Here is a 573521-nt window from a genome sequence, read left to right as displayed (position 1 = left end):
GAGGACGGACGACTTCTTGCCGCCTTTGATTTTTAGTGAGGAAGCGACGTTTCAGCTTTGCGGTAAAGTTAACCGGCACAACGTGCGCATGTGGGGATGGGAGAATCCACACGAAACTGCAGAGCGCGAGCGTAGTTCCTCGACGGTGAACACGTTTTGTGCCGTTTCTCAAAGAAAGGTTTACGGCCCTTTCTTTTTGGAGGGAAACACAATCACGGGGCAAGCGTATCTCGAAATGCTGCAGAAATGGCTCCACAGCTTGACGAAGATTCTGATGACTTTATTTATCAGCAGGACGATGCACCGCCACATTGGCACCTGCAGGTGCGACGTTTTCTAAATGACGCACTGCCTCAACGTTGGATAGGTCGCACAGGGACCCCAAGATTTGGCGCTACACGCCTGGCCCCCAAGATCCCCAGACATCACCACACCCTGTTTGACTTCGTGGGGATACGTCAAAGACCGTGGTGTTTTTGTGCCACCGTTAGCGACTAATCTGGATGACCTCAAACAGAATCTCGGCAGTGGGTGACATCAGTGGAAGAAGACGCTTTGAGAGGCGTTTGGGACGAATTAAACGATTGTCTCGATGTTGTCCGTACAGCAGACGGAGGGCACGTAGAGCATTTATAAAATGGTAAAAATTTATAACGCTTTAAACCGTTTGTAACTTTTTGTGTAATTGTAACATGTTTCTATGGTGAAATATACTACTTTGAAATTTGGTCCATCTTTTTGAAACGCCCTGTACAGTAATTTATCTATTTAAACCAGAAATGACTAAAATACATTTGACGATCTATGAATACATTTATTGCTGAGTTTAGACGGCACTTTTTGAGCAGAATGATGCAATATGAACCTGGTATGATATCAATTGCATGTTATTCCTAGAAGTCATGGATGATACAATGACAACTCGGCTTGCATCCTGCTGAACAAATTACCCAATATCAACTCTAGAAATCAGTGGTGCACTTTGTCGGTGTTTGATTTTGCAAAGGGATACTTCTGTTTAGCCAAAGTTAGCAGAGCTGCCTCGTGCTTGTGAACAAAGCAGAACTGCTGTGTTTGCGGTGAAGTGACTTTTGCATCACCAGCGCAGTGACCACGGGTTAAGGAAGCCTATCACCTGTGTTTTGGCTGCACAATTGGAGATTGGAACAAGATGTGGGCTTCACACGCTGCAACACTTGTGCAACACATTTTTGCCAGTGGTTGAAAAGGAAATGTATGCCTTTTGCAGTGGCAATAATTGAGACAGAAATTGTTAGGTTGGGAAAGGTGTGAAGAGGAACACGTGAGCTGCATTAGCCATAGATTCAATCTGCTAAACGCCCATTTAATGAATACAAGAGAAGCCAAGAACTAGACACTGAATAAGACCTAAACGATGTATTTGTATCCAAGTTTGTTGCCTTGTTTTGTAATAAATTGTATTTTTATAACCCTTTTGTTGAGGTTGTGTTACATGAACAGGGCTGGTGAGATGTAAAGCAACCATTAACATAAATAGCTCTTACAATTCAGATGAAAAATGTACAAACTTTAATGTATTGAACGGTAGTCAATCTGTTTTTGTAATTTGAATTCAGCACATCAAAATTCATAATAGCACATTGCTTCCCTGAAAGCAGACGTCTAAAAGATTGTAGGCTAGTGTATTTTACTACCACGCGTTTACCTGGGAAACACTCGGTCATTACCTGTTCTGGAGGCTCCTGCCATGTGATCGTGGAGTGGAAACTGGCTCCTGCTGTGTAATCCCAATTGGGTAACTCGCATGTCACGTTTCAGCCATCGTTTTTTTGGCCCGCTTATTCGCATTTGACTTAATTTGAAGGTAATTTTTCTTCGGCGTTCAGATGTTTGGCCAATACCGATTTACGTTGTGGATCATAGCGAGGACTCTTCCTCAAATGAGAACCTGGTGCAGTGTGTAAACATCGTCACTGGGGAGACAAAGGTGGGCGGGCGTGGACCTGGCAAGCGACCCCCTCGTGTGTGTGTGTGCCAGCCTTCACTGGTCTTTGCCGACAGCACTTGCTCCCAACAGCCTGTTAAGGCTACATGGGGGATCTTTGTTTAGCCATGGAAGGAAAGCCGGAGGAAGATACATGGGAGGACGAGGAAGCGAACATTTCCACGCGCAGATTTTGCAATTCCTCTGGGTAATGTTTTAATGAGGGGGTGGGTGGGTGGTCTTGTGATGAGGTAAGAGAAGGTGGCAACTGCAGTTGCACCAGCTCCGTGCGCGTGTTTCGCTGTTGTAAATAAAATCTGACGTTGGAACCGCAGCGTTCTGTGCGAGGATGTTAACTTGATAACGTGCAGATGTGACATTTTCAGATTTGAATTGTCACAAATGATACCAACCTGGGTAACTTTGAGGCGTGAAAGAGGAGCTTGAGCAGTGGATTGATCATGGCAGATTAATCCTCTGCCATAGGCACGTGGAATTTCCGCCGTCTGAGACTGGATTATTACGTCTGCAGGATAACCATGGCATTATTACGTCTCAATCGCGCAATTTCAGATGTGCTGCAGCTGTCTGAAATGCGCTTACGATATCCAGAAGCCCCTGGAGGTATGCACTTTTAATCAGTGTTTTAAAACTGACTTCTTTAAAACTGCTTTGGTTCAATGTGTCCTCCCCCCCGCCCACCCTTTTAGGGGCCGTCCATAAATGACGTCACGCGATTTTGGACGATTTTTACCCCCCCCCCTCGTCACGGCGTCACAAAAAGTCAGACCCCCCCTCAAGTGACGTCACAAAGCTCTGCCCCCCCCCCACCCAAAACCATATTTCCATTTTAAAATAAAACATGCTTCAAATCGCTTTAAACTATTGTCATTGTAGTGCGTATTTAATGTGGAGCTGCACTCTGATGTTGTAGGAGTGTTATAACAATTCTATTAAAAAAATATCTCAAATCTTGAATAAACACAGGATCCAGGTCCGATTCAACACATTACATAAAATCCGTGATCTGGTTCCGTCTGTAAAAGATGTGATTCCGGACATACAGTACCCTGGCGTCTACAAACTAAGTTGCCTCTATGGTAGTAGTTACATTAGAGAAACCAAACGCCATGTCTCGGACCGCATTCGTGAACACAAAGCAGACCTTAAACACGGTAGGACCAACACCTCGACCGTGGCAGATCACTGTTATAATTCAGTAGGCTCACATGACATTGACTTCTCCAAGACGGAAGTTCTTTGTAAGCCATCTGGCTACCATGAGAGATTCGTTCATGAGGCTATCCACATATACAAACAGACAATTTCAAACGAGAAGATGGATTCTGGCTTAGCAATCATTGGAAGGATTTGATAAACCATTTCGGGTCTTAATTGATTGTTCACGCTTAAGGTGGCTTTCAGACCGCTTCCATTATTTTCGTCTCCCCCCTCCTCTTTTCCGAACATAGATGGACTCGTCCTTCTGAACAAACTGTCAAATCGCTCTCCGTGGTGCTAACGTTAAAAAAAACCGCCACTTTTTTCAAATTTTCTTGTTGTGGTTTTCACCCCTGATGATGATTGCTTGTGTTGCAATCGAAACGTCGTGACTTTACCGAAAGAACCAAGAATATGAATCCCTGCAGTCACGAAAACTTTAAATTATTTTTTTTTCTATATTTATTTAAAGTTGCACATTTTGATGTGACGTCACATTTCACACCCCCCCCCCTCGTCACACGTCACAAATGTCTGACCCCCCCCCCAGGTGCGTGACGTCATTTATGGACGGCCCCTTACCTGATTAGCATGGTTGGCTACGTACGGTGTGAAAAGTTCATGCATATAGTCGGCGTCATTCGTGAAGACCATCAGTGGATGGATCATGACTGATTACATCTTTTCTCCATTCCACCAGTCGGTTGTCATAAACGACAAAATAACCATATTCAGTTCTTGTGAGCTCGTGGTCTGGATAAGGCTGGGGGCTTTGTTGTACTGTAGATGCAGTGCTTCTGCGCGCACCTCACAGGTGCGTGTTAAATCTCGAGGCGAGGTACGTGGAGTTCCCCCTCCCCCCTGGTGGTGGTGCGTCAGAGGGACATCGTGTGCCGAATGTAATCGCGGATTAGAGGTGAGCGGAGGCATCGCCACGGTGGCGTCCTGGCGGCCACGAACAGAGAGATTTATACACGAAGTTGGACCCTGGGATCACAATGGGCCTGGTGCCTGGTCCGGGGTTCAAAATGGGCCTGGTCCCTGGTCCTGGGATTCACACTGGGCCTGGTCCCTGGGTTCACAATGGGCCTGGTCCCTGGTCCTGGGTTCACAATGGGCCTGGTCCCTGGGTTCACAATGGGCCTGGTCCCTGGGTTCACAATGGGCCTGGTCCCTGGGTTCACAATGGGCCTGGTCCTGAGCCTGGTCCTGTTGACAAGTCAGCACCTTCGCAGAGTGTACCGGGACACGGGGACACGTGAGAACTTTCACAGCGCACCCAATTTAATTGTAACTTTGACGAGGTGTTCTCAATTGTGCACGAGTACTTGTGACGAAGTGTACCCAGACAGGGGACAGACACCGGCACTGTCACAGAGAGTACCCAGATCCAACGAGACAATTTTTGCAAAGTGTACCTAAACTCGTGAAGACATGAGCGGTTGTTAGTTACCGGTTTTGAGCGAGATTTTACTACGTTATCAGTGACGTAGTGACTACATTATCAGTGATGTAGTAACTACATTATCAGTGGTGTAGTAACTACATTATCAGTAGCGTAGTAACTACATTATCAGTGATGTAGTAACTACATTACCAGTGATGTAGTGACTACACTATCAGTGGCGTAGTGACTACATTATATCAGTGGTGTAGTAACTACATTATCAGTGACGTAGTAACTACATTATCAGTGACGTAGTAACTACATTATCAGTGGTGTAGTAACTGCATTATCAGTGACGTAGTAACTACATTATCAGTGACGTAGTAACTACATTATCAGTGACGTAACTACATTATCAGTGGTGTAATGACTACATTATCAGTGGTGTAGCAACTACATTATCAGTGACGTAGTAACTACATTATCAGTGACGTAGTGACTACATTATCAGTGGCGTAGTAACTACATTATCAGTGAGGTAGTAACTACATTATCAGTGGCGTAGTAACTACATTATCAGTGACGTATTAACTACATTATCAGTGGTGTAGTAACTTCATTATCAGTGGCGTAGTAACTACATTATCAGTGGCGTAGTAACTACATTATCAGTGAGGTAGTAACTACATTATCAGTGGCGTAGTAACTACATTATCAGTGACGTATTAACTACATTATCAGTGGTGTAGTAACTTCATTATCAGTGGCGTAGTAACTGCATTATCAGTGGCGTAGTAACTAAATCATCAGTGGGGTAGTGACTATATTATCAGTGGCGTAGTAACTACATTATCAGTGGCGTAGTAACTACATTATCAGTGGTGTAGTAACTACATTATCAGTGGTGTAGTGACTACATTATCAGTGGTGTAGTAATACATTATCAGTGGTGTAGTAACTACATTATCAGTGTAGTAACTGCATTATCAGTGACGTAACTGCATTATCAGTGGTGTAGTAACTACATTATCAGTGGTGTAGTAACTACACTAGCAGTGGTGTAGTAACTACACTATCAGTGGTGTAGTAACTGCATTATCAGTGACGTAGTAACTACATTATCAGTGGTGTAGTAAATACATTATCAGTGGTGTAGTAACGACAATATCAGTGGTGTAGTAACCACATTATCAGTGGTGTAGTAATTACATGATCAGTGGTGTAGCGACTACATTATCAGTGGTGTAGTAACTACATTACCAGTGACGTAGTAACTACATTATCAGTGGCGTAGTAACTACATTACCAGTGGTGTAGTAACTACATTATCAGTGACGTAGTAACTACACTATCAGTGACGTAGTAACTACACTTTAGTGACGTAGTAACTACACTATCAGTGACGTACTAACTACATTATCAGTGGTGTAGTAATTACATTATCAGTGACGTAGTAACTACATTACCAGTGGTGTAATAACTACATTATCAGTGACGTAGTAACTACACTATCAGTGACGTAGTAACTACACTATCAGTGACGTAGTAACTACACTATCAGTCACGCACGATCCCACCCAGGCTATTCAATATCACAGCTTCTCTGGCCCTAATCACATCGTCGTTCAGCTCACGGTCTCGAACATTTCACGCTGTAGGGGCTCTCCGTCTTCGCACAATGCAGCGACTACAGCTCCGTAGGACATCTGTGCTACATTGCGTTACCGCTCTAATTGAATTTAAACAAAATGTGGAGCATAATATGAAAGCACGTTCATAAACAAGACGTTTAAACCGGGTTTTAAATACGTGTTGTTGTTGTTGCCTGCCCCACGTGAGCTGGCGTCATCGACGTGAAAGCGACAATCCTCCAGATACGGGGGCTCCCACGCAGTCAACGTTGGACGTTGGGTCGACGTTGGCACATACACACACATACACACATACATACACACATACACAACAACCGCCATTCGCCACTAAGTGGCGGTGACGTCACCACGACGCTTGTGCCAGGCTATGTGCACCCTGAGGCCACGTGAAGTGTCGAACGTGAAGTGTCGAACGCCCGCTGGCAGGAGGTCACGGGGCAGACCCAGGTGCCACGGGTCGACCTACTGAGATGACTGGCTGATGCACCACCTGTGCCCCCTACTGTGCCAACCTGCTGTGCTTTAGCCACCCGGCGCTCCGCTCGTTGTTGTGAGCGTCGCTCCTCCGCCCTCCGTTGTTGTTGGGGGGCGACTACTGCCAACTGCCCAGTAGCGTCCTTCACGAGCCTCCTCCACAGAGGCCGATCTTGACACCGCTGGTACCAGTCATCGGCAAGTCCACTCAGCTCCACGTCCTCCTGTACCACATCACTCCATCTCTCCTCTAGCCCGTGTCGCGCCCGCTTAGCCCCCTCGATCCGGCCGAACAAAAGCTGTTTCGGCATGCGGTGGCTGGGCATGCAGGCTACATGACCCACCCATCGCAGCCTTGCCCGCCGGAGGAGCTCACCGATGGGACCTTGCCCAGATCTTTCAAGAATTTGTGAGCTCCTCACAGAATCCAGTCTGGTTAAATCCAGGATGGATCGTAGGCAGGCCAGCCTAAATGTTTCTAACCAGCGAAGATGTTCCATTAGGGGGGTCCACGTTTCGCAAGCGTAGAGAAGGGGGGGAATGACCGAGGCCAAGAAGACCTGAAGCTTAGTGCGGAGCGACATACCAGGTAGCTTCCACACAGCGTTACGCAACCGATGAAAAGATATTGCCGTTCGACTGATTCGGAGTGAGACCTCTGCTGTTAAACTGGAGCCGGTCATAAGCACACTTCCCAGGTATGGGAAACTCTCCACTCTCTCCACAACTGCCCCATCACCGATTGGGAGTTGTGGGGGTGGAGTGTCCGATGGTACAAAATACCCAGGCAGGTGCTTAATTTTGGTGGAGCTGATGGTAAGGCCCCATCTCTTAGTGGCACGCTCCAGTCTCAGCAGCAGCAGCGTCTCCAACTCCTCCTCTGAATGAGCAGCTATTACCAAATCATCGGCATACATAACGTGGTTGAGCAATAGGGAGCCATCGCTTGACCGCACCCGGGCATCGATCAGCCTCCCATTATATCTGTACCATATGGAGATTCCCCCGGTACAGCTATTGAAGGCTTCACGAACTACGTGGTCAAAATAGATGTTAAATAATGTGGGAGCCAGAGGACATCCCTGTCGCACCCCACGGTGTACAGGGAATGGCTCGGACTCCCGGCCACGTAGTTTTACCCGGGCCCGCTCACCACCATGAAGGTCCTTAATGATCGTGAGCAGAGGGTCAGGGACTCCAAAAGCACGAAGAACAACTCAGAGCCCAGGCCTATTGATCGTACCATAGGCCTTGACCAGGTCAATAAAGCAGAGATGTAGATCTTGCTGGAATTCCCTACACCTCTGCTGTAGCAGACGGACGGAAAATATGGCATCTGTGCAGGACCGCCCTTTCCTGAAACCGCATTGGGGCTCCGCAAGCCTCTCCTCAGCGTGCCTGGCAAGGCGATGTTGAATAATCCTAGCCAGGACCTTTCCCGGCACACTGAGGAGTGAGATGCCCCTGTAGTTGTTACAGTCTGTGCGGTCCCCCTTCTTAAAGAGAGGGACCACCTGAGCATTCTTTCAATCCTGCGGAACCCGTCCAGTAGTCCAGACTGTTGTTATAATATAGGGCAGTCTGTGCACAAACGCCACCCTCCCTCAGCATTTCGCTTGGAGATCATCTCTGCACACTGCCTTTCCTGCTCTCAGACTCCGGATCGCCTTCAGTACTTCCTCAACAGATGGCACTTCAGCCAGCCACTCACAGGGGGTGACTTCTTCCAATATTTGAGGCACCGCAGCCTCAGCAGGGTCATCCTCACTTTGTGCCACGATGTTTTCCTGGCTGAGGGATTTTTCCCTCCCCCACGACCTCAGAAATGCTCAGCAAATCTGCAAACCTGTTCCTGGAGGTCGGAGATTGGATCACCGTTTTTTCCCCTAATGAGCGTAATAGGTGTGGCGCTGCAGGTTACTTTTTTGATGGAGTTAAATAGAGATTTGTGATCACGGGCTACTGAGGCAGACTCCATGTCCTCAGCAACCCGCGACCACCACCCATCCTTGCAGCGCCTCACGGCTCTCCGAACCTCCGAGCGAAGGCTGCGGTAAGCCTCCTTATTCTCTGACGTGGGATTCTGTAGCCGATGACAGTGGGCCTGTCCCTTTTTCTCAACCATCCTGAACACCTCCTCTGTCAGCCAGGGTCTCTGGGGAGGTCTGGACCGCTACCCAAAGCAGCCATTGCAGCTGCATGAGTCACAGTCCTAAACCTCGCCCATATACCCTCGACATCAGGAGGAGTCGGGGATGATGCCAATCCCAGCCGCAAGCGATGATGAAATTCTCGCTTTCAACTTTCATCAGATAACTGAGACCAGGCCACTTTAGGTTGGAATGGGGTCCTGGGTGTACACCCACCACCGGAGCAAAATGGCAGGCGCATCTTACAGATGACAAGTCGATGGTCAGAGGGCAGATCAGCTCCACGGTAGGTCCTGGTGTCAAGGACATGGGCTCGCATCCCCTGGTCCGTCACTATGTAGTCCAGCAGATGTTCTTGCTTGGACCCGTCATGCATCCATGATGTTGTGTGGATGCGCCGATGCCAGAACAGCGTGTTGGTAATTACAAGCCCATGGGCTGCACAAAAATCTAGCAGCCTCCTACCGTTGTTATTGAGCTTATCTGGCCCATGCCCTCCAATCACTCCAGACCAGGTGCCAGCATCATGACCAACTCGGGCATTGAAGTCACCCAACATGATGACTCTATCCCGAGGTGCCACTTTAGCCAGCACCTGTGACAGGAGGTCATAGAAGGCATCTGACTCATCGGCTTTGCCTGCATCCCTCCACGGATGTTCGTCTTCGGTGGGGGCATAAGTAACCACGACCACCACTCCTCGCCTCCGGTTGATGGGAAGGCGAGCCTGGGGCTTACACCTTCCCACACCTCACTGCCACGCTCCCACGCCCCCTTCATTCTTTTGTTCAAAAGAAGAGCCACACCCTGTTGTTTGGCAGTCTGCTGCCCCGAGTAGAGGACTGTGGCAGGAGCCACAACCAGTCCACCGGACCTCCTCAATGCCACAGAGATCCAGGCGGTACCGGTCCAGCTCCCGACAGAGCAGTGGCAGCCTCTCCTCCATAGTGAGCGTTCGAACATTCCACGTTGCCACACGAAGTGGCTTTTCGCTCTTTCTGGAGCCCCGAGGGTAGAGATTCAATCTCCTGGCTCCGCCAATTGGGGTTTGGCCAGGAGACGTCATAGACGCCTATCCCCCCGGGGCCTCCGGCACAAGCTTATTAATTATATATTTAAGTCGTAGTTTCGTGGTAATTTTTTGAAGGTGGAGGGGTTACCAGCCCCTCGCACCCGTCCAGAGCCCCCCGTTTAGCCCCTGTGGTGGTCACAGACCCCATGAGGGGAGGAGCCAATCGGAATTGGTCCTCCCCCCACAGCACTGTCCACGACAGTGTTGCCCGTCCGGCACCGCGAGGAGGTAGGGGGTTGTTTTGCTGGACACACATACACACATACATACACACATACACACATACATACATACACACATACACACATACATACACACATACATACACACATACATACACACACATACATACACACATATACACATACATACACATACATACACACATACATACATACAAATATACATACACGGTAGTGTAACGCTTAGCGCGCTGCGCTGTGAACCTGGCGATCCGGGTTCGATTCCCGCTCACGGCCAACACCAGTGACGATTATCCGAACCGGTCCCGGGCCTCCCCTAGGTCGACTCAGCCTCAAATGAGTACCTGGTGCGGTGTGTAAACATTGCCACTAGGGAGACAAAGGCGGCCGGGCGTGGTACTGGCCACCCACCCCCTCGTGTACCGAGCCGGCCTTCATAGGTGCTCGCTAACAGCACTTGCCCCTACATTCTGTTAAGGCTATATGGGGGATCTTTATTTGTGTATGTGTGTGTGTCCAGTCGCTGTTGGCCCATCCCGGCATGATGTGAACTATTTATTTAATTTTATTTGACCAGGTAAGGCTCCCAATTAAGCTACGAAAGCTATTTTCAGAAGCGACCCGGCCACCACGAATGATAACGGAGTGACTGATTATAAAATCGTCATCATCACACGGACATTGATAGCAGCAACCAAATACTGGACAACGCTGTAGGCTACGGGGCCCTATCCCGAGATATCGGGGCCATTGATTGGGAGGGGGATGAAGAAGATCGAAGTGGGGGAGGTGGGGGGCAGAAGAGACGAAGTGGGGGTGGGGTGGGGGGAGAGGGTGGAGAGGAATGAGAGGCAATGGCGAGGAGAGGGATGGAGGGGGAGAGAGAGAGAAGAGAGGTGGAGGAGGAGGGTGCAGTGGTGGACGTGTAGCTCAGAGTGTATCAACGCAATCCTCTTAGCCCGGGCGGATGAGCCCCCATTTCCTCACCCCTATCCTGCCACCCCTCCTAGCCCCCAGCCACACAAACTCACGCAGCCCACCCCCACCACTACCACCCACAGCAGGTAAGCCACGAGGGGCCATCCATTGAGTAGCAGCAGCAGCAGCAACAACAATCTGTCACAACTTGACCCCTCACCCCCTCCCTGGTACTCACGCGGACTTTTTACAGCCCCCCCCCCACCACCACTTGTGTAGATTCGCCTGACGCACCCCTCCCCCCCACGAATCCTATAGAACGGCCGATATTTAATCGACGCAGAAACGATCAAGGATGAATAATATTAACGTGTTCAACAAAACAGATAATCCACCGCCGGACTATCTAACTAATTTGAAGGCCCATGTAGACAATTTGTTATCGAGGCTCCACCCCCCCCCATGTCCTATGCGTCCGTACATTGTCAGTAGACCCCCCCCCCATACGTAAGCGTCCGCGTTTGGGTGGACCCGCCTCCCCCGCTCCCCCCTCCATGCGTACTCAATGGATGGCCCCCAATCGCTTTTCAGAGTTATCAAAGTGTGCCACAAAGAGATTGTTTTTTAAAGTCTGGGCCACTGGCAACTTTACAAGGTGTTCCCAAGGAGCTGGGACTAAGGCGCGAAAGAAACACTTCGACAAATCGCGCTTCCCCAAGGAGCTAAGCGGGGGCGGCTGCCGCGCACCCTACAACACGCGTGCCGTCTCGTACCCCGGTAGGCAGGGTGTTCCATGATGTAGGGGATGCGTTGTTTGCACGGACGGCTGTGTGTGCGTGTGTGCGTGTGTGCGCCCTGCACGTGCGTAGTGGTGGAGCGGTGGTTAGCGCACTGCGAAACGAACCCAGCGACCCCCCGCGTTCAATCCATTCTCGTTCACGGACAATAACAGTGGCGAGCAAATTAATATATGAAGGGGATCTGGGTTCACCCTAGCTCGAGACAAAGACGGCCGGGCATGGTGCTGCCCCCCCCTCCACCCCCTTGCGTGTCGTACCAGCCTTCACAGGTACTACTCGCCAACAGCACTTGCCCCAACGGACTCTCAAGGCTATACGGGGCATCTTTGTGTTTGTGTCCCCCGATCAGACCCGCTTTGCACGGGGATTAGCGGGACAATTCTGCTGATTGGGCCTCTTAATCCATCCCCTGGGTCGCGTGTAGAGAGCACGCACGGTTTCCTGGACGAGCACTCATCCACCACGCACTGGTAGTCTACCACTCAATAATCATCATCCACCACCACCACCAATAACAACAGTAACCACCTTACTCATCCACCCATTCTATTGTCCACCATCCTGGGACATTCACCCACCTCTGGGCTCAGCATCCACCACTGACTCATCATCCTGTGCCATCCCTTAGTTCACCCATCATTCAATCCATTCTTCCACTGATCCAGCTTACCGCCATCATCATCATCACCAGCATCAATCAATCATCCGCTCCACCCCATACAGCCATTCCTTAATCCACAGCTACATCGTTCCATCACTCCTTCCACCCATTCACACCTCCATACGACATCATCAGCAACATCATCATCAGCAACATCATCATCAGCAACATCATCATCAGCAACAACATCATCATCGTCCTCAACTGGACTGCTCGCCGTGGTGCGGGCAGGATGGTGGTGGTGGTGGTGATGGGGGACGCAGTCAACAGAGACTCCGAGCTGCACCGCTGGATTTGAGGATTTGGCGAAGCACGGTGAGTGGCGTGGTGTGGTGTCGATTGGTGTGGTGTGAATGGTGTGGTGTGAATTGTGTGGTGTGGGGGGTGTGAGTGGCGTGGTGTGAATGGTGTGGTGTGAATTGTGTGGTGTGAGGGGTGTGAGTGGCGTGGTGTGGTGTCGACTGGTGTGGTGTCGATTGGTGTGGTGTCAATTGTGTGGTGTGGGGGGTGTGAGGGGTGTGGTGTGGTGTCAGTGTAGACTGGTGTGGTGTGAGCGGTGTGGTGTGAGTGTAGACTGGTGTGGTGTGAGTGGTATGGTGTAGATTGGTGTGGCGTGAGTGGTGTGGTGTAGACTGGTGTGGTGTGAATGGTGTGGTGTAGACTGCTGTGGTGTGAGTGGTGTGGTGTGAGTGTAGACTGGTGTGGTGTGAGTGGTGTCAGTGTAGACTGGTGTGGTGTGAGTGGTGTGGTGTAGACTGGTGTGGTGTGAGTGGTGTGAGTGTAGACTGGTGTGGTGTGAGTGGTGTGGTGTGGACTGGTGTGGTGTAGACTGGTGTGGTGTGAGTGGTGTGGTGTGAGTGGTGTGAGTGTAGACTGGTGTGGTGTGAGTGGTGTAGACTGGTGTGGTGTAAACTGGTGTGGTGTAAACTGTTGTGGTGTGAGCGGTGTCAGCGTGAGTGGTATGGTGTGGACTGGTGTCTAGTAGCAGTGTGTGCAGTGTGTCCGTGTGTTACCCCTGGCCGTGTGTGGCGCACGATTGTCTCGCGATGAGCGCAGTGTGGGGTGAGCGAGTCTGGTGAGTCGGCCGCGGTGTGGTTGTGTGCGGTCGTGTGCTCGGCGAGGTGGACTCGTAACGGGACCATGGTGACGTGGGCCAGCCTCACCCACACGCTCACCGCCGCCGCGCACCCAGCATCTGAATCGTTATCCCTCGACGAAATGACTTAATCAATAAATACGCGGGCAATACGTCTCAATGACCTATCCGTCTCTGACCTCCACTGGCTTCCCGATCCCCATCAGAATCGACTTCAAAATCACCTGCCTCTGTTGCGCTGCCGGTCGCAATTGAGACCTCTCGGGCCTCGTGATGTCCTGCTCCAAAATCATCGCCACAACTCTACCCAGGAGTTACTCTCGACACCGAGAGTCAGGAACATGATGATGGCCAGACGTGGTTTTTCCGTCCACATTCGCAGCGCTTGACTCTTTACCTAACTTTAAGCGCCTTCTCAAGCAACATATATATTTTTATTATTCTTGGATCTTTCGGTAAAGTCACGTAGATAGTAAATACAAGAAAAATAACGGGTAATAAAATAAAATGAAATAGAAAATAATAAAAGGAAATAAACCACTACGTTGCGATCGCAATACAAACGGATTTATTTTATAATCTGTTATTTTAATTTTATTTTCTATCTACGTGACTTTACCGAAAGAACCAATAAAATGAATTCCTGCAGTCACGAAAGCTTCAAGTCAAAATGTAACATCTTTTCAATTCGACTTTTACAGAGTGGATCTCTGAGCTGGACTGCTATCGAGAAAGTGAAAATTGTACGCGTTACAAATGATCATGATTACTATTATTATTCGCGAAATACAAAACCATCCGAGTGTTTGTTGCACGACCCATCGGCCACGCGGCCTTCTGCGATTGCATAATTTCAGCAGGATTAGTTCCAGGCAAGAAATAATCTGGGCCGGATTCGACGCCCCAGTATCTCATCGGCAGCAGAGTCCGCCTTGCCTGACTGATTCGATGCTGGCGAACTATCGATCTTACAGTCAAGGCCCCCATTCCTTCCGATACGGTGGTCCTATATATATCAATCGGGTCGCTCTCTACCTGTGTGTCTGTGTCACAGCTGCGTGCGTCATGCATGTGTAATGATGGACCAGCGTGCCACGTGTTTGAGACTCACACCTCTGCGATAGCGCTGCACCACCGTTATCTTCTGGAGGCCTCTGCCCAGTGGCCGGTGTTTAGCCTAATCTCTCTCCATTCCGTCTGATCTTGAACTTTCCTCTCCATGTAACCGTAAGTCCCCTCCCCCCCTCTCCCACACATCCTCCCACATCTTTCAAGTCGATTGGCATTTGTCTGTTGCTGCCACTTGGTCTCTTTCCCAACTTTCTTCGAGAGCTTCCTTCATCACGTGTCCCCTACACAGAATCTGCCCAATCCACATTTACTTGCCTGGTCTGAATGTTCTCGAGAGACTTCTCTCATCCTGAGCTTGTCCAAAAAACGTATTCACGTCTCTTTCCATGATTTTCTGAATTTGACACCACAACCCACACATCTCTAGACTTTTCACTCCTATAACGTCTTCCTTTGTCAGAGTCCCAAGTTTCTTTGCCTACTACGCTCAACACTGCACACTCCACACTACTCTCCACACACTTTGGTCTTCACCAGACTCTTCAACTCTCCGCTCATCCGTTGCGACAGCTGTGTTCTGCTGCCGAACGCCGGTTTCCCCGTGTCAATCCTGGCTCTAATCTCATTTAAGCACCGTCCATCTTCTGCCAGAATGCTTCCCAGATGAACCCACATTATCCCACTGATTACCCACTGTTGATCATCCACCGAGACGTTGACCAGCTTCCACCTTGACCTGTGATTTCCACTGTTATTATTTTCTGTAAATCCGTTCTCTATTCCCAAGTCTCTCACAGAACTTGGTTCAGGATTTCTAGCGATCGATTTGGTCGGTTCACCACTTTTACACTTTCCCGCCAGGTCACGCCGCCGTGACGACACTTGGCTGGGAGCTGAGCCTCGCGCATCACGTGACGGTGGTGGTGAACTGCAGCCCAATCAGCAGCTACCGCGCGATGTCCTCACGTGACCCCAACATCTTGGCGTCATCGACGCCGACTGGCAGAGCGGAGACGGTGGCCACTTTCAATAATGTGCGACGGGAAATTACAAACAATGGTGGCGTCAAGGACAACATCAAAAGCAATAGCAACAGCCTTAACCACGTCTACTGCAACAACGACAACAACAATATTGACATTAACATCGTCGAACAGGACGGCAGGAGCAACAGTAATATCCGCGATGACGTCATGAAGAAACGCGATGGCGTCATAAGGCATATCAATGGGGCCGCGACAACGAGGGGAGGGGCCGGGCACGGTGTGACCGCGCCACATCACGTGAATTGCCTGGCCAATCACCCGCGGTGGTGGGACACGGCGGTGGCGCGTCACTTGTGGTTGTTGCATGCGGCGCTGGTCACGTGGGAGCTCGCATCGCCGTGGCAACGGCCGGGACACGACGCTGCGTGGTTATCGAGGACCGACGCTCACGCGCAGGATGAGTCGTCGAGAACCGGATGGATGGATGAGGAGAGGAGGCGAAAGATGGGGAAAGTGATGACGACGACAACGACGATACTGATGATGGTGACAATGATGATGATGATGATGAGGGACGGGCCATCTTCGATAATGACGATGACGCCAATGATTATGCCGACGCCAAAGGCAGTGATGATCATTGTGGTGGTGGTGGTGGTGGTGATGATGACGACGACGACGTTGATGACAATTGCGATGAGGTGGCAGAGGACGAGGAAGAACAGGGAGATGATGCAGGAGAGTCCAATTGACGAGAGGCCACAAGAGGCATCGTTGATGATACGGGCACCACTGCACCTGCGGCAGTTGCAGCCTTGGAGACTATTGCATCAGTCACTACCCAGGCAGCTGCATCAGTCACTACCCAGACAGTGGCATCAGTCACTACCCAAGCTGCTGCATCAGTCACTACCCAGACAGCCGCATCAGTCACTACCCAGACAGCTGCATCAGTCACTACCCAGACAGCCGCATCAGTCACTACCCAGGCAGCTGCATCAGTCACTACCCAGACAGCTGCATCAGTCACTATCCAGACAGCCGCATCAGTCACTACCTAGACAGCCGCATCAGTCACTACCCAGACAGCCGCATCAGTCACTACCCAGACAGCCGCATAAGTCACTACCCAGACAGCCGCATCAGTCACTACCCAGACAGCCGCATCAGTCACTACCCAGACAGCCGCATCAGTCACTACCCAGACAGTCGCATCAGTCACTACCCAGACAGCCGCATCAGTCACTACCCAGACAGCCGCATCAGTCACCACGTCCCTCGCTGCTCCTACCGCTGCTGCTGCTGCCGCCGCTGCTGCTGCTGCTGTGGCTGCCGCGTCCCGGGCTGGGCGCCACCTTCACGGTCGGCGTGGCGGGGCCCTGGCAGTGTGGCGACGCCGCCGTCTTCGGCCGCGCCTACCCCGAGCTGGCGGGGCGCCTCGCCACCGAGCGCGCCAACTCGGAGCTCTCGGTGCCGGGGCCCGGCCGCGAGCCGCTCGGCTACTGGTTGGAGGCCACGATGCTCAGGGAGGAGTGCGAGGTCCCCCGCGCGCTGCAGGTAGGGCCCTCCAAACGGAGCCCACACGACTAGTCTGGACCGACCGATGACCTCCGACTGGTACCAACCGACCAGTCCACACCAACCGGTACCCACCGACAGGTGCCCACCGACCAGTCCACACCAACCGGTACCCACCGACAGGTACCCACCGACAGGTACCCACCCACCGACAGGTGCCCACCGACAGGTACCCACCGACAGGTATCCACACGACAAGACTCATCGACCGATCCCGATCGTCCGTTCCCCCTTGACCCTTTCCCGGGTGCATCGCGCGTTGGACCTCTCTTCCACCGTTGCGCGTGACTCTGTGACTCTTCTGTGACCGACCGCTCTGTGTTCGCGAGCACCGTGGGCCGGCTGAGCCCAGCACAGAGAGAAAGCGCGAGCGAGCCGGAGCAGGCCAGGCGGTTGCGCGAGGTCCGGAGTGCGATGACGGTGCAGCAGGTTTTAGTTCGTCGTTTATCGAATTCTCATTCGCGTTAAAAAAATAAAAATAAAATTCCTGATGATGATCGCTTGTGTTGTGATCGAAACATCGTAGTTTTTTTGTTATTTTCCTTGAACCTATCTACGTGACTCTACCAAAAGACCCAAAGAATATAGAATACACAACGCTTAGGTAAATTATTTACAGTGTGATGTAGATACTACTATTATAGTCCTTAGATACTATCACTGTAGAGCGGGCGGGGGGATGGTGGGGTGGGGGGTAGCCGCCCAGCCCCAGCCTTCAAAGGTGCCACCTCGGCCAGCTGGGCAATCTAGGCAAGGCCGGGGGCTCTGCATGGGACTAGGCCTCACCACTACACTCTGTGAAATTAGTACTATTATCCACTGATATTACTATAGAGTCAGTAGATACTACTGTATAGTTAGTAGATACTACTACTGTCAGTAGATTCTACTATGGTCAGTAAGTACTACTACAGTCAGTAGATACTACTGTAGAGTTAGTAGTTACTACTAAAGTCAGTGGATACTACTATATTCAGTAGTTACTACTATATATTCGGTAGATACTGCTATAGAGTCAGTAGATACTATCGTAGAGTCGGTAGATACTGCTTTAGTCAGCAGATACTGCTATAGAGTCTACATATATTACTATAGTGTCAGCAGATACTACTATGGAGTTAGCAGTTAATTCTATAGTCAGTAGATACTCCTATTGAGTCAATAGATACTACTGTAGTGACTCCTGACTCGAGCTGTAGAGGTTTATTTTATTGCACGTAACGTAGCTTAGGACCACGTCGTCATGGGATAATGCGGACGTGGAGATCGTACGACCGAGCAGACAGGGACGAGGTGAAGACAGTGACGAGGTGAAGATAGTGATGCCCTGAAGACAGTGACGATGGCCCGGGTCCCTCTCGACAGCCCCCAACTTCCCTTCTTGTCCTGCTTTTATCCTCGTGGATTATCTGGGGGAATTTCCCCCCAGCCGTCTCTTTTGGACACTCTGGGGAATTCCCCAACAAAGATCCTCCAGACTTGCTGGTGCCTTGTCTTTGCATCCAGCCTCGCTCACACCCTGTCTTCACATCGAGACTTACTGACACAGTCTTTACACTACTATAGATTCAGTAGGTACTACTATAGTCATTGGATACTGCTGCAAGAGTCAGTAGTTACTGCTATAGAGTCGGTAGATACTACTATAGTCGGTAGATACTACCGTAGAGTCGGTAGATACTACTATAGTCAGTAGATAATACTACAATCAGTAGATTCCACTACAGTCAGTAGATACTGCTGCAGAGTCAGTAGTGACTATAGAGTCAGCAGATACTACTTTAGAGTCTGTAGATACTACTATAGAGTCTGTAGATACTACTATAGTCTGCAGATACTACTATAGAGTCAGCAGATACTACTATAGAGTCTGTAGATACTACTATAGAGTCAGTAGATACTACTCTAGAGTCAGTAGATACTACTATAGAGTCTGCAGTTACTACTATAGAGTCAGTAGATACTACTATAGAGTCAGTAGATACTACTCTAGAGTCAGTAGATACTACTATAGAGTCAGTAGATACTACTCTAGAGTCAGTAGATACTACTAGAGAGTCCGTAGATACTACTGTAGAGTCAGTAGATACTACTAGAGAGTCAGTAGATACTACTGTAGTCAGTAGATACTACTAGAGAGTCAGTAGATACTACTGTAGAGTCAGTAGATACTTCTATAGAGTCTGTAGATACTACTATAGAGTCAGTAGATACTACTAGAGTCAGTAGATACTACTATAGAGTCTGCAGATTATACTATAGAGTCAGTAGATACTACTAGAGAGTCAGTAGATACTACTATAGAGTCTGTAGATACTACTATAGAGTCTGTAGATACTACTATAGAGTCAGTAGATACTACTCACTCTATTGTATGGAGGGTGTTTAGGTATATATGCCTATGCGGGGATAAATTTATTTCTTGAGCAAGGGTGGGTCGACAATTTCGGAAACCTTTTAGATCAACTATTTACCCCCCACTTGCTATAACTTTTTGGACTCCTGCAAACCTCTTATAATTTTGTTGATGGACAAATGGACAGACAAACGGCATGCCGGGCTTTCACAACAGCTTACTATTTGTGTACTCATATGTGATGTTTTTACGAGGGTACTTCTCGCTAATGTATATGAGCATTTTTAAAATTATATTTTAAAGATTCTAGTTCTGATACGAGACGCTGCCGTCGTCCGCAGGGAATGGCCACGTGGGAGCGCCGCTGTTCGGCGGTGGTGGGGCCCTTCAATGCGGAGCTGTGCGAGGTGGCCGCGATGCTGACCCAGCGCTGGGACAAGGCGTTGGTGGGGCCGGCCTGCCTCAGCCGCAGGCTCACGCGGCCGCATCGTGGAGGGGGGGCCGACAACAATGACGAAAAAGAGCAGTGAGTGCGTGGGAGGGGGCGGGGGTGTCCCAGTAAACAGGTCAACAACGTAGTGGGGGGGGGCAACGTTGGCCCAGGTAAGGGTCAAAGGTATGGATTAGTGGGGTCAGGGTGCGCGGTTTGGTAAAGTGTAGGCATGGGTCACTAGGGTCAGGGTATGGGTCACTAGGGTCAGGGTATGGGTCACTAGGGTCAGGGTATGGGTCGCTAGGGTCAGGTTATGGGTCGCTAGGGTCAGGATATTGGTCAGCAAGGCCAGGGTATGGATCAGTAGGGTCAGGATATGGGTCGGTAGGGTCAGGGTATGGGTCAGTAGGGTCAGGATATGGGTCAGTATGGTCAGAATATGGGTCACCAGGGTCAGGTTATGGGTGGGTAGGGTCAGGATATGGGTCACCAGGGTCAGGGTACGGGTCAGTAGGGTCAGGGTATGGGGCAGCAGGGTCAGGCTATGGGTCGGTAGGGTCAGGTTATGGGTCGGTAGGGTCGGCGTTCTGTCGCCGGGATCACGGATCTGGATTCCGTGGTGGCGATCAGCAGTGAAGCGTCACCTCGTTAGCGCTGGGCCTGATCCCCCCTCCTCCTCCTCCACCCCCCCCTCCCCCTCCAAGGGACGATCTCTCCACACACTTTGCCAACATCGCGCCGTCTCCGGCCGACGCGCTCTTCGCCGTGCTGCGCCACCTGCGCTGGGCGCGCATCGCCGTGGTCACCGTGGAGGTAGCGGCGACGGCGTTGTCCTCCGCGCGGTACACGTGGGCACATTGACAAGGATAAACCTCCTCCGCGGACTCATCGTCAAAAAAATTCACTCAACCCCACTCTCCCAGCGGCGGTGGTGGTGTTTGTGGTTGCGGCGGTGTATGTCATGATTGTGTTGGTGGTGGTGATGATTATGATGGTGGTGGTCGTGTCGGTGGTTATTGCTGCTCACTCAGAGGAGGAGCTTGACCTGGAGCGTGCCACTAATAGGTGGGGGCTTTGTCATCAGCCCCGACAAAACGAAGCACCTGCCTGGGTATTTGTACCATCAACCACTCCACCCCCCCCCCTCATCTCCCTAATTGGCGGGGCATTTGTGGAGAGATTAGAGAGGTTTCCGTACCTGGGCAGTGTGCTGATAACCAGCTCCGGTTTGACAACAGAGGTCTCACTCCGAATCAACCGAGCGACATTATCCTTTCATCGTCTGCGTAATGCTGCGTGGGAGCTACCCGGTCTGTCGCTCAACAGCAAGCAACGGCTCTTCTCAGCCACAGTAATGTCGTCCCTTCCCTACGCTTGCGAAACGTGGACTTCCCTAATGGAACGTCTTCGCCGGTTAGAAACATTCAGGCTGGCCTGCCTACGATCCATCCTGGGTTTAACTAGGCTGGATTGTGTGAGGACCTCACAGACCCTCGACAGATGTGGACACAGTCCCATCGGTGAGCTCCACCGGCAGGCAAGACTGTGTTGGCTGGGTCATGTAGCCCACATACCCAGCCACCGCATGCCCAAACAACTTTTGTTCGGCGATACATAGGGTGCTAAACGTGCGCGGCACGGGCTAGTGAAGAGATGGAGTGATGTGGTCCAAGAGGATATGGAACCGACTCGATTTGTCGATGTGGTGGTGGCTGCGCATGTCCTGATCGTGGTGGCTGCGGTGGCTGCGCATGTCGTGATCGTGGAGGTGGTGATGGTGGCTGCGCATGTCGTGATCGTGGAGGTGGTGATGGTGGCTGCGCGTGTCGTGATCGTGGTGGTGGCTGCGCGTGTCGTGATGGTGGTGGCTGCGCGTGCATCGTGACTGTGCGTGCGTGCAGGCGAGCGAGCAGGGCTCGGCGTTGTGGCGCGGCGCGGCGCGCGAGTTGGTGCGCGCCGTGCGGGCGCGGGGGCTTCCCGTGCTGGAGCTGCCGCCCGTGTCCACGCCTCGCGACGGTCACGGCGGCGGCGGCGGCGGCGGCGGCCACGACCGCGCCCTCTCCATGGCGTCGCGCTTCGGCGCTCGCGGTGAGCGCTGCTCCGCCTCCGCGCGCGGGGCCTGACGGATGTTATCCCCGGTATGCAAGAGGTCTATGGGTTTCGATCCCGACCCTTGACCCCTGTTGTACATTTGTATGTGTATGTATGTGTGTATGTATGTGTATGTGTCCTTGACACCAGGACCTACCATGGAGCAGATCTGCCCTCTGATCATCGACTAGTCATCTGTAAGATGCGCCTGCCATTCTTCCACTCCGGTGGTGGGTGTACACCCAGGACCCCATTCCAACCTAAAGTGGCCTGGTCTCAGTTATCTGATGAAAGTTGCAAGCGAGAATTTCATCATCGCTTGCGGCTGGGATTGGCATCGTCCCCGACTCCTCCTGATGTCGAGGGTAAATGGGCGAGGTTAAGGACTGTGACTCATGCAGCTGCAATGGCTGCTTTGGGTACGCGGTCCAGACCTCCCCAGAGACCCTGGCTGACAGAGGAGTTGTTCAGGATGGTTGAGAAAAAGCGACAGGCCCACTGTCATCGGCTACAGAATCCCATGTCAGAGAAGGAGGAAGCTTACCGCAGCCTTCGCTCGGAGGTTCGGAGAGCCGTGAGGCGCTGCAAGGATGGGTGGTGGTCGCGGGTTGCTGAGGAAATGGACACATTTATAAATAACGCGATATAACCCAAAAACCTTTATTATGAATAATATTGGTCGCGAAAGCCTACGTGTTAAACTGAGGAAATGGAGTCTACCTCAGTGGCCCGCGATCACAAATCTCTATTTAACTCCATCAAAAAAGTAACCTGCAGCGCCACACCTATTACCATCATTAGGGGAAAAACGGTGATCCAATCTCCGACCCCCAGGAACAGGTTTTCAGATTTGCTGAGCATTTCTGTGAGGTCCTGGGGGAGGGAAAATCTCTCAGCCAGGAAAACATCGTGGCACAAAGTGAGGATGACCCTGCTGAGGCTGCGGTGCCTCAAATATTGGAAGAAGTCACCCCCTATGAATGGCTGGCTGAAGTACCATCTGTTGAGGAAGTACTGAAGGCGATCCGGAGTCTGAGACCAGGAAAGGCAGCGGGCAGAGATGATCTCCCAAGCGAAATGCTGAGGGAGGGTGGCGTTTGTGCACAGACTGCCCTATAATGACATCTGGACCACTGGACGGGTTCCGCAGGTTTGGAAGGATGCCCTGGTGGTCCCCCTCTTTAAGAAGGGGGACCGCACAGACTGTAACAACTGCAGGGGCATCTCACTCCTCAGTGTGCCGGGAAAGGTCCTGGCAAGGATTATTCAACATCGCCTCGCCAGGCACGCTGAGGAGAGGCTTGCAGAGCCCCAATGCGGTTTCAGGAAAGGGCGGTCCTGCACAGATGCCATATTTTCTGTCCGTCTGCTACAGCAGAGGTGTAAGGAATTCCAACAAGACCTACATCTCTGCTTTATTGACCTGGTCAAGGCCTATGATACCATTAGTAGGCCTGGGCTCTGGGTTGTTCTTCGTGATTTTGGAGTCCCTGACCCTCTGCTCACGATCATTAAGGACCTTCATGATGGTGAACGGGCCCGGGTAAAACTACGTGGCGCGGCACGGGCTAGAGAAGAGATGGAGTGATGTGGTACAGGAGGACGTGGAACTGAGTGGACTTGCCGATGACTGGTACCAGCGGTGTCAAGATCGGCCTCTGTGGAGGAGGCTCGTGAAGGACGCTACTGGGCAGTTGGAGGTAGTCGCCCTCCAACAACAACAGAGGGCGGAGGAGCGACGCTCACAACAACGTGCGGAGTGCCGGGTGGCTAAAGCACAGCAGGTTGGCACAGTAGGGGCACAGGTGGTGCATCAGCCAGTCATCTCAGTCATCTTAGTCAGTCGTCCCGTGGCACCTGGGTCTGCCCCGTGACTTCCTGCCCGCGGGCGTTTGACACTTCACGTTGCCTCAAGGTGCACATGGCCTGGCACAAGCGTCGTGGTGACGTCACCGCCATTTAGTGGCGAATGGCGGTTGTTGTTGTATGTGTGTGTATGAATGTGTCTATGATGCACGAGTGACGTCACGGTGGCTATGATGCACGAGTGACGTCACGTTTTAAAACACATTCCTCAAGTTAACGTGAGCTAACTATGCCTGAAGTAGCGTGCTGGACTACGAACCCCGAAGCCCAAGTTCGATTCTCGCTCAAGGCCAACGCCGTTGACGAATGTCTGAACCAGTCCTGGGCCTCTCCAGTCGGCACTGTGCGACGAGTTGCAGGTTTACATCGCTGCTGGGCTCGAGAGCTGCTGGGTTTGGTTTTGAGTTGTGCGATGGCTCGTCTGTACGTATGTACACATGTATGTACACATGTATGTACACATGTATTATGTATGCTGAACTTCTATCACACCGTACGTGACGTAAACATGCTAATCGGAGGTGCGGAGGTCTAGGGCAACTCCATCTCTGGCTGCACTGCGCGCCCAGCAACCCGTGTTCGATTCCCACTCACAGGCGAACAACGGTGACGAATATCTGAACCTCCTCCGGATCGATACGGCCTTAAATGAGCACCTGAGTAGTTTGAAGGTCATTTCTGTTGAGCATATGGGATGTTTGGCCAATGGCAATTACATTGCGCGTGTGTTTGGGTTTACCTATGCCCGGCCTCAAACGAGTCCCTGGTGCGGTGTGTGTAAAACATCGCCACTGGGGAGACAAAGGCGGCCGGGCGTGGTGCTGGCCACCCACACCGTGTGCCGTGCTACTCGCCAACAGCGCTTGCTCCAAACAGGCCCCAGTCGAAGGCTACACGAGGGATCTTTGTCTCTGCGCGCAGCCGTGGTGACCTGCATGCCGTCCGCGCTGATGGGCGGGCGCCCGCACGCGGCTCTCCTGCGGAGCGCCGCGCGTCTCGGTCTGGCGTCGGATCTTGCCTTCATCCCCTACGACGCCATGCTCTACGCGCTGCCCTGGGGACAGCCCGGAGAGGTGGGCAGGCCCCGGCACTCGCGGCCCCGGGGGGCAAACGGGCCACGGCTCGTGGGCCAGAACCGACAACTTGAATTCTTCAAATCACGTGACCCGTGACTCCATCTCACGTGACCCGTGACTCCATCTCATGTGACCCGTGACTCCGTCTCACGTGACCCGTGACTCCATCTCACGTGTGTAGTGGGTTCCAGGACAGGGAGGCGGTAGAGTAGAGGCAGCACTAATTATTGAACAAAGGGGTCACACTGGAAGGGATAGCGGCCCCTTCACCCGTATACACTCAGGAATAACCCCAGGCTATCTAGCCTAAGCTCTAGGCTCCCGATTCCTCCGACTATAGGCGCTAGAGGAGGCTATCTGATCTGGCCCTGGTCAGACACAGATCTCGGCACCCCACCAACCAGACCGGCCCTTAAAAGGACTCTGGCTTGCTGTGCCGGCCCTGAAAAGGGCAGCGGTCACAGGAGTTCCAGGGTCTATCCTAGCCGGCCTTCCTTCTTCACTGGCGCTTCAGTCTTGGCCCCAACACACTGCCCCGAGCTCTCTGGCTCCCCGCCCTTTGTACCCACTGAGGGTGGAGCCATAGCGGACGTGGTTGTAGCCACCAAGGTGTGGGTGTGCCACACCTTCCCACACCGTGTGTTTCTTCCCCATAGCACCTCTACACGTGACCCGTGACTCCATGTCACGTGACCCGTGACTCCGTCTCACGTGACCCGTGACTCCGTCTCACGTGACCTGTGACTCCATGTCACGTGACCCGTGACTCCATGTCACGTGACCCGTGACTCTGTCTCACGTGACCCGTGACTCCATGTCACGTGACCCGTGACTCCGTCTCACGTGACCCGTGACTCCGTCTCACGTGACCCGTGACTCCGTCTCACGTGACCCGTGACTCCATGTCACGTGACCAGTGACTCCGTCTCACGTGACCCGTGACTCCGTCTCACGCGACCCGTGATTCCATTTCACGTGACCCGTGACTCCGTCTCACGTGACCCGTGACTCCATCTCACACGGCCCGTGACTCCATCTCACGTGACCCATGACTCCATCTCACGTGACCCGTGACTCCGTCTCACGGGTCACGTGACTCCGTCTCACGTGACCCGTGACTCCGTCTCACGCGACCCGTGACTCCGTCTCACGCGACCCGTGACTCCATCTCACGTGACCCGTGACTCCGTCTCAGCTGTACATATTTCCTACAATCAAGGCGTCACAAGGCATGATACATTCAGCATCTGGATGGTATACACAAACCTGTATAATCAGCCATTGTCTATCAACTGCTGGACAAATGCTACCCCAAGCCATCGGCACGCATCAAGGTCCCGTGATGCACACGAGAAGCCGATTGTGTCCCCTAGGATGTGGCTCGGTAGTTTAAGGGCGCCGTGGTGGTGAGATGTTAACTACCTCGCCTGGTATACAGGAGGTCGTGGGTTTTGTCACGTGGTCGCGTGGATTTTTCTCCAGGTCCTCCGGATTTTCACTCCACATTTAGTATCAACGTCACCACGCGTTTAGAGTATTTGGCTGCTTTAAATGTATACATGGTATAAGCCACTTCGTTGGGCTATCCTTTGTGGCTAGGTCGCTTCTGAAAAAGAGTTACATAGCTCAGTGGGCCTTACCTGGTAAAATAAAATATTTAAGTTTTTGAGTGTGGGGCGAGTGGGTTGATGAGTTAGTGAGTGGTGAGTGAGGGTGTCGAGTGAGTTTTGATGGTGGTGAGTGAGTGAGTGGTAAGGGTGGTGAGTAGTGGGTGAGGGTGGTGAGTGAGTGGTGGGTGGTGAGTGAGTGGTGAGTGAGTGGTGATTGATGAGCGAGTGTTAAGTGTGGTGATTAAGTCGTGAGTGAGTGGTGAATGAGGGTGGTGAGTGAGTGGTGAGAGAAGATGGTGAGTGATTGTTGAGAGTGGTGAGAGAGTGGTGAGTGAGGGTGGTGAGTGAGTGGTGAGTGAGTGGTGAGTAAGGGTGGTGAGTGAGTGGTGAGTAAGGGTGGTGAGTGAGTGGTGAGTAAGGGTGGTGAGTAAGGATGGTGAGTGAGTGGTGAGTGAGTGGTGAGTAAGGGTGGTGAGTGAGTGGTGAGTAAGGATGGTGAGTGAGTGGTGAGTGAGTGGTGAGTAAGGGTGGTGAATGGTGAGTGAGCGGTGAGTGAGTGGTGAGTAAGGGCGGTGAGTAAGGGTGGTGAGTGGTGAGTAAGGGTGGTGAGTGAGTGATGAGTGAGTGGTGAGTAAGGGTGGTGAGTGAGTGGTGAGTGAGTGGTGAGTAAGGGTGGTGAGTGAGTGGTGAGGGAGTGATGAGTGGTGAGTAAGGGTGGTGAGTGAGTGGTGAGTGAGTGAGTGGTGAGTGAGTGTTGAGGGTGGTGAGTGAGTGGTGAGTGAGTGGTGAGTGAGTGAGTGGTGATTGAGTGGCGAGTGGTGAGTAAGGGTGGTGAGTAAGTGGTGAGTGAGTCAGTGGTGAGTGAGTGTTGAGGGTGGTGAGTGAGTGGTGCGTGAGTGGTGAGGGTAGTGAGTGAGTGTTGAGGGTGATGAGTGAGTGAGTGGTGAGTGAGTGGTGTGGGTGGTGAGTGGTGAGTGAGTGAGTGGTGAGTGAGTGTTGAGGGTGGTGAGTGAGTGGTGAGTGAATGGTGAGTGAGTGATGAGTAACGGCGGTGAGTAAGGGTGGTGAGTGATGAGTGAGTGGTGAGTAAGGATGGTGAGTGAGTGGTGAGTGAGTGGTGAGTGAGTGATGAGTAACGGCGGTGAGTAAGGGTGGTGAGTGGTGAGTGAGTGGTGAGTAAGGGTGGTTAGTGAGTGGTGAGTGAGTGGTGAGTGAGTGGTGAGTAAGGGCGGTGAGTAAAGGTGGTGAGTGAGTGGTGAGTAAGGGTGGTGAGTAAGGGTGGTGAGTGAGTGATGAGTGAGTGGTGAGTGAGCGGTGAGTGAGTAAGGGTGGTGAGTGAGTGATGAGTGAGTGGTGAGTAAGGGTGGTGAGTGAGTGGTGAGTGAGTGAGTGTTGAGGGTGGTGAGTGAGTGGTGAGTGAGTGGTGAGTTAGTGAGTGAGTGGTGAGTGAGTGGTGAGTAAGGGTGGTGTGTGAGTGGTGAGTGAGTGAGTGGTGAGTGAGTGTTGAGGGTGGTGAGTGAGTGGTGAGTGAGTGGTGAGGGTGGTGAGTAAGTGTTGAGGGTGATGAGTGAGTGGTGAGTGAGTGAGTGGTGAGTGAGTGTTGAGGGTGGTGAGTGAGTGGTGAGTGAGTGGTGAGTGAGTGGTGAGTAACGGCGGTGAGTAAGGGTGGTGAGTGAGTGGTGAGTGAGTGGTGAGTAAGGGTGGTGAGTGAGTGGTGAGTGAGTGGTGAGTGGTGAGTAAGGGTGGTGAGTGAGTGGTGAGTGAGTGAGTGGTGAGTGAGTGTTGAGGGTTGTGAGTGAGTGGTGAGTGAGTGAGTGAGTGGTGAGTGAGCGGTGAGTGAGTGAGTGAGTGGTGAGTGTTGAGGGTGGTGAGTGAGTGGTGAGTGAGTGGTGAGTGAGTGGTGAGTAAGGGTGGTGAGTGAGTGAGTGGTGAGTGAGTGGTGAGTGAGTGGTGAGTAAGGGTGGTGAGTGAGTGGTGAGTGAATGGGTGAGTGGTGAGTGAGTGGTGAGTGAGTGGTGAGTAAGGGTGGTGAGTGAGTGGTGAGTGAGTGGTGAGTGAGTGGTGAGTAAGGGTGGTGAGTGAGTGGTGAGTGAGTGAGTGAGTGGTGAGTGAGTGGTGAGTAAGGGTGGTGAGTGAGTGAGTGGTGAGTTAGTGGTAAGTAAGGGTTGCGTGTGAGTGGTGAGTGAGTGAGTGAGTGGTGAGTGAGTGAGTGAGTGGTGAGTAAGGGTGGTGAGTGAGTGAGTGGTGAGTGAGTGGTGAGTGAGTGGTGAGTAAGGGTGGTGAGTGAGTGGTGAGTGAGTGAGTGGTGAGTGAGTTAGTGGTGAGTGAGTGGTGAGTGAGTGAGTGGTGAGTAAGGGTGGTGAGTGAGTGAGTGGTGAGTGTGTGGTGAGTGAGTGGTGAGTAAGGGTGGTGAGTGAGTGGTGAGTGAATGGGTGAGTGGTGAGTGAGTGGTGAGTGAGTGGTGAGTAAGGGTGGTGAGTGAGTGGTGAGTGAGTGGTGAGTGAGTGGTGAGTAAGGGTGGTGAGTGAGTGGTGAGTGAGTGAGTGAGTGGTGAGTGAGTGGTGAGTAAGGGTGGTGAGTGAGTGAGTGGTGAGTTAGTGGTAAGTAAGGGTTGCGTGTGAGTGGTGAGTGAGTGAGTGAGTGGTGAGTGAGTGAGTGAGTGGTGAGTAAGGGTGGTGAGTGAGTGAGTGGTGAGTGAGTGGTGAGTGAGTGGTGAGTAAGGGTGGTGAGTGAGTGGTGAGTGAGTGAGTGGTGAGTGAGTTAGTGGTGAGTGAGTGGTGAGTGAGTGAGTGGTGAGTAAGGGTGGTGAGTGAGTGAGTGGTGAGTGTGTGGTGAGTGAGTGAGTGGTGAGTGAGTGAGTGGTGAGTGAGTGGTGAGTGGTAAATGAGTGAGTGGTGAGTGAGTGAGTGGTGAGTGAGTGGTGAGTGAGTGGTGAGTGGTAAATGAGTGAGTGGTGAGTGAGTGAGTGGTGAGTGAGTGGTGAGTGGTGAGTGAGTGGTGAGTGAGTGAGTGGTGAGTGAGTGGTGAGTGGTGAGTGAGTGGTGAGTGAGTGAGTGAGTGGTGAGTGGTGAGTGAGTGGCGAGTGAGTGGTGAGTGAGTGGTGAGTGGTGAGTGAGTGGTGAGTGAGTGGCGAGTGAGTGGTGAATGAGTGGTGAGTGAGTGAGTGAGTGGTGAGTGAGTGAGTGGTGAGTGAGTGGTGAGTGAGTGGTGAGTGAGTGGTGAGTGGTGAGTGAGTGGTGAGTGAGTGGTGAGTGAGTGAGTGAGTGAGTGGTGAGTGAGTGGTGAGTGGTGAGTGAGTGGTGAGTGAGTGGTGAGTGAGTGGTGAGTGGTGAGTGAGTGGTGAGTGAGTGGTGAGTGGTGAGTGAGTGGTGAGTGAGTGGTGAGTGGTGAGTGAGTGGTGAGTGGTGAGTGAGTGGTGAGTGAGTGGTGAGTGAGTGGTGAGTGAGTGAGTGAGTGGTGAGTGAGTGGTGAGTGGTGAGTGGTGAGTGAGTGGTGAGTGAGTGAGTGGTGAGTGGTGAGTGAGTGGTGAGTGAGTGGTGAGTGAGTGGTGAGTGAGTGGTGAGTGTGTCTCTCAGGCGGACTCAGGCCCAGTGCCCGCTCTGGTCGATGACCCGGCGCTGCGTCGCGCATACGCCGGGGTCGTGACCGTGACCCGCGCCTTGACCCCTGACCTCCGTGACGCGGCGCAACTCCAGCCCAAGCAGGTGAGGCCAGAAACTCAGCAGCAGCATCGTCATCAACGTCATCATCATCATCACCATCAAAGTCATTATGATCGTAATCAACATTATCATCAATGTTATCATTATCCTAATCAACGTCATCATCATCATCACTGTCGTTATGACCGTAGTCAACGTCATCATCATTGTCATCATGATCGTAATGAACGTGATCATCATCAATGTCATCATGATCCTAGTCAACGTCATCATCATTCCTGTCATCATGATCGTAATCAACGTGATCATCATCAATATCATGATCCTAATCAACGTCATCATCACTGTCATCATGATCGTAATCAACGTGATCATGATCAATATCATGATCCTAATCAACATCATCATCGCTGTCCTTTCTTGCTGCGACGCTTCCTCCACCCTCCCATCCCATCCTCATCTCATCCCCATCCCATCCTTGCCCCATCCCCGCTCCATCCCATCCCCATCCCATCCTCATCCCATCCCCATCCCATCCTCATCCCATCCCATCCTCATCCCATCCCATCCTTGCCCCATCCCCGCTCCATCCCATCCCATCCTCATCCCATCCTCATCCCATCCCCATCCCATCCCCATCCCATCCCCGCTCCATCCCCGCCCCATCCGCCTTCCTGAACCCCACCACCGCCGTGCCGCCCGCAGGCCTCGCCGCTCTTCGGCACCGTCTACGCCTCGGTGCTGCAGGTGGCGCGCGGCCTCGCCAGGACGCGCGCGCACCGCGGGTGGATCTCTGGCGCCAACGTGGCGCTCAACTCCCGCCACGAGCACGGCAGCGCCGCGGCCGCCGGCAACGCCAGCTACGTGGTGCTGGTGGCCGACGGCCGCTCGCCAGACCTGCGCGCGGCCCTGGCCGTGCTCCCCTGGGCCCACGGGGCCGGCCGCCAGCGGCGCCTGGCGGTGGCGCGCGCCCCGGGAGGCGCCGCCCTCGCCGTGTCGCCCGGCACCGACCCCTACTGCTGGTTCGACGACGACGAGTTGGGCTGCTCCGGGGGTGAGGAGGATGAGGGTGGTGGGGGTGGAGAGGAGGATGGTGGGGGTGGTGGGGAGGAGGGTGGTGGGGGTGAGGATGGGGGGGGGGAGATAAGTATGATGATGGGGATGATGATGGGGGTGGGGATGGGGGTGAGGATGATGATGGGGATGAGGGTGGGGATGATGATGGGGATGATGATGGGGATGATGATGGGGGTGGGGATGGGGGTGAGGATGATGATGGGGATGAAGGTGGGGATGATGATGATGGGGATGAGGATGGGGGTGAGGATGGGGGTGAGGATGATGATGAGAGGGCTTATCATGTGTAAATGTAGCTCATTATAGCGGCCACGTTACTAAATGTGGAAGGAAAAACCGGAGGACCCGGAGACAAATCCACTCCACCACGGGGCGAGAGAGAGACACACACAAACTCCAAATATACAGCAGCAGCAGTAGCAGGCGTCAGGGTCGGGATCAAACCCACCGACCTCCTGCACACCAGGCGAGGTAGTTAACATCTCATTACGATCGCTGTGACCGTGATTGCTCTGCGTGCTGCAGGAATGGATCTGCCGTACCTGCTGTCGGTATTGTTGATCATCACGGGCTGCCTCAGCGGAATTACTGGACTCGCCGTGCTCCTCAGGTATTGGGGAAGGGGGGTGCGGTGGGGGGGGGCGTCCGCTGTACGAGGTCTGCGATTGAGAGAGCAACCCTTGACTTGGGTTGGGATTAGAACGCCTTGCCGCGACACAGTGGCGGCAGACAATCTGTCGCTCACGTGGCCACGACGGCGCTGTTGGCGAAGGCACCGAGAGCTCTCTGTCTCTCTCTCTATCTCTCTGTCTCTCTCCCTGTCTCTATGCCTCTCTGTCTCTCTATCTCTCTGTCTCTCTCTCTATCTCTATCCCTCTGTCTCTCTCTCTCTATCCCTCTCTGTCTCTATCTCTCTGTCTCTCTCTATATCTCTGTCTCTCTATCTCTCTGTCTCTCTATCTCTCTCGATCTCTATCCCTCTCTATCTCTCTCTCTATCTCTCTGTCTCTCTATCTCTCTGTCTCTCTATCTCTCTGTCTCTCTCTATCTCTTTCCCTCTCTGTCTCTATCTCTCTATCTCTCTGTATCTCTATCTCTCTCTCTCTATCTCTATCCCTCTCTGTCTCTATCTCTCTGTCTCTCTGTATCTCTCTGTCTCTCTCTCTATATCTCTGTCTCTCTATCTCTCTGTCTCTCTCTATCTCTCTGTCTCTCTATCTCTCTCTATCTCTATCCCTCTCTATCTCTCTCTCTATCTCTCTATCTCTCTGTCTTTCTCTCTATCTCTATCCCTCTCTATCTCTCTGTCTCTATCTCTCTGTCTCTCTCTCTATCTCTCTGTCTCTCTATCTCTCTGTCTCTCTCCCTGTCTCTATCCCTCTGTACTAGCGTGGATGGAACCCTCGTGTTCACCTTCTGAAGCGCTCGCTCGTCACCGTGGCGTTGCCGAATGACCACCACCACCACAACCACCGACACCACCACCACAACCACCAACACCACCACAACCACCAACACCACCACAACCACCACCACGTGACTTTTCTTTCGTGTTGTGCGCGGTGCTTTTTAGCGCCACAGCGCGTGGATTTGTAACGTTTGTTTATTTGTGTTGCTGGTGACTTTGTGTGTTTCATATCGAAATCGCCTCCAGTGCTTTTGCTGCTGGCGGCAATAAAAAGTTGTTCAAAAGTCAAAAGTCTATCTCTCTGTCTCTCTCTCTGTCTCTCTCTCTATCTCCCACTCTTTATCTCTCTGTCTCTATTTCTCTGTATCTCTCTATCTCTGTCTCTCTATCGATCTCTCTCTATCGCTCACTCTTTATCTCTCTCTGTCTCTATCTCTCTGTATCTCTCTCGATCTCTATCTCTCTGTCTCTCTATCTCTCTCTATCTCTCTGTATCTATCTATCTCTCTCTATCTCTCACTCTTTATCTCTCTGTCTATATCTCTCTGTATCTCTCTGTATCTCTCTGTCTCTCTATCTCTCTCTATCGATCTCTCTCTATCGATCTCTCTATCTCTCTCTATCTCTCACTCTTTATCTCTCTCTGTCTCTATCTCTCTGTATCTCTCTCGATCTCGATCTCTCTCTATCTCTATCTCTCTGTCTCTCTATCTCTCTATATCGATCTCTCTATCTCTATCTCTCTATCGATTTCTCTATCGATTTCTCTATCTATCTCTCTCTATCGATTTCTCTATAGATTTCTCTATCGATCTCTCTATCTCTCTCTATCGATCTCTCTCTGAAGCGCTCGCTCGTCACCGTGGCGTGCGCGATGACCACCATCACCACGACCACGTGGCTTTTATTTCGTCTTGTGCGCGGTGCATTTAGCGTCACAACGCGTGGATTTACAGCGTTTGTTTATTTGTGTTGCTGGTGACTTTGTGTGTTTCATATCGGAATCGCCTCCAGTGCTGTTGCTGCTGGCGGCAATAAAAAGTTGTTTAAAAGTCAAAAGTCTATCTCTCTCTCTTCTATCCAACGAACGCGTCCCCGCCTGGACCGTCACGTGTTTCCCCCTCCAGGCGGCGGCTGCAGCAGCAGTTGGACCAAAGCCACAACAAACTGATCCTCACCCTGGAGCACCTCGTCTTCATCCTGCCCCAGCTCAGCCGCAAGGTGCGGACGTCCCAGTGCTCCGTAGGGGGGGGGGGAGAGGGGGAGGAGGGGGTGGAGGAGGTTGTGGTCGTGATGGAGCCACCCGCCACCCTGCCCGGTTGTGGCGCAGCGAGAGGCGAGATGCGGTGGCTAGGAGATGTTCACTCCCTCCTTATGGTCTACGGGAGGTCGTGGGTTCGATCCGGTGGCTAGGAGATGTTCACTACCTTCTCTAGTCTACGGGAGGTCGTGGGTTCGATCCGGTGGCTAGGAGATGTTCACTACCTTCTCTGGTCTACGGGAGGTCGTGGGTTCGATCCGGTGGCTAGGAGATGTTCACTACCTCCCCTGGTATACGGGAGGTCGTGGGGTCGATCCGGTGGCTAGGAGATGTTCACTACCTCCTCTGGTCTATGGGAGGTCGTGGGTTCGATCCGGTGGCTAGGAGATGTTCAGTACCTCCTCTGGTCTACGGGAGGTCGTGGGTTCGATCCGGTGGCTAGATGTTCACTATCTCCTCTGGTCTATGGGAGGTCGTGGGTTCGATCCGGACCCTGACGCCTGCTGTAGATTTGGAGTTTGCATATTCACTCTCTCCCCCGTGGAGTCTTCTCCGGATCGCCCAGTTGTTCCCTTCCACGTTTAGAATCAGCATCACGCCTTTAGAGCTAATGGCCGCTCTACATTTCCACGTGATGAGCCACTTCGCTGAGCGAACCATTCATGATGGGCCAGGTCGCTTCTGAAAAACGGCTCGACAGCTCAGCTGGGCCTTACCCGGGGGGAGGGGGAGGGAGGGGTCTGCGCTCCGTGCAGTGTAATTGTGCGTGCGTGCACGTGCGTTGAACTTCTTTCGCACCCTAACGCAGCCAACCATGCTGATCGGAGGTGCCGTGCGTCGTGCGGTGTTTTGTGCGGTGCCCTGTGCGGCGTGGGGTGCGCGGTGCGGTGTCAATGTGTGGCGACGCGCTCTGGTTTGGTGTGGGGTGCGCGGCGCAGTTTGTGGACGAGAGCCGCATGAGCCAGGTGAACCGCAGCATGTCGGAGGTGAACAGCGTCAGCCACGCCGCACGCAACTCCGTGTCGGGGCGCAGCCTCCACACGGCGTCGCCGGAGACGACCAACATCGCCGTCTACGAGGTGAGACACGGGGACGCGGATATACATGGGGAGACACGGGGGCATGGGGAGACACGGGGACGCGGATATACATGGGGAGACACGGGGGCATGGGGAGACACGGGGGCATGGGGAGACACGGGGGCATGGGGAGACACGGGGGCATGGGGAGACACGGGGGCATGGGGACAGTGAGACACGGGAGGACACGGAGACACTGGGGGCACACGGAGAGACACGGGGACGTGGAGATACGGGGGGGGGGGGGGGTGGGACACACGGGGAGACACGGGGGCGTGGGGACACGGAGATATGGGGGGGGGGACTCGTGGGTAAAGGGGGAGGATCACGGGGACAAAAGTACATGGGGACTCAGAGACAAGGGGTTACACGGGGAGACACATAGACACGGGGGGGGGGCGGCTCATGGGGGGGGGGACACGGGTTTGACACAGGAGGATACGGGGACACGGAGACTCGGGGGTCATGCGGACACGGAGAGATGGGGACGGACGCAGGGAGGTGCGTGTAGACACCGCGTAGACGCGGCGTGTCGTCTGTGCGTGCGTCTGCAGGGCGACTGGGTTTGGCTCAAGCGGCTCCCGAGCGGCATCTTCGGCGACTTCAAGCCCCGCGTGCGCTCCACGTTCCGCAAGGTGCGCCGGTGACACGGCGGCCCCGGAGGTTCGCGGTTCGAATCCGGCAGGCCGCCCTAGGTTAATACGCCGCCGTGGCGAGATGTCAACGATCTCACCTTGTAAACAGGAGGTCGTGGGCTCGATCCTGTCCCTGACGCCTGCTGTATATGTGGAGTTTGCGTGTCTCTCTCTCTCTCTCCCCGTCCTCTGGTTTTTCCCTCCACGTTTATGAACGACATCACACGTGTCAGAGTCTTTGGCCGCTACACAATCCCACGTGATGATGACGAGCCACTTCGTCGAGCTGTCATTTGTGATGGACAGGTCGCTTCTGAAAACGGGCTGCGCAGCTCAGAGGGCCTTGCCTGGCAAAAGTAAAATAACAAAAATACTTTAGTTGAGTTTAATACTGCGACGAACGTCAAAGATCCCCGTGACGTCGTTCGCAAGAGCAGAGCCGTCGCGCGCCAGACGCATTTCGAGAAACGCCACCGCGAGCGCCTCTCGACTGGGACCCCGCGCCCACCCCCCCCCCCGTACCCCCGTACCCCCCCCCCGAATTCCGCGACACGACCGCAGGCTGCGTCCGTGAAACGCAAGCGACGGCCGTGCGCTCGGAGAAACGCGCCAGAGCAGGGGTCGGCAGCCAAAACCACAACAGCAAACAACAACACCAATTCGGTAAAACAAAACAAAAAAACACCCATCCACCGCAGTATTCCAGGAGGCGAAACATCCCTGAATAGAGAACGAAGCGCGGTCCTCGATGAGGCGCACGCTGCTCCGGAGCCGCGGGTTCCCCACCCCTGCCCATGGTGAACTTGGGGACTTCCATGGCTTTGGCGGTCGGCAAACCCAAATTTAAACAAGAAGAGGCAAGTTTTATTCCGTCCGAATTTCAAGAGCCGCACCGCGGTCCTCAAAGAGGCAGCCCTGCGTTCGGCGGTCGTCGTCGTCGTCGTCGCCGCCGTCGTCGCCGCGTCTCGTTGCGTGGCGTCGCTCACGTGTCCTCGTCGCGTCCTCGTCGCGTCCAGCTGCGAGAGATGCGTCACGAGAACGTGAACCCGTTCATCGGCGTGTTCGTCGACTGCGGCGTCTGCGCCATCGTGACGGAGCACGGGGCCCGCGGCAGCCTCGAGGACCTGCTGCAGAACCAGGACACCAAACTCGACTGGATGTTCAAGTCCTCGCTCATGACCGACCTCATCAAGGTGACGACCTCCCTCCCACCCCCGCGCCGAGCGCGACCACGCGTGACCCCTCGCGATTCGACGCCGGCCGCCGCTGCCGCCGTGGCGGTGTGCGGTGTGGCGACTCGCTGGCCACCCGCCCTGCCGGCCTTCACAAGTGCTGCTCGCTAACAACACTTGCCCCAAAAGTCTGTTAAGGCTTTACGGGGGATCTTTGTCTTTTGTGTGTGTCGGTGTGTGTGTGTCGGTGTGTGGGCAAGGTCCCATCGGTGAGCTCCTCCGGCAGGCAAGGCTGCGTTGGCTGGGTCATGTAGCCCGCATGCCCAGCCACCGCATGCCGAAACAGCTTTTGTTCGGCCGGATCGAGGGGGCTAAACGGGCGCGGTACGGGCTAGAGAAGAGATGGAGTGATGTGGTACAGGAGGACGTGGAGCTGAGTGGTCTGGCCGATGACTGGTTCCAGCGGTGTCAAGATCGGCCTCTGTGGAGGAGGCTCGTGAAGGACGCTATTGGGCAGTGGGAAACACAGCAGGTTGGCACAGTAGGGGGCACAGGTGGTGCACCGGCCAGTCATCTCAGTCAGTCGACACGTGGCACCTGGGTCTGCCCCGTGACCTCCTGCCCGCGGGCGTTCGACACTTCACGTGGTCTCAAGGTGCACATGGCGTGGCACAAGCGTTGTGGTGATGTCACCGCCACTTAGTGGCGAATGGCGGTTGTTGTTGTTGTTGTTGTGTCGTGCTGGTCCCCCTCTTTAAGAAGGGGGACCGCACAGACTGTAACAACTACAGGGTCATCTCACTCCTCAGTGTGCCGGGAAAGGTCATGGCAAGGATTATTCAACATCGCCTTGCCAGGCCCGCTGAGGAGAGGCTTGCGGAGCCCCAATGCGGTTTCAGGAAAGGGCGGTCCTGCACAGATGCCATATTTTCTGTCCATCTGCTACAGCAGAGGTGTAGGGAATTCCAGCAAGACCTACATCTCTGCTTTATTGACCTGGTCAAGGCCTATGATACCATCAGTAGGCCTGGGCTCTGGGTTGTTCTTCGTGCTTTTGGAGTCCCTGACCCTCTGCTCACGATCATTAAGGACCTTCATGATGGTGAGCGGGCCCGGGTAAAACTACGTGGCCGGGAGTCAGAGCCATTCCCTGTACACCTTGGGGTGCGACAGGGATGTCCTCTGGCTCCCACATTATTTAACATCTATTTTGACCACGTAGTTCATGAAGCCTTCAATAGCTGTCCCGGGGGAATCTCCATTTGGTACAGATATAATGGGAGGCTGATCGATGCCCGGGTGTGGTGAAGGGATGGCTCCCTATTGTTCAACCACGTTATGTATCATGGTTCAGTGAGCCACTCTGTCTACAGGAAAGCTACCCATACAGATGCTTACTTGAAACCGGATTCCCACGACCATCCATCCCAGAAGAACTCCCTCATCAAGACTCTATACCATAGAGCCCAATACATTTCCGACCAGGAACACATTACCAGTGACCTCAAGCACGTAAACCAGGCTCTCAGGGCTAATGGTTACTCCGACTACACAATCCGCAAAGCCATCACTCCAGTCATGAAGAAGGATCCTCTTGTGGAGCCACTCAAAACCATCACCTTACCCTACATTGCAGGGGTCACGAAAAAGATCTCCAAAATCCTGAATAAACACAAGATCCAGGTCTGATTCAACACAATACATAAAATCCGTGATCTAGTTCAATCTGTAAAATATGCTATTCCCGACATACAGTAGCCGGGCATTTACAAACTAAAGTGCCTCTGTGGTAGTAGCTACATTGGAGAAACCAAACGACATATCTCGGACTGCATCCGCGAACATAAGGCAGACTTGAAACACGGTAGAACGAACTCCTCTACCGTGGCAGATCACTGTTATAATTCAGTGGGCTCACATGACATTGACTTCTCCAAGACGGAGGATCTTTGCAAACCAACTGGCTACCATGAGAGATTCGTTAATGAGGCCATTCACATATACAAGCACAGAGACAATGTCAACCGAGAAGATGGATTCTGGCTTAGTAACCATTGGAAAGATGTTTTAAACCATTTCCGTTCTTAATTAATTGTATTTTACGATGACCTTCAGACCGCAGCTCTTTCGCTGGCATTGACTCTTAATACCTCTCACACCACGGTTAATGGTATGGTTTACAACATGGAGTATAACAGCGCCTCGCAGCTGTCTCTCTCCCCCTCCTCTGTTCCGAGTTATTTCAATGCTAAATTCTCCTAGTTATTTCAATGCTAAATTCTCCTGTTTGATTTGTTCTAGGTGCCTCTGTGAATGTGTATGCTCTGACTTTAACATAGCTATTTCTGTGACCAGTCACAAGCTAATCACTCAGCTATTTCAATGCTAAATTCTATGCTAATGCCTTTGTCAAGGGGTGCCTCTGTGGATGTGCATGCTTTAACTTTAACATAGCCATTTCTGTGACCAGTCACAAGCTAATCACTCAGCTATTTCAATGCTAAATTCTATGCTAATTCCTTTGTCAAGGCGCTTTGTTTCTTCTCACACAGTTTAAAGGTCGCGATCTGAGCATGGCTTTTTCGCTCCAGTGCTGTCCTCCAGACAGTCTCGTCCCTTTACCTTATGAAGGCCGCTTGTGTTGTGGCCGAAACGTCATGAGAATTTTAGTGTTATTTTATTTTATCAATTTATTATTTTATTCTCATTCTACGTGACTTTACCGAAAGAACCAAAGAACACGTTATGTATGCCGATGATTTGGTAATAGCTGCTCATTCAGAGGAGGAGTTGGAGACACTGCTGCTGAGACTGGAGCGTGCCACTAAGAGATGGGGCCTTACCATCAGCCCCACCAAAACTATTCACCTGCCTGGGTATTTTGTACCATCGGACACTCCACCCCCACAACTCCCAATCGGTGATGGGGCAGTTGTGGAGAGAGTGGAGAGTTTCCCCATACCTGGGCAGTGTGCTTATGACCGGCTCCAGTTTAACAGCAGAGGTCTCACTCCGAATCAGTCGAGCGGTTAATATCTTTTCATCGGTTGCGTAACGCTGTGTGGAAGCTGCCTGGTCTCTAGCTCCACACTAAGCTTCAGGTCTTCTTGGCCACGGTCATTCCCTCCCTTCTCTACGCTTGCGAAACGTGGACCCCCCTAATGGAACATCTTCGCCGGTTAGAAACATTTAGGCTAGCCTGCCTACGATCCATCCTGGGTTTAACCAGGCTGGATTGTGTGAGGAGCTCACACATTTTTGAAAGATCTGGGCAAGGTCCCATCGGTGAGCTCCTCCGGCAGGCAAGGCTGGGTCATGTAGCCCGCATGCCCAGGCACCGCATGCCGAAACAACTTTTGTTCGGCCGGATCGAGGGGACTAAACGGGCGCGGCACGGGCTAGAGAAGAGATGGAGTGATGTGGTACAGGAGGACGTGGAGCTGAGTGGACTTGCCGATGACTGGTACCAGCGATGTCAAGATCGGCCTCTGTGGAGGAGGCTCGTGAAGGACGCTACTGGGCAGTTGGAGGTAGTCGCCCTCCAACAACAACGGAGGGCGGAGGAGCGACGCTCACAACAACGAGCGGAGTGCCGGGTGGCTAAAGCACAGCAGGTTGGCACAGTAGGGAGCACAGGTGGTGCATCAGCCAGTCATCTCAGTCATCTTAGTCAGTCGACCCGTGGCACTTGGGTCTACCCCGTGACCTCCTGCCCGTGGGCGTTCGACACTTCACGTGGCCTCAAGGTGCACATGGCCTGGCACAAGCGTCGTGGTGACGTCACTGCCACTTAGTGGCGAATGGCGGTTGTTGTTGTTGTGTCGTGGGGAGCGGTAGTGTAGTGGTTAGCGCGCTGCGCTTCGAACCTGGCGACCCGGGTTCGATTACTGCCCACGGCCAACACCAGTGACGATTATCTGAACCGATCCTGGGCCTCCCCTAGGTCGACTCAGCGTCAAATGAGTACCTGGTGCGGTGCAGTAAACATCGCCACTGGAGAGACAAAGGCTACCGGGCGTGGTGCTGGCCACCCACCCCTTCGTGTACCGTGCTGGCCTTGAAAGGTGCTCGCTAACGGCACTTGCCCCTACAGTCTGTTAAGGCTACACGGGGGATCTTTGTCTTTGTGCGTGTGTGTCCATGTGCGTTTGTGGCCGCGGCAGGGCATGAAGTACCTGCACCATCACGAGCTGGTGCACGGGCGGCTCAAGTCGCGCAACTGCGTGGTGGACGGCCGCTTCGTGCTCAAGGTCACCGACCAGAGCTACTGCGAGCTCAGCCAGTTGCTGCAGGTCACCGCGGAGGAGCCTACGCCCGACGGTGAGGCAGCGCCACCACCGCCACCACCGCCACCGACATCACCCGCCCCGCCGCCATCACCAACGTCAACACCATCATCATCATTGAGATCGCCAACATCGGAATCGGAACATTCATTTATACTGGAGGAATCCGATGAGCTATAAAGCTCTTTTTCACAGATATCCAGTCGGGGCGGGTAAGAACGCCACAACAACAAACAATAACAACAACACGATAGTAGTGCAAAGTACAAGAAAGTAAAGAAATCACCCAACACACAAACAAATACAACAACTAAACCATCTCCCATCCTACCAGGCAAAGCCCACTGAGGTATTTACTTATTTTTCAAAATCGACCTGGCCACAAATGTTAGCTCAGCAAAACGGCTTATCACTTGGACATTTATACGGGCAAGATAATCGAAATAGTCTCAGCAAATCGCCACCATCGACATCGTCACCACCGCCACCGCAGATATCACCATCACTGTAGCCATCATTGTCGTCATCATCAATATCGCCACTTGCTGATCTCGTCAAGGAACATATAAACCATTACGGAAACTTCAGATCATCTTCACAGCAGCGGCTTTTGGCGACTCATCGAAGAAAGGCGGTCACCGCATCGCGCGCTTACAGATGCGTGCTTCTGTGGCCGTCTGGAACGCTCCTCCTTCCGATATTAGTTAGCTTCTGGAGCTATGCACTTGTCAATCATCTAGATTGAAAACTCGTTTCTTTAGAACTGCTTTTGGTGTTAAGTTTGTTGTCCTTCCCCCGCACCTTCGATTAGCACGGCTGGCTACGTACGGCGTGAAAGAAGTTCAACATATACATCGACATTGTCACCATGAACACCCACACCATAGTCATCATCATCGAGATCGTTAACATCAACATCACCGTCACCACCACCATCGTCACCACCACCACCACCATCACCGACATCACCGACATCATGATCACCCACATCATAGTCAACATCATCATCGAGATAGTTAACATCAACATCACCATCACCGTCACCACCATCACCCACATCATAGTCAACATCATCATCATCATCGAGATCGTTAACATCAACATCACCATCACCACCACCGTCACCACCACGATCACCATCACAGATATCACCCACATCATAATGCATAATCATCATCGCCGTCAACATCATCATCGAGCTCATCACTACCGTCACCACCGTCACCACCATCAACATCGTCACCACCGTCACCACCACCACCGTCACCACCGTCACCACCACCATCACCATCACCACCCACATCATAATGCATAATCATCATCGCCGTCAACATCATCATCGAGATCATCACTACCGTCACCACCACCGTCACCACCACCGTCACCACCACCGTCACCACCGTCACCACCACCACCGTCACCACCACCGTCACCACCACCACCACCACCGTCACCACCACCGCCACCACCGTCACCACCACCGTGACGCGATTGGCGGTGCGGCCGCCCCTCAGAGCTGCTGTGGACGGCCCCGGAGCTGCTGCGTGACGCCGTGGCAGCGCGGCGCGGCACCTTCAAAGGGGACATCTTTAGCTTCGCCATCATCGTGCAGGAGGTGATCACGCGCAGCACCCCCTACTGCATGCTGGAGCTGTCCACGGAAGGTGGGTCCCGCGCGGGGTCATTGGGTCACGAGACACCAGGGCCATGGGGTCACAGGTCCCCCGTGGTCATGGGTCACGAGTACCCGCGGCCACGCATGCCTGGGGGGTTGCGGCAGAGGGGCGGTCAGGGTTCATCTTCACGATCAGGCATTGGTCAATCCGCTGCTGGATGAAGGCCTCCCCCAAGCCGTCTCGCCGCCCCTCGTGCGATGTGGCAATCCAACGCGGCGCCCGCACGCGAGCCGCTTTCATCGCTCCGTCTCCGCGGTGGACGCACTCCCAGGGCGCGCCTCCTCCTCCTTCTCCTCCTCCTCCTCGTGAATGCAGCGCCGTCGTTGAGCTCGGCCACCGTCCCCCTTCCGGCGACGCGCCCTACCCAAGGACCCTCCTACTCGCGACGTCTGAGACTTTCATCGTCAACATCGTCACTATCGTCATCGCTGCAGTTTCACTGGCGTCATCATTAGCACGACGGCCGCCGACAACCACCACTGTTTTGCCATTGAGTGGCGGTGATATTTCCACAGCGCCTGTGCCAGGCTAGGTGCAACTTGAGGCCGTCACGTGATGTATCGAAGGATCGCTGCTGGCAGTATAACAGTGGCAGACCTAGCTGGTGCCATGAGCTGACTGAATGAGATAACCGCCTGTGCCCCCTACTGTGTTACCTCGCTGTGTTTTATCCGCCCTGCGCTCCGCTCGTTGTTGTGAGCGTCGCTCCTCCGCCCTCCGTTGTTGCTGCAGGGCGACTGCCTCCAACTGCCTCAGACTGCCGGCAGCGTCCTTTACAGCCATCCTCCTCCATACTACAAAGTAAAATCAAAGATGCCCAATAAAGTGTTTACAGACTCTTGGGGCAAGTGCTGTTAGCGAGTAGCACGGCACACGGTGTGGGGGTGGGTGGCCAGCACCACGCCCGAAAGCCTTTGTCTCCCCAGTGGCAATGTTTACACACCGCACCAGGTACTCATTTGAGGCTGAGTCGACCTAGGGGAGGCTCAGGACTAGTTCCATTAATCGTCACTGATTTTAGCCGTGAGCGGGAATCGAACTAGAATCACCAGGCTCGTAGCGCAGCACCCTCACTGTTACACTACTGCTCCCCATTATCAACAACATCATCATCATCATCGCCTGTACGACCTTACAATTAAACGAGTGATTTACGTCATTTCTACTGCTCGGCCGCATCACCGCCATCATTACCATCATCATCGTCGTCATCATCATTGTCATCATCGTCGTCATCATCATCGTCGTCATCATCATCATCTTTGTCATCGTCTTCATGATCATCATCGTCATCATCTTCGTCGTCGTCGTCATCGTCGTCATCATTATCATCATCATCGTCGTCATCATCATTATCGTCGTCGTCATCATCATCATCGTTGTCATCGTCTTCATGATCATCATCGTCATCATCGTCGTCGTCGTCATCGTCGTCATCGTCGTCGTCGTCATCATTGTCGTCGTCATCGTCTTCATGATCGTCGTCGTCGTCATCATTATCGTCGTCGTTATCATCGTCATCATCATTATCATCGTCGTCGTCGTCATCGTTATCATCGTCGTCATCATTATCGGCGTCGTCATCATCGTCGTCATCATCATCGTCGTCGTCGTCATCGTCATCATCATCATCGTTGTCGTCGTCGTCGCCACCATTGCCGTTGGTGACGTGCTGTGACGTGCTGTGACGTGCTGTGACGCGCTGTGACGCGTGCAGAGATCATCCTCAAGGTGAAGCGGCCGCCCCCGCTGTGCCGCCCGAACGTGTCGGCCGACCACGCGCCGCTCGAGTGCATCCAGATGATGAAGGCCTGCTGGCAGGAGATGCCCGAGCGCAGGCCAACGTTCAACGAGGTCTTCGACCAGGTGGGGCCGGGGCGACGCTCGCGACGTCCCAACCCTCGCGACGTCCCAACCCTCGTGACGTCCCAACCCTCGTGACGTCCCAACCCTCGTGACGTCCCAACCCTGGCGACGTCCCAACCCTCGTGACGTCCCAACCCTCGTGACGTCTCCACCCTCGTGACGTCCCAACCCTCGTGACGTCTCCACCCTCGCGACGTCCCAACCCTCGTGACGTCCCAACCCTCGTGACGTCCCAACCCTCGTGACGTCCCAACCCTCGTGACGTCTCCACCCTCGCGACGTCCCAACCCTCGTGACGGCTCCACCCTCGTGACGTCCCAACCCTCGTGACGTCCCAACCCTCGTGACGTCCCAACCCTCGCGACGTCCCAACCCTCGCGACGTCGCTCAACGGAGTGGCTCATCAGCTGGTGGCATTTGTCAAAGTGACGACACATCTGCGAAACGACGTAACAAGGGGCGGGGGGAGGGGTAAATGAGGGTACGAGTGTACTAGTAACCCCACGTGACCGCCGCCGTCACGTGACAAGTCTCGCGTGGTGCGTACCCCCAGAGCTGTATCCCGGCGGGGTGGTTAGGGAGCGCCCTGGGAGGCGCCGGTGCGTCGTGCCCCGCACCTCCGATGGGCACGGTTGGCTAGGTACGGTGCAAAAGAAGTTCCAAGCGCGTACACATGCCCGCGCGTTGCCCTCCGCAGTTCAAGAACATCAACAAGGGCCGCAAGACGAACATCATCGACTCGATGCTGCGGATGCTGGAGCAGTACTCGAGCAACCTGGAGGACCTCATCCGCGAGCGCACCGAGGAGCTCGAGGTGGAGAAGCAGAAGACGGACAAGCTGCTCACGCAGATGCTGCCCCCGTGAGCGGGACACACACACACACACAGACAAAGATCCCCCCGTACAGCCTGAACAGACTGTTGTGGCAAGTGCTGTGATCGAGCACCTACAGCAGGGGTGTCCAAACTTTTTTTTTTCCCCGAGGGCCACATACAGGAAAATATACGAAGGACTGGGCCACTCACTAGACGTGAGGGATGCTGCCTCACTTCTCATGCACTAATATTGGCAAAATCAATCAAATGCAGGTAAATTACGTTTGATAATTGAACATATTTGAAGAAAAAAAGCCTCGATCATAGCTCTCCATTAGTAGATTTTCATTTTATTTTTTACAAAAAGGTTGGCAGGTCATTCTCTCAGTGACAGCCTCAGATTGGTTCTTAGGGTGCTGATCCCCCTTCATTGTCCTGTGTGAAGGGAGAGACAAGAAGAGCAATAGGGGATGTGGATATTTCAAGCTTATTACACACATAAATTATTGGGCTTGTTAACACATCAACTAACGTTTGTTAAAAAATTGCCATCAACTTTAATTGACTGAATTTATTAAGTAATTGGGCTTATTAACGGATGAAAACTGTGTATATTTTTAACTTACCTGTAATGGGAAAGAATGTTGCGCTCAGTGGGAGCAGTGATGCTGCGCTTTGGTCTGAAGGATAGCTGGCAGGTCAGGAGTAAGTTTGGTGGTTGAGATGCGAAGGACGTCACGGAGATGGCTGTCGATCGTTCTGGTTCTCAGTCTGCTTTTGTTCAGCGTTAACAGAGAGAATGTCTGCTCACAGATGTATATTGAGCCGAACAGACTCATCATTCGTTTTGCGTGGCGTCTCATCAGAGGAAACTTGGCCTTTTCCAAGCTCCGGTAGAAGTCAGGTAGGGGGAGAAGCTGATGCTGATTCTTCAGAGAATCATCACACTGAATTTCGATCAGTTCTAATTGCAGACTCTCCTCCACTTCTTTTGCATCCTTTGAAAACGGAGCCGCAAACGGTGTGATTTCCTTCTCAATGACAGAAAAATCTTGGAAGCGCTGACTGAATTCTGTCATGAGAGATGTGATCACAGACACATATTCTCCCATTTTTGCAGAGAGCTTGGCATTTGGAAATGCGCTTTTGATTTCGTTGAGCGTGGGGAAGTGCGCTACATTCAAATTGCGCAGTTTGTGACTCGAAGAGACGGAGTTTCGCACGGAATGCTTTCATGTGCGCATACAGCTGTGGTACCAGCTGCTCTTTGCCTTGTAGTCTCTTGTTCTGGGTGTTGAGATGATCAGTGAGATCAACTAAAAAAGCCAGGTCTGCCAACCATAAAGGGTCACTGATCTCATGTAGAGGTCTGCCCTTTTCTTTCAAAAACTTGTCGATATTTGATATCGGGGAATAAACCGCTGCAGCACGGAGCCGCGACTGAGCCAGCGCACTTGAGAATGGTAGAGTAGGTCCCTGTATTCAGCGTCGACGTCAGAGAGGAACGCGTGAAATTATCTGTGGTAAAGCCCTCGTGCCCGAATTATGTTGACCGTTTTCACAACTGTGTTCATCACATCGCCAAGCTGGATTATCTTGGCACAGAGGGCTTCCTGGTGGATGATACAGTGCATTTTGACAGCCTCACCTCTGCTCTCCAGCACCTTGGCACTCACCATAGAGGCCGTTCCTTTGCGCTCGCCTGTCATTGCTGGAGCCCCATTCGTTGTAATTCCACACAGCTTGTCCCATTTAAGTCCAGCCTGGTCAATTGCATCTGACACAGCTTCAAACATGTCCTTCCCAGTTGCTGTCCCCTTTAGACTCCGAAGATCGAGCAGTTCCTCCGTAATGCAAAAATTATCATCAACTCCCCGCAAAAAAATTAACAGCTGTGCAGTGTCCGTGGCATCTGTGCTCTCATCACATGCAATCGAGTAAAAATCGTAAGCACAAGCTTTATCTGACACTTGCTGTTTTAAGTTAGCCGACAAGTCTTCAATTCGCCGCACAACCGTATTTCTGGACATACTATAACATCGTTGAAATCCTGCATTTTCTCCGGGCACATTATTCCCACGACGTTAAGTGAGGCAACTGTTTGATGAAGTCACCGTCTGAGAAAGGTTCCCGTTGTAGGGCAATGAGCCGAGCTACTTCATAACTGGCCATTGTTGCATTTTCTTGAGCTTTGTTAGCACGGAAAAACCCCTGCTGCTGCGTTAGCAGGATCGCTGCCATTTGCTTTACCTTCTCTCTCCGCTCGGCGCCAGTGTAGGACGTGAAGGTCTGATGTTTCGTTTCATAATGCCGTCGTACATTGTACTCTTTCATCACGACAACAACCTCATTACAAATCAAACAAACACACTTCCCCTTGGTTTCTATGAAAAGAAATTCATTTTTCCACCGAGTCTGACATTTTCTGCACTCGCTTGCAATCTTGCGTCTCTTCAGTTCCGGCATTTCTGGTGACCCTGAGCAATTTTTTTCTTCGATTGCTTGCTTTGTGGAGACGCTGCCTTGTTCAAGACAACAATAGCGCCACCTCGTGTTTAAACTAAGAAGTGCAATACAGTGGGCTATAGTCCATTATATTTTAGACTTTGATACGGGCCAATTAAAAATGGATGGCGGGCCGCAGTTGGCCCGCGGGCCGTAGTTTGGACACCCCTGACCTACAGTATGAAGGCCGGAACAGCACGCGAGAGAGTGGGTGGCCAACACCACGCCCGGCCGCCTTTGTATCCCCAGTGGCGATGTTTACATACCGCACCGGGTACTCATTTGAGGCTGAGTCGACCTAGGGGAGGCCCAGGACCGGTCCAGATAATCGTCACCGGTGTTGGCCGTGAGCGGGAATTGAACTCGGGTCGCCGGATTCGTAGCGCAGCGTAGCACTAACCGCTGCACCACCGCTCCCAACACACACAGTGACACACACAGTGACACACAGTGACACAAACAGTGACACAGTGACACACAGTGACACACAGTGACATAAACAGTGACACACAGTGACACACACAGTGACACACAGTGACACAAACAGTGACACACAGTGACATAAACAGTGACACACAGTGACATAAACAGTGACACACAGTGACACACACAGTGACACAAACAGTGACACACACAGTGACACACACAGTGACACAAACAGTGACACACACAGTGACACACAGAGTGACACAGAGTGACACACACAGTGACACAAACAGTGACACACAGTGACACAAACAGTGACACATACAGTGACACACACAGTGACACAAACAGTGACACACACAGTGACACACAGTGACGCACACAGTGACACACACAGTGACACGCAGTGACACAAACAGTGACACAAACAGTGACACACAGTGACACACAGTGACACACACAGTGACACACACAGTGACACAGAGTGACACACAGTGACACAAACAGTGACACACAGTGACGCACACAGTGACACACAGTGACATAAACAGTGACACACACAGTGACACACAGTGACACAAACAGTGACACATGGTGACACACAGTGACACACACAGTGACACACACAGTGACAAACAGTGACACACACAGTGACACACACAGTGACACACAGTGACACACACAGTGACACACAGTGACACACACAGTGACATATAGTGACACACACAGTGACACGCAGTGACACAAACAGTGACACACAGTGACACAGAGTGACACACACAGTGACACACAGTGACACACACAGTGACACACAGTGACACACAGTGACACACACAGTGACACACAGTGACACACACAGTGACACACAGTGACACACACAGTGACACATAGTGACACACACAGTGACACACAGTGACACACACAGTGACATAAACAGTGACACACACAGTGACATAAACAGTGACACACACAGTGACATAAACAGTGACACACACAGTGACACATAGTGACACACAGTGACACACACAGTGACACACACAGTGACACAAACAGTGACACACAGTGACGCACACAGTGACACACAGTGACACACAGTGACACACACAGTGACACACAGTGACACAAACAGTGACACACACAGTGACATAAACAGTGACACACACAGTGACACACAGTGACACAAACAGTGACACACACAGAGATCCCCCCCGGCCTGGGACAAGTGATGTTGCTGTTATCGCGAGCATCCACGAAGGCCGGCACGGCGCACGAGGAGTTGCGAGAGGCGGCACGGTGGTGAGGTGTGGCAGGGTGGGTGAGGTGTGGCCGGGTGGGTGAGGTGTGACAGGGTGGGTGAGGTGTGACAGGGTGGGTGAGGTGTGACAGGGTGGGTGAGGTGTGGCAGGGTGGGTGAGGTGTGGCAGGGTGGGTGAGGTGTGGCAGGGTGGGTGAGGTGTGGCCGGGTGGGTGAGGTGTTGCCGGGTGGGGAGGTGTGGCAGGGTGGGTGAGGTGTGGCAGGGTGGGTGAGGTGTGGCAGGGTGGGTGAGGTGTGACAGGCGGTGAGGTGTGGCAAGGTGGTGAGGTGTGGCAGGGTGGGTGAGGTGTGGCAGGGTGGGTGAGGTGTGACAGGGTGGGTGAGGTGTGGCCGGGTGGGTGAGGTGTGACAGGCGGTGAGGTGTGACAGGGTGGGTGAGGTGTGGCAGGGTGGGTGAGGTGTGGCAGGGTGGGTGAGGTGTGGCAGGGTGGGTGAGGTGTGGCAGGGTGGTGAGGTGTGACAGGCGGTGAGGTGTGGCCGCGTGGGTGAGGTGTGGCCGGGTGGGTGAGGTGTGGCAGGGTGGGTGAGGTGTGGCCGGGTGGGTGAGGTGTGGCAGGGTGGGTGAGGAGTGGCAGGGTGGTGAGGGGTTTGCAGCCCGGATTGGAACCCACGACCTCAGTGGTGACCCTGAACCATGCGGCCTCCTCCATTCTACCTAGTCTCCCTCTCTCCCCCTCTCTCCTCCTCTTCCTCCTCCTCTCTCTCCATCTCTTCCCCTCTCTCCTCCTCCTCTCTCTCCTCCTCTCTCTCCCCCTCTCTCCTCCTCTTCCTCCTCCTCTCTTCCCCTCTCTCTCACCAGCTCCGTGGCGGAGTCCCTGAAGAAGGGGACGCCCGTGGAGCCGGAGCACTTCGACGAGGTGACCATCTACTTCAGCGACATCGTCGGCTTCACCACCATCTCGGCAATGAGCGAGCCCATCGAGGTGGTGGACCTCCTCAACGACCTCTACACCCTCTTCGACGCCATCATCGGCTCCCACGACGTCTACAAGGTCTGCGTCTGTCGGTGCCCGCCTGACCGCGTCTGCGTGTTTCCGTGTGTCTCGGGCTGCATGGCGGAGTTATGATACCCATCGGCGTCTGTGCCTGACTCAGTGAAGACCAATGCATGTATATTGAACTTCTTTCGCACCGTACGTAGCCAACCCCCAGCACCATCACAACCCTAACCACCATCACAACCCCACCACCAGCAGCACCCCCATTGCCACAACCACCTTAACTACGGCTACCACAACAATACTGTACCTCCACTACCACCACCACCACCAATGCTACCACCGTCATCGTCATCATCGCGACCAATGCCATCTTGACCACCGCAATGATCGCCGCCGCGAACAACGTTGGCACGAGGACTTTCCTACCCCCTCTGGCACCAACACCTCCGTCTCTGAGGTCTTTATTGCTACCGATTCCACCTCCACCACAATCACCACCTCCAGCCACTGGCGGAGCCGGGGGGGGTAGCACGTGCCCCCCCCCCCCCCCCAATGATCCGATCGAAATCCCTAATTTCGATCGGACCATTGGGGTTTATTAGTAATAAATCGGCATTTTGCGACCCCCACTGCCACTGTGTAGCATATTATTACTACGTGCCAGGGACTATGAGATGATAGGACAATAGTCTGAGTCCATAATTGGCAATAAATAACGGCAAAGCAGTGAAAAGTGACTCAGAATTGTGCGCAGTTGCGTATCCAGTCCACGACTTCCCAGAAGGCATTCACCTTGAGTGAGCACGATGCCGATCATACAACGCGGTTCTTACTAACAACTCCTTACTTACTAACAACTCCTTACTTACTAACAACACCTTACTTACTAACAACTCCTTACTTACTAACAACTCCTTACTTACTAACAACTCCTTACTAACAACTCCTTACTTACTAACAACTCCTTACTCGCTAACAACTCCTTACTCACTAACAACTCATTACTAACAACTCCTTACTTACTAACAACTCCTTACTTACTAACAACTCCTCACTAACAACTCCTTACTTACTAACAACTCCTTACTTACTAACAACTCCTTACTTACTAACGACTCTTACTAACGACTCCTTACTTGCTAACAACTCCTCACTAACCACTCCTTACTAACAACTCCTTACTTACTAACAACTCCTTACTCACTAACAACTCCTTACTTACTAACAACTCCTTACTCACTAACAACTCCTCACTAACAACGCCTTACTCACTAACAACTCCTTACTCACTAACAACTACTTACTAACAAGTCCTTACTAACTCCTTACTTACTAACAACTCCTTACTTACTAACAACTCCTTACTAACAACTCCTTACTTAATAACAACTCCTTACTCACTAACAACTACTTACTTACTAACAAGTCCTTACTAACTCCTTACTTACTAACGACTCCTTACTTACTAACAACTCCTTACTTACTAACAACTCCTCACTAACAACTTCTTACTTACTAACAACTCCTTACTTACTAACAACTCCTTACTCACTAACAACTCCTTACTCACTAACAACTCCTTACTAACAAGTCCTCACTAACAACTCCTTACCCACTAACAACTCCTTACCAACAACAACTTACTAACAACTCCTTACTTACTAACAACTCCTTACTAACAACTACTTATTAACAACTCCTTACTTACTAACAGTCCCTTACTAACAACTACTTACTAACAACTCCTTATTCACTAACAAGTCCTTACTAACAACTCCTTACTAACAACTCCTTACTAACAACTCCTTACTTACTAACAACACCTTACTTACTAACAACACCTTACTAACAACTCCTTACTTACTAACAACTCCTTGCTTACTAACAACACCTTACTAACAACTCCTTACTTACTAACAACTCCTTACTTACTAACAACTCATTACTAACAACTCCTTACTTACTAACAACTCCTTACTTACTAACAACTCCTCACTAACAACTCCTTACTTACTAATAACTCCTTACTTACTAACAACTCCTTACTTACTAACAACTCCTTACTCACTAACAACTCCTTACTAACAAGTCCTCACTAACAACTCCTTACTCTCTAACAACTCCTTACTAACAAGTCCTCACTAACAACTCCTTACTTACTAACAACTCCTTACTCTCTAACAACTCCTTACTAACAACTCCTTACTTACTAACAACTCCTTACTAACAACACCTTACCAACAACTCCTTACTTACTAACAACTCCTTACTAACAACTCCTTACTTGCTAACAACTCCTTACTTACTAACAACTACTTACTAACAAGTCCTGACTAACTCCTTACTCACTAACAACTCCTCACTAACAACTCCTTACTTACTAACAACTCCTCTGTAATGTTTCATTGCTGGAGGGGTTGCCCTCCCCCCCAACCTGAAAATCCTGGCTCCGTCATTGCCACCAGCGCTCTCCCGTGATCTTGACGGCCCCCCCCACCAACCCCCCCCCCCACCAACTCCCCCCCACCAACCCCCCCACCAACCCCCCCCCCACCCCCCCCGCCGCCCCCAGGTGGAGACGATTGGCGATGCGTACATGGTGGCGTCTGGGCTGCCCGCACGCAACGGGAACCGCCACGCGGCCGAGATCTCCAACATGTCGCTCGACATCCTCAGCGCCGTCGGCTCCTTCAAGATGCGTCACATGCCGGACGTGCCGGTGCGCATCCGCATCGGCCTGCACTCCGGTGAGTCCGGCCACCGCCACCACCGCCGCCACCCACTGCCGCTATCATTACCACCTGGCACCACCACCGCCACCACCACTATCTACACCACCACCCACTGCCGCTATCATTACCACCTGGCACCACCACCGCCACCACCACTATCTACACCACCACCACCACCACCACCCATTACCGCTATCACCACCACCCACTACCGCTATCACCACCACCTGGCACCACCACCGTCACCACCACCGCCACCACCACTATCACCACCACTATCACCACCACCACCCACTGCCGCTATCGCCACCACCCGGCACCACCACCGCCGCCACCACCACTATCTACACCACCACCACCACCACCCACTGCCGCTATCGCCACCACCCGGCACCACCACCGCCACCACCACCACTATCTACACCACCACCACTACCACCCACTGCCGCTATCGCCACCATCTGGCACCACCACCACCACCACTATCTACACCACCACCACTATCTACACCACCAGCACCACCACCCACTGCCGCTATCGCCACCACCTGGCACCACCACCGCCACCACCACTATCTACACCACCACCACTATCTACACCACCACCACTATCTACACCACCACCACCACCACTATCTACACCACCACTATCTACACCACCACCACTATCTACACCACCACCACCCACTACCGCTATGGCCACCGTGCAGCACCACCCGGCTTCCACTGCTACCTCCACCATCACTGCCCAGCACCGCAACCATAATTAATTATGGAGGAATCATAACTCTGGCTTGCCCCAACAGTCTGAGTTAGCTACACGGGGGACCTTCATCTTTCGTGTGTGTTGTGTGTGTGTGATATGTGTGTTGTGTGTGTGATGTGTGTGTGTGTTGTATGTATTGTATTTGTGTGTGTGTGTGTTGTATGTGTTGTATGTGTTGTATTTGTGTGTGTGTTGTATGTGTTGTATGTGTTATTTGTGTGTGTTGTATGTGTTATTTGTGTGTGTGTTGTATGTGTTATTTGTGTGTGTGTGATGTATGTATGTGTGTGATGTATGTATGTGTTGTATGTGTTGTGTGTGTGTGTGACGTGTATGTATGTGTGTGCAGGCTCGTGTGTGGCCGGGGTGGTGGGACTGACCATGCCACGGTACTGCCTGTTCGGCGACACGGTCAACACCGCGTCGCGCATGGAGTCAACCGGACTGCGTGCGTACACACATACACACTCGCTGGCACGTACATACACGCACACACTCGTACACGACTATTTTAACCGGTCCTGGGCATCCCCTAGGTCGACTCGGCCTCAATTGAGTACCTGGTGCGGCGTGTAAAATATCGCCACTCGGTGATGGCCACCCACCCCGTCGTGTGCCGTGCCGGCCTTCATGGACGCTCGCTAACAGTCTGTTAAGGCTCCACGCGGGGATCGTTGTCTTTGTGTGCGCCGCAGCCTACAGAATACACATCAACATCTCAGTCAAGAACATCCTGGACTCTCTGCGCGAGGGCTACCTCTTTGAGAGCAGAGGCCAGACCGAGCTGAAGGTACGCAAGGGCGAGACTCGCCCCAAATCATCACCAGGGCAAATTAGCAATACAGGCCACCGACGGCTCCGGTTTTTTCCACCGGTACATCCAAGCCATGCCAGGGACTGTTTCCGGGCCGACCTTGAGCGCGGGTCAAGTGGCACGGGAGCCGTGCCGTGCCGTTGTACAGCAACGAGTGTGCCGGGGACGCCCGTAGACCACGCGGTGACGAGCGACGCGCACAAAACTCGCCGATCTCGTCGAGGAGCATGAATCCATCGTCGCGCGAGCTCCGGCTCATCCTCGCAGCAGCGGCGGCGGCCGCTGTCGGCTGGCCGTCAAACAAAGACGGTCGCCGCATCGCGCGGCGCTTTCGTACGCGCTGCTTCCGCGGCCGTCTGGAACGCTCTTCCTTCCGATATTAGGAAGCCACTGGGAGCGCTGCACTTTTAAATCATCGACATTTAAATCTAATCAAGAGTTGGGGGGGGGGGACACAGGGGGGCAACGCCCCCAAAACTGGACACCTTTATTAATTTATTCTGAGTAGTTTAGAATTTAGATTTAAAAAATATTAATACATTTTATGCACCCGCGATTTTTTAATGTGTGTGACAGAGCGAATCCCTGCCTGCCCCCCCCCCCCCCCCACCCCCAAATGTAGAAGTCAAACTCTGCCTGTGTGGAAAACGAATTTCTTTAGAACGGCTTTTTGTGTTTAGTTCGTTGTCCCGTCCCCCCGCACCTGCTTGATTAAGCACGGTCGCCTGCGCGCGGTGCGAGAGAAGTTGAACGTAGCGCACGGTGCGAGAGAAGTTCAACGTAGCGCGCGGTGCGAGAGAAGTTCAACGTAGCGCACGGTGCGAGAGAAGTTCAACGTAGCGTACGGTGCGAGAGAAGTTCAACGTAGCGCACGGTGCGAGAGAAGTTGAACGTAGCGCACGGTGCGAGAGAAGTTCAACGTAGCGCACGGTGCGAGAGAAGTTCAACGTAGCGCACGGTGCGAGAGAAGTTGAACGTAGCGCACGGTGCGAGAGAAGTTCAACGTAGCGCACGGTGCGAGAGAAGTTGAACGTAGCGCACGGTGCGAGAGAAGTTGAACGTAGCGCCCGGTGCGAGAGAAGTTCAACGTAGCGCGCGGTGCGAGAGAAGTTGAACGTAGCGCACGGTGCGAGAGAAGTTGAACGTAGCGCACGGTGCGAGAGAAGTTCAACGTAGCGCACGGTGCGAGAGAAGTTCAACGTAGCGCACGGTGCGAGAGAAGTTCAACGTAGCGCACGGTGCGAGAGAAGTTCAACGTAGCGCGCGGTGCGAGAGAAGTTGAACGTAGCGCACGGTGCGAGAGAAGTTGAACGTAGCGCACGGTGCGAGAGAAGTTCAACGTAGCGCACGGTGCGAGAGAAGTTCAACGTAGCGCACGGTGCGAGAGAAGTTGAACGTAGCGCACGGTGCGAGAGAAGTTGAACGTAGCGCACGTGCCACCTCGCAGGGCAAGGGCGTGGAGGAGACGTTCTGGCTCGTGGGCAAGGACGGCTTCACGAAGCCACTTCCCCGCCCGCCGGAGGTGCAGGCCGGGTGAGTGTGCGGGCACTCGCTCACCCACACGCCTGCACAATTCGCGTACCCTGATTCTCCGGTCATGTTTAGTTTTGGTGCCGTTGCACCCGGCTCAAGAGCCGCATGGCTCACAGGGCTGTACCTCATACATGAAACTTGAACACTTGAAACCCGCGCACCGCAAACAAACGGCAGCCATGTGGTGACATCACGACGGCGCTTGCGGCAGGCTAGGTGCACTATCTGAGGCCGCCACGTGAAGTGTCGATGGCTCACTGCTGGAAGGGGGTCACGCGACAGACCCAGGTAGGGTTATTTTGTAACGGGTGGCCTGACCGAGATGACTGGCAGATGCACCGGCTGGACTGGCAACTTCTCACCTCGCTGCATATTGTGTGCACTCGCACACAAAGACAACGGGCCCCTGTATAGCCTCAACAGAGTGTTGGGGCAAGCGCTATTCAGCGGGCTCCTACGTGAACGGGTACGGCGCATGAGGAGGTGGCGTGGCCAGCCGCCTTTGCCGCCCGAGTGGCGATATTTTGCGCGCCGATTCAGGCTGAGTTGACCTAGGGGGAGTCCCGTGTGCCGACTGATGGCTGCGCGTGCGTTGAGTGTGCAGGCAGGAGCACGGGCTGCAGCTCAACGAGATCGACCAGTCCCGCCGGGCGAAGGCAGAGAAGCTCCTGCAGAAGAAGAAGTGAAACACACTCAGCGCTTTGTGGCAAACACGCGCACGTGCACACACATGGCTCGACACATCGTGGACCTATACGCACATGCATACCTATGTGTACATGTATACCGACATATATGTGTACATGTATGCCTACATGCACACATACAGTATACATACATAGCCATACATACATGCACCCAAACATGAAGAGAAAATCCTACCGAATTGTCTTTACAGACTGTTGGGGCAAGTGCTGTTAGCGAGCACCTATGAAGGCCGGCACGGCACACGAGGGGGTGGGTGGCCAGCACCACGCCCGGCCGCCTTTGTCTCCCTAGTGGCGTTGTTTACTACACACCGCACCAGGTACTCATTTGAGGCTGAGACGACCTAAGGGAGGCCTAGGACTGGTTCAGATGATTGTCACCGGCGTTGGCCGTGAACGGGAATCAAACTCGGGTGGCCGGGTTTGTAGCGCATTGCGCTAACCGCTCCACTACCGCTCACCACATACACACTTAGTCACACGCACAAATACTCATTCACACACACTTACACACACTTAGTCACATACACACTTAGTCACACACACACTCATTACTCATACACACATACTCATTCATACTTACTCATACACACATACTCATTCATACTTACTCATACACACATACCCATACACACACATACCCATACACACTTAGTCACACACACATACCCGTACACACACATACCCATACACACTTAGTCACATACACACATACTCATACACATACCCATACACACATACACACATACCCATACACACATACACATACTTATACACACATACTCATACACACTCATCGACACATACCCATACACACTTAGTCACACATACCCATACACACATACACACATTATCATAGACACCGTAGCTCTAGGCTATGGAACTAATTAACCTCAAAGGTTCAATGTAATGTTACGATCGTTATTTTTAAATTGTAAAACATTCGATGGTTTTTAACTCGAGGCTCGTGTTTCTCTCGTAGTGTCCGCGATGTTGTGAGTTGGGTCGCGGCGTTTTAGCGCAGTCCACCTGCAGAACCGCACTGCACAGCGCTGCACAGATCTGCACGGGGCTTGCACCGTGCTGCACCCCGCTGCACTCACACAGTGCAGAGCCTGCACCGCGCCGCACGGCGCTAGGCATTGTGTTCCCGGGCTTCGTTGCTCGCTAAATATTTTCCAGGGTCGCCGGTGGGAGGCGAGTTAGCGGTAGAGTAGCAGCCACAGCCATCGCCGGGGGCCTGGCTGGATGTGGTGTGCCGGGTGTGCAACTATTGTACGGGCGCGGACAGAGCCACATTTAGATCCCTGCCCGCGGGTCAGTCGCCATCCTCCCCGGCCCGCCCGTTACATCGAAACCCCCCCCACTCCGATTGGTGTGCGATAGGTGACCGGCGCCCAGGGTCGACCGGCGATGGTGACTGAGATGACGTTGAAAGGAAACTTTGGGCGAAGCCGTTGTCAACTTTTAAGAAGAAGGGGCCGTTCATAAATGACGTCACGCACCTGGGGGGGGGGGGGGGGTGTCAGACATTTGTGACGATGTGTGACGAGGGGGAGGGGGTTTGAGAAATGTGACGTCACATCAAAAAGCGCCGCTTTAAATAAATATAGACAACACGTTCTACTTAATAAAATTAACTTCTTAATAAATGTTTTCTTCCACAACATCAGAGTGCAGCGCCGCATTAAATACGCACTACAATGACAATAGTTTAAAGCGATTTGAAACATGTTTTATTTGGGCGGCGGGGGGGCGCAGAGCTTTGTGACGTCATTTTTGAGGGGGGGGGTCTGACTTTTTGTGACGCCGTCTGACGAGGAGGCGGGGGGTCAAAAATCGCGTGACGTCATTTATGGACGGCCCTGAAGAGGTGTCATCGACAACAGCAAATCGCTGTCGTAGCTACTGGGGCAGAGGAGGAGGAGCGGGCGGGGGAGGTGGGGGGGTCAGTATCGAAGTATCGATCCGTCACAGATGGATATTCTCACGCTCATGGATGATGATGTTTTTGTATCGTGTGCGTGTCAAGCAGGTCACATTGGGGGTTACGCGACCGACCCGTGCAGCCACTAGAGGCGCTGTTATTCATTAATTCCCAAATAAATGTTTTTAAACACAATTCGGTAATAATCGATCTTTGAGTTAAATCGCGATCGTCGATCGAAATCGACGAAGCGGGGGTGGGTGCGAGGGGGAGGGCGGGTGGATGCTCACTCGAAACCAACATACGACCCGCGGACGCTGAACGTCACTCAAAAGCCTAACGTGAGCAGATGTGGCGACGCTTGACGCCGCTGATGCCGCTGACGCCGCTGATGCCGCTGATGCCGCTGATGATGCTGATGCCGCTGACGCCGCTGACGCCGCTGATGATGCTGATGCCGCTGATGCCGCTGATGATGCTGATGATGCTGATGCCGCTGATGCCGCTGATGCCGCTGATGATGCTGATGCCGCTGATGCCGCTGATGATGCTGATGCCGCTGACGCCGCTGATGCCGCTGATGCCGCTGATGATGCTGATGCCGCTGATGCCGCTGATGATGCTGATGCCGCTGACGCCGCTGATGCCGCTGATGCCGCTGATGATGCTGATGCCGCTGATGATGCTGATGCCGCTGACGCCGCTGACGCCGCTGATGCCGCTGACGCCGCTTGCTCGCGTCCGTCGCGCGACCGCCGCATGGCATCGTGGCGATGTCTCAAGCCTCCAGAGATCTTCTGGACCACCGAACTAAAAAAACTAAAAAAGGGCCCGACAATGGTGGTGGCCGCGCTCGTGTCGAGACCACCCAAGCGCGTGCGTGGCCGTGCCTAGGGGCAACTCCGTTTCACTTTGGTGGACGCTGGTCTAAAGCGTCAAACGGCCACGGCTGCTTTGAGTTGGTGGTCTCGACAAGGCTGAGGGCATTGTCTATGCCAATGGTTCTCACCCGGAACGGGGAGGGGGGGGGGGTACGCAGACCCCCTGGGGATACGTGGCTATGTCCCAGGGGGGTACTTGGTGTGATTTATAAATGCGTGAATGTATTTGATACGTGAGAGTCACTGGTGAATAATCACGCATGAATCTGCCGATATAAAAAAAATAGCTACGATAAAATGTACATCCACGCGGTAACCTAGAGCGGTCCAAAAGACCTTGTCTAAACCCATGGATCGTTAAACAATGTTGTTCTTCTTGTTGTTGTTGTTGCTTTCAAGAGGAACCAGCGAGCGTCAACAAATCACGGCACACACGCTGAAGCGTCCGTGGCAAAACATGTTTTTTTTTAATTCGCTTGCAGTGACTTAGCCAAGTTAGGATAACCTCGCAAAAAAAATGGACGATTGGTTAAAAAAATATTCCACGTTCATTATTCGCGCGTTTATTTCTCAGAGCCATGTTGGGTGAGGCAAGGGGGGAGGGGGGTACACTCCTTGGTTGAAACAACCTTCAACAAGGCGGGGGGTGGGGGGACGGTGCAGTAGTAGCCAACAGAAGATTGAGAACCACTGGGTCTGTGCAATGCGGGGGTCACGTGGCGAGGCGAATGGACGCGAGTCGTGTCCGCCCTGATGCACGAATTATTCCCTTGTCGTATGGGGGGTGGGGGGGGTGTGGGTTTCTCCTCATTTCTCTCTCTCTCCCTCTCTCTCGAGAGAGAGGAAGAGAGAGAGGGTGTCGGATTTGAATGACCAAATGTATATCTAAATGAGCTCAAGCCCTCGAGCAAATCACGTGACTCGCGTGTGCCCCCCCCCCCCACCCGGAATCTGAATCCCTCCCCACCGCCCCCTGTGAAAACAGACGCTGCTAGCTCACGTCTTACCCCCAACCCCCCATCCCACCCTCGTTCCTCCCCTCTCATCATTACCACAATCTCATCCCCGACATCTTCGTCATTCATTCTCCCCCTCGTCCCCTTCCTGCCCCGCCGCTCACTTCCTTCATTAGGTCATTCATTCATCAAGCGACGCCAGTGAAGGACCGTTGCGACAACGTTCGCACAAACCGCTCTTGTTGCGACATCCCAGGCGCTCATTCACTGGTCCCATTTATCTGTTGCCTTCCCACATTTTCCTCTAAATTTCCCATTCTTCCCCTGCTCTATGCGCGAATCCCATTCCTCTTTCATTCCCATGCATATTATATCCTTGACTCCACTCCCCGTCCTGTGGTGTGCCATGGGTGCAAAGTTTTATACGCGTCTAGAACACTTAACGCCACGTGAAAAAAAACAAATATGAATGTCTTGTCTGAGGAAGTCACTGTTTTGAAGCTATGAGTTATAGGCGTAGGCCGTGCGGATCATTCACTTTGCTTCATACGCTGGGTTGAACTTTCGTTTGCCGTTGTACCCTTTATTTAACCACGAGATGAAATAAACCCGTTGAGACCCATGACACAGCATTGCGTCTATTTCAAATATTACTATTTTTTTTATTTTACTAGGTAAGGCCCAACTGAGCTAAAGTACAGCTCTTTGATTAGAAGCGACCTGGCCACAAATGATTGGCTCAACGAAGTGGCTTATCGCGTGGAAATGTATAGCAGCCAAATACTCTAAACGCGCGGTGTTGATTCAAAATGAATTGGCCCAAAACATCCGAAATGAATAAACCGGAAATCCGGTCTTGCAGTCCATTAACAGATTTTTAAACATCATGTCAATTTACAGAGATGCCTTACACCAGGCTAGAGCTTGTTTCTTCTCAAAACTCATTGCGAGCAATGTTAATGACCCCAGAGCACTTTTTGCTACTGAAATGACAATAGAGTTTGTATGCGGTGTGAGTGGACTAGTGGCCACGGGAGGTAATAACGGGTGTTCAGCCTACAGCGCGAGTGTACTAGTGGCCACGGGAGGTAATAACGGGTATCAGTTGTCAGTGTGAAGAGACTGGTGGCTACGGGAATGATCGAGAAGGGAGGGTGGTCAGGTGACACAAGAGGACGGTAGAGTGCCGGTGGAGCGAGCGTCCAGAGTCAGCGAGAAGGTTTGGGAAGGGGGGGGCGTGGCCTCGGTTGGTATATAAGGGGGAGATGCGCGGGAGAATCAGAGCTGTTGCAGTGGGGGTCTCCGCCTGATGTCAAGTGAGCGTGTCTTCAATAAAGTGCCAGCTCAAAAGAAGTGTGTCAAGTCGTCATTACACTAGGATTGAACGGATGTTAAAGCCACCTTCTCAGCCATCCTCTTCCCAATCCAAAGATGAATGCGAGTCATTTCTAAAATTATTCTCGGATAAAATTTACAACATCCGACTCCGACTTACCTCATCTCCTACCCCTACTCCAAAATTTCCCCCGTCATTCCTGGGAACTCCATTATTGGAATTTTCAAAGGCTGCCCCATCGACCATTGCTGATTTGGTGGATCAGTCTCAACCCACCTTTTGTTCCCTCGATCACTTCCCTACGAAATTAATTCAAGAACATTCCCATTCACTTTGTCCATTTGTAACCAACATTTTGAATCAATCTCTGAGCTCTGGGATTGTTCCTTCCACCTTCAAACTTACAGCTGTCACCCCTCTCCTGCAAAAGACTGGCCTTGATTCCGAGGTTCCAAATAATTATCGCCCAGTCTCCAATCGACCCTTCCTCTCCAAGGTCCTTGAACGCCTGGTTGCCTTGCAGTTGAACCACCATTATTTTGTCCTCTAATGATTTGCTGGATACATTCCAGTCAGGGTTCAGGGCCGGACACAGCACTGAGACGGCTCTGGTTAAAGTGGTGAAGGAGCTTTTGAGCGCTGCTGACTTTGGCTCACCCAGTATTCTCGCTTTGCTGGTTCTGAGTTCAGCCTTTGACACCATCGACCATGACATCTTGGCTGGTCGCTTGGAAAGCATCATGGGGGTTCCAGGAACTGCTCTCCGTTGGTTCAGATCTTATCTAGCTAATCGAGAACAGTTCGTATCCATGGGACATTTTAAATCTGCTCCTAGCCCTGCTTCATTTGGGGTTCCTCAGGGTTCAGTTCTAGGCCCTTTTCTCTTTTATTTTTATATGGCCCCACTGGGTCATTTGCTCCGAAATCTTGGCCTAAAGTGTCATTGCTATGTGGACGACACTCCAATGTACTTGCATACTGAGTCCGATATCCCTTCGTCTGCCTCCATGCTTACTTCGTTGCTGGCTTCCATCAAAAGTTGATGCTCATTGGGTCACCCCACCAGCGTCATAAAGCTGCACGCTTCAACATTACGATTGACGGTCATGTCATCAGTTCGTCACAGGAAATCACAAATCCAGGGGTCATCTGTGACCCCACATTGTCCTTCATATTAGAAAGATCACAAATACTGAATTTTTCCATCTTCGGAATATCTCCCATATCCGATCCATTCTCTCTGCGTCAGATTCAGAAACGCTGGTCCATGCCTTCATCTCATCTCGCATTAGACTATTGTAATGTCTTACTACTCCCTGGCGTGGCTAAGAAAGTGCTAATCAATTTGCAGAATGTGGCTGCTAGGGTGTTAACCAGAACTCCTTCCTCACATCATATTACACCCGTTTTGGCCTTCCTACACTGGTTTTAAGTTTCATATAGAATATCGTTTAAAGTCCTATTGTTAACTTACAAAACAATGAACCATCTTGCCCCAGCCTACATCATTGACATGCTTCACCCATATGTCCCCTCAAGGTCCATAATATCTGGGGTTGCAGATCTTCTCTGCATTCCCAGGTCGAGGTTTCGGTCGACGGGTGACCGAGATTTTTCTCGTGTAGCCCCTAGGCCGTGGAACGTTCTTCCACAATATATGAGGATCTCTGAATCTGTGGACATTTTAAAAATGCGCCTTAAAACCTATTTACACGTTTCCGCTTAATATTTGTTACTTTATTTAGAAAAGTATTTTTTTAATGTATTTATAATAAAAAAAAATTGTATGCTGAGTGTCTGCTGCTGCTGTGTCCTGTACATCGTTTTGAGATGCTTGATGAAAAGCGCTCTATACATTTTATTATCATTATTAAGTAAAAACCAACGCAGCACCTTCCCGCAAAGTGTCAGAGGACTCATTGTGCCTTTCCTGGATACATAGGCAAATCGGGGTGTAGCAGAAATATGGATCGTATGCATTACAGTATGGTGAACTTCTTTTGCACCGTATGTAGCCAACCGTGCTAATCGGAAGGTGTGGGGGAAGGGCAACAAGCTAAACGCAAAAAGATAACATGCCGTGTCAACCCATACGGTGTACTCGCATTCTTGTACAGGGGAATTGAGTTGTCAGGTCAATACGGCGTACAGACGTTTCAATACGGGCAAAACATTTGTTTTGTCTGTTTGTTTGTGTTTTTTCCTTGTGATGGGACTTTGTAGGGTGAACTTGAGAATTATAAGGGGCACAGGGTGACCAATAATGTCAGAATTGGTCTGTCATAAGGTAGGTAGGGCACTGATGAGGGGTTGACAGGTATGAGATAATGTGAGTTGTGGGTAAATAGGTGTCATGGATTAAATAGGTGTCGTGACTAACAGGAGTGTAGCGGATAAGAAACGATCGCGGATACCAGGAGCTTCTGCGGATAACTGGAAAGTCGCGGATTACAGGAGTTGCTGCGATTATAGGAGGGGGCAAAAGCGGAAACGACGCGGAGGGGCGGGAAGGGACGGGGCGGTAAGGGGCGGGGCGAGAAAGGGGCGGGGCCGGAACCCACGCGCGTGGGGGGCAGTGGGGCGTGGGAGGGGCAGTGGGACGGGGGAGGGGCAGTGGGACGGGGGGGGGGCACTGGGACGGGGGGGGGCAGTGGGACGGGGGGGGCAGTGGGGCGGGGGGGGGCAGTGGGGCGGTGGTCGGGGCGGCAATTGAGCGGAGGGGGGCAGTTGGGCGGGGGGGGGGGCAGTGGGGGGGGGACAGTGGGCGGGGGGAGCAGTGGGGCGGGGGGGCAGTGGGGCGGGGGCAGTGGGGCGGGCAGTGGGGCGGGGGGGGGCAGTTGGGCGGGGGGGGGCAGTGGGGCGGGGGGGGGAAGTTGGGCGGTGGGGGGGAAGTTGGGCGGGGGGGGGCAGTGGGGCGGGGGGGGCAGTGGGGCGGGCAGTGGGGCGGGGGGGGGCAGTGGGGCGGGGGGGGGAAGTTGGGCGGTGGGGGGCAGTGGGGCGGGGGGGGGCAGTGGGGCGGGGGGGGGGCAGTGGGGCGGGGGCAGTGGGGCGGGCAGTGGGGCGGGGGGTAAACCGCGCGCGCGAGTGCGCCGCCCTCTCGCCTCCGATTGGCCGCGCGCGACCTCTCGCCACGTGACGGAGCGCGGGCCAATCGACGCGCCCGGCGAGCAGCGCGCGACCATGGCGTCGTCGTCTCCCGCCAGCGACGCGGAGTCGCTGGGCGCCATGGTGGGCGACTTCTGCGCGATCACCGGTAACGGAATCCCATCGCCCGCCGACACCCAACATCGCTTATCGTCTCTGGTCGTAGTCTTTTTTTTTTTAAATCAGCGTAGCGAGTGAAGTCGAACGGTAGCATCTTTGTTTATTTTCGATATATTTATTTGTTTTACCTCAGGCCTCTGCTACTCCAGCCGTGGTGGCGTAATCACGTCTTTGGTGGTGCTGGTGGTGGCGGCAGTTGTTGCTGCCGCTGTTGTTGTCGTTGTACACACAATGACAGTGATAGTTGACGCGGGAATATCGTTCAAGGTATTATTTATTCGCGGCGCTGACGGTGATTAAGTTTTTGAGAAGAGTTGATGTCAGTGTTGTTGATGTGTCAGGCGGGGGTTGCGAATGCTGACTTGCTCAGTAAAAGTATTTAATAATATTTTTTTTACGATAGGCTTATAATGATCAGCTTGCTCGTTTCTGTCAGATATATAGCATTTATGCAGGCATTATGTTTAGCATTGCAGCATACGATGGATATGTATGCGTGTGTATTTCTATTTGGTTGTGTGTGGCAAGTGCAGAATTTAGATATAAGTTTTCGTAACAATATTTTTTTACGTGGATTTTATAAGCTCATTATGTTTTTTGAATTACTAATGAATTATAACTTTAAAACACTGTTAAAACCTCCAGTCCAAACCATCCGGCATCCACAAATGTTTACAATTAACAATATGAGCCAGTAATCTCGATGGTGCCGACAAAACGAGCACCACTTTGCAGGAAGTCGACAGTGATCGTCTCTTGAGTGTACGAGGCCCGGTCATGGAAATGTGGAATTGCGTTTCTGGCAAAATGCTGTTTTTTTAAAACTCGGTAAAAGTTTGACCTTAACGATTAATTATCAGTGCCTGGCATATTGTTAAGAATTCACACCGACTATCATCTTCATTTCTCTTGCTGGGTCAGTAATATAAGTACTACTTTGTGGGTTTATACAACACTGTAAGGACAGTAACTATCTGTGCAATCAAGCATTACTCTGGGCCCTGCCGCAAGAATGTGTTATTTTCAACAACTGATTCGAAGTCAGCAACGGTTCATCATATACGATGATACCCAGTGTAGAATGTATACCCCCACCGTGCATAACAGGTGCTATAGGCTGGGGGGTGGTGGCATGTGGTGGGCAGCAGAGTTCAGTGTGCCTCCCCGCTCTTACCACCCCACATTTGGCCAGCGTGGGGGAATATTGTGGTCATCCAGCAGTGGATTGATGGCTCGTGGAAATCAAGTATGGTTGAGATTCTGATTGATTATGAATGACTGACCTCTGGCACAGGAATGTGGAAGTGGAATTTGCACCACATGGTTGGAAAGCAGTCAATATTATTATTATCAATCCCCTGCTGGGTGACTGCCACACAGGTTAGTTTGGCAGATATTAAGCACTCACCTCTGTTTCGTGAGAAACTATAGAACTTACTTAAATACAGTAGAACCTTGCATGTGCAACTTGCTGGGGACATGTATTGGCAGGTAATTGAAAAGGTGAGATGTGTGAACAATCTGATAATTATAGACTATTACAATTAAACACGAGGCAAATACTGCACTGATGGGTATTTAATTGATCAAGGCAGATATGTGATGGATTGGATATGCAACCGAATGTATGGTACAGAAATCTAAACTTGTGTTCGCACTCTGCATAATAAATGTTTCACATTTATTTTATTCTGATAATTTTTTTGTTCTTGCACGTTTACTTGGCACTTGAGTTCGATCTGCGGCCACAGCTAACATCAGTGGCGAGTGATATCTAAACTAGCACCCCTTTCACCAGCTATAATGACCGACACGGTGAAGTGTGGTCAAACAACGACAATGATCAAAAAGGTGCGTGAGGAAGCCAGAATCCAGCCGCGCATTGATAATGGGCTGTACATTTGTATGTATTTACTAGGCATGTAATGACGCTTCAATCTATTAAATAAGATCCAGTCTAGCAATTAAGCAGACTAATGAACAAACAAAAATTGAGACAGGTATTACAATCTGAACAAGCAAAATGGCAGAATTAATTAAAACTTATTGATTATAAATTTCAATCGCAATCATGAACGTGACAGTTCATTGAATAACCAGGGGGAGGTGTCAGTGATTTGTATCATGCCTCCTGTTTACCCCATCTCTCCCTTGGTTAGATATATTTGCTTAATGTATCCTAACCCGCTTTCAAATAAAGAACCTACTGTCACTGGTGTGTGTGTGTGTGTACAACGCAATGGTGTGTGTTTTTGCCTCACTTTCCCTCTCTCTGTTCCTCATTGTTAGCATTGTATCTGTATTTGTCTGTGCTTGCATTTCAATTGATATGATTTACTGTCGGCGAGCGTAGCTGTTTGTGTAGCTGTTTGTGATAGTGTATGTGTGTAGGGGCCTCCACTCGGACGACTCCGCTTTCAATGAGTACCGGCCGCTGTGCATTAATATCAGCACTGGAGAGACACACGGCTGCCAACATAATCCCCACCACACCACCCCCTTGTGTGTTGTGCCGACCTTAATAGGTGCTTGCAAACAGCACTTGCCCCAACCGCCTGTATTGCTACGAAGGGAAATGTTGTCTTTTGTATGTTTGGTGATGCAGAGTGTTGTACGCTGCAGTACATACCTGTTGAACTGGGCTTGATCCCTGGCCATGATATTTACAACAGTACTTACGAGGGCCTAGGGATACGTGAGGCATCCAGACTGGATGAGCCCATGGCAGCCAAAGCCTAAAGCACCCAACACAGGTAAGGCCAGGCAGCCAGGGTCCAGGGTATCCAGGACAGATGAGGGACGAAGCTGCATGACAGCAAACAGGACGGGGCAAATAAGACCCAGGGGAAGATGTGGGAGGAGCTGAAGTCCAAATTAATCCCACTTATAATGCAAATTATATTAAGAGGAAACCCCTTTTTTTCAGGAGGGTCCTGCTTCATTGGGATGTTTGGTCAATTCTATTAGTTAATGTTTTTGTGTTGGAGGAAACCAAAGACTAAGAATACAGTACCTACTAGACTTACCAAGGGGTGAACACAGCACTGGCTTCTGTCCACACACTGCAGCCCCATGCCTACAACACTCGATAAGTCCTGTCTTAACCAGCCTCAATTCTGCGTGGCATCTGGCATCTCGTTATATTGGGCACATTCAGGGATGGATATGGCTGTAGACTAAATCAATAAGGAATAGAATCATGCAAATGCAGGACTTTGCATTACTTTCCAATGTGCTTTTCTGATCGGAAGTTTTGAAATAACGATATGTATTCATACCGCATACAGAGATCACGTCACAAGCCACATGCCATTGTGAGATGATGACGCAAGGCGAATCCTTTTAGCGGAAGATTTTGTCTTCAAAGTTTTTGGGGAAGCCTCTAATAAATACAGCCATTTTTTGTAGGGCAGATCAGTTAGCAATGCAACTTCATCCTAAAGTTTTCCTAATTTGATTGTCTTTACAATGGTTATCGTGCCTTAACATTTCAGACAGACAAAGCTGATATTTTCAAGCTTTCATCAACGTGTTATTAATAAAAGGTATAGTATCCGAACCTTGTTACCACCATATTTGATAGATCCTGCAGTTCGATGGTTGTGCCATCGGTTACTTCATTGTTTATGCCAGCGGTTGCTCATTTATGTCATTAGTGTCTCAATAATAAAGTATTGTCTGGTGTCTGAAACTCATTCGCGTTCCTCCCTGACCCTCCCTGACGAACCATATCTGCTTGTTCCCTCCTTAATGACCAGTTTTGCTGGTTCCCTACCCTTCCCTGGTGATCTGTTCCTACTTGTTCCCTCCCACCACCCTGATTATCTATTTCTGTGTCCTCTCTCCCCCCTCCCTGATTTTGAGTTGCAGGTGCATCTCAGGATGTGGCGCTACACATGCTGGACGCGTGCGGCAATGAGTTGCACACGGCCGTCACCATGTTCCTCGACGGCGGCGCAGGCCCCGTGCCCACGGCCGCTGCCTCCCCGCTGGATGCCGCACATGGGCCCCCCGGGTCGTCGCGCTCGCATTCGCGCTCGCACACGCACGGAAGGGTGCATGCACCGCGCGCGCGCCACGCCCTCAGCACCGCCACCGCGGCCACCATCGGTGCCGCAGCTGGCACGTCGCAACAGGCGGAAGACCTCGACGGGTGAGCGGGGCAACCGATTGTGCATGATTATCGGTTGATATCATGCGATGTTGGTTGCTCCATTGGTTGTGCAGTATATTGTTTAAATCTTCGGATGCTTTATTGTTTTGTCACTTGATTGAGTTCTGTAGGTAGCTCCAGCTTTCGGTTGCTCAATTGATCGATCTCTTGATTTCTTGATCGAATGTGCTGTGTATGTGCACTTGCATTTACAGTATATGCTTTTATTTACCCGGTGACCTTCAATTCTGCTCACAGCCAACATCAGTGACAAATATCTGAACCGTTACTCAGCCTCTCCTAGGTGGCCTTGAATTATTACCTGGTGCTTTGTGTAAATATCTGCTTTGGGGACAGAATTTTCCCCAACAGCATGTATGGATATACAGGTTGTGTGAGTGTTTATATGTGTCCCTGTGCGTCCGTGTGCACCTGTGTATGTAGAGGGGATGTGCGGGCACCCATCCCACAGAAACAGGAGGTGCTGGTGGATCCAGAACCCATCTTTGGGGGTGAGTCCAGGGCAGTTTCCACTCCTCAGCCAGTTAGCCCACAGGCTCACTGGAGAAATGCCACCATTGCATTGAGCGTTATGCCCAGCAAACTGTGTCTGCTTTGTCGGGACAATTCTAATGAATAATCAGATACCTTTACGCATTCGTTGCTTTACTATTATGGGACTCATTTTGCCATCCTGCTTCTCCCTGACAAAAGTTTCATTGATACGTTATTCCCTCCTGACTAAGGAGTGTAATATTTCACACCTCAAGTAATTTGATGAAAAGTGACAATTTTAGTCAAGAATAGATTATTTCTAGCCAAATTTTTGCTGTCTTTTTATATATTTTGTCTTCCATAATATTTAGTCTTGTTTGTACAGTTTTGTTAATTACATTTACCTATATGTAACACCATATGATTTGCATAATGCTGCATCGATTCATCATGTAATATTGTATCTAAAACATTAAATTGTATGTATGAGAATTGATTATTGTCACTTTAAGATCAAATCACTTGGAAGGCAGCGTTAAACCTAAACAGTTTTTATAGGCTTCAGCGGAGCTACGTTCTGGGCAGCAGAGGGCAGTGCATAAAAATAAATTGTGTGCGGTACTCTACTTCTGTGCTTCCTCTTAAATGCTCCTCACCTTAAACCTACACTGATCAGCATGGTGAAGTAAGGAAAATGTATCCTCTACGATCTGCACGGCATGGGGGAGGCCCTCATCCAGCAGTAGATTGACAAAAAGGGCTGTATATGTACACGTGTTACATTTAGACCAATGGAGTTAGCAACATTTTACAAACGAGACGTAAAAAAGTAAAGTAGCGATGCAAGGAAGTCTATATAATCATGGCAGTCTAAACGTTTACATTTTGTAAAAATCTGTAGGTGGATAGGGGTGAATTGCCACATGCTTACTGTGCCCCTCCACTGGCTGAGAAACCCCCAGCAGAGAAAATGGTTGTAAAAGCGTCTTCCATTAATGCCAGGGCATGTGACGTTTGTGTCTCCCTCTTTGACGTTTCAGCCCCCAAGCGAAGCCGACTCTCGCAGTCGGTGTTCGACGGATTCCGAGACTTCCAGACCGAAGCGAGTAAGTACAAAAACTCGCTCGCTCTTTCACTCGCTCGCCGTGCTCCATCGCGTTTTCATCGCAGCATCATAACTGTCATGAACAGTAACCGTGGGGAGTGTCAGTATCATCATCATCAGCAGTAGTATTGTTGGAATCAACAGCAGAAGTAGCAAAAATAGGAGTGTGATGCATCATCATCTGCAGCAATAGCACTAAAATGGTCACTGTTCTCAGCAGACAAGAATTGTTAAGTGCTGGGAGGCAGATGTCAGCATGGTGGCAGTTGGTTGTCAGGTGGCATTTGGAAGTTGTTGGGTGCCAGTTAGCAAGTTGATGTTACCTGTTCCTTCTTGGCAGTTTTCAGGCGGCTCAATGGTAGAGGAAGCAGCCTGCAATTAGGAAAGTCAACAGTGGTTGTCCTATGGATAGACTTGCATCTGCCATAGGAATGTGGAATTACACCACTTGCTCAGGGCTGTGAATGGGAGATGAGCACTGCCTCAATACTTATTTGAGCAAGCAAATTGAGTTATCGGTTATTGAGTACCAGGTGACGGATAGTGGTTGCTCAGTAGCGGATAGAGTGAAATTTGGCAATTGGAAATTGCGGGCAGTGGTCATTGCTGTGTGACAGTTGTCAAGTTGCAGATCTTGGTTGCTTGGTGGCAGTTTCTAGGTTGCAGGTAGTGGTTACAGGAAACGGTTGCAGTTGACGTGTTGCGGTGGGTAACTCACCGTTGCTCTTCACAGTCAGGCAGGAGCAGGAGCTTCTGAACGGTGGAGCAGTCGATAGGAGGTTAAAGACGCTCGCCGACCTCTTCAGACCGCCCATCGACCTCATGCACAAGGGCACCTTCGAGACGGTGAGTGAGGGGCAAGGGGAGTGGTGGCATTGTGAGGAGCCACTTGACACACAAAAGTCACTGTGTAGTGATGCTGAAATGATTACTAATTTTTTAGAGGTCTGTTCATTAAAGTGATTTGGTTTGTATAGAGCTGTTCAGTTAAGTGGCTTCATCCGTTTTCTTAGATGTCCCTCTGTTGAAATTGCTTCATTTGTATTAAATAGAGATTTCTTCATCATGCCAACTTCATGAATTTTCATCGAGCTCTATGAATAAAAAATACTATTTTCAAAGAGGTCTGTTCATTCATGTGAGTGTCATTCACTTTCTTACTTTGCTAATGCTTTCATCTCAAAGTCTGACAAAGACACTTTTAGGATTGTTATTGTGCATTGCTTAAACAAGTAGAGTAAAACCTTGGATTGCGAGCATAATTCGTTCCGGAAACGTGTTTGTAATCCAAAGCACTCGTATATCAAAGCGAATTTCCCCATAAGAAATAATGGAAACTTAGATGATTCGTTCCACAACCAAAAAATATTCAAATAAAATTATTAATACAAAATACCTTTTTATATTTTTATTATTTAAATTTAATATAAAGTAATCAAATTTGTTAGTTAAATTTAATCGTGTGAGGCAGACGAGAGAGAGAAGAGGAGGAGAGGGTTATTGTGTAGGAAGACTTTCACTGTCACTAACGGAATCACTGCCATCTGTTGGCTCACTGGAATAGTTTTCTTTTTGTGCGACTTTAACAAGGAACCTATCCAATGACACTTGCTTTTGCCTCCTTTTGAGGATTTCATGGGGGCCATTGTTGCAGTACAGTTACTAAAGAACATTCACTACACTTGGACACAAAACAAAAAATGCTTTATGCACGCACACGTGGTCACAACACTATAGTAAACAGTATACGCTTGCACAGATGTTGACTCTACGAGTGAGGCACGCCGACTGAGACCGAGCATGGGAGACAATTACCCACAATCCCGCAGCGAGAGAGAGAGAATAACCATCGGCTCAGTTGTGATCACGTGACGCTCGGCAGACAGAGCGTATACGTACTACTCGTATTGCAAGACCTTGCTCGTTTATCAAGTTAAAATTTGTTTAAAAATTGTGCTCGTATTACAAAACACTCGCAGACCAAGTTATTCGCAATCCAAGGTTTTACTCTAGGTTAATGAATACATGCATCTCTTCCAGGAGGATCCAGCATTGGGATGTTTGGCCTTTTTCAATTGTTACTCTCACCGAGCCAGTCGAATCCAAAAAACGGCCTGTGATGAAACCAATTTGTCAAGTATAGTGAGGTAAAGTTGGCTTGGTCACCATTGGCTGTACAAAATAAAACATCAACGAATTGGTCAAATTAAATTTCTCAGTGTCAAAGATATCAGTGTTACTGTCATACATTAAACATTACTCTCAGTGGAAGGGCAAGTGGGAAATTCCTGTCACCTCGTTAGTAACTCAGTGGTGTCCACTTGTGTGGGCTGACCATGGCTTGCCGTGTTTGTAGCCATGGGCCTGCGAGGTGGCCAGGAGATGGCATTGATGAGTGTTATCCCTCGGTACGTGTGGTGGGTTTTCTCCAGGTTATCCATTTTCCTCACACGTGAAGCCAAACGCGAATAGAGTTGGCCAAACATCCCAACGTAGCAGGACCTTCCTGAACAGAAGTCTCCTGACAAGGCGGCAATATCACAAGCAGGATCAAATTGGGGAAGAAGATAAAATGTAAAGAGAATTTAAGCAATTGATGGGACCCCGGGGTCCCATCACTGCCCCGGGGTGGGAAAACCCGTGTAGCGACACGAGTCTTGCCTTACCGACAACAACACAACTAGTGTCAATCGATTGGCCTCGTCGAGAGCTACTCGGGGCACTAAGTTTCGTAAAAAGTTGAAAAATTACATAAACACGTTAAATTCACTGCGGGGGTGGGCTTGCCTTGGCAAAGAAGCTGAGGATCGACGGCTGACCCGGAGGGCGTTGTCGCCGCGCGCGACTGCGGCGGACGCCCCCCGGGGCTTGCGTTTGGCCGGTGGGGTGGCGCCCATCGTGTTGATCGCCGCCTGCTGGCGCTTGTTGGCGCGAGTCTGGGCGGGCGGCGCGTTGCTGTCGGGATCACGAGTGGGCGGACTGAAAAATAATAATGATTGACCTGATTTTTGCGGGACCCCGGGGTCCCGCCAAATGATTCAATTGGCCGGCACTGCTTACATTCTTTACTCCTTCCCCTTTTCCCACCATGAATGCGCACTGGGCTCGGCAGGCAAAGAAGACGGGGCAGTCGCAGCGCAAGTGGCTCATGGTGAATATCCAAAATGTACAGGACTTCTCCTGCCAGTGTCTCAACCGCGACGTGTGGAGCCACGAGGCAGTCAAGGCTGTCATCCGTGAGCACTTCATCTTCTGGCAGGTGAGGCCGCTGCACCCGATCACAGTTTCTCACATGCTGGAGCTCTCACTCGATAAATTTACACCTCACTCGTTCGCTTGCTTAGTACATTTAACCCCTTTCTAGATGTGTCACTTGCATGAATGCTCACCCATTCGTCTTATGGATAGCTCAGTGTCTACCTATTTGGTCACCCAATTTCTCACCCCTCGTTCAGTCACACGACCTGTAGCTTGATCACTTGCCTCATGATTTAATCATCTTTGCTTGATCGCTCACGTCTTTGATTACTCACTTGCAGCTCTTTCACTTTACACTCATGGTTTCATCTGATTGCTCACTCGACCCCCCCCCCCCACGGTTGCTCATTCATATCCTGATTTCTCTCACCTTTGTACACGTGCAATAACATGCCTTAATGTGTTTGTTTGCATCGCCGGTGTGTTTGCCCGTTCAGGTTTATCACGACAGTGAGGAGGGACAGAGGTACATGCAGTTCTACAAACTGACGGAGTTCCCATACGTGTCCGTGCTTGACCCTAGGACAGGCAAGCGTGCAATGTGCCCACAGGCACAACTATTAACGCATTCACACATGCAAAGACACACCCACCGCTATTAACACATATGTGCACAAACAGCGTTGAAATGTACACACGGCTCTTCGGATTGCAAGTGGTGGTGGCGGCGGCATCTTGGGGGAGGCCTTCATCCAGCAGGCGGATTTGACCGTGCCTGCTGATGAGGAATGGTTAGCGGTGAGCCTGGTGCCAACTGTTTATTTTCCACGTGCGCACACGCAGGGGAGAAGCTCCTCGAGTGCCATCGGCTCGACGCCAACTCGCTTCTTGAGCTCGTCACCGAGTTCCTATCCACGTACAACCTCAACGAGGCCTCACCGGGGAAACCAAAGAAACGCTCACGCACGGTAACTTCGCCACTCTTTCAGCACTATTCAACCAGGCAACACTCGCTGGGTCTCGAAAAGACCCTTCATCAGGAGGGTCCCACTAAGTTTTCGCAGTGGGGGCGACGATGGTTATTCGTTTCCCCACTAACTTTTCAAATGTGTCATATTTTGGACTGTGATACCAGCACACGATTGCCTGCTGTTTTTAGAATAATGTAGTGGGATCTTTTAACGACCACTGTGAGGCTGGTGGCACGTTTTACGGTTAATACACGCACAGGGGCGCAGTTGGCAGGCTGCACTTCAGTAACTTTGGCTCGAATAATCAAATCCGTGATGGGAAAACCTGCGATGGGCTAAGTTTTTGGTGAACATTAAGTAACGACGGTGATGAGAACATGGCACGAATGTCATCAATACGATGGTTGTTAAACAATTTTTTTTTAATCGAATGTTGCTTCCAGAAGTCATGGAATCCACATTTTTTATGGGTCTTCCAAAAGCCCCCAATATTTGCAGGACACGTTATATATATCTGCCCACGGTACATCGAAGATGCTCTTGAAACCCCAAGGAGGAAGTGTCATTGTTTGGAATGTTGCACTAAACTGGTTTATTGTTGCTTATGTAAATAGCACCATTGTTTTCCTGTGTCATCCAGTAAAAAAACTGCTAAGTCTAGACCAGGCATTGTTAATTATGCGTCTCTCTGGGTTCCGCGTGTCTGCTTCATTGTGATATCCCCACAACACGCACACACCACGTGACGCTCTCCCATCTGGGCCTGTTCTCCCAGGCGAGCCTGATAGATGCTAGCGAGGACAGTCAGCTGGAAGCTGCTATTCAGGCTTCACTTCAGGTGAGTGTGGGCCTCGCAGCGATGGCTGTCACATGGTTTAATCGCGCATGCTCCTTTACATTGGAGGGTGAACAAGAATCGTTTGGGTTGTCAGACAATTTGGCGGGTTTGCTTCCGCACCTCCCATTATCACTGGATGGCTAAGTACGGTGCGAAAGAAGTTCAATATGCATGTATACCAAGTTATGTTGTGTCTTTAAGTAATGGCGTGCCATTCAAAGTTTTGCCGAATTGCCTTGTGCGGTACGGAAAATTGTCATGTCACGCCAAATCACATCATGCCTAGTCAAGGCGCACTCGTGTGTAATGCCAAGTTACGTCTTGCTCTGCCTTGCCGAGCGATGCTCGGTTTTCCCGAGTTATTCCATATCTTACCGAGTTTTGCCTTGCGTTTTTGGCGAGTCATGCTATATCTTACTAATTCATGCCTTGTCTTACGAAGTCGTGTCTCACCAAGCCGAGTCATGCCTTGTGTTGCCCAGTCACGCTATATCTTACTAATTCTTGCCCTGTCTTACGAAGTCATGTCTCACCAAGCCGACTCATGCCTTGTGTTGCCCAGTCACGCTATATCTTACTAATTATTGCCCATGTCTTACGAAGTCGTGTCTCACCAAGCTGAGTCATGCCTTGTGTTGCCCAGTCACGCTATATTTTACTAATTCTTGCCCTGTCTTACGAAGTCGTGTCTCACCAAGCCGAGTCATGCCTTGTGTTGCCCAGTCATGCTATATCTTACTAATTCATGCCCTGTCTTACGAAGTCGTGTCTCACCAAGCCGACTCATGCCTTGTGTTGCCCAGTCATGCTATATCTTACTAATTCATGCCTTGTGTTGCCCAGTCATGTCTCACCAAGCCGACTCATGCCTTGTGTTGCCCAGTCATGCTATATCTTACTAATTCTTTCTGTGTCTTACGAAGTCGTGTCTCACCAAGCCGAGTCATGCCTTGTGTTGCCCAGTCACGCTATATCTTACTAATTCTTGCCCTGTCTTACGAAGTCGTGTCTCACCAAGCCGACTCATGCCTTGTGTTGCCCAGTCATGCTATATCTTACTAGTTCATGCCTTGTGTTGCCCAGTCATGTCTCACCAAGTCGTCACGAGCGCTGCTGTGTTTTGCCGAGTTGCAGCGATCTGTGCTGATTCGGCCGTGCCGCTCTCCGCAGGAGACGCACTACGGGCCGTCGGCCGCCCCCTCTCCTCCCCACTCGTCAGGGGCCCCCTCTGACGATGACAACGACGACGATGACGACGAGATCGACAATGAGGTGCCGTGTGCGCGAGGCGGCGTGTGTGTTTGTACGTATGCGTGTACGTGTTGATACTTACACGTGTATGTGTGTGTGAGTGTGTTCATACCTACATGTAACCGAACAATGTGTGCGTTTGTATTTGCACTTTAAAGGTACATGTTTATGTATGTGCTGTCTGTGTGCTTGTGTGCTTGCTGCTTGTGCGTGCGTACGTGTGTGTGCGCACTGTGCGTGCGTACGTTCCGCTTGTGCCTGCATGTGTGTGTGCGTGTCCTCCCTATGTCTGCGTGCCTGTTGGTTTATGTGCACTGTGTGCACTCTGTGCGCTGTGAGTGCACACGCACGTGTGCTGCCTGTGTGCGTGTGCTGCCTGTGTGCATGCCTGCGTGCGTGCGCCTACACACTGCGTGCGTGTGCCTGCACCATCTGCGCATAAGTGCAGGTGGCGGAGGGCAGTGCGGGCGGTGCAGCTCGGACTTGTGAAGACGACGACGATGATGAAGACGTCTGCGTCGACTCCACCGAGGGCTCCAACCCGGCGTGGGAGGACAGCGGCAGCGCGGGGGGAGAGGAGAAAGGTGATGGAGCGTGTGGGGGTGCACTCTTTATTCGATCAAGAAACACAGGACACATGTCCTCTCGCGCAAAAGTAGCCAGCGCCAGACGGCACACATGCTAGCACACAAATAAGTTATGGGATAACGAAATGTACTTTTGAAAATCTCAACAAACTCGGAATCACTAAGGCTGACATGTAGCGGAGTAAAAATGTACGTGTACAGGTGCAGCCCTTTGTTAAACCACGGCTCGATAAGGGCCTCTCCACGCCATGCGAGTTGTGAGGGTTATTAGATCTCATTTCAACTCCACGTCTCAGTAGGTTGGTGCAAATCACCCCCATGACCCCCATGGCATGGGTAGGCTTTTATACAGCAGTGGATTGACACAAATGCTGTACATGGTCATGAAATTGTCTCAGGCTTCGGGTCTCCTGGGCTCATGGGTGTGTGTATGTGCTTGCCTTCCCTGTCGGTGTGTGCGTGTTTTATATTTATAGAGCGCCTTCACTCACGGTGCTTAACACAGTTTAAAAAACGGGGTCGTGCAAGGTTTGAGGAATGAGTAAACACGATCGAGCGTATTTAGGGGTCACAAAAGGTAAGGGGAGGGACGGGAAGGAGTGGAGGAGCGAAGGGAGGGCAGAGGGAAGAGAATGGGAAATGAAGAAGTGGTAAGTTTCGATTTGAAGCTTTCGTGGCTGCAAGTGGTAAGTTATAAGAGAGGAATGGAAGGAGGTTAAGGAAGGGGACTGCTTAATGTACAGGGGAAGTTTATTCCATGTGTGTGTGTCCGTGTCTGTCTCTGTCCTCAGGCCCCCAGTCTCGGCTCATGGTTCGATTCCCAGATGGGAAACGCGAGCAGGTGGTGATGGCGGCAGAGGCAACGTTAACGGTGAGTGAGCACAAAGCACGCACGCACCCTTGAGCACACGACAGGTACACAGAGTTCACGCGAATGGCACACGCACACTCGAAAACACACGCACATCCTGCACATAGACACACTAGCAACATGCACACACCCACATATAAATTCATACGTATGTGCACCACAAAACACACAAACGAATATTGTACACACACACACCACATCTACACTCTTATCTTAAAAACGTGCACATGCACAGCATATGCATGCACCACATAGAACCATACTCGTACACCACGAAAACATAAATATACACACGCGTACCACCATTTCGCACACACGAATACAAATGTGTACAAACATGAAAAGTATACTGACGTCGCACACAAACGAAACACTTGCATGTGATGAAGATTCAGCTGTTACCACTTTTGTAAGCCCCACATTCGCATATTCACACACATGAATAAATCACATACATTAGCAACACACGTGCACACGCATGCAAATACATGTACACATCTACCTACATATGTGTACATATGCATTCTCTCTCACAAAGACAAAGATCCCCAGACTGTGTATGTAGCCTTATAGGCTGTTGGGGAAAGTGCTTACACATGCATAAATCACATACATTAGCAACACACGTGCACACGCATGCAAATACATGTACACATCTACCTACATATGTGTACATATGCATTCTCTCTCACAAAGACAAAGATCCCCAGACTGTGTATGTAGCCTTATAGGCTGTTGGGGAAAGTGCTTACACATGCATAAATCACATACATTAGCAACACACGTGCACACGCATGCAAATACATGTACACATCTACCTACATATGTGTACATATGCATTCTCTCTCACAAAGATCCCCAGACTGTGTATGTAGCCTTATAGGCTGTTGGGAAAAGTGCTGTTAATGAGCACCAACTACACGTACTCTCTTTGGTACACACACAGATCTCGCGTGGGATTCTAACGACAATCCAATCCCCTCCTGCACCGCCCCTCCTCCTGCACCACCAGGCCCTGCTGAGCCTAGTTGAGGCGCGCGGTTTCCCAGGCGACCGCTTTGAGCTCGTCACCAACTTCCCGCGGCGGAAGCTGGCGGCACTGGGAGGAGACACGACGCTACGGCAGGCAGGCCTCTTCCCCCACGAGACCGTCTTCGTGCAGGAGAGGGTGTGATGGCCTCGTCACGCCTCGTCCTCACCTCATTTCCCATCGTCCCGTCGTTTTTTCCGTTCTCCACAGCGTTCGTCTCGTGGGCTCGACTCGGTTGTATGATGGAAAAGAAGTATGATGCGTATGCCACCTGTACCATGCCCCCCCCCCCCCGCCCCGCCCTGTGCTGGCTCGGCTAGGTTGTACGATAGATAGAAATACTCGGCGAGCCGAGGCAACGCAGGGCCCTCGTGGTACGGGTGATTTGTCACTGACTGTTTGCCATGCCGAGCCAGAACTGAATCGTACTACGCCAGCCTTGTGACATTGAATCTGGCTCGGGGCAAAGCGGGGCCAGGGGTGGGGCTCATGACGCGTTTATTGCGTGTGATGTCAGACCCGGTCAACTGTGCGACATCGACAGCACGGCTCACCTTCTTACAGTGGAAAACAACCAGGAACCTCCTGAGCCGAGCTGGCTTGGCAGGGTTGTATTGTAGAAAAGAGGTTATGAGAGACAGGGTATGGCTGGCAACACCTCTTTTGCTTCGTTTAATTCCAAGGCAGAGCTGGGGTCGATTGTAATCGGGGCTTCATATTAGCTGGGTCTGTTTGGTTACCAGTCATGTGCCACCTACTCCACAGTCCACCAGCAACCCGGAAAATATTGACATTTTAAGTCCTGATCATAATGATGATTACAGCTCCATTGTTTGGCAAAATTACAATTACAGTCGACCCTCTCCGATTAGCTCGGTTGGCTACGTACGGTGTGAAAGACGTTCTACATACATACGTCCAAGGTAATAGGGGTGAGGGAAGACCCAGATAACACAGGTAATGCTAAACATGTAAATGCAGCTTCAGAAACGTTTTGAGTGTTTTTTCTGCCTCGCAAAGTAATCGGTTTACTTGTTTATGATGTATTTTGGTCACGAGGCCACTCAGCTCATCCTTATTGAGGAGCAAATAATTCAACCAGCAAGCATAAACATTATTTATTTTTCCACACGCACGTTTAATCGACAGTTCGCCCTCTTAGTAGTGAATGCAATTCGTTACCAATTGCCACAATTGCAATTGTTATCGACCCTAGTTGTGATCCAGTGTCAATGTCATCGCATCTTTCTACCCAAACGAGCGTGAGACACACTCATCTCTTTAGGCTGTTCTTAGACATGGGTGGAAATTACACATTCTCATGGTGGGGCCAAGTTCATCCACGGGATAATCACTCGCGGTGTAACAATGTTGCTTAAAAGTGATTGTTATGCTCACGATATTCGTGCCGCATTATGTTATAAGAAGCACAATGACTGTACGTTGGGTTCATTGGCAGGACAGCTGCAGCCATCCAGAAGTACTGAACATCACGATATGTATTTTAAAAAAATGATTATCAAATCATGACCCCTGGAATCATACCAATTCATTGAACCGTGATGGGGGACAATTAATGACCGAGCTAATAATGTTTTCGTTTCCACCGAGTTGCCCTTATTCCAGGGTAAGAAGTTTAAAAGTCGGAGCGTGTTCCTGCTCATTGGCCAACTCTAATGGGGTGGCTTGCAGGGGCTCATAATGGCTGTGTCGGAGACACTTAGCTGGTACCGTTGAGATCCCGGGTTTTATTATGGATTTTAGCTGCCCAGCTATGATTAATCCACTTTCTGAAGTGTATTGAGTTGATGACCTTAGTTCGATCACCGATGACCCACACATGAAACACGTCACGGAAAATGTATTCCAGTGCTTGACAATTGAATAAAATATTAGTTGGCTGCTAAGCAACCAACATCTCTACAGCAGTGCTTGTGGGCTAGTGCGGTGCCCCGAGTGTGCTTTGTAATGCGACGAACCCTCGATGGCAGGCATGGGAAGGTCCACCATCATGCTGTGCGACTGTAGAGGCATTTGAAGGGATCTCAGGGGTAGTTATATGATGTCCTTTTCCACACGCCATTATTTTCACAGGTGATGTTACAATGCTCCCTGAAGGAGTATTGCTTTGCCTAATGATAGCACGACTATTGGAATATAGATTTTGATTGCCATTATTGCGTATACAATAGCGATAAAAATAATACATCAGAAATTAGATTTTCTCAGTAACGAGGCTTCTCACCCAATGTTGGACACCCCATGATATCTCGGCTTGGCTGAGCCTCCGTAAATGGAGTGAATGCAGGCGTGTGTGTTTCAAGCTGTGCTTGTCTTCAGAACGACTGTAATTGATGCCTTTCCGTGACCAATCTATCCGCTCGGCGTTCTTGAATTTTGAACGCTGCATGCACAAAGATTCTGCCGTTTTATATTTGAGGCGTTTTATTTTTCATCTTGGAAGTTTTTGTTTTCTGACCAGAACGATCGATATATTTTTTTTTGCGTCGTACGGGACCAGACCGCCATGGTTGCGTTTTCCCGTCTGACGGTGTGTTTCCGGTCCCATGGGAGGGGTTGGTGTTACAGCTGAGTGGGACCATCTTTTCACCCACTCCCCTCTCTGCCCCCCCCCCACCCCTTCCTGATCCACGTCTCCTTTATTATCCTCCCACTTTTGCTTGGGGTTTCAAGAGAGGCTATTTTAAAAATAGAATATATGATGTAAAACCAGTTTAGTCCCACCAGTTTGACATAAACAGCTTTTGACAAACCAGGTTAAAATATTTTTTTCTCAATGTTAATTACAGTAGATTCTCGATTTTCTGCGTGCAGATTATCCTATTTGCGGATTAACCACGCACCTGAGATTTTGACAAATTAATAACCGAACGAATATGTGCTCCGGTTAATCCGAAATCCACGTCATTGCCTCTACAGTACAGTAGTTGCGTATCTTTACAACAGTGCATGGAGTTTGATTGCTTTTGATTGGCGTGGCCCTGCTATCCACTTACTGGGTGGAGTCTTCTGCGCGGGAGCAATAAACTGTTATCACTCAACACGCGCATCGATCGATCGTTAGTTGTTTCCATAGAGATCCGCGGACATTGGATAATTTTTGATTATCCGCAATTTTTAATTAACTGCGGCCGTCATCCCCATCATTCGCGCGGATAATCGAGAGTCTACTGTATATCCCTCCCCAAAGAGGCAGTCGTGTTTTAAACTTTTTGAGTAAAGTGGTAGTGTTAACCCATTGATCGCATTAACCCACTTGAAAAAGAGCTGGTGTGTAGGCCTGTGGACGATTCACTGTCAACTTTCACAATTCGATTCAGCAATTATGTTTTTGTCCAGTCTGTTCTGCCTCCTCTATACTGTCTCTTCTGTCTCTTCTGTGCTGTCCTCTTCTGTATTGTCTGTCTCATCTGTATTTAGGTCTCCTGTGTTTAGCTGTCCTCTGCCTCATGCCATTATCCTGAAAGTATCATTTGCATACAACTTGCGTATACGTTGCATACATTATCAGTAATTGATTCTAATACATGGTTCAGTGTATGTATTGTCTCGTGAGAGTCGATGTTGATTGATTAATTATGCATCTGATAACGTGAGGCCACGCGTCCGTGACAAAGGGGAGATTTGGTTGGGTAAAAGGCTGCATTTCCACCGAGCTAACTCTGTAGAGTCAGACATTCCATCCTTTGATGACTGGGGTCACCATGCGTTGATATTTCACGTCTCTATTGCCAGTTATTGCCATCAATCCACCACGCTGCGCGATTTTGCGTTTACATGCGAATTGTTACATGCATTGTATGTTTTAGGCTGTTCCAGTTTTTCATATCCAAGGGGACCCAGTGGCTGCCGCCACATTTGGCAATGCAGGCCATGGAAGCATTAACCCCTGCGTACCCTGTGTTGAGACACGCCGTTGTCCTGCAATGTACCGTTTCCATCGAACGCAATCGGGTTTGGTATCCAAGAGGACGTTTGGTGATAGGGATGGAGGGGGGGGGTCAGAGTTATTAAATGGCTGCATCAGTGTTTCGTACTGCGTTGCCAAACGGACAAGGGACTGAGGGAAAGCCCCTCCTCACGCAGGTGTGAGGTAGGGATATTCACTTGGACTAGCTTTGTCCCAACCATATCCCAAACTGTATAACCTTAGCCCTAAAATTGGAGCTGTTAGCCCTAATGCGAACACTTCAATACTCCATAGCTCGAGCAATAACCCTAAGCGTAGCCCTTTTGCTAATAGTCCCAAACGAGAGGTCGGCATTCTGTGGCTCCTTAAGCACCGCTTCGTGACGTTATTCATTAAGAACCATCTCGGATTCACATGCATTGGCAGCTCTTAAAATTTTCAGTTTTTTTTACCGTAATGGAAAAAAATGGCTCCTTTATTTTGGTTGCCGAAACCCTGCCCTTAACCATAACCCTAACATGCCAAACCATATCCCAAACCTTATTCAAAACCTTAACCCTTGCACCAACTCTTACGATAGGTGTGGTTGTGCACGCCTGTGATACTAGGGCTTTGGAGGCACGGGTTGGTGGATCACAGAGTTATGAAACTCCCAAACCCACTGGGCTGCGAGGTGGCCAGGAGATGACAGCACAGCCAGTGGGTTCACGAACCAATTTATGGGACCATTGAGTGTTATGTCCCCTCGTATGTTTTGTGGGTTTTCTCTGTGGCACTCAAATTTCTTACACAAAAAACAAACCACTCCATGAAAATGTATTGACCAAACAATGTAAAAACATAACTATGATGATTACAACTCGAACCCTACCCTAAATATGAACTCTAACTATCCCCTATTTTGCACCGTACGGAGCCAACAGTGCTAATCGGAGGTGCCTCATCACGTTGCGCCAACTCGAAACCGACCTACGGCTTAATTTCACACGGCCCTCGCCCTCATGAGCCATTGCAAGCATCTTAGCTGCGCTAATCGGGTACGAGAGGCGACAATTTTTGAACTGCCGACATTTATGTTTTTAACTATATCACGCTCAGTCATTTATGTTACTGCAAGCGCCTCTTGCAGTCACAGAAGTGTCCGAGAAGTGTGTGTGTGTGCGCGTGTTAATGTGTGGTTGTCCACCAGAGGTATTGAAGGTCCTATTCGGATCTCGCAAAGGAAAAGTTTGCTCAACCCTGCTCTAAACCTAATGCACCTACTCCCAATCTCGTGCCCTATCTGTAAACCTGGCCCTAAGCCCATCTGTAGCCCCCGTGTTCTGTTGTGACTGCGTTATGGGCACGTGTAAATGCACGCGCGTTCCACATGTACATACACACACGCGGCCCCGTGTCACCTTGTACGTCGCGTGTAGTTTAAACTGTACATATGGTTAAGTGACATTTGATGAGATGATATGATAATAAAATGCTTTGTTTTCAGATGGCATGTCCTTGGATATTATTTGTTTAATCGTCGGTCGTTAATCTTGAGCCTCTTAATCATATCTCAACCGGAATGCGCCCTCTCTCGACAGATATCAGAACCTGCGTAGTGCTTGGATGGGCGACTACCATGCGGAATAGCTTGTTGCAGGCTGTCGTGGGGCTACGTGATGGGCAACAGCGGCCGGTGCAATAAGATGTACTGTACTGACGTGCTCCCAACGGCTATGCTTCCCGCATGGGAAAAGCTAAAGGCAGATAGTGATGACGATGATACTTGAGATTTTGTCCTTGAAGGATGTGTCAATCTGTGTAACAAGTAGAGATATTTCAATATCTTGGAAAAGCCATCCAGTAGTGAATAGAGCATGGCCGATGATGAAAAAGCATAACACCTAAAGCCAGATGGTGGTGATGCTGAGAATGTAGTGGATATATATAATAGCTGAGACGCGAGGGAAAATGTACCACGAGTTGATGTGGGCCTGTCACGTGTGGCTTCATGTGGCTGCCGTTGTGACCAACCAGAGTGACACGCGCCGGGATTTTTGAACGATTCCGCTGGAATATATCAGCAGTCAGAGTCGTTCAACATTCAGATGGATAATGAATCAGATCTTATTGTTGCAAGCACTCCATATTAAATGACACCCCATTCACCGCAAAATGCAACACTAATCATGTTTTAAAATATATATAGCGTCGTTCATGCCAATATCTTTCAATCACTGAGGAACCACCACATACAAGCGGGGAGGCAGGCGTCAGGCGGTGAGTCTGTGCCAATAATTGCCCGAGCTTTGCAATCCTCTTAAGACATATTTTTTCCAGCCAATAATGAGTGTTTATGCATATCCGAGGAATTGGGAGCCACCGGATAAACAAACCCAAGCCTGCCATGGGACAACACTCCATTAGAGGCCGACCGAAATTCAGTTTCGGTCGGCCTCTAACACTACATTCCCATACCAAAGGGACAGATGGAGATCAGTCCTCACTGCTGTTGTAGCTTCTGGCAAATCAGGGTATGGCTTCTCGACTTTGACTGCAAGGCACTTTCACGACATCTACGTGTGATCCACCAACCCTTGCTGCCTCCACAGCACCGGATCACAGGCGTGCGATGCGTTACCGTGGATGACCCAGGCAGGGGGTGCCTTGGCTCTCCCTGGTGGCCAAAGTTACGAGTTGGGCCCCCACTTGGCAGCCAGCCATGATGTTTTAAGCAGTATATATTAAAAAAAAAACTAATTTAAAACGGAGCGCCGTTTTCGCACTAAATATTGAAGACCGTGAGCGTAATGATGTGAGGAGGTAAGTGGAGCCGCGATTTTTCGACTGGGTGCGGCCGTGCGAGACAAATCACAATCTTGGGGCCCCACCTGACTGATTGCCACACCGCTTGTCTCCAGATACAAACAATGATCGCCATGGCAGTAGCGTCACTGCCATGGTTATAATAAAACAACACGTGACAATACATTATATACGTGAGTCCATCAGCCTCAGGTGTGTCGACTGTGAAAAAGGACCATTGCCAGAAACGTCGGATATATTTAACATTTTAAGGGCACTCAGTGCAATTGAAGAATGTGTTGAGGAATTGTTTTCGAAACGTGCTTTTAGAGGACAGTATTTGGCCGCTTTACATGTCAACATGATGAGCCACTTCGTTGAGCTGCATTACTCAGTGGGTCTTACCGAGTAAAATTAAAAACCATGATAATAGGTTTTTCCCCTTTTACCTGGCAACAAAACAGGTGTGAAGTTGTTAAAACACCAAACTTAAACCATTTACAAGGAATAATGTCTGCATTAACCACAATACTTGTGGTCAAAATGCAAACAAAAATCACACTAAATTTCGATTTAAAGCTTTCGTGACTGCAATGATTCATCTTCTTTGGTTCTTTCGGTAAAGTCACGTAGAATGAGAATAAAATAATAAATTGATAAAATAAAATAACACAATAATATTCTCACGACGTTTCGGCCACAACACAAGCGGCCTTCATCAGGTGAAGGGGGCGAGACTGTCTGGTAGGACAGCGCTGGAGTGAGAGAGCCACGTTCAGATCACGGCTTTTAAGCTGTGTAAGAGGAACAAAGAGCCTTGACGAAGGAATTAGCATAAAATTTAGCATTGAAATGGCTGAATGATTAGCTTGTGACTGGTCACAGAAATAGCTATGTTAAAAGTTAAAGCATACACATCCGCAGAGGCACCCATTGTTAAAAGGAATTAGCATAGAATTTAGCATTGAAATAGCTAAGTTAAGGCATACACATCCGCAGAGGCACCCCTTGACAATGGGATTAGCATAGAATTTAGCATTGAAATGGCTGAGTGATTCGCTTGTAACTGCTACAGAAATAGTTACGTTGAAGTCAGAGCATACACATTCACCGAGGCACTTAGTACAAATCAAACAGGAGAATTTAGCATTGAAATAACTAGGCGAATTTAGCATTGAAATAACTGGGTGATTTGCTAGTGACTGGTCACAGAAATGACTACACATCTGAGCTATTCACAGTACTATATAGTACTATATAGTACTGTGAATAGCTTTTAACATAGCTATTTCTGTGACCAGTCACAAGCTAATCATTCAGCCATTTCAATGCTAAATTTTATGCTAATTCCTTCGTCAAGGCTCTTTGTTCCTCTCACACAGCTTAAAAGCCTTGATCTGAACGTGGCTCTCTCAATCCAGCGCTGTCCTACCAGACAGTCTCGCCCCCTTCACCTGATGAAGGCCGCTTGTGTTGTGGCCGAAACGTCGTGAGAATATTATTGTGTTATTTTATTTTATCAATTTATTATTTTATTCTCATTCTACGTGACTTTACCGAAAGAACCAAAGAAGAAAAATCACACTGATAATATATTGGCATTGTCTTTGAAACTGATTGGTCCACACCAGAGACAGCTTTCTTTTGAGCCTCGTCGTTAGACCAGAGGACGCCAAAAGCCGAACAGCACAAAGACAATGCCACTATCAAAGTAATGAGAGCTCGGGGTGAGCAACTACATCATGGTTTTAGTTTGGGGTTTTAACAACCTCACATCTGTTTTGTTGCCAGATAAAAGGGGAAAAACATATTTTCATATCTTGGTACTGGCAAAGGAGAAAAAGGAAATCTATTTTTATTGTTAAGTCGTTGCGTGTCTGTGGGTTGGTATGAGCGGCTCGTTGGTCTAGGGGTATGATTCTCGCTTAGGGTGCGAGAGGTCCCGGGTTCAAATCCCGGACGAGCCCAGCTTTTTATTTTATTTTAGCGAGCAACTTCAACCATGTTCCACCCGCCAGTGTTCTCTCCACACGTTGCTGTGGCTATTTTATTTTTTATTGAGTGTGCAACCTAAACGACATTTACAACATTGAGCACTGCATTCAAATGGTTAGATTTTGCTGTTGCTGAATTGGTTGATGGTGGAAAGGGGAGCGCGGTAGGGATGGAGGGTGGGGTGGGGGGCTCTCGCGTGCCGCCACGTGGCCAATGCGCGCCAGTGACTTGCAAAGCGCAGTGCAAAAAAAAATCAATTTCCGTCGATCACGCTCACTCAACTCCGCCGACGCAAACCCCCCCAACCTCGCACGATGCACCGATGTCATAATAATCCATCAAGTCGCCGCACGCCGAACAGATTTCATCCGCTCCGTCTCCACTTTGGACGTTGCTCGTTTTCTCGAGCGGTTACACAGGCTGCTGTATCTTGACTGCCCCTTAAACTAAATTAGAACAATGTTATTTGACCAGGTAAGGCCCACCACGGGAGCTGTATAGCTGTTTTTTTCAGAAGCGACCTGTCCATCACAAAAGAGAGCTCAACGAAGTGGCTCATCATCACGTGGAAATGTAGCCCAGCCGAAACACCCTAAACGCGTGTTGTGTCTCACATGTACATACACGAGGAGAGAGCGAGAGAGAGAACGTGCACATTCCAAATATACAGCAGCAGGCGTCAGAGTCGGGATCGAACCCCACGACGACCTCCTCAGCACCAGGCCGAGGTAGTTCACATCGCGCCTCCAGTTCCAACACTTTACCCCACCCACACGCGGACCTGCCAATGGGACGACCAAATTGTGGCTTGACCCATTACCCTGAGTGGACTGAAGACGGCAAGAACAGCAGCAGCAGCACGTGCGCGTTGTTTCAATTGCCTCGTCGGAAACGTCAATGCCAACCGGCGACTTTTGCCCTGCTGGACCAGGGAGTGTTCTGAACTCCTTCCAATGTGGCAGGTTGCCCGAACACGTACTTATTTATTTATCAACCGGTGATTTAAAAAAAAAGAAAAGCTGGGCTCGTCCGGGATTTGAACCCGGGACCTCTCGCACCCAAAGCGAGAATCATACCCCTAGACCAACGAGCCGCTCATGCAGGAGCTCGGCATAATTCACTACTTAACCTCACGAAGCAAGGCACCGTGTTCAGATCACGTTGATTGTAATCAATGAATCGAGGCGTCCATGTTACGCGGTGATGTGGCATCAACTTTAACTTATTGTTCTCTTTGTTTCCTACGGGTTTCTCGTGAGCCCGACTCCTCTCTTCCCCGATGGCCTGGAACGTGACGTCACGCACGACGGACGGTGGTGTCCGATGACGTCACAACACGCAGGATGACATCATCTTCCACCGTCGAGTGCCTGGGAACGTTTGCTGGACGACGTCATCCCGCGTGTCTGTGTTGTCTGTCCGCGTGCCTTGGTGCACCTGGCCTGGCACTTTGCGCCGTGGTGACGTCACCACCGCTCAGTGGCGAATTGCGGCTGTTGTTGTTGTTTTGGAGCAGTGGCGCAGTGAGTGGATGGTGAGCGCCTTGTTCACGGCTCAGTGAACGTTGTCTCGCACATTCCAGAAAGGGCATCTCGCAATCCCCGGCGGTTGCGTGGTGCACCCCCAGGTGAAGAACCACCGCTGTATATCGACTTCAGCCGCCGTTGAGTAGCTGGTATCGTGTGGGTAAACATGAGCACTGGGGAGACAAAGGCGGCCGGGCGTGGTGTAATGGGCCCAACGCAGACTTGGGGATCTTTATATTGGCTCTGATGGCACCAGAAATTCGGTTCGTGATGATGTCATGTCCTCCGCAGGCAGACCGACGTCATAAATGCGTTTGTAGAATCGATTCGAAAACTTTTGTAAATGTCAAGTCGAATCGCCTCTCAGTCTCATACAATACGACTGGATTGATCCCGAATCGGAGTTGCCTTTTTTCAGTGCAGTGCTAACCACTGCGCCACCGCTCCCCACGGCTCTCCCTTCTAGATGCAACCCCCTCCCGACGCCCAGCACACCGTGGGAATAGAACACAGCGCGAGGAATCGACGCGCACAGTCTTGAATCGAACAACGTAATCGATTCCATCGTAACCAACCCGGTCCTCTCTCGCCACAGGCCTCCGAGTGAGGATTGCAGCGATTAAACAACAACAAAAACAACAACAAGAACAAAAACAACAACATCGTTATCGTCGTCGCTACGAACCACTGTTGTTGTCATCACCGTCGCTAGCCGTGTAAGAGATGAAGCCGTCCGTGGTGGTGGACGAGATGTTCCCGGAGGGCGCGGGCCCTTACGTGGATCTGGACGAGGTGATGAGGCCTCGCTGGGGCCGGGCTCTCTCCACTGCTCGATGGGGCTTGCGGTCTCGCCGTTGTTGTTTTTGTTGTTGTTGAGCTTCGTGTGCGCGGCCCGCACGCAGTTCGCCATTCGCGCCCCGTGTACGTTAGGTCGGTGGCGCTAGTGCCGGACTAAGCTAGTGCGGGGCCTGTAGTATGTGTAATGTTATAAAGGGGCCCTAAATATATATTTTTAAACACGTAAATATTAAAACACAAACTTTTAACTTGCATAGTTAAGTAATTGTATGTTTTCATTTGCTATACAGCCAGATGATACGACAAATCGCTAACCTTAAACACCCGGTCGTTCGTAAAAGTCTAAGGCGGTATAGTACTATAGTAATAGAGCACGTGCAGGATCACTGAACCGGAGTTGATAGCTTGAAAGCGTTTAGCGCGGGGCCCTTGAGAGTGCGGGGCACGTAGCTACTACTAAATATGTAGATACTACATATGTAGCTACTACATGTGTAGCTACTTGTACTACATGTGTAGCTACTTGTACTACACATGTAACTACTACACATGTAACTACTACACATGTAACTACTACACATGTAGCTACTACATATGTAGCTACTTGTGCTACTTGGATAATCCGGCGTTGAGTGAGTGTCCTGCCCTGGGCCCCCCACAGCTTTTGGTCGACTCCGGCTCTGAGTGATGTTGCTGCTTCACCTGCGCGCGGTGCGGTTCAACATCCACACCGGGGGAGACAAAGGCGGCCGCGCGTGGTGCTGGTCTAACAGCAAGTTGCCCAGACAGTGTGTGGGCTACACGGGGCAACTTTGTTGTCGTGTTTACGTACCGTGTCAACCCATACCGTGTCAACCCATACGGTTCAACTCCGTATTCTTGTACGGGGAAATTGAGTTTCCAGGTCCATACGGGCAAAAAATGTGTCTGTAGGATGAACGTTGAGATTTGTAAGGGCACGGGGTGACCAATAAATTTAGAATTGGTGTGTAATAAGGGAGACACTCGTAAGGGGTTGACAGGTTTATGTATATAGAGTACTTTGTGTTTATGTATATAGAGTACTTGTGTGTATCGTTGTGTATATCTGTGTGTATACAGTATATCAATGACGATTATCTGAACCGGTCCTGGGCCTCCCCGAGTTCGACTCAACCTCAAATGAGTACATTTGTGCGATGTGTAAACATCGCTACTCGGGGAGACAAAGGAGGTCGGGCATGATGCTGGCCACCCACCCACTCGTGTGCGTGCCGGCATTAATAAGCGCTCACTAACAGCACTTGCCCCAACAGTCTGTTAAGGCTATACACGGGATCTTTGTGTATGTGTCAATATCTGTATATCTATATCTGAGCAACCGCAAGTTATATTAATTATTTCATATTTGCGTTGGCTAGGTCATGTAGCCCATATCCACAGCCACCGCATGTCCCGAGCACCTTCTGTTTGACCGGATAGAGGGGGCTAAACGTGGCGTGGAACTTGCTAGAGGAGAGATGGAGTGATGCGGTACAAAAGTATGTGGATCTGAGTGGACTTGCCGATGACCGGTACCAGCGGTGTCAAGATTGGCCTCTGTGGAGGAGGCTCGTGAAGGACGCTGCTGGTCAGTCGAAGGCAGTCGCGCTCCAACAACAACAACAGAGGCAGATGAGCGACGCAACAACGAGCGGAGCGCCGTGCGGCTAAAACGCGGCAAGTTGGCACAGTAGGGGGCATAGATGGTGCATCTGCCAGCCATCTCAGTCAGTCAACCCATGGCACTTGGGTCTGTTCCGTGACCTGCCAGGGGGTCTTAGACATTTCTTGTACCCTCAAAGTGCACCTAGCTTGGCAAAAGTGCTGCCGTAACGTCGCCGCCACTTAGTGGCGATCGGCAGTTATATCGGTGTGAGTTTCTGTGTGTTTATGTGTGTATATCTGGGTGAGTTTCTGTGTGTTTCTGTGTATATCTGGGTGAGTTTCTGTGTGTTTCTTTGTGTGTTTATGTGTGTATATCTGGGTGGGCAGCGGTAGTGGAGTGGTTGGCACGCTGTTCCACAAACCCGACGCTCTGGGCTCGATTCCTGCTCGGGTTCAACAACAGTGACGATTATCTGAACTGGTCCTGGGCCTCCCCTAGGTCGACTCAGCATCTGGTGCTGTGTGTAAACATTGCCACGAGGGAGACAAAGGCGGCCAGGCGTGGTGCTGGCCACCCACCCCCCTCGTGTGCCGTGCCGACCTTCATAGGTGCTCGCTAACAGCACTCGTCTCCACAGTCTGTCAAGGCTATACGGGTGATCTTTGTCTTTGTACGGTACATATCTCTGTGTATCTCTGTGTGTGAGAGAAGGCAGGAGGCAGCAGTGGGCTGCTCATGGACCTGGCAGCCAATGAGAAGGCGGTTCACAACGACTTTTACAATGGTCAGTGCTCTCTTCAACCAGGCGGTGGTGGTTATGCTGCATGTGGCCTGTGATCCAGCACTGTGGAGGCAGCGAGAGTTGGTGGCGTGTTATAAGTTGAAATTAGAGGCCATCCATTTAGTACGTATGCAAATATCTGTCGAAACTTGACCCCCCCCCCCTCCCTGTACACATGCGTACTTTTTATACCCCCCTCCCCACCTGCGTACGTACGCTTGACGCACCCCCCACCCCCCCCCCCCGCGAATCCTATAGAACGGCTGATATTTAATATTAACGTGTTTAAGCAAACAGTCCATCGCCGACTGCATTAAAGATTTAAGTTGTGTACCTTGGCCACTTATTTTGCTGAGCTGCGTGATAGCTGCAGTCAGGGGCACGGTGGCATACAAGCGACACCTCTCCCACAGGCCCACTTCTCCCGGTGGTGCTCGTCTGACAGCTGGAGAAACTGAACTGTGGCTCATTTGAAGTCCAATGGAGACAAATTATTATCGAGGCTTCACCCCTCCCCCGTTTCCTATGCGTACGCACATTGTCAGTAGACCCCCATACGCAAGCGTACGCATTTGGGTTAACCCCCCCCTCCATGCGTACGTACTCAATGGATGGCCCCTTAGAGTCTTATTATCTGCACATTCACCACACCCACCTGCCACCACACACTCCCCACGCTCTTCACAACCACACACTCTCACCACACACTCCTCACACCCCTCACACACCACACACTCACCACACACTCAACACAAAACTCACCAAACACGACGCTCGCACTGTACACTCTTCTCACCCACACTTCCTGCTCACCACACACTTGCCACACACTCCCTGCATACCACACCAAACACTTCCCACACACAGCACTCACTGCGCACTCTTCTCACTCACCGCACACTCTGTGGCTCATGCATATTCGATGTTAGAGCCTCGTATCTCTGGACATGTGCGGCCCACTAGTCAATCCACTGCTGAATGCGGTGTCTCTCTCCCACACTGTCGGTCAGGGGAGCTATTTGACCGTGCTTCGCACCAGTCGGTGCCAGGTGGTGAAGTGGGGAGGGGAAAGCCCTGGACTGCTTCGGATATCGCTCACCACTGTCGATAGCTCTACTGTCGCCGAGTTCGTGAGCGCAGTGCGCCTCCCCGCAAGCTCCACCCGCTCCTATTGTTTCTCTCTCTTTCTGTCACCAGATTTCGATGATCTCTTTGACGATGACGACGTCCAGTGAGGAAGCTCCTACCACCCAGGAGCCGCCGGCCAATCAGAACGCGACTTGCACAGCCATGCCACGCCCACTCCCAGCTCGGCTCCACCCCCCAACCTCCCCTGCTGATGATGTCGTGACGCGTGATGTCGGCTTGGAACGTGGCCTTTTCGCTAATTAAAGAGTTCCATAATAGAGGGTTTTTTGGGTTAGATCGCGTAAATATATAAATGTTTAGTTAAAACCCGCCACCACCCGACACGGCCAACTAGTAAGGGGTTGTCACGTAAACAGAACGTGCCAATTCAGGCGTCGCCTGATGAAGCTGGTTGTAATTACTGGCGAAACATCGTACTCAGATTGTACATGTTGTGGCTTGGCTCTCCAACACACCGGTTAGTGCTGTACTAATAACGAATTGGCCACGTTCTGTTTACGTGACAACCCCTTACTAGTTGGCTGTGTCGGGTGGTGGCGGGTTTAACGACACATGCGATCTAACCTAACAAAAACCCTCTTATGGATGATATTGGTCGCAAAAGCCTACGTGTTAATCTAAATATTTCCACGCGTTGCAAAGCGGTACAGAACCCATGCGTGCGCATGGTTTTTCTTGTACCTTCACCGCCTTTCCTCCCCCCATGTCCCCTGGGTAATCGAGAGTGGACTGCAGGTGTCACTTTTTTCCACACTCGGAACTTTGTTCTGTTCCTCTTTACAGGTAAGGGGGAGGAGGTCTGAACTCGAGGCCCAAACAGTTCCTCTACTCAATATAAATGTATTCCGTTTCCTTTGTTCCTGACAAGTGGCTTGTTTGTTCGGAACAGGCATCCCTAGTGTTAACACGCATTTGTTCTTGATTTCATCATCGTGATTATAGTTGTAATGATGCGTCAAGTTTCATTGATAACCGTGTCAAACTGTAAAAATACAATTCGGATTTGTTGAGCGTGTTACGTACAACTATTGTCGTGAGAAAGACGACCTGGTATGTGTGTGCAAGCTGGCAGACGAATGGATTGCTGGATGGACAGACAGACGAAGAGATGGATATGCTAAGAGATGGACAGACGCACAAACCCATGGACAAATTGGATGGGCAGATGTGGTGGGCGGCGACAGTAGACGGATGAGAAAGACGTGCGAAGCGACGGGGGACGGCCGAGCGCACCGACGGGACGACAAGACGGCCAGATGAACAGAGGGGAAGGGGCACGTGGATTGACACGGCGGACAAAGAGACAGACGCTCCCGTTGCTGGCGCTAGGGGGGCTGCCCGCTTCTGGGGGGGGGGGGCGTGGAGGACGCGCACCACTCGCCGAGACCCGATCCCCCGGACTCGCGTCTCGGCCTGCTAAGTTTAGCTCCGCACCTGTGTTTGTGGCAACCGCTCCCACAGTTGCCATGCGTGCAAGAGAGCACACGAGCGCATGCACGGGCACACGCGCGGTCACACAAACGCGTGGATTTGCACAGACGCGTGTGCACGCGCGGTCACGAGCTTGCACACAGTCCTAAAGACAAAAGGCAGCTCCCCCGAAAAGCCTTTAACAGGCTGTTGAGGCAAAGTGTTGTTAGCGAGTAGCACCTACGAAGGCCGACATGGCACACAAGGGGGTGGGGTGACTGGCAAGTCGGCCGGCAAGGATTACACACTGCACCAGATACTCATTTGAGGTCGAGTCGACCTAGGGGAAGCCCAGGACCGTTTGAGATAATCGTCACTGGTGTCGGCCGTGAATGGGATTTGAACTCAGTCGCCTGGTTGGCATCACAGTGTGCTTATCCCTGCACTACTCGCACAAACACGATCACACTGTCACGTGGAATTACATATGCACACCGCTGTTACACATGCACTTACACATGTTTGTTAACGTTAAAATTCAGTACGCGAACGACCCCATCATCATCATTGGGATGTTTGGCCAATACAGTACCAGTTACATTGCATTTTCTTTAGATCTGGAAGGAAACTGGAACCCAGAGGAAACCCATGCAGAACAAGGGGGAGAACAGTTTTTATATAAACAATATTCGCAGTCTTGTATGTTGAACTTCTTTCACACCGTACGTAGCCAACCGTGTTCATCGGAGTTTCGGGGGAAGGACAAAAAGCTAAGCACAAAAGGCAGTTCGAAAAACACCACAATTGTTTTCAAGCTAGATTTAAACGTGCATAGCTCCAGTAGTTTACGAACTTCGCTTGCATGCATCGACCTATTCTTCTTCGAGTACGCTGGAGTGTTCAGCTCCATTGCGTTATTGCCGCTCGTGAGTTTACTCCTCGTAGTAAGGGAATGGTTAATTCAGGTGGTCAGATGAATTTGGCCGAGTGCACGCCATTGGGTCCCATGGCGAGAGCATTGATATCGTTGGCACGTGTCTGGGTGGAGCTGTTGTTGAGTCGGCTGTGGCCTTCAGGGGGGAGGGGCGGGGGGAAGAAGGGGCCGAGGGGCGGGGGTCTCGTGGGTGGATCTGCAAGAAAAGTTTTTGCTGTCAAAAGTGCGATGATGATGCTGCTGGCCATTGTGAACCACGGTTTTAAGTTAAAAATATAGATTTACCAAGTGAGAGCGCAAGAGACTAGCATGAGTCATTTGCAAAAGTGAACTCGGCATTAGTCTTGTCAGTAGGGGATGATCACTTACATACTGTGTTGTCATTTAATAATTTGCGGGTAATTTTTGAATTCGGCAAAATTTGACCCTGACGCCGGCACACAAGGTCCTCCTCTTGCAAATGACGGCAGGGGATGTTTAATATTGACTGTGAAGCAGACGGCGCGTAGTATCATTACGGTTATTGCACACCGCAGTAATAACCAGGGCAGCCGCTGGATGCGATCCGCGGACCTCGGGAACAAGCGGCGAACGCGCTCCTGTCAGCCAATGTCACGACCCTTAAAAGGTTAAGGAAATTATTTGGAGATGCTGCTGCTGTTGGTAGTGGTGCACAAGTTAATACTGCGGCTTTAAAATAAAACCAAAATACAATAGGCCACGTTTTGGGCAATGACCCTTCATAGAACATACAATTTTACTTTTGTATGTGCTAAGAGAACGTCACCTGCAGAGGCGGCATGATGCGTTCATCTCGTGTGCTAGGTGAATGTCGAATCGTAGGACCGTGAGAGATGGCCGTGGCGTGGATAGCATTCATCCAGCGGTGGCTCGATCGTGACTTAGGCCGATTCATCAGAGCGGCTCTCCGCCTCCATGGGAACTCAGGCTCGTGTCCCGACACTGGAAATCAACTCGGAGCATCGCTAACAGGTGCAGCCACGGCGGTGATAAATGAGGAGGGGGGGAGCTGGAGTGAAGGGAGGACAGAAGGTCGAGGAGGATGGAAGAGGAGGCTTAGGAGGAGGGGAGGAGCAGGCTTGAGGGATGAGGCTGGAGAGGGAGGATGGATGAGGAGGAGGGGTGATGGGTGAGGGGTTGGAGAGGAGGGAGGGGAGGAGGTTGAGGCTGGAGAAGATGGAGTAGGGTTAATTAAACAAGATGAGGCTGTAGAGGAGAGAGGGAGGCAGAGGGTTGAGGCCGGGGAAGACGATGGAGGAGGGTTGATGGGTGTAGAGGGAGGAGTCGGGGATGTTGAAGGATGAAGCGGGGGGGGGGAGGAGGGAGGGTGGCGCGGCTGAGGAGGGATGGGGCTGGAGAGAGGTGGATGTCCCAGGAGATGGAGGCTCTGTTTCCCGTCGCAGCTCGGGTTCTCGCTCTGTGGGTGGCGACAGCTGCCGTCGTGAACCCCTCGCGCGGGACCGCGCAGAGCGGGACACGCGGTGAGGCTCGCACGGCCTCCCGGGACACTACGGTTCCAGAAACACCGGACGCACGCACGCACGCACACACACCTCCACGCGCGTGTGTCGCCAGTGGTGTGTATGTGGAGAGTGGTGGCGCATTGGTTAGCGCGCTGCACGACGAACCCGGCGACCCGAGCTCGATTCCCACTCACGGTTCAACATCGATGACTATTATATGAAACGGTCCTGGGCCTCCCCTAGGTCAACTCAGCCTCAAACTGAGTACGGTATTTGCTGCGGTGTGTAAACATCAGAACTGGGGAGACAAAGACGGCCGGGCGTGGTGCTATTTTCACCCATATCTTGCGCACCGTACCGGCCTTAATCAGTGTACACTAACAGAACTTGCCCCAACAGTGTAGGCGACACGGATGATCTTTGTCTCAATAGTTGTATGCGTCTAAGTGGAATATACGGGGGTAACTCATCATTATCAACACATCGCCATGATCATAATAAAGTACACATCTTTATAATAATCAACAACCAGTTATAATCACAATGAAGAATTGTCAATCATCCGTTATCGATCAATCAATAATTATAATCTGCAATAATATTCGTAAAAAGCCATCACCAATATATATTTGTATATCCGACCAGGATGGCTTAACCCATCATGCATCCGGGATCGATACAAATAAATACCACTTTATTGAAATTCAACAGCAGTTCTATGAATAGACTAGCCCCGCCATAGGAACGTGGAATCTACCACTGGCTTAGGGCTGTTAAACAGGTGAGAACCGCCTCACTTCTCATTTGAGCTCGAAATTACTGCGATTGATATCTTGCTAACGACGAAGATTATCAGTAAGTCACCGAACGTTATCTTTATATTTGCAATAATCAATGAACGATGCCCACAATCACGAGTGCAATATTACCGTAATTCTCCCAAAAACATCCATATACATACAAAACATGTTCGTTGATTTCACAGCACATTATAAAAAAATAAATAACCAATCGTATTTATCATCAATAATTACGTACATCATTCTATCTCTCTGGTCTCTCTCATCAATGTGCTATAAAGAAGGGCCATTGCCCGAAACGTCGCCTATGTTAAGCCATTAAATAACTGGTTGGGTTCTTATTCTTAGTTTTTTCGGTAAAGTCACGTTGAAGAGAAACAACAAAATAACAAAATATATATAAAACAATAAAAAATTCTCACGAAACGTCGTGAGAATTTTTTATTTTTTTTATTGTTTTATATATATTTTGTTATTTTGTTGTTTCTCTTCAACGTGACTTTACCGAAAAAACTAAGAATATGAATTACTGCAGTCACGAAAGCTTTAAATCAAAATTTGGTTGGGTTCTGTCGCCTGGGTGGGCGGGGGCACGCCAGGGGGCGGGGTCTACGCCTTGAGGGGCGGGGTCTAAGTCTTGGGGGGGCGGGGTCTGTGCCTTAGCTCCGCCCCCTCGCACCAAGAGCGCGGAGAGCGGAGCCCGAAAGCTCCTCCCGGGGTGGATCGCGTAAAGTTCGGACAAGAAACTTTAAACATTCGCCAGTCAAGCGCGGGCGAAGGCGAGAAAGCCCCAATCAAAACCGCCCTCCTCTGCGATGCATTAGCCCGTCCGCGCGTTCCCAATGGCTGTAGACCCCGCGGACCACCTCGCCGTGGGTAGGCCCGAGTCGGGACCACGCAGCTCGCCTAGAGTCCGCGGCGGGGAAGGTGCGCCGAGCCCCGGCGACGAGGGAAGGAGGAGAGGGTTCGGCGCGGGACTCCCGGGGTTGCCGCTACTTCTGCTGCTGTTGCTGCTGCTGCTGCTCCTGGTCGCGTACGTGGACGTGAGGCTCCGCCTGGAGGCGCTGGAGAGGCGCTGCGTGGCTGTGGCGGAGCGTGAAGGAGGAGGCTGGGTGCAGGTGGGGTGTAGCGTAATGTGGTGTGTGTGGTTGGCACGTGTGTGTGTGTGCGCGCGTGTACGCGCGTTCGTGTGTGTGTTCATAAAAGTCTGTGAAGGCTATTCCGGGGATCTTTGCTGCTGTTGTGTTTGTTGACCTTTGAGTCGACACGAGCAAAACGTGCACGTGTGTGTTTACGTTTGTGGGCACGTGTTTGGGAGCGGTGGCGCAGCGGTTAGCGCGCTACGCTGCAAACCCGGCCACCTAAGTTCGTTCCCCGCTCAAGGGCCAACGCCGGTGACGAATGATCTGAACCAGTCCTGGGCCTCGACTAGATTGACTCGGCCTTATTTGAGTCCCTGGTGCGATGTGTAAAACGTCGCAACTAGGGAGACAAAGGCGAACGGGTGTGGTGCTTGTCACCCACCCCCTCCTGTGCTGTGTCCAACCTTCATAGGTGCTCGATAAAAACACTTTAACCCAACAGTCTACTAAGGCTATACGGGGGGTTGGGGGGGTCTTTGTCTCGTGTTGTATATATGTGTGTGTGAACACGTGGGGGAGCCGTGGCGCAGTTGTTAGTGCACTGCGCTATAAACCCGGGTGACCCGAATTCGATTCTCGCTCAGATCCAGGATCGGTGACGAATATCTGCAATGCTTTGCTCTTGACTTTTCCAAATGTATTCTTTATTTGGAGAAAAGTGCATCACCCCAGAGCGGCCCACGGAAGAAGATATCACAGAACGACATCCGAGATTCTTTCAACTGACCTCTTATCCCCACTAGGGTGCAGCATGTTAATACACGCCCTGCTATAGAGATGTTCGTTGCGTGACAGTCAAATCGGATTGATTTTAAACTGAAGAGCTGGAATGTTAATCTTACGCTAGTATACCTAGGAAGGCCCAGTCTCGTGGCTGTTTTAGCTAAGCTTTCATATCGCGATATTGTTGCTGTGTAATGCCATTTGAGTTATTTGCGGTTCGTTTTCAGCATTGTGATGTTTGGCGAATTTCAGTCGGCTATGGGATAAAGCCGGAGAACCTGGAGAAAACCCATGCAGAACAGGGGGAGAGGGAACATACGAACTCCACACAGAACGGCAGCGGAGTCGGTAATCGAAGCCAGCGACTTTTTAATGTGAGACTGCTTCACAACCCTGCCGATCACATGAAACTTTTTATTTTGCCAAACTAAACTATTTTTATTTTTACCAGGTAACGCTCACTGAGCTATTTAGCTATTTTTTCAGAAGCGACCTGGCCACAAATGATAGCGCGGTGAAGTGGCTCATCACGTGGAAAGTTATAGCAGCCGAATACTCCAAACGCGTGTTGATGCTAAATGTGGAGGTGGCGGGGAAAAACCAGCGAACCCGGAGAAAAATCCACACGACCACAGGGAGAGACGTCAGGGTTGGAATCAAATCTACAACCTGCATACCAGGCGAGGGAGTTAACACCTCGTCACCAATTAAGTGCAAAATCAAATGTAAATGATGTATTTTTTGTGCATTCGTTGGTGACTGGGCGTAAGACTTATCAACTCGCTACACTTAAAAACTCAATTTTATTACAGGTGGCTGAAACCCGAATATGAAGCCAGGGTCTCCCCAATAAACAACGTTAGCCCAACGTTGGCCTATCAGTTCCAATGGAGTGCCAATGTTGGCTCAAAGCTCTGATCGCCGCGGTCTGCTTCTGCAGTCCGCTCTGACAGCGGCGCACAGCTACATGATGAAGGCCACTTGTGTTGTGGCCGAAACGTCGTGATTTTTGTTATTTTATTTTTTACCTACGTGACTTTACCGAATAGAACCAAAGAGTATGGATCCTTGCAGTCACGAAAGCGTCAAATCTAGAATGGGAATTCAGAGCCCGCTCTTCGTTTTATGGCGCCGATAGAAGAACAATGGAGATTAAATTGGAGAAACTGTTGAATGTATATACACAGTACAGTATTTCCTCGTTATTCATGGCACTTGCTATCTGCGATTTTGGCTATCGCATATCACATCGGGGACTCTACACAACTGCATCGAGAGAGAGAAAGAAAGTGATGAGAGAGCATGTGATGTGAGAAAGTGATGAGATAAAGAGACGAGAAAGATAGAACTTCTTGAACCTTTATAAGCATCTGCAGACATTGCGCATACAATATTCGTAGGCCAATATCATCCACGAAATTTACTATTCACGAGCGTCTCCGGAACGTATCCCTGATGAATAACGAGGGAATACTATACGTAAATATATACACACACACACTTTGAGGAGTTGTCACCATAGCAGTTTAGTGTTAAAATGCAGAAGACTTGTCAATGGAATTGTACAGACACCCCAATGCAGCAGAAACCCTCCTGAAAAATAATCTTGAGACTGAGCGAGGGTCTTCCTGGGTAATTCTAGATTTAAAGCTTTTGTGACTGCAAGGATCCATACTCTTTGGTTCTATTCGGTAAAGTCCTGGGTAAGTATACACGAAAAAAGTTTGCTAGCTTTGGCATGGTGCTCATTATCATTGCTGACCTTGAGCCAATGGCGGGAATTCCACATTTCCCTGGCTAGGCCAAGTCCATCACGGGGACACATCCAAGAGGGCGACTTCCTGGGAGATGGAGTGATTAAATCAGTTCCTATTACAGATGCAGGGTGGATTATCACTTTGCAAGAACGTGAGATGTGTCGGTGTCTTGGGGAGGCCTTCATTCAGCAGTGGATTGATCATGACCGACGATATAAGGTCTTTGTGTCAGGCACATAACAATGCACGGATGAAAATCTGTTACGCTCACGGGATTTGCGAGCGGGCCCTACGTCTCGGCACGTCTGACCCGCAGCTATAAACGTGGCACCGCTGCCCTGCCATAAAGTTACGCAACCCTTGCCCCGTGTGGAACTGGTCGGGCAGTTGTGCCTCCGTAGCAATGGCGCCCTTTAATGTCTGACCTTTGTGCATGCGACAGCAACCTCTGTGGGAGGAGGAGGAGGCGGCGGTGGGCATGAGGGAGAGGAGGGAGGAACCGGGCCGACGGAGGGAGAGGCCCCGCGATAGGAGAAAGAAAGGTGGGTGTGTGTGTGTCCCTGTGTGTGCAGCGCGCTAACCGCTGTAGTGTAGCGGTTAGCGCGCTGCGCTTACGAACCCAGTGACCCGAGTTCCATACCCGCTCCTGGCCAACAACTGTAACGATTATCTGAACTGGTCCTGGGCCTCCCCTAGGTCGACTCAGCCTCAAATGAGTACCTGGTGCGATGTGTAAACATCGCCACTGGGGAGACAAAGGCAGTCTGGCGTGATGCTGGCCACCCATCCTCTTGTGTAACCGTGATCACCTTCGCAGGTGTTATTCACTAACACCACTTGCCCCTGCAGTCTGTTATGGCTATATGGGGGATATTTATATTCGTGTTTGTGGTATGTGTCAATTTGTCTTTGTGTATGCCTCTGGCCAATTGCACCTCTATTCCACTCAACAACCGAGCTAAGAAGGCACCAAGTTGTTTTTTTCCGCTTCAGATGCCGAGCCGTGCCACTGAAGTCGCACGCAACGCGTGACTGAGACGCGTGTAGGTGACGACGAGGTGACGCTTTAGTCCTTGCGGTGTTACCGACTCGCGTCACGCACGGTGCACTGGCCCTGCTTAGCCCGGAGCCAAATTAGAATATCTTGCGATGCCAGCGTATCGCGGTTTCGGTTTCCGGCTCAGCACGGCAAATAGCCAGTGGAAAAAAACGACCCGTACCATGAGGACCCCGTGCTGGCTTGGCTCGGATGGTGCCAGTGGAAGAAGGAATATCGGAGACCGTCGCCCTCCCATGGCTATGGAGGGCGGAGGTGCTATGCCCGCAACAAACGAGCGGAACACCGGGCGGGCAAAACGCAGCCGCTTGGCACAGTGGGCAGCACAGGTGGTGCATGCGGCAGACACCTAAAGTCAACCCGTAACACCTGGGTCTGTTGCGTGGCCTCTTATCAGAAGCGAGCCTTCAACGCTTCACGTGGTCTCAAGGGATCGATCACCTTTGTCTTGGTTTACATGTTGTTTGTGTGTGTTTTCGTGTGTTATTGTAATGTGTGTGTGTGTCCATCCCTGTGTTGTGTGTTTGTATGTAGCGGTAGTAATAATAATCATTCCATCTATTTTCCTTGGAAAGCCTCCACTGAGCCTAGAGATGCTTTTGGGATGTTTGACTGATTCCATGAATGGGAGTTTGGAGCCACGTGGGAGGAAACCGGAGAACCCAGAGACGGCCCGCCAGGCATACGAGGGAGTCGCACGCTCAAAGCGTCCGCACAGATAGCCCATTGCTGCACCGCCATCGTTTCCTGTTCGTCTCACACGGCCCAAGCGCACAACGCCTGGCATTGCCTGGCAGCCTCCCACCCGAGCACGAACCAGGCTGCAGCCTGCTCAGTTTTTAGAGATGTGATGAGGGCATTGGGGGTGAATTGGTCACGTACGTGCTCGTGTGCGGTATGTATGAGTGAAATGTGTGTTTTGTGTGTCTTGTGTGCGAGAGGTGTGTGTGTGGTCTGTCTATGTGTGGTGTATCTTTGCATGTAGTGTAACTTTGTGTCTGTGTGTGTGAGTGGTCTGAGCGAGTGTGTGTGTGTGCATGGTGCATGTGTGCATGGTGTGTGTGTGAGTTCATGCTGCAAGGGTCGTGTGCATTGTGGGTATCTACGTGTGTGTAAGTGGTCTGTGTGAGCGAATGTGTGTCTGCGTGTGTGCATGGTGTATGTGTGTGTGAGTTTATGCTGCAAGGGTCGTGTGCATTGTGGGTATCTACGTGTGTGTAAGTGGTCTGTGTGAGCGAATGTGCGTCTGCGTGTGTGCATGGTGTATGTGTGTGTGAGTTTATGCTGCAAGTGTCGTGTGTGTAATGAGTGTCTGCGTGTGTGCACGTTGTGCGCAACGTGTACATTGTGCGCGTGTGCATGTGCATGTGAGTGTGTAGCGTGTGTACACTGTGCGTGCGTACACTGCGCGTGCGAGTGTGAGCACACTCGCACGCGCGGGTAGGATTTCACACATTCCCCACTAAGTGTGCATTAGCGCCTGTTAATTTAGTGAGCTCCTCTCTTTGCATAACGGCTAAAATTAACCCTCGACTCTTGACAAGACGCCAAGTTTCACGTCGGGCTTTGCGCACGCTCGCCAGTTCAGTTACAAACACAACGGCTTCTCAATTACTCCCACAATTCTGCATTTTCAGGGCCCCCATTGATTTTCTCTCCCGCTCTCTCTTTCTGTCTGTTTACGCATTGCTGGTATTTCTTCCGGTTTCTTACCAGTTGTGCTGTCGGCATCGCCCAGAGGTGACGGTTGTCACACTGCGGCCACACCGGTGACTTTTGCGATGGTTGTCACGTCGCCATGAAGCATATATTCGGAAACCCTTCACAGAGCAAATGGCGACCCTCCGCGCTAGGGAACGCCCCCACCCCCCCCCGCAGAAGCGGTTACTGCAGAGCTACCGCTGAGGTCCCTTCTTCAAGTGACCTCCCCAGTTGACACCTCCCATTAGCACGGTTGGCTGCGTACGGTGCGAAAGAAGTTCAACATACATACGACTACTATTTTTATTTTACCAGGTAAGACCCACTGAGCTATATAGCTGTTTTTTCAGATGCGACCTGCCTATCACAAATGATAGTTCAACGAAGTGGCTTATCACGTGGAAATGTGTTGCTGCCAAATACTCTAAATGTGAAAAACCAGAGGACTCGGAGAAAAATCCACGTGACCACGGGGAGAACTTGAAAATTCCAAATGTACAGCAGGTGTCAGGGTCGTGATCGAACTCGCATCCTCCTGTATACCAGGTGAGGTAGTTAACATCTTGGCCACCATGGTACCCACTTCCAGGCGAGGGTAGCACTTCCCCACCTGGGCTGAATATGACTGTAAATGTCCAAGTCGATATTTTTGATTTCCAGAGCGATAATTTTGCCAAACTAAGTGGTCACACTCGTGCCTCACAGTAAAAAAAATGCCTTGATTCGATTCCCGACTCGGATGCCTAGTCTCCCCCTGATGGTCTGTGTGGAGCGTGCATGTTCTCACCCTGGTCTGTGTGGAGCGTGCATGTTCTCCCCTAGTCTGTGTGGAGCGTGCATGTTCTCCCCTAGTCTGTGTGGAGCGTGCATGTTCTCGCCCTGGTCTGTGTGGAGCGTGCATGTTCTCCCCTAGTCTGTGTGGAGCGTGCATGTTCTCCCCTAGTCTGTGTGGAGCGTGCATGTTCTCACCCTGGTCTGTGTGGAGCGTGCATGTTCTCCCCCTAGTCTGTGTGGAGCGTGGATGTTCTCCCCCTGGTCTGTGTGGAGCGTGCATGTTCTCCCCTAGTCTGTGTGGAGCGTGCATGTTCTCACCCTGGTCTGTGTGGAGCGTGCATGTTCTCCCCTAGTCTGTGTGGAGCGTGCATGTTCTCCCCTAGTCTGTGTGGAGCGTGCATGTTCTCCCCTAGTCTGTGTGGAGCGTGCATGTTCTCGCCCTGGTCTGTGTGGAGCGTGCATGTTCTCCCCTAGTCTGTGTGGAGCGTGCATGTTCTCCCCTAGTCTGTGTGGAGCGTGCATGTTCTCACCCTGGTCTGTGTGGAGCGTGCATGTTCTCCCCCTAGTCTGTGTGGAGCGTGGATGTTCTCCCCCTGGTCTGTGTGGAGCGTGCATGTTCTCCCCTAGTCTGTGTGGAGCGTGCATGTTCTCACCCTGGTCTGTGTGGAGCGTGCATGTTCTCCCCTAGTCTGTGTGGAGCGTGCATGTTCTCCCCTAGTCTGTGTGGAGCGTGCATGTTCTCCTCCTAGTCTGTGTGGAGCGTGCAGGTTCTCCTCCTAGTCTGTGTGGAGCGTGCATGTTCTCACCCTGGTCTGTGTGGAGTGTGGATGTTCTCACCCTGGTCTGTGTGGAGTGTGGATGTTCTCCCCCTGGTCTGCGTGGAGCGTGGATGTTCTCCCCTAGTCTGTGTGGAGCGTGCATGTTCTCCCCCTGATGGTCTGCGCGGAGCGTGCATGTTCTCCACCTAGTCTGCGTGGAGCGTGCATGTTCTCCCCCTTAGATTGTTTCACCGGTATTGGCCTACACAACATCAACGCTGCAGGGCTCACCTGCGAAATTACTCCGTTAAATTGGGTATTCCGCACGGCAGCAACGGCCACCCCTCTGCTGTGAAGGCTTTGGCACGACCCTCCTGAAAATAAGATGCTGGGCACTCCGGCGACGGAGCTTTGCCCGAGCGAGCAAAACGTAATTGAATAAATAATAGCGCTTCGGAAAAACTGAGGGTGAGGATTGCTCGAGTTATCTGAGCAATGAGGAAACACGGAGAGTGGGGGGGGTGGGCTTGGTCCGCGGGAGTCGAGTCTCACTCCGCTCTGATTTAACGCGGTTGGCTGGCTACGTACGGTGCGAAAGAAGTTCAACGTACGTGCGTGCTGTCCCGACTTTCCCCAAGGCCCAGTTACTGTCACTCGGAAGTCATGTGTGGTTGTGTTTTACACGACTTTTTTTTTTAGTTTCGCAGTGTTTTACTGTTGAACATATTCTTTTTTCCTAAAGAATGCTGATTCAGTGGATGTTGGTGACTGTGGAGAGTGTGCGTCTATGGTGCATATGTCTTTGTAATGTGAGTGTGTGTTGATCTACGTCTGTGTGTCTGCGATCGTATATGTGCGTGTGAAAGCATGTGTGTGTGAGTGTGTGCACGCTAACAACACGTGCCCCAACAGTCGGTCAAGGATATATGGGGGGGTGGGGGGGGGGTCTTAGTCTTTTTGCGTGTGTCTCTGGGGGTGCGCCTCCGAGAGTGTGACTGAGTGTGCGTCTCCTTTGTCTTCCCGTCTAGGGCCCCCCGGACCCCCGGGAAGGGACGGGAAAGACGGGGTCCCAGGACCTCCCGGCCCAGCAGGTGAGGCTGCTGCTGCTGCCACTGCTGCTGCTGCCGCTGTTGCTGCTGCCACTGCTGCTGTTGCTACTGCCACTGCTGCTGTTGCCACTGCTGCTGCTGTTGCTGCTGCCACTGCTACTGCCACTGCTGCTGTTGCCACTGCTGCTGCTGTTGCTGCTGCCACTGCTGCTGTTGCTACTGCCACTGCTGCTGTTGCCATTGCTGCTGCTGTTGCTGCTGCTGCTGCCGCTGTTGCTGCTGCTGCCACTGCTGCTGTTGCTACTGCTGCTTCTGTTGCCACTGCTGCTGCTGTTGCTGCCACTGCTGTTGCCGCTGCTGCTGCTGCTGTTGCCACTGCTGCTGCTGCGTTTTCATGACCGCTTCCCTCTGGGCTGTGATGGCCCAAGGGATGGACCCCGGTTCCATTCCTGGGCCCGGATCTGTGTCCCCTCCCCCCGCCCCAACACGTGCCATGAGCCATGAGCAGCGATGGAGAAGTTGCAGTTTACGCTGCAGTGTGCAGTTATTCGGCATCTCAGAATCGGAATCTTTTATTTAGACTGGAGGAATCTGATGAGCTGTGAAGCTTTTTTTGTTTTGTTCACAGATGTCCAGTAGGGGCAGGTCAGTGGCGAGTTAGCACTGTTGGCTGCGAACGTTGCAAAAGAAGTTTAACATCTATGCGCTGTATGCACACCGCATCGTACAGCGGCATCGAAACTCGGCCACATCTTAACAGGCTTCACAGAAACAGTGGGCGTGTTACATTTGTGGAGGCGGTCAACAGATATTATAATATATGGGTCCCTGTGTGAGTCGATGGATCTCTGTACGAGTCTGTGGGTCTCAACCTTTCATTCTCCGTACGAGTCTATGGGGTCTCTTCATCGGTCTATGGATTACTCGAAGTCTGGTATCTGTGTGAGTCTGGGTCTCTGTGCAGGTTTGTACAATGGGGATTTGCACAGTGGAGTTTAAACGTTATCGCATCTCAAGACGTTGAACAGAGAGACAGGGGCCCCCCCCCCCCTCCCCATGCCGTGCGGGTCGTGTAGGTCGTGCCGGGGTGAATTTCCCGTAACTTTACCACTTCTGGCCAGCCGAGAGTTGCCCACCGTGCATCCCCCCGCAGCAAGCCCAGGACGAACAACTAATCCCAAGCTCTCTGCGGGCTTGACCCCTGCTTGACCTCCCCAAATCCGATGGGACCCCGGAGCGTCCGGGCCGCGCATCATTCCGTGGAGGGACCTCGCGTTGCCCGGAGAAGGCCAACGATAGCCCAGGGACTGATGGTGACGGTCGCTTACCTAGTCACTCCACTGCCTCGTATGTACTGTGCGTGTGCGTTGAACTTCTTTCGCACCGTACGTGGCCAACCGTGTTAATCGGAGGTGCGGGGGAAGGACAACAAACTAAACACAAAACCCAGTTCTAAAGAACTGGGTTTTTAATCTAGATTTAAGTGCTTAGCTCCAATGGCTTCCTAATATCGAAAGGAAGTGCATTCCAGACGGCCGCAGACGCGCATCTGAAATCACGCGACGCAGTGACCGCGTCTTTGTTCAGATGGTTAGCCAGAAGCCGCGGCTGTGAGGATGAGCGGAGTTCACGTGACGTTCAGTGCTCCTTGACGAGATGAGCGAGGTGTTGCGAGGCGTCGCGACACCTCGCTCATCTCGTCAAAACCGTCACGTGACCTCGGCCCATCCTCACAGCCGCACAGGCGGGGGCCGGGCCGTCGCTCGGCGTGCTGCTGCTGCTGCTGCTGCTTCCCGCGTCGTGTGTCTCCTGACGTTGTGGTGCCGCCTTTGTGTCCGCAGGTTCGCCCGGATCGTGCGATGTGAGTACACGGCCTTTTACACCACCCCCCTTTGTGTCTGTTACACCCCCCCCCCTTTGTGTCTTTTACCCCCCCCTTTGTGTCTTTTACCCCCCCTTTGTGTCTTTTACCCCCCCTTTGTGTCTTTTACCCCCCCCCTTTGTGTCTTTTACCCCCCTTTGTGTCTTTTACACCCCCCCCTTTGTGTCTTTTACCCCCCCTTTGTGTCTTTTACCCCCCCCCCCCCTTTGTGTCTTTTACCCCCCCCCCTTTGTGTCTTTTACACCCCCCCTTTGTGTCTTTTACACCCCCCCTTTGTGTCTTTTACCCCCCCCTTTGTGTCTTTTACCCCCCCCCCCCTTTGTGTCTTTTACCCCCCCCCTTTGTGTCTTTTACCCCCCCTTTGTGTCTTTTACCCCCCTCCCTTTGTGTCTTTTACCCCCCCCCCCCTTTGTGTCTTTTACCCCCCCCCCCTTTGTGTCTTTTACCCCCCCCCCTTTGTGTCTTTTACCCCCCCCCCCTTTGTGTCTTTTACCCCCCCCCTTTGTGTCTTTTACTCCCCCCCCCCTTTGTGTCTTTTACCCCCCCCCTTTGTGTCTTTTACACCCCCCCCCTTTGTGTCTTTTACCCCCCCCCCCCCTTGTGTCTTTTACCCCCCCCCCCTTTGTGTCTTCCCCCCCCCCCCTTGTGTCTTTTACCCCCCCCCCCCTTTGTGTCTTTTACCCCCCCCCCCCCCTTTGTGTCTTTTACCCCCCCCCCCTTTGTGTCTTTTACCCCCCCCCCCCCTTTGTGTCTTTTACCCCCCCCCCCTTGTGTTGTTGGATCTTCCACCGCGATGAGGAATCTGAATGTTGTTTGTCTCGTTGTGGCTCTCTTCCCGCGAATTCCGTGTCCTGGTTTAGTTTTTTTCTCCCAGAATTCCTTTTTGTTATGGTCACTGACGTCTCACAATGCCCCACGTGTTCTAGCTGCGGGCATTCCACAATACGATTGTCGTCTTCCTAGTTTACATTTCTGTCATCTTTGTGGGGGTGGTGGTGGTCGAGGAGGTGACGTGGTGGTGGTGGTGGTTGTGATTGAGGAGGTGACGTGGTGGTGGTGATTGAGGAGGTGACGTGGTGGTGGTTGTGATTGAGGAGGTGACGTGGTGGTGGTGGTGGTGGTGGTGGTCGAGGAGGTGACATGGTGGTGGTGGTGGTGGTGATTGAGGAGGTGACGTGGTGGTGGTGATTGAGCAGGTGACGTGGTGGTGGTGTTGGTGGTCGAGGAGGTGAGAGAGACTGTGGCCCCCTCCCCCCTCTCTCTCAGGACGTCGTAAAGGTGGCCCATGTGCCCGGCATTGATGCCATCGTCAGCGTGGAGAAGGGTAAGTAACGAGTGGGGTGACCGCACGTGTGCCTCATGGCACGGTCAGCGAGGTGGGACCCAAACGTAAGGGCGTGCGTGTACCGTGGGAGCGGCAGCGTACGCCCCCCCCCGGCGTAGCGGTTAGCGCTACGCTGCGCTACAAACGCAGCGACCCGAGTTCAATTCCCACTCACGGCCAACGCCAGTGACGATTATCTGTACCGGTCCTGGAGCTCCTCTAGGTCTTCTCGGCCTCACGAGTACCCGGTGCGGTGTGTAAACATCGCCACTGGGGAGACAAAGGCGGCCGGGCGTGGTGCTGGCCACTCACCCACCCCCCCCCGTGTGCCGTGCCGGATTGCATAGGTGCTCGCAAACAGCACTTGCCCCAACAGTCTGTTAAGGCTTTACGTGGGATCTTTGTCTTTGTGTGTGTGTGGTGCTACATGAGTGTGTGTAGCACTGACGTGAGTGTGTGTGCGTTCGATACTGTGAGTGTGTGCGTGCCACGCTGTGTGTGTATGGTGCTAACGTGAGTGTGTGTGCCGTGGTGTGCGTGAGATCTTAAAGGGGGTGTGCTCTCGGACTGGGACAGGGAGCGCCTCCTCCTCTCACCCGGCGCGTTTCGCCTTCTCCGCTCCGGCGAACTCGAGGTGCTCATGCCCGGCCTCTACTTCATATACAGCCAGGTACTCGCATCTCCACATCAACTCGGAAAAAAACCCCGCAGGGCTTAAACTATGAACAAAAACTTTTTTTTATTTTACTAGGTAAGGGCCGCTGAGCTATATAGCTTTTATTTCTGAAACGAAGTGGCTTACCGTGTAGACATTTACAGCAACCAAATACTCTTGAACGCATGTTTCATTCGAAATGTGGATGAAAAAAAACCAGAGCACCCGGAGGAAAATCCATGCAACCACGGATAAAGAGACATGCAAACTCCAAATATATACAGGCATCGTCAGGATCGAGATCGCACCCACAACTACCTGTATACCAGGCGAGGTAGTTAACATCTTGGCCCCCTCTTCTGCTAGGCCATGTGCCGCTCGCAGGCCGGATCTGTGTACACCTTGTGGCTGCATAAGGACAGCTGTCGCTGGGGCTTCCCTCGGCTGGACCACAGCATGGCATTGGCACGGTTGAAACTTGATGTCTCGTCTGGTTTTACAGGAGGTCGTGGGTTCGATCCAGACCCTGACGCCTGTTGTATATTTGGAGTTTTCATATTTCTCTCTCTCCCTGTGGTCGCGTGGATTTTTCTCCAGGTCCCCCGGTTTTTCCCCCACATTTAGAATGAACATCACGCGTTTAGAGTATTTGGCTGCTATACATTTCCACGTGATAAGCCACTTCATTGAGTTATCATTTGTGGCCATGTAATTTCTGAAAATGAAGTGCATAGCTCAGTGGGCCTTACCTGGTAAAATAAAACTAGTTTATTTTGTTTTAGTTGCTGAAGCATTAAAGCAAGCGGCAAAGCCTTGCCCCCCTCAACCTCCCCCCCCCCCTTGTCCCCCTTTCCTCCCTCACCCTCTCACCCCCCCCCCCCCCCCACCCCCCACCAGGTGTTCTACCGGAACTTCTCAGACGTAACGGGCCACGTGCTGGTGCTGAACGGGCGCGAGGAATTCCTGCAGTGCTCGCTTAGCGCCGGCGTCGGCCTTGGAGGCTCGGGGGGGGGCTCGGGAGGCGGGGGGGGGTTCGGCACGTGCCACGCGGCGTGCGTGCGAGCCCTGCGCGCCGGCGACCGGCTGGCGCTGACGGCGCTCTACCCGCGCACGCACATCACCTCCCACCCGCGCGCCACCTTCATGGGCGCCGTGCGCCTCGGGGCCGGGTAGCGCCAGCGGTGGGTGGGGGGAGGGGAGGTGGTGGGGGGAGGGGGGGGGGGGCCGGTGATTCCGTGAAGGAGCGGCGGCGGAGCGGTTAGCGCGCCGCGCTACGAAAGCGGCGAACCCGAGTTCCGAGTGCCCGGCCGCGGCCAACAACGGTGGCGAATATTTGAGCCGGTCTTGGGCTGGCCTCCCCTATGGTCGGCTCGGCCTTAAATGCATACCTGGTGCGGTGTGTGAACGTCAACACTGAGGAGGCAAGGGCGGCCGTGCGTGGTGCTTGCCACTCACCCACTCGTGTGCCGTGCCGGCCTTGATAGGGTGCTCGCTAACGGCACTTGCCCAACAGCCTGTTAAGGCTTTACGGGGGGGGGGGGGGGGGGGGGTCTTTGTCATGTCTTTGTGAGATCTCGGTCCGTGTGTGTCTTTCGAGCCCTGTGCGTGACTGCACTACGATCCCGGACACCTTGGTTCGATTCCTGACCACGGCTAACACGGGTGGCAAAGCGGTATCTGAACCTCTGCTGTGCCTCCTCTAGGTTGACTTTAGCTTTAAATGAGTACCTGGTGCAGTTTGCAAACATCTGCGCTGGGCGGAAACTTTGGTGGCCGGCTGTGGGGCTTGCCCCGGTCGTATTGACGGGTGCTCGCTAACAGCACTCGCCCCAACGCTGAGTGGAGGCTCCACGGGGAGAGCTTTTGTCTCTTGCTGTGTTCCAGTGCGTTTTGTGGAAAGTGCCTTGGCTGGCCACCGATTTCCTTGTCTGGCCACCGATTTCCTTGTGTCCAAGATTCCTGCGAATCGCCACGGTCAGCTTGAATCATTAAGTGTGATGAAGGGGGTTTCGAGTGCTGCTTTGAGGGAGCGGAAGATCACCTCTTCTACCCTTGCGCTCACAGGGAGGGGTGGTGTTGTGCTTGCACTGTGTGTAGCGCTCCAATGAAAACAGTTACTTCCCCCTACTGGCCAAATGGGATGGCAGCCTCCAATCAGCTTGCAGGAGGAGGTCACATGACTGCGAAAGGTTGCGTATACAGTCTGTTCTGTAACAACGTTGTAGTTGCATTCCTGAAGAACATCGCGTTAGGGAAAAATCGCGTCCTCATATATAATGTAGGGTAAAGCACAGTCCGCGATTAAACGTGATGTGCGTCCGCAGGCTGAACAAACACCGAGGCACGTGGGTAGCATCCAGCAGTATCCCCAATGCCTTGTGCGATGCTACGCCGAGGCAGACCGCACGCCCGCTTATCCCACTCGGTCGCGTTATATCCAATTCGCATCCGCATTTTAAACAAAAACATGTTCCCCAATGCCTTTATAGCATTGTATCCAAATTCGCGTTATGAAAAAAACACGGAGCGTTAGAGGAGGACGGACCGCATTCCCTAGACCGGTGATGGGCAAGCCAGACAAGTCGGTGGGCGGGGGTGGGCGGGGGTGGGCGGTGGGCGGGGGTGGGCGGTGGGCGGGGGTGGGCGGTGGGCGGGGGTGGGCGGGGGTGGGCGGGGGTGGGCGGTGGGGCCACGTGAGCGACCCCTCCGTCAACTTGGGTAGGCCCCAAGCTTGACACCGTGCTCGGTGCGCTCACCGTGACCCCACGCATCGCCGTAGACACACTTAGACCAGGCCATGTTTTTTGGGCTTAGATCTCGTAAATATCAACGCGTCGTTTAACCCACCACCGCCCGACACGGCCAATTTTAGTAAGGTTTTGTTCACGTGAACAAAACATGCCAATTAGTTACGATTTCGTCATGCACCGGTGTGTGTGCGTTGGCAAGAGTCAGGGGCGGAGACACAGGGGGAGCTGGGGGGGGCTTAGCCCCCCCTGAAATTTTGGGAAAGTTGGTAATCGGGATAACCAATATCCGGCTGCTGCAAAATTCTGCAGGCTGCCACCTCGTGCTGCCCTGCAGGCTGTCACCTTGTGCTGCCACCTTGTGCTGCCCTGCAGGCTACCACCTTGTGTGCTGCCCTGCAGGCTGCCACCTTGTGTGCTGCCACCTTGTGTGCTGCCACCTTGTGCTGCCACCTTGTGCTGCCACCTTGTGCTGCCCTGCAGGCTGCCACCTTGTGCTGCCACCTTGTGTGCTGCCACCTTGTGTGCTGCCACCTTGTGCTGCCACCTCGTGCTGCCCTGCAGGCTGCCACCTTGTGTGCTGCCACCTTGTGCTGCCCTGCAGGCTGCTTGAGCGGCAGCCTTTCGAACTTATCGAACTTATTAGCCACATCGACTGCTCCGACCTATTAATAAACTCCGCGTTCAAATCCAATAAAATTTGTTTTATACATTTGTGGCGCCCATTGGAAAACATAAACACTGGATATCTCAGAATATTGAAGTCAGCCCCCCCAAATTCAATCCTGGCTCCGCGCCTGGCAAGAGTAAGCCCACAGCATTTACAGTTCGAGTACTGTGACGTTTCGCCGGTGGTGACAGGCTTCATCGGGCGATTTTGCCGGTATTGTGAAGAAAGTCTTCCTGTTTCTGGTTTTGGTGATGTTAACATTGCTGCGTGAGCCTCTTGAGGTGCGAAGACCAGGCAACGTCAACTACTGATGCTCCACGGGCCGCATTGTGGGGCCCGCGGGCCGCCGGTTACCCAACCATTGCCCCTTGTCGACCCAACGGCAGAGTGTGTCACACTCCCCAAACAATCTCTCGTCTTCTTACCGCTGCGCCGCTGTCCGGCGCGTTCTCGGCTTGTTACCGCGCCGCTGCCATCGTCATCGTCTTCCGGGGAACGATGTCCGACGTTTCGCTCCGCGTGCTCGGAGCAGCGCGCGTAGCGAAACGCCAGCTGACTCGCAGAATTGTCGATCGGATGTGATTGGTTGCTCGCCATGTCCGGGGCAGTGGAATAGGGGGGAGGGGGGGGCTTGTTGTGAAGTTTGTGAACTTAATGCCAACTGATTTCGAGACGAGTTGTGTTTTTTTAAGTGTTTTCCGGATTTTATTCCGATTGTGCATCATCATCACCGCCATAGTCATCACCGCCGCTTTCATCACCTCCGCTATCATCACCACCACAACCATCACCAAAATCGTCACTGTCGCTATCATCACAACCACCACAACCATCACCACCATCTCGACCATCACCACCACAATTATCGCCACCACAATCATTACCGCTAACGTCACCACCACAACCATCACCACCATCTCGACCATTACCGTTAACCACACATTACTTGTAGCAAAATTCAGGCTTGCTGCTTTGCAAAATGTTTCTATTTGGTGTTTGAACATTAACACCTCCTGTTTTATTGCCAGAAAGGGTAAAACCTATTCTTATTTCCATACTTTGATGGTGGCAGAAAGCTGCCAGTGTATTGCGTATTTCACAAGCATGAAGTTGTGTAAATGGCCGAGTACTGTCTGACCCCAGATGCGGGATGAGAGAAGTGGTCCTTGGGCACTCCTGACGTTGACCCCAAACTCCTAACCATGAGCCCAAACCTTGAGCCCTAACCTTCAACCCCAATACTAACCAGTAAACCCCCTTAGCCCCAAACAGCTGAACCAAACGTGTACATGACAACTCAAAACGTTCAACCTAAACCGTGATTCCAGACTCACCCTTAACCTATAACCTCAAACATAACCTGAAATCCTGACCCCGTATCCGTGAAAGACTAAATAACAAATTCATGACCTTCCATAGTTAAATCTTGACATAGTTCACCAACTGAAGCCTAAAAGCGCTGTTATTGGTCGAAAACCTGGCCTACGATTGTACAAATATGTGCAGGGCCAAGAGTAGGCCCACAGACGCCATTCCTTTACCCACATCTGGAGGTGGCAGCGGCGGGAGGGAGGGGGGTGGGTCAGTATTGTAAATACATTGGATGTGTGTGTGTGTGGCGTGCGTGCTTGTACATAATGCGTGTCGGTGCGCATCGGTTTTGCCCATTCTCGTAATTCTGCCAAAGGGACGTTGAATGTAACCGCTGCGTGCTGAGCAGAGGGCCGTGGGGGTCGCGCGACCTGCCAGCTGAATTGCCAGGGCAGCGTTCACCCCGTGACACGGGGCGTCCGTTTGAGCTGTGAAATCGCTGCAAAGTGCCAACGGCTACCGATCGGGGCCCGTGAGTCGCTGCTTGCCCACACCCAGTGCCTCGGTTGCTCTTCGATTATTGTCCGGCGTGCGCCGAGATCCTTTCCCTCGATGCAGCAACGTAGCTGTTGTTAGTGTAGCGGCTGTCAGGACGCACCCTGCGTGTAGCGATGTAGCTGTCGTGTACCGGCTGTCACAGCGCACCCTGCGTGTAGCGACGTAGCTGTAGTTAGTGTACCGGCTGTCACGCTGCGCCCAGCATGTAGCGACGTCTGATAGCGAGATGGAGGCCGCGGATTTGCCGCAAATCGCCGGTGAAGTCGGAAAGGCCCTGGAGGTGTCTTTAGAGTATTTTTTTTAAGTCCACGTGCAATTTATGTCTGGCGTACATTTCATTTCCCACGAAAGTGAATTCGCTTACTTCGTACGTATGTGTGTACGTTGAACTTTTTTCGCACCATACCATTGCATAGCCAAACCGTGCTCATCGCAGGTGCGGTGGACGGCGCAGTGGGAACGAGGACGACAAACTAAACACAAATATTCTCCTTTTGTTTGGAGTCGCAATGTTGGTCACTTTAAAAGCTTCGACTGTTTATTTAGAATATTTTTTTTAAAACAAACCAAACATAAGAGAGACGGGCGCCTGTGGCCCGTCTCGACAAGGCCTCTAACAGTCGCGAGGCTTGCGCCTTGCATCGACGAAATAACATCTGGCGACCCCCCACACCCACTCCGGCAGCATTATATTTCACCAGCCTTTGCGTAACAGGTGTGGTGATGTTCCTGATAACGTTGCTGGACACATGCAGTAGGATGGAGAACAACAGGAACATTGAAAAACGTCGTTGTTGTTGCTCGGGGAAATATGTGAAGGAACCGGACAGAGAGGAAGACCTCGTCACAGAATGGCTTGATGGCAACATGAGAGATTGATGCCAGGATGATGTGCGCATGCTTGAGCCTACTGGCACAAGACAGAGGAAAGTGGAAACAATTGATTAAATGTGCAGTGGGGACACCTTCGGGCTATCTGCCCATGCGTCGTGATGATGAATGCTGCTGGAACATATTATTGATCTGGAAAGGCAGATCGGCCGATGGCGTATTATTATTTATACGTCGAGACGCAGAGCGGAGCGCTAGGTGGGTGTGGAGGGACCGCGGTGGGCGAGCGAGATGGGCGCCACAGATTCGTCGTCCGTGGAATCACTGGATACCAATTACCTTGTGTGTTCGGTGTGCAGCAAACTGTTAGGCTTTTTTATTTTGCCAGGTAAGGCCCACTGAGCTCATTTTCAGAAGCGAATTGTCCACAAATGGTAGCTCTATGAAGTGGCTAATGATGTGGATTATTGTTTCTGAACAGCAGCCATATACTCTAACGCACGTTCATTCTAAATGTGGAGGGGTAGGACCCGGATAAAAATCCACGCCACCACGGGGAGAGAGAGAGGCCGCAAACTCCAAATATACAGCACACAGCACGCGTCCGGGTCTGGATAGAACCCGCGACCTCCTGTATACCAGGCGAGGTAGTTAACATCAGGCCACCGTGGGGGGTGGGGGGGTTAGCTACAAAGGCTGCCCCCATCATTCACTCTTGACGATGTCAGTCGCTTTTATATTTCAGACCTCTATGAAAGTAACGAAACGAAAACCAAAATCGGAAGTCCCTTGCCGCTTCATGTCAAGTGGCGGGGTCACCCTGCCATGGGAAGTCTCCTCAGGTAGTCGGTTCAGTTCATTTATTAGGAGTAGCCCTGTGAGCCATGCGGCTCTTGAATCGGGTGCAACCGCAACAAACAAAAACATGAACAAGAAAACATCTTAAAGTGACTACGCGCAAACAGAAAAATTCAGGGAAAAACAGCAAGGTCTTCCACAAAAAAGCACCGTATATCAACGCTGTGTGCAAACATCCCAGTGGGATGCAAGTCAAACAACAACAACAACCACAAGACAATTTAGATTAAAGTTATCAGTCCAACTCTGTACTACAACACACAAATATGGCTAAACTAAAACGTTTTGGAAATCGCCAAAATAAAGCTATAAAAAACACGATGCGCCAGTGACCGTAGGAACTGCGATTCAAATGTAACAACAATAAACGCGATGCATAACACGTGCGAGGGTGCAGTGACTCGTCTAACCAGTTGGCGTCAGTAAGACACTGACCGGGCTCCCGTCTCCCGGGGAGCCGCTAAAACGAGACACCGCAGTCCGCACGCGGATTTGCCACAAATCGGCTGTGGACTGCTCAGCGGGGCGGGGATCGCAGTCCGCTAATCGGCGCGGCACCCGCAGCCCCAATCACTCGGGATTTTGGTCTTTCACGAGATGAGCTCCGTGCATCGTGAAAACTCCCCCCCCCCCGCAATGCGGCGGCGTTGTGTGTTTTGTGAATCGCGGAAATGTTTCTCCTCCCTGGTTCATCAATTATCAGCGCGTCGCGGCGCCAGCGTCTGCGCGCTGCTGCTTGCTGTGAGCGCGCATCCGAAACGACTTTTGGAAGTTCCGTCACCGGCACGACTGCTTTGTCGCGTTCGCCCGGGGTTCGTTCTTGGTTTGAAACGCCGCCGTAATTATTTTGTCGCGAGTTCCCCCCCCCCCCCCACAACTACTCTCCCTCCCCTGTACAGTTTTACTGTTTACTGCCGGGTTTTCCCTCTCTCTATCTCTCGTTTGTCCGACCTCGTTTCTTGAATTTTGAAGCGAGCTAAATAAAGAAATAAAAGTGAGTACGCAACGCACGAGGCTGCTGCTGCTGCTTGGCACCGCTGTCGTGCTCATTAATGGTTTGCGGTAACCGGTTGCCTTTCCAGGATCAGAATCTTCCTCTTAGACTTCACGGATGGTCCCGTATGGGACGGGGTCAGCAAGTTACAACAAACAATCGATACGAAAAAACCGATAGGAATGCAAAAGCAGAGAAAAACGGAGTAAGAAAGTCGCTAAAGATGAATCGATGAAAACTAAATCCAATCCAGAGGTCACCGATTCAGTTCGATTATCCTCGCGCGGCGGGTGAAAGCCACCCCCCCCCCCCCCCCGTATTGTGTCCACACAACGGAACGCATGGGCACAGCAGAGTTCAAGAGTCCATCGGTAGGTGTGCCTGTGGTGGGCTCAAGTGTGGGTGCCCCCCCACAGCCCTTCTTACAAGCCGATCTAGCCAGCGTGGAGGGAGTGAGTGTGGGGGGTCAGCGGCCACGGAACGCGTCCGAGAGGAAGAGATGGATTGAGGAGTTGGGACCAGTGACATCGGTTTGTGTCATCGGGTGGATTATTAACATCGCACTGATTGTGGAAGGTCACGGCGGTGGCTTCGGGGGGGAGGCCTTCATCCAGCAGTGGATTGACCATGGCTGATGATGATGTTTACCTTTTACAAATGCATACAACAAATATTTTGAATGTGTTATTGAATATCCACTCATTGCTAAATCTTAATATTTCAATTTTTCGTACTCCACCTGTGAATACTCTCTTTACACGAGGCGCTCATGGTGTAGTCGGAGCATTATTGTTATCGTGTGGTGGTGGTGTTTCCTGCATTCAGCCTCTGGTGCCTCTGCTGCGAAGAAGGGCCATTGCACCAAACGTCGGCTATGGGGAAATTTTCTGACACGAGTTTAACAGAATAATTCACGTGTGTTGATTGACGGCGATTTCGTGAATGGCCGGGCGTGGAGGTGGCAAAGTTAAACTAAACTTTTGTTTTACTCGGCAGGACCCACTGAGCTATACAGCTCATTTTCATAAGCGACCAGACCACAAATACGAGCTCACCGAAGTGGCTTATCACGTGGAAATGTATATTAGCTAAGTACGCGTGATGTTAATTCTACAGGGGCGGGGGGCGGGGTTCGGAGGACCCGGACAAAAATCCACGCGACCACGGGGTCGGTGAGAGAGACGTGCCAACTCCAAATACACAGCAGCAGGCGTCAGGTTAGCGGATCGAGCCCACGACGTCCTGTATACCAGGCGAGGGAGTTAACATCTCCTAGCCACCGCGGCGGTTGGGCAGACGGCCAGACGGCCGGGCAGGTGGGGAGGCGAATAAGGCGAGTCGGGTGGGCATGCGGCCAGGCAGGTGGGCAGGTGCAGATGTGAACATTCTGTCTCTGCTGGCTGTCGTGTTCCCCATCGCTAATCTCTTCATCAGGAGATTACCTCCCTCCCTCTCCCCCGCACCGCCCTCCCCGCCTGGGTTGACCCGCAGTGGCGGCACTTGAGTTGATTGGAGTCGCCCAGGAGGGGCTCTAATCTCGTGATCGTGGCGCGGGGCGCAAGGACGCGTGGGTGAAAAGCCGGAATATAAATACCGCGGTCGCGCCGTGAGCCGTGGGCCACGCCCGGTTTACTCCGGGAAGGATTGACAGCGCCTCTCTCCACCCCCCATCCCAGCGACGGTCATCCATGGACTGCAGTAAACCCCCCACCCGCACCCCCTTGAGTGGAGGGATTGTATGTGGACCCCCCCTCGCCCCGCGAATGAAGGCTTCAGAGCCCCTCTTGTAAATAAATGTTTGTCAAGCTCTGGCTGCCGCCGCTGCCGCGTTATTATATTTAGCCGAAGAATGTTGCTGCGGCAACGTGGCCTGCACTGCAGTGGCGCGGCCTTTCGTTGTGCGCACGGCGGCACGTGGTGCGTGCGCACGTGGGCGTGTACACGTGGGCCGTGCGCACGTGGTGCGTGTACACGTGGGGCATGCGCACGTGGTGCGTGTACACGTGGGGCATGCGCACGTGGTGCGTGTACACGTGGTGCGTGCGCACGTGGTGCGTGTACACGTGGGCCGTGTACACGTGGTGCGTGTACACGTGGGCCGTGTACACGTGGTGCCGTGCGCACGTGGGCCACGCGTACGTGGTGTGTATACGTGAGCCGTGTGAACGTGGTGCGTGTACACGTGGGCCGTGCGAACGTGGGCCATGTGAACGTGGTGCGTGTGCACGTGGTGCGTGTGCACGTGGTGCGTGTAATACGGGGACGCGAGAGCCAGAGCGGAATTCACGATGGGCAACAGCGGATCGCGACATTACTCAGTTATGTTTAACATTCGTCTAAAGTTTGTTTAGCATTGACTGCGTCGTGCCCCCCCCCAATCCCCCTTAAACAAGGTCACTTTGCAGAGTTGTTAATCTGGAGATGTGGCGGTGTGTGTGTAAACTCAAGGCGGAGCGGTGGCGCAACGGTTGGCCCACTTCTCCGTGAACCCCCTGACCCGCGTTCGATTGCCGCTCGCGGCTAACATCAGTGGCGAATCGCTGAACTGGTTGTGCGTCAACAATATCAGCACTGGGGAGACAAAGGTGTCCGGGCGTGGTGCTGGCCACCCAACCCCTTCGTGTGCCGTGCCGACCTTAATAGGTGCTCGCTAACAGCACTTGCCCCAACAGCCTGTTAAGGCTATACGGGGGGGGGGGGGTGTTTTGCCTTTCTGAGATGTATGTTCTATGTGTTTAGCACGTGTCCCAAGCCAGCCCGTGTAGGCCAGACAGGGGATGCACGGATCTTTGATGGAAAGTCTGGACTCGTACCACGGAGAGAGATTCTATAACTTTTATTTTTTTTATCTTACCAGGCAAGGCCCACTGAGTTATGTAGCGCTTTTTTAATAAGCGACCTGGCTATCGCAAATGACAGCTCAACCAAGTGACTTATCTCGTGGTGATTTGTCGTGGCCAAATAAACGAATGTTGCTGAATGTGAAGGGGGAAAAACCGGAGCACTCGGAGATAAATCCACGCGACCAAATAAACAGCAGCAACAGCGGGCGTCAAGGTCGGGATCGAACCCACGACCTCCTGTATATCAGGCGAGGTAGTTAACATCTCCTAGCCACCTTGATGATGATGAGAGAGGCACCGCAATCTCCAAATATACAGCAGCAGCAGCGGGCGTCAAGGTCGGGATCGAACCCACGACCTCCTGTACACCAGGCGAGGTAGTTAACATCTCCTAGCCACCTTGATGATGAGAGAGGCACCGCAAACTCCAAATATACAGCAGCAGCAGCGGGCGTCAAGATCGGGATCGAACCCACGACCTCCTGTACACCAGGCGAGGTAGTTAACATCTCCTAGCCACCTTGATGATGATGAAAGAGGCACCGCAAACTCCAAATATACAGCAGCAGCAGCGGGCGTCAAGGTCGGGATCGAAGCCACGACCTCCTGTATACCAGGCGAGGGAGTTAACATCCCCTAGCCACCGTGGTGCCCCAATTCCTTCTCTCGTGTAACATTGATCAGCCAGCGAGTGCTGCGCTCTTCCATGCAACGCATGCGGAACTGGTGACCTGGGACATCAGTTAGCCAGTCGCGGGCGATTATTGCCGCTGCTGCTGCTGCTGCCGTGAACCCAACTGAGTGTCTCGCGGTGTCGTTTCTCGGACCCGTGAAGAATGTCACGGTATCTTGAACGTCCACGATGAGTGAAGCAGTCGGCGCGTAGTCGACGTGTTGTCGTTATTATTACACCCGCAGGATTAACCAGGGCTGCCGCTGTATATCGAACCCGCTGTAGGCCGCGTCACCGCCCTAACGTGGTCGGCAATGGTACAGGCGCAGCCGTGAAATTGCTCGCCCACGCCACTGCTGGCGAAGAAGCCTCCTCCACTAGAGGGAGCCCTGTAGCTACAGTGGTATTTGGCCTACTCTTCCAACCGCTGGCCAGATATCTCGGATGATGCGGGAGTTTCCCAGACTCTGCTTTACCCCACCACCCGCGACCGATGCTCGGCAAGTCCAAACGGTGCAGGTGTTTGTTACCAATCACCTACAGCGCTGGGTGGGCAGAGGCGACCGGGGGTTCGAGAAACTCGCACCACGGATGCCACGGTGGCTAGGAGATGTTCACTCCCTCGCCTGGTATGCAGGAGGCGCTCCCGGGCCGCGCTCCCAGCAGCGGCTGGCGGGGGCCGTTTGTGAGGGGGCCGACGGAGCCGACGGAAGGAGCCGATGGAGCCGAGGGGGCCGACGGGGCCGGGGGGGGGGGGGTGCGACGGAGCCAAGGGAGGGCCGACGGAGCTGGTGGGGGGGGGGGGAGACGGAGCCGGGGGGGGGGGGGGTGACGGCGCGAGCAGAGAGAGCCGACACTGACTCACTCACACCATACACTGACTCACTCACACATCATACACTGACTCACTCACACATCATACACTGACTCACTCACACATCATACACTGACTCACTCACACATCATACACTGACTCACTCACACCATGCACTGACTCACTCACACATCATACACTGACTCACTCACACATCATACACTGACTCACTCACACATCATACACTGACTCACTCACACATCATACACTGACTCACTCACACATCATACACTGACTCACTGACACCATGCACTGACTCACTCACACACCATACACTGACTCACTCACACATCATACACTGACTCACTGACACCATGCACTGACTCACTCACACACCATACACTGACTCACTCACACATCATACACTGACTCACTCACACCATGCACTGACTCACTCACACACCATACACTGACTCACTCACACATCATACACTGACTCACTCACACATCATACACTGACTCACTCACACATCATACACTGACTCACTGACACCATGCACTGACTCACTCACACACCATACACTGACTCACTCACACATCATACACTGACTCACTCGCACCATGCACTGACTCGCTCACACACCATACACTGACTCACTCACACATCATACACTGACTCACTCACACCATGCACTGACTCACTCACACATCATACACTGACTCACTCATACATCATACACTGACTCACTCACACATCATACACTGACTCACTCACACCATGCACTGACTCACTCACACACTCACACATCATACACTGACTCACTGACACCATGCACTGACTCACTCACACACCATACACTGACTCACTCACACATCATACACTGACTCACTCGCACCATGCACTGACTCGCTCACACACCATACACTGACTCACTCACACATCATACACTGACTCACTCACACCACTCACACATCATACACTGACTCACTGACACCATGCACTGACTCACTCACACATCATACACTGACTCACTCATACATCATACACTGACTCACTCACACATCATACACTGACTCACTCACACCATGCACTGACTCACTCACACCATGCACTGACTGACTCACACATCATACACTGACTAACTCACACATCATGCACTGACTCACTCACACATCATGCACTGACTCACTCACACATCATACACTGACTCACACATCATGCACTGACTCAATCACACATCATGCACTGACTCACTCACACACCATGCACTGACTCACTCACACCATGCACTGACTGACTCACACATCATACACTGACTCACTCACACATCATGCACTGACTCACTCACACATCATACACTGACTCACTCACACATCATACACTGACTCACTCACACATCATACACTGACTCACTCACATCATGCACTGACTCACTCACACATTATACACTGACTCACTCACACCATGCACTGACTCACTCACACCATGCACTGACTCACTCACACATCATACACTGACTCACTCACACATCATACTCTGACTCACACATCATACACTGACTCACTCACATCATGCACTGACTCACTCACACATCATACACTGACTCACTCACACCATGCACTGACTCACTCACACCATGCACTGACTCACTCACACCATGCACTGACTCACTCACACCATGCACTGACTCACTCACACCATGCACTGACTCACTCACACCATGCACTGACTCACTCACACATCATACACTGACTCACTCACACCATCCACTGACTCACTCACAACATGCACTGACTCACTCACACCATGCACTGACTCACTCACACATCATACACTGACTCACTCACACCATGCACTGACTCACGCACACCATGCACTGACTCACTCACACCATGCACTGACTCACTCACACCATGCACTGACTCACTCACACCATGCACTGACTCACTCACACCATGCACTGACTCACTCACACCATGCACTGACTCACTCACACATCATGTACTGACTCACTCACACATCATGCACTGACTCACTCACACATCATGCACTGACTCGCTCATCATGCGCTTACTCACACATCATACACTCGCACAACCACTGACCCATTCACTCATACACAGGTTCACTCATCGTGTGCTGGCTCACTCGCACATCATACACTCACTCACTCATCATGCGCTGACTCGCTCACACATCATACGCTGACTCACACATCATACACTCACTCACGCTGCCGCTGACTCACTCACACATACACTGACTCACTCATCATGCGCTGACTAACGCATCGTGCGCTGACTCACACATCATACACTCATATTCTTGGTTCTTTCGGTAAAGTCACATAGAAGGGAAACAATAAAATAATAATAATAAAATTATTGTTTCCCTTCTACGTGACTTTACCGAAAGAACCAAGAATATGAATCCCTGCAGTCACGAAAACTTTAAATCAAAAATCATACACTCACTCCCACTACCACTGACTCACTCACACATCATACACTCACGCTGCTGCTGACTCACTCACAAATCATACACTGACTCACTCATCATACACTCACTACCCACTGACTCACTCACACATCATACACTCACGCTGCTGCTGACTCACTCACACATCATACACTGACTCACGCTGCTGCTGACTCACTCACACATCATACACTGACTCACTCATCATACGCTGACTCACACATCATACACTCACTCACGCTGCTACTGACTCACACATCATACGCTGACTCGCACATCATACACTCACTCACACATCATACACTCACTCACACATCATACACTGACTCACGCTGCTGCTGACTCACTCACACATCAGACACTGACTCACACATCATACACTCACTCACACTACCACTGACTCACTCACACATCATACACTCACTCACGCTGCTGCTGACTCACTCACACATCATACACTCACTCACGCTGCTGCTGACTCACTCACACATCAAACACTGGGAGTGTCGTGCTGCCAGCTATCGCTGCAGTTTTTTGTCGTACGTGTTATGTATATTGTTTATTGTTACATTTAAAATCACAGTTCCTAATGTAACTGTTGTTACATTGTTTTTATAGCTTTATTTTGGTGATTCGAAAACATATGGTTAACCTAAATTGTCTTATGATTGTTGTTGTTGGCTTGCACCACATTGTGATTCTTGCACACAGCGTTTTAATAAGTTTTATTTGTGTGGAATATTTGCTGGTTTATTCCAGGATGTTTCTGTTACGCGTTGTCGTTTTAAGATGTTCTGTGTTTAAATTTTGTTTGTTGCGGTTGCACCCGACTTAAGAGCCGCATGGCTCACAGGGCTATACCTAATACATGAAACGTGAAAACTTTAGCGTATTTGGAGTTAGCGGTGTCTCTTTCCCCGTGGTCGCGTGGATTTTTCTCCGGGTCCTCCGGTTTTTCCCCTCCACATTTAGAATCAACGTCGCGCGTTTTAGAGTTTTTGGTTGCTGAACATTTTCCACGTGATGAGCCACACCGTTGAGCTATCTGTGATGGCCAAGTTTAATAGTAATCACCATGCCAGAAGATCGAACCGGCGACATTTTGATATTGCAAGTCCAGTTTGCGCGCCCCAATCATTCCATCACAGCGACAGCATCCACGCGAGACTCTCAGGTTACGGGCTAAATTATTAACTTGCTGCCCCCCCCCCCCGGTTGGGTCTTCCATTTCGTGTTCCACCCGGCGGCGCGCGAAAGTCATCCAATTCTCGGAGTTCCACGCAGTCGTGCCGCCAGCTGCAGTCCGCAGAAAATCGCGAACCATGCCCGCGATTTCTCTCGATTGTCTGCGTTGTTGGCATGCACCGCGCCTGTGAGGAAAACGAACGTCCACACGACAAAGTGGCTTAGAACGTGCAACATTTATTGCAGCAAAATCTGAATAATTGAAATGCACGTTTCTCAATGTGGAGGGTAAAAAGTGATGGACCCCACGGAGAGAGAGAGAGAGAGACAGCGCACACTCCACATGTACAGCAGGCGTCAGGGTCCAGATCGAACACCCGACCTCCTGGCATACCAGGCGATGTTGGAACGCGCCCGAAAGATGACGGACCCATGTGGAGACGGAGCGACGAGGCGCATGGAGCTATAGAAGGACGTACGTGGATCGGTGGCATCGCGGGGGATTACGAGGGCCTTCCTTCATCCAACAGTGGATAGACCGCGAGAGTATCGAGACATGGAGGTGTCCGAGGGCCCATTTAGCAGAGTTGGCTCCGTAATAAAAAAGATTGTCTAAAAAAGATATATGCACAGTATATCTATTTCAATCCAAAATATGCTGTCTCCATAGCGATGACTGTGCGTACAAAATATACAGTGATCAACATTCGAAATTCGACAGCGTGGGAAGTGGGGCTGAAAGCCCCCTCCCTTCCCAGAAGATTCCAGCCCATGTGTTGTAGTGAGCATCGGGACGACGCCGAGAGAGATGACCACGCGCACGTGTGTCTGTGACGAGTCCGTGAAGGTGATGACCACGCACTTGTGTCTGTGACGAGTCCGTGAAGGTGACGAACCACGTGCGTGTGTCTGTGACGAGTCCGTGAAGGTGATGACCACGCGTGTGTCTGTGACGAGTCCGTGAAGGTGATGACCACGCGCGTGTGTCTGTGACGAGTCTGTGAAGGTGACGACCACGCGCATGTGTCTGTGACGAGTCCGTGAAGGTGATGACCACGCACGTGTGTCTGTGACGAGTCCGTGAAGGTGATGACCACGTGCGTGTGTCTGTGACGAGTCCGTGAAGGTGACGACCACGCACTTGTGTCTGTGACGAGTCTGTGAAGGTGATGACCACGCGCGTTTGTCTGTGACGAGTCTGTGAAGGTGATGACCACGCGCACGTGTGTGTCTGCATGTGCGATAGCCGCTGTGTCACTAGAGAGGTCACGTGTACAGATCGCCGAGGGGATGCGTGCGAGTGGGGGGCCGAGTCTTGGCAGGAGTCGCGGTGTCCCGGGGCTCTCGCTGCTGCCGCTGCTTCTGGCGCTCATCAGCAGCAGCCCGGACGTGGCCAACTCGCTGCGGTCTTGCGCCGCCGCCGTCGACGGTAGGGGAGGACGCGCGCCCTCTCCTCTCTCTCGCTCGCTCGCTCTCACGTCTATCCCTGCGCGCGACGACGACTGTGATGGCGATGCCGCTGATTGCAGGAGCAGCACTTTGTTTCAGGAGCTAAAGAGGCCAACGTCTACCGCTGGTCACGGCGAAGAGGGCTTCGGGAGAGTGTTCGTGGAGTGGTTTGTCTTTGTTGGGCCGTTCCACCTCGTCCGTGCAAAGAGCGCAAGCCACGGTGGTGTTGCATGCATAGAGGGTGTGTCATGTTGAACTTCTTTCCCACCGTACGTAGCCAACCGTGCTAATCGGAGGTGCGGGAGGGAAGGACATCGTTTATAGGACAGTAAATCACCGGCACGGACGAAATGAGTTCCACGTCGCCCGCATGCCCCACCACCGCGTGCCCAAGCAGCTTCTGTGTGGCCGCATATCGGGGACAAAAGGGACACGGCACGGGCTAGAGAAGAGATGGAGTGATGTGGTACAAGAGGACGTGGAGCTGAGTGGACTTGCCGATGACTGGTACCAGCGGTGTCAAGATCGGCCTCTGTGGAGGAGGCTCGTGAAGGACGCTGCTACTGGGCAGTTGGAGGCAGTCGCCCTCCAACAACAACGGAGGGCAGATTAACGATGCTCACAACAACGAGCGGAGCGCCGGGTGGATAACATGCAGCAAGTCGGCACAGTAGGGGGCACAACAGGTGGTGCATCTACCAATAATCTCAGTCAGCTAACCCATGGCACCTGGGTGTGTGCCGTGACCTCCTGTCAGCGAGCATTCGACACTTCACGTGGCCTGAAAGTGCACCTGGGCTGGCACAGGCGCCGTGGTGACGTCACCATCGCTTCGTGGCGAATACCGGCTGTGTTGGTATTGGTGTGTGTGTGTATGTGTGTGTATGTGTGTGTTGTGGGGAACGATAGTGTAGCGGTTAGCGCGCTGCGCTATGAACCTGGCGACCCGGGTTCGATTCCCGCTCACGGCCAACACCAGTGACGATTATCTGAACCGGTCCCGGGCCTCCCCTAGGTCGACTCAGCCTCAAATGAGTACCTGGTGCGGTGTGTAAACATCGTCACTAGGGAGACAAAGGCGGTCGGGCGTGGTGCTGGCCACCCACCCCCTCGTGTACCGTTCCGGCCTTCATAGGTGCTCGCTAACAGCACTTGCCCCTACAGTCTGTTAAGGCTATACGGGGGATCTTTGTCTTTGTCTTTGTGTGTGTAGGTCACGGTGTGTGTGTAGGTCACGGTGTGTGTGTAGGTCACGGTGTGTGTGTAGGTCACGGTGTGTGTGTAGGTCACGGTGTGTGTGTAGGTCACGGTGTGTGTGTAGGTCACGAGCGGTAGTGTAGCGGTAGTGTAGCGGTTAGCGCATTGCGCTACGAACCTGGCGACCCGGCTTCGATTCCCGTTCACGGCTAACACCAGTGACGATTATCTGAACCGGTCCTGGGCCTCCCCTAGGTCGACTCAGCCTCAAATGACTCAGCCTCAAATGAGTACCTGGTGCGATGTGTAAACATCGCCACTAGGGAGACAAAGGCGGCCGGGCGTGGTGTTGGCCACCCACCCCCTCGTGTGCCGTGCTGGCCTTCATAGGTGCTCGCTAATAGCACTTGCCCCAACAGTCTGTGAAGGCTATACGGGGGATCTTTGTCTTTGTAGGTCTCGGTGCGGTGTGGGTCAGCGTGAGCGGTGGTGTAGCGGTTAGCGCGATGCACTACGAACCTGGCGACCCAAGTTCGAATCCCGCTCACGGCTAACACCGGTGACGATTATCTGAACCGGTCCTGGGCCTCCTCCAGGTCGACCCAGCCTCAAATGAGTACCTGGTGCGGTGTGTAGACATCGCCGTTGGGGAGACAAAGGCGGCCGGGCGTGGTGCTGGCCACCCACCCCCTCGTGCCTTCATAGGTGCTCGCTAACAGAACTTGCTCCAACAGTCTGATGAAGACGATACTAGGGGGGGGGGGTCTCTTGTCTCCTATGCGTGTAGATGGGTGCGCTCGCAATCACGTGGTTGCTGTGCACCTGGTGCCTCAGGACACGGACCAGGCAGTCAATCCAGGTGGGTGGTGTGAGCGGTTTAGCTCAGTGCGCTTTGCCTGCTAAGAATCATGTGTTTAGAGTGTTTAGAGCAGGGGTCACCAAACTACGGCCCGCGGGCCGCATGACGTCAGTCCATCAGGCCCACCGACGGTACTTGAATTTGGAACACGAGACGTTGTGATACAATTTAAATATTATGTTTAGAATACTAGGAGACCTCCTGACTGCTATGTTCCTTAAATCTACTATTTTAAATTTTAAGTTATTGTATCTAGATTTTCTTGTTTATTCTGTTTGCTTATTTCGCGCCATCCCAAGTCCTTCCCCGGCTCGTGGTAGCTCCGCCTACGCTCTGACGTTACCATGGTTTCCATGGCAACGTCATGGCAACACGTTACCATGGTTTCCATGGCAACGTCATGGTAACACGTTACCATGGTTTCCATGGCAACACACACAAACACGCATCTTTCCCGCCCCCAGATTTTCCAGCTGTCAACACAGGTCCGACGCTCCAGAATTTTTTTTATTTATTCATTATGCGGGCCGCGCTCGTCATTCTTTCAGTTATCCGGCCCACTGTGAAACAAGTTTGGTGACCCCTGGTTGAGATTATAATAGTCCACTTCCTTGAGCTATCGTTTGTGGCCAGGTCGCTGCTGAAAAAGAGCTATATAGCTCAGTGGGCCCACCTGGTAAAATAAAATTAGTTTAGGTTTGCAGTTAAGTATTATTTACGTGGTAAGATAAAAACAATATATATAGTTTAGTTTTTTATAAGTGGTTTGTTTACCTTTCCTATACTTTACACTCCTGTTGTATTTTAGCATTGTTTGTGGTTGTAACCTTCTGAGCCGCCCCGACGTGCTTTGCCGCCCACCGGATTCCTCCACTATAAATAAACATTCTGAGTCTGAGCTACGCACGAGGGGGCTGCCACACTCGCCATGTGCCCCGGCTGAGCCTCCTTCGAAATGAGTCAGCTTTAATAAAGACGACATCGAAGACGATGGTAATGTGTGCATGTTGAACTTCGTTCGCACCGTACGTAGCCAACCGTGCTAATGACGGTGGTGGTGATGATGACGTTGGCGACGGTGATGCAGGTCCCGACAGGCTGTTCCGGTGGAGATGCACGGCCGAGATGGAGGCGGAAGCCCCTTGCCGGATTGAGTTGGTCAACAACAGCAAGATGAGGATCATCTGCGCTGGGATGTACTTCGTGTACAGCCAGGTACGCGGCCAGGAGGGCAGTGCCCTGACCTCGACTGCCCTCAGGCAATGCCAGGGTGGGACCACACAGGGACAGCTGGAGGAGGGAATGGGGTGGAGGGAATGGGAGGAGGGAATGGGGTGGAGGGGATGGGGTGGAGGGAATGGGGAGGAGGGGATGGGGAGGAGGGAATGGGGTGGAGGGAATTGTGTGGAGTAATCCAGCAAAGGGGCAGGGGAGAAAGGATGGAATCATGGGCGTCCGAAGGGACAAATGATCGGGAAGGTTTTTTTTCATATGTACGCATGTTGAACTTCTTTTGCACCGTACGTAGCCAACCGTGCGAATCGGCGGTAAGGGGGAAAGACAACAAACTCAACACAAAGAGCAGTTCCAAAGAAATACGTTTTCAACCTAGATTTAAAAGTGCATAGTTCCACTGGCTTCCTAATATCGGAGGAAAGAGCGTTCCAGACGGCCGCTTAATTGCATCTGAAAACGCGTAACACAGCGAGCGTCTTCGTTCGATGGCGAACCAAAAGCCGCTGCTGCGAGGAAAACCGAAATTGGCGTGATGGTTTAAACTCCTTGACGACATCAGCAAGGTACTGCGGTTCATTTGTGTTTGGGTTGCAGACCAACATCCGCACTCTGGCTAATGCAACCCACACTTGAATTTGCCGTTCATGCGCTTCGAGCCTTGTTGATGTTGAAGAGCGGGACAACTCAGAATCTTTTGTCGTCCTGGAGAAATCCGTCCATGCACTAGGGGCGGGACAGAAAGATATCGGGAGGGAGAGGGTGGTTAGGGGCGGAGAGGGAGCGAGGGACGTGATTGGCGAGGAGGAGGAGGAGAAGGGGGAGGAGCAAGGAGTCTGGGAGAACCTTCTGGAAGGTTCGAGGAAGGATCGGGGGAGAAGGATACGAGACGGGGCTGTGACGTGGCTCGTGGGGAAACGGCTTCCCCACGGTGCACCAGCGAGGGGGTTATTCACGACCCCCTCTCACGAGTGCTCACGATCAAGAAGCCCTCAATGCCAAAGGCGCCGTTGCCGCCGCCACCACCGCACGCTCGACGCGCGGCGACCTCCACCATCTGCCCTGACTGCCTCTCTCCGACATCTTGACATTTATGATAAAAGAGCTTCGCAGCTCATCGGATTCCTTCCGAAATAAATAAATATTCTGATCTGATCTTCGGTCTTCCCCCCGGTAGCCGGGCCCGTGGAGCCGGCCGCTCCCACGCCCGTCTCGGCGATCGGCCGTCAACCCCCTCCACCCTGCACACGCGTCCCACCCAGCTAAACGAAAATACATCAATCTCGTGATGAGTTTAATAAAGCGGCGTTGATGCAAACTGCGTGCTCACACTCGCCGGGTGGGGACTGCAGGCGAGCTGGAAGGCTGCCAGGTGGCGTGAGCCGGCGCCACCGACAAACATCTGCTCTGCGGTTCTATACGTGTTAAGATGTTTTCAGCCAGTTAGCGAGTGTGCATGTGGGAGGAATCCGTTGTTGTCCGATCTCATCTACAACGACGCTCCCCACCTGCCACTCCTGCGCCGCCCATCACGACATTCCCAGCGTCCGTCTCGGACATCTGTACTCGACCGCCAACAACTTATCCTCAAGCCGCCGAGAACCCACCTCCCCGATACAAAGACAAAGATCCGCCTTGTAGCCTTAACAGACTGTTAGGGCAAGTAGTGTTAGCGAGCATCACGCCCGACCGCCTTTGTCTCCCCAGTGGCGATGTTTTTACACAACGTGCCAGGTACTCTTTTGAGGATGAGTCGACCTAGGGGAGGCCCAGGACCGGTTGAGATAATTGTCACTGGGTGTTGACCGTGAGCGGGAATCGACCTCGAGTCGCCAGCTTCGTCACCCCGGTGGTGAGATGTTAACTACCTCGCCTGTTATACAGGAGGGCATAGGTTCGATTCCGACCCTGACACCTGTTATATTTGGAGTTCGCATGTCTCTGCCCGTAGTCGCATGTATTTTCTCCGGTCCTCTGGTTTCCCCCTCCACATTTATAAACATGTGTTTAGAGTATTTTGGCTGCTCCAAACTTCCATAAGATAGCCCACTTCGTTGAGCTATAATTTTCGATAGCCAGGTCGCTTCTGCAAAAGCTCAGTAGGCCTTACCTGGTAAAATAAAACGTTTCGTTTAGTAGTTTAGTTCCCTAACGCAGCGCGCGAACCCTTTCCCCCTGATCGACACACAGCGACACAGCCCGATAGCTCCCTGAAAAGGAAATCTTCTCTCTCCACTCGGACTGACCTCTTGTCGTCTCTGTCATCTCTTACAAAGCGGTTTCCATAGCCCACGGACTAAAACGAGACACGTGACAGCAACCAAAAGTGCATTGCCGACGAGAGTTCGCTCGCTAAACGATAACAACAATGACAATGACACCTCTTTCAGGCCATGACGATTGGGGCGTGCTGTGGTCGACTGTTTGTACTCCCAGCTCGCGTACAAGACGAACAGGTCCGTGGCGATGATTGGTCACAGCACCGTGAAGTTCAAACGGCACTTCAACAGCATGGGTGAAGAAGTCTGCAAGGCACGCGTGCTCATGGCAAGCACCCTCGCTAAAAGTTCCGGGTGAGACCGCTGACCCCCATCGCCTGTCGTGTGTTCACAGTGGCCGGGTCAGAGACACCGGGGCAGTGACGCTAAGGTCCTGCACGGGTTGCAATCTGTGATGAAACCCGCTCGCGAATTGCGGTGTGCGCGTAGTGCGGTGATTTGTGATGTGGGTGGTGAGTGGAGTGGTGCGGTGATTTGTGCTGTGGGTGGTGAGTGTCGTGGAGCGGTGATTTGTGCTGTGGGTTATGAGTGTCGTGGTGCGGTGATTTGTGATGTGGGTGGTGAGTGTCGTGAAGCGGTGATTTGTGATGTGGGTTGTGAGTGTCGTGGAGCGGTGATTTGTGCTGTGGGTGGTGAGTGTCGTGGTGCGGTGATTTGTGATGTGGGTGGTGAGTGTCGTGGTGCGGTGATTTGTGATGTGGGTGGTGAGTGTCGTGGTTCGGTGATTTGTGATGTGGGTGGTGAGTGTCGTGGTGCGGTGATTTGTGATGTGGGTGGTGAGTGTCGTGATGCGGTGATTTGTGATGTGGGTTGTGAGTGGCGTGGTGCGGTGATTTGTGATGTGGGTTGTGAGTGTCGTGGAGCGGTGATTTGTGATGTGGGTTGTGAGTGGCGTGGAGCACTCGATTTGGCTTTTTCCGTTGTGGTCAGTTGTACGCACATATTTTAGTGACTGTATCGTGGTGCGGTGGTGAGTCATTCTGTACGTGGTATGTGATCATTGTGGTGAGTGTGGTGAGTCATTCTGTACGTGATATGTGATCATTGTGGTGAGTGTGTTGTGTCATTCTGTACGTGGCATGTGCTGCTTGTGGTGAGTGTGGTGAGTCATTATGTACGTGGCATGTGCTGCTTGTGGTGTGTGGTGAGTGTGTGGTGAGTGTGTGGTGATTACGGTGCTACTGGAAGGCCCCCTTGCTGTGTCCACTGCCCCGATCCTAACCACCGTCCCCAGCAGGGGTTGCCAGGTGCAGGGGTCACCGTGTGCCTGCTTCGAGACGAGCTACCACGGAGGGGTCTTCTTCTTAGCCAAGGGTGGGCACGCACAACACACACGCACGCACAACACGCACAACACACACACAACACACGCACGCACGACACGCACGCACGACACACACGCACGACACACACGCACGACACACACGCACGCACAACACACACGCACAACACACACGCACGCACAACACACGCACGACACACACGCACGCACAAAGATCCCCCATATATCCTTAACAGATTGTAGGGGCAAGTGCTGTTAGCGAGCACCTATGAAGGCCGGAACGGTACACGAGGGGGTGGGTGGCCAGCACCACGCCCGACCGCCTTTGTCTCCCCAGTGGCAATGTTTACACACCGCACCAGGTACTCATTTGAGGCTGAGTCGACCTAGGGGAGGCCCGGGACCGGTTCAGATAATCGTCACTGGTGTTGGCCGTGAGCGGGAATCGAAGCCGGGTCGCCAGGTTCATAGCGCAGCGCGCTAACCGCTACACTATCGCTCCCCACTACACACACGCACAACACACACAACACGCACACACACACGTACAACACACACAACAGGCACACACACACAACACACACAACACGCACACACACACGTACAACACGCACACATACGCACAACACGAACACACACGACACACACGCACACACACGACACACACGCACACACACGACACACACACACGCACAACACAAACAACACACACGCACGCACAACACGCACACAACACGCACAACACGCACACACACACGCACAACACACATACACAACATACACACGCACAACAACAACAACCGCCATTCGCCACTAAGTGGCGGTGACGTCACCACGACGCTTGTGCCAGGCTATGTGCACCCTGAGGCCACGCACAACACGCACACACGCACAACATACGCACAACAAGCACACACACGCACGCAAGGCCCTGTTGTCCATCCACTGCTGGATGCAAACTCTTCACGAATGCTGGCTTCGCGTGCGTTGGGTGAATGTGGGGCGCATAGATGTGTGGAAGCACAGCACGCGACAACAGTGGGTGTTGATGCTCTGCCCTCTGGCTGAGAAATTTGGAAGCTTTCTGCAAACAAAAAAAGTGCTTTGTGCTACAATCTGAATTGATGGTGATGACAATGAGGGTGGTGATGGTGGTGGTGGTGTAGCGGTTAGCGTGCCATACTACGAACGCGACCACCACAGTTCGATTCCAACACCGGTGACGATTATCTGAACCGGTCCTGGTCCTCCCCCTAGGCCGACTCAGCCTCAACTTGAGTAGCTGGTGCGGTGTGTGAACACATCGCCACTGGGGAGGCAAAAGGCGTGGTGATGATCACCCAACCAATAGCCCCGTTAAGGCTTAGCCGGGGCAATCCTTGTCTCTGCTGGTGATGGATGTTGATCAGGTGAGGAGGTGGCTGTGAGGCCCTTCGACGACTACATGAACACCGCAGACTTCTGCCTGGGACAGAACGAGGTGTTCCTGGGGGCCTGGTGCATCGAGCCCCTGTCGCCCAGGGCGTCCCCGTGAGGCTCCACGGTGGCGATGAGTGGAGAGAGAAGCACCATTTCAACTCCCATATCAGGAACCAATATGGGTGTCAGAAATTAGGGGTTATAATTATAATGATAGTAACAACCTCTGGTTTTTTTGTAATTCTATAACAGCGCCTTTCATATTCTCGGTTCTTTCGGTAAAGTCACGTAGAAGTACTGGAATCTCAAAGCGTTGTACGTAAAAAATATATAAACTTCACTCGCAAGTATAGATACAATATAAGCGAAATATAAAACCTGTTAATAACAATGTCAAATGACTGCTCTCGAAATGCCAATAAAATTAAGAACTGCGATGTAATAAAAGCGTCCTCTCATTCAGGTAGCTGCTGCTGTTCTCGGAAATCTGTAAGGTCTGTAAGTGTTCCCGAATCGACGGGGCCAATTTTTGTTTGCCAGTTTTTAAGATGATAAAAAAAAGTTTTTTAGCCGAGCTAGAAATTATTTGGCGTTCTCATCGTCATTTTGCTGTTGGCATTTTGGCGTTCTTTACTCGATTGCAGCGTTCTTCATCGCAAGGCCCGCGGGTCACTGGCGGCCCCCTGGTGGCCTTTAGTGCGGCCCCTTACGTCAGGCCCCCGACAAGACACAGCAAGTGACAACACCCCCACCATCATCGTGATGTCAGAAACCCAACAATGGTTTCAAATGAGTGGCGGGCCTGACACTGATGATGTCTTATCGGCGAAAGTGCCCCCCCCCTCCCCCCCCCACTGAGAATGAGTGAAGAGCACTGCTCCATGGCACCGGTGAGACAAGGTCGTAAAGGAGGCCGTCTCTGGTGTTGGCCAATCACAATCAGCCTCAAGGGCAATACGGCACGGACATGAGCCCGCATCTCCGATTCGCACGCTTGGACTACGTACGGTGCTGAAAGTAGTTCAGCATACGTGAAAGCACGTTTGTTTGCATGTCTCGCCACAAGTCTGTGTGCTTAATGCAGACTTGATGCCTTCTAATAGCTGCCTGTTTGGTGTTTTAACATATTGGCACCGCCTCGCGGTGGATGGGAGATGTTAACTCACTCTCCCGGTATACTGGAGGACATGGGTTCGATCCCGACCCTGACGCCCGCTGTATATTTGGAGTTCGCATGTTCTCCCCGTGGTCGCGTTTCGAGTATTTGGCTGCTATACATTTCCACTTGATAAGCCACTTCGATGAGCTATCTTTGGTGGCCAGGTCGCTTCTGAAAAGTATCTACATAGCTCAGTGGGTCTTACCTGGTAAAATAAAAAAAATAGTTTAGTTGTATTGTTTAGTATTGTTTCTCATCTTCCCGAGTTATTTAAATTTCTGGAGTTTGTGAGTTATGTAACAGTAGTATTGTGGTAGTAGTACATAACTGACCACTCTGACAGTGAACATCACATTGCTGGTGGTGTCAAACACTTTGGCTTCAACCCTTATAAGACGCATGGGAAAGTAAGATGCACTCCAGGATTTGTGCCCGGTGTCAATCGACATTTTGCAAATACAAAGACAACGATCCCCCGTATAGCCTTAACAGACTGTTGGGGCAAGTGCTGTTAGCGAGTAGCACCTACGAAGCGCGGCATCCCACCCAAATGAGGGTGTGCGGTGGTCAACACCACGCCCGGCCGCCTTTGTCTCCCCAGTGGTGATGGGTTTTTTTGTTACACATTGCACCACTGGGTACTCATTTGAGGCCGAGTCGACCTCGGGGAGGCCCATGACCGGTTCAGATAATCGTCACCGTAGCGGGATGTGGCACATTAGGAATGGACCAGTCTTTTAATAATTTCCTTGGGCAGCAAGGGAGTAAAGTGTGATTCTGTGAAAGTCCTGATGTGCCGTGCAGTGCCTCAATGCACGTGTGTACAGCAGCATGTGATGACTGAGTTGGGCCTGTAGGTGGCTGGCAGGGTTATTGAATAACCGCACTTGTACACCAGTCACGTGGTTAATGGCGACTCGGTTGAAGAATTGCTGTGTTTGACACACGTGCTGTTGCATCTTACAGGTTAACCACAATAAATGTGTTTGCACCGGCCCACGTGCTTCATTTCGAGTGTGCCACAGGGATATGGAACTCGGATCAAGGGGTTCGCATACCGCGTCAACCCACACGGCTTACTCCGTAATCTTGTACAGGGACATTGAGTTTTCAGGTCCGTACAGCGTACAGATGTTTAAATACGGGCAACAACAACAACCATGTTTTGTCTTATTTGTTTGCGTTTCTCCCTTGTGATGGGACTTTGTAGGATGAACGTTGAGATTTATAAGGGGCACGCGGGTGACCAGTAAGATCTGTGATAAGGGGCCGTCCATAAATGACGTCACGCACCTAGGGGAGGGGGGGCGGTCAGACATTTGTGACGAGGGGGAGGGGGTTTGAGAAATGTGACGTCACATCAAAATGCGCAACTTTAAATAAATATAGACAACACGTTCTACTTAATTAGACTTTTTAATAAATGTTTTCTCCTACATCAGAGTGCAGCGTCAAATAAAATCCGCACTACAATGACAATAGTTTAAAGCGATTTGAAGCATATATTATTTGGGGGGGGGCAGAGCTTTGTGACGTCATATTTGAGGGGGGGTGTCTGACTTTTTGTGACGCCGTGTGACGAGGGGGGGGGGGGTCAAAAATCGTCCAAAATCGCGTGACGTCATTTATGGACGGCCCCTAGGGTAGGGCACTGATAAGGGATTAATCTAAGTTTTCTTGTGGTTGTTGTTTGATTTTGATCCCACTGAGATTTTTGCACACAGCGTTGGTGTACGGTGCTATTTCAGGAATATTTTGATGTTTTTTTCCCTGGATTTTCTGTTTGCACAGTCACATAATCACTTTAAGATGTTTTATTGTTCATGTTTTTGTTTTGTGTTTGTTGTGGTTGCACCCGATTCAAGAGCCGAATGGCTGACAGGGCTATACCAAAATAAATGGAACTATGGACTATGAACAGGTGTGGGTTCGGAGAGCAGCGCGCAAACCACTCACGACACGACCGTGTGTATGCTGACACGGTCACACGCAGAGACGCACAGAGACACACGCCACACCAACACAACAAACAAATTGTAACACGCCGTCAGTAGCGCGTCTTATAATCCGGATAATTCGGCAGTGAACCCAGTCAGGCCACCATCGAAGGCCATCCAATCCCTAAACACGCGAGTTTATTTACGTCCATTTACATCGCCTTTGAAGGACAATTGTCGTTTTAAAAGCGAGCTTCACGATGACAAACCCAGTCAGCACACGTGACATTGTTACAACGTTGTGCCGGCATCCGAGTGCAGGGTCAGTGTGGGGCGGTGGGAGCGGTGGCGCTGCGGTTAGCGCCACCGCAGCCACAGCAGCCCGCGCTCTCCCCGAGTACGTTGTTGGTAAGCGGCGTGGGGCTCGCAGGTGTGGTGGTACACGTGTGTGGTGGTACACGTGTGTGGTGGTACACGTGTGTGGTGGTACACGGGGATGGTGGTACACAGGTGTGGTGGTACACGTGTGTGGTGGTACACGTGTGTGGTGGTACACGTGTGTGGTGGTACACGTGTGTGGTGGTACACGGGGATGGTGGTACACAGGTGTGGTGGTACACGGGGTGGTGGTACACGTGTGTGGTGGTACACGGGTATGGTGGTACACGTGTGTGGTGGTACACGGGGGTGGTGGTACACGGGGTGGTGGTACACGTGTGTGGTGGTACACGGGTGTGGTGGTACACGGGGGTGGTGGTACACGGGTGTGGTGGTACACGTGTGTGGTGGCACACGGGGATGGTGGTACACGGGGGTGGTGGCACACGTGTGTGGTGGTACACGGTGTGGTGGTACACAGCAAGCGACTCGTTCGTGGCTAGCGACTCGTTAGACGGTGATGGCGGTGGTGAATGAACTTTTCAATTGTGTTCGTGCCACGTCTGGTGCGACATGTACACACGCGCGCGTGGACGTGTGTTACACACGCGCGCGTGGACGTGTGTTACACACGCGCCTGTGGACGTGTGTTACACACGCGCGTGTGGACGTGTGTTACACACGTGTTACATTGGTAAGCACGCGTGCACTGTGGCGGGGAGCGGAGCGGTGGCGCTGCGGTTAGCGCGCTGCGCTACGAACGCCTCTCCCCGCCCACGCAAGCCCGAGTTCGAGGCTATGTAAGGGGGGTTCTTTGTGTGTGTGCATGTAGGGAGAGGTGGTGTAGTAGTTTAACGCACTGCGCTACGAATTATCTGAACCGGTTCATGGTCTCCCCGAGGTCGACTCGGCCTCAAATGAGTACCTGGTGCCGTGCACGTAAACATCGGCAGTGGGAAGACAAAGGCGGCTGTGGACGTGGTGTTGGCCACCCAACACTTTGCCGAGGGCACGCGGGCCCCTGTCTGTGTGGGCCTCTGCTGTGCACACAAGGTGGTGGTGGTGGTACCACCGTGTCAACGTGTACGGTGGTTTTTTGTTGTCAGTTTTTGCCCAAACCGAACTTCTAAAAACGCGAATTTCTTCCTAAGGTAGCCACACACAAAAAAAACACGTTGCTTTTGTTGGCTTTAAAAGTTATTTCTTTGTTTTTGGAAAAGTCGGGCCTACTCAACCCTCACGTTGCCCTGTAAACGGAGGCCCCCAGGAGGAGACGGGGTCACGTGATATCACGCTGCCATTTTGTTTATGTCAGATTTTCAAACGCCGTCGACGAAATCGCTTTAACCAATTCACATCTTTCCGATTCATATTTAGTATTTTTTTCTCTTTTTAATATTCGGTTAGGCCACGTAAATGATCCGACCAAATTCCTCTTGCGATAGAGTTAAACAACAACAAAACTACGATTAATTATTTCGCCCTGTAGACATTCCACCGTAGGACCAAGGTTGTTGGCCCAACGTTGCTGTACGAACCCACGCGTTCACTGGGTGACTGCGTAAACCCAATACAGATCGAGCGGTCGCACGCTGCACGCGCCCGATGATTGCTAAACACGTTCCTATGCTAAGAAACGCGCTAAATCATTCAAAGACGGAGGGAGAAAAGCTCTTGTCAAGCGCGTTTGTGTGTATGGGTGTGTTTCCAACGAGCTTATAAGTGCGAGGGGCGATCTGAAGTCTGAGACCAGGAAAAGCGCTGGGCAGAGACGATCTCCCAAGTGAAATGCTGCGGAAAGGGTGGCATCTGTGTGCAGACTGCCCTACATGACATCACCACAGGATTGGAAGGATGCCCTGGTGGTCCCACTCTTAAAGAGGGGGACCGCATGTATCGTAACAACTATAGGAGCATCTCTCTTCTCAGTGTGCCGGGAAAGGTCCTGGTAAAGATTATGTAACATCGCCTTGCCAGGCACGCAAGAAGCTTCGGGTCTTCTCGGCCACAGTCATGGCCTCCCTTCTCTATGCTTGTGAAACATGGACCCCTCTAATGGAACATCTGCGTCAGTTAGAAACATTCAGGCTGGTATGCCTACGATCCATCCTGCGCTTAACCTGGCGAGATTGTGTGAAGAGCTCACAAACCTTTGAAAGCTCTGGACACATTCCCATTAGTGAGCTCTTCCAGCAAGTAAGTCTGCATTGGCTGGGTCATGTAGCCCACATGTCCAAGCAGCTTCTGTTTGGCTGTATAGAGGGGGCTAAACGGGCACGACATGGGCTGGAGAAACGATGGACTGATGTGGTACGGGAGGATCTGGAGCTGAGTGGACTTGCCGATGACTGGTACCAGCAGTGTCAAGATCGGCCTCTGTGGAGGAGGATCGTGAAGGACGCTCCCGGGCAGTTGGAAGCAGTCGCCCTCCAACAACAACGGAGGGCAGAGGAGCGACGCTCACAACAACGAGCGGAGCACCGGGTGGCTAAAATGCAGCAAGTTGGCACAGTAGGGGGTACAGTTGGTGCATCTACCAGTCTTCTCAGTCAGCCAACCCATGGCACCTGGGTCTGTCCCGAGACCTCCTGTCAGCGAGCCTTTGACACCTGAGGTGGCCTCAAAGTGCACCTGGCCTGGCACAGGCGCCATGGTGGCGTCACCGTCACTTAGTGGCGAATGGAGGGTATTGGTATTAGTTTTGTTTTTTCCCATGGGGCACCCGATTACCCAGAGCTGTCTCTCACGCACGACGCATTTAGTAATCATCAGGCATGTGCAACGCGTTGAGACTTAAAATAGTTTTTTGAAGTGAGCCCAATGGGGGTGAACCCGACAAGGCGGTGGGTGGCGGTTTTCACTGAAGCCCTGCTGCTGAGGTTCTGGATTGGTGCCAGAGGCATTTTGTAACACTCCGGGTAGAGTTGGAAAAGGTTTCACGATGCGGTTTTGGAAAAAAATTTCCTCCACAGATGCAACTCAGAAGCATTGACGATACGGTCACCTGTGCTGACGACTACCTGGACGGTCCACCGTCAATTTTATACCCATGATGCACTCGGGCTATTGTTGCTCGTAACACCTTTACCCTACAAACAACTATGGCAATTTGATTTTATACGTAGAGTTTCACGACTGATATTATGTATGTATGTTGAACTTCTTTAGCACCATACGTAGCCAACCCTGCTATTCGGAAGTGCATTCATGATTCATAGTTTCTTTAGGATTAGATTGTCGTGTGGATATACTGTAAATTAATTAACTATAGCCCTTCACCAACCCAACAGAGCAAATCAAATCAAGTTGTCATGTCGGCAATTATGCCAATTGGATTGGTTTTTCAGCAAAACTGGAGGAGGAATGTTGGTAAAACGAGCAAAATATTGACAATTTTGCATGACATTTCGCTGGAGATTACAACCAGCATATGGCAACTTGGTACAGTAATGGCGTAAGATGACGTAGTTCCATCAAGCCAACGAAAATAAGAGTTTGGTTCTCCCATGTGGTTTTGGTTTGCACTGCGTGTCATTTTTCGGTACAATGTCGACGACACGCGTTACAACCTGAGAACGCACCGCAGAGAAGCCGTACAGCAGCTCAACCTAGAAAAAAAACTACGCAGGAGAAGACAAAGAGTTTGTTGACAAGTGTAACAATGCGATTGTTTAGAGGGAGATCATGCAACCTTGGGTAGTCCATGTGACGACTTTCTGCAATCTGATTGGAGGTTGCCATCTCCTTTTCCTAGTATGGGGGGGGGGCATTTTTTTGGGCGGCCATTTTTTAGAACTGTTTCCTGTAACAATTGCCGGCAACAATTCCGCAAAAATTGCCATCAAGCCATGGTCTTCGGGCAACATGCAAATGCAGCTTATGAGAGCTCTGACATAAAACATCCTTATGTTTCATTGCAACTGTGATAATTTGCTTAATTGTACATACAATGAAGCTGGAAATGTTAACTCGATTAGTTATCCAGGCTGAATATTTAACCGATTGCTTTACGAATGAATTGAAAACGTCGACGCGTTCTACACTGACAGCCCATTCCACGCAGGTAAACTACGAATGTGTTCTCAGCCGAATATCACACGTGCGTTGAGTTTTAGTTAATTACAGCCGCAACGCGCGGCATCGCCTGGTGACGCTGCCTGTGCTTACCTCATCGGATAGCGCACGCATGTAACGTGTGACGCCATCATCACCATGGGGGGGAAGGGCGTTATTTACTGTTTTAAAAATGTTCATCCAGTTTTGGGCCAACCTTGTCAATAATTGGACTGAAGGGGTAGGGGTCCCTAATATCGACACAACTTAAAAATGCGAATAAAAATACATTTATATTGGATCATCTTAGCGCACATTATAGTTGTGCCCGATTAATGGACAGATGGATGCAACTAATGCCGACAGCCTTCGTTCGAAAGCGTTACAGATGATAAAACTATAAACATGATGCACGTTGACAGGTTGTACCGCGTGTTTGTTCAGTACGATGTCCGGCGTTTCGGCCGCATGTGCTGCTGGGAGCCTTTTCGGGAAATGAATTCGGTTTCCAACAAAAGACTGCCCTGAAATTCACAACAGATAGGAAAGCCGGATCCAGTGACTGAAGAAGCTCCCAGCACGTGGGGCGAAACGTCGGACGTCGCGCCGAGCAACGCGCGGGATGACCCGACAACCGCGAGAACCTACGCCGGTGGTATATCTCCACGAGGCTCTCTAGGAGGGGTAGTACTCAAGATTCTCCAGGAGCTCCATGAGCAACCTCCCACACACGTGGCAGTGCTAAATCTTCCCTCTGAGTGGCCGGGCAGCACCGCCGGCTCACAGCACGGTGCATGTGGAGGAGCGAGCGCCGGCTCCATCTGATGTCGGGATCTTGTCCTTGCAGAGGTTGTCGGGCAGGGAGCCGTCGGCCGGCCAAAGGTTCAGCTCCTCGAACACACCCGTCTCGATGATCTCCTCCTGCCAGGGATGGACAATCGGGAGGCATGAGAGGGGGGAGAGACGGCGAGACGGTCATAATGTTCGCAATGGCGCACCAGTGGGCCCTTCAAAGTCAATGACCCGCACCTAGCACGATTGACTACGTACAGTGCGAGAGAAGTTCAACATACGTACGTACATGACACCCAAATGTTCCTGCTTTGAACCGAGTGGCTCAGATATCTGTGTTGAACTGACGCTAAGATCCTGGGTTCAGCCGCCTGTCTCCGACGACTGAACAACAATACCCACTTTACATGCAATTTGGTTCCGCACTTACGTTCGCTACATTTGATCTCTAGACATTAAAAATAAAAGTTGTTACTTCTCGTGTGACGAATATTATTCTCTGTGGCAGGGCGGGCGGGAGAGTGCTATAGTGCCCCCTAGTGTGTGGGCCAGCAGTCACTTGAAGGGATCCCAGAGGTAGCTCTGCGATATACACTTTCGTGACACGACGCTGATCGCGCGATCGGGATGCAATTTGTGGAGAAAGACAAAAAACATTTGAAGAGTAAATGCCGTGCCCCTGCTTTCCCGTCCCCTACCCATGTACACACTCGGCAAGAGCCGCGTCAGCTCCGCCGTCACCAGCGATTCGTGCGATTACGATCGTGGGCCCCTGCTTCTTCTCCGAGACAAAAAAATACCAAATCCTCTCCCCCCCCACCCCCCCCTGTTTTTTGTTTCACTTTCCAAAGCAGGCAGCTGTGCGGCCGAGAGAGCGTGGGGTGAGCGGCGATAGAGGTGGTGGAGAATGCGAGAGGGAGCGGTGGTGGACAAGGGCTGTCAGCATGGCACGTCAGCTGCCACAAGGCCGCGGGTATCAGGTTAGCATCCTTCATCGCCCGCCCGCCCACCCCTCCCGGACGGTCCGATCGGCACGAGGTAAATTTCTCTTTGACGCTTTCCAACTTAGATTGAAAGCGTTCGAGCATCAGCTATGTCCCTCCATCAGTAGCTGGGGGGGGGGGGGGTGGGAGGGCAAACATAACTTACGTAAAGACGATCCAACACGAACACAACTTTAGTGTGACGTTGCGTTGCTGTGAAAGATTAACCCCAGTGGAAACCGGCTGCATTGGGAATAATTTTTTATTAAACATGCCAACGCATTTGACCCTGATGGCTGTTACCCCGCAAGCTTTTATGCCGCTAATGAAACGCTTCCGGAAGGGTTCAGCACTCTGCGAATGTGTGCACGCGCGTTCCTCGGAACACGTTGAGGTGCCCGTACGGCCTTTGCTGCTGTTTGTGCTATTTGCGTTCAAGTGTGGTTTTCAAGAAGAAGGGTTGTTAAACGTTGCACGGACGGAGACACACGATTGAGCAACGTGAATGTGTGACGGATCGCAGCAGGGTACACAACAAGATCATCAATTGGAATAAGTGGAGAACGGTAGGGTTAGATTTCTTGAACGTGTAATGAGAGAAAACGAGAGTGAACAACAATGCGGTTCTGACTGAGAACATTCTAGGTGCAGCAAAAGTGTCACCGGAGAGAGAGGAAGAACTAACAGAGTGGCTATGACGACATAAGAGATTGGCACCACAAGAGAGAGAGGAAAGTGGAAACAAATGACGAAATGTGCAGTGGACAATCACGGGCTACCTGCCCATGGATCGTGATGATGATGATGACAGCAAGAAGCCGGGGGAAACAGAGATTTAAGTTTACAGAAGCAATCTGAACAATTGGATACAACTGGGAGAAGTTGTTGAGTAAATATCGTGGACAGAGATAAACAGAAGGGGGGGGGAGGCCGCGATTGAGGACATCTTTGAGAGAGGCCACGTCGCACGGAGGGCGGGTTTATGGTTGTGTTGTTCCTCGTGGCTCCTTTCAACAATTACCCCGGGAGTGTCCACTCTGCCAGCCAAGTTTATTTCCAGGCGGTTTGAATACGACAGCAGCCAACCACTCCGTTAACCACTCCCACCTGTTCTCCCAACTCTCACCATAACTACACTTTTAATAACAAACCCGCTCTTTATTTAAACCACCGTCATCATATGTACAATTTATAATATAATGTATTTTCCCGCATATAGCCCGCATACGCATATAATCCGCAAACACATATATCCCGCAAAAATACCATATACCCCGCATGCATTCATATCTTTAACGTCGTTACCACAGCTTAATTCCATCATATTAATACGAAGTTTACATTTGTAATACATTACACTATCAATTGTTAACATTAAAATAATAAAAAAACACAAAGAAAACAAACTAGCCGGAAACGAGTGAACTTAAAACAGTAAACAAGTAACAAAAGTAAATATCCAATAAATAAGTAACACATAACTGGTCGATTAGTAAGTACTGTACAGTTTTAGCACTGGTAGATTGCGCACTGCGCAGATTATAGCGGCACTACGGTGACGCCGTTGCCACGCCCCCAACCCCCACCTCTCTCTCCCCAGCTGCCCCACCCCCCAACCCCCACCTCTCTCTCCCCCCAGCTGCCCCACCCCCCAACCCCCACCTCTCTCTCCCCCCAGCTGCCCCAACCCCCACCTCTCCCTCCCCCCATCTGCCCCACCCCCCCCCACCTCTCTCTCCCCCCAGCTGCCCCACCCCCCACCTCTCTCTCCCCCCAGCTGCCCCACCCCCCACCTCTCTCTCCCCCCAGCTGCCCCACCCCCCAACCCCCACCTCTCTCTCCCCCCAGCTGTCCCGTCGCCAGTAAACAAAGTGCGCCCACTTCAAATATTGTCGGTTAATTGTATAAACAATTCATTTAAAACGTGATAACATGGGAAATTTTAGTGTGAGTGGTTTATTCAGCAGTGCTTTAGTCAAAGGTCAGTGTTGCATAGTGTAGAGTCCTACCATAAAAAAATATAAACGAGTCATGACATGTCACACGTGTAAGATATTTTTGGGATAGCCCGCACCTTCATATACCCCGCAGGGTCTTGTTTGTAGAAAGTGGTATACCCCGTGGGTTATATGCGGGAAAATATGGTAATTGTTGAGCAGCCTGGAATGATGAGGCACTATATGAATCGAGATAAGAAGATAAGTCACGAGTAATTTGGATAAAACGCTATATGCGCAGCCTGTAATTCTAACTTGCGGCCTACTCGTTTGTATGCTTGTATGTTGAATCTCTTTTGCACTGTACGTAGCCAACCATGCTAATCAGAGGTGCGGGGAAAGGACAACAAACTAAACAGAAAAAGCAGTTATAAAGAAATTAATCTTCAATCTAGATTATTTAAAAGTGCATAACTCTAGTGGCTTCCAAATATCGGAAGGAAGAGTCTTTCAGACAGCCGCAGAAGCGCATCTGAAAGCTTGCGATGCAGTTGCCATCTTTGTTCGATGGTTAGCCAAAACAAATATCGACACAAGAAGATAAGTCTGGAGTGATTTTAATAAATGCTGTACGCGCAGCCTGTCATTCTACTCGCGGCCTACACGTTTAATGGCAACCTCACAGGGTGCGCCACGGTGGTGAGATGCTAATGACCTCGCCTCGTATGCAGGAGGTCGTGGGTTCGATCCCGACCCTGACACCTGCTGTATATTTTGAGTTTGCATGTTCCGGATTCCCCCCCCCACATTTAGAGTCGACATGCATTTAAAGTATTTGGCTGCTATAAATGTCCACATGATGATAAACCACTTCGTTGAGCTAGCACTTGTGGCCAGGTCGCCTCTGAAAAAGAGCTATATAGCTCAGTGAGCCTTACCTGATAAAATAAAAAAAAGAGTTTAAATAGTTTAGTTTACATTATCGTTTCCATGATGAGCATTGCCATTTGACTGCAAAGCTTCTGTGAACTGCGGTCGAAGCGCTCCTTCACCGCGTACACTCGAGCTGTGCGGGGAGATTGCGACGCGAACCGTCTCATAACATATTAAAATATCCCCGAGCATCCCTCTGTCCCGCAATGGCCGGTGATGTCCTTCCCCCGCACCTCCCATTAGCACGGTTGGCTACACGGCGTGGAAGAAGTCCAACGTACATACGCCCATACACGGACGGAACGTTGATGCCGGTGGCGACGACTGTCGTCGGAGGCGCACCTGCCAGGGGATGGGGATGCTGCCCGTGGAGAAGGAGTCGAAGAAGGCCTTGTCCTCCTCCACGAGGTTCACGCCCCTCACGGAGGAGAACGCCCCCACCTCGTTCACGTCCTTGGCGTACACCGTCTTGGAGTCCGGCACAAACGGCGGATCCAGGAGCCCTGGGGGAGGGCAGCGAGCGAGGGGCATCGGGGGACAGTGGGGAGCGGGGGGGGCAAGGGCGAAGGGCAACGTGAAATGTGTATGCGCGTCAGGGCCAGTAGGCAGTGATAATAAAGAGGTAGTGTCCACCAGTGTTTAGTAAAAATGCCCAAATGGGTGTCAGGTTGCTATGTCAGCCGCCTGTTGAAGGCTATGGGAAGCTGTAGGACGCTGTGGAGGAGCTCAGGCAGCAAGGCTGTATTGGGAGAGGCTATGCGAGGAGGCTGTGGTCAGCTGGACCGGCCAGGTGGCTCAGCGCGACAACGAACGACTCCCAATCGGAATGTCGCAACCGTGGAATGCCCCCACCACCACCCCAGTCCCCACCCCCCACCATGGTTATACAATGAACCTGGTACACGTGAACCAATTCCGATGATGTACGTGTACGTCATCAGACCGGAATCGGAAGAAAAAATTAAATAACTTTTATCGGTACCCAGGCTCCCACAAGGCCACGTGAGACGGCAAATGGCACAGTTTAACAACAGCTATCATAGAGTGCGGTCGTGTCGCTACGGTTGTCTGCGGTGAGTACAATGTCTTTAAAAACAAACGGCGCTACTACGCCTCTCTCAATAAAATTAACGCTGAGCCGCTTGCATGTTCTGATGTCTCGGAACGAGACAGGGTTCATAACAAACCAATATTTAGGGATGAAAGATCACCCATGGGCACAATCCCTCGTCTCGCAAGCCTTACTCCGGTACGTTCATGTGCCCTCTGTTATGGATGTTCAATTGGGTTCAATAAAACAAAATTAAGAAACAAAAAGAATGTAGAATGTCCACCACTGGCTCATTCGAGCAGGATCTCTCTCTGATTTTAGCGTGAACTACGAGAGTCTGACTGTCCATGGGCCTGCGTGTCCCCACGTGTCCCTGCGTGTCCCCACGTGTCCCCCCCCCCCCCCACCGTCTGCGTGACTCGGCGATCCCTGCACTACGATCACGGCGAGCCGAATACAGGTCCTGCTGTCGGCCGTCATCGGTGATGAATATCCCCTAGGTCGGCTCAGCCTCAAATGAGTAAATTATCCCGTGCGGCGGCGTATAATAAACATTGGCGGCGGGGAGATTTAGGCGGCCAGTGGCGTGGCGCCGACCACACCACCGCGCCGACATTACATAGGTGCCACTTCACTAACAGCGCTTGCCCACAACAGCCCGTTAAGTTGTGACATAGCGAGGAACTTTGTCTCTGTGGTGACTGGGCGGGCCCAGCGTACCAGCCTGCAGGCGGCCCCAGTTGATGGAGGCGAACAAGCCGTGCTTCTTTAGCTCGCCGCAGGAGCCGTCGCGGAAGCCGAGGCGCATCGCGGGGTCCTTGGTCAGCAGCGCCTTGCACGTCGCGCGGCAGTCGGCGCTGAAGCGCTCCGAGTAGCTCGCGTCGTCCTCCAGGATCCGCCGCTTCACCTCCTTGTTCTCCACCTCGTCGCCGCCCAGGGGAGAACAGCCATAGCGTTGAGTCGAGGGGGCCCGGCTTTACGATGGAATGTATATATCAATTTGTCAACGCGAAGGGCGCGCAGCCGCCACCGCTCTGCCATTGCCCGCAGACGCCACCGCCGGTGGAAGAGGGCCTCCACCGGAGGGAGGGCGCCACGGTGACGAGATGTTGACTACCTCGCTTCTTATACAGGAGGTCGTGGGTGCAATCACGACCCTGACGATGCCTGCTGTATATTTGTAGCTGGCGTGTCCATTCTCACCGTGGTCGTGTGGATTTTTCTCTGAGTCCTCCGGTCTTTCCCTCCACATTTAGAGTCGACAAGCATTTAGAGTATTTGGATGCTATCAATTTCCACATGATCCATTTGCGGCCAGGTCACTTCTGAAAAAGAGCTATATAGCTCAGTGGGCCTTACTTGGTAAAATGAAAAAAAATAGTTCTGGAGGGTATTTGGCCTACTCTTCCACCTCGTCGTGACGAGAGGACACAGCTGGAGGATTCGGTCTAGCTGGACAATTAGGCCGGCAATGCCCATTTGCAGGTCGGTGCCTGCTGCATACACCTTGTGCCACACAGGGGCAGCTGCCACTGGGAGGGTCCCCTTGGCTATATAGCAGCAGGGCATTGGAATGGTTGAGATGAGATGTCATGTAAGGCTCTTGGCCTTTAAATGAAAATCCTAACCCTTAAGTTGCTTTTAATAAACTATAAAGTAGTGTCCCCCCCACACGTCCCGCATACCCCCCCCGTGCGTCCCTCCCTCTCCCTGTGCATCCCTCTGTGTCCCCACACATCCCTCCTTGGTACTGTATGTCCCCACATGTCCCCGCTTGTCCCCATGCGTCCCATTGAGTCCCCACATGTCACAACGTGTTCCCCTTGCGTCCCCGCGCATCCCTTACGTCCCCACGTGTCCCTATTGCATCCCCCCGCGTGTCCGCCAAGTGTCCCCGCGTGTCCCCATCGTGTCCCCGCGTGTCTCCACGTCCCTACGTGTCCCTATTGCGCCCCCCCGCGTGTCCACCACATGTCCTCGCGTGTCCCCATTGTGTCCCGGCGTGTCCACACATGTCCCCTTGTGTCCCACTGAGTCTCCGCGTGCATCCCTATTGCACCTCCTCGCGTTCTGAGTACCTTCTCCCCGCGGTAGCGGAACGGCCCCTTAGCCTGGATCATCTCGTAGATGGTGACGCCGAGGGTGAAGTAGTCGACCGAGTAGTCGTACGCCTCGCCCTTCAGCAGCTCCGGCGCCATGAAGCCTGTAAACGCACGTACGGACGGGCGCACGCGCAATGACGACCACGCACGTACAGTGCGTACGTACATACGAACGCACGCGTGCGCACACAGAGGGTCGCGCTTCTCCGCGAGCGTTCCGAACGGCTCCTCGTGTGTCGTGACGCGGCGCCAGCGAGCGGCGCAATCGCCGTGCGGGAGAGGACAAGGGAGTAGAGTTTACGAAGAGAAGCGAGCGGAGAGATTTGCCGCACCCGGTGTCCCGGCGTAGCCTTTCGTCATGTCCTGTCCCTCCTTCATCTCGATAGCGAGACCTAGGTCGGAGAGTCTCACGTGGCCTGCGGACACACGCAACGGGGCTGTTAGCGAGGAACCTCTTGGTGTTGTTCACAGACGGTTGAGAAAACGGCAGGGATTTTCGCAGTGCAATGCCTCACGATGATGCGGTACATTATATCGTTTTCAGCGCATTGCTATTATTATTATTGCAAATTCAGTTCTTCATTTTTATTCTTCAGTTCACGTGCTTTGATGAACAAATAATGATTTGCTTCAAAGTTCTTTTAATGGGAGCAGTCAAAGGAAGTGGACACGTGAACAGGTAGCGTGGTGAGAGGAAGTGGACACGTGGACGGTTACACGGGTGCGCGGATACGAGTGGGCACGTTGGACAGGTGTGCAGGTAGACGAGTGGACATGTGGACAGATACACTGGCGCGCGGATACGAGTGGACACGCTGGACAGGTAGCGTGGTGGAAGGACGTGCGAGTGGCTCGCGAGTGGACGGGTGGACACGCGCAGGAGCGGGGGCGGCAGGGTGGACGCTGTGTCACCCATGTCGTCGAGCAGCACGTTCTCGGGCTTGAGATCGCGGTAGACAATGCGGTTCTGGTGGAGGTGCTCGAGGCCGCACACGATCTGCGCCGCGTAGAAGAAGGCGCGCGCCTCCGGGAAGCCCTGGTTGGCGTCGTCCACATCGTAGATGTGAAACCTGCCTCGGAGACACCGCCACCGCCACGTAGCACCACCGCCGTGGACCACCACCACACAGCACCGCCACCACCATGCACCACCACCACACAGCACCACCACGCACCACCACGCACCACCATCATGCAGCATCACCACGCGAGATGAGTCCACAACATGACCTCAGAAAACCACACCAGAAGAAAATGACTCCAGAAGATGGCCCTGGGAGATGAAACCGTGATATCGACGGGGACCCTGGAGGTGACCTTTGCCCCCCCCCCCCCCGCTCGTGTAATCGGTGACGTTTCCGGCATTGCCAAAACGTCTATCTATTTTAGCGCAAAATGCAATGGAGAAGGGCCAGATGTTTTTTTTTCTTTCAATGCCGTAGTGTTATTGGCGAACGTGTTGAGTCTCTTCTGTCGCAATGACACGAACAACAATAGTTGTCCGGGCGAGCTCCGGTTGTTCTCGGAAGAGAAGACGTATCGTCTCCTCCTGGCATGCCCGATTCGTGCGGGCTATCCCGCCGTCACCTGAGGTCTCCGCCGTTCATGATGGTCATGACGAGGCAGAGCTCCAGCTTGCTCTGGAAGGCGTAGGAGAGCGACACGATGAAGCGGCTATGCAGCTTCTCCAGGATCACCTTCTCCACGAGCGCGCCCTGCGGCGAGAGACGGCAACGGCGGCGAGCGACGCCGACACGCGAGAGTGCACACCGTCTCTGTGGCAACCGCATCGCCAAAACAGCCGAATCTTTGTGTCAACCGCATCTCTCTCGCTGCAGTGGCTAGGAGATGTTAACTACCTCGCCTGGTATACAGGATGGCGTGAGTTCAATTCCGACCCTGACGCCTGCTGCTGTATGTTTGGAGTTCGCGTGACTCTCCGATTTTTCCCTCCCCTTTTAGAAACAGTTTAGAGTATTTGGCTGCTATACATTTCCACGTGCTAAGCCACTTCGTTGAGCTGTCATTTGTGACCAAGTCACTTCTGAAACAGAGCTATATAGATCAGTAGGACTTAACCTGCTAAAATTAAAATAGTTTAGTTTTAGTTTCCAGTTGCCTCAACGGGAAACATGAAGCATGGAACGAATTGGGCACCAGTAGGGTAACGGACATGCAGAGTACTGCAAAGTAAAAAAATAAGTAAAATGCGAAACATGAAATGCAAATCAGAGTGTTCGGGGTTCGACTTGAACGAGGTGCAGAGTCACAACCGCACGGAGGAGTTCACGCGGAAGAGGATTGTAGACTATGGGAGCAGAGGCCGGCAAGGAGTGACCACCTCCAATGTGGAAAACAACAGTCGGCTCTGGGCTTTGTGAGACGGAGGCATCTTATTGCCAGAGCAGAGATCCCGCTGGTGGGCGTCGACTTGACGGTCGATTCGCCCTCCCCCGTGATTCTGAATTGCATTGTCACGAACCAATTCAAGAATCATTTCACCAAACCTGGGCGATATTGACGGATTACCACTGGTGTGTGGCGGCGGGGGGGGGGGGGTGTGTCACCCGACGTAAGAAGCAATTCTCGGTTTGTCTCGTTGGTCTCGTCTGTCTTGCGGGTTTAGTCTTGTCAGTCTAAAGCCGTTAGTTTAAAGCAGGGGCAGGGGAACTATTGCCCCTCAACCGAGAGCGAAACCTTTGACCGCACTCGGCGTGACCCGTAAACTGTGAACACGCACGCTGGTTAACCGTGGAGAACCCCCTTTGCAGAGATGGAACGAGTGCAGCAAACACTCAAGAATCCATGTGCGTTGCCAGGTCACAAGATAATCTCCCCCCCCCCCCCCCCCCCATGAGTGTGGCTGATATCTCGCGCATGGTGCGGATTAATGTCTCCTTGTTGGTCATCGAGAGCAGCGGCCAGGGCCCTGTTGTGGCAGGGACCCTGTTGTGGCCGGGGCCCTGTTGTGGCCGAGGCCCTGTTGTGGCTGGAATTGTCGAATGAGACAAAATGGCGGGGGAACAAAACTAAAATTGGGATCTTCTTGTTCCGTGAAACACAGCGATTTGCTACACTCGACAACCCAGTTGAATCGCAACTCACTCTATGCGACTATATAACTAATTAAATATTTGTATTTTATTTTATCCAGGTAAAGGCCCATTGACCTATACAGCTCTTTCTCAGGAGTAACCTGGCCATCGCAAATGATAGTTTCAACGAAGTGGCATTCTCCATGAATGGAAAATTAACGAGAGTCCAGTTTGTGATTGTGGTGGTGCGACACCTCAGACCGTGCAACATCGTGAACGACTGCCCCAATCAGATCATTCAACAGTGATCTGAAAACAAATACAAGCGGCTCCTCCTGAATCAGTCGAATTAATATCAAATCTCGACGTGAATTTGTAATCTGTTGCAATCCCCCATAATTCCATGTGAAAAAAATAAGTGACTTATCATCATGTGGAAATTTATAAGCAGCTAAATACTCACAACGCATGTTGATTCTAAATACAGTATGTGAGTCTTTTGAGTCAAATCAATGGTGACCGAACTGAGACCAGCGACTTCACTGCACTTGAGAAGCCGGTTGGTTGAATCAATGTAGTTGGGCGGCTGACAACACGGATTTCAACCCAGGACCTCAGTGGTGACTGTGGGTGCTTCTGACCTCTGAACCACCTGGTCCACCTTACTCCACGCCATCATGAATCTCATTTTAATCACGATCGTCTCCATTAACCTTCGTAGATGGAAAATGAAAGACGTGCTACAGTAGTGCGATTGTGGCCATGCAGCCTTAAACATGGACCGTATAATACTTCTTTCGCACCGTACATAGCCTACCGTTGATTATCAATGTCAATGGAGAAGGATGAGCAGCAACACTACAAAAAAACTCTCTCCTAAAGTATTCTCGTCTTGGCTATCATATCCTCGACATTGGCATTCAGCTCCTGAACCACATTGCTGCTACCGACATACACGAGAATAGAATAGAATCATCACAATCGCCACCACCATTGTCATCCACTACCTCCTCACCTCATAGCCTCCCCTCTTCTTCAGCCGCTTCTTGTTGAGCTTCTTGTTGGCGTACAGCTTGCCCGTCGCCTTCGCCTGGCAGGCGCACACCTCACCGAAGCCGCCCTTTCCGAGCACGCGGAAGTCGGAGAACCACTCCTCGCCTATGGGCTGCATCTCGAGCCACTTGAACTGCAGGTAGCGCAGGTAGCGCGGGCTCTCCACGTACTCGGCGAGGGTGCGCGACTGCAAGAACTCCGTCGTCTCCGCCAGGGCCTCGGCGAAGGAGCCGTGGGCCCGGGCGGCCTCCATGGCCGCGGCGCTCAGGAAGGAGCAGAACGAGGCGGGCTTCTTGTCATCCATGTGCTCTGCGATGATCTTCTGACCCTTCTTGAGCCTTTCCGACTCTTCGCTCATGTCCAGGTCCTCGCAAGCCTGGCGGCGACGAGTCATTGTAATAATAATGATAGTCGTCATCGTCATTTTTTACGTCAGTATCACCGTCATTGTTAAAGTCATCATAGATACCAACATTGCCACGTTCGTCATCACCATCATACGCCCTTTCGTTTTAGTGAAAGATGAGCCGCACCGGCTTTACCAACGTGCACTGACCAGCGTGGGAAGGTATGATCAAATAACCACCTTGACACAATGTGGACTGACAAAAGGGGCTGGAAGCCAATCGTTGGGGGGGCGGGTGGTGGTGGTGGGGGGCTGGAAGAGTGGTGGGGTTGTGGTTAGTGCACCGGGTTATATGAACCCGGTCCATTTCTCGCCACGGCTAACGTCAGCGGCGAGTGATATCAGCACTGATCCCCCCCCCGCCCCCACCTATCTACCCAAGCACCACGATCCACCAACCCACAGTGAGCGGCGAGGTGAAAGTATGGTCATACGACCGCATGTGACCTACGAGGCGCGGGGAGGGAGGCCTTCATCCGGCAGTGTATTGACCATGGCGCTCTTGTTGGGATCGCCGCTGCTGGTGGCACCGACGCCGCCGTGGGTGGTTGGCCGCCCATTGGGGGGGGGGGGGGTGGAGGGGCCCCCTAAGGGCGGAGGGACCCCCTAAGGGCACATGGGGAATTAATGAGAGCGACCGAAGCTGATTGTGGCTAAACCAATTTGGCCGACTCAGCAGAAGATCTGCAATTCCCCCAATGCGGGTGGACGCAAGCGGTATTCAATTCAGTTCATGGGGGGGGGGGGGGGGGGGTTAATTGCTTTGAGTGATGATTACTCGCGAGTTCCACGCTCCATGTACTTGGGTAGAGCTTAAGTCGCAGCCCTCTGCAGTCACTCTAAACTACTAAAATATGTTTTGTGTTTTACCAGGTTAAGGCCCACTAAGCTAGCTATTTTTCAGAAGCAACCTGGTCACACATGATAGCTCAACGAAGTGGCTTATCACGTGGAAATGTATTGCAGCCAAATACTCTGAACGCGTGATGTTGATTGTAAGTGTTAAGGGGCAAAAACGGGAGAAGCCGGAGAAAAGTCCACGCGACCATGGGGAGAGAGACACGAAAACTTCAAATATACAGCAGGCGTCAGGGTCAGGATCGAACTCATGCCCTGCAGTGTACCAGGCGAGGTAGTTAACATCTCGCCACCGCAGCGCCCTCGCTCACGCGCACTGCCGGCAGAGAGAGCCTCTGCTGCATGATGTACAGAGACCCCCTCTCTAGAGAGCCCTCGAGAGAGAGGCCAATCTCAGCAAGGCCACCCAATGTCCCGGTTTGTCTCTTGTTTCAGAATGGCTGTCCTGGTGCCCCCCCCCCATGCCCCCCCCTGCCCGGAATGTATCTTTGCATGTATGTTGATCCTCTTTCGCACCGTACGTATCCAAACCGTGCTAAAATTGGAATCATGAGACACCCTCAACCAATATGAGTACGAGAGCTGAAAAGTGGGCAAGGAGGCATGGAGAGGTGCACGCATGGAATCACATTGAGAGACCGAACCTGTGTAGCCCTCATCATCATCGTCAGCCATAGTTAATCCACTGCTGCATGAGAGCCTACCTCCACCCACAATCCACCAGTGCCACCTTCCACGACCCCACTTGGCACACAAACTGATGTCACCAGCCTGAGTGAGGTCTGGTTGGTCACGCACGTGGCACAGCCTGAGTGAGGCCTGGTTGGTCACGCACGTGGCGCAGCCTGAGTGAGACCTAGCTAATAGTACACCTGGAGCAGCGTGAGGCCTAGTTAATCATGCACCTGGCACAGCCTGAGTGAGGCCTAGGTAATACTGCACATGACACAGCCTAAGTGAGGCCGAGTAAATCGTGCACCTGGTGCAGCCTGAGTGAGGCCTGGCTGATCGTGCACCTGGTGCAGCCTGAGTGAGGCCTAGTTAATCGTGCACCTTTCGCAGCCTGAGTGAGGCCTAGTTAATAGTGCACGTGGCACAGCCTGAGTGAGGCCGAGCTGATAGTGCACCTGGCGCAGCCTGAGTGAGGCCTAGTTAATAGTGCACGTGGCACAGCCTGAGTGAGGCCTAGCTGATCGTGCACCTGGCGCAGCCTGAGTGAGGCCTAGGTAGTACTGCACATGACAGCCTGAGTGAGGCCGAGTAAATCGTGCACCTGGCACAGCCTGAGTGAGGCCTAGTTAATAGTGCGACGGACCCCAAGCTGTGTTCCTGCCAAGGCGGCATTGCCACGGACTCCAAGCTGTGTTTCTGCCAAGGCAAACATTGCCGTGGACCCCAACCTGTGTTCCTGCCAAGGCAACATTGCCACGGACTCCAAGCTGTGTTCCTGCCACGGACCCCAAGCTGTATTCCTGCCAAGGCACCATTGCTACGGACCCCATGCTGTGTTCCTGCCAAGGCAACATTGCCACGGACCCCAAGCTGTGTTCCTGCCAAGGCAACATTGCCACGGACCCCAAGCTGTGTTCTTGCCAAGGCAACATTGCCACAGACCCCAAGCTGTGTTCCTGCCAAGGCAACATTGCCACGGACCCCAAGCTGTGTTCCTGGAAAACTTCACGGAGATCGTCTAGACGGCCAAGGGTCGTGAATGAAGAGTCAGTCCCCTGTGTGGGCTTCAGTGGGGCCGTCTGGTTGGGCAGCAGAGACACGAGAGGCCAAGAAACGACATTCCAGTCGTGGGCTGAGCTCAAGGAGGGCTAGCTCGAGCACCATCCTGCGGCGGGGAAAGGAGGTGGTGCAAGCAGTTCAGCCGAGCCCACAACAGCCAAAAATCTGCTGTCCCTGTCTGGTGGGGGGGGGGGCGCTGTTCAACCCTAGCACATGGGCGAGAAGCCGTGCATGTGTGACGAGTGCAGCAAGACGTTTTCTCGTCCATCTGAATAACTGCCAAATCGCTCTCCGTGGTGCTAACGTTAAAAAATCCAATTTTTTCAAAATTTCTTGCTGTGGTTTTCACACCTGATTATGATTGCTTGTGTTGCAGTCGAAACGTTGTGAGAATTTTATTGTTTTATATTTTTATTATTTTATTGTTTCCCTTCTACATGACTTTACCGAAAGAACCAAGAATATGAATCCCTGCAGTCACGAAAGCTTTAAATCAAAGTTGTTGTTGTTGTTTGACTTGTATCCCACTGGGATTTTTTGCACACAGTGTTGGTGTACGGAGCTTTTTTCAGGAATATTTTGCTGTTTTTTCATGGATTTTCTGTTTGCACAGTCACATAGTAACTTTAAGATGTTTTTCTTGTTCGTGTTTTTGTTTTTTTTGTTTGTTGTGGTTGCACCAGATTCAAGAGCCGAATGGCTCACAGGGCTACACCAAAATAAATAAACTGAAAACTGAAACTGAAAACCACTTCATCTCCTCTCGGGCGCGTTCCGTTCCTTGGCCGCTGACCCACTCACTTTTCCATGCTGGCTAGAAGCCTTGCGAGAGGCGGTAGTACCCGCGCTTTACATCACCACACGTGTCCCTGCCGATCTATCAGCTATGGGCAGAACTGGCGAAGTCGTTGTCATCGGCCATGATCAATCAACTGCCGGGCGAAAGCCTCCCACAGGCCGCAGCCACCACCTCACATGACGATGCTGAGACGTTCGACTCACGATCCTGGTGGCAAAAAAGGACGAGGATCCCCAAAGGCAGCCACACTGGGCGCTTACGGTGGTCCAAGGTGCAGGCGCACCGCCAGCGCACCCGCTAGACAATAGCCATGCCACTCAACTTGCAACACGGGGGCCTTAATCTTTGCCCAAATCTTGTTTCACCGAACTGCTTGATGGCCGATGGTAAGCCAGTGGCAGCAGCAGCAGCAGCAGCTCACTGCCAGCGTGTTGACCTAATTAGAAACTGCGTCTGCACATCCACAAGCTTCTGATCTCTTCTTGACCTAAAAATTATTCCTGCCCGCCGTGACAAAGATGGGCACAAGCGGTGAGTTATATAGTACAGTATAATGAGATCACCTGTACGCAGTACATACGCACCTGTGTGTGTGCGTGTACATGTGGTTTGCTCTCGGCAGCGAGCAGTGCATGACGGTGAGTGCTGAATCATCGTTTAACCTTTTTTCGTGTGTTTAGTTTGTTGTCCTTCCTCCGTACCTCCGATTAGCACGGTTGGCTATGCACAGTGCGAAAAAAGTTCAACATACAATACACATTCTTGGTTCTTTTGGTAAAGTCACGTAGAAGGGAAACAATAAAATAATAATACAAATATAAAACAATAAAATTATCACGACGTTTCGACTGCAACACAAGCAATCATCATCAGGTGTGAAAACCACAGCAAGAAATTTTGAAAAAAGTGGCGGTTTTTTAACATTAGCACCACGGAGAGGGATTTGACAGTTTGTTCTGATGGACGAGTCCATCTATGTTCGGAAAAGAGGAGGGGGGAGACGAAAAATAATGGATGCGGTCTGAAAGCCACCTTAAGCGTGACCAATCAATTAAGACCCGAAATGGTTTATCAAATCTTTCCAATGATTGATAAGCCAGAATCCATCTTCTCGGTTGAAATTGTCTCTGTGTTTGTATATGTGGATAGCCTCATGAACGAAGCTCTCATGGTAGCTAGATGGCTTGCAAAGAACCTCTGTCTTGGAGAAGTAAATGTCATGTGAGCCTACTGAATTATAACAGTGATTTGCCACGGCCGAGGTGTTGTTCCTACCGTGTTTCAGGTCTGCTTTGTGTTCACGAATGCGGTCCGAGACATGTCGTTTGGTTTCTCCAATGTAACTAATACCACAGAAGCAACTTAGTTTGTAGACGCCAGGGTACTGTATGTCCGGAATCACATCTTTTACAGACGGAACCAGATCACGGATTTTATTAATGTATTGAATCGGACCTGGATCTTGTGTTTATTCAAGATTTTGGAGATCTTTTTTGTGATCCCCGCAATGTAGGGTAAAGTGATGGGTTTGAAAGGCTCCTCAAGAGGGTACTTCTTCATGGTTGGAGTGATAGCTTTACGGATTGTGTAGTTGGAATAACCATTAGCCTTAAGAGCTTGGTGTACGTGCTTGAGTTCACTGGCTATGTGTTCCTGGTCGGATATGCATTGGGCTCTATGGTGCAGAGTCTTGATGAGGGAATTCTTCTGGGATGGATGGTGGTGGGAATCCAGTTTCAGGTAAACATCCGTATGGGTATCTTTCCTGTAGACAGAGTGGCTCATTGAACTATCAGGTCTCTTTTTTTATTAGGACATCCAAAAAAGGTAGCTTGCCATCTTTTTCGACTTCCATGGTAAATCTGATGGCTGGGTGTATGGAATTGATGTGGTCGAAGAATTGGTCTAGAGCAGGCCGGCCATGTGGCCAGATGACAAAAGTGTCATCCACGTACCTCTTCCATAAGGTTGGGCGCAGAGTGGCAGTCTGGATGGCGTCAGTCTCAAATTTCTCCATGAAAATGTTGGCTACAACTGGAGATAGAGGGGAGCCCATTGGGGTGCCCTCAGTTAGTTTGTAGAAAGTTCCAATCCAAGTGAAGTATGTATTGGTTAAGCAGTGTCTCACCAGGGGGGGTACCTCAGTGTTTAGTCCTTGATGAACCAAGTCTTCAATCATTGCGATGGTGTCAGGTACAGGAACTTTGGTGAATAAGGAAACTACATCAAAACTGACAAGCAGGTCGTCTGGGGACAGGGAAATACCCTTGATTGTCGATACCAGGCGAGTAGAATTTTTTATCGCAGAGGTGGTTTTTCCAGTGAAAGGCCGCAGGATTTCTGGCAGAAAACGAGCCAGTTTGTAGGTGGTGGAGTTGATAGTAGAGACGATGGGACGAAGGGGTGTATCCACTTTATGTATTTTTGGTAAGCCGTATAATCTTGGTGGCCTGGCAGCAGGTTTCAACGAGAACTGTTTGGTTTGATCAATTAATGCGGTTGAATCAGAAATGATTTTGTTGGTTTTATGACGAGGCTGTTGGTAGGATCTCTTTTTATTTTTGTATAGCTGCCATCGTTGAGTAATTCTGGAATTTTGTTGTTATATTCTATTTTATCCATGATGACAGTGGCATTGCCCTTGTCGGCTGAGAGGATGACAATGCCATCCCTCTTTTTTAATTTATATAGTTTAAAACGCTCATCTTTGCTGATGTTGCTAGCTGGCATCTTAGCTTTTTAAGGGTTGCAGCGATTTCAGATCTTGCTACGTCTGCAGCGATGTGACCCAGGCCCTTGAGAGCCACGTCTACTTAGGGAATGATATCATTAACTGGTATGTGTTTAGGTGTGGCTGCAAAGCTTAGCCCTTTAGCTAAACGGATTTCAGACCATTGTAAATAGAACTGTTACTGCAATTAATTACGACTTTGTTAACGTCTAGCTTTTTGGTGTGTGAGTCCGGTCTTTTGTTGGAGAGGAGGTTGAATTTGGAAATCAGGTTGTCCTTTCATTTGGTCGACATAGTGGCAGCTGAAGAGGCAGTCATATTTTCTACATGTTCCCAATCCGATGTGGACATTGTTGCCGTCAATGATAAGTGTGATTTGTAGAGTGTCTTGTCTAACTTATCTAGTTCGGTACGTATAAGTCTGATTTTCTCTGAGATAAGAGCTAAGCTAGTTCTGGAAATAATTCATTTCGCATTAGAAGAAGTTACAGCAGCAGAGGTCAGTATAAATGCGATTGGTATTACCCCAGAGTCGCGGCATCTCTTCAGAAAGGTGAGAGACTCGATCAGCTGAGCCTTCTTATCTCGGAGTTTGTTGAAGGATCTCAAAGTTATGTGGAAACCCTCCCCGTAGAGGCGGTTAAATTTTGATTTAAAGCTTTCGTGACTGCAGGGATTCATATTCTTGGTTCTTTCGGTAAAGTCACGTAGAAGGGAAACAATAAAATAATATATAAATTCTCACGACGTTTCGTCTCCCCCCTTCTCTTTTCCGAACATAGATGGACTCGTCCATCTGAACAAACTGCCAAATCGCTCTCCGTGGTGCAAACGTTAAAAAAACGCCACTCTTTTCAAATTTTCTTGCTGTGGTTTTCACACCTGATGATGATTGCTTGTGTTGCAGTCGAAACGTCGTGAGAATTGTATTGTTTTAGATTTTTATTATTTTATTGTTTCCCTTCTACGTGACTTTACCGAAATAACCAAGAATATGAATCCCTGCAGTCACGAAAGCTTTAAATAAAAAAAATAATACAATACACAACCTAAGTTGCCGCCTTCATATTGAATCCCATCAACGCAGTGAGGTTGGAGGAAATGGGCACAGTATTCAAAGTTCGGGGTGCCATCTTTGTTTGGTGGCCTACGCTCGGGAACTCTCCCCCGTTTCCCACTCCATTCATCCCACCGGCTGGACTTAGGAGACTCGGTCCCACTCAGGCTTGCGTAGTCGTTACAATCGAACCACAGCCCATGTACCACACGAGGCTATACGGCACTGCCCACTTGATTTCATTCGCCGGCAACTATTCGCACGTTCACGGGGCTGCTCCTGAAGCCATCCACAAGTTGCATCGCTCAGCAACTTGGACATTTCGCCTCTTTCATCTGGCCGTAGGGGATGCCTGAGTGTGCCGGTGAGACACTCAAAAGTCGAAACGGGCCCAGAGTCGGCTTGTCGTGATGGATAAGTGCTGCTGAGATCATGCACTATCGGAAGTCCTTGGAGCTGACGGGATGTGTAAACAAATGCCGATCAACTCCCCACTGTAGAAAATTAAGATAATAAGATTGTACCAGTGGCCCTTTGCTGATCCACTGCGGGATGAGGGCCTCCCCATAATTGTTTCGGTGTGGGATAGGTTTGACCATTCTTCACCAGCATGGTCAGTGGGGATTGGCGAAGGGGCAGGGCCCAGGACTCTGTTCAGATATCACTCGCAACTCAAAGTAATCGAACGTCGGATCGCCTGCAGACATATAGTGCAATGCGCTAACCACTGTGCCACTGCTCCTCCACCCCATGTAAATGTTACACGTGACAAGCACACCCGGCACACCACATCCATGATACCTCTCGATATGTGGATAATAATTAAGAAGTTGCACGTCACCTATTACAATCGATCACGTCCAACTTCATCCACTCGACTGGCAGTGACGCGGACGAACACTCTAATGTGTGTACGTAGGACAGTCCTCGGCTTACGAACCTAAATCGTTCCTGAGACCCATTTGTAAGTCGAACGGCTCGTAAGTCGGAACACAATAATTATACGCTGTATTTAAATGCCCGCACGCACAGACGGGAGCACGGGCACGCACACTCGCAAAGACAAAGACGCACACACCTCAACGACAACGATCCCCCGTGTGGCCTTAACAGCCCGTTGGGGCAAGTGCTGTTAGCAAGTCGCACTTATGACGGCCAGCACGGTACACGAGGGGGTGGGTGGCCAGCACCACGCCCGACCGCCTTTGTCTCCCCAGTGATGGTGTTGTAACACCGTACCAGGCACTCATTGGAGTCGACCGAGGTAGGCTCAGGACTGGTTCAGATAGTCGTCACAGGTGTTGTCTGTGAGCCACTTTCATAGAAGCACAGCGCGCTACACTATCGCTCCCAACACACGTTCACATGTGCGTGCACACACTCCCAGCGCGAGGGCCGACTCATTCCATCTTGCGGAGAATCGCTCCTCTGAACAAAATAGTTCCACGGTTCAGTTTGCAAGTGCGAGTTCGCGTTTTAAGTCAATGGTTTTTTATATTTCATGGAAGCCGGTTCGTAAGAACAGTTGTTCGTAAGTCGGAAGTTCATAAGGCGAGGACTGCCTGTAATATTGAATATTTCTCTCACCGTGCGTAGCCAACCGTGCTAATTGGTGAGCAATCAAAAAGCTCTGGCGCCGGGGACAGACTAAGCGCCCGAACCGAGAGCGGTGCCGGTCAAACAAACAACAACAACAACAACCAACTCGCACAACAATCACCCGCTTAGAGACAATACCCGCACCTGGAGGAGCTCTCCGGCAGGCCGGAACAACTTGTGCGTCTCGAGAAACTGACGGAAGAGGTGGCGGCCGATGGGCTCGAGGTGGCAGACTTGCTCGAAGGAGGGCAGCGTGGGTGACGAGGGCGAGGGGTAGAGCGCCAGGACACGCGCCTGCACCTCGTCCAGGCGCAGCACGTGCGGCAGCTTGAGGCGCGCGTGCATCTTGCGGTCACGGCCGCCGCCGCCCCCGCCGCCCCCGCCGCCGCCACCGTCCAGGTCGCCGCGCGCCGCCACGTACGCCGAGTTGGCCACCACCGTCTCGAGGCCGCCGATGTCCATGGTGGTAGGCCGGGGCTAGGAGGACGACGACGGTGAGGAGGTGGAGGATGACAAGGTGGAGGAGGCCCTGCGTTGCACGGAATAGAGAGAGAGAGAGAGCGCATGACGATTATCTAAACCGAGGTTGCCTAAAAATATAAGTACCTGGTGCGATGTGTAAGCATCGCCACGAGGGAGACAAAGGCGGCCGGGCGTGGTGTTGGCCACCCACCCCCTCGTGTACCTTGCTGGCCTGCATATGTGCTCGCTAACAGCACTTGCCCCAAAGGTCCATTCAGGCTCTTCGGGGATCTTTGTGGATACGGTCCCATCATCGGTAAGCACTTCCAGCAGGTAGAGGAAACTGCGTTGGCTGGGTCATGTTGGCCGCATGCCAAGCCACCGCATGTCCCAAGCAGCTTCTGTTTGGCCAGATAGAGGGCGCGGCACGGACTAAAGAGGAGATGGGCTGATGTGATACAGGAGGAGGTGGAGCTGAGTGGACTTGCAGATGACTGGTACCGGCGGTGTCAAGATTGGCCTGTGTGGAGGAGGCTCGTGAAGGACGACGCTGCTTGGCAGCGTCAGGCTGTGATCATCCAGAACAGGCCGTACAACGTATAACGACGCAATGCCCGATCCACAAATATGAAGGAGACATCACAGCGATGGTACACTCCACTACTCCTGACGCTTGGCCACCTGAAGAGAGACGCTCACAACAACAAGCAGAGCGCCCCAGCGGCTAAAACGTGGAAGGTTGTCAGAGTGGGGGGAGAACGGGTGGCGCATCTGGTAGTCTCTGTCAACCCGTGGCACCCCTGGGTCTGTCCCGTGACCTGTCGTTGAACCTTCCACGCTTTACGTGACGACTACGAGGTCCACCTAGCCTGGCACAAGCGCCGGTGGTAACGTCACCGTCCGCTTAGTGGCGACCGGTGGCTGTTGATAAGTGGGGGAACGGTGGCGCAGTGGGTTAGCACATTGCGGTAGGAACATTACGACTATAATTCGATCAAGGCCGTAGCCATGGAGTCAACATTGGGGGGACCAAATCTTCCAGGGGGTCTGGGCCCCCCCCCCCGATAAAAAAATCTCAATTTGAAAACTAACACATGGAATGGACTTTTCATTTATTTTTTAACAATAATGTCTAATAGTGTATTATATTACATTGCTCTGTTTTTTTTTCTTTTGTACATTTTCTTGTTTCATTGTATGTAATGGCAGAGATTAGGGATTAATAAAGTACAACCATAACCACAATCATATAAACGAATCTATGCATTGTTATATGAAGACAAGTCCAGATATTGTGGCCAAGGTTTAGCAAATTGTTGTTTTTATTTACATAGCATCGCAATTTTTTGTTTGTTTATAGCACCATATTGGGGGGGACATTTTGAGCATATTTGAATGTTGGGGGGGATGTCCCACCCAATGTATATTATAATTACGGCCTTGACTTCGATTCCTGCTCACGGCCGCCAACACCAGTGACGATTATCTGAATCAGTCCTAGGCATCCCCTAGAACGACTCAGCCTCAAATGCCTGCCTGGTGCGGTGTGTAAACATCAGCACTGGGGAGACAAAGGCAGCCGGGCATGGTGCTGATCACACCACCGCTCTCGTCCGCTATGTAAATCCTCGCTAACAGCACTTGCCACAAGACTGTTAAAGAGCTATACGGGGGATCTTTGTCTCCTTTGTGTGTGTCAGCGTGTTTGTATAATTGTGCCTAAGCGTGTGAACCGCTATAGCTGATTATAGCACGTGCGTGTGTGTGTGTCACTGCATCGGATTATAGCACGTGTCTCTCATAAGCATGTGTGTGTGTGAATTTGTCTCGGTGGGCCACTGCCTGAACAATACCTGAACACTGCGTGTGGGGATCGGTAGTGTAGCGGTGAGCGCGCTGCGCTACGAACGCATTCGACTCCCGCTCACGACCAACACCAGTGACAATACGGTCATCTGAATCGGTCCTGAGTCTCCCCTAAGTCGGCTCAGCCTCAGATGAGTACCTGGTGCGGTGTGTAAACATCAGCCTTGGAGAGATAGGTGATCGCTAACAGCAGCACTTGCCCCAACAGTCTGTTAAAGGATATTGGGGGGATCTTTGTCTTTGTAACTACACGACCTCCACGGTTACTCGTGAACACACGACGAGGAATCTCATCGAATGTGCGCACGCCCTTGACCGACGTCCCGGGCCAGAAAAGGCAGTGACAGCCACTTCGTGAATGACTCCTTCCAGGGTCAAACAAATCTCGCGATAGACCGGCCGCTGCACGTTCAGCAGCTGCTCAATGTGGAGGGCCCGCCACCCTTATGTAGACTTGCACCAAGATCCATAGACTCACACAGAGATCCAGAAACCCGAAGACTCGCACAGAGACCCATTGACGAACACAGAGCCTCATAGACTTACCCAGAGACCCATAGACTCACACAGCAGAGACCCATAGACTCACACAGAGACCCATAGACTCACACAGCAGAGACCCATAGACTCACACAGCAGAGACCCATAGACTCACACAGCAGAGACCCATAGACTCACACAGCAGAGACCCATAGACTCACACAGCAGAGACCCATAGACTCACACAGCAGAGACCCATAGACTCACACAGCAGAGACCCATAGACTCACACAGCAGAGGCCCATAAACTCACACAGAGACCCATAATGTAGTGCCATACCACTGGCAGCAAAGGGGATCTGCGGTGTACGGCAGTCCTGACGTCAGCAAGCCAGGATAGACACGGGAGGGGGACCTCGGGGAAAGGTCACAGAAGGTCACACCAGGAAGGTTCTCGTCAATAAATGTCGATTTAAATCTCGATTTATTGACCTTGGTCAGTCTGTAATTGTTGGTCTTGCAGTCAAAAGCCCTGCGGTGGCCCACACTGGCCCACGAATCTCAAAATCTGGTTCACGAACGGTTTTTCATGCAGCTGCTCCGAGGCATTGCAACCACCACGTAGTTTTATTCTCTCGTTGATCTCCTTACACTCTGCCATCTCTATTACTCGCGTTGCTTCTGCCTACGATGCTGTCAGCACAGAGGCCTGTCGCTGCTGAAGCTGAACAGACGCTTCTCGAGCACCATTTCTTTTAGGAATTCGTTTTGTGTTTAGTTTGTTGTCCTTCCCCCGCACCTCCGATTAGCGCGGCTCGCTACGTACGGTGCGAAAGAAGTTCAACGTGCATACATTCGCCACCGTCGAGTTGATTGACGCCATACTCCTTGGGTTAGAACTCCGTCTTGGCTAATCTCAGTCGTCAGATCAGTACCCAAGTCCCGCTTCATCTTTCGATGCATGTTGTTCTTTAAGTGCCGGGCATCTGTCAGAAAAGAAGCAACCACCCACTGGCGGAGCCAGTGGGGGGGGGGGGGGAGTAGCACGTGCCCCCCCCAATGATTCGATCGAAATCCCTAATTTCGATCGGATCGGGGTTTATTAGTAATAAAGCGGCATTTTGCGACTCCCACTGCCACTGTGGAGCATATTATTACGTGACAGGGACTCTATGAGATGATAGGACAATAGTCTGAGTCCATAATTGGCAATAAGTAACGGAAAAACAGTGAAAAGTGACTCAGAATTGTGCGCAGTTGCGTATACAGTCCACGATTTCCCTGAAGGCATCAACACCTTCAGCGAGCGTGATGCCGATCACAAAACGCGGTTCGAATTCGACCCTCGATCGATGGCTGCGTCATCGCCGCACACGCGGCGAGTAACAAGCAAGGGACAACTCCTTACTTACTAACAACTACTTACTAACAACTCCTTACTAACAACTCCTTACTTACTAACAACTCCTTACTAACAACGCCTTACTTACTAACAACTTACTTACTAACAACTCCTTACTCACTAACAACTCCTTACTTACTAACAACTCCTCTTTGGTTCTTTCGGTAAAGTCACGTAGAATGAGAATAAAATAATAAAATAAAATAACACAATAAAATTCTCACGACGTTTCGGCCACAACACAAGTGGCCTTGTGTGGCCTTGTGTTGTGGCCGAAACGTCGTGAGAATTAAATGAAATTTTTTTATTATTTTATTCTCATTCTACGTGACTTTACCGAAAGAACCAAATAAGATGAATCCTTGCAGTCACGAAAGCTTTAAATCGAAATACTAACAACTCCTCTATCATTTTTCATTGCTGGAGGGGTTGCCCCCTCTACCTGAAAATCCTGGCTCCGCCATTGCAAGCATGTACTGTATATGAATGGGACCTTTTTGGCAGTATAAGAAGAGGTTTTAACCCTTTCTGGCAATAAAACAGGAGGTGTTAAGATGTTCAAACACCAAATATAAAACTTTGTGCAAGGCATTAACCACACAAAACTGTGTCAAACCATCCAAACAAACATGCTCTGACAATAAATGCATTAATGCTGTCAAAAAGGTCCCGTGGATATAACTCTCTGTGACACTCAGCTGTAAGTATTCTGATACTTGCATTGCCTTTGCACTGTCCGCTTTGTGGCGTCCTCTGGGCTAACACTCGTGGTGAGACAAGCACGTAAAGAAGCTGGTCCTCTGGTGTAGGCCAATTAGTTTCAAAGACGGTGCATATATTATCAGAGCACGTCTTGTTTGCATGTTTTGCCACAAGCGCGTGTGGTCATTGCAGACTTGATGCTTTGCAAAAGGTTTCCATTTGGTGATTGAACATCTTAACACAACTCCTGTCTTACCTAATTCTCATTTTTTTTTTTAAACCAAAACATTTTCTTATTTACTGAATGGAGGAAGAAATCCCACCGACGCTGGCCAACTCCTGCCGCTCCACAAACCTCGCGAGAACGACAACAGCAGAAGAGAAAATCTGAATATTTACACCGGAGGAATCCGATGAGCAATAAAAATATGTAACACGTAGGCTTTCGGGATCAATATCCATAATACAAGTTAAATTTTTGGGGTTAAATCGCGCAAATATATAAATGCGTCGTTAAAACCCGCCACCACCCGACACAGCCAATTAGTGAGGTTTGTCACGTGAACAGAACGTGACCAATTCGTCACTAGTACAGCACACCGGTGTGTTGGAGAGCAAATCCACAACATTTACAATCTGAGTACGACGTTTCTGCCAGTAATTACAACCGGCTTCATCAGATCTCCCACGGGACGGAGAGGGTGAAGAGCGCAGCGCCTCTCCGCCGGGTCACCGCACAGTGAGGAGGTTCGTCCCCCCAGCTCGCACGAGACCTGGCGACGATCGATAAATGCTTCAACGCGCCGCGTTGAGACGCCCGTGAGTCGTGGACTTTACGCGGTCAAGCCGCAGAGACCGGACAGATCCAGTTCCTCGGGGCTCCGTGGGTGACGGGGGCCTGAGACCGTGCATCGCGAGCCACACACCGCGCCTAACCGCAGACTCAACGAAGTGGCTTTATCGTCACGTGGAAATGTACAGCAGCAGACAAATAATGTGAATGTGGAGGGGGGTGGGGGAAACCAAACTGGAGGAGCTGGAGAGCAATCCACGTGACCACGGGGAGAGAAACATGATGAAAAATCCAAATATATAGGAGATGCATTCAATGCTTGCCAACAGTACTTTCCCCGATAGTCTATTAAAAGGATACACGGAGGGGGGGGGGTCGTTGTTTCTGTCTTTATAATATGGGTGTTAGTTCGACGAAACATTCTATAATTCATAACACTAAATAATAATTAGTGTTGTCGTGGAGAATATAAGTAACCAAATAAATATATTGAAAAATACAAAAGTATCGATCTTGATTTGAAGCTTTCGTCACTGCAGGAATCCATACTCTTTGGTTCTTTCGGTAAAGTCACGTAGGTAGAAAATAAAATTAATCACGACGTTTCGATCACAACACAAGCGGTCGTCCTTAGGCGGAAAAAAATAAAATCCATTACTAAGTAACCAGAAATAGAATATATATTGATCGAAATAAAAAACTAATTTCTTTACAACTAATTGTTGTGTTTAGTTTGTTCTCCTTCCCCCTTGCACTTCCGATGAGCGCGGTTGGCTACGTACGGTGCGAAAGAAGTTCAATATAGAGTACATACATAGACTCGCACAGAGACCCATAGACTCACACAGCAGATACCCATAGACTCACACAGCAGAGACCCAGAGACTCGCACAGAGACCCATGGACTCACACAGCAGATACCCATAGACTCACACAGCAGAGAGCCATAGACTCACACAGCAGAGACGCATAGACTCACACAGCAGAGACCCAAAGACTCACACAGCAGAGACCCATAGGGTCACACAGCACAGACCCATAGACTCGCACAGAAACCCATGGACTCACACTGAGATACGCATAGACTCACACAGCAGAGACTCATAGACTCACACAGCAGAGACCCATAGACTCACACAGCAGAGACCCATATACTCGCACAGAGACCCATGGACTCACAGAGCAGATACCCATAGACTCACACAGCAGAGACCCATAGACTCGCACAGAGACCCATGGACTCACACAGCATATACCCATCGACTCATGCAGCAGAGACCCATAGACTCACACAGCAGAGACCCATAGACTCACGCAGCAGAGACCCATAAACTCACACAGCACAGACCCATAGACTCACACAGCAGAGACCCATAGACTCACAGCAGAGATCCATCGACTCACACAGCACAGACCCATAGACTCACACAGCAGTGACTCATAGACTCACACAGAAGAGACCCATAGACTCACGCAGCAGAGAACTATAGACTGACACAGCGGAGACCCATAGACTCACACAGCAGACCCATAGACACAGCAGACCCATAGACTCACAGCAGTGACCCATAGACTCACACAGCAGAGACACATAGACTCACACAGCAGTGACCCATAGACTCACACAGCAGACCCATAGACACAGCAGTGACCCATAGACTCACACAGCAGTGATCCATAGACTCACACAGCAGAGACCCATAGACTCACACAGCAGAGACCATAGAATCACACAGCAGAGACCCATAGACTCACACAGCAGAGACCCATAGACTCACACAGCAGAGACCCATAGACTCACACAGCAGAGACCCATAGACTCACACAGCAGAGACCCATAGACTCACACAGTAGAGACCCATAGACTCACACAGCAGAGAACCATTGACTCACACAGCAGAGACCCTTAGACTCACACAGCAGAGACCCATAGACTCGCACAGAAACCCATAGACTCGCACTGAGATACGCATAGACTCACACAGCAGAGACCCATAGACTCACACAGCACAGACCCATACACTCACACAGCAGAGACCCATAGACTCACACAGCAGAGACCCATAGATTGACACAGCGGAGACCCATAGGCTCACACAGCAGAGACCCATAGACTCGCACAGCACAGACCCATAGACTCACACAGCAGTGACGCATAGACTCACACAGCAGACTCATAGACACAGCAGACCCATAGACTCACACAGCAGTGACCCATAGACTCACACAGCAGAGACCCATAGACTCACACAGCAGGGACCCATAGAATCACACAGCAGAGACCCATAGACTCACACAGCAGAGACCAATAGACTCACACAGCAGAGACCCATAGACTCACACAGCAGAGACCCATAGACTCGCACAGAAACCCATGGACTCGCACTGAGATACGCATAGACTCACACAGCAGAGACCCATAGACTCACACAGCACAGACCCATACACTCACACGGCAGAGACCCATAGACTCACACAGCAGAGACCCATAGACTCACACAGCAGAAACCCATAGACTCACACAGCAGAGACCCATAGACTCACACAGCAGAGACCCATAGACTCGCACAGAAACCCATGGACTCGCACTGAGAGACCCATAGACTCACACAGCAGAGACCCATAGACTCACACAGCAGAGACCCATAGACTCACACAGCACAGACCCATAGACTCACACAGCAGTGACCCACAGACTCACACAGCAGAGACCCATAGACTCACACAGCAGAGACCCATTAACTCACACAGCAGAGACCCATAGACTCACACAGCAGAGACCCATAGACTCACACAGCAGAGACCCATAGACTCACACAGCAGAGACCCATAGACTCGCACAGAAACCCATGGACTCGCACTGAGATACCCATAGACTAACACAGCAGAGACCCATAGACTCACACAGCAGAGACCCATAGACTCACACAGCAGAGACCCATAGACTCGCACTTAGAGACCCATAGACTCACACAGCAGAGCCCCATAGACTCATACAGCAGAGACCCATAGACTCACACAACAGAGATCCACAGACTCACGCAGCAAAGACCCATAGAGTCACACAGCAGAGACCCATAGACTTACACAGCAGTGACCCATAGACTCGCAGAGCAGAGACCCATAGACTCACACAGCAGAGACCCATAGACTCACACAACAGTGACGCATAGACTCACACAGCAGACCCAAAGACACAGCAGACCCATAGACTCACACAGCAGAGACCCATAGACTCACACAGCAGAGACCCATAGACCCACACAGCAGAGACCCATACACTCACACAGCAGAGACCCATAGACTCACACAGCAGAGACCCATAGATTGACACAGCGGAGACCCATAGGCTCACACAGCAGAGACCCATAGACTCGCACAGCACAGACCCATAGACTCACACAGCAGTGACGCATAGACTCACACAGCAGACTCATAGACACAGCAGACCCATAGACTCACACAGCAGTGACCCATAGACTCACACAGCAGAGACCCATAGACTCACACAGCAGGGACCCATAGAATCACACAGCAGAGACCCATAGACTCACACAGCAGAGACCAATAGACTCACACAGCAGAGACCCATAGACTCACACAGCAGAGACCCATAGACTCGCACAGAAACCCATGGACTCGCACTGAGATACGCATAGACTCACACAGCAGAGACCCATAGACTCACACAGCACAGACCCATACACTCACACGGCAGAGACCCATAGACTCACACAGCAGAGACCCATAGACTCACACAGCAGAAACCCATAGACTCACACAGCAGAGACCCATAGACTCACACAGCAGAGACCCATAGACTCGCACAGAAACCCATGGACTCGCACTGAGAGACCCATAGACTCACACAGCAGAGACCCATAGACTCACACAGCAGAGACCCATAGACTCACACAGCACAGACCCATAGACTCACACAGCAGTGACCCACAGACTCACACAGCAGAGACCCATAGACTCACACAGCAGAGACCCATTAACTCACACAGCAGAGACCCATAGACTCACACAGCAGAGACCCATAGACTCACACAGCAGAGACCCATAGACTCACACAGCAGAGACCCATAGACTCGCACAGAAACCCATGGACTCGCACTGAGATACCCATAGACTAACACAGCAGAGACCCATAGACTCACACAGCAGAGACCCATAGACTCACACAGCAGAGACCCATAGACTCGCACTTAGAGACCCATAGACTCACACAGCAGAGCCCCATAGACTCATACAGCAGAGACCCATAGACTCACACAACAGAGATCCACAGACTCACGCAGCAAAGACCCATAGAGTCACACAGCAGAGACCCATAGACTTACACAGCAGTGACCCATAGACTCGCAGAGCAGAGACCCATAGACTCACACAGCAGAGACCCATAGACTCACACAACAGTGACGCATAGACTCACACAGCAGACCCAAAGACACAGCAGACCCATAGACTCACACAGCAGAGACCCATAGACTCACACAGCAGAGACCCATAGACCCACACAGCAGAGACCCATAGACTCACACAGCAGAGACCCATAGACTCACACAGCAGAGACCCATAGACTCAAACAGCAGAGACCCATAGACTCACGCCGCAGAGACCCAAAGACTCACACAGCAGAGAACCATTGACTCACACAGCAGAGACCCATAGACTCACACAGCAGAGACCCATAGACTCGCACAGAAGCCCATGGACTCGCACTGAGATACGCATAGACTCACACAGCACAGACCCATACACTCACACAGCAGAGACCCATAGACTCAAACAGCAGAGACCCATAGACTCACGCCGCAGAGACCCATAGACTCACACAGCAGAGAACCATTGACTCACACAGCAGAGACCCATAGACTCACACAGCAGAGAACCATAGACTCGCACAGAAACCCATGGACTCGCACTGAGATACGCATAGACTCACACAGCAGAGACCCATAGACTCACACAGCACAGACCCATACACTCACACAGCAGAGACCCATAGACTCACACAGCAGAGACCCATAGACTCACACAGCACAGACCCATAGACTCACACAGCAGTGACCCATAGACTCACACAGCAGAGACCCATAGACTCACACAGCAGAGACCCATAGACTCACACAGCAGAAACCCATAGACTCACACAGCACAGACCCATAGACTGACACAGCAGAGACCCATAGATTCACACAGCAGATACCCATAGACTCACACAGCACAGACCCATAGACTCACACAGCAGTGACCCATGGACTCACAGAAGAGACCCATAGACTCACACAGCAGAGACCCATAGACTCACGCAGCAGAGACCCATATATTGACACAGTGGAGACCCATAGACTCACATAGCAGAGACCCAAAGACTCACACAGCAGAGACCCATAGACTCGCACAGAAACCCATGGACTCGCACTGAGAGACCCATAGACTCACACAGCAGAGACCCATAGACTCACACAGCAGAGACCCATAGACTCACACAGCACAGACCCATAGACTCACACAGCAGTGACCCACAGACTCACACAGCAGAGACTCATAGACTCACACAGCAGAGACCCATTAACTCACACAGCAGAGACCCATAGACTCACAGAAGAGACCCATAGACTCACACAGCAGAGACCCATAGACTCACGCAGCAGAGACCCATATATTGACACAGTGGAGACCCATAGACTCACATAGCAGAGACCCAAAGACTCACACAGCAGAGACCCATAGACTCGCACAGAAACCCATGGACTCGCACTGAGAGACCCATAGACTCACACAGCAGAGACCCATAGACTCACACAGCAGAGACCCATAGACTCACACAGCACAGACCCATAGACTCACACAGCAGTGACCCACAGACTCACACAGCAGAGACTCATAGACTCACACAGCAGAGACCCATTAACTCACACAGCAGAGACCCATAGACTCACACAGCAGAGACCCATAGACTCACACATCAGAGACCCATAGACTCACACAGCAGAGACCCATAGACTCACACAGCAGAGACCCATAGACTCGCACAGAAACCCATGGACTCGCACTGAGATACCCATAGACTAACACAGCAGAGACCCATAGACTCACACAGCAGAGACCCATAGACTCACACAGCAGAGACCCATAGACTCGCACTTAGAGACCCATAGACTCACACAGCAGAGCCCCATAGACTCATACAGCAGAGACCCATAGACTCACACAACAGAGATCCACAGACTCACGCAGCAAAGACCCATAGAGTCACACAGCAGAGACCCATAGACTTACACAGCAGAGACCCATAGACTCACACAGCAGAGACCCATAGACTCACACAACAGTGACGCATAAACTCACACAGCAGACCCAAAGACACAGCAGACCCATAGACTCACACAGCAGAGACCCATAGACTCACACAGCAGAGACCCATAGACTCACACAGCAGAGACCCATAGACTCACACAGCAGAGACCCATAGACTCAAACAGCAGAGACCCATAGACTCACGCCGCAGAGACCCAAAGACTCACACAGCAGAGAACCATTGACTCACACAGCAGAGATCCATAGACTCACACAGCAGAGACCCATAGACTCGCACATAAACCCATGGACTCGCACTGAGATACGCATAGACTCACACAGCACAGACCCATACACTCACACAGCAGAGACCCATAGACTCAAACAGCAGAGACCCATAGACTCACGCCGCAGAGACCCATAGACTCACACAGCAGAGAACCATTGACTCACACAGCAGAGACCCATAGACTCACACAGCAGAGAACCATAGACTCGCACAGAAACCCATGGACTCGCACTGAGATACGCATAGACTCACACAGCAGAGACCCAAAGACTCACAAAGCACAGACCCATACACTCACACAGCAGAGACCCATAGACTCACACAGCAGAGACCCATAGACTCACACAGCAGTGACCCATAGACTCACACAGCAGAGACCCATAGACTCACACAGCAGAGACCCATAGACTCACACAGCAGAAACCCATAGACTCACACAGCACAGACCCATAGACTGACACAGCAGAGACCCATAGATTCACACAGCAGATACCCATAGACTCACACAGCACAGACCCATAGACTCACACAGCAGTGACCCATAGACTCACAGAAGAGACCCATAGACTCACACAGCAGAGACCCATAGACTCACGCAGCAGAGACCCATATATTGACACAGTGGAGACCCATAGACTCACATAGCAGAGACCCAAAGACTCACACAGCAGAGACCCATAGACTCGCACAGAAACCAATGGACTCGCACTGAGAGACCCATAGACTCACACAGCAGAGACCCATAGAGACACACAGCAGAGATCCATAGACTCACACAGCACAGACCCATAGACTCACACAGCAGTGACACATAGACTCACACAGCAGAGATCCATAGACTCACACAGCAGAGACCCCTAGACTCACACAGCAGAGACCCATAGACTCACACAGCAGAGACCCATAGACTCAGACAGCACAGACCCATAGACTCACACAGCAGTGACCCATAGACTCACAGAAGATACCCATAGACTAACACAGCAGAGACCCATAGACTCACGCAGCAGAGACCCATATATTGACACAGCGGAGACCCATAGACTCACACAGCAGAGACCCATAGACTCACACTGCAGAGACCCATAGACTCGCACAGAAACCCATGGACTCGCACTGAGAGACCCATAGACTCACACAGCAGAGACCCATAGACTCACACAGCAGAGACACATAGACTCACACAGGAGAGACCCATAGACTCACACAGCAGAGACCCATAGACTCACACATCAGAGACCCCTAGACTCAAACAGCAGAGACCCATAGACTCACACAGAAGAGACACATAGACTCGCACAGAAACCCATGGACTCGCACTGAGATACCCATAGACTAACACAGCAGAGACCCATAGACTCACACAGCAGAGACCCATAGACTCACACAGCAGACACCCATAGACTCGCACTTAGAGACCCATAGACTCACACAGCAGAGACCCATAGACTCGCAGAGCAGAGACCCATAGACTCACACAGCAGAGACCCATAGACACACAACAGTGACGCATAGACTCACACAGCAGACCCAAAGACACAGCAGACCCATAGACTCACACAGCAGTGACCCATAGACTCACACAGCAGAGACCCATAGACTCACACAGCAGGGACCCATAGAATCACACAGCAGAGACCCATAGACTCACACAGCAGAGACCCATAGACTCACACCGCAGAGACCCATAGACTCACACAGCAGAGACCCATAGACTCACACAGCAGAGACCCATTGACTAACACAGCAGATACCCATAGACTCAAACAGCAGAGACCCATAGACTCACACAGCAGAGAACCATTGACTCACACAGCAGAGACCCATATACTCACACAGCAGAGACCCATAGACTCGCACAGAAACCCATGGACTCGCACTGAGATACTCAAAGACTCACACAGCACAGACCCATAGACTCACACAGCAGATAACCTTTGACTCACACAGCAGAGACCCATATACTCACACAGCAGAGACCCATAGACTGGCACAGAAACCCATGGACTCGCACTGAGATACGCATAGACTCACACAGCACAGACCCATACACTCACACAGCAGAGACCCATAGACTCACACAGCACAGACCCATAGACTCACACAGCAGTGACCCATAGACTCACACAGCAGAGGCCCATAGACTCACACAGCAGAGACCCATAGACTCACATAGCAGAAACCCATAGACTCACACAGCACAGACCCATAGACTCACAAAGCAGAGACCCATAGACTCACACAGCAGAGACCCATAGACTCACACAGCACAGACCCATAGACTCACACAGCAGTGACACATAGACTCACACAGCCGAGACCCATAGACTCACACAGCAGATACCCATAGACTCACACAGCAGAGACCCATAGACTCGCACAGAAACCCATGGACTCGCACTGAGATACCCATAGACTAACACAGCATAGACCCATAGACTCACACAGCACAGACCCATACACTCACACAGCAGAGACCCATAGACTCACACAGCAAAGACCCATAGACTCACACAGCACAGACCCATAGACTCACACAGCAGTGACCCATAGACTCACACAGCAGAGACGCATAGACTCACACAGCAGAGACCCATAGACTCACACAGCAGAAACCCATAGACTCACACAGCACAGACCCATAGACTCACACAGCAGAGACCCATAGACTCACACAGCAGAGACCCATAGACTCACGCAGCAGAGACCCATAGACTCACACAGCAGTGACCCTTAGACTCACACAGCAGAGACCCATAGACTCACACAGCAGATACCCATAGACTCACACAGCAGAGACCCATAGACTCACACAGCAGAGACCCATAGACTCACACATCAGAGACCCATAGACTCAAACAGCAGAGACCCATAGACTCACACAGCAGAGACCCATAGACTCGCACAGAAACCCATGGACTCGCACTGAGATACCCATAGACTAACACAGCATAGACCCATAGACTCACACAGCACAGACCCATACACTTACACAGCAGAGACCCATAGACTCACACAGCAGAGACCCATAGACTCACAGAGCACAGACCCATAGACTCACACAGCAGTGACCCATAGACTCACACAGCAGAGACCCATAGACTCACACAGCAGAAACCCATAGACTCACACAGCACAGACCCATAGACTGACACAGCAGAGACCCATAGATTCACACAGCAGATACCCATAGACTCACACAGCACAGACCCATAGACTCACACAGCAGTGACCCATAGACTCACAGAAGAGACCCATAGACTCACACAGCAGAGACCCATAGACTCACGCAGCAGAGACCCATATATTGACACAGTGGAGACCCATAGACTCACATAGCAGAGACCCAAAGACTCACACAGCAGAGACCCATAGACTCGCACAGAAACCAATGGACTCGCACTGAGAGACCCATAGACTCACACAGCAGAGACCCATAGACTCACACAGCAGAGATCCATAGACTCACACAGCACAGACCCATAGACTCACACAGCAGTGACACATAGACTCACACAGCAGAGATCCATAGACTCACACAGCAGAGACCCCTAGACTCACACAGCAGAGACCCATAGACTCACACAGCAGAGACCCATAGACTCAGACAGCACAGACCCATAGACTCACACAGCAGTGACCCATAGACTCACAGAAGATACCCATAGACTAACACAGCAGAGACCCATAGACTCACGCAGCAGAGACCCATATATTGACACAGCGGAGACCCATAGACTCACACAGCAGAGACCCATAGACTCACACTGCATAGACCCATAGACTCGCACAGAAACCCATGGACTCGCACTGAGAGACCCATAGACTCACACAGCAGAGACCCATAGACTCACACAGCAGAGACCCATAGACTCACACAGGAGAGACCCATAGACTCACACAGCAGAGACCCATAGACTCACACATCAGAGAACCCTAGACTCAAACAGCAGAGACCCATAGACTCACACAGCAGAGACACATAGACTCGCACAGAAACCCATGGACTCGCACTGAGATACCCATAGACTAACACAGCAGAGACCCATAGACTCACACAGCAGAGACCCATAGACTCACACAGCAGACACCCATAGACTCGCACTTAGAGACCCATAGACTCACACAGCAGAGACCCATAGACTCGCAGAGCAGAGACCCATAGACTCACACAGCAGAGACCCATAGACACACAACAGTGACGCATAGACTCACACAGCAGACCCAAAGACACAGCAGACCCATAGACTCACACAGCAGTGACCCATAGACTCACACAGCAGAGACCCATAGACTCACACAGCAGGGACTCATAGAATCACACAGCAGAGACCCATAGACTCACACAGCAGAGACCCATAGACTCACACCGCAGAGACCCATAGACTCACACAGCAGAGACCCATAGACTCACACAGCAGAGACCCATTGACTAACACAGCAGAGACCCATAGACTCAAACAGCAGAGACCCATAGACTCACGCCGCAGAGACCCATAGACTCACACAGCAGAGAACCATTGACTCACACAGCAGAGACCCATATACTCACACAGCAGAGACCCATAGACTCGCACAGAAACCCATGGACTCGCACTGAGATACTCATAGACTCACACAGCACAGACCCATAGACTCACACAGCAGATAACCTTTGACTCACACAGCAGAGACCCATATACTCACACAGCAGAGACCCATAGACTGGCACAGAAACCCATGGACTCGCACTGAGATACGCATAGACTCACACAGCACAGACCCATACACTCACACAGCAGAGACCCATAGACTCACACAGCACAGACCCATAGACTCACACAGCAGTGACCCATAGACTCACACAGCAGAGGCCCATAGACTCACACAGCAGAGATCCATAGACTCACATAGCAGAAACCCATAGACTCACACAGCACAGACCCATAGACTCACAAAGCAGAGACCCATAGACTCACACAGCAGAGACCCATAGACTCACACAGCACAGACCCATAGACTCACACAGCAGTGACACATAGACTCACACAGCAGAGACCCATAGACTCACACAGCAGATACCCATAGACTCACACAGCAGAGACCCATAGACTCACACAGCAGAGACCCATAGACTCACACATCAGCGACCCATAGACTCACACAGCAGAGACCCATAGACTCACACAGCAGAGACCCATAGACTCGCACAGAAACCCATGGACTCGCACTGAGATACCCATAGACTAACACAGCATAGACCCATAGACTCACACAGCACAGACCCATACACTCACACAGCAGAGACCCATAGACTCACACAGCAAAGACCCATAGACTCACACAGCACAGACCCATAGACTCACACAGCAGTGACCCATAGACTCACACAGCAGAGACGCATAGACTCACACAGCAGAGACCCATAGACTCACACAGCAGAAACCCATAGACTCACACAGCACAGACCCATAGACTCACACAGCAGAGACCCATAGACTCACACAGCAGAGACCCATAGACTCACGCAGCAGAGACCCATAGACTCACACAGCAGATACCCATAGACTCGCACAGAAACCCATGGACTCGCACTGAGATACCCATAGACTAACACAGCATAGACCCATAGACTCACACAGCACAGACCCATACACTCACACAGCAGAGACCCATAGACTCACACAGCAGAGACCCATAGACTCACAGAGCACAGACCCATAGACTCACACAGCAGTGACCCATAGACTCACACAGCAGAGACCCATAGACTCACACAGCAGAGACCCATAGACTCACACAGCAGAAACCCATAGACTCACACAGCACACACCCATAGACACACACAGCAGAGACCCATAGACTCACACAGCAGAGACCCATAGACTCACACAGCACAGACCCATAGACTCACACAGCAGTGACCCATAGACTCACAGAAGAGACCCATAGACTCACACAGCAGAGACCCATAGACTCACGCAGCAGAGACCCATATATTGACACAGCGGAGACCCATAGACTCACACAGCAGAGACCCATAGACTCACACAGCAGAGACCCATAGACTCGCACAGAAACCCATGGACTCGCACTGAGAGACCCATAGACTCAGACAGCAGAGAACCATTGACTCACACAGCAGAGACCCATATACTCACACAGCAGAGACCCATAGACTCGCACAGAAACCCATGGACTCGCACTGAGATACGCATAGACTCACACAGCACAGACCCATACACTCACACAGCAGAGACCCATAGACTCACACAGCAGAGACCCATAGACTCACACAGCACAGACCCATAGACTCACACAGCTGTGACCCATAGACTCACACAGCAGAGACCCATAGACTCACACAGCAGAGACCCATAGACTCACATAGCAGAAACCCATAGACTCACACAGCACAGACCCATAGACTCACAAAGCAGAGACCCATAGACTCACACAGCAGAGACCCATAGACTCAGACAGCACAGACCCATAGACTCACACAGCAGTGACCCATAGACTCACAGAAGAGACCCATAGACTAACACAGCAGAGACCCATAGACTCACGCAGCAGAGACCCATATATTGACACAGCGGAGACCCATAGACTCACACAGCAGTGACCCATAGACTCACACAGCAGAGACCCATAGACTCACACAGCAGGGACCCATAGAATCACACAGCAGAGACCCATAGACTCACACCGCAGAGACCCATAGACTCACACAGCAGAGACCCATAGACTCACACAGCAGAGACCCATAGACTAACACAGCAGAGACCCATAGACTCAAACAGCAGAGACCCATAGACTCACGCCGCAGAGACCCATAGACTCACACAGCAGAGAACCATTGACTCACACAGCAGAGACCCATATACTCACACAGCAGAGACCCATAGACTCGCACAGAAACCCATGGACTCGCACTGAGATACTCATAGACTCACACAGCACAGACCCATAGACTCACACAGCAGATAACCTTTGACTCACACAGCAGAGACCCATATACTCACACAGCAGAGACCCATAGACTGGCACAGAAACCCATGGACTCGCACTGAGATACGCATAGACTCACACAGCACAGACCCATACACTCACACAGCAGAGACCCATAGACTCACACAGCACAGACCCATAGACTCACACAGCAGTGACCCATAGACTCACACAGCAGAGACCCATAGACTCACACAGCAGAGACCCATAGACTCACATAGCAGAAACCCATAGACTCACACAGCACAGACCCATAGACTCACAAAGCAGAGACCCATAGACTCACACAGCAGAGACCCATAGACTCAGACAGCACAGACCCATAGACTCACACAGCAGTGTCCCATAGACTCACAGAAGAGACCCATAGACTAACACAGCAGAGACCGAGAGACTCACGCAGCAGAGACCCATATATTGACACAGCGGAGACCCATAGAATCACACAGCAGAGACCCATAGACTCACACAGCAGAGACCCATAGACTCGCACAGAAACCCATGGACTCGCACTGAGAGACCCATAGACTCACACAGCAGAGACCCATAGACTCACACATCAGAGACCCATAGACTCACACATCAGAGACCCATAGACTCACACAGCAGAGACCCATAGACTCGCACAGCAGAGACACATAGACTCGCACAGAAACCCATGGACTCGCACTGAGATACCCATAGACTAACACAGCAGAGACCCATAGACTCACACAGCAGGGACCCATAGAATCACACAGCAGAGACCCATAGACTCACACAGCAGAGACCCATAGACTCACACAGCAGAGACCCATAGACTCACACAGCAGAGACCCATAGACTCACACAGCAGAGACCCATAGACTTACACAGCAGAGACCCATAGACTCAAACAGCAGAGACCCATAGACTCACGCCGCAGAGACCCATAGACTCACACAGCAGAGACCATTGACTCACACAGCAGAGACCCATAGACTCACACAGCAGAGACCCATAGACTCGCACAGAAACCCATGGACTCGCACTGAGAGACCCATAGACTCAAACATCAGAGAACCATTGACTCACACAGCAGAGACCCATATACTCACACAGCAGAGACCCATAGACTCGCACAGAAACCCATGGACTCGCACTGAGATACGCATAGACTCACACAGCACAGACCCATACACTCACACAGCAGAGACCCATAGACTCACACAGCAGAGACCCATAGACTCACACAGCACAGATCCATAGACTCACACAGCAGTGACCCATAGACTCACACAGCAGAGACCCATAGACTCACACAGCAGAGACCCATAGACTCACATAGCAGAAACCCATAGACTCACACAGCACAGACCCATAGACTCACAAAGCAGAGACCCATAGACTCACACAGCAGAGACCCATAGACTCAGACAGCACAGACCCATAGACTCACACAGCAGTGACCCATAGACTCACAGAAGAGACCCATAGACTAACACAGCAGAGACCCATAGACTCACGCAGCAGAGACCCATATATTGACACAGCGGAGACCCATAGACTCACACAGCAGAGACCCATAGACTCACACAGCAGAGACCCATAGACTCGCACAGAGACCCATGGACTCGCACTGAGGGACCCATAGACTCACACAGCAGAGACCCATAGACTCACACAGCAGAGACCCATAGACTCACACATCAGAGACCCATAGACTCACACAGCAGAGACCCATAGACTCACACAGCAGATACACATAGACTCGCACAGAAACCCATGGACTCGCACTGAGATACCCATAGACTAACACAGCAGAGACCCATAGACTCACACAGCAGAGACCCATAGACTCACACAGCAGACACCCATAGACTCGCACTTAGAGACCCATAGACTCACACAGCAGAAACCGATAGACTCATACAGCAGAGACCCATAGACTCACACAACAGAGATCCACAGACTCACTCAGCAAAGACCCATAGAGTCACACAGCAGAGACCCATAGACTTACACAGCAGAGACCCATAGACTCACACAGCAGAGACCCATAGACTCGCAGAGCATAGACCCATAGATTCACACAGCAGAGACCCATAGACTCACACAGCGGAGACCCATACATTCGCGCAGCAGAGACACATAGACTCACACAGCTGAGACCCATAGACTCACACAGCAGAGACCCATAGACTCACACAGCAGAGACCCATAGACTCATACAGCAGAAACCCATAGATTCACACAGCAGAGACCCATAGACTCACACAGCAGAGACCCAAAGACTCACACATCAGATACCCATAGACTCACACTGAGATACCCATAGACTCACACAGCACAGACCCATAGACTCACACAGCAGAGACCCATAGACTCACACAGCAGAGACCCATAGACTCGCACAGAAACCCATGGACTCGCACTGAGAGACTCATAGACTCACACAGCAGAGAACCATTGACTCACACAGCAGAGACCCATATACTCACACAGCAGAGACCCATAGACTCGCACAGAAACCCATTGACTCGCATAGAGATACGCATAGACTCACACAGCACAGACCCATACACTCACACAGCAGAGACCCATAGACTCACACAGCAGAGACCCATAGACTCACACAGCACAGACCCATAGACTCACACAGCAGAAACCCATAGACTCACACAGCACAGACCCATAGACTGACACAGCAGAGACCCATAGATTCACACAGCAGATACCCATAGACTCACACAGCACAGACCCATAGACTCACACAGCAGTGACCCATAGACTCACAGAAGAGACCCATAGACTCACACAGCAGAGACCCATAGACTCACGCAGCAGAGACCCATATATTGACACAGTGGAGACCCATAGACTCACATAGCAGAGACCCAAAGACTCACACAGCAGAGACCCATAGACTCGCACAGAAACCAATGGACTCGCACTGAGAGACCCATAGACTCACACAGCAGAGACCCATAGACTCACACAGCAGAGATCCATAGACTCACACAGCACAGACCCATAGACTCACACAGCAGTGACACAGACTCACACAGCAGAGATCCATAGACTCACACAGCAGAGACCCCTAGACTCACACAGCAGAGACCCATAGACTCACACAGCAGAGACCCATAGACTCAGACAGCACAGACCCATAGACTCACACAGCAGTGACCCATAGACTCACAGAAGATACCCATAGACTAACACAGCAGAGACCCATAGACTCACGCAGCAGAGACCCATATATTGACACAGCGGAGACCCATAGACTCACACAGCAGAGACCCATAGACTCACACTGCAGAGACCCATAGACTCGCACAGAAACCCATGGACTCGCACTGAGAGACCCATAGACTCACACAGCAGAGACCCATAGACTCACACAGCAGAGACCCATAGACTCACACAGGAGAGACCCATAGACTCACACAGCAGAGACCCATAGACTCACACATCAGAGAACCCTAGACTCAAACAGCAGAGACCCATAGACTCACACAGCAGAGACACATAGACTCGCACAGAAACCCATGGACTCGCACTGAGATACCCATAGACTAACACAGCAGAGACCCATAGACTCACACAGCAGAGACCCATAGACTCACACAGCAGACACCCATAGACTCGCACTTAGAGACCCATAGACTCACACAGCAGAGACCCATAGACTCGCAGAGCAGAGACCCATAGACTCACACAGCAGAGACCCATAGACACACAACAGTGACGCATAGACTCACACAGCAGACCCAAAGACACAGCAGACCCATAGACTCACACAGCAGTGACCCATAGACTCACACAGCAGAGACCCATAGACTCACACAGCAGGGACTCATAGAATCACACAGCAGAGACCCATAGACTCACACAGCAGAGACCCATAGACTCACACCGCAGAGACCCATAGACTCACACAGCAGAGACCCATAGACTCACACAGCAGAGACCCATTGACTAACACAGCAGAGACCCATAGACTCAAACAGCAGAGACCCATAGACTCACGCCGCAGAGACCCATAGACTCACACAGCAGAGAACCATTGACTCACACAGCAGAGACCCATATACTCACACAGCAGAGACCCATAGACTCGCACAGAAACCCATGGACTCGCACTGAGATACTCATAGACTCACACAGCACAGACCCATAGACTCACACAGCAGATAACCTTTGACTCACACAGCAGAGACCCATATACTCACACAGCAGAGACCCATAGACTGGCACAGAAACCCATGGACTCGCACTGAGATACGCATAGACTCACACAGCACAGACCCATACACTCACACAGCAGAGACCCATAGACTCACACAGCACAGACCCATAGACTCACACAGCAGTGACCCATAGACTCACACAGCAGAGGCCCATAGACTCACACAGCAGAGACCCATAGACTCACATAGCAGAAACCCATAGACTCACACAGCACAGACCCATAGACTCACAAAGCAGAGACCCATAGACTCACACAGCAGAGACCCATAGACTCACACAGCACAGACCCATAGACTCACACAGCAGTGACACATAGACTCACACAGCAGAGACCCATAGACTCACACAGCAGATACCCATAGACTCACACAGCAGAGACCCATAGACTCACACAGCAGAGACCCATAGACTCACACATCAGCGACCCATAGACTCACACAGCAGAGACCCATAGACTCACACAGCAGAGACCCATAGACTCGCACAGAAACCCATGGACTCGCACTGAGATACCCATAGACTAACACAGCATAGACCCATAGACTCACACAGCACAGACCCATACACTCACACAGCAGAGACCCATAGACTCACACAGCAAAGACCCATAGACTCACACAGCACAGACCCATAGACTCACACAGCAGTGACCCATAGACTCACACAGCAGAGACGCATAGACTCACACAGCAGAGACCCATAGACTCACACAGCAGAAACCCATAGACTCACACAGCACAGACCCATAGACTCACACAGCAGAGACCCATAGACTCACACAGCAGAGACCCATAGACTCACGCAGCAGAGACCCATAGACTCACACAGCAGATACCCATAGACTCGCACAGAAACCCATGGACTCGCACTGAGATACCCATAGACTAACACAGCATAGACCCATAGACTCACACAGCACAGACCCATACACTCACACAGCAGAGACCCATAGACTCACACAGCAGAGACCCATAGACTCACAGAGCACAGACCCATAGACTCACACAGCAGTGACCCATAGACTCACACAGCAGAGACCCATAGACTCACACAGCAGAGACCCATAGACTCACACAGCAGAAACCCATAGACTCACACAGCACACACCCATAGACACACACAGCAGAGACCCATAGACTCACACAGCAGAGACCCATAGACTCACACAGCACAGACCCATAGACTCACACAGCAGTGACCCATAGACTCACAGAAGAGACCCATAGACTCACACAGCAGAGACCCATAGACTCACGCAGCAGAGACCCATATATTGACACAGCGGAGACCCATAGACTCACACAGCAGAGACCCATAGACTCACACAGCAGAGACCCATAGACTCGCACAGAAACCCATGGACTCGCACTGAGAGACCCATAGACTCAGACAGCAGAGAACCATTGACTCACACAGCAGAGACCCATATACTCACACAGCAGAGGGCCATAGACTCGCACAGAAACCCATGGACTCGCACTGAGATACGCATAGACTCACACAGCACAGACCCATACACTCACACAGCAGAGACCCATAGACTCACACAGCAGAGACCCATAGACTCACACAGCACAGACCCATAGACTCACACAGCTGTGACCCATAGACTCACACAGCAGAGACCCATAGACTCACACAGCAGAGACCCATAGACTCACATAGCAGAAACCCATAGACTCACACAGCACAGACCCATAGACTCACAAAGCAGAGACCCATAGACTCACACAGCAGAGACCCATAGACTCAGACAGCACAGACCCATAGACTCACACAGCAGTGACCCATAGACTCACAGAAGAGACCCATAGACTAACACAGCAGAGACCCATAGACTCACGCAGCAGAGACCCATATATTGACACAGCGGAGACCCATAGACTCACACAGCAGTGACCCATAGACTCACACAGCAGAGACCCATAGACTCACACAGCAGGGACCCATAGAATCACACAGCAGAGACCCATAGACTCACACCGCAGAGACCCATAGACTCACACAGCAGAGACCCATAGACTCACACAGCAGAGACCCATAGACTAACACAGCAGAGACCCATAGACTCAAACAGCAGAGACCCATAGACTCACGCCGCAGAGACCCATAGACTCACACAGCAGAGAACCATTGACTCACACAGCAGAGACCCATATACTCACACAGCAGAGACCCATAGACTCGCACAGAAACCCATGGACTCGCACTGAGATACTCATAGACTCACACAGCACAGACCCATAGACTCACACAGCAGATAACCTTTGACTCACACAGCAGAGACCCATATACTCACACAGCAGAGACCCATAGACTGGCACAGAAACCCATGGACTCGCACTGAGATACGCATAGACTCACACAGCACAGACCCATACACTCACACAGCAGAGACCCATAGACTCACACAGCACAGACCCATAGACTCACACAGCAGTGACCCATAGACTCACACAGCAGAGACCCATAGACTCACACAGCAGAGACCCATAGACTCACATAGCAGAAACCCATAGACTCACACAGCACAGACCCATAGACTCACAAAGCAGAGACCCATAGACTCACACAGCAGAGACCCATAGACTCAGACAGCACAGACCCATAGACTCACACAGCAGTGTCCCATAGACTCACAGAAGAGACCCAAAGACTAACACAGCAGAGACCGAGAGACTCGCGCAGCAGAGACCCATATATTGACACAGCGGAGACCCATAGAATCACACAGCAGAGACCCATAGACTCACACAGCAGAGACCCATAGACTCGCACAGAAACCCATGGACTCGCACTGAGAGACCCATAGACTCACACAGCAGAGACCCATAGACTCACACATCAGAGACCCATAGACTCACACATCAGAGACCCATAGACTCACACAGCAGAGACCCATAGACTCGCACAGCAGAGACACATAGACTCGCACAGAAACCCATGGACTCGCACTGAGATACCCATAGACTAACACAGCAGAGACCCATAGACTCACACAGCAGGGACCCATAGAATCACACAGCAGAGACCCATAGACTCACACAGCAGAGACCCATAGACTCACACAGCAGAGACCCATAGACTCACACAGCAGAGACCCATAGACTCACACAGCAGAGACCCATAGACTTACACAGCAGAGACCCATAGACTCAAACAGCAGAGACCCATAGACTCACGCCGCAGAGACCCATAGACTCACACAGCAGAGACCATTGACTCACACAGCAGAGACCCATAGACTCACACAGCAGAGACCCATAGACTCGCACAGAAACCCATGGACTCGCACTGAGAGACCCATAGACTCAAACATCAGAGAACCATTGACTCACACAGCAGAGACCCATATACTCACACAGCAGAGACCCATAGACTCGCACAGAAACCCATGGACTCGCACTGAGATACGCATAGACTCACACAGCACAGACCCATACACTCACACAGCAGAGACCCATAGACTCACACAGCAGAGACCCATAGACTCACACAGCACAGATCCATAGACTCACACAGCAGTGACCCATAGACTCACACAGCAGAGACCCATAGACTCACACAGCAGAGACCCATAGACTCACATAGCAGAAACCCATAGACTCACACAGCACAGACCCATAGACTCACAAAGCAGAGACCCATAGACTCACACAGCAGAGACCCATAGACTCAGACAGCACAGACCCATAGACTCACACAGCAGTGACCCATAGACTCACAGAAGAGACCCATAGACTAACACAGCAGAGACCCATAGACTCACGCAGCAGAGACCCATATATTGACACAGCGGAGACCCATAGACTCACACAGCAGAGACCCATAGACTCACACAGCAGAGACCCATAGACTCGCACAGAGACCCATGGACTCGCACTGAGGGACCCATAGACTCACACAGCAGAGACCCATAGACTCACACAGCAGAGACCCATAGACTCACACATCAGAGACCCATAGACTCACACAGCAGAGACCCATAGACTCACACAGCAGATACACATAGACTCGCACAGAAACCCATGGACTCGCACTGAGATACCCATAGACTAACACAGCAGAGACCCATAGACTCACACAGCAGAGACCCATAGACTCACACAGCAGACACCCATAGACTCGCACTTAGAGACCCATAGACTCACACAGCAGAAACCGATAGACTCATACAGCAGAGACCCATAGACTCACACAACAGAGATCCACAGACTCACTCAGCAAAGACCCATAGAGTCACACAGCAGAGACCCATAGACTTACACAGCAGAGACCCATAGACTCACACAGCAGAGACCCATAGACTCGCAGAGCATAGACCCATAGATTCACACAGCAGAGACCCATAGACTCACACAGCGGAGACCCATACATTCGCGCAGCAGAGACACATAGACTCACACAGCTGAGACCCATAGACTCACACAGCAGAGACCCATAGACTCACACAGCAGAGACCCATAGACTCATACAGCAGAAACCCATAGATTCACACAGCAGAGACCCATAGACTCACACAGCAGAGACCCAAAGACTCACACATCAGATACCCATAGACTCACACTGAGATACCCATAGACTCACACAGCACAGACCCATAGACTCACACAGCAGAGACCCATAGACTCACACAGCAGAGACCCATAGACTCGCACAGAAACCCATGGACTCGCACTGAGAGACTCATAGACTCACACAGCAGAGAACCATTGACTCACACAGCAGAGACCCATATACTCACACAGCAGAGACCCATAGACTCGCACAGAAACCCATTGACTCGCATAGAGATACGCATAGACTCACACAGCACAGACCCATACACTCACACAGCAGAGACCCATAGACTCACACAGCAGAGACCCATAGACTCACACAGCACAGACCCATAGACTCACACAGCTGTGACCCATAGACTCACACAGCAGAGACCCATAGACTCACACAGCAGAGACCCATAGACTCACATAGCAGAAACCCATAGACTCACACAGCACAGACCCATAGACTCACAAAGCAGAGACCCATAGACTCACACAGCAGAGACCCATAGACTCAGACAGCACAGACCCATAGACTCACACAGCAGTGACCCATAGACTCACAGAAGAGACCCATAGACTAACACAGCAGAGACCCATAGACTCACGCAGCAGAGACCCATATATTGACACAGCGGAGACCCATAGACTCACACAGCAGTGACCCATAGACTCACACAGCAGAGACCCATAGACTCACACAGCAGGGACCCATAGAATCACACAGCAGAGACCCATAGACTCACACCGCAGAGACCCATAGACTCACACAGCAGAGACCCATAGACTCACACAGCAGAGACCCATAGACTAACACAGCAGAGACCCATAGACTCAAACAGCAGAGACCCATAGACTCACGCCGCAGAGACCCATAGACTCACACAGCAGAGAACCATTGACTCACACAGCAGAGACCCATATACTCACACAGCAGAGACCCATAGACTCGCACAGAAACCCATGGACTCGCACTGAGATACTCATAGACTCACACAGCACAGACCCATAGACTCACACAGCAGATAACCTTTGACTCACACAGCAGAGACCCATATACTCACACAGCAGAGACCCATAGACTGGCACAGAAACCCATGGACTCGCACTGAGATACGCATAGACTCACACAGCACAGACCCATACACTCACACAGCAGAGACCCATAGACTCACACAGCACAGACCCATAGACTCACACAGCAGTGACCCATAGACTCACACAGCAGAGACCCATAGACTCACACAGCAGAGACCCATAGACTCACATAGCAGAAACCCATAGACTCACACAGCACAGACCCATAGACTCACAAAGCAGAGACCCATAGACTCACACAGCAGAGACCCATAGACTCAGACAGCACAGACCCATAGACTCACACAGCAGTGTCCCATAGACTCACAGAAGAGACCCATAGACTAACACAGCAGAGACCGAGAGACTCACGCAGCAGAGACCCATATATTGACACAGCGGAGACCCATAGAATCACACAGCAGAGACCCATAGACTCACACAGCAGAGACCCATAGACTCGCACAGAAACCCATGGACTCGCACTGAGAGACCCATAGACTCACACAGCAGAGACCCATAGACTCACACATCAGAGACCCATAGACTCACACATCAGAGACCCATAGACTCACACAGCAGAGACCCATAGACTCGCACAGCAGAGACACATAGACTCGCACAGAAACCCATGGACTCGCACTGAGATACCCATAGACTAACACAGCAGAGACCCATAGACTCACACAGCAGGGACCCATAGAATCACACAGCAGAGACCCATAGACTCACACAGCAGAGACCCATAGACTCACACAGCAGAGACCCATAGACTCACACAGCAGAGACCCATAGACTCACACAGCAGAGACCCATAGACTTACACAGCAGAGACCCATAGACTCAAACAGCAGAGACCCATAGACTCACGCCGCAGAGACCCATAGACTCACACAGCAGAGACCATTGACTCACACAGCAGAGACCCATAGACTCACACAGCAGAGACCCATAGACTCGCACAGAAACCCATGGACTCGCACTGAGAGACCCATAGACTCAAACATCAGAGAACCATTGACTCACACAGCAGAGACCCATATACTCACACAGCAGAGACCCATAGACTCGCACAGAAACCCATGGACTCGCACTGAGATACGCATAGACTCACACAGCACAGACCCATACACTCACACAGCAGAGACCCATAGACTCACACAGCAGAGACCCATAGACTCACACAGCACAGATCCATAGACTCACACAGCAGTGACCCATAGACTCACACAGCAGAGACCCATAGACTCACACAGCAGAGACCCATAGACTCACATAGCAGAAACCCATAGACTCACACAGCACAGACCCATAGACTCACAAAGCAGAGACCCATAGACTCACACAGCAGAGACCCATAGACTCAGACAGCACAGACCCATAGACTCACACAGCAGTGACCCATAGACTCACAGAAGAGACCCATAGACTAACACAGCAGAGACCCATAGACTCACGCAGCAGAGACCCATATATTGACACAGCGGAGACCCATAGACTCACACAGCAGAGACCCATAGACTCACACAGCAGAGACCCATAGACTCGCACAGAGACCCATGGACTCGCACTGAGGGACCCATAGACTCACACAGCAGAGACCCATAGACTCACACAGCAGAGACCCATAGACTCACACATCAGAGACCCATAGACTCACACAGCAGAGACCCATAGACTCACACAGCAGATACACATAGACTCGCACAGAAACCCATGGACTCGCACTGAGATACCCATAGACTAACACAGCAGAGACCCATAGACTCACACAGCAGAGACCCATAGACTCACACAGCAGACACCCATAGACTCGCACTTAGAGACCCATAGACTCACACAGCAGAAACCGATAGACTCATACAGCAGAGACCCATAGACTCACACAACAGAGATCCACAGACTCACTCAGCAAAGACCCATAGAGTCACACAGCAGAGACCCATAGACTTACACAGCAGAGACCCATAGACTCACACAGCAGAGACCCATAGACTCGCAGAGCATAGACCCATAGATTCACACAGCAGAGACCCATAGACTCACACAGCGGAGACCCATACATTCGCGCAGCAGAGACACATAGACTCACACAGCTGAGACCCATAGACTCACACAGCAGAGACCCATAGACTCACACAGCAGAGACCCATAGACTCATACAGCAGAAACCCATAGATTCACACAGCAGAGACCCATAGACTCACACAGCAGAGACCCAAAGACTCACACATCAGATACCCATAGACTCACACTGAGATACCCATAGACTCACACAGCACAGACCCATAGACTCACACAGCAGAGACCCATAGACTCACACAGCAGAGACCCATAGACTCGCACAGAAACCCATGGACTCGCACTGAGAGACTCATAGACTCACACAGCAGAGAACCATTGACTCACACAGCAGAGACCCATATACTCACACAGCAGAGACCCATAGACTCGCACAGAAACCCATTGACTCGCATAGAGATACGCATAGACTCACACAGCACAGACCCATACACTCACACAGCAGAGACCCATAGACTCACACAGCAGAGACCCATAGACTCACACAGCACAGACCCATAGACTCACACAGCAGTGACCCATAGACTCACACAGCAGAGACCCATAGACTCACACAGCAGAGACCCATAGACTCACATAGCAGAAACCCATAGACTCACACAGCACAGACCCATAGACTCACAAAGCAGAGACCCATAGACTAACACAGCAGAGACCCATAGACTCACGCAGCAGAGACCCATATATTGACACAGCGGAGACCCATAGACTCACACAGCAGAGACCCATAGACTCACACTGCAGAGACCCATAGACTCGCACAGAAACCCATGGACTCGCACTGAGAGACCCATAGACTCACACAGCAGAGACCCATAGACTCACACAGCAGAGACCCATAGACTCACACAGGAGAGACCCATAGACTCACACAGCAGAGACCCATAGACTCACCCATCAGAGACCCCTAGACTCACACAGCAGAGACCCATAGACTCACACAGCAGAGACACATAGACTCGCACAGAAACCCATGGACTCGCACTGAGATACCCATAGACTAACACAGCAGAGACCCATAGACTCACACAGCAGAGACCCATAGACTCACACAGCAGACACCCATAGACTCGCACTTAGAGACCCATAGACTCACACAGCAGAGACCCATAGACTCGCAGAGCAGAGACCCATAGACTCACACAGCAGAGACCCATAGACACACAACAGTGATGCATAGACTCACACAGCAGACCCAAAGACACAGCAGACCCATAGACTCACACAACAGTGACCCATAGTCTCACACAGCAGAGACCCATAGACTCACACAGCAGGGACCCATAGAATCACACAGCAGAGACCCATAGACTCACACAGCAGAGACCCATAGACTCACACCGCAGAGACCCATAGACTCACACAGCAGAGACCCATAGACTCACACAGCAGAGACCCATAGACTAACACAGCAGAGACCCATAGACTCAAACAGCAGAGACCCATAGACTCACGCCGCAGAGACCCATAGACTCACACAGCAGAGAACCATTGACTCACACAGCAGAGACCCATATACTCACACAGCAGAGACCCATAGACTCGCACAGAAACCCATGGACTCGCACTGAGATACTCATAGACTCACACAGCACAGACCCATAGACTCACACAGCAGATAACCTTTGACTCACACAGCAGAGACCCATATACTCACACAGCAGAGACCCATAGACTGGCACAGAAACCCATGGACTCGCACTGAGATACGCATAGACTCACACAGCACAGACCCATACACTCACACAGCAGAGACCCATAGACTCACACAGCACAGACCCATAGACTCACACAGCAGTGACCCATAGACTCACACAGCAGAGACCCATAGACTCACACAGCAGAGACCCATAGACTCACATAGCAGAAACCCATAGACTCACACAGCACAGACCCATAGACTCACAAAGCAGAGACCCATAGACTCACACAGCAGAGACCCATAGATTCACACAGCAGAGACCCATAGACTCACACAGCAGAGACCCATAGACTCACACAGCAGACACCCATAGACTCGCACTTAGAGACCCATAGACTCACACAGCAGAGACCCATAGACTCGCAGAGCAGAGACCCATAGACTCACACAGCAGAGACCCATAGACACACAACAGTGATGCATAGACTCACACAGCAGACCCAAAGACACAGCAGACCCATAGACTCACACAACAGTGACCCATAGACTCACACAGCAGAGACCCATAGACTCACACAGCAGGGACCCATAGAATCACACAGCAGAGACCCATAGACTCACACAGCAGAGACCCATAGACTCACACCGCAGAGACCCATAGACTCACACAGCAGAGACCCATAGACTCACACAGCAGAGACCCATAGACTAACACAGCAGAGACCCATAGACTCAAACAGCAGAGACCCATAGACTCACGCCGCAGAGACCCATAGACTCACACAGCAGAGAACCATTGACTCACACAGCAGAGACCCATATACTCACACAGCAGAGACCCATAGACTCGCACAGAAACCCATGGACTCGCACTGAGATACTCATAGACTCACACAGCACAGACCCATAGACTCACACAGCAGATAACCTTTGACTCACACAGCAGAGACCCATATACTCACACAGCAGAGACCCATAGACTGGCACAGAAACCCATGGACTCGCACTGAGATACGCATAGACTCACACAGCACAGACCCATACACTCACACAGCAGAGACCCATAGACTCACACAGCACAGACCCATAGACTCACACAGCAGTGACCCATAGACTCACACAGCAGAGACCCATAGACTCACACAGCAGAGACCCATAGACTCACATAGCAGAAACCCATAGACTCACACAGCACAGACCCATAGACTCACAAAGCAGAGACCCATAGACTCACACAGCAGAGACCCATAGACTCAGACAGCACAGACCCATAGACTCACACAGCAGTGTCCCATAGACTCACAGAAGAGACCCATAGACTAACACAGCAGAGACCGAGAGACTCACGCAGCAGAGACCCATATATTGACACAGCGGAGACCCATAGAATCACACAGCAGAGACCCATAGACTCACACAGCAGAGACCCATAGACTCGCACAGAAACCCATGGACTCGCACTGAGAGACCCATAGACTCACACAGCAGAGACCCATAGACTCACACAGCAGAGACCCATAGACCCACACAGGAGAGACCCATAGACTCACACATCAGAGACCCATGGACTCACACATCAGAGACCCATAGACTCACACAGCAGAGACCCATAGACTCGCACAGCAGAGGCACATAGACTCGCACAGAAACCCATGGACTCGCACTGAGATACCCATAGACTAACACAGCAGAGACCCATAGACTCACACAGCAGAGACCCATAGACTCACACAGCAGACACCCATAGACTCGCACTTAGAGACCCATAGACTCACGCAGCAGAGACCCATAGAATCGCAGAGCAGAGACCCATAGACTCACACAGCAGAGACCCATAGACACACAACAGTGACGCATAGACTCACGCCGCAGAGACCCATAGACTCACACAGCAGAGACCATTGACTCACACAGCAGTGACCCATAGACTCACACAGCAGAGACCCATTGACTCACACAGCAGAGACCCATAGACTCACATAGCAGAAACCCATAGACTCACACAGCACAGACCCATAGACTCACAAAGCAGAGACCCATAGACTCACACAGCAGAGACCCATAGACTCAGACAGCACAGACCCATAGACTCACACAGCAGTGACCCATAGACTCACAGAAGAGACCCATAGACTAACACAGCAGAGACCCATAGACTCACGCAGCAGAGACCCATAGACTCACACAGCAGGGACCCATAGAATCACACAGCAGAGACCCATAGACTCACACAGCAGAGACCCATAGACTCACACAGCAGAGACCCATAGACTCACGCCGCAGAGACCCATAGACTCACACAGCAGAGAACCATTGACTCACACAGCAGAGACCCATAGACTCACACAGCAGAGACCCATAGACTCGCACAGAAATCCATGGACTCGCACTGAGAGACCCATAGACTCACACAGCAGAGAACCATTGACTCACACAGCAGAGACCCATATACTCACACAGCAGAGACCCATAGACTCGCACAGAAACCCATGGACTCGCACTGAGATACGCATAGACTCACACAGCACAGACCCATACACTCACACAGCAGAGACCCATAGACTCACACAGCAGAGACACATAGACTCACACAGCACAGACCCATAGACTCACACAGCAGTGACCCATAGACTCACACAGCAGAGACCCATAGACTCACACAGCAGAGACCCATAGACTCACATAGCAGAAACCCATAGACTCACACAGCACAGACCCATAGACTCACAAAGCAGAGACCCATAGACTCACACAGCAGAGACCCATAGACTCAGACAGCACAGACCCATAGACTCACACAGCAGTGACCCATAGACTCACAGAAGAGACCCATAGACTAACACAGCAGAGACCCATAGACTCACACAGCAGAGACCCATAGACTCGCACAGAAACCCATGGACTCGCACTGAGAGACCCATAGACTCACACAGCAGAGACCCATAGACTCACACAGCAGAGACCCATAGACTCACACATCAGAGACCCATAGACTCACACAGCAGAGACCCATAGACTCACACAGCAGAGACACATAGACTCGCACAGAAACCCATGGACTCGCACTGAGATACCCATAGACTAACACAGCAGAGACCCATAGACTCACACAGCAGAGACCCATAGACTCACACAGCAGAGACCCATAGACTCGCACTTAGAGACCCATAGACTCACACAGCAGAGACCCATAGACTCATACAGCAGAGACCCATAGACTCACACAACAGAGATCCACAGACTCACGCAGCAAAGACCCATAGAGTCACACAGCAGAGACCCATAGACTTACACAGCAGAGACTCATAGACTCACACAGCAGAGACCCATAGACTCGCAGAGCATAGACCCATAGACTCACACAGCAGAGACCCATAGACTCACACAGCGGAGACCCATACATTCGCGCAGCAGAGACACATAGACTCACACAGCTGAGACCCATAGACTCACACAGCAGAGACCCATAGACTCACACAGCAGAGACCCATAGACTCGCAGAGCAGAGACCCAAAGACTCACACATCAGATACCCATAGACTCACACTGAGATACCCATAGACTCACACAGCACAGACCCATAGACTTACACAGCAGAGACCCATAGACTCACACAGCAGAGACCCTTAGACTCACACAGCACAGACCCATAGACTCACACAGCAGTGACCCATAGACTCACAGAAGAGACCCATAGACTAACACAGCAGAGACCCATAGACTCACGCAGCAGAGACCCATATATTGACACAGCGGAGACCCATAGACTCACACAGCAGAGACCCATAGACTCACATAGCAGAAACCCATAGACTCACACAGCACAGACCCATAGACTCACAAAGCAGAGACTCATAGACTCACACAGCAGAGACCCATAGACTCAGACAGCACAGACCCATAGACTCACACAGCAGTGACCCATAGACTCACAGAAGAGACCCATAGACTAACACAGCAGAGACCCATAGACTCACGCAGCAGAGACCCATATATTGACACAGCGGAGACCCATAGACTCACACAGCAGAGACCCATAGACACACAACAGTGACGCATAGACTCACGCCGCAGAGACCCATAGACTCACACAGCAGAGACCATTGACTCACACAGCAGTGACCCATAGACTCACACAGCAGAGACCCATTGACTCACACAGCAGAGACCCATAGACTCACATAGCAGAAACCCATAGACTCACACAGCACAGACCCATAGACTCACAAAGCAGAGACCCATAGACTCACACAGCAGAGACCCATAGACTCAGACAGCACAGACCCATAGACTCACACAGCAGTGACCCATAGACTCACAGAAGAGACCCATAGACTAACACAGCAGAGACCCATAGACTCACGCAGCAGAGACCCATAGACTCACACAGCAGGGACCCATAGAATCACACAGCAGAGACCCATAGACTCACACAGCAGAGACCCATAGACTCACACAGCAGAGACCCATAGACTCACGCCGCAGAGACCCATAGACTCACACAGCAGAGAACCATTGACTCACACAGCAGAGACCCATAGACTCACACAGCAGAGACCCATAGACTCGCACAGAAACCCATGGACTCGCACTGAGAGACCCATAGACTCACACAGCAGAGACCATTGACTCACACAGCAGAGACCCATATACTCACACAGCAGAGACCCATAGACTCGCACAGAAACCCATGGACTCGCACTGAGATACGCATAGACTCACACAGCACAGACCCATACACTCACACAGCAGAGACCCATAGACTCACACAGCAGAGACCCATAGACTCACACAGCACAGACCCATAGACTCACACAGCAGTGACCCATAGACTCACACAGCAGAGACCCATAGACTCACACAGCAGAGACCCATAGACTCACATAGCAGAAACCCATAGACTCACACAGCACAGACCCATAGACTCACAAAGCAGAGACCCATAGACTCACACAGCAGAGACCCATAGACTCAGACAGCACAGACCCATAGACTCACACAGCAGTGACCCATAGACTCACAGAAGAGACCCATAGACTAACACAGCAGAGACCCATAGACTCACACAGCAGAGACCCATAGACTCGCACAGAAACCCATGGACTCGCACTGAGAGACCCATAGACTCACACAGCAGAGACCCATAGACTAACACAGCAGAGACATAGAGACTCACACATCAGAGACCCATAGACTCACACAGCAGAGACCCATAGACTCACACAGCAGAGACACATAGACTCGCACAGAAACCCATGGACTCGCACTGAGATACCCATAGACTAACACAGCAGAGACCCATAGACTCACACAGCAGAGACCCATAGACTCACACAGCAGAGACCCATAGACTCGCACTTAGAGACCCATAGACTCACACAGCAGAGACCCATAGACTCATACAGCAGAGACCCATAGACTCACACAACAGAGATCCACAGACTCACGCAGCAAAGACCCATAGAGTCACACAGCAGAGACCCATAGACTTACACAGCAGAGACTCATAGACTCACACAGCAGAAACCCATAGACTCGCAGAGCATAGACCCATAGACTCACACAGCAGAGACCCATAGACCACACAGCGGAGACCCATACATTCGCGCAGCAGAGACACATAGACTCACACAGCTGAGACCCATAGACTCACACAGCAGAGACCCATAGACTCACACAGCAGAGACCCATAGACTCGCAGAGCAGAGACCCAAAGACTCACACATCAGATACCCATAGACTCACACTGAGATACCCATAGACTCACACAGCACAGACCCATAGACTTACACAGCAGAGACCCATAGACTCACACAGCAGAGACCCTTAGACTCACACAGCACAGACCCATAGACTCACACAGCAGTGACCCATAGACTCACAGAAGAGACCCATAGACTAACACAGCAGAGACCCATAGACTCACGCAGCAGAGACCCATATATTGACACAGCGGAGACCCATAGACTCACACAGCAGAGACCCATAGACTCACATAGCAGAAACCCATAGACTCACACAGCACAGACCCATAGACTCACAAAGCAGAGACCCATAGACTCACACAGCAGAGACCCATAGACTCAGACAGCACAGACCCATAGACTCACACAGCAGTGACCCATAGACTCACAGAAGAGACCCATAGACTAACACAGCAGAGACCCATAGACTCACGCAGCAGAGACCCATATATTGACACAGCGGAGACCCATAGACTCACACAGCAGAGACCCATAGACTCACACAGCAGAGACCCATAGACTCGCACAGAGACCCATGGACTCGCACTGAGAGACCCATAGACTCACACAGCAGAGACCCATAGACTCACACAGCAGAGACCCATAGACTCACACATCAGAGACCCATAGACTCACACAGCAGAGACCCATAGACTCACACAGCAGAGACACATAGACTCGCACAGAAACCCATGGACTCGCACTGAGATACCCATAGACTAACACAGCAGAGACCCATAGACTCACACAGCAGAGACCCATAGACTCACACAGCAGACACCCATAGACTCGCACTTAGAGACCCATAGACTCACACAGCAGAAACCCATAGACTCATACAGCAGAGACCCATAGACTCACACAACAGAGATCCACAGACTCACGCAGCAAAGACCCATAGAGTCACACAGCAGAGACCCATAGACTTACACAGCAGAGACCCATAGACTCACACAGCAGAGACCCATAGACTCACACAGCAGAGACCCATAGACTCACACAGCAGAGACCCAAAGACTCACACATCAGATACCCATAGACTCACACTGAGATACCCATAGACTCACACAGCACAGACCCATAGACTCACACAGCAGAGACCCATAGACTCACACAGCAGAGACACATAGACTTGCACAGAAACCCATGGACTCGCACTGAGAGACCCATAGACTCACACAGCAGAGAACCATTGACTCACACAGCAGAGACCCATATACTCACACAGCAGAGACCCATAGACTCGCACAGAAACCCATGGACTCGCACTGAGAGACCCATAGACTCACACAGCAGAGACCCATAGACTAACACAGCAGAGACCCATAGACTCACACATCAGAGACCCATAGACTCACACAGCAGAGACCCATAGACTCACACAGCAGAGACACATATACTCGCACAGAAACCCATGGACTCGCACTGAGATACCCATAGACTAACACAGCAGAGACCCATAGACTCACACAGCAGAGACCCATAGACTCACACAGCAGACACCCATAGACTCGCACTTAGAGACCCATAGACTCACACAGCAGAGACCCATAGACTCATACAGCAGAGACCCATAGACTCACACAACAGAGATCCACAGACTCACGCAGCAAAGACCCATAGAGTCACACAGCAGAGACCCATAGACTTACACAGCAGAGACCCATAGACTCACACAGCAGAGACCCATAGACTCGCAGAGCATAGACCCATAGACTCACACAGCAGAGACCCATAGACTCACACAGCGGAGACCTATACATTCGCGCAGCAGAGACACATAGACTCACACAGCTGAGACCCATAGACTCACACAGCAGAGACCCATAGACTCACACAGCAGAGACCCATAGACTCACACAGCAGAAACCCATAGATTCACACAGCAGAGACCCATAGACTCACACAGCAGTGACCCATAGACTCACAGAAGAGACCCATAGACTAACACAGCAGAGACCCATAGACTTACGCAGCAGAGACCCATATATTGACACAGCGGAGACCCATAGACTCACACAGCAGAGACCCATAGACACACAACAGTGACGCATAGACTCACGCCGCAGAGACCCATAGACTCACACAGCAGAGACCATTGACTCACACAGCAGTGACCCATAGACTCACACAGCAGAGACCCATTGACTCACACAGCAGAGACCCATAGACTCACATAGCAGAAACCCATAGACTCACACAGCACAGACCCATAGACTCACAAAGCAGAGACCCATAGACTCACACAGCAGAGACCCATAGACTCAGACAGCACAGACCCATAGACTCACACAGCAGTGACCCATAGACTCACAGAAGAGACCCATAGACTAACACAGCAGAGACCCATAGACTCACGCAGCAGAGACCCATAGACTCACACAGCAGGGACCCATAGAATCACACAGCAGAGACCCATAGACTCACACAGCAGAGACCCATAGACTCACACAGCAGAGACCCATAGACTCACGCCGCAGAGACCCATAGACTCACACAGCACGAACCATTGACTCACACAGCAGAGACCCATAGACTCACACAGCAGAGACCCATAGACTCGCACAGAAGCCCATGGACTCGCACTGAGAGACCCATAGATTCACACAGCAGAGAACCATTGACTCACACAGCAGAGACCCATATACTCACACAGCAGAGACCCATAGACTCGCACAGAAACCCATGGACTCGCACTGAGATACGCATAGACTCACACAGCACAGACCCATACACTCACACAGCAGAGACCCATAGACTCACACAGCAGAGACCCATAGACTCACACAGCACAGACCCATAGACTCACACAGCAGTGACCCATAGACTCACACAGCAGAGACCCATAGACTCACACAGCAGAGACCCATAGACTCACATAGCAGAAACCCATAGACTCACACAGCACAGACCCATAGACTCACAAAGCAGAGACCCATAGACTCACACAGCAGAGACCCATAGACTCAGACAGCACAGACCCATAGACTCACACAGCAGTGACCCATAGACTCACAGAAGAGCCCCATAGACTAACACAGCAGAGACCCATAGACTCACACAGCAGAGACCCATAGACTCGCACAGAAACCCATGGACTCGCACTGAGAGCCCATAGACTCACACAGCAGAGACCCATAGACTAACACAGCAGAGACCCATAGACTCACACAGCAGAGACCCATAGACTCAGACAGCACAGACCCATAGACTCACACAGCAGTGACCCATAGACTCACAGAAGAGACCCATAGACTAACACAGCAGAGACCCATAGACTCACGCAGCAGAGACCCATATATTGACACAGCGGAGACCCATAGACTCACACAGCAGAGACCCATAGACTCACACAGCAGAGACCCATAGACTCGCACAGAGACCCATGGACTCGCACTGAGAGACCCATAGACTCACACAGCAGAGACCCATAGACTCACACAGCAGAGACCCATAGACTCACACATCAGAGACCCATAGACTCACACAGCAGAGACCCATAGACTCACACAGCAGAGACACATAGACTCGCACAGAAACCCATGGACTCGCACTGAGATACCCATAGACTAACACAGCAGAGACCCATAGACTCACACAGCAGAGACCCATAGACTCACACAGCAGACACCCATAGACTCGCACTTAGAGACCCATAGACTCACACAGCAGAAACCCATAGACTCATACAGCAGAGACCCATAGACTCACACAACAGAGATCCACAGACTCACGCAGCAAAGACCCATAGAGTCACACAGCAGAGACCCATAGACTTACACAGCAGAGACCCATAGACTCACACAGCAGAGACCCATAGACTCACACAGCAGAGACCCATAGACTCACACAGCAGAGACCCAAAGACTCACACATCAGATACCCATAGACTCACACTGAGATACCCATAGACTCACACAGCACAGACCCATAGACTCACACAGCAGAGACCCATAGACTCACACAGCAGAGACACATAGACTTGCACAGAAACCCATGGACTCGCACTGAGAGACCCATAGACTCACACAGCAGAGAACCATTGACTCACACAGCAGAGACCCATATACTCACACAGCAGAGACCCATAGACTCGCACAGAAACCCATGGACTCGCACTGAGAGACCCATAGACTCACACAGCAGAGACCCATAGACTAACACAGCAGAGACCCATAGACTCACACATCAGAGACCCATAGACTCACACAGCAGAGACCCATAGACTCACACAGCAGAGACACATATACTCGCACAGAAACCCATGGACTCGCACTGAGATACCCATAGACTAACACAGCAGAGACCCATAGACTCACACAGCAGAGACCCATAGACTCACACAGCAGACACCCATAGACTCGCACTTAGAGACCCATAGACTCACACAGCAGAGACCCATAGACTCATACAGCAGAGACCCATAGACTCACACAACAGAGATCCACAGACTCACGCAGCAAAGACCCATAGAGTCACACAGCAGAGACCCATAGACTTACACAGCAGAGACCCATAGACTCACACAGCAGAGACCCATAGACTCGCAGAGCATAGACCCATAGACTCACACAGCAGAGACCCATAGACTCACACAGCGGAGACCTATACATTCGCGCAGCAGAGACACATAGACTCACACAGCTGAGACCCATAGACTCACACAGCAGAGACCCATAGACTCACACAGCAGAGACCCATAGACTCACACAGCAGAAACCCATAGATTCACACAGCAGAGACCCATAGACTCACACAGCAGTGACCCATAGACTCACAGAAGAGACCCATAGACTAACACAGCAGAGACCCATAGACTCACGCAGCAGAGACCCATATATTGACACAGCGGAGACCCATAGACTCACACAGCAGAGACCCATAGACACACAACAGTGACGCATATACTCACGCCGCAGAGACCCATAGACTCACACAGCAGAGACCATTGACTCACACAGCAGTGACCCATAGACTCACACAGCAGAGACCCATTGACTCACACAGCAGAGACCCATAGACTCACATAGCAGAAACCCATAGACTCACACAGCACAGACCCATAGACTCACAAAGCAGAGACCCATAGACTCACACAGCAGAGACCCATAGACTCAGACAGCACAGACCCATAGACTCACACAGCAGTGACCCATAGACTCACAGAAGAGACCCATAGACTAACACAGCAGAGACCCATAGACTCACGCAGCAGAGACCCATAGACTCACACAGCAGGGACCCATAGAATCACACAGCAGAGACCCATAGACTCACACAGCAGAGACCCATAGACTCACACAGCAGAGACCCATAGACTCACGCCGCAGAGACCCATAGACTCACACAGCACGAACCATTGACTCACACAGCAGAGACCCATAGACTCACACAGCAGAGACCCATAGACTCGCACAGAAACCCATGGACTCGCACTGAGAGACCCATAGATTCACACAGCAGAGAACCATTGACTCACACAGCAGAGACCCATATACTCACACAGCAGAGACCCATAGACTCGCACAGAAACCCATGGACTCGCACTGAGATACGCATAGACTCACACAGCACAGACCCATACACTCACACAGCAGAGACCCATAGACTCACACAGCAGAGACCCATAGACTCACACAGCACAGACCCATAGACTCACACAGCAGTGACCCATAGACTCACACAGCAGAGACCCATAGACTCACACAGCAGAGACCCATAGACTCACATAGCAGAAACCCATAGACTCACACAGCACAGACCCATAGACTCACAAAGCAGAGACCCATAGACTCACACAGCAGAGACCCATAGACTCAGACAGCACAGACCCATAGACTCACACAGCAGTGACCCATAGACTCACAGAAGAGACCCATAGACTAACACAGCAGAGACCCATAGACTCACACAGCAGAGACCCATAGACTCGCACAGAAACCCATGGACTCGCACTGAGAGCCCATAGACTCACACAGCAGAGATCCATAGACTAACACAGCAGAGACCCATAGACTCACACATCAGAGACCCATAGACTCACACAGCAGAGACCCATAGACTCACACAGCAGAGACACATAGACTCGCACAGAAACCCATGGACTCGCACTGAGATACCCATAGACTAACACAGCAGAGACCCATAGACTCACACAGCAGAGACCCATAGACTCACACAGCAGAGACCCATAGACTCGCACTTAGAGACCCATAGACTCACACAGCAGAGACCCATAGACTCATACAGCAGAGACCCATAGACTCACACAACAGAGATGCACAGACTCACGCAGCAAAGACCCATAGAGTCACACAGCAGAGACCCATAGACTTACACAGCAGAGACTCATAGACTCACACAGCAGAGACCCATAGACTCGCAGTGCATAGACCCATAGACTCACACAGCAGAGACCCATAGACTCACACAGCGGAGACCCATACATTCGCGCAGCAGAGACACATAGACTCACACAGCTGAGACCCATAGACTCACACAGCAGAGACCCATAGACTCACACAGCAGAGACCCATAGACTCGCAGAGCAGAGACCCAAAGACTCACACATCAGATACCCATAGACTCACACTGAGATACCCATAGACTCACACAGCACAGACCCATAGACTTACACAGCAGAGACCCATAGACTCACACAGCAGAGACCCTTAGACTCACACAGCACAGACCCATAGACTCAAACAGCAGTGACCCATAGACTCACAGAAGAGACCCATAGACTAACACAGCAGAGACCCATAGACTCACGCAGCAGAGACCCATATATTGACACAGCGGAGTCCCATAGACTCACACAGCAGAGACCCATAGACTCACATAGCAGAAACCCATAGACTCACACAGCACAGACCCATAGACTCACAAAGCAGAGACCCATAGACTCACACAGCAGAGACCCATAGACTCAGACAGCACAGACCCATAGACTCACACAGCAGTGACCCATAGACTCACAGAAGAGACCCATAGACTAACACAGCAGAGACCCATAGACTCACGCAGCAGAGACCCATATATTGACACAGCGGAGACCCATAGACTCACACAGCAGAGACCCATAGACTCACACAGCAGAGACTCATAGACTCGCACAGAGACCCATGGACTCGCACTGAGAGACCCATAGACTCACACAGCAGAGACCCATAGACTCACACAGCAGAGACCCATAGACTCACACATCAGAGACCCATAGACTCACACAGCAGAGACCCATAGACTCACACAGCAGAGACACATAGACTCGCACAGAAACCCATGGACTCGCACTGAGATACCCATAGACTAACACAGCAGAGACCCATAGACTCACACAGCAGAGACCCATAGACTCACACAGCAGACACCCATAGACTCGCACTTAGAGACCCATAGACTCACACAGCAGAAACCCATAGACTCATACAGCAGAGACCCATAGACTCACACAACAGAGATCCACAGACTCACGCAGCAAAGACCCATAGAGTCACACAGCAGAGACCCATAGACTTACACAGCAGAGACCCATAGACTCACACAGCAGAGACCCATAGACTCACACAGCAGAGACCCATAGACTCACACAGCAGAGACCCAAAGACTCACACATCAGATACCCATAGACTCACACTGAGATACCCATAGACTCACACAGCACAGACCCATAGACTCACACAGCAGAGACCCATAGACTCACACAGCAGAGACACATAGACTTGCACAGAAACCCATGGACTCGCACTGAGAGACCCATAGACTCACACAGCAGAGAACCATTGACTCACACAGCAGAGACCCATATACTCACACAGCAGAGACCCATAGACTCGCACAGAAACCCATGGACTCGCACTGAGAGACCCATAGACTCACACAGCAGAGACCCATAGACTAACACAGCAGAGACCCATAGACTCACACATCAGAGACCCATAGACTCACACAGCAGAGACCCATAGACTCACACAGCAGAGACACATATACTCGCACAGAAACCCATGGACTCGCACTGAGATACCCATAGACTAACACAGCAGAGACCCATAGACTCACACAGCAGAGACCCATAGACTCACACAGCAGACACCCATAGACTCGCACTTAGAGACCCATAGACTCACACAGCAGAGACCCATAGACTCATACAGCAGAGACCCATAGACTCACACAACAGAGATCCACAGACTCACGCAGCAAAGACCCATAGAGTCACACAGCAGAGACCCATAGACTTACACAGCAGAGACCCATAGACTCACACAGCAGAGACCCATAGACTCGCAGAGCATAGACCCATAGACTCACACAGCAGAGACCCATAGACTCACACAGCGGAGACCTATACATTCGCGCAGCAGAGACACATAGACTCACACAGCTGAGACCCATAGACTCACACAGCAGAGACCCATAGACTCACACAGCAGAGACCCATAGACTCGCACAGCAGAGACCCATATACTCACACAGCAGAGACCCATAGACTCGCACAGAAACCCATGGACTCGCACTGAGATACGCATAGACTCACACAGCACAGACCCATACACTCACACAGCAGAGACCCATAGACTCACACAGCAGAGACCCATAGACTCACACAGCACAGACCCATAGACTCACACAGCAGTGACCCATAGACTCACACAGCAGAGACCCATAGACTCACACAGCAGAGACCCATAGACTCACATAGCAGAAACCCATAGACTCACACAGCACAGACCCATAGACTCACAAAGCAGAGACCCATAGACTCACACAGCAGAGACCCATAGACTCAGACAGCACAGACCCATAGACTCACACAGCAGTGACCCATAGACTCACAGAAGAGACCCATAGACTAACACAGCAGAGACCCATAGACTCACACAGCAGAGACCCATAGACTCGCACAGAAACCCATGGACTCGCACTGAGAGCCCATAGACTCACACAGCAGAGACCCATAGACTAACACAGCAGAGACCCATAGACTCACACATCAGAGACCCATAAACTCACACAGCAGAGACCCATAGACTCACACAGCAGAGACACATAGACTCGCACAGAAACCCATGGACTCGCACTGAGATACCCATAGACTAACACAGCAGAGACCCATAGACTCACACAGCAGAGACCCATAGACTCACACAGCAGAGACCCATAGACTCGCACTTAGAGACCCATAGACTCACACAGCAGAGACCCATAGACTCATACAGCAGAGACCCATAGACTCACACAACAGAGATGCACAGACTCACGCAGCAAAGACCCATAGAGTCACACAGCAGAGACCCATAGACTTACACAGCAGAGACTCATAGACTCACACAGCAGAGACCCATAGACTCGCAGAGCATAGACCCATAGACTCACACAGCAGAGACCCATAGACTCACACAGCGGAGACCCATACATTCGCGCAGCAGAGACACATAGACTCACACAGCTGAGACCCATAGACTCACACAGCAGAGACCCATAGACTCACACAGCAGAGACCCATAGACTCGCAGAGCAGAGACCCAAAGACTCACACATCAGATACCCATAGACTCACACTGAGATACCCATAGACTCACACAGCACAGACCCATAGACTTACACAGCAGAGACCCATAGACTCACACAGCAGAGACCCTTAGACTCACACAGCACAGACCCATAGACTCACACAGCAGTGACCCATAGACTCACAGAAGAGACCCATAGACTAACACAGCAGAGACCCATAGACTCACGCAGCAGAGACCCATATATTGACACAGCGGAGACCCATAGACTCACACAGCAGAGACCCATAGACTCACATAGCAGAAACCCATAGACTCACACAGCACAGACCCATAGACTCACAAAGCAGAGACCCATAGACTCACACAGCAGAGACCCATAGACTCAGACAGCACAGACCCATAGACTCACACAGCAGTGACCCATAGACTCACAGAAGAGACCCATAGACTAACACAGCAGAGACCCATAGACTCACGCAGCAGAGACCCATATATTGACACAGCGGAGACCCATAGACTCACACAGCAGAGACCCATAGACTCACACAGCAGAGACCCATAGACTCGCACAGAGACCCATGGACTCGCACTGAGAGACCCATAGACTCACACAGCAGAGACCCATAGACTCACACAGCAGAGACCCATAGACTCACACATCAGAGACCCATAGACTCACACAGCAGAGACCCATAGACTCACACAGCAGAGACACATAGACTCGCACAGAAACCCATGGACTCGCACTGAGATACCCATAGACTAACACAGCAGAGACCCATAGACTCACACAGCAGAGACCCATAGACTCACACAGCAGACACCCATAGACTCGCACTTAGAGACCCATAGACTCACACAGCAGAAACCCATAGACTCATACAGCAGAGACCCATAGACTCACACAACAGAGATCCACAGACTCACGCAGCAAAGACCCATAGAGTCACACAGCAGAGACCCATAGACTTACACAGCAGAGACCCATAGACTCACACAGCAGAGACCCATAGACTCACACAGCAGAGACCCATAGACTCACACAGCAGAGACCCAAAGACTCACACATCAGATACCCATAGACTCACACTGAGATACCCATAGACTCACACAGCACAGACCCATAGACTCACACAGCAGAGACCCATAGACTCACACAGCAGAGACACATAGACTTGCACAGAAACCCATGGACTCGCACTGAGAGACCCATAGACTCACACAGCAGAGAACCATTGACTCACACAGCAGAGACCCATATACTCACACAGCAGAGACCCATAGACTCGCACAGAAACCCATGGACTCGCACTGAGAGACCCATAGACTCACACAGCAGAGACCCATAGACTAACACAGCAGAGACCCATAGACTCACACATCAGAGACCCATAGACTCACACAGCAGAGACCCATAGACTCACACAGCAGAGACACATATACTCGCACAGAAACCCATGGACTCGCACTGAGATACCCATAGACTAACACAGCAGAGACCCATAGACTCACACAGCAGAGACCCATAGACTCACACAGCAGACACCCATAGACTCGCACTTAGAGACCCATAGACTCACACAGCAGAGACCCATAGACTCATACAGCAGAGACCCATAGACTCACACAACAGAGATCCACAGACTCACGCAGCAAAGACCCATAGAGTCACACAGCAGAGACCCATAGACTTACACAGCAGAGACCCATAGACTCACACAGCAGAGACCCATAGACTCGCAGAGCATAGACCCATAGACTCACACAGCAGAGACCCATAGACTCACACAGCGGAGACCTATACATTCGCGCAGCAGAGACACATAGACTCACACAGCTGAGACCCATAGACTCACACAGCAGAGACCCATAGACTCACACAGCAGAGACCCATAGACTCACACAGCAGAAACCCATAGATTCACACAGCAGAGACCCATAGACTCACACAGCAGAGACCCATAGACTCACACAGCAGAGACCCAAAGACTCACACATCAGATACCCATAGACTCACACTGAGATACCCATAGACTCACACAGCACAGACCCATAGACTCACACAGCAGTGACCCATAGACTCACACAGCAGAGACCCTTAGACTCACACAGCACAGACCCTTAGACTCACACAGCACAGACCCATAGACTCACACAGCAGTGACCCATAGACTCACAGAAGAGACCCATAGACTCACACAGCAGAGGCCCATAGACTCACGCAGCAGAGACCCATATATTGACACAGCGGAGACCCATAGACTCACACAGCAGAGATCCATAGACTCACACAGCAGAGACCCATAGACTCGCACAGAAACCCATGGACTCGCACTGAGAGACCCATAGATTCACACAGCAGAGAACCATTGACTCACACAGCAGAGACCCATATACTCACACAGCAGAGACCCATAGACTCGCACAGAAACCCATGGACTCGCACTGAGATACGCATAGACTCACACAGCACAGACCCATACACTCACACAGCAGAGACCCATAGACTCACACAGCAGAGACCCGTAGAGTCACACAGCACAGACCCATAGACTCACACAGCTGTGACCCATAGACTCACACAGCAGAGACCCATAGACTCACACAGCAGAGACCCATAGACTCACATAGCAGAAACCCATAGACTCACACAGCACAGACCCATAGACTCACAAAGCAGAGACCCATAGACTCACACATCAGAGACCCATAGACTCAGACAGCACAGACCCATAGACTCACACAGCAGTGACCCATAGACTCACAGAAGAGACCCATAGACTAACACAGCAGAGACCCATAGACTCACGCAGCAGAGACCTATATATTGACACAGCGGAGACCCATAGACTCACACAGCAGAGACCCATAGACTCACACAGCAGAGACCCATAGACTCGCACAGAGACCCATGGACTCGCACTGAGAGACCCATAGACTCACACAGCAGAGACCCATAGACTCACACAGCAGAGACCCATAGACTCACAAATCAGAGACCCATAGACTCACACAGCAGAGACCCATAGACTCACACAGCAGAGACCCATAGACTCACACAGCAGACACCCATAGACTCGCACTTAGAGACCCATAGACTCACACAGCAGAAACCCATAGACTCATACAGCAGAGACCCATAGACTCACACAACAGAGATCCACAGACTCACGCAGCAAAGACCCATAGAGTCACACAGCAGAGACCCATAGACTTACACAGCAGAGACCCATAGACTCACACAGCAGAGACCCATAGACTCGCAGAGCATAGACCCATAGACTCACACAGCAGAGACCCATAGACTCACACAGCGGAGACCCATACATTCGCGCAGCAGAGACACATAGACTCACACAGCTGTGACCCATAGACTCACACAGCAGAGACCCATAGACTCACGCAGCAGAGACCATAGACTCATACAGCAGAAACCCATAGATTCACACAGCAGAGACCCATAGACTCACACAGCATAGACCCATAGACTCACACAGCAGAGACCCAAAGACTCACACATCAGATACCCATAGACTCACACTGAGATACCCATAGACTCACACAGCACAGACCCATAGACTCACACAGCAGAGACCCATAGACTCACAGAGCAGAGACCCATAGACTCGCACAGAAACCCATGGACTCGAACTGAGAGACCCATAGACTCACACAGCAGAGAACCATTGACTCACACAGCAGAGACCCATATACTCACACAGCAGAGACCCATAGACTCGCACAGAAACCCATGGACTCGCACTGAGATACGCATAGACTCACACAGCACAGACCCATACACTCACACAGCAGAGACCCATAGACTCACACAGCAGAGACCCATAGACTCACACAGCACAGACCCATAGACTCACACAGCAGTGACCCATAGACTCACACAGCAGAGACCCATAGACTCACACAGCAGAGACCCATAGACTCACATAGCAGAAACCCATAGACTCACACAGCACAGACCCATAGACTCACAAAGCAGAGACCCATAGACTCACACAGCAGAGACCCATAGACTCAGGCAGCACAGACCCATAGACTCACACAGCAGTGACCCATAGACTCACAGAAGAGACCCATAGACTAACACAGCAGAGACCCATAGACTCACACAGCAGAGACCCATAGACTCACACAGAAACCCATGGACTCGCACTGAGAGACCCATAGACTCACACAGCAGAGACCCATAGACTAACACAGCAGAGACCCATAGACTCACACATCAGAGACCCATAGACTCACACAGCAGGACCCATAGACTCACACAGCAGAGACACATAGACTCGCACAGAAACCCATGGACTCGCAATGAGATACCCATAGACTAACACAGCAGAGACGCATAGACTCACACAGCAGAGACCCATAGACTCACACAGCAGACACCCATAGACTCGCACTTAGAGACCCATAGACTCACACAGCAGAGACCCATAGACTCATACAGCAGAGACCCATAGACTCACACAACAGTGATCCACAGACTCACGCAGCAAAGACCCATAGAGTCACACAGCAGAGACCCATAGACTTACACAGCAGAGACCCATAGACTCACACAGCAGAGACCTATAGACTCGCAGAGCATAGACCCATAGACTCACACAGCAGAGACCCATAGACTCACACAGCGGAGACCCATACATTCGCGCAGCAGAGACACATAGACTCACACAGCTGAGACCCATAGACTCACACAGCAGAGACCCATAGACTCACACAGCAGAGACCCATAGACTCACACAGCAGAAACCCATAGATTCACACAGCAGAGACCCATAGACTCACACAGCAGAGACCCATAGACTCACACAGCAGAGACCCAAAGACTCACACATCAGATACCCCTAGACTCACACTGAGATACCCATAGACTCACACAGCACAGACCCATAGACTCACACAGCAGAGACCCATAGACTCACACAGCAGAGACCCTTAGACTCACACAGCACAGACCCATAGACTCACACAGCAGTGACCCATAGACTCACAGAAGAGACCCATAGACTCACACAGCAGAGGCCCATAGACTCACGCAGCAGAGACCCATATATTGACACAGCGGAGACCCATAGACTCACACAGCAGAGACCCATAGACTCACACATCAGAGACCCATATACTCACACAGCAGAGACCCATAGACTCGCACAGAAACCCATGGACTCGCACTGAGATACGCATAGACTCACACAGCACAGACCCATAGACTCACACAGCAGTGACCCATAGACTCACACAGCAGAGACCCATAGACTCACACAGCAGAGACCCATAGACTCACATAGCAGAAACCCATAGACTCACACAGCACAGACCCATAGACTCACAAAGCAGAGACCCATAGACTCACACAGCAGAGACCCATAGACTCAGGCAGCACAGACCCATAGACTCACACAGCAGTGACCCATAGACTCACAGAAGAGACCCATAGACTAACACAGCAGAGACCCATAGACTCACACAGCAGAGACCCATAGACTCACACAGAAACCCATGGACTCGCACTGAGAGACCCATAGACTCACACAGCAGAGACCCATAGACTAACACAGCAGAGACCCATAGACTCACACATCAGAGACCCATAGACTCACACAGCAGGACCCATAGACTCACACAGCAGAGACACATAGACTCGCACAGAAACCCATGGACTCGCAATGAGATACCCATAGACTAACACAGCAGAGACGCATAGACTCACACAGCAGAGACCCATAGACTCACACAGCAGACACCCATAGACTCGCACTTAGAGACCCATAGACTCACACAGCAGAGACCCATAGACTCATACAGCAGAGACCCATAGACTCACACAACAGTCATCCACAGACTCACGCAGCAAAGACCCATAGAGTCACACAGCAGAGACCCATAGACTTACACAGCAGAGACCCATAGACTCACACAGCAGAGACCTATAGACTCGCAGAGCATAGACCCATAGACTCACACAGCAGAGACCCATAGACTCACACAGCGGAGACCCATACATTCGCGCAGCAGAGACACATAGACTCACACAGCTGAGACCCATAGACTCACACAGCAGAGACCCATAGACTCACACAGCAGAGACCCATAGACTCACACAGCAGAAACCCATAGATTCACACAGCAGAGACCCATAGACTCACACAGCAGAGACCCATAGACTCACACAGCAGAGACCCATAGACTCACACAGCAGAGACCCATAGACTCACACAGCAGAGACCCATAGACTCACATAGCAGAAACCCATAGACTCACACAGCACAGACCCATAGACTCACAAAGCAGAGACCCATAGACTCACACAGCAGAGACCCATAGACTCAGGCAGCACAGACCCATAGACTCACACAGCAGTGACCCATAGACTCACAGAAGAGACCCATAGACTAACACAGCAGAGACCCATAGACTCACACAGCAGAGACCCATAGACTCACACAGAAACCCATGGACTCGCACTGAGAGACCCATAGACTCACACAGCAGAGACCCATAGACTAACACAGCAGAGACCCATAGACTCACACATCAGAGACCCATAGACTCACACAGCAGGACCCATAGACTCACACAGCAGAGACACATAGACTCGCACAGAAACCCATGGACTCGCAATGAGATACCCATAGACTAACACAGCAGAGACGCATAGGCTCACACAGCAGAGACCCATAGACTCACACAGCAGACACCCATAGACTCGCACTTAGAGACCCATAGACTCACACAGCAGAGACCCATAGACTCATACAGCAGAGACCCATAGACTCACACAACAGTGATCCACAGACTCACGCAGCAAAGACCCATAGAGTCACACAGCAGAGACCCATAGACTTACACAGCAGAGACCCATAGACTCACACAGCAGAGACCTATAGACTCGCAGAGCATAGACCCATAGACTCACACAGCAGAGACCCATAGACTCACACAGCGGAGACCCATACATTCGCGCAGCAGAGACACATAGACTCACACAGCTGAGACCCATAGACTCACACAGCAGAGACCCATAGACTCACACAGCAGAGACCCATAGACTCACACAGCAGAAACCCATAGATTCACACAGCAGAGACCCATAGACTCACACAGCAGAGACCCATAGACTCACACAGCAGAGACCCAAAGACTCACACATCAGATACCCCTAGACTCACACTGAGATACCCATAGACTCACACAGCACAGACCCATAGACTCACACAGCAGAGACCCATAGACTCACACAGCAGAGACCCTTAGACTCACACAGCACAGACCCATAGACTCACACAGCAGTGACCCATAGACTCACAGAAGAGACCCATAGACTCACACAGCAGAGGCCCATAGACTCACGCAGCAGAGACCCATATATTGACACAGCGGAGACCCATAGACTCACACAGCAGAGACCCATAGACTCACACATCAGAGACCCATATACTCACACAGCAGAGACCCATAGACTCGCACAGAAACCCATGGACTCGCACTGAGATACGCATAGACTCACACAGCACAGACCCATAGACTCACACAGCAGTGACCCATAGACTCACACAGCAGAGACCCATAGACTCACACAGCAGAGACCCATAGACTCACATAGCAGAAACCCATAGACTCACACAGCACAGACCCATAGACTCACAAAGCAGAGACCCATAGACTCACACAGCAGAGACCCATAGACTCAGGCAGCACAGACCCATAGACTCACACAGCAGTGACCCATAGACTCACAGAAGAGACCCATAGACTAACACAGCAGAGACCCATAGACTCACACAGCAGAGACCCATAGACTCACACAGAAACCCATGGACTCGCACTGAGAGACCCATAGACTCACACAGCAGAGACCCATAGACTAACACAGCAGAGACCCATAGACTCACACATCAGAGACCCATAGACTCACACAGCAGGACCCATAGACTCACACAGCAGAGACACATAGACTCGCACAGAAACCCATGGACTCGCAATGAGATACCCATAGACTAACACAGCAGAGACGCATAGACTCACACAGCAGAGACCCATAGACTCACACAGCAGACACCCATAGACTCGCACTTAGAGACCCATAGACTCACACAGCAGAGACCCATAGACTCATACAGCAGAGACCCATAGACTCACACAACAGTCATCCACAGACTCACGCAGCAAAGACCCATAGAGTCACACAGCAGAGACCCATAGACTTACACAGCAGAGACCCATAGACTCACACAGCAGAGACCTATAGACTCGCAGAGCATAGACCCATAGACTCACACAGCAGAGACCCATAGACTCACACAGCGGAGACCCATACATTCGCGCAGCAGAGACACATAGACTCACACAGCTGAGACCCATAGACTCACACAGCAGAGACCCATAGACTCACACAGCAGAGACCCATAGACTCACACAGCAGAAACCCATAGATTCACACAGCAGAGACCCATAGACTCACACAGCAGAGACCCATAGACTCACACAGCAGAGACCCAAAGACTCACACATCAGATACCCCTAGACTCACACTGAGATACCCATAGACTCACACAGCACAGACCCATAGACTCACACAGCAGAGACCCATAGACTCACACAGCAGAGATCCTTAGACTCACACAGCACAGACCCATAGACTCACACAGCAGTGACCCATAGACTCACAGAAGAGACCCATAGACTCACACAGCAGAGGCCCATAGACTCACGCAGCAGAGACCCATATATTGACACAGCGGAGACCCATAGACTCACACAGCAGAGACCCATAGACTCACACATCAGAGACCCATAGACTCGCACAGAAACCCATGGACTCGCACTGAGAGACCCATAGACTCGCACAGCAGAGAACCATTGACTCACACAGCACAGACCCATAGACTCACAAAGCAGAGACCCATAGACTCACACAGCAGAGACCCATAGACTCAGACAGCACAGACCCATAGACTCACACAGCAGTGACCCATAGACTCACAGAAGAGACCCATAGACTAACACAGCAGAGACCCATAGACTCACGCAGCAGAGACCCATATATTAACACAGCGGAGACCCATAGACTCACACAGCAGAGACCCATAGACTCACACAGCAGAGACCCATAGACTCGCACAGAGACCCATGGACTCGCACTGAGAGACCCATAGACTCACACAGCAGAGACCCATAGACTCACACAGCAGAGACCCATAGACTCACACATCAGAGACCCATAGACTCACACAGCAGAGACCCATAGACTCACACAGCAGAGACACATAGACTCGCACAGAAACCCATGGACTCGCACTGAGATACCCATAGACTCACACAGCAGACACCCATAGACTCGCACTTAGAGACCCATAGACTCACACAGCAGAAACCCATAGACTCATACAGCAGAGACCCATAGACTCACACAACAGAGATCCACAGACTCACGCAGCAAAGACCCATAGAGTCACACAGCAGAGACCCATAGACTTACACAGCAGAGACCCATAGACTCACACAGCAGAGACCCATAGACTCGCAGAGCATAGACCCATAGACTCACACAGCAGAGACCGATAGACTCACACAGCGGAGACCCATACATTCGCGCAGCAGAGACACATAGACTCACACAGCTGAGACCCATAGACTCACACAGCAGAGACCCATAGACTCACGCAGCAGAGACCCATAGACTCATACAGCAGAAACCCATAGATTCACACAGCAGAGACCCATAGACTCACACAGCAGAGACCCATAGACTCACACAGCAGAGACCCAAAGACTCACACATCAGATACCCATAGACTCACACTGAGATACCCATAGACTCACACAGCACAGACCCATAGACTCACACAGCAGAGACCCATAGACTCACACAGCAGAGACCCATAGACTCGCACAGAAACCCATGGACTCGCACTGAGAGACCCATAGACTCACACAGCAGAGAACCATTGACTCACACAGCAGAGACCCATATACTCACACAGCAGAGACCCATAGACTCGCACAGAAACCCATGGACTCGCTCTGAGATACGCATAGACTCACACAGCAGAGACCCATACACTCACACAGCAGAGACCCATAGACTCACACAGCAGAGACCCATAGACTCACACAGCACAGACCCATAGACTCACACAGCAGTGACCCATAGACTCACACAGCAGAGACCCATAGACTCACACAGCAGAGACCCATTGACTCACATAGCAGAAACCCATAGACTCACACAGCACAGACCCATAGACTCACAAAGCAGAGACCCATAGACTCACACAGCAGAGACCCATAGACTGAGACAGCACAGACCCATAGACTCACACAGCAGTGACCCATAGACTCACAGAAGAGACCCATAGACTAACACAGCAGAGACCAATAGACTCACACAGCAGAGACCCATAGACTCACACAGAAACCCATGGACTCGCACTGAGAGACCCATAGACTCACACAGCAGAGACCCATAGACTAACACAGCAGAGACCCATAGACTCACACATCAGAGACCCATAGACTCACACAGCAGAGACCCATAGACTCACACAGCAGAGACCCATAGACTCACACATCAGAGACCCATAGACTCACACAGCAGAGACCCATAGACTCACACATCAGAGACACATAGACTCGCACAGAAACCCATGGACTCGCACTGAGATACCCATAGACTAACACAGCAAAGACCCATAGACTCACACAGCAGAGACCCATAGACTCACACAGCAGACACCCATAGACTCGCACTTAGAGACCCATAGACTCACACAGCAGAAACCCATAGACTCATACAGCAGAGACCCATAGACTCACACAACAGAGATCCACAAACTCACGCAGCAAAGACCCATAGAGTCACACAGCAGAGACCCGTAGACTTACACAGCAGAGACCCATAGACTCACACAGCAGAGACCCATAGACTCGCAGAGCATAGACCCATAGACTCACACAGCAGAGACCCATAGACTCACACAGCGGAGACCCATACATTCGCGCAGCAGAGACACATAGACTCACACAGCTGAGACCCATAGACTCACACAGCAGAGACCCATAGACTCACGCAGCAGAGACCCATAGACTCATACAGCAGAAACCCATAGATTCACACAGCAGAGACCCATAGACTCACACAGCAGAGACCCATAGACTCACACAGCAGAGACCCAAAGACTCACACATCAGATACCCATAGACTCACACTGAGATACCCATAGACTCACACAGCACAGACCCATAGACTCACACAGCAGAGACCCATAGACTCACACAGCAGAGACCCATAGACTCGCACAGAAACCCATGGACTGTCACTGAGAGATCCATAGACTCACACAGCAGAGAACCATTGACTCACACAGCAGAGACCCATATACTCACACAACAGAGACCCATAGACTCGCACAGAAACCCATGGACTTGCACTGAGATACGCATAGACTCACACAGCAGAGACCCATACACTCACACAGCAGAGACCCATAGACTCACACAGCAGAGACCCATAGACTCACACAGCACAGACCCATAGACTCACACAGCAGTGACCCATAGACTCACACAGCAGAGACCCATAGACTCACACAGCAGAGACCCATAGACTCACATAGCAGAAACCCATAGACTCACACAGCACAGACCCATAGACTCACAAAGCAGAGACCCATAGACTCACACAGCAGAGCGCCATAGACTCAGACAGCACAGACCCATAGACTCACACAACAGTGACCCATAGACTCACAGAAGAGACCCATAGACTAACACAGCAGAGACCCATAGACTCACACAGCAGAGACCCATAGACTCACACAGAAACCCATGGACTCGCACTGAGAGACCCATAGACTCACACAGCAGAGACCCATAGACTAACACAGCAGAGACCCATAGACTCACACATCAGAGACCCATAGACCCACACAGCAGAGACCCATAGACTCACACAGCAGAGACACATAGACTCGCAAAGAAACCCATGGACTCGCACTGAGATACCCATACACTAACACAGCAGAGACCCATAGACTCACACAGCAGAGACCCATAGACTCACACAGCAGACACCCATAGACTCGCACTTAGAGACCCATAGACTCACACAGCAGAGACCCATAGACTCATACAGCAGAGACCCATAGACTCACACAACAGAGATCCACAGACTCACGCAGCAAAGACCCATAGAATCACACAGCAGAGACCCATAGACTTACACAGCAGAGACCCATAGACTCACACAGCAGAGACCCATAGACTCGCAGAGCATAGACCCATAGACTCACACAGCAGAGACCCATAGACTCACACAGCGGAGACCCATACATTCGCGCAGCAGAGACACATAGACTCACACAGCTGAGACCCATAGACTCACACAGCAGAGACCCATAGACTCACACAGCAGAGACCCATAGACTCACACAGCAGAAACCCATAGATTCACACAGCAGAGACCCATAGACTCACACAGCAGAGACCCATAGACTCACACAGCAGAGACCCAAAGACTCACACATCAGATACCCATAGACTCACACTGAGATACCCATAGACTCACACAGCACAGACCCATAGACTCACACAGCAGAGACCCATAGACTCACACAGCAGAGACCCTTAGACTCACACAGCACAGACCCATAGACTCACACAGCAGTGACCCATAGACTCACAGAAGAGACCCATAGACTCACACAGCAGAGGCCCATAGACTCACGCAGCAGAGACCCATATATTGACACAGCGGAGACCCATAGACTCACACAGCAGAGACCCATAGACTCACACTGCAGAGAACCATAGACTCGCACAGAAACCCATGGACTCGCACTGAGAGACCCATAGACTCACACAGCAGAGACCATTGACTCACACAGCAGAGACCCATATACTCACACAGCAGAGACCCATAGACTCGCACAGAAACCCATGGACTCGCACTGAGATACGCATAGACTCACACAGCACAGACCCATACACTCACACAGCAGAGACCCATAGACTCACACAGCAGAGACCCGTAGACTCACACAGCACAGACCCATAGACTCACACAGCTGTGACCCATAGACTCACACAGCAGAGACCCATAGACTCACACAGCAGAGACCCATAGACTCACATAGCAGAAACCCATAGACTCACACAGCACAGACCCATAGACTCACAAAGCAGAGACCCATAGACTCACACAGCAGAGACCCATAGACTCAGACACCACAGACCCATAGACTCACACAGCAGTGACCCATAGACTCACAGAAGAGACCCATAGACTAACACAGCAGAGACCCATAGACTCACGCAGCAGAGACCCATATATTGACACAGCGGAGTCCCATAGACTCACACAGCAGAGACCCATAGACTCACACAGCAGAGACCCATAGACTCGCACAGAGACCCATGGACTCGCACTGAGAGACCCATAGACTCACACAGCAGAGACCCATAGACTCACACAGCAGAGACCCATAGACTCACACAGCAGACACCCATAGACTCGCACTTAGAGACCCATAGACTCACACAGCAGAAACCCATAGACTCATACAGCAGAGACCCATAGACTCACACAACAGAGATCCACAGACTCACGCAGCAAAGACCCATAGAGTCACACAGCAGAGACCCATAGACTTACACAGCAGAGACCCATAGACTCACACAGCAGAGACCCATAGACTCGCAGAGCATAGACCCATAGACTCACACAGCAGAGACCCATAGACTCACACAGCGGAGACCCATACATTCGCGCAGCAGAGACACATAGACTCACACAGCTGAGACCCATAGACTCACACAGCAGAGACCCATAGACTCACGCAGCAGAGACCCATAGACTCATACAGCAGAAACCCATAGATTCACACAGCAGAGACCCATAGACTCACACAGCAGAGACCCATAGACTCACACAGCAGAGACCCAAAGACTCACACATCAGATACCCATAGACTCACACTGAGATACCCATAGACTCACACAGCAGAGACCCATAGACTCACACAGCAGACACCCATAGACTCGCACTTAGAGACCCATAGACTCACACAGCAGAGACCCATAGACTCATACAGCAGAGACCCATAGACTCACACAACAGAGATCCACAGACTCACGCAGCAAAGACCCATAGAATCACACAGCAGAGACCCATAGACTTACACAGCAGAGACCCATAGACTCACACAGCAGAGACCCATAGACTCGCAGAGCATAGACCCATAGACTCACACAGCAGAGACCCATAGACTAACACAGCAGAGACCCATAGACTCACACATCAGAGACCCATAGACTCACACAGCAGGACCCATAGACTCACACAGCAGAGACACATAGACTCGCACAGAAACCCATGGACTCGCAATGAGATACCCATAGACTAACACAGCAGAGACGCATAGACTCACACAGCAGAGACCCATAGACTCACACAGCAGACACCCATAGACTCGCACTTAGAGACCCATAGACTCACACAGCAGAGACCCATAGACTCATACAGCAGAGACCCATAGACTCACACAACAGTCATCCACAGACTCACGCAGCAAAGACCCATAGAGTCACACAGCAGAGACCCATAGACTTACACAGCAGAGACCCATAGACTCACACAGCAGAGACCTATAGACTCGCAGAGCATAGACCCATAGACTCACACAGCAGAGACCCATAGACTCACACAGCGGAGACCCATACATTCGCGCAGCAGAGACACATAGACTCACACAGCTGAGACCCATAGACTCACACAGCAGAGACCCATAGACTCACACAGCAGAGACCCATAGACTCACACAGCAGAAACCCATAGATTCACACAGCAGAGACCCATAGACTCACACAGCAGAGACCCATAGACTCACACAGCAGAGACCCAAAGACTCACACATCAGATACCCCTAGACTCACACTGAGATACCCATAGACTCACACAGCACAGACCCATAGACTCACACAGCAGAGACCCATAGACTCACACAGCAGAGATCCTTAGACTCACACAGCACAGACCCATAGACTCACACAGCAGTGACCCATAGACTCACAGAAGAGACCCATAGACTCACACAGCAGAGGCCCATAGACTCACGCAGCAGAGACCCATATATTGACACAGCGGAGACCCATAGACTCACACAGCAGAGACCCATAGACTCACACATCAGAGACCCATAGACTCGCACAGAAACCCATGGACTCGCACTGAGAGACCCATAGACTCGCACAGCAGAGAACCATTGACTCACACAGCACAGACCCATAGACTCACAAAGCAGAGACCCATAGACTCACACAGCAGAGACCCATAGACTCAGACAGCACAGACCCATAGACTCACACAGCAGTGACCCATAGACTCACAGAAGAGACCCATAGACTAACACAGCAGAGACCCATAGACTCACGCAGCAGAGACCCATATATTAACACAGCGGAGACCCATAGACTCACACAGCAGAGACCCATAGACTCACACAGCAGAGACCCATAGACTCGCACAGAGACCCATGGACTCGCACTGAGAGACCCATAGACTCACACAGCAGAGACCCATAGACTCACACAGCAGAGACCCATAGACTCACACATCAGAGACCCATAGACTCACACAGCAGAGACCCATAGACTCACACAGCAGAGACACATAGACTCGCACAGAAACCCATGGACTCGCACTGAGATACCCATAGACTCACACAGCAGACACCCATAGACTCGCACTTAGAGACCCATAGACTCACACAGCAGAAACCCATAGACTCATACAGCAGAGACCCATAGACTCACACAACAGAGATCCACAGACTCACGCAGCAAAGACCCATAGAGTCACACAGCAGAGACCCATAGACTTACACAGCAGAGACCCATAGACTCACACAGCAGAGACCCATAGACTCGCAGAGCATAGACCCATAGACTCACACAGCAGAGACCGATAGACTCACACAGCGGAGACCCATACATTCGCGCAGCAGAGACACATAGACTCACACAGCTGAGACCCATAGACTCACACAGCAGAGACCCATAGACTCACGCAGCAGAGACCCATAGACTCATACAGCAGAAACCCATAGATTCACACAGCAGAGACCCATAGACTCACACAGCAGAGACCCATAGACTCACACAGCAGAGACCCAAAGACTCACACATCAGATACCCATAGACTCACACTGAGATACCCATAGACTCACACAGCACAGACCCATAGACTCACACAGCAGAGACCCATAGACTCACACAGCAGAGACCCATAGACTCGCACAGAAACCCATGGACTCGCACTGAGAGACCCATAGACTCACACAGCAGAGAACCATTGACTCACACAGCAGAGACCCATATACTCACACAGCAGAGACCCATAGACTCGCACAGAAACCCATGGACTCGCTCTGAGATACGCATAGACTCACACAGCAGAGACCCATACACTCACACAGCAGAGACCCATAGACTCACACAGCAGAGACCCATAGACTCACACAGCACAGACCCATAGACTCACACAGCAGTGACCCATAGACTCACACAGCAGAGACCCATAGACTCACACAGCAGAGACCCATTGACTCACATAGCAGAAACCCATAGACTCACACAGCACAGACCCATAGACTCACAAAGCAGAGACCCATAGACTCACACAGCAGAGACCCATAGACTGAGACAGCACAGACCCATAGACTCACACAGCAGTGACCCATAGACTCACAGAAGAGACCCATAGACTAACACAGCAGAGACCAATAGACTCACACAGCAGAGACCCATAGACTCACACAGAAACCCATGGACTCGCACTGAGAGACCCATAGACTCACACAGCAGAGACCCATAGACTAACACAGCAGAGACCCATAGACTCACACATCAGAGACCCATAGACTCACACAGCAGAGACCCATAGACTCACACAGCAGAGACCCATAGACTCACACATCAGAGACCCATAGACTCACACAGCAGAGACCCATAGACTCACACATCAGAGACACATAGACTCGCACAGAAACCCATGGACTCGCACTGAGATACCCATAGACTAACACAGCAAAGACCCATAGACTCACACAGCAGAGACCCATAGACTCACACAGCAGACACCCATAGACTCGCACTTAGAGACCCATAGACTCACACAGCAGAAACCCATAGACTCATACAGCAGAGACCCATAGACTCACACAACAGAGATCCACAAACTCACGCAGCAAAGACCCATAGAGTCACACAGCAGAGACCCGTAGACTTACACAGCAGAGACCCATAGACTCACACAGCAGAGACCCATAGACTCGCAGAGCATAGACCCATAGACTCACACAGCAGAGACCCATAGACTCACACAGCGGAGACCCATACATTCGCGCAGCAGAGACACATAGACTCACACAGCTGAGACCCATAGACTCACACAGCAGAGACCCATAGACTCACGCAGCAGAGACCCATAGACTCATACAGCAGAAACCCATAGATTCACACAGCAGAGACCCATAGACTCACACAGCAGAGACCCATAGACTCACACAGCAGAGACCCAAAGACTCACACATCAGATACCCATAGACTCACACTGAGATACCCATAGACTCACACAGCACAGACCCATAGACTCACACAGCAGAGACCCATAGACTCACACAGCAGAGACCCATAGACTCGCACAGAAACCCATGGACTGTCACTGAGAGATCCATAGACTCACACAGCAGAGAACCATTGACTCACACAGCAGAGACCCATATACTCACACAACAGAGACCCATAGACTCGCACAGAAACCCATGGACTTGCACTGAGATACGCATAGACTCACACAGCAGAGACCCATACACTCACACAGCAGAGACCCATAGACTCACACAGCAGAGACCCATAGACTCACACAGCACAGACCCATAGACTCACACAGCAGTGACCCATAGACTCACACAGCAGAGACCCATAGACTCACACAGCAGAGACCCATAGACTCACATAGCAGAAACCCATAGACTCACACAGCACAGACCCATAGACTCACAAAGCAGAGACCCATAGACTCACACAGCAGAGCGCCATAGACTCAGACAGCACAGACCCATAGACTCACACAACAGTGACCCATAGACTCACAGAAGAGACCCATAGACTAACACAGCAGAGACCCATAGACTCACACAGCAGAGACCCATAGACTCACACAGAAACCCATGGACTCGCACTGAGAGACCCATAGACTCACACAGCAGAGACCCATAGACTAACACAGCAGAGACCCATAGACTCACACATCAGAGACCCATAGACCCACACAGCAGAGACCCATAGACTCACACAGCAGAGACACATAGACTCGCAAAGAAACCCATGGACTCGCACTGAGATACCCATACACTAACACAGCAGAGACCCATAGACTCACACAGCAGAGACCCATAGACTCACACAGCAGACACCCATAGACTCGCACTTAGAGACCCATAGACTCACACAGCAGAGACCCATAGACTCATACAGCAGAGACCCATAGACTCACACAACAGAGATCCACAGACTCACGCAGCAAAGACCCATAGAATCACACAGCAGAGACCCATAGACTTACACAGCAGAGACCCATAGACTCACACAGCAGAGACCCATAGACTCGCAGAGCATAGACCCATAGACTCACACAGCAGAGACCCATAGACTCACACAGCGGAGACCCATACATTCGCGCAGCAGAGACACATAGACTCACACAGCTGAGACCCATAGACTCACACAGCAGAGACCCATAGACTCACACAGCAGAGACCCATAGACTCACACAGCAGAAACCCATAGATTCACACAGCAGAGACCCATAGACTCACACAGCAGAGACCCATAGACTCACACAGCAGAGACCCAAAGACTCACACATCAGATACCCATAGACTCACACTGAGATACCCATAGACTCACACAGCACAGACCCATAGACTCACACAGCAGAGACCCATAGACTCACACAGCAGAGACCCTTAGACTCACACAGCACAGACCCATAGACTCACACAGCAGTGACCCATAGACTCACAGAAGAGACCCATAGACTCACACAGCAGAGGCCCATAGACTCACGCAGCAGAGACCCATATATTGACACAGCGGAGACCCATAGACTCACACAGCAGAGACCCATAGACTCACACTGCAGAGAACCATAGACTCGCACAGAAACCCATGGACTCGCACTGAGAGACCCATAGACTCACACAGCAGAGACCATTGACTCACACAGCAGAGACCCATATACTCACACAGCAGAGACCCATAGACTCGCACAGAAACCCATGGACTCGCACTGAGATACGCATAGACTCACACAGCACAGACCCATACACTCACACAGCAGAGACCCATAGACTCACACAGCAGAGACCCGTAGACTCACACAGCACAGACCCATAGACTCACACAGCTGTGACCCATAGACTCACACAGCAGAGACCCATAGACTCACACAGCAGAGACCCATAGACTCACATAGCAGAAACCCATAGACTCACACAGCACAGACCCATAGACTCACAAAGCAGAGACCCATAGACTCACACAGCAGAGACCCATAGACTCAGACACCACAGACCCATAGACTCACACAGCAGTGACCCATAGACTCACAGAAGAGACCCATAGACTAACACAGCAGAGACCCATAGACTCACGCAGCAGAGACCCATATATTGACACAGCGGAGTCCCATAGACTCACACAGCAGAGACCCATAGACTCACACAGCAGAGACCCATAGACTCGCACAGAGACCCATGGACTCGCACTGAGAGACCCATAGACTCACACAGCAGAGACCCATAGACTCACACAGCAGAGACCCATAGACTCACACAGCAGACACCCATAGACTCGCACTTAGAGACCCATAGACTCACACAGCAGAAACCCATAGACTCATACAGCAGAGACCCATAGACTCACACAACAGAGATCCACAGACTCACGCAGCAAAGACCCATAGAGTCACACAGCAGAGACCCATAGACTTACACAGCAGAGACCCATAGACTCACACAGCAGAGACCCATAGACTCGCAGAGCATAGACCCATAGACTCACACAGCAGAGACCCATAGACTCACACAGCGGAGACCCATACATTCGCGCAGCAGAGACACATAGACTCACACAGCTGAGACCCATAGACTCACACAGCAGAGACCCATAGACTCACGCAGCAGAGACCCATAGACTCATACAGCAGAAACCCATAGATTCACACAGCAGAGACCCATAGACTCACACAGCAGAGACCCATAGACTCACACAGCAGAGACCCAAAGACTCACACATCAGATACCCATAGACTCACACTGAGATACCCATAGACTCACACAGCAGAGACCCATAGACTCACACAGCAGACACCCATAGACTCGCACTTAGAGACCCATAGACTCACACAGCAGAGACCCATAGACTCATACAGCAGAGACCCATAGACTCACACAACAGAGATCCACAGACTCACGCAGCAAAGACCCATAGAATCACACAGCAGAGACCCATAGACTTACACAGCAGAGACCCATAGACTCACACAGCAGAGACCCATAGACTCGCAGAGCATAGACCCATAGACTCACACAGCAGAGACCCATAGACTCACACAGCAGAGACCCATACATTCGCGCAGCAGAGACACATAGACTCACACAGCTGAGACCCATAGACTCACACAGCAGAGACCCATAGACTCACACAGCAGAGACCCATAGACTCACACAGCAGAAACCCATAGATTCACACAGCAGAGACCCATAGACTCACACAGCAGAGACCCATAGACTCACACAGCAGAGACCCAAAGACTCACACATCAGATACCCATAGACTCACACTGAGATACCCATAGACTCACACAGCACAGACCCATAGACTCACACAGCAGAGACCCATAGACTCACACAGCAGAGACCCTTAGACTCACACAGCACAGACCCATAGACTCACACAGCAGTGACCCATAGACTCACAGAAGAGACCCATAGACTCACACAGCAGAGGCCCATAGACTCACGCAGCAGAGACCCATATATTGACACAGCGGAGACCCATAGACTCACACAGCAGAGACCCATAGACTCACACAGCAGAGAACCATAGACTCGCACAGAAACCCATGGACTCGCACTGAGAGACCCATAGACTCACACAGCAGAGACCATTGACTCACACAGCAGAGACCCATATACTCACACAGCAGAGACCCATAGACTCGCACAGAAACCCATGGACTCGCACTGAGATACGCATAGACTCACACAGCACAGACCCATACACTCACACAGCAGAGACCCCATAGACTCACACAGCAGAGACCCGTAGACTCACACAGCACAGACCCATAGACTCACACAGCTGTGACCCATAGACTCACACAGCAGAGACCCATAGACTCACACAGCAGAGACCCATAGACTCACATAGCAGAAACCCATAGACTCACACAGCACAGACCCATAGACTCACAAAGCAGAGACCCATAGTCTCACACAGCAGAGACCCATAGACTCAGACACCACAGACCCATAGACTCACACAGCAGTGACCCATAGACTCACAGAAGAGACCCATAGACTAACACAGCAGAGACCCATAGACTCACGCAGCAGAGACCCATATATTGACACAGCGGAGTCCCATAGACTCACACAGCAGAGACCCATAGACTCACACAGCAGAGACCCATAGACTCGCACAGAGACCCATGGACTCGCACTGAGAGACCCATAGACTCACACAGCAGAGACCCATAGACTCACACAGCAGAGACCCATAGACTCACACAGCAGACACCCATAGACTCGCACTTAGAGACCCATAGACTCACACAGCAGAAACCCATAGACTCATACAGCAGAGACCCATAGACTCACACAACAGAGATCCACAGACTCACGCAGCAAAGACCCATAGAGTCACACAGCAGAGACCCATAGACTTACACAGCAGAGACCCATAGACTCACACAGCAGAGACCCATAGACTCGCAGAGCATAGACCCATAGACTCACACAGCAGAGACCCATAGACTCACACAGCGGAGACCCATACATTCGCGCAGCAGAGACACATAGACTCACACAGCTGAGACCCATAGACTCACACAGCAGAGACCCATAGACTCACGCAGCAGAGACCCATAGACTCATACAGCAGAAACCCATAGATTCACACAGCAGAGACCCATAGACTCACACAGCAGAGACCCATAGACTCACACAGCAGAGACCCAAAGACTCACACATCAGATACCCATAGACTCACACTGAGATACCCATAGACTCACACAGCAGAGACCCATAGACTCACACAGCAGACACCCATAGACTCGCACTTAGAGACCCATAGACTCACACAGCAGAGACCCATAGACTCATACAGCAGAGACCCATAGACTCACACAACAGAGATCCACAGACTCACGCAGCAAAGACCCATAGAATCACACAGCAGAGACCCATAGACTTACACAGCAGAGACCCATAGACTCACACAGCAGAGACCCATAGACTCGCAGAGCATAGACCCATAGACTCACACAGCAGAGACCCATAGACTCACACAGCAGAGACCCATACATTCGCGCAGCAGAGACACATAGACTCACACAGCTGAGACCCATAGACTCACACAGCAGAGACCCATAGACTCACACAGCAGAGACCCATAGACTCACACAGCAGAAACCCATAGATTCACACAGCAGAGACCCATAGACTCACACAGCAGAGACCCATAGACTCACACAGCAGAGACCCAAAGACTCACACATCAGATACCCATAGACTCACACTGAGATACCCATAGACTCACACAGCACAGACCCATAGACTCACACAGCAGAGACCCATAGACTCACACAGCAGAGACCCTTAGACTCACACAGCACAGACCCATAGACTCACACAGCAGTGACCCATAGACTCACAGAAGAGACCCATAGACTCACACAGCAGAGGCCCATAGACTCACGCAGCAGAGACCCATATATTGACACAGCGGAGACCCATAGACTCACACAGCAGAGACCCATAGACTCACACAGCAGAGAACCATAGACTCGCACAGAAACCCATGGACTCGCACTGAGAGACCCATAGACTCACACAGCAGAGACCATTGACTCACACAGCAGAGACCCATATACTCACACAGCAGAGACCCATAGACTCGCACAGAAACCCATGGACTCGCACTGAGATACGCATAGACTCACACAGCACAGACCCATACACTCACACAGCAGAGACCCCATAGACTCACACAGCAGAGACCCGTAGACTCACACAGCACAGACCCATAGACTCACACAGCTGTGACCCATAGACTCACACAGCAGAGACCCATAGACTCACACAGCAGAGACCCATAGACTCACATAGCAGAAACCCATAGACTCACACAGCACAGACCCATAGACTCACAAAGCAGAGACCCATAGTCTCACACAGCAGAGACCCATAGACTCAGACACCACAGACCCATAGACTCACACAGCAGTGACCCATAGACTCACAGAAGAGACCCATAGACTAACACAGCAGAGACCCATAGACTCACGCAGCAGAGACCCATATATTGACACAGCGGAGTCCCATAGACTCACACAGCAGAGACCCATAGACTCACACAGCAGAGACCCATAGACTCGCACAGAGACCCATGGACTCGCACTGAGAGACCCATAGACTCACTCAGCAGAGACCCATAGACTCACACAGCAGAGACCCATAGACTCACACAGCAGACACCCATAGACTCGCACTTAGAGACCCATAGACTCACACAGCAGAAACCCATAGACTCATACAGCAGAGACCCATAGACTCACACAACAGAGATCCACAGACTCACGCAGCAAAGACCCATAGAGTCACACAGCAGAGACCCATAGACTTACACAGCAGAGACCCATAGACTCACACAGCAGAGACCCATAGACTCGCAGAGCATAGACCCATAGACTCACACAGCAGAGACCCATAGACTCACACAGCGGAGACCCATACATTCGCGCAGCAGAGACACATAGACTCACACAGCTGAGACCCATAGACTCACACAGCAGAGACCCATAGACTCACGCAGCAGAGACCCATAGACTCATACAGCAGAAACCCATAGATTCACACAGCAGAGACCCATAGACTCACACAGCAGAGACCCATAGACTCACACAGCAGAGACCCAAAGACTCACACATCAGATACCCATAGACTCACACTGAGATACCCATAGACTCACACAGCACAGACCCATAGACTCACACAGCAGAGACCCATAGACTCACACAGCAGAGACCCATAGACTCGCACAAAAACCCATGGACTCGCACTGAGAGCCCCATAGACTCACACAGCAGAGAACCATTGACTCACACAGCAGAGACCCATATACTCACACAGCAGAGACCCATAGACTCGCACAGAAACCCATGGACTCGCACTGAGATACGCATAGACTCACACAGCACAGACCCATACACTCACACAGCAGAGACCCATAGACTCACACAGCAGAGACCCATAGACTCACACAGCACAGACCCATAGACTCACACAGCAGTGACCCATAGACTCACACAGCAGAGACCCATAGACTCACACAGCAGAGACCCATAGACTCACATAGCAGAAACCCATAGACTCACACAGCACAGACTCATAGACTCACAAAGCAGAGACCCATAGACTCACACAGCAGAGACCCATAGACTCAGACAGCACAGACCCATTGACTCACACAGCAGTGACCCATAGACTCACAGAAGAGACCCATAGACTTACACAGCAGAGACCCATAGACTCACACAGCAGAGACCCATAGACTCGCAGAGCATAGACCCATAGACTCACACAGCAGAGACCCATAGACTCACACAGCGGAGACCCATACATTCGCGCAGCAGAGACACATAGACTCACACAGCTGAGACCCATAGACTCACACAGCAGAGACCCATAGACTCACGCAGCAGAGACCCATAGACTCATACAGCAGAAACCCATAGATTCACACAGCAGAGACCCATAGACTCACACAGCAGAGACCCATAGACTCACACAGCAGAGACCCAAAGACTCACACATCAGATACCCATAGACTCACACTGAGATACCCATAGACTCACACAGCACAGACCCATAGACTCACACAGCAGAGACCCATAGACTCACACAGCAGAGACCCATAGACTCGCACAAAAACCCATGGACTCGCACTGAGAGCCCCATAGACTCACACAGCAGAGAACCATTGACTCACACAGCAGAGACCCATATACTCACACAGCAGAGACCCATAGACTCGCACAGAAACCCATGGACTCGCACTGAGATACGCATAGACTCACACAGCACAGACCCATACACTCACACAGCAGAGACCCATAGACTCACACAGCAGAGACCCATAGACTCACACAGCACAGACCCATAGACTCACACAGCAGTGACCCATAGACTCACACAGCAGAGACCCATAGACTCACACAGCAGAGACCCATAGACTCACATAGCAGAAACCCATAGACTCACACAGCACAGACTCATAGACTCACAAAGCAGAGACCCATAGACTCACACAGCAGAGACCCATAGACTCAGACAGCACAGACCCATTGACTCACACAGCAGTGACCCATAGACTCACAGAAGAGACCCATAGACTAACACAGCAGAGACCCATAGACTCACGCAGCAGAGACCCATAGACTCACACAGCAGGGACCCATAGAATCACACAGCAGAGACCCATAGACTCACACAGCAGAGACCCATAGACTCACACAGCAGAGACCCATAGACTCACGCCGCAGAGACCCATAGACTCACACAGCAGAGAACCATTGACTCACACAGCAGAGACCCATAGACTCACAGAGCAGAGACCCATAGACTCGCACAGAAACCCATGGACTCGCACTGAGAGACCCATAGACTCACACAGCAGAGAACCATTGACTCACACAGCAGAGACCCATATACTCACACAGCAGAGACCCATAGACTCGCACAGAAACCCATGGACTCGCACTGAGATACGCATAGACTCACACAGCACAGACCCATACACTCACACAGCAGAGACCCATAGACTCACACAGCAGAGACCCATAGACTCACACAGCACAGACCCATAGACTCACACAGCAGTGACCCATAGACTCACACAGCAGAGACCCATAGACTCACACAGCAGAGCCCCATAGACTCACATAGCAGAAACCCATAGACTCACACAGCACAGACCCATAGACTCACAAAGCAGAGACCCATAGACTCACACAGCAGAGACCCATAGAATCAGACAGCACAGACCCATAGACTCACACAGCAGTGACCCATAGACTCACAGAAGAGACCCATAGACTAACACAGCAGAGACCCATAGACTCACACAGCAGAGACCCATAGACTCGCACAGAAACCCATGGACTCGCACTGAGAGACCCATAGACTCACACAGCAGAGACCCATAGACTAACACAGCAGAGACCCATAGACTCACACATCAGAGACCCATAGACTCACACAGCAGAGACCCATAGACTCACACAGCAGAGACACATAGACTCGCACAGAAACCCATGGACTCGCACTGAGATACCCATAGACTAACACAGCAGAGACCCATAGACTCACACAGCAGAGACCCATAGACTCACACAGCAGACACCCATAGACTCGCACTTAGAGACCCATAGACTCACACAGCAGAGACCCATAGACTCATACAGCAGAGACCCATAGACTCACACAACAGAGATCCACAGACTCACGCAGCAAAGAACCATAGAGTCACACAGCAGAGACCCATAGACTTACACAGCAGAGACCCATAGACTCACACAGCAGAGACCCATAGACTCGCAGAGCATAGACCCATAGACTCACACAGCAGAGACCCATAGACTCACACAGCGGAGACCCATACATTAGCGCAGCAGAGACACATAGACTCACACAGCTGAGACCCATAGACTCACACAGCAGAGACCCATAGACTCACACAGCAGAGACCCATAGACTCACACAGCAGAAACCCATAGATTCACACAGCAGAGACCCATAGACTCACACAGCAGAGACCCATAGACTCACACAGCAGAGACCCCAAAGACTCATACATCAGATACCCATAGACTCACACTGAGATACCCATAGACTCACACAGCACAGACCCATAGACTCACACAGCAGAGACCCATAGACTCACACAGCAGAGACCCATAGACTCACACAGCACAGACCCATAGACTCACACAGCAGTGACCCATAGACTCACAGAAGAGACCCATAGACTCACACAGCAGAGACCCATAGACTCACGCAGCAGAGACCCATATATTGACACAGCGGAGACCCATAGACTCACACAGCAGAGACCCATAGACTCACACAGCAGAGACCCATAGACTCGCACAGAAACCCATGGACTCGCACTGAGAGACCCATAGACTCACACAGCAGAGAACCATTGACTCACACAGCAGAGACCCATATACTCACACAGCAGAGACCCATAGACTCGCACAGAAACCCATGGACTCGCACTGAGATACGCATAGACTCACACAGCACAGACCCATACACTCACACAGCAGAGACCCATAGACTCACACAGCAGAGACCCGTAGACTCACACAGCACAGACCCATAGACTCACACAGCTGTGACCCATAGACTCACACAGCAGAGACCCATAGACTCACACAGCAGAGACCCATAGACTCACATAGCAGAAACCCATAGACACACACAGCACAGACCCATAGACTCACAAAGCAGAGACCCATAGACTCACACAGCAGAGACCCATAGACTCAGACAGCACAGACCCATAGACTCACACAGCAGTGACCCATAGACTCACAGAAGAGACCCATAGACTAACACAGCAGAGACCCATAGACTCACGCAGCAGAGACCCATATATTGACACAGCGGAGACCCATAGACTGACACAGCAGAGACCCATAGACTAACACAGCAGAGACCCATAGACTCGCACAGAAACCCATGGACTCGCACTGAGAGACCCGTAGACTCACACAGCAGAGACCCATAGACTAACACAGCAGAGACCCATAGACTCCCACAGGAGAGGCCCATAGACTCACAGAGCAGAGACCCATAGACTCACACAGCAGAGACCCATAGACTCACACAGCAGAGACCCATAGACTCACACAGCAGAGACCCATATACTCACACAGCAGAGACCCATAGACTCGCACAGAAACCCATGGACTCGCACTGAGATACGCATAGACTCACACAGCACAGACCCATACACTCACACAGCAGAGACCCATAGACTCACACAGCAGAGACCCATAGACTCACACAGCACAGACCCATAGACTCACACAGCAGTGACCCATAGACTCACACAGCAGAGACCCATAGACTCACACAGCAGAGACCCATAGACTCACATAGCAGAAACCCATAGACTCACACAGCACAGACTCATAGACTCACAAAGCAGAGACCCATAGACTCACACAGCAGAGACCCATAGACTCAGACAGCACAGACCCATTGACTCACACAGCAGTGACCCATAGACTCACAGAAGAGACCCATAGACTAACACAGCAGAGACCCATAGACTCACGCAGCAGAGACCCATAGACTCACGCAGCAGAGACCCATAGACTCACACAGCAGGGACCCATAGAATCACACAGCAGAGACCCATAGACTCACACAGCAGAGACCCATAGACTCACACAGCAGAGACCCATAGACTCACGCCGCAGAGACCCATAGACTCACACAGCAGAGAACCATTGACTCACACAGCAGAGACCCATAGACTCACACAGCAGAGACCCATAGACTCGCACAGAAACCCATGGACTCGCACTGAGAGACCCATAGACTCACACAGCAGAGAACCATTGACTCACACAGCAGAGACCCATATACTCACACAGCAGAGACCCATAGACTCGCACAGAAACCCATGGACTCGCACTGAGATACGCATAGACTCACACAGCACAGACCCATACACTCACACAGCAGAGACCCATAGACTCACACAGCAGAGACCCATAGACTCACACAGCACATACCCATAGACTCACACAGCAGTGACCCATAGACTCACACAGCAGAGCCCATAGACTCACACAGCAGAGACCCATAGACTCACATAGCAGAAACCCATAGACTCACACAGCACAGACCCATAGACTCACAAAGCAGAGACCCATAGACTCACACAGCAGAGACCCATAGACTCAGACAGCACAGACCCATAGACTCACACAGCAGTGACCCATAGACTCACAGAAGAGACCCATAGACTAACACAGCAGAGACCCATAGACTCACACAGCAGAGACCCATAGACTCGCACAGAAACCCATGGACTCGCACTGAGAGCCCATAGACTCACACAGCAGAGACCTATAGACTAACACAGCAGAGACCCATAGACTCATACATCAGAGACCCATAGACTCACACAGCAGAGACCCATAGACTCACACAGCAGAGACACATAGACTCGCACAGAAACCCATGGACTCGCACTGAGATACCCATAGACTAACACAGCAGAGACCCATAGACTCACACAGCAGAGACCCATAGACTCACACAGCAGACACCCATAGACTCGCACTTAGAGACCCATAGACTCACACAGCAGAGACCCATAGACTCATACAGCAGAGACCCATAGACTCACACAACAGAGATCCACAGACTCACGCAGCAAAGAACCATAGAGTCACACAGCAGAGACCCATAGACTTACACAGCAGAGACCCATAGACTCACACAGCAGAGACCCATAGACTCGCAGAGCATAGACCCATAGACTCACACAGCAGAGACCCATAGACTCACACAGCGGAGACCCATACATTAGCGCAGCAGAGACACATAGACTCACACAGCTGAGACCCATAGACTCACACAGCAGAGACCCATAGACTCACACAGCAGAGACCCATAGACTCACACAGCAGAAACCCATAGATTCACACAGCAGAGACCCATAGACTCACACAGCAGAGACCCATAGACTCACACAGCAGAGACCCCAAAGACTCATACATCAGATACCCATAGACTCACACTGAGATACCCATAGACTCACACAGCACAGACCCATAGACTCACACAGCAGAGACCCATAGACTCACACAGCAGAGACCCATAGACTCACACAGCACAGACCCATAGACTCACACAGCAGTGACCCATAGACTCACAGAAGAGACCCATAGACTCACACAGCAGAGACCCATAGACTCACGCAGCAGAGACCCATATATTGACACAGCGGAGACCCATAGACTCACACAGCAGAGACCCATAGACTCACACAGCAGAGACCCATAGACTCGCACAGAAACCCATGGACTCGCACTGAGAGACCCATAGACTCACACAGCAGAGAACCATTGACTCACACAGCAGAGACCCATATACTCACACAGCAGAGACCCATAGACTCGCACAGAAACCCATGGACTCGCACTGAGATACGCATAGACTCACACAGCACAGACCCATACACTCACACAGCAGAGACCCATAGACTCACACAGCAGAGACCCGTAGACTCACACAGCACAGACCCATAGACTCACACAGCTGTGACCCATAGACTCACACAGCAGAGACCCATAGACTCACACAGCAGAGACCCATAGACTCACATAGCAGAAACCCATAGACACACACAGCACAGACCCATAGACTCACAAAGCAGAGACCCATAGACTCACACAGCAGAGACCCATAGACTCAGACAGCACAGACCCATAGACTCACACAGCAGTGACCCATAGACTCACAGAAGAGACCCATAGACTAACACAGCAGAGACCCATAGACTCACGCAGCAGAGACCCATATATTGACACAGCGGAGACCCATAGACTGACACAGCAGAGACCCATAGACTAACACAGCAGAGACCCATAGACTCGCACAGAAACCCATGGACTCGCACTGAGAGACCCGTAGACTCACACAGCAGAGACCCATAGACTCACACAGCAGAGACCCATAGACTCCCACAGGAGAGGCCCATAGACTCACAGAGCAGAGACCCATAGACTCACACAGCAGAGACCCATAGACTCACACAGCAGAGACCCATAGACTCACACAGCAGAGACCCATATACTCACACAGCAGAGACCCATAGACTCGCACAGAAACCCATGGACTCGCACTGAGATACGCATAGACTCACACAGCACAGACCCATACACTCACACAGCAGAGACCCATAGACTCACACAGCAGAGACCCATAGACTCACACAGCACAGACCCATAGACTCACACAGCAGTGACCCATAGACTCACACAGCAGAGACCCATAGACTCACACAGCAGAGACCCATAGACTCACATAGCAGAAACCCATAGACTCACACAGCACAGACTCATAGACTCACAAAGCAGAGACCCATAGACTCACACAGCAGAGACCCATAGACTCAGACAGCACAGACCCATTGACTCACACAGCAGTGACCCATAGACTCACAGAAGAGACCCATAGACTAACACAGCAGAGACCCATAGACTCACGCAGCAAAGACCCATAGACTCACGCAGCAGAGACCCATAGACTCACACAGCAGGGACCCATAGAATCACACAGCAGAGACCCATAGACTCACACAGCAGAGACCCATAGACTCACACAGCAGAGACCCATAGACTCACGCCGCAGAGACCCATAGACTCACACAGCAGAGAACCATTGACTCACACAGCAGAGACCCATAGACTCACACAGCAGAGACCCATAGACTCGCACAGAAACCCATGGACTCGCACTGAGAGACCCATAGACTCACACAGCAGAGAACCATTGACTCACACAGCAGAGACCCATATACTCACACAGCAGAGACCCATAGACTCGCACAGAAACCCATGGACTCGCACTGAGATACGCATAGACTCACACAGCACAGACCCATACACTCACACAGCAGAGACCCATAGACTCACACAGCAGAGACCCATAGACTCACACAGCACAGACCCATAGACTCACACAGCAGTGACCCATAGACTCACACAGCAGAGCCCATAGACTCACACAGCAGAGACCCATAGACTCACATAGCAGAAACCCATAGACTCACACAGCACAGACCCATAGACTCACAAAGCAGAGACCCATAGACTCACACAGCAGAGACCCATAGACTCAGACAGCACAGACCCATAGACTCACACAGCAGTGACCCATAGACTCACAGAAGAGACCCATAGACTAACACAGCAGAGACCCATAGACTCACACAGCAGAGACCCATAGACTCGCACAGAAACCCATGGACTCGCACTGAGAGCCCATAGACTCACACAGCAGAGACCTATAGACTAACACAGCAGAGACCCATAGACTCACACATCAGAGACCCATAGACTCACACAGCAGAGACCCATAGACTCACACAGCAGAGACACATAGACTCGCACAGAAACCCATGGATTCGCACTGAGATACCCATAGACTAACACAGCAGAGACCCATAGACTCACACAGCAGAGACCCATAGACTCACACAGCAGACACCCATAGACTCGCACTTAGAGACCCATAGACTCACACAGCAGAGACCCTTAGACTCATACAGCAGAGACCCATAGACTCACACAACAGAGATCCACAGACTCACGCAGCAAAGAACCATAGAGTCACACAGCAGAGACCCATAGACTTACACAGCAGAGACCCATAGACTCACACAGCAGAGACCCATAGACTCGCAGAGCATAGACCCATAGACTCACACAGCAGAGACCCATAGACTCACACAGCGGAGACCCATACATTAGCGCAGCAGACACATAGACTCACACAGCTGAGACCCATAGACTCACACAGCAGAGACCCATAGACTCACACAGCAGAGACCCATAGACTCACACAGCAGAAACCCATAGATTCACACAGCAGAGACCCATAGACTCACACAGCAGAGACCCATAGACTCACACAGCAGAGACCCCAAAGACTCATACATCAGATACCCATAGACTCACACTGAGATACCCATAGACTCACACAGCACAAACCCATAGACTCACACAGCAGAGACCCATAGACTCACACAGCAGAGACCCATAGACTCACACAGCACAGACCCATAGACTCACACAGCAGTGACCCATAGACTCACAGAAGAGACCCATAGACTCACACAGCAGAGACCCATAGACTCACGCAGCAGAGACCCATATATTGACACAGCGGAGACCCATAGACTCACACAGCAGAGACCCATAGACTCACACAGCAGAGACCCATAGACTCGCACAGAAACCCATGGACTCGTACTGAGAGACCCATAGACTCACACAGCAGAGAACCATTGACTCACACAGCAGAGACCCATATACTCACACAGCAGAGACCCATAGACTCGCACAGAAACCCATGGACTCGCACTGAGATACGCATAGACTCACACAGCACAGACCCATACACTCACACAGCAGAGACCCATAGACTCACACAGCAGAGACCCGTAGACTCACACAGCACAGACCCATAGACTCACACAGCTGTGACCCATAGACTCACACAGCAGAGACCCATAGACTCACACAGCAGAAACCCATAGACTCACATAGCAGAAACCCATAGACTCACACAGCACAGACCCATAGACTCACAAAGCAGAGACCCATAGACTCACACAGCAGAGACCCATAGACTCAGACAGCACAGACCCATAGACTCACACAGCAGTGACCCATAGACTCACAGAAGAGACCCATAGACTAACACAGCAGAGACCCATAGACTCACGCAGCAGAGACCCATATATTGACACAGCGGAGACCCATAGACTGACACAGCAGAGACCCATAGACTAACACAGCAGAGACCCATAGACTCGCACAGAAACCCATGGACTCGCACTGAGAGACCCGTAGACTCACACAGCAGAGACCCATAGACTCACACAGCAGAGACCCATAGACTCCCACAGGAGAGGCCCATAGACTCACAGAGCAGAGACCCATAGACTCACACATCAGAGACCCATAGACTCACACAGCAGAGACCCATAGACTCACACAGCAGAGACACATAGACTCGCACAGAAACCCATGGACTCGCACTGAGATACCCATAGACTAACACAGCAGAGACCCATAGACTCACACAGCAGAGACCCATAGACTCACACAGCAGACACCCATAGACTCGCACTTAGAGACCCATAGACTCACACAGCAGAGACCCATGGACTCGCACTGAGATACGCATAGACTCACACAGCACAGACCCATACACTCACACAGCATAGACCCATAGACTCACACAGCAGAGACCCATAGACTCACACAGCACAGACCCAAAGACTCACACAGCAGTGACCCATAGACTCACACAGCAGAGACCCATAGACTCACACAGCAGAGACCCATAGACTCACATAGCAGAAACCCATAGACTCACACAGCACAGACCCATAGACTCACAAAGCAGAGACCCATAGACTCACACAGCAGACACCCATAGACTCAGACAGCACAGACCCATAGACTCACACAGCAGTGACCCATAGACTCACAGAAGAGACCCATAGACTAACACAGCAGAGACCCATAGACTCACGCAGCAGAGACCCATAGACTCACACAGCAGAGACCCATAGACTCGCACAGAAACCCATGGAATCGCACTGAGAGACCCATAGACTCACACAGCAGAGACCCATAGACTCACACAGCAGAGACCCATAGACTCACACATCAGAGACCCATAGACTCATACAGCAGAGACCCATAGACTCACAGCAGAGACACATAGACTCGCACAGAAACCCATGGACTCGCACTGAGATACCCATAGACTAACACAGCAGAGACCCATAGACTCACACAGCAGAGACCCATAGACTCACACAGCAGACACCCATAGACTCGCACTTAGAGACCCATAGACTCACACAGCAGAGACCCATAGACTCATACAGCAGAGACCCATAGACTCACACAACAGAGATCCACAGACTCACGCAGCAAAGACCCATAGAGTCACACAGCAGAGACCCATAGACTTACACAGCAGAGACCCATAGACTCACACAGCAGAGACCCATAGACTCGCAGAGCATAGACCCATAGACTCACACAACAGAGACCCATAGACTCACACAGCGGAGACCCATACACTCGCGCACCCGAGACACATAGACTCACACAGCTGAGACCCGTAGACTCACACAGCAGAGACCCATAGACTCACACAGCAGAGACCCATAGACTCCCACAGGAGAGGCCCATAGACTCACAGAGCAGAGACCCATAGACTCACACATCAGAGACCCATAGACTCACACAGCAGAGACCCATAGACTCACACAGCAGAGACACATAGACTCGCACAGAAACCCATGGACTCGCACTGAGATACCCATAGACTAACACAGCAGAGACCCATAGACTCACACAGCAGAGACCCATAGACTCACACAGCAGACACCCATAGACTCGCACTTAGAGACCCATAGACTCACACAGCAGAGACCCATGGACTCGCACTGAGATACGCATAGACTCACACAGCACAGACCCATACACTCACACAGCATAGACCCATAGACTCACACAGCAGAGACCTATAGACTAACACAGCAGAGACCCATAGACTCACACATCAGAGACCCATAGACTCACACAGCAGAGACCCATAGACTCACACAGCAGAGACACATAGACTCGCACAGAAACCCATGGATTCGCACTGAGATACCCATAGACTAACACAGCAGAGACCCATAGACTCACACAGCAGAGACCCATAGACTCACACAGCAGACACCCATAGACTCGCACTTAGAGACCCATAGACTCACACAGCAGAGACCCTTAGACTCATACAGCAGAGACCCATAGACTCACACAACAGAGATCCACAGACTCACGCAGCAAAGAACCATAGAGTCACACAGCAGAGACCCATAGACTTACACAGCAGAGACCCATAGACTCACACAGCAGAGACCCATAGACTCGCAGAGCATAGACCCATAGACTCACACAGCAGAGACCCATAGACTCACACAGCGGAGACCCATACATTAGCGCAGCAGACACATAGACTCACACAGCTGAGACCCATAGACTCACACAGCAGAGACCCATAGACTCACACAGCAGAGACCCATAGACTCACACAGCAGAAACCCATAGATTCACACAGCAGAGACCCATAGACTCACACAGCAGAGACCCATAGACTCACACAGCAGAGACCCCAAAGACTCATACATCAGATACCCATAGACTCACACTGAGATACCCATAGACTCACACAGCACAAACCCATAGACTCACACAGCAGAGACCCATAGACTCACACAGCAGAGACCCATAGACTCACACAGCACAGACCCATAGACTCACACAGCAGTGACCCATAGACTCACAGAAGAGACCCATAGACTCACACAGCAGAGACCCATAGACTCACGCAGCAGAGACCCATATATTGACACAGCGGAGACCCATAGACTCACACAGCAGAGACCCATAGACTCACACAGCAGAGACCCATAGACTCGCACAGAAACCCATGGACTCGTACTGAGAGACCCATAGACTCACACAGCAGAGAACCATTGACTCACACAGCAGAGACCCATATACTCACACAGCAGAGACCCATAGACTCGCACAGAAACCCATGGACTCGCACTGAGATACGCATAGACTCACACAGCACAGACCCATACACTCACACAGCAGAGACCCATAGACTCACACAGCAGAGACCCGTAGACTCACACAGCACAGACCCATAGACTCACACAGCTGTGACCCATAGACTCACACAGCAGAGACCCATAGACTCACACAGCAGAAACCCATAGACTCACATAGCAGAAACCCATAGACTCACACAGCACAGACCCATAGACTCACAAAGCAGAGACCCATAGACTCACACAGCAGAGACCCATAGACTCAGACAGCACAGACCCATAGACTCACACAGCAGTGACCCATAGACTCACAGAAGAGACCCATAGACTAACACAGCAGAGACCCATAGACTCACGCAGCAGAGACCCATATATTGACACAGCGGAGACCCATAGACTGACACAGCAGAGACCCATAGACTAACACAGCAGAGACCCATAGACTCGCACAGAAACCCATGGACTCGCACTGAGAGACCCGTAGACTCACACAGCAGAGACCCATAGACTCACACAGCAGAGACCCATAGACTCCCACAGGAGAGGCCCATAGACTCACAGAGCAGAGACCCATAGACTCACACATCAGAGACCCATAGACTCACACAGCAGAGACCCATAGACTCACACAGCAGAGACACATAGACTCGCACAGAAACCCATGGACTCGCACTGAGATACCCATAGACTAACACAGCAGAGACCCATAGACTCACACAGCAGAGACCCATAGACTCACACAGCAGACACCCATAGACTCGCACTTAGAGACCCATAGACTCACACAGCAGAGACCCATGGACTCGCACTGAGATACGCATAGACTCACACAGCACAGACCCATACACTCACACAGCATAGACCCATAGACTCACACAGCAGAGACCCATAGACTCACACAGCACAGACCCAAAGACTCACACAGCAGTGACCCATAGACTCACACAGCAGAGACCCATAGACTCACACAGCAGAGACCCATAGACTCACATAGCAGAAACCCATAGACTCACACAGCACAGACCCATAGACTCACAAAGCAGAGACCCATAGACTCACACAGCAGACACCCATAGACTCAGACAGCACAGACCCATAGACTCACACAGCAGTGACCCATAGACTCACAGAAGAGACCCATAGACTAACACAGCAGAGACCCATAGACTCACGCAGCAGAGACCCATAGACTCACACAGCAGAGACCCATAGACTCGCACAGAAACCCATGGAATCGCACTGAGAGACCCATAGACTCACACAGCAGAGACCCATAGACTCACACAGCAGAGACCCATAGACTCACACATCAGAGACCCATAGACTCATACAGCAGAGACCCATAGACTCACAGCAGAGACACATAGACTCGCACAGAAACCCATGGACTCGCACTGAGATACCCATAGACTAACACAGCAGAGACCCATAGACTCACACAGCAGAGACCCATAGACTCACACAGCAGACACCCATAGACTCGCACTTAGAGACCCATAGACTCACACAGCAGAGACCCATAGACTCATACAGCAGAGACCCATAGACTCACACAACAGAGATCCACAGACTCACGCAGCAAAGACCCATAGAGTCACACAGCAGAGACCCATAGACTTACACAGCAGAGACCCATAGACTCACACAGCAGAGACCCATAGACTCGCAGAGCATAGACCCATAGACTCACACAACAGAGACCCATAGACTCACACAGCGGAGACCCATACACTCGCGCACCCGAGACACATAGACTCACACAGCTGAGACCCGTAGACTCACACAGCAGAGACCCATAGACTCACACAGCAGAGACCCATAGACTCCCACAGGAGAGGCCCATAGACTCACAGAGCAGAGACCCATAGACTCACACATCAGAGACCCATAGACTCACACAGCAGAGACCCATAGACTCACACAGCAGAGACACATAGACTCGCACAGAAACCCATGGACTCGCACTGAGATACCCATAGACTAACACAGCAGAGACCCATAGACTCACACAGCAGAGACCCATAGACTCACACAGCAGACACCCATAGACTCGCACTTAGAGACCCATAGACTCACACAGCAGAGACCCATGGACTCGCACTGAGATACGCATAGACTCACACAGCACAGACCCATACACTCACACAGCATAGACCCATAGACTCACACAGCAGAGACCCATAGACTCACACAGCACAGACCCAAAGACTCACACAGCAGTGACCCATAGACTCACACAGCAGAGACCCATAGACTCACACAGCAGAGACCCATAGACTCACACAGCAGAAACCCATAGACTCACACAGCACAGACCCATAGACTCACAAAGCAGAGACCCATAGCCTCACACAGCAGACACCCATAGACTCAGACAGCACAGACCCATAGACTCACACAGCAGTGACCCATAGACTCACAGAAGAGACCCATAGACTAACACAGCAGAGACCCATAGACTACGCAGCAGAGACCCATAGACTCACACAGCAGAGACCCATAGACTCGCACAGAAACCCATGGAATCGCACTGAGAGACCCATAGCCTCACACAGCAGAGACCCATAGACTCACACAGCAGAGACCCATAGACTCACACATCAGAGACCCATAGACTCATACAGCAGAGACCCATAGACTCACACAGCAGAGACACATAGACTCGCACAGAAACCCATGGACTCGCACTGAGATACCCATAGACTAACACAGCAGAGACCCATAGACTCACACAGCAGAGACCCATAGACTCACACAGCAGACACCCATAGACTCGCACTTAGAGACCCATAGACTCACACAGCAGAGACCCATAGACTCATACAGCAGAGACCCATAGACTCACACAACAGAGATCCACAGACTCACGCAGCAAAGACCCATAGAGTCACACAGCAGAGACCCATAGACTTACACAGCAGAGACCCATAGACTCACACAGCAGAGACCCATAGACTCGCAGAGCATAGACCCATAGACTCACACAACAGAGACCCATAGACTCACACAGCGGAGACCCATACACTCGCGCACCCGAGACACATAGACTCACACAGCTGAGACCCATAGACTCACACAGCAGAGACCCATAGACTCACACAGCAGAGACCCATAGACTCACACAGCAGAAACCCATAGATTCACACAGCAGAGACCCATAGACTCACACAGCAGAGACCCATAGACTCACACAGCAGAGACCCCAAAGACTCAGACATCAGATACCCATACACTCACACTGAGATACCCATAGACTCACACAGCACAGACCCATAGACTCACACAGCAGAGACCCATAGACTCACACAGCAGAGACCCATAGACTCACACAGCACAGACCCATAAACTCACACAGCAGTGACCCATAGACTCACAGAAGAGACCCATAGACTCACACAGCAGAGACCCATAGACTCACGCAGCAGAGACCCATATATTAACACAGCGGAGACCCATAGACTCACACAGCAGAGACCCATAGACTCACACAGCAGAGACCCATAGACTCGCACAGAAACCCATGGACTCGCACTGAGAGACCCATAGACTCACACAGCAGAGAACCATTGACTCACACAGCAGAGACCCATATACTCACACAGCAGAGACCCATAGACTCGCACAGAAACCCATGGACTCGCACTGAGATACGCATAGACTCACACAGCACAGACCCATACACTCACACAGCAGAGACCCATAGACTCACACAGCAGAGACCCGTAGACTCACACAGCACAGACCCATAGACTCACACAGCTGTGACCCATAGACTCACACAGCAGAGACCCATAGACTCACACAGCAGAGACCCATAGACTCACATAGCAGAAACCCATAGACTCACACAGCACAGACCCATAGACTCACAAAGCAGAGACCCATAGACTCACACAGCAGAGACCCATAGACTCAGACAGCACAGACCCATAGACTCACACAGCAGTGACCCATAGACTCACAGAAGAGACCCATAGACTAACACAGCAGAGACCCATAGACTCACGCAGCAGAGACCCATATATTGACACAGCGGAGACCCATAGACTGACACAGCAGAGACCCATAGACTAACACAGCAGAGACCCATAGACTCGCACAGAAACCCATGGACTCGCACTGAGAGACCCGTAGACTCACACAGCAGAGACCCATAGACTCACACAGCAGAGACCCATAGACTCCCACAGGAGAGGCCCATAGACTCACAGAGCAGAGACCCATAGACTCACACATCAGAGACCCATAGACTCACACAGCAGAGACCCATAGACTCACACAGCAGAGACACATAGACTCGCACAGAAACCCATGGACTCGCACTTAGAGACCCATAGACTCACACAGCAGAGACCCATGGACTCGCACTGAGATACGCATAGACTCACACAGCACAGACCCATACACTCACACAGCATAGACCCATAGACTCACACAGCAGAGACCCATAGACTCACACAGCACAGACCCAAAGACTCACACAGCAGTGACCCATAGACTCACACAGCAGAGACCCATAGACTCACACAGCAGAGACCCGTAGACTCACATAGCAGAAACCCATAGACTCACACAGCACAGACCCATAGACTCACAAAGCAGAGACCCATAGACTCACACAGCAGACCACCCATAGACTCAGACAGCACAGACCCATAGACTCACACAGCAGTGACCCATAGACTCACAGAAGAGACCCATAGACTAACACAGCAGAGACCCATAGACTCACGCAGCAGAGACCCATAGACTCACACAGCAGAGACCCATAGACTCGCACAGAAACCCATGGAATCGCACTGAGAGACCCATAGACTCACACAGCAGAGACCCATAGACTCACACAGCAGAGACCCATAGACTCACACATCAGAGACCCATAGACTCATACAGCAGAGACCCATAGACTCACACAGCAGAGACACATAGACTCGCACAGAAACCCATGGACTCGCACTGAGATACCCATAGACTAACACAGCAGAGACCCATAGACTCACACAGCAGAGACCCATAGACTCACACAGCAGACACCCATAGACTCGCACTTAGAGACCCATAGACTCACACAGCAGAGACCCATAGACTCATACAGCAGAGACCCATAGACTCACACAACAGAGATCCACAGACTCACGCAGCAAAGACCCATAGAGTCACACAGCAGAGACCCATAGACTTACACAGCAGAGACCCATAGACTCACACAGCAGAGACCCATAGACTCGCAGAGCATAGACCCATAGACTCACACAACAGAGACCCATAGACTCACACAGCGGAGACCCATACACTCGCGCACCCGAGACACATAGACTCACACAGCTGAGACCCATAGACTCACACAGCAGAGACCCATAGACTCACACAGCAGAGACCCATAGACTCACACAGCAGAAACCCATAGATTCACACAGCAGAGACCCATAGACTCACACAGCAGAGACCCATAGACTAACACAGCAGAGACCCAAAGACTCACACATCAGATACCCATAGACTCACACTGAGATACCCATAGACTCACACAGCACAGACCCATAGACTCACACAGCACAGACCCATAGACTCACACAGCAGTGACCCATAGACTCACAGAAAAGACCCATAGACTCACACAGCAGAGACCCATAGACTCACGCAGCAGAGACCCATATATTGACACAGCGGAGACCCATAGACTCACACATCAGAGACCCATAGACTCACACAGCAGAGACCCATAGACTCACACAGCAGAGACACATAGACTCGCACAGAAACCCATGGACTCGCACTGAGATACCCACAGACTAACACAGCAGAGACCCATAGACTCACACAGCAGAGACCCATAGACTCACACAGCAGACACCCATAGACTCGCACTTAGAGACCCATAGACTCACACAGCAGAGACCCATAGACTCGCAGAGCAGATACCCATAGACTCACACAGCAGAGTCCCATAGACACACAACAGTGACGCATAGACTCACACAGCAGACCCAAAGACACAGCAGACCCATAGACTCACACAGCAGTGACCCATAGACTCACACAGCAGAGACCCATAGACTCACACAGTAGGGACCCATAGAATTACACAGCAGAGACCCATAGACTCACACAGCAGAGACCCATAGACTCACACAGCAGAGACCCATAGACTCACACAGCAGAGATCCATAGACTCACACAGCAAAGACCCATAGACTCACACAGCAGAGACCCATAGACTCAAACAGCAGAGACCCATAGACTCACGCCGCAGAGACGCATAGACCCACACAGCAGAGACCATTGACTCACACAGCAGAGACCCATATACTCACACAGCAGAGACCCATAGACTCGTACAGAAACCCATGGACTCGCACTGAGATACGCATAGACTCACACAGCACAGACCCATACACTCACACAGCAGAGAACCCATAGACTCACACAGCAGAGACCCATAGACTCACACAGCACATACCCATAGACTCACACAGCAGTGACCCATAGACTCACACAGCAGAGACCCATAGACTCACACAGCAGAGACCCATAGACTCACATAGCAGAAACCCATAGACTCACACAGCACAGACCCATAGACTCACAAAGCAGAGACCCATAGACTCACACAGCAGAGACCCATAGACTCAGACAGCACAGACCCATAGACTCACACAGCAGTGACCCATAGTCTCACAGAAGAGACCCATAGACTAACACAGCAGAGACCCATAGACTCACGCAGCAGAGACCCATATATTGACACAGCGGAGACCCATAGACTCACACAGCAGAGACCCATAGACTCACACAGCAGAGACCCATAGACTCGCACAGAAACCCATGGACTCGCACTGAGAGACCCATAGACTCACACAGCAGAGACCCATAGACTCACACAGCAGAGACCCATAGACTCACACATCAGAGACCCATAGACTCACACAGCAGAGACCCATAGACTCACACAGCAGAGACACATAGACTCGCACAGAAACCCATGGACTCGCACTGAGATACCCATAGACTAACACAGCAGAACCCATAGACTCACACAGCAGAGACCTATAGACTCACACAGCAGACACCCATAGACTCGCACTTAGAGACCCATAGACTCACACAGCAGAGACCCATAGACTCATACAGCAGAGACCCATAGACTCACACAACAGAGATCCACAGACTCACGCAGCAAAGACCCATAGAGTCACACAGCAGAGACCCATAGACTTACACAGCAGAGACACATAGACTCACACAGCAGAGACCCATAGACTCGCAGAGCCTAGACCCATAGACTCACACAGCAGAGACCCATAGACTCACACAGCGGAGACCCATACACTCGCGCAGCAGAGACACATAGACTCACACAGCTGAGACCCATAGACTCACACAGCAGAGACCCATAGACTCACACAGCAGAGACCCATAGACTCACACAGCAGAGACCCATAGACTCACACAATAGAGACCCATAGACTCACACAGCAGAGACCCATAGACTCACACAGCAGAGACCCAAAGACTCACACATCAGATACCCATAGACTCACACTGAGATACCCATAGACTCACACAGGACAGACCCATAGACTCACACAGCAGAGACCCATAGACTCACACAGCACAGACCCATAGACTCACACAGCCAGACCCATAGACTCACACAGCAGTGACCCATAGACTCACAGAAGAGACCCATAGACTCACACAGCAGAGACCCATAGACTCACGCAGCAGAGATCCATATATTGACACAGCAGAGACCCATAGACTCACACAGCAGAGACCCATAGACTCACACAGCAGAGACCCATAGACTCACGCAGCAGAGATCCATATATTGACACAGCGGAGACCCATAGACTCACACAGCAGAGACCCATAGACTCACACAGCAGAGACCCATAGACTCGCACAGAAACCCATGGACTCGCACTGAGAGACCCATAGACTCACACAGCAGTGAACCATTGACTCACACAGCAGAGACCCATAGACTCGCACAGAAACCCATGGACTCGCACTGAGAGACCCATAGACTCACACAGCAGTGAACCATTGACTCACTCAGCAGAGACCCATATACTCACACAGCAGAGACCCATAGACTCGCACAGAAACCCATGGACTCGCACTGAGATACGCATAGACTCACACAGCACAGACCCATACACTCACACAGCAGAGACCCATAGACTCACACAGCAGAGGCCCATAGACTCACACAGCACAGACCCATAGACTCACACAGATGTGACCCATAGACTCACACAGCAGAGACCCATAGACTCACACAGCAGAGACCCATAGACTCACATAGCAGAAACCCATAGACTCACACAGCACAGACCCATAGACTCACAAAGCAGAGACCCATAGACTCACACAGCAGAGACCCATAGACTCAGACAGCACAGACCCATAGACTCACACAGCAGTTACCCATAGACTCACAGAAGAGACCCATAGACTAACACAGCAGAGACCCATAGACTCACGCAACAGAGACCCATATATTGACACAGCGGAGACCCATAGACTCACACAGCAGAGACCCATAGACTCACACAGCAGAGACCCATAGACTCGCACAGAAACCCATGGACTCGCACTGAGAGACCCATAGACTCACACAGCAGAGACCCATAGACTCACACAGCAGAGACCCATAGACTCACACAGGAGAGTCCCATAGACTCACACAGCAGAGACCCATAGACTCACACATCAGAGACCCATAGACTCACACAGCAGAGACCCATAGACTCACACAGCAGAGACACATAGACTCGCACAGAAACCCATGGACTCGCACTGAGATACCCATAGACTAACACAGCAGAGACCCATAGACTCACACAGCAGACACCCATAGACTCGCACTTAGAGACCCATAGACTCACACAGCAAAGACCCATAGACTCACACAGCAGAGACACATAGACTCGCACAGAAACCCATGGACTCGCACTGAGATACCCATAGACTAACACAGCAGAGACCCATAGACTCACACAGCAGAGACCCATAGACTCACACAGCAGACACCCATAGACTCGCACTTAGAGACCAATAGACTCACACAGCAGAAACCCATAGACTCATACAGCAGAGACCCATAGACTCACACAACAGAGATCCACAGACTCACGCAGCAAAGACCCATAGAGTCACACAGCAGAGACCCATAGACTCACACAGCAGAGACCCATAGACTCGCAGAGCATATACCCATAGACTCACACAGCAGAGACCCATAGACTCACACAGCGGAGACCCATACACTCGCGCAGCAGAGACACATAGACTCACACAGCTGAGACCCATAGACTCACACAGCAGAGACCCATAGACTCACACAGCAGAGACCCATAGACTCACACAGCAGAGACCCATAGATTCGCACAGCAGAGACCCATAGACTCACACAGCAGAGACCCATAGACTCACACAGCAGAGACCCAAAGACTCACACATCAGATACCCATAGACTCACACTGAGATACCCATAGACTCACACAGCAGAGACCCATAGACTGACACAGCAGAGACCCATAGACTCACACAGCAGAGACCCAGAGACTCACACAGCAGAAACCCATAGACTCACACAGCACAGACCCATAGACACACACAGCAGAGACCCATAGACTCGCACAGCAGAGACCCATAGACTCACACAGCACAGACCCATAGACTCACACGGCAGTGACCCATAGACTCACAGAAGAGACCCATAGACTCACACAGCAGAGACCCACAGACTCACGCAGCAGAGACCCATATATTGACACAGCGGAGACCCATAGACTCACACAGCAGAGACCCATAGACTCACACAGCAGAGACCCATAGACTCGCACAGAAACCCATGGACTCGCACTGAGAGACCCATCGACTCACACAGCAGAGAACCATTGACTCACACAGCAGAGACCCATATACTCACACAGCAGAGACCCATAGACTCGTACAGAAACCCATGGACTCGCACTGAGATACGCATAGACTCACACAGCACAGACCCATACACTCACACAGCAGAGACCCATAGACTCACACAGCAGAGACCCATAGACTCACACAGCACAGACCCACAGACTCACACAGCAGTGACCCATAGACTCACACAGCAGAGACCCATAGACTCACACAGCAGAGACCCATAGACTCACATAGCAGAAACCCATAGACTCACACAGCACAGACCCATAGACTCACAAAGCAGAGACCCATATACTCACACAGCAGAGACCCATAGACTCAGACAGCACAGACCCATAGACTCACACAGCAGTGACTCATAGACTCACAGAAGAGACCCATAGACTAACACAGCAGAGACCCATAGACTCACGCAGCAGAGACCCATATATTGACACAGCGGAGACCCATAGACTCACACAGCAGAGACCCATAGACTCACACAGCAGAGACCCATAGACTCGCACAGAAACCCATGGACTCGCACTGAGAGACCCATAGACTCACACAGCAGAGACCCATAGACTCACACAGCAGAGACCCATAGACTCACACAGGAGAGTCCCATAGACTCACACAGCAGAGACCCATAGACTCACACATCAGAGACCCATAGACTCACACAGCGGAGACCCATACACTCGCGCAGCAGAGACACATAGACTCACACAGCTGAGACCCATAGACTCACACAGCAGAGACCCATAGACTCACACAGCAGAGACCCATAGACTCACACAGCAGAGACCCATAGACTCACACAATAGAGACCCATAGACTCACACAGCAGAGACCCATAGACTCACACAGCAGAGACCCAAAGACTCACACATCAGATACCCATAGACTCACACTGAGATACCCATAGACTCACACAGCACAGACCCATAGACTCACACAGCAGAGACCCATAGACTCACACAGCACAGACCCATAGACTCACACAGCCAGACCCATAGACTCACACAGCAGTGACCCATAGACTCACAGAAGAGACCCATAGACTCACACAGCAGAGACCCATAGACTCACGCAGCAGAGATCCATATATTGACACAGCGGAGACCCATAGACTCACACAGCAGAGACCCATAGACTCACACAGCAGAGACCCATAGACTCGCACAGAAACCCATGGACTCGCACTGAGAGACCCATAGACTCACACAGCAGTGAACCAGTTGACTCACACAGCAGAGACCCATATACTCACACAGCAGAGACCCATAGACTCGCACAGAAACCCATGGACTCGCACTGAGATACGCATAGACTCACACAGCAGAGACCCATAGACTCACACAGCAGAGACCCATAGACTCACATAGCAGAAACCCATAGACTCACACAGCACAGACCCATAGACTCACAAAGCAGAGACCCATAGACTCACACAGCAGAGACCCATAGACTCAGACAGCACAGACCCATAGACTCACACAGCAGTGACCCATAGACTCACAGAAGAGACCCATAGACTAACACAGCAGAGACCCATAGACTCACGCAACAGAGACCCATATATTGACACAGCGGAGACCCATAGACTCACACAGCAGAGACCCATAGACTCACACAGCAGAGACCCATAGACTCGCACAGAAACCCATGGACTCGCACTGAGAGACCCATAGACTCACACAGCAGAGACCGATAGACTCACACAGCAGAGACCCATAGACTCACACAGCAGAGACCCATAGACTCACACAGCAGAGACCCATAGACTCACACATCAGAGACCCATAGACTCATACAGCAGAGACCCATAGACTCACACAGCAGAGACACATAGACTCGCACAGAAACCCATGGACTCGCACTGAGATACCCATAGACTAACACAGCAGAGACCCATAGACTCACACAGCAGAGACCCATAGACTCACACAGCAGACACCCATAGACTCGCACTTAGAGACCCATAGACTCACACAGCAGAGACCCATAGACTCATACAGCAGAGACCCATAGACTCACACAACAGAGATCCACAGACTCACGCAGCAAAGACCCATAGAGTCACACAGCAGAGACCCATAGACTTACACAGCAGAGACCCATAGACTCACACAGCAGAGACCCATAGACTCGCAGAGCATAGACCCATAGACTCACACAACAGAGACCCATAGACTCACACAGCGGAGACCCATACACTCGCGCACCCGAGACACATAGACTCACACAGCTGAGACCCATAGACTCACACAGCAGAGACCCATAGACTCACACAGCAGAGACCCATAGACTCACACAGCAGAAACCCATAGATTCACACAGCAGAGACCCATAGACTCACACAGCAGAGACCCATAGACTAACACAGCAGAGACCCAAAGACTCACACATCAGATACCCATAGACTCACACTGAGATACCCATAGACTCACACAGCACAGACCCATAGACTCACACAGCAGAGACCCATAGACTCACACAGCAGAGACCCATAGACTCACACAGCACAGACCCATAGACTCACACAGCAGTGACCCATAGACTCACAGAAAAGACCCATAGACTCACACAGCAGAGACCCATAGACTCACGCAGCAGAGACCCATATATTGACACAGCGGAGACCCATAGACTCACACATCAGAGACCCATAGACTCACACAGCAGAGACCCATAGACTCACACAGCAGAGACACATAGACTCGCACAGAAACCCATGGACTCGCACTGAGATACCCACAGACTAACACAGCAGAGACCCATAGACTCACACAGCAGAGACCCATAGACTCACACAGCAGACACCCATAGACTCGCACTTAGAGACCCATAGACTCACACAGCAGAGACCCATAGACTCGCAGAGCAGATACCCATAGACTCACACAGCAGAGTCCCATAGACACACAACAGTGACGCATAGACTCACACAGCAGACCCAAAGACACAGCAGACCCATAGACTCACACAGCAGTGACCCATAGACTCACACAGCAGAGACCCATAGACTCACACAGTAGGGACCCATAGAATTACACAGCAGAGACCCATAGACTCACACAGCAGAGACCCATAGACTCACACAGCAGAGACCCATAGACTCACACAGCAGAGATCCATAGACTCACACAGCAAAGACCCATAGACTCACACAGCAGAGACCCATAGACTCAAACAGCAGAGACCCATAGACTCACGCCGCAGAGACGCATAGACCCACACAGCAGAGACCATTGACTCACACAGCAGAGACCCATATACTCACACAGCAGAGACCCATAGACTCGTACAGAAACCCATGGACTCGCACTGAGATACGCATAGACTCACACAGCACAGACCCATACACTCACACAGCAGAGAACCCATAGACTCACACAGCAGAGACCCATAGACTCACACAGCACATACCCATAGACTCACACAGCAGTGACCCATAGACTCACACAGCAGAGACCCATAGACTCACACAGCAGAGACCCATAGACTCACATAGCAGAAACCCATAGACTCACACAGCACAGACCCATAGACTCACAAAGCAGAGACCCATAGACTCACACAGCAGAGACCCATAGACTCAGACAGCACAGACCCATAGACTCACACAGCAGTGACCCATAGTCTCACAGAAGAGACCCATAGACTAACACAGCAGAGACCCATAGACTCACGCAGCAGAGACCCATATATTGACACAGCGGAGACCCATAGACTCACACAGCAGAGACCCATAGACTCACACAGCAGAGACCCATAGACTCGCACAGAAACCCATGGACTCGCACTGAGAGACCCATAGACTCACACAGCAGAGACCCATAGACTCACACAGCAGAGACCCATAGACTCACACATCAGAGACCCATAGACTCACACAGCAGAGACCCATAGACTCACACAGCAGAGACACATAGACTCGCACAGAAACCCATGGACTCGCACTGAGATACCCATAGACTAACACAGCAGAACCCATAGACTCACACAGCAGAGACCTATAGACTCACACAGCAGACACCCATAGACTCGCACTTAGAGACCCATAGACTCACACAGCAGAGACCCATAGACTCATACAGCAGAGACCCATAGACTCACACAACAGAGATCCACAGACTCACGCAGCAAAGACCCATAGAGTCACACAGCAGAGACCCATAGACTTACACAGCAGAGACACATAGACTCACACAGCAGAGACCCATAGACTCGCAGAGCCTAGACCCATAGACTCACACAGCAGAGACCCATAGACTCACACAGCGGAGACCCATACACTCGCGCAGCAGAGACACATAGACTCACACAGCTGAGACCCATAGACTCACACAGCAGAGACCCATAGACTCACACAGCAGAGACCCATAGACTCACACAGCAGAGACCCATAGACTCACACAATAGAGACCCATAGACTCACACAGCAGAGACCCATAGACTCACACAGCAGAGACCCAAAGACTCACACATCAGATACCCATAGACTCACACTGAGATACCCATAGACTCACACAGGACAGACCCATAGACTCACACAGCAGAGACCCATAGACTCACACAGCACAGACCCATAGACTCACACAGCCAGACCCATAGACTCACACAGCAGTGACCCATAGACTCACAGAAGAGACCCATAGACTCACACAGCAGAGACCCATAGACTCACGCAGCAGAGATCCATATATTGACACAGCAGAGACCCATAGACTCACACAGCAGAGACCCATAGACTCACACAGCAGAGACCCATAGACTCACGCAGCAGAGATCCATATATTGACACAGCGGAGACCCATAGACTCACACAGCAGAGACCCATAGACTCACACAGCAGAGACCCATAGACTCGCACAGAAACCCATGGACTCGCACTGAGAGACCCATAGACTCACACAGCAGTGAACCATTGACTCACACAGCAGAGACCCATAGACTCGCACAGAAACCCATGGACTCGCACTGAGAGACCCATAGACTCACACAGCAGTGAACCATTGACTCACTCAGCAGAGACCCATATACTCACACAGCAGAGACCCATAGACTCGCACAGAAACCCATGGACTCGCACTGAGATACGCATAGACTCACACAGCACAGACCCATACACTCACACAGCAGAGACCCATAGACTCACACAGCAGAGGCCCATAGACTCACACAGCACAGACCCATAGACTCACACAGATGTGACCCATAGACTCACACAGCAGAGACCCATAGACTCACACAGCAGAGACCCATAGACTCACATAGCAGAAACCCATAGACTCACACAGCACAGACCCATAGACTCACAAAGCAGAGACCCATAGACTCACACAGCAGAGACCCATAGACTCAGACAGCACAGACCCATAGACTCACACAGCAGTTACCCATAGACTCACAGAAGAGACCCATAGACTAACACAGCAGAGACCCATAGACTCACGCAACAGAGACCCATATATTGACACAGCGGAGACCCATAGACTCACACAGCAGAGACCCATAGACTCACACAGCAGAGACCCATAGACTCGCACAGAAACCCATGGACTCGCACTGAGAGACCCATAGACTCACACAGCAGAGACCCATAGACTCACACAGCAGAGACCCATAGACTCACACAGGAGAGTCCCATAGACTCACACAGCAGAGACCCATAGACTCACACATCAGAGACCCATAGACTCACACAGCAGAGACCCATAGACTCACACAGCAGAGACACATAGACTCGCACAGAAACCCATGGACTCGCACTGAGATACCCATAGACTAACACAGCAGAGACCCATAGACTCACACAGCAGACACCCATAGACTCGCACTTAGAGACCCATAGACTCACACAGCAAAGACCCATAGACTCACACAGCAGAGACACATAGACTCGCACAGAAACCCATGGACTCGCACTGAGATACCCATAGACTAACACAGCAGAGACCCATAGACTCACACAGCAGAGACCCATAGACTCACACAGCAGACACCCATAGACTCGCACTTAGAGACCAATAGACTCACACAGCAGAAACCCATAGACTCATACAGCAGAGACCCATAGACTCACACAACAGAGATCCACAGACTCACGCAGCAAAGACCCATAGAGTCACACAGCAGAGACCCATAGACTCACACAGCAGAGACCCATAGACTCGCAGAGCATATACCCATAGACTCACACAGCAGAGACCCATAGACTCACACAGCAGAGACCCATACACTCGCGCAGCAGAGACACATAGACTCACACAGCTGAGACCCATAGACTCACACAGCAGAGACCCATAGACTCACACAGCAGAGACCCATAGACTCACACAGCAGAGACCCATAGATTCGCACAGCAGAGACCCATAGACTCACACAGCAGAGACCCATAGACTCACACAGCAGAGACCCAAAGACTCACACATCAGATACCCATAGACTCACACTGAGATACCCATAGACTCACACAGCAGAGACCCATAGACTGACACAGCAGAGACCCATAGACTCACACAGCAGAGACCCAGAGACTCACACAGCAGAAACCCATAGACTCACACAGCACAGACCCATAGACACACACAGCAGAGACCCATAGACTCGCACAGCAGAGACCCATAGACTCACACAGCACAGACCCATAGACTCACACGGCAGTGACCCATAGACTCACAGAAGAGACCCATAGACTCACACAGCAGAGACCCACAGACTCACGCAGCAGAGACCCATATATTGACACAGCGGAGACCCATAGACTCACACAGCAGAGACCCATAGACTCACACAGCAGAGACCCATAGACTCGCACAGAAACCCATGGACTCGCACTGAGAGACCCATCGACTCACACAGCAGAGAACCATTGACTCACACAGCAGAGACCCATATACTCACACAGCAGAGACCCATAGACTCGTACAGAAACCCATGGACTCGCACTGAGATACGCATAGACTCACACAGCACAGACCCATACACTCACACAGCAGAGACCCATAGACTCACACAGCAGAGACCCATAGACTCACACAGCACAGACCCACAGACTCACACAGCAGTGACCCATAGACTCACACAGCAGAGACCCATAGACTCACACAGCAGAGACCCATAGACTCACATAGCAGAAACCCATAGACTCACACAGCACAGACCCATAGACTCACAAAGCAGAGACCCATATACTCACACAGCAGAGACCCATAGACTCAGACAGCACAGACCCATAGACTCACACAGCAGTGACTCATAGACTCACAGAAGAGACCCATAGACTAACACAGCAGAGACCCATAGACTCACGCAGCAGAGACCCATATATTGACACAGCGGAGACCCATAGACTCACACAGCAGAGACCCATAGACTCACACAGCAGAGACCCATAGACTCGCACAGAAACCCATGGACTCGCACTGAGAGACCCATAGACTCACACAGCAGAGACCCATAGACTCACACAGCAGAGACCCATAGACTCACACAGGAGAGTCCCATAGACTCACACAGCAGAGACCCATAGACTCACACATCAGAGACCCATAGACTCACACAGCGGAGACCCATACACTCGCGCAGCAGAGACACATAGACTCACACAGCTGAGACCCATAGACTCACACAGCAGAGACCCATAGACTCACACAGCAGAGACCCATAGACTCACACAGCAGAGACCCATAGACTCACACAATAGAGACCCATAGACTCACACAGCAGAGACCCATAGACTCACACAGCAGAGACCCAAAGACTCACACATCAGATACCCATAGACTCACACTGAGATACCCATAGACTCACACAGCACAGACCCATAGACTCACACAGCAGAGACCCATAGACTCACACAGCACAGACCCATAGACTCACACAGCCAGACCCATAGACTCACACAGCAGTGACCCATAGACTCACAGAAGAGACCCATAGACTCACACAGCAGAGACCCATAGACTCACGCAGCAGAGATCCATATATTGACACAGCGGAGACCCATAGACTCACACAGCAGAGACCCATAGACTCACACAGCAGAGACCCATAGACTCGCACAGAAACCCATGGACTCGCACTGAGAGACCCATAGACTCACACAGCAGTGAACCAGTTGACTCACACAGCAGAGACCCATATACTCACACAGCAGAGACCCATAGACTCGCACAGAAACCCATGGACTCGCACTGAGATACGCATAGACTCACACAGCAGAGACCCATAGACTCACACAGCAGAGACCCATAGACTCACATAGCAGAAACCCATAGACTCACACAGCACAGACCCATAGACTCACAAAGCAGAGACCCATAGACTCACACAGCAGAGACCCATAGACTCAGACAGCACAGACCCATAGACTCACACAGCAGTGACCCATAGACTCACAGAAGAGACCCATAGACTAACACAGCAGAGACCCATAGACTCACGCAACAGAGACCCATATATTGACACAGCGGAGACCCATAGACTCACACAGCAGAGACCCATAGACTCACACAGCAGAGACCCATAGACTCGCACAGAAACCCATGGACTCGCACTGAGAGACCCATAGACTCACACAGCAGAGACCGATAGACTCACACAGCAGAGACCCATAGACTCACACAGGAGAGTCCCATAGACTCACACAGCAGAGACCCATAGACTCACACATCAGAGACCCATAGACTCACACAGCAGAGACCCATAGACTCACACAGCAGAGACACATAGACTCGCACAGAAACCCATGGACTCGCACTGAGATACCCATAGACTAACACAGCAGAGACCCATAGACTCACACAGCAGAGACCCATAGACTCACACAGCAGACACCCATAGACTCGCACTTAGAGACCCATAGACTCACACAGCAGAGACCCATAGACTCACACAGCAGAGACACATAGACTCGCACAGAAACCCATGGACTCGCACTGAGATACCCATAGACTAACACAGCAGAGACCCATAGACTCACACAGCAGAGACCCATAGACTCACACAGCAGACACCCATAGACTCGCACTTAGAGACCCATAGACTCACACAGCAGAGACCCATAGACTCATACAGCAGAGACCCATAGACTCACACAACAGAGATCCACAGACTCACGCAGCAAAGACCCATAGAGTCACACAGCAGAGACCCATAGACTCACACAGCAGAGACCCATAGACTCGCAGAGCATAGACCCATAGACTCACACAGCAGAGACCCATAGACTCACACAGCGGAGACCCATACACTCGCGCAGCAGAGACACATAGACTCACACAGCTGAGACCCATAGACTCACACAGCAGAGACCCATAGACTCACACAGCAGAGACCCATAGACTCACACAGCAGAGACCCATAGATTCGCACAGCAGAGACCCATAGACTCACACAGCAGAGACCCATAGACTCACACAGCAGAGACCCAAAGACTCACACATCAGATACCCATAGACTCACACTGAGATACCCATAGACTCACACAGCAGAGACCCATAGACTCACACAGCAGAGACCCATAGACTCACACAGCAGAGACCCAGAGACTCACACAGCAGAAACCCATAGACTCACACAGCACAGACCCATAGACACACACAGCAGAGACCCATAGACTCACACAGCAGAGACCCATAGACTCACACAGCACAGACCCATAGACTCACACGGCAGTGACCCATAGACTCACAGAAGAGACCCATAGACTCACACAGCAGAGACCCATAGACTCACGCAGCAGAGACCCATATATTGACACAGCGGAGACCCATAGACTCACACAGCAGAGACCCATAGACTCACACAGCAGAGACCCATAGACTCGCACAGAAACCCATGGACTCGCACTGAGAGACCCATCGACTCACACAGCAGAGACCCATAGACTCACACAGCACAGACCCACAGACTCACACAGCAGTGACCCATAGACTCACACAGCAGAGACCCATAGACTCACACAGCAGAGACCCATAGACTCACATAGCAGAAACCCATAGACTCACACAGCACAGACCCATAGACTCACAAAGCAGAGACCCATATACTCACACAGCAGAGACCCATAGACTCAGACAGCACAGACCCATAGACTCACACAGCAGTGACTCATAGACTCACAGAAGAGACCCATAGACTAACACAGCAGAGACCCATAGACTCACGCAGCAGAGACCCATATATTGACACAGCGGAGACCCATAGACTCACACAGCAGAGACCCATAGACTCACACAGCAGAGACCCATAGACTCGCACAGAAACCCATGGACTCGCACTGAGAGACCCATAGACTCACACAGCAGAGACCCATAGACTCACACAGCAGAGACCCATAGACTCACACAGGAGAGTCCCATAGACTCACACAGCAGAGACCCATAGACTCACACATCAGAGACCCATAGACTCACACAGCAGAGACCCATAGACTCACACAGCAGAGACACATAGACTCGCACAGAAACCCATGGACTCGCACTGAGATACCCATAGACTAACACAGCAGAGACCCATAGACTCACACAGCAGAGACCCATAGACTCACACAGCAGACACCCATAGACTCGCACTTAGAGACCCATAGACTCACACAGCAGAGACCCATAGACTCATACAGCAGAGACCCATAGACTCACACAACAGAGATCCACAGACTCACGCAGCAAAGACCCATAGAGTCACACAGCAGAGACCCATAGACTCACACAGCAGAGACCCATAGACTCGCAGAGCATAGACCCATAGACTCGCACAGCAGAGACCCATAGACTCACACAGTAGAAACCCATAGACTCACACAGCAGAGACCCATAGACTCACACAGCAGAGACCCATAGACTCACACAGCAGAGACCCATAGATTCACACAGCAGAGACCCATAGACTCACACAGCAGAGACCCATAGACTCACACAGCAGAGACCCAAAGACTCACACATCAGATACCCATCGACTCACACTGAGATACCCATAGACTCACACAGCAGAGACCCATAGACTCACACAGCAGAGACTCATAGACTCACACAGCCGAGACCCATAGACTCACACAGCAGAGACCCATAGACTCACACAGCAGAGACCCATAGACTCGCACAGCAGAGACCCATAGACTCACACAGTAGAAACCCATAGACTCACACAGCAGAGACCCATAGACTCACACAGTAGAAACCCATAGACTCACGCAGCAGAGACTCATAGACTCACGCAGCAGATGCCCATAGACTCACCCAGGAGAGACCCATAGACTCACACAGCAGAGACCCATAGACTCACACAGCAGAGATCCATAGACTCACATAGCAGAAACCCATAGACTCACACAGCACAGACCCATAGACTCACAAAGCAGAGACCCATAGACTCACACAGCAGAGACCCATAGACTCAGACAGCACAGACCCATAGACTCACACAGCAGTGACCCATAGACTCACAGAAGAGACCCATAGACTAACACAGCAGAGACCCATAGAATCACGCAGCCGAGACCCATATATTGACACAGCGGAGACCCATAGATTCACACAGCAGAGACCCATAGACTCACACAGCAGAGACCCATAGACTCGCACAAAAACCCATGGACTCGCACTGAGAGACCCATAGACTCACACAGCAGAGACCCATAGACTCACACAGCAGAGACCCATAGACTCACACAGGAGAGACCCATAGACTCACACAGCAGAGACCCATAGACTCACACAGCAGAGATCCATAGACTCACATAGCAGAAACCCATAGACTCACACAGCACAGACCCATAGACTCACAAAGCAGAGACCCATAGACTCACACAGCAGAGACCCATAGACTCAGACAGCACAGACCCATAGACTCACACAGCAGTGACCCATAGACTCACAGAAGAGACCCATAGACTAACACAGCAGAGACCCATAGAATCACGCAGCCGAGACCCATATATTGACACAGCGGAGACCCATAGACTCACACAGCAGAGACCCATAGACTCACACAGCAGAGACCCATAGACTCGCACAAAAACCCATGGACTCGCACTGAGAGACCCATAGACTCACACAGCAGAGACCCATAGACTCACACAGCAGAGACCCATAGACTCACACAGGAGAGACCCATAGACTCACACAGCAGAGACCCATAGACTCACACATCAGAGACCCATAGACTCACACAGCAGAGACCCATAGACTCACACAGCAGAGACAAATAGACTCGCACAGAAACCCATGGACTCGCACTGAGATACCCATAGACTAACACAGCAGAGACCCATAGACTCACACAGCAGAGACCCATAGACTCACACAGCAGACACCCATAGACTCGCACTTAGAGACCCATAGACTCACACAGCAGAGACCCATAGACTCATACAGCAGAGACCCATAGACTAACACAACAGAGATCCACAGACTCACGCAGCAAAGCCCCATAGAGTCACACAGCAGAGACCCATAGACTCACACAGCAGAGACCCATAGACTCGCAGAGCATAGACCCATAGACTCACACAGCAGAGACCCATAGACTCACACAGCGGAGACCCATACACTCGCGCAGCAGAGACACATAAACTCACACAGCTGAGACCCATAGACTCACACAGCAGAGACCCATAGACTCACACAGCAGAGACCCATAGACTCACACAGCAGAGACCCATAGACTCACTCAGCAGAGACCCATAGACTCACACAGCAGAGACCCATAGACTCACACAGCAGAGACCCATAGACTCACACAGCAGAGACCCATAGACTCACACAGCAGAGACCCAGAGACTCAAACAGCAGAGACCCATAGACTCACGCCGCAGAGACCCATAGACTCACACAGCAGAGACCCATAGACTCGCACAGAAACCCATGGACTCGCACTGAGATACGCATAGACTCACACAGCACAGACCCATTCACTCACACAGCTGAGACCCATAGACTCACACAGCAGAGACCCATTGACTCACACAGCAGAGACCCATAGACTCATTTAGCAGAGGCCCATAGACTCGCACAGAAACCCATGGACTCGCACTGAGATACGCATAGACTCACACAGCAGAGACCCATAGTCTTACACAGCACAGACCCATACACTCACACAGCAGAGACCCAAAGTCTCACACAGCAGAGACCCATAGACTCACACAGCACAGACCCATAGACTCACACAGCAGTGACCCATAGACTCACACAGCAGAGACCCATAGACTCACACAGCAGAGACCCATAGACTCACGCAGCAGAGTCCCATAGACTGACACAGCAGAGACCCATAGACTCACACAGCAGAGACCCATAGACTCACACAGCAGAGACCCAGAGACTCAAACAGCAGAGACCCATAGACTCACGCCGCAGATACCCATAGACTCACACAGCAGAGAACCATTGACTCACACAGCAGAGACCCATAGACTCACACAGCAGAGACCCATAGACTCGCACAGAAACCCATGGACTCGCACTGAGATACGCATAGACTCACACAGCACAGACCCATACACTCACACAGCAGAGACCCATAGACTCAAACAGCAGAGACCCATAGACTCACGCCGCAGAGACCCATAGACTCACACAGCAGAGAACCATTGACTCACACAGCAGAGACCCATAGACTCACACAGCAGAGACCCATAGACTCGCACAGAAACCCATGGACTCGCACTGAGATACGCATAGACTCACACTGCAGAGACCCATAGACTCACACAGCACAGACCCATACACTCACACAGCACAGACCCATAGACTCACACAGCAGAGACCCATAGACTCACACAGCAGAGACCCATAGACTCACACAGGAGAGTCCCATAGACTCACACAGCAGAGACCCATAGACTCACACATCAGAGACCCATAGACTCACACAGCAGAGACCCATAGACTCACACAGCAGAGACACATAGACTCGCACAGAAACCCATGGACTCGCACTGAGATACCCATAGACTAACACAGCAGAGACCCATAGACTCACACAGCAGAGACCCATAGACTCACACAGCAGACACCCATAGACTCGCACTTAGAGACCCATAGACTCACACAGCAGAGACCCATAGACTCACACAGCAGAGACACATAGACTCGCACAGAAACCCATGGACTCGCACTGAGATACCCATAGACTAACACAGCAGAGACCCATAGACTCACACAGCAGAGACCCATAGACTCACACAGCAGACACCCATAGACTCGCACTTAGAGACCCATAGACTCACACAGCAGAGACCCATAGACTCATACAGCAGAGACCCATAGACTCACACAACAGAGATCCACAGACTCACGCAGCAAAGACCCATAGAGTCACACAGCAGAGACCCATAGACTCACACAGCAGAGACCCATAGACTCGCAGAGCATAGACCCATAGACTCACACAGCAGAGACCCATAGACTCACACAGCGGAGACCCATACACTCGCGCAGCAGAGACACATAGACTCACACAGCTGAGACCCATAGACTCACACAGCAGAGACCCATAGACTCACACAGCAGAGACCCATAGACTCACACAGCAGAGACCCATAGATTCGCACAGCAGAGACCCATAGACTCACACAGCAGAGACCCATAGACTCACACAGCAGAGACCCAAAGACTCACACATCAGATACCCATAGACTCACACTGAGATACCCATAGACTCACACAGCAGAGACCCATAGACTCACACAGCAGAGACCCATAGACTCACACAGCAGAGACCCAGAGACTCACACAGCAGAAACCCATAGACTCACACAGCACAGACCCATAGACACACACAGCAGAGACCCATAGACTCACACAGCAGAGACCCATAGACTCACACAGCACAGACCCATAGACTCACACGGCAGTGACCCATAGACTCACAGAAGAGACCCATAGACTCACACAGCAGAGACCCATAGACTCACGCAGCAGAGACCCATATATTGACACAGCGGAGACCCATAGACTCACACAGCAGAGACCCATAGACTCACACAGCAGAGACCCATAGACTCGCACAGAAACCCATGGACTCGCACTGAGAGACCCATCGACTCACACAGCAGAGACCCATAGACTCACACAGCACAGACCCACAGACTCACACAGCAGTGACCCATAGACTCACACAGCAGAGACCCATAGACTCACACAGCAGAGACCCATAGACTCACATAGCAGAAACCCATAGACTCACACAGCACAGACCCATAGACTCACAAAGCAGAGACCCATATACTCACACAGCAGAGACCCATAGACTCAGACAGCACAGACCCATAGACTCACACAGCAGTGACTCATAGACTCACAGAAGAGACCCATAGACTAACACAGCAGAGACCCATAGACTCACGCAGCAGAGACCCATATATTGACACAGCGGAGACCCATAGACTCACACAGCAGAGACCCATAGACTCACACAGCAGAGACCCATAGACTCGCACAGAAACCCATGGACTCGCACTGAGAGACCCATAGACTCACACAGCAGAGACCCATAGACTCACACAGCAGAGACCCATAGACTCACACAGGAGAGTCCCATAGACTCACACAGCAGAGACCCATAGACTCACACATCAGAGACCCATAGACTCACACAGCAGAGACCCATAGACTCACACAGCAGAGACACATAGACTCGCACAGAAACCCATGGACTCGCACTGAGATACCCATAGACTAACACAGCAGAGACCCATAGACTCACACAGCAGAGACCCATAGACTCACACAGCAGACACCCATAGACTCGCACTTAGAGACCCATAGACTCACACAGCAGAGACCCATAGACTCATACAGCAGAGACCCATAGACTCACACAACAGAGATCCACAGACTCACGCAGCAAAGACCCATAGAGTCACACAGCAGAGACCCATAGACTCACACAGCAGAGACCCATAGACTCGCAGAGCATAGACCCATAGACTCGCACAGCAGAGACCCATAGACTCACACAGTAGAAACCCATAGACTCACACAGCAGAGACCCATAGACTCACACAGCAGAGACCCATAGACTCACACAGCAGAGACCCATAGATTCACACAGCAGAGACCCATAGACTCACACAGCAGAGACCCATAGACTCACACAGCAGAGACCCAAAGACTCACACATCAGATACCCATCGACTCACACTGAGATACCCATAGACTCACACAGCAGAGACCCATAGACTCACACAGCAGAGACTCATAGACTCACACAGCCGAGACCCATAGACTCACACAGCAGAGACCCATAGACTCACACAGCAGAGACCCATAGACTCGCACAGCAGAGACCCATAGACTCACACAGTAGAAACCCATAGACTCACACAGCAGAGACCCATAGACTCACACAGTAGAAACCCATAGACTCACGCAGCAGAGACTCATAGACTCACGCAGCAGATGCCCATAGACTCACCCAGGAGAGACCCATAGACTCACACAGCAGAGACCCATAGACTCACACAGCAGAGATCCATAGACTCACATAGCAGAAACCCATAGACTCACACAGCACAGACCCATAGACTCACAAAGCAGAGACCCATAGACTCACACAGCAGAGACCCATAGACTCAGACAGCACAGACCCATAGACTCACACAGCAGTGACCCATAGACTCACAGAAGAGACCCATAGACTAACACAGCAGAGACCCATAGAATCACGCAGCCGAGACCCATATATTGACACAGCGGAGACCCATAGATTCACACAGCAGAGACCCATAGACTCACACAGCAGAGACCCATAGACTCGCACAAAAACCCATGGACTCGCACTGAGAGACCCATAGACTCACACAGCAGAGACCCATAGACTCACACAGCAGAGACCCATAGACTCACACAGGAGAGACCCATAGACTCACACAGCAGAGACCCATAGACTCACACAGCAGAGATCCATAGACTCACATAGCAGAAACCCATAGACTCACACAGCACAGACCCATAGACTCACAAAGCAGAGACCCATAGACTCACACAGCAGAGACCCATAGACTCAGACAGCACAGACCCATAGACTCACACAGCAGTGACCCATAGACTCACAGAAGAGACCCATAGACTAACACAGCAGAGACCCATAGAATCACGCAGCCGAGACCCATATATTGACACAGCGGAGACCCATAGACTCACACAGCAGAGACCCATAGACTCACACAGCAGAGACCCATAGACTCGCACAAAAACCCATGGACTCGCACTGAGAGACCCATAGACTCACACAGCAGAGACCCATAGACTCACACAGCAGAGACCCATAGACTCACACAGGAGAGACCCATAGACTCACACAGCAGAGACCCATAGACTCACACATCAGAGACCCATAGACTCACACAGCAGAGACCCATAGACTCACACAGCAGAGACAAATAGACTCGCACAGAAACCCATGGACTCGCACTGAGATACCCATAGACTAACACAGCAGAGACCCATAGACTCACACAGCAGAGACCCATAGACTCACACAGCAGACACCCATAGACTCGCACTTAGAGACCCATAGACTCACACAGCAGAGACCCATAGACTCATACAGCAGAGACCCATAGACTAACACAACAGAGATCCACAGACTCACGCAGCAAAGCCCCATAGAGTCACACAGCAGAGACCCATAGACTCACACAGCAGAGACCCATAGACTCGCAGAGCATAGACCCATAGACTCACACAGCAGAGACCCATAGACTCACACAGCGGAGACCCATACACTCGCGCAGCAGAGACACATAAACTCACACAGCTGAGACCCATAGACTCACACAGCAGAGACCCATAGACTCACACAGCAGAGACCCATAGACTCACACAGCAGAGACCCATAGACTCACTCAGCAGAGACCCATAGACTCACACAGCAGAGACCCATAGACTCACACAGCAGAGACCCATAGACTCACACAGCAGAGACCCATAGACTCACACAGCAGAGACCCAGAGACTCAAACAGCAGAGACCCATAGACTCACGCCGCAGAGACCCATAGACTCACACAGCAGAGACCCATAGACTCGCACAGAAACCCATGGACTCGCACTGAGATACGCATAGACTCACACAGCACAGACCCATTCACTCACACAGCTGAGACCCATAGACTCACACAGCAGAGACCCATTGACTCACACAGCAGAGACCCATAGACTCATTTAGCAGAGGCCCATAGACTCGCACAGAAACCCATGGACTCGCACTGAGATACGCATAGACTCACACAGCAGAGACCCATAGTCTTACACAGCACAGACCCATACACTCACACAGCAGAGACCCAAAGTCTCACACAGCAGAGACCCATAGACTCACACAGCACAGACCCATAGACTCACACAGCAGTGACCCATAGACTCACACAGCAGACCCATAGACTCACACAGCAGAGACCCATAGACTCACGCAGCAGAGTCCCATAGACTGACACAGCAGAGACCCATAGACTCACACAGCAGAGACCCATAGACTCACACAGCAGAGACCCAGAGACTCAAACAGCAGAGACCCATAGACTCACGCCGCAGATACCCATAGACTCACACAGCAGAGAACCATTGACTCACACAGCAGAGACCCATAGACTCACACAGCAGAGACCCATAGACTCGCACAGAAACCCATGGACTCGCACTGAGATACGCATAGACTCACACAGCACAGACCCATACACTCACACAGCAGAGACCCATAGACTCAAACAGCAGAGACCCATAGACTCACGCCGCAGAGACCCATAGACTCACACAGCAGAGAACCATTGACTCACACAGCAGAGACCCATAGACTCACACAGCAGAGACCCATAGACTCGCACAGAAACCCATGGACTCGCACTGAGATACGCATAGACTCACACTGCAGAGACCCATAGACTCACACAGCACAGACCCATACACTCACACAGCACAGACCCATAGACTCACACAGCAGAGACCCATAGACTCACACAGCAGAGACCCATAGACTCACACAGGAGAGTCCCATAGACTCACACAGCAGAGACCCATAGACTCACACATCAGAGACCCATAGACTCACACAGCAGAGACCCATAGACTCACACAGCAGAGACACATAGACTCGCACAGAAACCCATGGACTCGCACTGAGATACCCATAGACTCACACAGCAGAGACCCATAGACTCACACAGCAGAGACCCATAGACTCATACAGCAGAGACCCATAGACTCACACAACAGAGATCCACAGACTCACGCAGCAAAGACCCATAGAGTCACACAGCAGAGACCCATAGACTCACACAGCAGAGACCCATAGACTCGCAGAGCATAGACCCATAGACTCGCACAGCAGAGACCCATAGACTCACACAGTAGAAACCCATAGACTCACACAGCAGAGACCCATAGACTCACACAGCAGAGACCCATAGACTCACACAGCAGAGACCCATAGATTCACACAGCAGAGACCCATAGACTCACACAGCAGAGACCCATAGACTCACACAGCAGAGACCCAAAGACTCACACATCAGATACCCATCGACTCACACTGAGATACCCATAGACTCACACAGCAGAGACCCATAGACTCACACAGCAGAGACTCATAGACTCACACAGCCGAGACCCATAGACTCACACAGCAGAGACCCATAGACTCACACAGCAGAGACCCATAGACTCGCACAGCAGAGACCCATAGACTCACACAGTAGAAACCCATAGACTCACACAGCAGAGACCCATAGACTCACACAGTAGAAACCTATAGACTCACGCAGCAGAGACTCATAGACTCACGCAGCAGATGCCCATAGACTCACCCAGGAGAGACCCATAGACTCACACAGCAGAGACCCATAGACTCACACAGCAGAGATCCATAGACTCACATAGCAGAAACCCATAGACTCACACAGCACAGACCCATAGACTCACAAAGCAGAGACCCATAGACTCACACAGCAGAGACCCATAGACTCAGACAGCACAGACCCATAGACTCACACAGCAGTGACCCATAGACTCACAGAAGAGACCCATAGACTAACACAGCAGAGACCCATAGAATCACGCAGCCGAGACCCATATATTGACACAGCGGAGACCCATAGATTCACACAGCAGAGACCCATAGACTCACACAGCAGAGACCCATAGACTCGCACAAAAACCCATGGACTCGCACTGAGAGACCCATAGACTCACACAGCAGAGACCCATAGACTCACACAGCAGAGACCCATAGACTCACACAGGAGAGACCCATAGACTCACACAGCAGAGACCCATAGACTCACACAGCAGAGATCCATAGACTCACATAGCAGAAACCCATAGACTCACACAGCACAGACCCATAGACTCACAAAGCAGAGACCCATAGACTCACACAGCAGAGACCCATAGACTCAGACAGCACAGACCCATAGACTCACACAGCAGTGACCCATAGACTCACAGAAGAGACCCATAGACTAACACAGCAGAGACCCATAGAATCACGCAGCCGAGACCCATATATTGACACAGCGGAGACCCATAGACTCACACAGCAGAGACCCATAGACTCACACAGCAGAGACCCATAGACTCGCACAAAAACCCATGGACTCGCACTGAGAGACCCATAGACTCACACAGCAGAGACCCATAGACTCACACAGCAGAGACCCATAGACTCACACAGGAGAGAACCCATAGACTCACACAGCAGAGACCCATAGACTCACACATCAGAGACCCATAGACTCACACAGCAGAGACCCATAGACTCACACAGCAGAGACAAATAGACTCGCACAGAAACCCATGGACTCGCACTGAGATACCCATAGACTAACACAGCAGAGACCCATAGACTCACACCGCAGAGACCCATAGACTCACACAGCAGACACCCATAGACTCGCACTTAGAGACCCATAGACTCACACAGCAGAGACCCATAGACTCATACAGCAGAGACCCATAGACTAACACAACAGAGATCCACAGACTCACGCAGCAAAGCCCCATAGAGTCACACAGCAGAGACCCATAGACTCACACAGCAGAGACCCATAGACTCGCAGAGCATAGACCCATAGACTCACACAGCAGAGACCCATAGACTCACACAGCGGAGACCCATACACTCGCGCAGCAGAGACACATAGACTCACACAGCTGAGACCCATAGACTCACACAGCAGAGACCCATAGACTCACACAGCAGAGACCCATAGACTCACACAGCAGAGACCCATAGACTCACTCAGCAGAGACCCATAGACTCACACAGCAGAGACCCATAGACTCACACAGCAGAGACCCATAGACTCACACAGCAGAGACCCATAGACTCACACAGCAGAGACCCAGAGACTCAAACAGCAGAGACCCATAGACTCACGCCGCAGAGACCCATAGACTCACACAGCAGAGACCCATAGACTCGCACAGAAACCCATGGACTCGCACTGAGATACGCATAGACTCACACAGCACAGACCCATTCACTCACACAGCTGAGACCCATAGACTCAAACAGCAGAGACCCATAGACTCACGCCGCAGAGACCCATAGACTCACACAGCAGAGACCCATTGACTCACACAGCAGAGACCCATAGACTCATTTAGCAGAGGCCCATAGACTCGCACAGAAACCCATGGACTCGCACTGAGATACGCATAGACTCACACAGCAGAGACCCATAGTCTTACACAGCACAGACCCATACACTCACACAGCAGAGACCCAAAGTCTCACACAGCAGAGACCCATAGACTCACACAGCACAGACCCATAGACTCACACAGCAGTGACCCATAGACTCACACAGCAGAGACCCATAGACTCACACAGCAGAGACCCATAGACTCACGCAGCAGAGTCCCATAGACTGACACAGCAGAGACCCATAGACTCACACAGCAGAGACCCATAGACTCACACAGCAGAGACCCAGAGACTCAAACAGCAGAGACCCATAGACTCACGCCGCAGATACCCATAGACTCACACAGCAGAGAACCATTGACTCACACAGCAGAGACCCATAGACTCACACAGCAGAGACCCATAGACTCGCACAGAAACCCATGGACTCGCACTGAGATACGCATAGACTCACACAGCACAGACCCATACACTCACACAGCAGAGACCCATAGACTCAAACAGCAGAGACCCATAGACTCACGCCGCAGAGACCCATAGACTCACACAGCAGAGAACCATTGACTCACACAGCAGAGACCCATAGACTCACACAGCAGAGACCCATAGACTCGCACAGAAACCCATGGACTCGCACTGAGATACGCATAGACTCACACTGCAGAGACCCATAGACTCACACAGCACAGACCCATACACTCACACAGCACAGACCCATAGACTCACACAGCAGAGACCCATAGACTCACACAGCAGAGACCCATAGGGTCACACAGCACAGACCCATAGACTCACACAGCAGAGACCCATAGACTCACACAGCAGAGACACATAGACTCGCACAGAAACCCATGGACTCGCACTGAGATACCCATAGACTAACACAGCAGAGACCCATAGACTCACACAGCAGAGACCCATAGACTCACACAGCAGACACCCATAGACTCGCACTTAGAGACCCATAGACTCACACAGCAGAGACCCATAGACTCATACAGCAGAGACCCATAGACTCACACAACAGAGATCCACAGACTCACGCAGCAAAGACCCATAGAGTCACACAGCAGAGACCCATAGACTCACACAGCAGAGACCCATAGACTCGCAGAGCATAGACCCATAGACTCGCACAGCAGAGACCCATAGACTCACACAGTAGAAACCCATAGACTCACATAGCAGAGACCCATAGACTCACACAGCAGAGACCCATAGACTCACACAGCAGAGACCCATAGATTCACACAGCAGAGACCCATAGACTCACACAGCAGAGACCCATAGACTCACACAGCAGAGACCCAAAGACTCACACATCAGATACCCATCGACTCACACTGAGATACCCATAGACTCACACAGCAGAGACCCATAGACTCACACAGCAGAGACTCATAGACTCACACAGCCGAGACCCATAGACTCACACAGCAGAGACCCATAGACTCACACAGCAGAGACCCATAGACTCGCACAGCAGAGACCCATAGACTCACACAGTAGAAACCCATAGACTCACACAGCAGAGACCCATAGACTCACACAGTAGAAACCCATAGACTCACGCAGCAGAGACTCATAGACTCACGCAGCAGATGCCCATAGACTCACCCAGGAGAGACCCATAGACTCACACAGCAGAGACCCATAGACTCACACAGCAGAGATCCATAGACTCACATAGCAGAAACCCATAGACTCACACAGCACAGACCCATAGACTCACAAAGCAGAGACCCATAGACTCACACAGCAGAGACCCATAGACTCAGACAGCACAGACCCATAGACTCACACAGCAGTGACCCATAGACTCACAGAAGAGACCCATAGACTAACACAGCAGAGACCCATAGAATCACGCAGCCGAGACCCATATATTGACACAGCGGAGACCCATAGATTCACACAGCAGAGACCCATAGACTCACACAGCAGAGACCCATAGACTCGCACAAAAACCCATGGACTCGCACTGAGAGACCCATAGACTCACACAGCAGAGACCCATAGACTCACACAGCAGAGACCCATAGACTCACACAGGAGAGACCCATAGACTCACACAGCAGAGACCCATAGACTCACACAGCAGAGATCCATAGACTCACATAGCAGAAACCCATAGACTCACACAGCACAGACCCATAGACTCACAAAGCAGAGACCCATAGACTCACACAGCAGAGACCCATAGACTCAGACAGCACAGACCCATAGACTCACACAGCAGTGACCCATAGACTCACAGAAGAGACCCATAGACTAACACAGCAGAGACCCATAGAATCACGCAGCCGAGACCCATATATTGACACAGCGGAGACCCATAGACTCACACAGCAGAGACCCATAGACTGACACAGCAGAGACCCATAGACTCGCACAAAAACCCATGGACTCGCACTGAGAGACCCATAGACTCACACAGCAGAGACCCATAGACTCACACAGCAGAGACCCATAGACTCACACAGGAGAGAACCCATAGACTCACACAGCAGAGACCCATAGACTCACACATCAGAGACCCATAGACTCACACAGCAGAGACCCATAGACTCACACAGCAGAGACAAATAGACTCGCACAGAAACCCATGGACTCGCACTGAGATACCCATAGACTAACACAGCAGAGACCCATAGACTCACACAGCAGAGACCCATAGACTCACACAGCAGACACCCATAGACTCGCACTTAGAGACCCATAGACTCACACAGCAGAGACCCATAGACTCATACAGCAGAGACCCATAGACTAACACAACAGAGATCCACAGACTCACGCAGCAAAGCCCCATAGAGTCACACAGCAGAGACCCATAGACTCACACAGCAGAGACCCATAGACTCGCAGAGCATAGACCCATAGACTCACACAGCAGAGACCCATAGACTCACACAGCGGAGACCCATACACTCGCGCAGCAGAGACACATAGACTCACACAGCTGAGACCCATAGACTCACACAGCAGAGACCCATAGACTCACACAGCAGAGACCCATAGACTCACACAGCAGAGACCCATAGACTCACTCAGCAGAGACCCATAGACTCACACAGCAGAGACCCATAGACTCACACAGCAGAGACCCATAGACTCACACAGCAGAGACCCATAGACTCACACAGCAGAGACCCAGAGACTCAAACAGCAGAGACCCATAGACTCACGCCGCAGAGACCCATAGACTCACACAGCAGAGACCCATAGACTCGCACAGAAACCCATGGACTCGCACTGAGATACGCATAGACTCACACAGCACAGACCCATTCACTCACACAGCTGAGACCCATAGACTCAAACAGCAGAGACCCATAGACTCACGCCGCAGAGACCCATAGACTCACACAGCAGAGACCCATTGACTCACACAGCAGAGACCCATAGACTCATTTAGCAGAGGCCCATAGACTCGCACAGAAACCCATGGACTCGCACTGAGATACGCATAGACTCACACAGCAGAGACCCATAGTCTTACACAGCACAGACCCATACACTCACACAGCAGAGACCCAAAGTCTCACACAGCAGAGACCCATAGACTCACACAGCACAGACCCATAGACTCACACAGCAGTGACCCATAGACTCACACAGCAGAGACCCATAGACTCACACAGCAGAGACCCATAGACTCACGCAGCAGAGTCCCATAGACTGACACAGCAGAGACCCATAGACTCACACAGCAGAGACCCATAGACTCACACAGCAGAGACCCAGAGACTCAAACAGCAGAGACCCATAGACTCACGCCGCAGATACCCATAGACTCACACAGCAGAGAACCATTGACTCACACAGCAGAGACCCATAGACTCACACAGCAGAGACCCATAGACTCGCACAGAAACCCATGGACTCGCACTGAGATACGCATAGACTCACACAGCACAGACCCATACACTCACACAGCAGAGACCCATAGACTCAAACAGCAGAGACCCATAGACTCACGCCGCAGAGACCCATAGACTCACACAGCAGAGAACCATTGACTCACACAGCAGAGACCCATAGACTCACACAGCAGAGACCCATAGACTCGCACAGAAACCCATGGACTCGCACTGAGATACGCATAGACTCACACTGCAGAGACCCATAGACTCACACAGCACAGACCCATACACTCACACAGCACAGACCCATAGACTCACACAGCAGAGACCCATAGACTCACACAGCAGAGACCCATAGGGTCACACAGCACAGACCCATTGACTCGCACAGAAACCCATGGACTCACACTGAGATACGCATAGACTCACACAGCAGAGACTCATAGACTCACACAGCAGAGACCCATAGACTCACACAGCAGAGACCCATAGACTCACACAGCAGAGACCCATAGACTCACACAGCAGAGACCCATAGACTCACACAGCACAGACCCATACACTCACACAGCAGTGACCCATGAACTCACAGAAGAGACCCATTGACTCACACAGCAGAGACCCATAGACTCACGCAGCAGAGACCCATATATTGACACAGCAGAGACCCATAGACTCACACAGCAGAGACCCATAGACTCACACAGCAGAGACCCATAGACTCACACAGCAGATACCCATAGACTCGCACAGAAACCCATGGACTCGCACTGAGAGACCCATAGACTCACACAGCAGAGATCCATAGACTCACACAGCAGAGACCCATAGACTCACACAGCAGATACCCATAGACTCACACAGCAGAGACCCATAGACTCACACAGCAGAGACCCATAGACTCACACATCAGAGACCCATAGACTCACACAGCAGAGACCCATAGATTCACACAGCAGAGACCCATAGACTCGCACAGAAACCCATGGACTCGCACTGAGATACCCATAGACTAACACAGCATAGACCCATAGACTCACACAGCACAGACCCATACACTCACACAGCAGAGACCCATAGACTCACACAGCAGAGACCCATAGACTCACACAGCACAGACCCATAGACTCACACAGCAGTGACCCATAGACTCACACAGCAGAGACCCATAGACTCACACAGCAGAGGCCCATAGACTCACACAGCAGAGACCCATAGACTCGCAGAGCAGAGACCCATAGACTCACATAGCAGAGACCCATAGACTCACACAACAGTGATGCATAGACTCACACAGCAGACCCATAGACACAGCAGACCCAAAGACTCACACAGCAGTGACCCATAGACTCACACAGCAGAGACCCATAGACTCACACAGCAGGGACCCATAGAATCACACAGCAGAGACCCATAGACTCACACAGCAGAGACCCATAGACTCACACAGCAGAGACCCATAGACTCACACAGCAGAGACCCATAGACTCACACAGCAGAGACCCATAGACTCACACAGCAGAGACCCATAGACTCACACAGCAGAGACCCAGAGACTCAAACAGCAGAGACCCAGAGACTCACGCCGCAGAGATCCATAGACACACACAGCAGAGAACCATTGACTCACACAGCAGAGACCCATAGGGTCACACAGCAGAGACCCATAGACTCGCACAGAAACCCATGGACTCGCACTGACATACGCATAGACTCACACAGCAGAGACCCATAGACTCACACAGCACAGACCCATACACTCACACAGCAGAGACCCATAGACTCACACAGCAGAGACCCATAGACTCACACAGCACAGACCCATAGACTCACACAGCAGTGACCCATAGACTCACACAGCAGAGACCCATAGACTCACACAGCAGAGACCCATAGACTCACACAGCAGAGACCCATAGACTCACACAGCAGAGACCCATAGACTCACACAGCAGAGACAAATAGACTCGCACAGAAACCCATGGACTCGCACTGAGATACCCATAGACTAACACAGCAGAGACCCATAGACTCACACAGCAGAGACCCATAGACTCACACAGCAGACACCCATAGACTCGCACTTAGAGACCCATAGACTCACACAGCAGAGACCCATAGACTCATACAGCAGAGACCCATAGACTAACACAACAGAGATCCACAGACTCACGCAGCAAAGCCCCATAGAGTCACACAGCAGAGACCCATAGACTCACACAGCAGAGACCCATAGACTCGCAGAGCATAGACCCATAGACTCACACAGCAGAGACCCATAGACTCACACAGCGGAGACCCATACACTCGCGCAGCAGAGACACATAGACTCACACAGCTGAGACCCATAGACTCACACAGCAGAGACCCATAGACTCACACAGCAGAGACCCATAGACTCACACAGCAGAGACCCATAGACTCACTCAGCAGAGACCCATAGACTCACACAGCAGAGACCCATAGACTCACACAGCAGAGACCCATAGACTCACACAGCAGAGACCCATAGACTCACACAGCAGAGACATAGAGACTCAAACAGCAGAGACCCATAGACTCACGCCGCAGAGACCCATAGACTCACACAGCAGAGACCCATAGACTCGCAGAGAAACCCATGGACTCGCACTGAGATACGCATAGACTCACACAGCACAGACCCATTCACTCACACAGCTGAGACCCATAGTCTCAAACAGCAGAGACCCATAGACTCACGCCGCAGAGACCCATAGACTCACACAGCAGAGACCCATTGACTCACACAGCAGAGACCCATAGACTCATTTAGCAGAGGCCCATAGACTCGCACAGAAACCCATGGACTCGCACTGAGATACGCATAGACTCACACAGCAGAGACCCATAGTCTTACACAGCACAGACCCATACACTCACACAGCAGAGACCCAAAGTCTCACACAGCAGAGACCCATAGACTCACACAGCACAGACCCATAGACTCACACAGCAGTGACCCATAGACTCACACAGCAGAGACCCATAGACTCACACAGCAGAGACCCATAGACTCACGCAGCAGAGACCCATAGACTGACACAGCAGAGACCCATAGACTCACACAGCAGAGACCCATAGACTCACACAGCAGAGACCCAGAGACTCAAACAGCAGAGACCCATAGACTCACGCCGCAGATACCCATAGACTCACACAGCAGAGAACCATTGACTCACACAGCAGAGACCCATAGACTCACACAGCAGAGACCCATAGACTCGCACAGAAACCCATGGACTCGCACTGAGATACGCATAGACTCACACAGCACAGACCCATACACTCACACAGCAGAGACCCATAGACTCAAACAGCAGAGACCCATAGACTCACGCCGCAGAGACCCATAGACTCACACAGCAGAGAACCATTGACTCACACAGCAGAGACCCATAGACTCACACAGCAGAGACCCATAGAATCGCACAGAAACCCATGGACTCGCACTGAGATACGCATAGACTCACACTGCAGAGACCCATAGACTCACACAGCACAGACCCATACACTCACACAGCACAGACCCATAGACTCACACAGCAGAGACCCATAGACTCACACAGCAGAGACCCATAGGGTCACACAGCACAGACCCATAGACTCGCACAGAAACCCATGGACTCACACTGAGATACGCATAGACTCACACAGCAGAGACTCATAGACTCACACAGCAGAGACCCATAGACTCACACAGCAGAGACCCATAGACTCACACAGCAGAGACCCATAGACTCACACAGCAGAGACCCATAGACTCACACAGCACAGACCCATACACTCACACAGCAGTGACCCATGGACTCACAGAAGAGACCCATTGACTCACACAGCAGAGACCCATAGACTCACGCAGCAGAGACCCATATATTGACACAGCAGAGACCCATAGACTCACACAGCAGAGACCCATAGATTCACACAGCAGAGACCCATAGACTCACACAGCAGATACCCATAGACTCGCACAGAAACCCATGGACTCGCACTGAGAGACCCATAGACTCACACAGCAGAGATCCATAGACTCACACAGCAGAGACCCATAGACTCACACAGCAGAGACCCATAGACTCACACAGCAGAGACCCATAGACTCACACAGCACAGACCCATAGACTCACACAGCAGTGACCCATAGACTCACACAGCAGTGACCCATAGACTCACACAGCAGAGACCCATAGACTCACACAGCAGAGGCCCATAGACTCACACAGCAGAGACCCATAGACTCGCAGAGCAGAGACCCATAGACTCACATAGCAGAGACCCATAGACTCACACAACAGTGATGCATAGACTCACACAGCAGACCCATAGACACAGCAGACCCAAAGACTCACACAGCAGTGACCCATAGACTCACACAGCAGAGACCCATAGACTCACACAGCAGGGACCCATAGAATCACACAGCAGAGACCCATAGACTCACACAGCAGAGACCCATAGACTCACACCGCAGAGACCCATAGACTCACACAGCAGAGACCCATAGACTCACACAGCAGAGACCCATAGACTCACACAGCAGAGACCCATAGACTCACACAGCAGAGACCCAGAGACTCAAACAGCAGAGACCCAGAGACTCACGCCGCAGAGATCCATAGACACACACAGCAGAGAACCATTGACTCACACAGCAGAGACCCATAGGGTCACACAGCAGAGACCCATAGACTCGCACAGAAACCCATGGACTCGCACTGAGATACGCATAGACTCACACAGCAGACCCATAGACACAGCAGACCCATAGACTCACACAGCAGTGACCCATAGACTCACACAGCAGAGACCCATAGACTCACACAGCAGAGACCCATAGACTCACACAGCAGAGACCCATAGACTCACACAGCAGAGACCCATAGACTCACACAGCAGAGACCCATAGACTCACACAGCAGAGACCCATAGACTCACACAGCAGAGACCCATAGACTCACACAGCAGAGACCCAGAGACTCAAACAGCAGAGACACATAGACTCGCACAGAAACCCATGGACTCGCACTGAGATACGCATAGACTCACACAGCACAGACCCATACACTCACACAGCAGAGACCCATAGACTCAGACAGCAGAGACCCATAGACTCACGCCGCAGAGACCCATAGACTCACACAGCAGAGAACCATTGACTCACACAGCAGAGACCCATAGTCTCGCACAGCAGAGACCCATAGACTCGCACAGAAACCCATGGACTCGCACTGAGATACGCATAGACTCACACAGCACAGACACATACACTCACACAGCAGAGACCCATAGACTCACACAGCAGAGACCCATAGACTCACACAGCACAGACCCATAGACTCACACAGCAGAGACCCAGAGACTCAAACAGCAGAGACCCAGAGACTCACGCCGCAGAGATCCATAGACACACACAGCAGAGAACCATTGACTCACACAGCAGAGACCCATAGGGTCACACAGCAGAGACCCATAGACTCGCACAGAAACCCATGGACTCGCACTGAGATACGCATAGACTCACACAGCAGACCCATAGACACAGCAGACCCATAGACTCACACAGCAGTGACCCATAGACTCACACAGCAGAGACCCATAGACTCACACAGCAGAGACCCATAGACTCACACAGCAGAGACCCATAGACTCACACAGCAGAGACCCATAGACTCACACAGCAGAGACCCATAGACTCACACAGCAGAGACCCATAGACTCACACAGCAGAGACCCATAGACTCACACAGCAGAGACCCAGAGACTCAAACAGCAGAGACACATAGACTCGCACAGAAACCCATGGACTCGCACTGAGATACGCATAGACTCACACAGCACAGACCCATACACTCACACAGCAGAGACCCATAGACTCAGACAGCAGAGACCCATAGACTCACGCCGCAGAGACCCATAGACTCACACAGCAGAGAACCATTGACTCACACAGCAGAGACCCATAGTCTCGCACAGCAGAGACCCATAGACTCGCACAGAAACCCATGGACTCGCACTGAGATACGCATAGACTCACACAGCACAGACCCATACACTCACACAGCAGAGACCCATAGACTCACACAGCAGAGACCCATAGACTCACACAGCACAGACCCATAGACTCACACAGCACAGACCCATAGACTCACACAGCAGTGACCCATAGACTCACACAGCAGAGACCCATAGACTCACACAGCAGAGACCCATAGACTCACACAGCAGAGACCCATAGACTCACACAGCAGAGACCCATAGACTCACACAGCAGAGACCCATAGACTCACACAGCAGAGACCCATAGACTCACACAGCAGAGACCCATAGACTCACACAGCAGAGACAAATAGACTCGCACAGAAACCCATGGACTCGCACTGAGATACCCATAGACTAACACAGCAGAGACCCATAGACTCACACAGCAGAGACCCATAGACTCACACAGCAGACACCCATAGACTCGCACTTAGAGACCCATAGACTCACACAGCAGAGACCCATAGACTCATACAGCAGAGACCCATAGACTAACACAACAGAGATCCACAGACTCACGCAGCAAAGCCCCATAGAGTCACACAGCAGAGACCCATAGACTCACACAGCAGAGACCCATAGACTCGCAGAGCATAGACCCATAGACTCACACAGCAGAGACCCATAGACTCACACAGCGGAGACCCATACACTCGCGCAGCAGAGACACATAGACTCACACAGCTGAGACCCATAGACTCACACAGCAGAGACCCATAGACTCACACAGCAGAGACCCATAGACTCACACAGCAGAGACCCATAGACTCACTCAGCAGAGACCCATAGACTCACACAGCAGAGACCCATAGACTCACACAGCAGAGACCCATAGACTCACACAGCAGAGACCCATAGACTCACACAGCAGAGACCCAGAGACTCAAACAGCAGAGACCCATAGACTCACGCCGCAGAGACCCATAGACTCACACAGCAGAGACCCATAGACTCGCAGAGAAACCCATGGACTCGCACTGAGATACGCATAGACTCACACAGCACAGACCCATTCACTCACACAGCTGAGACCCATAGACTCAAACAGCAGAGACCCATAGACTCACGCCGCAGAGACCCATAGACTCACACAGCAGAGACCCATTGACTCACACAGCAGAGACCCATAGACTCATTTAGCAGAGGCCCATAGACTCGCACAGAAACCCATGGACTCGCACTGAGATACGCATAGACTCACACAGCAGAGACCCATAGTCTTACACAGCACAGACCCATACACTCACACAGCAGAGACCCATAGACTCACACAGCAGAGACCCATAGACTCACACAGCAGAGACCCATAGACTCACGCAGCAGAGACCCATAGACTGACACAGCAGAGACCCATAGACTCACACAGCAGAGACCCATAGACTCACACAGCAGAGACCCAGAGACTCAAACAGCAGAGACCCATAGACTCACGCCGCAGATACCCATAGACTCACACAGCAGAGAACCATTGACTCACACAGCAGAGACCCATAGACTCACACAGCAGAGACCCATAGACTCGCACAGAAACCCATGGACTCGCACTGAGATACGCATAGACTCACACAGCACAGACCCATACACTCACACAGCAGAGACCCATAGACTCAAACAGCAGAGACCCATAGACTCACGCCGCAGAGACCCATAGACTCACACAGCAGAGAACCATTGACTCACACAGCAGAGACCCATAGACTCACACAGCAGAGACCCATAGAATCGCACAGAAACCCATGGACTCGCACTGAGATACGCATAGACTCACACTGCAGAGACCCATAGACTCACACAGCACAGACCCATAGACTCACACAGCAGAGACCCATAGACTCACACAGCAGAGACCCATAGACTCACACAGCACAGACCCATACACTCACACAGCAGTGACCCATGGACTCACAGAAGAGACCCATTGACTCACACAGCAGAGACCCATAGACTCACGCAGCAGAGACCCATATATTGACACAGCAGAGACCCATAGACTCACACAGCAGAGACCCATAGACTCACACAGCAGAGACCCATAGACTCACACAGCAGATACCCATAGACTCGCACAGAAACCCATGGACTCGCACTGAGAGACCCATAGACTCACACAGCAGAGATCCATAGACTCACACAGCAGAGACCCATAGACTCACACAGCAGATACCCATAGACTCACACAGCAGAGACCCATAGACTCACACAGCAGAGACCCATAGACTCACACATCAGAGACCCATAGACTCACACAGCAGAGACCCATAGATTCACACAGCAGAGACCCATAGACTCGCACAGAAACCCATGGACTCGCACTGAGATACCCATAGACTAACACAGCATAGACCCATAGACTCACACAGCACAGACCCATACACTCACACAGCAGAGACCCATAGACTCACACAGCAGAGACCCATAGACTCACACAGCACAGACCCATAGACTCACACAGCAGTGACCCATAGACTCACACAGCAGAGACCCATAGACTCACACAGCAGAGGCCCATAGACTCACACAGCAGAGACCCATAGACTCGCAGAGCAGAGACCCATAGACTCACATAGCAGAGACCCATAGACTCACACAACAGTGATGCATAGACTCACACAGCAGACCCATAGACACAGCAGACCCAAAGACTCACACAGCAGTGACCCATAGACTCACACAGCAGAGACCCATAGACTCACACAGCAGGGACCCATAGAATCACACAGCAGAGACCCATAGACTCACACAGCAGAGACCCATAGACTCACACAGCAGAGACCCATAGACTCACACAGCAGAGACCCATAGACTCACACAGCAGAGACCCATAGACTCACACAGCAGAGACCCATAGACTCACACAGCAGAGACCCAGAGACTCAAACAGCAGAGACCCAGAGACTCACGCCGCAGAGATCCATAGACACACACAGCAGAGAACCATTGACTCACACAGCAGAGACCCATAGGGTCACACAGCAGAGACCCATAGACTCGCACAGAAACCCATGGACTCGCACTGAGATACGCATAGACTCACACAGCAGACCCATAGACACAGCAGACCCATAGACTCACACAGCAGTGACCCATAGACTCACACAGCAGAGACCCATAGACTCACACAGCAGAGACCCATAGACTCACACAGCAGAGACCCATAGACTCACACAGCAGAGACCCATAGACTCACACAGCAGAGACCCATAGACTCACACAGCAGAGACCCATAGACTCACACAGCAGAGACCCATAGACTCACACAGCAGAGACCCAGAGACTCAAACAGCAGAGACACATAGACTCACACAGCAGAGAACCATTGACTCACACAGCAGAGACCCATAGACTCACACAGCAGAGACCCATAGACTCGCACAGAAACCCATGGACTCGCACTGAGATACGCATAGACTCACACAGCACAGACCCATACACTCACACAGCAGAGACCCATAGACTCAGACAGCAGAGACCCATAGACTCACGCCGCAGAGACCCATAGACTCACACAGCAGAGAACCATTGACTCACACAGCAGAGACCCATAGACTCGCACAGCAGAGACCCATAGACTCGCACAGAAACCCATGGACTCGCACTGAGATACGCATAGACTCACACAGCAGAGACCCATAGACTCACACAGCACAGACCCATACACTCACACAGCAGAGACCCATAGACTCACACAGCAGAGACCCATAGACTCACACAGCACAGACCCATAGACTCACACAGCAGAGACCCATAGACTCACACAGCAGAGACCCATAGACTCACACAGCAGAGACCCATAGACTCACACAGCAGAGACCCATAGACTCACACAGCAGAGACCCATAGACTCACACAGCAGACACCCATAGACTCACACAGCAGAGACCCATAGACTCACACAGCAGAGACCCAGAGACTCAAACAGCAGAGACCCATAGACTCACGCCGCAGAGGCCCATAGACTCACACAGCAGAGAACCATTGACTCACACAGCAGAGACCCATAGACTCACACAGCAGAGACCCATAGACTCGCACAGAAACCCATGGACTCGCACTGAGATACGCATAGACTCAAACAGCAGACCCATAGACACAGCAGACCCATAGACTCACACAGCAGTGACCCATAGATTCACACAGCAGAGACCCATAGACTCACACAGCAGAGACCCATAGACTCACACAGCAGAGACCCATAGACTCACACAGCAGAGACCCATAGACTCGCACATCAGAGACCCATAGACTCACACAGCAGAGACCCAGAGACTCAAACAGCAGAGACCCATAGACTCACACAGCAGAGACCCATTGACTCACACAGCAGAGACCCATAGACTCACACAGCAGAGACCCATAGGCTCGCACATAAACCCATGGACTCGCACTGAGATACGCATAGACTCACACAGCAGAGACCCATAGACTCACACAGCAGAGACCCATAGACTCACACAGCAGAGACCCATAGACTCACGCAGCAGAGACCCATAGACTCACGCAGCAGAGACCCATAGGCTCACGCAGCAGAGACCCATAGACTCACACAGCAGAGACCCATAGACTCACACAGCAGAGGCCAATAGACTCACACCGCAGAGACCCATAGTCTCACACAGCAGAGACCCATAGACTCACACAGCAGAGACCCGCAGACTCACACAGCAGCGACCCATAGACTCACACTGAGAGACCCATAGACTCACACAGCACAGACCCATAGACTCACACAGCAAAGACCCATAGACTCACGCAGCAGAGACCCGTAGAATCATACAGCAGAGACCCATAGACTCACACAGCAGAGTCCCATAGACTCACACAGCAGAGACCCATAGACTCACACCGCAGAGACCCATGGACTCACATAGCAGAGACCCATAGACTCACACAGCAGAGACCCATAGACTCACACAGCAGAGGCCCATAGACTCACACTGAGAGCGCCATAGACTCAAACAGGACAGACCCATAGACTCACACAGCAGAGACCCATAGACTCAAGCAGCAGAGACCCATAGACTCACACAGCAGAGACCCATAGACTAACACAGCAGAGACCCATAGACTCACACAGCAGAGACCCATATACGCACACAGCAGAGACCCATAGACTCGCACTGAGAGACCGATAGACTCACACAGCAGAGACACATAGACTCGCACAGAAACCCATGGACTCGCACTGAGATACCCATAGACTAACACAGCAGAGACCCATAGACTCGCACAGCAGAGACCCATAGACTCACACAGCAGAGACCCATAGACTCACACAGCACAGACCCATAGACTCACACAGCAGAGACCCATAGACTCACGCAGCAGAGATCCATAGACTCCCGCAGCAGAGACCCATAGACTCACGCAGCAGAGACCCATAGACTCACACAGCAGAGCCCCATAGATGCACACAGCAGAGACCCATAGACTCACACAGCACAGACCTATAGACTCACACAGCAGATACCCATAGACTCACGCAGCAGAGATCCATAGACTCCCGCAGCAGAGACCCATAGACTCACGCAGCAGAGACCCATAGACTCACACAGCAGAGCCCCATAGACTCACACAGCAGAGACCGATAGGCTCACACCGCAGAGACCCATAGACTCACACAGCAGAGACCCATAGACTCACACAGCAGAGACCCATAGACTCACACAGCAGAGACCCATAGACTCACGCAGCAGAGACCCATAGACTCATGCAGCAGAGACCCATAGACTCACGCAGCAGAGACCCATAGACTCACACAGCAGAGACCTCATAGACTCACACAGCAGAGGCCAATAGACTCACACCGCAGAGACCCATAGACTCACACAGCAGAGCCCCATAGACTCACACAGCAGAGACCGATAGGCTCACACCACAGAGACCCATAGACTCACACAGCAGAAACCCATAGACTCACACAGCAGAGACCCATAGACTCACACAGCAGAGACCCATAGACTCACAGAGCAGAGACCCATAGACTCACACAGCAGAGACCCATAGACTCGCACAGCAGAGACCCATAGACTCACACAGCAGAGACCCATAGACTCACACAGCAGAGACCCATAGACGCACACAGCAGAGACCCATAGACTCACGCAGCAGAGACCCATAGACTCACGCTGCAGAGACCCATAGACTCACGCAGCAGAGACCCATAGACTCACACAGCAGAGACCCATAGACTCACACAGCAGAGTCCAATAGACTCACACCGCAGAGACCCATAGACTCACACAGCAGAGCCCCATAGACTCACACAGCAGAGACCGATAGGCTCACACCGCAGAGACCCATAGACTCACACAGCAGAGACCCATAGACTCACACAGCAGAGACCCATAGACTCACACAGCAGAGACCCATAGACTCACAGAGCAGAGACCCATAGACTCACACAGCAGAGACCCATAGACTCGCACAGCAGAGACCATAGACTCACACAGCAGAGACCCATAGACTCACACAGCAGAGACCCATAGACTCACACAGCAGAGACCCATAGACTCACGCAGCAGAGACCCATAGACTCACGCAGCAGAGACCCATAGGCTCACGCAGGAGAGACCCATAGACTCACACAGCAGAGACCCATAGACTCACACAGCAGAGGCCAATAGACTCACACCGCAGAGACCCATAGACTCACACAGCAGAGACTCATAGACTCACACAGCAGACACCCGCAGACTCACACAGCAGCGACCCATAGACTCACACTGAGAGACCCATAGACTCACACAGCACAGACCCATAGACTCACACAGAAAAGACCCATAGACTCACGCAGGAGAGCCCCGTAGAATCATAGAGCAGAGACCCATAGACTCACACAGCAGAGACCCATAGACTCACACAGCAGAGACCCATAGACTCACACCACAGAGACCCATGGACTCACATAGCAGAGACCCATGGACTCACACAGCAGAGACCCATAGACTCACACAGCAGACACCAAAAGACTCACACAGCAGAGACCCATAGACTCACACAGCAGACACCAAAAGACTCACACAGCAGAGACCCATAGGCTCGCACAGCAGAGACCCATAGACTCACACAGCAGAGACCCATAGACTCACACAGCAGAGACCCATAGACTCACACAGCAGAGACCCATAGACTCGCACTGAAAGACCCATAGACTCACACAGCACAGACCCATAGACTCACACAGCAGACCCATAGACTCACACAGCAGAGACCCATAGACTCACACAGCAGGGACCCATTGACTCACACAGCAGAGACCCATAGGCTCACACAGCAGAGACCCATATACGCACACAGCAGAGACCCATAGACTCGCACTGAAAGACCCATAGACTCACACAGCACACACCCATAGACTCACACAGCAGAGACCCATAGATTCACACAGCAGAGACCCATAGACTCACACAGCAGAGTCCAATAGACTCACACCGCAGAGACCCATAGACTCACACAGCAGAGCCCCATAGACTCACACAGCAGAGACCGATAGGCTCACACCGCAGAGACCCATAGACTCACACAGCAGAGACCCATAGACTCACACAGCAGAGACACATAGACTCACACAGCAGAGACCCATAGACTCACAGAGCAGAGACCCATAGACTCACACAGCAGAGACCCATAGACTCGCACAGCAGAGACCATAGACTCACACAGCAGAGACCCATAGACTCACACAGCAGAGACCCATAGACTCACACAGCAGAGACCCATAGACTCACGCAGCAGAGACCAATAGACTCACTCAGCAGAGACCCATAGACTCACACAGCAGAGACCCATAGACTCACACAGCAGAGACCCATAGACTCACACAGCAGAGACCCATAGACTCACGCAGCAGAGACCAATAGACTCACACAGCAGAGACCCATAGACTCACACAGCAGAGGCCAATAGACTCACACCGCAGAGACCCATAGACTCACACAGCAGAGACCCATAGACTCACACAGCAGACACCCGCAGACTCACACAGCAATGACCCATAGACTCACACTGAGAGACCCATAGACTCACACAGCACAGACCCATAGACTCACACAGAAAAGACCCATAGACTCACGCAGGAGAGACCCGTAGAATCATAGAGCAGAGACCCATAGACTCACACAGCAGAGACCCATAGACTCACACAGCAGAGACCCATAGACTCACACCACAGAGACCCATGGACTCACAGAACAGAGACCCATGGACTCACACAGCAGAGACCCATAGACTCACACAGCAGACACCAAAAGACTCACACAGCAGAGACCCATAGACTCACACAGCAGACACCAAAAGACTCACACAGCAGAGACCCATAGGCTCGCACAGCAGAGACCCATAGACTCACACAGCAGAGACCCATAGACTCACACAGCAGAGACCCATAGACTCACACAGCAGAGACCCATAGACTCGCACTGAAAGACCAATAGACTCACACAGCACAGACCCATAGGCTCACACAGCAGAGACCCATAGACTCACACAGCAGAGACCCATAGACTCACACAGCAGAGACCCATTGACTCACACAGCAGAGACCCATAGGCTCACACAGCAGAGACCCATATACGCACACAGCAGAGACCCATTGACTCGCACTGAAAGACCCATAGACTCACACAGCACACACCCATAGACTCACACAGCAGAGACCCATAAACTCACACAGCAGAGACCCATAGACTCACACAGCAGAGACCCATAGACTCACACAGCAGAGACCCATAGACTCGCACTGAAAGACCCATAGACTCACACAGCACAGACCCATAGACTCACACAGCAGAGACCCATAGACTCACACAGCAGAGACCAATAGACTCACACAGCAGAGACCCATTGACTCACACAGCAGAGACCCATAGGCTCACACAGCAGAGACCCATATACGCACACAGCAGAGACCCATAGTCTCGCACTGAAAGACCCATAGACTCACACAGCACACACCCATAGACTCACACAGCAGAGACCCATAGATTCACACAGCAGAGAACCATAGACTCACACAGCAGAGTCCAATAGACTCACACCGCAGAGACCCATAGACTCACACAGCAGAGCCCCATAGACTCACACAGCAGAGACCGATAGGCTCACACCGCAGAGACCCATAGACTCACACAGCAGAGACCCATAGACTCACACAGCAGAGACCCATAGACTCACACAGCAGAGACCCATAGACTCACAGAGCAGAGACCCATAGACTCACACAGCAGAGACCCATAGACTCGCACAGCAGAGACCATAGACTCACACAGCAGAGACCCATAGACTCACACAGCAGAGACCCATAGACTCACACAGCAGAGACCCATAGACTCACGCAGCAGAGACCCATAGATTCACGCAGCAGAGACCCATAGGCTCACGCAGCAGAGACCCATAGACTCACACAGCAGAGACCCATAGACTCACACAGCAGAGGCCAATAGACTCACACCGCAGAGACCCATAGGCTCGCACAGCAGAGACCCATAGACTCACACAGCAGAGTCCCATAGACTCACACAGCAGAGACCCATAGACTCACACAGCAGAGACCCATAGACTCGCACTGAAAGACCAATAGACTCACACAGCACAGACCCATAGACTCACACAGCAGAGACCCATAGACTCACACAGCAGAGACCCATAGACTCACACAGCAGAGACCCATTGACTCACACAGCAGAGACCCATAGGCTCACACAGCAGAGACCCATATACGCACACAGCAGAGACCCATAGACTCGCACTGAAAGACCCATAGACTCACACAGCACACACCCATAGACTCACACAGCAGAGACCCATAGACTCACACAGCAGAGACCCATAGACTCACACAGCAGAGACCCATAGACTCACACAGCAGAGACCCATAGACTCGCACTGAAAGACCCATAGACTCACACAGCACAGACCCATAGACTCACACAGCAGAGACCCATAGACTCACACAGCAGAGACCAATAGACTCACACAGCAGAGACCCATTGACTCACACAGCAGAGACCCATAGGCTCACACAGCAGAGACCCATATACGCACACAGCAGAGACCCATAGTCTCGCACTGAAAGACCCATAGACTCACACAGCACACACCCATAGACTCACACAGCAGAGACCCATAGATTCACACAGCAGAGAACCATAGACTCACACAGCAGAGTCCAATAGACTCACACCGCAGAGACCCATAGACTCACACAGCAGAGCCCCATAGACTCACACAGCAGAGACCGATAGGCTCACACCGCAGAGACCCATAGACTCACACAGCAGAGACCCATAGACTCACACAGCTGAGACCCATAGACTCACACAGCAGAGACCCACAGACTCACAGAGCAGAGACCCATAGACTCACACAGCAGAGACCCATAGACTCGCACAGCAGAGACCATAGACTCACACAGCAGAGACCCATAGACTCACACAGCAGAGACCCATAGACTCACGCAGCAGAGACCCATAGACTCACGCAGCAGAGACCCATAGGCTCACGCAGCAGAGACCCATAGACTCACACAGCAGAGACCCATAGACTCACACAGCAGAGGCCAATAGACTCACACCGCAGAGACCCATAGACTCACACAGCAGAGACCCATAGACTCACACAGCAGACACCCGCAGACTCACACAGCAGCGACCCATAGACTCACACTGAGAGACCCATAGACTCACACAGCACAGACCCATAGACTCACACAGAAAAGACCCATAGACTCACGCAGGAGAGACCCGTAGAATCATAGAGCAGAGACCCATAGACTCACACAGCAGAGACCCATAGACTCACACAGCAGAGACCCATAGACTCACACCACAGAGACCCATGGACTCACAGAGCAGAGACCCATGGACTCACACAGCAGAGACCCATAGACTCACACAGCAGACACCAAAAGACTCACACAGCAGAGACCCATAGACTCACACAGCAGACACCAAAAGACTCACACAGCAGAGACCCATAGGCTCGCACAGCAGAGACCCATAGACTCACACAGCAGAGACCCATAGACTCACACAGCAGAGACCCATAGACTCACACAGCAGAGACCCATAGACTCGCACTGAAAGACCCATAGACTCACACAGCACAGACCCATAGACTCACACAGCAGAGACCCATAGACTCACACAGCAGAGACCCATAGACTCACACAGCAGAGACCCATTGACTCACACAGCAGAGACCCATAGGCTCACACAGCAGAGACCCATATACGCACACAGCAGAGACCCATAGACTCGCACTGAAAGACCCATAGACTTACACAGCACACACCCATAGACTCACACAGCAGAGACCCATAGACTCGCACAGCAGAGACCATAGACTCACACAGCAGAGACCCATAGACTCACACAGCAGAGACCCATAGACTCACACAGCAGAGACCCATAGACTCACGCAGCAGAGACCCATAGATTCACGCAGCAGAGACCCATAGGCTCACGCAGCAGAGACCCATAGACTCACACAGCAGAGACCCATAGACTCACACAGCAGAGGCCAATAGACTCACACCGCAGAGACCCATAGGCTCGCACAGCAGAGACCCATAGACTCACACAGCAGAGTCCCATAGACTCACACAGCAGAGACCCATAGACTCACACAGCAGAGACCCATAGACTCGCACTGAAAGACCAATAGACTCACACAGCACAGACCCATAGACTCACACAGCAGAGACCCATAGACTCACACAGCAGAGACCCATAGACTCACACAGCAGAGACCCATTGACTCACACAGCAGAGACCCATAGGCTCACACAGCAGAGACCCATATACGCACACAGCAGAGACCCATAGACTCGCACTGAAAGACCCATAGACTCACACAGCACACACCCATAGACTCACACAGCAGAGACCCATAGACTCACACAGCAGAGACCCATAGACTCACACAGCAGAGACCCATAGACTCACACAGCAGAGACCCATAGACTCGCACTGAAAGACCCATAGACTCACACAGCACAGACCCATAGACTCACACAGCAGAGACCCATAGACTCACACAGCAGAGACCAATAGACTCACACAGCAGAGACCCATTGACTCACACAGCAGAGACCCATAGGCTCACACAGCAGAGACCCATATACGCACACAGCAGAGACCCATAGTCTCGCACTGAAAGACCCATAGACTCACACAGCACACACCCATAGACTCACACAGCAGAGACCCATAGATTCACACAGCAGAGAACCATAGACTCACACAGCAGAGTCCAATAGACTCACACCGCAGAGACCCATAGACTCACACAGCAGAGCCCCATAGACTCACACAGCAGAGACCGATAGGCTCACACCGCAGAGACCCATAGACTCACACAGCAGAGACCCATAGACTCACACAGCTGAGACCCATAGACTCACACAGCAGAGACCCATAGACTCACAGAGCAGAGACCCATAGACTCACACAGCAGAGACCCATAGACTCGCACAGCAGAGACCATAGACTCACACAGCAGAGACCCATAGACTCACACAGCAGAGACCCATAGACTCACGCAGCAGAGACCCATAGACTCACGCAGCAGAGACCCATAGGCTCACGCAGCAGAGACCCATAGACTCACACAGCAGAGACCCATAGACTCACACAGCAGAGGCCAATAGACTCACACCGCAGAGACCCATAGACTCACACAGCAGAGACCCATAGACTCACACAGCAGACACCCGCAGACTCACACAGCAGCGACCCATAGACTCACACTGAGAGACCCATAGACTCACACAGCACAGACCCATAGACTCACACAGAAAAGACCCATAGACTCACGCAGGAGAGACCCGTAGAATCATAGAGCAGAGACCCATAGACTCACACAGCAGAGACCCATAGACTCACACAGCAGAGACCCATAGACTCACACCACAGAGACCCATGGACTCACAGAGCAGAGACCCATGGACTCACACAGCAGAGACCCATAGACTCACACAGCAGACACCAAAAGACTCACACAGCAGAGACCCATAGACTCACACAGCAGACACCAAAAGACTCACACAGCAGAGACCCATAGGCTCGCACAGCAGAGACCCATAGACTCACACAGCAGAGACCCATAGACTCACACAGCAGAGACCCATAGACTCACACAGCAGAGACCCATAGACTCGCACTGAAAGACCCATAGACTCACACAGCACAGACCCATAGACTCACACAGCAGAGACCCATAGACTCACACAGCAGAGACCCATAGACTCACACAGCAGAGACCCATTGACTCACACAGCAGAGACCCATAGGCTCACACAGCAGAGACCCATATACGCACACAGCAGAGACCCATAGACTCGCACTGAAAGACCCATAGACTTACACAGCACACACCCATAGACTCACACAGCAGAGACCCATAGATTCACACAGCAGAGACCCATAGACTCACACGGCAGAGTCCAATAGACTCACACCGCAGAGACCCATAGACTCACACAGCAGAGCCCCATAGACTCACACAGCAGAGACCGATAGGCTCACACCGCAGAGACCCATAGACTCACACAGCAGAGACCGATAGGCTCACACCGCAGAGACCCATAGACTCACACAGCAGAGACCCATAGACTCACACAGCAGAGACCCATAGACTCACACAGCAGAGACCCATAGACTCACAGAGCAGAGACCCATAGACTCACACAGCAGAGACCCATAGACTCGCACAGCAGAGACCATAGACTCACACAGCAGAGACCCATAGACTCACACAGCAGAGACCCATAGACTCACACAGCAGAGACCCATAGACTCACGCAGCAGAGACCCATAGACTCACGCAGCAGAGACCCATAGGCTCACGCAGCAGAGACCCATAGACTCACACAGCAGAGACCCATAGACTCACACAGGAGAGGCCAATAGACTCACACCGCAGAGACCCATAGACTCACACAGCAGAGACCCATAGACTCACACAGCAGACACCCGCAGACTCACACAGCAGCGACCCATAGACTCACACTGAGAGACCCATAGACTCACACAGCACAGACCCATAGACTCACACAGAAAAGACCCATAGACTCACGCAGGAGAGACCCGTAGAATCATAGAGCAGAGACCCATAGACTCACACAGCAGAGACCCATAGACTCACACAGCAGAGACCCATAGACTCACACCACAGAGACCCATGGACTCACAGAGCAGAGACCCATGGACTCACACAGCAGAGACCCATAGACTCACACAGCAGACACCAAAAGACTCACACAGCAGAGACCCATAGACTCACACAGCAGACACCAAAAGACTCACACAGCAGAGACCCATAGGCTCGCACAGCAGAGACCCATAGACTCACACAGCAGAGACCCATAGACTCACACAGCAGAGACCCATAGACTCACACAGCAGAGACCCATAGACTCGCATTGAAAGACCCATAGACTCACACAGCACAGACCCATAGACTCACACAGCAGAGACCCATAGACTCACACAGCAGAGACCCATAGACTCACACAGCAGAGACCCATTGACTCACACAGCAGAGACCCATAGGCTCACACAGCAGAGACCCATATACGCACACAGCAGAGACCCATAGACTCGCACTGAAAGACCCATAGACTTACACAGCACACACCCATAGACTCACACAGCAGAGACCCATAGATTCACACAGCAGAGACCCATAGACTCACACAGCAGAGTCCAATAGACTCACACCGCAGAGACCCATAGACTCACACAGCAGAGCCCCATAGACTCACACAGCAGAGACCGATAGGCTCACACCGCAGAGACCCATAGACTCACACAGCAGAGACCCATAGACTCACACAGCAGAGACACATAGACTCACACAGCAGAGACCCATAGACTCACAGAGCAGAGACCCATAGACTCACACAGCAGAGACCCATAGACTCGCACAGCAGAGACCATAGACTCACACAGCAGAGACCCATAGACTCACGCAGCAGAGACCAATAGACTCACGCAGCAGAGACCCATAGGCTCACGCAGCAGAGACCCATAGACTCACACAGCAGAGACCCATAGACTCACACAGCAGAGGCCAATAGACTCACACCGCAGAGACCCATAGACTCACACAGCAGAGACCCATAGACTCACACAGCAGACACCCGCAGACTCACACAGCAATGACCCATAGACTCACACTGAGAGACCCATAGACTCACACAGCACAGACCCATAGACTCACACAGAAAAGACCCATAGACTCACGCAGGAGAGACCCGTAGAATCATAGAGCAGAGACCCATAGACTCACAGAGCAGAGACCCATAGACTCACACAGCAGAGACCCATAGACTCACACCACAGAGACCCATGGACTCACAGAACAGAGACCCATGGACTCACACAGCAGAGACCCATAGACTCACACAGCAGACACCAAAAGACTCACACAGCAGAGACCCATAGACTCACACAGCAGACACCAAAAGACTCACACAGCAGAGACCCATAGGCTCGCACAGCAGAGACCCATAGACTCACACAGCAGAGACCCATAGACTCACACAGCAGAGACCCATAGACTCACACAGCAGAGACCCATAGACTCGCACTGAAAGACCAATAGACTCACACAGCACAGACCCATAGACTCACACAGCAGAGACCCATAGACTCACACAGCAGAGACCCATAGACTCACACAGCAGAGACCCATTGACTCACACAGCAGAGTCCCATAGGCTCACACAGCAGAGACCCATATACGCACACAGCAGAGACCCATAGACTCGCACTGAAAGACCCATAGACTCACACAGCACACACCCATAGACTCACACAGCAGAGACCCATAGACTCACACAGCAGAGACCCATAGACTCACACAGCAGAGACCCATAGACTCACACAGCAGAGACCCATAGACTCGCACTGAAAGACCCATAGACTCACACAGCACAGACCCATAGACTCACACAGCAGAGACCCATAGACTCACACAGCAGCGACCAATAGACTCACACAGCAGAGACCCATTGACTCACACAGCAGAGACCCATAGGCTCACACAGCAGAGACCCATATACGCACACAGCAGAGACCCATAGACTCACACAGCAGAGTCCAATAGACTCACACCGCAGAGACCCATAGACTCACACAGCAGAGCCCCATAGACTCACACAGCAGAGACCGATAGGCTCACACCGCAGAGACCCATAGACTCACACAGCAGAGACCCATAGACTCACACAGCAGAGACCCATAGACTCACACAGCAGAGACCCATAGACTCACAGAGCAGAGACCCATAGACTCACACAGCAGAGACCCATAGACTCGCACAGCAGAGACCATAGACTCACACAGCAGAGACCCATAGACTCACACAGCAGAGACCCATAGACTCACACAGCAGAGACCCATAGACTCACGCAGCAGAGACCCATAGACTCACGCAGCAGAGACCCATAGGCTCACGCAGCAGAGACCCATAGACTCACACAGCAGAGACCCATAGACTCACACAGCAGAGGCCAATAGACTCACACCGCAGAGACCCATAGACTCACACAGCAGAGACCCATAGACTCACACAGCAGACACCCGCAGACTCACACAGCAGCGACCCATAGACTCACACTGAGAAACCCATAGACTCACACAGCACAGACCCATAGACTCACACAGAAAAGACCCATAGACTCACGCAGGAGAGACCCGTAGAATCATAGAGCAGAGACCCATAGACTCACACAGCAGAGACCCATAGACTCACACAGCAGAGACCCATAGACTCACACCACAGAGACCCATGGACTCACAGAGCAGAGACCCATGGACTCACACAGCAGAGACCCATAGACTCACACAGCAGACACCAAAAGACTCACACAGCAGAGACCCATAGACTCACACAGCAGACACCAAAAGACTCACACAGCAGAGACCCATAGGCTCGCACAGCAGAGACCCATAGACTCACACAGCAGAGACCCATAGACTCACACAGCAGAGACCCATAGACTCACGCAGCAGAGACCCATAGGCTCACGCAGCAGAGACCCATAGACTCACACAGCAGAGACCCATAGACTCACACAGCAGAGGCCAATAGACTCACACCGCAGAGACCCATAGACTCACACAGCAGAGACCCATAGACTCACACAGCAGACACGCGCAGACTCACACAGCAGCGACCCATAGACTCACACTGAGAGACCCATAGACTCACACAGCACAGACCCATAGACTCACACAGAAAAGACCCATAGACTCACGCAGGAGAGACCCGTAGAATCATAGAGCAGAGACCCATAGACTCACACAGCAGAGACCCATAGACTCACACAGCAGAGACCCATAGACTCACACCACAGAGACCCATGGACTCACACCGCAGAGACCCATAGACTCACACAGCAGAGACCCATAGACTCACACAGCAGACACGCGCAGACTCACACAGCAGCGACCCATAGACTCACACTGAGAGACCCATAGACTCACACAGCACAGACCCATAGACTCACACAGAAAAGACCCATAGACTCACGCAGGAGAGACCCGTAGAATCATAGAGCAGAAACCCATAGACTCACACAGCAGAGACCCATAGACTCACACAGCAGAGACCCATAGACTCACACCACAGAGACCCATGGACTCACAGAGCAGAGACCCATGGACTCACACAGCAGAGACCCATAGACTCACACAGCAGACACCAAAAGACTCACACAGCAGAGACCCATAGACTCACACAGCAGACACCAAAAGACTCACACAGCAGAGACCCATAGACTCACACAGCAGACACCAAAAGACTCACACAGCAGAGACCCATAGACTCACACAGCAGACACCAAAAGACTCACACAGCAGAGACCCATAGGCTCGCACAGCAGAGACCCATAGACTCACACAGCAGAGACCCATAGACTCACACAGCAGAGACCCATAGACTCACACAGCAGAGACCCATAGACTCGCACTGAAAGACCCATAGACTCACACAGCACAGACCCATAGACTCACACAGCAGAGACCCATAGACTCACACAGCAGAGACCCATAGACTCACACAGCAGAGACCCATTGACTCACACAGCAGAGACCCATAGGCTCACACAGCAGAGACCCATATACGCACACAGCAGAGACCCATAGACTCGCACTGAAAGACCCATAGACTTACACAGCACACACCCATAGACTCACACAGCAGAGACCCATAGATTCACACAGCAGAGACCCATAGACTCACACGGCAGAGTCCAATAGACTCACACCGCAGAGACCCATAGACTCACACAGCAGAGCCCCATAGACTCACACAGCAGAGACCGATAGGCTCACACCGCAGAGACCCATAGACTCACACAGCAGAGACCGATAGGCTCACACCGCAGAGACCCATAGACTCACACAGCAGAGACCCATAGACTCACACAGCAGAGACCCATAGACTCACACAGCAGAGACCCATAGACTCACAGAGCAGAGACCCATAGACTCACACAGCAGAGACCCATAGACTCGCACAGCAGAGACCATAGACTCACACAGCAGAGACCCATAGACTCACACAGCAGAGACCCATAGACTCACACAGCAGAGACCCATAGACTCACGCAGCAGAGACCCATAGACTCACGCAGCAGAGACCCATAGACTCACACTGAGAGACCCATAGACTCACACAGCACAGACCCATAGACTCACACAGAAAAGACCCATAGACTCACGCAGGAGAGACCCGTAGAATCATAGAGCAGAGACCCATAGACTCACACAGCAGAGACCCATAGACTCACACAGCAGAGACCCATAGACTCACACCACAGAGACCCATGGACTCACAGAGCAGAGACCCATGGACTCACACAGCAGAGACCCATAGACTCACACAGCAGACACCAAAAGACTCACACAGCAGAGACCCATAGACTCACACAGCAGACACCAAAAGACTCACACAGCAGAGACCCATAGGCTCGCACAGCAGAGACCCATAGACTCACACAGCAGAGACCCATAGACTCACACAGCAGAGACCCATAGACTCACACAGCAGAGACCCATAGACTCGCATTGAAAGACCCATAGACTCACACAGCACAGACCCATAGACTCACACAGCAGAGACCCATAGACTCACACAGCAGAGACCCATAGACTCACACAGCAGAGACCCATTGACTCACACAGCAGAGACCCATAGGCTCACACAGCAGAGACCCATATACGCACACAGCAGAGACCCATAGACTCGCACTGAAAGACCCATAGACTTACACAGCACACACCCATAGACTCACACAGCAGAGACCCATAGATTCACACAGCAGAGACCCATAGACTCACACAGCAGAGTCCAATAGACTCACACCGCAGAGACCCATAGACTCACACAGCAGAGCCCCATAGACTCACACAGCAGAGACCGATAGGCTCACACCGCAGAGACCCATAGACTCACACAGCAGAGACCCATAGACTCACACAGCAGAGACACATAGACTCACACAGCAGAGACCCATAGACTCACAGAGCAGAGACCCATAGACTCACACAGCAGAGACCCATAGACTCGCACAGCAGAGACCATAGACTCACACAGCAGAGACCCATAGACTCACGCAGCAGAGACCAATAGACTCACGCAGCAGAGACCCATAGGCTCACGCAGCAGAGACCCATAGACTCACACAGCAGAGACCCATAGACTCACACAGCAGAGGCCAATAGACTCACACCGCAGAGACCCATAGACTCACACAGCAGAGACCCATAGACTCACACAGCAGACACCCGCAGACTCACACAGCAATGACCCATAGACTCACACTGAGAGACCCATAGACTCACACAGCACAGACCCATAGACTCACACAGAAAAGACCCATAGACTCACGCAGGAGAGCCCGTAGAATCATAGAGCAGAGACCCATAGACTCACACAGCAGAGACCCATAGACTCACACAGCAGAGACCCATAGACTCACACCACAGAGACCCATGGACTCACAGAACAGAGACCCATGGACTCACACAGCAGAGACCCATAGACTCACACAGCAGACACCAAAAGACTCACACAGCAGAGACCCATAGACTCACACAGCAGACACCAAAAGACTCACACAGCAGAGACCCATAGGCTCGCACAGCAGAGACCCATAGACTCACACAGCAGAGACCCATAGACTCACACAGCAGAGACCCATAGACTCACACAGCAGAGACCCATAGACTCGCACTGAAAGACCAATAGACTCACACAGCACAGACCCATAGACTCACACAGCAGAGACCCATAGACTCACACAGCAGAGACCCATAGACTCACACAGCAGAGACCCATTGACTCACACAGCAGAGTCCCATAGGCTCACACAGCAGAGACCCATATACGCACACAGCAGAGACCCATAGACTCGCACTGAAAGACCCATAGACTCACACAGCACACACCCATAGACTCACACAGCAGAGACCCATAGACTCACACAGCAGAGACCCATAGACTCACACAGCAGAGACCCATAGACTCACACAGCAGAGACCCATAGACTCGCACTGAAAGACCCATAGACTCACACAGCACAGACCCATAGACTCACACAGCAGAGACCCATAGACTCACACAGCAGAGACCAATAGACTCACACAGCAGAGACCCATTGACTCACACAGCAGAGACCCATAGGCTCACACAGCAGAGACCCATATACGCACACAGCAGAGACCCATAGACTCACACAGCAGAGTCCAATAGACTCACACCGCAGAGACCCATAGACTCACACAGCAGAGCCCCATAGACTCACACAGCAGAGACCGATAGGCTCACACCGCAGAGACCCATAGACTCACACAGCAGAGACCCATACACTCACACAGCAGAGACCCATAGACTCACACAGCAGAGACCCATAGACTCACAGAGCAGAGACCCATAGACTCACACAGCAGAGACCCATAGACTCGCACAGCAGAGACCATAGACTCACACAGCAGAGACCCATAGACTCACACAGCAGAGACCCATAGACTCACACAGCAGAGACCCATAGACTCACGCAGCAGAGACCCATAGACTCACGCAGCAGAGACCCATAGGCTCACGCAGCAGAGACCCATAGACTCACACAGCAGAGACCCATAGACTCACACAGCAGAGGCCAATAGACTCACACCGCAGAGACCCATAGACTCACACAGCAGAGACCCATAGACTCACACAGCAGACACCCGCAGACTCACACAGCAGCGACCCATAGACTCACACTGAGAAACCCATAGACTCACACAGCACAGACCCATAGACTCACACAGAAAAGACCCATAGACTCACGCAGGAGAGACCCGTAGAATCATAGAGCAGAGACCCATAGACTCACACAGCAGAGACCCATAGACTCACACAGCAGAGACCCATAGACTCACACCACAGAGACCCATGGACTCACAGAGCAGAGACCCATGGACTCACACAGCAGAGACCCATAGACTCACACAGCAGACACCAAAAGACTCACACAGCAGAGACCCATAGACTCACACAGCAGACACCAAAAGACTCACACAGCAGAGACCCATAGGCTCGCACAGCAGAGACCCATAGACTCACACAGCAGAGACCCATAGACTCACACAGCAGAGACCCATAGACTCACACAGCAGAGACCCATAGACTCGCACTGAAAGACCCATAGACTCACACAGCACAGACCCATAGACTCACACAGCAGAGACCCATAGACTCACACAGCAGAGACCCATAGACTCACACAGCAGAGACCCATTGACTCACACAGCAGAGACCCATAGGCTCACACAGCAGAGACCCATATACGCACACAGCAGAGACCCATAGACTCGCACTGAAAGACCCATAGACTCACACAGCACACACCCATAGACTCACACAGCAGAGACCCATAGATTCACACAGCAGAGACCCATAGACTCACACAGCAGAGTCCAATAGACTCACACCGCAGAGACCCATAGACTCACACAGCAGAGCCCCATAGACTCACACAGCAGAGACCGATAGGCTCACACCGCAGAGACCCATAGACTCACACAGCAGAGACCCATAGACTCACACAGCAGAGACCCATAGACTCACACAGCAGAGACCCATAGACTCACACAGCAGACACCCGCAGACTCACACAGCAGAGACCCATAGACTCGCACAGCAGAGACCATAGACTCACACAGCAGAGACCCATAGACTCACACAGCAGAGACCCATAGACTCACACAGCAGAGACCCATAGACTCACGCAGGAGAGACCCATAGACTCACGCAGCAGAGACCCATAGGCTCACGCAGCAGAGACCCATAGACTCACACAGCAGAGACCCATAGACTCACACAGCAGAGGCCAATAGACTCACACCGCAGAGACCCATAGACTCACACAGCAGAGACCCATAGACTCACACAGCAGACACCCGCAGACTCACACAGCAGCGATCCATAGACTCACACTGAGAGCCCCATAGACTCACACAGCACAGACCCATAGACTCACACAGAAAAGACCCATAGACTCACGCAGGAGAGACCCGTAGAATCATAGAGCAGAGACCCATAGACTCACACAGCAGAGACCCATAGACTCACACAGCAGAGACCCATAGACTCACACCACAGAGACCCATGGACTCACAGAGCAGAGACCCATGGACTCACACAGCAGAGACCCATAGACTCACACAGCAGACACCAAAAGACTCACACAGCAGAGACCCATAGACTCACACAAAAGACACCAAAAGACTCACACAGCAGAGACCCATAGGCTCGCACAGCAGAGACCCATAGACTCACACAGCAGAGACCCATAGACTCACACAGCAGAGACCCATAGACTCACACAGCAGAGACCCATAGACTCGCACTGAAAGACCCATAGACTCACACAGCACAGACCCATAGACTCACAAAGCAGAGACCCATAGACTCACACAGCAGAGACCCATAGACTCACACAGCAGAGACCCATTGACTCACACAGCAGAGACCCATAGGCTCACACAGCAGAGACCCATATACGCACACAGCAGAGACCCATAGACTCGCACTGAAAGACCCATAGACTCACACAGCACACACCCATAGACTCACACAGCAGAGACCCATAGACTCACACAGCAGAGACCCATAGACTCACACAGCAGAGACCCATAGACTCACACAGCAGAGACCCATAGACTCACACAGCAGACACCAAAAGACTCACACAGCAGAGACCCATAGGCTCGCACAGCAGAGACCCATAGACTCACACAGCAGAGACCCATAGACTCACACAGCAGAGACCCATAGACTCACACAGCAGAGACCCATAGACTCGCACTGAAAGACCCATAGACTCACACAGCACAGACCCATAGACTCACACAGCAGAGACCCATAGACTCACACAGCAGAGACCCATAGACTCACACAGCAGAGACCCATTGACTCACACAGCAGAGACCCATAGGCTCACACAGCAGAGACCCATATACGCACACAGCAGAGACCCATAGACTCGCACTGAAAGACCCATAGACTCACACAGCACACACCCATAGACTCACACAGCAGAGACCCATAGATTCACACAGCAGAGACCCATAGACTCACACAGCAGAGTCCAATAGACTCACACCGCAGAGACCCATAGACTCACACAGCAGAGCCCCATAGACTCACACAGCAGAGACCGATAGGCTCACACCGCAGAGACCCATAGACTCACACAGCAGAGACCCATAGACTCACACAGCAGAGACCCATAGACTCACACAGCAGAGACCCATAGACTCACACAGCAGACACCCGCAGACTCACACAGCAGAGACCCATAGACTCGCACAGCAGAGACCATAGACTCACACAGCAGAGACCCATAGACTCACACAGCAGAGACCCATAGACTCACACAGCAGAGACCCATAGACTCACGCAGGAGAGACCCATAGACTCACGCAGCAGAGACCCATAGGCTCACGCAGCAGAGACCCATAGACTCACACAGCAGAGACCCATAGACTCACACAGCAGAGGCCAATAGACTCACACCGCAGAGACCCATAGACTCACACAGCAGAGACCCATAGACTCACACAGCAGACACCCGCAGACTCACACAGCAGCGATCCATAGACTCACACTGAGAGCCCCATAGACTCACACAGCACAGACCCATAGACTCACACAGAAAAGACCCATAGACTCACGCAGGAGAGACCCGTAGAATCATAGAGCAGAGACCCATAGACTCACACAGCAGAGACCCATAGACTCACACAGCAGAGACCCATAGACTCACACCACAGAGACCCATGGACTCACAGAGCAGAGACCCATGGACTCACACAGCAGAGACCCATAGACTCACACAGCAGACACCAAAAGACTCACACAGCAGAGACCCATAGACTCACACAAAAGACACCAAAAGACTCACACAGCAGAGACCCATAGGCTCGCACAGCAGAGACCCATAGACTCACACAGCAGAGACCCATAGACTCACACAGCAGAGACCCATAGACTCACACAGCAGAGACCCATAGACTCGCACTGAAAGACCCATAGACTCACACAGCACAGACCCATAGACTCACAAAGCAGAGACCCATAGACTCACACAGCAGAGACCCATAGACTCACACAGCAGAGACCCATTGACTCACACAGCAGAGACCCATAGGCTCACACAGCAGAGACCCATATACGCACACAGCAGAGACCCATAGACTCGCACTGAAAGACCCATAGACTCACACAGCACACACCCATAGACTCACACAGCAGAGACCCATAGACTCACACAGCAGAGACCCATAGACTCACACAGCAGAGACCCATAGACTCACACAGCAGAGACCCATAGACTCGCACTGAAAGACCCATAGACTCACACAGCACACACCCATAGACTCACACAGCAGAGACCCATAGACTCACACAGCAGAGACCCATAGACTCGCACAGCAGAGACCATAGACTCACACAGCAGAGACCCATAGACTCACACAGCAGAGACCCATAGACTCACACAGCAGAGACCCATAGACTCACGCAGCAGATACCAATAGACTCACGCAGCAGAGACCCATAGGCTCACGCAGCAGAGACCCATAGACTCACACAGCAGAGACCCATAGACTCACACAGCAGAGGCCAATAGACTCACACCGCAGAGACCCATAGACTCACACAGCAGAGACCCATAGACTCACACAGCAGACACCCGCAGACTCACACAGCAATGACCCATAGACTCACACTGAGAGACCCATAGACTCACACAGCACAGACCCATAGACTCACACAGAAAAGACCCATAGACTCACGCAGGAGAGACCCGTAGAATCATAGAGCAGAGACCCATAGACTCACACAGCAGAGACCCATAGACTCACACAGCAGAGACCCATAGACTCACACCACAGAGACCCATGGACTCACAGAACAGAGACCCATGGACTCACACAGCAGAGACCCATAGACTCACACAGCAGACACCAAAAGACTCACACAGCAGAGACCCATAGACTCACACAGCAGACACCAAAAGACTCACACAGCAGAGACCCATAGGCTCGCACAGCAGAGACCCATAGACTCACACAGCAGAGACCCATAGACTCACACAGCAGAGACCCATAGACTCACACAGCAGAGACCCATAGACTCGCACTGAAAGACCAATAGACTCACACAGCACAGACCCATAGACTCACACAGCAGAGACCCATAGACTCACACAGCAGAGACCCATAGACTCACACAGCAGAGACCCATTAACTCACACAGCAGAGACCCATTGGCTCACACAGCAGAGACCCATATACGCACACAGCAGAGACCCATAGACTCGCACTGAAAGACCCATAGACTCACACAGCACACACCCATAGACTCACACAGCAGAGACCCATAGACTCACACAGCAGAGACCCATAGACTCACACAGCAGAGACCCATAGACTCGCACTGAAAGACCCATAGACTCACACAGCACAGACCCATAGACTCACACAGCAGAGACCCATAGACTCACACAGCAGAGACCAATAGACTCACACAGCAGAGACCCATTGACTCACACAGCAGAGACCCATAGGCTCACACAGCAGAGACCCATATACGCACACAGCAGAGACCCATAGACTCACACAGCAGAGTCCAATAGACTCACACCGCAGAGACCCATATACTCACACAGCAGAGCCCCATAGACTCACACAGCAGAGACCGATAGGCTCACACCGCAGAGACCCATAGACTCACACAGCAGAGACCCATAGACTCACACAGCAGAGACCCATAGACTCACACAGCAGAGACCCATAGACTCACAGAGCAGAGACCCATAGACTCACACAGCAGAGACCCATAGACTCGCACAGCAGAGACCATAGACTCACACAGCAGAGACCCATAGACTCACACAGCAGAGACCCATAGACTCACACAGCAGAGACCCATAGACTCACGCAGCAGAGACCCATAGACTCACGCAGCAGAGACCCATAGGCTCACGCAGCAGAGACCCATAGACTCACACAGCAGAGACCCATAGACTCACACAGCAGAGGCCAATAGACTCACACCGCAGAGACCCATAGACTCACACAGCAGAGACCCATAGACTCACACAGCAGACACCCGCAGACTCACACAGCAGCGACCCATAGACTCACACTGAGAAACCCATAGACTCACACAGCACAGACCCATAGACTCACACAGAAAAGACCCATAGACTCACGCAGGAGAGACCCGTAGAATCATAGAGCAGAGACCCATAGACTCACACAGCAGAGACCCATAGACTCACACAGCAGAGACCCATAGACTCACACCACAGAGACCCATGGACTCACAGAGCAGAGACCCATGGACTCACACAGCAGAGACCCATAGACTCACACAGCAGACACCAAAAGACTCACACAGCAGAGACCCATAGACTCACACAGCAGACACCAAAAGACTCACACAGCAGAGACCCATAGGCTCGCACAGCAGAGACCCATAGACTCACACAGCAGAGACCCATAGACTCACACAGCAGAGACCCATAGACTCACACAGCAGAGACCCATAGACTCGCACTGAAAGACCCATAGACTCACACAGCACAGACCCATAGACTCACACAGCAGAGACCCATAGACTCACACAGCAGAGACCCATAGACTCACACAGCAGAGACCCATTGACTCACACAGCAGAGACCCATAGGCTCACACAGCAGAGACCCATATACGCACACAGCAGAGACCCATAGACTCGCACTGAAAGACCCATAGACTCACACAGCACACACCCATAGACTCACACAGCAGAGACCCATAGATTCACACAGCAGAGACCCATAGACTCACACAGCAGAGTCCAATAGACTCACACCGCAGAGACCCATAGACTCACACAGCAGAGCCCCATAGACTCACACAGCAGAGACCGATAGGCTCACACCGCAGAGACCCATAGACTCACACAGCAGAGACCCATAGACTCACACAGCAGAGACCCATAGACTCACACAGCAGAGACCCATAGACTCACACAGCAGACACCCGCAGACTCACACAGCAGAGACCCATAGACTCGCACAGCAGAGACCATAGACTCACACAGCAGAGACCCATAGACTCACACAGCAGAGACCCATAGACTCACACAGCAGAGACCCATAGACTCACGCAGCAAAGAGACCCATAGACTCACGCAGCAGAGACCCATAGGCTCACGCAGCAGAGACCCATAGACTCACACAGCAGAGACCCATAGACTCACACAGCAGAGGCCAATAGACTCACACCGCAGAGACCCATAGACTCACACAGCAGAGACCCATAGACTCACACAGCAGACACCCGCAGACTCACACAGCAGCGATCCATAGACTCACACTGAGAGACCCATAGACTCACACAGCACAGACCCATAGACTCACACAGAAAAGACCCATAGACTCACGCAGGAGAGACCCGTAGAATCATAGAGCAGAGACCCATAGACTCACACAGCAGAGACCCATAGACTCACACAGCAGAGACCCATAGACTCACACCACAGAGACCCATGGACTCACAGAGCAGAGACCCATGGACTCACACAGCAGAGACCCATAGACTCACACAGCAGACACCAAAAGACTCACACAGCAGAGACCCATAGACTCACACAGCAGACACCAAAAGACTCACACAGCAGAGACCCATAGCCTCGCACAGCAGAGACCCATAGACTCACACAGCAGAGACCCATAGACTCACACAGCAGAGACCCATAGACTCACACAGCAGAGACCCATAGACTCGCACTGAAAGACCCATAGACTCACACAGCACAGACCCATAGACTCACAAAGCAGAGACCCATAGACTCACACAGCAGAGACCCATAGACTCACACAGCAGAGACCCATTGACTCACACAGCAGAGACCCATAGGCTCACACAGCAGAGACCCATATACGCACACAGCAGAGACCCATAGACTCGCACTGAAAGACCCATAGACTCACACAGCACACACCCATAGACTCACACAGCAGAGACCCATAGACTCACACAGCAGAGACCCATAGACTCACACAGCAGAGACCCAAAGACTCACACAGCAGAGACCCATAGACTCGCACTGAAAGACCCATAGACTCACACAGCACAGACCCATAGACTCACACAGCAGAGACCCATAGACTCACACAGCAGAGACCAATAGACTCACACAGCAGAGACCCATTGACTCACACAGCAGAGACCCATAGGCTCACACAGCAGAGACCCATATACGCACACAGCAGAGACCCATAGACTCCCACTGAAAGACCCATAGACTCACACAGCACACACCCATAGACTCACACAGCAGAGACCCATAGATTCACACAGCAGAGACCCATAGACTCACACAGCAGAGTCCAATAGACTCACACCGCAGAGACCCATAGACTCACACAGCAGAGCCCCATAGACTCACACAGCAGAGACCGATAGGCTCACACCGCAGAGACCCATAGACTCACAAAGCAGAGACCCATAGACTCACACAGCAGAGACCCATAGACTCACACAGCAGAGACCCATAGACTCACAGAGCAGAGACCCATAGACTCACACAGCAGAGACCCATAGACTCGCACAGCAGAGACCATAGACTCACACAGCAGAGACCCATAGACTCACACAGCAGAGACCCATAGACTCACACAGCCGAGACCCATAGACTCACGCAGCAGAGACCCATAGACTCACGCAGCAGAGACCCATAGGCTCACGCAGCAGAGACCCATAGACTCACACAGCAGAGACCCATAGACTCACACAGCAGAGGCCAATAGACTCACACCGCAGAGACCCATAGTCTCACACAGCAGAGACCCATAGACTCACACAGCAGAGACCCGCAGACTCACACAGCAGCGACCCATAGACTCACACTGAGAGACCCATAGACTCACACAGCACAGACCCATAGACTCACACAGCAGACACCAAAAGACTCACACAGCAGAGACCCATAGACTCACACAGCAGACACCAAAAGACTCACACCGCAGAGACCCATAGACTCACACAGCAGAGCTCCATAGACTCACACAGCAGAGACCGATAGGCTCACACCGCAGAGACCCATAGACTCACACAGCAGAGACCCATAGACTCACACAGCAGAGACCCATAGACTCACACAGCAGAGACCCATAGACTCACAGAGCAGAGACCCATAGACTCACACAGCAGAGACCCATAGACTCGCACAGCAGATACCCATAGACTCACACAGCAGAGACCCATAGACTCACACAGCAGAGACCCATAGACTCACACAGCAGAGACCCATAGACTCACGCAGCAGAGACCCATAGACTCACGCTGCAGAGACCCATAGGCTCACGCAGCAGAGACCCATAGACTCACACAGCAGAGACCCATAGACTCACACAGCAGAGTCCAATAGACTCACACCGCAGAGACCCATAGACTCACACAGCAGAGCCCCATAGATTCACACAGCAGAGACTGATAGGCTCACACCGCAGAGACCCATAGACTCACACAGCAGAGACCCATAGACTCACACAGCAGAGACCCATAGACTCACACAGCAGAGACCCATAGACTCACAGAGCAGAGACCCATAGACTCACACAGCAGAGACCCATAGACTCGCACAGCAGAGACCATAGACTCACACAGCAGAGACCCATAGACTCACACAGCAGAGACCCATAGACTCACACAGCAGAGACCCATAGACTCACGCACCAGAGACCCATAGACTCACGCAGCAGAGACCCATAGGCTCACGCAGCAGAGACCCATAGACTCACACAGCAGAGACCCATAGACTCACACAGCAGAGGCCAATAGACTCACACCGCAGGGACCCATAGTCTCACACAGCAGAGACCCATAGACTCGCACAGCAGAGACCATAGACTCACACAGCAGAGACCCATAGACTCACACAGCAGAGACCCATAGACTCACACAGCAGAGACCCATAGACTCACGCAGCAGAGACCCATAGACTCACGCAGCAGAGACCCATAGGCTCACGCAGCAGAGACCCATAGACTCACACAGCAGAGACCCATAGACTCACACAGCAGAGGCCAATAGACTCACACCGCAGAGACCCATAGACTCACACAGCAGAGACCCATAGACTCACACAGCAGAGACCCGCAGACTCACACAGCAGCGACCCATAGACTCACACTGAGAGACCCATAGACTCACACAGCACAGACCCATAGACTCACACAGCAGACACCAAAAGACTCACACAGCAGAGACCCATAGACTCACACAGCAGACACCAAAAGACTCACACAGCAGAGACCCATAGGCTCGCACAGCAGAGACCCATAGACTCCCACAGCAGAGACCCATAGACTCACGCAGCAGAGACCCATAGACTCACACAGCAGAGACCTCATAGACTCACACAGCAGAGGCCAATAGACTCACACCGCAGAGACCCATAGACTCACACAGCAGAGCTCCATAGACTCACACAGCAGAGACCGATATGCTCACACCGCAGAGACCCATAGACTCACACAGCAGAGACCCATAGACTCACACAGCAGAGACCCATAGACTCACACAGCAGAGACCCATAGACTCACAGAGCAGAGACCCATAGACTCACACAGCAGAGACCCAGAGACTCGCACAGCAGATACCCATAGACTCACACAGCAGAGACCCATAGACTCACACAGCAGAGACCCATAGACTCACACAGCAGAGACCCATAGACTCACGCAGCAGAGACCCATAGACTCACGCTGCAGAGACCCATAGGCTCACGCAGCAGAGACCCATAGACTCACACAGCAGAGACCCATAGACTCACACAGCAGAGTCCAATAGACTCACACCGCAGAGACCCATAGACTCACACAGCAGAGCCCCATAGATTCACACAGCAGAGACCGATAGGCTCACACCGCAGAGACCCATAGACTCACACAGCAGAGACCCATAGACTCACACAGCAGAGACCCATAGACTCACAGAGCAGAGACCCATAGACTCACACAGCAGAGACCCATAGACTCGCACAGCAGAGACCCATAGACTCACACAGCAGAGACCCATAGACTCACACAGCAGAGACCCATAGACTCACACAGCAGAGACCCATAGACTCACAGAGCAGAGACCCATAGACTCACACAGCAGAGACCCATAGACTCGCACAGCAGATACCCATAGACTCACACAGCAGAGACCCATAGACTCACACAGCAGAGACCCATAGACTCACACAGCAGAGACCCATAGACTCACGCAGCAGAGACCCATAGACTCACGCTGCAGAGACCCATAGGCTCACGCAGCAGAGACCCATAGACTCACACAGCAGAGACCCATAGACTCACACAGCAGAGTCCAATAGACTCACACCGCAGAGACCCATAGACTCACACAGCAGAGCCCCATAGATTCACACAGCAGAGACCGATAGGCTCACACCGCAGAGACCCATAGACTCACACAGCAGAGAACCATAGACTCACACAGCAGAGACCCATAGACTCACACAGCAGAGACCCATAGACTCACAGAGCAGAGACCCATAGACTCACACAGCAGAGACCCATAGACTCGCACAGCAGAGACCATAGACTCACACAGCAGAGACCCATAGACTCACACAGCAGAGACCCATAGACTCACACAGCAGAGACCCATAGACTCACGCACCAGAGACCCATAGACTCACGCAGCAGAGACCCATAGGCTCACGCAGCAGAGACCCATAGACTCACACAGCAGAGACCCATAGACTCACACAGCAGAGGCCAATAGACTCACACCGCAGGGACCCATAGTCTCACACAGCAGAGACCCATAGACTCACACAGCAGAGACCCGCAGACTCACACAGCAGCGACCCATAGACTCACACTGAGAGACCCATAGACTCACACAGCACAGACCCATAGACTAACACAGCAAAGACCCATAGACTCACGCAGCAGAGACCCGTAGAATCATACAGCAGAGCCCATAGACTCACACAGCAGAGACCCATAGACTCACACAGCAGAGACCCATAGACTCACACCGCAGAGACCCATGGACTCACATAGCAGAGACCCATGGACTCACACAGCAGAGACCCATAGACTCACACAGCAGACACCAAAAGACTCGCACAGCAGAGAACCATAGACTCACACAGCAGACACCAAAAGACTCACACAGCAGAGACCCATAGGCTCGCACAGCAGAGACCCATAGACTCACACAGCAGAGTCCCATAGACTCACACAGCAGAGACCCATATACTCGCACAGCAGAGACCTATAGACTCGCACTGAAAGACCCATAGACTCACACAGCACAGACCCATAGACTCACACAGCAGAGACCCATAGACTCACACAGCAGAGACCCATAGACTCACACAGCAGAGACCCATAGACTCACACAGCAGAGACCCATTGACTCACACAGCAGAGACCCATAGGCTCACACAGCAGACACCAAAAGACTCACACAGCAGAGACCCATAGACTCACACAGCAGAGCCCCATAGACTCACACAGCAGAGACCGATAGGCTCACACCGCAGAGACCCATAGACTCACACAGCAGAGACCCATAGACTCACACAGCAGAGACCCATAGACTCACACAGCAGAGACCCATAGACTCACAGAGCAGAGACCCATATACTCACACAGCAGAGACCCATAGACTCGCACAGCAGATACCCATAGACTCACACAGCAGAGACCCATAGACTCACACAGCAGAGACCCATAGACTCACACAGCAGAGACCCATAGACTCACGCAGCAGAGACCCATAGACTCACGCTGCAGAGACCCATAGGCTCACGCAGCAGAGACCCATAGACTCACACAGCAGAGACCCATAGACTCACACAGCAGAGTCCAATAGACTCACACCGCAGAGACCCATAGACTCACACAGCAGAGCCCCATAGACTCACACAGCAGAGACCGATAGGCTCACACCGCAGAGACCCATAGACTCACACAGCAGAGACCCATAGACTCACACAGCAGAGACCCATAGACTCACAGAGCAGAGACCCATAGACTCACACAGCAGAGACCCATAGACTCACGCAGCAGAGATCCATAGACTCCCGCAGCAGAGACCCATAGACTCACGCAGCAGAGACCCATAGACTCACACAGCAGAGCCTCATAGACTCACACAGCAGAGACCCATAGACTCACACAGCACAGACCTATAGACTCACACCGCAGAGACCCATAGACTCACACAGCAGACACCAAAAGACTCACACAGCAGAGACCCATAGGCTCGCACAGCAGAGACCCATAGATTCACACAGCAGAGACCCATAGACTCACGCAGCAGAGACCCATAGACTCACACAGCAGAGTCCTCATAGACTCACACAGCAGAGGCCAATAGACTCACACCACAGAGACACATAGACTCACACAGCAGAGCCCCATAGACTCACACAGCAGAGACCGATAGGCTCACACCGCAGAGACCCATAGACTCACACAGCAGAGACCCATAGACTCACACAGCAGAGACCCATAGACTTACACAGCAGAGACCCATAGACTCACAGAGCAAAGACCCATAGACTCACAAAGCAGAGACCCATAGACTCGCACAGCAGATACCCATAGACTCACACAGCAGAGACCGATAGGCTCACAACGCAGAGACCCATAGACTCACACAGCAGAGACCGATAGGCTCACAACGCAGAGACCCATAGACTCACACAGCAAAGACCCATAGACTCACACAGCAGAGACCCATAGACTCATGCAGCAGAGACCCATAGACTCACGCCGCAGAGACCCATAGACTCACACAGCAGAGACCCATAGACTCACACAGCAGAGACCCATAGACTCACACAGCAGAGACCCATAGACTCACAGAGCAGAGACCCATAGACTCACACAGCAGAGACCCATAGACTCACACAGCAGAGACCCATAGACTCACACAGCAGAGACCCATAGACTTACACAGCAGAGACCCATAGACTCACAGAGCAAAGACCCATAGACTCACAAAGCAGAGACCCATAGACTCGCACAGCAGATACCCATAGACTCACACAGCAGAGACCGATAGGCTCACAACGCAGAGACCCATAGACTCACACAGCAGAGACCGATAGGCTCACAACGCAGAGACCCATAGACTCACACAGCAAAGACCCATAGACTCACACAGCAGAGACCCATAGACTCATGCAGCAGAGACCCATAGACTCACGCCGCAGAGACCCATAGACTCACACAGCAGAGACCCATAGACTCACACAGCAGAGACCCATAGACTCACACAGCAGAGACCCATAGACTCACAGAGCAGAGACCCATAGACTCACACAGCAGAGACCCATAGACTCGCACAGCAGAGACCCATAGACTCACACAGCAGAGACCCATAGACTCACACAGCAGAGACCCATAGACTCACACAGCAGAGACCCATAGACTCATGCAGCAGAGACCCATAGACTCACGCTGCAGAGACCCATAGGCTCACGCAGCAGAGACCCATAGACTCACACAGCAGAGACCCATAGACTCACACAGCAGAGTTCAATAGACTCACACCGCAGAGACCCATAGACTCACACAGCAGAGCCCCATAGACTCACACAGCAGAGACCGATAGGCTCACACCGCAGAGACCCATAGACTCACACAGCAGAGACCCATAGACTCACACAGCAGAGACCCATAGACTCACACAGCAGAGACCCATAGACTCACAGAGCAGACACCCATAGACTCACACAGCAGAGACCCATAGACTCGGACAGCAGAGACCATAGACTCACACAGCAGAGACCCATAGACTCACACAGCAGAGACCCATAGACTCACACAGCAGAGACCCATAGACTCACGCAGCAGAGACCCATAGACTCACGCAGCAGAGACCCATAGGCTCACGCAGCAGAGACCCATAGACTCACACAGCAGAGACCCATAGACTCACACAGCAGAGGCCAATAGACTCACACCGCAGAGACCCATAGTCTCACACAGCAGAGACCCATAGACTCACACAGCAGAGACCCGCAGACTCACACAGCAGCGACCCATAGACTCACACTGAGAGACCCATAGACTCACACAGCACAGACCCATAGACTCACACCACAGAGACCCATGGACTCACAAAGCAGAGACCCATGGACTCACACAGCAGAGACCCATAGACTCACACAGCAGACACCAAAAGACTCACACAGCAGAGACCCATAGACTCACACAGCAGACACCAAAAGACTCACACAGCAGAGACCCATAGGCTCGCACAGCAGAGACCCATAGACTCACACAGCAGAGACCCATAGACTCACGCAGCAGAGACCCATAGACTCACACAGCAGAGACCTCATAGACTCACACAGCAGAGCCCCATAAACTCACACAGCAGAGACCGATAGGCTCACACCGCAGAGACCCATAGACTCACACAGCAGAGACCCATAGACTCACACAGCAGAGACCCATAGACTCACACAGCAGAGACCCATAGACTCACAGAGCAGAGACCCATAGACTCACACAGCAGAGACCCATAGACTCGCACAGCAGATACCCATAGACTCACACAGCAGAGACCCATAGACTCACACAGCAGAGACCCATAGACTCACACAGGAGAGACCCATAGACTCACGCAGCAGAGAACCATAGACTCACGCTGCAGAGACCCATAGGGTCACGCAGCAGAGACCCATAGACTCACACAGCAGAGACCCATAGACTCACACAGCAGAGTCCAATAAACTCACACCGCAGAGACCCATAGACTCACACAGCAGAGCCCCATAGACTCACACAGCAGAGACCGATAGGCTCACACCGCAGAGACCCATAGACTCACACAGCAGAGACCCATAGACTCACACAGCAGAGACCCATAGACTCACACAGCAGAGACCCATAGACTCACAGAGCAGAGACCCATAGACTCACACAGCAGAGACCCATAGACTCGCACAGCAGAGACCATAGACTCACACAGCAGAGACCCATAGACTCACACAGCAGAGACTCATAGACTCACACAGCAGAGACCCATAGACTCACGCAGCAGAGTCCCATAGACTCACGCAGCAGAGACCCATAGGCTCACGCAGCAGAGACCCATAGACTCACACAGCAGAGACCCATAGACTCACACAGCAGAGGCCAATAGACTCACACCGCAGGGACCCATAGTCTCACACAGCAGAGACCCATAGACTCACACAGCAGAGACCCGCAGACTCACACAGCAGCGACCCATAGACTCACACTGAGAGACCCATAGACTCACACAGCACAGACCCATAGACTAACACAGCAAAGACCCATAGACTCACGCAGCAGAGACCCGTAGAATCATACAGCAGAGACCCATAGACTCACACAGCAGAGACCCATAGACTCACACAGCAGAGACCCATAGACTCACACCGCAGAGACCCATGGACTCACATAGCAGAGACCCATGGACTCACACAGCAGAGACCCATAGACTCACACAGCAGACACCAAAAGACTCACACAGCAGAGACCCATAGACTCACACAGCAGACACCAAAAGACTCACACAGCAGAGACCCATAGGCTCGCACAGCAGAGACCCATAGACTCACACAGCAGAGACCCATAGACTCACACAGCAGAGACCCATATACTCGCACAGCAGAGACCCATAGACTCGCACTGAAAGACCCATAGACTCACACAGCACAGACCCATAGACTCAAACAGCAGAGACCCATAGACTCACACAGCAGAGACCCATAGGCTCGCACAGCAGAGACCCATAGACTCACACAGCAGAGACCCATAGACTCACGCAGCAGAGACCCATAGACTCACACAGCAGAGACCTCATAGACTCACACAGCAGAGGCCAATAGACTCACACCGCAGAGACCCATAGACTCACACAGCAGAGCCCCATAGTCTCACACAGCAGAGACCGATTGGCTCACACCGCAGAGACCCATAAACTCACACAGCAGAGACCCATAGACTCCCACAGCAGAGACCCATAGACTCACACAGCAGAGACCCATAGATTCACAGAGCAGATACCCATAGACTCACACAGCAGAGACCCATAGACTCGCACAGCAGATACGCATAGACTCAGACAGCAGAGACCCATAGACTCACACAGCAGAGACCCATAGACTCACACAGCAGAGACCCATAGACTCACGCAGCAGAGACCCATAGACTCACGCTGCAGAGACCCATAGGCTCACGCAGCAGAGACCCATAGAATCACACAGCAGAGACCCATAGACTCACACAGCAGAGTCCAATAGACTCACACCGCAGAGACCCATAGACTCACACAGCAGAGCCCCATAGACTCACACAGCAGAGACCGATAGGCTCACACCGCAGAGACCCATAGACTCACACAGCAGAGACCCATAGACTCACACAGCAGAGACCCATAGACTCACACAGCAGAGACCCATAGACTCACAGAGCAGAGACCCATAGACTCACACAGCAGAGACCCATAGACTCGCACAGCAGAGACCATAGACTCACACAGCAGAGACCCATAGACTCACACAGCAGAGACCCATAGACTCACACAGCAGAGACCCATAGACTCACGCAGTAGAGACCCATAGACTCACGCAGCAGAGACCCATAGGCTCACGCAGCAAAGACCCATAGACTCACACAGCAGAGACCCATAGACTCACACAGCAGAGGCCAATAGACTCACACCGCAGAGACCCATAGTCTCACACAGCAGAGACCCATAGACTCACACAGCAGAGACCCGCAGACTCACACAGCAGCGACCCATAGACTCACACTGAGAGAACCCATAGACTCACACAGCACAGACCCATAGACTAACACAGCAAAGACCCATAGACTCACGCAGCAGAGACCCGTAGAATCATACAGCAGAGACCCATAGACTCACACAGCAGAGACCCATAGACTCACACAGCAGAGACCCATAGACTCACACCGCAGAGACCCATGGACTCACATAGCAGAGACCCATGGACTCACACAGCAGAGACCCATAGACTCACACAGCAGACACCAAAAGACTCACACAGCAGAGACCCATAGACTCACACAGCAGACACCAAAAGACTCACACAGCAGAGACCCATAGGCTCGCACAGCAGAGACCCATAGACTCACACAGCAGAGACCCATAGACTCACACAGCAGAGACCCATAGACTCGCACAGCAAAGACCTATAGACTCGCACTGAAAGACCCATAGACTCACACAGCACAGACCCATAGACTCACACAGCAGAGACCCATAGACTCACGCAGCAGAGACCCATAGACTCACACAGCAGAGACCCATTGACTCACACAGCAGAGACCCATAGGCTCACACAGCAGACACCAAAAGACTCACACAGCAGAGACTCATAGACTCACACAGCAGAGCCCCATAGACTCACACAGCAGAGACCGATAGGCTCACACCGCAGAGACCCATAGACTCACACAGCAGAGACCCATAGACTCACACAGCAGAGACCCATAGACTCACACAGCAGAGACCCATAGACTCACAGAGCAGAGACCCATAGACTCACACAGCAGAGACCCATAGACTCGCACAGCAGATACCCATAGACTCACACAGCAGAGACCCATAGACTCACACAGCAGAGACCCATAGACTCACACAGCAGAGACCCATAGACTCACGCAGCAGAGACCCATAGACTCACGCTGCAGAGACCCATAGGCTCACGCAGCAGAGACCCATAGACTCACACAGCAGAGACCCATAGACTCACACAGCAGAGTCCAATAGACTCACACCGCAGAGACCCATAGACTCACACAGCAGAGCCCCATAGACTCACACAGCAGAGACCGATAGGCTCACACCGCAGAGACCCATAGACTCACACAGCAGAGACCCATAGACTCACACAGCAGAGACCCATAGACTCACAGAGCAGAGACCCATAGACTCACACAGCAGAGACCCATAGACTCGCACAGCAGAGACCATAGACTCACACAGCAGAGACCCATAGACTCACACAGCAGAGACCCATAGACTCACACAGCAGAGACCCATAGACTGACGCAGCAGAGACCCATAGACTCAGGCAGCAGAGACCCATAGGCTCACGCAGCAGAGACCCATAGACTCACACAGCAGAACCCATAGACTCACACAGCAGAGGCCAATAGACTCACACCGCAGAGACCCATAGTCTCACACAGCAGAGACCCATAGACTCACACAGCAGAGACCCGCAGACTCACACAGCAGCGACCCATAGACTCACACTGAGAGACCCATAGACTCACACAGCACAGACCCATAGACTCACACAGCAAAGACCCATAGACTCACGCAGCAGAGACCCGTAGAATCATACAGCAGAGACCCATAGACTCACACAGCAGAGACCCATAGACTCACACAGCAGAGACCCATAGACTTACACCGCAGAGACCCATGGACTCACATAGCAGAGACCCATGGACTCACACAGCAGAGACCAATAGACTCACACAGCAGACACCAAAAGACTCACACAGCAGAGACCCATTGACTCACACAGCAGACACCAAAAGACTCACACAGCAGAGACCCATAGGCTTGCACAGCAGAGACCCATAGACTCAGACAGCAGAGACCCATAGACTCACACAGCAGAGACCCATAGACTCGCACAGCAGAGACCCATAGACTCGCACTGAAAGACCCATAGACTCACACAGCACAGACCCATAGACTCACACAGCAGAGACCCATAGACTCACACAGCAGAGACCCATAGACTCACACAGCAGAGACCCATTGACTCACACAGCAGAGACCCATAGGCTCACACAGCAGAGACCCATATACGCACACCGCAGAGACCCATAGACTCGCACTGAAAGACCCATAGACTCACACAGCACACACCCATAGACTCACACAGCAGAGACCCATAGATTCACACAGCAGAGACCCATAGACTCACACAGCAGAGACCCATAGACTCACACAGCAGAGACCCATAGACTCACACCGCAGAGACCCATATACTCACACAGCAGAGACACATAGACTCACAAAGCAGAGACCCAGAGACTCCCACACCAGAGACCCATAGACTCACACAGCAGAGACCCATAGACTAACACAGCAGAGACCCATAGACTCACACAGCAGAGACCCATATACGCACACAGCAGAGACCCATAGACTCGCACTGAGAGACCGATAGACTCACACAGCAGAGACCCATAGACTCACACAGCAGAGACCCATAGACTAACACAGCAGAGACCCATAGACTCACACAGCAGAGACCCATATACGCACACAGCAGAGACCCATAGACTCGCACTGAGATACCCATAGACTAACACAGCAGAGACCCATAGACTCGCACAGCAGAGACCCATAGACTCACACAGCAGAGACCCATAGACTCACACAGCACAGACCCATAGACTCACACAGCAGAGACCCATAGACTCACGCAGCAGAGATCCATAGACTCCCGCAGCAGAGACCCATAGACTCACGCAGCAGAGACCCATAGACTCAAACAGCAGAGCCTCATAGACTCACACAGCAGAGACCCATAGACTCACACAGCACAGACCTATAGACTCACACCGCAGAGGCCCATGGACTCACATAGCAGAGACCCATGGACTCACACAGCAGAGACCCATAGACTCACACAGCAGACACCAAAAGACTCACACAGCAGAGACCCATAGACTCACACAGCAGACACCAAAAGACTCACACAGCAGAGACCCATAGGCTCGCACAGCAGAGACCCATAGACTCACACAGCAGAGACCCATAGACTCACGCAGCAGAGACCCATAGACTCACATAGCAGAGACCTCATAGACTCACACAGCAGAGGCCAATAGACTCACACCGCAGAGACACATAGACTCACACAGCAGAGCCCCATAGACTCACACAGCAGAGACCGATAGGCTCACACCGCAGAGACCCATAGACTCACACAGCAGAGACCCATAGACTCACACAGCAGAGACCCATAGACTCACACAGCAGAGACCCATAGACTCACAGAGCAGAGACCCATAGACTCACACAGCAGAGACCCATAGACTCGCACAGCAGATACCCATAGACTCACACAGCAGAGACCGATAGGCTCACAACGCAGAGACCCATAGACTCACACAGCAGAGACCCATAGACTCACACAGCAGAGACCCATAGACTCACACAGCAGAGACCCATAGACTCACGCAGCAGAGACCCATAGACTCATGCAGCAGAGACCCATAGACTCACGCAGCAGAGACCCATAGACTCACACAGCAGAGCCCCATAGACTCACACAGCAGAGCCCCATAGACTCACACAGCAGAGACCGATAGGCTCACACCGCAGAGACCCATAGACTCACACAGCAGAGACCCATAGACTCGCACAGCAGAGACCCATAGACTCACACAGCAGAGACCCATAGACTCACACAGCAGAGACCCATAGACTCACACAGCAGAGACCCATAGACTCATGCAGCAGAGACCCATAGACTCAAGCTGCAAAGACCCATAGGCTCACGCAGCAGAGACCCATAGACTCACACAGCAGAGACCCATAGACTCACACAGCAGAGTCCAATAGACTCACACCGCAGAGACCCATAGACTCACACAGCAGAGCCCCATAGACTCACACAGCAGAGACCGATAGCCTCACACCGCAGAGACCCATAGACTCACACAGCAGAGACCCATAGACTCACACAGCAGAGACCCATAGACTCACACAGCAGAGACCCATAGACTCACAGAGCAGAGACCCATAGACTCACACAGCAGAGACCCATAGACTCGCACAGCAGAGACCATAGACTCACACAGCAGAGACCCATAGACTCACACAGCAGAGACCCATAGACTCACACAGCAGAGACCCATAGACTCACGCAGCAGAGACCCATAGACTCACGCAGCAGAGTCCCATAGGCTCACGCAGCAGAGACCCATAGACTCACACAGCAGAGACCCATAGACTCACACAGCAGAGGCCAATAGACTCACACCGCAGAGACCCATAGACTCACACAGCAGAGACCCATAGACTCACACAGCAGAGACCCATAGACTCACGCAGCAGAGACCCATAGACTCACGCTGCAGAGACCCATAGGCTCACGCAACAGAGACCCATAGACTCACACAGCAGAGACCCATAGACTCACACAGCAGAGTCCAATAGACTCACACTGCAGAGACCCATAGACTCACACAGCAGAGCCCCATAGACTCACACAGCAGAGACCGATAGGCTCACACCGCAGAGACCCATAGACTCACACAGCAGAGACCCTTAGACTCACACAGCAGAGACCCATAGACTCACACAGCAGAGACCCATAGACTCACAGAGCAGAGACCCATAGACTCACACAGCAGATACCCATAGACTCGCACAGCAGAGACCATAGACTCACACAGCAGAGACCCATAGACTCACACAGCAGAGACCCATAGACTCACACAGCAGAGACCCATAGACTCACGCAGTAGAGACCCATAGACTCACGCAGCAGAGACCCATAGGCTCACGCAGCAGAGACCCATAGACTCACACAGCAGAGACCCATAGACTCACACAGCAGAGGCCAATAGACTCACACCGCAGAGACCCATAGTCTCACACAGCAGAGCCCCATAGACTCACACAGCAGAGACCTGCAGACTCACACAGCAGCGACCCATAGACTCACACTGAGAGACTCATAGACTCACACAGCACAGACCCATAGACTCACACAGCAAAGACCCATAGACTCACGCAGCAGAGACCCGTAGAATCATACAGCAGAGACCCATACACTCACACAGCAGAGACCCATAGACTCACACAGCAGAGACCCATAGACTCACACCGCAGAGACCCATGGACTCACATAGCAGAGACCCATGGACTCACACAGCAGAGACCCATAGACTCACACAGCAGACACCAAAAGACTCACACAGCAGAGACCCATAGACTCACACAGCAGACACCAAAAGACTCACACAGCAGAGACCCATAGGCTCGCACAGCAGAGACCCATAGACTCACACAGCAGAGACCCATAGACTCACACAGCAGAGACCCATAGACTCGCACAGCAGAGACCCATAGACTCGCTCTGAAAGACCCATAGACTCACACAGCACAGACCCATAGACTCACACGGCAGAGACCCATAGACTCACACAGCAGAGACCCATAGACTCACACAGCAGAGACACATTGACTCACACAGCAGAGCCCCATAGACTCACACAGCAGAGACCGATAGGCTCACACCGCAGAGACCCATAGACTCACACAGCAGAGACCCATAGACTCGCACAGCAGAGACCCATAGACTCACACAGCAGAGACCCATAGACTCACACAGCAGAGACCCATAGACTCACACAGCAGAGACCCATAGACTCATGCAGCAGAGACCCATAGACTCACGCTGCAGAGACCCATAGGCTCACGCAGCAGAGACCCATAGACTCACACAGCAGAGACCCATAGACTCACACAGCAGAGTCCAATAGACTCACACCGCAGAGACCCATAGACTAACACAGCAGAGCCCCATAGACTCACACAGCAGAGACCGATAGCCTCACAACGCAGAGACCCATAGACTCACACAGCAGAGACCCATAGACTCACACAGCAGAGACCCATAGACTCACACAGCAGAGACCCATAGACTCACAGAGCAGAGACCCATAGACTCACACAGCAGAGACCCATAGACTCGCACAGCAGAGACCATAGACTCACACAGCAGAGACCCATAGACTCACACAGCAGAGACCCATAGACTCACACAGCAGAGACCCATAGACTCACGCAGCAGAGACCCATAGACTCACGCAGCAGAGTCCCATAGGCTCACGCAGCAGAGACCCATAGACTCACACAGCAGAGACCCATGGACTCACATAGCAGAGACCCATGGACTCACACAGCAGAGACCCATAGGCTCACACAGCAGACACCAAAAGACTCACACAGCAGAGACCCATAGACTCACACAGCAGACACCAAAAGACTCACACAGCAGAGACCCATAGGCTCGCACAGCAGAGACCCATAGACTCACACAGCAGAGACCCATAGACTCACACAGCAGAGACCCATAGACTCGCACAGCAGAGACCCATAGACTCGCTCTGAAAGACCCATAGACTCACACAGCACAGACCCATAGACTCACACGGCAGAGACCCATAGACTCACACAGCAGAGACCCATAGACTCACACAGCAGAGACACATTGACTCACACAGCAGAGCCCCATAGACTCACACAGCAGAGACCGATAGGCTCACACCGCAGAGACCCATAGACTCACACAGCAGAGACCCATAGACTCGCACAGCAGAGACCCATAGACTCACACAGCAGAGACCCATAGACTCACACAGCAGAGACCCATAGACTCACACAGCAGAGACCCATAGACTCATGCAGCAGAGACCCATAGACTCACGCTGCAGAGACCCATAGGCTCACGCAGCAGAGACCCATAGACTCACACAGCAGAGACCCATAGACTCACACAGCAGAGTCCAATAGACTCACACCGCAGAGACCCATAGACTCACACAGCAGAGCCCCATAGACTCACACAGCAGAGACCGATAGCCTCACACCGCAGAGACCCATAGACTCACACAGCAGAGACCCATAGACTCACACAGCAGAGACCCATAGACTCACACAGCAGAGACCCATAGACTCACAGAGCAGAGACCCATAGACTCACACAGCAGAGACCCATAGACTCGCACAGCAGAGACCATAGACTCACACAGCAGAGACCCATAGACTCACACAGCAGAGACCCATAGACTCACACAGCAGAGACCCATAGACTCACGCAGCAGAGACCCATAGACTCACGCAGCAGAGTCCCATAGGCTCACGCAGCAGAGACCCATAGACTCACACAGCAGAGACCCATAGACTCACACAGCAGAGGCCAATAGACTCACACCGCAGAGACCCATAGACTCACACAGCAGAGACCCATAGACTCACACAGCAGAGACCCATAGACTCACGCAGCAGAGACCCATAGACTCACGCTGCAGAGACCCATAGGCTCACGCAACAGAGACCCATAGACTCACACAGCAGAGACCCATAGACTCACACAGCAGAGTCCAATAGACTCACACCGCAGAGACCCATAGACTCACACAGCAGAGCCCCATAGACTCACACAGCAGAGACCGATAGGCTCACACCGCAGAGACCCATAGACTCACACAGCAGAGACCCATAGACTCACACAGCAGAGACCCATAGACTCACACAGCAGAGACCCATAGACTCACAGAGCAGAGACCCATAGACTCACACAGCAGAGACCCATAGACTCGCACAGCAGAGACCATAGACTCACACAGCAGAGACCCATAGACTCACACAGCAGAGACCCATAGACTCACACAGCAGAGACCCATAGACTCACGCAGTAGAGACCCATAGACTCACGCAGCAGAGACCCATAGGCTCACGCAGCAGAGACCCATAGACTCACACAGCAGAGACCCATAGACTCACACAGCAGAGGCCAATAGACTCACACCGCAGAGACCCATAGTCTCACACAGCAGAGCCCCATAGACTCACACAGCAGAGACCTGCAGACTCACACAGCAGCGACCCATAGACTCACACTGAGAGACTCATAGACTCACACAGCACAGACCCATAGACTCACACAGCAAAGACCCATAGACTCACGCAGCAGAGACCCGTAGAATCATACAGCAGAGACCCATAGACTCACACAGCAGAGACCCATAGACTCACACAGCAGAGACCCATAGACTCACACCGCAGAGACCCATGGACTCACATAGCAGAGACCCATGGACTCACACAGCAGAGACCCATAGACTCACACAGCAGACACCAAAAGACTCACACAGCAGAGACCCATAGACTCACACAGCAGACACCAAAAGACTCACACAGCAGAGACCCATAGGCTCGCACAGCAGAGACCCATAGACTCACACAGCAGAGACCCATAGACTCACACAGCAGAGACCCATAGACTCGCACAGCAGAGACCCATAGACTCGCTCTGAAAGACCCATAGACTCACACAGCACAGACCCATAGACTCACACGGCAGAGACCCATAGACTCACACAGCAGAGACCCATAGACTCACACAGCAGAGACACATTGACTCACACAGCAGAGACCCATAGGCTCACACAGCAGAGACCCATATACGCAAACAGCAGAGACCCATAGACTCGCACTGAAAGACCCATAGACTCACACAGCACATACCCATAGACTCACACAGCAGAGACCCATAGATTCACACAGCAGAGACCCATAGACTCACACAGCAGAGACCCATAGACTCACACAGCAGACACCCATAGACTCACACCGCAGAGACCCATAGACTCGCACAGCAGAGACCATAGACTCACACAGCAGAGACCCATAGACTCACACAGCAGAGACCCATAGACTCACACAGCAGAGACCCATAGACTCACGCAGCAGAGACCCATAGACTCACGCAGCAGAGACCCATAGGCTCACGCAGCAGAGGCCCATAGACTCACACAGCAGAGACCCATAGACTCACACAGCAGAGGCCAATAGACTCACACCGCAGAGACCCATAGTCTCACACAGCAGAAACCCATAGACTCACACAGCAGAGACCCGCAGACTCACACAGCAGCGACCCATAGACTCACACTGAGAGACCCATAGACTCACACAGCACAGACCCATAGACTCACACCGCAGAGACCCATAGACTCACATAGCAGAGACCCATGGACTCACACAGCAGAGACCCATAGACTCACACAGCAGACACCAAAAGACTCACACAGCAGAGACCCATAGACTCACACAGCAGACACCAAAAGACTCACACAGCAGAGACCCATAGGCTCGCACAGCAGAGACCCATAGACTCACACAGCAGAGACCCATAGACTCACGCAGCAGAGACCCATAGACTCACACAGCAGAGACCTCATAGACTCACACAGCAGAGCCCCATAGACTCACACAGCAGAGACCGATAGGCTCACACCGCAGAGACCCATAGACTCACACAGCAGAGACCCATAGACTCACACAGCAGAGACCCATAGACTCACACAGCAGAGACCCATAGACTCACAGAGCAGAGACCCATAGACTCACACAGCAGAGACCCATAGACTCGCACAGCAGATACCCATAGACTCACACAGCAGAGACCCATAGACTCACACAGCAGAGACCCATAGACTCACACAGGAGAGACCCATAGACTCACGCAGCAGAGACCCATCGACTCACGCTGCAGAGACCCATAGGCTCACGCAGCAGAGACCCATAGACTCACACAGCAGAGACCCATAGACTCACACAGCAGAGTCCAATAAATTCACACCGCAGAGACCCATAGACTCACACAGCAGAGCCCCATAGACTCACACAGCAGAGACCGATAGGCTCACACCGCAGAGACCCATAGACTCACACAGCAGAGACCCATAGACTCACACAGCAGAGACCCATACACTCACACAGCAGAGACCCATAGACTCACAGAGCAGAGACCCATAGACTCACACAGCAGAGACCCATAGACTCGCACAGCAGAGACCATAGACTCACACAGCAGAGACCCATAGACTCACACAGCAGAGACTCATAGACTCACACAGCAGAGACCCATAGACTCACGCAGCAGAGACCCATAGACTCACGCAGCAGAGACCCATAGGCTCACGCAGCAGAGACCCATAGACTCACACAGCAGAGACCCATAGACTCACACAGCAGAGGCCAATAGACTCACACCACAGGGACCCATAGTCTCACACAGCAGAGACCCATAGACTCACACAGCAGAGACCCGCAGACTCACACAGCAGCGACCCATAGACTCACACTGAGAGACCCATAGACTCACACAGCACAGACCCATAGACTAACACAGCAAAGACCCATAGACTCACACAGCAGAGACCCATAGACTCACACAGCAGAGACCCATAGACTCACACCGCAGAGACCCATGGACTCATATAGCAGAGACCCATGGACTCACACAGCAGAGACCCATAGACTCACACAGCAGACACCAAAAGACTCACACAGCAGAGACCCATAGACTCACACAGCAGACACCAAAAGACTCACACAGCAGAGACCCATAGGCTCGCACACCAGAGACCCATAGACTCACACAGCAGAGACCCATAGACTCGCACTGAGAGACCGATAGACTCACACAGCAGAGACCCATAGACTCACACAGCAGAGACCCATAGACTAACACAGCAGAGACCCATAGACTCACACAGCAGAGACCCATATACGCACACAGCAGAGACCCATAGACTCGCACTGAGATACCCATAGACTAACACAGCAGAGACCCATAGACTCGCACAGCAGAGACCCATAGACTCACACAGCAGAGACCCATAGACTCACACAGCACAGACCCATAGACTCACACAGCAGAGACCCATAGACTCACGCAGCAGAGATCCATAGACTCCCGCAGCAGAGACCCATAGACTCACGCAGCAGAGACCCATAGACTCACACAGCAGAGCCTCATAGACTCACACAGCAGAGACCCATAGACTCACACAGCACAGACCTATAGACTCACACCGCAGAGACCCATGGACTCACATAGCAGAGACCCATGGACTCACACAGCAGAGACCCATAGACTCACACAGCAGACACCAAAAGACTCACACAGCAGAGACCCATAGACTCACACAGCAGACACCAAAAGACTCACACAGCAGAGACCCATAGGCTCGCACAGCAGAGACCCATAGACTCACACAGCAGAGACCCATAGACTCACGCAGCAGAGACCCATAGACTCACACAGCAGAGACCGCATAGACTCACACAGCAGAGGCCAATAGACTCACACCGCAGAGACACATAGACTCACACAGCAGAGCCCCATAGACTCACACAGCAGAGACCGATAGGCTCACACCGCAGAGACCCATAGACTCACACAGCAGAGACCCATAGACTCACACAGCAGAGACCCATAGACTCACACAGCAGAGACCCATAGACTCACAGAGCAGAGACCCATAGACTCACACAGCAGAGACCCATAGACTCGCACAGCAGATACCCATAGACTCACACAGCAGAGACCGATAGGCTCACAACGCAGAGACCCATAGACTCACACAGCAGAGACCCATAGACTCACACAGCAGAGACCCATAGACTCACACAGCAGAGACCCATAGACTCACGCAGCAGAGACCCATAGACTCATGCAGCAGAGACCCATAGACTCACGCAGCAGAGACCCATAGACTCACACAGCAGAGCCCCATAGACTCACACAGCAGAGCCCCATAGACTCACACAGCAGAGACCGATAGGCTCACACCGCAGAGACCCATAGACTCACACAGCAGAGACCCATAGACTCGCACAGCAGAGCCCCATAGACTCACACAGCAGAGACCCATAGACTCACACAGCAGAGACCCATAGACTCACACAGCAGAGACCCATAGACTCATGCAGCAGAGACCCATAGACTCACGCTGCAGAGACCCATAGGCTCACGCAGCAGAGACCCATAGACTCACACAGCAGAGACCCATAGACTCACACAGCAGAGTCCAATAGACTCACACCGCAGAGACCCATAGACTCACACAGCAGAGCCCCATAGACTCACACAGCAGAGACCGATAGCCTCACACCGCAGAGACCCATAGACTCACACAGCAGAGACCCATAGACTCACACAGCAGAGACCCATAGACTCACACAGCAGAGACCCATAGACTCACAGAGCAGAGACCCATAGACTCACACAGCAGAGACCCATAGACTCGCACAGCAGAGACCATAGACTCACACAGCAGAGACCCATAGACTCACACAGCAGAGACCCATAGACTCACACAGCAGAGACCCATAGACTCACGCAGCAGAGACCCATAGACTCACGCAGCAGAGACCCATAGGCTCACGCAGCAGAGACCCATAGACTCACACAGCAGAGACCCATAGACTCACACAGCAGAGGCCAATAGACTCACACCGCAGAGACCCATAGTCTCACACAGCAGAAACCCATAGACTCACACAGCAGAGACCCGCAGACTCACACAGCAGCGACCCATAGACTCACACTGAGAGACCCATAGACTCACACAGCACAGACCCATAGACTCACACCGCAGAGACCCATAGACTCACATAGCAGAGACCCATGGACTCACACAGCAGAGACCCATAGACTCACACAGCAGACACCAAAAGACTCACACAGCAGAGACCCATAGACTCACACAGCAGACACCAAAAGACTCACACAGCAGAGACCCATAGGCTCGCACAGCAGAGACCCATAGACTCACACAGCAGAGACCCATAGACTCACGCAGCAGAGACCCATAGACTCACACAGCAGAGACCTCATAGACTCACACAGCAGAGCCCCATAGACTCACACAGCAGAGACCGATAGGCTCACACCGCAGAGACCCATAGACTCACACAGCAGAGACCCATAGACTCACACAGCAGAGACTCATAGACTCACACAGCAGAGACCCATAGACTCACAGAGCAGAGACCCATAGACTCACACAGCAGAGACCCATAGACTCGCACAGCAGATACCCATAGACTCACACAGCAGAGACCCATAGACTCACACAGCAGAGACCCATAGACTCACACAGGAGAGACCCATAGACTCACGCAGCAGAGACCCATCGACTCACGCTGCAGAGACCCATAGGCTCACGCAGCAGAGACCCATAGACTCACACAGCAGAGACCCATAGACTCACACAGCAGAGTCCAATAAATTCACACCGCAGAGACCCATAGACTCACACAGCAGAGCCCCATAGACTCACACAGCAGAGACCGATAGGCTCACACCGCAGAGACCCATAGACTCACACAGCAGAGACCCATAGACTCACACAGCAGAGACCCATAGACTCACACAGCAGAGACCCATAGACTCACAGAGCAGAGACCCATAGACTCACACAGCAGAGACCCATAGACTCGCACAGCAGAGACCATAGACTCACACAGCAGAGACCCATAGACTCACACAGCAGAGACTCATAGACTCACACAGCAGAGACCCATAGACTCACGCAGCAGAGACCCATAGACTCACGCAGCAGAGACCCATAGGCTCACGCAGCAGAGACCCATAGACTCACACAGCAGAGACCCATAGACTCACACAGCAGAGGCCAATAGACTCACACCGCAGGGACCCATAGTCTCACACAGCAGAGACCCATAGACTCACACAGCAGAGACCCGCAGACTCACACAGCAGCGACCCATAGACTCACACTGAGAGACCCATAGACTCACACAGCACAGACCCATAGACTAACACAGCAAAGACCCATAGACTCACACAGCAGAGACCCATAGACTCACACAGCAGAGACCCATAGACTCACACCGCAGAGACCCATGGACTCACATAGCAGAGACCCATGGACTCACACAGCAGAGACCCATAGACTCACACAGCAGACACCAAAAGACTCACACAGCAGAGACCCATAGACTCACACAGCAGACACCAAAAGACTCACACAGCAGAGACCCATAGGCTCGCACACCAGAGACCCATAGACTCACACAGCAGAGACCCATAGACTCGCACTGAGAGACCGATAGACTCACACAGCAGAGACCCATAGACTCACACAGCAGAGACCCATAGACTAACACAGCAGAGACCCATAGACTCACACAGCAGAGACCCATATACGCACACAGCAGAGACCCATAGACTCGCACTGAGATACCCATAGACTAACACAGCAGAGACCCATAGACTCGCACAGCAGAGACCCATAGACTCACACAGCAGAGACCCATAGACTCACACAGCACAGACCCATAGACTCACACAGCAGAGACCCATAGACTCACGCAGCAGAGATCCATAGACTCCCGCAGCAGAGACCCATAGACTCACGCAGCAGAGACCCATAGACTCACACAGCAGAGCCTCATAGACTCACACAGCAGAGACCCATAGACTCACACAGCACAGACCTATAGACTCACACCGCAGAGACCCATGGACTCACATAGCAGAGACCCATGGACTCACACAGCAGAGACCCATAGACTCACACAGCAGACACCAAAAGACTCACACAGCAGAGACCCATAGACTCACACAGCAGACACCAAAAGACTCACACAGCAGAGACCCATAGGCTCGCACAGCAGAGACCCATAGACTCACACAGCAGAGACCCATAGACTCACGCAGCAGAGACCCATAGACTCACACAGCAGAGACCGCATAGACTCACACAGCAGAGGCCAATAGACTCACACCGCAGAGACACATAGACTCACACAGCAGAGCCCCATAGACTCACACAGCAGAGACCGATAGGCTCACACCGCAGAGACCCATAGACTCACACAGCAGAGACCCATAGACTCACACAGCAGAGACCCATAGACTCACACAGCAGAGACCCATAGACTCACAGAGCAGAGACCCATAGACTCACACAGCAGAGACCCATAGACTCGCACAGCAGATACCCATAGACTCACACAGCAGAGACCGATAGGCTCACAACGCAGAGACCCATAGACTCACACAGCAGAGACCCATAGACTCACACAGCAGAGACCCATAGACTCACACAGCAGAGACCCATAGACTCACGCAGCAGAGACCCATAGACTCATGCAGCAGAGACCCATAGACTCACGCAGCAGAGACCCATAGACTCACACAGCAGAGCCCCATAGACTCACACAGCAGAGCCCCATAGACTCACACAGCAGAGACCGATAGGCTCACACCGCAGAGACCCATAGACTCACACAGCAGAGACCCATAGACTCGCACAGCAGAGCCCCATAGACTCACACAGCAGAGACCCATAGACTCACACAGCAGAGACCCATAGACTCACACAGCAGAGACCCATAGACTCATGCAGCAGAGACCCATAGACTCACGCTGCAGAGACCCATAGGCTCACGCAGCAGAGACCCATAGACTCACACAGCAGAGACCCATAGACTCACACAGCAGAGTCCAATAGACTCACACCGCAGAGACCCATAGACTCACACAGCAGAGCCCCATAGACTCACACAGCAGAGACCGATAGCCTCACACCGCAGAGACCCATAGACTCACACAGCAGAGACCCATAGACTCACACAGCAGAGACCCATAGACTCACACAGCAGAGACCCATAGACTCACAGAGCAGAGACCCATAGACTCACACAGCAGAGACCCATAGACTCGCACAGCAGAGACCATAGACTCACACAGCAGAGACCCATAGACTCACACAGCAGAGACCCATAGACTCACACAGCAGAGACCCATAGACTCACGCAGCAGAGACCCATAGACTCACGCAGCAGAGACCCATAGGCTCACGCAGCAGAGACCCATAGACTCACACAGCAGAGACCCATAGACTCACACAGCAGAGACCAATAGACTCACACCGCAGAGACCCATAGTCTCACACAGCAGAAACCCATAGACTCACACAGCAGAGACCCACAGACTCACACAGCAGCGACCCATAGACTCACACTGAGAGACCCATAGACTCACACAGCACAGACCCATAGACTCACACCGCAGAGACCCATGGACTCACATAGCAGAGCCCCATGGACTCACACAGCAGAGACCCATAGACTCACACAGCAGACACCAAAAGACTCACACAGCAGAGACCCATAGACTCACACAGCAGACACCAAAAGACTCACACAGCAGAGACCCATAGGCTCGCACAGCAGAGACCCATAGACTCACACAGCAGAGACCCATAGACTCACGCAGCAGAGACCCATAGACTCACACAGCAGAGACCTCATAGACTCACACAGCAGAGCCCCATAGACTCACACAGCAGAGACCGATAGGCTCACACCGCAGAGACCCATAGACTCACACAGCAGAGACCCATAGACTCACACAGCAGAGACCCATAGACTCACACAGCAGAGACCCATAGACTCACAGAGCAGAGACCCATAGACTCACACAGCAGAGCCTCATAGACTCACACAGCAGAGACCCATAGACTCACACAGCACAGACCTATAGACTCACACCGCAGAGACCCATGGACTCACATAGCAGAGACCCATGGACTCACACAGCAGAGACCCATAGACTCACACAGCAGACACCAAAAGACTCACACAGCAGAGACCCATAGACTCACACAGCAGACACCAAAAGACTCACACAGCAGAGACCCATAGGCTCGCACAGCAGAGACCCATAGACTCACACAGCAGAGACCCATAGACTCACGCAGCAGAGACCCATAGACTCACACAGCAGAGACCGCATAGACTCACACAGCAGAGGCCAATAGACTCACACCGCAGAGACACATAGACTCACACAGCAGAGCCCCATAGACTCTCACAGCAGAGACCGATAGGCTCACACCGCAGAGACCCATAGACTCACACAGCAGAGACCCATAGACTCACACAGCAGAGACCCATAGACTCACACAGCAGAGACCCATAGACTCACAGAGCAGAGACCCATAGACTCACACAGCAGAGACCCATAGACTCGCACAGCAGATACCCATAGACTCACACAGCAGAGACCGATAGGCTCACAACGCAGAGACCCATAGACTCACACAGCAGAGACCCATAGACTCACACAGCAGAGACCCATAGACTCACACAGCAGAGACCCATAGACTCACGCAGCAGAGACCCATAGACTCATGCAGCAGAGACCCATAGACTCACGCAGCAGAGACCCATAGACTCACACAGCAGAGCCCCATAGACTCACACAGCAGAGACCCATAGACTCACACAGCAGAGACCCATAGACTCACACAGCAGAGACCCATAGACTCACACAGCAGAGACCCATAGACTCACAGAGCAGAGACCCATAGACTCACACAGCAGAGACCCATAGACTCGCACAGCAGATACCCATAGACTCACACAGCAGAGACCGATAGGCTCACAACGCAGAGACCCATAGACTCACACAGCAGAGACCCATAGACTCACACAGCAGAGACCCATAGACTCACACAGCAGAGACCCATAGACTCACGCAGCAGAGACCCATAGACTCATGCAGCAGAGACCCATAGACTCACGCAGCAGAGACCCATAGACTCACACAGCAGAGCCCCATAGACTCACACAGCAGAGCCCCATAGACTCACACAGCAGAGACCGATAGGCTCACACCGCAGAGACCCATAGACTCACACAGCAGAGACCCATAGACTCGCACAGCAGAGACCCATAGACTCGCACAGCAGAGACCCATAGACTCACGCTGCAGAGACCCATAGGCTCACGCAGCAGAGACCCATAGACTCACACAGCAGAGACCCATAGACTCACACAGCAGAGTCCAATAGACTCACACCGCAGAGACCCATAGACTCACACAGCAGAGCCCCATAGACTCACACAGCAGAGACCGATAGCCTCACACCGCAGAGACCCATAGACTCACACAGCAGAGACCCATAGACTCACACAGCAGAGACCCATAGACTCACACAGCAGAGACCCATAGACTCACAGAGCAGAGACCCATAGACTCACACAGCAGAGACCCATAGACTCGCACAGCAGAGACCATAGACTCACACAGCAGAGACCCATAGACTCACACAGCAGAGACCCATAGACTCACACAGCAGAGACCCATAGACTCACGCAGCAGAGACCCATAGACTCACGCAGCAGAGACCCATAGGCTCACGCAGCAGAGACCCATAGACTCACACAGCAGAGACCCATAGACTCACACAGCAGAGGCCAATAGACTCACACCGCAGAGACCCATAGTCTCACACAGCAGAAACCCATAGACTCACACAGCAGAGACCCGCAGACTCACACAGCAGCGACCCATAGACTCACACTGAGAGACCCATAGACTCACACAGCACAGACCCATAGACTCACACCGCAGAGACCCATAGACTCACATAGCAGAGACCCATGGACTCACACAGCAGAGACCCATAGACTCACACAGCAGACACCAAAAGACTCACACAGCAGAGACCCATAGACTCACACAGCAGACACCAAAAGACTCACACAGCAGAGACCCATAGGCTCGCACAGCAGAGACCCATAGACTCACACAGCAGAGACCCATAGACTCACGCAGCAGAGACCCATAGACTCACACAGCAGAGACCTCATAGACTCACACAGCAGAGCCCCATAGACTCACACAGCAGAGACCGATAGGCTCACACCGCAGAGACCCATAGACTCACACAGCAGAGACCCATAGACTCACACAGCAGAGACCCATAGACTCACACAGCAGAGGCCCATAGACTCACAGAGCAGAGACCCATAGACTCACACAGCAGAGACCCATAGACTCGCACAGCAGATACCCATAGACTCACACAGCAGAGACCCATAGACTCACACAGCAGAGACCCATAGACTCACACAGGAGAGACCCATAGACTCACGCAGCAGAGACCCATCGACTCACGCTGCAGAGACCCATAGGCTCACGCAGCAGAGACCCATAGACTCACACAGCAGAGACCCATAGACTCACACAGCAGAGACCCATAGACTCACACAGCAGAGTCCAATAAATTCACACCGCAGAGACCCATAGACTCACACAGCAGAGCCCCATAGACTCACACAGCAGAGACCGATAGGCTCACACCGCAGAGACCCATAGACTCACACAGCAGAGACCCATAGACTCACACAGCAGAGACCCATAGACTCACACAGCAGAGACCCATAGACTCACAGAGCAGAAACCCATAGACTCACACAGCAGAGACCCATAGACTCGCACAGCAGAGACCATAGACTCACACAGCAGAGACCCATAGACTCACACAGCAGAGACTCATAGACTCACACAGCAGAGACCCATAGACTCACGCAGCAGAGACCCATAGACTCACGCAGCAGAGACCCATAGGCTCACGCAGCAGAGACCCATAGACTCACACAGCAGAGACCCATAGACTCACACAGCAGAGGCCAATAGACTCACACCGCAGGGACCCATAGTCTCACACAGCAGAGACCCATAGACTCACACAGCAGAGACCCGCAGACTCACACAGCAGCGACCCATAGACTCACACTGAGAGACCCATAGACTCACACAGCACAGACCCATAGACTAACACAGCAAAGACCCATAGACTCACACAGCAGAGACCCATAGACTCACACAGCAGAGACCCATAGACTCACACCGCAGAGACCCATGGACTCACATAGCAGAGACCCATGGACTCACACAGCAGAGACCCATAGACTCACACAGCAGACACCAAAAGACTCACACAGCAGAGACCCATAGACTCACACAGCAGACACCAAAAGACTCACACAGCAGAGACCCATAGGCTCGCACACCAGAGACCCATAGACTCACACAGCAGAGACCAATAGACTCGCACTGAGAGACCGATAGACTCACACAGCAGAGACCCATAGACTCACACAGCAGAGACCCATAGACTAACACAGCAGAGACCCATAGACTCACACAGCAGAGACCCATATACGCACACAGCAGAGACCCATAGACTCGCACTGAGATACCCATAGACTAACACAGCAGAGACCCATAGACTCGCACAGCAGAGACCCATAGACTCACACAGCAGAGACCCATAGACTCACACAGCACAGACCCATAGACTCACACAGCAGAGACCCATAGACTCACGCAGCAGAGATCCATAGACTCCCGCAGCAGAGACCCATAGACTCACGCAGCAGAGACCCATAGACTCACACAGCAGAGCCTCATAGACTCACACAGCAGAGACCCATAGACTCACACAGCACAGACCTATAGACTCACACCGCAGAGACCCATGGACTCACATAGCAGAGACCCATGGACTCACACAGCAGAGACCCATAGACTCACACAGCAGACACCAAAAGACTCACACAGCAGAGACCCATAGACTCACACAGCAGACACCAAAAGACTCACACAGCAGAGACCCATAGGCTCGCACAGCAGAGACCCATAGACTCACACAGCAGAGACCCATAGACTCACGCAGCAGAGACCCATAGACTCACACAGCAGAGACCGCATAGACTCACACAGCAGAGGCCAATAGACTCACACCGCAGAGACACATAGACTCACACAGCAGAGCCCCATAGACTCACACAGCAGAGACCGATAGGCTCACACCGCAGAGACCCATAGACTCACACAGCAGAGACCCATAGACTCACACAGCAGAGACCCATAGACTCACACAGCAGAGACCCATAGACTCACAGAGCAGAGACCCATAGACTCACACAGCAGAGACCCATAGACTCGCACAGCAGATACCCATAGACTCACACAGCAGAGACCGATAGGCTCACAACGCAGAGACCCATAGACTCACACAGCAGAGACCCATAGACTCACACAGCAGAGACCCATAGACTCACACAGCAGAGACCCATAGACTCACGCAGCAGAGACCCATAGACTCATGCAGCAGAGACCCATAGACTCACGCAGCAGAGACCCATAGACTCACACAGCAGAGCCCCATAGACTCACACAGCAGAGACCCATAGACTCACACAGCAGAGACCGATAGGCTCACACCGCAGAGACCCCCAGAGACTCACACAGCAGAGACCCATAGACTCGCACAGCAGAGCCCCATAGACTCACACAGCAGAGACCCATAGACTCACACAGCAGAGACCCATAGACTCACACAGCAGAGACCCATAGACTCATGCAGCAGAGACCCATAGACTCACGCTGCAGAGACCCATAGGCTCATGCAGCAGAGACCCATAGACTCACACAGCAGAGACCCATAGACTCACACAGCAGAGTCCAATAGACTCACACCGCAGAGACCCATAGACTCACACAGCAGAGCCCCATAGACTCACACAGCAGAGACCGATAGCCTCACACCGCAGAGACCCATAGACTCACACAGCAGAGACCCATAGACTCACACAGCAGAGACCCATAGACTCACACAGCAGAGACCCATAGACTCACAGAGCAGAGACCCATAGACTCACACAGCAGAGACCCATAGACTCGCACAGCAGAGACCATAGACTCACACAGCAGAGACCCATAGACTCACACAGCAGAGACCCATAGACTCACACAGCAGAGACCCATAGACTCACGCAGCAGAGACCCATAGACTCACGCAGCAGAGACCCATAGGCTCACGCAGCAGAGACCCATAGACTCACACAGCAGAGACCCATAGACTCACACAGCAGAGGCCAATAGACTCACACCGCAGAGACCCATAGTCTCACACAGCAGAAACCCATAGACTCACACAGCAGAGACCCACAGACTCACACAGCAGCGACCCATAGACTCACACTGAGAGACCCATAGACTCACACAGCACAGACCCATAGACTCACACCGCAGAGACCCATGGACTCACATAGCAGAGACCCATGGACTCACACAGCAGAGACCCATAGACTCACACAGCAGACACCAAAAGACTCACACAGCAGAGACCCATAGACTCACACAGCAGACACCAAAAGACTCACACAGCAGAGACCCATAGGCTCGCACAGCAGAGACCCATAGACTCACACAGCAGAGACCCATAGACTCACGCAGCAGAGACCCATAGACTCACACAGCAGAGACCTCATAGACTCACACAGCAGAGCCCCATAGACTCACACAACAGAGACCGATAGGCTCACACCGCAGAGACCCATAGACTCACACAGCAGAGACCCATAGACTCACACAGCAGAGACCCATAGACTCACACAGCAGAGACCCATAGACTCACAGAGCAGAGACCCATAGACTCACACAGCAGAGACCCATAGACTCGCACAGCAGATACCCATAGACTCACACAGCAGAGACCCATAGACTCACACAGCAGAGACCCATAGACTCACACAGGAGAGACCCATAGACTCACGCAGCAGAGACCCATAGACTCACGCTGCAGAGACCCATAGGCTCACGCAGCAGAGACCCATAGACTCACACAGCAGAGACCCATAGACTCACACAGCAGAGTCCAATAAACTCACACCGCAGAGACCCATAGACTCACACAGCAGAGCCCCATAGACTCACACAGCAGAGACCGATAGGCTCACACCGCAGAGACCCATAGACTCACACAGCAGAGACCCATAGACTCACACAGCAGAGACCCATAGACTCAGACAGCAGAGACCCATAGACTCACAGAGCAGAGACCCATAGACTCACACAGCAGAGACCCATAGACTCGCACAGCAGAGACCATAGACTAACACAGCAGAGACCCATAGACTCACACAGCAGAGACTCATAGACTCACACAGCAGAGACCCATAGACTCACGCAGCAGAGACCCATAGACTCACGCAGCAGAGACCCATAGGCTCACGCAGCAGAGACCCATAGACTCACACAGCAGAGACCCATAGACTCACACAGCAGAGGCCAATAGACTCACACCGCAGGGACCCATAGGCTCACACAGCAGAGACCCATAGACTCACACAGCAGAGACCCGCAGACTCACACAGCAGCGACCCATAGACTCACACTGAGAGACCCATAGACTCACACAGCACAGACCCATAGACTAACACAGCAAAGACCCATAGACTCACACAGCAGAGACCCATAGACTCACACAGCAGAGACCCATAGACTCACACCGCAGAGACCCATGGACTCACATAGCAGAGACCCATGGACTCACACAGCAGAGACCCATAGACTCACACAGCAGACACCAAAAGACTCACACAGCAGAGACCCATAGACTCACACAGCAGACACCAAAAGACTCACACAGCAGAGACCCATAGGCTCGCACAGCAGAGACCCATAGACTCACACAGCAGAGACCCATAGACTCACACAGCAGAGACCCATAGACTCGCATCAGCAGAGACCCATAGACTCGCACTGAAAGACCCATAGACTCACACAGCACAGACCCATAGACTCAAACAGCAGAGACCCATAGACTCACACAGCAGAGACCCATAGGCTCGCACAGCAGAGACCCATAGACTCACACAGCAGAGACCCATAGACTCACGCAGCAGAGACCCATAGACTCACACAGCAGAGACCTCATAGACTCACACAGCAGAGGCCAATAGACTCACACCGCAGAGACCCATAGACTCACACAGCAGAGCCCCATAGACTCAAACAGCAGAGACCGATTGGCTCGCACAGCAGAGACCCATAGACTCACACAGCAGAGACCCATAGACTCACACAGCAGAGACCCATAGACTCGCACAGCAGAGACCCATAGACTCGCACTGAAAGACCCATAGACTCACACAGCACAGACCCATAGACTCAAACAGCAGAGACCCATAGACTCACACAGCAGAGACCTATAGGCTCGCACAGCAGAGACCCATAGACTCACACAGCAGAGACCCATAGACTCACGCAGCAGAGACCCATAGACTCACACAGCAGAGACCTCATAGACTCACACAGCAGAGGCCAATAGACTCACACCGCAGAGACCCATAGACTCACACAGCAGAGCCCCATAGACTCAAACAGCAGAGACCGATTGGCTCACACCGCAGAGACCCATAGACTCACACAGCAGAGACCCATAGACTCACACAGCAGAGACCCATAGACTCACACAGCAGGGACCATAGATTCACAGAGCAGATACCCATAGACTCACACAGCAGAGACCCATAGACTCGCACAGCAGATACCCATAGACTCACACAGCAGAGACCCATAGACTCACACAGAATAGACCCATAGACTCACACAGCAGAGACCCATAGACTCACGCAGCAGAGACCCATAGACTCACGCTGCAGAGACCCATAGGCTCACGCAGCAGAGACCCATAGACTCACACAGCAGAGACCCATAGACTCACACAGCAGAGTCCAATAGACTCACACCGCAGAGACCCATAGACTCACACAGCAGAGCCCCATAGACTCACGCAGCAGAGACCCATAGACTCACACAGCAGAGACCGCATAGACTCACACAGCAGAGGCCAATAGACTCACACCGCAGAGACACATAGACTCACACAGCAGAGCCCCATAGACTCACACAGCAGAGACCGATAGGCTCACACCGCAGAGACCCATAGACTCACACAGCAGAGACCCATAGACTCACACAGCAGAGACCCATAGACTCACACAGCAGAGACCCATAGACTCACAGAGCAGAGACCCATAGACTCACACAGCAGAGACCCATAGACTCGCACAGCAGATACCCATAGACTCACACAGCAGAGACCGATAGGCTCACAACGCAGAGACCCATAGACTCACACAGCAGAGACCCATTGACTCACACAGCAGAGACCCATAGACTCACACAGCAGAGACCCATAGACTCACGCAGCAGAGACCCATAGACTCACACAGCAGAGCCCCATAGACTCACACAGCAGAGACCGATAGGCTCACACCGCAGAGACCCATAGACTCACACAGCAGAGACCCATAGACTCACACAGCAGAGACCCATAGACTCACACAGCAGAGACCCATAGACTCACAGAGCAGAGACCCATAGACTCACACAGCAGAGACCCATAGACTCGCACAGCAGATACCCATAGACTCACACAGCAGAGACCGATAGGCTCACAACGCAGAGACCCATAGACTCACACAGCAGAGACCCATTGACTCACACAGCAGAGACCCATAGACTCACACAGCAGAGACCCATAGACTCACGCAGCAGAGACCCATAGACTCATGCAGCAGAGACCCATAGACTCACGCAGCAGAGACCCATAGACTCACACAGCAGAGCCCCATAGACTCACACAGCAGAGCCCCATAGACTCACACAGCAGAGACCGATAGGCTCACACCGCAGAGACCCATAGACTCACACAGCAGAGACCCATAGACTCGCACAGCAGAGACCCATAGACTCACACAGCAGAGACCCATAGACTCACACAGCAGAGACCCATAGACTCACACAGCAGAGACCCATAGACTCATGCAGCAGAGACCCATAGACTCACGCTGCAGAGACCCATAGGCTCACGCAGCAGAGACCCATAGACTCACACAGCAGAGACCCATAGACTCACACAGCAGAGTCCAATAGACTCACACCGCAGAGACCCATAGACTCACACAGCAGAGCCCCATAGACTCACACAGCAGAGACCGATAGTCTCACACCGCAGAGACCCATAGACTCACACAGCAGAGACCCATAGACTCACACAGCAGAGACCCATAGACTCACACAGCAGAGACCCATAGACTCACAGAGCAGAGACCCATAGACTCACACAGCAGAGACCCATAGACTCGCACAGCAGAGACCATAGACTCACACAGCAGAGACCCATAGACTCACACAGCAGAGACCCATAGACTCACACAGCAGAGACCCATAGACTCACGCAGCAGAGACCCATAGACTCACGCAGCAGAGACCCATAGGCTCACGCAGCAGAGACCCATAGACTCACACAGCAGAGACCCATAGACTCACACAGCAGAGGCCAATAGACTCACACCGCAGAGACCCATAGTCTCACACAGCAGAAACCCATAGACTCACACAGCAGAGACCCGCAGACTCACACAGCAGCGACCCATAGACTCACACTGAGAGGCCCATAGACTCACACAGCACAGACCCATAGACTCACACCGCAGAGACCCATGGACTCACATAGCAGAGACCCATGGACTCACACAGCAGAGACCCATAGACTCACACAGCAGACACCAAAAGACTCACACAGCAGAGACCCATAGACTCACACAGCAGACACCAAAAGACTCACACAGCAGAGACCCATAGGCTCGCACAGCAGAGACCCATAGACTCACACAGCAGAGACCCATAGACTCACGCAGCAGAGACCCATAGACTCACACAGCAGAGACCTCATAGACTCACACAGCAGAGCCCCATAGACTCACACAGCAGAGACCGATAGGCTCACACCGCAGAGACCCATAGACTCACACAGCAGAGACCCATAGACTCACACAGCAGAGACCCATAGACTCACACAGCAGAGACCCATAGACTCACAGAGCAGAGACCCATAGACTCACACAGCAGAGACCCATAGACTCGCACAGCAGATACCCATAGACTCACACAGCAGAGACCCATAGACTCACACAGCAGAGACCCATAGACTCACACAGGAGAGACCCATAGACTCACGCAGCAGAGACCCATAGACTCACGCTGCAGAGACCCATAGGCTCACGCAGCAGAGACCCATAGACTCACACAGCAGAGACCCATAGACTCACACAGCAGAGTCCAATAAACTCACACCGCAGAGACCCATAGACTCACACAGCAGAGCCCCATAGACTCACACAGCAGAGACCGATAGGCTCACACCGCAGAGACCCATAGACTCACACAGCAGAGACCCATAGACTCACACAGCAGAGACCCATAGACTCACACAGCAGAGACCCATAGACTCACAGAGCAGAGACCCATAGACTCACACAGCAGAGACCCATAGACTCGCACAGCAGAGACCATAGACTCACACAGCAGAGACCCATAGACTCACACAGCAGAGACTCATAGACTCACACAGCAGAGACCCATAGACTCACGCAGCAGAGACCCATAGACTCACGCAGCAGAGACCCATAGGCTCACGCAGCAGAGACCCATAGACTCACACAGCAGAGACCCATAGACTCACACAGCAGAGGCCAATAGACTCACACCGCAGGGACCCATAGTCTCACACAGCAGAGACCCAGAGACTCACACAGCAGAGACCCGCAGACTTACACAGCAGCGACCCATAGACTCACACTGAGAGCGCCATAGACTCTCACAGCACAGACCCATAGACTAACACAGCAAAGACCCATAGACTCACACAGCAGAGACCCATAGACTCACACAGCAGAGACCCATAGACTCACACCGCAGAGACCCATGGACTCACATAGCAGAGACCCATGGACTCACACAGCAGAGACCCATAGACTCACACAGCAGACACCAAAAGACTCACACAGCAGAGACCCATAGACTCACACAGCAGACACCAAAAGACTCACACAGCAGAGACCCATAGGCTCGCACAGCAGAGACCCATAGACTCACACAGCAGAGACCCATAGACTCACACAGCAGAGACCCATAGACTCGCACAGCAGAGACCCATAGACTCGCACTGAAAGACCCATAGACTCACACAGCACAGACCCATAGACTCAAACAGCAGAGACCCATAGACTCACACAGCAGAGACCCATAGGCTCGCACAGCAGAGACCCATAGACTCACACAGCAGAGACCCATAGACTCACGCAGCAGAGACCCATAGACTCACACAGCAGAGACCTCATAGACTCACACAGCAGAGGCCAATAGACTCACACCGCAGAGACCCATAGACTCACACAGCAGAGCCCCATAGACTCAAACAGCAGAGACCGATTGGCTCACACCGCAGAGACCCATAGACTCACACAGCAGAGACCCATAGACTCACACAGCAGAGACCCATAGACTCAAACAGCAGGGACCATAGATTCACAGAGCAGATACCCATAGACTCACACAGCAGAAACCCATAGACTCGCACAGCAGATACCCATAGACTCACACAGCAGAGACCCATAGACTCACACAGCAGAGACCCATAGACTCACACAGCAGAGACCCATAGACTCACGCAGCAGAGACCCATAGACTCACGCTGCGGAGACCCATAGGCTCACGCAGCAGAGACCCATAGACTCACACAGCAGAGACCCATAGACTCACACAGCAGAGTCCAATAGACTCACACCGCAGAGACCCATAGACTCACACAGCAGAGCTCCATAGACTCACACAGCAGAGACCGATAGGCTCACACCGCAGAGACCCATAGACTCACACAGCAGAGACCCATAGACTCACACAGCAGAGACCCATAGACTCACACAGCAGAGACCCATAGACTCACGCAGCAGAGACCCATAGACTCACGCTGCAGAGACCCATAGGCTCACGCAGCAGAGACCCATAGACTCACACAGCAGAGACCCATAGAATCACACAGCAGAGTCCAATAGACTCACACCGCAGAGACCCATAGACTCACACAGCAGAGCCCCATAGACTCACACAGCAGAGACCGATAGGCTCACACCGCAGAGACCCATAGACTCACACAGCAGAGACCCATAGACTCACACAGCAGAGACCCATAGAATCACACAGCAGAGACCCATAGACTCACAGAGCAGAGACCCATAGACTCACACAGCAGAGACCCATAGACTCGCACAGCAGAGACCATAGACTCACAAAGCAGAGACCCATAGACTCACACAGCAGAGACCCATAGACTCACAGAGCAGAGACCCATAGACTCACACAGCAGAAACCCATAGACTCGCACAGCAGAGACCATAGACTCACACAGCAGAGACCCATAGACTCACACAGCAGAGACCCATAGACTCACACAGCAGAGACCCATAGACTCACGAAGCAGAGACCCATAGACTCACGCAGCAGAGACCCATAGGCTCACGCAGCAGAGACCCATAGACTCACACAGCAGAGACCCATAGACTCACACAGCAGAGGCCAATAGACTCACACCGCAGAGACCCATAGTCTCACACAGCAGAAACCCATAGACTCACACAGCAGAGACCCGCAGACTCACACAGCAGCGACCCATAGACTCACACTGAGAGGCCCATAGACTCACACAGCACAGACCCATAGACTCACACCGCAGAGACCCATGGACTCACATAGCAGAGACCCATGGACTCACACAGCAGAGACCCATAGACTCACACAGCAGACACCAAAAGACTCACACAGCAGAGACCCATAGACTCACACAGCAGACACCAAAAGACTCACACAGCAGAGACCCATAGGCTCGCACAGCAGAGACCCATAGACTCACACAGCAGAGACCCATAGACTCACGCAGCAGAGACCCATAGACTCACACAGCAGAGACCTCATAGACTCACACAGCAGAGCCCCATAGACTCACACAGCAGAGACCGATAGGCTCACACCGCAGAGACCCATAGACTCACACAGCAGAGACCCATAGACTCACACAGCAGAGACCCATAGACTCACACAGCAGAGACCCATAGACTCACAGAGCAGAGACCCATAGACTCACACAGCAGAGACCCATAGACTCGCACAGCAGATACCCATAGACTCACACAGCAGAGACCCATAGACTCACACAGCAGAGACCCATAGACTCACACAGGAGAGACCCATAGACTCACGCAGCAGAGACCCATAGACTCACGCTGCAGAGACCCATAGGCTCACGCAGCAGAGACCCATAGACTCACACAGCAGAGACCCATAGACTCACACAGCAGAGTCCAATAAACTCACACCGCAGAGACCCATAGACTCACACAGCAGAGCCCCATAGACTCACACAGCAGAGACCGATAGGCTCACACCGCAGAGACCCATAGACTCACACAGCAGAGACCCATAGACTCACACAGCAGAGACCCATAGACTCACACAGCAGAGACCCATAGACTCACAGAGCAGAGACCCATAGACTCACACAGCAGAGACCCATAGACTCGCACAGCAGAGACCATAGACTCACACAGCAGAGACCCATAGACTCACACAGCAGAGACTCATAGACTCACACAGCAGAGACCCATAGACTCACGCAGCAGAGAGCCATAGACTCACGCAGCAGAGACCCATAGGCTCACGCAGCAGAGACCCATAGACTCACACAGCAGAGACCCATAGACTCACACAGCAGAGGCCAATAGACTCACACCGCAGGGACCCATAGTCTCACACAGCAGAGACCCAGAGACTCACACAGCAGAGACCCGCAGACTCACACAGCAGCGACCCATAGACTCACACTGAGAGCGCCATAGACTCACACAGCACAGACCCATAGACTAACACAGCAAAGACCCATAGACTCACACAGCAGAGACCCATAGACTCACACAGCAGAGACCCATAGACTCACACCGCAGAGACCCATGGACTCACATAGCAGAGACCCATGGACTCACACAGCAGAGACCCATAGACTCACACAGCAGACACCAAAAGACTCACACAGCAGAGACCCATAGACTCACACAGCAGACACCAAAAGACTCACACAGCAGAGACCCATAGGCTCGCACAGCAGAGACCCATAGACTCACACAGCAGAGACCCATAGACTCACACAGCAGAGACCCATAGACTCGCACAGCAGAGACCCATAGACTCGCACTGAAAGACCCATAGACTCACACAGCACAGACCCATAGACTCAAACAGCAGAGACCCATAGACTCACACAGCAGAGACCCATAGGCTCGCACAGCAGAGACCCATAGACTCACACAGCAGAGACCCATAGACTCACGCAGCAGAGACCCATAGACTCACACAGCAGAGACCTCATAGACTCACACAGCAGAGGCCAATAGACTCACACCGCAGAGACCCATAGACTCACACAGCAGAGCCCCATAGACTCAAACAGCAGAGACCGATTGGCTCACACCGCAGAGACCCATAGACTCACACAGCAGAGACCCATAGACTCACACAGCAGAGACCCATAGACTCAAACAGCAGGGACCATAGATTCACAGAGCAGATACCCATAGACTCACACAGCAGAAACCCATAGACTCGCACAGCAGATACCCATAGACTCACACAGCAGAGACCCATAGACTCACACAGCAGAGACCCATAGACTCACACAGCAGAGACCCATAGACTCACGCAGCAGAGACCCATAGACTCACGCTGCGGAGACCCATAGGCTCACGCAGCAGAGACCCATAGACTCACACAGCAGAGACCCATAGACTCACACAGCAGAGTCCAATAGACTCACACCGCAGAGACCCATAGACTCACACAGCAGAGCTCCATAGACTCACACAGCAGAGACCGATAGGCTCACACCGCAGAGACCCATAGACTCACACAGCAGAGACCCATAGACTCACACAGCAGAGACCCATAGACTCACACAGCAGAGACCCATAGACTCACGCAGCAGAGACCCATAGACTCACGCTGCAGAGACCCATAGGCTCACGCAGCAGAGACCCATAGACTCACACAGCAGAGACCCATAGAATCACACAGCAGAGTCCAATAGACTCACACCGCAGAGACCCATAGACTCACACAGCAGAGCCCCATAGACTCACACAGCAGAGACCGATAGGCTCACACCGCAGAGACCCATAGACTCACACAGCAGAGACCCATAGACTCACACAGCAGAGACCCATAGAATCACACAGCAGAGACCCATAGACTCACAGAGCAGAGACCCATAGACTCACACAGCAGAGACCCATAGACTCGCACAGCAGAGACCATAGACTCACAAAGCAGAGACCCATAGACTCACACAGCAGAGACCCATAGACTCACACAGCAGAGACCCATAGACTCACACAGCAGAGCCCCATAGACTCACACAGCAGAGACCGATAGGCTCACACCGCAGAGACCCATAGACTCACACAGCAGAGACCCATAGACTCACACAGCAGAGACCCATAGACTCACACAGCAGAGACCCATAGACTCACAGAGCAGAGACCCATAGACTCACACAGCAGAGACCCATAGACTCGCACAGCAGAGACCATAGACTCACACAGCAGAGACCCATAGACTCACACAGCAGAGACCCATAGACTCACACAGCAGAGACCCATAGACTCACGCAGCAGAGACCCATAGCCTCACGCAGCAGAGACCCATAGGCTCACGCAGCAGAGACCCATAGACTCACACAGCAGAGACCCATAGACTCACACAGCAGAGGCCAATAGACTCACACCGCAGAGACCCATAGTCTCACACAGCAGAGACCCATAGACTCACACAGCAGAGACCCGCAGACTCACACAGCAGCGACCCATAGACTCACACTGAGAGACCCATAGACTCACACAGCACAGACCCATAGACTCACACCGCAGAGACCCATGGACTCACATAACAGAGACCCATGGACTCACACAGCAGAGACCCATAGACTCACACAGCAGACACCAAAAGACTCACACAGCAGAGACCCATAGACTCACACAGCAGACACCAAAAGACTCACACAGCAGAGACCCATAGGCTCGCACAACAGAGACCCATAGACTCACACAGCAGAGACCCATAGACTCACACAGCAGAGACCCATAGACTCACACCGCAGAGACCCATAGACTCACACAGCAGAGACACATAGACTCACAAAGCAGAGACCCAGAGACTCACACACCAGAGACCCATAGACTCACACAGCAGAGACCCATAGACTAACACAGCAGAGACCCATAGACTCACACAGCAGAGACCCATATACGCACACAGCAGAGACCCATAGACTCGCACTGAGAGACCGATAGACTCACACAGCAGAGACACATAGACTCGCACAGAAACCCATGGTCTCGCACTGAGATACCCATAGACTAACACAGCAGAGACCCATAGACTCGCACAGCAGAGACCCATAGACTCACACAGCAGAGACCCATAGACTCACACAGCACAGACCCATAGACTCACACAGCAGAGACCCATAGACTCACGCAGCAGAGATCCATAGACTGCCGCAGCAGAGACCCATAGACTCACGCAGCAGAGACCCATAGACTCACACAGCAGAGCCCCATAGACTCACACAGCAGAGACCCATAGACTCACACAGCACAGACCTATAGACTCACACAGCAGAGACCCATAGACTCACGCAGCAGAGATCCATAGACTCCCGCAGGAGAGACACATAGACTCACGCAGCAGAGACCCATAGACTCACACAGCAGAGCCCCATAGACTCACACAGCAGAGACCGATAGGCTCACACCGCAGAGACCCATAGACTCACACAGCAGAGACCCATAGACTCACACAGGAGAGACCCATAGACTCACACAGCAGAGACGCATAGACTCACGCAGCAGAGACCCATAGACTCATGCAGCAGAGACCCATAGACTCACGCAGCAGAGACCCATAGACTCACACAGCAGAGACCTCATAGACTCACACAGCAGAGGCCAATAGACTCACACCGCAGAGACCCATAGACTCACACAGCAGAGCCCCATAGACTCACACAGCAGAGACCGATAGGCTCACACCGCAGAGACCCATAGACTCACACAGCAGAGACCCATAGACTCACACAGCAGAGACCCATAGACTCACACAGCAGAGACCCATAGACTCACAGAGCAGAGACCCATAGACTCACACAGCAGAGACCCATAGACTTGCACAGCAGAGACCCATAGACTCACACAGCAGAAACCCATAGACTCACACAGCAGAGACCCATAGACTCACACAGCCGAGACACATAGACTCACGCAGCAGAGACCCATAGACTCACGCTGCAGAGACCCATAGGCTCACGCAGCAGAGACCCATAGACTCACACAGCAGCGACCCATAGACTCACACAGCAGAGTCCAATAGACTCACACCGCAGAGACCCATAGACTCACACAGCAGAGACCCATAGACTCACACTGCAGAGACCCATAGACTCACACAGCAGAGACCCATAGACTCACACTGCAGAGACCCATAGACTCACAGAGCAGAGACCCATAGACTCACACAGCAGAGACCCATAGACTCGCACAGCAGAGACCATAGACTCACACAGCAGAGACCTATAGACTCACACAGCAGAGACCCATAGACTCACACAGCAGAGACCCATAGACTCACGCAGCAGAGACCCATAGACTCACGCAGCAGAGACCCATAGGCTCACGCAGCAGAGACCCATAGTCTCACACAGGAGTGACCCATAGACTCACACAGCAGAGGCCAATAGACTCACACCGCAGAGACCCATAGTCTCACACAGCAGAGACCCATAGACTCACACAGCAGAGACCCGCAGACTCACACAGCAGCGACCCATAGACTCACACTGAGAGCCCCATAGACTCACACAGCACAGACCCATAGACTCACACCGCAGAGACCCATGGACTCACATAACAGAGACCCATGGACTCACACAGCAGAGACCCCTAGACTCACACAGCAGACACCAAAAGACTCACACAGCAGAGACCCATAGACTCACACAGCAGACACCAAAAGACTCACACAGCAGAGACCCATAGGCTCGCACAGCAGAGACCCATAGACTCACACAGCAGAGACCCATAGACTCACACAGCAGAGACCCATAGACTCACACAGCAGAGACCCATAGACTCACGCAGCAGAGACCCATAGACTCATGCAGCAGAGACCCATAGACTCACGCAGCAGAGACCCATAGACTCACACAGCAGAGACCTCATAGACTCACACAGCAGAGGCCAATAGACTCACACCGCAGAGACCCATAGACTCACACAGCAGAGCCCCATAGACTCACACAGCAGAGACCGATAGGCTCACACCGCAGAGACCCATAGACTCACACAGCAGAGACCCATAGACTCACACAGCAGAGACCCATAGACTCACACAGCAGAGACCCATAGACTCACAGAGCAGAGACCCATAGACTCACACAGCAGAGACCCATAGACTCGCACAGCAGAGACCCATAGACTCACACAGCAGAGACCCATAGACTCACACAGCAGAGACCCATAGACTCACACAGCCGAGACACATAGACTCACGCAGCAGAGACCCATAGACTCACGCTGCAGAGACCCATAGGCTCACGCAGCAGAGACCCATAGACTCACACAGCAGAGACCCATAGACTCACACAGCAGAGTCCAATAGACTCACACCGCAGAGACCCATAGACTCACACAGCAGAGCCCCATAGACTCACACAGCAGAGACCGATAGGCTCACACCGCAGAGACCCATAGACTCACAGCAGAGACCCATAGACTCACACAGCAGAGACCCATAGACTCACACTGCAGAGACCCATAGACTCACAGAGCAGAGACCCATAGACTCACACAGCAGAGACCCATAGACTCGCACAGCAGAGACCATAGACTCACACAGCAGAGACCCATAGACTCACACAGCAGAGACCCATAGACTCACACAGCAGAGACCCATAGACTCACGCAGCAGAGACCCATAGACTCACGCAGCAGAGACCCATAGGCTCACGCAGCAGAGACCCATAGACTCACACAGGAGAGGCCCATAGACTCACACAGCAGAGGCCAATAGACTCACACCGCAGAGACCCATAGTCTCACACAGCAGAGACCCATAGACTCACACAGCAGAGACCCGCAGACTCACACAGCAGCGACCCATAGACTCACACTGAGAGCCCCATAGACTCACACAGCACAGACCCATAGACTCACACCGCAGAGACCCATGGACTCACATAACAGAGACCCATGGACTCACACAGCAGAGACCCATAGACTCACACAGCAGACACCAAAAGACTCACACAGCAGAGACCCATAGACTCACACAGCAGACACCAAAAGACTCACACAGCAGAGACCCATAGGCTCGCACAGCAGAGACCCATAGACTCACACAGCAGACACCCATAGACTCACACAGCAGAGACCCATAGATTCACACAGCAGAGCCCCATAGACTCACACAGCAGAGACCCATAGACTCACACAGCAGAGACCCATAGACTCACACAGCAGAGACCCATAGACTCACACAGCCGAGACCCATAGACTCACACAGCAGAGACCCACAGACTCACACAGCAGAGACCCCTAGACTCACACAGCAGAGACCCATAGACTCAAACAGCAGCCACCCAAAGACTCACACAGCAGAGGCCCATAGACTCGCACAGCAGAGACCCATAGACTCACACAGCAGAGACCCATAGACTAACACAGCAGAGAACCATAGACTCACACAGCAGAGACCCATATACGCACACAGCAGAGACCCATAGACTCGCACTGAAAGACCCATAGACTCACACAGCAGAGACCCATAGACTCACACAGCAGAGACCCATAGACTCACACAGCAGAGTCCAATAGACTCACACCGCAGAGACCCATAGACTCACACAGCAGAGCCCCATAGACTCACACAGCAGAGACCGATAGGCTCACACCGCAGAGACCCATAGACTCACACAGCAGAGACCCATAGACTCTCACAGCAGAGACCCATAGACTCGCACTGAAAAACCCATAGACTCACACAGCACAGACCCATAGACTCACACAGCAGGGACCCATAGATTCAAAAAAGCAGAGACCCATAGACTCAAACAGTAGAGACCCATAGACTCGCACTCAGATACCCATAGACTCACACAGCAGAGACCCATAGACTCACACAGCAGAGACCCATAGACTCACACAGCAGAGACCCATTGACTCACACAACAGAGACCCATAGGCTCACACAGCAGAGACCCATATACGCACACAGCAGAGACTCATAGACTCGCACTGAAAGACCCATAGACTCACACAGCACACACCCATAGACTCACTCAGCAGAGACCCATAGATTCACACAGCAGAGACCCATAGACTCACACAGCAGAGACCCATAGACTCACACAGCAGAGACCCATAGACTCAGACTGAGAGACCCATAGACTCACACAGCACACACCCATAGACTCACACAGCACAGACCCATAGACTCACGCAGCAGAGACCCATAGACTCACACAGCAGAGACCCATAGACTCACACAGCAGAGACCCATAGGCTCACAAAGCAGAGACACATAGACTCACACCACATAGACCCATAGACTCACACAGCACAGACCCATAGACTCACACAGCAGAGACCCATAGACTCACACAGCAGAGACCCATAGACTCACACAGCAGAGACCCATATACGCACACAGCAGAGACCCATAGACTCGCACTGAAAGACCCATAGACTCACACAGCACAGACCCATAGACTCACACAGCAGAGACCCATAGATTCGCACAGCAGAGACCCATAGACTCACACAGCAGAGACCCATAGACTCGCACTGAGATACCCATAGATTCACACAGCAGAGACCCATAGACTCACGCAGCAGAGACCCATAGACTCACGCATCAGAGACCCATAGACTTACGCAGCAGAGACCCATAGACTCACACAGCAGAGACCCATAGTTTCACACAGCAAAGACCCATAAACTCGCACAGCAGAGACCCATAAACTCGCACAGCAGAGACCCATAGACTCACACAGCAGAGACCCATAGACTCACACAGGACAAACCCATAGACTCACACAGCAGAGACCCATAGACTCACACCGCAGAGACCCATAGACTCACGCATCAGAGACCCATAGACTTACGCAGCAGAGACCCATAGACTCACACAGCAGAGACCCATAGTTTCACACAGCAAAGACCCATAAACTCGCACAGCAGAGACCCATAGACTCACACAGCAGAGACCCATAGACTCACACAGCAGAGGCCCATAGACTCACACTGAGAGCGCCATAGTCTCACACAGGACAGACCCATAGACTCACACAGAAGAGACCCATAGACTCAAGCAGCAGAGACCCATAGACTCACACAGCAGAGAACCATAGACTCACACAGCAGAGCCCCATAGACTCACACAGCAGTGACCCATAGACTCACACAGCAGAGACCCATAGACTCACACAGCAGAGACCCATAGACTCACACCGCAGAGACCCATAGACTCACACAGCAGAGACACATAGACTCACAAAGCAGAGACCCAGAGACTCACACAGCAGAGACCCATAGACTCACACAGCAGAGACCCATAGACTAACACAGCAGAGACCCATAGACTCACACAGCAGAGACCCATATACGCACACAGCAGAGACCCATAGACTCGCACTGAGAGTCCGATAGACTCACACAGCAGAGACACATAGACTCGCACAGAAACCCATGGACTCGCACTGAGATACCCATAGACTAACACAGCAGAGACCCATAGACTCACACAGCAGAGACCCATAGACTCAAACAGCAGACACCCATAGACTCGCACTTAGAGACCCATAGACTCACACAGCAGAGACCAATATACTCAAACAGCAGAGACCCATAGACTCACACAACAGAGATCCACAGACTCACGCAGCAAAGACCCATAGAGTCACACAGCAGAGACCCATAGACTCACACAGCAGAGACCCATAGACTCACACAGCAGAGACCCATAGACTCGCAGAGCAGAGACCCTTAGACTCACACAGCAGAGACCCATAGACTCACACAGCGGAGACCCATACACTCGCGCAGCAGAGACACATAGACTCACACAGCTGAGACCCATAGACTCACACAGCAGAGACCCATAGACTCACACAGCAGAGACCCATAGACTCACACAGCAGAGACCCATAGATTCACACAGCAGAGACCCATAGACTCACACAGCAGAGACCCTTAGACTCACACAGCAGAGACCCAAAGACTCACACATCAGATACCCATAGACTCACACTGAGATACCCATAGACTCACACAGCAGAGACCCATAGACTCACATAGCAGAGACCCATAGACTCACACTGAGATACCCATAGACTCACACAGCAGAGACCCATAGACTCACACAGCAGAGACCTATAGACTCACACAGCAGAGACCCATAGAATCGCACAGCAGAGACCCATAGACTCACCCAGCAGAGACCCATAGAATCACACAGCAGAGACCCATAGACTCACACAGCAGAGACCCATAGACTCGCAGAGCAGAGACCCATAGACTCACACAGCAGAGACCCATAGACTCACACAACAGTGACGCATAGACTCACACAGCAGACGCATAGACACAGCAGACCCATAGACTCACACAGCAGTGACCCATAGACTCACACAGCAGAGACCCATAGACTCACACAGCAGGGACCCATAGAATCACACAGCAGAGACCCATAGACTCACACAGCAGAGACCCATAGACTCACACAGCAGAGACTCATAGACTCACACAGCAGAGACCCATAGACTTACACAGCAGAGACCCATAGACTCAAACAGCAGAGACCCATAGACTAACGCCGCAGAGACCCATAGACTCACACAGCAGAGAACCATTGACTCACACAGCAGAGACCCATAGACTCACACAGCAGAGACCCATAGACTCACACAGCACAGACCCATAGACTCACACAGCAGTGACCCATAGACTCACACAGCAGAGACCCATAGACTCACACAGCAGAGACCCATAGACTCACACAGCAGAAACCCATAGACTCACACAGCACAGACCCATAGACTCACACCGCAGAGACCCATAGACTCACACAGCAGAGACACATAGTCTCACAAAGCAGAGACCCAGAGACTCACACAGCAGAGACCCATAGACTCACACAGCAGAGACCCATAGACTAACACAGCAGAGACCCATAGACTCACACAGCAGAGACCCATATACGCACACAGCAGAGACCCATAGACTCGCACTGAGAGACCGATAGACTCACATAGCAGAGACCCATAGACTCACGCAGCAGAGACCCATATACTCACACAGCAGAGACCCATAGACTCACACAGCAGAGACCCATAGACTCACACAGCAGAGACCCATAGACTCACACTGAGAGACCCATAGACTCACACAGCACACACCCATAGACTCACACAGCACAGACCCATAGACTCACGCAGCAGAGACCCATAGACTCACACAGCAGAGACCCATAGACTCACACAGCAGAGACCCATAGGCTCACTAAGCAGAGACGCATAGACTCACACCACATAGACCCATAGACTCACACAGCAGAGACCCATAGACTCACACAGCAGAGACTCATAGACTCACACCGCAGAGACCCATAGACTCACACAGCAGAGACCCATAAACTCACACAGCAGAGACTCACACTGAAAGACCCATAGACTCACACAGCACAGACGCATAGACTCACACATCAGAGACCCAAAGACTCGCAGTGAGATACCCATAGACTCACACAGCAGAGACCCATAGACTCACACAGCAGAGACCCATAGACTCACAGAGCAGAGACCCATAGACTCCCACAGCAGAGACCCATAGACTCGCACAGCAGAGACCCATAGACTCACACAGCAGAGACCCATAGACTCACACAGCACAGACCAATAGACTCACACAGCAGAGACCCAAAGACTCACACAGGCGAGGCCCATAGACTCACACAGCAGAGACCCACAGACTCACACAGCAGAGACCCCTAGACTCACACAGCAGAGACCCATAGACTCACACAGCAGCCACCCAAAGACTCACACAACAGAGGCCCATAGACTCGCACAGCAGAGACCCATAGACTCACACAGCAGAGGCCCATAGACTCACACAGCAGAGACCCATAGACTCACACAGCAGAGACCCATATACGCACACAGCAGAGACCCATAGACTCGCACTGAAAGACCCATAGACTCACACAGCACAGACCCATAGACTGACACAGCTGAGACCCATAGATTCGCACAGCAGAGACCCATAGACTCACACAGCAGAGACCCATAGACTCGCACTGAGATACCCATAGATTCACACAGCAGAGACCCATAGACTCACGCAGCAGAGACCCATAAACTCACGCATCAGAGACCCATAGACTCACGCAGCAGAGACCCATAGACTCACACAGCAGAGACCCATAGTCTCACACAGCAAAGACCCATAAACTCGCACAGCAAAGACCCATAATCTCGCACAGCAGAGACCCATAGACTCACACAGCAGAGACCCATAGACTCACACAGCACAGACCCATAGACTCACACAGCAGAGACCCATAGACTCACATCGCAGAGACCCATAGACTCACACAGCAGAGACACATAGACTCACAAAGCAGAGACCCAGAGACTCACACAGCAGAGACCCATAGACTCACACAGCAGAGACCCATAGACTAACACAGCAGAGACCCATAGACTCACACAGCAGAGACCCATATAAGCACACAGCAGAGACCCATAGACTCGCACTGAGAGACCGATAGACTCACATAGCAGAGACCCATAGACTCACGCAGCAGAGACCCATATACTCACGCAGCAGAGACCCATATACTCACACAGCAGAGACCCATAGACTCACACAGCAGAGACCCATAGACTCACAAAGCAGAGACCCATAGACTCACACTGAGAGGCCCATAGACTCACACAGCACACACCCATAGACTCACACAGCACAGACCCATAGACTCACGCAGCAGAGACCCATAGACTCACACAGCAGAGACCCATAGACTCACACAGCAGAGACCCATAGGCTCACAAAGCAGAGACGCATAGACTCACACCACATAGACCCATAGACTCACACAGCAGAGACACATAGACTCACACAGCAGAGACTCATAGACTCACACCGCAGAGACCCATAGACTCACACAGCAGAGACCCATAGACTCACACAGCAGAGACCCATAGACTCACACTGAAAGACCCATAGACTCACACAGCACAGAGGCATAGACTCACACATCAGAGACCCAAAGACTCGCAGTGAGATACCCATAGACTCACACAGCAGAGACCCATAGACTCAAACAGCAGAGACCCATAGACTCACAGAGCAGAGACCCATAGACTCCCACAGCAGAGACCCATAGACTCGCACAGCAGAGACCCATAGACTCACACAGCAGAGACCCATAGACTCACACAGCACAGACCAATAGACTCACACGGCAGAGACCCATAGACTCACACAGCAGAGATCCATAGACTCCCGCAGCAGAGACCCATAGACTCACGCAGCAGAGACCCAAAGACTCACACAGCAGAGCCCCATAGACTCACACAGCAGAGACCGATATGCTCACACCGCAGAGACCCATAGACTCACACAGCAGAGACCCATAGACTCACACAGCAGAGACCCATAGACTCACACAGCAGAGACCCATAGACTCACAGAGCAGAGACCCATAGACTAACACAGCAGAGACCCATAGACTCACACAGCAAGGACCCATAGACTCACACAGCAGAGACCCATAGACTCACACCGCAGAGACCCATAGACTCACACAGCAGAGACACATAGACTCACAAAGCAGAGACCCAGAGACTCACACAGCAGAGACCCATAAACTCACACAGCAGAGACCCATAGACTCAGACTGAGAGACCCATAGACTCACACAGCACACACCCATAGACTCACACAGCACAGACCCATAGACTCACGCAGCAGAGACCCATAGACTCACACAGCAGAGACCCATAGACTCACACAGCAGAGACCCATAGGCTCACAAAGCAGAGACACATAGACTCACACCACATAGACCCATAGACTCACACAGCACAGACCCATAGACTCACACAGCAGAGACCCATAGACTCACACAGCAGAGACCCATAGACTCACACAGCAGAGACCCATATACGCACACAGCAGAGACCCATAGACTCGCACTGAAAGACCCATAGACTCACACAGCACAGACCCATAGACTCACACAGCAGAGACCCATAGATTCGCACAGCAGAGACCCATAGACTCACACAGCAGAGACCCATAGACTCGCACTGAGATACCCATAGATTCACACAGCAGAGACCCATAGACTCACGCAGCAGAGACCCATAGACTCACGCATCAGAGACCCATAGACTTACGCAGCAGAGACCCATAGACTCACACAGCAGAGACCCATAGTTTCACACAGCAAAGACCCATAAACTCGCACAGCAGAGACCCATAAACTCGCACAGCAGAGACCCATAGACTCACACAGCAGAGACCCATAGACTCACACAGGACAAACCCATAGACTCACACAGCAGAGACCCATAGACTCACACCGCAGAGACCCATAGACTCACGCATCAGAGACCCATAGACTTACGCAGCAGAGACCCATAGACTCACACAGCAGAGACCCATAGTTTCACACAGCAAAGACCCATAAACTCGCACAGCAGAGACCCATAGACTCACACAGCAGAGACCCATAGACTCACACAGCAGAGGCCCATAGACTCACACTGAGAGCGCCATAGTCTCACACAGGACAGACCCATAGACTCACACAGAAGAGACCCATAGACTCAAGCAGCAGAGACCCATAGACTCACACAGCAGAGAACCATAGACTCACACAGCAGAGCCCCATAGACTCACACAGCAGTGACCCATAGACTCACACAGCAGAGACCCATAGACTCACACAGCAGAGACCCATAGACTCACACCGCAGAGACCCATAGACTCACACAGCAGAGACACATAGACTCACAAAGCAGAGACCCAGAGACTCACACAGCAGAGACCCATAGACTCACACAGCAGAGACCCATAGACTAACACAGCAGAGACCCATAGACTCACACAGCAGAGACCCATATACGCACACAGCAGAGACCCATAGACTCGCACTGAGAGTCCGATAGACTCACACAGCAGAGACACATAGACTCGCACAGAAACCCATGGACTCGCACTGAGATACCCATAGACTAACACAGCAGAGACCCATAGACTCACACAGCAGAGACCCATAGACTCAAACAGCAGACACCCATAGACTCGCACTTAGAGACCCATAGACTCACACAGCAGAGACCAATATACTCAAACAGCAGAGACCCATAGACTCACACAACAGAGATCCACAGACTCACGCAGCAAAGACCCATAGAGTCACACAGCAGAGACCCATAGACTCACACAGCAGAGACCCATAGACTCACACAGCAGAGACCCATAGACTCGCAGAGCAGAGACCCTTAGACTCACACAGCAGAGACCCATAGACTCACACAGCGGAGACCCATACACTCGCGCAGCAGAGACACATAGACTCACACAGCTGAGACCCATAGACTCACACAGCAGAGACCCATAGACTCACACAGCAGAGACCCATAGACTCACACAGCAGAGACCCATAGATTCACACAGCAGAGACCCATAGACTCACACAGCAGAGACCCTTAGACTCACACAGCAGAGACCCAAAGACTCACACATCAGATACCCATAGACTCACACTGAGATACCCATAGACTCACACAGCAGAGACCCATAGACTCACATAGCAGAGACCCATAGACTCACACTGAGATACCCATAGACTCACACAGCAGAGACCCATAGACTCACACAGCAGAGACCTATAGACTCACACAGCAGAGACCCATAGAATCGCACAGCAGAGACCCATAGACTCACCCAGCAGAGACCCATAGAATCACACAGCAGAGACCCATAGACTCACACAGCAGAGACCCATAGACTCGCAGAGCAGAGACCCATAGACTCACACAGCAGAGACCCATAGACTCACACAACAGTGACGCATAGACTCACACAGCAGACGCATAGACACAGCAGACCCATAGACTCACACAGCAGTGACCCATAGACTCACACAGCAGAGACCCATAGACTCACACAGCAGGGACCCATAGAATCACACAGCAGAGACCCATAGACTCACACAGCAGAGACCCATAGACTCACACAGCAGAGACTCATAGACTCACACAGCAGAGACCCATAGACTTACACAGCAGAGACCCATAGACTCAAACAGCAGAGACCCATAGACTAACGCCGCAGAGACCCATAGACTCACACAGCAGAGAACCATTGACTCACACAGCAGAGACCCATAGACTCACACAGCAGAGACCCATAGACTCACACAGCACAGACCCATAGACTCACACAGCAGTGACCCATAGACTCACACAGCAGAGACCCATAGACTCACACAGCAGAGACCCATAGACTCACACAGCAGAAACCCATAGACTCACACAGCACAGACCCATAGACTCACACCGCAGAGACCCATAGACTCACACAGCAGAGACACATAGTCTCACAAAGCAGAGACCCAGAGACTCACACAGCAGAGACCCATAGACTCACACAGCAGAGACCCATAGACTAACACAGCAGAGACCCATAGACTCACACAGCAGAGACCCATATACGCACACAGCAGAGACCCATAGACTCGCACTGAGAGACCGATAGACTCACATAGCAGAGACCCATAGACTCACGCAGCAGAGACCCATATACTCACACAGCAGAGACCCATAGACTCACACAGCAGAGACCCATAGACTCACACAGCAGAGACCCATAGACTCACACTGAGAGACCCATAGACTCACACAGCACACACCCATAGACTCACACAGCACAGACCCATAGACTCACGCAGCAGAGACCCATAGACTCACACAGCAGAGACCCATAGACTCACACAGCAGAGACCCATAGGCTCACTAAGCAGAGACGCATAGACTCACACCACATAGACCCATAGACTCACACAGCAGAGACCCATAGACTCACACAGCAGAGACTCATAGACTCACACCGCAGAGACCCATAGACTCACACAGCAGAGACCCATAAACTCACACAGCAGAGACTCACACTGAAAGACCCATAGACTCACACAGCACAGACGCATAGACTCACACATCAGAGACCCAAAGACTCGCAGTGAGATACCCATAGACTCACACAGCAGAGACCCATAGACTCACACAGCAGAGACCCATAGACTCACAGAGCAGAGACCCATAGACTCCCACAGCAGAGACCCATAGACTCGCACAGCAGAGACCCATAGACTCACACAGCAGAGACCCATAGACTCACACAGCACAGACCAATAGACTCACACAGCAGAGACCCAAAGACTCACACAGGCGAGGCCCATAGACTCACACAGCAGAGACCCACAGACTCACACAGCAGAGACCCCTAGACTCACACAGCAGAGACCCATAGACTCACACAGCAGCCACCCAAAGACTCACACAACAGAGGCCCATAGACTCGCACAGCAGAGACCCATAGACTCACACAGCAGAGGCCCATAGACTCACACAGCAGAGACCCATAGACTCACACAGCAGAGACCCATATACGCACACAGCAGAGACCCATAGACTCGCACTGAAAGACCCATAGACTCACACAGCACAGACCCATAGACTCACACAGCAGAGACCCATAGACTCGCACTGAGATACCCATAGATTCACACAGCAGAGACCCATAGACTCACGCAGCAGAGACCCATAAACTCACGCATCAGAGACCCATAGACTCACGCAGCAGAGACCCATAGACTCACACAGCAGAGACCCATAGTCTCACACAGCAAAGACCCATAAACTCGCACAGCAAAGACCCATAAACTCGCACAGCAGAGACCCATAGACTCACACAGCAGAGACCCATAGACTCACACAGCACAGACCCATAGACTCACACAGCAGAGACCCATAGACTCACATCGCAGAGACCCATAGACTCACACAGCAGAGACACATAGACTCACAAAGCAGAGACCCAGAGACTCACACAGCAGAGACCCATAGACTCACACAGCAGAGACCCATAGACTAACACAGCAGAGACCCATAGACTCACACAGCAGAGACCCATATAAGCACACAGCAGAGACCCATAGACTCGCACTGAGAGACCGATAGACTCACATAGCAGAGACCCATAGACTCACGCAGCAGAGACCCATATACTCACGCAGCAGAGACCCATATACTCACACAGCAGAGACCCATAGACTCACACAGCAGAGACCCATAGACTCACAAAGCAGAGACCCATAGACTCACACTGAGAGGCCCATAGACTCACACAGCACACACCCATAGACTCACACAGCACAGACCCATAGACTCACGCAGCAGAGACCCATAGACTCACACAGCAGAGACCCATAGACTCACACAGCAGAGACCCATAGGCTCACAAAGCAGAGACGCATAGACTCACACCACATAGACCCATAGACTCACACAGCAGAGACACATAGACTCACACAGCAGAGACTCATAGACTCACACCGCAGAGACCCATAGACTCACACAGCAGAGACCCATAGACTCACACAGCAGAGACCCATAGACTCACACTGAAAGACCCATAGACTCACACAGCACAGAGGCATAGACTCACACATCAGAGACCCAAAGACTCGCAGTGAGATACCCATAGACTCACACAGCAGAGACCCATAGACTCAAACAGCAGAGACCCATAGACTCACAGAGCAGAGACCCATAGACTCCCACAGCAGAGACCCATAGACTCGCACAGCAGAGACCCATAGACTCACACAGCAGAGACCCATAGACTCACACAGCACAGACCAATAGACTCACACGGCAGAGACCCATAGACTCACACAGCAGAGATCCATAGACTCCCGCAGCAGAGACCCATAGACTCACGCAGCAGAGACCCAAAGACTCACACAGCAGAGCCCCATAGACTCACACAGCAGAGACCGATATGCTCACACCGCAGAGACCCATAGACTCACACAGCAGAGACCCATAGACTCACACAGCAGAGACCCATAGACTCACACAGCAGAGACCCATAGACTCACAGAGCAGAGACCCATAGACTAACACAGCAGAGACCCATAGACTCACACAGCAAGGACCCATAGACTCACACAGCAGAGACCCATAGACTCACACCGCAGAGACCCATAGACTCACACAGCAGAGACACATAGACTCACAAAGCAGAGACCCAGAGACTCACACAGCAGAGACCCATAAACTCACACAGCAGAGACCCATAGACTAACACAGCAGAGACCCATAGACTCCAACAGCACAGACCAATAGACTCACACAGCAGAGACCCATAGACTCACACAGCCGAGACCCATAGACTCACACAGCAGAGACCCACAGACTCACACAGCAGAGACCCCTAGACTCACACAGCAGAGACCCATAGACTCACACCGCAGAGACCCATAGACTCACACCGCAGAGACCCATAGACTCACACAGCAGAGACCCATAAACTCACACAGCAGAGACCCATAGACTCACACAGCAGAGGCCCATAGACTCACACTGAGAGGGCCATAGACTCACACAGGACCGACCCATAGACTCACACAGCAGATACCCATAGACTCAAGCAGCAGAGACCCATAGACTCACACAGCAGAGACCCATAGACTCACACAGCAGAGACCCATAGACTCACACAGCAGATATCCATAGACTCACACCGCGGAGACCCATAGACTCACACAGCAGAGACCCATAGACTCACACAGCAGAGACCCATAGACTCACACCGCAGAGACCCATAGACTCACACAGCAGAGGCCCATAGACTCACACTGAGAGGGCCATAGACTCACACAGGACCGACCCATAGACTCACACAGCAGATACCCATAGACTCAAGCAGCAGAGACCCATAGACTCACACAGCAGAGACCCATAGACTCACACAGCAGAGACCCATAGACTCACACAGCAGATATCCATAGACTCACACCGCGGAGACCCATAGACTCACACAGCAGAGACCCATAGACTCACACAGCAGAGACCCATAGACTCACACCGCAGAGACCCATAGACTCACACAGCAGAGACACATAGACTCACAAAGCAGAGACCCAGAGACTCACACAGCAGAGACCCATAGACTCACACAGCAGAGACCCATAGACTAACACAGCAGAGACCCATAGACTCACACAGCAGAGACCCATATACGCACACAGCAGAGACCCATAGACTCGCACTGAGAGACCGATAGACTCACATAGCAGAGACCCATAGACTCACGCAGCAGAGACCCATATACTCACACAGCAGAGACCCATAGACTCACACAGCAGAGACCCATAGACTCACACAGCAGAGACCCATAGACTCACACTGAGAGACCCATAGACTCACACAGCACACACCCATAGACTCACACAGCACAGACCCATAGACTCACGCAGCAGAGACCCATAGACTCACACAGCAGAGACCCATAGACTCACACAGCAGAGACCCATAGGCTCACAAAGCAGAGACGCATAGACTCACACCACATAGACCCATAGACTCACACAGCAGAGACCCATAGACTCACACAGCAGAGACTCATAGACTCACACCGCAGAGACCCATAGACTCACACAGCAGAGACCCATAGACTCACACAGCAGAGACCCATAGACTCACACTGAAAGACCCATAGACTCACACAGCACAGACGCATAGACTCACACATCAGAGACCCATAGACTCACACAGCAGAGACCCATAGACTCACAGAGCAGAGACCCATAGACTCCCACAGCAGAGTCCCATAGACTCCCACAGCAGAGTCCCATAGACTCACACAGCAGAGACCCATTGACTCACACAGCACAGACCAATAGACTCACACAGCAGAGACCCATAGACTCACACAGCCGAGACCCATAGACTCACACAGCAGAGACCCACAGACTCACACAGCAGAGACCCTAGACTCACACAGCAGAGACCCATTGACTCACACAGCAGCCACCCAAAGACTCACACAGCAGAGGCCCATAGACTCGCACAGCAGAGACCCATAGACTCACACAGCAGAGACCCATAGACTCACCCAGCAGAGACCCATAGACTCACACAGCAGAGACCCATATACGCACACAGCAGAGACCCATAGACTCGAACTGAAAGACCCATAGACTCACACAGCACAGACCCATAGACTCACACAGCAGAGACCCATAGATTCGCACAGCAGAGCCCCATAGACTCACACAGCAGAGACTCATAGACTCACACTGAGATACCCATAGATTCACACAGCAGAGACCCATAGACTCACGCAGCAGAGACCCATAGACTCACGCCTCAGAGACCCATAGACTCACACAGCACAGACCCATAGACTCACACAGCAGAGACCCATAGACACACCGCAGAGACCCATAGACTCACACCGCAGAGACCCATAGACTCACACAGCAGAGACCCATACACTCACACCGCAGAGACCCATAGACTCACACAGCAGAGACCCATAGACTCACACAGCAGAGACCGATAGACTCACACCGCAGAGACCCATAGACTCACACAGCAGAGACCCATAGACTAACACAGCAGAGACCCATAGACTCACACAGCAGAGGCCCATAGACTCACACTGAGAGCGCCATAGACTCACACAGGACAGACACATAGACTCACACAGCAGAGACCCATAGACTCAAGCAGCAGAGACCCATAGACTCACACAGCAGAGACCCATAGACTCACACAGCAGAGACCCATAGACTCACACAGCAGATATCCATAGACTCACACCGCGGAGACCCATAGACTCACACAGCAGAGACCCATAGACTCACACAGCAGAGACCCATAGACTCACACCGCAGAGACCCATAGACTCACACAGAAGAGACACATAGACTCACAAAGCAGAGACCCAGAGACTCACACAGCAGAGACCCATAGACTCACACAGCAGAGACCCATAGACTAACACATCAGAGACCCATAGACTCACACAGCAGAGACCCATATACGCACACAGCAGAGACCCATAGACTTGCACTGAGAGTCCGATAGACTCACATAGCAGAGACCCATAGACTCACGCAGCAGAGACCCATATACTCACACAGCAGAGACCCATAGACTCACACAGCAGAGACCCATAGACTCACACAGCAGAGACCCATAGACTCACACTGAGAGACCCATAGACTCACACAGCACACACCCATAGACTCACACAGCACAGACCCATAGACTCACGCAGCAGAGTCCCATAGACTCACACAGCAGAGACCCATAGACTCACACAGCAGAGACCTATAGGCTCACAAAGCAGAGACGCATAGACTCACACCACATAGACCCATAGACTCACACAGCAGAGACCCATAGACTCACACAGCAGAGACCCATAGACTCACACAGCAGAGACCCATAGACTCACACTGAAAGACCCATAGACTCACACAGCACAGACGCATAGACTCACACATCAGAGACCAATAGAATCACACAGCAGAGACCCATAGACTCACACAGCAGAGATCCATAGAATCCCGCAGCAGAGACCCATAGACTCACGCAGCAGAAACCCATAGACTCACACAGCAGAGCCCCATAGACTCACACAGCAGAGACCGATAGGCTCACACCGCAGAGACCCATAGACTCACACAGCAGAGAACCATAGACTCACACAGCAGAGACCCATAGACTCACACAGCAGAGACCCATAGACTCACAGAGCAGAGACCCATAGACTAACACAGCAGAGACCCATAGACTCGCACAGCAAGGACCCATAGACTCACACAGCAGCGACCCATAGACTCACACAGCAGAGACCCATAGACTCACACAGCAGAGACCCATAGACTCACACAGCAGAGACCCATAGACTCACACTGAAAGACCCATAGACTCACACAGCACAGACGCATAGACTCACACATCAGAGACCCAAAGACTCGCAGTGTGAAACCCATAGACTCACACAGCAGAGACCCATAGACTCACACAGCAGAGACCCATAGACTCACAGGGCAGAGACCCATAGACTCCCACAGCAGAGACCCATATACTCGCACAGCAGAGACCCATAGACTCACACAGCAGAGACCCATAGACTCACACAGCACAGACCAAAAGAATCACACAGCAGAGACCCATAGACTCACACAGCAGAGATCCATAGAATCCCGCAGCAGAGACCATAGACTCACGCAGCAGAGACCCATAGACTCACACAGCAGAGCCCCATAGACTCACACAGCAGAGACCGATAGGCTCACACTGAGAGACCCATAGACTCACACAGCAGAGACCCATAGACTCACACTGAGAGACCCATAGACTCACACAGCAGAGACCCATAGACTCACACAGCTCAGACCCATAGACTCACACCGCAGAGACCCATAGACTCACACAGCACTGACCAATAGAATCACACAGCAGAGACCCATAGACTCACAAAGCAGAGATCCATAGAATCCCGCAGCAGAGACCCATAGACTCACGCAGCAGAGACCCATAGACTCACACAGCAGAGCCCCATAGACTCACACAGCAGATACCGATAGGCTCACACTGAGAGACCCATAGACTCACACAGCAGAGACCCATAGACTCACACTGAGAGTCCCATAGACTCACACAGCAGAGACCCAAAGACTCACAGCTCAGACCCATAGACTCACACCGCAGAGACCCATAGACTCACGCAGCAGAGACCCATAGACTCACACAGCAGAGACCCATAGACTCACACAGCAGAGACCCATAGACTCACACGCAGAGACCCATAGACTCACACAGCAGAGACCCATAGACTCACACAGCATAGACCCATAGACTCACACAGCAGAGACCCATAGACTCACACTGAAAGACCCATAGGCTCACACAGCACAGACCCATAGACTCACACAGCAGAGACCCATAGACTCACACAGCAGAGTCCTATAGACTCACACAGCAGAGACCCATAGACTCACACAGCAGAGACCCATAGACTCACACAGCAGAGACCCATAGACTCGCACAGCAGAGACCCATAGACTCGCACAGCAGAGACCCATAGACTCGCACAGCAGAGACCCATCGACTCATGGAGCAGAGACACATAGACTCACGTAGCAGAGACCCATAGACTCACACATCAGAGACCCATAGACTCACACAGCAGAGACCCATAGACTCACACAGCAGAGACCCATAGACTCACACAGCAGAGACCCATAGACTCACGCAGCAGAGACCCATAGACTCACACAGCAGAGACCCATAGACTCATACAGCAGAGACCCATAGACTCACACAGCAGAGACCCATAGACTCGCACAGCAGAGACCCATCGACTCATGGAGCAGAGACCCATAGACTCACGCAGCAGAGACCCATAGACTCACGCAGCAGAGACCCATAGACTCACACAGCAGAGACGCATAGACTCACACAGCAGAGACCCATAGACTCGCAAAGCAGAGACCAATAGACTCACACGGCAGAGACCCATAGACTCACACAGCAGAGATCCATAAACTCCCGCAGCAGAGACCCATAGACTCACGCAGCAGAGACCCAAAGACTCACACAGCAGAGCCCCATAGACTCACACAGCAGAGACCGATATGCTCACACCGCAGAGACCCATAGACTCACACAGCAAGGACCCATAGACTCACACCGCAGAGACCCATAGACTCACACAGCAGAGACACATAGACTCACAAAGCAGAGACCCAGAGACTCACACAGCAGAGACCCATAAACGCACACAGCAGAGACCCATAGACTAACACAGCAGAGACCCATAGACTCCAACAGCACAGACCAATAGACTCACACAGCAGAGACCCATAGACTCACACAGCCGAGACCCATAGACTCACACAGCAGAGACCCACAGACTCACACAGCAGAGACCCCTAGACTCACACAGCAGAGACCCATAGACTCACACAGCAGCCACCCAAAGACTCACACAGCAGAGGCCCATAGACTCGCACAGCAGAGACCCATAGACTCACACAGCAGAGACCCACAGACTCACACAGCAGAGACCCCTAGACTCACACAGCAGAGACCCATAGACTCACACAGCAGCCACCCAAAGACTCACACAGCAGAGGCCCATAGACTCGCACAGCAGAGACCCATAGACTCACACCGCAGAGACCCATAGACTCACACAGCAGAGACACATAGACTCACAAAGCAGAGACCCAGAGACTCACACAGCAGAGACCCATAGACTCACACAGCAGAGACCCATAGACTAACACAGCAGAGACCCATAGACTCACACAGCAGAGACCCATATACGCACACAGCAGAGACCCATAGACTCGCACTGAGAGCCCGATAGACTCACATAGCAGAGACCCATAGACTCACGCAGCAGAGACCCATATACTCACACAGCAGAGACCCATAGACTCACACAGCAGAGACCCATAGACTCACACAGCAGAGACCCATAGACTCACACTGAGAGACCCATAGACTCACACAGCACACACCCATAGACTCACACAGCACAGACCCATAGACTCACGCAGCAGAGTCCCATAGACTCACACAGCAGAGACCCATAGACTCACACAGCAGAGACCTATAGGCTCACAAAGCAGAGACGCATAGACTCACACCACATAGACCCATAGACTCACACAGCAGAGACCCATAGACTCACACAGCAGAGACCCATAGACTCACACAGCAGAGACCCATAGACTCACACTGAAAGACCCATAGACTCACACAGCACAGACGCATAGACTCACACATCAGAGACCAATAGAATCACACAGCAGAGACCCATAGACTCACACAGCAGAGATCCATAGAATCCCGCAGCAGAGACCCATAGACTCACGCAGCAGAAACCCATAAACTCACACAGCAGAGCCCCATAGACTCACACAGCAGAGACCGATAGGCTCACACCGCAGAGACCCATAGACTCACACAGCAGAGACCCATAGACTCACACAGCAGAGACCCATAGACTCACACAGCAGAGACCCATAGACTCACAGAGCAGAGACCCATAGACTAACACAGCAGAGACCCATAGACTCGCACAGCAAGGACCCATAGACTCACACAGCAGCGACCCATAGACTCACACAGCAGAGACCCATAGACTCACACAGCAGAGACCCATAGACTCACACAGCAGAGACCCATAGACTCACACTGAAAGACCCATAGACTCACACAGCACAGACGCATAGACTCACACATCAGAGACCCAAAGACTCGCAGTGTGAAACCCATAGACTCACACAGCAGAGACCCATAGACTCACACAGCAGAGACCCATAGACTCACAGGGCAGAGACCCACAGACTCCCACAGCAGAGACCCATAGACTCGCACAGCCGAGACCCATAGACTCACACAGCAGAGACCCACAGACTCACACAGCAGAGACCCTAGACTCACACAGCAGAGACCCATTGACTCACACAGCAGCCACCCAAAGACTCACACAGCAGAGGCCCATAGACTCGCACAGCAGAGACCCATAGACTCACACAGCAGAGACCCATAGACTCACCCAGCAGAGACCCATAGACTCACACAGCAGAGACCCATATACGCACACAGCAGAGACCCATAGACTCGAACTGAAAGACCCATAGACTCACACAGCACAGACCCATAGACTCACACAGCAGAGACCCATAGATTCGCACAGCAGAGCCCCATAGACTCACACAGCAGAGACTCATAGACTCACACTGAGATACCCATAGATTCACACAGCAGAGACCCATAGACTCACGCAGCAGAGACCCATAGACTCACGCATCAGAGACCCATAGACTCACACAGCACAGACCCATAGACTCACACAGCAGAGACCCATAGACACACCGCAGAGACCCATAGACTCACACCGCAGAGGCCCATAGACTCACACAGCAGAGACCCATACACTCACACCGCAGAGACCCATAGACTCACACAGCAGAGACCCATAGACTCACACAGCAGAGACCGATAGACTCACACCGCAGAGACCCATAGACTCACACAGCAGAGACCCATAGACTCACACAGCAGAGACCCATAGACTCACACAGCAGAGGCCCATAGACTCACACTGAGAGCGCCATAGACTCACACAGGAAAGACACATAGACTCACACAGCAGAGACCCATAGACTCAAGCAGCAGAGACCCATAGACTCACACAGCAGAGACCCATAGACTCACACAGCAGAGACCCATAGACTCACACAGCAGATATCCATAGACTCACACCGCGGAGACCCATAGACTCACACAGCAGAGACCCATAGACTCACACAGCAGAGACCCATAGACTCACACCGCAGAGACCCATAGACTCACACAGCAGAGACACATAGACTCACAAAGCAGAGACCCAGAGACTCACACAGCAGAGACCCATAGACTCACACAGCAGAGACCCATAGACTAACACAGCAGAGACCCATAGACTCACACAGCAGAGACCCATATACGCACACAGCAGAGACCCATAGACTCGCACTGAGAGACCGATAGACTCACATAGCAGAGACCCATAGACTCACGCAGCAGAGACCCATATACTCACACAGCAGAGACCCATAGACTCACACAGCAGAGACCCATAGACTCACACAGCAGAGACCCATAGACTCACACTGAGAGACCCATAGACTCACACAGCACACACCCATAGACTCACACAGCACAGACCCATAGACTCACGCAGCAGAGTCCCATAGACTCACACAGCAGAGACCCATAGACTCACACAGCAGAGACCTATAGGCTCACAAAGCAGAGACGCATAGACTCACACCACATAGACCCATAGACTCACACAGCAGAGACCCATAGACTCACACAGCAGAGACCCATAGACTCACACAGCAGAGACCCATAGACTCACACTGAAAGACCCATAGACTCACACAGCACAGACGCATAGACTCACACATCAGAGACCAATAGAATCACACAGCAGAGACCCATAGACTCACACAGCAGAGATCCATAGAATCCCGCAGCAGAGACCCATAGACTCACGCAGCAGAAACCCATAAACTCACACAGCAGAGCCCCATAGACTCACACAGCAGAGACCGATAGGCTCACACCGCAGAGACCCATAGACTCACACAGCAGAGACCCATAGACTCACACAGCAGAGACCCATAGACTCACACAGCAGAGACCCATAGACTCACAGAGCAGAGACCCATAGACTAACACAGCAGAGACCCATAGACTCGCACAGCAAGGACCCATAGACTCACACAGCAGCGACCCATAGACTCACACAGCAGAGACCCATAGACTCACACAGCAGAGACCCATAGACTCACACAGCAGAGACCCATAGACTCACACTGAAAGACCCATAGACTCACACAGCACAGACGCATAGACTCACACATCAGAGACCCAAAGACTCGCAGTGTGAAACCCATAGACTCACACAGCAGAGACCCATAGACTCACACAGCAGAGACCCATAGACTCACAGGGCAGAGACCCATAGACTCCCACAGCAGAGACCCATAGACTCGCACAGCAGAGACCCATAGACTCACACAGCAGAGACCCATAGACTCACACAGCACAGACCAATAGAATCACACAGCAGAGACCCATAGACTCACACAGCAGAGATCCATAGAATCCCGCAGCAGAGACCATAGACTCACGCAGCAGAGACCCATAGACTCACACAGCAGAGCCCCATAGACTCACACAGCAGAGACCGATAGGCTCACACTGAGAGACCCATAGACTCACACAGCAGAGACCCATAGACTCACACTGAGAGACCCATAGACTCACACAGCAGAGACCCATAGACTCACACAGCTCAGACCCATAGACTCACACCGCAGAGACCCATAGACTCACACAGCACAGACCAATAGAATCACACAGCAGAGACCCATAGACTCACAAAGCAGAGATCCATAGAATCCCGCAGCAGAGACCCATAGACTCACGCAGCAGAGACCCATAGACTCACACAGCAGAGCCCCATAGACTCACACAGCAGATACCGATAGGCTCACACTGAGAGACCCATAGACTCACACAGCAGAGACCCATAGACTCACACTGAGAGTCTCATAGACTCACACAGCAGGGACCCAAAGACTCACAGCTCAGACCCATAGACTCACACCGCAGAGACCCATAGACTCACGCAGCAGAGACCCATAGACTCACACAGCAGAGACCCATAGACTCACACAGCAGAGACCCATAGACTCACACGCAGAGACCCATAGACTCACACAGCAGAGACCCATAGACTCACACAGCATAGACCCATAGACTCACACAGCAGAGACCCATAGACTCACACAGCAGAGACCCATAGACTCACACAGCACAGACCCATAGACTCACACAGCAGAGACCCATAGACTCACACAGCAGAGTCCTATAGACTCACACAGCAGAGACCCATAGACTCACACAGCAGAGACCCATAGACTCACACAGCAGAGACCCATAGACTCACGCAGCAGAGACCCATAGACTCACACAGCAGAGCCCCATAGACTCACACAGCAGATACCGATAGGCTCACACTGAGAGACCCATAGACTCACACAGCAGAGACCCATAGACTCACACTGAGAGTCTCATAGACTCACACAGCAGAGACCCAAAGACTCACAGCTCAGACCCATAGACTCACACCGCAGAGACCCATAGACTCACGCAGCAGAGACCCATAGACTCACACAGCAGAGACCCATAGACTCACACAGCAGAGACCCATAGACTCACACGCAGAGACCCATAGACTCACACAGCAGAGACCCATAGACTCACACAGCATAGACCCATAGACTCACACAGCAGAGACCCATAGACTCACACAGCAGAGACCCATAGACTCACACAGCACAGACCCATAGACTCACACAGCAGAGACCCATAGACTCACACAGCAGAGTCCTATAGACTCACACAGCAGAGACCCATAGACTCACACAGCAGAGACCCATAGACTCACACAGCAGAGACCCATAGACTCGCACAGCAGAGACCCATAGACTCGCACAGCAGAGACCCATAGACTCGCACAGCAGAGACCCATAGACTCATGGAGCAGAGACACATAGACTCACGTAGCAGAGACCCATAGACTCACACATCAGAGACCCATAGACTCACACAGCAGAGACCCATAGACTCACACAGCAGAGACCCATAGACTCACACAGCAGAGACCCATAGACTCACGCAGCAGAGACCCATAGACTCACACAGCAGAGACCCATAGACTCACACAGCAGAGACCCATAGACTCACACAGCAGAGACCCATAGACTCGCACAGCAGAGACCCATCGACTCATGGAGCAGAGACCCATAGACTCACGCAGCAGAGACCCATAGACTCACGCAGCAGAGACCCATAGACTCACACAGCAGAGACGCATAGACTCACACAGCAGAGACCCATAGACTCGCAAAGCAGAGACCAATAGACTCACACGGCAGAGACCCATAGACTCACACAGCAGAGATCCATAAACTCCCGCAGCAGAGACCCATAGACTCACGCAGCAGAGACCCAAAGACTCACACAGCAGAGCCCCATAGACTCACACAGCAGAGACCGATATGCTCACACCGCAGAGACCCATAGACTCACACAGCAAGGACCCATAGACTCACACAGCAGAGACCCATAGACTCACACCGCAGAGACCCATAGACTCACACAGCAGAGACACATAGACTCACAAAGCAGAGACCCAGAGACTCACACAGCAGAGACCCATAAACGCACACAGCAGAGACCCATAGACTAACACAGCAGAGACCCATAGACTCCAACAGCACAGACCAATAGACTCACACAGCAGAGACCCATAGACTCACACAGCCGAGACCCATAGACTCACACAGCAGAGACCCACAGACTCACACAGCAGAGACCCCTAGACTCACACAGCAGAGACCCATAGACTCACACAGCAGCCACCCAAAGACTCACACAGCAGAGGCCCATAGACTCGCACAGCAGAGACCCATAGACTCACACAGCAGAGACCCATAGACTCACACCGCAGAGACCCATAGACTCACACAGCAGAGACCGATAGACTCACACCGCAGAGACCCATAGACTCACACAGCAGAGACCCATAAACTCACACAGCAGAGACCCATAGACTCACACAGCAGAGGCCCATAGACTCACACTGAGAGGGCCATAGACTCACACAGGACAGACCCATAGACTCACACAGCAGAGACCCATAGACTCAAGCAGCAGAGACCCATAGACTCACACAGCAGAGACCCATAGACTCACACAGCAGAGACCCATAGACTCACACAGCAGATATCCATAGACTCACACCGCGGAGACCCATAGACTCACACAGCAGAGACCCATAGACTCACACAGCAGAGACCCATAGACTCACACCGCAGAGACCCATAGACTCACACAGCAGAGACACATAGACTCACAAAGCAGAGACCCAGAGACTCACACAGCAGAGACCCATAGACTGACACAGCAGAGACCCATAGACTAACACAGCAGAGACCCATAGACTCACACAGCAGAGACCCATATACGCACACAGCAGAGACCCATAGACTCGCACTGAGAGACCGATAGACTCACATAGCAGAGACCCATAGACTCACGCAGCAGAGACCCATATACTCACACAGCAGAGACCCATAGACTCACACAGCAGAGACCCATAGACTCACACAGCAGAGACCCATAGACTCACACTGAGAGGCCCATAGACTCACACAGCACACACCCATAGACTCACACAGCACAGACCCATAGACTCACGCAGCAGAGACCCATAGACTCACACAGCAGAGACCCATAGACTCACACAGCAGAGACCCATAGGCTCACAAAGCAGAGACGCATAGACTCACACCACATAGACCCATAGACTCACACAGCAGAGACCCATAGACTCACACAGCAGAGACTCATAGACTCACACCGCAGAGACCCATAGACTCACACAGCAGAGACCCATAGACTCACACAGCAGAGACCCATAGACTCACACTGAAAGACCCACAGACTCACACAGCACAGACGCATAGACTCACACATCAGAGACCCATAGACTCACACAGCAGAGACCCATAGACTCACAGAGCAGAGACCCATAGACTCCCACAGCAGAGTCCCATAGACTCGCATAGCAGAGACCCATAGACTCATACAGCAGAGACCCATTGACTCACACAGCACAGACCAATAGACTCACACAGCAGAGACCCATAGACTCACACAGCCGAGACCCATAGACTCACACAGCAGAGACCCACAGACTCACACATCAGAGACCCTAGACTCACACAGCAGAGACCCATTGACTCACACAGCAGCCACCCAAAGACTCACACAGCAGAGGCCCATAGACTCGCACAGCAGAGACCCATAGACTCACACAGCAGAGACCCATAGACTCACACAGCAGAGACCCATAGACTCACACAGCAGAGACCCATATACGCACACAGCAGAGACCCATAGACTCGCACTGAAAGACCCATAGACTCACACAGCACAGACCCATAGACTCACACAGCAGAGACCCATAGATTCGCACAGCAGAGCCCCATAGACTCACACAGCAGAGACTCATAGACTCACACTGAGATACCCATAGATTCACACAGCAGAGACCCATAGACTCACGCAGCAGAGACCCATAGACTCACGCATCAGAGACCCATAGACTCACACAGCACAGACCCATAGACTCACACAGCAGAGACCCATAGACACACCGCAGAGACCCATAGACTCACACCGCAGAGACCCATAGACTCACACAGCAGAGACCCATAGACTCACACCGCAGAGACCCATAGACTCACACAGCAGAGACCCATAGACTCACACAGCAGAGACCGATAGACTCACACCGCAGAGACCCATAGACTCACACAGCAGAGACCCATAGACTCACACAGCAGAGACCCATAGACTCACACAGCAGAGGCCCATAGACTCACACTGAGAGCGCCATAGACTCACACAGGACAGACACATAGACTCACACAGCAGAGACCCATAGACTCAAGCAGCAGAGACCCATAGACTCACACAGCAGAGACCCATAGACTCACACAGCAGAGACCCATAGACTCACACAGCAGATATCCATAGACTCACACCGCGGAGACCCATAGACTCACACAGCAGAGACCCATAGACTCACACAGCAGAGACCCATAGACTCACACCGCAGAGACCCATAGACTCACAAAGCAGAGACCCAGAGACTCACACAGCAGAGACCCATAGACTCACACAGCAGAGACCCATAGACTCACACAGCAGATATCCATAGACTCACACCGCGGAGACCCATAGACTCACACAGCAGAGACCCATAGACTCACACAGCAGAGACACATAGACTCACAAAGCAGAGACCCAGAGACTCACACAGCAGAGACCCATAGACTCACACAGCAGAGACCCATAGACTAACACAGCAGAGACCCATAGACTCACACAGCAGAGACCCATATACGCACACAGCAGAGACCCATAGACTCGCACTGAGAGACCGATAGACTCACATAACAGAGACCCATAGACTCACGCAGCAGAGACCCATATACTCACACAGCAGAGACCCATAGACTCACACAGCAGAGACCCATAGACTCACACAGCAGAGACCCATAGACTCACACTGAGAGACCCATAGACTCACACAGCACACACCCATAGACTCACACAGCACAGACCCATAGACTCACGCAGCAGAGTCCCATAGACTCACACAGCAGAGAACCATAGACTCACACAGCAGAGACCTATAGGCTCACAAAGCAGAGACGCATAGACTCACACCACATAGACCCATAGACTCACACAGCAGAGACCCATAGACTCACACAGCAGAGACCCATAGACTCACACAGCAGAGACCCATAGACTCACACTGAAAGACCCATAGACTCACACAGCACAGACGCATAGACTCACACATCAGAGACCAATAGAATCACGCAGCAGAGACCCATAGACTCACACAGCAGAGATCCATAGAATCCCGCAGCAGAGACCCATAGACTCACGCAGCAGAAACCCATAGACTCACACAGCAGAGCCCCATAGACTCACACAGCAGAGACCGATAGGCTCACACCGCAGAGACCCATAGACTCACACAGCAGAGACCCATAGACTCACACAGCAGAGACCCATAGACTCACACAGCAGAGACCCATAGACTCACAGAGCAGAGACCCATAGACTCACACAGCAGAGACCCATAGACTCACACAGCAGAGACCCATAGACTCACACTGAAAGACCCATAGACTCACACAGCACAGACGCATAGACTCACACATCAGAGACCCAAAGACTCGCAGTGTGAAACCCATAGACTCACACAGCAGAGACCCATAGACTCACACAGCAGAGACCCATAGACTCACAGGGCAGAGACCCATAGACTCCCACAGCAGAGACCCATAGACTCGCACAGCAGAGACCCATAGACTCACACAGCAGAGACCCATAGACTCACACAGCACACACCAATAGAATCACACAGCAGAGACCCATAGACTCACACAGCAGAGATCCATAGAATCCCGCAGCAGAGACCCATAGACTCACGCAGCAGAGACCCATAGACTCACACAGCAGAGCCCCATAGACTCACACAGCAGAGACCGATAGGCTCACACTGAGAGACCCATAGACTCACACAGCAGAGACCCATAGACTCACACTGAGAGACCCATAGACTCACACAGCAGAGACCCATAGACTCACACAGCTCAGACCCATAGACTCACACCGCAGAGACCCATAGACTCACACAGCACAGACCAATAGAATCACACAGCAGAGACCCATAGACTCACAAAGCAGAGATCCATAGAATCCCGCAGCAGAGACCCATAGACTCACGCAGCAGAGACCCATAGACTCACACAGCAGAGCCCCATAGACTCACACAGCAGATACCGATAGGCTCACACTGAGAGACCCATAGACTCACACAGCAGAGACCCATAGACTCACACTGAGAGACCCATAGACTCACACAGCAGAGACCCATAGACTCACGCAGCAGAGACCCATAGACTCACACAGCAGAGACCCATAGACTCACACAGCAGAGACCCATAGACTCACACGCAGAGACCCATAGACTCACACAGCAGAGACCCATAGACTCACACAGCATAGACCCATAGACTCACACAGCAGAGACCCATAGACTCACACTGAAAGACCCATAGGCTCAAACAGCACAGACCCATAGACTCACACAGCAGAGACCCATAGACTCACACAGCAGAGTCCTATAGACTCACACAGCAGAGACCCATAGACTCACACAGCAGAGACCCATAGACTCACACAGCAGAGACCCATAGACTCGCACATCAGAGACCCATAGACTCGCACAGCAGAGACCCATAGACTCGCACAGCAGAGACCCATCGACTCATGGAGCAGAGACACATAGACTCACGTAGCAGAGACCCATAGACTCACACAGCAGAGACCCATAGACTCACACAGCAGAGACCCATAGACTCACACAGCAGAGACCCATAGACTCACACAGCAGAGACCCATAGACTCACGCAGCAGAGACCCATAGACTCACACAGCAGAGACCCATAGACTCACACAGCAGAGACCCATAGACTCACACAGCAGAGACCCATAGACTCGCACAGCAGAGACCCATCGACTCATGGAGCAGAGACCCATAGACTCACGCAGCAGAGACCCATAGACTCACGCAGCAGAGACCCATAGACTCACACAGCAGAGACGCATAGACTCACACAGCAGAGACCCATAGACTCGCAAAGCAGAGACCCATCGACTATTGGAGCAGAGACCCATAGAATCACACAGCAGAGACCCATAGACTCACACAGCAGAGACCCATAGACTCGCACAGCAGAGACCCATAGACTCACACAGCAGGGACCCATAGACTCACACAGCAGAGACCGATAGACTCACACAGCAGAGACCCATAGACTCACGTAGCCGAGACCCATAGACTCACACAGCAGAGACCCATAGACTCACACAGCAGAGACCCATAGACTCACACAGCAGAGACCTTTAGACTCACACAGCAGAGACCCATAGACTCACGCAGCAGAGACCCATAGACTCACACAGCAGAGACCCATAGACTCACACAGCAGAGACCCATAGACTCGCACAGCAGAGACCCATCGACTCATGGAGCAGAGACCCATAGACTCACGCAGCAGAGACCCATAGACTCACACAGCAGAGCCCCATAGACTCACACAGCAGATACCGATAGGCTCACACTGAGAGACCCATAGACTCACACAGCAGAGACCCATAGACTCACACTGAGAGACCCATAGACTCACACAGCAGAGACCCATAGACTCACGCAGCAGAGACCCATAGACTCACACAGCAGAGACCCATAGACTCACACAGCAGAGACCCATAGACTCACACGCAGAGACCCATAGACTCACACAGCAGAGACCCATAGACTCACACAGCATAGACCCATAGACTCACACAGCAGAGACCCATAGACTCACACTGAAAGACCCATAGGCTCACACAGCACAGACCCATAGACTCACACAGCAGAGACCCATAGACTCACACAGCAGAGTCCTATAGACTCACACAGCAGAGACCCATAGACTCACACAGCAGAGACCCATAGACTCACACAGCAGAGACCCATAGACTCGCACATCAGAGACCCATAGACTCGCACAGCAGAGACCCATAGACTCGCACAGCAGAGACCCATCGACTCATGGAGCAGAGACACATAGACTCACGTAGCAGAGACCCATAGACTCACACAGCAGAGACCCATAGACTCACACAGCAGAGACCCATAGACTCACACAGCAGAGACCCATAGACTCACACAGCAGAGACCCATAGACTCACGCAGCAGAGACCCATAGACTCACACAGCAGAGACCCATAGACTCACACAGCAGAGACCCATAGACTCACACAGCAGAGACCCATAGACTCGCACAGCAGAGACCCATCGACTCATGGAGCAGAGACCCATAGACTCACGCAGCAGAGACCCATAGACTCACGCAGCAGAGACCCATAGACTCACACAGCAGAGACGCATAGACTCACACAGCAGAGACGCATAGACTCGCAAAGCAGAGACCCATCGACTATTGGAGCAGAGACCCATAGAATCACACAGCAGAGACCCATAGACTCACACAGCAGAGACCCATAGACTCGCACAGCAGAGACCCATAGACTCACACAGCAGGGACCCATAGACTCACACAGCAGAGACCGATAGACTCACACAGCAGAGACCCATAGACTCACGTAGCCGAGACCCATAGACTCACACAGCAGAGACCCATAGACTCACACAGCAGAGACCCATAGATTCACACAGCAGAGACCTTTAGACTCACACAGCAGAGACCCATAGACTCACGCAGCAGAGACCCATAGACTCACACAGCAGAGACCCATAGACTCACACAGCAGAGACCCATAGACTCGCACAGCAGAGACCCATCGACTCATGGAGCAGAGACCCATAGACTCACACAGCAGAGACCCATAGACTCACACAGCAGAGACCCATAGACTCTCACGGCAGAGACCCATAGACTCACACAGCAGAGACCCATTGACTGACACAGCAGAGACCCATAGACTCACACAGCAAAGACCCATAGACTCACGCAGCAGAGACCCATAGACTCACACAGCAGAGACCCATAGACTCACACAGCAGAGACCCATAGACTCACACAGCATAGATCCATAGACTCACACAGAAGAGACCCATAGACTCACACAGCAGAGACCCATAGACTCACACAGCAGAGACCCATATACGCACACAGCAGAGACCTATAGACTCGCACTGAGAGACCGATAGACTCAAACACAGCAGAGACCCTTAGACTCACACAGTAGAGACCCATAGACTCACACAGCAGAGACCCATAGACTCGCGCAGCAGAGACCCATAGACTCACACAGCAGAGACCCATAGACTCACACAGCAGAGACCCATAGACTCACACAGCAGAGACCCATAGACTCGCACAGCAGAGACCCATCGACTCATGGAGCAGAGACCCATAGACTCACGCAGCAGAGACCCATAGACTCACGCAGCAGAGACCCATAGACTCACACAGCAGAGACGCATAGACTCACACAGCAGAGACCCATAGACTCGCAAAGCAGAGACCCATCGACTATTGGAGCAGAGACCCATAGAATCACACAGCAGAGACCCATAGACTCACACAGCAGAGACCCATAGACTCGCACAGCAGAGACCCATAGACTCACACAGCAGGGACCCATAGACTCACACAGCAGAGACCGATAGACTCACACAGCAGAGACCCATAGACTCACGTAGCCGAGACCCATAGACTCACACAGCAGAGACCCATAGACTCACACAGCAGAGACCCATAGACTCACACAGCAGAGACCTTTAGACTCACACAGCAGAGACCCATAGACTCACGCAGCAGAGACCCATAGACTCACACAGCAGAGACCCATAGACTCACACAGCAGAGACCCATAGACTCGCACAGCAGAGACCCATCGACTCATGGAGCAGAGACCCATAGACTCACACAGCAGAGACCCATAGACTCACACAGCAGAGACCCATAGACTCTCACGGCAGAGACCCATAGACTCACACAGCAGAGACCCATTGACTGACACAGCAGAGACCCATAGACTCACACAGCAAAGACCCATAGACTCACGCAGCAGAGACCCATAGACTCACACAGCAGAGACCCATAGACTCACACAGCAGAGACCCATAGACTCACACAGCATAGATCCATAGACTCACACAGAAGAGACCCATAGACTCACACAGCAGAGACCCATAGACTCACACAGCAGAGACCCATATACGCACACAGCAGAGACCTATAGACTCGCACTGAGAGACCGATAGACTCAAACACAGCAGAGACCCTTAGACTCACACAGTAGAGACCCATAGACTCACACAGCAGAGACCCATAGACTCGCGCAGCAGAGACCCATAGACTCACGCAGCAGAGACCCATAGACTCACACAGCAGAGACCCATAGACTCACACAGCAGAGACCCATAGACTCACACAGCAGAGACCCATAAGCCCGCACAGCAGAGACCCATAAACTCGAACAGAAGAGACCCATAGACTCACACAGCAGAGACCCACAGACTCACACAGCAGAAACCCATAGACTCACACAGCAGAGACCCATGGACTCACACAGCAGAGACCCATAGAGTCACACAGCAGAGACCCATAGACTCACACTGAGAGACCCATAGACTCACACAGCAGAGACCCATAGACTCGCACAGCACAGACCCATAGACTCACACCTCAGAGACCAATAGAATCACACAGCAGAGACCCATAGACTCACACAGCAGAGATCCATAGAATCCCGCAGCAGAGACCCATAGACTCACGCAGCAGAAACCCATAGACTCACACAGCAGAGCCCCATAGACTCACACAGCAGAGACCGATAGGCTCACACCGCAGAGACCCATAGACTCACACAGCAGAGACCCATAGACTCACACAGCAGAGACCCATAGACTCACACAGCAGAGACGCATAGACTCACAGAGCAGAGACCCATAGACTAACACAGCAGAGACCCATAGACTCGCACAGCAAGGACCCATAGACTCACACAGCAGCGACCCATAGACTCACACAGCAGAGACCCATAGACTCACACAGCAGAGACCCATAGACTCACACAGCAGAGACCCATAGACTCACACTGAAAGACCCATAGACTCACACAGCACAGACGCATAGACTCACACATCAGAGACCCAAAGACTTGCAGTGTGAAACCCATAGACTCACACAGCAGAGACCCATAGACTCGCACAGCAGAGACCCATAGACTCACACAGCAGAGACCCATAGACTCACACAGCACAGACCAATAGAATCACACAGCAGAGACCCATAGACTCACACAGCAGAGATCCATAGAATCCCGCAGCAGAGACCCATAGACTCACGCAGCAGAGACCCATAGACTCACACAGCAGAGCCCCATAGACTCGCACAGCAGAGACCCATCGACTCATGGAGCAGAGACCCATAGACTCACACAGCAGAGACCCATAGACTCACACAGCAGAGACCCATAGACTCTCACGGCAGAGACCCATAGACTCACACAGCAGAGACCCATTGACTGACACAGCAGAGACCCATAGACTCACACAGCAAAGACCCATAGACTCACGCAGCAGAGACCCATAGACTCACACAGCAGAGACCCATAGACTCACACAGCAGAGACCCATAGACTCACACAGCATAGATCCATAGACTCACACAGAAGAGACCCATAGACTCACACAGCAGAGACCCATAGACTCACACAGCAGAGACCCATATACGCACACAGCAGAGACCTATAGACTCGCACTGAGAGACCGATAGACTCAAACACAGCAGAGACCCTTAGACTCACACAGTAGAGACCCATAGACTCACACAGCAGAGACCCATAGACTCGCGCAGCAGAGACCCATAGACTCACGCAGCAGAGACCCATAGACTCACACAGCAGAGACCCATAGACTCACACAGCAGAGACCCATAGACTCACACAGCAGAGACCCATAAGCCCGCACAGCAGAGACCCATAAACTCGAACAGAAGAGACCCATAGACTCACACAGCAGAGACCCACAGACTCACACAGCAGAAACCCATAGACTCACACAGCAGAGACCCATGGACTCACACAGCAGAGACCCATAGAGTCACACAGCAGAGACCCATAGACTCACACTGAGAGACCCATAGACTCACACAGCAGAGACCCATAGACTCGCACAGCACAGACCCATAGACTCACACCTCAGAGACCAATAGAATCACACAGCAGAGACCCATAGACTCACACAGCAGAGATCCATAGAATCCCGCAGCAGAGACCCATAGACTCACGCAGCAGAAACCCATAGACTCACACAGCAGAGCCCCATAGACTCACACAGCAGAGACCGATAGGCTCACACCGCAGAGACCCATAGACTCACACAGCAGAGACCCATAGACTCACACAGCAGAGACCCATAGACTCACACAGCAGAGACGCATAGACTCACAGAGCAGAGACCCATAGACTAACACAGCAGAGACCCATAGACTCGCACAGCAAGGACCCATAGACTCACACAGCAGCGACCCATAGACTCACACAGCAGAGACCCATAGACTCACACAGCAGAGACCCATAGACTCACACAGCAGAGACCCATAGACTCACACTGAAAGACCCATAGACTCACACAGCACAGACGCATAGACTCACACATCAGAGACCCAAAGACTTGCAGTGTGAAACCCATAGACTCACACAGCAGAGACCCATAGACTCACACAGCAGAGACCCATAGACTCACAGGGCAGAGACCCATAGACTCCCACAGCAGAGACCCATAGACTCGCACAGCAGAGACCCATAGACTCACACAGCAGAGACCTATAGACTCACACAGCACAGACCAATAGAATCACACAGCAGAGACCCATAGACTCACACAGCACACACCCATAGACTCACACAGCACAGACCCATAGACTCACGCAGCAGAGTCCCATAGACTCACACAGCAGAGACCCATAGACTCACACAGCAGAGACCTATAGGCTCACAAAGCAGAGACGCATAGACTCACACCACATAGACCCATAGACTCACACAGCAGAGACCCATAGACTCACACAGCAGAGACCCATAGACTCACACAGCAGAGACCCATAGACTCACACTGAAAGACCCATAGACTCACACAGCACAGACGCATAGACTCACACATCAGAGACCAATAGAATCACACAGCAGAGACCCATAGACTCACACAGCAGAGATCCATAGAATCCCGCAGCAGAGACCCATAGACTCACGCAGCAGAAACCCATAGACTCACACAGCAGAGCCCCATAGACTCACACAGCAGAGACCGATAGGCTCACACCGCAGAGACCCATAGACTCACACAGCAGAGACCCATAGACTCACACAGCAGAGACCCATAGACTCACACAGCAGAGACCCATAGACTCACAGAGCAGAGACCCATAGACTCACACAGCAGAGACCCATAGACTCACACAGCAGAGACCCATAGACTCACACTGAAAGACCCATAGACTCACACAGCACAGACGCATAGACTCACACATCAGAGACCCAAAGACTCGCAGTGTGAAACCCATAGACTCACACAGCAGAGACCCATAGACTCACACAGCAGAGACCCATAGACTCACAGGGCAGAGACCCATAGACTCCCACAGCAGAGACCCATAGACTCGCACAGCAGAGACCCATAGACTCACACAGCAGAGACCCATAGACTCACACAGCACAGACCAATAGAATCACACAGCAGAGACCCATAGACTCACACAGCAGAGATCCATAGAATCCCGCAGCAGAGACCCATAGACTCACGCAGCAGAGACCCATAGACTCACACAGCAGAGCCCCATAGACTCACACAGCAGAGACCGATAGGCTCACACTGAGAGACCCATAGACTCACACAGCAGAGACCCATAGACTCACACTGAGAGACCCATAGACTCACACAGCAGAGACCCATAGACTCACACAGCTCAGACCCATAGACTCACACCGCAGAGACCCATAGACTCACACAGCACAGACCAATAGAATCACACAGCAGAGACCCATAGACTCACAAAGCAGAGATCCATAGAATCCCGCAGCAGAGACCCATAGACTCACGCAGCAGAGACCCATAGACTCACACAGCAGAGCCCCATAGACTCACACAGCAGATACCGATAGGCTCACACTGAGAGACCCATAGACTCACACAGCAGAGACCCATAGACTCACACTGAGAGACCCATAGACTCACACAGCAGAGACCCATAGACTCACGCAGCAGAGACCCATAGACTCACACAGCAGAGACCCATAGACTCACACAGCAGAGACCCATAGACTCACACGCAGAGACCCATAGACTCACACAGCAGAGACCCATAGACTCACACAGCATAGACCCATAGACTCACACAGCAGAGACCCATAGACTCACACTGAAAGACCCATAGGCTCACACAGCACAGACCCATAGACTCACACAGCAGAGACCCATAGACTCACACAGCAGAGTCCTATAGACTCACACAGCAGAGACCCATAGACTCACACAGCAGAGACCCATAGACTCACACAGCAGAGACCCATAGACTCGCACATCAGAGACCCATAGACTCGCACAGCAGAGACCCATAGACTCGCACAGCAGAGACCCATCGACTCATGGAGCAGAGACACATAGACTCACGTAGCAGAGACCCATAGACTCACACAGCAGAGACCCATAGACTCACACAGCAGAGACCCATAGACTCACACAGCAGAGACCCATAGACTCACACAGCAGAGACCCATAGACTCACGCAGCAGAGACCCATAGACTCACACAGCAGAGACCCATAGACTCACACAGCAGAGACCCATAGACTCACACAGCAGAGACCCATAGACTCGCACAGCAGAGACCCATCGACTCATGGAGCAGAGACCCATAGACTCACGCAGCAGAGACCCATAGACTCACGCAGCAGAGACCCATAGACTCACACAGCAGAGACGCATAGACTCACACAGCAGAGACCCATAGACTCGCAAAGCAGAGACCCATCGACTATTGGAGCAGAGACCCATAGAATCACACAGCAGAGACCCATAGACTCACACAGCAGAGACCCATAGACTCGCACAGCAGAGACCCATAGACTCACACAGCAGGGACCCATAGACTCACACAGCAGAGACCGATAGACTCACACAGCAGAGACCCATAGACTCACGTAGCCGAGACCCATAGACTCACACAGCAGAGACCCATAGACTCACACAGCAGAGACCCATAGACTCACACAGCAGAGACCTTTAGACTCACACAGCAGAGACCCATAGACTCACGCAGCAGAGACCCATAGACTCACACAGCAGAGACCCATAGACTCACACAGCAGAGACCCATAGACTCGCACAGCAGAGACCCATCGACTCATGGAGCAGAGACCCATAGACTCACGCAGCAGAGACCCATAGACTCACACAGCAGAGCCCCATAGACTCACACAGCAGATACCGATAGGCTCACACTGAGAGACCCATAGACTCACACAGCAGAGACCCATAGACTCACACTGAGAGACCCATAGACTCACACAGCAGAGACCCATAGACTCACGCAGCAGAGACCCATAGACTCACACAGCAGAGACCCATAGACTCACACAGCAGAGACCCATAGACTCACCCGCAGAGACCCATAGACTCACACAGCAGAGACCCATAGACTCACACAGCATAGACCCATAGACTCACACAGCAGAGACCCATAGACTCACACTGAAAGACCCATAGGCTCACACAGCACAGACCCATAGACTCACACAGCAGAGACCCATAGACTCACACAGCAGAGTCCTATAGACTCACACAGCAGAGACCCATAGACTCACACAGCAGAGACCCATAGACTCACACAGCAGAGACCCATAGACTCGCACATCAGAGACCCATAGACTCGCACAGCAGAGACCCATAGACTCGCACAGCAGAGACCCATCGACTCATGGAGCAGAGACACATAGACTCACGTAGCAGAGACCCATAGACTCACACAGCAGAGACCCATAGACTCACACAGCAGAGACCCATAGACTCACACAGCAGAGACCCATAGACTCACACAGCAGAGACCCATAGACTCACGCAGCAGAGACCCATAGACTCACACAGCAGAGACCCATAGACTCACACAGCAGAGACCCATAGACTCACACAGCAGAGACCCATAGACTCGCACAGCAGAGACCCATCGACTCATGGAGCAGAGACCCATAGACTCACGCAGCAGAGACCCATAGACTCACGCAGCAGAGACCCATAGACTCACACAGCAGAGACGCATAGACTCACACATCAGAGACCCATAGACTCGCAAAGCAGAGACCCATCGACTATTGGAGCAGAGACCCATAGAATCACACAGCAGAGACCCATAGACTCACACAGCAGAGACCCATAGACTCGCACAGCAGAGACCCATAGACTCACACAGCAGGGACCCATAGACTCACACAGCAGAGACCGATAGACTCACACAGCAGAGACCCATAGACTCACGTAGCCGAGACCCATAGACTCACACAGCAGAGACCCATAGACTCACACAGCAGAGACCCATAGACTCACACAGCAGAGACCTTTAGACTCACACAGCAGAGACCCATAGACTCACGCAGCAGAGACCCATAGACTCACACAGCAGAGACCCATAGACTCACACAGCAGAGACCCATAGACTCGCACAGCAGAGACCCATCGACTCATGGAGCAGAGACCCATAGACTCACACAGCAGAGACCCATAGACTCACACAGCAGAGACCCATAGACTCTCACGGCAGAGACCCATAGACTCACACAGCAGAGACCCATTGACTGACACAGCAGAGACCCATAGACTCACACAGCAAAGACCCATAGACTCACGCAGCAGAGACCCATAGACTCACACAGCAGAGACCCATAGACTCACACAGCAGAGACCCATAGACTCACACAGCATAGATCCATAGACTCACACAGAAGAGACCCATAGACTCACACAGCAGAGACCCATAGACTCACACAGCAGAGACCCATATACGCACACAGCAGAGACCTATAGACTCGCACTGAGAGACCGATAGACTCAAACACAGCAGAGACCCTTAGACTCACACAGTAGAGACCCATAGACTCACACAGCAGAGACCCATAGACTCGCGCAGCAGAGACCCATAGACTCACGCAGCAGAGACCCATAGACTCACACAGCAGAGACCCATAGACTCACACAGCAGAGACCCATAGACTCACACAGCAGAGACCCATAAGCCCGCACAGCAGAGACCCATAAACTCGAACAGAAGAGACCCATAGACTCACACAGCAGAGACCCACAGACTCACACAGCAGAAACCCATAGACTCACACAGCAGAGACCCATGGACTCACACAGCAGAGACCCATAGAGTCACACAGCAGAGACCCATAGACTCACACTGAGAGACCCATAGACTCACACAGCAGAGACCCATAGACTCGCACAGCACAGACCCATAGACTCACACCTCAGAGACCAATAGAATCACACAGCAGAGACCCATAGACTCACACAGCAGAGATCCATAGAATCCCGCAGCAGAGACCCATAGACTCACGCAGCAGAAACCCATAGACTCACACAGCAGAGCCCCATAGACTCACACAGCAGAGACCGATAGGCTCACACCGCAGAGACCCATAGACTCACACAGCAGAGACCCATAGACTCACACAGCAGAGACCCATAGACTCACACAGCAGAGACGCATAGACTCACAGAGCAGAGACCCATAGACTAACACAGCAGAGACCCATAGACTCGCACAGCAAGGACCCATAGACTCACACAGCAGCGACCCATAGACTCACACAGCAGAGACCCATAGACTCACACAGCAGAGACCCATAGACTCACACAGCAGAGACCCATAGACTCACACTGAAAGACCCATAGACTCACACAGCACAGACGCATAGACTCACACATCAGAGACCCAAAGACTTGCAGTGTGAAACCCATAGACTCACACAGCAGAGACCCATAGACTCACACAGCAGAGACCCATAGACTCACAGGGCAGAGACCCATAGACTCCCACAGCAGAGACCCATAGACTCGCACAGCAGAGACCCATAGACTCACACAGCAGAGACCCATAGACTCACACAGCACAGACCAATAGAATCACACAGCAGAGACCCATAGACTCACACAGCAGAGATCCATAGAATCCCGCAGCAGAGACCCATAGACTCACGCAGCAGAGACCCATAGACTCACACAGCAGAGCCCCATAGACTCGCACAGCAGAGACCCATCGACTCATGGAGCAGAGACCCATAGACTCACACAGCAGAGACCCATAGACTCACACAGCAGAGACCCATAGACTCTCACGGCAGAGACCCATAGACTCACACAGCAGAGACCCATTGACTGACACAGCAGAGACCCATAGACTCACACAGCAAAGACCTATAGACTCACGCAGCAGAGACCCATAGACTCACACAGCAGAGACCCATAGACTCACACAGCAGAGACCCATAGACTCACACAGCATAGATCCATAGACTCACACAGAAGAGACCCATAGACTCACACAGCAGAGACCCATAGACTCACACAGCAGAGACCCATATACGCACACAGCAGAGACCTATAGACTCGCACTGAGAGACCGATAGACTCAAACACAGCAGAGACCCTTAGACTCACACAGTAGAGACCCATAGACTCACACAGCAGAGACCCATAGACTCGCGCAGCAGAGACCCATAGACTCACGCAGCAGAGACCCATAGACTCACACAGCAGAGACCCATAGACTCACACAGCAGAGACCCATAGACTCACACAGCAGAGACCCATAAGCCCGCACAGCAGAGACCCATAAACTCGAACAGAAGAGACCCATAGACTCACACAGCAGAGACCCACAGACTCACACAGCAGAAACCCATAGACTCACACAGCAGAGACCCATGGACTCACACAGCAGAGACCCATAGAGTCACACAGCAGAGACCCATAGACTCACACTGAGAGACCCATAGACTCACACAGCAGAGACCCATAGACTCGCACAGCACAGACCCATAGACTCACACCTCAGAGACCAATAGAATCACACAGCAGAGACCCATAGACTCACACAGCAGAGATCCATAGAATCCCGCAGCAGAGACCCATAGACTCACGCAGCAGAAACCCATAGACTCACACAGCAGAGCCCCATAGACTCACACAGCAGAGACCGATAGGCTCACACCGCAGAGACCCATAGACTCACACAGCAGAGACCCATAGACTCACACAGCAGAGACCCATAGACTCACACAGCAGAGACGCATAGACTCACAGAGCAGAGACACATAGACTAACACAGCAGAGACCCATAGACTCGCACAGCAAGGACCCATAGACTCACACAGCAGCGACCCATAGACTCACACAGCAGAGACCCATAGACTCACACAGCAGAGACCCATAGACTCACACAGCAGAGACCCATAGACTCACACTGAAAGACCCATAGACTCACACAGCACAGACGCATAGACTCACACATCAGAGACCCAAAGACTTGCAGTGTGAAACCCATAGACTCACACAGCAGAGACCCATAGACTCACACAGCAGAGACCCATAGACTCACAGGGCAGAGACCCATAGACTCCCACAGCAGAGACCCATAGACTCGCACAGCAGAGACCCATAGACTCACACAGCAGAGACCCATAGACTCACACAGCACAGACCAATAGAATCACACAGCAGAGACCCATAGACTCACACAGCAGAGATCCATAGAATCCCGCAGCAGAGACCCATAGACTCACGCAGCAGAGACCCATAGACTCACACAGCAGAGCCCCATAGACTCACACAGCAGAGACCGATAGGCTCACACTGAGAGACCCATAGACTCACACAGCAGAGACCCATAGACTCACACTGAGAGACCCATAGACTCACACAGCAGAGACCCATAGACTCACACAGCTCAGACCCATAGACTCACACCGCAGAGACCCATAGACTCACACAGCACAGACCAATAGAATCACACAGCAGAGACCCATAGACTCACAAAGCAGAGATCCATAGAATCCCGCAGCAGAGACCCATAGACTCACGCAGCAGAGACCCATAGACTCACACAGCAGAGCCCCATAGACTCACACAGCAGATACCGATAGGCTCACACTGAGAGACCCATAGACTCACACAGCAGAGACCCATAGACTCACACTGAGAGACCCATAGACTCACACAGCAGAGACCCATAGACTCACAGCTCAGACCCATAGACTCACACCGCAGAGACCCATAGACTCACGCAGCAGAGACCCATAGACTCACACAGCAGAGACCCATAGACTCACACAGCAGAGACCCATAGACTCACACGCAGAGACCCATAGACTCACACAGCAGAGACCCATAGACTCACACAGCATAGACCCATAGACTCACACAGCAGAGACCCATAGACTCACACTGAAAGACCCATAGGCTCACACAGCACAGACCCATAGACTCACACAGCAGAGACCCATAGACTCACACAGCAGAGTCCTATAGACTCACACAGCAGAGACCCATAGACTCACACAGCAGAGACCCATAGACTCACACAGCAGAGACCCATAGACTCGCACAGCAGAGACCCATAGACTCGCACAGCAGAGACCCATAGACTCGCACAGCAGAGACCCATCGACTCATGGAGCAGAGACACATAGACTCACGTAGCAGAGACCCATAGACTCACACAGCAGAGACCCATAGACTCACACAGCAGAGACCCATAGACTCACACAGCAGAGACCCATAGACTCACACAGCAGAGACCCATAGACTCACGCAGCAGAGACCCATAGACTCACACAGCAGAGACCCATAGACTCACACAGCAGAGACCCATAGACTCACACAGCAGAGACCCATAGACTCGCACAGCAGAGACCCATCGACTCATGGAGCAGAGACCCATAGACTCACGCAACAGAGACCCATAGACTCACACAGCAGAGACGCATAGACTCACACAGCAGAGACCCATAGACTCGCAAAGCAGAGACCCATCGACTATTGGAGCAGAGACCCATAGAATCACACAGCAGAGACCCATAGACTCACACAGCAGAGACCCATAGACTCGCACAGCAGAGACCCATAGACTCACACAGCAGGGACCCATAGACTCACACAGCAGAGACCCATAGACTCACGTAGCCGAGACCCATAGACTCACACAGCAGAGACCCATAGACTCACACAGCAGAGACCCATAGACTCACACAGCAGAGACCTTTAGACTCACACAGCAGAGACCCATAGACTCACGCAGCAGAGACCCATAGACTCACACAGCAGAGACCCATAGACTCACACAGCAGAGACCCATAGACTCGCACAGCAGAGACCCATCGACTCATGGAGCAGAGACCCATAGACTCACACAGCAGAGACCCATAGACTCACACAGCAGAGACCCATAGACTCTCACGGCAGAGACCCATAGACTCACACAGCAGAGACCCATTGACTGACACAGCAGAGACCCATAGACTCACACAGCAAAGACCCATAGACTCACGCAGCAGAGACCCATAGACTCACACAGCAGAGACCCATAGACTCACACAGCAGAGACCCATAGACTCACACAGCATAGATCCATAGACTCACACAGAAGAGACCCATAGACTCACACAGCAGAGACCCATAGACTCACACAGCAGAGACCCATATACGCACACAGCAGAGACCTATAGACTCGCACTGAGAGTCCGATAGACTCAAACACAGCAGAGACCCTTAGACTCACACAGTAGAGACCCATAGACTCACACAGCAGAGACCCATAGACTCGCGCAGCAGAGACCCATAGACTCACGCAGCAGAGACCCATAGACTCACACAGCAGAGACCCATAGACTCACACAGCAGAGACCCATAGACTCACACAGCAGAGACCCATAAGCCCGCACAGCAGAGACCCATAAACTCGAACAGAAGAGACCCATAGACTCACACAGCAGAGACCCACAGACTCACACAGCAGAAACCCATAGACTCACACAGCAGAGACCCATGGACTCACACAGCAGAGACCCATAGAGTCACACAGCAGAGACCCATAGACTCACACTGAGAGACCCATAGACTCACACAGCAGAGACCCATAGACTCGCACAGCACAGACCCATAGACTCACACCGCAGAGACCCATAGACTCACGCAGCAGAGACCCATAGACTCACACAGCAGAGACCCATAGACTTACACAGCAGAGACCCACAGACTCACACAGCAGAGACCAATAGACTCACACAGCAGAGACTGATAGACTCACACCGCAGAGACCCATAGACTCACACAGCAGAGACCCATAGACTCGCACAGCAGAGACCCATAGACTCACGCAGCAGAGACCCATAGACTCACACAGCAGAGACCCATAGACTCACACAGCAGAGACCCATAGACTCGCACAGCAGAGACCCATCGACTCATGGAGCAGAGACCCATAGACTCACACAGCAGAGACCCATAGACTCACACAGCAGAGACCCATAGACTCGCACAGCAGAGACCCATAGACTCACACAGCAGGGACCCATAGACTCACACAGCAGAGACCCATAGACTCACACAGCAGAGACCCATAGGCTCACGTAGCAGAGACCCATAGACTCACACAGCAGAGACCCATAGACTCACACAGCAGAGTCCCATAGACTCACACAGCAGAGACCCATAGACTCACACAGCAGGGACCCATAGACTCACACAGCAGAGACCCATAGACTCACACAGCAGAGACCCATAGGCTCACGTAGCAGAGACCCATAGACTCACGCAGCAGAGACCCATAGACTCACACAGCAGAGACCCATAGACTCACACAGCAGGGACCCACAGACTCGCACAGCAGAGACCCATCGACTCACACTGAGAGCCCCATAGACTCACACAGCAGAGACCCATAGACTCGCACAGCACAGACCCATAGACTCACACCGCAGAGACCCATAGACTCACGCAGCAGAGACCCATAGACTCACACAGCAGAGACCCATAGACTTACACAGCAGAGACCCATAGACTCACACAGCAGAGACCCATAGACTCACACAGAAGAGACTGATAGACTCACACCGCAGAGACCCATAGACTCACACAGCAGAGACCCATAGTCTCGCACAGCAGAGACCCATAGACTCACGCAGCAGAGACCCATAGACTCACACAGCAGAGACCCATAGACTCGCACAGCAGAGACCCATCGACTCATGGAGCAGAGACCCATAGACTCACACAGCAGAGACCCACAGACTCACGCAGCAGAGACCCATAGACTCACACAGCAGAGACCCATAGACTCACACAGCAGAGACCCATATACGCACACAGCAGAGACCTATAGACTCGCACTGAGAGTCCGATAGACTCACACAGCAGAGACCCTTAGACTCACACAGTAGAGACCCATAGACTCACACAGCAGAGACCCGTAGACTCACGCAGCAGAGACCCATAGACTCACGCAGCAGAGACCCATAGACTCACACAGCAGAGACCCATAGACTCACACAGCAGAGACCCATAGACTCACACAGCAGAGACCCATAAGCTCGCACAGCAGAGACCCATAAACTCGAACAGCAGAGACCCATAGACTCACACAGCAGAGACCCACAGACTCACACAGCAGAAACCCATAGACTCACACAGCAGAGCCCCATGGACTCACACAGCAGAGACCCATAGAGTCACACAGCAGAGACCCATAGACTCACACTGAGAGACCCATAGACTCACACAGCAGAGACCCATAGACTCACACAGCACAGACCCATAGACTCACATCGCAGAGACCCATAGACTCACACAGCAGAGACCCATAGACTCACACAGCAGAGACCGATAGACTCACACCGCAGAGACCCATAGACTCACACTGAAAGGCCCATAGACTCACACAGCACAGACCCATAGACTCACACAGCAGAGACCCATAGACTCACACTGAGAGACCCATAGACTCACACAGCAGAGACCCATAGACTCACACAGCACAGACCCATAGACTCACACCGCTGAGACCCATAGACTCACGCAGCAGAGACCCATAGACTCACACAGCAGAGACCCATAGACTCACACCGCAGAGACCCATAGACTCACACAGCAGAGACCCATAGACTCACACAGCAGAGACCGATAGACTCACACCGCAGAGACCCATAGACTCACACTGAAAGACCCATAGACTCACACTGAGAGACCCATAGACTCACACTGAGAGACCCATAGACTCACACAGCAGAAACCCATAGACTCACACAGCAGAGACCCATAGAGTCACACAGCAGAAACCCATAGACTCACACTGAGAGTCCCATAGACTCACACAGCAGAGACCCATAGACTCACACAGCACAGACCCATAGACTCACACCGCAGAGACCCATAGACTCACGCAGCAGAGACCCATAGAACTCACACAGCAGAGACCCATAGACTTACACAGCAGAGACCCATAGACTCACACAGCAGAGACCCATTGACTCACACAGCAGAGACTGATAGACTCACACCGCAGAGACCCATAGACTCACACAGCAGAGACCCATAGACTCACACAGCAGAGACCGATAGACTCACACCGCAGAGACCCATAGACTCACACTGAAAGACCCATAGACTCACACAGCACAGACCCATAGACTCACACAGCAGAGACCCATAGACTCACACTGAGAGACCTATAGACTCACACAGCAGAGACCCATAGACTCACACAGCAGAGACCCATATACGCACACAGCAGAGACCTATAGACTCACACCGCAGAGACCCATAGACTCACACAGCAGAGACCCATAGACTTACACAGCAGAGACCCATAGACTCACACAGAAGAGACCCATAGACTCACACAGCAGAGACTGATAGACTCACACCGCAGAGACCCATAGACTCACACAGCAGAGACCCATAGACTCACACAGCAGAGACCCATAGACTCACACAGCAGAGACCCATAAGCTCGCACAGCAGAGACCCATAAACTCGAACAGCAGAGACCCATAGACTCACACAGCAGAGACCCACAGACTCACACAGCAGAAACCCATAGACTCACACAGCAGAGACCCATGGACTCACACAGCAGAGACCCATAGAGTCACACAGCAGAGACCCATAGACTCACACTGAGAGACCCATAGACTCACACAGCAGAGACCCATAGACTCACACAGCACAGACCCATAGACTCACACCGCAGAGACCCATAGACTCACACTGAGAGACCCATAGAGTCACACAGCAGAGACCCATAGACTCACACTGAGAGACCCATAGACTCACACAGCAGAGACCCATAGACTCACGCAGCAGAGACCCATAGACTCACACAGCAGAGACCCATAGACTCACAAAGCAGAGACCCATAGACTCGCACAGCAGAGACCCATCGACTCATGGAGCAGAGACCCATAGACTCACACTGAGAGACCCATAGACTCACACAGCAGAGACCCATAGACTCACGCAGCAGAGACCCATAGACTCACACAGCAGAGACCCATAGACTCACAAAGCAGAGACCCATAGACTCGCACAGCAGAGACCCATCGACTCATGGAGCAGAGACCCATAGACTCACACAGCAGAGACCCACAGACTCACGCAGCAGAGACCCATAGACTCACACAGCAGAGACCCATAGACTCACACAGCAGAGACCCATAGACTCACACAGCAGAGACCCATAGACTCACACAGCAGAGACCCATAGACTCTCACGGCAGAGACCCATAGACTCACACAGCAGAGACCCATTGACTGACACAGCAGAGAACCATAGACTCACACAGCAGAGACCCATAGACTCACGCAGCAGAGACCCATAGACTCACACAGCAGAGACCCATAGACTCACACAGCAGAGACCCATAGACTGACACAGCAGAGATCCACAGACTCACACAGCAGAGACCCATAGACTCACACAGCAGAGACCCATAGACTCACACAGCAGAGACCCATATACGCACACAGCAGAGACCTATAGACTCGCACTGAGAGTCCGATAGACTCACACAGCAGAGACCCTTAGACTCACACAGTAGAGACCCATAGACTCACACAGCAGAGACCCGTAGACTCACGCAGCAGAGACCCATAGACTCACGCAGCAGAGACCCATAGACTCACACAGCAGAGACCCATAGACTCACACAGCAGAGACCCATAGACTCACACAGCAGAGACCCATAAGCTCGCACAGCAGAGACCCATAAACTCGAACAGCAGAGACCCATAGACTCACACAGCAGAGACCCACAGACTCACACAGCAGAAACCCATAGACTCACACAGCAGAGCCCCATGGACTCACACAGCAGAGACCCATAGAGTCACACAGCAGAGACCCATAGACTCACACTGAGAGACCCATAGACTCACACAGCAGAGACCCATAGACTCACACAGCACAGACCCATAGACTCACACCGCAGAGACCCATAGACTCACACAGCAGAGACCCATAGACTCACACAGCAGAGACCGATAGACTCACACCGCAGAGACCCATAGACTCACACTGAAAGGCCCATAGACTCACACAGCACAGACCCATAGACTCACACAGCAGAGACCCATAGACTCACACTGAGAGACCCATAGACTCACACAGCAGAGACCCATAGAATCACACAGAACAGACCCATAGACTCACACCGCTGAGACCCATAGACTCACGCAGCAGAGACCCATAGACTCACACAGCAGAGACCCATAGACTCACACCGCAGAGACCCATAGACTCACACAGCAGAGACCCATAGACTCACACAGCAGAGACCGATAGACTCACACCGCAGAGACCCATAGACTCACACTGAAAGACCCATAGACTCACACTGAGAGACCCATAGACTCACACTGAGAGACCCATAGACTCACACAGCAGAAACCCATAGACTCACACAGCAGAGACCCATAGAGTCACACAGCAGAGACCCATAGACTCACACTGAGAGACCCATAGACTCACACAGCAGAGACCCATAGACTCACACAGCACAGACCCATAGACTCACACCGCAGAGACCCATAGACTCACGCAGCAGAGACCCATAGAACTCACACAGCAGAGACCCATAGACTTACACAGCAGAGACCCATAGACTCACACAGCAGAGACCCATTGACTCACACAGCAGAGACTGATAGACTCACACCGCAGAGACCCATAGACTCACACAGCAGAGACCCATAGACTCACACAGCAGAGACCGATAGACTCACACCGCAGAGACCCATAGACTCACACTGAAAGACCCATAGACTCACACAGCACAGACCCATAGACTCACACAGCAGAGACCCATAGACTCACACTGAGAGACCTATAGACTCACACAGCAGAGACCCATAGACTCACACAGCAGAGACCCATATACGCACACAGCAGAGACCTATAGACTCACACCGCAGAGACCCATAGACTCATACAGCAGAGACCCATAGACTTACACAGCAGAGACCCATAGACTCACACAGAAGAGACCCATAGACTCACACAGCAGAGACTGATAGACTCACACCGCAGAGACCCATAGACTCACACAGCAGAGACCCATAGACTCACACAGCAGAGACCCATAGACTCACACAGCAGAGACCCATAAGCTCGCACAGCAGAGACCCATAAACTCGAACAGCAGAGACCCATAGACTCACACAGCAGAGACCCAAAGACTCACACAGCAGAAACCCATAGACTCACACAGCAGAGACCCATGGACTCACACAGCAGAGACCCATAGAGTCACACAGCAGAGACCCATAGACTCACACTGAGAGACCCATAGACTCACACAGCAGAGACCCATAGACTCACACAGCACAGACCCATAGACTCACACCGCACAGACCCATAGACTCACACCGCAGAGACCCATAGACTCACACAGCAGAGACCCATAGACTCACACAGCAGAGACCGATAGACTCACACCGCAGAGACCCATAGACTCACACTGAAAGGCCCATAGACTCACACAGCACAGACCCATAGACTCACACAGCAGAGACCCATAGACTCACACTGAGAGACCCATAGACTCACACAGCAGAGACCCATAGACTCACACAGCACAGACCCATAGACTCACACCGCTGAGACCCATAGACTCACGCAGCAGAGACCCATAGACTCACACAGCAGAGACCCATAGACTTACACAGCAGAGACCCATAGACTCACACAGCAGAGACCCATAGACTCACACAGCAGAGACTGATAGACTCACACCGCAGAGACCCATAGACTCACACAGCAGAGACCCATAGACTCACACAGCAGAGACCGATAGACTCACACCGCAGAGACCCATAGACTCACACTGAAAGACCCATAGACTCACACTGAGAGACCCATAGAGTCACACAGCAGAGACCCATAGACTCACACTGAGAGACCCATAGACTCACACAGCAGAGACCCATAGACTCACGCAGCAGAGACCCATAGACTCACACAGCAGAGACCCATAGACTCACAAAGCAGAGACCCATAGACTCGCACAGCAGAGACCCATCGACTCATGGAGCAGAGACCCATAGACTCACACAGCAGAGACCCACAGACTCACGCAGCAGAGACCCATAGACTCACACAGCAGAGACCCATAGACTCTCACGGCAGAGACCCATAGACTCACACAGCAGAGACCCATTGACTGACACAGCAGAGACCCATAGACTCACACAGCAGAGACCCATAGACTCACGCAGCAGAGACCCATAGACTTACACAGCAGAGACCCATAGACTCACACAGCAGAGACCCATAGACTCACACAGCAGAGACTGATAGACTCACACCGCAGAGACCCATAGACTCACACAGCAGAGACCCATAGACTCACACAGCAGAGACCGATAGACTCACACCGCAGAGACCCATAGACTCACACTGAAAGACCCATAGACTCACACTGAGAGACCCATAGAGTCACACAGCAGAGACCCATAGACTCACACTGAGAGACCCATAGACTCACACAGCAGAGACCCATAGACTCACGCAGCAGAGACCCATAGACTCACACAGCAGAGACCCATAGACTCACAAAGCAGAGACCCATAGACTCGCACAGCAGAGACCCATCGACTCATGGAGCAGAGACCCATAGACTCACACAGCAGAGACCCACAGACTCACGCAGCAGAGACCCATAGACTCACACAGCAGAGACCCATAGACTCACACAGCAGAGACCCATATACGCACACAGCAGAGACCTATAGACTCGCACTGAGAGTCCGATAGACTCACACAGCAGAGACCCTTAGACTCACACAGTAGAGACCCATAGACTCACACAGCAGAGACCCGTAGACTCACGCAGCAGAGACCCATAGACTCACGCAGCAGAGACCCATAGACTCACACAGCAGAGACCCATAGACTCACACAGCAGAGACCCATAGACTCACACAGCAGAGACCCATAAGCTCGCACAGCAGAGACCCATAAACTCGAACAGCAGAGACCCATAGACTCACACAGCAGAGACCCACAGACTCACACAGCAGAAACCCATAGACTCACACAGCAGAGCCCCATGGACTCACACAGCAGAGACCCATAGAGTCACACAGCAGAGACCCATAGACTCACACTGAGAGACCCATAGACTCACACAGCAGAGACCCATAGACTCACACAGCACAGACCCATAGACTCACATCGCAGAGACCCATAGACTCACACAGCAGAGACCCATAGACTCACACAGCAGAGACCGATAGACTCACACCGCAGAGACCCATAGACTCACACTGAAAGGCCCATAGACTCACACAGCACAGACCCATAGACTCACACAGCAGAGACCCATAGACTCACACTGAGAGACCCATAGACTCACACAGCAGAGACCCATAGACTCACACAGCACAGACCCATAGACTCACACCGCTGAGACCCATAGACTCACGCAGCAGAGACCCATAGACTCACACAGCAGAGACCCATAGACTCACACCGCAGAGACCCATAGACTCACACAGCAGAGACCCATAGACTCACACAGCAGAGACCGATAGACTCACACCGCAGAGACCCATAGACTCACACTGAAAGACCCATAGACTCACACTGAGAGACCCATAGACTCACACTGAGAGACCCATAGACTCACACAGCAGAAACCCATAGACTCACACAGCAGAGACCCATAGAGTCACACAGCAGAGACCCATAGACTCACACTGAGAGACCCATAGACTCACACAGCAGAGACCCATAGACTCACACAGCACAGACCCATAGACTCACACCGCAGAGACCCATAGACTCACGCAGCAGAGACCCATAGAACTCACACAGCAGAGACCCATAGACTTACACAGCAGAGACCCATAGACTCACACAGCAGAGACCCATTGACTCACACAGCAGAGACTGATAGACTCACACCGCAGAGACCCATAGACTCACACAGCAGAGACCCATAGACTCACACAGCAGAGACCGATAGACTCACACCGCAGAGACCCATAGACTCACACTGAAAGACCCATAGACTCACACAGCACAGACCCATAGACTCACACAGCAGAGACCCATAGACTCACACTGAGAGACCTATAGACTCACACAGCAGAGACTCATAGACTCACACAGCAGAGACCCATATACGCACACAGCAGAGACCTATAGACTCACACCGCAGAGACCCATAGACTCACACAGCAGAGACCCATAGACTTACACAGCAGAGACCCATAGACTCACACAGAAGAGACCCATAGACTCACACAGCAGAGACTGATAGACTCACACCGCAGAGACCCATAGACTCACACAGCAGAGACCCATAGACTCACACAGCAGAGACCCATAGACTCACACAGCAGAGACCCATAAGCTCGCACAGCAGAGACCCATAAACTCGAACAGCAGAGACCCATAGACTCACACAGCAGAGACCCACAGACTCACACAGCAGAAACCCATAGACTCACACAGCAGAGACCCATGGACTCACACAGCAGAGACCCATAGAGTCACACAGCAGAGACCCATAGACTCACACTGAGAGACCCATAGACTCACACAGCAGAGACCCATAGACTCACACAGCACAGACCCATTGACTCACACCGCAGAGACCCATAGACTCACACAGCAGAGACCCATAGACTCACACAGCAGAGACCGATAGACTCACACCGCAGAGACCCATAGACTCACACTGAAAGGCCCATAGACTCACACAGCACAGACCCATAGACTCACACAGCAGAGACCCATAGACTCACACTGAGAGACCCATAGACTCACACAGCAGAGACCCATAGACTCACACAGCACAGACCCATAGACTCACACCGCTGAGACCCATAGACTCACGCAGCAGAGACCCATAGACTCACACAGCAGAGACCGATAGACTCACACCGCAGAGACCCATAGACTCACACTGAAAGGCCCATAGACTCACACAGCACAGACCCATAGACTCACACAGCAGAGACCCATAGACTCACACTGAGAGACCCATAGACTCACACAGCAGAGACCCATAGACTCACACAGCACAGACCCATAGACTCACACCGCTGAGACCCATAGACTCACGCAGCAGAGACCCATAGACTCACACAGCAGAGACCCATAGACTCTCACGGCAGAGACCCATAGACTCACACAGCAGAGACCCATTGACTGACACAGCAGAGACCCATAGACTCACGCAGCAGAGACCCATAGACTCACGCAGCAGAGACCCATAGACTTACACAGCAGAGACCCATAGACTCACACAGCAGAGACCCATAGACTCACACAGCAGAGACTGATAGACTCACACCGCAGAGACCCATAGACTCACACAGCAGAGACCCATAGACTCACACAGCAGAGACCGATAGACTCACACCGCAGAGACCCATAGACTCACACTGAAAGACCCATAGACTCACACTGAGAGACCCATAGAGTCACACAGCAGAGACCCATAGACTCACACTGAGAGACCCATAGACTCACACAGCAGAGACCCATAGACTCACGCAGCAGAGACCCATAGACTCACACAGCAGAGACCCATAGACTCACAAAGCAGAGACCCATAGACTCGCACAGCAGAGACCCATCGACTCATGGAGCAGAGACCCATAGACTCACACAGCAGAGACCCACAGACTCACGCAGCAGAGACCCATAGACTCACACAGCAGAGACCCATAGACTCACACAGCAGAGACCCATATACGCACACAGCAGAGACCTATAGACTCGCACTGAGAGTCCGATAGACTCACACAGCAGAGACCCTTAGACTCACACAGTAGAGACCCATAGACTCACACAGCAGAGACCCGTAGACTCACGCAGCAGAGACCCATAGACTCACGCAGCAGAGACCCATAGACTCACACAGCAGAGACCCATAGACTCACACAGCAGAGACCCATAGACTCACACAGCAGAGACCCATAAGCTCGCACAGCAGAGACCCATAAACTCGAACAGCAGAGACCCATAGACTCACACAGCAGAGACCCACAGACTCACACAGCAGAAACCCATAGACTCACACAGCAGAGCCCCATGGACTCACACAGCAGAGACCCATAGAGTCACACAGCAGAGACCCATAGACTCACACTGAGAGACCCATAGACTCACACAGCAGAGACCCATAGACTCACACAGCACAGACCCATAGACTCACATCGCAGAGACCCATAGACTCACACAGCAGAGACCCATAGACTCACACAGCAGAGACCGATAGACTCACACCGCAGAGACCCATAGACTCACACTGAAAGGCCCATAGACTCACACAGCACAGACCCATAGACTCACACAGCAGAGACCCATAGACTCACACTGAGAGACCCATAGACTCACACAGCAGAGACCCATAGACTCACACAGCACAGACCCATAGACTCACACCGCTGAGACCCATAGACTCACGCAGCAGAGACCCATAGACTCACACAGCAGAGACCCATAGACTCTCACGGCAGAGACCCATAGACTCACACAGCAGAGACCCATTGACTGACACAGCAGAGACCCATAGACTCACACAGCAGAGACCCATAGACTCACGCAGCAGAGACCCATAGACTTACACAGCAGAGACCCATAGACTCACACAGCAGAGACCCATAGACTCACACAGCAGAGACTGATAGACTCACACCGCAGAGACCCATAGACTCACACAGCAGAGACCCATAGACTCACACAGCAGAGACCGATAGACTCACACCGCAGAGACCCATAGACTCACACTGAAAGACCCATAGACTCACACTGAGAGACCCATAGAGTCACACAGCAGAGACCCATAGACTCACACTGAGAGACCCATAGACTCACACAGCAGAGACCCATAGACTCACGCAGCAGAGACCCATAGACTCACACAGCAGAGACCCATAGACTCACAAAGCAGAGACCCATAGACTCGCACAGCAGAGACCCATAGACTCACACAGCAGAGACCCACAGACTCACGCAGCAGAGACCCATAGACTCACACAGCAGAGACCCATAGACTCACACAGCAGAGACCCATATACGCACACAGCAGAGACCTATAGACTCGCACTGAGAGTCCGATAGACTCACACAGCAGAGACCCTTAGACTCACACAGTAGAGACCCATAGACTCACACAGCAGAGACCCGTAGACTCACGCAGCAGAGACCCATAGACTCACGCAGCAGAGACCCATAGACTCACACAGCAGAGACCCATAGACTCACACAGCAGAGACCCATAGACTCACACAGCAGAGACCCATAAGCTCGCACAGCAGAGACCCATAAACTCGAACAGCAGAGACCCATAGACTCACACAGCAGAGACCCACAGACTCACACAGCAGAAACCCATAGACTCACACAGCAGAGCCCCATGGACTCACACAGCAGAGACCCATAGAGTCACACAGCAGAGACCCATAGACTCACACTGAGAGACCCATAGACTCACACAGCAGAGACCCATAGACTCACACAGCACAGACCCATAGACTCACATCGCAGAGACCCATAGACTCACACAGCAGAGACCCATAGACTCACACAGCAGAGACCGATAGACTCACACCGCAGAGACCCATAGACTCACACTGAAAGGCCCATAGACTCACACAGCACAGACCCATAGACTCACACAGCAGAGACCCATAGACTCACACTGAGAGACCCATAGACTCACACAGCAGAGACCCATAGACTCACACAGCACAGACCCATAGACTCACACCGCTGAGACCCATAGACTCACGCAGCAGAGACCCATAGACTCACACAGCAGAGACCCATAGACTCACACCGCAGAGACCCATAGACTCACACAGCAGAGACCCATAGACTCACACAGCAGAGACCGATAGACTCACACCGCAGAGACCCATAGACTCACACTGAAAGACCCATAGACTCACACTGAGAGACCCATAGACTCACACTGAGAGACCCATAGACTCACACAGCAGAAACCCATAGACTCACACAGCAGAGACCCATAGAGTCACACAGCAGAGACCCATAGACTCACACTGAGAGACCCATAGACTCACACAGCAGAGACCCATAGACTCACACAGCACAGACCCATAGACTCACACCGCAGAGACCCATAGACTCACGCAGCAGAGACCCATAGAACTCACACAGCAGAGACCCATAGACTTACACAGCAGAGACCCATAGACTCACACAGCAGAGACCCATTGACTCACACAGCAGAGACTGATAGACTCACACCGCAGAGACCCATAGACTCACACAGCAGAGACCCATAGACTCACACAGCAGAGACCGATAGACTCACACCGCAGAGACCCATAGACTCACACTGAAAGACCCATAGACTCACACAGCACAGACCCATAGACTCACACAGCAGAGACCCATAGACTCACACTGAGAAACCTATAGACTCACACAGCAGAGACTCATAGACTCACACAGCAGAGACCCATATACGCACACAGCAGAGACCTATAGACTCACACCGCAGAGACCCATAGACTCACACAGCAGAGACCCATAGACTTACACAGCAGAGACCCATAGACTCACACAGAAGAGACCCATAGACTCACACAGCAGAGACTGATAGACTCACACCGCAGAGACCCATAGACTCACACAGCAGAGACCCATAGACTCACACAGCAGAGACCCATAGACTCACACAGCAGAGACCCATAAGCTCGCACAGCAGAGACCCATAAACTCGAACAGCAGAGACCCATAGACTCACACAGCAGAGACCCACAGACTCACACAGCAGAAACCCATAGACTCACACAGCAGAGACCCATGGACTCACACAGCAGAGACCCATAGAGTCACACAGCAGAGACCCATAGACTCACACTGAGAGACCCATAGACTCACACAGCAGAGACCCATAGACTCACACAGCACAGACCCATTGACTCACACCGCAGAGACCCATAGACTCACACAGCAGAGACCCATAGACTCACACAGCAGAGACCGATAGACTCACACCGCAGAGACCCATAGACTCACACTGAAAGGCCCATAGACTCACACAGCACAGACCCATAGACTCACACAGCAGAGACCCATAGACTCACACTGAGAGACCCATAGACTCACACAGCAGAGACCCATAGACTCACACAGCACAGACCCATAGACTCACACCGCTGAGACCCATAGACTCACGCAGCAGAGACCCATAGACTCACACAGCAGAGACCCATAGACTTACACAGCAGAGACCCATAGACTCACACAGCAGAGACCCATAGACTCACACAGCAGAGACTGATAGACTCACACCGCAGAGACCCATAGACTCACACAGCAGAGACCCATAGACTCACACAGCAGAGACCGATAGACTCACACCGCAGAGACCCATAGACTCACACTGAAAGACCCATAGACTCACACTGAGAGACCCATAGAGTCACACAGCAGAGACCCATAGACTCACACTGAGAGACCCATAGACTCACACAGCAGAGACCCAGAGACTCACAAAGCAGAGACCCATAGACTCACACAGCAGAGACCCACAGACTCACGCAGCAGAGACCCATAAACTCACACAGCAGAGACCCATAGACTCTCACGGCAGAGACCCATAGACTCACACAGCAGAGACCCATTGACTGACACAGCAGAGACCCATAGACTCACACAGCAGAGACCCATAGACTCACGCAGCAGAGACCCATAGACTTACACAGCAGAGACCCATAGACTCACACAGCAGAGACCCATAGACTCACACAGCAGAGACTGATAGACTCACACCGCAGAGACCCATAGACTCACACAGTAGAGACCCATAGACTCACACAGCAGAGACCCGTAGACTCACGCAGCAGAGACCCATAGACTCACGCAGCAGAGACCCATAGACTCACACAGCAGAGACCCATAGACTCACACAGCAGAGACCCATAGACTCACACAGCAGAGACCCATAAGCTCGCACAGCAGAGACCCATAAACTCGAACAGCAGAGACCCATAGACTCACACAGCAGAGACCCACAGACTCACACAGCAGAAACCCATAGACTCACACAGCAGAGCCCCATGGACTCACACAGCAGAGACCCATAGAGTCACACAGCAGAGACCCATAGACTCACACTGAGAGACCCATAGACTCACACAGCAGAGACCCATAGACTCACACAGCACAGACCCATAGACTCACACCGCAGAGACCCATAGACTCACACAGCAGAGACCCATAGACTCACACAGCAGAGACCGATAGACTCACACCGCAGAGACCCATAGACTCACACTGAAAGGCCCATAGACTCACACAGCACAGACCCATAGACTCACACAGCAGAGACCCATAGACTCACACTGAGAGACCCATAGACTCACACAGCAGAGACCCATAGACTCACACAGCACAGACCCATAGACTCACACCGCTGAGACCCATAGACTCACGCAGCAGAGACCCATAGACTCACACAGCAGAGACCCATAGACTCACACCGCAGAGACCCATAGACTCACACAGCAGAGACCCATAGACTCACACAGCAGAGACCGATAGACTCACACCGCAGAGACCCATAGACTCACACTGAAAGACCCATAGACTCACACTGAGAGACCCATAGACTCACACTGAGAGACCCATAGACTCACACAGCAGAAACCCATAGACTCACACAGCAGAGACCCATAGAGTCACACAGCAGAGACCCATAGACTCACACTGAGAGACCCATAGACTCACACAGCAGAGACCCATAGACTCACACAGCACAGACCCATAGACTCACACCGCAGAGACCCATAGACTCACGCAGCAGAGACCCATAGAACTCACACAGCAGAGACCCATAGACTTACACAGCAGAGACCCATAGACTCACACAGCAGAGACCCATTGACTCACACAGCAGAGACTGATAGACTCACACCGCAGAGACCCATAGACTCACACAGCAGAGACCCATAGACTCACACAGCAGAGACCGATAGACTCACACCGCAGAGACCCATAGACTCACACTGAAAGACCCATAGACTCACACAGCACAGACCCATAGACTCACACAGCAGAGACCCATAGACTCACACTGAGAGACCTATAGACTCACACAGCAGAGACCCATAGACTCACACAGCAGAGACCCATATACGCACACAGCAGAGACCTATAGACTCACACCGCAGAGACCCATAGACTCACACAGCAGAGACCCATAGACTTACACAGCAGAGACCCATAGACTCACACAGAAGAGACCCATAGACTCACACAGCAGAGACTGATAGACTCACACCGCAGAGACCCATAGACTCACACAGCAGAGACCCATAGACTCACACAGCAGAGACCCATAGACTCACACAGCAGAGACCCATAAGCTCGCACAGCAGAGACCCATAAACTCGAACAGCAGAGACCCATAGACTCACACAGCAGAGACCCACAGACTCACACAGCAGAAACCCATAGACTCACACAGCAGAGACCCATGGACTCACACAGCAGAGACCCATAGAGTCACACAGCAGAGACCCATAGACTCACACTGAGAGACCCATAGACTCACACAGCAGAGACCCATAGACTCACACAGCACAGACCCATAGACTCACACCGCAGAGACCCATAGACTCACACAGCAGAGACCCATAGACTCACACAGCAGAGACCGATAGACTCACACCGCAGAGACCCATAGACTCACACTGAAAGGCCCATAGACTCACACAGCACAGACCCATAGACTCACACAGCAGAGACCCATAGACTCACACTGAGAGACCCATAGACTCACACAGCAGAGACCCATAGACTCACACAGCACAGACCCATAGACTCACACCGCTGAGACCCATAGACTCACGCAGCAGAGACCCATAGACTCACACAGCAGAGACCCATAGACTTACACAGCAGAGACCCATAGACTCACACAGCAGAGACCCATAGACTCACACAGCAGAGACTGATAGACTCACACCACAGAGACCCATAGACTCACACAGCAGAGACCCATAGACTCACACAGCAGAGACCGATAGACTCACACCGCAGAGACCCATAGACTCACACTGAAAGACCCATAGACTCACACTGAGAGACCCATAGAGTCACACAGCAGAGACCCATAGACTCACACTGAGAGACCCATAGACTCACACAGCAGAGACCCATAGACTCACGCAGCAGAGACCCATAGACTCACACAGCAGAGACCCATAGACTCACAAAGCAGAGACCCATAGACTCGCACAGCAGAGACCCATCGACTCATGGAGCAGAGACCCATAGACTCACACAGCAGAGACCCACAGACTCACGCAGCAGAGACCCATAGACTCACACAGCAGAGACCCATAGACTCTCACGGCAGAGACCCATAGACTCACACAGCAGAGACCCATTGACTGACACAGCAGAGACCCATAGACTCACACAGCAGAGACCCATAGACTCACGCAGCAGAGACCCATAGACTTACACAGCAGAGACCCATAGACTCACACAGCAGAGACCCATAGACTCACACAGCAGAGACTGATAGACTCACACCGCAGAGACCCATAGACTCACACAGCAGAGACCCATAGACTCACACAGCAGAGACCGATAGACTCACACCGCAGAGACCCATAGACTCACACTGAAAGACCCATAGACTCACACTGAGAGACCCATAGAGTCACACAGCAGAGACCCATAGACTCACACTGAGAGACCCATAGACTCACACAGCAGAGACCCATAGACTCACGCAGCAGAGACCCATAGACTCACACAGCAGAGACCCATAGACTCACAAAGCAGAGACCCATAGACTCGCACAGCAGAGACCAATCGACTCATGGAGCAGAGACCCATAGACTCACACAGCAGAGACCCACAGACTCACGCAGCAGAGACCCATAGACTCACACAGCAGAGACCCATAGACTCACACAGCAGAGACCCATATACGCACACAGCAGAGACCTATAGACTCGCACTGAGAGTCCGATAGACTCACACAGCAGAGACCCTTAGACTCACACAGTAGAGACCCATAGACTCACACAGCAGAGACCCGTAGACTCACGCAGCAGAGACCCATAGACTCACGCAGCAGAGACCCATAGACTCACACAGCAGAGACCCATAGACTCACACAGCAGAGACCCATAGACTCACACAGCAGAGACCCATAAGCTCGCACAGCAGAGACCCATAAACTCGAACAGCAGAGACCCATAGACTCACACAGCAGAGACCCACAGACTCACACAGCAGAAACCCATAGACTCACACAGCAGAGCCCCATGGACTCACACAGCAGAGACCCATAGAGTCACACAGCAGAGACCCATAGACTCACACTGAGAGACCCATAGACTCACACAGCAGAGACCCATAGACTCACACAGCACAGACCCATAGACTCACACCGCAGAGACCCATAGACTCACACAGCAGAGACCCATAGACTCACACAGCAGAGACCGATAGACTCACACCGCAGAGACCCATAGACTCACACTGAAAGGCCCATAGACTCACACAGCACAGACCCATAGACTCACACAGCAGAGACCCATAGACTCACACTGAGAGACCCATAGACTCACACAGCAGAGACCCATAGACTCACACAGCACAGACCCATAGACTCACACCGCTGAGACCCATAGACTCACGCAGCAGAGACCCATAGACTCACACAGCAGAGACCCATAGACTCACACCGCAGAGACCCATAGACTCACACAGCAGAGACCCATAGACTCACACAGCAGAGACCGATAGACTCACACCGCAGAGACCCATAGACTCACACTGAAAGACCCATAGACTCACACTGAGAGACCCATAGACTCACACTGAGAGACCCATAGACTCACACAGCAGAAACCCATAGACTCACACAGCAGAGACCCATAGAGTCACACAGCAGAGACCCATAGACTCACACTGAGAGACCCATAGACTCACACAGCAGAGACCCATAGACTCACACAGCACAGACCCATAGACTCACACCGCAGAGACCCATAGACTCACGCAGCAGAGACCCATAGAACTCACACAGCAGAGACCCATAGACTTACACAGCAGAGACCCATAGACTCACACAGCAGAGACCCATTGACTCACACAGCAGAGACTGCTAGACTCACACCGCAGAGACCCATAGACTCACACAGCAGAGACCCATAGACTCACACAGCAGAGACCGATAGACTCACACCGCAGAGACCCATAGACTCACACTGAAAGACCCATAGACTCACGCAGCACAGACCCATAGACTCACACAGCAGAGACCCATAGACTCACACTGAGAGACCTATAGACTCACACAGCAGAGACCCATAGACTCACACAGCAGAGACCCATATACGCACACAGCAGAGACCTATAGACTCACACCGCAGAGACCCATAGACTCACACAGCAGAGACCCATAGACTTACACAGCAGAGACCCATAGACTCACACAGAAGAGACCCATAGACTCACACAGCAGAGACTGATAGACTCACACCGCAGAGACCCATAGACTCACACAGCAGAGACCCATAGACTCACACAGCAGAGACCCATAGACTCACACAGCAGAGACCCATAAGCTCGCACAGCAGAGACCCATAAACTCGAACAGCAGAGACCCATAGACTCACACAGCAGAGACCCACAGACTCACACAGCAGAAACCCATAGACTCACACAGCAGAGACCCATGGACTCACACAGCAGAGACCCATAGAGTCACACAGCAGAGACCCATAGACTCACACTGAGAGACCCATAGACTCACACAGCAGAGACCCATAGACTCACACAGCACAGACCCATAGACTCACACCGCAGAGACCCATAGACTCACACAGCAGAGACCCATAGACTCACACAGCAGAGACCGATAGACTCACACCGCAGAGACCCATAGACTCACACTGAAAGGCCCATAGACTCACACAGCACAGACCCATAGACTCACACAGCAGAGACCCATAGACTCACACTGAGAGACCCATAGACTCACACAGCAGAGACCCATAGACTCACACAGCACAGACCCATAGACTCACACCGCTGAGACCCATAGACTCACGCAGCAGAGACCCATAGACTCACACAGCAGAGACCCATAGACTTACACAGCAGAGACCCATAGACTCACACAGCAGAGACCCATAGACTCACACAGCAGAGACTGATAGACTCACACCGCAGAGACCCATAGACTCACACAGCAGAGACCCATAGACTCACACAGCAGAGACCGATAGACTCACACCGCAGAGACCCATAGACTCACACTGAAAGACCCATAGACTCACACTGAGAGACCCATAGAGTTACACAGCAGAGACCCATAGACTCACACTGAGAGACCCATAGACTCACACAGCAGAGACCCATAGACTCACGCAGCAGAGACCCATAGACTCACACAGCAGAGACCCATAGACTCACAAAGCAGAGACCCATAGACTCGCACAGCAGAGACCCATCGACTCATGGAGCAGAGACCCATAGACTCACACAGCAGAGACCCACAGACTCACGCAGCAGAGACCCATAGACTCACACAGCAGAGACCCATAGACTCTCACGGCAGAGACCCATAGACTCACACAGCAGAGACCCATTGACTGACACAGCAGAGACCCATAGACTCACACAGCAGAGACCCATAGACTCACGCAGCAGAGACCCATAGACTTACACAGCAGAGACCCATAGACTCACACAGCAGAGACCCATAGACTCACACAGCAGAGACTGATAGACTCACACCGCAGAGACCCATAGACTCACACAGCAGAGACCCATAGACTCACACAGCAGAGACCGATAGACTCACACCGCAGAGACCCATAGACTCACACTGAAAGACCCATAGACTCACACTGAGAGACCCATAGAGTCACACAGCAGAGACCCATAGACTCACACTGAGAGACCCATAGACTCACACAGCAGAGACCCATAGACTCACGCAGCAGAGACCCATAGACTCACACAGCAGAGACCCATAGACTCACAAAGCAGAGACCCATAGACTCGCACAGCAGAGACCCATCGACTCATGGAGCAGAGACCCATAGACTCACACAGCAGAGACCCACAGACTCACGCAGCAGAGACCCATAGACTCACACAGCAGAGACCCATAGACTCTCACGGCAGAGACCCATAGACTCACACAGCAGAGACCCATTGACTGACACAGCAGAGACCCATAGACTCACACAGCAGAGACCCATAGACTCACGCAGCAGAGACCCATAGACTCACACAGCAGAGACCCATAGACTCACACAGCAGAGACCCATAGACTGACACAGCAGAGATCCATAGACTCACACAGCAGAGACCCATAGACTCACACAGCAGAGACCCATAGACTCACACAGCAGAGACCCATATACGCACACAGCAGAGACCTATAGACTCGCACTGAGAGTCCGATAGACCCACACAGCAGAGACCCTTAGACTCACACAGTAGAGACCCATAGACTCACACAGCAGAGGCCCGTAGACTCACGCAGCAGAGATCCATAGACTCACGCAGCAGAGACCCATAGACTCACACAGCAGAGACCCATAGACTCACACAGCAGAGACCCATAGACTCACACAGCAGAGACCCATAAGCTCGCACAGCAGAGACCCATAAACTCGAACAGCAGAGACCCATAGACTCACACAGCAGAGACCCACAGACTCACACAGCAGAAACCCATAGACTCACACAGCAGAGACCCATGGACTCACACAGCAGAGACCCATAGAGTCACACAGCAGAGACCCATAGACTCACACTGAGAGACCCATAGACTCACACAGCAGAGACCCATAGACTCACACAGCACAGACCCATAGACTCACACCGCAGAGACCCATAGACTCACACAGCAGAGACCCATAGACTCACACAGCAGAGACCGATAGACTCACACCGCAGAGACCCATAGACTCACACTGAAAGGCCCATAGACTCACACAGCACAGACCCATAGACTCACACAGCAGAGACCCATAGACTCACACCGCAGAGACCCATAGACTCACACAGCAGAGACCCATAGACTCACACAGCAGAGACCGATAGACTCACACCGCAGAGACCCATAGACTCACACTGAAAGACCCATAGACTCACACTGAGAGACCCATAGACTCACACTGAGAGACCCATAGACTCACACAGCAGAAACCCATAGACTCACACAGCAGAGACCCATAGAGTCACACAGCAGAGACCCATAGACTCACACTGAGAGACCCATAGACTCACACAGCAGAGACCCATAGACTCACACAGCACAGACCCATAGACTCACACCGCAGAGACCCATAGACTCACGCAGCAGAGACCCATAGAACTCACACAGCAGAGACCCATAGACTTACACAGCAGAGACCCATAGACTCACACAGCAGAGACCCATTGACTCACACAGCAGAGACTGATAGACTCACACCGCAGAGACCCATAGACTCACACAGCAGAGACCCATAGACTCACACAGCAGAGACCGATAGACTCACACCGCAGAGACCCATAGACTCACACTGAAAGACCCATAGACTCACACAGCACAGACCCATAGACTCACACAGCAGAGACCCATAGACTCACACTGAGAGACCTATAGACTCACACAGCAGAGACCCATAGACTCACACAGCACAGACCCATAGACTCACACAGCAGAGACTGATAGACTCACACCGCAGAGACCCATAGACTCACACAGCAGAGACCCATAGACTTACACAGCAGAGACCCATAGACTTACACAGCAGAGACCCATAGACTCACACAGAAGAGACCCATAGACTCACACAGCAGAGACTGATAGACTCACACCGCAGAGACCCATAGACTCACACAGCAGAGACCCATAGACTCACACAGCAGAGACCGATAGACTCACACCGCAGAGACCCATAGACTCACACTGAAAGACCCATAGACTCACACAGCACAGACCCATAGACTCACACAGCAGAGACCCATAGACTCACACTGAGAGACCCATAGACTCACACAGCAGAGACCCATAGACTCACGCAGCAGAGACCCATAGACTCACACAGCAGAGACCCATAGACTCACAAAGCAGAGACCCATAGACTCGCACAGCAGAGACCCATCGACTCATGGAGCAGAGACCCATAGACTCACACAGCAGAGACCCACAGACTCACGCAGCAGAGACCCATAGACTCACACAGCAGAGACCCATAGACTCACACAGCAGAGACCCATAGACTCACACAGCAGAGACCCATAGACTCACACAGCAGAGACCCATAGACTCTCACGGCAGAGACCCATAGACTCACACAGCAGAGACCCATTGACTGACACAGCAGAGACCCATAGACTCACACAGCAGAGACCCATAGACTCACGCAGCAGAGACCCATAGACTCACACAGCAGAGATCCATAGACTCACACAGCAGAGACCCATAGACTCACACAGCAGAGACCCATAGACTCACACAGCAGAGACCCATATACGCACACAGCAGAGACCTATAGACTCGCACTGAGAGTCCGATAGACCCACACAGCAGAGACCCTTAGACTCACACAGTAGAGACCCATAGACTCACACAGCAGAGGCCCGTAGACTCACGCAGCAGAGATCCATAGACTCACGCAGCAGAGACCCATAGACTCACACAGCAGAGACCCATAGACTCACACAGCAGAGACCCATAGACTCACACAGCAGAGACCCATAAGCTCGCACAGCAGAGACCCATAAACTCGAACAGCAGAGACCCATAGACTCACACAGCAGAGACCCACAGACTCACACAGCAGAAACCCATAGACTCACACAGCAGAGACCCATGGACTCACACAGCAGAGACCCATAGAGTCACACAGCAGAGACCCATAGACTCACACTGAGAGACCCATAGACTCACACAGCAGAGACCCATAGACTCACACAGCACAGACCCATAGACTCACACCGCAGAGACCCATAGACTCACACAGCAGAGACCCATAGACTCACACAGCAGAGACCGATAGACTCACACCGCAGAGACCCATAGACTCACACTGAAAGGCCCATAGACTCACACAGCACAGACCCATAGACTCACACAGCAGAGACCCATAGACTCACACCGCAGAGACCCATAGACTCACACAGCAGAGACCCATAGACTCACACAGCAGAGACCGATAGACTCACACCGCAGAGACCCATAGACTCACACTGAAAGACCCATAGACTCACACTGAGAGACCCATAGACTCACACTGAGAGACCCATAGACTCACACAGCAGAAACCCATAGACTCACACAGCAGAGACCCATAGAGTCACACAGCAGAGACCCATAGACTCACACTGAGAGACCCATAGACTCACACAGCAGAGACCCATAGACTCACACAGCACAGACCCATAGACTCACACCGCAGAGACCCATAGACTCACGCAGCAGAGACCCATAGAACTCACACAGCAGAGACCCATAGACTTACACAGCAGAGACCCATAGACTCACACAGCAGAGACCCATTGACTCACACAGCAGAGACTGATAGACTCACACCGCAGAGACCCATAGACTCACACAGCAGAGACCCATAGACTCACACAGCAGAGACCGATAGACTCACACCGCAGAGACCCATAGACTCACACTGAAAGACCCATAGACTCACACAGCACAGACCCATAGACTCACACAGCAGAGACCCATAGACTCACACTGAGAGACCTATAGACTCACACAGCAGAGACCCATAGACTCACACAGCACAGACCCATAGACTCACACAGCAGAGACTGATAGACTCACACCGCAGAGACCCATAGACTCACACAGCAGAGACCCATAGACTTACACAGCAGAGACCCATAGACTTACACAGCAGAGACCCATAGACTCACACAGAAGAGACCCATAGACTCACACAGCAGAGACTGATAGACTCACACCGCAGAGACCCATAGACTCACACAGCAGAGACCCATAGACTCACACAGCAGAGACCGATAGACTCACACCGCAGAGACCCATAGACTCACACTGAAAGACCCATAGACTCACACAGCACAGACCCATAGACTCACACAGCAGAGACCCATAGACTCACACTGAGAGACCCATAGACTCACACAGCAGAGACCCATAGACTCACGCAGCAGAGACCCATAGACTCACACAGCAGAGACCCATAGACTCACAAAGCAGAGACCCATAGACTCGCACAGCAGAGACCCATCGACTCATGGAGCAGAGACCCATAGACTCACACAGCAGAGACCCACAGACTCACGCAGCAGAGACCCATAGACTCACACAGCAGAGACCCATAGACTCACACAGCAGAGACCCATAGACTCACACAGCAGAGACCCATAGACTCACACAGCAGAGACCCATAGACTCTCACGGCAGAGACCCATAGACTCACACAGCAGAGACCCATTGACTGACACAGCAGAGACCCATAGACTCACACAGCAGAGACCCATAGACTCGCACTGAGAGTCCGATAGACTCACACAGCAGAGACCCTTAGACTCACACAGTAGAGACCCATAGACTCACACAGCAGAGACCCGTAGACTCACGCAGCAGAGACCCATAGACTCACGCAGCAGAGACCCATAGACTCACACAGCAGAGACCCATAGACTCACACAGCAGAGACCCATAGACTCACACAGCAGAGACCCATAAGCTCGCACAGCAGAGACCCATAAACTCGAACAGCAGAGACCCATAGACTCACACAGCAGAGACCCACAGACTCACACAGCAGAAACCGATAGACTCACACAGCAGAGACCCATGGGCTCACACAGCAGAGACCCATAGAGTCACACAGCAGAGACCCATAGACTCACACTGAGAGCCCCATAGACTGACACAGCAGAGACCCATAGACTCACACAGCACAGACCCATAGACTCACACCGCAGAGACCCATAGACTCACACAGCAGAGACCCATAGACTCACACAGCAGAGACCGATAGACTCACACCGCAGAGACCCATAGACTCACACTGAAAGGCCCATAGACTCACACAGCACAGACCCATAGACTCACACAGCAGAGACCCATAGACTCACACTGAGAGACCCATAGACTCACACAGCAGAGACCCATAGACTCACACAGCACAGACCCATAGACTCACACCGCTGAGACCCATAGACTCACGCAGCAGAGACCCATAGACTCACACAGCAGAGACCCATAGACTCACACCGCAGAGACCCATAGACTCACACAGCAGAGACCCATAGACTCACACAGCAGAGACCGATAGACTCACACCGCAGAGACCCATAGACTCACACTGAAAGACCCATAGACTCACACTGAGAGACCCATAGACTCACACTGAGAGACCCATAGACTCATACAGCAGAAACCCATAGACTCACACAGCAGAGACCCATAGAGTCACACAGCAGAGACCCAAAGACTCACACTGAGAGTCCCATAGACTCACACAGCAGAGACCCATAGACTCACACAGCACAGACCCATAGACTCACACCGCAGAGACCCATAGACTCACGCAGCAGAGACCCATAGAACTCACACAGCAGAGACCCATAGACTTACACAGCAGAGACCCATAGACTCACACAGCAGAGACCCATTGACTCACACAGCAGAGACTGATAGACTCACACCGCAGAGACCCATAGACTCACACAGCAGAGACCCATAGACTCACACAGCAGAGACCGATAGACTCACACCGCAGAAACCCATAGACTCACACTGAAAGACCCATAGACTCACACAGCACAGACCCATAGACTCACACAGCAGAGACCCATAGACTCACACTGAGAGACCCATAGACTCACACAGCAGAGACCCATAGACTCACACAGCACAGACCCATAGACTCACACCGCAGACACCCATAGACTCACGCAGCAGAGACCCATAGACTCACACAGCAGAGACCCATAGACTTACACAGCAGAGACCCATAGACTCACACAGCAGAGACCCATAGACTCACACAGCAGAGACTGATAGACTCACACCGCAGAGACCCATAGACTCACACAGCAGAGTCCCATAGACTCACACAGCAGAGACCGATAGACTCACACCGCAGAGACCCATAGACTCACACTGAAAGACCCATAGACTCACACAGCACAGACCCATAGACTCACACAGCAGAGACCCATAGACTCACACAGCAGAGACCCATAGACTCAGACAGCAGAGACCCATAGACTCACACAGCAAAGACCCATAGACTCACACCGCAGAGACCCATAGACTCACACAGCAGAGACCCATAGACTCACATAGCAGAGACCCATAGACTCACACCGCAGAGACCCATAGACTCACACAGCAGAGACCCATAGACTCGCACAGCATAGACTCACACAGCAGAGACCCATAGACTCACACTGAAAGACCCATAGGCTCACACAGCACAGACCCATAGACTCACACAGCAGAGTCCCATAGACTCACACAGCAGAGACCCATAGACTCACACAGCAGAGACCCATAGACTCACACAGCAGAGACCCATTGACTCGCACAGCAGAGACCCATAGACTCACACAGCAGAGACCCATAGACTCACACAGCAGAGACCCATAGACTCACACAGCAGAGACCCATAGACTCGCACAGCAGAGACCCATCGACTCATGGAGCAGAGACCCATAGACTCACACAGCAGAGACCCATAGACTCACACAGCAGAGACCCATAGACTCGCACAGCAGAGACCCATAGACTCACACAGCAGGGACCCATAGACTCACACAGCAGAGACCCATAGACTCACACAGCAGAGACCCATAGACTCACGTAGCAGAGACCCATAGACTCACACAGCAGAGACCCATAGACTCACATAGCAGAGACCCATAGACTCACACAGCAGAGACCCATAGACTCACACAGCAGAGACCCATAAACTCGCACAGCAGAGACCCATCGACTCATGGAGCAGAGACCCATAGACTCACACAGCAGAGACCCATAGACTCACACAACAGAGACCCATAGACTCGCACAGCAGAGACCCATCGACTCATGGAGCAGAGACCCATAGACTCACACAGCAGAGACCCATAGACTCACATAGCAGAGACCCATAGACTCGCACAGCAGAGACCCATAGACTCACACAGCAGGGACCCATAGACTCACACAACAGAGACCCATAGACTCTCACGGCAGAGACCCATAGACTCACACAGCAGAGACCCATTGACTGACAGCAGAGACCCATAGACTCACACAGCAGAGACCCATAGACTCACACCGCAGAGACCCATAGACTCACGCAGCAGAGACCCATAGACTCACACAGCAGAGACCCATAGACTCACACAGCAGAGACCCATAGACTCACGCAGCAGAGACCCATAGACTCACACAGCAGAGACCCATAGACTCACACAGCAGAGACCCATAGACTCGCACAGCAGAGACCCATCGACTCATGGAGCAGAGACCCATAGACTCACACAGCAGAGACCCATAGACTCTCACAGCAGAGACCCATAGACTCACACAGCAGAGACCCATAGACTCACGCAGCAGAGACCCATAGACTCACACAGCAGAGACCCATAGACTCACACAGCAGAGACCCATAGACTCACACAGCAGAGACCCATAGACTCTCACAGCAGAGACCCATAGACTCTCACAGCAGAGACCCATAGACTCACGCAGCAGAGACCCATAGACTCACACAGCAGAGACCCATAGACTCACACAGCAGAGACCCATAGACTCGCACAGCAGAGACCCATCGACTCATGGAGCAGAGACCCATAGACTCACGCAGCAGAGACCCATAGACTCTCACAGCAGAGACCCATAGACTCACACAGCAGAGACCCATTGACTGACACAGCAGAGACCCATAGACTCACACAGCAGAGACCCATAGACTCACGCAGCAGAGACCCATAGACTCACACAGCAGAGACCCATAGACTCACACAGCAGAGACCCATAGACTCTCACAGCAGAGACCCATAGACTCACACAGCAGAGACCCATTGACTGACACAGCAGAGACCCATAGACTCACACAGCAGAGACCCATAGACTCACGCAGCAGAGACCCATAGACTCACACAGCAGAGACCCATAGACTCACACAGCAGAGACCCATAGACTCACACAGCAGAGATCCATAGACTCACACAGCAGGGACCCATAGACTCACACAGCAGAGACCCATAGACTCACACAGCAGAGACCCATATACGCACACAGCAGAGACCTATAGACTCGCACTGAGAGTCCGATAGACTCACACAGCAGAGACCCTTAGACTTACACAGTAGAGACCCATAGACTCACACAGCAGAGACCCGTAGACTCACGCAGCAGAGACCCATAGACTCACGCAGCAGAGACCCATAGACTCACACAGCAGAGACCCATAGACTCACACAGCAGAGACCCATAGACTCACACAGCAGAGACCCATAGACTCACACAGCAGAGACCCATAAGCTCGCACAGCAGAGACCCATAAACTCGAACAGCAGAGACCCATAGACTCACACAGCAGAGACCCACAGACTCACACAGCAGAAACCCATAGACTCACACAGCAGAGACCCATGGACTCACACAGCAGAGACCCATAGAGTCACACAGCAGAGACCCATAGACTCACACTGAGAGACCCATAGACTCACACAGCAGAGACCCATAGACTCACACAGCACAGACCCATAGACTCACACCGCAGAGACCCATAGACTCACACAGCAGAGACCCATAGACTCACACAGCAGAGACCGATAGACTCACACCGCAGAGACCCATAGACTCACACAGCAGAGACCCATAGACTCACACAGCAGAGACCCATAGACTCACACAGCAGAGACCCATAAGCTCGCACAGCAGAGACCCATAAACTCGAACAGCAGAGACCCATAGACTCACACAGCAGAGACCCACAGACCCACACAGCAGAAACCCATAGACTCACACAGCAGAGACCCATGGAATCACACAGCAGAGACCCATAGAGTCACACAGCAGAGACCCATAGACTCACACTGAGAGACCCATAGACTCACACAGCAGAGACCCATAGACTCACACAGCACAGACCCATAGACTCACACCGCAGAGACCCATAGACTCACACAGCAGAGACCCATAGACTCACACAGCAGAGACCGATAGACTCACACCGCAGAGACCCATAGACTCACACTGAAAGGCCCATAGACTCACACAGCACAGACCCATAGACTCACACAGCAGAGACCCATAGACTCACACTGAGAGACTCATAGACTCACACAGCAGAGACCCATAGACTCACACAGCACAGACCCATAGACTCACACCGCTGAGACCCATAGACTCACGCAGCAGAGACCCATAGACTCACACAGCAGAGACCCATAGACTCACACCGCAGAGACCCATAGACTCACACAGCAGAGACCCATAGACTCACACACCAGAGACCGATAGACTCACACCGCAGAGACCCATAGACTCACACTGAAAGACCCATAGACTCACACTGAGAGACCCATAGACTCACACAGCAGAGACCCATAGACTCACACTGAGAGACCTATAGACTCACACAGCAGAGACCCATAGACTCACACAGCACAGACCCATAGACTCACACAGCAGAGACTGATAGACTCACACCGCAGAGACCCATAGACTCACACAGCAGAGACCCATAGACTTACACAGCAGAGACCCATAGACTCACACAGAAGAGACCCATAGACTCACACAGCAGAGACTGATAGACTCACCCCGCAGAGACCCATAGACTCACACAGCAGAGACCCATAGACTCACACAGCAGAGACCGATAGACTCACACCGCAGAGACCCATAGACTCACACTGAAAGACCCATAGACTCACACAGCACAGACCCATAGACTCACACAGCAGAGACCCATAGACTCACACTGAGAGACCCATAGACTCACACAGCAGAGACCCATAGACTCACGCAGCAGAGACCCATAGACTCACACAGCAGAGACCCATAGACTCACAAAGCAGAGACCCATAGACTCGCACAGCAGAGACCCATCGACTCATGGAGCAGAGACCCATAGACTCACACAGCAGAGACCCACAGACTCACGCAGCAGAGACCCATAGACTCACACAGCAGAGACCCATAGACTCACACAGCAGAGACCCATAGACTCACACAGCAGAGACCCATAGACTCACACAGCAGAGACCCATAGACTCTCACGGCAGAGACCCATAGACTCACACAGCAGAGACCCATTGACTGACACAGCAGAGACCCATAGACTCACACAGCAGAGACCCATAGACTCACGCAGCAGAGACCCATAGACTCACACAGCAGAGACCCATAGACTCACACAGCAGAGACCCATAGACTGACACAGCAGAGATCCATAGACTCACACAGCAGAGACCCATAGACTCACACAGCAGAGACCCATAGACTCACACAGCAGAGACCCATATACGCACACAGCAGAGACCTATAGACTCGCACTGAGAGTCCGATAGACTCACACAGCAGAGACCCTTAGACTCACACAGTAGAGACCCATAGACTCACACAGCAGAGACCCGTAGACTCACGCAGCAAAGACCCATAGACTCACGCAGCAGAGACCCATAGACTCACACAGCAGAGACCCATAGACTCACACAGCAGAGACCCATAGACTCACACAGCAGAGACCCATAAGCTCGCACAGCAGAGACCCATAAACTCGAACAGCAGAGACCCATAGACTCACACAGCAGAGACCCACAGACTCACACAGCAGAAACCCATAGACTCACACAGCAGAGACCCATGGACTGACACAGCAGAGACCCATAGAGTCACACAGCAGAGACCCATAGACTCACACTGAGAGACCCATAGACTCACACAGCAGAGACCCATAGACTCACACAGCACAGACCCATAGACTCACACCGCAGAGACCCATAGACTCACACAGCAGAGACCCATAGACTCACACAGCAGAGACCGATAGACTCACACCGCAGAGACCCATAGACTCACACTGAAAGGCCCATAGACTCACACAGCACAGACCCATAGACTCACACAGCAGAGACCCATAGACTCACACTGAGAGACCCATAGACTCACACAGCAGAGACCCATAGACTCACACAGCACAGACCCATAGACTCACACCGCTGAGACCCATAGACTCACGCAGCAGAGACCCATAGACTCACACAGCAGAGACCCATAGACTCACACCGCAGAGACCCATAGACTCACACAGCAGAGACCCATAGACTCACACTGCAGAGACCGATAGACTCACACCGCAGAGACCCATAGACTCACACTGAAAGACCCATAGACTCACACTGAGAGACCCATAGACTCACACTGAGAGACCCATAGACTCACACAGCAGAAACCCATAGACTCACACAGCAGAGACCCATAGAGTCACACAGCAGAGACCCATAGACTCACACTGAGAGACCCATAGACTCACACAGCAGAGACCCATAGACTCACACAGCACAGACCCATAGACTCACACCGCAGAGACCCATAGACTCACGCAGCAGAGACCCATAGAACTCACACAGCAGAGACCCATAGACTTACACAGCAGAGACCCATAGACTCACACAGCAGAGACCCATTGACTCACACAGCAGAGACTGATAGACTCACACCGCAGAGACCCATAGACTCACACAGCAGAGACCCATAGACTCACACAGCAGAGACCGATAGACTCACACCGCAGAAACCCATAGACTCACACTGAAAGACCCATAGACTCACACAGCACAGACCCATAGACTCACACAGCAGAGACCCATAGACTCACACTGAGAGACCCATAGACTCACACAGCAGAGACCCATAGACTCACACAGCACAGACCCATAGACTCACACCGCAGACACCCATAGACTCACGCAGCAGAGACCCATAGACTCACACAGCAGAGACCCATAGACTTACACAGCAGAGACCCATAGACTCACACAGCAGAGACCCATAGACTCACACAGCAGAGACTGATAGACTCACACCGCAGAGACCCATAGACTCACACAGCAGAGACCCATAGACTCACACAGCAGAGACCGATAGACTCACACCGCAGAGACCCATAGACTCACACTGAAAGACCCATAGACTCACACAGCACAGACCCATAGACTCACACAGCAGAGACCCATAGACTCACACAGCAGAGACCCATAGACTCAGACAGCAGAGAACCATAGACTCACACAGCAAAGACCCATAGACTCACACCGCAGAGACCCATAGACTCACACAGCAGAGACCCATAGACTCACATAGCAGAGACCCATAGACTCACACCGCAGAGACCCATAGACTCACACAGCAGAGACCCATAGACTCGCACAGCATAGACTCACACAGCAGAGACCCATAGACTCACACTGCAAGACCCATAGGCTCACACAGCACAGACCCATAGACTCACACAGCAGAGTCCCATAGACTCACACAGCAGAGACCCATAGACTCACACAGCAGAGACCCATAGACTCACACAACAGAGACCCATTGACTCGCACAGCAGAGACCCATAGACTCACACAGCAGAGACCCATAGACTCACACAGCAGAGACCCATAGACTCACACAGCAGAGACCCATAGACTCGCACAGCAGAGACCCATCGACTCATGGAGCAGAGACCCATAGACTCACACAGCAGAGACCCATAGACTCACACAGCAGAGACCCATAGACTCGCACAGCAGAGACCCATAGACTCACACAGCAGGGACCCATAGACTCACACAACAGAGACCCATAGACTCTCACGGCAGAGACCCATAGACTCACACAGCAGAGACCCATTGACTGACAGCAGAGACCCATAGACTCACACAGCAGAGACCCATAGACTCACACCGCAGAGACCCATAGACTCACGCAGCAGAGACCCATAGACTCACACAGCAGAGACCCATAGACTCACACAGCAGAGACCCATAGACTCACGCAGCAGAGACCCATAGACTCACACAGCAGAGACCCATAGACTCACACAGCAGAGACCCATAGACTCGCACAGCAGAGACCCATCGACTCATGGAGCAGAGACCCATAGACTCACACAGCAGAGACCCATAGACTCTCACAGCAGAGACCCATAGACTCACACAGCAGAGACCCATAGACTCTCACAGCAGAGACCCATAGACTCACACAGCAGAGACCCATTGACTGACACAGCAGAGACCCATAGACTCAAACAGCAGAGACCCATAGACTCACGCAGCAGAGACCCATAGACTCACACAGCAGAGACCCATAGACTCACACAGCAGAGACCCATAGACTCACACAGCAGAGATCCATAGACTCACACAGCAGGGACCCATAGACTCACACAGCAGAGACCCATAGACTCACACAGCAGAGACCCATATACGCACACAGCAGAGACCTATAGACTCGCACTGAGAGTCCGATAGACTCACACAGCAGAGACCCTTAGACTCACACAGTAGAGACCCATAGACTCACACAGCAGAGACCCGTAGACTCACGCAGCAGAGACCCATAGACTCACGCAGCAGAGACCCATAGACTCACACAGCAGAGACCCATAGACTCACACAGCAGAGACCCATAGACTCACACAGCAGAGACCCATAAGCTCGCACAGCAGAGACCCATAAACTCGAACAGCAGAGACCCATAGACTCAAACAGCAGAGACCCACAGACTCACACAGCAGAAACCCATAGACTCACACAGCAGAGACCCATGGACTCACACAGCAGAGACCCATAGAGTCACACAGCAGAGACCCATAGACTCACACTGAGAGACCCATAGACTCACACAGCAGAGACCCATAGACTCACACAGCACAGACCCATAGACTCACACCGCAGAGACCCATAGACTCACACAGCAGAGACCCATAGACTCACACAGCAGAGACCGATAGACTCACACCGCAGAGACCCATAGACTCACACAGCAGAGACCCATAGACTCACACAGCAGAGACCCATAGACTCACACAGCAGAGACCCATAAGCTCGCACAGCAGAGACCCATAAACTCGAACAGCAGAGACCCATAGACTCACACAGCAGAGACCCACAGACTCACACAGCAGAAACCCATAGACTCACACAGCAGAGACCCATGGACTCACACAGCAGAGACCCATAGAGTCACACAGCAGAGACCCATAGACTCACACTGAGAGACCCATAGACTCACACAGCAGAGACCCATAGACTCACACAGCACAGACCCATAGACTCACACCGCAGAGACCCATAGACTCACACAGCAGAGACCCATAGACTCACACAGCAGAGACCGATAGACTCACACCGCAGAGACCCATAGACTCACACTGAAAGGCCCATAGACTCACACAGCACAGACCCATAGACTCACACAGCAGAGACCCATAGACTCACACTGAGAGACCCATAGACTCACACAGCAGAGACCCATAGACTCACACAGCACAGACCCATAGACTCACACCGCTGAGACCCATAGACTCACGCAGCAGAGACCCATAGACTCACACAGCAGAGACCCATAGACTCACACCGCAGAGACCCATAGACTCACACAGCAGAGACCCATAGACTCACACAGCAGAGACCGATAAACTCACACCGCAGAGACCCATAGACTCACACTGAAAGACCCATAGACTCACACTGAGAGACCCATAGACTCACACTGAGAGACCCATAGACTCACACAGCAGAAACCCATAGAGTCACACAGCAGAGACCCATAGAGTCACACAGCAGAGACCCATAGACTCACACTGAGAGACCCATAGACTCACACAGCAGAGACCCATAGACTCACACAGCACAGACCCATAGACTCACACCGCAGAGACCCATAGACTCACGCAGCAGAGACCCATAGAACTCACACAGCAGAGACCCATAGACTTACACAGCAGAGACCCATAGACTCACACAGCAGAGACCCATTGACTCACACAGCAGAGACTGATAGACTCACACCGCAGAGACCCATAGACTCACACAGCAGAGACCCATAGACTCACACAGCAGAGACCGATAGACTCACACCGCAGAGACCCATAGACTCACACTGAAAGACCCATAGACTCACACAGCACAGACCCATAGACTCACACAGCAGAGACCCATAGACTCACACTGAGAGCCCCATAGACTCACACAGCAGAGACCCATAGACTCACACAGCACAGACCCATAGACTCACACCGCAGAGACCCATAGACTCACGCAGCAGAGACCCATAGACTCACACAGCAGAGACCCATAGACTTACACAGCAGAGACCCAAAGACTCACACAGCAGAGACCCATAGACTCACACAGCAGAGACTGATAGACTCACACCGCAGAGACCCATAGACTCACACAGCAGAGACCCATAGACTCACACAGCAAAGACCCATAGACTCACACCGCAGAGACCCATAGACTCACACAGCAGAGACCCATAGACTCACATAGCAGAGACCCATAGACTCACACCGCAGAGACCCATAGACTCACACAGCAGAGACCCATAGACTCACACAGCATAGACTCACACAGCAGAGACCCATAGACTCACACTGAAAGACCCATAGGCTCACACAGCACAGACCCATAGACTCACACAGCAGAGTCCCATAGACTCACACAGCAGAGACCCATAGACTCACACAGCAGAGACCCATAGACTCACACAGCAGAGACCCATTGACTCGCACAGCAGAGACCCATAGACTCACACAGCAGAGACCCATAGACTCACACAGCAGAGACTCATAGACTCACACAGCAGAGACCCATCGACTCATGGAGCAGAGACCCATAGACTCACACAGCAGAGACCCATAGACTCACACAGCAGAGACCCATAGACTCGCACAGCAGAGACCCATAGACTCACACAGCAGGGACCCATAGACTCACACAGCAGAGACCCATAGACTCACACAGCAGAGACCCATAGACTCACGTAGCAGAGACCCATAGACTCACACAGCAGAGACCCATAGACTCACACAGCAGAGACCCATAGACTCACACAGCAGAGACCCATAGACTCACACAGCAGAGACCCATAGACTCGCACAGCAGAGACCCATCGACTCATGGAGCAGAGACCCATAGACTCACACAGCAGAGACCCATAGACTCACACAGCAGAGACCCATAGACTCGCACAGCAGAGACCCATATACTCACACAGCAGGGACCCATAGACTCACACAACAGAGACCCATAGACTCTCACGGCAGAGACCCATAGACTAACACAGCAGAGACCCATTGACTGACAGCAGAGACCCATAGACTCACACAGCAGAGACCCATAGACTCACACCGCAGAGACCCATAGACTCACGCAGCAGAGACCCATAGACTCACACAGCAGAGACCCATAGACTCACACAGCAGAGACCCATAGACTCACGCAGCAGAGACCCATAGACTCACACATCAGAGACCCATAGACTCACACAGCAGAGACCCATAGACTCGCACAGCAGAGACCCATAGACTCACACAGCAGAGACCCATTGACTGACACAGCAGAGACCCATAGACTCTCACAGCAGAGACCCATAGACTCACACAGCAGAGACCCATAGACTCTCACAGCAGAGACCCATAGACTCACACAGCAGAGACCCATTGACTGACACAGCAGAGACCCATAGACTCACACAGCAGAGACCCATAGACTCACGCAGCAGAGACCCATAGACTCACACAGCAGAGACCCATAGACTCACACAGCAGAGACCCATAGACTCACACAGCAGAGATCCATAGACTCACACAGCAGAGACCCATAGACTCACACAGCAGAGACCCATAGACTCACACAGCAGAGACCCATATACGCACACAGCAGAGACCTATAGACTCGCACTGAGAGTCCGATAGACTCACACAGCAGAGACCCTTAGACTCACACAGTAGAGACCCATAGACTCACACAGCAGAGACCCGTAGACTCACGCAGCAGAGACCCATAGACTCACGCAGCAGAGACCCATAGACTCACACAGCAGAGACCCATAGACTCACACAGCAGAGACCCATAGACTCACACAGCAGAGACCCATAAGCTCGCACAGCAGAGACCCATAAACTCGAACAGCAGAGACCCATAGACTCACACAGCAGAGACCCACAGACTCACACAGCAGAAACCCATAGACTCACACAGCAGAGACCCATGGACTCACACAGCAGAGACCCATAGAGTCACACAGCAGAGACCCATAGACTCACACTGAGAGACCCATAGACTCACACAGCAGAGACCCATAGACTCACACAGCACAGACCCATAGACTCACACCGCAGAGACCCATAGACTCACACAGCAGAGACCCATAGACTCACACAGCAGAGACCGATAGACTCACACCACAGAGACCCATAGACTCACACTGAAAGGCCCATAGACTCACACAGCACAGACCCATAGACTCACACAGCAGAGACCCATAGACTCACACTGAGAGACCCATAGACTCACACAGCAGAGACCCATAGACTCACACAGCACAGACCCATAGACTCACACCGCTGAGACCCATAGACTCACGCAGCAGAGACCCATAGACTCACACAGCAGAGACCCATAGACTTACACAGCAGAGACCCATAGACTCACACAGCAGAGACCCATAGACTCACACAGCAGAGACTGATAGACTCACACCGCAGAGACCCATAGACTCACACAGCAGAGACCCATAGACTCACACAGCAGAGACCGATAGACTCACACCGCAGAGACCCATAGACTCACACTGAAAGACCCATAGACTCACACTGAGAGACCCATAGACTCACACTGAGAGACCCATAGACTCACACAGCAGAGACCCATAGACTCACACAGCAGAGACCCATAGACTCACACTGAGAGACCCATAGACTCACACAGCAGAGACCCATAGACTCACACTGAGATACCCATAGACTCACACAGCAGAGACCGATAGACTCACACAGCAGAGACCCATAGACTCACACCACAGAGACCCATAGACTCACACAGCAGAGACCCATAGACTCACACAGCAGAGACCCATAGACTCACACAGCAGAGACCGATAGACTCACACCACAGAGACCCATAGACTCACACAGCAGAGACCCATAGACTCACACAGCAGAGACTGATAGACTCACACCGCAGAGACCCATAGACTCACACCGCAGAGACCCATAGACTCACACAGCAGAGACCCATAGACTCACACCGCAGAGACCCATAGACTCACACAGCAGAGACTGATAGACTCACACCGCAGAGACCCATAGACTCACACAGCAGAGACCCATAGACTCACATAGCAGAGACCCATAGACTCACACCACAGAGACCCATAGACTCACACAGCAGAGACTGATAGACTCACACCGCAGAGACCCATAGACTCACACAGCAGAGACCCATAGACTCACATAGCAGAGACCCATAGACTCACACCGCAGAGACCCATAGACTCACACAGCAGAGACTGATAGACTCACACCGCAGAGACCCATAGACTCACACAGCAGAGACCCATAGACTCACATAGCAGAGACCCATAGACTCACACCGCAGAGACCCATAGACTCACACAGCAGAGACTGATAGACTCACACCGCAGAGACCCATAGACTCACACAGCAGAGACCCATAGACTCACACAGCAAAGACCCATAGACTCACACCGCAGAGACCCATAGACTCACACAGCAGAGACCCATAGACTCACATAGCAGAGACCCATAGACTCACACCGCAGAGACCCATAGACTCACACAGCAGAGACCCATAGACTCACACAGCATAGACTCACACAGCAGAGACCCATAGACTCACACTGAAAGACCCATAGGCTCACACAGCACAGACCCATAGACTCACACAGCAGAGTCCCATAGACTCACACAGCAGAGACCCATAGACTCACACAGCAGAGACCCATAGACTCACACAGCAGAGACCCATTGACTCGCACAGCAGAGACCCATAGACTCACACAGCAGAGACCCATAGACTCACACAGCAGAGACTCATAGACTCACACAGCAGAGACCCATCGACTCATGGAGCAGAGACCCATAGACTCACACAGCAGAGACCCATAGACTCACACAGCAGAGACCCATAGACTCGCACAGCAGAGACCCATAGACTCACACAGCAGGGACCCATAGACTCACACAGCAGAGACCCATAGACTCACACAGCAGAGACCCATAGACTCACGTAGCAGAGACCCATAGACTCACACAGCAGAGACCCATAGACTCACACAGCAGAGACCCATAGACTCACACAGCAGAGACCCATAGACTCACACAGCAGAGACCCATAGACTCGCACAGCAGAGACCCATCGACTCATGGAGCAGAGACCCATAGACTCACACAGCAGAGACCCATATACTCACACAGCAGGGACCCATAGACTCACACAACAGAGACCCATAGACTCTCACGGCAGAGACCCATAGACTAACACAGCAGAGACCCATTGACTGACAGCAGAGACCCATAGACTCACACAGCAGAGACCCATAGACTCACACCGCAGAGACCCATAGACTCACGCAGCAGAGACCCATAGACTCACACAGCAGAGACCCATAGACTCACACAGCAGAGACCCATAGACTCACGCAGCAGAGACCCATAGACTCACACAGCAGAGACCCATAGACTCACACAGCAGAGACCCATAGACTCGCACAGCAGAGACCCATAGACTCACACAGCAGAGACCCATTGACTGACACAGCAGAGACCCATAGACTCTCACAGCAGAGACCCATAGACTCACACAGCAGAGACCCATAGACTCACACAGCAGAGACCCATTGACTGACACAGCAGAGACCCATAGACTCACACAGCAGAGACCCATAGACTCACGCAGCAGAGACCCATAGACTCACACAGCAGAGACCCATAGACTCACACAGCAGAGACCCATAGACTTACACAGCAGAGATCCATAGACTCACACAGCAGAGACCCATAGACTCACACAGCAGAGACCCATAGACTCACACAGCAGAGACCCATATACGCACACAGCAGAGACCTATAGACTCGCACTGAGAGTCCGATAGACTCACACAGCAGAGACCCTTAGACTCACACAGTAGAGACCCATAGACTCACACAGCAGAGACCCGTAGACTCACGCAGCAGAGACCCATAGACTCACGCAGCAGAGACCCATAGACTCACACAGCAGAGACCCATAGACTCACACAGCAGAGACCCATAGACTCACACAGCAGAGACCCATAAGCTCGCACAGCAGAGACCCATAAACTCGAACAGCAGAGACCCATAGACTCACACAGCAGAGACCCACAGACTCACACAGCAGAAACCCATAGACTCACACAGCAGAGACCCATGGACTCACACAGCAGAGACCCATAGAGTCACACAGCAGAGACCCATAGACTCACACTGAGAGACCCATAGACTCACACAGCAGAGACCCATAGACTCACACAGCACAGACCCATAGACTCACACCGCAGAGACCCATAGACTCACACAGCAGAGACCCATAGACTCACACAGCAGAGACCGATAGACTCACACCACAGAGACCCATAGACTCACACTGAAAGGCCCATAGACTCACACAGCACAGACCCATAGACTCACACAGCAGAGACCCATAGACTCACACTGAGAGACCCATAGACTCACACAGCAGAGACCCATAGACTCACACAGCACAGACCCATAGACTCACACCGCTGAGACCCTTAGACTCACGCAGCAGAGACCCATAGACTCACACAGCAGAGACCCATAGACTTACACAGCAGAGACCCATAGACTCACACAGCAGAGACCCATAGACTCACACAGCAGAGACTGATAGACTCACACCGCAGAGACCCATAGACTCACACAGCAGAGACCCATAGACTCACACAGCAGAGACCGATAGACTCACACCGCAGAGACCCATAGACTCACACTGAAAGACCCATAGACTCACACTGAGAGACCCATAGACTCACACTGAGAGACCCATAGACTCACACAGCAGAGACCCATAGACTCACACAGCAGAGACCCATAGACTCACACTGAGAGACCCATAGACTCACACAGCAGAGACCCATAGACTCACACTGAGATACCCATAGACTCACACAGCAGAGACCGATAGACTCACACAGCAGAGACCCATAGACTCACACCACAGAGACCCATAGACTCACACAGCAGAGACCCATAGACTCACACAGCAGAGACCCATAGACTCACACAGCAGAGACCGATAGACTCACACCACAGAGACCCATAGACTCACACAGCAGAGACCCATAGACTCACACAACAGAGACCCATAGACTCACACAGCACAGACCCATAGACTCACACCGCAGAGACCCATAGACTCACACAGCAGAAACCCATAGACTCACACAGCAGAGACCCATAGACTCACACAGCAGAGACCACCCAAGGTGGCTAGAGACCTCCCCCCCCGCCCCCCCCCCCCCCCCCCATGGTTATCTGCACCATAAATCCAATAAATAATCTTGATGGCCACAAAAGATACCCATGGCAATAATCCCTTGTCAACACTGTCTACAAGTTCAGAATCCGAATATTTATTTATATACTGGAGGAATCCGATGAGCTATAAAGCTCTTCGTTTCCCACGGATGTCCAGTCGGAGAGCGCCTTCCCGTAGGAAGATTGAAGCCGATCCTGAAACGAGTCACCGCCGAACGAGGTGGTTCAGAGCTGGTCGCAAATCCGTTGTAGCCAGGATCTGGCCTTGACACGCCGCATAAAAACCAGCGTCCGTCGTCAAATAAACACCACAGCAACTGCTTTGTCAACTTAACTTGTGCCTACGACGCTCATAGCACAGAGGGCTGTTGCTGAAGCTGAACAGACTCTTCTCGAGCACCATTTCTTTAGAAATTAGTTTTGTGTTTAGTCTATTGTCCTTTCTCCACACTTCCGATTAGCTCGGTTGTCAACGTACGGTGGGAAAGAAGTTCAACATAGATTACTAAACTAATCTTATTTTACCGGATAAGGCCCACTGAGCTATATTGCTCGTTTTCAGAAGCGATCTGGCCACAAATTATAGTTCAACAAAGTGGCTCATCACGTGGATATTTATAGCAGGCAAATACTCGAAAGGCGTGACGTTGTTTCGAAATGTGCAGGAACAAGAACCGGAGGACCCGGAGAAAAATCCACGCGACCACGAGAAAAGAGACAAACAGGCTCCAAATATCCAGGCGTCAGGGTCGGGATCGAACCCACGAACCTCCTGTCTACCAGGCGAGGTAGTAAACATCTCCTAGCCACCGTGGCGCCCACACGCGTGAGGTAGGGCCACGTTGTCCGCAAGCGGACAGCTGAGAGTCGCATCCTTGCGACTACGGTGCGGTGAAGTCCAAGACTTCATCCACGCGTTTGCAGAAATCCAACTTGGTACTCCCAGAAGTAATCGAATGGCTTCTCCAAACACTCGATGTGCGGTTCTCTAAGGCCGCTCTTTGTCTTTCAAATGCCAACAAAGATAAAGCGCATAGTACCGTGCATGACAAGATCATGCACAGTATGAATGTCATTTCCCCCCCCCCCCCGTGTCTCTCCATGTTTATATGTGGCACTGTGTTTAGCCCTCTACGTTTCTCATACATTGTCTCTCGGTGTCTGTGTGTCTCTCGCTGTCGGTCAGCCTGTGTGTCTCCATGTGTCTGTGTGTCTGCCTTGCGCGTTCCCCGTGTCTCCTCCACGTGCGCGCGCGTCTCTCTCTCTCTCTCTCACCCTCCTGGTGTCTCTGGAAGCTCCTCGCCTCGAGCCTGTCCGTCTTCCTCCGTCTCGTCGCGTATCTCCGTGTCTGCCACGCGTGTCTCCGCGTCTGCCACGCGTGTCTCCGTGTCTGCCACGCGTGTCTCCGCGTGTCTCTCTCTCGACGATGTTCAAGAAGAGTCAGCGAGGGCTCCCTCCTCCTCTGCTCCTCATGGCTGCTTTACAATCCCAAAATCCGACGTTTGCCCACCACCTCGACCACCACCAACAACACCAACTACCACCTCGACCACCACCACCACCACCTCGACCACCACAAACAACTACCACTACCGCCTCCACAATCACCACCAACTACCACAATCGCCAACTACCGCGACTGCCACCTTAGCCAACTCAACCACCACCACCTCCACCACTACCAACAACAACACAGACAACACAGACAACAACTTGCCCACAACGCAACCAACGACGACGAACAAGCAAGCCGACCAAATACAGCAGCCAACTCCCCGAACAAGAAACAATGACACATGGACAGCAGCATCAAGAGGAAGACTCCCCGTTCGGCACACGCACGTAGCCCCCGGCACTGCGAGCTCCTTCTCGCCTCCCCCCCCCGCTCTGTGTACACGGGCAGACAGGTTGGCACTGCCCGCCGCTGCTGCTGTCTGTGGCCAAGGTGGCAGAGTGGATTGGGGAATCGAGAGGAGCGGAATGCGCGCAGCCAGCAAGGGGGTGGAGGTGGAGCTGATAATCTGCAGGTGAGTAGCAGTGGGGCGCCAAGGGGGAGGGGAGGGGTGGGGGCAGCGGGGGATAGTGCGGCAATTAAGCTCCATCACCCCCCCCCCATCCTCCTCCTCATTTCCTCCCCCCACTCCCCTCCCCCCACCTCTACAACACAATTAAGCAGGGGGGGGGGGCGGGGGGGGCGATGAGTGACGTGACCTCAAGCGACCTCAGAGAACCGAGGCCGCGGTTCAATCCGCGTGAGGTGGGTGTCTGTTGGTGTCACACGTGTTGGTGTCACACGTGTTGGTGTCACACGTGTTGGTGACACACGTGTTGGTGACACACGTGTTGGTGACACACGTGTTGGTGTCACGTGTTGGTGACACACGTGTTGGTGTCACGTGTTGGTGACACGCTGTTGGTGACACACGTGTTGGTTACACACGTTGGTGACACACGTGTTGGTGACACGCTGTTGGTGACACACGTGTTGGTGTCACACGTGTTGGTGCCACGTGTTGGTGACACACGTGTTGGTGACACACGTGTTGGTGACACGCTGTTGGTGACACACGTGTTGGTGACACGCTGTTGGTGACACACGTGTTGGTGACACGCTGTTGGTGACACACGTGTTGGTGACACGCTGTAGGTGACACACGTGTTGGTTACACACGTGTTGGTGTCACACGTGTTGGTGTCACACGTGTTGGTGATACACGCTGTTGGTGTCACACGCTGTTGGTGTCACACGTGTTGGTGACACACGCTGTTGGTGACACACGTGTTGGTGACACACGCTGTTGGTGTCGCACGCTGTTGGTGACACACGTGTTGGTGACACACGCTGTTGGTGTCGCACGCTGTTGGTGACACACGTGTTGGTGACACGTGTTGGTGACACACGTGTTAGTGACACACACTGTTGGTGACACACGTGTAGGTAACACACGTGTTGGTGTCACGTGTTGGTGACACACGTGTTGGTGACACACGTGTTGGTAGAACGTGTTGGTGTCACACGTGTTGGTGACACACGTGTTGGTGACACACGTGTTGGTGTCACACGTGTTGGTGACACACGTGTTGGTGTCGCGTGTAGGTGACACACGTGTTGGTTACACACGTTGGTGACACACGTGTTGGTGTCACACGTTGTTGGTGACACACGTGTTGGTGACACACGTGTTGGTGTCACACGTTGTTGGTGTCACACGTGTTGGTGACACACCTGTTGGTTACACACGTTGTTGGTGTCACACGTGTTGGTGACACACGTGTTGGTGACACACGCTGTTGGTATCGCACGCTGTTGGTGACACACGTGTTGGTGACACGTGTTGGTGACACACGTGTTAGTGACAGACGCTGTTGGTGACACGCTGTTGGTGACACACGTGTTGGTAACACACGCTGTTGGTGTCACACGTGTTGGTGACACACGTGTTGGTGTCACACGCTGTTGGTGACACACGTGTTGGTGTCACACGTGTTCGTGACACACGTGTTGGTGTCACGTGTTGGTGACACACGTGTTGGTGTCACGTGTTGGTGACACACGTGTTGGTGACACACGTGTTGGTGACACACGTGTTGGTGTCACACATGTTGGTGACACACGTGTTGGTGTCACACGTGTTGGTGACACACGTGTTGGTGTCACACGTGTTGGTAACACACGCTGTTGGTGTCACACGTGTTGGTGACACACGTGTTGGTGACACACGCTGTTGGTGTCACACGTGTTGGTGACACACGTGTTGGTGACACACGCTCTTGGTGATACACGCTATTGGTGACACACGTGTTGGTGACACACGTGTTGGTGACACACGCTATTGGTGACACACGTGTTGGTGACACACGTGTTGGTGACACACGTGTTGGTGACACACGCTGTGTCGGGGTCTCCAGCGCTGTCGAGTGGTGGGAAAACGTCTTACCAGAGTTCAACTTGTGGGTTGGTTTATTTTTACAAGCGACCTGGCTATCGCAAATGATTGCTCAACGAAGTGGTTTATCATCATGTGGAAATGATTAGCAGCCAAATGCTCTAAAACGCGTGATGTTGATTCTAAATATGTACCCGGAGAAAACTCCACTCCACCACGGGGAGAGAGAGACACGCAAACTCAACATATACAGCAGTAGCAGGCGTCAGGGTCGGGATGGAACCCACGACCTCCTGTACACCAGGCGAGGCAGTTAACATCTCCTAGCCACTATGACGATGATGAAAGACACGCAAACTCAACATATACAGCAGTAGCAGGCGTCAGGGTCGGGATGGAACCCACGACCTCCTGTACACCAGGCGAGGCAGTTAACATCTCCTAGCCACTATGACGATGATGAAAGACACGCAAACTCAACATATACAGCAGTAGCAGGCGTCAGGGTCGGGATGGAACCCACGACCTCCTGTACACCAGGCGAGGCAGTTAACATCTCCTAGCCACCGTGGAGTTGCTCCCCGCGTGGCTGTTCCGTGCCGTGGCGGTCGTGGTGGCCCTATCGCCCGCCTCCCAGCACTGCTGAGGCAGCAACAGCGAGGGGTTGCTGGATCACCACACGAATGTTGCGAAACTCCCTTGCCGTGGGTGGGCGTCGAGGAGGAGCCGTACCCTGGCTGGCTGGCTCTGCCAAAAGGTGGAGCGGCAACAAACACAATACAGGGTGTTTCAAAGACGATGGGCCCGATTTGAAATCGCTATATCTTTGAAATTGTGTCCATCTGTTTGAACCAGCCTGTATTATGGACTCGCGCCTGGTCCGTCTACACGGGATAGAGTGTCCCACCACCCCATCATCGCAAGCGTGAGTTTTCTCTCGATCCGGGGTCACCATAACCTGCGGCTCATTAAAGGGCCGCTTCGTCGCCGTCATTTATTCAGGACAATCACGGCCGTCTCGTCGTCACCACAGTGTATTTTGCGGCTCTTGAAATATTGAGATTTTTTTTGTTACCGAATTTTTTAAAAAAAGCCTCTTCTTGTTGTTTCGGTTGCCGACCCCTGCTCAAGATGCTCAGCTTTCCTCCCACATATAAGCACTCATCGTTCATTGGCCGATAACACCGCGATATATAAAGGACCGCAGAGCTTGGGAAATTGTCAGCGGCGGCTGCTGCTGCCTTCCCGTCCGTCCGCGGGTTCCTCCTCCTGGCGCCTCTGAGTCGTCGCCTCTCGCTGCGGGAGGCGACGTCACGGCTATTGTGTCTTTGGGTTGCTCGGCACGATGTCCGACGTTTCGCGCTGTGTCATTGAAGGACAAGACATCGAGAAAGCTCCCCACAGCGCGAATCGTCGGAGATTGTTGCGGACACATCGGAGATAATTTTTTGGTTTCTGATCACTGCGGGTCACTCGAACATTTGATGACTGACGGTTTCTGAGCACCGAGGCGGGAATTCCACGTTACCGTGGGCAGGGCCAGCCCATCCCATAGAGTAAGACAAAAACATGGCTGGGGACTGAGTGAGACGCGGCTGAAGCGTGCGACCCCTAAAAGGGACTCTCGAGTTGCTTCACGATGAGCTCCCCCCCCCCCGTAAACCGCAGCGATTCGGTTGGTTAATCGATGTTTTTCTCTTCCCTACGCATTATGCTGAATGTAGCGGCCTCTAGCGGCTGCGGAGTGGAAGTGAACGCATGCGCATGCAACGGTGAGTGCCCCCACGCGTACGATGTGAAATACATTTAAAAAAACCACACACTCCCGAATCGAGCTTAAATAAATATCGATGTCCTTCAACGCATCACGTGTACGTCACTAAAGAGGCTCAAGGGCCTTCCGTAAATCAAGTGACCTGTGCGTGGCCACCCCGCCTCTGTGAGCGAGGTGTTCACTGTCTCGTCTGGTGTGCGGGAGATCGTGGTGTTACATCTCGACCCTGACGCCTGGCGCTGTGTATTCGGAGTTTGCGACGGTCTCCCTCCCTCTCTCTCGCACTCTCCCCGTGGTCGCGTTGAATTTTCTCCGGGTCCTCCGGTTTTCTCTCCTACACGTTTAGAATCAACAACAACAACGCCGCAACGCGTTTAGAGAATGTAGCTGCTGCTGCTGCTGTACATTTCCACGCGACGAGACAACTGCGTCGATCCATCATCTGTGACGGCCAGGTCGCTTCTGAAAAGAGCTACGTAGCTCAGCATGGGTTTTACCTCGTCAAATAAAACAATAAAATAACCTCTCGCCCGTCCCCTGTTAAAACAACAGGCGCTGCTCCTCCGTGCAGTTCATCGTCGCCCTCTCAGCATGCGAGACATCGTCTCTCTCCTCCTCCTGATCAGCGTTCCTCCTCCTCCTGCTGCTCATCTTGAGCCGTGCCCGCATCCTCGTCCATGTTGGTGACCTCCGTCCCGGCGTCCCTTTCGGCAAATCTCTGCCGACTTTGCCAACGGGCATCGCGAGACCAAGAAGCGCAAACAACAACAATTCGTGAATATCAAAAAAAGCCACGGACACGGTCACGCGGCTACCGCAACGCCAACTTCTGGGATGACCTTCCAATGACCTCGTGTCCTCACCGCGGTGGGGGGGGGCAGCACTTTCCCACCCACACTTCTGCAAAGGGTGTCCGATCGTGCACGTCGATGCATCCGCACTGCGTGGTCAGTGAAAGACAGAAAACATGCACCCGATTAGCACGGTTGGCTACGTGCGGTGCGAAAGAAGTTCAACATGCATACAGTGCATACAATTATGGACCATGCAGTGAACTCAAAGATACCCATGGAGATGCGTTGCGACTCGTAGACCCAAAGAGACGCGTAAAGATGCATAGAGACCCATAGAGATGCGTATATTTGTGAGTTAATTTGTCTCTATGTAAGTGTATGGGTCTCTATTAGTCACTGATGACTGAGCCGAGACCATCATGGTTTAATCACAGGCAGTAGCTGTGCTGGCTTGGCGCTGTCTTGGGTACACTTTGTAAATTATCCATATTTCTGGGTACACTGTGTAAACTACAAATCTATACTGGGACACGTTGTAAACTGGTCGTGTTTCTGGGTACACTGTGTAAACTACACATCTATAGTGGGTACACGTTGTAAACTGGCTGTGTTTCTGGGTACACTGTGTAAACTACACATCTATACTGGGTACACGTTGTAAACTGGTCGTGTTTCTGGGTACACTGTGTAAACTACACATCTATACTGGGTACACGTTGTAAACTGGCTGTGTTTCTGGGTACACTGTGTAAACTACACATCTATACTGGGTACACGTTGTAAACTGGCTGTGTTTCTGGGTACACTGTGTAAACTACACATCTACACTGGGTACACGTTGTAAACTGGCTGTGTTTCTGGGTACACTGTGTAAACTAGACATCTATACTGGGTACACGTTGTAAACTGGCTGTGTTTCTGGGTACACTGTGTAAACTATACATCTATAGTGGGTACACGTTGTAAACTGGCTGTGTTTCTGGGTACACTTTGTAAACTACACATCTATACTGGGTACACGTTGTAAACTGGTCGTGTTTCTGGGTACACTGTGTAAACTATACATCTGTACTGGGTACACGTTGTAAACTGGCTGTTTCTGGGTACACTGTGTAAACTACACATCTATAGTGGGTACACGTTGTAAACTGGCTGTGCTTCTGGGTACACTGTGTAAACTACACATCTATACTGGGTACACATTGTAAACTGGTCGTGTTTCTGGGTACACTGTGTAAACTACACATCTATACTGGGTACACGTTGTAAACTGGCTGTGTTTCTGGGTACACTGTGTAAGCTACACATCTACACTGGGTACACGTTGTAAACTGGTCGTGTTTCTGGGTACACTGTGTAAACTACACATCTATAGTGGGTACACGTTGTAAACTGGCTGTGTTTCTGGGTACACTGTGTAAACTATACATCTGTACTGGGTACACGTTGTAAACTGGCTGTGTTTCTGGGTACACTGTGTAAACTATACATCTACACTGGGTACACTGTGTAAACTGGCTGTTTCTGGGTACACTGTGTAAACTACACATCTATACTGGGTACACTGTGTAAACTATACATCTGTACTGGGTACACGTTGTAAACTGGTCGTGTTTCTGGGTACACTGTGTAAACTATACATCTACACTGGGTACACTGTGTAAACTGGCTGTTTCTGGGTACACTGTGTAAACTACACATCTATACTGGGTACACGTTGTAAACTGGTCGTGTTTCTGGGTACACTGTGTAAACTATACATCTGTACTGGGTACACGTTGTAAACTGGCTGTGTTTCTGGGTACACTGTGTAAACTATACATCTACACTGGGTACACTGTGTAAACTGGCTGTTTCTGGGTACACTGTGTAAACTACACATCTATACTGGGTACACTGTGTAAACTATACATCTGTACTGGGTACACGTTGTAAACTGGTCGTGTTTCTGGGTACACTGTGTAAACTATACATCTATACTGGGTACACGTTGTAAACTGGCTGTGTTTCTGGGTACACTGTGTAAACTATACATCTACACTGGGAACACGTTGTAAACTGGCTGTGTTTCTGGGTACACTGTGTAAACTATACATCTACACTGGGTACACGTTGTAAACTGGTCGTGTTTCTGGGTACACTGTGTAAACTATACATCTACACTGGGTACACGTTGTAAACTGGTCGTGTTTCTGGGTACACTGTGTAAACTACACATCTATACTGGGTACACGTTGTAAACTGGTCGTGTTTCTGGGTACACTGTGTAAACTATACATCTACACTGGGTACACGTTGTAAACTGGTCGTGTTTCTGGGTACACTGTGTAAACTATACATCTACACTGGGTACACTGTGTAAACTGGCTGTTTCTGGGTACACTGTGTAAACTATACATCTACACTGGGTACACGTTGTAAACTGGTCGTGTTTCTGGGTACACTGTGTAAACTATACATCTATACTGGGTACACGTTGTAAACTGGCTGTGTTTCTGGGTACACTGTGTAAACTATACATCTATACTGGGTACACGTTGTAAACTGGCTGTGTTTCTGGGTACACTGTGTAAACTATACATCTATACTGGGTACACGTTGTAAACTGGCTGTGTTTCTGGGTACACTGTGTAAACTACACATCTATACTGGGTACACGTTGTAAACTGGCTGTGTTTCTGGGTACACTGTGTAAACTACACATCTATACTGGGTACACGTTGTAAACTGGCTGTGTTTCTGGGTACACTGTGTAAACTACACATCTACACTGGGTACACGTTGTAAACTGGCTGTGTTTCTGGGTACACTTTGTGCACGTTCCGAGATGGAATCGCTCCATTGATTTTTGTGTCTTTGATGGGAAATCCCCCCCCCGCCTTCTCTCCCCCCCCCCCCTTCTCTTCTCCCCCCCCCCTTCTCTCTCCCCCCCCTTCCCCCCCTTCTCTCCCCCCCCCCTTCTCTCTCCCCCCCTTCCCCCCCTTCTCTCCCCCCCCCTTCTCTCTCCCCCCCTTCTCTCCCCCTTCCCCCCCTTCTCTCCCCCCCCTTCCCCCCCTTCTCTCCCCCCCCTTCCCCCCCTTCTCTCCCCCCCTTCTCTCCCCCCCCTTCTCTCCCCCCCCTTCTCTCCCCTCCCCCTTCTCCCCCCCCCCCACAGCAGCCCCCCACCCACCCGGGGCGACTCGACGGGCGCGAGAGGGTGGAGCGAGGAGGGAGAAGGAGACACGAGGGCGGGGAAGGCGGTGGATGTGGGGGGTTTTAGGATCGACTAATCGATGAATCGATCGTATTTATTTTAAAATCGATTACTTTCGTGTGGTCGATTGCGTGGGGCTCTTTTTAAAAATAGCGACCCCCCCCCTCCCCGCCGGGCCTGAAGGTGGGAAACCCCCTACAAGCCACGCCCAGCGTGACGTTCCGCGATGACATCACCACAGCCCCGCCCATCACCTTTCATCCAGAGATAAGACTTTTTATTTTTACCACCAACTCTATTGTCGTGCTATCCGATTAGTCGTGCAATCAAAACCGATCATCGCTAGAGACTAATCGATTGCTGTCGCCGTAGATTCTAGATCAGCGGTCTCTGTCACTGTTATCCCGAACCCTACCACCAAAACAGTAACTCCTTCTTACCTCCAGCCCCCAAACCCCAGCTCTTAACCCCTAACCCCAAACTCCTAAATCCTAATCCGAAAGCATAACTCTGACCACAAACTCCATCCACAAAGCCCTGAATCCCACTCAACCTATACAGTAGACTCTCGATTATCCGCCTTCCTGGGATCAATGGAACCCAAATTCCTTCCGTGGCCGCGTTGAAGTGTTCAGGATGTCCCCGCTTGTTCAACTCTTTGGGCCCCGTGCCCGAACGCACGTTCGTAGTTGCACAGCGTGTTGAACTTCTTGTGCACCGTACGTATAAGCCCACCGCGCTAATCGGAGGTGCGTGATTGGACGAGCGTCTTGCTCCGTGGTTGGCTACGCGCCTCTCGATCGCAAACTCGACGCGTGCGTCAACACCGCCACTGCACGCGTGCGACGTTTTGGGCAATGATCCATATTCATAGCGTGTAGAGGAAGCACGGTCGCGAGATGTTAACCACCTCGCCTGGTATACAGGAGGTCGTGGGTTCGATACCGATACTGACGCCTGCTGCTGCTGTATATTTGGAGTTTGCGTGTCTCTCTCTCCCCGTGGTGGAGTTGGGTTTTCTCCGGGTACATATTGAGAATCAACAACACGCGTTTTAGAGCATTTGGCTGCTAATAATGTCCACATGATGATAGGCCACTTCGTTGAGCTATCACTTGTGGTAGCTGGGTCGCTCTTGAAAATTAGCTATACTGTATAGCTCAATGGACCTTACCTGGTCAAATAAAATGTTTATATTCTTGGTTCTTTCGGTAAAGTCACGTAGAAGAGAAACAATAAAATAATAAAAATATAATAAAAATGTATTTTTATTGTTCCCTTCTATGTGACTTTACCGAAAGAACCAAGAATATGAATCCCTGCAGTCACGAAAGTTTTTAATCAAAATTTAAAATGTTTATAGTTTATCGAACAACATTTTGACGAACGTGTCGCACGGATTATTGCTTTTGTCATCACCACCACAGTTGCAGCAGCAGCAGCAGTGGTGGAAATCACTAAATCATTCGGCCCTGCTTAATAAGCGCTCGCTCACAGCGTCCGTGACACGTGCGAGGAGGCCACGTGGAGGCAGGCCGTGAGTGGGGGGAGGGGGGGGACCATCTCTGTGATTGACTCTTCCGGATTAGGGGGAATCATTTTGGCGCGGGGAAACGCAACGGATGTAATCCGGCAGATTAGGCCACTGAGAGCCCTTTTGGGGCATCGCCATTATCGTCTTTCCATCTGTGTTACCATAATTGTTAATATCACCGAGATACCAATAAACCTGTCCCGATGTGCAGTTGCCTGTTTCGGACCGAGAGCCGGACGTTAAACTCCAACCCCCTGGCGCAATAGGTGACGGTGGATGTTCTGTGTCATTACCCAGCACGTCTGGCAAGCACGCCGCAATCGTCTGTTGTCGCTGTGCTGTTCACTCCGACGTTTTCTGTGCTTCTCACGAATATTATCAACCACCATCGTGTCTCAGAAGCGTACGAGCGGTGGAAGTTGTTGAGGGAGGTCGTAAGAAGAACCAGCGGTATCTACATCTACCAAGAGATCATGGAACGTTTAAAGGCATTCCCCGTGTTTCGTGTAACACGCGGTGCAACATGTTTGGCATCGACGGGAGTGAAGTTGGACTTACGAACAAATCGACTTACGAACAGACCTCTAAAACCTAACTCGATCGTGGGTAGAGGGAGTCCCTGTCCAGTAACTATACTACTATATCAGCGGTATTCACGTGTAAACTTTACACGCGTTTATATCCTTAGCTCTTTCGGTAAAGTCACGTTGAAGGGAAACAATAAAATATATATAAAACAATAAAACAATTCTCACGACGTTTCGACCATAACACAAACTGTCGTCATCAGGTGTGAAAAACCAACACCTGATGATGACCGTTTGTGTTATGGTCGAAACATCGTGAGAATTTTTTAATTGTTTTATATATATTTTATTATTTTATTGTTTCCCTTCAACGTGACTTTACCGAAAGAGCTAAGAATATGAATTACTGCAGTCACGAAAGCTTTAAATCAAAATTTATACACGCGTTTGTTACGTTGCTTGGATTCACCGATAATCACCATGAACCATTAAAACAGTAAATAATATACATAGCGGTCACCAGTTTTGCTGCACGCGTGGCCATGTGGAGCGGTATTCAGAGGTCGCGGTGGCGAGGAGATGTTAACTACCTCGCCTGGTATGCAGGAGGTCGTGGATTTGTTTTTCTCTCCGGATCCTCTTGTTTTCCCCTCCACGTTTAGAATCAACATCACGCGTTTAGAATGTTTTGGCTGCTATAACTTGCCGCATGATGATATAAGCCACTTCATTTTGCTATTATTTCTGATAGCCAGGTCGCGTTTGAAAAAGATATCTCTAGCTCAGTGGGCCTTACCTGGTAAAGTAAATAAAAGTTTCGTTTATTGGATCGATCTCCCGGGTCCTCCGCAGTTAATCGATTGGCAAGTGGTGTGGTGGTGGGGTAAAGTGTGGGTACGCACACCTTTTCCAATCATCAGCACCATCATCACCATCATTTACCACCAACAGGTGCCGTTGACCACTAAGAGGCGGTGACATCGCAACGGTACCTTGTGCCAGGCCAGGTGCACGTTGAGGCCACGTGAATTGTGGCAGGCTCGCTGCTGGCAGGAGGTCACGGGACAGAGCCAGGGGCCATGGGTTGACTGACTGAGATGACCGGCAGATTCATCACCTGTGCCCCCTAATGTGCCAACCTGCTGCCTCCAACCAGTAGCATCGAGGTGCACTTAGCCTGGCACTGTCCAGTAGCGTCCCTCACGAGCCTCCTCCACAAAGGCCGACCTTGACACCGCTGGTACCGGTCATCCACAAGTCCACTCAGCTCCACATCCTCCTGTATCACATCATCCCACCTCTTCTCTTGCCCGTGTCGTGCGCCCTGAGGCCCCTCTCTCCGGCCAAACAGAAGCTGCCTGGGCGTGCGGTGGCTCCTTGACCCAGCCAACGCAGCCTCGCCTCCTGGAGGAGCTCACCGATGGCACCGTGTTCAGATCTTTCAAGGATCTGCCAGCTCCTCACACTGTGATCCAGTCTGGTTTAACCCGGGATGGATCGTAGGCAGGCCAGCCCTGAACGCAGATGTCCGTTTAAATAAGTTCACGTTTCATTACCATCACCACCGTCATCACCACCACCACCGTCATTATCACCAACACTGCAACACCATCACAACCATTCTCAGCATTATCATCATCACCTTAGCCATATATTAGCTGCTCCCCATTATCCAGTTCAGTCCATTACAATCATCTACACTCAGAGAACACAGTAAATAATTCAGAGGGGAGGCAATGCCCCATTAAAGCGGGAGGGAGAGAGAGACCTCGCAGAGCCCATCCCCCGCGTCCCCCAGCCCTCCCGGGCCCCCCTCCCCTCGGCCCCCGTCATCTTTCCCTTTAACCCCCCCCACACCCTGCTCAGACGTAAAACCCGCGAAGTCCCGCCCACCCTATGAATAATTAACGACGCTCATTTTCATACGAGCCCCTCGTGGCGTCACGGCGGGTGACGTCGCCCGATAAGACGCATTGATGCGCAGTGCAGTGGAAGCCTCCGCGTCACTGCGACACGGGGGCGGGGCTGGGGGGAGAGGGGCGGGGGTCGGGGAGGGAAAGGGGGAGGTGTGTGTGTGTGAGACAGGGTGTGTGTGTGAGAGACAGGGTGTGTGTGTGTGTGAGACAGGGTGTGTGTGTGAGACAGGGTGTGTGTGTGTGAGAGACAGGGTGTGTGTGTGTGAGAGACAGGGTGTGTGTGTGTGTGTGTGAAAGACAGGGTGTGTGTGTGAGAGACAGGGTGTGTGTGTGTGTGTGAGACAGGGTGTGTGTGTGTGAGACAGGGTGTGTGTGTGAGACAGGGTGTGTGTGTGTGTGAGACAGGGTGTGTGTGTGAGACAGGGTGTGTGTGTGTGTGTGAGACAGGGTGTGTGTGTGTGTGTGAGACAGGGTGTGTGTGTGCGTGAGACAGGGTGTGTGTGTGTGTGAGACAGGGCGTGTGTGTGTGAGACAGTGTGTGTGTGAGACAGGGTGTGTGTGTGTGTGTGTGAGACAGGGTGTGTGTGTGAGAGACAGGGTGTGTGTGTGTGTGTGTGAGACAGGGTGTGTGTGTGTGTGAGACAGGGTGTGTGTGTGAGACAGGGTGTGTGTGTGTGAGACAGGGTGTGTGTGTGTGTGTGAGACAGGGTGTGTGTGTGAGAGACAGGGTGTGTGTGTGTGAAAGACAGGGTGTGTGTGTGTGAGATAGGGTTTGTGTGTGAGACAGGGTGTGTGTGTGAGACAGGGTGTGTGTGTGTGTGTTTGAGAGACAGGGTGTGTGTGTGTGAGACAGGGTGTGTGTGTGTGTGAGACAGGGTGTGTGTGTGCGTGAGACAGGGTGTGTGTGTGTGAGAGACAGGGTGTGTGTGTGTGAGAGACAGGGTGTGTGTGTGTGTGTGTGAAAGACAGGGTGTGTGTGTGAGAGACAGGGTGTGTGTGTGTGTGTGAGACAGGGTGTGTGTGTGTGAGACAGGGTGTGTGTGTGAGACAGGGTGTGTGTGTGTGTGAGACAGGGTGTGTGTGTGAGACAGGGTGTGTGTGTGTGTGTGAGACAGGGTGTGTGTGTGTGTGTGAGACAGGGTGTGTGTGTGCGTGAGACAGGGTGTGTGTGTGTGTGAGACAGGGCGTGTGTGTGTGAGACAGTGTGTGTGTGAGACAGGGTGTGTGTGTGTGTGAGACAGGGTGTGTGTGTGAGAGACAGGGTGTGTGTGTGTGTGTGTGAGACAGGGTGTGTGTGTGTGTGAGACAGGGTGTGTGTGTGAGACAGGGTGTGTGTGTGTGAGACAGGGTGTGTGTGTGTGTGTGAGACAGGGTGTGTGTGTGAGAGACAGGGTGTGTGTGTGTGAAAGACAGGGTGTGTGTGTGTGAGATAGGGTGTGTGTGTGAGACAGGGTGTGTGTGTGAGACAGGGTGTGTGTGTGTGTGTTTGAGAGACAGGGTGTGTGTGTGTGAGACAGGGTGTGTGTGTGTGTGAGACAGGGTGTGTGTGTGCGTGAGACAGGGTGTGTGTGTGTGTGTGAGACAGGGCGTGTGTGTGTGAGACAGTGTGTGTGTGAAAGACAGGGTGTGTGTGTGAGAGACAGGATTTGTGTGTGTGAGACGGGGTGTGTGTGCGTGTGGGGAGCGATAGTGTAGCGGTTAGCGCGCTGCGCTATGAACCTGGCGACCCGGGTTCGATTCCCGCTCACGGCCAACACCAGTGACGATTATCTGAACCGGTCCCGGGCCTCCCCTAGGTCGACTCAGCCTCAAATGAGTACCTGGTGCGGTGTGTAAACATCGCCACTGGGGAGACAAAGGCGGTCGGGCGTGGTGGTGGTGCTGGCCACCCACCCCCTCGTGTACCGTTCCGGCCTTCATAGGTGCTCGCTAACAGCACTTGCCCCTACAGTCTGTTAAGGCTATATGGGGGATCTTTATCTTTGTGTGTGTGTGTGAGATGCCCGGGTGCGGTCAACGGATGGCTCCCTCAACCACTGCACCCCCATAATTCCCAATCGGTGATGGGGCAGTTGTTCGAGAGAGTGGAGAGTTTCCCATACCTGGGCAGTGTGCTTATGACCGGCTCCGAATCAGTCGAGCGGCAATATCTTTTCATCGGTTGCGTAACGCTGTGTGGAAGCTGCCTGGTCTGTCGCTCCCAACTAAGCTTCAGGTCTTCTCGGCTACGGTCATTCCCTCCCTTCTCTACGCTTGCGAAACGTGGACCCCCCTAATAGAACATCTCCGCCGGTTAGAAACATTTAGGCTAGCCTGCCTACGATCCATCCTGGGTTTACCAGGCTGGATGGTGTGAGGAATTCACAAATCCTTGAAAGATCTGGGCAAGGTCCCATCGGTGAGCTCCTCCAGCAGGCAAGGCTGCGTTGGCTGGGTCATGTAGCCCGCATGCCCAGCCACCGCATGCCGAAACAACTTTTGTTCGGCCGGATCGAGGGGGCTAAACGGGCGCAGCACGGGCTAGAGAAGAGATGGAGTGATGTGGTACAGGAGGACGTGGAGCTGAGTGGACTTGCCGATGACTGGTACCAGCGGTGTAAATATCGACAGGGTGTGTGTGTATGAGAGACAGGGTGTGTGTGTGTGAGACAGGGTGTGTGTGTGTGTGTGTGAGAGACGGTGTGTGTGTGTGAGAGAGACAGGGTGTGTGTGAGAGACAGGGCGTGTGTATGAAAGACAGGGTGTGTGTGTGTGAGACAGGGTGTGTGTGTAAGACAGGGTGTGTGTGTGTGTGAGACAGGGTGTGTGTGTGAATGGGGAGCGGTGGTTCAGTTGCATCGCGCTCCGGACCCGGAGATCTTAAATCCCTATTACCGACCACGGCTAACATCAGTTGCGATTTTACGTTCACGGTGAATTTCCTCTTCGGCTCTGAGCACCACCACCACCATCACCGGGTCACCGCTGCCCCCTGCTGGTGAGATAGTAAAGATGAAGGTGACGGAGCGGCCCTGCAATTTCCTGCTCGCAATCGAGCCACTTGCTAGCGGAGCTGCCTCTCGTTCGGGTGGTACTTGGCCTCCTCTTCCACGCTCTGCCAGGTCGCTTCTGAAACAGCTGTATAAAAAAGAGCTATCTAGCTCAGTGGGCCTTACCTGGTAAGATACAAAAACAGATAAGTTTAGTTTATAGTTGAACTTACCTCGCCCGGTCTAGAGGAGGTCCTGGGTTCGATCCCGACCCTGACGCCAGCTGCTGCTGTATATTTGGAGTTTGCGGTGTCTCTCACTCTCCCCGTGGTCGCGTGGATTTTTCTGCGGGTCCTCCGGGTTTTCCCCTTCACATTTAGCATCAACGACACGCGTTTAGAGCATTTGTCTGCTCTTACTTTCCACACGATGAGCCACCCCGTTGAGCTATCGCTTGTGATAGCCAACTCGCTTCTGCAGAGGATCTCCGTGGCTCAGTAAACCTTACCTGATCAAATAAAAAAAAGTTTCAGTTGATAGGATGCCAGGTCCAGAATGTGCTTGACCATCACCAGCCACGGCACAGCCCCCTTCGATAGTGAATGTTATTGTATTCCTTTAATGTAATATTTACTATAATGTGGCAAACCAGTAACCGTTAGTTACCCGCTTGTTCGTTACACCATACGGTTAACAGTTTCGCAACCGTGCTGATCGATGATAACAACCCCAGCGTGAGGCCACGATGCATTACTGAGTTTCTTGTCCTTCCCCCAGCACCTCCGATTAGCACGGTTGGCTACGAACGGTGCCGAAATAAGTTCAACGTGCACACGCATGCAACTTGTCACGCGCCGGTCTTTATTTTTCAAGTCAAAGGTCAGAGGGGCATTCGTCATCATCATCATCAGTGCCAGAAGTCCCTGGTCAACCAAGGCCCTCGCTTGACCGCGCTGCTGCTGCTGCTGCCTTCAATTTGGAACTCCCTACCCAGGAGAGTGGCCAACAACGTTGGGCCAACATTGGCCCAACCATATGTCATGTTTCACTGGGTAGGTTCCCCAGTGACCCCTGTCCCTTTTGTTCACGTCCAGGGTCAAGGCTTTCTCCCTCTGCTCCTCTGAGGGAGAAGGGCTTCACTCTGCGTATGTAGTATTGTATAGACTCACACAAGAGGCCGACAGACTCACGCGTATACACATATACTCGCACAGAAACCCATAGACTCACACATAAACCCATAGACTTGCACAGAAACCCATAGACTCACACAGAAACCTATAGACTCGCACAGACACCCATAGACTTGCACAGAAACTCATAGACTCACACATAAACCCATAGACTTCCACAGAGACCCATAGACTCGCACAGAAACCCATAGACTCACACATAAACCCATAGACTCGCACAGAAACCGATAGACTCGCACAGAAACCCATATACTCGCACAGAAACCCATAGACTCACACAGAAACCCATATACTCACACAGAAACCCATATACTCGCACAGAAACCCATATACTCACACAGAAACCCATAGACTCACACAGAAACCCATATGCTCGCACAGAAACCCATAGACTCGCACAGAAACCCATATACTCGCACAGAAACCCATATACTCACACAGAAACCCATATACTCACACAGAAACCCATATACTCGCACATAAACCCATAGACTCGCACAGAAACCCATAGACTTGCACAGAAACCCATAGACTCACACATAAACCCATAGACTCGCACAGAAACCCATAGACTCACACAGAAACCCATATACTCGCACATAAACCCATAGACTCGCACAGAAACCCATAGACTCGCACAGAAACCCATATACTCGCACAGAAACCCATAGACTCACACAGAAACCCATAGACTTGCACAGAAACCCATAGACTCACACAGAAACCTATAGACTCGCACAGACACCCATAGACTTACACAGAAACCCATATACTCGCGTAGAAACCCATAGACTCACACAGAAACCCATAGACTCGCACAGAAACCCATAGAATCACACAAAAACCCATAGACTCGCACAGAACCCATAGACTTGCACAGAACCCCATAGACTCGCACATAAACCCATAGACTCGCACAGAACCCCATAGACTTGCACATAGCAGGGACACGTAGACTCACGCAGAAGCCCCTAGACTCAAACGGAGAGCTGTGCCTGCAAGACGACCACTTCCACTGCTTCCATACAGCAGCGTCTCGAGTGAGATGCCGCCTCATTTCGACTCGACATAAGTTCACGGCGCATTCTGTGGGACGTGCTCTCTATACAGACACATGCAGTGCAGTACAGAGATTACAATCTACGGCCCCTTATCTATCCGCTGGTGAATGAAAGGCTTAACCACGTCATTTAAGGCCTGGTTGTCGTTGTTTGTGCTGTACATACTTCACTCGCCAACGATGTTCGGTCGTGGCCCGGAGTGGAACTCACGCGAGCGGGTTCAGAGGGCGGTGCGCTAACCACTGCGCCACCGCTCCTCCGCACAGTATGTGAAAGCAATGGGGTTTGTTCAACACGTCGTAGGCCCTACGCGGCTGATAGTTTTGGGTTCGATCGCCTAAATGTAAATGTGTCGTGAACCCCGCCACCACCCGACACAGCCAATTAGGAAGGTTTGTCATGTTAACAAAACGTGCCAATTAGTGGACAAGTTCAGCACTAACCGGCTGTGTGTTGGAGAGTGAGCCCAGCAATAAGTCCCCCCCCCCATAGGCAGATGCAACGTGATCTGCGCACCTCCAGTGATATTCTCTCATTCTGATAATGCACCTGGAATATTTATACCTTATGAATAAATTAGTATTTGCCCGTAACCGGGGCGACCCGGGGGAGAGACCCAAACGATCCCGTGTGTGATGTGAACTTATTGGCAGCTGAAGGTTACATTGTACACACGTGGTACACATGGTACACACACATGATACCCAAAGACTCACACAGAGACCCACAGACTCACACAGAGACCCACAGACACACACAGAGACCCACATACTCACACAGAGGCCCACAGACTCAAACAGAGACCCACAGACACACACATGATACCCAAAGACTCACACAGAGACCCACAGGCACACACATGATACCCAAAGACTCACAATGAGACCCACAGGCACACACATGATGCCCAAAGACTCACACAGAGACCCACAGACTCACACAGTGACCCACAGACTCACACAGAGACCCACAGACTCTCCCAGAGGCCCACAGACTCACACAGAGACCCACAGACTCACACAGAGACCCACAGACTCACACAGAGGCCCACAGACTCACACAGAGACCCACAGACTCACACAGAGACCCAACAGACTCACACAGAGACCCACAGACTCTCACAGAGGCCCACAGACTCACACAGAGACCCACAGACTCACACAGAGACCCACAGACTCACACAGAGTACCCACAGACTCACACAGAGACCCACAGACTCACACAGAGACCCACAGACTCTCACAGAGGCCCACATACTCACACAGAGAGCCACAGGCTCACACAAGACACCCACAGACCCACACAGAGACCCACAGACTCACACACAGAGACCACAGACTCACACAGAGACCACAGACTCACACACAGAGACCACAGACTCACACAGAGACCACAGACTCTCACAGAGACCCACAGACTCACACAGAGGCCCACAGACTCACACAGAGACCCACAGACTCATACAGGACACCCACAGACTCACACAGAGACCCACAGACTCACACAAGACACCCACAGACTCGCACACATGCGGTATACATGGTACACACACACACGCCGTATACGTACGAAGGGTGCGTGAGGAGCGGTGGCGCAGTGGTTAGCACACGAACGAGCCTGCCCCACTGAGTTTCTATTCCCGGGCACGGCTAACATCAGTGGCGAGTGATATGTGAGCCGGTGCTGTGACTCTCCTAGGTCGTCGGCTCAATCTTAAATGCTAAGTTTGTGTTGTAATTCTCAGAATGTTGTGAACCACAATGCAGGTGCGTGTAGTCATATGCAGTGCTGTATAACGGTGAGCATTTGTGTTGGGAGTGGTGGCGCAGACGTTAGCGCACTGCGCTAGGGACTTGTGTCGAATCCAGGTCACGGCTAACATCAGTGGCACGTGGATATCTGAACCGGTGCTAAGCCCTCATGAAGATACGGGTACCTAGTGCCGTTGTGTACTATACATATCAGCGACGGGGAGACAAAGACGGCCGGGCGTGGCTATGACCACACCACCCACTCGTGCGCATTTCCAGCCTGAAATATGTGCTGGCTAACAGCACTTGCCCCTCAAGCCTACTAAAGGCTATACCCGTACGGGGGGGGACCTTTGTCTCTGTGCGTGGATTCTTGCGTGCGTGCGCATCCTGGCCATTAGTGCGCATGCGCGTCATCCCCCATCACCCCCTCTACCACCCGCCCCTCTAGCCCCCACGGACCCCCACCCTATACATGGTACACAATCCCTCCCCCGCTCCCCCCACCCCGTGCCCCCCCACGCGCCCCCCCCGCCGCTGCCTCTCCCCCCACCCTTCGCCCTCCCCCACGTCTGCCCCCCCGCCGCTCCCTCTCCCCCCACCCCGCGCCCCCCCCACGTGCCCTCCCCCACGTCCCCCCCCACGCCCCCCCCCCCCGCTATAAAGGCGCGCTCTCGACGCTCTCCCCGCACACTCCGCGCGGCTCCCCCCATCGCTCCGTCTCAGCCGCGACCTCCTCGCCCCCCCCCCCTCCTGCAAGCTCCTCGCCGGCACCCCCCGGGTTCAGCACCCGGCCGCCACCCAGATTTACATGAAAGTGAAAATTGCGTTAATCGAATAATAAGGCAAATGCGACAAGAGACCCTCTCGATATTCCACCGCGTGATCGAACAGCGATAATTGCAGAGCTATATATATTTATTTTAGAAAAATAAAAAAGGAAAATCTATTTTTTTTCTCTCTCTCTCTCCTACCGTCGAATCTAATCTCCTGCATCAGCGGCGAGCGCGCCAGTCAGCCGGTGAGCGGTAGGTGCCCGCGGTCGCTCCGATTAATAATCATAACACAATAGCGACGAATAAGTCGTCAACGCGGGGCTCCGCGCTACCAATCATCATCACCCCCTCACTCGATCCACAGCGCTCGGCTGTTAAGTAATACTGCTGAGTAATTAACGCTCTTCCATTCACTCGTTGCTCGCTAATTAGCTGAGCAGAGGCGGCGGCTATGGACGACAAGAAGCAAGAGGAGAGCACGGGAGGATGCAAGGAATTCATCTGGAACCCACGAACTCGACAATTCATGGGGAGGACGGGGACAAGCTGGGGTGAGGGTCATGCCCCCATCCCCTCCATCCCCCCACCCTCACCCCTCTCCTCCCCCCACCCCCATCGTCTCAACATCTTTAATTCACGTCGTCTTCCCTTTGACGAGATGGGGTTCGACATCACGCGTTCATTATGGTCGTCGTCGTCATCATCTCGATGGTTCCTTTCGAATCATCGTCGCTCGAGGCGATGTCACAGGTCCCCCGCACTTGTGCCATCATCACGGTCGCAGGGACAACGGTGGTAATGATCTCAACAAGCGAAACCATCGCCACCGTCGTCTGTGATGATGCTCCCCCCGTGTTTGTCGGCCGATGACCTCAGCGCCACTCGCCTATCCGTCTCGACGTTGCGTAATTATTGTCTGGGACCCGACAATCCGTCATCAGCTGTTGTCAATAACCTCGTGATCAAAAGTACTTATCGTAATCGTGTCAGATTATTTTTTTATCGCAAATCCTAAAAATCTCCGTAGTTGTTATCATCATCATCTTGATCGTCGTCGTCCGCTGTTCAATTTGATCATCATCATGATTTGGTATCTTTTTCACTAAAACTAACGTCACCTTAATTCTAGATTGAAAGTTTTCGTAACTGCAATGATCCCGTACTCTTTGGTTCTTTCGGTAAAGTCACGTAGGTAAAAATAAAATAAAAAAATAAAATTAATCAAATCACGACGTTTATGAAGCAACACAAGCTTCCGTCATCAGGCGGTAGTCCCGCCTGATGACTAACGTCACCTCTTTCGTCGTCACGATCATCAGGATTGTGTCTTCGTCTCCCACAATCTCAACACCCGCAATAATCATCATCAGCACCATCATCTGTCATTTCCCATCAATGAACCTGCCATGATCACTCTCGTGCCATCGGAGTTCCTCCCTACGCCATCGTCGTCGTCATCATCAGCGTCGTCATCAGCGTCGTTATCATCAGCGTCGTCGTCATCATCATCGTCGTCGTCGTCATCATCAGCGTCGTCATCAGCGTCATCGTCGTCATCAGCGTCATCGTCATCATCAGCGTCATCGTCGTCGTCATCGTCATCATCAGCGTCATCGTCGTCATCAGCGTCATCGTCGTCATCAGCGTCGTCGTCATCATCAGCGTCGTCGTCATCAGCGTCGTTGTCGTCGCACTGTCTTGAAGTCGTCTCGAGACGCGTGGCTTCTCTCGGTAGAGTCTCGATGTCGTCTCGCGCACGTCTTACTGATCTCGTCTCGCGCACGTCTTACTGATCTTGACGTCGTCTCGCGCACGTATTACTGATCTTGATCTCGTCTCGCGCACGTCTTACTGATCTTGACGTCGATCTCACGCACGTCTTACTGATCTTGATCTCGTCTCGCGCACGTCTTACTGATCTTGATGCCACCGTCAACGTCGCCGCATCCTTGGGATGACCTCTAAACGTTGGCATCGACCGTCTTCATTGAATCCACTGAGGCCTCCATGGCACTGTCGTTTGTGGCGAATAGTCTCAGTTGGCCTTTACCTGGTAAAATAAATAGTTTAGTTTTATTTGCATGTTTTTGTGTGATTTGCTTTACCTTTGCACTCCGATCGCGTTGTTGTTGTTGTATTGTTTAATGTTGTAACGTTCTGACCCCGTGCCCCCGACTGCACATCTACCGGATTCCTCCAGGATAAATACATTCCGATTCTGATTCTCTCTTTTACATCATTTTCTGTCATCATCTGCATCATCTTCCATTGACGTCATCTCAATCTCTTTCCATCATCAATTGTCGTTTTACATCTTCTCTAAAGCTAGCATCATCTCCCTCTTGACGTCTTCTTCTCTAAAGCTAACATTATCTCCCTCCTGACGTCATCTTCTCTAGAGCTAGCATCATCTCCCTCTTGACGTCTTCTTCTCTAAAGCTAACATTATCTCCCTCCTGATGTCATCTTCTCTAAAGCTAATATCTCCCTCTTGACGTCATCTTCTCTAGAGCTAGCATCGTCTCCCTCTTGACGTCATCTTCTCTAATGCTAACATCTCCCACTTGACGTCATCTTCTCTAAAGCTAACATCATCTCCCTCTTGATGTCTTCTTCTCTAAAGCTAACATTATCTCCCTCCTGACGTCATCCTCTCTAAAGCTAATATCTCCCTCTTTACGTCATCTTCTCTAGAGCTAGCATCATCTCCCTCTTGACGTCATCTTCTCTAAAGCTAACATCTCCCACTTGACGTCATCTTCTCTAAAGTTAGCATCATCTCCCTCTTGACGTCATCTTCCCTAAAGCCAGCATCATCTCCCTCTTGACAACATCTTCTCTAAAGTTAGCATCATCTCCCTCTTGACGTCATCTTCTCTAAAGCTAACATCATCTCCCTCTTGACGTCATCTTCTCTAAAGCTAACATCATCTCCCTCTTGACGTCATCTTCTCTAAAGCTAACATCATCTCCCTCTTGACGTCATCTTCTCTAAAGTTAGCATCATCTCCCTCTTGACGTCATCTCTAAAGCTAGCATCATCTCCCTCCTGACGTCATCTTCTCTAAAGCTAACATCATCTCCCTCTTGACGTCATCTTCTCTAGAGCTAGCATCATCTCCCTCTTGACGTCATCTTCTCTAGAGCTAGCATCATCTCCCTCCTGACGTCATCTTCTCTAAAGCTAACATCTCCCTCTTGACGTCATCTTCTCTAATGCTAGCATCATCTCCCTCTTTACGTCATCTTCTCTAAAGCTAGCATCATCTCCCTCCTGACGTCATCTTCTCTAGAGCTAGCATCATCTCCCTCCTGACGTCATCTTCTCTAGAGCTAGCATCATCTCCCTCTTGACGTCATCTTCTCTAATGCTAGCATCATCTCCCTCTTGACGTCATCTTCTCTAGAGCTAGCATCATCTCCCTCTTGACGTCATCTTCTCTAAAGCTAACATCATCTCCCTCTTGAAGTCATCTTCTCTAAAGCTAGCATCTCCCTCCTGACGTCATCTTCTCTAAAGCTAACATCTCCCTCTTGACGTCATCTTCTCTAAAGCTAGCATCATCTCCCTCTTGACGTCATCTTCTCTAGAGCTAGCATCATCTCCCTCCTGACGTCATCTTCTCTAGAGCTAGCATCATCTCCCTCCTAACGTCATCTTCTCTAGAGCTAGCATCATCTCCCTCTTGACGTCATCTTATCTAGAGCTAGCATCATCTCCCTCCTGATGTCATCTTCTCTAGAGCTAGCATCATCTCCCTCTTGACGTCATCTTCTCTAGAGCTAGCATCATCTCCCTCCTGACGTCATCTTCTCTAGTGCTAACATCATTTCCCTCCTGACGTCATCTTCTCTAGAGCTAGCATCATCTCCCTCTAGACGTCATCTTCTCTAGAGCTAGCATCATCTCCCTCCTGACGTCATCTTCTCTAATGCTAGCATCATCTCCCTCCTGACGTCATCTTCTCTAATGCTAGCATCATCTCCCTGCTGACGTCATCTTCTCTAAAGCTAGCATCATCTCCCTCTTGACGTCATCTTCTCTAGAGCTAGCATCATCTCCCTCTTGACGTCATCTTATCTAGAGCTAGCATCATCTCCCTCCTGACGTCATCTTCTCTAGAGCTAGCATCATCTCCCTCTTGACGTCATCTTCTCTAGAGCTAGCATCATCTCCCTCCTGACGTCATCTTCTCTAGAGCTAACATCATCTCCCTCCTGACGTCATCTTCTCTAGAGCTAGCATCATCTCCCTCTAGACGTCATCTTCTCTAGAGCTAGCATCATCTCCCTCCTGACGTCATCTTCTCTAATGCTAGCATCATCTCCCTCTTGACGTCATCTTCTCTAAAGTTAGCATCATCTCCCTCTTGACGTCATCTCTAAAGCTAGCATCATCTCCCTCCTGACGTCATCTTCTCTAAAGCTAACATCATCTCCCTCTTGACGTCATCTTCTCTAGAGCTAGCATCATCTCCCTCTTGACGTCATCTTCTCTAGAGCTAGCATCATCTCCCTCCTGACGTCATCTTCTCTAAAGCTAACATCTCCCTCTTGACGTCATCTTCTCTAATGCTAGCATCATCTCCCTCTTTACGTCATCTTCTCTAAAGCTAGCATCATCTCCCTCCTGACGTCATCTTCTCTAGAGCTAGCATCATCTCCCTCCTGACGTCATCTTCTCTAGAGCTAGCATCATCTCCCTCTTGACGTCATCTTCTCTAATGCTAGCATCATCTCCCTCTTGACGTCATCTTCTCTAGAGCTAGCATCATCTCCCTCTTGACGTCATCTTCTCTAAAGCTAACATCATCTCCCTCTTGAAGTCATCTTCTCTAAAGCTAGCATCTCCCTCCTGACGTCATCTTCTCTAAAGCTAACATCTCCCTCTTGACGTCATCTTCTCTAAAGCTAGCATCATCTCCCTCTTGACGTCATCTTCTCTAGAGCTAGCATCATCTCCCTCCTGACGTCATCTTCTCTAGAGCTAGCATCATCTCCCTCCTAACGTCATCTTCTCTAGAGCTAGCATCATCTCCCTCTTGACGTCATCTTATCTAGAGCTAGCATCATCTCCCTCCTGATGTCATCTTCTCTAGAGCTAGCATCATCTCCCTCTTGACGTCATCTTCTCTAGAGCTAGCATCATCTCCCTCCTGACGTCATCTTCTCTAGAGCTAACATCATTTCCCTCCTGACGTCATCTTCTCTAGAGCTAGCATCATCTCCCTCTAGACGTCATCTTCTCTAGAGCTAGCATCATCTCCCTCCTGACGTCATCTTCTCTAATGCTAGCATCATCTCCCTCCTGACGTCATCTTCTCTAATGCTAGCATCATCTCCCTGCTGACGTCATCTTCTCTAAAGCTAGCATCATCTCCCTCTTGACGTCATCTTCTCTAGAGCTAGCATCATCTCCCTCTTGACGTCATCTTATCTAGAGCTAGCATCATCTCCCTCCTGACGTCATCTTCTCTAGAGCTAGCATCATCTCCCTCTTGACGTCATCTTCTCTAGAGCTAGCATCATCTCCCTCCTGACGTCATCTTCTCTAGAGCTAACATCATCTCCCTCTTGACGTCATCTTCTCTAGAGCTAGCATCATCTCCCTCTAGACGTCATCTTCTCTAGAGCTAGCATCATCTCCCTCCTGACGTCATCTTCTCTAATGCTAGCATCATCTCCCTCCTGACGTCATCTTCTCTAATGCTAGCATCATCTCCCTGCCGACGTCATCTTCTCTAAAGCTAGCATCATCTCCCTCTTGACGTCATCTTGAGCTCCCCTGCACACCATCTGTCCTCTGACTACACCAAGGTCGCTGAGTTCGATTCCCGAACTCGAGCGCCTTTCTGTATGGCGTTTGTTTCTATCTGCGTATGTTGGACTTCTTTTCGCACCGTACGAAGCCGACCGTGCTCATCGGACGTGCATGGGCAAGGACAAACAAACTCTGTCCTCTCTCCCCCTGTTCTGCGTGGGTGTCCTCCGATAGGTGAAGCAAATCGTACACAACGTCCACTGTCATCGGTCTAAACCCATCGCAGTGCTGCGAAATGAAACTGCACATTACGGCAGTCGATTTGGATCGCACAGCAGCAGCAACGTCGCCCTCCCCCGCCCTCCTCTGCGGTGAACATTTGGCAGGAACCTTCCCGAATAGGGAGGGGTCCTGAGACTCGAGTGCGTTGTCCGTGGCTAAACCAGCGTAGCGGTAACGATCTCCCCCTCTTGTCCCCTCTGGACATTGGCTTGTCAACGTAACCCTCTCGCTGACTTCCCTTGAGATATCGTCTTGATATTGACCTCAATTACGTCCCCTTCCGCCCCCCGTGTCTCCATCTATCCCTTGAGCTGATCTCCCTCCCTCGTCTCTCATTCTTCTACAGATTATCGTCCGCCGTGGCGATAATGGTCAGCAGCACGCTGGACTTTCCAAACTAAACCATTTTCTATATTACCAGGTAAAGGCCCAATGGAGCTTTGTAGCTTTTTTTCAGAAGCGACCTGGCCACCCGTGATAGCTCAAACGAAGTTGAGCTGCGGAATTAAACTGCACATTACAGCAGTCAATTTGGATCACACCGCAGCTGCAACAACGCAAACCCCCTCTGCCGTGAACATGTGGCAGGACATGCCAAATAATGTGGACATTTACAACAGTCAAATAATCTCAACGCGTGTTTCTAAATGTGGAAGGGGGGGGGTAACCGGACAACCCTGAGAAAATCCACGCGACCACGGGGAGAGAGAGACATGCAAACAGCAGGCGTCAGGATCGGGATGGAACCTTTGACCTAATGTATACCAGGCGAGGTAGTTAACATCTCCTAACCACCGTGGGGTTCCACGGTTGCGAGATCCAGAGGTCGCCTATTCTATCTCCCAGTGCAGCAGTTAAAAAACAATAAACAACCTTCAGGTTTCTTAAATCCACCTCGTTGCCATCCCACCACTACCGCCGCCGCCCTAAGTTCACCCAGCGTTTTGCAATGGGTGCACCACATTCACCATCTGCAGGGCTTGCGTGCTGGGGGCAGAGTGTGGGTACCCCCATCCTCTTCTAGCGTGAAAGAATACAATGTCCAACGTTACGGGCGTGGCTCTCTATAAGCCCCCTCTGGTGGAGGCCCCCTTCCTGCAGCAGTGGCGTCAGCAGGAAGTCGCAGCGCTGCGAATTTGCCTTCACCCACCCCGAGCTGATCCTCGCTGACGTCATTGCTGTCCCGACGTCATCGCTGTCCGTTAAATAAATAAACAATTCTCTCTCTCTTTATATCAACTATCTCTCCTGAACTCTTATCTCCCATCTCGCCCGATGTCTCCCCTGATCCTCGTAATCCAGGCCTTAGAATCTCACGCTGACAACAATTCGGATCGCTGAAGGAAGAAAAAGAAACCCAGCTTGTGTAGTTCACACGTGACTAGCAGCAGAGGTACATTGGATGTGGTGTGCCGGGTTCTCCCATAATATATGCCGGACAGAGCCGACTGAAGTTAAGCCCAGCAGTTATCGATATATTTCTATCCCCCGTGTCTTCTCATCATCTTACCCCCATCTCTATTGCCATTCAACTCTCCGAAGTGTTTCTCTCCAATATTGTCTGGTCTCATCTACCTCCTCTCCAACCTCCTTACTTCCCTTACTCTCACCTAACTGCTCCCCTATCTCCCACTTTCCTCCTACCATCTCCCCTACATCTCTCTGCTCTCCCACTATCTTCTCATTCCGCCAGTCTGCTGTGTGGCTGCTGTGTGGAGCACATGGCGTGTGCGATACGTTCTCCGATTAGCGCGGTTGGCTACGTACGGCACGAAAGAAGTTCAATATGCACACATTGTACACAAACATTCTCTTGCAATCCACCGCTGGATGACGATTCCCCCCCCCCTCCATCCCCAGCGTCGCGCGTGATAGCCAGCGGGTTACGTGGTGAGCGCGTGGAGCATAGACGTGAGCGCGTAGTGCAGTACAACAGTGGGTGATGGTGCTGCGCGGTCCCCTGCTGCCTACAGCTCAACAGCAGCAGCGGCAGCAGCTGACGGCTCCTGCGTGTGTGTGTTTGTGTGTGTGTTTGTGTATGTTTGTGTGTGAGTGTATGTGTGTATGTGTGTGTGTCTGTGTGGGGAGCGGTAGTGTAGCGGTTAGCGCGCTGCGCTATGAACCTGGCGACCCGGGTTCGATTCCCGCTCACGGCCAACACCAGTGACGATTATCTGAACCGGGCCTCCCCTAGGTCGACTCAGCCTAAAATGAGTACCTGGTGCGGTGTGTAAACATCGCCACTAGGGAGACAAAGTGGTGCTGGACACCCACCCCCTCGTGTGCCGTGTCGGCCTTCATAGATGCTCGCTAACAGCACTTGCCCCTAGAGTCTGTTCAGGCTATACGGGGGATCTTTATCTTTATTTGTGTGTGCAGTGTGCACGCATGTGACAACTCCCGCTAAGGGTCAACACCAGTGACGACTATCTGAACCGGTCCTGGGCCTCCCGTAGGTCGACGTAGTCTTAAATGAGCAACTGGCGTTGGTGTGTCAATTTCGGCACGGGAGAGACAAAGGCGGCCGGGCGTGGTGCTGACCATCTACCCCCTTCCCCTTCATGTACCTTATCGAACTTTATAGGTGCTACTTTCTGACAGTCTATTAAAGGCTGTACGGGGGACAGTTGTCTTGTGTGTGAGACGACCTTAATCGGTGTTCGTGAACAGCAGCGCCTGTCCCAACATTCCGTGGGCGTGCGCGAGTGGTGGCGCTATGGTTAGCGCACTGCGCTGCAGACCTAGAAACATCTGAGCTCGATTCTCAGCCTCAATGACGAGAAAACCCTTCATCGCCATCGCGGAATAATAGCGCAGGCTGTGGATAAGCGTGTCACACCACACACACACACACGGTCTCTGTTCATGATGTGAAAACCATCGGCAGTTCCTGACCACGTTCATTGCGGTCCTCTTGGCGGCCCGACAATACACAGAGAGGGACAACACCACCCCATCTTCATCATCATCGTGCTGCTGTCACAAACCCATCAGTTGTTCCAAATGTGTGGCGGACCCCCCCGCACTGATGATGTCCTATCGGCGAAAGTGTCACCCCCCTCTCCTCTGAAAATTCGTGAAGAACGATGCCATCGGTCATCACAATTATTAAAGAGAGGAAATGTGACCGGCAGAAGCAGCGGCGGTGCAGAGATAAGACAGCTCTGGACCTGTTTCATCCCCACTGGGACTCATCAGCAGTCTTGCCAGTGGAATAATGTACTTTGCAATACTGTCACGTTTGTCTTATTTGCTGGAACGTTCTTACCCGCCCCTTACTTGACATCTGTGGAAAAGAGCTCCATAGCTCATCGGATTCGTCCAGTATAAATATTCTGCTTCTGGAAAGCAACTCCGTGGAGTCCCCTCGTCCACGCTGTGGGGCCCCCATCAGCTTTGGCTCGTGCCGACGTAATGACGTCATCCATAATTAGAGGTTTTTTTCTTTATGACGTCATCCCACAATGTCACACGCAATGACGTCATCGTGATCACGGCGGAAAAGCCAACTCCTTTTGGCTCTGCTTTTTAACGTTGCGAGTATTGATCAATGTGGTCAGGTTTGTCTCCAGGATGAGAACCCCTGAAGGCAACACGACTGAACACACGAAAGCCTTATTTATACCCGACTGGATATGGAGACATAGCGTCATCGTGCTTACGTGCGGGCAGAACAAACGCAATCATTAACGCGTTCAACATGAGCTGGAGAGCGAACACAACAACATCAACAACAGTCAACAACATCATCAACAACAGTCAACAACATCATCAACAACAGTCAACAGCAGTCAACAACAACGTCAACAACATTATCAACAACAGTCAACAACAACATCACCAACAGTCAACAACATCATCAACAACAGTCAACAATATCAACAACAGTCAACAACAACATCAACAACATCATCAACAACAGTCAACAACATCATCAACAATCCCAAGCGGATCGTTGAGTGACCTCGCTTGCAAGTGCCGCGCTCCTTCAACGGAGGAGGATGAGGAACGGCAGACACCACGCGAACTCTTTCCTGAAGCCCTCTCTCGTCGTGGCCAGCAGCAGACGTCTCTGGACCGCTCGCTGCTGCCACCATTACGGGCAAAGAAGAGAACTGAATCCATCTTTGGAGATCCTCGTTGGTGGCGGCTGTGGTTCCGACCCAATCGCCGGTTGCTTGAGCCTGGACTTGCCCGCCAGGCTTGCCCGGGTCTCAAACAACGCAAACACCAGCCCCGTTTGGGAATCTGTGCCCTTCAAAACGGGTCAAGAACCTCCAGTGCGTTCATGGATAAGAGTGATGGGCCGTCAACGCTGCCCCCACACTGCACTTTACACATTCCTTGACACTCGACTCTACAACATCGTCAAAAGGCAAAGATCTCCCGCATATAGCCTCAAAGCTGCCGGGGGCAAGTAGTGTTATAGCGGGCAGCGCCTATGGTCAGCACCATTCCCGCCCGCCTTTGTCTCCCAAGTTGGCGATGTTTACACAACCCACCAGGTACTTACTCATTTAAGGCTGAGTCGACCTAAGGGGAGGCCCAGGACGGTTTCGGATAATCGTCACTGGTGTTGGCCGTGAGTGGCAATAGAACTCGGGTCTCCGGGTTCGTAGCGCAGTGCTTTGGGCCACCGCTCCCCATAACGCATCATCAAATAGCCACAACATATAACGCACCAATAAATACACTTGGACATGCATGGTGGTTGTCACAACCAGTGCAGTCCCCCTTGTTATAAAGTGGAGAGGAGGGCACAGCAATCTGTTCCACATCTGGTGGAACCCGTCCTGTGGTTCAAGCACTTGTGATGATGTGACGTAGAGAAAGCCTGGACATTATTGCCACCATTCCTCAAGAGTGTCACCCTGGGAGGTCACCTCAGCCCAGCGCTTTACCTGGTCCGCTCCTCTACATCTCGACAGATGGCACTTCGCAGGGAGTGGCTACACAGTGGACGTTAAAGAACCCCCTGACGTCAATTCGCTTTGTGTGTGTCGGTGTCAGGGTCCAAATTTGCCAAATAAAAATCACCCGCTAATTACAGTACTTACCTAAACGGGACTAAACGTAGCCGAAATAGCATGCCTGTCAACCCATACGGCTTAGCTGTATTCTTGTACACGGAGATTGAGTTTGCAGGTCCACACGGCGTACAGTCGTTTCAATACGGGCACATTTCATTTGTCTATTTGTTTCTCCCTTGTGATGGGACTTTGTAGGATGAACGTTGAGATTTATAAGGGCACGGGGTGACCATTAAGGTCTGAATTGATCTGTAATAAAGTAGGGCACTGATAATGGGTTGACAGGTTTGTAATCATCGTCCCCCTACTGGCAGGCTAATGCCCCAGGTCACTTCGAAATGAGACCCATCCTGGCCCCTTGAGTTCTCACCTGGTATGTTGAACTTCTTTCGTACCGTACGTAGCCAACCGTGATAATCGGGAGGTGCGGGGGAACGGACAAAAAACTGAACACAAAGCGGTTCTAGTTTAACGAAATAAACGCGAACGTCCTCCACAGCGCCTCTCATGGCCAGCCCACCTTTGCCCCGGGATATTCTTTGCCTTTGGGTTGATGGGTTCCCCACTGACCTCGAGCCCTCGCTAAAAATGTTCATCAAATCTGCAGAGCCGCTCGTGGGGGTCAGAGATCGGATGCCGCCATTCTTTTTTCCCCCTTGAGGTTGGTAGACAAAAAAAGGTGTGGAGGTGGAGAGAGATTTTTTTTTATATATATCACATTGAAAACAAATTTGCCGTCTCGGCCTGCTGAGCAACACGTGACTCAACACTCATTATTGCCTTGCCAAATGGCGTTGTACCCAACCTCCGAGCAAAGACTGCGTGAGGGAAGCCTATTAAGTCAGCTGGAACACCTGCTCCGTCTGGCAAGGTTTTGTCGACAGATCTGGCCTTGGTGCTATAACCCAATTGCAGCTATCACAGCCACGCACTCCACAGTTGTGAATTCCCAACCCGCGCGGTCTGGGTAGGACACGGCAAGGAAGTCCATCGTCCCATGCTGCGCTATGATGTTCAAATTCTCTCGCTCGCATCTTTGCGCGGCAGCTGAGACCAGGATGTTGTGGGCCAGGCGGGTCCTACGCGGACGTCCACGATACGACCGCAGTGGGAGAATGGCGGGCAGCAGGAGCTTCTTACGGATGACGAGCCGATGGTCAGTGGGCAGATCCGTTTCCACAGTATGCCCTTCGTATCTCATCCACTCCGTAGGTGCAGCCTCTGAGTGGATGGAGTGGTATTTGTTTTTTTAAGGTTGAGTAGATCTGCAGTACGCCTGGGACCGGTGCAATAATTATTCGTCACTAAATGTTGGCCGTGTGCTGTGCTAACCACTACACGAGGGGAGTGGTTGGCCACACAGCATCCCCGGCCGCCTTTGTCTCCCCAGTGGCGATGTTTACACACCGCACAAGATGCTAATTTTGAGGATGAGTCGACCTAGGGGAGGCCCAGGACCGGTTCAGATAATCTTCACCGGTGTTGGCCGTGAACGGGAATCGAACTTGGGTCACCGGGTTCGTAGCGACGCGCGCTAAACGCGACACTACCGCTCCCCCACACACACATCCCAACACAAACACACACATCCCAACACACACACACACATCCCAACACACACACACATCCAAACACACACACAGATCCCAACACACACACACACATCCCAACACACACACACATCCCAACACACACATCCCAACACACACACATCCCAACACACACACACATCCAAACACACACACACATCCCAACACACACACATCCCAACACACACATCCCAACACACACACACATCCAAACACACACAAAAAACAAAGACAAAGATCCCCCGTATAGCCTTAACAGACACACACATTCCCAACACACACACACACATCCCAACACACACACACACATCCAAACACACACATCCCAACACACACACACATCCCAACACACATCCAAACACACACACACATCCCAACACACACACACATCCCAACACACACACACATCCCAACACACACATCCCAACACACACACATCCAAACACACACATCCCAACACACACACACATCCCAACACACACACACACATCCCAACACACACACACATCCAAACACACACATCCCAACACACACACACATCCCAACACACACACACATCCAAACACACACACACATCCCAACACACACACATCCCAACACACACACACATCCCAACACACACACACACATCCAAACACACACACACACATCCCAACACACACACATCCCAACACACACACACATCCCAACACACACACACATCCAAACACACACACACACATCCCAACACACACACACACACATCCCAACATCCACACACGCACACGCAGCACACCGCGCACAGCAGGAGACGTGAGCCCGGGGTGGCATGAATAGTAATGTGGACGTGCGGGATCATTGCAGGTGAATTATTCACGCGCAGGTGAAGGGCGACAGCGTGCATCCCCTGAACCGCAGTCCCCCCCTCCTCCTCTCCTTCCTCTTCGTGAGGAATCAGCACAGTTGACAGCGCAGTATATCGTCGACTGTCGAGCAGGATATGTCGCACGACCCACTCGAAGAGCATCAATGAAATGACGCGTCCGAGGTGCGTGGGTTGTGCGCGTCTGGCTGGGGGAGCGGTGGCGCAGTGGTTGGCGCTGCGATACGAACCCGACGGACCGAGTTCGATTCCCGCACGCGACCAACAAGAGCGGCGATGATTGTTAGAACCGGTCCCGGGCACTCGCGCCCGTGGTCGGCTCAGCCTGAAACGAGTGTCTGGTGCGTGCGGTGTGCGAGCATCGGCACTGCGGGGGAGACAAAGGCGGCCGTGCGTGGTGTTGGACGACCCACGCGCTCCGTGTGTGCCGTGCCGGCCTTCGTAGGTGCTCGCTGGCAGCACTTGCCCCAACAGTCTGCTGTTCAAGGCTATACGGGGGAGCTTTGCCGTTCGTGCTCTGCGTGTGTGCTGCATGTGCGCGCACGCGTTTAAAGCTTCGTCTTTGCCCGTTCTCATTGTGTATTGTCCATCTATTGTCTATCTCCTGCTCGCGGAGTTTCCTTCGCCCCGTTCGCCGTTTATTCACCATCCACTGCTGGCCGAGTCGCTCGCCTGAAGGCAGTAAAACGCGCAGGGCATTTGCAAAGGTTCCGGAGAATTAAAATCGAGCGTGCCCGACCAATCCATCATTCCTCACGAGACGCATGCAAATGCGATGCAGATCGTATTCGACTTATTCCGATGGTGCTTAATGGTGGGGGCGGAAGAGCAGGATTGTATCAGCTGTAAACGAGACGAGGCTCCATCGATAGAATCTTCGCGTGGAGCCTGAGAATCGGATTCGCTGGGGCGTGAGGAATCTTAAAGCCGGCCTCGGCATTGCCGGATTACGCCTCCCGTGTTATGTAACATCACCCCCACCTCTTCCCCCCCACCTCTTCCCTCCACTCCACCTCCCCACCTCTCCCCCCCACCCACCTCCTCCCTCCCCTCGGGGGGGGCGGGGGGGTTCCGCAGAGTGGAGGGAGGGGGGGTTAGCGAGGGAGTGGGGGGAGGGCATGGGGGGGGGAGATTGAGGGGAGGGGGGAGAAGGGAGGGGTGAAGAGGAGGATGAGAGGGATCAGGGGAGGGGGGTGGAAAGGGGGGGGATGAGGGGCGGGGTTATAAGAGGGATGAGGGGCGGGGGTAAGAGAGACATGGGGGGTGGGAGAGGGATGAAGAGGGGCGATGGGAGGGGTCAGAGGGGGATAAGAGGGATGAAGGGGGAGGGGTAAAGGGGGGTGAGAGGAGGGTTATGGGTGAGGGGAGGGGTAAGGGGGGTGAGGGGAGGGGTCAATGGGGGTGAGGGGAGGGGTGAAGGGGGGTGAGGGGAGGGGTAAAGGGGGTGAGGGGAGGGGTAAAGGAGGGTGAGGGGAGGGGTAAGGGGGAGTAGTAAGTAAATAATTAAACAATGCTTGCCGCATTGCTGTATTTGTGAGAGCCCTGCACTGTACCCACTGCGTGCGGCGTACAGTAGAATAATACATCATTACACAGAGGGACATCAATACACATTGTCATACAATTGTATGACAATGGTAAATTATCACTACACGTTATAATATACGCAGTCATTTGTAAGAACAATTTAAATTGTATGTTTTTAGATTCTGTATACAGATTTGAAAAAAAATAATACATTTTCGCAATTTATAGTTGTATTTTTGCGTGCGTGTGTAACATTGCCATGATTCATTATAAAAAAAATATACAGACCACGCCACTACACGTTATAATTGTCCGTCTCGTCTACATTGTCCGTCTCTTCTGTATTGTCCGTCTCTTCTACATTGTCCGTCTCTTCTACATTGTCCGTCTCGTCTACATTGTCCGTCTCTTCTACATTGTCCGTCTCGTCTACATTGTCCGTCTCTTCTACATTGTCCGTCTCTTCTACATTGTCCGTCTCTTCTACATTGTCCGTCTCTTCTACATTGTCAGTCTCTTCTACATTGTCCGTCTCTTCTACATTGTCCGTCTCTACTACATTGTCCGTCTCTTCTGCATTGTCCGTCTCTTCTACATTGTCCGTCTCTTCTACATTGTCCGTCTCTTCTACATTGTCCGTCTCTTCTGCATTGTCCGTCTCGTCTACATTGTCCGTCTCGTCTACATTGTCCGTCTCTTCTACATTGTCCGTCTCTTCTACATTGTCCGTCTCGTCTACATTGTCCGTCTCGTCTACATTGTCCGTCTCTTCTGCATTGTCCGTCTCGTCTACATTGTCCGTCTCTTCTACATTGTCCGTCTCGTCTACATTGTCCGTCTCTTCTACATTGTCCGTCTCTTCTACATTGTCCGTCTCTTCTACATTGTCCGTCTCGTTTACATTGTCCGTCTCTTCTGTATTGTCCGTCTCGTCTACATTGTCCGTCTCTTCTGCATTGTCCGTCTCTTCTGTATTGTCCGTCTCTTCTGTATTGTCCGTCTCTTCTGCATTGTCCGTCTCTTCTACATTGTCCGTCTCTTCTACATTGTCCGTCTCTTCTGTATTGTCCGTCTCTTCTGTATTGTCCGTCTCTTCTACATTGTCCGTCTCTTCTGTATTGTCCGTCTCTTCTACATTGTCCGTCTCTTCTGTATTGTCCGTCTCTTCTACATTGTCCATCTCTTCTACATTGTCCGTCTCGTCTGTATTGTCCGTCTCTTCTACATTGTCCGTCTCTTCTGTATTGTCCGTCTCTTCTACATTGTCCGTCTCTTCTACATTGTCCATCTCTTCTACATTGTCCGTCTCGTCTACATTGTCCGTCTCCTCTACATTGTCCGTCTCTTCTACATTGTCCGTCTCGTCTACATTGTCCGTCTCTTCTACATTGTCCATCTCGTCTACATTGTTCGTCACGTCTACATTGTCCGTCTCTTCTACATTGTCCGTCTCTTCTACATTGTCCGTCTCTTCTGTATTGTCCATCTCTTCTACATTGTCCGTCTCTTCTACATTGTCCGTCTCTTCTACATTGTCCGCCTCCTCTACATTGTCCGTCTCTTCTGTATTGTCCGTCTCTTCTACATTGTCCGTCTCTTCTACATTGTCCGTCTCTTCTACATTGTCCATCTCGTCTACATTGTCCGTCTCGTCTACATTGTCCGTCTCTTCTACATTGTCCGTCTCCTCTACATTGTCCGTCTCTTCTGTATTGTCCGTCTCTTCTGCATTGTCCGTCTCTTCTACATTGTCCGTCTCTTCTACATTGTCCGTCTCGTCTACATTGTCCGTCTCTTCTGCATTGTCCGTCTCTTCTACATTGTCCGTCTCTTCTACATTGTCCGTCTCTTCTACATTGTCCGTCTCGTCTACATTGTCCGTCTCCTCTACATTGTCCGTCTCTTCTGCATTGTCCGTCTCTTCTACATTGTCCGTCTCTTCTACATTGTCCGTCTCTTCTACATTGTCCGTCTCTTCTGCATTGTCCGTCTCGTCTACATTGTCCGTCTCTTCTACATTGTCCGTCTCTTCTACATTGTCCGTCTCGTCTACATTGTCCGTCTCGTCTACATTGTCCGTCTCGTCTGCATTGTCCGTCTCTACTACATTGTCCGTCTCTTCTACATTGTCCGTCTCTTCTACATTGTCCGTCTCTTCTACATTGTCCGTCTCGTCTACATTGTCCGTCTCTTCTACATTGTCCGTCTCTTCTACATTGTCCGTCTCTTCTACATTGTCCGTCTCTTCTGCATTGTCCGTCTCGTCTACATTGTCCGTCTCGTCTACATTGTCCGTCTCTTCTACATTGTCCGTCTCTTCTACATTGTCCGTCTCGTCTACATTGTCCGTCTCTTCTACATTGTCCGTCTCTTCTACATTGTCCATCTCGTCTACATTGTCCGTCTCGTCTACATTGTCCGTCTCTTCTACATTGTCCGTCTCCTCTACATTGTCCGTCTCTTCTGTATTGTCCGTCTCTTCTGCATTGTCCGTCTCTTCTACATTGTCCGTCTCTTCTACATTGTCCGTCTCGTCTACATTGTCCGTCTCTTCTGCATTGTCCGTCTCTTCTACATTGTCCGTCTCTTCTACATTGTCCGTCTCTTCTACATTGTCCGTCTCGTCTACATTGTCCGTCTCCTCTACATTGTCCGTCTCTTCTGCATTGTCCGTCTCTTCTACATTGTCCGTCTCTTCTACATTGTCCGTCTCTTCTACATTGTCCGTCTCTTCTACATTGTCCGTCTCTTCTGCATTGTCCGTCTCTTCTATATTGTCCGTCTCGTCTACATTGTCCGTCTCGTCTACATTGTCCGTCTCTTCTACATTGTCCGTCTGTTCTACATTGTCCGTCTCGTCTACATTGTCCGTCTCGTCTACATTGTCCGTCTCTTCTACATTGTCCGTCTCTACTATATTGTCCGTCTCTTCTACATTGTCCGTCTCTTCTACATTGTCCGTCTCTTCTGCATTGTCCGTCTCTTCTACATTGTCCGTCTCTTCTACATTGTCCGTCTCGTCTACATTGTCCGTCTCGTCTACATTGTCCGTCTCGTCTACATTGTCCGTCTCTTCTACATTGTCCGTCTCTTCTACATTGTCCGTCTCTTCTGCATTGTCCGTCTCTTCTACATTGTCCGTCTCGTCTACATTGTCCGTCTCGTCTACATTGTCCGTCTCTTCTACATTGTCCGTCTCTTCTACATTGTCCGTCTCGTCTACATTGTCCGTCTCGTCTACATTGTCCGTCTCTACTACATTGTCCGTCTCTTCTACATTGTCCGTCTCTTCTACATTGTCCGTCTCTTCTGCATTGTCCGTCTCTTCTACATTGTCCGTCTCGTCTACATTGTCCGTCTCTTCTACATTGTCCGTCTCTTCTACATTGTCCGTCTCTTCTACATTGTCCGTCTCTTCTACATTGTCCGTCTCGTCTACATTGTCCGTCTCGTCTACATTGTCCGTCTCTTCTACATTGTCCGTCTCTTCTGCATTGTCCGTCTCTTCTGCATTGTCCGTCTCTTCTACATTGTCCGTCTCTTCTACATTGTCCGTCTCTTCTACATTGTCCGTCTCTTCTGCATTGTCCGTCTCTTCTACATTGTCCGTCTCGTCTACATTGTCCGTCTCTTCTACATTGTCCGTCTCTTCTACATTGTCCGTCTCTTCTACATTGTCCGTCTCTTCTGCATTGTCCGTCTCTTCTACATTGTCCGTCTCTTCTGCATTGTCCGTCTCTTCTACATTGTCCGTCTCTTCTACATTGTCCGTCTCTTCTACATTGTCCGTCTCGTCTACATTGTCCGTCTCTTCTACATTGTCCGTCTCGTCTACATTATCCGTCTCTTCTGCATTGTCCGTCTCTTCTACATTGTCCGTCTCTTCTACATTGTCCGTCTCGTCTACATTGTCCGTCTCTTCTACATTGTCCGTCTCTTCTGTATTGTCCGTCTCTTCAACATTGTCCGTCTCTTCTGCATTGTCCGTCTCTTCTACATTGTCCGTCTCTTCTACATTGTCCGTCTCTTCTACATTGTCCGTCTCTTCTACATTGTCCGTATCTTCTACATTGTCCGTCTCTTCTGCATTGTCCGTCTCTTCTACATTGTCCGTCTCGTCTACATTGTCCGTCTCGTCTACATTGTCCGTCTCTTCTACATTGTCCGTCTCTTCTACATTGTCCGTCTCGTCTACATTGTCCGTCTCGTCTACATTGTCCGTCTCTACTACATTGTCCGTCTCTTCTACATTGTCCGTCTCTTCTACATTGTCCGTCTCTTCTGCATTGTCCGTCTCTTCTACATTGTCCGTCTCTTCTACATTGTCCGTCTCGTCTACATTGTCCGTCTCGTCTACATTGTCCGTCTCTTCTACATTGTCCGTCTCTTCTACATTGTCCGTCTCTTCTACATTGTCCGTCTCTTCTGCATTGTCCGTCTCTTCTACATTGTCCGTCTCTTCTACATTGTCCGTCTCTTCTACATTGTCCGTCTCTTCTGCATTGTCCGTCTCTTCTGCATTGTCCGTCTCGTCTACATTGTCCGTCTCGTCTACATTGTCCGTCTCGTCTACATTGTCCGTCTCTTCTACATTGTCCGTCTCTTCTACATTGTCCGTCTCTTCTGCATTGTCCGTCTCTTCTACATTGTCCGTCTCTTCTGCATTGTCCGTCTCTTCTACATTGTCCGTCTCTTCTACATTGTCCGTCTCTTCTACATTGTCCGTCTCTTCTGCATTGTCCGTCTCTTCTACATTGTCCGTCTCGTCTACATTGTCCGTCTCTTCTACATTGTCCGTCTCTTCTACATTGTCCGTCTCTTCTACATTGTCCGTCTCTTCTACATTGTCCGTCTCTTCTACATTGTCCGTCTCGTCTACATTGTCCGTCTCGTCTACATTGTCCGTCTCTTCTACATTGTCCGTCTCGTCTACATTGTCCGTCTCGTCTACATTGTCCGTCTCTACTAAATTGTCCGTCTCTTCTACATTGCCCGTCTCTTCTACATTGTCCGTCTCTTCTGCATTGTCCGTCTCTTCTACATTGTGCGTCTCTTCTACATTGTCCGTCTCGTCTACATTGTCCGTCTCGTCTACATTGTCCGTCTCTTCTACATTGTCCGTCTCTTCTACATTGTCCGTCTCTTCTACATTGTCCGTCTCTTCTACATTGTCCGTCTCTTCTACATTGTCCGTCTCTTCTGCATTGTCCGTCTCGTCTACATTGTCCGTCTCGTCTACATTGTCCGTCTCGTCTACATTGTCCGTCTCTTCTACATTGTCCGTCTCTTCTACATTGTCCGTCTCTTCTGCATTGTCCGTCTCTTCTACATTGTCCGTCTCTTCTGCATTGTTCGTCTCTTCTACATTGTCCGTCTCTTCTACATTGTCCGTCTCTTCTACATTGTCCGTCTCTTCTGCATTGTCCGTCTCTTCTACATTGTCCGTCTCGTCTACATTGTCCGTCTCTTCTACATTGTCCGTCTCTTCTACATTGTCCGTCTCTTCTACATTGTCCGTCTCGTCTACATTGTCCGTCTCCTCTACATTGTCCGTCTCTTCTGCATTGTCCGTCTCTTCTACATTGTCCGTCTCTTCTACATTGTCCGTCTCTTCTACATTGTCCGTCTCTTCTGCATTGTCCGTCTCGTCTACATTGTCCGTCTCTTCTACATTGTCCGTCTCTTCTACATTGTCCGTCTCGTCTACATTGTCCGTCTCGTCTACATTGTCCGTCTCGTCTGCATTGTCCGTCTCTACTACATTGTCCGTCTCTTCTACATTGTCCGTCTCTTCTACATTGTCCGTCTCGTCTACATTGTCCGTCTCTTCTACATTGTCCGTCTCTTCTACATTGTCCGTCTCTTCTACATTGTCCGTCTCTTCTGCATTGTCCGTCTCGTCTACATTGTCCGTCTCGTCTACATTGTCCGTCTCTTCTACATTGTCCGTCTCTTCTACATTGTCCGTCTCGTCTACATTGTCCGTCTCTTCTACATTGTCCGTCTCTTCTACATTGTCCATCTCGTCTACATTGTCCGTCTCGTCTACATTGTCCGTCTCTTCTACATTGTCCGTCTCCTCTACATTGTCCGTCTCTTCTGTATTGTCCGTCTCTTCTGCATTGTCCGTCTCTTCTACATTGTCCGTCTCTTCTACATTGTCCGTCTCGTCTACATTGTCCGTCTCTTCTGCATTGTCCGTCTCTTCTACATTGTCCGTCTCTTCTACATTGTCCGTCTCTTCTACATTGTCCGTCTCGTCTACATTGTCCGTCTCCTCTACATTGTCCGTCTCTTCTGCATTGTCCGTCTCTTCTACATTGTCCGTCTCTTCTACATTGTCCGTCTCTTCTACATTGTCCGTCTCTTCTGTATTGTCCGTCTCTTCAACATTGTCCGTCTCTTCTGCATTGTCCGTCTCTTCTACATTGTCCGTCTCTTCTACATTGTCCGTCTCTTCTACATTGTCCGTCTCTTCTACATTGTCCGTCTCTTCTACATTGTCCGTATCTTCTACATTGTCCGTCTCTTCTGCATTGTCCGTCTCTTCTACATTGTCCGTCTCGTCTACATTGTCCGTCTCGTCTACATTGTCCGTCTCTTCTACATTGTCCGTCTCTTCTACATTGTCCGTCTCGTCTACATTGTCCGTCTCGTCTACATTGTCCGTCTCTACTACATTGTCCGTCTCTTCTACATTGTCCGTCTCTTCTACATTGTCCGTCTCTTCTGCATTGTCCGTCTCTTCTACATTGTCCGTCTCTTCTACATTGTCCGTCTCGTCTACATTGTCCGTCTCGTCTACATTGTCCGTCTCTTCTACATTGTCCGTCTCTTCTACATTGTCCGTCTCTTCTACATTGTCCGTCTCTTCTGCATTGTCCGTCTCTTCTACATTGTCCGTCTCTTCTACATTGTCCGTCTCTTCTACATTGTCCGTCTCTTCTGCATTGTCCGTCTCTTCTGCATTGTCCGTCTCGTCTACATTGTCCGTCTCGTCTACATTGTCCGTCTCGTCTACATTGTCCGTCTCTTCTACATTGTCCGTCTCTTCTACATTGTCCGTCTCTTCTGCATTGTCCGTCTCTTCTACATTGTCCGTCTCTTCTGCATTGTCCGTCTCTTCTACATTGTCCGTCTCTTCTACATTGTCCGTCTCTTCTACATTGTCCGTCTCTTCTGCATTGTCCGTCTCTTCTACATTGTCCGTCTCGTCTACATTGTCCGTCTCTTCTACATTGTCCGTCTCTTCTACATTGTCCGTCTCTTCTACATTGTCCGTCTCTTCTACATTGTCCGTCTCTTCTACATTGTCCGTCTCGTCTACATTGTCCGTCTCGTCTACATTGTCCGTCTCTTCTACATTGTCCGTCTCGTCTACATTGTCCGTCTCGTCTACATTGTCCGTCTCTACTAAATTGTCCGTCTCTTCTACATTGCCCGTCTCTTCTACATTGTCCGTCTCTTCTGCATTGTCCGTCTCTTCTACATTGTGCGTCTCTTCTACATTGTCCGTCTCGTCTACATTGTCCGTCTCGTCTACATTGTCCGTCTCTTCTACATTGTCCGTCTCTTCTACATTGTCCGTCTCTTCTACATTGTCCGTCTCTTCTGCATTGTCCGTCTCTTCTACATTGTCCGTCTCTTCTACATTGTCCGTCTCTTCTGCATTGTCCGTCTCGTCTACATTGTCCGTCTCGTCTACATTGTCCGTCTCGTCTACATTGTCCGTCTCTTCTACATTGTCCGTCTCTTCTACATTGTCCGTCTCTTCTGCATTGTCCGTCTCTTCTACATTGTCCGTCTCTTCTGCATTGTTCGTCTCTTCTACATTGTCCGTCTCTTCTACATTGTCCGTCTCTTCTACATTGTCCGTCTCTTCTGCATTGTCCGTCTCTTCTACATTGTCCGTCTCGTCTACATTGTCCGTCTCTTCTACATTGTCCGTCTCTTCTACATTGTCCGTCTCTTCTACATTGTCCGTCTCGTCTACATTGTCCGTCTCCTCTACATTGTCCGTCTCTTCTGCATTGTCCGTCTCTTCTACATTGTCCGTCTCTTCTACATTGTCCGTCTCTTCTACATTGTCCGTCTCTTCTGCATTGTCCGTCTCGTCTACATTGTCCGTCTCTTCTACATTGTCCGTCTCTTCTACATTGTCCGTCTCGTCTACATTGTCCGTCTCGTCTACATTGTCCGTCTCGTCTGCATTGTCCGTCTCTACTACATTGTCCGTCTCTTCTACATTGTCCGTCTCTTCTACATTGTCCGTCTCTTCTACATTGTCCGTCTCGTCTACATTGTCCGTCTCTTCTACATTGTCCGTCTCTTCTACATTGTCCGTCTCTTCTACATTGTCCGTCTCTTCTGCATTGTCCGTCTCGTCTACATTGTCCGTCTCGTCTACATTGTCCGTCTCTTCTACATTGTCCGTCTCTTCTACATTGTCCGTCTCGTCTACATTGTCCGTCTCTTCTACATTGTCCGTCTCTTCTACATTGTCCATCTCGTCTACATTGTCCGTCTCGTCTACATTGTCCGTCTCTTCTACATTGTCCGTCTCCTCTACATTGTCCGTCTCTTCTGTATTGTCCGTCTCTTCTGCATTGTCCGTCTCTTCTACATTGTCCGTCTCTTCTACATTGTCCGTCTCGTCTACATTGTCCGTCTCTTCTGCATTGTCCGTCTCTTCTACATTGTCCGTCTCTTCTACATTGTCCGTCTCTTCTACATTGTCCGTCTCGTCTACATTGTCCGTCTCCTCTACATTGTCCGTCTCTTCTGCATTGTCCGTCTCTTCTACATTGTCCGTCTCTTCTACATTGTCCGTCTCTTCTACATTGTCCGTCTCTTCTACATTGTCCGTCTCTTCTGCATTGTCCGTCTCTTCTATATTGTCCGTCTCGTCTACATTGTCCGTCTCGTCTACATTGTCCGTCTCTTCTACATTGTCCGTCTGTTCTACATTGTCCGTCTCGTCTACATTGTCCGTCTCGTCTACATTGTCCGTCTCTTCTACATTGTCCGTCTCTACTATATTGTCCGTCTCTTCTACATTGTCCGTCTCTTCTACATTGTCCGTCTCTTCTGCATTGTCCGTCTCTTCTACATTGTCCGTCTCTTCTACATTGTCCGTCTCGTCTACATTGTCCGTCTCGTCTACATTGTCCGTCTCTTCTACATTGTCCGTCTCTTCTACATTGTCCGTCTCTTCTGCATTGTCCGTCTCTTCTACATTGTCCGTCTCGTCTACATTGTCCGTCTCGTCTACATTGTCCGTCTCTTCTACATTGTCCGTCTCTTCTACATTGTCCGTCTCGTCTACATTGTCCGTCTCGTCTACATTGTCCGTCTCTTCTACATTGTCCGTCTCTTCTACATTGTCCGTCTCTTCTGCATTGTCCGTCTCTTCTACATTGTCCGTCTCGTCTACATTGTCCGTCTCGTCTACATTGTCCGTCTCTTCTACATTGTCCGTCTCTTCTACATTGTCCGTCTCGTCTACATTGTCCGTCTCGTCTACATTGTCCGTCTCTACTACATTGTCCGTCTCTTCTACATTGTCCGTCTCTTCTACATTGTCCGTCTCTTCTGCATTGTCCGTCTCTTCTACATTGTCCGTCTCTTCTACATTGTCCGTCTCGTCTACATTGTCCGTCTCTTCTACATTGTCCGTCTCTTCTACATTGTCCGTCTCTTCTACATTGTCCGTCTCTTCTACATTGTCCGTCTCGTCTACATTGTCCGTCTCGTCTACATTGTCCGTCTCTTCTACATTGTCCGTCTCTTCTGCATTGTCCGTCTCTTCTGCATTGTCCGTCTCTTCTACATTGTCCGTCTCTTCTACATTGTCCGTCTCTTCTACATTGTCCGTCTCTTCTGCATTGTCCGTCTCGTCTACATTGTCCGTCTCTTCTACATTGTCCGTCTCTTCTACATTGTCCGTCTCTTCTACATTGTCCGTCTCTTCTGCATTGTCCGTCTCTTCTACATTGTCCGTCTCTTCTGCATTGTCCGTCTCTTCTACATTGTCCGTCTCTTCTACATTGTCCGTCTCTTCTACATTGTCCGTCTCGTCTACATTGTCCGTCTCTTCTACATTGTCCGTCTCGTCTACATTATCCGTCTCTTCTGCATTGTCCGTCTCTTCTACATTGTCCGTCTCTTCTACATTGTCCGTCTCGTCTACATTGTCCGTCTCTTCTACATTGTCCGTCTCTTCTGTATTGTCCGTCTCTTCAACATTGTCCGTCTCTTCTGCATTGTCCGTCTCTTCTACATTGTCCGTCTCTTCTACATTGTCCGTCTCTTCTACATTGTCCGTCTCTTCTACATTGTCCGTCTCTTCTACATTGTCCGTCTCTTCTACATTGTCCGTCTCTTCTGCATTGTCCGTCTCTTCTACATTGTCCGTCTCGTCTACATTGTCCGTCTCGTCTACATTGTCCGTCTCTTCTACATTGTCCGTCTCTTCTACATTGTCCGTCTCGTCTACATTGTCCGTCTCGTCTACATTGTCCGTCTCTACTACATTGTCCGTCTCTTCTACATTGTCCGTCTCTTCTACATTGTCCGTCTCTTCTGCATTGTCCGTCTCTTCTACATTGTCCGTCTCTTCTACATTGTCCGTCTCGTCTACATTGTCCGTCTCGTCTACATTGTCCGTCTCTTCTACATTGTCCGTCTCTTCTACATTGTCCGTCTCTTCTACATTGTCCGTCTCTTCTGCATTGTCCGTCTCTTCTACATTGTCCGTCTCTTCTACATTGTCCGTCTCTTCTACATTGTCCGTCTCTTCTGCATTGTCCGTCTCTTCTGCATTGTCCGTCTCGTCTACATTGTCCGTCTCGTCTACATTGTCCGTCTCGTCTACATTGTCCGTCTCTTCTACATTGTCCGTCTCTTCTACATTGTCCGTCTCTTCTGCATTGTCCGTCTCTTCTACATTGTCCGTCTCTTCTGCATTGTCCGTCTCTTCTACATTGTCCGTCTCTTCTACATTGTCCGTCTCTTCTACATTGTCCGTCTCTTCTGCATTGTCCGTCTCTTCTACATTGTCCGTCTCGTCTACATTGTCCGTCTCTTCTACATTGTCCGTCTCTTCTACATTGTCCGTCTCTTCTACATTGTCCGTCTCTTCTACATTGTCCGTCTCTTCTACATTGTCCGTCTCGTCTACATTGTCCGTCTCGTCTACATTGTCCGTCTCTTCTACATTGTCCGTCTCGTCTACATTGTCCGTCTCGTCTACATTGTCCGTCTCTACTAAATTGTCCGTCTCTTCTACATTGCCCGTCTCTTCTACATTGTCCGTCTCTTCTGCATTGTCCGTCTCTTCTACATTGTGCGTCTCTTCTACATTGTCCGTCTCGTCTACATTGTCCGTCTCGTCTACATTGTCCGTCTCTTCTACATTGTCCGTCTCTTCTACATTGTCCGTCTCTTCTACATTGTCCGTCTCTTCTGCATTGTCCGTCTCTTCTACATTGTCCGTCTCTTCTACATTGTCCGTCTCTTCTGCATTGTCCGTCTCGTCTACATTGTCCGTCTCGTCTACATTGTCCGTCTCGTCTACATTGTCCGTCTCTTCTACATTGTCCGTCTCTTCTACATTGTCCGTCTCTTCTGCATTGTCCGTCTCTTCTACATTGTCCGTCTCTTCTGCATTGTTCGTCTCTTCTACATTGTCCGTCTCTTCTACATTGTCCGTCTCTTCTACATTGTCCGTCTCTTCTGCATTGTCCGTCTCTTCTACATTGTCCGTCTCGTCTACATTGTCCGTCTCTTCTACATTGTCCGTCTCTTCTACATTGTCCGTCTCTTCTACATTGTCCGTCTCTTCTGCATTGTCCGTCTCTTCTACATTGTCCGTCTCTTCTGCATTGTCCGTCTCTTCTACATTGTCCGTCTCTTCTACATTGTCCGTCTCTTCTACATTGTCCGTCTCGTCTACATTGTCCGTCTCTTCTACATTGTCCGTCTCGTCTACATTGTCCGTCTCTTCTGCATTGTCCGTCTCTTCTACATTGTCCGTCTCTTCTACATTGTCCGTCTCGTCTACATTGTCCGTCTCTTCTACATTGTCCGTCTCTTCTGTATTGTCCGTCTCTTCTACATTGTCCGTCTCTTCTGCATTGTCCGTCTCTTCTACATTGTCCGTCTCTTCTACATTGTCCGTCTCTTCTACATTGTCCGTCTCTTCTACATTGTCCGTCTCTTCTACATTGTCCGTCTCTTCTGCATTGTCCATCTCTTCTACATTGTCCGTCTCGTCTACATTGTCCGTCTCGTCTACATTGTCCGTCTCTTCTACATTGTCCGTCTCTTCTGCATTGTCCGTCTCTTCTACATTGTCCGTCTCTTCTGCATTGTCCGTCTCGTCTCCATTGTCCGTCTCTTCTGCATTGTTCATTCTGAGTCGTGTTCTGCCCCGTCCCTTCTTCTAGTCGGAATCACTCATCAGCTTCTAAACGACGATGTATAAATCCACTCACATGCACAGCCACACATATAAATTCATGAATACCAAGTGGTGTTGACTTCACCACGGCGCTTGTTTCACGCTCGGTGCACTTTGAGACCATCACGTGAAGTGTGGAAGAGAATTTTTGCCACGATGAATTTGCACTCAGTGAGCTATACCTGGTTAAGTAATTTTTTTTTAGTTTAGTTAGACTGCTGTGCCGGGCTAGGTGAAGGTGATCACAATACAGTCCCAGGTGCCATGGGTTGACCGACCGAGATGACTGTCAGATGCACCATCTGGGCCCCCCACTGCGCCGACTTGCTGCGCGTTAACCGCACGGCGCTCCGCTCGTTGATGTGAGCGTCGCTCCTGTCTGCCTCCTCCACAGAGGTCGACTTTGACACCGCTGGTACCAGTCATCGGCAAGTCCATCCTCCTGTACCACATCAGTTCAACTCTTCTCGAGCCCGCGCGGCGCCCCCTTAGCCCCATCTATTCGGCCAAACAGCAGCTGCTTGGGCATACGGTGGGCTCTGCATGCGGGCTACATGACCCGGGCAACGCAGCCTCGCCTTTTAGAGGAGTTCACCGATGGGACTTTCTCCAGCCAGATCCTTCAAGGATCTGTGAGCTCCTTGCACTGTAATCCAGCCTGGTTAATCCCAGGATGCCTGGATGGATTTTAGGCACACAACGAAGACAAGGATCCCCCTTCAACAGGCTGCTGGGGCAAGTGATGTTAGCGAGCACCTATTGAAGGCCGCCACGACGCGCGAGGGGGTGGGTGGCCGGCACCACGCCCGGCCGCCTTTGTCTCCCCAGTGGCGATGTTTACACACACCGCACCAGATACTCATTTAAGGCTGAGTCGATCTAGGGATAGACCCAGAACCGGTTCAGATCATCGTCACCGGTGTTGGTCGTGAGCAGGAATGGAACTCGGCTCGCCGGTTTCATAGTGGCAGTGCGCTAACCACTGCACTAGCGTTCTACCACACAGACAGCTACACACACACATTTCACAGACTTGGTTGTATGTATTCTAAACTTCTTTAGCACCGTACGTAACGAACCGTGCTAATCGGAGGTGCAGTTCACAGTGAGGAATTTCAGCAGGGCCCTCGCCTGGTTAAATAAAGGGCCTCGTCATCACCTCGTGAAATGAGATTGTCTCGTGGAAATCCTTTGGCGTGAGGGCAGCGGCGAGATGGATGGGATGGAGGTGGGTGTGGAGCAGGCTTTGGGGACAAGGGATTAATCAGGGGATGGCGGTGTTTGTGGTGTACACAGAGCCCCATCTACTGTACGTACATGCCTCTTTTACCCCCTCCCTCCCCTACTCCCATCGATATATTTAGCTCAAGGATTAATATTGAATCTTCACCATCAGGATCGTCTCTCCCATAGGGGTTTAGAAACGTGTGGGCACGAGGGGGAAGCGTGTTGAGTGAAAGTGAGGAATTCATCATTTTTTCATCATGATCAAGATCATGTTGAAGTTCTGTGCAAAACTAGCAACTACTGGCCAAAATTAATTAGATACTCTTACGGAATTGAAACAAATAAGAAAAACATTTTACCGTTCGGAAAGCTACCTGAGATCGTGCTGCGTGGAAGCGCATCATCAAGCAATACATTGGTTAAATGTATGCCTATACAGGCGACCACGCTTCAATAGGGATTACCGTTGGCACGGATATTTTAATACACACAATGGACAGGAAGGACAAGATTAATGGGCCCGCATAATGCGCATCCATAATGTACGCCGACTCAAGAGCGCAGAATCGTGGTCACCACATCTACGCCTCTATATGAACCTTAAGGCTCTCGCACGATGTCCGTGATGCAGTAATTCTTAGTCTGTTGATGGTCGGCGATGCGGCAATCGACTCATCTCGACGAGCTGTACACGATGCACCACTTACATTGCGTACGAGCGTTCAGGGTTTCAGCACAATCGTCCTCGCTGCGTTTCGACATCGCGGAGTGTGGCACTGATTTCGGATTGATTGGTACCCCAGTCGCGGAGTGAAGTACACCCCTGGAAAGAAAATAGTGTCCCAGAAATAAAACATTTAATTGCCTCGGCCAGTTTGTATTATTTGGTACCCCGGGGTTCTGCCATAAGGATCATGTAAGGAACGAAACAGGTGGAGGACTTCTCCACAAATCTGGCTGTCGCCTGATGAAGCTAGTTGTAATTACTGGCGAAACGTCGTACTCAGATTGTAAATGTTGTGGCTAGGCTCTCCAACACACCGGTGTGGTGCTGTACTAGTGACGAATTGGCCACGTTCTGTTTACGTGACAACCCTTACTAGTTGGCTGTGTCGGGTGGTGGCGGGTTTTAACGACACATTTAAATACTTACGCGATCTAACCCAAAAAAACCTCTTATGGATATTGGTCGCGAAAGCCTACGAGTTAAAATGATCAACATCATATTCAATATCAATATAATAAAGTTAGTCATCATAAATGTTGTCAACATAATCAATATGATTGTAACCATCAATGTACTCATCATGAATGTAATAATCATGAATATAATCAATGAAATAATCAATAAAATAATGATCATGAAGGTAATCATCAATATCAATCACCAATATCATCATCAATGTCACCATCATCAAATGTGTGTGTGAGCGATGATGTGGCGGTTCGTGCGAAGCACTGCGAACCCAACACCAGTATCGATTATCTGAACCGGTCCTGGGCTTCCCGTATGTCGACTCAGCCTCAAATTAGTACAGTATCTGGTGCGGTGTGTAAACATCGTCACTAAGGGAGACAAAGACGGCCAGGCGTGGTGCTGCCGTGCCCGGCCTTCATAGGTCATGTTAAGGCTTAACGGGAGATCTTTGTCTTTGCAGCGATTCGCGCACTGCACTACGAACCCAGTACTCAAGTCCAGCTCCCACACACGGGTAACATCAGTCGCGAGTGCTATCTGACGACCGTATTCTTGGTCGGCTCGTCCTTGCTAAACAAAGCACCAGCACTGCGGAGTCAAAGGCGGCCGCACGTGGTGATGTCCATGCACTTATCCCAAAAAGCCACCGGAGGCTACGCAGGTGATCTCCATCCTTCGTCTTTGTTCACACTCTCCGATCCCTTCTGTTCCACGCCGTGCCTCGTGCGTCCACGTTCGCGTGGGGAGCGGTGGCGCCGTGGTCAGCCCGCCGCTCTCTCCCCTTTCGGCCACCCGAGTTCGACTCCCGCGCTCACGGCCAGCGGGGCCGCGTGCTGAACGCACTCGGGATTTTTTGTTGCACACAGCGTTGTAATACGTTGGGGGTTTTTTATTTTTCTGGAAGATTTGCTGGTTTATCCCAGGATGTTTCTGTTGCGCGTTGTCACTTTCAGATGTTTCTCTGTTCAGGTTTTGTGTTTGTTGCGGTTGCACCGAACTCAAGAGCCGCGTGGCTCACAGGGGCACACCTAATAAATGTAACTTTAAACTTGAAAACTTGCCCCCGACTTGTCTGCTCCAGGCTATAGGGGGGTGACCTTTGTCTTTGTGCAGCTCTGATCCTGCTCTTCTACCTCGTGTTCTACGGCTTCCTGGCCGGACTCTTCTCCCTCACCATGTGGGTGCTGCTGCAGACCACCAACGAGTTCCGCCCCAAGTACCTCGACCGTGTCCCCTCGCCCGGTACCAGCGTGCACGCAGTACACGCAACATGCACACAGTACACGCAGTACACGCAACATGCACACAGTACACGCAGTACACGCAACACGCACACAGTACACGCAGTACACGCAACATGCACATAGTACACGCAGTACACGCAACATGCACACAGTATACGCAGCGCACACACGGTACACGCAACATGCACACAGTACACACAGTACACACGCGGTACACGCAACACGCACACAGTACACGCAGCGCACACACGGTACACGCAATACACACCGTGCACAGAGTACACACAGTGCACACATTGCTGGGGCAAGTGCTGTTAGCGAGCACCTATAAAGGTCGGAACGGCACACGAGGGGGTGGGTGGCCAGCACCATGCCCGGCCGCCTTTGTCTCCCCAGTGGCGATGTTTTTACACACCGCACCACGTGCTCATTTGTGGCTGAGTCGACCTAGGGGAAGCCCAGGACCGGCACAGATAATCGTCACTTGTATCGGCCGTGAGCGGGAATCGAACTCGGTTCGCCGGGGTTTCGCAACGCACACACACATTCGCACGTAGGTGCACGCGCACACACACACACACGTGCATACTCAGGCAGTTTCCTACCGTCATGCATATTTAACGGGGCCCCATGCATTATGCAGCACGGTGCAATCTGTGGGGCTCGGAGTCGTGACGCTTCATGAGCCTCTTAGTGTGGATCATGTGACGCACTCTCCCACACACCTACAGACACCCTAAGGTCCCCCGTATAGCCTGGACAGACTTTTGGGGTACCTGGAGCACCTTTGAAGGCCGGCACGGCACACGAGGGGGTGGCTGGCCCGGCCGCCTTTGTCTCCCCAGTGGCGATGCTTTACACACCGCAACAGGCACTCATTTGAGCCTGAGTAGACCTAGGGGAAGCCCAGGACTGGTTCATATAATCGTCACTGGTGTGCGGGAGTCTAACTTAGGTCACCGTGTTCATAACGCAGCGCGCTAACCACTACATTGCCGTTCCTCACACAGACGCAGGTACAGGCAGCCACAGACACTCTATACACACGTGTGTGTGTGTGTGCACATGGCCTGGCACAAGCGTCGTGGTGACGTCACCGCCACTTAGTGGCGAATGGCGGTTGTTGTTGTTGGTAGTGCAGTGCTTAGCACACTGCGCTACAAACCCGGCGGCCCAAGTTCGATTCCCACTCAAGGCCACCAACACCATCGCCGATTGTCTGAACCGGTCGTGGGGCTCCCCCCTAGGCTAACAAAGGCGGCTCGGCATGGTGCTGGCACCCCAACGCCCTCGGCGTGCCGTGCCGACCGTCAGAGGCGGTCGCTCCCCCCCCAGCGGCGCCTGTCCCGACTCTTTATGAAGAGGCTATGAGGGGCATCTTTGTCTTTTTGTGTCTTACCACCAGGGCTGATGATCCGACCTCAGGCGGACACCCTGGACATCAAGTTCAAGCCGACGCAGAACAGCACCTTTCAGCACTACGTCACCGCCCTCAACGACTTCCTGTTGCGTGAGTGACCTCCAGCACCGGCACGCTCGCACGCCGTCGTGGCGAAGCATGGTCCAGCGACCCCACCACCACTCCCCAACAACGACGACAACAGCAGCACCCCGCCATTCGCCACTCAGTGGCGGCGGCGGCGGCGACGTCACAACGGCGTCCCTTGCCAGGCCAGGTGCACTTTGAGGCCACGTGACGTGTCGAAGGCTGACAGGAGGCCACGTGACGTGTCGAAGGCTCGCTGCTGACAGGAGGCCACGGGACAGGCCCGGCACAAGGGGACTGAACACAAAAAGCGGAACGCAAAGCGGCGGCGACCGCGCTTCCGCCACCCCGCGTCGTCGCCGATACGTGCACAGTGTATCACCCATGTCGTTGTTGTTGTCTTGGTGGTGCGTACACAGTGTATCACCCATGTTGTTGTTGTCTTGGTGGTGCGTACACAGTGTATCACCGATGTTGTTGTTGTTGTTGTCTTGGCAGTGCGTGCACAGTGTATCACCGATGTTGTTGTTGTCTTGGCAGTGCGTGCACAGTGTATCACCCATGTCGTTGTTGTTGTTGTTGTCTTGGCGGTGCGTGCACAGTGTATCACCGTTGTTGTCATTGTTGTTGTTGTCTTGGTGGTGCATACGCAGTGTATCACCGATGTCGTTGTTGTTGTTGTCTTGGCGGTGCGTGCGCAGTGTATCACCGATGTCGTTGTTGTTGTTGTTGTCTTGGCGGTGCGTGCACAATGTATCACCCATGTCGTTGTTGTTGTTGTTGTCTTGGTGGTGCGTACACAGTGTATCACCCATGTCGTTGTTGTTGTTGTCTTGGCGGTGCGTACACAGTGTATCACCGATGTTGTTGTCGTTGTTGTTGTTGTCTTGGCGGTGCGTGCACAGCGTACAACGAGAGGAACCAGACGGCGCGTAACCTGAACTGCACGCCGGGGCGCTACCACTTCCAGAACGACACGGACGAGGTGCGCAACTACCCCAAGACGTCGTGCCGCTTCCTGCGCGCGTCACTCGGCGAATGCTCGGGCCTCGTGGACACGAGCTACGGCTACAGCTCCGGCACGCCCTGCGTCATCCTCAAGATGAACCGGGTACGCGCAGAGTCATCATCACCACACCAGCAACTGCGATCGCCGTCATCACCGTCGTCATCACCGTCGTCGTCGTCATCGTCATCGTTACTTTCGTCATCGTTTCTCCGTGACAGCCCCCACCGACCGGAGCGCGCCCATCATCCCGCTGGACCAGCAGCAGTGTTCAATCTACGACGACTTCTAAGAGATGCTTAAGCTAAACGAAAACTATAAACGATTTTTTTGTTTAACCAGGTAAGGCCCAACTGAGCTATATAGCTCTTTTTCAGCAGCGGCCTGGCGATCACAAATGAGAGTTTCAACGAAGTGGCTTATCACGTGGAAATGTGATAGCAGCCAAAGACTCTAAACGCGTGATGTTGATTCTAAACGTGGAGGGAAAAACCAGAGGACCTGGACCAAAATCCACGCGACCACGGGGAGAGGGAGACACACAAACTCCAAATATACAGCAGCAGCAGCAGCCGTCAGGGTCTGGATCGAACACACGACCTCCTGTATACCAGGCGAGGTAGTTAACATCTCCTAGCCACCGTGATGATGATGAGAGACACGCAAACTCCAAATATACAGCAGCAGCCGTCAGGGTCTGGATCGAACACACGACCTCCTGTATACCAGGCGAGGTAGTTAACATCTCCTAGCCACCGCGACGCCCTAAAGGAGGCCCCACCTCTTTTTTTTAAAGCCCCCACCCACCTCGTTCGCCCGGCTTTCGAGCGACACCGAGCTTGGCTCCGTGCCTCAGAGGTGGTGCGATCATCATGAATGCCGTCACCTTTGTTGTCATCGTTGTCATCATCATCGTTGTCATCATCACCACCATCATCTTAATCATCGCGGCATTTTTAAGTTGTCCTTCCCCCCGCACCTCCGATTAGCACAGTTGGCTGCGTACGGCGTCAAAGAAGTTCAACATACGCATGTACGGTTCAGATCTGGATATGCGTTAATTTATTCACACGCGCAATGAAGGAAAAAACTCGGCCCGAATTGCTTTTCCTCTGCTGCCCGAGAGAGGCCGGAAAGAGCGTGGGAGCGAGAGGTCACGGTGCTGCTGGGCTTCGTAGCTCACATCGAGGGAGACGCACAGGGCGGAATGCAACGTGGGAATTAATCAATAACGTCGGTGTCATTGAAGATCGATGACCGGCAGCTCGGTGGAGGATGTCCGGTGTTTGCGGTCGGATGATGAAAAGCAACCCGGCTTTACTCTTTAAAATCTAGAGCGCAACGTCGATCTATTTCCACATCAACGTATCCTAAGCCATCGTTGAGTACTGGCGCGGTGCCTGTGATGGTTCTACTACAACCAGATCTGAACCGGGATTGATCAGGATTTGATATCTCGTAGGTCTCTACAGGAATTAACCAATTGTTTGCTTTAGCGGATTGTATATTAGCCTGCAATTGTTTGGGTGACTTGGAGTGACTCTATGAGTGCGAGATCATCAGTCAACACTCGTTGTGTTGTGTCCGCGTGCGTATGTGTCTGTGTGTTCCTGCCCTGCAGATTATCAGCTATTACCCCAACGAAAACGCCGAACCGCTGAGGGTGAACTGCACCGGCAAGGTCAGAGGTTAAACTGACTCAGAGGTCATTTGATCCTGACGGAATTTGTTCAGTTTCAGACTCCGTTATCATCCCAGTCGTTTTAAATGTGATCGCTTTTCACTACACGTATTGTTGGAATCGTTCTTTCGAAGGAAAAGTTTTAACCTTGTCCGTGAACCCGTTTATCGCTGTTCGGTCGCTCAGAACTCCTCCTCTGCAGTGTTCTACTTTGACAAAAGCGTCTCCGCCGCCTTTCCAGTTTCACTTCCTGCCTTCGGGAGTGAACGTCCGTGGTTCTCATCAGCGTTCGTGTCTGCCCCCCACCCCCGTTCCCGAGCGTTTTCCGTTCGTCCTCGAGAACGACGAGCCATTACGATTGCCTCCGTGTACGATTTCATTTCTCTTCCTCGTCAATTCTGACCTCTCTGTGTGCCTTGTCTTTTTGCCTGCCGTCTGTGCGACTTGCGTGTGACTGCGTGCGCGCGCAACCGTGCACGAGCGCCCGTCTGCGCGTGCATGTGCTCACCGTGTGTGCATGTGCGTGCGTGGCCCGTGCGTGTGTGCGTCTCTCCCCCGCCCGAGCACGCGTGCGCACGCATTGACCCCTCCCCCGCCCCCAACTCCTGCACGCGTGCACGTGCGACCGCGCGTGTGTGTGTGTGTACGCGTGCGTACGTGGGCGCGCGTTCGTGTGCGACCTCGTTTCTTTTTGGGTTACGTTCTCTTCCCCCCGCCCCCCCGCGTGGCACAGAGACACAAAATCAACAAGGACGAGTGGGTAAGGCGGCCTTGATGCCTGACCCCGGTGTGAACTTGCGGTGACTTCTATGCATTGACCCCTCCCGCCCCTTTATTGCGCTGACCTGGTGCGTTTGCGGTGCACGGCAACCGGCTAGTGCGGTGAAGAAGCGATCGACCGCGCACCCCCTCCCCCCTGCAAGCCCCCCACCCACTCCCCCACCGCCACAAAATGGAGATCAGAGATCGTGGTCAAATCAAGGCCCCTCCGCCACCCTCCCCCAACCTCTCAAGCCCACTCCCCCGGCCCCACCCCCCCTCTTTTTGCAAAGTGTACCCATGAAAGAGTAAACGTGGAAGAGGCAACTGTTTTAGTCACTTGCGCTGTTATGTTGCGAATATCAAGCGGGTGAAGCTGCCCTCGGTCACACGCGAGCGGAACGTGGAACAGCGACCGCTGGGGCAGAGGGATCAGCCTTACAGCTCGGAGAAGGCATTCGGATTAGAGCCCGCGCCCGCCGATTATTATGAGTGTTGTTGTTATTCAAGCAATCGATCGCGCTACCGATTAGCGGATTCATCGCTCCACTAATCGGACAGGACGGTAAAAATTTGTGTCGGGGGAGGGTGGGAAATTCTCCCACTTGTGCCTCTGGACGGGAGGTGATCAATTGACTTGGCTCAAACGAGTCGATCGCAGCCAGACAACAACAAGGGTGAGCCGTGGTCACGCCCACTCGCACGAGTGATGGCTTCGTGAGTTCTGATTGGACGACGCTTCGCTCGAGGGGAGGGGGCTTTCCGTGGCCATGCCGATGCAACCACTGCTGAGCGCAGGTCCTCTTTTTGGGTGCACTTTGTGAAACGATCTCGCTGGTACCTTCAAGTCATGGGTTTCATTTCTCACCTAATAACTACCCCCCCCCCCACCCCGAGTAGATGGTAGGCCCGAGTAGGTGGCTCTCGTGAACCAGTAGCCACGGTTGTAGCCGAGGAGTATACTCGACTTGGCGTGCTGGGATGTGAAAATATGTCCCTTGTCGCTGACCTGGACAAGACCTCTAACTGAAATTAAGCCCCGAATGTATATCATGTATTTGGCGCCCTCGTCGATTGACGTAGAGTACATTCGCCATCCATAACACCGAACAATGGTTACGGACGTGTGAGTGTACATAGACGGGCCCAGTGTTGATTCACACATTTACCATGATACGAGTGGTGTTGGAATAGCGAGATGGAGACTGGCTCTAGATCCGCACATGGTGTCGGTGTTAAATACATTACACAGGCAATCGCCACAGCCCTAGCGTACACACTGATGATTCTCTATCTAAACAAAACCATGAAAGTGCATGTTATTGATAGTTTTGAATATTAATGGATACAGACTCTCTAATGTATGTAGCCAACTGCTAAATCGGAGGTGCGAGGGGGGTGGACAACAAACTAAACACAACAAGCAGTTACAAAGAGATGAGTTTTCAATCTAGATGTAAAAGTGCACAGCTGACCCCAGTGGCGTCACTAATAACCCTATTTGACTATACGCCGTTTTTAGTTTCATTGGAACTCATCAGCAGAGCATAGCCAAACACCCAAGGGACGAATTCACACTACACTTATTTTTCGCCCGAGGGAAAAGTTTGGCGCAGCAAACGCAAATTGGTTATTTCTGCAACCTCTTTAGGTTGGCGCCTCAAAAATTACCGCTTCAGTGCTTCCACAACATTTTAAAATGATGAACACCTCCGCGAAAGAAGTTCAACATATGCACATACATACCTGTGTTTACAGAGGCCTACATCCAGCAGTGGATTCACAAAAAAGGGTTCTACGTGTACATTTCGTAGGAAGTTGGCAGTGGTGCAGTCTTCCACCCCTCAGCCATGGGAACGTGGAATTTCCCACCGCTGAGTGCTCAATTGATCGGCGAGAGAAGATTTGACTTCAGGCTCTCTGATGATGAATTACGTCTCACTGCTTCTGCCAAAATCCACACGGATTACGAACGTTGGGTGATCGAATGTGGTTGGGGTGCATGTATGGTTGTCACCCGTCCTGCTTTTCTCAAGATCACCCTGGGAAATGTGTAAGTCTTCACCCAGTAAACATGCCAATGTTGGGTCGACTTTGGCATGTGGCTGGAACTGTTGGACCAACGTTGGCCCAACAACGTTGCACGTTTACTGGGCACAGACCGCGAGAATTATGGTACCCGCTATCAATTACACCGCCAACGTTGTTTCGTCTCCGATACGGTGCACAACGGCGCTAAGTCTCACACTGCTGCTCGTCTTGTCACAGTACCAGTAAAAGCGTATATGAGCGGTACTCCGCTGTCTCCACGTGTACAACATGTTTACGACGAGTTTGTGCACAGCACCGGTAAAATGCTCTCTACGCAGTCACTTAAAGTCAATTCAGAGGACCGAGTGGCAACATAAGGTAGGGTGGGGTAAGAGGCCTACATGGGTTGAAGGCCTCTTTTGTCCTAGTGCTGACAGAAATTGTGTCATCAGCCATGATTGGCTGGAAGTGCGGATTGGCGTCCTCTTCGAGAGGCCCCTGCTGCTGCTGCTGGTGTCTGCAGCTCAACAGGGACCACCACACAGGGGCACCAGGACAAAAATTCCTTTAATCTCACGTAGGCCTCTTACCTCACCCTACTGCACAGATTGGACGCTGAACGCAGTTGTCCCTGGAAAGTTCAGGTGCCAGGTTTCAGGCCACAAACCAGTTCATAAGACATGCCTCCCACACCCCACCACACCGATCTTTTCCTTTTACACTTTAATAATATGCAAAAAATAAGTGCATCTGATTATACAAAAACAGTACAGTATTGTGAGCAATTATATGTTCCCATTCATTCGCCCCGGTTTTCTCGTACATCAGAGGTGGCAACGCTACGTGCACGGATTTAGTGGCTGGCCACTCTGGTGACCGCCATTTTGTTGGGCTTGAATGAGGTCGCTATTTTTTAAAGCAGCCATCTTGATGTCCATCTCGTGACACCAAAATGGCGGCACGAGATGGAGGCTCCTCTGCGTTGACGTTGATCACTGCTGCTGCTGCTGATGCACCGTGGCTTCTTACGACTGTCAATGAAAATGCCGATCGACGGACGCGTGCCTGCTGCCTGATTCACTCACTCCCACATCGTCGCGGCCCAGTCAACATCATCGTCATCTTGAGCATTTTCATCACCCCCATGACCTTTCATCATGGAAATGATCAACTTGTATCATCATCCTCGTGGGTCCGGCATCATTGTAACCGAGTCGGCTGTCGGTTGCCTTGGGGTAATCGCAGTTGGGGAGAGGAAGGCGAGGTCCGGATCAACGCACAAACGCGGACCATAATGCTGAACACACGTGAATGAGGCGGTGAACACGTGTTCAGCACTCACCTACCTACGTTTAGTGGGGTGTGAACATTGCGGGAGCCTCGTGATTGCGGAAAACACGTTAAATTAAATCGCTACCCGGTGAGACACAACATGCTCAACCCGGATAAAATACTGCACACGCTGCAATATACCTAACCAATTTCGTAAAATAATCGTCATGTTTCGTGTTATAGTCTCTGAAAGCAATTAGTCACCCTTTCTTTCGCCTCACTTTTGGATCTCCTTTTGCGTATAATTTTTTTTTTTACGATTTCTTTCAAATGTTATCGCCGCACGTTTACTCACAGTGAGCATGCCAACTTTTGTCGGACGTTGGGATGCAATTTTCTGGCTAAATTCTGACGCGGGTTTTCATTTATCACGTGGGCACCGAGTCACTGTCCTTCGACGATTCAGGAGCAGACGACAATTGAACCGCTGTGTGGCACCGATGGGGATAGAATATTCCCTATTCTTGTGTTGATTTATGTTTTAGCAAGTGCTATTAACCCACCAACCGGGTAATGTATTCCACCCGCGGATAACCGAGAGTTACCTCTGCTTGTTTTTTCCACATCTCAGAAAACGTGGAACGTTGAGCCAACGCTCGTGTGTGGTTATAACCGTTGTACCAACATTGGCCCAACGTTCCCTGTTGACTGGGATTACCGTAATCATCATAGCACTCATTCCACATTTTATTATTTATATCTCACTTCATAGTTAACATCCTCGTCTTGGTTATCCTCAAACAAGTACCATTATCACCACAATCATCTCCTGAAACGCCATCGTCTAGATCATAGCAATCGCCTCCATCATCTCAAGCTTTCACATCATTTTGACGATAATCACAATTATATATAAACTACTATATTATGACGTTCATGGTCGCAATTACTTTTGACTACAACGTAGTAGATTTCAACATCTTCATCACATGCTACCTCCACATCATCATCGTCACTGATAACCTCACAGTCACCGTCAGTCGCCCTCTCCGCGTGCTAATAGTTTATCTCTCTGTGCTCGTGTCTGTACCTCTGTGCTTCCCTTGTACTCCCCTTGTACTCTCCCTGTGTACTCTCTTCCCATGTACTCTCTCCCTGTGTACTCTCTCCTCATGTACTCTCCTCATTTGCTCTGATGAGCGTGCTCTATCCCTATCTCCCCCCGTTTATTCTTTCCATGTACCCTCCCGTGCACACTCTCTCCCATCGACTTTCTCGTCTACTCTCTCTCCCCGGGTACTCTCTCCCGTGTCCTCTTGCTGTGCACTCTCTCCCCCGTGTATTTTCCACGTGCACTCTCTCTCTCTCCCCGTGTACTCTCCCGTGTGTACTCCCCCGCACACAGCGTGACGACACTGCAAAAGTCGGGCCCCTCCGGTACTTCCCGGTCAACGGGACCTTTGACCCCATGTACTTCCCATACTACGGCAAGAAGGCGCACGTGAGTACCACAGTGGTTGTGGTGGTGGTTGTGCCGGTGAACTACACGCAGCCCGTGGTTGTTGATGGTAGTTGTTGTGGTGGTGGTTGTGCAGGTGAACTCACGCATCCCGTGATTGTTGATTGTGGTGGTTGTGATGGTGTTGTGGAAGCGGTAGTAGAGCAGTTAGTGCGCAGCGCTACGAACCCGGCTATCCGGTCCTGGGCCGCCCGTAGGTCAACTCAGTTTAAAATGAGTACCTTTGTGCGATGTATAAACATCGCCACTGGGGAAACAAAGGCGGCCGGCGTGGTGCTGGCCACCCTCCCCCTCGCGTGCCGTGCCAGGCCTTCATAGGTGCTCGCTAACGGCACTTGCACCAACAGTCTGTGTAAGGCCATACGGGGGATCTTTGTCTTTGGTGGTGGTTGTGCAGGTGAACTACACGCAGCCCGTGGTGGCGGTGCGGTTCATGAACGCGACGCGTGGGGAGGAGCTGTCGGTGGAGTGCTCCATCGCCGGCGTAAAGCACGATAGCGATCGCGACCGCTTCCTGGGAAGGGTGACCTTCAGGGTGTTCATCCAGTGATCGCCAGCCCACACACACACACCCACGATCGTCTACACGCCCACATACACGCTTGCTCATTCATGATCATGCCCACTCAACCACATACACACAGGCTTGCTCGCCCACACGATTTCACACTCGCTCAGCCAAGCTCACCCACACACGTACTCATACATACACTTATGAAGACAACCTTATACATGCTCACCCATACACACCCATTCATATAATATAAATCATACGGGTGTATCCCCATACACACCCATACTCAAAAATACACAGCAAGATAAACAACATCTGGTTAAACCTATACACAGCAAGATTTACCTTATCTCGGTAAACCCATACACAGCAAGATAAACCATATCTGGGACCACCCATACACAGCAAGATAAACCATATCTGGGACCACCCATACACAGCAAGATAAACCATATCTGGGTCCACCCATACACAGCAAGATAAACCATATCTGGGTCCACCCATACACAGCAAGATAAACCATATCTGGGTCCACCCATACACAGCAAGATAAACCATATCTGGGTCCACCCATACACAGCAAGATAAACCAAATCTGGGTCCACCCATACACAGCAAGATAAACCGTATCTGGGTCCACCCATACACAGCAAGATAAACCATATCTGGGTCCACCCATACACAGAAAGATAAGCCATATCTGGTTACACCCATACACAGCAAGATGAACCATATCTGGGTAAACCCATACACAGCAAGATGAATCATATCTGGATAGACCCATACACAGCAAGATAAACCATATCTGGGTCCACCCATACACAGCAAGATAAACCATATCTGGGTAAACCCATACACAGCAAGATAAACCATATCTGGATAAACACATACACAGCAAGATAAACCATATCTGGGTCCACCCAAACACAGCAAGATCAACCATATCTGGGCCCACCCATACACAGCAAGATAAACCATATCTGGGTCCAACCATACACAGCAAGATAAACCATATCTGGGTACACCCATACACAGCAAGATAAACCGTATTTGGATAAACCCATACACAGCAAGATAAACCATATCTGGGTCGACCCATACACAGCAAGATAAACCATATCTGGGTCCACCCATACACAGCAAGGTAAACCATATCTGGTTACACCCATACACAGCAAGATAAACCAAATCTGGATAAACCCATACACAGCAAGATAGACCATATCTGGGTCCACCCATACACAGCAAGATAAACCATATCTGGTTACACCCATACACAGCAAGATAAACCAAATCTGGGTAAACCCATACACAGCAAGATAAACCATATCTGGGTAAACCCATACACAGCAAGATACACCATATCTGGGCACACCTATACACAGCAAGATAAACCGTATCTGGATAAACCCATACACAGCAAGATAAACCATATCTGGGCACACCCATACACAGCAAGATAAACCATATCTGGGCACACCCATACACAGCAAGATAAACCATATCTGGGTAAACCCATACACAGCAAGATAAACCAAATCTGGGTCCACCCATACACAGCAAGATAAACCATATCTGGGTAAACCCATACACAGCAAGATAAACCATATCTGGGTAAACCCATACACAGCAAAATGAACCATATCTGGGTATACCCATACACAGCAAGATAAACCGTATCTGGATAAACCCATACACAGCAAGATAAACCATATCTGGTTAAACCCATACACAGCAAGATAAACCATATCTGGTTAAACCCATACACAGCAAGATAAACCATATCTCGGTCCACCCATACACAGCAAGATAAACCATATCTGGGTAAACCCATACACAGCAGGATAAACCATATCTGGTTAAACCCATACAGAAGATAAACCATATCTGGGCACACCCATACACAGCAAGATAAACCATATCTGGTTAAACCCATACAGAAGATAAACCATATCTGGGCACACCCATACACAGCAAGATAAACCATATCTGGGTAAACCCATACACAGCAAGATAAACCATATCTGGGTACACCTATACACTGCAAGATAAACCATATCTGGGTAAACCCATACACAGCAAGATAAACCGTATATGTGTACATCCATACACAGCAAGATAACCGTATCGGGTTAAACCCATACACAGCAAGATAAACCATATCTGGGTGAACCCATAAACAGCAAGATAAACCATATCTGGGTGAACACATACACAGCAAGATAAACCATATCTGGGTAAACCCATACACAGCAAGATAAACCATATCTGGGTAAACCTATACACAGCAAGATAAACCATATCTGGGCACACCCATACACAGCAAGATAAACCATATCTGGGTAAACCCATACACAGCAAGATAAACCCTATCTGGGTGAACACATACACAGCAAGATAAACCATATCTGGGTGAACCCATACACAGCAAGATAAACCATATCTGGGCACACCTATACACAGCAAGATAAACCATATCTGGGTCCAACCATACACAGCAAGATAAACCATATCTGGGTGAACCCATACACAGCAAGATAAACCATATCTGGGCACGCCCATACACAGCAAGATAAACCATATCTGGGTCCACCCATTCACAGCAAGATAAACCATATCTGGGTGAACCCATACACAGCAAGATAAACCATATCTGGGTGAACACATACACAGCAAGATAAACCATATCTGGGTGAACACATACACAGCAAGATAAACCATATCTGGGTCCACCCATACACAGCAAGATAAACCATATCTGGGTGAACCCATACACAGCAAGATAAACCATATCTGGATAAACCCATACACAGCAAGATAAACCATATCTGGGTCCACCCATACACAGCAAGATAAACCATATCTGGGTAAACCCATACACTGCAAGATAAACCGTATCTGGGTGAACCCATATACAGCAAGATAAACCATATCTGGATAAACCCATACACAGCAAGATAAACCATATCTGGGTCCACCCATACACAGCAAGATAAGCCATATCTGGGTCCACCCATACACAGCAAGATAAACCATATCTGGATAAACCCATACACAGCAAGATAAACCATATCTGGGCACACCCATACACAGCAAGATAAACCATATCTGGGTCCACCCATTCACAGCAAGATAAACCATATCTGGGTGAACCCATACACAGCAAGATAAACCATATCTGGGTGAACACATACACAGCAAGATAAACCATATCTGGGTGAACACATACACAGCAAGATAAACCATATCTGGGTGAACACATACACAGCAAGATAAACCATATCTGGGTCCACCCATACACAGCAAGATAAACCATATCTGGGTGAACCCATACACAGCAAGATAAACCATATCTGGATAAACCCCTACACAGCAAGATAAACCATATCTGGGTCCACCCATACACAGCAAGATAAACCATATCTGGGTAAACCCATACACTGCAAGATAAACCGTATCTGGGTGAACCCATACACAGCAAGATAAACCATATCTGGATAAACCCATACACAGCAAGATAAACCATATCTGGGTCCACCCATACACAGCAAGATAAACCATATCTGGGTCCACCCATGCACAGCAAGATAAACCATATCTGGATAAACCCATACACAGCAAGATAAACCATATCTGGGTCCACCCATACACAGCAAGATAAACCATATCTGGGTCCACCCATACACAGCAAGATAAACCATATCTGGGTCCACCCATACACAGCAAGATAAACCATATCTGGGCACACCCATACACAGCAATACAACCCATTTTTCCTACACCCATACACACAGAGTTATGCACACACCAATACAAAGTCGTATCTGTATATACCTAAACACACACACACACCTATAAACAACCACGAAGGAACTCCCCCCAGTGCACAGCGCCAATCAAACGCATTAACACGCGCACACGACAACATGCACACATTCATGTCTGTACGCAAACATCACACCAACCACACGCACACCTCCACACACACACACACCGATAGACACACGTACACCAAGACACTTATCCAAACGCACACACACACACAGAGTAATAGACAAAGACAAAGGTTCCCTGTAGAGGCTTAACAGACTTGCAGCAAGTTCTGTTCGTGAGCTCCGATTAATCCCGGCACGGCACAACAAGGAGGTGGGTGGCCAGGAACCACAACCGGCCGCCTTTGCCTCCCCAAAAGCTGATGTTTACACACCGTACCAGGTACGCATTTAAGGCCGAGTTTACCTAGGGGAGGCCCAGGGCCGGTTCAGAACATTCGCCACTGATGTTGGCCGTGAGCGGGAATGGAACGAGTGGTCGCCAGGTTCGTAGCGCAGTGCACTGACCGCCCCAGGCAGCTCCCCTCCACACACACCAGCATAGGCAAAGATGACCCCACGTAGCCTACACACACCTGGGGCGAGTGCTGTTAGCGAGTGGCACATACAAAGGCAAGCACGGTGCACACCAGCGGGTGGGCAGCACCACGCCCGACCGCCTTTGTCTCCCCAGCGGCGATGTTTACACACCGCGCCAGGTACTCATTTGATGCCGAGTCGACCTAGGGGGGAGGCCCAGCAACAGTTTACGAGAATCATCACTGGCGAATCCAACCCTGGGGTTGCCGGGTTCGTAGCGCAGCTACTACGTTACCGCTCCTCACCATCTCCCACACACACCTCGACACACCACACACACACACGCCGCTTCCAGCCAATCACAGCAGCGCGCTTCTCCCGCACAATGCACGCCATCCAGTGTCAAGGGGGGCGTGGAGTTGCCCGTGCAGTGGAGGGTGGAACAATCACAAATCATAAATCTGCGGAATCTTCCACTTCGAGCTGCACGTGACCACCCACTTCTGCGCCCCCCCCCCCCCCCCCGTACAATTAGAAATCCTCGGAGTCTACCACTCGCGCTGCACGTGACCACCCATTTCTGCCCCCCTCCCCCTGTGTACAATAACAAATTAGAAATCTGCGGAATCTACAACTCGCATTGCACGTGTCCACTCCTCTTCTGCACCCCCACCCCGTGTACAATAACAAATTAGAAATCTGCGGAATCTACAACTCGCGCTGCACGTGACCACCCACTTCTGCCCCCCTCCCCCCGTGTACAATAACAAATTAGAAATCTGCGGAATCCACAACTCGCGTTGCACGTGTCCACTCTTCTGCAACCCACACCCCGTGTACAATAACAAATTAGAAATCTGCTGAATCTACAACTCGCGTTGCACGTGCCCACCCCTCTTCTGCAACCCACACCCCCCGAACTCCGCACCACCAACCCCACTGGGGAGGTTGGCACCGCGGAGCGAGCCACAGCGAAATCGACGGCAGACACCCGCGCAGCGGCGCACAACGCCGCGAATCCGCGACCCGTCACGAATCCGCGATGACCGAAAATCGCCCTTCGAGAGGCGTTCTCATCCCCGACCGTTCTCAACTCAATCCGCCAACCCCACCCCTCCCCCCCAGCGAGTCCCCCGCACCGCCAGCGAGTGGGATGATGATAACGATGGTGGTGATTTCCAAATGCGACACGTTGTTGACGATGATGTACGTACTGTATGTTGAACTTCTTTCGCGCCGTACGTAGCCAGCCGTGCTTATCGGAGGTGCGGGGGAAGGACAACAAACTAAACGCACAAAGGAGTTCGAAAGAAATGAATTTTCAATCTAGATGATGATGATTTAAAAGTGCATAGCTCTCAGTGGCTTCCGAATATCGGAAGGAAGAGCGTTCCAGACGGCCGCCGAAGCGCATTGGAAAGCGCCACGCGATGTCTGTGACCGTCTTTGTTCGATGGCTACAGCCAAAAGCCGCTGCTGCTGCTGCCCCCAGGATGACCCGGAGTTCGCACGATGGTGGCTTAGGCTCCTTGACGAGATCAGCGACCGATTGGGGACCACACTTGTGACCACACTTGTGGCCACACTTGTGACCACACTTGTGACCTCACGTGTGACCACACTTGTGACCACACTTGTGACCACACGTGTGACCACACTTGTGACCTCACGTGTGACCACACTTGTGACCACACGTGTGACCACACTTGTGACCACACGTGTGACCACACGTGTAACCACTTGTGTAACCACACTTGTGACCACACTTGTGACCACACTTGTGACCTCACGTGTGACCACACTTGTGACCACACGTGTGACCACACTTGTGACCACACTTGTGACCACACGTGTGACCACACTTGTGACCACACGTGTGGTCACACGTGTGACCACACGTGTGACCACACGTGTAACCACACTTGTGACCACACGTGTGACCACACACCGGTCGGCGAAGTTGGCGGAGAGTCGAAGCGCAGCGGTACGGAGGTTGGGGATTGTTGTTACCGCTCTGCCGTGTGCCAGGAAGCCCGCCACACCGCCCGCCGAGGCTAGGAGATGTTAACTCCCTCGCCTGGTATGCAAGGAGGCCGTGGGTTCGAACCCGACCCTGACGTCCACGGTGTGTGTATATATATTTGGAGTTTGCGTGGTCACTTTACCCGTGGTCGCGTGGATTGTTTTTTCCCTCCGGGTCCTCCGGTTCGTCCCCCAGCCACGTTAAGAATGCACGCCATGCGTTTGGAGTATTTTGGCTGCTGTACATTTCCACGCGACGCTGATGATGAGCCACTTCGTTGAGCGATATCATTTGTGGCCAGGTCGCTTCTGAAAAGAGAGCTGCACATCTCAGTGGGGTTTGCCTGGTAACTAAACGAGTCGTGAGTGAGTAAGAATGTGAGTAGTCAGTCGTTAGCCAGCACCGCGCATCCAGAGTACCCGGGCACGGCTTCCGAGAGGCGACGAGATCGGGCGGGTTAACGGGTGCTGATTTGGTCATGGGCGATGTTGTTTATTGATTTATTTATCTTTTAAGTTATTTATGAAGTCAATGTGTTTTCATTTATTTATTTAGTGTCCTGCGCACTGTACCGCGAGTTCCATCGCCTGCATGGCTCTAGAATTGCGCCTCGGATTGCCGCTACCTACTCGTTCATGACGGTGACGGTGGTGGTGATTGGTGGTGGGCATTCAATCGCACGACGCCGGGGGAGGTTACACGGCAGTGGAAGACGCGTAAGGGCGGATCAATAACGCCGAAGGGGAAGATGCATCCACGATCGACCCGCATTTTGGGATTTGAATCATTCAGAATCGACGTGCGAATTTGTCACCCGCTGTAAATGTCCACGTGATGATAAGCCAATTCGTTGAGGTACCAATTGTGATAACCAGGTCGCTTAAGACAAACATAAAAAAAAAACATATAGCTGAGTGGGCCTTCCCTGGTAAAAAAAAAACAAATTGAACGAAGTAAAAAAAATGCATAGTTTAAAAAATATACTTTTTAAGTATGCCGAAGCGGGTTTTGCGGTCACGTGAGCATCGAGTTGCTCATCCCCTCGACGAGCGAGGGGCGGATCTGCTGGAATGAGCCAAAGCCACGCGGCGCCAAGGTCGTCGGCGAAGGAGCGTGGCGCCAAACGCCGTGCCGTGACCTCTTGCGACGGCACTTAATGCCGCAATGTTATTGTTTAGGGTGCACTTGTAATTGTTTCATTCATCGTAAAGTTCCCCGTTGTAATCATTATTCCCATTATTGATGCTTATTACTCGCACAGATTCCTGCTGTAGTCATTGCGACCGATGCGTGTGCGGGGTCGCGACACGGGGGCGGGGGGGCGGGGGGGCGGGGGGGGGGGTTTCGAACGGGTCGCGTTTTGGGTGTCGCTCTGCGCTGCAGATCCACGACCATGGCCGACGAACGTCTCTGGGAGTCGTGGCACTGCCGCGATGCGAGCGATGACATCACCGATCGGGAGAGATTTGCCCCCCCCCCAAGTATGGAACGAAGCAGGCGTGACGTTGGTCGCAGGGGGGAGGGGGGGTGGTCTTTGCCTCCATATACGGTACGCACGCACGTACGTTGAACTTCTTCGCCCCGCCACGTCGCCCAGCGTGCTGATCCGATGTGCCGGGTGTATTGCAGATCGTGAATCGAGGTTCATTTGTAATTGATTCAGCTCGGTTCGATCCGGAAAAGCAGCTCAAAGTTGATCGGGGCAGCCTAACTTGATGAATGTCGATTAGGCAAGCAATACGGCACTTGGGATCGAGTGGTCGTGTGACACGCTCCCTTTTCCTTTGATTGGCCAACATCAGCAGGATCGGTCGACACGAAACGTCCAGTCGACACGGTCTTGTTCATTCCTTCGCGTGGGGGAGGAGGCTCGCGCGTACCGCTTCACGCATCACTCGCCCACTGACGCTAGCCGTGGCCGGGACTCTACAACTCGCCGTCAGTGTGAACCGTCTCCTCTTGTTAAATGATCCCGTGAGCCTGTGTTTCTATTCCGTCTGCTTGTGCAAGGCATCTGTGAGTCCCTGATTCCATCTCCTTGTAGAAGGTCCTGTAATTTCCTTGGCTCTCTCCTTGCGCAAAAATGTCGTGAGTGTGTGTTTCATCAGTGAGCCCGTTTAACCGATCCGCGGGTCTGTGGCATGACAGTGAGAGGAGCCGACGCGGAATTCATGTCGCTGGAATTTTTAAACATTCCGAGCAGTCATAATTTGGAGAAATGCTTCTTCCCCGCCTGTCCGTAACCTGTGCCCCCTCTATTAACATCATTCGTGAGGTCACCGGGGCCACTCGACATGGGCCCCCAAGGGATTATTTAACCCCCACCCCACCAAAATGGTTAAAGTCGGCGTGGTGCCGGCTAAGCTGCGTGATTTGTGTGGTGAAGTCATAATTGTCATTTTAAGTTCTGTACAGGATTTATTTCGTATTCAGTGGAGGTGCAGCCAAAAACCTCCGCTCTTTTTCCCATACCAAAATTGGATGTACATTGCTTCCCTCCTCTGCCACTGAATATCGGCGGAAATCGCCCGTTCCCACAGACGGCCAGATTATCGGCGTCGTCGTCATTTTTTACGTCCTTTCCACGAATGCCCAACCAAATCTGGCAACTCGTACGCGGCAGCCGATTCATCTTACCCAGCGCCGCTGCGTTGAACCCCGCACGTAGCGACTTGCGCATTGAGATAGCGTGACACCAAATAGCCGAGCGAGAGAGCGAGCGAGAGAGATAAAGAATGAGCGAGTAAGCGAGTAGAGAGAGAGGGAGAGAGAGGGAGAGAGAGTGAGCCACTCGAGGCCTTGTCGGGGCCACTGCCAGGGTCCCGTCCATCCTTCGTCTTCCAGCCCGGCCCCCATGCCGAGTGTCGCGTTGGGTGCCGAGAGCGGCGAGCTTCCGTGACTCGGCGCAGACCGTGGGGGGACTGCTTGGCGCACGGGGTTTGGGATGGCACCAGGGTGCGGCGGTTAAGCGGGTCGTACTCCTGCTTTCACAGGAGATCTCTTATTGCGACCGGTGTTTTAAGAAGTGTGTTTTTTTCTTTGGTCGTCTTCGCCCAGGTTCCGTTCAGATTTGTCGTGACCAGGTTAGGGGGCGGAGGGGGGGGGGGGGGAAATCCGTTCTTGAATTTGTCGCGAAGCAATGCGGTTGCGTTAAGAGGACTGTCGACGGAAGTGGATTTCGTAGAACTAGTTTCGAGAAATCGATGGATTTGGTGAAATATGTTAAACGTGACCACCGTTCAGATATAAAAAAAATTCCACCGGACTTTATCCACAAATGTGATGTAACGGGGTCATCGTGAGATGATGATGAATCCATTCGTAAATCTCGCGGTTACGCAGTAGAGCGGCTCGCAGTTTGTGGGTATCAGGCGAGAAGCACCGCTTGAGATCCGTGGACCGGAGTGACCACCGTTCAAATCCTTAGAGATCTCTTGAAGCGAACGTCATTGGGACTATTGCGGAGTAGCGCGTAGCGCCGTGTGTCAGAGAATAGTCCGCAGAAGTGAATATCGTAGAACTACAATTAGTTTATTTTTCAGTTAGAGTGTGTTGTCATGTAAACCATTTTTTTAAATCCAGAGCTGTCCACCATCCGACAGAATCAATAAAATCAAGGTGTCACGTCACTTGGCCAAATACGCCACGATTTGTTTTTAGCGAAATGCAATGTTGCAAGGCACGCAAAGTTTTTGACAATCTTGTCCGACGTTTCGCTGGGAGATTACATCCAGCATCATCAGGCATTAACGAAGCTCAGATTTCGCCAAAGCCTACGCATGAAGACCGAGATTGGAGTGACAATCTGTAAATCTCAGCGATCACAGTTGCATTTGTGAGAAATATGTTAAAGCAGAGTCATTTGCTGAGCTCATCCTAACTCGCGACACTTGAGAACCAAGTTTTAATCACAACTCACTGTACGGCTGTAGGTCTCTGTGAGTCTGTGGGTCCCTTTGTGAGTCTGGGTCTGTATTCAAGTCACGATACCATCAACTCGCAACACTTGAGAACAGGCGGTCATGACCTGGATTGAAACCCAGAGCCTTGGCAGTGCCGGCTCAGTATCTCAGACCTTGAAGGTCGCTGTAGCTAACAGGTCGCTATGAAAGTGAATTGAAGTCGCTGTAGTTAATATCTCTATGAAAGTGAATGGAGGTCTCTGTTGCGAAACGATCTCTATGAAAGTGAATGGAGGTCACGTTAGCTAAGCGAGCTCTAGGAAGGTGAATGGAGGTCGCTGTAGCTAACAGATCGCTATGAAAGTTAATTGAGGTCGCTGTAGTTAATATCTCTATGGAAGTGAATGGAGGTCACGTTAGCTAAGAGAGCTCTAGGAAGGTGGAGGTCGCTGTGGCTAAGGGGCCATCCACTTAGTACGTACGCATGGAGCGGGGGGGTGGTTAACCCAAATGCGTACACTTGCGTATAAGGGGTCGACTGACAATGCATAGGAAACGGGGGGGGGGGGGGGGGTGAAGCCTCGATAATAATTTGTCAACATTGGCCTTCAAATGAGTTAGATGGCCCCTAACATCTCTATGAAAGTGGACGGAGGTCGCTGTAGCCAAGAGATATCTATGAAAGTGAATGGAAGTCTCATCAGCTAACACGTGTCTATGAAAGTGAACGGAGGTCGCTGTAGCTAAGAGATCTCTACGAAAGTAAATGGAAGTCTCATCAGCTAACACGTGTCTATGAAAGTGAATGGAGGTCTCATCAGCTAACACGTGTCTATGAAAGTGAATGGAGGTCTCATCAGCTAACACGTGTCTATGAAAGTGAATGTAAGTCTCATCAGCTAACACGTGTCTATGAAAGTGAATGGAGGTCTCTGTAGCTAACACGTGTCTATGAAAGTGAATGGAGGTCTCTGTAGCTAACACGTGTCTATGAAAGTGAATGGAGGTCTCTGAAGCTAACACGTCTCTATGAAAGTGAATGGAGGTCTCTGTAGCTAACACGTGTCTATGAAAGTGAATGGAAGTCTCTGTAGCTAACACGTGTCTATGAAAGTGAATGGAAGTCTCATCAGCTGACACGTCTCTATGAAAGTGAATGGGGGTCTCATCAGCTAACACGGGCCTATGAAAGTGAATGGAAGTCTCTGTAGCTAACACGTGTTTATGAAAGTGAATGAAAGTCTCATCAGCTAACACGTGTCTATGAAAGTGAATGGAGGTCTCATCAGCTAACACGTGTCTATGAAAGTGAATGGAAGTCTCTGTAGCTAACACGTCTCTATGAAAGTGAATGGAAGTCTCATCAGCTATCACGTGTCTATGAAAGTGAATGGAGGTCTCATCAGCTATCACGTGTCTATGAAAGTGAATGGAAGTCTCTGTAGCTAACACGTGTCTATGAAAGTGAATGGAGGTCTCTGTAGCTATCACGTCTCTATGAAAGTGAATGGGGGTCTCATCAGCTAGCACGTGTCTATGAAAGTGAATGGAAGTCTCTGTAGCTAACACGTCTCTATGAAAGTGAATGGAAGTCTCATCAGCTATCACGTGTCTATGAAAGTGAATGGAGGTCTCATCAGCTATCACGTGTCTATGAAAGTGAATGGAAGTCTCTGTAGCTAACACGTGTCTATGAAAGTGAATGGAAGTCTCATCAGCTAACACGTCTCTATGAAAGTGAATGGAAGTCTCATCAGCTATCACGTGTCTATGAAAGTGAATGGAAGTCTCATCAGCTATCACGTGTCTATGAAAGTGAATGGAGGTCTCTGTAGCTATCACGTGTCTATGAAAGTGAATGGAGGTCTCATCAGCTAACACGTGTCTATGAAAGTGAATGGAGGTCTCTGTAGCTAACACGCGTCTATGAAAGTGAATGGAGGTCTCTGTAGCTAACACGTGTCTATGAAAGTGAATGGAGGTCTCATCAGCTAACACGTGTCTATGAAAGTGAATGGAGGTCTCATCAGCTAACACGTGTCTATGAAAGTGAATGGAGGTCTCATCAGCTAACACGTGTCTATGAAAGTGAATGGAGGTCTCATCAGCTATCACGTGTCTATGAAAGTGAATGGGGGTCTCATCAGCTAACACGTGTCTATGAAAGTGAATGGAGGTCTCTGTAGCTAACACGTGTCTATGAAAGTGAATGGAGGTCTCATCAGCTAACACGTGTCTATGAAAGTGAATGGAGGTCTCTGTAGCTAACACGTGTCTATGAAAGTGAATGGAGGTCTCATCAGCTAACACGTGTCTATGAAAGTGAATGGAGGTCTCTGTAGCTAACACGTGTCAATGAAAGTGAATGGAGGTCTCTGTAGCTATCACGTGTCTATGAAAGTGAATGGAGGTCTCATCAGCTAACACGTGTCTATGAAAGTGAATGGAGTTCTCTGTAGCTATCACGTGTCTATGAAAGTGAATGGAGGTCTCTGTAGCTATCACGTCTCTATGAAAGTGAATGGGGGTCTCATCAGCTAACACGTGTCTATGAAAGTGAATGGAGGTCTCTGTAGCTAACACGTGTCTATGAAAGTGAATGGAAGTCTCATCAGCTAACACGTGTCTATGAAAGTGAATGGAGGTCTCTGTAGCTAACACGTGTCTATGAAAGTGAATGGAGGTCTCTGAAGCTAACACGTGTCTATGAAAGTGAATGGAGGTCTCATCAGCTAACACGTGTCTATGAAAGTGAATGGAAGTCTCATCAGCTAACAGGTGTCTATGAAAGTGAATGGAAGTCTCATCAGCTAACACGTGTATATGAAAGTGAATGGAGGTCTCATCAGCTAACACGTGTCTATGAAAGTGAATGCAGGTCTCATCAGCTAACACGTGTCTATGAAAGTGAATGGAGGTCTCTGTAGCTAGCACGTGTCTATGAAAGTGAATGGAGGTCTCATCAGCTAACACGTGTCTATGAAAGTGAATGGAGGTATCTGTAGCTAACACGTGTCTATGAAAGTGAATGGAGGTCTCATCAGCTAACACGTGTCTATGAAAGTGATTGGAGGTCTCATCAGCTAACACGTGTCTATGAAAGTGAATAGAGGTCTCTGTAGCTAACACGTGTCTATGAAAGTGAATGGAGGTCTCATCAGCTAACACGTGTCTATGAAAGTGAATGGAGGTCTCTGTAGCTAACACGTGTCTATGAAAGTGAATGGAGGTCTCATCAGCTATCACGTGTCTATGAAAGTGAATGGAGGTCTCTGTAGCTAACACGTGTTTATGAAAGTGAATGGAGGTCTCTGTAGCTAACACGTGTCTATGAAAGTGAATGGAGGTCTCATCAGCTAACACGTGTCTATGAAAGTGAATGGAGGTCTCTGTAGCTAACACGTGTCTATGAAAGTGAATGGAGGTCTCATCTGCTAACACGTCTCTACGTATGGACTCCGGGGTTAAAGTCGGTGACATTTCCCTTCGCGCTGCGCCGAGCCTCGTGGCTCTGTTTTCAATGAGGGTCCCGCGACTGAGAATGTTTCGGGTCGACTATTGTTTAGGGCTGGCTGGGGCCAGAGCGGCGTTCATTCTGGGCATCCGATTTCCTCCCCTACTGCCCAGCCCCACCGCGTGGGCGAGAACCGACGATTTCACCATTTGTGTGGTGAGAACTTCGCCTTCCGAGGAAGCCTCTCGGCACGCGCAGCAGCGACGGCGTCGGACGTCGCGTGGCTGAACGAGCCCAGGGACGCGCGCCACGTGACGGCTGCGGAGCTCCGCGACGTTCGAACGCACGTCCGCTGCGACGCGCGAGCCGGGGGAAGCGAGCGGACGCGATTCGACGTTGCGTTTACACTTTTGGGGGGGACGGGGTCGTTACGTGCCGCACGAGCCTGATGATTGCTACACACGCACACACACGCACACACGCCGCGTCGTAAAGAGCAAGGGCGCTGTACGACGACACGCTGCACGCTATTGAGCCGTCGTTGCTATCGAGCTGTTAAATAATTTTAATGGGAAGAGTTGGGGGGTGGTGGTGGTGGTGGTGATGTTATGGCTTCCGCCATAGGAATATGGAATGTCCACCCCTTTCTTACCTCTCAGGACTGCTTCACTGGTTGAGGGGGATGTCGCAAGAACTGCTGTTCGTATCGATGTCCTGGCCGCGGGAGTTGTTGCTTCGCTCTGTATTTGGAGTCGGGATTTTGAGTCTTTGAGCCTTTGTGCAATGTAAAGTATGGATTTATACGCACGCGCCGATCCATATACAGATACCCCGCTAGAATAATGGGGATATATTTTAGAATTCAATGCGATTTAATGCAGAGCCTAGACACGAATCTCGATACGTGAAACATCTTTCAGCACTTTCCCGATCCATGCCGACACGCTGCGCATCGCTTTCCAAACGTGTGATCGCCTGTCGCGAATAACGTAGAGAGAGAGATAAGTGGGGGGGGGGGGGGGTCATCGTTGGAAGTCTGTGGCGTATCTGTAAATGGATCGGCCTCTGCAGTGGCCGATGGGAAGGGTCCCCCCTGGTCCTGGTGTAGAAGGCTAAAGATGACCAAATATCATCGCGACAAGAAGGAGCTGGCGAAAGTTTGTGCATGCCTGGCATTATCGTCTTGTTTGCGCGTCAACGCCGCCGCCAAAGAAACTAAAATTGGGATAAATATATTTTTTAAATCCAGTAAAAATCTGCAGAGAGAGAGAGATATATAAAGCAAATTATCCACAACTCTGTGGGAAATCCCACACTGACCAGAGCTGGCTTGCAGTGCAACGCCACACGATACGTGTCACACGTTTTTGTCAAGGTGTGAGTCGTGGAGTAAATCTGGCTTTGGGAGTTTTTTCAGGTCAGGTATCAACGCTTTGGGGCGTCGATCATGATGATGATGGTGGTGGTGGTGGTAAATCAAATCCACTGGACTTGCGCGAGGACCGTGTTATCTCAGTGTCATAGAGGTCAATCTTTGCTGTTTTGTGCCCAGCCACTGACCTCCGTGCCCCTGCCGGGCCCTTCACCTCTCAGCCGTAGCTCAGAGGACACGGGCTCGGTGAGGTGCATCAGCTGATGCGTCAGTGGAGATCTGGGTGGCTGCGCGTGTCTACACCTTCACAATACGTACACAAGTTGGCAGAAAGTCCTCACTGCCTGTACACGCATGCGGTAGTACATGGTGGTATACACACAGGCGCACAGAGGGTGCACACACGATCGCTGGTGCACATTCGCGCATGAACGCTCGTCTACAAAACACGCACAGTGAGCACGCCGTGACGCACAGATCTGATGATACGCGTTCACCCGGTCACGTTCATGCGCGCGTTGCACGTAACCCGCCGTTCAATCCGCGCACGCAATCACCGGTACACGCGCGTGCGCACACACCGTGGTACGCGCACACGGGGGTGCAGTCTCACCCGCGACACACTCAGCCGCCGTCGTCGTAGAAGCGGTAGACGCGCAACACACCGTGTCTGGTACCCATGCTAGGACACAGACACACACACACAGACACACACACACACAGACACACACACAGACACACATACACAGACACACACAGACACACACACACAGACCATCACGCTCCGTCGTCGGCAGCACTACAACGCATCCCCACTGCCCCTCCTCCTGCACGCACGGTGCTTGCCGCGAGCTCTCCTCTAGAGGTGTCGATGCTCGTCTCGTATTCACGATCCTCCTGCCGCCCCTTCCCTGCGCCACTCGCGCCGCTACCGCCGCAACGAGGACTCCCTTCGGCCCTCCTCCACCCCCCGTGCCGCGCGGTCCCTCCAACTCACTCTGTCACACAGAAACTTCTGACCCCCCGCCCCTCGCCCGTCCGTCTCCCCGCGCGTTTAGAAACTAAAAAAAATATCGAAATATGCATGCAAGTGTAAAGTCCTCTTTCCCTGCCCTCCGACCCAGTGCGTCGACGCAGCATTCTCGTATTTTACGAAGACCGCCTGTCGCGTTTCAAGCGCGCACGCGGAGAACCGCTCACCGGCGTCCCTCCATCACCCCCCCCCCACACACACACAGCTTCGGGAAGCCCCCGGCGCACGTGGTGTGCGATACCACGTGCGAATCGCACGTGGTGTGCGATTGGCACGTGGTGTGCGATACCACGTGCGAATCGCACGTGGTGTGCGATTGGCACGTTGTGTGCGATACCACGTGCGATGCGGCCACGTGGTGTGCGATGATGCCACGTGGTGTGCGATGATGCCACGTGGTGTGCGATGATGCCACGTGGTGTGCGATTCGACCGTAACCGACGGAACGGCCGTCGCCGAATAGGTAACGGCGAGCGACGGGGAAATGGCCGTGAAAAAACGGGGAGCGAACTCCTCGATCATCTTTCATCTTTCACACCGCGACGACGGCGATGGCGACGACGACGTCCGTCAGCGCCCTGCGTCGCCACCTAATTGATCGACAGGGTGACCTGGGCCGTGACCCGCGCGCGCGCGCGTCTGACCCCAACCCCACCGCCCCCCCCCCGCCCCCAATCGCCGTGTGCGTGTCCCCGTATGTCCGACTCCTTGCAATAACGGCGGCTGGTTGTTGTTGTTTTATAACGATGATGCGCGTTACACCCGTCTGTTACCATGCACGATTGAAACTGTCGGTGATTGAATTGAACGAATTAGTCGTTATACCTAAACTTAACCTAACCCTGGACATGCGATTAGCTTGAGTGATGCTAAATAAACATTAATAACCACCCTTGACAGGCGTGTTTTTTTATTAAGTGTGCTGGTTGTTGTTCTTTGGCGGGTGGTGGTGGTGGCTATGCACGTGGCCTGTAATCCAGGACCGTGGGAGCGAGGCTTGGTGGACCACCACCACCACCACGAAGGTGCCCGGACCCTGGCTCGCCAGAAGGCGGCGATACAGCACAGTATGGGATCGAGTGTTGCTCCATCGCACGCGCGTTATCGCCGGGTGCTCCGGTTTCCTCCCACATGTATAAACGCTCATTAAGCGGCGAAAAATATCTCAACGTGTAGAGGACTGCAGAACTTGGGCAGTTTTCGGCGCTTGCTCACCGCCCGGCTTTTGCCTTCCCCAATTGGCTGTGGTTCCTCGGCGGTTGGGAGATGCAATTTGCATGAACGATGACGCCGCTGCTGTTGCCATGCAGAACCAAACATTCTTCTTCTTCTTGCAGACACTTCCCACGTTGCCATTGTAGCCGGTCCGCCCGTCGTGAATCCTTTCAAGGAGGGGGGGGGGACAGGCCGGCTAAATCGACAGCAACAGCGATAAACAAAAATGTTCAGAGACAAATAGTAGTAGTGACTGCGCTTTGTTCTGTCCTCCGGAGAAGCGGGCGACTCCACAACAGATGAGCGTCGGGGGTTTGTGAAACGGCAAAAAAGTTTATTTCAAAAGTCCTTCAGAAGGGCAATCGCGTATCTGCAGTGGCGATCACAGAGGCGCCCTCTCACGTCCGCCCACATCTAAATTGGGGGGCGAGCCTCGTGCTCGACTGTGCACGTGGGGCTCTGGGTCCAATCCCCGATCACCGGTGCCTTCATTTAAATATTCATTTTTTTTAAACCGCAGCTGATCACCCGCAGCTATATGCACAGCTGTCAACCCACACGGCTTACTCCGTATTCTTGCACAGGGAAATTTTATTTTCAGGTCCACACGGCGTGCAGCCGTTTCAATACCGGCAACAACAAAACACCATACGGCCAAATTAAAAAGTCGCGTGGCAGCTTTTTTTTGTTTACTTTGGAGAGTAGCGATCCCGGAACAGTCGACAAATTTCTGTTTATTTGTAATGACTTGGTGACACCTGCTGGCTGGGAAAGTGAAGCACGGGTACGGACACCGCTGAGACAACATCCAATCGGAGAGGGAGAGGTATCTGGGGCAAAGGTCATAGGCGGGGTTGGCCGGGAACCTGCTCGAAGATTCCACGAGAGGGCGTGGCCGGAGGCAGGGCCTAGCCACGCCTGGGGGGATATAAGGGCGAGCGGACTCGAGGTCCGTGTGTGGATTCTTGGGTCCGGACTGCGTCGCTGCTCGCCGTCATCTCTCTCCGTCGTCCGTCCACGTGGAAGAGCTCCTGCGGGGTTTCCATCGCCATTCTCGTCACGCCGCCAGCCAGCGGCGTGGTCGAGCGAGCGCGGTGGGACCACGCCGAGTGATCGGCTGTGTCGCCAGTAGAGACGCTAATATCTAAGTGTTGTACTCAGAGTGAGAAGGATAAGGTTGGCCTGCGTTGTGCCCGTGTGAGATATAAAAGTACCCTCGACACGACGCGTCGCGGAAGTCGCTAATTACACATTTACGACATGAGTGTGTGCATCCACGTATCAAGCAAGCATGCAAGATCACAGACAGCATGATAGGTAGCATGATTGACACCAATTATAAAAATTTAAACGTAAAGGTTTTCTTTTTTGATTTAAAGCTTTCGTGACTGCAGTAATTCATATTCTTAGTTTTTTCGGTAAAGTCACGTTGAAGAGAAACAACAAAATAATAATATATATAAAACAATAAAAAATTCTCACGACGTTTCGACCATAACTCAAACGGTCGTCTTCAGGTGTGTTGGTTCGCATAAATTTATTTTTAAACGGCGCATTTATTTATTTATAAAAAAAACGTTAGCGCCACGCGCAGCGATTTGGCAGTTTACCCAGGACTAGTCCATCTATATTCTGAAAAGAGGAGGGGGGAGACGAAATTTTTTATAATGTATGCTGTCTGAAAGCCACATTACATAAAATCCGTGATCTGGTTCCGTCTGTAAAAGATGTGATTCCGGACATACAATACCCTGGTGTCTACAAACTAAGTTGCCTCTGTGGTAGTAGTTACATTGGAGAAACCAAACGCCATGTCTCGGACCGCAGGTCTAAACTTTGCAGTCACACCTAAACACATACCAGTTAATGATATAATTGCCCAAGTAGACGTTGCTCTCAGGGGCCTGGGTCACATCGCTGCAGACGTAGCAAGATCTGAAATCGCTGCTACCCTCAAAAACGCTAAGATGCCAGCTAGCAACCTCAGCAAAGATGAGCGTTTTGAATTATATAAATTAAAAAAGAGGAATGATATTGTAGTCCTCTCAGCTGACAAAGGCAATGCTACTGTCATCATGGATAAAATAGAATACAACAACAAAATTCAAGAATTACTCGACGATGGTAGTTATACAAAAATAAAGAGATCCCACCAACAGCCTCGTCACACAAACCAACAAAATAATTTCTGATTCAACCGCATGAATTGATCAATCTAAACAGTTTTCGTTGAAACCTTCTGCTGCCAGGCCACCAAGATTATACGGCTTACCAAAAATACATAAAGTAGATACACCTCTTCGTCCCATAGTCTCTATCAGCTCCCCCACCTACAAACTAGCTCGTTTTTTGTCTGAAATCCTGCGTCCTTTCACTGGAAAGACCACCTCTGCGGTACAAAATTCTACTCACCTGGTATCGACAATCAAGGGTATTTCCCTGTCCCCAGACGACCTGCTTGTCAGTTTTGATGTAGTTTCCTTATTCACCAAGGTTCCTGTACCTGACACCATTGCAATCATTGAAGACTTGGTTCATCAAGGACTAAACACTGAGGTACCCCCCCTGGTGAGACACTGTTTAACCAATACATACTTCACTTGGAATGGAACTTTCTACAAACAAACTGAGGGCACCCCAATGGGCTCCCCCCTTTCTCCAGTTATAGCTAACATTTTCATGGAGAAATTTGAGACTGACGCCATCCAGACTGCCACTCTGCGCCCAACCTTATGGAAGAGGTACGTGGATGACACTTTTGTCATCTGGCCACATGGCCGGCCTGCTCTAGACCAATTCTTCGACCACATCAATTCCATACACCCAGCCATCAGATTTACCATGGAAGTCGAAATAGATGGCAAGATACCTTTTTTGGATATCCTAATTAAAAAGAGACCTGATGGTTCAATGAGCCACTCTGTCTACAGGAAAGCTACCCCATCTGAAACCGGATTCCCACCACCATCCATCACAGAAGAATTCTCTCATCAAGACTCTGTATCATAGAGCCCAATGCATATCCGACCAGGAACACATAAGCAGTGAACTCAAGCACGCACACCAAGCTCTTAGGGCTTATGGTTACTCTGACTATACAATCCGCAAAGCTATCACTCAAACCATGAAGAAGAACCCTCTTGAGGAGCCTTTCAAAACCATCACTTTACCCTACATTGCTGGGATCACAAAAAAGATCTCCAAAATCTTGAATAAACACAAGATCCAGGTCCGTTTCAACACATTACATAAAATCCGTGATCTGGTTCCGTCTGTAAAAGATGTGATTCTGGACATACAATACCCTGGTGTCTACAAACTAAGTTGCCTCTGTGGTAGTAGTTACATTGGAGAAACCAAACGCCATGTCTCGGACCGCATTCGTGAACACAAAGCAGACCTTAAACACGGTAGGACCAACACCTCGGCCGTAGCAGATCATTGTTCTAATTCAGTAGGCTCACATGCCATTGACTTTTCCAAGACAGAGGTTCTTTGTAAGCCATCTGGCTTCCATGAGAGATTCGTTCATGAGGCTATCCACATATACAAGCACAGAGACAATTTCAACCGAGAAGATGGATTCTATCTTAGCAATCATTGGAAAGATTTGATAAACCATTTCAGTTCTTAATTGATTGTTCACGCTTACAGTGGCTTTCAGACAGCATACATTATAAAAAATTTCATCTCCCCCCTCCTCTTTTCAAAATATAGATGGACTAGTCCTGGGTAAATTGCCAAATCGCTGCGCGTGGCGCTAACGTTTTTTATAAATAAATAAATGCGCCGTTTAAAAATAAATTTATGCGAACCAACACACCTGAAGACGACCGTTTGAGTTATGGTCGAAACGTCGTGAGAATTTTTTATTGTTTTATATATATTATTATTTTGTTGTTTCTCTTCAACGTGACTTTACCGAAAAAACTAAGAATATAAAGGTTTTTGTTAAGTTACGATGTCTATTTGTTTGTGTTTTTCCCTTTTAATTACTTTGTAGAATGAACGTTGAGATTTCTAAGGGCACGGGGTGACCAATAAGGTCTGAATTGGTCTGTAATAAGGTGTGCATGTACAAAATGGTTTCTTAGGTTATACGCTAGAGCAGGGGTCGGGAACCTTTTTGACTAAGAGAGCCATGAAAGCAAAAAATTTGGAAATTTATTTCAGTGAGAGCCATATAATATATTTTAAAAGTGAATTCAACTAAATGTCAGTATAATAAGCCTCTGAATTTATTCTTTTAAATAATGTTGTTATAACACTCACCATTAATGCGACTTCTGGTGCTGCATGGATTTGCTGATGTCTTTGTAGTCGGGTTGGTACTTGGTGAGGTTAAGCTTCATGCAAGCGTTGAGGCTTTCATCCGTTAAACGTGATCGTAGGTTGGACTTGATGTTTTTAAGATGTGAGAATGACTGCTCACATGCATACGTAGATCCAAACATGGTCAATACAGCAATACTCACATGCTGCAGTGTGTGGTATGTGACAGGAAGCGCGTTCCAAGTTTTGAGAATCAGCTGGTCTTCGGGTTGGAGTTTTTTCATTTCTGTCCACATGTGCTTGCTCGCCAACTCCGCTTTCTGTCGTGTGATTCTTTCCAAATCTTCATTCAGTGACTTGAACTTATTCACCCACATGTCTGAGGCCTTCAGGTCAGCCACTTCTGCTTCAAAATCTCTGACGGAGACACCAGGGATGTAATTCAGGTCGGCTGTGTTCAGTGAACACTCGTTTGGATGGGTGATGAACTTAAAAAGACGAGTGTGCTCACGAAATTCTCCAAAGCGTGCTTTGAAGGACTGTAGGAGACTGGATGTGCAGCCAGCTAGCTGGTGGAGATCAAGGTTTTGAATGGGCTCACTTGCTGTGCATGCATCTTTAAATTGGCTCAGTTTTTCAAAATGTAGTAAACGACCTGTTTCAAGATCCGTGATGAAAAGCTCCAGCTTGTTTTCAAAAGCAAATACAGCTTGTTGAAGGGATAACACTGCATTTCCAATGCCTTGCATTTTCACGTTGAGCTGGTTCAGATGTTCAGTCAGATCTACGAGATAGTAAAACTTGAGGAGCCACTCGGTGTCGGCTAGCTCAGGATGCCCGACGCCTTTCATTTCAAGGAAAGTCCGGATTTCGTTCAGGCAAGCCGCAAAACGGCTAAGCACCTTCCCTCTTGACAACCAACGCACATTGCTGTGCAAAAGCAGACCAGGATAGTTATTTACAACTTCATCCAGCAGTGTTTTAAACTGGCGATCATTTAAGGCTCGGGCAACAATAAAGTTGATCACACGAATGACCAGCGACATCACTTCGCCAAACTGCCTGTCACACATCTGAGCACAAAGTGCCTCCTGGTGTATAATGCAATGGAAACTTAGGATGGGTCTATTTTCATGTTCACGGAGAAGCGCCACAAATCCTTTGTTTTTCCCCACCATACACGGAGCACCATTAGTACACACTGAGAGAAGTTTATCCATAGGTAGACTTTTTTCTTGAGCAAACTCCATGAAAGACTTGAATAAATCCTCACCTCTTGTGGACCCTTTTAATGGCAGAACAGCAAGACTTTCTTCGCGCAGTGTGTCACCAACAGCATATCTTGCAATCACGCTGAACTGCGACAAATGGCTCACGTCTGCTGACTCATCCAAAGCCAGAGAAAAGAACGGCGCTGCATTTATGTCCTTCACTTGCGTTTCCTCCACTTTGTTTGCCATCACGATGGTACGATCATGAACAGTTCTTGCCGACAGAGGCATGTCTTGTATCCGTTTGATTATCTTGTCTTTGTTCGGAAGATCATCAAAAAGTTCATTGGCTACATCCAGCATGAACGTTTTAGCATACTCGCCATCTGTGAATGGTTTTCCGTTCCTCACTATTGCTAAAGAACCAGCAAAGCTAGCCGAATTATAGTCACCTTGCCGGGTCCATACGCGGAGTTGCTGCTGGCTAGCTTGCACCCTGCTCAGAAGCTCTTGGCACGCTTTCTTTCTGCTGTCTCCCGCAGGGTATTTTGATGCAAAGGTAGCGTGGCGCGTGTCGAAGTGCCGCTTTACATTCGACCGTTTCAACGATGTAATTTTGTCATTGCAAATTAGACACACCGCAGAACCCGCTCTCTCCACAAAGGCGAATTCTTCGGTCCATTCGTCCTGAAATGTACGATACTCGTCGTCTTTTTTTCTTTTCGCCATCTTCTTCGTCGAAGGGTTAGCTTTGAGCTAATGACCGAGCAGACGCAGTCTCAGACTGATTCAAAAGGGGGCGTTTACCTGTTTTACCCAGCAACGGCAAACGTAGGCCAGTATCATCCAATTAAAATAATGGACAATTGCTCCTGCAGCCCTGAACAGGACATGCGCAGTGAAAAATCGATGGATGGATTAAAACAAGTGAGAATATTTTGTTTTATCTGCGAGCCATATGCAATCATCAAAAGAGCCACATCTGGCTCGCGAGCCATAGGTTCCCGACCCCTGCGCTAGAGAGTACACAATAATACGTGTGATTCAGCACTGGTGAGCTCACACTGGCTACACCATGGAGTCAGCTGGCCGGCTCTCCCTCCTGCACTCGTGTGAAAGGCCTCTCCCTTCCCATCACCCCAGTCAGCGTCATGCCGATTGGTCACCCTTTCCGTCTCATCTTTGCTCTGTTGAAGGGTGGGCCCCACTCACCACTGAATCTCGGAACGCGCAAGTGGTTAGCGTCAATCTTATTTAGAGGCACAACGCCGCTGTATTCAAAGATATTGTACTCCCCGCAGGGAACTGTAGCGACACGACCGCACTCTACGATAGCTGGCGCCGATCTGTGCCCCACATCCTCCCGCATGGCCTTGGCCTAATTTAATCCATACGTGCACGTCATCGGAATGGAATCGGAAGAAAAAACTGATCTACGATTATGATCTTTCCCTCCTCACTCCGCAGCAGTAGTTAATAAGCCATCATTAATGGGCCAAATGTTCCTTCAGGTGTCGCGATCCATCACCCCTAGCCAGGCACAGATCCTCAAGCGTGACGATCTTTGAGCACCAGGTTGAGGGTGGGCGTCCCCACGTTCGGTCGGGGTTTTGTTCTGGATCTGCTTTTGACACTGGTATGAGAAACCATCCAATATCCTTCGTAACCCCAAATGTTTTATGTCTTCACTTCTCAAGAGTAATCGTTCTTGTTGCGTCTTGAGAATTGAATTCACCTGGAGAATTAACAGGACCAGTTCTGATATGACTGGTCACTGATGTTGGGCCTTGAACCAAGATTCGAACTTGGACCGTGGGGTTTGTAGGGCAGTGCGTAAAAACCACTGCACCATCGCTGCCCACACACGTATACAGCGTGACACACACACACGCAGCTGAGAACAGATGGTGAGTGAGGTGGTGAGCGAATGAAAAAACAACCACACAAACACCAAGACCAAGGCGTTGTCGAAGCTCAGAAATTTATTGGTTGCTCAGGAGCTGGGAGGACCGGTGAGTGATGACATGCACGTGTTTGTCTGTGACAGGTTACGCAGGGTGGAGTGGAGGAGGGATGAGACATGTTTCTTATCAGCTTAGTTGATGTTTTCCAAGCCCTGTGAGAAACACACACACACACAAGGGATCTGCCGTTCAGCTTTTAACAGACAGAAGGGGTGAGTGCCGTTCGCGAGCACCTCTTCAGGCCGGTACGCCACGTGAGGGGGGATGGTGTGGCCAGCACCACGCCTGGCAACTTTTGTCTCCCCGGTGCTGATATTCGTCACGCACCAGGCTACTCATGTAAGGCTGAATTGATCTAGGGGAGGCCCAAAGATCAGATGCCATCGCGCCACTGACGTTAGCTGGTCCCTGCAATTGAACACAAGTCGCTGGCCTCGTAGTGCGGTATGCGAGACAAAACGGTGCTGTCACCGCTCAGCACAACCCAAGCAACGCATGTATGTTCAACTTCTAATGCACCGTACGTAGCCAACTGTGCTAATTGGAAGTGCGGGGGAAGGACTATAAACTAAACACACAAAAGCAGTTCTAAAGAAATGAGTTGTCAAGGCACGCACACACATGCCCAAACGCCTAGACATGTGTAGGAGTGTTGTGGGAAGGAAACAGTGTGGGAAGGTAACACACAGCCACACCTTGGTGGCTACAACCACGTCCGCTATAGCCCCGCCCTCAGTGGTGTATGGGTATAAAGGGTGGGGAGCCAGAGAGCTCGGGGCAGTGTGTTGGGGCCAAGAATGAAGAACCAGTGAAGAAGGAAGGCCGGCTAGATAGACATTGGGATTTCCCTGACCGCTGTCCTTTTAAGGGCCGGCAGGGTAAGCCAGTGGTGCGGCCCCAGAGCCTCAGAGCCGGAGCCCTTTTAAGGGTCGGTCTGGTTGGTGGGGTGCCGTGATCTGTGCTTGACCAGGGCCGGATCAGATAGCCTCCTCTAGCGCCTGTAGCTGGAGGAACTGGGAGCACAGGAGTTAGGCTTGATAGCCTAGGGGGTGTTCCAGCGTGTATACGGGTGAAGGGGCCGTTACCCCTTCCAGTGTAACCCTTGTTAAGTTAAATAAACAGTGCTGCCTCTACTCCACCATCTCCGTGTCCCGTGAACCCACTACACATGCATGCACGGCAAGGCCACACTGAATCTGACAGTGGTGATGGTGACAGAGATGACGGCATTGCAAGCGGCTGTTGATTATTTTTGATGGCGATGATGATGATGGCGACGATCATGGTGAAGGTGATTTTTGTTGATAGTGGCAATTATGGTGATTATGATGGTGATGATAAAGATGGTGATATTGGTTTTGAAGATGATGATGATGATGATGGTGACGTTGCCAGTGCTGGTGGAAGCAATTGCGATGGTGGCGATGATGCTGATGACGGTGATTATTTATGGTGATGACGTTAATAACACTGACGATGGCGACTATAGCAATGACAATGGCGAATTTTTGGTGGCGATTATTTACGGTGACAGTGACAATAAAGACGCTCATGATTATTTATGATGATTCCGGTGGTGACTGGTGGTGGTGATAATATTGACAATGGCGAGGGTGGTGATTATCGTGGTGATAATTGTGCGTGAATTTATGGTGTTGGGAGTGATGGTGATCTTTAATAATGTTGACGGTGGTGACGGTGATGATGATCATCACGGTGGTGGTGTTGATGACATAATAACTTCACGATACACCGCGAGTCGGTGCTGATGATGTTGACGGTGGCGACAGCGATGATGATGATCATGGCGGTGTTGACGATATAATAGCTTCACGATGCCCCGCTAGTCGGTGCTTATGATGATGTTGACGGTGGCGACAGCGATGATGATGATCATGGTGGTGTTAATGTCATAATAGCTTCACTCTGCACCGCTAGTCGGTGCTTATGATGATGTTGACGGTGGCGAAAGCGATGATGATGATGATGATCATGGTGGTGATGATGATATAATAGCTTCACGATGCACCGCTAGTAGCTGCTTATGATGATGTTGATGGTGGCGAAAGCGATGATGATCATGGTGGTGGTGGTGTTGATGATGATGATGACGACGATGATATAATAGCTTCACCTTGCTCTGGTAATAGGTGTTTGTCCCGGACACTCGCGCGTCCCTCTTGAGCATCATGAACCCGAAGGCGTCTGACACCACGCGCTTCTCCTGCCACGGGGGGGGAATTCACGACACATGTCGAAACAGAGTTCAATTTTAACCCTCTACAACTAAGGCCACCCTTTATGTACTGGCTCTGTCTGTCTATCTCGGGTGCCACAGTGGCGATATGTTAACTCCCTCGCCTGGCATACAGGCAGTCGTGGGTTCGATCCAGACCCTGACGCTTGTATATTTGGAGTTTGCATGTTCTCCCCTTGGACACGTGGATTTACGTGCTCTTTTTCAGCAGAGCTATGTGATAGCTCAACGAAGTGGCTTATCACGTGGACATTTATCGCAGCCAAACACTCCAAACGCGTGATGTTGATTCTAAATGTGGAGGGAAAAACCGGGGGACCCGGAGAAAAATCCACACAAATATACAGCTGCAGGCGTCACAGGGTCGCGATCGAACCCACGGCCTCCTGTGTACCAGGCGAGGTAGTTAACATCTCCTAGCCACCTTGATAATGATGAGAGACACAAACTCCACATATACAGCAGCAGGCATCGTCAGGGTCTGGATGGAACCCACGACCTCCTGTACACCAGGCGAGGTAGTTAACATCTCATAGCCACCGTGATGATGATGATGATGAGAGACACACAAACTCCACATATACAGCAGCATGCATCGTCAGGGTCTGGATGGAACCCACTACCTCCTGTACACCTGGCGAGGTAGTTAACATCTCCTAGCCACCTTGATGGTGATGAGAGACACACAAACTCCACATATACAGCAGCAGCAGGCATCGTCAGGGTCGCGATGGAACCCACGACCTCCTGTACACCAGGCGAGGTAGTTAACATCTCATAGCCACCTTGATGATGATGAGAGACACACAAACTCCACATATACAGCAGCAGCAGGCATCGTCAGGGTCGCGATGGAACCCACGACCTCCTGTACACCAGGCGAGGTAGTTAACATCTCATAGCCACCTTGATGATGATGAGAGAAACACAAACTCCACATATACAGCAGCAGCAGGCATCGTCAGGGTCTGGATGGAACCCACGACCTCCTGTACACCTGGCGAGGTAGTTAACATCTCCTAGCCACCGTGGCGTCCTAATGGACCAACGTGCGTGCACACTCCACTGCTGGATGAAGGCCTTTCCACGCCGTACCTAAACCGTGCTTTCACTCCGCTGGTCAGCGCGAGCTGAAGGCGGCGAGCATCGATAGCCCTGGGGTCAATAGACGTTCAGCACAACGACAACCTTTTGACTCCACTGCCCTCTGCTGACCAAGAACGCAGGCCTCGCGGCACGGCCTTGTTGAAGCCTCTCTCCCACGGTCACCCCAATAAACAGGCCCGGGGGCACCATCCTCTGCGCCCCCCGCTCTCACCTTCCACCCGCTGGACGCTCGCTGCAGGAACATGGTGGTGAACCCCGGCACCATGAGCGCGACGGTCATGATGGTCAAGCCGGGCAGGATCTCGTACCACATGGCTCGCGATCGCTGCTGCTGCTGCCGCTACTGCCGCTGCCGCCGAAAGTCGTCGAGGTCTCGCGTTCTCTACACCACCCCCCCCTTGCAGTGACCTTCAACCCTCTACGACGTCATCCGGTACCGCGCGGATGACGTCACTCGATGCCGAGCGGGTGAAGTCACACGGTGCCAAGCGGATGACATCGCCCGAAGCCAAGCGGATGATGTCATCCGATGCCAAGCGAGAGACGTCTTCCAACGCAAGGCGGATGACGTCACCGCCACACACACCCCCCCGTTGGATGACGTCACCACACGCGCCTTGCGAACAGCTGAGTGACGTCACCGGAGTCAACGACGTCGTCACGTTTGTTTATTTATTTATTTGTACTCGGGGAACCAGATGAGCGATTAAGCTCTTTGTCACGGATGTTGTGTTTTTTTTAATACGATAAATAATACATGAGAAACAATACAACAATGTATACTGGAGTAATCCGATGAGCGACGAAGCTCTTTGTCACGGATGTTCACAGCGTTTCTGAGTAAATAAATCATAAATACTGCAATTTGGTGACGTTTCGGGCAATTGTGTTGTCAAGGCCGTGCGCTTCCATATCAATGACGGGAACCCGGCCTCAGAGCTGAGGAACGAAAAAATAAACCTCGCAGTGAGCAGGGTTGTGACGTCGGGCAGAAGCAAAATAAAGATGCGGTGGGGGGGGTTATTTTTTTTCCTGCGTGGCTTTCCCATAACGATTTTGTTGTCACAAAGGTAACAAAAAAGAGAAAAAAAACCCCAACTGGAATAATAAAAAAATATTATTTTACTTTCAAGTGTTGTTGTTCTCCGCGCCACTGACAGGCGGGCATCCGGTCGCGTCACTTCCGTAACTTTCACGCCGTTGTTTTTTTGGCGGGAGAAAGCGTGGTGGGGCCTCGTCCTCTTATTCCCCTCGTCTCCCTCGTCCTCCTCGTCTCCCTCGTCCTTCTCGCCTCCCTCGTCCTCCTCGTCTTCTCTCGTGCCCCTCCCTCCCTGCCGCGGAAGGAAGATGCACGCGTTCCTCAAGGGCGGGAGTTTACCTCAGAAGGAGAAGTCGGCCGCCAAGGAGAAGCCCGGCAGCTGCGAGGCGAAGCGGAGCCGAGCGGTGCCATGGGTGGAGAAATAGTGAGAGCTGTGCAACACCGCCTCCTCACGTGCAACATGTCGCGTGCAACACCGCCTCCTCACGTGCAACATGTCGCGTGCAACACCGCCTCCTCACATGCAACATGTCGCGTGCGTGCAACACCGCCTCCTCACATACAACATGTCGCGTGCAACATCTCACATGCAACATGTCGCGTGCAACATCTCCTCACATACAACACCGCCTCCTCACGTGCAACATGTCGCGTGCAACATCGCCTCCTCACATGCAACATGTCGCGTGCAACATCTCCTCACATACAACACCGCCTCCTCACGTGCAACATGTCGTGTGTAACATCTCACATGCAACACCGCCTCCTCACGTGCAACATGTCGCGTGCAACACCGCCTTCTCACGTGCAACATGTCGCGTGCAACATCTCACATACAACACCGCCTCCTCAAGTGCAACATGTCGCGTGCAACATCTCCTCACATGCAACACCGCCTCACGTGCAACATGTCGCGTGCAACATCTCACATGCCACACCGCCTCCTCACGTGCAGCATGTCGCGTGCAACTTCTCACATGCAACACCGCCTCCTCACGTGCAACATGTCGCGTGCAACATCTCACATGCAACACCACCTCCTCACGTGCAACATGTCGCGTGCAACATCTCCTCACATGCAACACCGCCTCACGTGCAACATGTCGCGTGCAACATCTCACATGCAACACCGCCTCCTCACGTGCAACATGTCGCGTGCAACATCTACTCACATGCAACACCGCTTCTTCACATGCAACACCACCTCCTCACGTGCAACATGTCGCGTGCAACATCTCACATGCAACACCGCTTCTTCACATGCAACATGTCGCGTGCAACATCTCCTCACATGCAACACCGCCTCCTCACGTGCAACATGTCGCGTGCAACATCTCCTCACATGCAACACCGCCTCCTCACATGCAACAGCGCCTCCTCACATGCAACATCTCCAGATTTACCGTGACCGTCAGTGTATCTCGCCCATCATGCTGTGTCCGGGCTCAACGCCGCTTAGCTTTTGAGATCAACGAGATTTTGGTGGTAGGCATTGATCATGATGTTGACGATTGTGGCAACCATGACAACGACGACGACGATGATGATGGTGGTAGTGGTGGTAACAATGGTGGTAACTGTGTTTGTTTCAGCCGGCCCAGGTGTGTGGATGAAGTTGCGCACCAAGAAGAGGTGGTGGCCGTGCTCAAGAAGTCATTGCAAGGAGCCGATGTGAGAAGGGACGCTGTTGGCTCTTAGCGTTGAACTCCTTTCACTCGGGGATTCCTCTACATCACCACTACCTGCATCACCACTACCTACATCACCACTACCTACATCACCACTACCTACATCACCACACCCTGCATCACCACTACCTGCATCACCACTACCTGCATCACCACTACCTACATCACCACTCCCTACATCACCACTACCTACATCACCACTCCCTACATCACCACTACCTACATCACCACTACCTACATCACCACACCCTACATCACCACACCCTACATCACCACACCCTACATCACCACACCCTACATCACCACTCCCTACATCACCACTCCCTACATCACCACACCCTACATCACCACTGCCTACATCACCACTACCTACATCACCACTACCTACATCACCACTACCTACATCACCACTACCTACATCACCACTACCTACATCACCACTACCTACATCACCACTACCTACATCACCACTACCTACATCACCACTACCTACATCACCACTACCTACATCACCACTCCCTACATCACCACTCCCTACATCACCACTCCCTACATCACCACTCCCTACATCACCACTCCCTACATCACCACTACCTACATCACCACTACCTACATCACCACTAGCTACATCACCACTACCTACATCACCACTACCTACATCACCACTACCTACATCACCACTACCTACATCACCACTACCTACATCACCACTCCCTACATCACCACTCCCTACATCACCACTACCTACATCACCACTACCTACATCACCACTACCTACATCACCACTACCTACATCACCCCTCCCTACATCACCACTCCCTACATCACCACTACCTACATCACCACTAACTACATCACCACTACCTACATCACCACTACCTACATCACCACTACCTACATCACCACTACCTACATCACCACTACCTACATCACCACTACCTACATCACCACTACCTACATCACCACTCCCTACATCACCACTCCCTACATCACCACTACCTACATCACCACTCCCTACATCACCACTCCCTACATCACCACTCCCTACATCACCACTCCCTACATCACCACTACCTACATCACCACTACCTACATCACCACTCCCTACATCACCACTACCTACATCACCACTACCTACATCACCACTACCTACATCACCACTACCTACATCACCACTACCTACATCACCACTCCCTACATCACCACTCCCTACATCACCACTCCCTACATCACCACTACCTACATCACCACTACCTACATCACCACTCCCTACATCACCACTCCCTAGATCACCACTACCTACATCACCACTAGCTACATCACCACTACCTACATCACCACTCCCTACATCACCACTACCTACATCACCACTACCTACATCACCACTCCCTACATCACCACTACCTACATCACCACTACCTACATCACCACTACCTACATCACCACTACCTACATCACCCCTCCCTACATCACCACTCCCTACATCACCACTACCTACATCACCACTAACTACATCACCACTACCTACATCACCACTACCTACATCACCACTACCTACATCACCACTACCTACATCACCACTACCTACATCACCACTACCTACATCACCACTACCTACATCACCACTCCCTACATCACCACTCCTACATCACCACTCCCTACATCACCACTCCCTACATCACCACTCCCTACATCACCACTCCCTACATCACCACTCCCTACATCACCACTCCCTACATCACCACTCCCTACATCACCACTCCCTACATCACCACTACCTACATCACCACTACCTACATCACCACTCCCTACATCACCACTCCCTACATCACCACTCCCTACATCACCACTCCCTACATCACCACTCCCTACATCACCACTCCCTACATCACGACTCCCTACATCACGACTCCCTACATCACCACTACCTACATCACCACTACCTACATCACCACTACCTACATCACCACTCGCAAGCACCGTCTCTCTGTGGACCCATCCATACGGTGGCTAGGAGATGTTAACTACCTCGCCTGTTATGCAGGAAGTCGTGGGTTCGTTCCCGACCCTGACGCCTGCTGCTGTATATTTGGAATGTATTCACTCACTGTGGTTGCGTGGATTTTTCTCCACGTCTCCGTTTTTTTCTCTCCACATTTAGCATCATGCATTTAGAGCATTTGACTGCTTTCATTTCCACGTGATCAGCCACTTCGGTGAGCTATCATTCGTTACCAGGTCGATTCTGGAAAAGAGCTATGTAGCTCAGTGGGCCTTATCTGGTCAAATAATTATGGTTTAAATAATAGCTGTGCCTCCGTGTATTTATACCCACATGTACATGTTTACCTAACTATACCTATAATAATTAAGATGAGTTTTATATGTACTTGCATTATTCATGCAAACTGTAGCTCACAATGGCTGCACGAGCCGCAGCACATGGAGGTGGCTATACATATATTTTCTAGCCACTTTGGAGTGTTTATACATGTGGAGTGAAACTGGAGCACCCGGAGAAAACCCACGTGTGCGAGAGGGTAGGACTGTATCCCATGCAAGTGGGACAGATGGAGATTAGTACGCACTTTGCTGTGCCACCTCCTGGCGAGCCAGAGTATGACATCTTGACACCCACGGGAAGGGAGTTTCGCAACATTTGTGTGATGCACCAACCCCTCCCCTCCACATTGCTGGATTACAGGCATTGGATAATCACCGCCCACCACCTACGTACCTGGCTGTATTTGTGCCTGTGCGTGTTTGTACCTGTGTGTGCCTGCCATGTGTACCCATACGCAGTATGTATAGCAGGGCGAGCGGTAGGTGTAGTAGTGGTTAGCGCGCTGCGCTATGAATCCGGCGACCCGAGTTTGGTTTCCGCTCATGGCCAACACCGGTGACGATTGTTTGAACCGGTCTTGGGCCTCCCCTAGCTCGACTCAGCCTCAAATGTGTACCTGGTGTGGTGTGTAAACATTGCCACTGGAGAGACAAAGGTGGCCGGGAATGGTGCTGGCCACCCACCCACTCATGCGCCATGCCGACCTTCATAGGTGCTCACTAACGGCACTTGCTTCTGACAGCCTGTTAAGGTTATACGGGTTGGGGGGGGATCTTTGTTTTGTACGTGCGCGTAGCTGCCCAACCTGCTGTTCTACGGACCGCCGGGTACGGGGAAAACGTCGGCGATCCTGGCAGCGGCACGCGATTTGTTTGGGCCGGAGCTGTATGCGCAGCGCGTGTTGGAGCTCAACGCGTCGGACGAGCGCGGCATCCAGGTGGTGCGACATAAAGTGAAGAATTTCGCGCAGCTCACAGCATCCAGCACTCGCAAAGAGTGAGTGACGGATGGACTCGAGTGGGATTTTGTCCGTTTCTGCCTGTGTGGTGTTGTGCATGTGTGTGCGTGCCTCTGTATCTGTGGGTCATGTAGCCCGCATGCCCAGCCACCGCATGTCCAAGCAGCTTCTGTTTGGCCAGATACATGGGGCTAAACGGGTACGCCATGGTCTGGAGAAGAGATGGACTGATCCGGTTCGGGAGGATGTGGAGCTGAGTGGGCTTGCCAAAAACTGGTACCAACAGTGTCAAGATCGACCTCTGTGAAGGAGGCTCATGAAGCGCGCTACTGGTCAGTGGGAGGCAGTCGCCATCTAAAAATAACAGGGCAGAGGAGTAACGCTCACAACAATGAGCGGAAATAAAATACAGAAATTTGGCACAGTAGGGGGCACAGCTGGTGCATCTGCCAGTTATCTCAATCAGTCAACCCATCACACCTGGGTCTGTCCCTGTCAGCAAGCCTTCAACACTTCACGTGGCCTCGAAGTGCACCTAGCCTGGCACAGGGGCCGTGGTGTCGTTATCACCACTTAGTGGCAAATGGCGGGTGTTGTACCTGTGGGTTCCTATGTGTCCTTGAATATGTGTGTGTGTGCATATGGAGAGCAGTGGCGCAGTGGTTAGCATGCTGCGCTATGAACCCGATGGCCCGAGTTTCATTCCCGATCACGGCCAACATCAGTGACGATTATCTGAACCGGTTCTGTGCCTCCACGAGGTCGATAGCTTTAAATGAGTACGAAGTGTGATGTTTAAACATCACCACTCCGGAGACAAAGGCGGCCGGGCGTAGAGCTGGCCACCCACCCCCGGCCTTCATAGGTGCTCGCTAACACCACTTGCCTCAACAGCCTGCTTAAGGCTATACAGTACAGGGAATTAATTGTGTGTGTGACTGTGTGAGCGAGTGGCTGTGCGTGTGTTTGTGTCTCTTGTCTTTTTTGTGTCTGTACGTGCATAATGGTCCCCGCCCATCCTTGCGTATCCCTCCAACCCCCCCCCCCCTCCCGCAGTGGCAGCCCCTGCCCGCCGTTTAAGATTGTGGTGCTGGACGAAGCGGACTCGATGACATCCGCGGCCCAGGCGGCGCTGCGCCGCACGATGGAACGCGAGACGAAGACGACGCGATTCTGCCTCATCTGCAACTACGTGAGCCGCATCATTGAGCCACTCACTTCGCGCTGCTCCAAGTTCCGCTTCAAGCCCCTGTCGGACGCTGCGCAGGAGCAGAGGGTCAGGCACGTGTGTGACCAGGAAGGGCTCAAGATCGAGCAGGAGGTACGTGTGTGCGTGTGCATGTGTGTGTGAGGCTGGGTGTGCATGTGTGAACATGTGCGAGTGTGTGATGTGGGGAGAGGTAGCGCATTGGTTAGCGCACTGCGCTACTAACCCGGTGACCCAGTTTCGATTCCCGCTCACGGCCATCAACACCAGTGACGAATATCTGAATAGATCCTGGGCCTACCCTACGTTGACTCGGCCTCCAATGAGTACCTGGTGCGATGTGTAAACATCGCCATTAGGGAGACAAAAGCGGTCGAGTGTGGTGCTGGCCACCCACTCCCTCGTGTACCGTGCCGGCCTTCATAGGTGCTCGCTAACAGCACTTGCCCCAACAGTCTGTTAAGGCTATACGGGAGATCTTTGTCTTTGAGTGTGTGAGAATGTATGTATGTTTGTGTGTCTTTGAGGATGGGTGTGTGTATGATTTTTGCACACAGCGTTTTAATAAGTTTTTTTTTGCGTGGAATATTTGCTGGTTTATTCCAGGATGTTTCTGTTACGCGTTGTCGTTTTAAGATGTTCTGTGTTCAAATTTTGTTTGTTGCGGTTGCACCCGACTTAAGAGCCGCATGGCTCACAGGGCTATACCTAATAAATTAAACTTGAAACTTGATGTTCACAGGTTTGCTGAGCATTTCAGTGAGGGGAAACTCATCAGATTAAATAACATCATAGGGCAAGGTAGGGTTGACCCTGCTGCTGCTACTGTTCATCTGTTACTGCAGAGGTGCAGATAATTTAAACATGACCTCCATGTCTGCTTTATTGACCTGGTCAGGGCCTATGATATCATCAATAGGCCAGCGCTCTGGGTTATTCTTCACGCTTTCAAAGTCCCGGACCCTCTGCTCGCAATCATTTAGGACCTTCATGATGGTGTTATACGTGAACTGACTAACCCGTAACATAAGAAAAAGACAAACAGACCTGACACACCTCGTGTTCACCTGACTCCTGACTCATGTCACCAGGCCCTGACGGAGCTGGTAAAGGTGGCCGAAGGCGACCTTCGCCGCGCCATCACCATGCTGCAGAGCGCCGCCCGCCTCGTTGTCGGGGCGACCATCACGCGAGCCATCATCATGGAGATCTCCGCCTCCGTGCCCACCGCCATGCTAAACGCCCTGGTGGAAGCGTGCCGCTCCAGTTCCATCGACAAGATGGACCTGGCTGTCCAGGTGGTGCCCCCTTTCTACCGCTCACCTCTGTATCATCATCATCCTCTTCTGTGCTACCCCCTTCTGGACCCCTTATATACGGACGGCCTCCTGCTCCACCATTCCCCTTGTAGCCCTTCTCATTCTGAGCTACCCCCTTCTGTAATCCCCCTCAACTTCTGCTGTGCTCCCTTTTGTACTCTAGTTTGTATTCCCTTCTGTATTCATATGTATGTAGTCCCCCTTTCTGTATCATTATTTCTGTACCACTCTAAACTAAACTATAAACTATTTTTTTATTTTTACCAGGTAAGGCCACTGATCTATATAGCTCTTTTTCAGAAGCGACCGGACTATCTCAAATGATAGCTCGACGAAGTAGCTTATCACGTGTAAATTTATAGCAGCCAAAGACTCTAAACGCACGTTGATTCTAAATGTGGAGGGAAAACCAGAGGACCTGGAGATACCTTCTGTCATGCCCTCCTCTGTTCTGCCTGTTCAGTCAAGTCCCCATTCTGTACTGCACCCATCTCTTCCACTGCCAATGGTGGCACCGTTACTATTAGCTAGGCACATAGGCACACATGGACACACATCACCCGGGGTTATATAACTTACAAATTTGCCTTTTGAAAATAGTTTGCATCAAACCAGGACCCATATTTAACATCTGCCAGTTCATGAGCATTAGTTTAAGCCAGCCTGACTGCTACTGAAATTATGCACTCCCAGAAGGCTGTGTGGCTGATGGGGATGTGTTAAACATATCTTTATTTTTTGTGGATGTAGGAAGAGGAGGCGTATTGTCTGCTTTGTTACTTTGGGAAGGGGATTTTTTTTCAGTGCTCATCCATGTACAGCTTTAGGTTGTATACATTACACGTGGAATAATGAACACGCATCGTTCAATAAGTCTAGTATTGTGATGAAATTCAAATGCGTGCACGTAAAGATGTATCGTATCATGATTTTATACTTTTTCAACGTTAGGTAATGTTTACGTAAATAATTTACCAAGGAATGCCTCAAATAAGCTCACTCTTTCTGCATAATGTCTTGAGATGTCACATTTAGACACTATTATATCGGGTGGCAAGATGTTAACTACCTCGCCTGGTATACAGGAGGTCATTGATTTGACCCTGATGCCTGTATATTCGGAGTGTGCATGTTCTCGTGGTCGCGTGGATTTTTCTCTGGGTCCTTGAATTTTTTTCTCCGCATTTAGAAACATGCCTTTATAGTATTTGGCTGCTATACATTTCTGACGTGATAAGCCACTTTGTTGAGCTATCATTTGTGGCCAGGTCGCTTCTAGAAAAGAGCTGTATAGCTCAGTGGGCCTTACCTGGTAAGATAAAAAATAGTTTGTTCTCTGCGAGATTCACATTGAGTTGTATTAATGACTGCCGCGTGTCTCCTGTGTGTGTGCAGAACATTTGCTGCGAGGGCTACGCGGCCACGACGCTCATAGGGCAGCTTCACGAGGTCGTGCTGTGTCGTGCCGACCTCTCCGACCGGCAGAAGTCGGCCATCGCCGACAAGCTGGGGGTCAGCAACACACGGGGATTTGCAGGGGACACAGTAACAGAGCACACAGACAGAGATCCCCGGTAGAGACATAGCAAACTGTTGAGGAAAGTGCTCTTAGTGAACACCAATGAAGGCCAGTACACCACCCGAGGGGATGGGTGGCCAGCACCATCCCGGCCACCTTTTCTCTCTAGTGGCGATGTTTACACACCATACCAGTTACTCATTTGAGGCTGAGTCGATGTAAGGGAGGCCCAGTACCGGTTCAGATAATCGTCACTGGTGTTGGCCGTGAGCGGGAATCGACCGTGATCTCACACACACACACACAGACCCACCCACTCCCCGTCTCATACTGGACGCGTCTCTGTGTCCCCCCGCAGGAGGTGGACAAGTGCCTGGTGGACGGAGCGGATGAATATCTGCAGATGCTGGCCCTGTGCTCCGTCCTTATGACGCAGTTCAATCGCCCCGCGGAGTGAAACGCGGCGGCAGCGTCCAGATTGCGTCGCGACATCGCAACGTGCGAAACCCGTGCCACTCCAGATCACACACAAACCTTAAGCCAAGCCTTCTGGATCGAAAAAGTCGAGGGTTGATTTCGTAAACAAGCATTGCGTTGATTCAAGATCGACATAACCTTGCGCCGATTGAATCGCAAGCCTTCCTCCCATTTTGGAATATCACAACTCTCAGGTTTATTCCGTGTCACATTCCGCACACCGTGTGTCGGTTTTTAGAGGGGAAGGGGGCGGGGGGCTGTGGTGAATGGTTACGTTGGGGCCACGTTACTTGGTTTTGGCTAAAGTGAGGACTGTTGATACTCTGTAAAATATAAGACTGTGAACCTGAACGTTATGAACGGCTAAAATAAAAGTGCATTTTGTTGCCGTCGTTTTCCCATGGTCGAATCGCCCGGAATTTGCCTTAAGGGGCCATCCATTTCGTAGGTACGCAAAAATCTGTCAAAACTTGACCCCTCCCTGTACGCACGCGTACTTTTTACAACCCCCCCCCCCCACCTGCGTACGTATGTCTGACGCACCCCCCCCCCCCGCCCCGAATCCTATAGAACGGGCGATATTTATTCCACGCAGAAACGATCAAGGATTAATAATATTAACGTAACGTCATGGGACCTCCTTTGCCAGTACCAAAATATGAGAATAGGTTTTCCTCTTTTTTTCTGGCAACAAAACATGTTAAGATGTTAAAACACCAAACTGAAACCTTTTACAAGGAATCATGTCTGCATTAACCACAATACTTCTCAGAATGCAAAAAAAAAACACTGATAATCTACGTGGCATTGTCTTTGAAACTGATTGGTCCACACCAGAGACAGCTTTCTTTTGAGCCTAGTCTCAAAACGGTGTTAGACCAGAGGACGCCTGTGTTGCGATCGAAACGTCATAATCTTTTGTTATTTATTTGAACCTATCTACGTGACTTTACCAAAAGACCCAAAGAATATGAATTCCTGCAGTCACGAAAGCTTTAAGTCAAGATTCAGATTTCCAGCTCTCTACCCATCTTTAACTATTTAGATCTTGGTCCATCTTCAATATCTGCCTTGTGTATAAACACTCCAATGTGTTTGCCAGTTGTTCCTCCAAACAGATATCTTGAACTGTTTTGTGAACTTGTAATTTAGTTTTTGCCCGAATTTATTTTGAGTCCAACTTTGCAGCATTCTTGAGTGCGTTATTCCATCGATTCCGAGGACTCTTGCCATTGGTCATTACTCAGCAATTTTGACATGGTTCTCTGTCGATGTATTTATTTCTCCAGTCCTGTTTTCATAAAGCATCGTCTCTTGTCACCAAGTAACTTTGTTGAAACCGTGTTTCCCTATCCGACTCTTACAATATATCATTGTCTTCAATACCTCGAAGAGGGGTGAAAACTGACTTAGAAATACAGACCCATTAACCTCTTACCACACAAATTTATTTATATTCTTAGCTCTTTCGGTAAAGACACGTTGAAGGGAAACAATAAAATAATAAAATATATATAAAACAATCAAAATTCTCACGACGTTTCGACCATAACACAAACGGTCATCATCAGGTGTGAAAACCAACGGCAAGAAACATTTGAAAGAAGTGGCGGTTTGCATTTATTTATTTGTTTATGAAGATTTCGCTGGGTGGTGCTGGTTACGCACGTGGCCAGTAATCCAGTCAGCACTGTAGAGGTGAGGGTTGGTGGACGTCGATGAGGAAGCCATACCCTCCCTGGCGGTCCAGACGGTGGTATCAGCAAATGTGGACCCTCACTTCTCCCCCTTCTGTTTGGGGAAGGGTGTTGCCCCCCCCCCCCCTTCGCGAGCGTGGATTTTCTCTGCTGCAGTTTCCTCCCACGTGTAAACAACCATTGGCCAATAACCCCTTGATAAAAAAAGGAACGCAGAGCTTTGGGGGGAAATTTGTAGCCGGCTCACTGCCTCTGCCGCTCGTCTGGTTCCTCGTGCATCTGTGTCGTTCTGTCTTCGAGAGAGCGAATCATATTTGAAAACAGAATAACGAAGAATTCAGATTTGGGAAAGGTTTGTCTACCATTCACTCCATAATAGAGGTTTTTTTTTGGGTTAGATCGCGTAAATATGTGTCAAAACCTGCCACCACCTGACAGCCAACTAGTAAGGGTTGTCACGTAAACAACGTGCCAATTCGTCACTGGTACAGCACACCGGTGTGTTGGAGAGCCAAGCCACAACATTTACAATCTGAGTACGGCGTTTCGCCAGTAATTACAACTGGCTTCATCAGGCGACAGACAGATTTGTGGAGACGTCCACCTGTTTCGTTCCTTATATAGAGGCGTAGATGTGGTGACCACACTTCTTTGCACTTGCAAAATGATGGGGGAGGGGGTATTACTGAGGCAACGTACATGATGCATGTGCATTATGCGAGCCCTTTGAACTTGTCCTTGTCTGTTGTGTTTATTAAAATAGCCCTATCAACGGTAAATCCTACTGAAGTACGTTGCCCTTTGTAGGCATGCATTCAAATGTATTATTTGATGATTCGCTTCTACGCAGCACTAAGATGGTAGCTATCCGAACGGTTAAAGTTATTTTAATTTCTTTCAATTTCGATAGATTCTCTATTGAGTCTTGGCCAGTCGTAGTTAGTTTTGCACAGAACTTCAACATTATCAAAATCAATTGAGTGTCCTTGTTGGCTACTGCTGACAGTTGTATTTGTGAGAATTTAATATTTCTCTGATGTTCTTTTAGTCTCGTGCTGATCATTCGTCCTGTTTGCTCAACATAACATTCACCACACGTGCAGTTAATCCTGTACACACCTATTGATAGCTTCAGTGATACATCTTTTGTACCAGATATTAAATTCTGTATTTTATGTACCTTTTCAAATCTGACTCGTATGTTTTTTTCCAAACATCTGGCAAGTTTATCAGTTACTCCCAAAATGTACGGTATTTTGATCGTTTTAATTACTTGGACCGTTTCCAATGCTCGTGTTATTTTATTTGGGTTTGGCATTCAATGCCCTGTTGATTTGTGCACCATTGTAACCGTTCATTTGCAGCGCTTCTTTAACATGTCGAATTTAACTTCTCAGACTGTCACCATCTGACACTTTCTTAGCTCGATGAATGAGCGTCTTGATAAGAGCAGATTTCTGTGCGGGGTGATAGTGTGTCTCTGCATTCAGATAGGCGTCGGTATGCGTTTTCTTTCGGTAAACACTGTGTGTTTACCATTTCTACCCCGTCCGAGCAGAATATCCAGGCATGGTAGAGTTCTGTCAGCTTCCACTTCCATGGTGAACTACTACCGAATGCTGGAAATGACCAATCCGTGTGCCATTCCATTGCGCCAATTAACCCTCATAGACTGACCAAGAACTAGACTCGGTAGATATTGATACAGTCATCCAAGCTCTCACAAACCGAGGTCTGCATTCAAAACATTGAGAAGCAATTGACAAGTCTCTTCTGACTATGGCAATAGTCAGGAACTCATGTGTAATTGCATCAAGTGTTTTTATATATACATCTGTAATGAGTGGCATTGTCATTGCTTTTAAATTGCATTCTTGTTTGACCGTGCTGTTGTTGTTGCAAATGCAGGACAGCGATTTGAGGCGGCTGCAGCGGGCGCTCCTTGCACCCCATTGGCCGCCTCGCGCACGTGCGCACTCGAGGGGTGGTGGTGGTGTGGAAGTCACGTGCAGCCTTCGCGACCAATCGCGCGTGCCAAGTCTCGCGAGATTTCCGCTCCCCTCCACCCCGGGGATCTCGGATGTTTTTTTTTAATTCGCCCTCTGCTGCTACGTAACGCTCCTTCCGCTATTGGATCACCTTTAGTTAACATATATAAAAAATTAGTAACAAAATTCTTAATTAACATCTCCTTAAAATGCTCGGAACGAGACCCTGACCCCTCCCTCACGCCCTCCCCCCTCATCCACCTAGGGTCAGAGGTCGCGGGCCCACGCCGCTCCTCTGGACCTCGCCAACCCACCGCCGTCTTCCCGCCGCGCCGTCCGGGGCCAAAGCCCCCCCCCAGTCGGGGCCCAGGGCTCGAGGCGTTTGGTGCCGTCTCGCTTCGAGGCTTCCCGCTCGGGAGCTGCTGGATCCGAGGTCTGGGATCGCTACAGACGCTGCTGGGTTGGGTGGCGAGGCGGCTGGGGGGGAGGAGGAGGAGGGGGTAAGGACCCCGGGTGCTGGGCCGGATCTATCGGGGCTCGGTCCCCTCGTCTGCTCCGAGTTGGTGGTCGAGGCTCCACCACCCACCCACGGTGGTGGTGGTGGTGGTGGGGCTCTCTACCCCCCCCCCCCTGAAGCTACTCGCGCTGTTGTTGTTGTGGGGTTTGGCGGGGGAGGGTGGTGGTCTGTCTTCCTCGGGGGGGGTTTCGGAACTTTTGCCCGGGGGCGGTCCAAGTCGACTGTCGGGGCCGCGCGTGGCCTCTCGGCGTCCTCCATCCAAGATCTGCAGGTTCTCCTCCACGACGTCCACTCTCCCTGTCGCGGTCTCGAGCAGCGACCGCCGCCGCCGTTTCTCAGCATCCGAGGTTCCGCGCGGCGCGAGTCTCGGTTCGTCCCCCAAACCTCCTCCCGCCGCCGCCGCCGCTCATCGCCTGTTAGCTGGGCCCTGGGTCCGGGCCTGCGAGCGACTTCGGCCTCGAGGCTCCCGGCCGGCAGCATGAACGCCACGTCGCTATACGCGTCCACCTGCCGCTGCGTGCTGCGCTGCGACCCGCGCAGACCCGGGAGCCTCAACGACGTCTGCCGACTCCTGCCCAGCCTGAGGCAGGCGCTGTCGTGCTCCGTGTGCGGTGAGAGCCGAGAGAGCGACCCCCCCCCCACCTCATCTCACTCCCCCCCACCTCATCTCACCCCCCCCCCCACCTCATCTCACCCCCCCCCCACCTCATCTCACCCCCCCCCACCTCATCTCACCCCCCACCTCATCTCACCACCCCCACCTCATCTCACCCCCCCCACCTCATCTCACCCCCCCCACCTCATCTCACCCCCCCCCACCTCATCTCACCTCCCCCCCCACCTCATCTCACCCCCCCCCACCTCATCTCACCCCCCCACCTCATCTCACCCCCCCACCTCATCTCACCCCCCCACCTCATCTCACCCCCCCACCTCATCTCACCCCCCCACATCTCACCCCCACCTCATCTCTCACCCCCCCACCTCATCTCACCCCCACCTCATCTCTCACCCCCCCACCTCATCTCTCACCCCCCCCCACCTCATCTCACCCCCCCCCCCCACCTCATCTCACCCCCCCCACCTCATCTCACCCACCTCATCTCACCCCCCCACCTCATCTCACCCCCCCCGCCTCACCTCACCCCCCCACCTCATCTCACCCACCTCATCTCACCCCCCCACCTCATCTCACCCCCCCCCGCCTCACCTCACCCCCCCACCTCACCCCACCCCCCCGGCCCACCTCACCCCCCCCCACCCCCCCCCGCCCCCCCCCCCCCCGCCTCACCTCACCCCCCCCCCCCACTTCACCCCCCCACCTCACCCCCCCCGCCTCACCTCAACCCCCCCACTCACCCCCTGTCTATTTGTGTTTCTCCCTTGTGATGGGACTTTGTAGGATGAACTTTGAGATTTATAAGGCGCACGGCGTGACCAGTAAGGTCTGAATTGGCCTGTGACAAGGTAGGGCACCGAATAGGGGCTGACGGGTGTGGGTTTCCCCCGCACGCGAAGCCAAACGTGAGTGGAATTGGCCAAACGTCAAATCGATGCACGGGTCGGGGAGGGGGGTGGAGGCGAACCGGGAGCGACCAGGACAGTCTCGGGTCGTCATTCGCCACTGATGTCAGCCGTGTCCCGGAATCAAACTCGGGTGGCCAACGCCAACTGTTCGTTGGTCCGGTGCGCAGTCCGTTCCCTAAACATTCGGTTGTGACGTTTATCAACCAAACGGTGATGGGGGGTGGGAGAGAGGAGGGGGTAGGGAGGGGGGGTGGGAAGAGTTATTAGTGACGGAGGTAGTGATGGGAGTGGATCGTGGATTGGTGGTGATGGCAGTGGGAAGTGAATGGAGATGATGAGTTGGTGAATGGGGGATGGAGGGGGTATTGGTGAAGGGGAGGTTATTTAATGGAGGTGATAGGGGCGTGTGGAGGTGGTGGGGGAGAGGACTGCGAATGAGGATGATGACGATGGTTGATAGAAGTGGAAGATGATGGGCGTGGAGGTGATCGAGTAGAGGGAGGATTGGGTGAATGGAGGCCGTGGTGCTGCCGGTGTCGTGAAGGTTTGACGGTGGTGGGTTTGAGATGAAAGGACGCGGCATTGATAGTGGTGGATGGTTGGGGCTGAGGCGAGTTTAAGAACAGGCAGGCGTTCTGAAGCCTACTTGCTGTACTGCCACCACCATCGTGGTGCTGTCTTTACTGCGACTTATCTTGCTGACAGGAGCTTGCAAGCGTCTTGCCACTGCGAATCTTCTCCACTAAAGTTCCCTGTGAACCGGCGGCTCTTGCATTTTCCCCGTCACTCGCAATCCTCCTCCTTCCCACTCTCACCCTCAGAATGCTTCAGGTGTGCCGGGAGAACCTGATAACCCGCACAATGTCACTGTGCGGCAAGTTCAGAGCAGGTAGATCGATTCTGAATAACGTACGTTGAACTTCTTTCGCACCATACATAGCCAACCGCACTAATCGGGCCATCACACGTGGAGGGATGATGATGATGATGGCAGCAGTAGCTTCCAAAATAGTTGAGAAGCGAAACACTGTTGAGACAGGGTTAGGGGGCGTTTCCTGCTTGGGGTTGATATTCAGCGCTTACGGAGCTGTGGAGCCGTGCGGCTGCGAGGTGGCCAGGAGAGACGGCAGTGCTGAGCGTCGTCGCCTGCTACGAGCTTCCAGGTTTTCTCCCAACTCTCTCCGGTTTCCTCCCACGTGAAGTCAAACTAAAAAATAATGGAATTGGCCAAACATCTTTTTTTATTTTACCAGGTAAAGCCATCTGAGCTATGTAGCTCTTTTTCAGAAGTGACCTCGCCACAAATGATAACTCAACGAAGTGGCTTATTGTTTGGAAATCTACAAGCAGCGAAATACTATAGACGCACGTTTCTACATGTGGAGGGAAAAACCGGGGGACCTGGAGAAAAATCCACGCGACCACGGGGAGAACATGCAGACTCCAAATATACAGCAGGCGTCGGGGTCGGGATCGAACCCACAACTTCTTGTATACCAGGCTAGGCAGTTAACATCTCATAGCCACCGTGGTGCCCCGACATCCCAATGTAGCAGCATCCTGTTGAAAGAGAGTGAGGCTTTCCTGGGTAAGTTAGAGGGCATTGGTGAATTTACACCGAGAGAACGTCCTTGATTCGTGAGCTCAAAGACGTGTTCCATACATCTCGTTCTGTTATTGTGGTCCTGTTACATCCCCAGTCCTCCACAATGGTGTGAGGTTAATAAAGTCACTTTACATCGGTTTTGAAATGTTAACGTTTTTCTTTCCCCGATGTTCCCCATTCCTAAATAAACATCACTTTGTCCTCGCTCGTCTTCACCACCTTCATCATCATCATCATCACCGCGATCACCGCCACAACCACCACCACTGTCACGATCGCTACCACCAAAATGACCACCAATGTGACTATCAACCACTATCATCACAACCACCACTATCGTTACTACCATTCATCATCACTATCAACACCATAATAACCACCACCACTGCTATCATAATGCCACCACGATTGCCACCACAACCACCACTATCACCACAAGCACCACAACCACCACAATCACCACTACTGTCACTTCCACAATCACCACCACCTCTCCCCCTCACTCACCCCCCACAGCCCAGCTTCTGGTGGACCCGATGGTGCCGGCGAACGGCACCTGCCAACACTTTGTGTGCCGCGCGTGCCGGGGCCAGCGCCTGCGCGTGCGTCCCCCATGCTCGTGCTCGCGCGACCCGCACGCCCCCTACTCGGAGTGCCGGCAGCTGGCGCTGCTGCTGGCGTGCTACCGCACGCTCTGCGAACACCTGCTGGGCTCCCACATCGGCCGCGCCATCGCCTCTCGCGCCAGCCACGAGCGCCACGGCCTGGTCCGTGCCGCCGACGACACGACCGCCGACGCCGCCGCGGCCGACGCCGCTACGTCCGCCTGCGCCGCGGCGACGACGGCGGTAGCTGGCGACGGGGACGCCGGCGGGGGCGGCGGCGCGAGCCGCTCGGACAAACCGCCGCAGGGCGCCGGGGTGACCAACGGTGACGCCAAGACTAACGGCGACGAAAGCGGCGACAAAAACGGCGCGACGAAGCCGGAGAGCAATGGCGGCGGCGGCGGCGGCGATGGCGGCGGTGGCGCCGGTGCCGATAGCGACCGGGGTCCGGACGACGGTCGCGACGGGCGACCGGAAAACGGTTCCACCGCGGGAATGGAATTCCTGGCTGCTGGAGAGAGTGGCGCCGGTGGCGGCGGCGGCGGCGCAGAGGGGAGCTCCTGTATCGCGGGGTCAGACGCCCCGATGGGTGCGACCGCCGCCGATGTCGCGGCCGGGAGCGTCGCCGGAACGGGATCGAGTTTGAACGACGGCGGCGGCGATGGCGACACTGCGGCGGAGGGCGGCGTCGCCGGCTCCGTGGTGGTGGCGGTGGCGGCAGACGGCGGTGGCGGCGGTGCCGGCGCAGTGATGCGTGCGGGGATGGTGGACGTCCTGGCCATCCTGCGCGAGGGCTTCCCCGAGTCTAACGGCGACTCCCTCAACGGCAACGGCGACGCTGAGCACCTGAGGCGCCGCCGGCGCCGCCGGCATCGGCACAGGAGGAGGCACTCGGACTCGGAGTTGAACTCGGACTGGGAAAGGTTTTCGGATTTTTCCAAAGCTTCGTCGTCGTCCTCTTCATCATCGTCATCGTCGTCGTCATCAGCGTTGGACTCGGACGAAGGCGGCGCCCGCTTGGACCGTTCGGCCGCAGCGCCACCGCTGGTGAACGGGCGCGCACGCAAAGTTCGCGTCGCCGTCATCCGGTGCGACGTCGCCATCGCGTGCAACCTCCAGCGCGAGGAGGAGGAAGAGGAGCGCAAACAGCAGCAGCTACAGCTGCAGCAGCTACAGCTGCAGCAACAGCAGCAGCAACAGCAGCAGTTGCAGCAGCAGCAGCAACAGCAGCTACAACAGCAGCTGCAGCAACAGCAGCAGCAGCAGCAGCTGCAGCAACAGCAACTCCTACTCAGCCAACAGCTGCAGAACAAACAGCAACAACAGCAGCAGCAGCAGCAGCAGAAAAAGAAGATCAAGCTGGAGTCACAGACGCTGAGCGGCGGCAGCTTTGCCGTCGGTGTTGGCGCCAATCCGACGGTGGGCGTTGTTGTTGTTGGTGGTGTCAGCCTGGATCCCGCTGCTCGCAGCGTGGCGACGGTGGTGACGTCAGCGGCGGCAGCAACGGTGGCGGCGGTGCCGGCGACAGCAGCGACGCCGATGGTTGCGCCGACCTTGGCGACACCTGCGGCGGCCGCCACGACAGCCAACGGCAAGAACCAGCGCAAGCGCTCGCGGTCAGACGGTGACGGAGCCCTCTTCACAACGCCAACGCCACAGCCACCGCAACCGCAGCCATCGCCGGCGACAGCGGCAGCAGCGTTACCCAGTCAACACCACCACCATCACCAACACCACTTGCACCAGCAGCACCAGCAGCACCAGCAGCACCATCACCACCAGCAGCAGCAGCAGCAGCAAGCTGCGGTGGTGGTGGTCGGCGGGAAGCCGGTACAGCCGGTTCCCGCACCGAAGACGACGGCTAAAAAGCACGGGGGCGCGGGTGCCGGCGCCGCCAGGAAGAACGGCGCCAAACCTCGCTCCGGTGGTGGGGGAGGCGGCGGGACCTCACGACCGCCCAAGCGGAAGCCGCCAGCGGCCGGTGGCGCGGGCAGCCCCTACCTGGTCTCGTCGTCGCTGGCACAGACGTCGGTGTCGGCGCAGCACGCGGCCGCGGCCGCGGCGGCGGCGGCCGCGGCGGCGGCCGGAAAGAAAAAATCGTCCATCCCGGCCTGCGTGGGCGTCCCCTCGGGCACGATGCAGCCGCCTCCCTCCGCGGCCTCCTCCGCCGCCACCGGTGGCACCGCGACCACCTCTTCCGCGTCGTCGACGTCGTCGTCTTCGTCGACGACGACCACGGCGACGACGAAGAAAGGCTGCAAGTGCGGCCGTGCCACGCCCAACCCCAGCGTGCTGACGTGCCGGGGCCAGCGCTGCCCGTGCTACTCGAACCGGCGCGCCTGCACCGAGTGCGTGTGCCGCGGTTGCAACAACTCGTACTCGGAAGACGGGCGCAAGAAGCTGGAGGCGTTCGCGGTGCCGGAGATTGCGCTGGCGAGCGAGCAGCGCGCGCTCGGCCTGCACGGCACCGTGAGCGCCGTCGTCAGCTCGGCGAGCGTCGCCGGCGGTACCGGCGGCACCGGGGGGCTCTCCTCGCAGTTTGGGAGCCTCATGGCCGAAGCTCGGACGATGATGTCGGTTTCGGTGGCGGGCGGCGGCGGCGTTGGCGGCGGCGCGGTGTTTTCCAGCGCCGGCTCGCCGTACGGATTGGGGCTACTTGGCAGCGGCGGTGCCGGCGGGGGATCGGTCGGCGGTCTCGGCGGCGGCGTTGCCACCGGCGGCAGCGGCGCCGCCGGGTACGGCAGCCTGGGCCTCGGCATCGGTCTGAACCTTGGCCTGAGCAGCGCCGGGTTTCTTAGCGTGGCGGCCGGCCCGGGGTTCGACGGGAAGGACGGCGATGAGGATATTGACATCACGTGACCTCGTCGCGGGGGTGGGGATGGTGGACGCTGCTTCGTGTGCCCTCGTCGGGAGGTCTCGCGGAACATTCTAACGGCGCCCACGGCGGCGCCAGAACCAGTAACAACAACTCGTGTTCGCGTGTTGCGCCCGTAATCTAACGAAAGTCTCGGCAGTTTTTTTTTTACCTAGGGGATCCCCTGATGGCAGTTGTCCCTGCGTGACGCTGTGTGATTGAGCGGCGCAGTGTTTTTATGCCGCCGGCGCGTTTACCGACTGAATGGGGGACTCGATGTTCGCGCACACGTGCACACGCGTGCTCGCGCACACACAAAGACAAAGATCCCCCGTACAGCCTTAACATACTGATGGGGCAAGTGCTGCCAGCGAGCACCCATGAAGGGTGGCACGGCACACGAGGGGGTGGGTGGCCGATACCACGCTCGGCCGCCTTTGTCTCCTCAGTGGCGATGTTTACACACCGCACCAGGTACTCGTTTGAGGTTGGGTCGACCTAGGGGAGACCCATGACCGGTTCAGATAGTCGTCGCTGGTGTTGGCCGTGAGCAGGAATCGAACTTGGGTCGCCGAGTTCGTAGCGCAGTGCGCTAACCACTACGCTACCGCTCCCCGCACACACATGCTAAACACATTCATGCAGCAAGCGCACAGCCTTTTGTGTTGGTGGCCGCACGTGCTGTCAGGCGGGGGCTAGGGGGGACATCACTGTCAACTTCTTCGCGTTTGTTTTCTACGCTTAAATATTCGTTTTTAGCAGTAGCGGTGGTGGGAAAGTGTTGTCCATGCTTGGTCACCAAAGCGATGGGCTTCGTAAGTGGCAGTGGTGGAGTGAGGTGGTGGTGGTGGTGTCTTGGCAGGAGGTGGTGGTGCTGTGACTGAATATTGGAGGAAGTGGCCAGGAGCTTGGTGATCCTGAGCTGGTGTCACAGATAATATATTTACTCCCCACAGACATTTCTACATTCGTTCCCTCCAAAGGAACGAATACATGTTTTTTTTACCACCGGCGAACATTTGTTTTCCACTACCCCGTGTACTTTTGAGCGAATTGCGCCTTAGAAGTATAAGTTATGATTAAGTTAGCTTTCCGGATGATGGTTAGTCAGGCACTACAATGGTTAAGATAACATTCAGACTAACCGGATGCTTGAAAAAGTAAAACACTGAAACTATAACAAAAGCAACCTGAGCCACTGGATCCCAAATCATTTTGGACATTGGTTTTAAATTTAAATATCGTGAAAATGCACGGATACATACATGCTAATAAAGATCTCCAAATATTGGTTCCTAGGGATAATCAACTATTTCCTGGGGCAACCGGTATTCGCACGGTCCTATATTCCCTTACAGTGGCACCGCTGAGTTGCTGGATTCAAATCCAGGAAGTCTCACCTCCTTGACCCGCTCGAGAATGGTGGTAACCCCCGACGAAGGCTCCGACTTCTCCATTCCTCCTCTCTCTCTCTTAAGAGAGATATTCCCTCCTACATCCTAGGGAAACAGAGGCGGTGTGGGTTCAGTGATTGTGAGTCGAGGAGGTAGCGATGAATTAACGTCCATCAACATCGACGAGTCTTAATCCGCAAGCGTGGACTATTGGACTCCTCGGTGTGTAGCCGTCGTGCGTAAATCGGTTCGAGTAAAACCTGCGGCCACTTGGTCTGGAATTGAGGGACCGATTTGTCGCGACCCATCGAATCGCGAGGTCAATCGATCATCGACCAGCAGTCGATCGACGAGTGTGGCAAACGGCTCGACCGAGATCACCACGACACGGGGTCTTTGTTCAACAGAGACATCGATCAACGTGCAAGAAGACTGTCACGAGTGAGATGATCGATTGGTATCCATCTTTCCTTTTCCACTTTCCCTTTTGCAGAGTCATCACCTTTGTCACTTCTCCGTCATCCTCGTACAACAAAAAATGTTTTGTTGACGAACAAAAATGAAGCACTCAACTTTCATTTTCACTGGCAAAGCAGAGCAGGTTTCTCTTTTGCAGTAGGTTTTGTTTAGTTGATCGAGCGAATATTGAACTGGACGCAGGGGGAGGGTCTCGCATGCTTCTGGAAGCGGCGGCAGCGCCGATGACAAATCTCGGAGCGGCGTTGAACGCGGCGCTCTCGCCGCGACTTTCGCCGCGGCGCCAGCTGGCCCTGAACCCACGCGCCCTCGCCTCCTGCGTTCTTGTTGCGGGCAGTGGGCATTGAAAAAAACACACCTCGAGTGAGAGTTCCTCCCTGAATTGGCACGGCGTTAGGTAGATGCCGAAGGATCCCTCAAGTAGTTTGTTCACGCAACCGAGCCCCCCCCCCACAACACCAGCTGCTGTTTTCTGTCAGTGGGCCAAGTTCCATATCATCCTCTTTAATATTGCATTTTGGGGTGTCATTTTGAAAGATAATTATCTGTGGTTTTTAGGAAGTATGGGTCGTGTGTGGAGCAAGTGGGGGATGGTTCGATGCCCGCACGAATCGCCCACCAACCTGGCGCAGGTGAAAACGGCAGTCCGAGTCCGTCCGACAACCGTGGTGTTTTTACGAGCGTTAACGGTGGTGGACACGTTATTCCTGTCCGAATCAAAGTCCTATTTGGTTAACGTGCTATGCGCCCAAGTAATCCGTGACATAATTACTCTAAACATTCACCCACATCTTTTAAAGTGTATGTACGCGAATTCGCGGATCGTCCCATTGCAAGGTGTCAGGGTGACGCCGCTGCAGTGACTGAAGAACCCCTGACCGTAACTTCACGAAGTTTTTTTTTGTTCTCGTTAACGAAGCTTCAGACTCATGTGGAACAGTGCCAGGGCATAGCCCCGGAAGTGCATGGGTACAAGAGAACGGAGACGTTCGTTTTGGGTCATGTCTGTAACCTTCGCTTAACCGTCACGAAACCCCGACCCTCAACCTTAAGTCGCTGATTTATGACTGAAGCCTGACTGGCATCCGTGATGTGGACCGGTTTACCCTTGAATAAACCCGAACCCTAAGCCTCACCCAGATTGTGGTTAAGCCATGACGTAACCCTATTCCTACCCACACGTTTAAACAAAAAGTGTGAATGGATTAACCATGACCTAACCCACGGGTGCTTGGACACGTGGTGGATGTCACCTGGACTCATTTGTAAACGGACCCCCCCGCCCACCATCCCTGATGGCGAATGAACGGTTTGGAATCTGCAGAAGCTCCTGCATCGTGATCAAAGAAATAAAAAAACACAATATTGTAAATTAAATAACACCGCCATAAATTTTACATTTCATTTTATAATAATACGTAATATATGATTTATACACACATGAAGGCAATCGTTGAGCTAATGCGGGAACTTCAGGTTTCTCTTGATGGTTCCCGCTCAATGAATTGGCGGGTTGAATTGGGGGTTCACCCTGAGACTCGCGGATCCAGGTTGAACTCGAAGTGAAGTATCTGTGTGTGGGGAATGCCTGGACAGTTTTGTGTTGTGTACAAGTTATACATGCGCCCCTTTAGTCACACGTGTCAAGTTGCCATTTTTGAGGTACATAATGCGGGGGGACGTTCAACGGGAGTAATAAAATCTCGGTGCTAGCGGAGGGCGAGAACGACACATAAATGCGTAGTATTATGCAATAAACAAAAAAACGTGGACTTTTAATGTCCCAGGAAGACTTACACATTTCCCAGAACAGCTGCCTCCTATACCAGAGGAGGTTCCTGGGAAAACCATGACCGGTGGCAAACCATACTCGCATCTCGTGTGTGTAAGCAACTCTTGCCGGCAGACGGAAATACAGAAAGTAGGTTTGTATGTGTGGGATTCCGGACCCGCACAGGTTATCAATGTGGTGTCTGTAGGTGGCAGTGCGGCAAGTCGGTCGATGTCATTGTTGAACCCTTGTGTGTAGTGGAATGTTGAGTGGCGTTTCCCCTCGTATGCTGCATGGATTTTGTCCAGGCTCCTTCGCAGACAAATCGATAACAATTTACTCCTTGGCCAAACATCATAATACAGGACACTCCTGAATGAGTCTCGAGACTCGGTGAGGCTTGCCAAGGTTAATAAAGGACGATTGTTATGACTGAAGCGTCCAAACTATTGTAAAACGGTTGGTGATGGAACAGATGTCAGGTTAGGGATGTAGAGGATTATAATTAAAACATTTTAATTTACTGCTGGTTGAAGGCTTCCCACGCCGTGTTGGTCGTTGGGCTGTTTGACCATACTTCACCACGCCGGTCAACGCTGGTTGGCGAAATGAGAGAGTCCAGGACTGTTTCGGATATTTACTGACGTTCGCCCAAGGCCAGGAATTGAACTGGGGACGCCGGGGTTCATAGTGCAGTACCAAGAACCGTGCTCACTGCTGCATCACTTTTGCTAAGTGACGGTGAATTTCACCGACTCAACTCCTCCAGGGCCTGGGTTTGAGTTGGGTTCCTCAGACTCGGAGTCTCGTGGTTAAGATGAGGTCCCAAAGCGGCTCTATCCTGTCGCAGGCCCATCTCGCTTGTTCCATTGGTGGTGGGTTCTGGTCAGGTGGGAATCACAAGATTCCATTCAGGTCACTTTCTGCTCCGACAGGAAATTTTAATGAGGGGCAGGGGGCAGTGGAGGCAAATGAATGCCTTTTACCAGGGGTCCATGCCAACCACACTACACCGCTGACTACCACTCGACCACACTACGACCCAGACTACCCGGTGGCGTAGGTACTATCGAGTGTGGAGGTATTGCCACTGCACCACGCTACGCCACTTCCAACGCCTCTGACGACGTGCAGGATTAGCAGAGTTCAAACCCATGCTCGTGCCCTTTAGTGGCAACACGACTCGTGAGTGGAGGGGATAAGGGTGCTGTAGATACCGAAGACTTGCTGCAAATAAAAACTCATTAATTAATTACCAACAAATAATTAGATTTTGAAGACTGCAGCTGCTTCGGTTTGGTGGCCCCTATTAAAGGAACTACAACCGTGACAAAAATAAAAATTAGTTTGGAGAGGGGAGGTTCCCTAACCTGGGATGTGAACACATTGTTTCTGGGGGTGATGATTATATTAATTGCTATCATTGTAATGATACGATTTGATTTGTTTGTATAATTACCATTCATTTCGATGGGTTGTTGAGGCTCCGAGGAATTGCTCAAGAGCTACCGTGATGTTGAATCTTTTTTGACAGCCCAAGTTGCGTGGCAGCTAAACTTAATAATCATCGTCGTAATGGTGGGTTGTGGGTTTGTGTGTGCGTATTGATGTGGTCGTGGTGCCCACATTGCCCCACTGTCCCGACCACCTGAGTTCAACTCCTGACCGTGACAACCACCACCACCACCATCATCAAATATTACGATCCCTCATATAGCCTTAACAGACTGTTGGCCACCCACCCCCTCGTATACCGTGCTGGCCTTCATAGCTAACAGCACCAACCATCATCATCACCGCCACCATTGTCACCACCACCATCATCGTCACCAGCAGCATTACCATTACCACCACTGGTCAATTACGATCTGCCCTATGGATGACCTGGGTCCTACCATGGGAATGTGAAATTTCCACTACTGCTGGAATTTGACCAAGAAAGATGAGCATCACCAAAGGCTCATTTGTGCATAGACTCTGACCTGGGCCTCGCCTTGGTCGACTCGGCCCTAAATGAGTATCACCTCTTGTGGCGGTGGTGTTGGCGGCTTTGGTGTGGATACAAATTAACTACGAGTAGTGGGAGTGAGACAAAGGCGGCTGGGCGTGGGGGACGTGCGGCTGTGCGTGGTGCTGGTTCACACGTGTCCCGTGAAGGCCTCAAACAGGCACCTTGCAGGCTGCGATGACATTACGTGTCCATGTGTACGTGTCCGCGTTGATCATTGTATTAACACCCAGTGTAACGTGTTTTTGACCTAGTGTTAACATTAGCCTTTTACAAGAAAAATAAACGAATACGTATAAAAAATACACAACCCCCCCCCGCTTCAACGACGCGTGCCTTCGTGTGTAACGCAAGCCCCACCACACGTCCCAGCAAACTGGAACGCTGGGCCAAACGTTCCAACGTTACTGGAGTACTGCTTGGGCAGAGGGCAGGGCTAATTGCGTGTAGTGGGTAGAGCGAGCGGGACCAATGTGAGCCAAAAACCCAAGTTCACCCCCCCCCCCCCCGCCGCGCTGGTCTCTGTGTAGGGGTGGCTGTGTAAAACTGGCCAGGGCTGCGAGCTCACCACGTGTGCTGGTTAAATTTCTCAGACATCTGCCTGCTTTCAAAAAGCAGGCTCAAGGTAGAGAACTGGTCAAGTTTAGTTTTTTGTTATAACGGCAGCCGTCGGATATGCTCTCCTCCCCTTTGGACTGTCGAACCAGTACTTTGCCCAGGAAAAGCCAAAGCAGCCTTGTCCATAACATTCATGGAACGACTTGGATCAGCCACTGCTTCTCATAGAGGTCTACCAAACCTGGAATTGTACGTACAAATGTACAGCGCTTTGTCAAGCCACTTCTGGTTGAGGGTCTCCCCATGCCGTGTGGGTTGTGGAGGTTATTTTGCCGTACATTACCACGCTTGTCAGTGCTCCATCAAAAAAGTAACCTGCAGCGCCACACCTATTACCATCAGGGGAAAAAACGGTGATCCAATCTCCGACCCCGAGGAACAGGTTTGCAGATTTGCTGAGCATTTCTGTGAGGTCCTGGGGGAGGGAAAATCCCTCAGCCAGGAAAACATCGTGGCACAAAGTGAGGATGACCCTGCTGAGGCTGCGGTGCCTCAATCATTGGAAGAAGTCACCCCTGTGAGTGGCTGGCTGAAGTACCATCTGTTGAGGAAATACTGAAGGCAATCCGGAGTCTGAGACCAGGAAAGGCAGCGGGCAGAGATGATCTCCCAAGCGAAATGCTGAGGGAGGGTGGCGTTTGTGCACAGACTGCCCTATATGACATCATAACAACAGTCTGGACCACTGGACGGGTTCCGCAGGATTGGAAGGATGCCCTGGTGGTCCCTCTCTTTAAGAAGGGGGACCGCACAGACTGTAACAACTACAGGGGCATCTCACTCCTCAGTGTGCCGGGAAAGGTCCTGGCAAGGATTATTCAGCATCGCCTTGCCAGGCACGCTGAGGAGAGGCTTGCGGAGCCCCAATGCTGTTTTAAGGGCGGTCCTGCACAGATGCCATATTTTCTGTCCATCTGCTACAGCAGAGGTGTAGGGAATTCCAACAAGACCTACATCTCTGCTTTATCGACCTGGTCAAGGCCTATGATGCCATCAGTAGGCCTGGGCTCTGGGTTGTTCTTCGTGCTTTTGGAGTACCTGACCCTCTGCTCACGATCATTAAGGACCTTCATGATGGTGAGCGGGCCCGGGTAAAACTACGTGGCCGGGAGTCAGAGCCATTCCCTGTACACCTTGGGGTGCGACAGGGATGTCCTCTGGCTCCCACATTATTTAACATCTATTTTGACCACGTAGTTCGTGAAGCCTTCAATAGCTGTACTGGGGGAATCTCCATTTGGTACAGATATAATGGGAGGCTGATCGATGCCCGGGTGCGGTCAAGGGATGGCTCCCTATTGCTCAACCACGTTATGTATGCCGATGATTTGGTAATAGCTGCTCATTCAGAGGAGGAGTTGGAGACGCTGCTGCTGAGACTGGAGCGTGCCACTAAGAGATGGGGCCTTACCATCAGCCCCACCAAAACTAAGCACCTGCCTGGGTATTTTGTACCATTGGACACTCCACCCCCACAACTCCCAATCGGTGATGGGGCAGTTTTGGAGAGAGTGGAGAGTTTCCCATACCTGGGCAGTGTGCTTATGACCGGCTCCAGTTTAACAGCAGAGGTCTCACTCCGAATCAGTCGAGCGGCAATATCTTTTCATCGGTTGCGTAACGCTGTGTGGAAGCTACCTGGTCTGTCGCTCCGCACTAAGCTTCAGGTCTTCTCGGCCACGGTCATTCCCTCCCTTCTCTACGCTTGCAAAACGTGGACCCCCTTAATGGAGCATCTTCGCCGGTTGGAAACATTTAGGCTGGCCTGCCTACGATCCATCCTGGGTTTAACCAGGCTGGATTGTGTGAGCTCACAAATCCTTGAAAGATCTGGGCAAGGTCCCATCGGTGAGCTCCTCCGGCAGGCAAGGCTGCGTTGGCTGGGTCATGTAGCCCGCATGCCCAGCCACCGCATGCTGAACCAGCTTTTGTTCGGCCGGATCAAGGGGGCTAATCGGGCACGGCACGGGCTAGAAGAGATGGAGTGTGGTACAGGAGGACATGGAGCTGAGTGGACTTGCTGATGACTGGTACCAGCGGTGTCAAGATCGGCCTCTGTGGAGGAGGCCCGTGAAGGACGCTATTGGGCAGTTGGAGGCAGTCGCTCTCCATCAACAACGGAGGGCGGAGGAGCGACGCTCACAACAACGAGCGGAGCGCCGGGTGGCTAAAGCACAGCA

General features: G+C 51.6%; 10 protein-coding genes, 2 long non-coding RNA genes and 2 other non-coding genes across 19 annotated transcripts; 10 read left to right on the top strand and 4 right to left on the bottom strand.

Moving 5' to 3' along the window:
• Positions 1–24670: 24670 nt before the first annotated feature.
• LOC116944313 (retinal guanylyl cyclase 1-like) lies at positions 24671–58852 on the top strand. Its single transcript, XM_076068644.1, has 18 exons — positions 24671–25142; positions 30253–30371; positions 31035–31383; positions 31932–32016; positions 33942–34035; positions 35014–35154; positions 35709–35789; positions 36806–36982; positions 41125–41281; positions 42762–42911; positions 44641–44789; positions 45487–45650; positions 50651–50843; positions 53365–53539; positions 54639–54737; positions 54985–55079; positions 56551–56636; positions 57241–58852. Exons 1-18 carry the CDS (start codon positions 24671–24673, stop codon positions 57320–57322), a joined length of 2868 nt encoding a protein of 955 aa, XP_075924759.1. The 3' UTR covers positions 57323–58852.
• Positions 58853–65579: 6727 nt separating this feature from the next.
• UBXN7 (UBX domain protein 7) lies at positions 65580–85622 on the top strand. The gene is made up of 13 exons (XM_032958289.2): positions 65580–65696; positions 69578–69860; positions 70305–70372; positions 71396–71461; positions 72194–72306; positions 74573–74719; positions 75156–75246; positions 75502–75626; positions 76405–76467; positions 77638–77739; positions 78167–78302; positions 79097–79176; positions 80189–85622. The coding sequence occupies exons 1-13, from the start codon at positions 65624–65626 to the stop codon at positions 80348–80350; spliced, it is 1509 nt and encodes a 502-aa protein (XP_032814180.1). The 5' UTR covers positions 65580–65623; the 3' UTR covers positions 80351–85622.
• A 3194-nt stretch (positions 85623–88816) lies between these two features.
• On the top strand, positions 88817–88888 carry TRNAP-AGG (transfer RNA proline (anticodon AGG)). Its single transcript has one exon. It is a non-coding gene; the product is annotated as a tRNA-Pro (tRNA).
• Positions 88889–89937: 1049 nt separating this feature from the next.
• TRNAP-UGG (transfer RNA proline (anticodon UGG)) lies at positions 89938–90009 on the bottom strand. The gene has a single exon. It is a non-coding gene; the product is annotated as a tRNA-Pro (tRNA).
• Positions 90010–90928: 919 nt separating this feature from the next.
• COPS9 (COP9 signalosome subunit 9) lies at positions 90929–95805 on the top strand. The gene is made up of 3 exons (XM_032958290.2): positions 90929–91234; positions 93579–93651; positions 94846–95805. Exons 1-3 carry the CDS (start codon positions 91166–91168, stop codon positions 94881–94883), a joined length of 180 nt encoding a protein of 59 aa, XP_032814181.1. The 5' UTR covers positions 90929–91165; the 3' UTR covers positions 94884–95805.
• Positions 95806–100059: 4254 nt separating this feature from the next.
• On the top strand, positions 100060–113453 carry LOC116944591 (uncharacterized). Of its 2 annotated transcripts, none has more exons than XM_032958293.2 (7): positions 100060–100543; positions 103490–103589; positions 108366–108428; positions 110228–110247; positions 111535–111592; positions 112144–112262; positions 113145–113453. In XM_032958293.2, the coding sequence occupies exons 1-7, from the start codon at positions 100268–100270 to the stop codon at positions 113418–113420; spliced, it is 912 nt and encodes a 303-aa protein (XP_032814184.2). In that variant the 5' UTR covers positions 100060–100267; the 3' UTR covers positions 113421–113453. The 2 variants fall into 2 exon arrangements, with proteins under 2 accessions (XP_032814184.2, XP_032814183.2); XM_032958292.2 differs by having other exon boundaries at positions 112135–112262.
• Positions 113454–128776: 15323 nt separating this feature from the next.
• On the top strand, positions 128777–138758 carry LOC116944520 (uncharacterized). Of its 2 annotated transcripts, none has more exons than XM_076068617.1 (6): positions 128777–129639; positions 131644–131715; positions 132803–132930; positions 135385–135521; positions 136462–136541; positions 137919–138758. In XM_076068617.1, exons 1-6 carry the CDS (start codon positions 129420–129422, stop codon positions 138041–138043), a joined length of 762 nt encoding a protein of 253 aa, XP_075924732.1. In that variant the 5' UTR covers positions 128777–129419; the 3' UTR covers positions 138044–138758. The 2 variants fall into 2 exon arrangements, with proteins under 2 accessions (XP_075924732.1, XP_032814067.1); XM_032958176.2 differs by having other exon boundaries at positions 128778–129639; positions 136465–136541.
• A 2574-nt stretch (positions 138759–141332) lies between these two features.
• On the top strand, positions 141333–150444 carry LOC142925579 (uncharacterized). The gene is made up of 3 exons (XR_012942547.1): positions 141333–141432; positions 147099–147227; positions 150344–150444. It is a non-coding gene; the product is annotated as an uncharacterized LOC142925579 (long non-coding RNA).
• GRK1 (G protein-coupled receptor kinase 1) lies at positions 142712–454787 on the bottom strand. Its single transcript, XM_076068616.1, has 10 exons — positions 454019–454787; positions 166667–167051; positions 157304–157717; positions 154841–154968; positions 154166–154323; positions 153586–153669; positions 153230–153354; positions 151872–152073; positions 150443–150603; positions 142712–146376 (listed from the first exon to the last, which is right to left on the bottom strand). Exons 2-10 carry the CDS (start codon positions 166982–166984, stop codon positions 146236–146238), a joined length of 1731 nt encoding a protein of 576 aa, XP_075924731.1. The 5' UTR covers positions 166985–167051; positions 454019–454787; the 3' UTR covers positions 142712–146235.
• A 1899-nt stretch (positions 454788–456686) lies between these two features.
• LOC116944593 (uncharacterized) lies at positions 456687–470080 on the bottom strand. Of its 2 annotated transcripts, XR_012942546.1 has the most exons (4): positions 469571–470080; positions 465751–465966; positions 459268–459344; positions 456687–459129 (listed from the first exon to the last, which is right to left on the bottom strand). It is a non-coding gene; the product is annotated as an uncharacterized LOC116944593 (long non-coding RNA). The 2 variants fall into 2 exon arrangements; XR_004403130.2 differs by lacking the exon at positions 469571–470080 and having other exon boundaries at positions 465751–466208.
• A 3956-nt stretch (positions 470081–474036) lies between these two features.
• LOC116944594 (sodium/potassium-transporting ATPase subunit beta-2-like) lies at positions 474037–532592 on the top strand. Of its 2 annotated transcripts, XM_032958295.2 has the most exons (8): positions 474037–474669; positions 505168–505296; positions 506704–506808; positions 507690–507895; positions 509412–509471; positions 510205–510231; positions 514939–515034; positions 515450–532592. In XM_032958295.2, the coding sequence occupies exons 1-8, from the start codon at positions 474570–474572 to the stop codon at positions 515600–515602; spliced, it is 876 nt and encodes a 291-aa protein (XP_032814186.1). In that variant the 5' UTR covers positions 474037–474569; the 3' UTR covers positions 515603–532592. The 2 variants fall into 2 exon arrangements, with proteins under 2 accessions (XP_032814186.1, XP_032814189.1); XM_032958298.2 differs by lacking the exon at positions 510205–510231.
• Positions 532593–540364: 7772 nt separating this feature from the next.
• On the bottom strand, positions 540365–544161 carry NDUFA1 (NADH:ubiquinone oxidoreductase subunit A1). Its single transcript, XM_032958301.2, has 3 exons — positions 543940–544161; positions 542499–542588; positions 540365–540516 (listed from the first exon to the last, which is right to left on the bottom strand). Exons 1-3 carry the CDS (start codon positions 544039–544041, stop codon positions 540496–540498), a joined length of 213 nt encoding a protein of 70 aa, XP_032814192.1. The 5' UTR covers positions 544042–544161; the 3' UTR covers positions 540365–540495.
• Positions 544162–544574: 413 nt separating this feature from the next.
• RFC4 (replication factor C subunit 4) lies at positions 544575–554667 on the top strand. 2 transcript variants are annotated; one of them, XM_032958299.2, is made up of 8 exons: positions 544575–544798; positions 545072–545191; positions 546360–546438; positions 549596–549795; positions 550814–551078; positions 552056–552262; positions 553679–553795; positions 554161–554667. In XM_032958299.2, the coding sequence occupies exons 1-8, from the start codon at positions 544734–544736 to the stop codon at positions 554257–554259; spliced, it is 1152 nt and encodes a 383-aa protein (XP_032814190.1). In that variant the 5' UTR covers positions 544575–544733; the 3' UTR covers positions 554260–554667. The 2 variants fall into 2 exon arrangements, with proteins under 2 accessions (XP_032814190.1, XP_075924730.1); XM_076068615.1 differs by lacking the exon at positions 544575–544798 and having other exon boundaries at positions 544839–545191.
• A 3215-nt stretch (positions 554668–557882) lies between these two features.
• On the top strand, positions 557883–571038 carry MSL2 (MSL complex subunit 2). Its single transcript, XM_032958302.2, has 2 exons — positions 557883–559092; positions 562131–571038. The coding sequence occupies exons 1-2, from the start codon at positions 558960–558962 to the stop codon at positions 565076–565078; spliced, it is 3081 nt and encodes a 1026-aa protein (XP_032814193.2). The 5' UTR covers positions 557883–558959; the 3' UTR covers positions 565079–571038.
• The last annotated feature ends 2483 nt before the right edge of the window (positions 571039–573521 follow it).

Source organism: Petromyzon marinus, chromosome 21, assembly GCF_048934315.1.
Source record: "Petromyzon marinus isolate PM22_M1 ecotype Great Lakes invasive population chromosome 21, UKy_Petmar_22M1.pri1.0, whole genome shotgun sequence".
Taxonomy (NCBI): Eukaryota; Metazoa; Chordata; class Hyperoartia; order Petromyzontiformes; family Petromyzontidae; genus Petromyzon; species Petromyzon marinus.
This window is presented reverse-complemented; position numbering and strand designations above follow the sequence as displayed.

Coding starts and splice junctions, on each gene's coding strand:
- LOC116944520 (XM_076068617.1), top strand. CDS start 129,420: ATGACCACGCGCACGTGTGTGTCTGCATGTGCGATAGCCGCTGTGTCA. Junction 131,716..132,802: donor GGACCAGGCAGTCAATCCAG/GTGGGTGGTGTG, acceptor ACGGTGATGCAG/GTCCCGACAGGCTGTTCCGG. Junction 135,522..136,461: donor ACCCTCGCTAAAAGTTCCGG/GTGAGACCGCTG, acceptor CACCGTCCCCAG/CAGGGGTTGCCAGGTGCAGG.
- UBXN7 (XM_032958289.2), top strand. CDS start 65,624: ATGGCGTCGTCGTCTCCCGCCAGCGACGCGGAGTCGCTGGGCGCCATG. Junction 77,740..78,166: donor ACGACGAGATCGACAATGAG/GTGCCGTGTGCG, acceptor GCATAAGTGCAG/GTGGCGGAGGGCAGTGCGGG. Junction 79,177..80,188: donor CGGCAGAGGCAACGTTAACG/GTGAGTGAGCAC, acceptor CTGCACCACCAG/GCCCTGCTGAGCCTAGTTGA.
- COPS9 (XM_032958290.2), top strand. CDS start 91,166: ATGAAGCCGTCCGTGGTGGTGGACGAGATGTTCCCGGAGGGCGCGGGC. Junction 91,235..93,578: donor CTTACGTGGATCTGGACGAG/GTGATGAGGCCT, acceptor GTGTGAGAGAAG/GCAGGAGGCAGCAGTGGGCT. Junction 93,652..94,845: donor TCACAACGACTTTTACAATG/GTCAGTGCTCTC, acceptor TTCTGTCACCAG/ATTTCGATGATCTCTTTGAC.
- NDUFA1 (XM_032958301.2), bottom strand. CDS start 544,041: ATGTGGTACGAGATCCTGCCCGGCTTGACCATCATGACCGTCGCGCTC. Junction 542,589..543,939: donor GAGCGTCCAGCGGGTGGAAG/GTGAGAGCGGGG, acceptor CCCCCGTGGCAG/GAGAAGCGCGTGGTGTCAGA. Junction 540,517..542,498: donor ACACCTATTACCAGAGCAAG/GTGAAGCTATTA, acceptor TGTTTCTCACAG/GGCTTGGAAAACATCAACTA.
- LOC116944591 (XM_032958292.2), top strand. CDS start 100,268: ATGGCTGTAGACCCCGCGGACCACCTCGCCGTGGGTAGGCCCGAGTCG. Junction 110,248..111,534: donor GTTCGCCCGGATCGTGCGAT/GTGAGTACACGG, acceptor CCTCTCTCTCAG/GACGTCGTAAAGGTGGCCCA. Junction 111,593..112,134: donor CATCGTCAGCGTGGAGAAGG/GTAAGTAACGAG, acceptor GGTGTGCGTGAG/ATCTTAAAGGGGGTGTGCTC.
- MSL2 (XM_032958302.2), top strand. CDS start 558,960: ATGAACGCCACGTCGCTATACGCGTCCACCTGCCGCTGCGTGCTGCGC. Junction 559,093..562,130: donor GCTGTCGTGCTCCGTGTGCG/GTGAGAGCCGAG, acceptor CACCCCCCACAG/CCCAGCTTCTGGTGGACCCG.
- LOC116944594 (XM_032958295.2), top strand. CDS start 474,570: ATGGACGACAAGAAGCAAGAGGAGAGCACGGGAGGATGCAAGGAATTC. Junction 506,809..507,689: donor CCTCAACGACTTCCTGTTGC/GTGAGTGACCTC, acceptor GTGCGTGCACAG/CGTACAACGAGAGGAACCAG. Junction 510,232..514,938: donor AAATCAACAAGGACGAGTGG/GTAAGGCGGCCT, acceptor CCCCGCACACAG/CGTGACGACACTGCAAAAGT.
- GRK1 (XM_076068616.1), bottom strand. CDS start 166,984: ATGGACATCGGCGGCCTCGAGACGGTGGTGGCCAACTCGGCGTACGTG. Junction 153,670..154,165: donor CGTGCTGCTCGACGACATGG/GTGACACAGCGT, acceptor GTGTGTCCGCAG/GCCACGTGAGACTCTCCGAC. Junction 150,604..151,871: donor CTGGGGCCGCCTGCAGGCTG/GTACGCTGGGCC, acceptor GCCCTCCCCCAG/GGCTCCTGGATCCGCCGTTT.
- LOC116944313 (XM_076068644.1), top strand. CDS start 24,671: ATGGGATGTTTGGCCAATGGCAATTACATTGCGCGTGTGTTTGGGTTT. Junction 31,384..31,931: donor CGAGTTGGGCTGCTCCGGGG/GTGAGGAGGATG, acceptor TGCGTGCTGCAG/GAATGGATCTGCCGTACCTG. Junction 35,790..36,805: donor TGCGCTCCACGTTCCGCAAG/GTGCGCCGGTGA, acceptor CGTCGCGTCCAG/CTGCGAGAGATGCGTCACGA.
- RFC4 (XM_032958299.2), top strand. CDS start 544,734: ATGCGGTGGGGGGGGTTATTTTTTTTCCTGCGTGGCTTTCCCATAACG. Junction 544,799..545,071: donor ACGATTTTGTTGTCACAAAG/GTAACAAAAAAG, acceptor CTGCCGCGGAAG/GAAGATGCACGCGTTCCTCA. Junction 545,192..546,359: donor GTGCCATGGGTGGAGAAATA/GTGAGAGCTGTG, acceptor TGTTTGTTTCAG/CCGGCCCAGGTGTGTGGATG.